Here is a 473,205-nt window from a genome sequence, read left to right as displayed (position 1 = left end):
TACTTAATCTGTTTCTCTTTTTATCTCCAAGAAGTACAAACAATGCAGCAAGCTATATTATAACTGTGCTGAAATATTAAATGCGTGCCTATGTTTTAAAGAGCTATATATTATGTCATAGTTATTAATCTGTATCTGACATTATATGTGTCAGGGTTCCGACGGCAACTCGAGAGCAGGCCAGGGATGCTTTGCGAGTTGACATTATGTTTTACTTGGCATATTCAACTTTGAGGAAGACATTAGAATGATTAATTATTCCATTCAGACTTTTTTTGCAGAATGAAGTTAGGAAATGAACTATGATAGATGTTAGATCTAAATGTTTAAAAAGTCTCTTTATACCCATTGGGTGGGTATTCCAAAGTGACATTCCTTTTTTCCTGAACATACTGCCTATATCTGAAACTGTGGTATTCATGTGCTTCGCAGTATGGAAGCAATTTAGAAGACTTTGTCTTCTTCTGTATGAACAGAAGGTTGCATAATCCATAAAATGCATAAACTGAAGCTTCTTCAGTTCTGCTTATTCTTTAAAGATGCATGGTTTGCACATGGTGTGGAGAACTGAAGATGCTTCTTAGATGAGAAGCAAAACATCTTCAAGTAAAAAAACAAAGTCCTTTTGAAAAAAAAAAAGCACTTTTGGGTCAGATTTAGTGTTCTGACAATATTTGACATGCATGTGAATTTAGCAACTTAATACCAGTATTTGCTGTTTAGTATTAAATGATATACAATTCATTTCTAATAGTAATTGGCAGTACGTTCTTCTCAAAGAAACAAAGAAGAGGAATTAAAATATTTAGTTAAAGTTTCCTCTTTTACAGTATATAATCTCCAGGACTTGGAGTTTTTTTCTATTTGATTTTATTTTTCCCTTAATTTAAGTATTACCTCTACTTGTGAACTTAATTATTTGTATGAGTGCATGATGAATTATTGATTTGATATTTTTATTTTTAAAAAGTTGGTTAAAAGCATGTTAAATTTTACATAAAATAATTTCCAAAAATTGAAGGAAGCTGTAGATATTAACAGCTTGAAGCTTACAAGATTTGTTTTTGTGTTTTCACATGTTGATTTCCACTTTTAGAGCTCCAATTATGAAATGTCCCATCAGATTTTTGTCATTTCTGGAACCATGGCATAAAAACGTGCTGGAGTTCTAAATTTATGTTTCAATTATTTAGTTGTTTTAAGTTTTATTTTTAATTGCTGTGTTTTATTGTACACTCTCCAGGGTCACATTTATAAGATGAGAAGCTATATAAATGTTATAAATAAATAATAAATAAAATTATTTTCTGTTTGGTTTTCTTCCACATTCTCTCCCCAATATTTTAATTGAAGCCCCATAAAACTTTCCCGTTGCTCACACCCTTTTCAGATTCGTCTTTGTAATTCCTTCTTCCTAGAAGACATTCTCTTCCCCTTCCTTCTTAAAAAATTTTTTCTCTCTTTGTCTCTCTCTCTCTCTTTTGGACCACAAATCAAATGTATGAATGATCTTGACTACAAGCGGAAGGTACCATTATATGTACTTACACCCAACAAACGGACTCAAGAATGAAAAGGGGAAACTTGCTCTGGGATCACAAATAAAGAAATTGCCAGAAAATGTCAAAACAGGAAAAACAACACATAAAAGTTATCAGGCTAGGTGGATGACTAATCTGGCCAAAAAAACAAGGCAGGGTCATTGGTCAGAATGACAGCATTTCGCCTGGGAAGTTACTACTTTTCCTTCTAATACTTAAGAAGGGTTTTTTTCAACAAGAGGAAAAGACAGCCTCACATGTGCTGTCTTACATGTTTACATGAGGTAAACCGCTCCAAACTCGATTGCAGAAAATATGACTTCAGTAACAGAGTGGTCAATGCAGGGGTGAAATGCTCCCGGTTCGGACCGGATCTCCCGATCCGGTAGCGATAGAGGCGGGTGATTCGGAGAACTGGTAGCAAAAATCCCTCCCCCCCCAATGCCCAGCTGCACAATCATCAGAGGCTTTTTTTTTTACTTTTAAAAGCATTTTTTCTACAACCTCTTCGGCGGAAAAAAATGCTTTTAAAGTTAAAAAAAAAGCCTCTGATGATTGCGCAGCTCAGCTGGGATTGTCCAAGGCTTTTAAAAGAAAAAAACCTTTTTTTCTTTTAAATGCCTCTGACGATCCCAGTTGAGTTGCCTGATCGGCAGAGGCATTTTTAAAAAGCCTCTGCCGATCAGGCAACTCAGCTGGGATCATCAGAGCCTTTTGAAAGCATTTTTTTACAACCTCTTTGCCGAAGAGGTTGTAGAAAAAATGGTTTTAAAAGTAAAAAAAAAAAAATTGGCCACGCCCACCCAGTCACATTACCCACCACCACCAAGCCACGCCCACAGAACTGGTAGTAACAAATTTTAGATTTCACCACTGGGTCAATGCCTGGAATGCACTACCTGACTCTGTAGTTTCTTCCCCAAACCCCCAAAACTTTAACTTTAAACTGTCTACTGTTGACCTCACCCCATTCCTAAGAAGTCTGTAAGAGGCGTGCATAAGTGCACCAGCGTGCCTACCGTCCCTGTCCTAATATTCCTTTTTACTTACTCTTTTCATGTATCCAAATTATGTTTGTACTCTTACCTGTTATCTTATATATGATTGACAAAATAAATAAATAAAATAAAATAAAATGTGCAACATTCTTCATAAACTGGATCCAATTTATGAAAGAAAAGGCCTGAAAATTAGAATGGGTATTGCTATACGCTGGCTTTTTCCACTCCAGGAAGAGAGAGAGTATTTTTTCTAACATTTTGCCTTTTAATCTAGCTTGGAATCCAATATGCCCAATATAGAGTTAGAAGCTATGATTTGAGCTGGAAGACCTAGGTTCAAGGCCTAGATCACAAAGTTTAATAGATGACCAAAGGCCAGTCGTGTTCTCCCAACTCAATCAAATGCCCAGAGTTGGGTGGAGGGAGAGAATAAATGAATGCAAATCCTCTTGTGAGACATCCTGAACACTCAGCTTTGGGACATACGAGACCAGATGGATTCAATTCAGTGCACTTACAGAAAGTGAGATCCTTGGTGCTCTCTGGACTTAGTGATTTTCTTACAGATGTTTCATTACTAAACTAAGTAACCTCAAGAAAAACACCAAGCTCAGAGAGCACCTCCACAATTCAATCCAGAGTTACGAATATTCTCTTCTATCAGTACTTTCAGGTGGCTTTGTCTTATTGCTTAAGCTCCAGATTTTGTACTACTTAGCAACCCTGTGGAATCTGATAGAATTTCTAAAGCAGCAAGGGAAAGGTGCTCTTCAGAACCAAAAAAAAAAAAAATCCCTCTAAAGATTTTTCTCATAGTTGATTTACACCTATTTTGATTTCATGGCCTTCCTTCCTTCCTTCCTTCCTTCCTTCCTTCCTTCCTTCCTTCCTTCCTTCCTTCCTTCCTTCCTTCCTTTCCTCCCTCCCTCCCTCTTTGGATCAGTATTTGGTGACGTGACCTTCCTTCCTTCCTTCCTTCCTTTCTTCCGTCCCTCCCTCCCTTCCTCCCTCCTTTCTTCTTTCCTTCATTGTTTCAATATCTCCTTCCAGATAATTCTGGGAAGCTTTACAAAATGAAAAAAAAAAAAGGAATAAGGAACTTTAACACCTGATGATGTCCATCTGTAGACAATTGAGGTGATTTGCTTAGAGGTATAGACTTCCTTTGATAGGTTTTCTTAGCACAACCATCTGGATTGAACAGTGAATGAAACATTTATGGCTCCAGGCTTCTCAGACAGTTCTTCAGGTTCCCATAAAAAGGCATGTGGTGATGACAAGGGATTCCCTTTTCAAACACAAAATCTGATACTCATGCCTTGGATTTGCTGCTGGAAGAAAAAATAGTTCAGCTTGGTTAAGATACACCAAGTGTCTGAGCAAACCTAAACCGTTTTACATTTTATTTTTCAATCTAGATACTTCCCTCTTCCCTTTAGCAATTGTAATATCAGTGGGCGTATATCAGTTTTCTACCTTTCATAGGACTCAAGAGGTAAATGTCCACTATGCTAAGAAAAATCTATTCAAATGTGAAACCTCGTGGTCTGATCCCAAGCCAGGTCTATGTGATTAATTTGCATCTTTCAATCTACTGTAAGCTCCACAAAATTTGGAAAAGAGAAATCTGGCCTTCCACTGAGAATACTTGCCAGTATGTTTATTTGTTAGGCTAACTTCAAGAGGTCCTTCACGCTCTCCCAACGAGGTTGTATTTTGCTAATCCCTTCTCTTTTTCAACATAAACATTCCATCAGAAACAGGGTAGAGGGAATTCTGTATTATGTCTATCACATGCCCGAAGGACACGCCTTCTTCCTGTGGAACGCAGGCTGCTCTTTCAGTCCCAGAGGTCGTCACTTGATATCAGAAATCATCAGCTTCTTTAATGAAAATGACACACTTACATCAGCAGGACCTCTTAAGCAGCCATGTAGTGATCAAAGAGAATAGCGGAACAGCATCTGTTAGGCCAAAGGAACTGCTTCACATCATTACGTGTGCCAAACTGTCAAAGCTGCCTGTGACCTATCACAGCTACTTGTAACAATCACCCTACTCAAGTTGCTGTCAAAACCAAAAAGAGGCTCTCAGGAACCGTCACACACATGTCGAATAGGGTTATGTAGAGAAGGACTACTTTGAACCGTTGTGTTATCTACAAGGATGTACCACAGAGGGGGAAAAAATACTTATGAAACTGAAAAGCAAAAAGGGGTTTCCCCCCCCCCTTTTTTTTTTTAATCTTTTGAATGGCAGTCTTTTCTTTTTCTTTGCGATTAAAAGTCGTGAGTACTCTATAGAGCATTGTCTTTGTCCCCTAGCTAAGCTACAGCATCTAAATATGGGGAAACAAAGAAATCATGTGCAAAGTAGAGCAACATTAGTGATTGTTATTGAGTGATTAGAATCGTCTTTTCTCTCTCACGCTCTTTCTTCTTTTTTTCATATTCCAAAGGGAAGCAGCTCAGGTATGACTAACGTGCTATCATAGAAATTTACTGACAAAGCTATTTTAGAAGCCGAAAATTTGCACACTCTGTGCAAACCACGCATCTTTAAAGAAGCAGCAAGAGAGAGTCAGGTATGAGTTACAGACATGGTTCTCTCATCAGAATAACATGGACAGAGATGTTACAGCTAACTCTGCGGTTATTGCTTCAGGTGCGGTACAGAAATTATGAGTAGCATCAATGGCCACCTTCTGCTAAACAGACAAAGTGTCTTACAAGCACACAACATAGGTTGAGCCAGTGGTGAAATCCAAATTTTTTTAGTACCGGTTCTGTGGGTGTGGCTTAGTGGGCGTGGTGTGGCTTCGTGGGCGTAGCTTGGTAGGCGTGGCAGGGGAAGGATACTGCAAAATCTCCATTCCCTCCCCACTCCAGGGGAAGGATACTGCAAAATCTCCATTTCCACCCCGCTCCAGGGGAAGGATACTGCAAAATCACCATTCCCTCACCATTCCTGGGGGAAGGATATTACAAAATCTCCATTCCCACCCCACTCTGGGGCCAGCCAGAGCTGGTATTTGCCAGTTCTCCAAATTGCGCTACTAGTTTTCCGCACTGCTCAAAATTTCCACTACTGGTTCTCCAAAACCTGTCAGTACCTGCTTTTCCTGGATTTCACCCCTGGGTTGAGCTTAACTGGGCAAATGCATAGACAACAATCAGCAGCCCAACAAACCTGCAGGTTTTCTTAAGGAAAGTAATCCAGCAGAGAAGATCCAAGACAGAAGTGTTGCCAGAGCCTAATTCCCTGCCAGGCTCCTGTTATTGTTGTTGTTGCATTCTAAGTTTAGTTCTAGCTTTTTACATTTTTATTTTATGAAAGTCATGTATGGTCTTAGTTCCTCCACACAAATCTGATTTAACTATATTTGTGCATGTCTTTTGCAAAAAAAAAAAAAAATCAGTTTCTTACCTTGCCAGGTCTATCAAAACTAGATGCTCTAGGTATGCCACTTAACACTATTTGAGCTATATGTCAAAAAAGCAATAGTGCTTTAATGATGTATAATAATATATCTTCAGGGCTATGGCATACTTATGAAGTATGAGTTTAATACATCCTAGGAATGCCATAGGTTTGACACCATATTACTCAAATACTTAGCAACACTTAGAAAGATCAGAATAAATTGTGGTGGGTCTTAGTTTTCTCAAAATGTTAGTGTGTCTTCTTTTAGTAGCTAACATTAAAATGGTCATTCAAGAAAATTATTTTTTAAAAAAGATTAGTACATCTTAGCAGGAACAAAGCTCTATAGAAAATCTAATTTACCAAGTGAATTAGAAAAGGCATCGCCACTTGTTTATATAATGTTCCAAAGACAATTTTTTTATATCAGATTCTATGCAATATTATGCATTCCACTGAATTTTGACAAATGGGATTTTTTTCCAAACTGAGCCTACTTTCACTACAATTTATAAACAGCCAATGAAAAAGCTCCATTGATAGCAATAGACTTTGTGTGACAAAACTGTACTCCCTATTTTTTTACCTCATATATTTTTCAAATATTGCATGCCAAAAATCTTTTAGCATGTATTGCAAAAATACTCCTATACTAATAATATGCTTATACTGATGTAATTTTATATATTTGATATTTTAAAGTCTCTTAAGAAAACACACATACACACCCACACACACAAAATAGAATCATTTTCCCAAATCCACAATACAATTGTTAGCATTGTCAAATAAACCAGCTTACTACGTGGCAATGCTGAGGACAAAAACTCCTGGATAATGTGGCAAAGATTAAAATAGATACTATTTTAGAATTACTTCAAGTGTTTAAACATTGCTATTCTATAGTGTGATAAGCATCTAATGTCCTACTCACTAATTATATCTTTATGTATTGCAATACATTTGAATTTACTTTTTCCCCCAAATATTAGATGGACCTTTGGAGAAAAATAGATTTTTAAAAAATTCAGACATAGTTCAGTAGTAGAGCTGTACCATGTGCCCATTCTGCAGATTAAGTAGGGTAGGGTACTTTATTGTTCCCAGATGCTTTGAACTCCAAGCATAGCCAAAAATATTATGTGAGCTCTTGGGGTCCAAAAACATCTGAAGGTTCTCACTCACTTATTTTTTTTAAATCAGACCATTACTCCAGCTGTCATTCTCACCAAAGCTGCTTTGCTGTTTCTTCAAATGCTTCAGATGCACAAACTGTTATATCAATGCAGGGGGGGGGGGATTATTACAATTATGTACCAATGGGTTGTTGCGGCCCGTCAGTGGCCTGTGCCTGATTCCGACAGTGAGGAGGCTGGTGTGGTGCTGCGCCAGCAGCCTGTGCAACTGGCACTCGAGTCGGACAATGAGGAAGCTGGAGAAGATGTGGTGCCAGAGGTGGGGATTCAGCCAGGGCCTTCAGAACATCCAGAAGCTTCCATAAGTGAAGAGGAAGAAGAGGAGGAGCCTCTTCTCGATGCACGGGAGCACAGAGCTGCCAAAAGGCAGAAGTGACTCCTCAGGAGGAGGTCTCCTCGAGAGTAAGGCTTGGGGCTAATTGGCCACACTATTTAAGGAAGGAGGCAATTTGCAGGAAACAACTTCGTTCACTCATGTTTCGCATCTTGATTTTAGTTCTCTGCAACTTGCTTCTGGGCTTTCTGCCAACCATAGTAAGATTACGATTGTTTATTCTTTGGATTCTTGTAGGCTGTTAAGAAAGTTAATTAACAGCCTTTGTTTGAAAAAGACTGATTTAATTTAGTAAACTAAGGTTTGTACAGACTTTGTGTGTGCTGGGTATCTTAGCTTGATAAAAAAAATGAATGTGTTGTGCAATCACTAATACGACGACTTCATTTTGCATTATTGGTAACTTGGTAGATCTGAGTCTGAATTAGGATCATGGACTTCATTATGTCAATCTACTACCTATGTGCAATGGATATAAGAAGACAGAGGCATTACGGGACCTATTCTAACTGTACCTTACTTGATTGGTGTGGTTGAGACCATACCTTGATGGTATTGGTTGCTTTTTATCTTATCTCCTATATTTTTTATTTGTTTATTTTTACCTTGCTTTCAATTTTGTTTTAGCCACCTAGAGTCACATGTTTGAGAGGGGTGACCATATAAATTGAAATAATAATTAATTGATAGCATTTAAAATATCAGTGATATAAATCCAGTCCAGCCTAGACCTATTCAGTCATTCCTACAGAGGTGAACAGTAAGACTCACCATCAGTGTGTAAATGGGAACAAGGCGAAAGTGAATTCTTTAAATAAACTCTTCAGCAATTTGTCTTGTTATTTAAATAAATTTGACAGTCTATGCAATCTAAGCTGCTCTGACTAAAATGCTTCCTTGCATTGTTTTCATTGGCAGACCAATCAACAGCCTGATGGATGAATACAGCAGTAGGAAGTTGGATGAAGTATTATATGCAAGTATATTTGGAGTATGGATATGCTTTTTATACTTGAAAAACATCTAAGAGGGGGAAAATGAAGAATTGCTGAAATGTAGAATGTTTAAAAATTAAGATAGTCTAACCAAGAACACAAATGTAAGGCTGGAAAAGAGATAACCAGATTATGTGAAAGGAAACTTTAAATAAATACAGTATGTTACATAATTAACTCAATAAACTAAATGCAATCCACCTCTCAGTCTCCTCTTTATAAGGATTATGCAGTTCTTCATTTAAAGTAAGAAAATCTAGAAATCTCTGTTTAAAAAACAACCCCAAAACAATATTTAATGTTATGCAGCAATACCAGATCAAGCTAGACTTGACATGAGATGTTTGGGAACTGAATTTCAACCTAAAAAACCCCAATGTGCCAGTTCTATGATCAATACTCCACTGTGGTGAGAAAGTCTCTTAATCCCATATCTACATTTTAGCCCCAGATTAACACCAGCTAATCTCTAAAATTGTTCTATGTTGCAGAAGAAAAGAGACTTAAAAGATTTAAAAGCTAAAGGGGTAGTAACATTAAAAGGTGGAAGAAAAACACAGGAATTTTTTTAGATAATTCTAATACATTCTCATAAATTGTGAATTATGCATTTGTTTATATATATTGGATCAGGATTTACATCTTCAAACTCTTCTTGAGAGCATAACCAAAGGGACTCTAATACTTTTACTATACATGATGTACATTGCTGCCCAACAACTCTTGCCCAAACTCATGCCCAGCCATTCAGGCTAGGGATAATAGGAGTTAATGTCCCGCAAAAGACTGGAGGGTTAATTCCAATTGAGTTTTCACCTGTAGTTTAACAATAGCCCTATACAGGAAACTTTATAAAGCAGGAGAGAAATCAGCCATGGCACCTTTTCCCATTCAATGCCTTCTTCTCCTTTCCCCCACCTTTCCCAACTACAAACATGAGCGGGAATCCAACCAACACAGGGGAAAGCCAATGAGATCAAGGAAAGAAGAGGTGCTCAGAGAAATCATTGCTCATGAATCATCTCTGACGTCAGCTCTAGAGCTTTATTGAATATTCAAATAGCTGCTAAGAAAGTTCTTAAGTCAGAGGCATTGCTTGAAGACAAATCCATTGTGAAAGACACAGTCATACCAGTCAAAGAGCAAACTGAAGCTGGATATCCTCTCCTGTGTTGTCCCATAATCTTTTCAACCAAGCTTTAGCTTAATTTGGGAATTGTGAAAGTTGCATCTAGAGGGCACCCAGTTTGGAAAAGGCTGCCATAATCACGCTGTAAGCCATATCTGTAAAGCTAAAGATACCTTATACATTGTGCTACAACGTCCTATCTGTCAATGACTACTTCAGCTTCAACCACAATAATACATGGCAAACAATAGATACAAACTCAAGGTAAACCGCTCCAAACTCGATTGCAGAAAATACAACTTCAGCAACAGAGTGGTCAACGCCTGGAATGCTCTACCCAACCCCGTTGTTACAGCCTTAAACCCTCATAGCTTCAAACCTCAAATTGTCTACGGTGGACCTCACCACATTGCTAAGAGGTCCGTAAAGGAGGTGTGCATAAGCGGACCATCGTGCCTACCGTCCATGTCCTACTGTCCACATTTACTTGTACTCATTCTTAGTTCATGTCCATGTTTATACTTATACCTGTTATCTAGTACATATTCGACAAATTAAATAAAAATAAATAAATAAAAATAAATTCAGGAGATGTTTCAAGGCTATTTCTCATCCCTCCTCCTCCTTCTCCTCCTCCTTCTTGCAAAACATAATCCAAGTTTGCAAACATAATTGGAGTTTCCCAGTGAAATTGTTTCCTTTTTGTCTGTTCTTAACCTTCCTTCCTGCTGGTGTTAGCATCCTCTGCTTGTTTGTGGGTTTTCAGCAACACACAGGTTTCAGCAAAGACATGCCTTCCGGATAGATGTTGGAAAGGGACATCACGCCAACATTGCTGTTATCAGTAAGTCAAAAGTTCCTACTATCTCCAGCTGTACTTGTTTGGCAACCCATTCAGGAAGTTGAGAGCTAGCATAACATACTGCTCACAAAGTCTAAGGACCAATCAAATACTTTGCTCTGTTTAAGAGTCTGAATCTTCTTGGCCGATTCCAATAACCTGGTTATTTTTCTTTCAAGACCTTCCCACTTTTAAAAATTATGGAGGACCCCAAAAGTGCTTTATCAATATTTATCATACTGAAAATTAAAATTGACCCATTTCCTGCCCCTATTGTTTCTCATGATCGCTTGATAGGATTTTAATATTGTATTATTTTTTTGACCCTTGACCTCAGCCTCCTAGGACCATACTTTAAGAAACACTGCTTTAGAACAGGGGTCTCCAACCTTGGCAACTTTAAGACTTGTGGACTTCAACCAACAAAGCTGGCTGAGGAATTCTGGGAGTTAAAGTCCACAAGTCTTAAAGTTGCCAAGGTTGGAGACCCTGCCTTTAGAAAATACTTTCTGTAACATTGTTTCTACTTGGAAACCACTCTTGCTGATAGAAAGAACTCTTGCTTTGGTATCTCTACCAAAATTAGTTGGAAATTATTCTTTTTTTTTTTTTCATTTTTCTCTATGCATGGTCTTGGTGTCTTTCATCAATTCTAGATGCTGATAATAACAACACGTAGTACATACATCCTTATCCAACAGTGATCAATCTATATGCCATACTATATGGCATATAGATTTTCATACTATGAAAATCTTAGCCCACAATACAGGTAGTCCTCATCTTACAACAAATGAGCCCAAAATTTCCATTGCTAAATGAGACCGCTGTTAAGTACGTTTTGCCCATTTTATGACCTTTTTTGCCATAGTTGTTAATTGAATCACTGCAGTTAAGTTAGTAACGTAGATAAGTGAATCTAGCTTCCCCATTGACTTTGTCTGTCAGAAGGTCACAAAAGGTGATCACATGACCCAGGGCATTGCAAACGTCATAAATATGACCTCGTTGCCAAGCGCCCGGATTTTGATCACATGACCAGGAGGATGCATTGTACCTCCAGTATAAAAGATAGCATCCAGCAATCTCAAAGATTTTCATTATACCCCGAATAGATTTTTCTGATGTTTTAAGTCAAAAGAAATTAATTTCATATTCTGTAAAGTAATCTTCTACAGGTTTACAGAAAAAAGAACACTGAAGTTCATTATTCCAGAATTCATGTAAATGTCTAATTCAGTTTCGTAAACTGTCTTCACTGTCTTATTGAGGCCTCAGAATGTTTGCTCCAAAGTCTTTAACAACTGTAGAATGTCTGAAACAGTGGTGGCAACAGAATGAAATGCACCCAAATCAACTATCAAAAACCCTATCTTTTAAAAGTTCTATAAAGATGTCTTTTAGGTAGTCTTCGACTTACAACAGTTCATTTAGTGACCATTCAAAGTTACAACGGCACTGAAAAAAGTGACTTATGACCGTTTTTCACACTTACGACCTTTGTAGCAGCCCCATGATCATGCAATCAAAATCCAGGTGCTTGGCAACTGGTTCATACTTATGATGCTTGCTGTGACTCAAGGTCACCTTCTACAACCTTTTTCACAGGCAAAATGAATGGGGAAGCCAGATTCACTTAACAACCGTGTTACTAACTTATCCACTGCAGTGATTCACTTAACAACAGTGGCAAGAGGTCGTAAAATGGAGCAAAACTCACTTAACAACTATTTTGCTTAACAACAGAAATTTTGGGCTCAATCGTGATTGTAAGTCAAGGACTACCTGTAATCACCTACATTATAATTAAATCTAAGGTACTAATAACCCAATTTTACCAAAGAAAACGACAGATTTTTCAGCTATTTTTAACATACTGTATAGCTCATACAATAAACGTTTCATGGGTAAAAGGGACTAAATTGTACAGCCCAACATTTTCCATATATATAAGTGCAGGTACTGAAACTAGAAACAGAACAAACAAGGAACCTCACCAATTAGGAAATTAATGCATCCATAAGCTTTGCAAAGTCCTTCCAGGGTGTTCATTGATTATGGGTGTTGTATAAATGTTAAATATTAAATAAATTTCATTAAAGATTATATTTCTTTCAATTTCAAGGAAATCAGCAGGAACCTAAAATAATAATAATTCAACTATCCAACAGAAGATAGTGACCATAACTGAACATCAGATAGACTGGAAACTGGAATTATTTTTACTGGGAATATAAGAAATTATAATAAAGAAATACAATATCTAATTCTACATATTATAACTGCAGCTAGGATAACCTATGCACAAAATTGGAAAAATAGTGTCATACCAAAAGATGAAGAGGTGATAAGGAAAATTTTGGACTGTGTGGAGATGGATAAATTGATGAAAGAAATAAAAGAAAAAGATGAAACGGAATACTACTTAATATGGAATAAATGGTATAAATGGTTGGAGGACAGGAATAATAAGTAAGAAAATATACAATAGAGATGATCTAGAAATTATTAGGAAGTATTAGGAAAATGGTATTAAATACACAATGTATGCAAAGTAATATATCGACATAATAGTAATGTATAAAGAAGTCAGGAGTAGTATAAATAATAGGTAAGAAATAAGGGAACCACAAATATAAATATGTAAATATGAAGGGTGGGAAATATAAATTGTGGATATACACCGATACGTAACTGTTGTAAAATGGAAACTTTTTTCCTTTTCCTTTTGTTCTTGTTTATATTTTTGTTTTTTAAAGAAAAAAAAGAATAAAAAATTACTTAAAAAAAGAAGAAGATAGTGACCAGAACAGTTTTTACTGAACAGCCTCCAAGATATGACATCCTAAGTTTGAAGATGTAAGTATCCATTTAGCCATTAGATTTCTTGTGTACTTTGAGGTACGGTAGTTGCTATTCCTTAGCTCACTGGGTGATTGTTCCGAATACAAAAAGAAGAAAGTCTCCTCATTGTTTAAGCTCCTAGAGGAAGGAGAAGGCATCATTTTAATGAAGAACAAATAAACATTATAAACAAAAATACCACTGGGGCAATCTGCTTTGGCGTGATGTCTTAGGGCAGCACTCTGAGGAAGATGCCTTTATAATATAGATGATTGGATAAAAGAATCTATTATCCAGTGGATGAAATCTCAATATCGAAGAATTTTATTTGATGAGAAACTATGTCAGTGTAATGGACTTTTTAAAGCAAGGCTCAAACATTTCAAAGTACTAGTGTTACTACTACTGCTACTATATCAGCTTTCCCAGAGAAGTCGGGTTCAAATAGCCACCAAAATTTATTGCAAATTTTGCAAAGCTTTTGACCTGTATCATCTTATTAAACTTTTATGAAAAATCAATGGAGTTCAATCACGTTATGGGCTGTTCCTCACACATGTGTCAGTGGTAAATGGAGAAGTCTATTTATCCCAAAGTCTGGGAGGGAGGAACATTTCAAATTATAAAGGGGCTGCCTGTGAGTATATATTTTGTTATTCTTATGAATTTAAATTTTTAGGGTAATCAAAAATAATAAACAGAAAAGGCTTGTGTAGAGAATAAACCATACGCTTAAAACAAATCATTCTTGTAACAATACAACCCCATTGGCTTTATTGCTAAATATGTGGGTATAGGACAGGATTTTAAAATTATTCACCTTGGATTATTTTCTAGCTATTTGAAATACTTACCAAATGCAAGAACTTTGTTGTAAACAGAAGTTTGTGAACGAGTAAGCATATTTCTTGTTCCCTTAGAAAACAAACTGGATATTGAACTAATGCACATTTAGAAAGCTCTCTACATATTGAACTATATAAATGCACAGCATTTCTCAAGATTTGACTCAAGTATTTTTAAAAAAAAAATTAAAAAATGCATTTGTATCAATCATGAGCCACTGAAAATGCAAAAAACATGAATTAATTTTATGGCCAAATTTAAAAAATAAAACCAGTTGAAAATATAACACGTAAGAATTTAAAGCATTACACTGTGCTGTATATTATCTTAACAGTATCAATGACTATATTTTTACCAACCCTTTAAAACCACTGGCCATAATGAATCAACAATAATTAATGATAGTGATAGATACCTTTAAAAGATCTCCAAGATTGGAATTGAAGCCAGTCTAAAAGTAAAAAATTAACACTATGACTATGATAGAAGCAGTGGTGAAATCCAATTTTTTTTACTACCAGTTCTGTGGGCGTGGCTTGGTGGGTGTGGCAGGGGAAAGATACTGCAAAATCTCCATTCCCACCCCACTCCAGGGGAAGGATACTGCAAAATCTCCGTTCCCACCCCACTCTGGGGCCAGCCAGAGGTGGTATTTGCTGGTCTCCAAACTACTCAAAATTTCCGCTACCGGTTTTCTGAACTGCTCAAAATTTCCGCTACTGGTTCTCCAGAACCTGTCAGAACCTGCTGGATTTCACCCCTGGATGGAAAACAGTAAGACGTTATGGAGAGGAAACTTGAGATAATACAAGGTTTATCTCTAGCCACATATAGGAACAACAGTGGGTTGCCGTAAGGGTTGCAGCTTAATCCTGCAAGAGGGATATTTGGTGGGATACCACTTGAGAAGTGTCAGACAGAGAATGGGCTCAGCTTTTATTACTTGGCAGTATTAATGTTTCTTGTTTCTCTAATCTAACCTGGTTCCAAACCACCAGCAGGAAAGGGAAAGGGAAATAAACAGGACGACTTTGTTTTTCTGGGCCACCAAATAAAATATATTCTTATCCCCACCCCATTTGTGACCAGAGATTCCCTTGTAAACAAATTGGCAGCACACCCCTTAATTTTCCTGACATTGTCCATCAGCTTTGCTCATTCAACGATAAAAATGGAAATGAGATTTTCCCGGCATCCTTTTCTGTTCTACCATTGATGAAAGAAGAAGGCTTTGAAACTCATAACAAATTGTTCGTCTGCCTGCCAAACTTGGTAGACGTGCTTGTTTTCATTCCAGCTGCTTTTAAAAAAGACCTTACATGTTTTTATTATAAAAGAAATATAAGCATTGTGACAAATGGCCAGAAGATCAAAGGGGTACTTGTGATCAGCACTAATTATTAAGAGAATATAGCCCAGCTTTCTCCAACTGGAATTCTCCAAACAAGTTACAGTACATATAATCATCCAGAATTCCCAGCCAACACATTGGTTGGCCATGCTGGCTGTGAATTTTGGACCTTGAACTCCCAGTATATTTGCAAGGCATTAGATGTAAAAAATCTAGTCTAGATTCAGACTTTAAAACAAATAACCTAAAAAGTTTTTTTCTGTAAAGCACACTGTTTTCAGGAAACAAATTTAAGAAGCTTCCTGGATGAGAAGTGAAACATCTTCAAGGAAAAAACAAAGACAGTTCAGATGCCTTTTGAAAAAGCACCTTTGGGACAATCATGACCTTGATGACTGAGAATCTCCATAGACAATCAATGAAGCCATTATTTCATTATTATTTTTTTACAAGCTGTCTAGAACATATCATATCCTTGCTAGTGTTAATGGGTTCAGTTAATCTGATTTATTGAAAGTAGCAGGAATTAAACATATGAATACTCAATAGAATATATAGCACAATGTGGCTGTATTCTGAACAGCCTTGAAAAGTTGAGTCCAGGAGCTGCCATCTTCATTTAGAACATAACACATCAGAGTTGGAAGGGACCTTGGAGATTTTCTACTCCAACTCCCTGCTCAAGCAGGAGACTCTATACCATTTCAGACAAATGGCTGCCCAATCTCTTCTTATAAGCCTCCAGTGATGGAGCACCCACAACTTTTGAAGGCAAGCTGTTCCACTGATTGATTATTCTCACTGTCAGGAAATTACTCCTTAGTTCTAGGTTGCTTCTCTCCTTTTTTTTTTTTTTTTTATTTAAATTTGATTTATATGCCGCCCTTCTCCGAGACTCAGGGCGGCTTACAATGCGTTAAGCAATAGCCTTCATCCTTTTGTATATTTATACAAAGTCAGCTTATTGCCCCCACAAACTGGGTCCTCATTTCACCTACCTTAGAAAGGATGGAAGGCTGAGTCAACCTTGAGCCTTGGAGAGATTCGAACCAGCAGAAATTTCAGGCAGCTGTGTTAATAACAGGGTGCATTAAACCACTGTACTATCAAGGCTCTTTTCCTTGATTAGTCTCCATCCATTGCTTCTTGTTCTTCCTTCTGGTGCTTTGGAAAACAAGTTGATCTACTCTTCTTTGTGGCAGCCCCTCAAATATTGGAACACTGCTATCACGTCACCCCAATCCTTCTTTTCATTAGACTAGATATATCCCATTCCTGTAACTGTTCTTCATGTTTTAGCCTCTAGCCCCTTAATCATTTTTGTTGCTCTTCTCTGCATTCTTTCCAGAGTCTCAACACCTTTTTTATATTGTGGTGACCAAAACTGGATGCAGGATTCCAAGTCTGGTCTTACCAAGGCGTTCACATGATCTTTATTATATCGCTCTGTTAATGCAGTTTAGGATTGCATGGGCTTTTTTGGCAGCTGCAGCCTTCTGCTGGGCTGGCTCATATGTCAGTGATTGTCTACTAGTACTCCAAGGTCCCACTTGCAGTTTGTTTGTTTGTTTGTTTGTTTATTTATTTATTTATTTATTTATTTATTTATTTATTTATTTAATGCAATTTATATGCTGCCCTATCTCCGAGGACTCAGGGCGGCTCACAACGGTAAAATGCATAGTTCCTTATTAAAACGATATAAAATTAAAATCCAATTTAAAACAGTTTAAAATTCATTTAAAAACCCCCATCAATCCATGCTACGGAACAACCAGGTCTTCACTCGTGGAGGAACGAGCGAAGGTCAGTTACTGCTATTGAGCCAAGTTTCACCTAATCTGTATTTGTACATTTGGGGTTTTTTGCCTAAGCATTTGTCAAAATGCTCCAAATATGACAACTGAAGAAGTCACTGTGTTAATTTCAAAATAGGTTGCAGAGATATGGAAATATAAATGATGACTCTGTCCAGGGCTGATTGGAGCTATGGTAGAAAAGAAATCAAATAATAACCTATATCATCCCCTGCCCCACTCCTTTCTGCCTGCCACTGGGGCACCCCCTCCTTTTGACCAAGAATGGTGTATGCTGACACAGGGTCTTGTTATTATGTTATCTTTCAATGCAGTGACATATTTTCTGGTGTTTCTAATTCTCATAGTAAATTTGTCATGATTTTTAATGCCAACGGTTACAATTTCTCCATTCTGCTTTATTGTGACTGCATTTCACTGACAAGGTTTGGAATCACCTGGAAACTTTTATTTAATTGAAGTAGAAGATTCTTTCAAACATGACATATGAATCTTTCAAACAGCTAAATATGAAATCTGGGGTCACAATTTATGAAGGAAGGAAGAGGTGTGTGGATTTTTTTCAATCTCTATGTGCCCACATTACCTTGCCCTTTTTATTACATAGTCTCTGGGCAGATACCAGGTGTCAATTATATTTGTGGAATACTGCTGTTCAACTAATAAAATCCTTCAAACTTTAATCTTCTCTTTTTATAAATCAAAATGCCATCTCAGAAAGATTTCAACCTTAATTGTAGCAGCCCAAGAAAAGTTATAGTTATATCTTAAAGAAATTAATCCCATATGTCTAGAATCATCTAATTTTCTTTTGGATTAATGAGAAGATGTATCATTACTTGATTTATTAATGAGAACACATCTTTAACCAGGGTAGATGAGAATTAAAGTTATACGGATTTTGTTGCTTAGTTTTTAGATTGTTTGGGAGCTGGAAAGTAAAAAAAAAACATTAAAATTAATCTTATTTTTTTCTATTTATGTAGTTCTCAAATTCTCAAAAGGAAACTTTCTTTGTATATTACCTTTTCCTGTAACTGACAAATGTGATTTAGAATACATGATGGTTTCCTATGTAAGAAAGACTCAACTATCCTTTTATAAGCAAATTTTTAATGCAAAATAAGCCATGATTGTACTAAAATGCATTCTATGTCTGAACAAGAAGATAGTTGACACATATTTTCAAAAGAATTGCTGTATTTTTCTTATAATGTAATTCTCGACTAAGGATCACAATTGAGCCCAAAATTTCTGTTGGTAAGTGAAACAGTCGTCAGGTGAGTTTTGCCCCATTATATGACCTGTCTTGACACTGTTGTTAAGTGAATCATTGCAGTGGTTAGGTTAGTTAACAGTTATTAAGTGAAATTGGCTTCCCCGTTGATATTGGTGGTCAGAAGATTGCAAAAAGTGATCAGATAACTCCGGACATTGCAGCCATCATAAATATGAGTCAGTTGCCAAACATCTGAATTTTGATCACATGACTTTGGGAATGCTACAAAAATCGTAAGCATGAAAAATGGTCATAAATACTTTTTTTCAGTGCCGTTGTGACTTCAAATAGTCACAAAATGAATTGTTGTAAGTCAAGGGTTACCTATACACACACACATACACACAGAGCAATGGTGAAATCCAGCCGGATCTATCCGGCTTGCACAAATCGGTAAGGCCGGCAGCTGGAAGCTCCACCCACCCGCTGGGACATCATTACATCCCACTTTTGACCCTCTGCACATGCGCAGAAGAGGCGTGCGTGCTTACATTTCCAAACTGGTAGCGAAGATAAGTACATTTCACCGCTGACACAGAATATATGAAGGAGACTTAAGCTCAAAGTTGCAGCTATGTTACATACTTTCAAAAGAATCTTTATGGTATTCCCTCTACCCCCAAATTAAAAGAGATGCTGAGATACTTGAGAAAGTACATTCTAGAACTGAGATATGCAACCTGATTTTCAGACAATGAGACACACTTCACATTTGAAGGATATGCCAGGAATTATGCTCCCAAAAATTGATTGGACCTGGACAAGAATTAAATTTCACTTTGTTTCAGTGAAATGGAATTAATATTAAATTTAATAAAATACACTTAATATTATTATTCCCTATATATTTAACTTTATTTTGTCATTTACAACTGTATATCAATAACAGTTTTTGGAATGATGCTATACACAACTGCTTGTGGTCCTCTGGCTTTAGGTTGTAGGGGCCTCTTACCAAGTCTCAGCTCTTGTTATGAGTAAATTAATGAGCTCTTTATAGAGTCCACATACCTTAATCAAGGAACTATTAAGGAGACAAAAAATCAAGCAGATACTCAATAGTCTAATAAAAAAAACCCCCACAGGGCAAGGTATTATATATAAACAGGAAGCAACCATCTTACTCAGACTGATGATGTTACTTAGTTGGGTAATGAAACATCTGCAAGCAAGCAACCAAACAGAGCACCAAGGATGCCACACTTCAACCCTGAGCTATTCTCTTCTAGAGTCCACATGGTTTGCCCCTATCATCATCTGAAGTAGGAATTTCTTTTATCACTTAACTGAAAACTTTGGTGTCAACATATAGGATGGGATATGCTAACTGGAGAATCCACCCAGTTCTAAACAAAGGTCATTAAAATAATCAGTGGATGTCAGCAAAACATAAGGTTAAAACAGTAAGGATTGCATAATCAGCCTTTCTAAGCATTCTGCCATTTATAAAGCTGTGAATATTCTTTATTTATATCCAAAGCTTCAAGTTGTACCTAATCTCTACTATCAGGAAGCATCACTGAGAAGTAATAAATTTCAAATAAAAATACTTTTTTCTGCCAATACAAGCAGTTGTCTTATCCTTTTGTAATGCAATATAGTATGAATTAATTCAATCATTAGCATGCGCTAAGTAAAACAGGATTCAGCAAACTTCCAGCAGCTTACTTGAGTGATAAGAAACCAAAGGGATCTCCTAAGGAATATGGAAAAACCTGCAGCTGAAGACAAGCAAGTCCGGATATGTAACTCAGCAGCAGCATAAACAGGAAGTAGAGCAGCTTGCATTTGGTTTGACAATTTGGCTCCAAGGACTCATTGAAAGACCCAAGCTTTGACCTCTGTCAGGCAAGAATATATGGAGGCTATGCCAGGGTCTGATAAGCTGTCATCTTGAAGATACAGGCCAAATAGAAAACACACCCTGGGAAGAAAAGTGGACAGCTCTATGCCCAGACAACCTGCTTTCCTCAGAAGAGCTCAGCTGATGAAGAAGAAACAAAGTCGCACCAAGACCATTCTGTTCACTTCGATTTGATCCTAATTGCAGCCTTTCCTATATCCCTATTCTGATTTTTTTTTAAAAAAAATTGTGTGTGAACTAAAACATATCCATGTCCTCTGGATTTCAAGCAAACTCAAATATTTCTGGAATTAAAGAATAGATTGTGTTTAATAAAAGAAAATTGACAGGTGGGTTTAAATAATGAACAGCTGCAACAGCAAATATAAAACCAAGCATCTAGCAAATATTAACCTTCCCCAAACTGGTCCTTTCATGTACTTCTGTGTACAATTTTCAGAAGATGTAACCAACTAACAATATTGGGTGAAAATTCTGAGAGAGATAAACCTGGAAGGCAACACAGATTATACAACCATTAATGACTCCTGGATATCAGACAGGGCTATTTTCCAGTTTTGTCTGGTATGAACCCAATCCTTCTGCCTTCAGATCATATATTCCACCACTTGAATTGCAGCCTTTTCCTCAGGGAAATCAATTAGATCAGTGTTTTTCAATCTTGGGAATTTTAAGTTATGTGGACTTCAATTCCCAGAATTCCCCAGCCAGCATAATTCTGGGAATTGAAGTCCATATATCTTAAAGTTGCTAAGGCTGAGATACACTGGTTTACATTACAGATAGGAATAGAAATCACAGATAATTATTCATATCAAACAAAGGTAGAAAAAGAACAACATCTGGCTATCTACATCTGAGAAGTCCCAAAAAGGATGAAACCAACTACACGGTACCTCCTAGTGGTCAATGTAACTGAAAATCCCACTTACTCACTCTCCTTTAATTAGGCTGCTGTATTTGGCTGTGTGTAGTATTTTATTTAAGCTTTTATCTTCATTCAGTTTTTATTTTTTTTATGATTGTAAGCTGCCCAGAGTTACCCTGAGGTAAAATGGGCAGCCAATAAATTAAATTAAATAAATAAACACAACACAACACAATACCACACAGGTATTTTTAAAGTGCATAAAACAGACACATTCCCTCTCCATTAAGAATGTAAATTATACAAAGCCCCATACAGGGGGCATTACATAATATAACATCTATATCTCTCTGGTCTAAGAGCTTAAGCAAAGGTGGGCTGCATACACCATTCTGAAAGAACTTCTATATAGCCCTTCCTGGGACTACAAGGAGCTGTGGGTGGCGCAGTGGATAGAATGCAGCATTGCAGACAAACTCCAGCATACAGCCTGGAATTCGATACTGATGGAGCTCAAGGTTGACTCAGCCTTCCATCCTTTTGAGGTTGGTAAAATGAGGACCCAGATTGTTGGGGGAAATATGCTGTCTCTGTAAACCACTTATAGAGTGCTGTCAAACACTATGAAGTGGTATATAAGTCTAATTGCTATGTCTAAAGAATCCCAGTAAAGATGAATCATCTTCTTGATAGTCAATGTAATGTATTTTCCACCATAGACTTTAAGTAACTGTCTTCAGTCCAATTCTCTAGCTCTCAAATCTAGCTTGAATAAGAATGTGAATTAAGACTGTGATGGTCTCAGTTTGACTTTATAGTTTCTGCTTGGGATACATTGGCTGACCTGGGAAAGTGAAATTCTAGAAAAAGCCTAGCCGCACAACACACTGCAGGAAACCTTCTGATCTTAACCTCTTGGTGGTTCCCCACAAAAGACAATAACACAACTCCTTGATGATCATTCACTCCAAACCCAGCTTTAAAATAATAATTTGGTGGGGGGGGGGGGGAAATGGGGAAGCACTAACAGGAATTTGAAACCATGCCCTTAAAATTAACACCTCATAATGTTCTTCAACATTAGCCTCTCAATTTCATTATTAGCATTGTTTTGATTTTTCCTCTTGTTTTATCCCAGTCTTTTTCATCCCTTGGCCTTATACATCAGCTAAGTAACCCTAGCTTATGCTTTACAAGGAGATTTCATGCAGGAGAAGGCTATCAATGACTATGTTATCGCCAATGAGACCTCTTAATAACAGTTGCTAGGAAGCTCAAGTGCTGATGTGTTCATCTATTCATATCCTGCTTGTAGACTTCCCACTGGCTACTATGGAAATACAATAGAATAGTTTTTTGGTCTGATTTAACCCATAATCCTTCTTCCCTTAAGATAAAACCATAAGATAAGTCTGTTCCATGTTGATGCTTGCAAGTTTGGAGAGAGATGAAATGGGAGACTCATTTACAAAAGGATCGATTCAGTGGAAATGGAAGAAAAAGCTCGCTGAGCATATTCAAAAGTAAGCCATTAGCATACAATGCCCCATTTCCTGCTGTTTTTAATGCGGCCGAGCACGTAGAGCTGAAGCATTTTCATGCCGCTATTTTAACACATAAGCAACAATAGTTTACAAAAGTGATCTGCAAGGAAAGGATGGGGCTGAGAGAGGTGACACAATATAAACTTTACCACATGAAATACTGGAAGTTGATGTAAACAGCTTTTAATAGAACTGAACATTTGTTCACTTTGTTTAGCCCATCTGGATGTTCCATTGTGCGCAGTCCAACACCGACTGCTGTGGGGTGGCGGTTGATGTAGGTTAAGTACAAGCAAACGCCACAACCCATTTCAAGGGCCCTGGGGAGAACTGTTTTGTGAAATACTCTGTCAGGCTGCTCCTGGGTCGCCTGCATCCTTAATGGGTTCCTGCCAAAATCCTACGGCTTTGTTATTATTTTGAATCAGAGGTGTTATTATTTTGAATCAAAGGCAAAGCACACAATAGCTTTTACTGTTTGTAAAGTTAGGCCAATGCTGCCAAAGTTATTTCAAGCAATTCTGAGACTATCAACTGATGGAAATGGTTTCCAGGAGGGCTCAACAGGTAAGGCAAGAGAGTTAGTTATTCCTTCTGAGAGACTTTGGTCTTTACAGCACAGGTAGGTTCAATTACTGTAATGAGAGAAGAGAGGGAAGAGACATGTTAGAATATGCAATCTAGTGTTGTGGCTCCGTTACCTGAGCCTGTGTCATCAGCAGGAGGGGACTCCGAGAGTGAAGGAGAGGAGTTGGCAAGGCCTCCCTCTCCAGGACCCTCCTCTCTGGCAATGCCTTCGGTGACGGCCAAAGGTCAAGAGATAGGCCCGGGGCCAAGCACGTTCATGCAGCCACAGGTGGACAGTAATGAGGGAGATGAGTCTTGACTGGATCCTCGGCAGCGTCGCAGAGATAACAGAAGAAGAGGCGTGCCAGAGATTAAGCTGAGTCACTGGACCACACCCCACAGGGTATAAAAGGGGGTGAGGTGGCCATTCAGACTCTGTGATGGACAAAACTAACTACTATCGAAGTAGTATCTTTGGAAACAACATTATCTGCCTTGGATTTAATTACGGACTGGACTTGACAATTGTTGAACTGTGTGTATTTTGTTTATGAGTAAAGTCTTGGCAAGACTGGGTTGCTGCCAAGCCTCTTATTGAAAGAATTTGGTTGTCTGCCAGTTTATTTAACCCCCGGCTGTCTGTTTGTGTGCGTGTGTGAGACGGGGACAGAACATCTAGTCCTTCCCAGATGTCTTGAGGCTACCAGTCACATGATTTCCAGCTGGATGGTTTTAGCAATACAGGTAGTCCTCGACGTATGACCACAATTGAGCCAAAAAAGTTTTATTGCTAAGCGAGATAGTTGTTAAGTGAATTTTGCCCCATTTTAGGACCTTTCTTGCCACAGCTGTTAGATGAATCACAGCAGTTGTTAAATGAATAACATGGTTGTTAAGTGAATCTGGCTTCCCCATTGCTTATCAGAAGGTCGCAAAAGGTGATCACATGACCCCGGGACACTACAACCATCATAAATATGAGTCAGTTGCCAAGTGTCTGAATGTGACTCTTGGGGATGCTGCATCAGTTCTAAGTCTGGGAAATGGTCACAAGTCACTTTTTTCAGTGCCGTTGTAACTTTAGACAGTCACTAAATGAACTATCTGTAAGTCAATGATAGTAAGTCAAGGACTATCTGCATTGGCTGGGAATTCAGGAATTCATAATCCCAAAACAGCTGAATGGGGCCAAGTTGGGGGAGGCTCTTCCAATTACGTAAAATAATAATTTGTACTTCATAACAATGGCCATGTATACTATACGGAGCACCGGGAATTAATTTATATGGAAGGAGCTACTTCAGTCTTTTTTAATCATCATTGTCTTTAATCAAATGAGGGAAATATAGCTTTGCACTATTTCTTCAAACGGTATATAGAAAGGTTCTTATGGGATCATCTGATAAACCTATGACAAGACACATTACAATGAAGTTTTTTTTTCTCTCAACAACTCTATGAGCTACTGTAGGCTGAAGCTTACCTATCACCACCAGTAACCATGGTGAAGAGAAGACAACCCTGTGGTTTCTTGGTCCAGGTTCAATATCATATTCGCATTAAAACAGATTAATAATACAGTGGTTGTTAGTCAAGAAAACAGTTATTTGAAGGGTGCTTAGCACAATCCATGTTATAGTCATTACCCTACCTTATATACACATTAATTCCCCCCCCCCTTTTTTGGGGGGGCTTAGTTTCTCAAAAAGGTTTGCTAAACTAGTATATTAGTTAAAACCCTAACAAGTGTATATTGTAAGAAAATGCATGCTGCTCTATGTAAAACTAAAGTATTTCACTGCAGTTGTGAAACTACAATAAATTATCTTGGCATTTTAACAAAACTCAAATACCATGGCTGATTCAATCACCTTTATTTATTTGTACTGACCATATAAAAAAGATATCTCCCACACTTCTCTTGGTTATTTTAAGGTGAAATTTCCAACATCAATTCTGAATGCTTCTATTAAGACAAATATACCACAGTGAAATTTCATGCTTCTTTGTTTCGTATCTGGACTGCTCATAGTGTAAATTAGGGCTTTGTTTAAAAAAGCAAACAATTACCAATTATCTATTGAAATCTTGTGCAGGATGAAGTAAAGACCATCAGAGAGGATTTTAGTTACTGCTGACTAAAACCTCACCAATCAAATTAATGAAACTTGAAGCTTTCCATTTATTTACAAGGCAGGTATTTTGTAAACAGATGTTTTAACTATTTCAATTACTCCATGGTTCAATGCAGTGTCTGAGATTCCACAGGCTCATTTACTTTCTCTTTTTATACTTTTTCTTCCATTTCATTTTGTGTGAATGCCAACACCTCTCTCTGCTTATCCTTTCATTACTAATGCCCTAATTCCAAATATTAGATTTTTAATGTCAAAAAGCCTTTTTTAAAAACAAGCATAAACACATGCCTGCTGAGAGTAATCCTTCACTGAATTTAGGAATAAAATCAGGCTGTGTGTTAAAAGAAAACAGCTACGGTGTCTTAATTATAAACAAAAAAATCAACCATCATAATTACAGATGATAAACTAAATAATAAGAATCAAACAGTCAGGAGGACCATTTTTTTTTTTTTTTGTGACACAAGTACCAAAACATACAATTAAGCAACCAGAGAAAAAAATTGGTAAGATACCTGTCAAAATATTTCTGCTGGCAAAAAAATTGTACTGTATTTTTTGCATAAATTAAAGTATTTGATTAATGGTTTTATCAAAGCTAAGTTTGTCTGTCCCCAATCTCTTCCCTTTCTAGCATGCTGTAATAGGTTCGTGCTTTAAAAATAAAAAGGGACCCATTTTGTCCTTTGAAACAAATTACTGTTATACAAGAGGAAGTGAATTTGGTGACACTGAATGTCTCCAGCAGCTGATAGATGTCAGGGCTGTAAAACTGAATGCCACCTACTTGTGGGGACTGGTGGGGGGCAGGGAGGGTTAAGGGAAGATGCTAATTCTGCTGATTAAGATATTGTTTTACCCCTCTTGTGCCCTATTCATTATGCAAGGCTGCAGAATATGAAGTGTGGTGTGTGTGATCCGGGCAATCTAATGATCTCCCACACCTGCTCATCTGGTACAATTTTAATTAACACTCCAAGGAGGTTTGTCAAGAGTAATCAAAAACATTGTCGCTTATAAAGCTGTGGCAAGAAATCAATAGTTTTCATCAGAAAAGGTAAGGTCTAGCATAACTGAACCATTTAATTGCTTCATTCCAATAAACAAAAAACCCAGCACATTTTAATGACTTGATTCGGGAGATCAATATCAAGCTGCATATTGCATTAAACAGCAACATGTGGTGGGATGTTCACCGTCATTTCCATTCAGAGGGCAGCATTCTTCTTTTTTATTTTCATCCCGAATGGCAATGGTTGCTGAGCCTATGCAGGGCTATGATTTATATCAAACGCCTGACCTCTAGGGCTGTAAGACTCCAACGGGTGACTAGTTCTCAATGGTAAGCTACTGGCACTTGACAAAGTGCCTGGAGCAGAATGAATTTACTTCTCTTTTCCTCAATCATCAACAGGCTCTGCCCTGACCCCCCCATCCTGACTTCTATAACAAGATCCCCTGTCTGGGGCTGAGAAATTTACTGCCCGTCTCCTTCTTATGGAGCTCAAGTGAGTACTTCTGTCACCTTCAGTGAACTGAGCCTGTAAAAGATTTAACTAAACACCAGTCGCACTTTAAAAACGAAATGAGTGCATCCCTCATATTACAAAGATAACCTCTGAGTACATCATTTCTCCAAAGGCACTTTGTAGCCATGAGTTGTTTTTAATATCAGATGTCAATTGGACACTATATGGGCATAAATAACCCAGGAGTAATTATTTACTATACCTTAATTGTTTAGCAGGAAATGGGGGCCGATTTAGAGTAAGTCAACTTGTAACAGACCGTGTATCGCTACATTAAAATGGTACAGGTGCTATACAGTAATTTTAAAAAACCTCAGTTAAGATCTCAATGCTAGGACAAGGGTAAGGTTTATTTAAAGTCTTTTATTCACAGAGACTCTGTAGCAGTTCTTACCGTTTTAACCTTCAGAATAGAAATTGAATGCTAAATGTTTTGCCATCATTCTTGAAAACGTGCATACAAGTTTAGCAAATTCAGAAATTCAGGACTTGTATCTTAAATAAATGGTAATTACATAACCAATGTAGAAACTTTTCTAATAAATAAGTCAGGCAACTGTTTAAATATACATAGAGTATATTCTGAACATAGAGTATACCAGAGGATGCTCAAATCTATGCCCAGAAAGAGAAAATACCTTTGATGAATTGCAAATTAACATATGCAATAACTCCTAAAACGGGTTACCTATCATTTCCTGCTACTTCAACAATTAGTAGAAAAAATTTAAAATAGATACATTCTCTCTCTCTCTCTCTCTCTCTCTCTCTGTGTGTGTGTGTGTGTGTGTGTGTGTGTGTGTGTGTGTGTGTGTGTGTGTGTGTGTGTGTGGTGAGAAAGAGAGAGAGATCTGACTTAGCAAAACATAATATGTGCTATTTAATCATTTTAACTGGACTGTTTAAAGTCATAAAAATTAAAATTTCACATCCCCCCACCCCTCATATCAACAATAAGACAATTAAATAAGTGACATTTGATGTTTTATTCCAGCCTCTCAGAAAAGCCTTACACCAAATTTTCACTCCCTCTTTAATTTTCAATTCTTCTGCCCTCACTGCTTCATAGCTCCTAGCTATTGGCTTTTACAATCTGTCCCTAGAGAGCTAGGAGTTATTACCCCTGTCGATGGAAGAGAAAGGGATGTTATTCCCTTGTCACCCTCTCCGGTTCCAGCAGATTCCTAGCTCTGATCTATAGCCTTCATTGGAGAAAAGCGTCTGACACGCTGTTAGTTCTCAGCCCTGTCAGATCCATCTACCTGTGCTGCTGGTATTACTTATTGAAGCTGGAATGACACTCGAGACTTCCTGCAGTCAAACCAAAGGATTTTCAGGCACAAAACCGCATACGGGGCGGCTGGTAGAATTTCACTCCTGCAACAAATCAGCCATGCAAACCATGTACATTATAGATAAACAAATCTCATTTTTTGGAAACTCCGTTTTGAACAGCTAGGAATCTATCTGAGAAGTTATTTTTAGAGTCATAAACATTCCCAGGTCCATAGTGTTTCTTCCCCCAGCTCAGGACAGTTCCCAAGAGTTTAAAGTTTTTTTAAAAAAAAAACTTACAGGTTTTTTTTTTCTTTTAAGAATACTCTGGATGTGATGAAATAAACATGAAGAATTTGAAGAATGGCAACATTTACCTATGAATATGGCAATCCCTATTGAATTTCATGAAGCCGAAGAGACAGAGGAAGATTCCCCAAGTTTTCAAACATATGCAGGTTATCCACATCAGCATAACAGTTTCAGACACTCACAAAATTCAAATGAAGAGCCTTGGTAGTACAGTGGTCTAAAGCACCCTGTTATTAACACAGCTGCCTGCAATTACTGCAGGTTCGAATCTTACCAGGCTCAAGGTTGACTCAGCCTTCCATCCTTTCTAAGGTAGGTTAAATGAGGACCCAGTTTGTGGGGGCAATAAGCTGACTTTGTATAAATATACAAAAGGATGAAGGCTATTGCTTAACGCATTGTAAGCCGCCCTGAGTCTCCGGAGAAGGGCGGCATATAAATCAAATTTTTTTTAAAAAAATGAGACAGTCGATATTCAAAAATAAAAGGAGGCACCAAATATGGACTCTGGCTGTAATTTTTTATAATACAAAGGTCTATAGATATTTCATGGAAATACAATTCACCAACCGCAGTGGGGCTTCCTTCTGAGCAACCGTGCATAGGGCTGAATTGATGTTTTATTTACCTGTTTATTCCTGTCTTAGTGTAGCTAATATTCAAAGTAATCTGAATGATATACAAGCAAATTAAAATTAAGGCATGAAACATAAAACGATGTAACAAAAACTAAAGACCACAAAGTGAAACACACTAACAACTCCTCAATAAACCAAATTGTCCAGAGACTTAAAATGTTTTTAGATTTAATTAACATTTTAGATTGTTAATTAATTCCTGACTATTTGCTTAATGCTACTAACCAAAACTCAGTTAGGAAACCTTTTGTGACACTTCTGGAGAATATAGAAAATACTTGCTCTTAGATAGGATCTCTTGGAAAGATATTTCACTACTAGGAGCAAATACCAGCAGGTTTTCCAATATTCTACTCTCTCACCTGGCAGAATAGTTCTCTTGGCTGAGTAGTCCTGTTACTCTTCATATTCCAAACTGCTCACTTCATTTTGCTTGTCAGGCATAGGGAGAGAGGGCAATTGGAAGTGTCAAAAGAAGCTTCTGTTCACATCAAGATATAGAGTGAGGCAAAGTACTTGGATAAGGCTCTGCAGTTCAATTCCAATTGTATCAATTCTACAGTTCAGGGATGCCAAATGCATTGCCTCCAATGCCTCATTGACAGGAAGAAAGGCCATCACCAGTGCTCCAAAAGCCTATTGTAGAGTTAGCAAGAAAAAAAAAGGATAATCAAACAAATTAGTGGATTAGAAAATCCATCTGTAAGTAAAGAGTGTAGCAGGATTGGGAAACCTGCTTTGGCTAGTGACACATTTAGGGTTTTGAGAGCCAGAAGCAGATGTGCTCACTGAGTAGTTTCCATAGGGGACTTCATTTTATAACAGAATACAATGAATAATCTAAACCAGGGGTGTTTAGGTCTGGCCCACAGGGCCACCCTGGAAACAGCAAAGGAACAGCCTGTCCTGATGCATCGGCCCAACCCAGGCCAACCAGGTGCTGATCTACAATCTGGTGACAGCTGGCAGCATGCTGTAGGAGGCCATGTCAGCCAAAAATGGAGCTCGTGCTGTAGGAAGCTATGGTAGCTGAAAACAGAACTTGTGCTGTAGGAAGCCATGGCAGCTGAAAATGGAGCTCGGGAGGGGCTCCCACACCCCTCCTGAACTCCGTTTTCACTGGCAGGGTGCTAGCAAAACAAGCTATTAGCAAAAGTGGCATTTGATCACAAGGCAAGGAGGCATTGAGAAATGTTTCCCCTTTTGCATTTGAGCATCCAAGAAGGGACAGGAAAGGAGAAAGGGAAAGAGGAAAGACAAAAAGAAGGGAAGATGGGAAGAGAGCAAGGAAGGAAAAAGAAGGAAAGAGGGGAAAGAAGAAGAAAGAAAGGAAAATGAAGAGGGAAGGAAAAAGTAGAAAAGAGAAAAAGGAAGGAAGGTGTCATGCCCCCGTCAGAGTCTATATCTGCGGTTGAAGATGAGCTGGAACAAGAACTGACAGCGAGTGAGAGACTTGGGAGCATGATGGCTGGGCTGGGCACTTGCCCTCCACTACCTAGGGCTCTGGACAACCTGCGCTGCCATCAGGGGTTCCTCTAGGTAGCCTGAGAGGGACGGCAAGGCTCCTCTGGAGGACAGGGGTTTGGCCCTCTCCCTGGTCTCGCCTTCCTCTGCCAGAGACAATGGATCCCTCCCAGCCCTGCTCAGCCCACCACAAGCACCCATGACACGAGTGACATCAAGCTGGCCATACCCATCCTGGCCACACTCACCCCGGCCACACGAGGTCAAACACAACTCTGATGTGGCCCTCAATGAAATTGAGTTTGACACCCCTGATCCAGGGGTGAAATGCTCCCGGTTCGGACCGGATCGCCTGATCCGGTAGCGATAGAGGCGGGTGGTTCGGAGAACTGGTAGCAAAAATCCCTGCTCCCCCACCCACCCAGCTGAGCCGCACAATCATCAGAGGCTTTTTTTTTTTACTTTTAAAAGCATTTTTTCTACAACCTCTTCGGCCAAAAAAATGCTTTTAAAAGTAAAAAAAAAAGCCTCTGATGATCGCGTGGCTCAGCTGGGATCCTCAAAGGCTTTTAAAAGAAAAAACCCCCTTTTTTCTTTTAAATGCCTCTGCCGATCCAAGCTGAGTTGCCTGATCGGCAGATACTTTTTTTCTTTTAAATGCCTCTGACGATCAGGCAACTCAGCTTGGATCATCAGAGGCATTTAAAAGAAAAAAAACCCTTTTTTTCTTTTAAATGCCTCTGACGATCCAAGCTGAGTTGCCTGATCATCAGAGGCATTTAAAAGAAAAAAAGTCTCTGCTGATCAGGCAACTCAGTTGGGATCGTCAGAGCCTTTTGAAAGCATTTTTTTACAACCTCTTCGCTGAAGAGGTTGTAGAAAAAATGGTTTTAAAAGTAAAAAAAAAAAAAAATTGGCCATGCCCACCCAGTCACATTACTCCCACCACAAAGCCATGCCCACAGAACCAGTAGTAACAAATTTTAGATTTCACCACTGCCCTGATCTAAACAATGTGAATTATAAGACCAGTCATATAATGATTATTTATCAAAGCTACACTTGGCCTTTTAACAGCTTGCTGGTGGTGGGTTCATCCAAACAATTATATTTATTTATTTATTTATCAATTATTTAGGGTTGTAGCTACATTTTGAATTATTGTCATCAATCATGGGATCAATGTTCGACAATCAAACCACCCAAATTTGGTGTTTTTAGATAAGTTTCCAGAAACTTCAAAAAGTAGAGTTGGGAATTGCAGAGGTCACCAACCCCTGGCACACAACTTACTATTGATTTCATAAATTGCTTCTTTTTCATTTTGGAATTTTATCTCTTATTTTTTATCAGTGTCTAATTATAAAGACCGGTTTACCAAGCAAATATTATTACTGTTATAATTCCTTTTGTTCTTATTTTCATACATATAGGATAATTTTAAAATGAAGAACAAATGTTATCATTTTTAGATGATTCCAGATCATTCCCAAGTCCAGATAGTGAGGGATGCTTATTCCTGTATTATGACACACTGTGGAGCTCAAAACGTAGTAGGAAGGACTAAGTGTGAAATGCACGTATTAAAGTTGTAGGAAGGACAATGTGGGAAGGGCATATATTAAAGTTGTAGGAAGGATAATGTGGAAAGAGCATATATTAAAGTTGTAAGAAGGACAATGTGAGAAGGGCATATTTTAAAAAGCAGTCTAACACAAAAGTCAAAACAGAAAATCTATTTCCAAATTAATCTACACTGACTAATTACAGCTAGCTGGAGTTCAGTTGCAGGAGATACCAACTATGTCTTGGCAACCCCCAGCAATAACCTACTAATCCCCAGTTGTGGACCGTTATGCCCAACCAAAGCAACGTTTCTACTTTAGTACAGTCCTGTTTCTAATGATCAGTAACTTATAGGCAATCCAGCACCTCTGATAGAAAGTTGACAAAGAGACAAAGTCAGATGCTGGAATTAGTTTGTTGTTTTTATGATTCCAGAAGGAATCAGGCTTTAAAAGTCAATACATATTATTAAAAATAAACAGCTTTCAGTAACAACAAAAAATCTATGTCTGGAAATGGTTTGCAGAAATAAAATATTTATTCCCTGGGGTAGTATTAAAAACTGTAATGATAAGTGGCAATTGTTCCTAAAGAGATAAATCATGAAATGCATCAGAAAAGAAATGCAGAGCAGACTTTATTATTGGGTAAGGAACTACAACAGCTTTCTCCCATCTGGCACCTGTTAGATGAGTTGAAAGTAAAGCTATCAGAATTCTTTATCTGATGGGCTTCCTGGCATTCCTGACATCACCGAAGGGTACCAGGTTAGTGAAAACTGGACTAGGCGATTATGCCTTCAACAGACATTTCCCCATTTTAATCACCTATAATGGATATGCCTTCAAGTTTTCTATAAAATAAATATCAGACAGTAACAGAAACAGATGCCAGAAACCGACTTTTTTTCACACCACGCCCCGTTTTTGCTCCCAGGAGGCTGCAGGAAGGTCTCCTAGGCCCAAAACAGAGCATGGTGTGCTGCGTGTCCTCCCCGCGGCCCATTTTTGCTCCCAAGGGGGTGCAGGAGGCCGGGTCCTGCCTGTCATACCTCCTGGCCATGCCGACCATGACCACGCCCACCCAGCTGATCATTAGGGCAGGGAACCTCTTGTTAAATTATTTGAATCCCACCACTGGCCTAAAACTTCACAAGCATTATGGAAATGCTATAGAAAGCATCAATCATGCATTACCTGTGATGAGCTGAGTTAGAGAGGAGCTATCTTATTTGGGTTATCTAGTTTTGGAAATCTAGTTATTGAACTTCGATATTGTTAAATTTTAAATGTCATATATCATATATTTTTAGACTGTTATTTCTGTAACTGTTTGTTTTATCTTTTTCTTTCTTTCTTTCTTTCTTTTTTTTTTTTTTTTTTTTTTTTGAAAAGGCCTTCGGGCTATTCAATAAAAGAACTAGAGCATTACCTGTGCAGCTAAGTCTGTCGAAGCCAAGCACCCATTCTCTCAGGAAGAGCTTTGGGAGTTATTTTGGTATAAAACTTGAGAGAACTTGGAAGTCAGTTTGGTGTAGATTTTTATGGAGTTGCAACTAGCTCCAAATTCCTTTGATTCATCCTATTTTTGTCAAAGTCATCCAAAGGAAACTCTCCCTTTCTTTGTCCCTGTACCAGAACTACCATATTTTGTCATATTGCCAGGCAGCAATGATCAAAATGGGAGGTTTAAGGAACACAGCTACAACTATTTGCAAGTACAAACATTTAGTACCTTCCACGTCATGAGCTTTTGATTTTCATACTTTATTTCAAGTCCTACTCCTTACTAATACTTCTGCATAAAAATTGGAGGTTGAGTGGAGTGTGAAGGGTGTTTGTCAGCCTTACTGTCAAGAAAGTCAAAGGGAGATATATAGAAGAAAGATTATCATGTTAGACATAGGAGAAGACAAATTAACTTATGAGAACTACGAAAGCAGAAAAATGAGTGAACCGTAAGAGTCTGGGTGGCTCTGGGAGATTGGTTATGGGTTAGGAAAGCTTTTTGCCTCTGGATCATTGGTTCTTAGCCATCCTAGTTTAACTATGAATGAACACTATTAGCATTTGATGGAGTCCAGATGCCCTCTAAAAAAAAAAGAATGGTGATTTCAATCCAGGTTACTGCAGAACTTTGTTAGAAGTAGAGTTCAGTTAATGCAAAATAATACACAGAATCAGCAAGACCACTTTTGATATTCCATTTTTTCTCTGCCACATGTGTTAATCATTTATTTATCATGGAGGTCCCTAATGCTTATGCGTGATTTCAATCTTTATTTTAATGTGTATGGTGAGGGGTAGAGATTATAGGGAGGCATTTGACCCTACAAAATCCTACTTAATACAAAAGTCACAATATATGCCTAAAGACCAAAACAGTCAAACTTCAATTATACTGTATATCTCTATCATCTCTACCTCTATATCATCTCTATCTCTATCTCTATCATCTCTCTCTCTAATATATCCATCCATCCATCCATCCATCAATCAATCCAGGGGTGAAGTACTCCCAATTCGGACCGGATCGCCCGATCCGGTAGTGTTGGCGGCGGGTGCTTTGGAGAACCAGTAGCAAAAATCCTGTGCGCGCCCCCCCCATGTCCAGCTGAGCCACGTGATCATCAGAGGGTGGTTTTTTTACTTTTAAAACCTTGGCTGAAGAGGTTGTAGAAAAAATGCTTTTAAAAGTAAAAAAAAAAAGTTGGCCACGCCCACCCAGTCACATTACCCCCACACACACCAAGCCACGCCCACAGAACCGGTAGTAACAAATTTTACATTTCACCACTGCATCCATCCATCTATCTATCTATCTATCCAGGGGTGAGCTTCAAAAATTTTAGCAAAGGGTTCTCTGCCTGGTTGCTGGGTGGGTGTGGCCATGGTGGGTGTGGCCTTGTCGACCTCCTGCACCACAGTGAGGGAGGTGTTTTTGTCCTCCCCAGGCTCTGGAGGTCCTCTGGTGGCCGGAAGTGGGCCCATTTCTGGCCTTCCCAAACTTCCGGTAGGCCTGTTTTTCACCCTCCCCGAGCCTCCATACATGCCCTGAACTTACCTGCATCCAAAACGGACCGCGTGGGGACTCCTGGGAGGGGCAGGGTGGTGTGAGTGGGGCCAGCCATGAGTGGTATTTGAGGGTTCTCTGAACTGCACAGAATCTTAACTAGAGGTTCTCCCTAACCCCTGCGAATCCCCAGCAGCCTACCCCTGTATCTATCGATCGATCTATCATCTCTTCAAGGAATTTCTTTGTTACTTATGCACATATACAACTAAATGCCTCTTTATATTTTCCAGTATTAAAACCATAAAGCTCTTTCTACAGAGACACCAAAACACCAACCCAACATCTAGTATCATTAATTAATATAAATAATGATTCTGGTGACTTATATTAATGGGCAGAAGGATTATCTCTTTTATTGACAACTGAAAGGAAGTCTGGGAAAATGAAGATTATGCATATGATTTCAATTTGACTCCTACTAAACACAAATAAACCAGCTCCTTGCCCGACCTATGGTCATTAGTCACCATCATTCCTATCTTCAAAAAGGGAGACCCCAGCCTAGTTGAAAATTACAGACCAATCTCTCTGTGTTGCGTCACCTGCAAAGTCATGGAATCAATTATAAACCAATCCATTACCTTCCACTTAGAGACAAACAAACTACTCTCTAACAAACAGTTTGGTTTCAGGAAAAATTTGTCCTGTAATCTGCAACTCCTACACTGCTTGACCAGGGTAAAGCAAAAGACACAATTTACATAGACTTTTGCAAAGCCTTCGAGTCAGTGGTACACAACAAACTACTGTTAAAACTAAGCTCTTACGGCATTTTTGGACCCCTGCACCAGTGGATAGCCGCATTTCTGTCAAACAGAAAACAAGTAGTCAAAATAGGGAGCGCCCTATCAAACTCTGCACCAGTTAACAGTGGTGTCCCCCAAGGCAGCATTTTAGGACCCATATTCTTTCTGCTTTATATAAATGACCTTTGTGATCATACTATAAGCAGCTGCATACTCTTTGCTGATGATGTAAAACTATTCAACACCACTGACAATACTGCTGCCCTACAAAGCGACCTTGAATATGTGTCTGAATGGTTGAACAATTGGTAACTCCAAATCTCAACCAACAAATGCTCTGTCTTACACATTGGCAACAAAAATCAGAACACCAAATACAAGCTGGGTGGATACGATCTCGTAGATGACCCTCATTCTGTCAAGGACCTAGGAGTACTCATTTAAAATGATCTAAGCCCCAGAGCTCACTGTAATAGCATTGCCAAAAAGGCATTAAGAGTTGTTAACCTAATTTTGCGAAGCTTCTTCTCCGGTAACATTGTACTACAAACTAGGGCATATAAAACCTTTGCCAGACCAATTCTCGAATACAGCTCATCTGCCTGGAATCCACACTATACAGTATATCTGACATTAACACAATTGAACGAATCTAGAGATATTTCATGAGAAGAGTACTCCACTCCTCTGCTCACAACAGAATCCCTTATGCCATCAGGCTTGAAATTTTGGGCTTGGACAACCTAGAATTATGCCACCTATGGTCTGACCTAAGTGTAGTACACAAAATTGTCTTTACAATGACCTACCTGTCAATGACTTGAGCTTCAATCTCAATAATACACGGGCAAACAATAGATACAAATTCAAGGTAAACTGCTCCAAACTCGATTGCAGAAAATACAACTTCAGCAACAGAATGGTCAACGCCTGGAATGCTCTACCTGACTCCGTTGTTACATTCTCAAACGCCCACAGCTACGACCTTAAACTGTCTACCGTGGACCTCACCCCGTTCCTAAGAGGTCAGTAAAGGGGCCGTGCATAAGCGCACCAGTGTGCCTACCGTCCCTGTCCTACTGTCCCCATTTACTCATACTCATTCCTTGTTCACGTCCATGTTTATACTTATATCTGTTATCTAGTACATGTTTGACAAATTAAATAAATATATAACATATAATATAAATCTATCATAATATCTGACAATGTCAGTGACAATGTGAATGGTGCCCTCATTTAAATATTATTTAAAGTATGCATTGTTAACCACCCAAAAGAATCACTTCATTAAATCTATCAATATAGTAATCTGCATGAAATATCAAGGGCAGTATGCGTGTTCCACTTACAAAGTAAAGACTCCCTTGAGTCAAAGTCAGTTCCTTGTGACTTTATAAGCTGCTCTGTGAATTCTTCCTGACAAGATGGAAATGGCTTGCTATTGTCTTCTTCTGGAAAAGATGTATGATTTGACTTCTCAGTACAGACACCACTTTCTGTCACCCAAATACTGATCCAAAGAGGGAGGGAGGGTTGCAAAAGACTATGAATGGCATTAATGGCTAGAAGGTATTTGTGAATTTTGAGGATATCTCAATTTATGCTTATATTCCCTCTCTAGAACAAAATAATGCCCACCTTACATATGGTTCCTGCAATAAAATTTAGTGAATTACGATTTTTCATATTACTATGTATTATGTACACTTTACATTTATAAAAATCAGACATGTATTACAGTTGCTATTACATTCCATTTAGCCTTAATAGATGTCATTCCACATCATCCTTCTGGTGTTTTTTTTACATATAGAAATGAACCTAATTCTGGATGAAACTCAATAATGTTTTATCCATAACAGTGGAATTATAGCACTTATGGGGATAATCTGGACTGGACTATCTCTTCCCCTAACATCTAGTCTGCAGAGATAAGATAAGATAAGATAAGATAAGATGGGATGGGATGGAATAGAGTAGGGTACGATAGAGTAGGGTAGGGTAGGGTAGGGTAGGGTAGGGTAGGGTAGGACAAGATAAGATAATCATTATTGTCAGGCCCAGGGTCCGCGGCTGATGTTATGTAATGCCAGGTCGGTGGTTAATAAGGCCCCCCTCATCTGTGATCTTATTTTGGAGGGGGGTGCAGACCTGGCAGGTATTACGGAGACCTGGTTGGGCCAAGAGGGGGAGTCCCCCTCGTTGAGATGTGCCCGCCAGGTTTCCATGCATTTCATCAGCCAAGCGCCCAGGGGAGGGGTGGGGGAGTGGCGGTGATCATTAGGGAGAGTCTTTGTCCGAGGGAGACCACTGTTCCTCAGATAGCCGGATGTGAGTCCCTTTGTGTGAAGTGGGGCCGTGAGGTGCAGATGGGTTTGCTGACTACATACCTGGCTCCCTGCCACGTGGCAGCGACCCTGCCCGAGCTACTCGACGTCATTGCCGGTGTGGCGGTCGATACCCCCAGACTTATTGTCATGGGGGATTTCAACCTCCCATCCACAGGTGAGGCGTCAGAGGTGGCTCGGGAGTTCATGGCTTCCATGACGGCCTTGGACCTGACCCAGTTAGTTCAAGGCCCCACTCACATAGGGGGACACACTCTGGACCTGATTTTTATCTCTGGTCAGTGGTTGAATGATCTTGGTAGCGGGGACCTAGATATTAAACCCTTGTCATGGACAGATCATTCACTCCTTCAACTAGACTTTCCTACCGCCTGCCCCCGCCACAGGGAGACAGAACCGACCAGATGGTTCCGTCCCAGGCGCCTGATGGATCCCGAAAGGTTCCTGACGGAGCTTGGGCCGTTTCCTGAGAATCTAACACACGACTCGACTGAAGAGCTGGTGGCCACCTGGGAGAGGGCAGCCGCTGGAGCTTTGGACTGCGTCGTGCCTTTGCGGCCTCTGACCCGATGCCGATCTCAATTAGCTCCTTGGTTCTCTGAGGAGCTGAGACAGATGAAGCATCGGAAAAGACACCTAGAGAGCATTTGGAGGACTAGTCAATCCGATTCCGACCGGACACAGGTGAGGTCTTATATCAAGACCTACCTAGTGGCGATAAAAGCGGCAAAATCTAACCATTTTTCTGCTCTTATCGCATCTGCAGAGAACCGCCCAGCCGCCCTGTTTAGGGTGACCCACTCCCTTCTTCAAGGGTGAGTGCGGGAAGATCCCTTGCAGGGTCGTGCTGAGGATTTTGTGCAATTCCTGAACGATAAAGTCGCTCGGATTCGGGATGGCTTGGACTCCGATTGGATGAGTCCACGGGAGGAGACCGGGGCAGGTCTTGAGAATGTTATCTGGGAGGAGTTTGATCCTGTGACTCCCGAGGATGCCGCCACGTGTTTATTGGACCCGTGTCCCTCCTGGTTGGTACTGGCCTCCCGGGAGGTTACACGAGGCTGGCTCCATGGGATTATAGGTGCTTCTCTGAGTGAGGGTGCCTTTCCTGCCGCCTTGAAAGAGGCGGTAGTGAGGCCCCTCCTCAAGAAGCCTTCCCTGGACCCGGCTGAATTAGCCAACTATCGTCCAGTCTCCAACCTTCATTTTGTGGCGAAGGTTGTTGAGAGCGTGGTGGCACGACAACTTCCCCGGCACCTGGATGAAGCTATCTATCTAGACCCATACCAGTCGGGCTTCAGGCAGGGGTACAGCACAGAAACGGCATTGGTCGCGTTGGTGGATGATCTCTGGAGGGCTCGGGACAGGGGTTGCTCCTCTGTCCTAGTCCTATTAGATCTCTCAGCGGCTTTTGATACCATCGACCATGGTATCATGCTGCAGCGGTTGAGGGGGTTAGGAATAGGGGGCACCATTTTGCGGTGGTTCTCCTCCTTCCTCTCCGACCGCTCGCAGTTCGTGTTGGCAGGGAGACAGAGGTCGACTTCGAGGCGTCTCGCATGGGGAGTGCCGCAAGGGTCAGTCCTCTCGCCCCTCCTGTTCAACATTTATGTGAAGCCTCTGGGTGAGATCATCCGTGGTTTTGGGGTGAAGTGCCATCTGTATGCTGATGATACTCAGCTGTACATCTCCACCCCAGACCACCCCAACGATGCCCTTGATGTGATGTCTCGCTGCCTGGAGGCCGTGCGGGTCTGGATGGGGAGGAACAGGTTCAGACTCAACCCCTCCAAGACCGAGTGGCTGTGGCTTCCGGCACCCCGATATAGTCAGCAGGTGCCATCGCTGACTATTGGGGGTGAATCTTTGCCCCCCACGGAGAGGGCTCGCAATCTGGGTGTCCTCCTGGATGCACGGCTGTCTTTAGAAGAGCATATGATGGCCGTGGCCAGGGGGGCCTTTTATCAGGTTCGCCTGATTCGCCAGTTGCGGCCCTTTCTGGATCGGGACGCCCTGCGCACGGTCACTCATGCCCTTGTTACTTCCCGGTTGGACTATTGTAATGCTCTCTACATGGGGCTCCCTTGAAGAGCACTCGGAGGCTCCAACTGGTCCAGAATGCGGCCGCGTGGGTGGTTATGGGCGCAACCCGTTGTGCCCATGTGACACCCCTCCTGCGCGAGCTGCACTGGCTTCCAGTGGTCTTCCAGGTGTGATTCAAGGTGTTGGTTACCACCTTTAAAGCGCTCCATGGCATAGGACCCGGGTACCTCCGAGACCGTCTTCTGCCACCAATAGCCTCCCACCGACCAGTTCGCTCCCACAGAGAGGGTCTCCTCAGGGTGCCATCGGCCAAGTTATGTCGGCTGGCGACACCCAGGGGGAGGGCCTTCTCTGTGGGAGCCCCAGCCCTGTGGAACGAACTGCCCCCGGAAATTCGTAAGATCTCCGACCTCCGGGTGTTTCGCTGCGCACTGAAGACCCTGTTGTTCCGCCAGGCCGGACTATCAACACAATAGTTTTAAATTGGGGTATTTAAATTTTTTAAATTTTAAATCTGAGCCAATTTATTTAATTATTTTAAATTTTATATTGTTGTTTTGTCTGTGTTTTTAAATAGGCTGTACACCACCCTGAGTCCTTCGGGAGAAGGGCGGTATAGAAATAAAATTATTATTATTATTATTATTATTATTATTATTATTATTATTATTATTATTATTATTATTATTATTTTACTTGTATACACAACGGCACACATTAAAATGAAATTCCAATGCCCCACTCTTGAAGGAAGGAACACCACCCACCAAACAATGTCACCATAGCAAGGATAACAATAGTAATATAATAACAGCAGCAGCACCAAAAATACCATTTTTACACAAAAATTACACTAGAGGAATGTGGTTCAAACTATGTAACTTCAACAACTTGCAATGTAAATTAGCCGAACGTGGAATCCATCGAGCAGTTTCTCTTTCCTTTCTTATATCTGGAAGATTGGTTCAAATAGAAAAAGAAGAGCTCTATGAAACTACTTGGAAAACCAAACTCAGCATCAGAACCTAACTAAGCAGGATGAATGACAGGCCTCATGTACCCAACCCACCTATTTAAACCCAATTATTATGATACATTGGTTGTTAAACACACTCCCTCCCTCTCTGTTTTTCTTTTTCCTCTCTCATTTCCCTCTTTTCCCTCTCTTTCTCTCCCTCCAGCTCTCTCTCATTTCTGTGTCCCTCTCCGTCTCTCTCCCTTCTCTCTCTTTGTTTCTCTCTTTTTCCTCTCTCATTCTCTCCCTCCATCATTTTCTCATTTCTCTCTCTCTTTCTCTCCCTTTCATTTCTGTTTTTCTCTTTTCCCTCTCCTTCTCATTCTCTCTCAACTGTAGGGTTCCATTGTAGATTTCTTTTCTTTTCACCATAATCAAACCGCCTGCAAACAGGAAAGAAAAATCCTCCTCCACAGAGTTCAGTTATTATTATCTGTAGAGTTCAGGGTTTCCCATAACAAAGGAAGATTACAAAGTTCCTCTTTACGCCAGATGGTGTCTCTCTGTAATCCACATTTTCCATTAGTCATGCAAGACTCCATTTTATTTATTGTTATATAACCGTCCCATCTATTTCTTCTTCTTTTAATTAAAAAAATATATCAAATCTTCTTTTTCCTTTTTAAAATCCAATTCAAATTTTTAAAATGTTTAGTCTTTTAACCATATCTCCAGATTAGTTCTCTTAGTTCTGTTCCAAAATTAATTGTTACTCGGGTCTTTGTCTCTTGAAAGTTGTAGTTTTAAAATTTTTTCCAAAGCCCCTTTGTTGCATAGCCGCTGTTTTAGGCTAGGGGTCTTCTAATTACTAATAATGTTCCAAACGTTGTTGCAAGCCTGGGCTGTTGTCACTCACCCAGCTTCAAAAAGCTCTGTCTTTCTCCGCTTTCCTCCAGCACTTTTCTTGCCCGGTTGTCCCAGCTTTGTGGCAGCCGCCATGGCTGCCGCCCCCTGCCGCCAACTCACAGAGGGTTCCCTCCGACCTCCGAGGAACTTGCCTGTTCCTCTCTGTCATCCGAGACGCCCCTCTTCTTCCCCCGTCCCTGCAAGATGGGTTCAGTCCAAAGACCCATCGGCGGTGGTTCGGCAGCCGGGGTTTTCGCGGGACTCATCAGAGCCCGCTATTTCCCCGACTGTCTCGCTACAACGTCAAACCGGAAGTCCATCCTTCTCCTTCTCTCTCTTTCTCTCCTACCCTCTTATTTGTTTCCCTCTCTTTTCCCTCTTTCTCTCCCTCCAATTCTCTCTCTCTCATTTGTTTCTCTCTTTTTCCTCTCTCTCATTCTCTCCCTCCATCATTTTCTCATTTCTCTCTCCTTCTCTTTTTCTCCCCTTTTCTCTCTTCTCTCTCTCTCTTTCCCTCCCTCTCTATTGTCCCCTCTCTTTCCCTCCTCTCTTTCTCTCTCTCTCTCCTGTGTGTGTGTGTGTGTGTGTGTTCCCTCTTGAATCATTTCCAAAAACAGGCGAGGGTTGGGGTTGTTTTTTTTTTGCTGATGTTCTTTCTTCTTCTTTGGGTGCTTTTTACCATATGATTTAAATCAAGAGTCATTTCAGGTTCCCAGATAAATGAAGCTCTTTCGTCTCCCTGCTGTGGTTCCCTGTCAGTTGGCTGTCCCACACCTTGCCCTCCCCTCCCAGTCATTCCTTGTGTGGCCTGAGAAGGTAAGGGCGACGGCGGGGATGGAGACTCGCTTCATATTACAGAGCAGGAGGGAAGCACCCTTGTACTTGCCTCTCATCTCACCGGCACTTCTTCCGGCGCTTCTTGGTGCTGTACACACCTCAGTCGCTCAGGGAGATGCACAACTTGATCTCCTCCCTGAGACACTGGCCCAGCCTGGCTGTGGCCAATGCTCCACGTCATAATGGGCTCCAGGAGGAGGAGGGGACGCCGTCTTCCCCATTGTGAAGCACACTAAATTTAAGTGTGCTGCGCAAGGTGCTTCAAGAGCAGCGAACAGGCCATGGAATCGGCGTCCCCGCAGCAAGTAGACGAAAGAGCCGCATGCGGCTCCAGAGCCGCAGGTTGCCGACCCCCGGTCTAGTTTAATGAAAAAAGGGACAGGGGTGACATGATAGCAGTGTTCCCACATCTAAGGAGTTGCCACAAAGAAGAGTGGGTCAAGCTATTCTCCAAAGCATCGAAAGGCAGGACAAGAAGCAATGGATGGAAGCTAGTCAAGGAAAGAAGCAACCTGGAACTAAGGAGATATTTCCTGACAGTTAGAACAATTAATCAGTGGAACAATTTGCCTCAAGAAGTTGTGAATGCTCCAACACTGGAAGTTTTAAAGAAGAGATTGGATCCTCATTTGTCTGAAATGGTATAGGGTTTCCTGCCCGAGCTGGAGGTTGGACTAGAAGACCTCCAAGGTCCCTTCCAACTCTGTTATTCTGTTCTGTTCTATTATTTGCATTTTATTTTCCTTATTATACATTTGCTTCTAGAAAGCTATTCTTCCCTAGGTAAAGTTTTATTTTTTCCTGAATTTGGAGAATTAATACAGTAAAAAAGATAATAGCATTTTAAAATAAAAGATAAAATAATGGTATAAAATGTCAGCTGTCTCCATTTTTTTCCTCAAATGAAAGTTTATCTCAATCCCAAAATACAGCTGAATAAAACAGCTTGTTTTAAAGTGGGCAAAACAGTGGAAAAATGTTTGCAGTTTGGCATACCCTCAGATTCCTTTGATCTTCGCGTAATCTTTGCCATTGACTAAATGGACTGATGCAAAAATCTCCTCCTTGACACTGATATTAAATTGCAGATTTCATGGCTAAAATTCCTGGCCTAATTTTGGAGAAATTTTCTTATTTACCATCCCATTTGCCTGTGTTCTAGAATTACGTTGTTGCACAGTATTAATGCCAATTTCATTGGATTTCATAAAGGAATTACTCTACTACCCTAAAATCCTGTACAGGATTCTAAATAAAAGCTATAAATACACTGTAACAGACCATTCAAGTGTATAAATCTGGATAAAATGGATAAAATCTGGATAAAATATAAATCTGGATAAAATTATGTACACTGAGAGCATATGCACCAAAGACAAATTCCTTGTGTGTCCAATCACACTTGGCCAATAAAGAATTCTATTCTATTCTATAAAACCACACAGCCACAAGAATTTTTTTGGACCAGATAGGGATTCTTATCCTAATATGCCTCACTTCATTTGATTTAATAGAGACAATTATTTGATCACTGCCTTGAAATTCTATGGAGATTCTCAGTCATCCAGGTCATGGTTGTCCCAAATGTGCTTTTTCAAAAGGCAGCTGGATTTTTTTGATCTTTCCTTGAAAATGCTTTGCTTCTCATCCAAAAAGCTTCTTTGGTTCTTTAGTTTCAGTTCAGAAAAACAAAGAAAGTCCAGTTGCCTTTTGAAAAAGCAGCTTTGGGACTGCCTTGAATTCCTTGAAAGAAGGATGAGATAACATTAAGGGGAGGGGGGATCCAGCTGTACTAGATGTGACATAAAGTTGTAAATACCTTTTCAAATATTTTGTGGGATATCATTATTTTAGATATTCTTGCACAGATGGAGACAATTGGGATATCTCAGTTTCTGATTCCTTCTGACAATACTGAGAATTCTTTTGCCTTTGCTTTTTAATGCAAAAGGCAGGATTCTTTTGCAATGGAATGATTCCATTTATCATGTAGACTTGGCCTAGAATTAAATAATAATAATATTTTGTTATAATTTATTTACCTGTTTAAAACTCTAGGTGACCAAAATTTAAAGACTTCCAAAGGATTAGGGTGCAATCCTGTAGGCACTTAGGTCCTACCGAACACAATACACTTTATCTCTACATTTGTATTGAATTCCCAGATTAGGGGTGGGAAAAAAACCCTAAACTTTAACATAATGCTACTACAGATAATAAATAGCAACGAACAAACATTGCCACACTCAACTATCTCTTGTATTTAAACTCTGGAGAGGCTTATCGTATTCTCTGTTTGTTACACTAAGATTCCAAACAGCCATGTGATTGCTGCAGTAAAACGAGATAATGAAAGTGAACTGTTTGCACTAAGTGTCTTATCTTAACGGCAAACAACAAATATACTCTTAAGAAGATGGATTTGGCACGAAGGTAGGAATCAACACAAATGAGCTCGCTGACTGGACTTTTGCATATCAAACAACTCTGTAATTATGAACATGGAATCATTTCAAAAGCATTTTAATTAATTTAATAATTAATAATTTTATTTCTATACCGCCCTTCTCCCGAAGGACTCAGGGCGGTGTACAGCCTGTTTAAAAACACAAACAAAACAACAATATAAAATTTAAAATAATTAAATAAAGTGGCTCAGATTTAAAACCCCAATAAATTTAAATATCCCAATTTAAAAACTATTGTGTTGCTAGTCCGGCCTGGCGGAATAATAGGGTCTTCAGTGCGCAGCGAAACGCCCGGAGGTCGGAGATCTTACGAATTTCCGGGGGCAGTTCGTTCCACAGGGCTGGGGCTCCCACAGAGAAGGCCCTCCCCCTGGGCGCCGCCAGTCGACATAACTTGGTTGACAGCACCCTGAGGAGACCCTCTCTGTGGGAACGGACTGGTCGGTGGGAGGCTATTGGTGGCAGAAGACGGTCTCGGAGGTACCCGGGTCCTATGCCATGGAGTGCTTTAAAGGTGGTAACTAACACCTTGAATCGCACCCGGAAGACCACTGGGAGCCAGTGCAGCTCGCGCAGGAGGGGTGTCACATGGGCACAACGAGTTGCGCCCATAACCACCTGCGCGGCCGCATTCTGGACCAGTTGGAGCCTCCGAGTGCTCTTCAAGGGGAGCCCCATGTAGAGAGCATTACAATAGTCCAACCGGGAAGTAACAAGGGCATGAGTGACCGTGCGTAGGGCGTCCCGATCCAGAAAGGGCTGCAACTGGTGAATCAGGCGAACCTGATAAAAGGCCCCCCTGGCCACGGCCGTCATATGCTCTTCTAAAGACAGCCGTGCATCCAGAAGGACACCCAGATTGCGAGCCCTCTCTGTGGGGGGCAGAGATTCACCCCCAATAGTTAGCGATGGCACCTGCTGACTATATCGGGGCGCCGGAAGCCACAGCCACTCGGTCTTGGAGGAGTTGAGTCTGAGCAAGTTCTTCCCCATCCAGACCCGCACGGCCTCCAGGCAGCGAGACATCACATCAAGGGCATCGTTGGGGTGGTCTGGGGTGGAGATGTACAGCTGAGTATCATCAGCGTACAGATGGCACTTCACCCCAAAACCACGGATGATCTCACCCAGCGGCTTCACATAAATATTGAACAGGAGGGGCGAGAGGACTGACCCTTGCGGCACCCCCCATGTGAGACACCTCGAGGTCGACCTCTGTCCCCCTGCCAACACAAACTGCGAGCGGTCGGAGAGGAAGGAGGAGAACCACCGCAAAACGGTGCCCCCCTATTCCTAACCCCCTCAACCGCTGCAGCATGATACCATGGTCGATGGTATCAAAAGCCGCTGAGAGATCTAATAGGACTAGGACAGAGGAGCAACCCCTGTCCCGAGCCCTCCAGAGATCATCCACCAACGTGACCAATGCCGTTTCTGTGCTGTACCCCCGCCTGAAGCCCGACTGGTACGGGTCTAGATAGATAGCTTCATCCAGGTGTCGGGAAAGTTGTCGTGCCACCACGCTCTCAACAACCTTCGCCACAAAAAATTTTTTGAAGATGGTTAAACATTTACCACTAAGAGGTTTCTCTGCTTATTTATTCCTTGTGGTTTAAAGCAGTGGTGGGTTGCTCCCAGTTCTGTCCGGTTCTTTAGAACCGGTAGTAAAAGCGGCAGGAGGCTCCGCCCACCCAGCTGGACATTATAATTGATGATCTGCGCATGCGCAGAAGCGCGCGCGCATGAGCAAAGCAAGCATACGTGCATGCTCCCGTTGCGAACCAGTAGTAAAGGTAGTTAGAACCCACCCCTGGTTTAAAGTATATAGGATGACTGTTGAATCATAATGATTTTGCCTTGTTCTAAGTTACATTATTTAAATAAAACTGATACGTTGATCTCTGGAGTTTTCTGATATATGACTTTCCAAAAAAGTAATGATGGGCAACTCCTTTTGTCACATCTGAGTTTTGAAGGCATCTGCATGGTTATTAGGACCATAATTGCACATGTGCCATAAGTGATAACACCTATTTTCAGGCAACTGTCTACAGGCACTCTGGAAATGTTCGTGAAGTATGAGTTGTGCTGCCATGCATGTGTTGGCCATCACTTATAATACATATTTTTAAAACTTAGAACAAAAGAGCATGATCAACACGATGACAATAAGAAACATGCTGTGAATGTTAAGGTTCACAGAGCAACAGAGTGGCCTGCAGGATCTAAATTATTTCTGCTTTTTCATTAGTATTGTTGTTTCTTTGTGAAATGATTAGGTATAGCTGACAAATTTGTTTCATTTTTTTTTTTTTATAATCAGATGAAAAGAATAAAATGACAATGTATGAAAAGGTGAAACTGCCAGCTTTACCTATGTATCAGAAAGCCACAGGCACTTCCAATTCTGGCTTTCAATATTGAAATTTAGGCATGGAAAGTTAGCCTAGCTAGAAGCTTATATGGCCACAAGAGAAAATAAAATTCAGATCTGTAAATGTGGAAATACTTTACATCACACAAGCTTGATGGCAGCAAAGGAGAGATTTCAGACAAATTTGCAAAGACAGAAGAATCTGCTGGTTGAAATGCTGATAATTCATCCATGAACTTCCACAGGTTTCAACCTGTGGAAAAGAAAACATGCTCACCATGAATGGTACCAGAGAGGGTAGCTGGTTAAAGGTGTGGAAAAATGAATGTAGCGTGAGAAATGTACAGGTTAGAGTGAGAGTGGGAATTGGGGTGAAGGCCAAAAATAAGAAGAGGCTAGAAGGACTTCATCTGGAGACTTACTGTTAGTGAAAAAGTTGCTGAGCTGCCTACAGTTTTGCCAGAGCCCTTTGTTGACCTAATGGAGATGCCAGGGTCACTGGAGCTGTTGGGGATGCTATTGGAGCCACATGAGAAGTTACCAACTTGTGTGTGATCAATAGCTGGAAGGAGTGGTATGAAGTTGCCTGTCTCAAGTGGCAATAAAGCAGCAGTAATGGTTGCAAATTGCTGTAGGGTGATGACAAGAGTGGAGGCTAAGCTTTTCCAGGAGAGGAGAGATCTACTGGTATGTGTTAACTAGTTTTGGTTAATAGGAGCACATTACACCAATGCTGTGCCTCTACATTATAACAATAGACCTTCAGTGCAATTTATAAGAACGACTCTGTTTCCCCCAAAATAAGACATCCCCCGATAATAAGCCCAATCGGGCTTTTGAGCGCATGGCAATAAGGCCAAGCGCTTATTTCAGGGGTCAGAAAAAATATAAGACAGGATCTTATTTGGGGGGAAACACGGTAGTACTAACCTCTACACATCCACATAACTTCCTTAGAATTGGCCTAGCCAATTAGATCTATCTTGGAGCAGCTGCTAAAGGCTCATTATTTTAGGGTGATGAGAGGATTGAGACTCCATGGTGCTGCTTTTCAGTGATGATATCGGACATTTGGAACAGCCTCCCAGTGGACATTCAGTTGGCTCCCATTTTGATTACCTCCCAGAAGCAGCTCAAAATGGAGTTATTCCAGCAGATACTTGGGCCTTGATGCTACCTTGTTTGGGTCATAATTTTGTTTATATAATTTGTATATTATGCTTAGTTAACTAGCAAGTGGATATTTTAACTGTACTTTTATTGTGCGCTTTATGTTTGTGAATTGACATCATATAAAGGTGATAAACAAATACCATTTTCCCCAAAATAAGACATCCCCCGATAATAAACCCAATTGGGCTTTTGAGCACATGGCAATAAGGCCAAGCGCTTATTTCAGGGTTCAAAAAATATAAGACAGGGTTTTATTTTTGGGAAAACATGGTAAGTGTAAGTGTATTTATTTAAGGAAGTAAAAATTGTGATGATGATGATGATGATGATGATGATGATGATGATGATGATGATGATGATGATGATGTTATCCATTCAGTCGAGTCCGACTCTTAGCAATTTTATGGGCCAGGTCTCTCCACATCTTCTGATCTTGCATTATTTCTTTGAGTTTTTCCATGCTCTGGCTGGTGGCCAGCCACCATGTTCTTTGATGGCCTGGTTTCCTTTTACACTAACATAATATCTTCCAAACATAATTTTCTGTTTCTCCAGTGAATTCCCCTGCATAACATAGCAAAAGTAAATGGGACACAGTTTCATGATTTTGCCTTCCAGTGACATGTCTGGAGTTATGCATTCCAATACAGGTAGTCTTCAACTTACAATCACAATTGGGCTCAAAATTATTGTTGCTAGGTGAGATGGTAGTAAAGGTAAATAGAACCCACCCCTGGAACAAGGATATGATTTAAAATAAAACTCTTCCTTAAGAAAAGTTAGCCTGGATTTTCTGAGCCCATCTTACATTCTCCACAGCTCCTTTGTTCCAGTAGCTACATTTTTTTTCCTTTAACGTTTTTTCATTAGATTAGATTTCAGGAACTGGATTGCTGTAATTCCAACAAAGTGAACCTAATGGACCATGCTCAGTCACCTGGAACCTTTTCTTCAGATTTGATGCCCCTTGGGAATCCTCTCTATGCCTTAAACCCAGCCTGTTTATCTGGTACCGTATGACAAGATCCAGAGGCCAGACTCCCAATTACAGTTCCTTGCTAACAAGGTGCAAAGTCCATTAAATTCTTGTAAAGGCAGCGGGCATGTTGCAAGACCTATGATTTTAGAAAGCGGAATGATGAACCAGGAAGCTTCTTGCTAAACTATAACTCCTGCAGAGACCTTTCATAAGCAGCCATGCCTCAGTCTTCCATTTTCACAAGAAAGATACTGGTGGGTAGGACCTCTTTTCCAAAAATGAGAGGCGAATTGGAACTCTTGACTGCTATGTTTGCTAATGATTATCCTCAGTGTTAGAGCGTTGCTTATATGTAGTATTCTTTAATGTCACTTTAGAAGCCCATTTAAAACTGACAAATTTGTGGTGCTGTTACTGTTGCGTTAACCTTTCTGAAACATGAACAAAAAAGGAAATTTAATAGACTTCTAATCTGATAATTGTAATATTTTTTTTAAAATTTCCAAACAGATTCAGGGAGTATATATTTTAAAACCGGTGATAAATCCATTCTAAAAAAAATTGATTCCCTTCCCGTTCTTCATTCCCATGGCTTCTTACTATACATAGTCTTCGACATATGACCACAATTAGGACCAAAATGTCCATTGTTAAGCAAGGCAGGCGCTAAGAGAGTTGCATCCAATTTTACAACCCTTTTTTTGCTACAGTTGTTAAGCATATCACACAGTTGTTAAGTGAATCATGAGGTGACTAAACAAATCCAACTTCTCCTATTGACTTTGCTTGTCGAAGACCCCTGGGAAAGTCACAAATGGGGATTATGTGATCAAGGATGATGCAGTCATCACAAAAACCTGCCAGTTGCGTAGCGCCCAAATTTTGATCACGAGATGCTGCGATAGTTGTAAATGTGAGGACCAGTCACTTTATTCAGTGCCATTGTAATTTTAAATGGTCAGTAAATGAATGGTTATTAGTCGGGGACTACCTGTAAGGAAACTAAAACTGCCACCAAGTAAAGGAAGATTTTAGACAAGATGTCACTTACCTCAGGACTAATCTGATGAGTTCCTTTTGTAAGTTTCAAAAAGCAGCAGATAGAAGCAGGCATAAATATTCATCTTTGGTCCTAAGGGGGAAGAACCACCTCTGCTACTAACATCTTCATTCCCCATAAACATCTCTAAATTCTGAAATGGCAGTCACTATGTTTGCATTTTTTTTTTCCAGAAGGGAATGCCATCACTCACAGGCAGGACTTGCTCTATCATGGTGATGGACATACATGTAATGGATTCATTAGGACTAATATATTGAAAGCAAACCGGACAGAAAGGACAATCTGCTATTCCATGGCCAAAACAAAATATGCTTAAGCATACATTGGCCTTTTCATTAATGACAAACGTGTTCAGCCTTCAGAGGTTCAGCTCTAGTCATAGCTGCCCTTTAATTCTACAGACTATTTTACATTTTTACCCTTGTACTTTACTACTGGCTTTTTTTTTTAATTCTTCTATTCTTCTTCGACTTCTATTCGTGGTGGTGCAGTGGTTAGAATGCAGTATTGCAGGCTAATTCTGCCGACTGCCAAGGGTTCAAATCTTACCAGGCTCAAGGTTGACTCAGCCTTTCATCCTTCTGAGGTCGGTAAAATGAGTACCCAGATTGTTGGGGGTAATATGCTAACTCTGTAAACTGCTTAGAGAGGGCTGTAAATCTCTGTGAAGCAGTATATAAGTCTAAATTCAATTGCTATTCTATTCACTTCAATTTGCTCACCTCATTTATTGACTGGCTATAGACTACTATGTTTTCTCATACTCAGAGGAGCCTTGGTGGTGCAGCAGACTAAAACTGCTGTTAACTGCTGCCAGCTGCCTGCAATTACTGCGAGTTCAATTCTCACCAGGCTCAAGGTTGACTCAGCCTTCCATCCTTTCGAGGTAGGTAAAATGAGGACCCGGTTTGTGGGGGCAATAAGCTGACTTTGTATAAAATAGAACACTGCTTAGGTGGGGCCAAAAAGCCCTACTAAGCAGGTATATACAAAAGTACGAAGGCTATTGCTTAATGCATTGTAAACCGCCCTGAGTCTCCAGAGAAGGGCGGCATATAAATCGAACTAATAAATAAATAAATAAATAAATAAATAAATAAATAAATAAATAAATAAATAAATAAATAAATAAATAATATTGAGAAATGCGAAAACAGGTAGTCCTCGACTTCCAACCACAATTGAGCATTGCTAAGTGAAATGGTTGATAATTGAGTTTTGTCCCTTTTTACGATCTTTCCAGCCACAGTTGTTAAGTGAATCACTGCAGTTGTTAAATTAGTAACACAGTTGTTAAGTGAATCTGGCTTCCCCATTCACTTTGTTTGTCAGAAGGTCGCAAAAGGTGATCACACAACCCTGGGACAATGCAACCATTGTCATAAGTATGAACCAACTGCCATGCATCTGAATTTTGAACATGTGACCATGGGGATGCTGCAATTACCGTAAGTATAAAAAATGGTCATAAGTCACTTTTTTCAGTGCCATTTTAACTTTGAATAGTCACTAAATGAACTATTTTAAGTCAAGGACTACTGGTATTTGCAATCCTAAAAGTGCATTCCTATGATTGGTGAAGCCAATATGGTCCCTCATGCTTATTCCTATGACATACAATTGTAGCCATGCAGATAGCGACTATATGTACAAAAGGTAAGCAGGAATGAGCAAACCAGACTTGATCCATCCCATTTAATATCCTGCTTTCAGGACCAGATTTCCAGCCTGGCAAATTTTCAGACTACTTTTTTTTTCTTACAAATCTATCTGGTGGGGAATTTTCTACATTTATCTAGAAAAATGTGCAAGGTACTTGTTGTTAATCGCGAAGTCATGTCCGACCCATCACGACCCCATGGACCTCCTCTACGCCAGGGGTGGACAACTGTGGCCCTTTTACAACCTGTGGACTTCAGCTTCCAGAATTCCTGAGCCAGCTTGGCTGTCTCAGGAATTCTGGGAGTTGAAGTCCACAGGTTGTAAAAGGGCCACAGTTGCCCACCCCTGCTCTATGCCCATGATGGCAAACCTATGGCATACGTGCCGGAAGTGGCACACAGAGCCATCTCTCCGGGCACATGAGCCATTGCCCATTGCTCTTCCGGGTTCCGGCGCACCGGCCAGCTGGTTTTCATGCGTGTGGGAGCACCGGAAACCAGAAGAGCCACCCAGTGCACATGCATGTGGAGGGAAGATGATCTTCCGGTTTTTGGCATGTGCATGCGTACCAGCCACCTGGTCTTCCATTTTCTGGCGCGCATGCACGTGCAAAGACCAGCTGGCTGGTGTGCATGCATGCACCGATCATCTTCCCCGCGCACGCATGTGCACCGGCCAGCTGGTCTTCGGGCGTGCACGCGTGCCAAAAACCAGTAGACCAGGTGGTCAGTGTGCATGCGCATGCCTGAAACCAGAAGAGCAGCTGCCTGGTGCACACATGTGCACCGGGCAACTGCTCTTCCCACTTCTGGCACGCACGCGTGCTCCTGTTTCAGCACTCGGTGTTAAAAAGGTTCGCCAACACTGCTCAAGGCCTTCCTGTCCTCTACCATCCCCTGGAGTCCATTTAATCTTACGCCGACTGCTTCAGTGACTCCATCCAGCCACCTCATTCTCTGTCGTCCCCTTCTTCTTTTGCCCTCAATCTTTCCCAGCATTAGGCTCTTCTCCAGTGAGTCCTTCCTTCTCATTAGGTGGCCAAAGTATTTGAGTGCAAGGCACTCAACCTTTAATTGTTGTTGTTATTGTTTTAAATAGAGGCTTCCTGGAATGGCAGATGTTACTAAACATTTTTTCAATAGAATAGAATAGAATAGAATAGAATAGAGTAGAGTAGAGTAGAGTAGAGTAGAGTAGAGTAGAGTAGAGTAGAGTAGAGTAGAGTAGAGTAGAGTAGAATTGAATTGAATTGAATTGAATTGTATTCTTTATTGACTAAGTGTGATTGGATATACAAGGAATTTTTCTCTGGTGCATAAGCTCACAGTGTACATATAAACAGCATGTAATAGATCATAGGTCATAATCATACGGTAGTTACAATCATAAGTTCATAAGTTACAAAAAACAAGAGGTGGGAACTCTTCTTATTTTGGTCCATTGCTGGACCAAAAGGACTGCACACGAAAAAAATCATTAAGAAAAAAATAATCAGATGGTTCCCCTTCTATAGACATTTTTTTGCTCACATTGGCATTATACTGTAAAAATAATTCCATAATACTGTATATGGAATGGTCCAAATTCATATCTGGGCACATTTGAGCTTTTTTCATAAATTACTGTATATATTTAGAATGTATTATAATATCATCACTGAAATATCTGAAAAACTTATTTAGGGACAGATCGTCATGAAGAAAAGCTATCCATGAGGTCATTAGGAATCAACATCAACTTGATGGCACATAACCAATTAATTAATCATAATATATTTCTTAAATTGAAATTGATTTTTTGCAGTATGCTAACATATCTTGGAGATTACTGTAGTTGAATCAATCTGATACTAAAGAAACAATATTCTCCCTCTTCCTCTTCCTCCTCCTCCTCTTCTTCTTCAGAAAAACTTTTGACTTTCCCCATTTCTCTAACAAGCCAGCACATCATACCATGCACTGACTATTTTTAACAAGTTCTGTTTGACAGGAACTAACTCAATCTTCCAAACTAACATAATCATTAATTCACAGGCCTTCCATTACTGTTTTCTCTTACTTTTAAGAAATGTAGCTGGAATTCTGGAAAAATATCTACTGCTGATAAGATATATGCCTTTATGTTATCACCTCTTGATAATGTTAAATGTATTTAAAAGAAGAGAAAGAAAACAGAGCTATAAAAGAATAATTTCCAGAGATGTTTTTTTAGAATTCCACGTGTAAATTAATTCTACTTGATGCCTCTACCATGTTGCCCTGCCGTTTAAGAAACCAGTATTCATCCATCCATCATGAGGTCTTTGTTCCCAGGTCATGTGAGGTTGAAGCTGGAAAGAAATCAAGCTTTTTAGGGAAAGTGAGGTAACAATACTAGTTTATACAATTTGATTTCATGTTCCTTTCTGTTTATTTTGTAAAATATACAGGAAACTTCATTCTTTCCTTTATTGGAGTATAGAAACCTGTTTTCATTTGCATATCATTACAGGTTGTCAAGGAAAGCAGAAATATTTGATAAATGTGCTTGTAATGCTTGGTCCCTATTATATATCTAGCAGCAGCCCCATAGCTACGACACAAAGGCCTTCCTTGATCATGGCCCAATTTGGGTGTTTGGCAAATGGCATATATTTATGATGGTTGCAGGGATCTCAGGAGTCACGTGATTGCCATTTGTGAGTTCCCAGGGGGCTTTCAACAAGCAAAGTCAATGGGAGAACCTTGATTTGCTTAATGACCACGATTGACTTAACAACTACAGTGTTTTGCTTAACAACCCATGGCAAAAAGTTTGTAAAATTGGCCATGACTCACTTAACAACCACCTTGCTTAAAAATGGAATTCTGGTCCCAATTGTGGTCGCAAATCAAGGATTATCTGTAATAGAATCTTACAAATCCAAATGTATCGACCTGCTGAAAAAGATTGGGTGGTCTTAGGGATTCTGTTGATTTTTTTTTTAACTCTGAGTCGTGATGGCAAGTCAAACTGGCTCAACTGAGCCTCTTGTGTATTTATTGCAAAAGCATCGGCATGCCTGTCCCTAATTCCAAAGAATATCTTTCATTATATCTTTCAGTGAATGAAGAAAATAGTGGTATTGTTATTACTTGTCTAATCGTCAGTTAACAAGAAAACGTTACTAACAATTGAAATTCACAAGCCACAATGTTATTGAGCCTTTGTGTTACGGCTGGCCACGGATGGATAGTTTGTTTTCCCCACAGCCTTCTTTAAAAGGCACAGCGGGCAAAGACAGTGGAGACAGTGCTGCCATCTCTTGGTCATTTGTGTTAAGAGGGCGACAGAGAAAGAGAGCTCCAAGTTACACTTCTTATTACTAGACTAGAGGAAGAATGTAAAATTAATTAACTAATCAAGTCAAACAAATCAGGCAATTTTCACAACAGAGGTTAAGAAGAGGCAACCTTGTTATGAGTGGTAAGATGAAGAGACTGCTCCCGCTGGATACTGTGAAACAGAGAGATACGTACTGGTAAAGGATATCTACTTAAAATGATTTTACATCTGACTAAAACAATAAGGAAGTATTCTTCCAATCAGATTAATTCAAAGATGCCTCTCCATTGTTTAATCTCATGTCACATGATTACAAAAGTCTAAAGTATGAGTATTATCTCCCCTGCAAATGATTAAATTAGAAACGGGTACCATAAGATATCTATGATCATTACTTTGAGAGATCTGAGATGTCGTTCATTCAAAGTGGTGCAATAATTGAACATGTTTGTTTGTTAAAAAGCATATTATAGCTTAGTTCTTCATGAAAATAAAACGGGACGGATTTGGGAAATGAAAATGAATCAATACTGTACATCACGCCAGTTGTGATTTTTTTTTAAAAAAAACTATCTATTGAGTTATTTTCAGGGTTGAACTATATTAGAAAGAACATGTCTTTTGTGTCAAGATGTATTCTTCCTTCTCAATTTCTCTTTAATTTTTTCCTACTGTATCTTAAACTATGTTCTGACAAACAAGCCAGGAGAGACCCCCCCCCAACCCCCCAACGTCTGGCACAATTTTGACTTTCTGAATCAAAATGGATATATGTTATAACAAATAAGTTAATTTAGGTCAAAAGAAGGATGGAGCAAATAGCACAATAGTGCTCATCATTATTGTCATCATCATCATCATCATCATCATCATCATCATCCATGAATGTGTCATCATCATACATCAACATGTAACAAATATGTAAGAATATTTCAATATTATATTATGTTATGTAACATTTTATTTTACAGCATCATTGCTTGTGGGTAAGCATTAGTTTGATCAGGAACTTTGTGAATGAAACATATCAAAGTGAGATATCTTTGTACTGCCCTCCTTGCCTGCCATCTACAATGAAAGCAGATGATAGCATAATTTGTTAAAGCAGCATAGATTATGAAGCAGTGTATTAATATTGAGGATTAAAGTGCTTCACCATTACATATATATTGTCTAATAAAGTAGATTAAATAACATCACTGAAGCTACCTTACCCGTGTTCATTCTTTTATTTCTCCTTCTATTTTAAAATTCCACTTTAGCAGAAGCAGAGTTTAATGTTCTGCAAGCAGCACATTATATTTGTGATGGATAGAATTGTTTTACAAAACATCTGTGAAATACACTGGGAGGAGCATCTATAATCTATCATCTATAATCACCTAAACCTTTAACGTAATGTATAGAGTAAACAAATAGCAACATACATGATGTAGAAATAAGGTAAGGAGCCATTCTTTTTACCAGAGGCTCTACCTATGCACCAGAACTAAAAATGTAAGATTTCTCACTGACCATATACATTTCACTTTCACTCAAAAAACAGGATACAACAGGGGCGAATGTTTTTCTCAGAGCCTACAGATGAAAAGTCCTACGGTCCTCCCTATTCCTCCTGATTGACACCACCCATTACTGCTTATTTATGCCCAGACATTTCAGGATAATTTTTCTTTCCAGCATAGCTGCCTGTTCCTAACTCAAAATGCTTGCATCAGGGTATCACAACATAAGTTTTTATTATTTATACTTGCATATTGTCCATAAGGAGTGGAATTTGCATTACAGTATATTATGCATTTTTGGTAAATCTCCCCTACGCTCCAGACAATTATGCTTCTTGGTTAGAAAGAACCTCATTGTTACTAATCCGTTTGGGGTAATTTAAACTTCTTTTTTTTTTTTTTTTTTGTAACATTGTAAGAAATCCATTTGGATTTGGCAGCATCAGCACTGAATAAATAAAATTCAGGAATTCTGGAAATGATACTCCAATACATCTCAATAATGCTAGAATCAGGGAGGCTGGTATAAATATTTCTTTTTATTCAAGGAAAACTGGTTTCGCAAATTTTAATTACGATAAATGACATCCAAATCCCATGGATGAAACAATTTTTTAAAAAGAGTCAATTTCGTTAATGTCCTTGATCTGACTGTTCAGATCAACCTGAGGAAATCCCTCAAGTGCTGTGGGGCAACAGCACTTAAAACATCATGCTTTCAGGCAAGCAGTGAGGATCTAAATAATGTTTATGTAAATACATGCATTTGCAAATGTTTCTAACACTGCAAATTCACTTGTTTCTCCCTAAGAACATAATCCAGTCAAGCCCTTTTATCTCATTGATTCAGATCTAAACTCTTTCTCAGAGTTAGCAGAAAATATGCCCCCCAAAAAAATATCTTCCTTGCTTGGAATACTTTACCTGTTCTGTGCAATTTAAAAATATGTAGCTTATTAGGAACTGATTTTTCAACATTCTCAATAAGATTATTATTATTATTATCACCATCATCATGGTACAAGCATTGGTATGAACGCCACACAATTTCATTCTCCCTGTGTATGGTCCCTTTGTGTTGTTTAATATAAAAGAAGATAGACCAGTATTTATATCCCTCACAATAAGAGAATGGATTGTGTTAAGGTTATACAGTCCATCTGTGATAAAGAAAGGAACCTTACAAAATGATAAATATTTTCATTAAAAAACTTTAAAACTAAAAGTTCAAAGATATGTTCGCTTCTCTTATATCTTGTCAAAACATGACTTAGGGCCCAAAACTAATCTACTTTCAATTTTATTCCATATTTCAGTGCTGTCATAGTACTCAGCAGAGAGTATTGGAATACGATCATTTTTTATTTTGTTGATGTTACCGACAGCTTTATTTCACAAAGCAATCTTATACTATGTCTACCAGTGGCAGGTCACAGAGGTCAAATAGTCTATCCTTACAGGTAGAGAGCTTATTAAATGGCACGTCTATTAAAGGCAATGGACAACATAAAGAAACATTCCAGGAAAATATTTTTAACATAGTTCAATGAAAATATGAGCAGAAGGAGTAGTAAATAATTTTAAATGATGCCTGCATAGAAGTCAGATCCCTGCATTTTTAGAAAAGAAAAAAAAATCTGGCTACAAATATTTGGAATTAAATGAATAATAATGACATGTTTGAAATCTTTCAGAAAAAAATCAGTGTAGCTGTCTGAAGCTGGTAATGGCTACAGTAACTCATACATTTTTTTATTTTTTTTTATTTTTTTGCACTTCTTTCAAGGTAAGCTAATACTTGATTGTTGAACACCATATTTCAGTATAAAAAACACCACAACCAAATTTGGTTCTAGGAGCCCTTTTATTGTCTTGTTCCAACTCTAATGGCTTCTAGTTCGTTTCCAATCATAGTTCAAAATGCTGGTTCTTCTTAACCATAACAAGGTTTGGGGATAGGACTGCTTGAAGGAATGCCTTCCATTATGCCTCCCCCCATTTTTTTCACAAGGAAATTAACTGGGTGGTAAAAGACAGACCCTTTTCTATTGCCAAGGTTGAGATACATTGCCTTAGAGAAATTCAGCAGGCTTTAAGGAAACACTAAGTGCTTTTTATTTTTCAAAGCTTTGACATTGGTATATTCTGCCCCTGGGTATTTTTCATTGCTTTGTTTCATTTAATTATTTTGTTTTATCTACTCTTTGCTTTAACAGGCACATTTTGTTTGATCGGTTAGAATGGTGATTCTAATAATGTTGGATTATTTCTGCTTTGCCATTCTCTTACACTTTAAAAATATTTTCATAATAAATAAGTTTTAACAATTCTATTGTAAACATATTACGTTTGATTTGAACAGCTGAATTGGTGCCAGTTTGCCAACAAAATAATAATTAAAAAAACAACAACACATCGCAAGGGTATTTATATAGCCATATAAAACCCTACATGCTATATATCTGGATACTTGACTGGTTAGCTTCTTCTTACATACAAGTCCGGTTATTTAGATCACGTGAGGATGCTTCTTTGATGGCGCTGCATTTTTTTCAAATTTTCTTACTAGAAACTGAAAATAATAATAGTTATAGTTAACCCCCAGAATGGTTACATCACTTCAAAATGGCTAGATTGGTATAGCCTGGGGGAAGAATGGAATAGACCATCTCTGCAATGCAATTTTTTGGTACAATTCAGTGGTGGGTTGCCCCCCGGTTCGCACCGGTTCTATAGAACCAGTAGTAAAACTGGCGGGAGGCTCCGCCCACCAACCCCGACGTCATCAAAATGCTTCTATGCATGCACAGAAGCTTCTGTGCTTGTGCAGAAGAGCGCATGCACGCGGCCCCGTTGTGAACTGGTAGTAAAGATAAGTAGAACCCACCCCTGGTACAATTCCATTCCTGTTCCGTTGCATCTTGAACCAAAAGGTATAAGATTTGCTGCCAGATGAAAGTTTATTTATTTGAATCTGTATCCATGTGTATCACTTGTAAGGCTTGTTCTTCAGATTTTAGGGTATTGTCATTCTTTATGGGGAGGTGAGGATTTTAAAACCAATCTATTTTGTGTCCCTGTTATGGAATTGAGCTCTAATGTAAAGTGGACAACAATTTCATAAATGCATCCTGTCCTGGATCCCAAATGTGCCCTTATGGTTAGCCATGCATTCTCTGCTACAGTAATTTCATAAAAATTGAAGATATTCTCAGATATGCTCGCTGCCCCCAATATATTTGGAGATCTGTGTTCAAGGATATAGCAACAATGTTCCAATGTGAGGTGTCTCTTGTGTCTCCCCTTATTCTCCCATCACTATATCCAAGAATTTTAGAATAATGTGCTCAAGAGATGAAGACAGTAATTCTTCATTAAGGCATAGACATTTCATGCTGACACCAGCAAAAATGCAACATTCCTTGCAAATAGCTGGTAAATTTCCAGGACTCAAACAACCTTATTTCAAAGCAGCTTTGCATTTATTTTCCACTTTAAAAATATCACTTTTAATATTATGTTCATAATGTTTTCATTGGCAAAATTCAGCCGGTTGCTTCCATTCTGCATTTTTCCATATCTGATCCAGAGAATGCGAAAAGGAAGTGAATGGTACTTCAATTGCACTGAAATGAATGGGCTTTAACTTTGCCCTATAGATACTGATTTCAATGAGACTAAGTGCAAGTCATTTATTATGAATCTCAGTAATTTTACAATGCTCCTAGCAAGCCATTCATTTGAATAAAGGATTTCTAGGTTGCATAAATAGCTGTAGGAAAGTCAAGTTTGTCCTTTGATTAACAGAGAAATTGAACTGAAAATATCTGACAGGGCAGTGGTGAAATCCAAATTTTTTTACTACCGGTTCTGTGGGAGTGGCTTGGTGGGCGTGGTGTGGCTTGGTGGGCGTGGCTTGGTGGGCATGGCAGGGGAAGGATACTGCAAAATCCCCATTCCCACCCTACTCCAGGGGAAGGATACTGCAAAATCCCCATTTCCTTCCCCCACTCCTAGGGGAAGGACATTGCAAAATCTCCATTCCCACCCCACTCTGGGGCCAGCCAGAGGTGGTATTTGCCGGTTCTCCGAACTACTCAAAATATCCGCTACCAGTTCTCCAGAACCTGTCAGAACCTACTGGATTTCACCCCTGTGACCGGGGAGTGGGACAACTTGCCACAGCACGGCACAGCCATGGCCAACTTGCTTCGGCAAACTCACCAAGGGACAACTGACTGTGGCCAACTCGCCAGGGGACAACTCACCATGGGACAATTTAACAATTCAATTCAATTATTTAAAATAATCTTAAAATTATTTCAATTTTTGTCATTCACATCTCATTTGTCCCTCCTTTTGCATCCTTTCTTTAATAAGTCTATTCAACGATTTCTTTGATATTAATGTAACTCTTGTCCCGTGGTGACTTGGCCCATGGCAAATTGGCCATGGCAAGCTGTCTTAGACCCTCAGGCAGGGAGTTGTCTGTGAAGCAACACTGAAAAGCTAATAAGAGCTTAAGAAATGGCCTGTTTCAGTCTCTATTAACTTCTCCAGTCCACTATTCTTAATACAGGCTAGAAGCAATTTTCCACATCTTCAGGCAGGACTTTTTCCAGTCCTACTGAAGATGCCAAGAAAGGAATTGCAGCCCTCTACATTCACTCTGTGTGTGTTCCCTCCCTCCCGGCTATTTTTAATTAGCTGCAATAAATATTTTTCATCTGTAACAGAGGTTTCTTGTTGTCGTTATTGCTGTTTCTGGCATTGTTCTCTGGGAATACATATTCAGTGTTCCATTATCGGATGTTTGTAAAAGCATTTCGAGAAGGCGGACTTAAGTGAGTCAGAGCTGGGAATTCATAGTTTTTCAAAGAGGAACTCATACTACATTATCTTGAGGCTTAACCCTTTCTTTTCAGTTTTCTGCCAGTTTTCTAACTGACCAAATGCCATAGGCTTCAACAGGATTGCCACAGTGGGAAGAGGCATTTAATGGTTACACTGTTCTTTGTTAACCAATCACCCAAACTGAAATCTCTCCAATGGTGGCTACCGACATCGTGCTCTATCTACTTCTTATCAGTGGATTCATCTGGTCAAATAATTAATGAAATACAGAAAACATAAAACATGAGTTGTTAAAGTTCACAATTACCTTCCTGTCGTGAGCTTCACTCTGGATGCACTGTCCTTGCTTTAACATGTGGTAAATCATCTACCTAAATGTATTTGCACCCAATCATTTTTTAAAGTCACAATCTTTGTAGTGTCAACTTATCAAGGGTCAAAGGGAAGAACAGGCAAGATTCCCAAATCAATCTGCTTGTAGAAACTGTCTCATTTCATTTCAAATTACCTGCTTGGGCTGAAGCAGCGGGCTATGGACAAACTGCCTTCCTCCATAAACCATGACAGCACAGGTCGAACTTATGTGATCATTCATAAGGGACAAGTCAAGCTGGAGCTGTCATTAACTACTTTTAAACTGCTGTGCAGGGTTAAGTGATCTTGCAAGGCAGCCCTAGATATAAATACTATTTGGACAGTTTAATGTCAAGAGACAACTCCTCTGGGATTAAAACTGTGTAACCCAATAGTGTAGTGCAGTTGTTGAAGGAAGGGTTAAGGTAGTTGGGGTGCTTTCTTGGAATTTCAACTCTGCATTAATTTGAACTGTGTTCTGATGGCAAAGGTAGCACATTATAAACCCTAATCCTCTTGCCAGCTTGGTGCTTTTGAACCACTTTTCTTGTTTAGAAGGAAACATCTTCAGGCCTAGTTAACTTTAAATGGGAGAAATTAAACATAGTTATGTGCTGATTTGACCACAAAGACATCCAGAGGGTTGTGTTAACAGGCTGTCCTCCAGTCTGTGAGTTGGTAGAAATCAGTGGTGGGTTCCTCCTGGTTCGGTCCGGTTCGGCAGAGCCAGTAGCGGTGACGATATGACGTCACCGAACCAGTTCTCCCCCCCCCGCCCTCCCATCCCCCCACCCCCCCCACATTATTCTTACCTTTTATTTCGTCCCATCCCCAATCTATTGCTGCCTCCTGAGTCCCAGCTGATGACTAGAGGGAAAAAACTGTTTAAACTCTTGCCGCGGGGCTTCAAAGGGCCGTCCTACAGCTGATCAGTGTTAAAAGCAAACAAATGAGTTGGGTCGTAAATGCGAGGACTGGTCATAAGTGCGAGGACCTTCCAGAAATGACTCTGACCAGCTAGCCACGCCCACCTAGTCACATGACCTCCAAGCCACACCCACAAAATAAGCCACGCCCACAGAACCAGTAGTAAAAAAAATTAGAACCCACCCCGGTAGAAATGTATGCCAGCATAAACTACACTGCATAAACTAAATTACGCTAGAAAAGGCATGGTTCTGTTTTTACTATTTTAATGAAGGACAAGTTAAGGAAAGCAACAAGAGGATAACCACGGTTGCATTTTCTCTTTCACCAAATATCAACTGCCAGTGAGAGAGAAAAAAAAAACCACCAATCACTCTCCTAAACATAGGTGAGGTGAGGGGGAGCTAGTGTAAAATGTTGGTTAATCCACCCGACAAATTGTTTCACAAATGGAATGTAGTCACCAATGTAGTCACCAGTCAGACTATTTCAATCTACATATCCTGGGTGCTAAACCTGTGTCCAAAAACAGCCTGGCTGACAGGTCATAGGTGCAGAGAAGCAGTAGGAAATAAAGCGGGGAGAAAATAATCCATAACAAGCAAACTCTGTCCTTGACAACGGCTACAAAAGTAGTGCTGGCAGCAAGTGATCATGGTTAACCTGTAAGAAGACCATGAAATAGGTAAAATGGCTACAAAACAGCAAAAAGTATGATCGCGTAAAGTTCCCAGTCAACAGAAGCTGCAGTAAACCTCTAATTAATTTATTGATAGAATGAACAAGATATAACTGGCACAATCTAACATTCTTTTCAGGTTTAAGTCAGCTTTATGTACATCACAAGACTTTTTAATACAAATATAGCATTATTTCAGAAGTGCGCCAAAGAAGCCAGTGGTATTATGGAACATTCCATGTGCTGGCTCCACTGCTAGTATCATGCCGGGTTGCTAGTCACAGCAGTAGGCTAGTTATCATGTCTCAGCTTTTCTCTCAAACAGCTTGCAAAATTTCAGAATAATTAATAATCAGCTTTCATGACCCGGTGCAAGCTGGTTCCACCACACACCATTTAAGAAGCCCATCTTGGAAAGCACAAGTCACACTTTAGATGGACATATGCTTGTGAAGAAGGCACAGAAGAGGCTGTACTTCCTGAGAATGCTCAGGAAGATAAATCTATCTCAGCATCTACTTCTGTCCTACTATCGCAGCACCATTGAGAGTGTCCTGACATACAGCATTCTTGCATGGTATGGGAGCAGCTCTGTAGCGGACAAAAAAGCTCTGCAGAGAATCATTAAAACTGCCCAGAATATCATCGGACTCCAGCTACCAGCCCTGGATGACATCTTCGAATTTCGCTGTTTGAGAAAGTTGCATAACATTCTCAAAGACTCTTCCCATCCTGCTTATAATCTTTTTGGACTGTTGCCTTCTGGCAGAAGATACAGAACAATTAAAACTCAGACCACACATTTTCTGAATAGTTTTTTATCCCAGAGCTATAATTGCACTCAACAATGAACTAAAGGGCCACCATCAGTGAGCTGTTGGACAGTATTACTTGGTCTGTTGTGTGGATGTTTGGGTGGTTTAGGGGTGGATAATTGTGGTGGGTGGGGGGGTGTTTGGGGATTGTTATGTGTGTTGGACCTGGTCTTTGGGTGTTAAGTGAATTTCGTTGTATGTGTATATACTGTGTATACATGTACAATGACAATAAAGTTATTTATTTATTTATTTATTTATATGCTGTAGAAACCAGGTTTTTAGTTTCTCCCAGCCCAAACCAAAATGTCTGTAGATGCAGTGCCCAGCAACCAGAAGGGAAAAAGTAGTTCCACTGAAGCTTAAACTGGCTCAAAGCCACTGGGTGTACTGATATGCACATCATTAACAAATTATTTCAGAACATTTCCACAGCAAGAAATTGTTTCAGGCAGGGGTGGGTTTCACTTACCTTTGCTACCGGTTCACTCGCTTTGCTTGCGTGCGCCCTTCTGCGCATGCACAGATCGTATTTAGTGATGTCCAGACAGGTGGGCGGAGCCTCCCCCCACCACTGCTACCGGTTCACCTGAACCAGGGCGATCTGGTAGCAACCTACCACTGGTTTCAGGAGAAGAAGGGAAACACTACTTTAAAAGTGGAACAACTGAAGACAACTTTGACCTGTTTTAATTTTGGGGCTGGAGAGAAGACAAAGGTAATGTCATGAAGACATTGCAGAAAAAAACAGGGACAGAGACATATTTGCACCATGATTAGAGAAATGGAGGAATAGCTCTATAGAATCTTATTTGTACGTTTTGAATATTTGGCTTGAAACAATTTGGCAAGAGTACAAATGTCAATTTTACAATGTCAGGTTATAAAATATTAGGCAATGGAATGTCCCTGCAGCAGTTCTAAAATGTATTTGTAAAAATGTATTAGTGTCCCAATAGAAAATTATTCTCATGATGATATGCAGTAAAGTTATTTTTAAACATGCAATCAATGTTTAAAAATCCAACTCCAAAAATGTAAAGGAACAAAACGATCGCTTAAAACAGAGACTAAATTAAAACAGGCAGGCAGCACATACAGTACTAAAACATTTCAGTTTAAAACAACTTAGTACTGGAGAGCATAGCAGGAATATTATAGCAAGAATCTTAAAGCCTCTAATGGAGTTATAACTACAGTGTACTACTATTCACGTAGGAACAACATCAAGCAGTTCCTAATGTGAAAGTAAGTCTATAAAAGTCACTTTAAGAAGATTTCAGCATCTGATATTTTAAAAACAGATCCTATCCTTCAGACTGCAGTCAGGACACTAGGGAATTACTTCAAGAAATCATAACTCACAGAAATGTAATACATTAGGGACACTAAATAAAACCTCTCTTCCTGATATTCTAGCTTTCCAATCACCTGAGAGTTTATTGTAGTGATAATGGTTTTTCTTTTCTTTTCTTTTTCTTTTTCTTTTTTCTTTTTCCTTTTTAGTTGGGAACACCCAGCTGGGGTTTTCTAATCTGACACTATATGATTTTCTTACCTTCTGTTGCTGCTACCCACAAACCAGGCCACAGTGTTAGCCAGTTATACAGAAGAGAAATCTGTCTCTCTGCACAGACAATGAAATGCAACATGGATTATACCAGACATGTCCAACCCATGGCCCACAAACCACATGAAGCCTTGGCCAGCTAGTAATGCAGCCCCACAAGATTTATAAAAAAATAAAGTTTGTGATTCATATACATTAACTATATTGTGTATTTTATATGCGGCACGAAACAATTCTTCACTCTGTGCACCCAAGGCAAGTCTTGGATAATGGTATAATGGATCATATCATTCACATTCAACAGCAGTATTTTCAAATGTATGTACATAGACTGTAAATCAAAGCACACCACTTTTTCAGGGAGTTGATTATATGCTCAACTTTAGACATAAAGCAGAAATTCTATGCAGTATGTTTGCATATACATTCCCTATTAATCTAAGGCTCAAGAGGCTGCAGTAATATTTAAAAATCTAATTATGCATGCTAAAATACATTAAGTTAAACACAGTGCTTGATCTCAGTAGAATGTCCTTCTGAGATTTAATTTTCCCATTTTAAAAAATGTTCCCCTGACTTGTTTAAAAATCTATGTGTGCTGTAAAACTCTGTATCCCATAGTAATCTATGTAGCCTAGTAGTTAAAGAAAAAAATGTTTTGCACATAGAGAATTCTAAGCTCGATGCACATCTTCTCAAGCTACAACTGAAACATATGAACTCAGGAAATCTCGGTCTCATACGGTATTTGCAAAATTGCTGGCTGCTTACAATATTAGCTTGCTGGACCAATGGCCTCATTCAAAAATATCCAAATGGTACCCTTTTTATGTTCTAAATCTTGCCAAAATATACCTGCGACTGATATGGGCTATTTTGATTATTTATGAATTTAATTGTATAACTAGATATTATGGGCACATACATCTGATGTTTGCTCATTCTGGTGAGTAACTGAATCCAGAACACTGATCACCAGACCTGTGCCTAAATAACCATTTCTTTCCACATCTACCAAAAAAATTAAAAGCAAAGCCTATGGTCTTCTGTCTCTTATATTCCATCTATTTCCACCCATGTGACTGTGAATATTTGCATATTTTGTTATGCCAAAATCCCAGAGGTCACTTGCAGAGCTGTGGGGAGGGGCTGATATACCCAGCTGAGGTGCAGCCCCTCAAAAGCTTCCCACTCACCAAGACAAACTGTTATAACTTTCTAAGCCTTTGCAATTTGGAATACCTGTCCAAGGAAGCAAGTTATCAGGACAAAAGCAAAGGAGGTGGGGCAAGACGAGGCAAGGAAAACAGTCACTAACTGATGCCTATCATCTGATCCCTAACATAGATTGCCATTCGTGAAAGGCATTCCGTGCCTTGAAATAGTATTTCTCTCTGCAACGGAAAGAAACAGCGCTGATAGTAGTTACAAGTTGTAACTGCAACCCCACAGTGATCAGCAGAAGAGCAAGCCATCCCACTGTCAGGATTAGACCATCTCCTAGAAAGCCTTTCAATGTTATTGTACTCCTTGTTTTGTTGAACAACAGGGGGTTAGAATTAACAATTTATTGCCCTGGGGCTGAAAAGGATCTTTCTGTTCCCAGCCCTGCTCTCTATTTTGCAAAACATTGGTGGGCAGTAATACTTCTGAAGAAGCTCAGTTCTTCAGACACTTGCCATCTTAGATCATCCTAAAATGCAATGCCTAAGTTGACAAGAAGCATTGCATCTTATAACACTAACAGAGTTGGAAGGGACCTTGGAGATCATCCAGTCCAACCCCCTGCTCACACAGGAGACCTATACTAGGGATTCGAACCGCCGACCTGTCAACCTTTCTGATTGACAAACTCAGCGTCAAAAATAGTAAGTGGCTGCTAAAAAAAAAAAAGTACAGCTTCCATTGAGAATTTCTGCCATCAGCTATGGCTGTCAGTTACTCACCTCACCAGATCAACCTTGAATATATTCTTGGGATGGGTTGTGGTGCTATTGAATGGGACTCACTCCCATTCAAGAGTGCCATTGGTACCCACAGAGGAAAAGACCATTTTAATTGGTGAATGGTGTGGCAAAGGGCAGGCACAGACCTTCAATTCATAAAGAAGAGAACAGCAAAGGTCTGGTGAGACAGATGGCAGTTCAACAGGAGTCCAGAGTTTAGCAGCAGGAGGTTATCATCAATACAATGTCTCAAAGGTCTGATAACAATCACATCTCTCATCAGAAACTATTGCCACAAACTGACTATTGTGAGATCGAAGGCCATTATCGCCTCACTATTTGGGATTGCACACTGACGGGTTCTCTTTTGTGTGGTGAAAAAACCCAGCATCTTCTAGTGTCCATCACCTAGCATTGTGCTGGAATCCAATCTTCATCCTTGAAGAAACAGAGATAGTTATGTCGGAAGAAGCCTTATTAAGAGCCCAAAGTCCAATGTAGCACAGAAAGAATATCTGCTGGCTAATTCTTATAGTCATTAAACCAACCATCTTTCAGTGCAAGGGTGGCAAATTTGTGGCCCTCAGGCATCACACCATGTTCCAGCATAATCCAACATGGGCAAAGCCAATTTAAAAATCTCTGAAATATCCTCCCAAATAGACTAATATTCCTGGAGGGTGGTTAAAACTCTAATTTCAATCCAAGGTGAAAAAAAAAGTGGGGGGGGATTGAACATTACAGACATAACTTCAGGGACATCATAATACCCTAAGTTACATTTCTGCATGTCCTAGAGAGTAAATGTAGCTCTGAGGCTAAAATTTCCCCTATTACTGTCTTAGTAGGACAGTATAATGTGCAGCGTAAAGCTTCTTTCTATGTAACATTAGAAGGGAGTAAATGCATCTTTTGTGTGTGAAGAATTACAATGGCAGTTCAACTTAAATACATGATCAGAAGCTAAAGATAGTGATCTGACCAACACTGGGCAGGTGACATGGGCTATTAAGTATCTACTATGTGAATCATCTGCATTCATTCGGGAGCTGTAAAGTAATAGTAGTTTTCCAGTAATTGGAAAGAGAGATGCCATCAGTAACTTTTCATACCACAACATGTTTAAGAGTCCAAACATGCCAGTTTCGCATAGCAACTGCGTGAAATTAATGCCCTTGCTAATTAAGGATGAACAGATTAGCTCAGATCTGCATGGTATCAATAATTCATTCCCAAATGGAATACGGGGCAGCAAGTTGCCGTGATAAAGTACATCGAAGTTCCTGCTGCAGGGAAAGCAGAGAGACACAAAACTCCTGCATTATATTTCACTGAACCCATACTGCTTTGGTTTCAAACGCAGCTGTCATTGTTTTATATTCAAAGCTTGATGGATTGTCTCTCTGGAAAGAACATTTCAGCAAGGTATGGATTTGCACCGGCTATTTTGAGTGAACCTGCAGAAGTTGAAGTCGGATTCGGTACTAATAATAATCAGGTATGTGGCCTCCAAATGATGTCCACCGAGAATGACAGAGAAGTTGAAGACTTTTATTTGCATTCTTCTAACTATTTCGTGAGTCAATTTGCAAAGAGAAAAGAACACCTTAGAACACAGAGCTCTGAGAAGAAAATATGTAACCCTGTTTCAGATGAACAGATGGAAGCTGTTGTTTTATCATCAAGAGTACTTTGTGGTTGAAATTTTTGTTTCTTTTCATTGTGGATTACAAGTATCTAGCTGATTGAAGATGGCAAAAGATCATTACAACACATCATGAAAAAGTGTGGAAAAATAGCATTCTGATAAATAAATGCCTCTGGTTCCTATTATACTGATTTAATTATAAATATGGTGTTTACTATGACTAGATAAGAGCATTCCTGATTGCTTATTTGAACCCTATGACTATCATTAAGTGTTGTACCTTACGATTCTTGATGAACCTATCTTTTCTTTTTATGTACACTGAAAGCATATGCACCAAGACAAATTCCTTGTGTGTCCAATCACACTTGGTCAATAAAAAATTCTATTCTATTCTGTTCTGTTCTGTTCTGTTCTGTTCTGTTCAGTTCTGTGCATACAGAACAATTAAATATACCCACAGTGTGTATGTATATATAATTATTCATTGTTCAAATTCATAAACTGTCTATATGAATTTAAAAGCCAGAGGAATATAGGTAGTCCTCGACTTACAACAGTTTGTTTAGGGGAAGCCAGCTTCACTTAATAACCATGTTACTAACTTAACAACTGCAGTGATTCACTTAACAACTGAGGCAGGAAAGGTCAGAAAATGGGTCAAAACTCACTTTACAACTGTCTCACTTGGCAAAAGAAATCTTGGGCTCAATTGTGGTCGTAAGTTAAGGACTACCTGTACAAGATACAATATACTTAAGTCATAAGGGAAGAACCTGAAGAGTGTGATTTTCAGAAATACTCTTTCCCACTTCACCCCATTCATGGTCTCTTTCATACTACGATCATCAAATGAACTATTGCTAGACAAAGCTTTAGCTCTCTCTCAAATGAGTGCTGGATTCATGTTCGGAAATAACCCTACAGATTGCAAGCACAAAACACTTCTGCACCTGCAATCTTTCACTTGGGCAGTGTGAAAAATGGTTAAAGTCTCTGTTCCAACTATTTCCAACATTTTCCCAACCCTGCCTGCCTGCATGTCCCACTAGCGGGTGATGCTACCCTGTTTCCCCCAAAATAAGGTATCCCCTGATAATAAGCCCAATCAGGCTTTTGAGTGCATGGCAATAAGGCCAAGCACTTATTTCAGGATTAAAAAAAATATAAGACAGAGTCTTATTTTCGGGGGAAACACGGCAGTTGGGAATGGAGGCCAAGCAAGGGGGATCCACTACATTTTCCTTAACTTCTCCAGCATTAAGCAGAAAGGACAGCATTACTCAGTGGTCTTGTTCCTGCAGTAGCACAATTAATGCCACTGTCAACTCAAGGGCTGGAGGAAAGCCCTTGACCATGAGGGAGTCCCCAGAGAGAACAAAGTGCATTTTAGTGAGGTCTGTTTTTGTCCCCCATGTTACATTTCAGAAGCAGCATCAAAATCATCTCTGAAGAAAGTTTGCATTAATTTTGGTGGAGTTAACACTTCTCAGGTTAACATGTGTAAGGCTGCAGCTGGATTTTAATTTTACAATTCAGTTGCAATTCATAGCTCCAGCAAGGTATGCAATTTGCCTGAGGAGGAAATGCTTTGAAAGAGAGCTTAAGTTACAAAGCAACTAAGGAATAAGTAACAGACACAGCATTACATAAGATGCATTTTACATAGAGTGGATACTCAGAGCATGATAGGTAGGATTCAATGACAGAGAAACTAATGAGAATAGCTGGTCAGGATGGGTGGAAGTTCCTGAAGGAGATGTTAAAAGCACAATTCCAAATAATTCCAACAGGAGGGGGGAATAAAGAACACAAAACATTTAGTGAAGATCTTTTTTTAAAAAAAACCAAGGAGATGTACAGAAAATAGAAAGAAATCAGTCCTCAAGGAAAAACTACAGAAAGGGTAGCTGGTGTTTGGAAAACAAAAGCTCAAAATGAGCTGAGATGATTGAAGTCTGATAACAAATAACCACAAATTATTTAGATATGTTCAGTAACTGTAACAGAGTTGGAAGGGACCTTGGAGGTCATCCAGCCCAACCCCCTGCTCATGCAGGAGACCTGTACTAGGGATTTGAACTACCAACCTTTCTGATCGACAAGCTGTGTCTTAGCCACTGAGCCACCTAGTGCCACCTATGTTCAAAATAAAATGATATAACATTCAGATTAGAAAAAAGAAAATGCAATGCCACACAACTCCAATTTTGTTTCAGATTCTCGAACAAAACGGTTGTGCATTTTATCAGCAAATTGTATAGAGTAGATAGAATTGAAGTTTAAGCTTGTTAAAATGGTCACAGTGCCTTTTCCCCCTGAATGGATTTCCAGAACCAGATGAAATGCTTCCTCCAATAGGGAAGGAACCAGCTATTTGTCTGCCTGCACCATTACTTACTGTCTTTGAGACAACCTGAAGAATTGATGAATTGCCAGATGACTGAAAATGTTGTCCTTACTTCAAACATGGGAGGAAGGAAGATCCAACAAACTACAGATCAGCCTGACATCGATACCTGGAAAAATTCTAGCGCAAATTATAAAGAGATTAATTCAAAGATAAAGGGATAAAGAGATTAACTTCTTTAACAGCCTGTTGGAATACTGCAAACATAATTTGACTGTATCATTTGTTGAAAGGATTCTTGTATCTTTCCGATGACAAGCAGATGCCCAGCAGGTGAGGTTGTCTCCAACACGGCATCCTATTTGTCTTTGGGTGAATCAGAAATGACATAAAAGCAGTTAAAAACCTGAGACATTCCAGTGCATATATGGAAGCTTTGATTAATGTCTGCATCTCAAATTGCAATTAAAGCACAGGAGGAAGCTAGTTAACAAACACCTGATATTGTAAGCGAATATAACCTCAATGTTCTCTTCATGTTTGGGGGAAAAGGAACATTGGAATAATGAATACTTGCAATACAGACACACAGAGAGATTTAGTGAATGTCTCAGTCCTTCCATTGCTTCAAGTGTGTTGCAGCTTCTTCTGTATCCTTAACACCAGGCCATAGTGTAAAAATGCAGAGAAAGCTTCATTTTTTTTTTATATGTGACAGAAATTCATCAGAGGCCAGGCCACTGCTAGAATATGGTTATTTTTTTAAGCAAATAAAAGAACTAAATATCTTTCTTATCTAGACTATTCCAAAGTATTCACTATTAAATATCAACAACTTCTAGGGGCCACAGTAACTTAGCCATTTATGGTGTGTGGCTGTTTGAATATGCTCTACTTTTAGGAGACTGTTTATGACTAAACTGGTTCTCAAAGGGAAAAAAAACAACAACCCCAGAGTCTTAACTTTGGATCTAATGATTAGGTCAGTCCTCTGTGCCATTCTGCCTTTATGCTAGAATTCACTAAAGCAATCAGGAGATAAGAACAGAGACTGACTGAACTGATTAACTAGTCTGATAGCATAACAATGGCCTCACCTATAAAATATATTAAGTCAGAGGAAGAGAATAAGAAAAGAATCCTAACCAGAGACAATTGTACTAATTCATGCATAGTTCTCTCCAGGAATCCTGCATACATTCTCTATGTTTTATTAAGTCTTACAAATATCAACCCTGTTAATTTTTAGAACACACTAAACATTGCTGTCAGTGTGTAAATATGACAGATTTAAACAAACAACCTTGTGTAAAGCTATCCAAACAAAGCTAGAATTGTAAATGAGAACCAGTAAGCTAAAAAAAAAAATCTATTGCGATTTATTAATGGCATAGAGCAACAGAAAAATCTAAAACCAAAATAATCAGATAATATATTAGTGTGTCGTTATATTATTATGTTATAATTATTTGCTCTGGTTGTATTATTTCCCTGGATTTTTAACTATATGTTCGCAACCCGTGTCATAGTTACAAGTTGAGTAGCTTTATAAATCAACTAAATAAAATAAATAATGAAAACTTAATATGCTCAGATTTTCCATTTAACCTGAAAAGGAAGGCCTTTGCTGAATGATTTTTTTGCTGAAACTTTAGGATATGTCCACCCCAAATCCAAAAAGTTCCTAAACATAAAATAGCATTATAACAGTACTTCTGATATCTACCTACAAACAGCATCCTTCAGACTTCCCTATCAAGAAAAGAAAGAAATGTGAAATTAAAAATATTTTTCCAGACATAGTATTGTTAATCTAAGACACAGCACTGTTCTTAAACTATCTTTAATGACCTATTTTGTCCCACAGATATGGAGACTGAAGGGAAAACAATGCACTTTGTAGACTTTCTGTTCTCATATAGCAACATCTGAACAAAAGCAAAAGACTCTTCTTTAGCCGTGTTTCTCCCCCCCACCACCCCTGAATTTGAAAGTACACATAATCCTCCAGCAATGCAAATGATGCAACACCAGCGTGATGACCTAAAAGGCACTAGGCCGCATCTAGAGTCCTTTTGGGTTTTTTTATTTTTCCATTTCACTAATCTGTACGAATCTGGTCATTGCAAAATCATTGCAAAAGCCTGACTCATCAGAAATGCTGCCTACAGCCCATATCATTTAACTTTTCTGGGTGGAAGGGAGCAAACCTTTGTATTTCAGGACAACTCTTTGCTAAGGGCTTTCAGGCCTCCCAGCCTCAATCTCTAGAGGACAGCAACTGAACGTGGCGTTGAGCAACCCCAATGTTGTTTTTTCAAAGGGTTTACAGTCAGGGAGGTGGAATACATTTCTTTCCCTCACCAAGAATGAAGATCAGCTGCTCGGCAGGAAAAAGAAACAGCAGCTAACAGCAAGAAAAGGCTATCTCTGCTTGTTACTACCAAATGGCTTGAGCTGTTCCTCACAGAGGCCACTGGATTAACTCTCATGGGAAGAAGAGTGGCAGAAAATATAGACTCTGGAGATAGCTCTGAGCAGCCCATTTCCATCCAGGATTACAGAAACAATAAACCAAGAACTGGTGCTTTGTGTTTACTTTTTTTCTTTCCTTCATCCCTCTCCATCCTCTCTTCCTTTTACATTGTTTTCTAATGATATGAATTTGGGGGTGGGGGGGGGATCCTTAGTGCTCTCTGAGCTTGGTTGTATTCTTGAAGATGTTTCATTACCCAAACTAGGTAACATCATCAGTGCTATCGTTGTCCTGGCTGATAATGTTACCTAATTTGGGTAATGAAATGTCTGCAAGGAAACAACCAAATTCAGAACCAAGAACCCCTCATTTTAACACTGAGCTACAAATATTTACTTTTATTGATATAAACTTGGATCCGGAGCCATCACTTTTATTGTTTTGAAAGGTGGGTTTAGAAATTTTGAATGTAAGAGCATAACTGCTGTAAATCAATGAATAAATCACGTGAAGAGGAGAATAAACTAGAAAAAAAATATTATTTCACGCATATACACACACACACACCCCAAATAATTTTATCACGTTCGTCATTGATTCAGTATGGTCACTGGTTTACAAGGATTTTTACCTTGGAGATTGAATGGGATCTTAAGGTTGGACTGGGAATTTGAGACACATTAGAGAAATCTTAGGCATTTTTCCTTGGATACAGTATACAGGTAGTCCTCGATTTACAACAGTTCACTTAGTGACCATTCGAAGTTAGAATAGCACTGAAAAAGTGACTTATGACCATTTTTCACTCTTATGATCTTTTTAGCATCCCCATGATCATGTCATTTACATTTGGATGTTTGACAACTGGTTCATATTTATGACAATTGCAGTGTTCTGAGGTCATGTGATCCTTTTTTGCAATCTTCTGACAAGCAAAGTCAATGGGAAAGCCAGATTCACTTAACAACCATGTTACTAATTTAACAACTGCAGTGATTCACTTAATAAATGTGGCAAGAAAAGTTGTAAAATGGGGCAAAACTCAATTAACAAATTTCTCATTTATGTTTAGCAACATAAATTCTGGGCTTAATTGTGGTCATATGTCGAGGACTACTTGTATAACTGTTCTTTGAGATCTTTCTCTGATTACATTTTATTTCTAAAGCTCATGTTTTTGTTCTTTATTTTTATAACTATAGATACATAACGAAAGAGAATCATGCAATAAAAGCTGCCACCTATATATATAGAATACAGGTAATCCTCAATTTACAACTGTTCATTTAGTGACCGTTCAAAGTTACAACAGCACTGAAAAAAGTGACTTATGACCATTTTTCACACTTATGACCATTGTAGCATCTCCATGGCCATGTGATCAACATTCGGACACGTGGCACCTGACTCATATTTATGGCTATTGCAGGGTCCTAGGGTCATGTGATCACCTTTTGTGATCTTCTGACAAGTAAAGTCAATGGGGAAAGCCAGATTCACTTAACAACTGTGTTACTAACTTAATTGCAGTGATTCACTTAGTAACTGTGGCAAGAAAGGTCGTAAAATGGGGCAAAACTCATTTAAAAATTGTCTCACTTAGCAACAGAAATGTTGGGCTCAATTGTGGTCATAAGTTGAGGACTACCTATAAGGGATATGAAAGTTAGATTAGACATCTCTAGGAGCGAATAATACTTTGCGATGATTTCTCCTAAAACAAAAGTTACAAAACAGAAATCTTCAGTTTTTTTCAGCTCTACTAAAGTGCAACAAAACTATGTAATTTATTTTCCTAACTTGAAATACAATGATAAAATAAGCATTATTCTTTCCCAGACAAACATTTGACCAAAATGTTTCTACATCCACATTTTTGCTTTGTAATTTTGGAAGGAAATAAGGGATATTTTATAGTACTGTATATGTATTAGTTAACCAAAAGGAGTGGATTTACAACTTCCTTGAATAGTAAAACAATAATCTCACAGTTACAACCAATTTATACTTTAAAGTCATCTTCTGGTTTTGCAATTTAATTAAATTTTATGCGGGGGACTGTAACAGAAGACATGGTTTTGTATCCCTTTCTATATTTCTGAATACTTTGAAACTTTTGCATTTATCAGAGATAGGTGTCATGAAATGTTTTCCTGCTAAATGAGAAAAAAAGATTACACACTAGTAAATGGCACTAAAAATTTCCAAGTAAGACCTTTGCAGGGTTTTTTTTCCTTCTACCAGCTAAGGCAATCTTAGATATACATAGTTTCCCAGAGGACTATTCATGAGTTTTACCTTTTACAGGGTCAGTTTTCTTCTAAGATAAAATAAATATAGATTAGTGACTTTTCTGTAACTTTTATTCATGGATATACAGTACTTAAACAGAGGAGGAGGCAAATAGTTTAACACACAACACTAATATTTAAAACAGTGCTAGACTCAAGTCTTCCAAAGCAAACAGGACATGCTTTCGCACAACTACAAAACTTCAAACCTATCTCCTCTGCTAGAAGTAAATATCCTAAATTTTCACTTTCAACTCCAATAAATCAACAAAAGAAAAAGCCTCTTTTTCTTTAGGGTGCCTGGTGAATCCCAGATTATCTTACTTAATACACATCTACTAATTAATATCTATTAAGAAGGAGTTCTACATTTCTACCAGTCTTTTTTTTTATTGGATAGTCAGATTGCTTGACAACCATTTTAAGATTTTTTAAAACAGAGCAGAAATCTTTGGCAGTAGGGGCCTGTGTCATCGCTCATTTTTGTACAGTATCTATCTATTATAGGTAGGTGTAATAACTGAAAAGTAAAATTCAACTTCAAATAAGCAATTTTCTGAAAATTTGATACATGAGTAAGTTACCATATTCCATACCTTAGTATTTTTATATCCACAAGCAAGAAATTGTAAAGGCTCTTTCCCCTTTACCTCAAGAGGGAAGGAACATCTTATGCTGAACTCAACAATACAAAATGGTTATTCTTTTCTTGCCTTTTGTTTGTTTGTTTAATTTATATGCCACTCTCTCGCTGCCAAAAGCAATTCTAGTGGCTTACAATGTAATTAAAATAGAAATATAAAAACAATTATAAATATAAAAACTGTCGAATTGCAGAGGTTTAAATAGAAACCAAAAAGGCTTCAGCAGAGCAGAGTGGTGTCTTCTCTGTCACTGCGCCAGCCACCTCCAGCCTTCAGGGTCTCCATTGAATCATAGAAATTTTTGTCTGTTAAGTATTCTTTTTAAAATGCTTACATTCATTTTGTAAAGTCCTCACATTTACATATTTTATTTATATTTTGTCACTCTTTTTCTAGTTAAGTTAACCTATATTGCTAAAAAAAAAAAATGGGTCAAGGAAAGCTCAGTATTAGAACTCAATAGCAAATCTTCTCATACTCTAAAACAGCCACTTAAGCAAGAATGCGGAAATGATTTATTTGAAGCTAAATCCTTGCCTCAACTGTGTCAGGACTGCACAATCGTTCATTAAAACACAGTTATACTTTTGATTCAAAAGGGGAAAAAAATACAAATGAACAAATCCGTTGTATTTTTAAAGAAAGTTTACACTGAGGAAAGATGAATTTAAAATTAGGAAGGAAGAAACATCCAGAAACACCCTATTGAAGGTAATGCAGAGGTTGATTATCTTTCACAACAATCAACAGGCCACCAAATCTTTCTTCAGCACAAAATGTAGTCTAGTTAAAAATTATTATCAGTGGAACCCATTTTATTCAGTTTTACTGCCATTACTTGCAGGAGCCTGGTGGTTCAGTGGACTAAACTACTGTTAAAGTAGTATTTAGCTGCCAGTTGCCTGCAATTATTGCGAGTTCAATTCTCACCAGGCTCAAGGTTGACTCAGCCTTCCTTCCTTTCGAGGTAGGTAAAATGAGAACCCGGTTTGTGGGGGCAATAAGCTGACTTTGTATAAAATAGAACACCGCTTAGGGGGGGCCAAAAGCCCTACTAAGCAGATATATACAAAAGTATGAAGGCTTTTGCTTAAAAGCATTGTAAGCCACCCTGAGTCTCCAGAGAAGGGCGGCATATAAATCAAACTAATTATTATTATTATTATTATTATTATTATTATTATTATTATTATTATTTTACCCTTTCTTTTCTAAAGAAAAATACACTCCTATAAAAGTAAATTTAACCTTGGAAATAGCTCTTGCCTTCAAGAATCAAACTTGACAATCTTTTGAATATTTTGTTCTTTAACACCTTATTGAGTTTAGCATGTCCTGTTAAAAATTGATCTGAATAGGAGCACAGATGGAAATAAAACAGAAATATATTGTGCAGTACCCAAAGACTTCCCCTGGTCTCTGCAAAAGATAGATTTGAACTCATCCTCTCAGAAATTGATTGTAATGTCATAAAAATGATAGGTTCTAACCTTTCAGGGGATGAGGAACTGAGTTAAAATCCCCCTAGACTAATATCAAGTAGAATTTATATTAAAGTCAAAATTTTTAAGAACACTCCAATGAAGCATTTTTATACATACTATAGAAAGCAGGTAGGAAGAAAAAAATGACAAGAAGGAAAAACCCACCTTATCTCTTACTTAGAACTGCTATCTGAACCTCTTGGTAATTACTAGTTCAAATTATAACATATATTCAGTCTGTCTTCAATGTACTTTTCACCCTACTGAATATTTCTATTTAGTTTATACTCTTTAGAACAAATAAGAAACCATTTGCATCTTATTGGAGAAAATAATACCCAAGGGCATAATATGTACCCACAATTGAAATATTGTACAATCGTGTTTAATATGTTAATTTGGTAACATTGTATTTTATTTATTTATTTCTTCACATTTCTATCCTGCCTCAGCAGCATAGGTATATGCCTTGTAATGAAACCTGCTAACTGAAAGAAGTAGGATCTAATTATTGACAGGCTTTCTAATAGACCTACCAAAAAAGGTACAATGTCATTTATAACTACAGTAGTAGAATTAAGATCAGAAATTCATTTTTGGCACTTGCGTGCTGCTGCTGTTATGCTTGTCTATCACTGTAATAAAGATGGATTTGATCTGAAATTGCCACTGCCACTATTTCCCAGCACACATGCACATCCCATGAAAGTTTAAAGTGGTTTTCACTGTCGCCATCCTCATATCACCCAGCTGACCAGAGTGCAAAACACGGCACTCCATCAGTGTCTTAACCCAGTCTTCAATAAAATGACTGGTTTGTCACTTTTTATAAACCACAATGCTCTCACAATAAGGAAAATGTGACAAGACCTTTTGAGTCATTATAATTGGCTAAGCAATAGTAGTGGATTACTTACCGAGTACCAGGACAATGGAATGAAATGAGTTTCTATCAAAGGAAGTTTCATCTCAAAAAATAAACCAGCACCATAGGTCGGTTACTCAAAACAGATCATCTGGGTAGAAATGCAGGAATGCAACACTGATCCAAATTAACATTAAATCCTCATATGAAAGTGCCAACCAGCATATAGAATCTTTTTTTAAAAGTCTGGAGGAAAACAGGAAAGATAGCATGTAGGCATCTTCTACCTTCATTTTAGGCAGTTAGGTTCCAATAGTTGTGTTCAAGCTAGTGTCCTCCAGAAGTGCTGGTCCACAATTCCTATTATACCTAACCAGTCAAGGATTATAGGAATTGTAATCCAAAGATATACACATCAAGTTGGAAATGCCTACAATACCTAAATTTGCTCAGAGCTAATATAAAGTTTTACTGTAGGAGATGAGTCTTCCCACCCTGGCCAAAGATGATGCAAAATCAAAACGAACATAGGTCAGTCCAAGCATAGACTCATAATCTGCTTTCTCATGTAAATGGAAATGGGGGAGAGGGCTCAAAGTATTTCATTCTGTCCAAAATGAAAAATTTTCCCAATTCTTTTGAATATGCAGAGAATGAGCATGGTGAAAGCTTCCAGAAAATTCAGGTGCTTTTAAAAAAATAATGTTATTGATTTTTCTAAAGAATAGAAATAAAAACATATTGATTCTCCTAAAGACAGAAATAGAAAAGCAAAACTTGCACAATTGATTCAAAAATGTGAATTAAAGTGAATTTTTTTTAAAAAAATTTTTTAATTAAATGATTAAAAAGTAACAATTAACCCAGGTAGAAAAAAGAAATAGAATAAAATAAAAAATATAATACAATAATAAAATATATTTATTTTTCTACAAGAACCTTGTTTATGTCTTTAAACAAAACTAGATGCATCATGAACCATTTGATCATTATTCAGAGATATTTACTTACCTATTACTTGGACACTCCTGCATACTCTCCCCAACCTACATCATACTCCTGACCCACACAGATCTCTCACAAACCTCTATGCATTCTCCCCGACACTGCCTCTTGCACATCCCCATGTACCTTCACACCTTCCCTAAACTTCACACTCCCTCACATCCTTTCACACCCTAGCATCTGTACACAACTTCCCTGAACTACACATTGCCCTTTTGCACTGTCAAACACCCTCTTTGACTCATAGGGTGCCTATTGCACACGCTCACTCTAGCACATCCTCCTTGACCTATGCGATGCCTCTCAGGCATCTTCCCTAACTTATGTAGTATCTCCTCTGCACCTACATACAGAGCCTCACTCCCCGTCCCACCTGGCAGCAGTCATTTACCTGTCCACCAGCCTGGGACTTCCAATTTGCTGCCAACTTCCCCGTTGACCTTCATTCTGGAAAACTGACACGGAACACTGGAAATGACTGCATTTGACCATGGCAGTGCTGAATCAGCCAATGATTTTCCAAATCTCCTGGGAATAATGGCCCCCAGATTTTGGATGCATTCTGTAAGTTAATTACAGAAACTTGATTCAAAAATTATTGCTCTGTGATGCCCTATTTTGTACAATTGAAAGTTACAGACACAAGAGTTTTAATAGTATTTTAAATGAATTGCACTTAAATCAAAAGGAACCCTATTGTCCAATCTTTGTTTTCGTCTACATAGCCAATTCAAAGGCTGAAAATGGATGTTTCATTAAGCTCAACTTCAGAGTCCAATACACAATGAGAGGCATATAATCAACTTTTCTGCAAGAGGTTGTAATATATCCAAAGAGCACTTGCTTTCAGTTGCCTTGGAAGACCCATAAAATGGTTCATGAGCTCTGGTTTATGGCAAAACAAGATACTGGTCAGAATCATAGAACATGTTAAGTTAATAAACTAAAGCTATTTGCAGAACTGCAGAAGAATTTTTTAAAAAGGACATTTTTATTTTTCTCCCAAATTTCAACACGTCAATACAAGAACTTTCAAAAGAGAATTAAGTTTAATATTGTATGAGTCTGAGAAAATAGGTAAATTCTCAGTGTGTTGTCATTACTAAAAATGTGCAGTGGATTTTTCTTTTTTACTGCTCGATTAATTATCTATACTTAACAGGTAAAAATATGTTTTGTAAAAGTAGCATTTCTAAAGCCCAAGAAAACTTTGCCCAGCAAAACACACAGGCACTATGCTATTATCGCATGTGCATCTTAGAAGAACTATTTCCAATTATTTATTGTCCACTACATCTGACTGTATTTTATCAAAAGGAATATTTAAAAATGTGTAAATTACTATCTTAGTTCCCAGAGTTCCTTGAGGCCTTCATGCCTACCTCTCTATTGTCAGAGCTTTTGAGGATCACTACATAAACTAGCAGTTAGCAACATGGTACATATGGGCATCACAAATTATTTTATTATTATGACTGCTACTATCATCACCAGGGTATCAATAGTTTCTCAATAATCAGTTAGGTATTTGTCCTAAAGCAACTCAAGAAAAGATGGACATGTACAAGTAATCACCAGAAGTCAAATTCAACCTGGTGAGCGTCAACGTTTTCAGAGGTCCATGAGACACTTCCACATAGCAGCGTTATAAAGATCAGACTTTGATAGTGAATACCCACAATTCTCTTCTTTAAATAAAGCAGGACATTTCCCTCACACCTATCATCCCAATGATTGAAACCCTCCACTCTAATTTCTCCTTTAAATGAACTGATAATCCTAGAGGTTCACATACTTTTGCTACACACAAATATAGAATTTTGGATCATTTTCAATATCCTCAATAAACATATGAACAAGTATAATGCCTTTAATTTATTTAATTGGGGTTTTAATTATTTTACGACTGTGGAAAACAGGTGAACAAATCATATTTAGGTCATATTTATGCAAAAATGTTGAAAACCCAAAAGGGTTTATATTTAAGCAACACCATATGCTACCAAGATAGAACTTCAAGGAACAAAGCTAGAAAATGGGACTGAAAGAGCCTTGGCAGTACAGTGGTTTAATGCACCCTGTAATTAACACAGCTGCCTGAAATTTCTGCAGGTTCGAATCTTACCAGGCTCAAGGTTGACTCAGCCTTCCATCCTTTCTAAGGTAGGTTAAATGAGGACCCAGTTTGTGGGGGCAATAAGCTGACTTTGTATAAATATACAAAAGTATGAAGGCTATTGCTTAACACATTGTAAGCCGCCCTGAGTCTCCGGAGAAGGGCGGCATATAAATCAAATTAAAAAATAAAAAATAAAAAATAAAAAGGTAGAGATATCTTAAATTCCACGATCGGGTTCATATGCTTTTTTTTAACTATTTCTCTACTTATTATTGCAGTCTAAAATACCAGATCAGAATAACTAGAAACATGGAAGTAACAAAGATCTGCATTAAAAATATTGACCTCAAATATTATTGAAGAGATCTTCCCTGGGAAATATATTTCTTTCCCTTGTTTTCAACAGCCATATTTGGTCCAGGAGTCTAACAATAGATCTATTTTTATGTTGGTCCGAGAGTGTATTTTCCCTGCTGGTTATTTGGAAACTATAAAGAATTACACTTTTGTGTTTCAGTGCACTAACGTATGCTATAGTTACGTAATATAAAGTTATATAATACAAAAGGTGTTATCTCTTTTAAAAAAAATGTTTTAACCAACTATTGCAAGGATTATACAATAGCATAGTACATAGGAGCTACTATAACAAAAATATTTAAGTATCATGCAGTAACTCCACCCCTCAATACTTTTCTATTAATCTCCATCTCTGAAGCTATCCTTACCAAATTTTTGGAAAATAAAACTTGCTGACATTCATGACTAGTTCATTGAGCTCATTAGCAGAGTTGTGTCAGTTTTCAAAGCAGCACTTCATTTTGACAACAAAGGAAGTGCTCTTTGAGTGTCCCTAACTTGTGTTGGCCTGGTTCTAACTAGTGCAGCAGAGTTGCCACGGTGCTTCAGTTGCTGAATAGAAATGATTTTTATATATATTCATCACAGGAACAGATGCTAGCTACTGAAGCAATGCAATCAAATCAGATCAGATCAGCCTCAATGGAGAATAATATGCTTCAGAAGGCACCAGGTTGATTCAGCAAACTAAATTCTACCTAGGCTAGGTCTAGAGTTTAATCCGTTCATCTGGATATTAAAATAGCTCTTTTTTAAGAGCCAAAATCTTTCATCAATTTTCTGCTGGGTCTAGGAAATCAGGTGAAATTGAATTAGGGTTCTGGTTCTCTACTAAATATCTGATCATAATTAAACAATTAATGGTTAAAATAAACCTTGGTTTAACCTAACATGTAAAACCGTGCTTCCTTTCTATTTCAAGGAGTCCCATTACGGTTAATTACTCCCAAATATATAAAATGAGGCAATGCAATACTGTAATTTATCCAATTGACATCCAACTCTCCAACAGAATTCCAGGACTACTAAAATAAAACCAAATCACTGCTAACACTTCTCAGTATTCTAAATATGTCAAATTGTACTCTTTACTGTAAGTAATCTAATACTACTAATAGTTCATTCATTTGAAAAGCATCTCCAAAGAAATAAGCCCTAATCCATATAGAGTAAGATAAATAATTTAAAGCTCAAAATAACGAAAAACTGTGTTTTTATTGTTCACCTAAAGAAGTTTTACAATAAAAATACCTTTTAAAAGCAAGCAAGTTATTCTTCTTTTGTTCCAGCGTTTAGTTTCAAGCATTTTATGGAATTGTCTTGACAAAGCCAGAGGTGTAACTGGATAGATAATACAATGGCATCTTCTTTCCTTAGTTGTGTGAACAGCATTTTAATTGGTCACAGTCTAAAGCAAACAATCCCTATCCACACTATCCAGTACACACAATATAAAGAAAAATAACTGCACTGGAACAAAATACCCCAAAAGACAAAGAAAAACCCATAGCAGAACTACACAGTGGTTAAGATATATTCCATCCCTTGATGATAAATTGTGCTCTATAACTAGATGGCAGGGGAAATTAACAGCACTAATTTGAAGGACGGGAAATACATTATCAAATATATATATACTTAAATGAGATTTAATTAATTACGCATTAGTAATAAGGTGATGTCTCATTTGGTGAAGTGTTCAAGTTGATTTGGTAGGAAGGAAAAGAAAAAATGGGTATATTTTAGCATTCTGTAACAATTTAGGAATTTATAGTTTTTGTAATACATCTTCATAACTGAAGTGTTTTACACTTGCACAATGTTAATCACTTTATTATACATGAACACCTGAAACAGGCCAATTACACAATAAGACTGCAAACAACCACTGGTATTTTTCTGCCTTCTGAAAGCCCCTAAGGCAGAAGTATCACCAAAAGTACATTTTAAAAATCTGCAAAAACATCACCAAAATTACATTTAAAAACTAATTTTTTAAAAAAATCTGCAAAAAAAGTGGTTCTGGACAGTGCAACTGCTTTTTAGCAGTTTTAAAATAGCCACTAAGTTCTCTAGAAGGTTTTTGTGGCTTCACAGGCTTTAATCAAGATTCACATATCATAAATAATGTACCACAAAATATACATTAATTTGAGCAACAAATTCCTTAGGAAGATTCTGGCTACAAGAGACCACATTGGGTACCTGTCACATGGTTCATATGTTGAGGCCAATCTCTGAATCCAAGTAAAGTCTCATGACCCAAGCCTGCAAAGTCTTCTACACATCCTTAAAACCTACACTTAATCTGAACCCCACCCCAAAATTCAAGAGAGTTTGTGGATGCAAATCTCAATGCACACTGGGAGACTTCTCTATGTACAACTAATTGTTCTTTATTGTATCTTATATAGAAAACTTTATAGACTTCTAAAATAAAGGGGGGTATTCCATTGTTTAACTCCTGACGTCATGAGACATCTGAAAGTACATAATATTATGTAATCTTCTGGAATGTATATCTTCTAAAATTCCAGCTGTTAAGCTAAGGGACAAGAAAAAATATCACAATCTTGGCAAACAAACTTGGTATAGAAAACAGATGATTATAAAGACAGCTTAAGATGTTTTAAAAAATGAGCAAAGGGAAATAAAAGGTTGGAGGCCAATTGAACGGATTTTTTAAAATATATAATAAATAATGCATTCCAAAGTGTATATAAATTATTACTGTAATTTGAATTTGGGGCTACAATGACATGAAATTACTACTTCAAAAATCCTCTTGTAGATTATACCATTAATATCTCTTTATAGAATTATAATCTTCTAGGGACAGGGAGGAAGGAGAATGGACATTATTTTTCTTAAAGCTATCATTCCAGGAAACATACCAAGGATCTGAGAGTAGCTATCCTAAAAATATGGAATGGGCATTATCCTCTGGAAAAAGAAATAAAGTAGTATGTTAAAAACTATAAACAAGCTTTAGGCAGCTAAATTCTCAGAATTTTATATCACCCAGATACAAGACAGCAATTTGCAATGTCTTAGAACCCTTTGTTAAATGGCAGAATGGAGTTACCACATATTTGTAAATTCAAAACTCCAATACACCAACAGTGTACAGAATCTCCTTGCTTCATTACATTTTCCTGAGAGTAAAGCAATTAACATAATCTTAATCCTAAAATAAAAGTGATTTTTTTTTGTCTTGGTTTTTAATTTTTTTTTCTTTTTTGCAAGTTGCAATTTTTGGGCGATTCCCTGACAATCTAAGTTAAGTAAGTTTGATTGCTAAACACTGTCACATAAACACAAAAAATGCAAACTATAATGTCTATTGATCTGATTAAAAATCATAATACAAACCAATCTAAAATTATATTAACAAAACTAAATATGAAAAGTTGCATTGAAAGGGCGTGTTACATTATTTGTATTAGGATCATGTAGAAACATTCCAATGGCAGTGTTATCAAAATAAAACTAACACATTAAGACCACCCCCTAAGCCTAGTCATACTTGAAACTCTACCTATAACTTTGGCTAGTTGGGGTCTTTACTCTTGTACTACATGGCTCGCTAACATCAGACATTATATTTGAATACCCTGAGAAATCTGATACTGAAGTCCTTACTCTATGGTCCACTTCTCCATTAGAGTTAGCAATAAAAGTCATTGGCACCCTGCTGCCCGTCTTAAACTGAGAACCAAATGCTTGTGCAAAGGTCTCTATCTGATATGTTGCTCGATGTTCTAGGTCCTTCTGAGGATCTATCTGGTTAGCTAACTCCTGAGATGGAATGGGAAAGCTTGTTGAAGTTTCTAGGGTTTTTTGTTCCTTCTGGCTATTCAGTTTTTGAGGTGTAGAATGATAGCCTGATGAAGTGTCTATGTTTTTTTGAGAATCTATCAGGTCATCTAGTTCTTGTGAAGGAGTCAACTGTTGATGGGTTGCCTCCAAAGCAGACAAATAAAAACCCGGCTGAGATCCAAGCAACATCCCAAAAGGAGGCTTTGACAATGCAGATGGCAACACTGAGGTAACAGATTGGCTGAAACCACACTCAAGTGGGGACGTAGTGTACACTTGTTTGTCTGGAAACAAAGTATGGTTATGAAGGCTTGAAGATAAACTTACAAATTGGAAACTGGGACCAAAAGCAAAACCAGTGCTATTGGTTGTTCTTTCAAAAGCATGTTGGAGGTATTTTGAGTATTCTTGCAACATGCTTGCTTTGTCATTTGAAGCTGCCTGGGAGCTGGGACTCAGGTTCTCCTCTTGAACCATCTCTGTATGCTCCCCTGAAGCTTGCAAGTCCACACGCTGTTCAGTGATGCTGAAGGGGTCTTCTTTCTGGCCTTCTGATTTGTGAGAGTACTGATCTAGAAGACTTTGCAAGACTTCATCAGGAATGCCAGACTTATCATGACAAGATTTGATGTCAGCATTAAGAGACGCTGGGTCAATAAGAGATAATGGGGTCTCATTGTCCATAACACTTACCCCTGCAGACTGAATAACAGACGGTTGGGAGGCCATATGCCCAACATTTATTGAAAAGGCACTGTTACTGCTGGCGGTTTGCAAATATCTTCTTTTCTTTGAAAACTGCATGGCATCATCGTAATTGCTACTTATTTGACCTGATTTGCCACTTGCTGCTTGGAGAAGGCCAATAGCATCTACACTGGAATTTGCAACTAGGCCAAGAGAGCTACTTGGTTTTCCAGAAAATTGCTTCTGACCAAGGAGGTCTGGTAATGGTGACATAAAATTAAGAAAGCTCTTATCTGCACTTTTCCGGTTTCCTTTTTTAAAGATTAATTTTGGCACCTTTTTCTGTAGCTCTTCCAACCCAGTGCCAATCAAGCCGCCACTGGAAGACACTATTGGAATTTCTACTGCGTAATTCTGCAAGGACATATTAGACGCAATTTGAGATTCAGATATTTTATGACTAGTTTTATGTTCTTTGTTTTCAGTGGGTATACATTTTGCTTTGCTTTTTCTCTTTGATGAACCTGTATTTCCCTGAGACAACATAGACAAGTTGCCCATGCTATGATTTGATGGCCCAGGATCCATTCCAGCACCTGCTTTCCCTATGGCTTCTCCACATGTACGTCTGTGCTTCAAAAGTCTATCAGTTCTTGAAAAATACTGCTGACAGGTTTCACATTTGTATGGCTTTTCTCCGCTGTGCGTTCTCTTGTGCCTCTCCATGTGATACTTCTGGATGAACTTCATACTGCATTGGTCACATCCAAATGGCTTCTCCCTACTGTGGATTTTTTCGTGCCTTTGAAGCAAATACTTCTGAATGAAACCCATGTTGCACTGACTACACTGGAAAGGCCTCTCACCAGTATGGATAAGCACATGCCTGCGCAGATGATAGGAGCTCCTGAAGGCAGCATTACAGTGTTCACAGACATGAGGTTTCTGGCTAGGGGACAGCATGGCAGCCTCTCCATCTCCTGCCACAAGGGCCTTGGCTGAAGTGCTCGGCTTCTTCTTGGCTTTGTTTCCCTGAGATTCTGACTTTGGCCTCTTCACCTTCTTGGCCTGGGCATCCTGTTTATGCTCATCTGAGCCAGCAGCACTTACTTCACCACTGCTTCTGATGCCCAGTAGCAAATCTCCTCTATGGGGATGATGATGGAGGTGGTGAAAAAGACTGAGGTCCTGGATCACACTCTGGTTGGCCCCTTCCACTCCACCTCCTCCACCACCACCAAGAGTGGGATGTCTCTCCTCCCCAGCTATACCAAAGAGACCCCCATAATGGTGATGGTGGTGGTGGTGATGGTGCTGCTGCTGCTGCTGCTGCTGCTCTTCCTCTTGATCGCTGGGCTTCTCCTGTTTGATGTTCACCAAAGAATGGAAGAAACCCCACGAGCTCCTCTGGGACGAGGAGGAGGTGGCAGTGAGAGGAAACCCTCCTGTCGGCTCCTTCTTGAAAGTCATGCCCTGAGGGTGGGGAGGCGGCGGATGGGCAGGCGTCTCAGCGGCCGAGGAGGAAGATGAAGAGGACGATGAAGAAGAGGAGGAGGAGGCTGCTGTGGCGGTAGCCGAGGCAGAAGTCAACCCACAATGCTGCGGGGGCGCGGCCGGCCGAGTGAAACTGGTGACTGGCGGCAGGCGGTGATTGAACATGACCATGCTGGGGGGGAAGGTGGGCTCCATCGCCGTCCTCTTGGAAGAACCGCCGCCGCTCAGGAAGCCGCTGCCGAGTTTCATATTCCGCTCACGGGTAGGAAAGGGAGCCGCAAAGCCGGGGAAGAGAAACAGGAGGAGGCGCGGCCCGCAGGGGCTGTTTCTGCTGCCGGATCCCGAAGCTGCGCCGCTCGCTCGCTTTTGACTCACTCACCCGCCGGCTGGCCGGCCGGCCCGCTCTCTTTCCCGCTCCGTGCTTTTAACACTCGTTAGTTCGCCAGTCACGGCCGCCGATAGCCGGGCGCATCCTTCGTCGTCGCTCGGCCCCACCCGGCCCAACCTCGTCCCGCCGCCGCCTCCGCTGCTGCTTCCTCCTGACGGCCGCCGCCTCCAGTTAAAAATATCGCCACAATGGAATTAGCAGAGCCCCCTAGAAGGCCCGTACTGCACATGCGCCACGCGCGGCATGCTGGGAAGGATTGCCCAGTCAGGAGGGCACTAATGTTGGGGAGGCAGGAAAGCGCAGGCGCGGGTTGACCCCCTGCATCTCTCTTCCCCCCCCCACCTCTCGCGACCCCTCCCCTTGGTTCGCTTCCCTCGAGGGCATTACCTCACTGTCACCGCGACCGGGCCAGTCTCGGTCGTTGCCGGCAGGGCACTTGCTCCATAAAAGGGGCACCGGTGGCCGAGTTAAGGGTCACTTGGCCTCATGCGAATAAATGGGAGTTCTCTTTCTCTCTTTCTTGCCCTAGCGGGGTGTAAATGAACCTAGCTTCCCACGTATGCAGTTAACACGCGTGTCTGCATAGTTTCTGTGTATCTGGAGAGCGTGGGGGGGGGAGCAATCTTATCCGGCTCACAGTTGGCCCAGGCGTTACGAATTTTCTTTTTCGATTATGAATAACTGGGTACATGTTACTCGAGCGTGAATGCCCCTGAATGCAAACGGGCTTCCTCTCCACGAAAGCATGCGTGAAATGTGGGAGAAACGCTATCACTTGTATTTCCTGCAGCTAAATATTGAAGTTATTACATGAGCAATATTTTTTTTTTTTTTGCCAAAAGAAGGTTTAAACGCTGAAACGGCTATTACTGTATAGGTTCAAATTAGATAGGGGAAATAACTTCCTGACTAAAACCAATACTGTGCAACAGATCGCATTGACAATAGAAGTTCTGAAAATCCTTCCCTCGATAGCATTTTTCAGTGATTGATGAGGTATCCAATTCAAATGTCATGCATTCTGTAATTGTAGAATTAAATTTAAAGAATCTCTTAATTCCTGCCACATTTCCTGCCTCATGTTCCTTCCCTTGTTTACTAAAAGAGAGATAGAGATATGATATCTAACAATCAGTCCCATTCTAACTGCCCACAAATCATGCCTGAGAGGCAATTTTATATAGTAGGTCACATCCACTTTGAAACTGTAAAGTCTTTAGGGAAAAGTGCCAGGTGTAAAGAATACTAATAGAAAACACTTACCCTATATTCTGCATTTCTATCTGCTATGCAGTTTTAAAACAATGTTAGTCTAATCACTATCCTAGAAAAGGGGAGTCACCTTCAACAAAGCTTCAAGATACATTTCTTTGTTCTGTCAATTGCCTGAGAAAAGCTAAGAGGTGTGCAAACAATTGTAAGTTCCTTCATAAATTAAAAGACAACCTCTATAAAATTAAGTAAAGCAACATCAAAAAGATATACTTAGCATGAAACAAATTTGTAATGAAATATACCAAATCCCAATACAAGTGAGCAGAAACATGTTTCAACAGTTATTAAAAACAATGTTGGCGCAAGTGTAGATGGAGAAATGTGTAAAGAATAAAAAGCTCATCACACCACAAAATAACTGCTTTAAATATGTCCTAATACAAGTCAGTGTGGAAAGTAATACTTCTCATTACTATATTGATGTTCAATAGACTGACAACCTTTGCTGTTACTTATCCCATTCAATACACTCGTGCTCTAATTATTTGATCAGCTAAACATAGCTCACCTGTTTTTGTTTTTCCAACCTCAAATTTTATAAAGATAGTTATATATAGATCATATATAAAGATTATACATAAAAAAAGATGCAGAGCTGCAGTATATTTTATCTATATTGATTACATAGGGCCATCAAATCATTCCAAACTCTAATTTCTATTTTGTTCAGATAATATTCCAGTGTTCTATTTGGCATAGTAATGTACTCTACTATAAACATAGGGATAATATATGTACCCTCCAATATATTGCAGGCCCTTCCTTAAATTTTCAGTGATCCTCTCCTTATGTTGACTTAAAAGTGAAAGCAATGTTATGTACAATTAGTTAATAAGATGCAGTCTACAGGCAGCTTTCCATATTCCAACAACCAGTGCAATGGCACTTACATTAATCACATTATTTATACAGAGGAAATTTCCTCTGGCTTCTATCAATCTTATCAAAATCTGTTCCTGTAAAATTAATTGCTTTGAAAAACAAAACTATACAATATGAAATTATTCAATTAAATACATTTACAGGTAAATTCATGGGGAAAATGTGCTGTAAATTGTTTTCTCAGATAAATGAGGAAACCCAAATTCAGAATTATTGAGCAAATATAAGGTGAACCTCAAAATATTCTTCATTACAGCCAGCTAAATGAATTACTCTAATTAAATTCTCTGTGCATATTTGCTTGGGAATAAGTCCCACTAAACCAATTGGAATCTTATTTAAAAAAATGATTAAACTGAAAGTGACTTTTTTGCTCTCTCCCTCTTTCTTTTCCTCTTTTGGTTTTGCTATTAGACTAGTCCAAGCAGGTTATAATAAAATTAGAAATGATTTTCTCCAATAGTTTATAACATATGTTCATCCATCTATGTAAATCACGTCAGAATCTTTTAGGCACATCAAAGTAACTTCTGCAGCTGATTACCAAAGAAAGATGAAACATTTAACTATAGTATTTCTGCCTTATCTTCAAGCCAAGAGGTCAAATTATCTGGCACAAGATTGTCTGATATACTCACAAAAGAATGAGGTAGGTATGTACATACAGCCACCAAAATATATGTCTATCGTATGCAAAAGAAGGCAATCTAAAGTGTCAGTGATCCAATTGAATTTGCATCCTGTGTCCTGCTATCAAAGCTAGAGCATTTACACATACACATTCTGATCCAATTTGAGTCTTCATGACAATATTTGTGCTATCCCTCTTCATAAATAATGTGGGAAACTTCATCTACTAAATATAACCTGTATTCTAAGTTTGAGAAGTTTTAAGACGGCCAAATGTAGTAAAGTGTTAAAAAGACTGGGAATTCAAAAACTTAAAGCAGCAGTAAAATATTAGTCAATGTCTATGAGAAATGAGTCTGTCCCCTCATTCAGGGTGTATGTGTTTAATGGTAAGCTGGGATGCATATAAGCTAGTCCAAGCATGAAGGGCAGTAGGACACCCATATGGGAAGCCAAGTTTGTCCCTCAGTTATCAAGATAAGAAACCTGTCATTTCTCTCATTCACTCTGTCAGCCTTGAGATACTCTGAGCAGACTTACCTCTGTGTTGTACACCCCATATATCAGGAAGATGAAGAGACCCTGTAAAATAAAATGGAGGGAAAAAGCTGTTAACTCTAATCATTTCAGCAGTAGAAATACCTGAAATAAACTTTCCTGGGAACAGACAAAAGAAGACACACTTCATCAAGGTCAATTTATTTTTCTATTTTTCAACATTATAAAGTGTACCTTGAGCATTTATTTGATAACATGGGAGTGAATTGTGTACTGTAGTTGTGCTGTTGAATAATTTGACATAAAAGAGATCAAAGATCTAAAATATTCATTAGAGAAATGCATACAATATCTAATAATCATTAATGCATGCATCATAAAATGAGTACTACTTAATGATTAACAAAAAGCTTAACGACATATATATGTTATTAAATTATGCTTGAAAAACACTCAGTATTTACTACGGCCTAAAACATATTTCAATAGTTTTAGAACTAAAAATTGAGACTAAATTGGCTCATTTTTTACTTCAACAAATCTTACTCAGGTTTTAAAGTCTAATAGATTTGTAACCAAAGTGTCAGTCACAAAAAAAGATTACAATACAATATACTTTAATCAAGAGAACCTACTTTTTCAGACTAAAGAAACATATATTTACAAGTACAAAAGAGAACTAACTGAGTTGAATTTATCATGAATTTGTTTAAATATTTGCTGAAATTTCTGCACTTTCAAAATTAAGTCCTCAAACTATGCAAAACAATGCTAAATTCACCTCAATTTTAAGCAAAACGTAATATAAATAATGTACAGTAGTTTTATAGCAAGAATCACTTCTGATTTTTCCATACAATTGTCTGGAAAATATGTGAAAATTGACTTAATGTGATGGATTAAAGGCCTTATTGCAAATTGCATGACTATCTTCCATATTGTTGCTTTTTAAAATTATTTTCTGCAAATGTTCACAGATAAAGAAGGAATAGTTAGTAAAATGTATTCAAAAACCTGCATACAGTTTTATAGGTATGAAAATTACTTCAACATCAAGAAGCAGTATTCTGCAGGATTCTACAAAAGTGATCTGCTTCAAGTACTCTATAAGATAGGAATTTTTGTCTTGTAGGAATAATTCCAGTTGTTTGTGTGAGAAAAGCAGTGAATTCTGACAATTTCACAAAAGTAGATCAAGAAATGTCAATGAAGATTCTCAATCATCCAGGTCATGGTTATCCCAAAAGTGTTTTTTTCCAAAAGGCAACTGGACTTTCTTGTTCTTTTGTTTCTTTTTCTGTTTCTCATCCAAGAAGCGTCTTCAGTTCTGACTGGTAGGGAAATTCCCAACCAAGAATTTATGCTAGTTCAAGGACAGGTATGCTGGCTGTTATAAATGCCAGCCTAAATATGACAGAGGTTCCTTTATGTTTATAAATTATACCAAAAGATTATTTATACTTGATGCAGCTTTTCAGGATATTACAGACATTCACTTATAAAATCCATGTTAAAGAGGACATAGCCTGTGTCATTGATTCATCTCATATCTACTTTGGGGGAGACCTTGGTTGTACAAGGATTCAAATAAGGATGCTTCTAGAACTACAGATATGTCCACGACCATTCCTAAGGAAAGTAGAAGCCCTAATATTGAGCTCCAGCCCTTCCCAAGTAATTTAGTAACTATGTTATGATTTGGTATTTTGTTGTAATGTTTCTCAACCTCAGGAAAGTTTAAGATACTTGGACTTCAACTCCCAGAATTCCTCAGCTTGTATATTGGCTGAGGAATTTTGAGAATTGAAGTTCACACATCTTAAAGTTGCTGAGATTGAAAAACACTGTTTTTTTTTACATTTTGTAGTTGGGTATTTCAGGATCTGGTATATTAGAATGGTGATTAATGCATCCTCTCAATGTTTTCACATCAGTGCATGCTTTAGGTTCATCAGCATGATTTCCTAATTAGCTGGTATATGATATGAGCTAGGTTAAATTGCATTATGAATGACTTGAAACATCCAGAACTGTTAAAAGTAATTGATGATGTGATATAGTTTTAAATTACTATATTTCGAGAGTACTGTGTAGACTATAGCAGCTTCCCAATGTTTCTGATTCATGAACATTGCAGTTGAAACTCCGAGACAGAATCTTTAGTGTCAAATTTAGTGTACCTTGCAGTGATCTTAAATGGTTTCCATGTTTACAAACTAAAAAGAAAAATCAATATGTTACCCTACAGGTTTGAGCAATATAATACTGCCACTTCATCTCTGACAATTTGCAGTTGCTGTTCTTCTGTGGGTCTTAAGCAATATACCATGGATACTTTTGACAATGCCTTAAATTTGTTGTCAGTTAATACATTTTCTTATGCACTGAACAGAAGTGGATGATGCAAATATGGATGGGATGATGATGCAAATGTGAATAGGATGATGCAAATATGATCTGATAGATTGGTGAGAAAAGTTATTATTGTGTAAAAGAATGCTTCTCATCCAAGGAACGAGGCAGGGAGATAGAAAGAAGGCAAGGAAAGCTTTTCAAAGAGAGAATGTAGGCCCAAGACTGTTGATTAAACAGTGTGATCTCTGTTAACTATATAACAGAGGCTTTATTTCAAATATGTGCGTTCAGGATAAATGACCCCCATTTCTATAAGATCATTTTTGCATACACATTAAAAGAAAATGCACAATTAACCATAGTTGTGAATCTCTGTAGATACACATAGAAAAATAGATTTTTAAAAAAACAACAGCTGATATTTAGCCTGGTTGGCAACAACCAACTAATGGAGGATGTATCCTTTTCTTTTCACAGAGCCATTCCTACAGCTCAAAGTAAAAAGTAAAGATTGGGAAGAAGGTTGCCAAATTAGCACTGTGACTGGCACCACTAGCAGTAATAGAATACCTGAAAGTATTTTCATGCTGCAATCACTATCATAAAATCACACAATGAAGGACAAAAAAAAAGAAAGAACTATCATGGGAAAAAAGGTTTTAAAATAGAATAAGGACCAAAAATTTCACAAAGCTGATTGGTAGCCCATAATGTGCTCAATTAATGAGCTAGTGATTGCAGCATCAAATAACACAATACTTGGCCCAAAGCCAATTTAATATATAAATCCAGATCTTAGTGGGGTTTTAGAAATAATTAGCAATATAAGGGAATTAGCATATGACTGAGTTTGATACTTAAAACTACAAATACTGGACAAAAGTTATATAAATAGAAGCTTTCAAATTGTTATCAAATGCACTTCATCTTTTGCGCTGAATTTCAACATCAGACTATCCTAATAACCTCAATACTCCTAGATTACTTAATTCTTGTCTTAGTTTCCTCCCCACAATTTTATATATAAACACTTTTTTGCTGGATTTTCCCACACTAGAAAATAATTGGTTGATCCCTGCTTCAGTCAGGGCAGGGCTATGCTGTATATTCCCCACCATTTTTCAGAGAAATATGTTTATTGGTCAGATACCATTATGAACACTCATTGGTAGATCCCCGGAGAGGTGCCTCTATCTTTTGTGAACAATATATGTCATTGGTTATTTATCAGCCAATCGGCACCCTTAAGTTATTCTTCTCCCATCAATGAAGACAATACATTATGTTAGCCAGGAAGGACAGTAACCATGACAACATCTCTCTGTCCCAGTAAACCATTAATTTTATATGGAAGATCTGAATAATTCAAAGGATTGAAATGAGAAAAGACAAAATTTACTAAAATGCTTTGCTATAATCCTGTTTGAAGATAACTAAAAGAAAAGTAGAGCAAAGTTGCTTTCTCCCAGTGTATACAAGTGATGTGCCACAGACTCCTTTCAGATTCTAAAAATGAGCCTTGGAGAATGTACCAGGGACCACACAAGCAAGGGAAAAGTGGGACAAAATAGAAACAATAAGAGTTTTTTTTAAAAAAAAAACACTTTTCCTAAATCCTACCCACCTTAATTTTCTTCTACTGCCCTCTCTTCATCTAAGCCAATGTTAAAATCATTATTTTAATTTTGGCTGGATGGAGTTACTGAAGTAGTAGGCGTGAGTTTAAATGGATTCCAGAGGATGGTAGAGGACAGGAAGGCATGCAGGAACGTTGTCCATGGGGTTGCGATGAGTCGGACAGGACTTTGCAACTAACAACAACAAGAAGAAGAAAGACATGAGAGTGAAATGAAGAATAATCTGCAGGTTTTACCACAATAAAATAACATTGCTGTAATTCTTGCAATATCTGTTTCCTGATCAGATTTACCTTGAAGGGATAAATCCTTAAAGTTCTTTAGAAATATTTCCATCTAGAATAAATTTCAGTTTGTTAACCACATCAATGTACATCCATAGGATAGGAAAACAATCTGACAGCACCATTTTCTGAATCCTGCCTTCCAAATAGGCATTTAGATTTGATTGTTGACTGAAAATATCACTACATAAATTAGAAATTACGTGTCCATATTTTTAGTTTCAGTTCTCTCTTGTTAAAACTTTTAGTGTTAGTAACTTCACCTGTTCTTTAATCCATTTACAATATCCTTTGCATGTGTTACTCCTTTGGTGATTTGTGACCAGAGCTCTTTCCATTACACCAGAAGCTACTTTCGAAGAGTCCTATAACTTCTTTGAACAATGTTTTTGTGAACATAATAAAAATACTGGTCACTCTCAAGTAGCACTTCTAGGCATAAATTGAAGTTGCTCAAGAGAATGTCACATTTTATTCACTTCAAGGAAATCTTTGTGCACTTGCATTCACACAGATGATCGGTGAATTGAATTACTAATTCTAATTTTCTATGCATTTTGTTTTCAAAATAATTTCTCAAAAAAAGGAGTCATAGATAAGGTTTCTATAGAATCATATATACTCCCAAAATGTTAATTGTATGTATGCTTGGATGTAACAATATTTTAATTGTGTGATAGACCAATCAATTGAAAACGGGCCACATTAAACATAGTGAAGATTTTTAACAGTTGGCAGCCTTAATTTGAATGCTTACATTTTTCAAATACTAAAAATACTAAATACTAAAAATAAAACAGGAAGGAAATTACACAAAGTCACTCCTAGCAAATAAACAATCAAAATAAATGAATGAATAAGACTTTAACAAATGATTTAAAATTGACAATCTAATAAACCTGTTTTTTTAAAAGAAATAAATTCCTACACTGAAAGTTAACTTGCAGTTATATAACTGATAGCATGGAGAGTTAGACAAAGAAAGACAAGAGTTATATGAAGATACACAGCATTAATTATATTCATTTATTTCATGGCCTAATGTGAGGGCATGTTTTGTCTTAGCATTTATCAACTATAATTTTTTAAAACTCACTTCACAGATAAATTATTTGTCATATATGCAAATAATACAGTTGATATCGCAGGAAATCATATCAAGTATTATTCTTGATGAAGATACCTATATAAAATATTTTATCATTTTTGGACCAGACACCATGCTATATTCCTTCTTGGTTATGAATTAATGAAGACATGGATGCTACTTCAGTACAGGGATTCTTACATACAAGCTAAAGAAATATTTTCTTTAGAAATATTTTTAGAATATTTTTAGAAAAAGATATAGAAATATCTTTAGAAATAAAGAAATATTTTCTTTCTTAAATTTACATTTATGCTAGATCTGCCTAGAGTCTGTTAGGAGAACAATAGTAAGATGAACACCGTTATTTAAGTAAGTTTAATAAGTAACCCTGGTCCTCAGCTTTGCAGTCCAAAAGAGAAAATTTACAGAATTACAGGCCAATTTACATTCTGCTGCTCCTGAGTAAATATGCATCACTTCTAATAGTTTGCAAGCACTATTATTTAATATGCTGAATGGTGGCAGATCCCCATTCAATTCAGCCATTTTGATTTGATGAGTGGGTTACCTCTAAAGTAAAAATAAAATGAAAAGAATTTTAGAAAGGCTCCTCAGGGGCTGAATAATACTACCTCAGCAGTGTTTAGGCTTACAGTAGTAAATAAAATTTTAAAATTCTAGTTACATATCTGGCCTCCCCTCGCCTGGCCTTGCCTTGCTTTCTCTTCTCTTCCCTTTCCCCGTTTCCCTGGCTTTCCAAACTACTGTAGCTCCACATTTCCAGAATTAAGCTAGTAAGAAACTAAGAGCTTGATTAAAATAGGGGGAAACTAATGGATGGATAGATACAGCATGCCTCAGTATATGATTTAATGCAGCAGGGGGAAGTTTCAGCCTGTAGGACAGATGCAGCTTCTGAAGCAACCATCACCTTCCCAAACCGTGCCATTCTCCTACAGGACAAAGAAAGAAAAAAAATGAAATAATTGTCCTTTTTTCCCCCTTTGGCTTTCTTGAAGCAGAGGAAGAACTAATTCCGTATGGCATAGGGAGAATGAGCTGGTGGCAGAGAAATTCTGTCTTTCTTTATTAAAAAGCAATCACCCTGTTATTAACACAGCTGCCTGCAATTTACTGCTGGTTCGAATCTCTCCAAGGCTCAAGGTTGACTCAGCCTTCCATCCTTTCTAAGGTAGGTTAAATGAGGACCCAGTTTGTGGGGGCAATAAGCTGACTTTGTATAAATATACAAAAGTATGAAGGCTATTGCTGAATGCACTGTAAGCCGCCCTGAGTCTCCGGAGAAGGGCGGCATATAAATCAAATTAAAAAAAAAAAAAAAGCAGCAAGGAGAAGTCACTTAAAGTTTAAAGGCAGGAGGATTCCTATAGGACTGTGATGGCGAACCTATGGCACGGGTGCCACAGGTGGCACACAGGAGCCATATCGGTAGGCACGCAAGCGTTGCCCTATCTCAGTCCAGCACGCATGTGTGCACTGGCCAGCGGATTTTCAGGCTTTCTGGGCCCACTGGAAGTTGGGAAATGGGCTGTTTCTGGGCCTCTGGAGGGCCTCCGGGGGCTGGGGAAGGTTGTTTTTGCCCTCCCCAGACTCCTAGAAAGCCTCTGGAGCCTGGGGAGGGCAAAAAAATGGGCCTACCAGGCCTACAGGGCCATCACGTGACAAAAGTGGGGGGAGAGCAGGGGGTCACGAATGCATGCTTGGGGGGATGGGGCACATTGAATAATGGGTGTGGGCACACGCGCGTGCAATCCCCCCCATTCTCCCCGCTTTTGGCACGCGACGGCAAAAAGGTTAGCCATCACTGCTATAGGATATTAAATGCTAAGGCTTCAGGTCAGGAGATTTTTTATCACACAGCTCATCAGAAATTTGAAGGAGGCAATCTTGGCCATCTAGGTTGAGTTCCACATCTCATCTCACTATCAAATAGATAGTGGAACAGATGGGTAGAAGATTAGGATCTAAATTCTACTCGGCCCTAAAGGGCCAGCAGAATAATCATAGCCAAATTGAACTACGACTTCTAACCTATCAGAAATTGTGTAAATAAAGTGGAGGGAAGGAGGGGAAAATTCATTGTGTGCCCTCAGTTTCTTGGAGGAAGATTTGGATAGCAAGATATCGAGAGTATGTTGTGGTGCTGAGAATTTTTTTTATGCAATCAAATGCCCAACAATATGGTGGTTTTTTTGCTTTGTGTTAGTGATACTAGCTTTCATATTTATAACTAAGATTTCTAAAGCACATAGTCATAGTTAAAATTGCTTTACCTAAAGATATGATAGTACAATGCACAATGAAATACATTTTTGAGTTTTTGAAGGTTCTGTATAATCAGGATTATATGGTCAGCTAAGAGCAGGTGGTTTCATTTCTACAGGAGCTGCAAATACCATAGCATCTTATTTTCCTTTCAAGCTTCCTAGCTTTCACTTCCCCAGGTGACACATACTCACATACTCATAAAGTAGCTTGGCAGTCTCCATGTTATTGTGTGCTGACTGGCATTGCTAACATTTTATTTCTATGAAAAGTTCAACTGATCTTTCAAAATAAGACAAAATATTACAATAATTTTATTTCGTTTTAACTTTAAAAATATTCAAAAAGCATTTTCTGCTATCAAGAACTTTTTTCTTGCACACATTTTCAACATGCCATAGCCACGTGCAGTTATTTGAGCCAAATACATAGAGGTGCATGATCTTCCATTCACTGTCTTTATCACAGCAAATCCTGGACTAATTGAAAGTGCCATATATAATATCAAACAGCTCTTTGTCCTCAGAGCTTTCAAAAAACCTTTGCTATCATTTCACCTTTCAGTTTTCTGCTGCTTTGCAAAATACCTACTTTACAAATATAACCTCCCAAATTAAAAGTTACCAAGTAAGTAACACATATTATGCAAGTAATTTAAATGAATTGAATTCCTGGTAGCTGCAAACTCCTTTCACTTTTTTTTTAATGTATGTCAACATTACAGTCCAAGAAAATAATTCATATAAGTGGTTCAATTTAATTGCATTTACAAGCATGTTTAATATATTAATGTATCTTTATTTCCCACTCCATCTAATAACCTTAGAAGATGGATATTATTCAATGATACTGTCCCATCCTCAAAAAAAAATTTTTTTTTTTTAATTATCTGCTGATGGCCTTGCTGGCTGAGAATATTGGGTCTCTTAATCCCACCCCATCTGGCAACACCATGATGTGGAAGGTTGGGTTATATTAAAGCAATGATCACCAAGATTCAAGACCAAATTGTACCAATGCTCTGCATCGGCATTTTTGTTTTCTCTCAATGGTACTACTGTGGTAATAATTTTGGAAGGACAGCTTAAGCTAAGCACACAAGGTAAAAGAAAACCATCACTAATAATCAATATTACCAGTTCATATAAATCCTATCTTCAGAATACCGGGGGATGCCCAATGCAAAACACATTGCTGCTAAAATTCCAGGCAAAGGGAACCATCAACTAGTTTGGGATTAACATATTGATCATGAGGATAAACCTTATATGAATCGTAAGAGAAAAGAACCTTGTCAAGCTTTCTTAATATTTTTTTGAGATGCTTAGGATGCCAACCCTCAACATTGCAAATGGTGATTGCCAACATGTTTGGCGTGTTTGTACCACATACCATACTAATTGTATTCATAGAGTAAATGAACCAGGGTTTTCACTGGCCAGTGGATTAAGAAGAGCAACACTCAGTTAAATAACAATTTGATGGTTGACTCATTATGGGACTTGTTCTGTAAACACACTACACTGCATCTGATCCAGCATTGTAGGGTTGCACCAGAATTCTCCATGATTTGTTTATGATGTAGTGATGATTGACTCTGTCAGTTACTAATAAATGGTAAATAAAAAAGCAACCTGTGATATTAAAGTACTACATTAGCTAGATCATGATTAAATTACAGTAACATCATCAGCTATAAACCTTTATAGAATCTTCTCAACCGTGCAGTAATTCTCCTAACTATACGATTATGTAGAGCACAAATATTTCTTTGTAAGTGTGAAGCAATACATCAGAAGAGCATTTACTGCTGAAGCTAGATTGAGAGTAAATGCATCTTGGGTTGCTATGAATAAAAGCTCTAGCTTCTCATTACTTTATGACAAGACACAGAAATTCACTTTACTTTTCATTTAAGCTTTTCTGCTCCAGTTTATAGATGTATGCCTTCACGCTTTTATTCCCTTCTCGCTTCAGCCGTACGTAATAAATGATTATAAATTTTCACATTTGACCACCTCTCTGCTAGTCTCATGCTTAATGCACAAAGTTAGAAAGCTGCAGGTAAAAATTTCACAAACACTTTTATTTATGATGTTGTCCTTGGTAACGGAAATTTCAATGTACTGAAATGAAAAGTATGATTAAAAGGATACGACGACCTGACAAGGATAGTAGAGGGCAGCCTTCTATTTCCCACAGAAAATATATAATACTTTTTTGACATCAATTTCATAGAGAATAGACATAGGCTATTCATGAAAAAAAGAGACAAACATGTTTCTAACTTCAGCGCTCTTGTCCCTTAAATGAAACTTCTGCCAAAGCCAGTCGTGACTGAATTAATGAGCTTCTGATCTGGAAATTATTCAGTTGGAAACATAACTAATTTTCAATAAGTGTAAATGCCAAAACAATACAAGATAAATAGAGAAAAGCAGTAGTGGCCTTAAAACCAGCCTATTTAAAAAAATTTAAAAATTAAATATTGTATGTATCACTATTTGATTTTTATAGTTTATAAATAAATGCTTTTTTTATTTTTTAAAATTATCGTATACACACTTTTTAATATATTGTAATGTCAAAGCAGCTGATCCCCTAGTTTGCAACTGAGTTCAAACCAGTTCAATTTAATTATAACTCACATAACTAATTTAAATAATTGTACCTTTTACCTAAAGATTTTGTATTTAACTATTATTCCCTTTTCTTTCATCTTCAGGCACCTCTGTTTTCTGGCTTCAGTTCATCATTGGGACTTAAAAAATTCATCTCTGCCAAATATAACATTCTAATACTAAACTAATTTAAGAACAATAAAATCAACCTCCTTATAGTACCTTGCTGATGAATTAAATATGTATAGTATTTCCATCCAATACTCTTCCTGCCAGCATTCCAGTTATATTCCATTATGAGAATAATGATAGGCTAAATTTGCACATATCTTTAATCTATTGCTTGTGTCTATGTGTGCGCATCCGGAAGCATGTGTGAACACATGAGCCTATACATATAAATAAATAATGCATCGGTTTCTTCTTTATATTGTATTTTATACAGATGCAATACACTTATATAGCTCCTTAGTTTACATATAATACCACAAACAAATAACCAATGTTTTCCAAGGAATGTTAATTCTATTTTTTAACATATAATGGTATGAACCTAAAGATACTTATCGTTCTGTATGTGTGTCAATATGATGATTTTTATAATTTCTAATATGAGAGGGATGAAACCATACCTTTCCATTCCATCCATTTGTCTATAATCTATTTGTTCTGTTAAAGTCTCTGATTCTGATTAGCCTAAATAGTAGATTAATAATAATAAATTAAACTAGTTGACTAATAATAGTCTTAAAAAATCTGCAAAGTATTCTGAAAGAAGGCTAGGGGCCCAGAAAAGCTTGAAAAGAATGCAATATGAAGTAATTAAAGCCTGAAGAAAAGCTAAGCGATTTGGCAATACAGGCAGAAAAAAAATGGAGATGAAAGAAGGATGCTGAAATAAAGAAGGCTTTTAAAAGATTGTAATACGTACCTAAATGTCAGCAAGAACTGGATGGCAGAGGAGGCAGGAGTATTCAGAAGATGGGTAACATATGCCCCATGTACTAATAGAGTACTAATGGACTTGGTAGTAGAACATCCAGACCAGGGGTGGGTTCTACTTACCTTTACTAACAGTTTGCAACAGGGCCGCACGCGCGTGCTTGCTTTGCTCGCGCGCGCACTCTTCTGCACATGCGCAGAAATGTTCTGATGACGTTGGGGTCAGTGGGTGAGCTTCCTGCCAGTTTTACTACCGGTTCTATAGAACCGGTGTGAACTGGGGGCAACCCACCACTGATCCAGACTTTTATCAATATAGTTTGATAGGAGCCAACAGAAAAGAACAAGACATTGTTATGGTACAAAAATACCTTGATGTGTAAAGTTAAACAGTAGAAAAGATTACCCATGACTGAAACAAGTAGTATGTACTAACAAGGAGATGGAGGATATTTTTATGGAATTCCCTTTGGCTGCATCCTTTTTGCTCAGCATGTCTGATGCCCCTAAGGATACTTATCATTGTGTAGTTTATGAAACACCTTCTTACTAGCATTGCAGAAAATCAGTGGCAGTGCTTCCTAGCATTTCAAGAAACATATGCACAAATATTGCATTGCATATCCTAAAATAATTTTAACAATTATCCAAAGCTAAACACATTCCCAAATTCTTTCCTGAAGCAAAATGGTGGTCAGTATAGCATAATGAAAGCCACGCCTCTATTTTATTGTGTTGCATGCAACACAAGTTTTTTTTTTTAAGTGACTAGCTTTAATTATGCAGTTGTGGCTACCCTCTTAACTTTTTTAAAGATCCTCAGAAATGCCTAGGCAACATACCATCTGATGAATTCCTTCCTTTGTTAATGGGTTATCTGCTGATATTTACAGCAGTGCACCACACTAAGTCTCCTTCATTAAGGAAAATATGTGTGGTAGCTGGATACAACCATCTGCACTGTTCTGGAGCAAGTTAAAGGGGAAGTCCAACTTAGGTTTCCTAATAGACTTTACTGTGTTATAGAGTTCTAGCAGCCAATGACACATATGTGATCATTATTTCTGAATGCAGCTTTTCCCAGCCTGGTGCTTTCAAGATATACACAGCTTTCAGACTTTTTCAGTCTTTCTGTGCCATTGCATATCTCTGTCCTTTGCATTCTTCATGCTTACCTCATTTTCAAAATCTATGAATGTTTTAAATATGAAGAACCTTTGATAGATCTGGTTGCCTTTATTCATAAAATTAGTTGCACTCAATACAGTGGTGGGTTGCCCCCGGTTCAGACTGGTTCTGTAGAACCAGTAGTAAAACTGTTCAGGGGGCTCCGCTCACCAACCCCAACATCATCAGGAAGCTTCTGCGCATGCGCAGAAGCGCGTGTGCGAGCGAAGCGCTCATTTGCGGCCCCGTTGCGAACCGGCAGTAAAGTAAGTAGAACCCACCCCTGACTCAATAATATTGTTGCCCCTTATAATAAATTACTGAAGCCTTACCTAGAGAACATTCTATACCTAGCTTGTCCACATAGCCAGGTTGCTCATTGTACCTTTTGGCAGGAAGGATTATAAACACCTTTCTGCTTCAACTATGTTTCAGCACAATTTACCACACTATGAAGCGTATGCATTGGGGCTGTGCGGAAGTCTTCAAAAGAAGTGTTTTGCAATGCACAGGAGTGGAAACAAAGCACTTCACTTCCAATTGTTCAAGCAGGCATGCCTTTCTAAGATTCCCATGGCTTCTATGATTTATTTATTTATTTATTTATTTTGAATTTGTATACCGCCCTTCTCCCTGAGGACTCAGGGCGGTGAACAGCCAAGTAAAAACATCAAATACAAATATTAAAATACCATCTTGTCTCTACATACCAGTGGTGGGTTCCTCCTGGTTCGGCCCGGTTCTGCCAAACTGGTAGTGGTGACGATATGACATCACTGAACCAGTTCTACCCCCCGACCCCCGACCCCCTTCAACCCCCACCCACCCCCCGCGTTATTCTTACCTTTTATTTGGCCCCACCCCCAATCTATTGCTGTCTCCTGAGTCCAGCTGATGGCTAGAGGGAGTTAAAACTGTTTAAACTCTTGCCGCGGGGCTTCAAAGGGCCGCCCTACAGCTGATCAGTGTTAAAAGAAAACAAATGAGTAAACCAGTGCCTGCAAAAATAAATGGGTAGACCAGTGTCTGCAAAAATACATGAGTAGATCAGTGCCTGCAAAAATAAATGGGTAGACCAGGACGCTCCAAGAACAAATGGGTAGACCGGTACAGCTCTGCAAGCAGTTAAAAGCCTGGTAGACTAGTATCTCTTCTAAATCCTAAATAATTGTCACATGACCATCAAGCCACACCCACAAAATAAGCCATGCCCACAGAACCAGTAGTAAAAAAAATTAGAACCCACCCCTGCTACATACCTGTGCACTTCACTGGGAATCTTGATCATTCTTGCTACTTCACTTGGTGAAGTACCTCTTTCAAGGGCATTTAATGGTTTATAATAAATCACAGAATCACAGAGCTGAAAGGGATCTTGGAGATCTTCTAGTCCCAACACCCTGCCCAAGACAGAAGGGCTTTTACCATCCAGAACTAATGGTTGTCCAATCTTTTTTTAAAAAAAAAATTCTAGAGATGAAGCATCCACGATTCCAGGATTAATTCCACTGATTAATTATGGCAATAATTGATATTAGTCATAATTGATATATGTCAATTTTTAAGCAGTATTACTTGCTCAAGGCAATTTGCAATAAAAGTACTAAATGAAGTAATAACTTCACCAAGATTACCACCCCAATAACAAATAGTTGCTTTCTCCACAATCTGAAGTTTCTGAAATGTCTTGTCCATCCAAACTGGTTGATATTAGTGCTGAGCATAGAGGATGCTTCCATTTGAGAATGAAAGAGCTGTTGATCTGAAATCCTGTAAAATAATCTACTGCTGTTTAGTAAAGTATAATGAATAGGAATATTGTGCTGAATCTGTCTGTAGTTCTTATTACTTCGTTAAAAAATATTTCATGGATATCTGTATTAAATAATTGTGGCATGCAATTGTATTCCAGAGTCTTACAACCTTCACAAAGGGAAGCTGCAAATATTTTCTGACAGATTCCATTTGTCGGCTGGCAATTGCAAAACCTGGGAAACGTATTACGTCTCATGTCAGCCATAAAAATAACATCACAAATTACAATCCAAACAAAATTATGTAGCAATTATCATGCAGGGATCCATTTTAATCCATTTCAGATTTAATTTAGGATTTCTTTCTTTCTTTTTCTTTCTTTCTTTCTTTCTTTCTTTCTTTCTTTCTTTCTTTCTTTCTTTCTTTCTTTCTTTCTTTCTTTCTAAAATTGTGATATTAAAACAGCCAATTATAAGCTTCTGTAGTGCTTTCAATTGTTCCTTTTTAATAATTTTTATTATTAAATGAATATTGTAAATTGCTGGGCATTCTGTGTAGTGTCCCAATCCAAATGTGAATTCCTTTCTAAATAAATGTGATTTTTTGCAATATGATAATTGACAAGAAATTCTCTACAAGCGAATGTATGGGATCAATTATAGAAACACATCAAGCAAACAGGTTAAAAGTGCAAAGGCAGAGCTCATGCTCTCTTTTAACTTCCTAATGTCTCTGACCCCTTCTACAAAAGTACTTTAATCAAACACACACACACACACACACACACACACACACACACATGCATGCAGATATTATATTTTAGATTTACCATTCAGCCGTCTGTAAAAAATGTTTGCCTATCAATTATAGACATCAAGTTGATATGATCCAGGACCAAGGGGCATTTACGTTTGCAATTAAAGTCAGTAGAGTTGGGAAAACCCAGATAGAAAAAGAGGTTTCAACTCTCTTAAAGTAAGTTTATAAAGTTTGGAACAAGAAAATGTGAATATTAATTGAGACAATTGAATGTGAATATTAAGACAATTATTTCATTGAATTGGCCTTTTATTGGGGTTCTTTTGCTTCCATTTTTAAAGCCCTGTCACAATATATAGTTCACAACTATGACAAACAGCAAAATTGTTCCAATCATGCAATTGCCTTAAATACCTTTTCGGAGCAGATTTCATTTTGAGACCCTAATACACTATTGGAACAATAACCTGCAACTAGCTACCGATAACCAGTATGAGATATGGGTCAGTGCACATAAGTATCCAATTTGTAACCATAAAAGCAAGATAATGTATAGGATGCTAAACCACTGCTTTACATTTACTTCACCTTACAAAGAAATTGATGGCCTATGTTCATTCAAGTAAGATGAGAAAAGAGTGGCCATTTAGTAACTTGATGCTTAGTCTGGCAACAGGCAGTTTCCAAGCTCCCTTTAATGTAAATTCTTTTAAAACTGTGATTAAGCAACTACTGCACAAGAATCTCTGCAACTGGAATAAGAGAATTTATAAATGCATTAGAAATTTCTTCCTGATCTTTATTGGATCTCCCAGTGCAATCCAAGAGATGTAGTATACTTACATATAAGTCACTGTAGTGCTTTAGGATACTGTGTTGGGTATAACAGAGCCTCCTCTCTCCCTACAGAAAATTCAAGATAGGATGCTCCACAAATCTTGCAATTACTATCATAGAAATCTCTGCCTCATGTACAGTAATAGAAATCCTTATAAAGGGATGTGGGAATGATCTTGGCAGACAGGTGAAAAGACTGCAGACTGGACAACCATGACATAAATCAAAAAATCGTAGAGCTGGAAGGTCCCTTGGAGGTCTTTTAGTCTAACTTCCTGCCTAAGGCAGAAAGGTGTCAAAAGTGTCAAACTCACGGCCTGCAGACCGGGTGCATCATGCACTGGCCACGCCCCCACACCCAGTTTAGTGAAGTGGGAAAAAGTCACAATGCATGTATTGACAACGTGACACCGCGAATGTGACACCCCTGCCTTATACCATCCTGGATAAATGTTTATCCAATCTTTTCTTGAAAGCCTACAGTGATGGAGCAACCACAACTCTCCTCAAAGTATACTGAATTAGCTCTGTATGTGATAACCGCTGCCACGAAATTCTCAGTCAGAGGGCATGGGAAGCATTTCAGAAAGAGCCTTCCCTAGTTTCCTGGAGAGTAAAAGGAGAAGAGGGGATAAATTTTTTCAGGCTTGCAAAATCCTGTAATGTAACCTTACAATAAAAGACAGAGTTAGTGCTCATGGTTGTGAGGGTTGTGAGTATTAATAAATTTACAGGCATTTTTAAAATTCTGTTTTCACTTTGTCATTAGGGAGTACTGAGTGTAAATTAATGAGGAAAAAAATGAATTTCAACAACTGTAGAATCAAGCTGCAGGATAAGAAAATTGACAAAAGTGGGAATGAATACTTTCTGAATGCTTAGCGACAGAACCCCAGTTTTCATTGCCATCATAACTCAGGAACTACCTGTATTATATAAAATTATTAACTAGTTGGAGCCTAAAATTAGTTTTCCATTGGTGATAGTCTCCCAGGCTTCTATGCCACAACTTTTAAATGTTGTCATTTGACCATTTAAAAGAGAAGCACCTTCTCTGTAGTGACTCCTTTTCTCTAGGACTAACTCTCATTCCCCCTTCATGGATTACTGCCTTGTGGCAAAGGGGCTTGCGTAGTTCAATGAAGCTATGAGCTATGCCGTGCAGGGCCCCCCCAAGACGGACAGGTCATAGCAGAGAGCGCTGGCAAAACGTGATCCACTGGAGAAGGAAATGTCAACCCACTCCAGTATCTTTGCCATGAAAACCCCATGGACAGTACCAAAAAGAAAGAAGATATGATGCCAGAAGATGAGCCCCTCAGGTCGGAAGGACAGGAAGGCCTGGAGGAAGATTGTCCATGGGGTCACGATGGGTCGGACATGACTTCACAACTAATAACAACAACTCTCATTTGCCCCATTGTACACAAGGGAGGTTTAGGAATGTAGATCTTTTGTTTTTGTTCTATATTTTCTTTAGTTTTGCTGTTTCTAGCCCTTAACTTCCTTTAATATGTATTTTTTCCTGTCATTATTTTTATAATAAAGCACTCCAGGCTTCACCAAACTAGAAGGAATACATAAATCTTTTAATTAATGAATACATGGGCCGTTGATCAGATCTAGCATGACTCTTCTTATGTTTTGGTCCTCAAGAGATGTAGGAGGAACCTAGCTGGTGTATTTTTTAAGTCTTGAATGGGAGAGATCTCTTAGCCACATGGGATCACAAAAAACCAATGTTACGTTTATCTTTTTCTGAAGGAGTCTAAATCACTAAAATCAAAATTGAATAATGGCTTGTCAGAAGGTTGAAAATGATGATGTGAACTTGAGAAAATGAAGATGATCACAACTTGGATTAAATAACAATCAACTCCTTTTATTTTAGCCTAAACATTGCCAAGGTTGTATAAGTCAGCAGTAAAACTTCCATTTCATTAAGCGACCAAATGCATAAACATTTTAATGAACTGTTTTACATGGTTCATTGGAAAGCTCCCAGTCTTCTATGACATAAATCACTCAGTCCTCTCATACAATGCTTACATTTCAGTTTATAAAATGATAACTGACTAAAGATACAGGTTGAAGTTCCACAAATAATAATGTAAAGCAAGCATCTCAAAGAACTGAAACAAATGTGACCATTTAGATCTTAAGATTGATCTCCTAGCTCTTCTTGAGTTATCCTTGCTTCTTTGTACTATCTGACCTATGAAGCTGCTGGCCTCAAACAATTTCATTCAGAAAAAAGTGCCAGCAAGGACAATCTTCTAGCTTGACTTGCATTCCACTTTAACACTTTGTGTTATCACGGAGGGCTCTTCAGAATTATCACTTTACTCAAGTGCCCTCAAGGACATCCAATAGTGAATGACAACATAGTCCAAAGAGGAGTCTAACCATCCAACAGTTTTAGTACTCCTGGTAACCCTCTTTCCCAGCTGACTGTCTCTTTAAAGGACTGCATACTGAAACAATGCTCTAGTAGCACATGAAAGGTATAGAAAAGGTCAAGTGTCGACATAGGTTTGTCATTCCCATCGTTGTCAATGACACAAAGACTTAAGACAATATGTGACAGAATTATCATACCGTTCCTCATAGAAAGGACTGTCTCCCCAAACAGGTATTTATTTTATAATGACCTGAAGGCAGAAATGAATTTTTAAAATCAACATCAAGAAAAAACCCTTTAGAATAATTAAAGCATGTTAATGGGAAACATTTTGGCACATTCTCTTTAACCTTCCAAAGCTACATGAAAAGCTCTGAATACTTATTATCATCTTGGGTGTACATGTGTGTGCATTTCAATAAGCTAAAGTATTCATTTGAGTCATTAATATTTTAGTAGCGTTTTCTAGTTGCTCTAATGTCCAACCTCAGATTCCGTTCTGATTCCAAAATTAAAATGGCAAGTTTAGTATATATATTGAAGATTAACATTCATGCTAACAAATGTTGTACATGTATTGTAATATTCATGCTAGCACTCATGCTAACAAATGTTGTACAAATATATATAACTGTAAATACATATAATACATTTATATTTAACAACCATGCACATTTCTTAGGTCAACAGATTTGTAGTTAATAGAGGCTGAGTGACAAATGACTTCATGATCACCCATCCCTCTGACTGAGGATCTGACCTTTTATCCTGATGTGGCTTTTAAAAATTTATATTAACAATGAGTAAGTCTTGTGTTAACATAGGCTTAAAATGAAGACTACTTATATCTGAATCCACAAAACAATAATAGATAATATTTATTTTTTATAAGAAATCTATTTGGCTATTTAATTTTTTAAATAGCCAAATAGATTTTAATTTAATTTAATTTAATTTTTTAATTCAGAATGTTCATTTCTAAGATAGACCCAAGATTAAGTAGTACTAACAGTATTATAAAGTTGTTATATGGTGTTAACGTAAATTGAGTATTAAGATCATAATGGATGCTATTTATGATCCGCTAAATTTTGCTTCAATATCCCAAAATAAATTCCATGTCATTATCAGTCAATTAATATATATTCCCTTCCATTTTTTCATCCTGCCTCCCATTATTTCTATACACTACATGCATGCAATTCTGTAGGTCTGATTGTATAGCTAGACATAACTGAATACAGAAGAATATTGCACATAAAATTGCATAGTTAGACCATTCATAAAATCAGTATCAAAAGACAATATAAAATCTAGCTATACTGGCTATAACATGTACCAAATAGTGATGTAGATCATCCAATCTATCAGACTGAAGGTTACAAGAGCCAGAAAAATCACTTGAACTCTTAACCCATTCACCAGAGACCATAAAATCATCTCTGCTCTCAGCTAGAGGTTCTGCAGAATTCATGGCATATTTTGCTAAAGCCACACACTTCAAAAACTTAGCAGGTGGAGCCAGGGCAAAACCTTAATTTGATGTTCATTCACATTTCAAATGTTAATAAAAATTAATAAGGTCAACGTTCTTATATTCCATAAGGTATTTCAAAATTTTCTCCTTTTAACATAATTTGGTCATTTTCTGAGGTCCGAAGGGGCACATTAAGGACTTTTAAGAACCAGCGACAACCCTGGAGCTTTGAATAATAAACATCTCTTCTACAACAGGCAAGTTTAACCTGATAGCCTCAATCCAAATTTAATGGCAACCCTTTGGCTAATAAAAAGCCTTTTACAGGAGCTCAGGTCAGACTGATGGTCCAAAATAGTCTGTTACTTTTCCAACAGCCTGCTTAGGACAGAGACAAGAAGGTCAGAGGGTGATTAATTTAGTTCTGGCATCTCATCTTGTTTCGGTCTCATCCTCCACTGGCATATGATCCTCAACAAATTGCAAGAGTAACTCCATAATTTGATTTAATTCCACGTGTTGTGCCATTGTTACTACAGATGAAGAAAATGGAGAGTCAGCTGGTTTTAGCAAGAAGCTTGTGGAACTTAGATTATGTTCTAACTCCCTTGCATAACATCTAGAAGAAAAGAAGAGTATATTATTACTCTCTTCAGCTTGGGGTGCCATTTCTTGCCTCCAAAAGTCTAGACGACCATTAAATGACACCAGCAATGAGTTAGCATGTTCTATATTTTTGTTGCCTTCTAGTGGTTGCCCTGATTTTTGAAGGCCAGATATGATAGTCCTAGTGATCTATCTAGTAAACTTCGAATATTTAATTTTATGTATGAGGGATTGAATTGGGAAATTGTGGTTCCAATGGGGTCATCTTCTGTCTGTTCCCAGAAAGTATCTGCCCATTCACCAGACTGGATATAGGAGGCATGCTCCAGGCCAACCTTCCCTTAAATGATGCCCTCTAGTGAGACCTATAAAGCATGCCTTTTCTGTGGCAGTTCCTATCCTGTGGAACACCATTTCCCTGAAGATCTGGCAGGCCTCCTCTCTCTTAAGCTTCAAGAGAGAGATAGAAAGAGCTGGCTCTTCCCCCAAGGGATGGAATAGGAATTAAATGTTTTCCTTTGGTTGCTTTTCTTATCACAATCAATTAAGGAGGAAAAGATGGCAAAGCCACCCAATGGCTTCATATTAGAACAAGACAAAATAACTGATATGTTAGAATAATCCATCTTGAAGCCCTCTCTTTGCTTAGATGAAAAAAAAATGGGAAAACATCCAAATCCAGAGATTATGGTAGAAATTTCAAGGCTGCCAGTATTTTCATAGCTGCATTGGTGAGATATCTGTTTAGATATGCTGGAAGGAGAGCAGAAAGGGAGAGAAGTGGGGGGGAAACTCCCTCCCAAATTAAACAATTCAATATATTTAAAATAAGCATCAAAAGTGAGGTTGCTGCTATGCTAACATGCTGAGCTGAAAACAAGCCTTCAGGTTCACAGGCACTCCATTTTGTTTGTTTCATCTTAAGCAACCATGGAGGGGGGGGGAGAAGTCAGGAATACAGGTAGGCAGATAATTTAGATGTAAAAGGTAGTACTAAGTGGACTAGAGCAGCATGCAAACAGCAGGTGAGGCTTAAACAGCATTTTCATGCAAGCAAGAATTCTCTTGCTATTCCTAATGCAACTGCAGGGATGACAGAAGAGAACGGAAGAAAACAGTTTCTGCAAAAAGACACAGACAAAGAAGGCAACTTCCCTGAGGAGCTAACATGATAAGTAGCCACCTCAAGAAATGCTGTGATCAGTCAGAAAGCAGAAGAGTTATTAGCTTAGCCCTGAACCTCCTACTTAATGTGGGACCAGTGGTGATAGCTAACAGACCCTGGCTAAGGTGACAAGCTTTGGACCTGCTCAAGGAAATCCAATTGAAAAGCAGCCAAGAGGAACAACCAGTTAGAAACAGATGTTCCAGCCAGAAGGATGTGCACGCATTTAAACAAAACATGTGCTCTTAAAAAAAAAGATTCTAAACATAGGTTTTCATCTCTTCCTGTGGTCTTTTTATTATGAAATTCTGTTATCCTCTGACAGGAGAGTAAGGTGAGGAGAATAAGGAAGAAGCTTCCCTCTTATTTTGAACTATATCTTAAGCCACCTTGTTGCCTAAGTGACCATTTTTGCCAAACCAAGATTCTTGATTCTCCAAATACAATTATAGAATTCTGCACATAGCAAAGACACTGGCATATACTGTATGCACACACAAAACCCACATAGATTGTCTGTTTTATGAGGAAGAGAAATATTATTTTTCATTATGAGAAAATAAAAATTTCTAGATTCAGATTGTTGCAATATTTTCAGGATCAGACTCAATAAAGATAATAGGAGTTAGAGCTTTAAATATATTTCTTTTTAATTATGATAGGCATTCTATATTCACTGAATATTCAAGGTAGAAGCAACGAGAATGGTGAGGGTGGCTCCTTATATATACAAGGGGTGGAGCTAGGAATGGGAGTGGTAAGTTATGAATACATTAAAGTCCAAAGAATAAGTTAACCTCTGATGTTCCATATATACATTATTTACACATTGGAGAATAAGGCATTTACATCTGACAAATCCCCCTCTAAATGCCGGTTCGTTACACAACACCAATTACATTCTGATTCAGGACAATATAATACATATAATTTAGAAGTTAAATATTTGTGTTGTTTAGAAGGTAAGGGTTTTGTTAATATGTCAGCTAATTGTTCAGAAGTATCGCAATGTATTGCTTTAATGAATCCGTCTTGAGACAGTTGTCTCACATGCTTAAACTTTATATCAATATGCCTGGACCTTTGTCCAATTGCATCGGATCTGGATATTTCAATGGCCGCTTTATTGTCTTCATGCATAATAAATGGTAAGGTGGGTTTCTTCCAAACATCAGTGATCAGATCATTGAACCATACAAGGTTATTTGCAGCCTTGGACAAACAAACATATTCCGCTTCTGTAGTAGAAGTGGCTACTAGTTCTTGTTTACCAGTATACCAGTAAACTGGACAATCATTCAATAGAAAAACATAACCAGAAGTACTCTTTCTGCATGATGTATCACCAGCCCAATCTGCATCAGCATAACAAGTAATTTTTGGTTCTCTGTCATTATTGGGTTCCAACATTAAACAAAAATCTAATGTACCCTTCAGATATCTTAGAATTCTTTTGACAGCTTCCCAATGATACAAGGTTGGTTTACTAACATATCTTGACAATAGATTGAGAGGTAATGCAATATCTGGCCTAGTCCAATTAGATATATAAAGGAGTGAACCTATAACTGATCTGTAAAATGTGTTGTCTTTAAACTCAGGGGAAGATTCATCAGTGTTTCTAAGAAAATCAGTTTGCATAGGGGTGTCACAGGTTTTAGCATTATTTAAGTTACATTTGTTTAGGAGTTCGATGATTTTATCTTTCTGTGTAAGTTTGAATCCCCTTTTAGTTTTGTTAATTTGCACACCAAGGTATTTATTCACTTTACCCAGAGATTTCAGTGAGAAGTGTTCATTTAACTTATTTACAAAGATTTCCCTGCTCTCTTTATGCTTTCCAATGTATAAAATATCGTCCACGTAAATTAATACAAATTCAATATGATCATTACTCTTTTTTACAAAGAAACAGTTATCAGCAGTGGTGGCGTTGAAATCCATGGTCTTAAGTACTTTTACCAAGCAATCGTACCATCTTTTGCCGGATTGCTTTAATCCGTACAGACTCTTATTTAATAACCAAATTTCGTTCTTATTAGTGTATTGACTGTGTGGTGCTCTTACATATATTTCCTTATCTAATTTTGCATGTAAGTATGCGGTCTGTATGTCATATTGGAATACGTCCAGATTGAGTGCAGATGCTACTACAAGGGCTGTTTTGACACTCTCTGTTCTCACTGTGGGTGAATATGTATCAGTATAGTCTTCTGGATATTTTTGTGCATAGCCTTGTGCAACTAGTCTAGCCTTGTATAAGGTATTGCCTCCTTCTAAGTTCTTAATTTTATAAATCCACCTGGTACCTATAATTGTTTTATCCTTAGGTGCGATCGCAGGTGTGAATACATTTAATCCTTGTAAACTTTCCATCTCTTTTTCCATAGCTAGTTCCCATTTTTCTCTTTCTTCATGTGGAAGTTTCAATACTTCTTCATATGTATTAGGTGTTATTTGTTCTCCATTCATATGCATTATGTAATCTTTGTATTTATTTGGTATTTGGTTTCTATTGTTTCTAATAGTTCTTTCAGGCTTGCTATGGTTATCATGCAAATATCTAGCTTCCTTTTTTGTTAATGTGTCTGTCTTTATTTTATGCTGACTATTAGTCCAAGTTTTGGTTTTGTTCTTACTTTTGTTAATATTTTGATTTTCTGTTGTTCCTTCCTCGCAAGATATCGTATCTTTACATTTATTAGGAAATATTTCATTAAGGTGCAATTTTGACCAATTGGCCTGTTCATGGAACACAGCTGTTCTGGATACTATAAATTTGTTATTACTATCAATAAATCTGTACCCTTTGGTTCCAGTTTCGTATCCCATGAATCTTAATCTCCTGGATACGTTTTCTCCCTTTCTCCTCAATTGTTTAGGTATGTGTACGTCTGCAGTGACTCCAAATATGTGCATGTGTGATAATTTGGGTTTTCTATTGTACATCACCTCATATGGTGTCTTATTCACAATACTGGACCAGGTTCTATTTTGAGTGTAATTCGAATAATGTAATGCCTCTGACCAAAATTGTTTGCCTAAACCAGCATCCTCTAATGTGCACCTAATCATGGTTTGTAGTGTGGAATTTTTCCTCTCTGCAACTCCATTTTGAAATGCGGAAAAAGGATTGGACGTGAAATGTAACATTCCTCTATCCTTTAACCATTGGGAGAATTCTTTAGACATGAACTCACATCCCCTATCTGTCATAATTTGCTTTATTCTGATATTATGTTGTGTTTCTATACGTTTGTAGAATTCCTTAAATTTCTGAAATGTTTCATCCTTGTGATTTAATGTGTAAACAAAACCATATCGGCTGTAGTCATCCACTATTGTTAGGAAGTAACGTTTTCTATAGGTAATTGAGGGACTTAATGGACCAACTAAGTCCATATGTACCAAATCAAAAATATTGTTAGTTGATCTGTTAGATTTTTTTGGTCTGGGACTGGTTTTTAGTTTGGTGGACTTACATACTGAGCATTCCAAATAATTTTCACGATTTTTTATTTTGACACCTTCTGCGTGTTCAGTCATTTTTTGTACTACAGGAAAGCTTGCATGTCCTAACTTCCTGTGTAAGATGTGAGCACACTCATCATGAATTGGTTTACCTATTTTTGGTTTCTTTTCCTTGTATGTATTTTTGTGATCATGAGTTATTCTACACTCATCATTGTCACTGTTACTGACATTTTCATCATCTGCTTCAATACAATCTTCCATATTTGAATCAATGTTATGTAAACATCTTTCTTTAGTTATCAGATAGGGTAGACCTCCTTTTATCATTACAGTACCTACATTTGTTTTGTTCTTTTCTATAGTTGCTTTCCCCTTTGAGAAAACTATATTGATATCAGATTCTCTGCTTAATTTTATGGCACTTAGTATGTTGTGAGGTATTTCTGGGATTAATAATACCCCCTCTATTTTCCCTAGACCAGGCAAGGTCACATTTCCTTTGCCTAGTACTTGAACCTTTTCTTGATTAGCTACCTTTATCACAAACTTATCTTCTATAAATGAAGATAATATACTTTTGTTGTTGGTGGTGTGATTTGTTGCACCAGAATCAATAAGCCAATTGTTATTCTCATCCTGCTGTGTTCTGGTGCTGTCTTGTTTATTTAGCCCATTCAGTGACCCAGATTTCCTCTCTTTTGAATTTTCTCTACCCCCTCTACCTTCTTTGTAATTTGGTGGGCTTCTATATTTGTGTCTATCTGTGGAAGATTGTCTGTAATTATATTTGCTCCTATATTCTGGTCTATGTCTCTCTCTTGGGACTTTGGGGCAGTCTCTTCTACTATGTTCCCTGGATCCACAATTGTAGCATCTAAAGGCCTCATTATGTTTATCTTGAAAGACTACTTTCCTAAAAGGTTTGTGGTCTGTTTGGTTACTGGATCGATTTTTTCTTGAATTGTCTTCTGCTATCAATTTGTTAGATAGACTTTCTATGGATAAATATCCCAAATTAATGGTATCTAAGTGTGACATAAAGCTATCCCATGATGGATCAAGTGAATTGATAATAACACTTTTCATTGTTTGATCTGAAATCACTTCCCCCCTCAATTGTAGCTCAGCTCTTATTTTGTTTAGATTTATCAAATGCTCACTTATAGAAACCCCTGGTTTTACTCTAGAGGAAAAGAAATCCTTAGACATTCTTGTGGTTGTAGCTACGCTATCGCTGTGAAATAGATTAAACATGCATTGAATTATTTCTGATACAGTTAGGTTTGGTTTGATGCTATGATACATTGCAGGAGACACGCTAGATATTATTATGAAAAATGCTCTATGATGTAAACAATCTATTTTTAAAGTCCAAGGTCTTCTTGGAGGGCTAGTTATAAAGAATAGTAAATTTTCTTTCATGAAAATAACCTGAAGCTGTTGATACCACTCTTGTAAATTAATGCCATCAATTCTAAGTTTTGGGAAGTCACTGGGTAAGTTACCTACATTATTCTGTCCATTACTTACAACCTGGGGCAGTCCGTGATCTCTCAAGTGCAGGAAATTACAGAACGGCATTGGGATGCTTGCAATGAGTCTGCGCGGTTCTCTGGCCAGTTCAAGTCCTTCTGGGTCGTCTACGTAGTTTCGCACATGCGCGTTGCTCATTTCTTCTTTGGTGGCGTCGTGGAAGGTTCTCTCCCTTTCAGCTCTCTCGATCCGCTCCTCCTCAGATGAGTCGGTCTCTGGCTCGGTTTTTGGGGTTCTGGTGGTGGTGACGGTTCTTTTCTTCCTTTTGTGTGCGTTGGTATTCGATTTTGTCTGTGGTGTAGGGCGAAATCGGCATGGCTCTCTGGGCTCGGGCGTCGTCGCTTTCGAAGTCAGGATGGGAGCGTGCAGGTCTTGAGTCGCCGGTTTGATTTCTTGCTTCTTCGTAGATGTCTTGGTAATTTTCAGTCTTGGCCCAAAAGCAGCAAAAAGCGTTTTCATTGCTGATTTTACTTGAGATTTTGTTAAATCGTCTTCACTTTCTGATTTTGGATCATCTGAAGAGTTTGAGACTTCTTTCTCACTTTCTTCGTCTGATAGTGTTTTTCGCGCCAGAATTTTTGAACTGAGCGTTTTGATTGGCTCTGCTCCATTCTCTTTTGAAGTTCGTTGAAACCAAGATGGCTGCCATTCAAAATTTCGCGCGGGATCACATCTTTTCTTTTTAACAACTATTTTCTCAGTAGTCATCTCACTTACGATTTTTTGATCTTTGGGTTTTTCTTTAATGACGTTTTTCTCTCTCGCTGCTCCGCTGTTCTTCAGCATCTCCTGGAGGTCCGCGATGAGACTTTCATCATTCTTTTGGCTTTTTAGTATCTTTAATATCTCTGACCTGAGTTCGTTATTTTCTATTTCGATTTCTTTCTGGTCATTATTTTCACTCATTAGTTCTTCTTCTTCAGTGGTGTATTCTTCGGATTCTCTCGAAATCGCATTGGTGGATTCGTTGATCATCTCTTGATCAGTTTCTATTTCTTTGCTGTAGGCCCTGGTGTTGGGCCTATCTTTCTTGGACATTTTTAATTACTTATTGAGTCAATTAACCATCCTCTGCTACCAGCTTGTTGCAATATTTTCAGGATCAGACTCAATAAAGATAATAGGAGTTAGAGCTTTAAATATATTTCTTTTTAATTATGATAGGCATTCTATATTCACTGAATATTCAAGGTAGAAGCAACGAGAATGGTGAGGGTGGCTCCTTATATATACAAGGGGTGGAGCTAGGAATGGGAGTGGTAAGTTATGAATACATTAAAGTCCAAAGAATAAGTTAACCTCTGATGTTCCATATATACATTATTTACACATTGGAGAATAAGGCATTTACATCTGACACAGATTTTAACATGCCAGAAAATTATTATTTCATTTTTTTTTCTTACAGTGTGACAGCTGCTTTTGAATGTCAATGTATATGTCAATAGGGAGAAGGAAGGAAGGAAGGAAGGAAGGAAGGAAGGAAGGAAGGAAGGAAGGAAGGAAGGAAGGAAGGAAGGAAGGAAGGAAGTCAAAAGAAGGTAATTATATTCTAAAATTAATCACAAAAGGAAAAAAAATGAACACTGCTTTGATTAAGACCTTTGTATGTATTTCAATTGTATGTCATGTACTGGTACTGATTTGTTGCCTGTAACATATGTTGGACTGTAGTCCCATAATTATAATTAATCAAATTGAGAACTGCATATGCATACTAATAGGGATAGTGATCGTTGATAGTGTGCTATTCTTAGCACTGTACGTCAACTGATCCCATTTGAATAAATACTGAAAATTCGAAATAAACTGTAATTAGTTGTCCAGTAAGATACAGAGGAAATGAAATAAATTATTTCCCCATATTGGCCAGTATAAACAGAGGAAAGATTCAGTACCCCACCTGTAATACTACTTGGCTAAAATCAGACCATATACTAAAATCAGGATAGATTGGCACCAGGGTACTATATCAGACTTATCTTTATTACACATTATTATTACAGCAGGACATTTAGCTTCATCTCAGCAGTATGCCTAATAATTATTAATAGGACTACCCATATTGAGAGCCACTTTTGTTAAGGCACTTGGCTAGAAACCAATATGAAATATGTCCGAAAAAAGTTGGGTTTCTTTGATGAATAGCAGAGAGATGCTCTGTTTGTATGAAGCCTGAAGCACTTCTTTCTAATGATTTCTGAAGCCATAGAGAATGAGATTGCTGACATAGTTTTGGACTCAGGTTTTTTGGGAGAAAGATTGTGCAGTTGGAGGGATCCTATTTATATTTTATTAAGTAATGCTAAGCCATTTGGCATGGGACTATGATTCCTTTTCTGTTTGGTGGCAGGCAAAAGCTGATCCATCTCATTCTTCACCAAACTTTTAAAAAAGACCTTGGCTATGTACAGGTAGTCCTTAACTTATAACAGTTTGTTTAGTGACCACTCAAAGTTACAATGGCACTCAAAAAAAGTGACTTATGACCATTTTTTACACTTGTGGCCATTGCAACTTCCCCATGGTCATGTGATCAAAATTCAGATGCTTGGCAACTGACTCATATTTATGTTGGTCTCAGTATCCCGGGATCATGCGATCATCTTTTGTGACCTTCTAAGAAGCAAGTCAATGGGGAAACCAGATTCACTTAACAACCGTGTTACTAACTTAGCAGTTGCAGTGATTCACTTGACAGCTGGCAAGAAAAGTTGTAATATGAGGCAAAACTCACTTAACAAATGTCTCGCTTAGCAGCATAAATTTTTATGACCCCAATTGTGGTCATAAGTTGAGGACTACCTGTATAGGAACACTAAAAGAAAGTAGACAAACTGGATCTATATGGTAGTTATACTACGCTTTATATATTGGAAACATGTCTCCCTAAAAATCTTCTGGCATTCAAAATGTGTAATAGGGAGAGAATATGTACCAGCTTTACACAAAGTGCTTGTGGAGAAAAAACGGAGAAGGAATGCTGCTGTTTGCTCCTGTAGAATGACTCAATTCTCCTTTAATGTAGGGAGGTGAGATAAAATTAGAATGTTTTATCAAAAAATTTATTTGACAAATTTTAAATAACTGAAAGGAGCTAGATGTTTTAAAGGAGAGATGGTTATTTTCTTTAATACTGAAGGACTGTGTATGATTCTCCTATCTAATGTACATAATATATAGTATATTAGAGTATTTCATTCTGAAGGATTCAATCCATAAAGTTTGTGCCATATAGGGTGTAATATTGCAGGCCACAAAGCACCTGAAACCAATTGGTAGGTTATTTATCAACAGATCTCAAGTAACTAGCATGTGTTTGCCAAATTATTAAATCTAATGAAGTACTCACATTGTTTAGATATTTTTCCCACATATGTGTATAAAATATATACATGTAAATCTCTTGCAAGTGATTGGTGTGTATAAAGTACCTAGCTGATTGACACACGCTTTCATTTAATGAGGGTAATTACAAAGAACAACAATTCCAAACCACATCTGTTCAGTGTAACCGCCCTGCAGCACACATTGGGAGCGATCAAAAATGCCAGTTTTGCCAGAAATCATGCACAAGCCCACTTGCTAGACAAGAAACAGATTAATAAGCATCAACACTTTCCCATAAACACTTGTTGAAGAGCATAAAAGCTGCTTCATGCTGAAGGGAATTATTGGAAAAGTGAACACATTTGCTGGTTTGGAGCAGGGAAAGAGAGGCATGGGCAGGCAGGAATAACAGGAAAGACAAAAGTGGGTGAGAAATTGCGTTGATCCCCCTTTTTTTTTAGTAAGAGACCTAATATTGAAAAACCAAGATCTTTGTTTCACTGGGGGGAAAAGAATCCTTGACTTTCTCTGAGTTTATAAAGCTTTGAACTAAAATCTTCATTTAATTAAAGTGAATATAAACATAAGTTTGTTTATATGAAATATTTGTGGTTTGAAGATGGAATATACGTCAGAAAAAAGTTGAGAATAAGAAAACTCTATCTAATCTGACTACACGTTGCACAGAGTTTCGTAAATTTAAATTTCCCACCTATAATAAAGCAGCAGCTAAAGATTGAAAATGAGGGCTGGACAAAAAGTTTAGAGCTCAACAATTTCATTGCCAGCATTACCTCTTCTTAAAAAGGTACCTAGGCACACACAGAGTTGATTTTCTTATCTTATAAGAAAGTGACTCAGCCAAATTTGTAGTTTGTCTCCAAGGTGAAGGAGTGTGTATTTCATTTCCCACAAACAAGTTACAGAAACTTGAAAGCAGTTTGAAAGGAGTTTCATGGATGTTGTAGTATTAAAAACCTGCAAACTTAAAAGACAGTAATCAATGCATGCTTCCTTGAGCAAAATACATATATGGGATTTAATTCTGAGTAAACAAGTATACAATCGGGGTGCACATCTATGAAAAAATGAACTTATTCCTATCCAATTTCAATAACATACATGGGATGCATGAGATAATTCAAACAAACACACACAGTACAAACACTGAAATCAGAAATAATCTCCCCAGCTTTTGTAACCATGTGCAAAATGTAGGTGCTTTTATTCAAATGCTGCTTAACATTCTGGGTCATGTTTTTAATAGCAAAGGGGCATGGAATTATAGCCAGTCAGTCATATGATCTCAGACAAGGCATTAATGTAACATGACTTTGTTTGCTTTTATATGACAGAAGACATTACAAGACATGGCTGACACATGGTATTATGGTTGAATAAATAAATAGTTTGATTTTGAAATACAAAGGTTCTCAGATATGTTTTGTAAAGTAATGTTCTTTTTTTAAAGCTCAAGATTTATTTGCTTGTTTGATGCAGAAATAGTTTTCCATCAAATGTGTCTTACTCAGCTACAAATAACTAAAGTAAGGTTTGTCATATATAAGTGTTAACATACGCTATGGAAAAAGTAGCAAGCAATTCTACAAAAAAGGAGCAAAAGGCCCTAATGATAGAACAGGCAATAAGTTACTCAATTTCAATTTGGTTGCAGAAGAATCTAGTCATTTCATTGAAATCAAAACAGCCAAGACAAAATGTAGATTTGGAAATCATGTTTCATTGATTTTAGTGAGATAACCATGAGGTTGTACTTCGCTCTCCCAATGTATTCAGTGGAAATTCCAAGTGGCAAATTATGGGTAGATAAGGTCCTTAATTTTAAATATATTCAAAGGCTAGAATTTAAAGAACAAGTTCATTGCCATTTTTACTTACATGAAAAATGAACTGTTTCCCACCCACCTCCAGATAAACAATATGCTTTCTAAAAGCTCCATGCCCTTCATAAATAGTTTAGAGAAGAAGTAGTGTGTGAGAAACACAAATCTATTGATTCATTAGATTCCAAATATTTTTATTCTACCATTAAGTGGTGTGTATGTGTAAGGGATGCGGTGGCTCAGTGGCTAAGATGCTGAGCTTGTCGATCAAAAGGTCGGCAGTTCAGCGGTTCAAATCCCTAGTGCTGCATAATGGGGTGAGCTTCTGCCAACCTAGCAGTTCGAAAGCATATAAAAAATGCAAGTAGAAAAATAGGGACCACCTTTGGTGGGAAGATAACAGTGTTCCATGTGCCTTTGGCATTTAGTCATGCCGGTCACATGACCACGGAGTCGTCTTCAGACAGTGCTGGCTCTTCGGCTTTGAAACAGAGATGAGCACCGCCTTCTAGAGTCAGGAATAACTAGCACATATGTGAGAGGGGAACCTTTACCTTTACCTTATGTATGAGAAGGAGGGTATATGCAAGAAAGAGAGAGGGAGGGAGAGAGAATGTTGCTGTTCTCTCTGAAAATTCTTACTAAAAATGTTCACCTTGTCTGTCTATATAAAAATTGCCGTCCTCTTATACTTTTTTACATTTTTACAATTTATAATTAACTATCTCCTTAAACTCTCCTAATCCATCAGAAACTCAGAACTCATTGTCCCCTCTTATCTCCCAATACGTTTCTGTGAATATCCAAAACAGTATGTGGTATGGTAAAATGTTGCCAAGAAAATAACATGGACACATCCATGTAGGCATTCAAGAGTGGTTCAGTGGCATCTTCATCTTATTAATGAAGAAAAGACAGTGTTCTTGTATTCAATCAAAAATAGTAACATTTCTTTGGTTTCATCCTTAAAAAATCATTGGATCCCAATTCTCTTCTATATATTACAATAGTGTCACTCTTTACTTCAATTCCTATCATTTCTTTGATCATGTTCAAAGTGGGTGGGGAATTATTCTGAAAGAATCATAGAATCACACGGCTGGAAAGGACTTTGGAGGTCTTTTAATCCAACCCCCTGCCCTAGGCAGGAATCTTTATTCCACCCTAGACAAATGGTTGTCCAATCTTTTCTTGTAAACCACCAGTGATGGCACGCACACACACACAATTCCAGTCCTAGAAAAAATGCAGAGAAGAGCAACAAAGATAGTAAGGTTAAACCATATGATGAAGAGCTAAGGCAATTTGGTATATTTAGCTTAATGAAGAGAAGGCTTGGGGTGATATTATAGCCAACTTCTAATAATCAAAGAGCTGTCAAAGGGAAGAGGGGTCAATTTATTCTCCAAAGCCCCTGAAGGTAGGACAAGAAGCAAAGGGTGGAAATTAGTTGAAGAGAGATCTAACCTGGAACTAAGGAACTCACTCTCCTGACAGTCAGAACAGACTGATTCATACCCTATTCTGCTTTCAAAGAGCTTAGAGTGATCTGCATAAGTTTTCTAGCTAGTTCTCGTTGATGTAATTCTCACATGCTTCCAGTTCCAAATCAGTACTATCCATATGATGGTTGGGGATAACATAAAATGCATTCTAGGATCTCTGGACAGCAGATAGGAAAAGTTTTGAGACATAAACATTTAATACCTTTCTGCATTTTGAGTATGTAATTCCATTGCACTCATTCCAAGTATCAAAGGTTTTTATAACTGTTTGTTTATTCAATTTCTATAGCCACCTATCTCCGCCAAATGACTCTCAAATATTTAGCACATTAAGAGATGAGTATAGCATTCTCTGACAAAATGGTCCATTGACACCCATGGGACAATTCTCATGAACAAAATTAAATATCCATCTGAAACAAGTCCACCTGTTACCATAACCTCCCTTCATCTTCCAGGCAAAACTTGCATATGTGGAACAGCAAACACTGATTCAGTACTGTGGAACTTTCAAAATGTGTTTCAATGCGAGTAGTTTTATCTCAGACAAATCAATGAAACACACACATTCATATATTAAAAATTGCATTTTTTAATGAGAATTTTTTTTAAAAAAGAGCGCTGGCACTTGTTCCAAATTGCTATCTTTTACTAAACCACTTTTGATAAACAACAATCCTCAGGGCTCCCACACACCCTAGTCACCATTTCCACAAGGAGTCATTGCCGCAAGCAATATTCTTACCCATACCAAATATGTAAGCCTGAAGCAAATTTCCAAAGAAACAGCTGTTTCTGGGTACCTTGGCATCTGGTTAAATTATTTGCCAGAAAGAAAAAGGAGGTACTTTAAAGGCTTCCAGAGAGACGGATAGGGTTAGAAGAGTAAAGAGATGCAGCTGTGACAGCTGAAACCAGGATAAGTCCACACTGATCTTTTTCCCTGCTTATCACAACAACCATTAATCAATGGCAATCTCAATAGGCCCCCCAGATCTACCACACGCCACCTCTCAAAAACTGACTGCTCAGCCTTGTAATCCACTTGAAAAACTGTTCATCTGAGGAAATGACAGCAGAACTGTTGTTTCCTACTTATGGTCAAAATATTAATGCAATTCTTCGTTCTTGTCCCTTTTATTTTTTAAAAAAGGCATATTTACAAGCCTTTTAGCTTGTAGGTCTGTTTTGCACTCTCTCACCATTTCTTTCAAAAATGTCTCGTTTAATTTCCATATAAGGGGGGGAGGGGTAATGCTTGTCTGCCTCTGCTGTACGTGTTACTGCAGACTTTTCATTGTTGGCAGCCTAAATCCCATCTGTTTACTGTGACTAAATTACAAGCTAACCTTTACCCTAGCCAGAATGAAGCGAGTCATTAAAAATATATCCTAGGGGTATGTAAGGAAATTAATTAAGGCTCGGAGATCAAGCTATGAAAATAATATCACAAAAAAATACGTCAGCAATTATGCACCAAGAACTGTCAACTGAGAACACTTGAAGTTGAATAAAAGACCACAGGCAGGCAGTGATGGATTTTTTTCCCTCCAAATGTTGTACAGGATAGGTGCCAATTCATACATTCATTCCACTGTAATTTCCATTAGAAGGTCTTTCATGATGTCATGTTTTTAAAACTGCAAAACGTGTTTGAGTAGGGTTAATAGTGGGACAATAGAAATGTGTGCCTACCCCTGGGGAGAATGATATCTCTATTGTCTTTGTTGTTTAACAACACCAACTCCCATCAAATTCTTTCCTCTGCTATTTGGCTTCTTAGGGATTTTAGCACTATTCACAAAGAGTTGGACACAACTTAGTGGCTGACCCACAACAACAATAAAACTATGCAAAGCATCCAAGAGAGGCGCTTTACAATGTGTCTTGGCATTAAAGCAGCCATGTCCTTTGGAAGGTGCTTTGAATACTACTCACAGTTGTGTTTATATGTACATGGAGGGACAACCACTCATTTTGCAGAGCTCTATTTAGAGTTAAAGGCTGTGTTCCAGGCAGTAAACGGAAACCAAGGCCTTAACCACAACAATATTTCCTAGTTTTAGTAAGATTTTCTCAACCCTCCAACTCCTGCAAAACAGCATCACCATAAACGGCAAGTTTTACAGGATGCCAACAATCATGGCCTAATTTAACTGGGAGAAGCATGATGCCAACAGGCCTGCAACCGCATATTTTCTGGCTTCTTAATCTTTTATTTGGTTTGCCACATTCTTGACTGCAAAAACAGAATTTTAATATTTAATATGAATAGGGCACATTTGGCAAAAATGAAATGGAATTGAATAAACAAGCTTATCAGCATAAAATCTGTTACGCGACTCAGTTTAAAGATATTCAATATCTCAGTGTGCTCAACAAAGGCTTAATCTGTGCTTCTTAGTCAAAATTAGATATCTATGCCTGCATATCCCCATTTGCATTTAACCATTCCTCGACACCACCTTTTCCCCCTGTAATGTTTTCTTCACCTTTCCCCAGCCCTTGAGAGAGTGAGGCTTATGTCATCCTTAGCTGAACTGGGTTTAAAGTAATATTTTCTCCCTTATTCCAACAACCCACAACAGCAGCCTCAAGGTAGGTAAAACCTGTTACATTTCATCAGACCTAACTGGAGGCGAAGTTAAATGATCACTGGTGGGAGTGATCAGAGAGAGGCCTCACAGATAGTTTTCGACTTGTGACTGGTTGCTTAGCAACCGTTCAAAGTTACAATGGACCCTAAAAAAGGACTTACAATACAAATTCAAAGTTTCTGGGTCTGTCCTTCCCCCCCATAGTTATGTGGTCACATTTTGGTCATTCAGCAACTGGCCTCCTGTCATGTGACCATGTGTCGTGTCATGTGATCATGATTTACATTTTTTTTTTTTTTGGTCAGAGATCAATGTTTACTTCCAATTCCTGGCGAAAAGACAGCCCTTAGCGAATAATGGGTTTGCTTAACAACTGTGGCATTCACCTAACAATCACCAGAAAAAAAGGTCATAAAATTGAATGCAGAAAGAAAACTTTATGAAAACATAAAGCATGATTTGCTTTATGACCCTCACGACTTACGACCAAAATTGCAGGCTCAATTACTGTTGTAAATTGAAAACTATCTGTGTTGGCTCTTCGCCTCTAGTCTCTGTTTTCTGCTGCTATTCTGCTTTATTTTATTTATTTATTTTGGCTTGGCAAAATTTTTCAGAAGTGGTTTGCTGTTGCCTCCTTCCTAGGGCTGAAACAGAGTGACTGGCCAAGGTCATCCAGCTGGCTTCGTGCCTAAAGCAGGACCAGAACTCATGGTCTCCCAGTTTCTTGTCCAATGCTGTAAAAACACTGCACCAAACTGGCTCTCTGCTATATTCGGTTACCCACTCTCTAAAGAGATTGGACCTAGCAGCATGAAAAACATTAAGAAAAGACTTGGCACATAATGCTAATCTTAAAAGGCATAACAGTATAATAGTATAACTGTGAAATAGAATAACAGTACAAGAGCAGAAGGACATACTGTAATGACGTAACAGTCTATAAAAACTTAACAGTGAAACATCAGGGCCAGTTCACCCCTCTTTTGCTATCAAAGGAACTATGGGGAGGGGAGGAAATCAAATGGTAATGATGGAAAAAAAGAAAAACAAACAAAAAAAGTCCTAAATTAGAATATTCTTCCCAAAGTTATGTCTGGGAATTTTATGGGTTTTTTCTCACTGTATTGGTATAATGGGGTCTAGGAGGAAGAATTTGAGATGCTTGACACATCCTGTTCCTGCTGTGATTGGCAGATGCAAAGTAATCACATGTTGCAGGTAATCCTCGATATATAGCCGTTCATTTAGTGACCGTTCGAAGTTACAACGGCAGTGAAAACAGTGATTTATGACCAGTTTTCACAATTACTATCATTGCAGCATCCCAATAGTCACATGATCAAAATTCAGGAGCTTGGCAACTGGCATGTATTTATGATAGTTGCACTGCCCGGGGGTCATGGGATCACCATTTGTAACCTTCCCAGCTGGCTTCTGACAAGTAAAGCCAATGAGAGAAGCCAGATTCTCTTAATGACCGCAATAGTCACTTAACAACTGCAGTGATTCGTTTAACAGCTGTGGCAAAAAAAAAAGGTCGTAAAATGGGGACACTTAACAGCTGTTTAGCTTAGCAGTGGAAATTTTGAGCACATAGTGGTCATATGTGGTCATAGGTCGAGAACTACCTGTACTAGAATAGGACTGGGGAGACATAGTTTCAAGTCTACCTTCAGATATGAAAATTCCCTGAGTGACTTTGGAGCAAACATTACCTCTCAGCTTAGCATCTTCCATCTTCCTACCATGGAGTGGTAGGGAACAACTGGAATAGGGGGAGCTATAGTATGTGTGCCACTTTGAATTCTTAGAGGAAAACTGGAATATACATCTAACAAATATATCAGAAATAACATTTTGCATGGAAAAATAGAATATCTGCCAACTTCCAACTTGGAACATATTTTGACTTACTCAGAAATACACAAAAAACAATTGATCATTCCAAAATAAAAAGGGATAAATTATTCCACTCTCCTTGGCTGATTATGTCATCAATTTTGTCTTTCTGGTGGTTTCAGTTATTTTTGGTTTTGAGGATCATAATCTGTTTAATATCACTGGTACTTTAATGATGTTGACATAAAGATAAGAGCAACTGAAGTCAGTGAAGTTGAATAGAATAGAATAACAGAGTTGGAAGGGACTTTGGAGGTCTTCTAGTCCAACCCAGTGCTTAGGCAGGAAACCCTATACCATTTCAGACAAATGGTTATCCAATCTCTTTTTAAAAACTTCCAATGTTGCAGCATTTACAACTTCTGGAGGCAAGTTGTTCCACTGATTAATTGTTCTGTCAGGAAATTTCTCCTTAGTTCTAAGTTGCTTCTCTCCTTGATTAGTTTCCACCAGGGTGAAATGTTCCCGGTTCGGACCGGATCACCCGATCCAGTAGCGATGGAGGCGGGTGGTTCGGAGAAACCAGTAGGCCCCCCCCCATGCCCAGCTGAGCCGCACAATCATCAGAGGCTTTTTTAATTTTTAAAAGCATTTTTTCTATAACCTGTTCAGCTGAAAAAATGCTTTTAAAAGTAAAAAAAAAGCCTCTGATGCTTGCGCGGCTCAGCTGGGATCGTCAAAGGGATCGTCAGCTGATGATCCAAGCTGAGTTGCCTGATCAGCAGAGGCTTTTTTTCTTTTAAATGCCTCTGACGATCCAAGCTGAGTTGCCTGATCGGCAGAGGCTTTTTTTCTTTTAAAAGCCTCTGACGATCCAAATTGAGTTGCCTGATCGGAAGAGGTTTTTTTTCTTTTAAAAGCTTCTGACGATCCAAGCTGAGTTGCCTGATGGGCAGAGGTTTTTTTTCTTTTAAAAGCCTCTGATGATCCAAACTGAGTTGCCTAATTAGTAGAAGCTTTTTTTCTTTTAAATGCCTCTGACGATCCAAGCTGAGTTGCCAGATCGGCAGAGGCTTTTAAAAGAAAAAAAACCTCTGCCAATCAGGCAACTCAGCTGGGATTATCAGAGCCTTTTGAAAGCATTTTTTTACAATCTCTTCGCCGAAGAGGTTGTAGAAAAAATGTTTTTAAAAGGGGGGGAATTGGCCATGCCCACCCAGTCACATTACCCCCCCCCCACCAAGCCACACCCACAGAACCATTAGTAACAAATTTTAGATTTCACCACTGGTTTCCACCCATTGCTTCTTGTCCTATCCTCAGGTGCTTTGGAGAATAGCTTGACTCCCTCTTCTTTGTGGCAGCCCCTGAGATATTGGAACACTGCTGTTCCAAGGACACTGCTGTTCCAAGGACCCCTGGTCCTTCTTTTAATTAAATTAGACATACCCACTTCCAGTAACCATTCTTTATATGTTTTAGCCTCCAGTCCCCTAATCATCTTTGCTCTTCTCTGCACTCTTTCTAGAGTCTCAACATCTTTTTTATATCATAGCGACCAAAACTGGATGCAGTATTCCAAGTGTGGCCTTACCAAGGCATTATAAAGTGGTATTAACACTTCACGTGATCTTGATACTATCCTTCTGTTTATGCAGCCTAGAACTGTGTTGGCTTTTTTGGCAGCTGCATCACACTGCTGGCTCATATTTAAATGATTGTCCACTAGGACTCCAAGATCCCTCTCACGGTTACTACTGTTGAGCAAGATATCACATATACTATACCTGTGCATATTGTTTTTCTTGCCTAAACCTTACTTTTTTCACCATTGAATTTCATTTTGATAGATAGTAATGTCTCCAACTGGATATTTTGCTATTTCGGGAACCAGTGCTAATGATTCCATAATTATTCACCCCATTTAACAGCCAGTTCACTTTTTACAAAAAGGAGGCAGGTAGGATTTTCAGCAGGGTGAGTTCAGGAAAGCTAAGATGGTAGCCCCAACAGTGCAATCAAAGATTTGCCTGTTTTATATATATTGAGTGCACCAAGTGAAAACATCCATACACACTCCACCCAGCTGCCTAGTTTATAGAGAAACCCTGGTCTTTTGTAATATTATAAAAATATTTTCTCTTGAAACAATTTAAATGCAAACAGCACATAGAGGGTCAACTTATGATACAGGATTTAAAAGTAATTTCAATGTAATAAAGGTAGAGGATTGGGATTTACATCTGCTGAGTGAAAATAATTTCAGCTAAGAGCTTCTCTTAAATTTAGCACCAGCATCAATTGATTTTTAAAAAAATCTCTTAAGGAGTAGAAATTGAGCAAGTAAGCAGTTGCTGGGAAAATTTAAAGTTTTCAAATCCGTGCACCAGATCCCAAATTAGGGCCTAGTCCTGCTATTTTATTTCTGGAATACCCAACCTCAAATTTCAAGCGTAACAGATAACCCCAAAGCACTACAAAATCATCCAGAAATGCTAACTTTGAAAATATCATAAAGGTTTTAAACATACTGTATGGAAATAAATGAATTAATATTATTTAACTTCCCTGGCAGTCCTGCAACAACCTTATTGTTAATACTCTTAGCTATTACAAAGGAGAAGGAACCACTTCTTGGTATTTATTTGTTTGTTTATTTGCTACAGTGAGAAAAACCTGTTTTAAAAGCTGTGATTCCAATTTCAGTCATAAAACATATTCATGGAACCCATATCCACCTGCTTCCGTCCCTTTATTAACTCCTCCCATGTGGTCACAAAGGGGCGAAATGGCCACAGAAATGGAATAGTAGGACTTGCCTCAATCGCAGATGTTGGAAGTTATTTATGTTGGGTTAAGCAGTTCACAGAACAGAGTGGCAGTTTATTGACTGGAGAAAATTAGATTAGTGTCAAACAAACCTGATTTTAGGGGGCTAACTAACTCCCTCAGTGTTAATTGGCTGAATCAATTAGTTTTTTTAGTTCACCCAACACACTAACCCACCCTTCAATAGTTAATCATTCCATGTGAGCAGCCTGTATGCAGGATTAATAGGAATTAAACCTGTATTGGAAGTTAAACTGTAGCTTCCTTGGAACCTGAAGAATATAGATCTTCTATATTCTGGAAACAACATATATAATTCTGAGGTTGATATGAATAGAGATGAAATTCTATTGCAATTGCACTGACTAATTCTTTGCACTGACTCATTCACATAAGCCTGAATTCACAATAAGCCTTTAGAAAAATAGACATTCCATATAGTATACTATACTTACAACCAAATACTGCATGTTTACTTTTTTAAAAGCATCACAAGCTAAAAAATAAGCTAGTGAGCTCTCAAACCACATACAATGTTGTACATAATTAAGTATCTAACCTCAAAAATAATTTCAGACTAATTATCTAGTTGACTTCAGAGGATAATTAGAACTGCGGAAAAAACAATTACTACCAACCTGCCTTCCATTGAGGACCTGTATACTGCACGAGTCAAAAAGAGGGCTGTGAAAATATTTACAGACCCCTCGCATCCTGGACATAAACTGTTTCAACTCCTACCCTCAAAACGACGCTATAGAGCACTGCACACCAGAACAACTAGACGCAAGAACAGTTTTTTTCCCTAACGCCATCACTCTGCTAAAGAAATAATTCCCTCAACACTGTCAAACTAGTTACTAAGTCTGCATTATTATTAATCTTCTCATCGTTCCTATCACCCATCTCCTCCCACTTATGACTGTATTACTGTAACGTTGTTGCTGGTATCCTTAAGATTTATATTGACTGTTTCCTTATGACTATCATTAAGTGTGGTACCTTATGATTCTTCACGAATGTATCATTTCTTTTATGTACACAGAAACCAAGACAAATTCCTTGTGTGTCCAATCACACTTGGCCAATAAAGATTTCTATTCTATTCTATTCTATTCTATTCTATTCTATTCTATTCTATTCTATTCTATTCTATTCTATTCTATTCTATTCTATTCTATTTAATTCAGTCATCACTTCATGTTTTAGGTGGTAAGGAACATACAGGTTTGAAAAGCAAAATTATCTTTTCTCAAAAGGTACATTTGTCCAGTGTCAATTATAGATTATTACTCATTCCTCAGAATCATTTGAGTACTTTGTTAAGATAACAGGGCAAATTCATCCTGTTTTCAGAGCTTTGTAACATGCTTTATTAGGTAATTGATACACCAGGCTCATGCTTACACATCATCAACTCAGCTGACAGTCTGAGGAATGAAGAAAAGCTCTAACAACACTTTGTCATTGACAAGCAACATTTATATCGCTAACACTAAGCACTATATTCCATAAGTAAATAAGATGCAAGGAAACCCACGGAATCTAGTTAAACATTCAAAGAAGGTCAAATCATGAATTGGACAATCCACATTTAATATGAAAACTCAGTGGGGCAAAGGATACTTTTACTTTTCTCCAACAATTTAATGTATACAAGAATATTTATGCAAGGGTATGAATATGCAAGCCCAACTGAGTTCTCAGTCCATGAAACAGAATATAAGATTTCCACCTTACATATTAGACTTATAGGAGGCAACATGGTTATGATCCTACCATTAGTACAACTATGTGTATTTGTCCAAAACAGTGTCTCTCCCAAGTGCCCTTGCAAATGGAATGGGATTTTCTCCAAAAAAAAAAAAAATAGTTGAGGAACTTGTGGCCCTCAAGATATTGTTGAAATCCAGCTCTCCTTGGCATGGAACTTATTATTCAAAGAATAAAAATCAAACTTTTCCCTTAGGAGATGGTTCACCCTTCTAGAACATTTTAAGCTAGGAGCTGGATTGAAATAAAAACAACAACTATTCAATAAGATGGAGGAAACTGTAACGAAATGTGATGTTCTATTTGTAATCTTCATCATATTCATTCTCAAAGATAGCATCTTAGTAAAATGTATTCCCCACATGCTGTAATTTTAGCAGGCATATCATCCAAGAAGAAAAAAACTAGAATTTCCATTTGAATTAACATCCACCATTTGAATTCTCTCCACTTCATTTTTTTTAAATTGAATTTTACATCTGACCACTTCTCTCCAAGTCTTCCAAAAAGGATTTTATGCACACCACAAGCGAGTCAGTTCTCACCCTCTTCCCTACCGGAGTCCAAAAAACATAATCCAGTCAGGGTCCTATCCTCTGAGCTATTACAGAAGAACAAAAACCTCCTTGCCCCAATTGCCTAAAATAAAAATAAAATACATTTCCAATGCTCTCTAACCTTGTTTTCTGTATGTATTTATATCCATTTCTCTGATGGTTAGTCTTCCAGAAAGCTATGCAAGGGAAGCTATATTTTTTTTAAAAGGTAATGAAATAATTTAAATCCTCAAACATTTTTCCAGCCCCCTTTCTTGCATTCTAAATGCTCCCCTGATATAGGAAGGTGAAATGATAACATGTCAGCAAATGTGAAACCGGGCACTTTTCCAAAATAGCTGTGCCCATAGCTCTGTGCTGCTTTTTATAATTTGCACTGGGAAGGTAAGTTGTGAGAAAACATGCTGGAAGAGGAAAAGGAGGAAGGAGACAGTAATGAAAAGATGAATCATCAAGCAGTGAGGTAAAGGTTCCTATGAATGGGGAAAAGGAAAATAGCAGCCTTGCTGTGGATTCAAATAAAACAGAACAGAGTTGGAGTCCATTCCTCCAAACCAGTGGTGGGTTGCCCCCGGTTCGGGCCAGTTCACAAGAACCAGTAGTAAAACTGGCGGGAGGCTCCATCCACTGACCCAGACGTCATCATATGCGATCTGCGCATCTGCAGAAGAGCGCGTGCGGGCACGATGCGAACCGGTAGTAAAGGTACGTAAAACCCACCTCTGCTCGAAACTAATATTAAAGCCCAACATGGACTCCTCCACAGACAGAAGACAGCAATTCCAAGAATTTTTTTAACCAACTTTCTTTAGTTTTTCTTTACAATGAGATATTCAAATGATAAATGCACATTTGGTTATTAAAACTAAATTAATTTTTGCATTCAATATTAGCGCTACCTTAGACAACTCAGATGTTCCCTTTCTCCTTAATTTCATCTAAAAAATTCTGGGAATTTCAATACTCCCATCAGAAGGGCAAGACCTTAGGGAAATTAATGATTATGGGCTCTCATTTCAGACTTTCCAATGCTCAGCTGAATATAAGCTAACTTTTGTATCAATATAAAAGATACCATTTCTTTTACAATGACAGTTGTCAACCAAGATTTATCGCCCACTGACAAAATGATATGAGATCTTCAACTATTTTTGTACATCAAATTAATGTCCAGAAAAGCACTCAGTAGGACCTAAGTCAGTTTGCAGTTTGGAAAAGAAAATCAAAATATCTGTAAACATTTCTAGTATCCAAGTAATAAATGTGCAAATCCTTATTTTGGCTAGAGAGCAAATTGTCATCTCCAACCATGGTGCAGTGAAATTGACAAGCTAAACCTTGTGGAATTTTTAGCCACACATCACTCCTCATCAGAAGCTGTTTTCATGGGAAATGACCAAACATGATATTTCTTACACTGAAGAATTTTTACTTTGGCTTTCCTGATGTGGTTTCCATTTGTAACACTTCCTTTAGTTTTTCTTTACAATTAAATATTCAAATGATGTGCTGATAAATGCACATTTGGTTATTATTAAAACTGAAATGATTTTTGTATTTGAGACTGGTGCTACCTTAGATAACTCAACTATTTCCTTTCTCCTTAAACATTTGAAAACACAGTCAGTCATGTAATTATCAACAATTTGAGGATTTCAGTGTACTTGGTTAGGTAATAATGACAGATGAAATTGTTTTAATTAAAGAGATGAAATTATTGGTGGAAGTGTTCAATCTCTAAAAGAGTTGCCTGCTTGTTTTTGGGCCTGTGCTTTGTGTCATTTCAGTTCATCTTAATAAAAGTATAAAAGTACCATAGATATTGATAGAATAGAATAGAATAGAATAGAATAGAATAGAATAGAATAGAATAGAATAGAATAGAATAGAATAGAATAGAATAGAATTCTTTATTGGCCAAGTGTCTTTGGTGCATATGCTCTCAGTATACATAAAAAGACAAGATACACTTGTCAGGAATCACAAGGTACAACATCCAGTGACAGTCATATAGTACAATAAGCAATCGAATCATACTAGGAAATAATCAATATCAATCGCAAGGATACAAGCAACAAAGTTACAAAGTTATATGCCATCAAGTAATTTTTGGCTCCTAGTGGCTACATAGATTTCTACAGTAAATAATAAACAAATAAATAAAGTAGAATCCTAGCATATATTACAAAAATAGTGTGATACAGTAGCACATTGTCATGTAAATATTTATAAGACTGTATTCAATGTTTGTTAGGGAGGTAATAGCTTTTGATCCACTGGACCGTACATACTTCAGGTAAAAATGTACTGTTTAAAGTGCCCTTGTATAGTACAAGTTTTTATTCTACATAAATTGCAGGACCCTTCAGTGGGAACCATTTTATCTCTGAGTTACCTACTGACTATATTACAATATGAGAGAGAGAAAGAGATTGTACTTCCTGTACTCCAACCCCACATACATATTGAAAGTACATTTACCAGAATAAGTCATAGACTACAATGGGATCTCAATTCCATTAAGGAGATTAAATGGAGGATGGATCACACACATATTTTGCTTACAGATTTTCTAACATTTCTAATTTTGCTTTGTTTTGTTTTAAATTTAAGGAGTAGATTAATTGAAAAAGTCTGCTGAAGCCCTACAAAGTGACTGCCGGTCAAAATAAGCAATACTAAGTTATATGAACCAACAACTTGATCTGGCTGTTAAAAATATAGTCAGTATGCATACAGATATTACTAACAGAACAACAAAAATAGCTATTCTCTAACTATAGAATTTGTCAGGTTTTTACTTACTTTCTTATGGAATAGGTTAGGGTGTGGGTGTTTTAAAAATAGACTTTTTCAGTTTGGGAAAGAGGTGGAGGCAGGAAGAGGTGATTTTTCCAGAGCATTGCTTACTTTTAGAAGAGAAATCCTTAGCACGCCTTAAAAGAGCCGCATAAATTGTAGCAGTATATTATGAAATGCTTCCATCTAGTGGAATAAAAATTATCTGCATGGTACTGAAATAACACCGAAAATGTATTTTCAAAACTTTCCATTAAAATACCTCTGCATATTGGTTATATTGCACCTTTCTTTTGTTAATAATTTTGTCTCCTAATCAAGATGTACCCTGTTTTCCCAAAAATAAGAAAATCCCTTAAAATAAGCCCAACCAGGCTTTTGAGTGCATCCGCTAAAATAAACCTCCCCCCCCAAAATAAGCCCTCCCCGAAAATATTTAAACGCAGAGCTGGAAATCAGGTAAGACGGCAAGACGGCAAGAGGAGACCCATCTTGCTCCATGTGCCCCAAAATAATAAGATCTACCCGAAAATAAGGCCAAGCGCTTATTTCGGGATTCAAAAAAATATAAGACAGGGTCTTATTTTCGGGGAAACATGGTAGTATCTACTTCAATTTTGTTTTGCTCTAGCAGTTTTAACAGATAATGATTTCTAAGTGAACCATAAGAAAAAGAATCCAAAATCTACACTTAGCCAGTTAATTTTATCGGGGTAAACTAAAGATAAAGTAGTTAAAGAGAGCCAATTTGGCCTAGTGGTTAAGGCACCAGCTAAAAACCAGGAGACAGTGAGTTGTAGTCTTACCTTAGGCATGAAAGCCAGTTGGGTAACTTTATCTCAGTCACTCTATCTCAGCCCAACCCAACCCATCTCACAGAGTTGTTGTTGTGGGAAAAATAGAAGGAGGAAGGAATATTAGATATGTTTGCCACCTTGAGTTATTTATAAAAAATATGGTGGTATCTAAATTAATAAACCATTTTTAGAAATAAAGTACCAGGAAGGAAAGTTTGGATGGTAGAAGATGTTCAGCATATGCCAATATCACTTTTCATTGACATTGAAAATATATAAACTTATCCAGGATCAAACCAAAATTACCAAAGATTCTTACAAAGACTTTAGGGGAGGAAGGGAAGCAAAAAATTTCAGTCCCTCATTTTTGGAAGCATAAAAAATCCGTTGTTAAAATAAAAACAGTTTTATCTTTACCTCCAGAAAGTGGAAGATTTTTAAATGGTAAGCAAAGCTGGACTAATTTAAACATGTACTAATTTGTGAGACATAAAAATGAGAATAGAAGCCATGAAAGAGAGGCCAGTTTATAACCTGAGAGAAAAATCTTTATAAACTTTCTTGTGACCTAATAAAGACATCGCCTATGTATTGCTTTATACTGTAATCTATTAGGAAAATTAAACCTCTGATCTTACCATGTTTTTATATTTGCAGTGTCAGTCTCTAAATGATGGAAAGCAAAGATACATTCAGAATTAAGCAGATCATTTCACTATTGTCTGCAATATACTTTTGAATTGATGGTATTTTTATGCCAAATTAATCTAGCAATATATTTCATTTAATGTTTCAGCTCCATTGCTGTCTCCTAAAATAAAATTCCTTGATCTTTGATCTTGTTCAGTAGATTTCCTTTTTTAAAAAAACATGCAGAGAGTTTGAAGGCCTGCAGCTGAGCAGTTTTGTCAGCCACCGATGGACAAATTTGCTCTTGTTCCACATCACGTAATCATGCCTGACAGCTTAATTTATCACCAGATATTTAAAGTATCTAAGACATTTCCTCCATTAAGAGCTTCCGTTTATACTTTTTAAAATTGCAATATTTGTTGTCCATCATTGCTGGATTTAACTCCCTTTTTGGCTTCAGTAAAAGATACTGAGGTTATTGGGTGGAGCTATAAGCAATGCCATATAATTTTTGTTGAAGAAACATCATTCAAGTGCTTCTAGCTTAATTAGAAATACCAGTTTTTAAACTCTTAAAATGCACATTCTATGCTTGCCAAAAAGGAAATGGATTTTAGTTCAAAATGACTTGAAATAAAAGCAGATGAATGCTTTTTCTCCTTGAATGTTTAAGCATTAAAACAAATATATGACATCACTACCCTTGCATTTCTCAGTAATTTTTTCCAGGATTGAACTTTTGTGGCTGCAAACCTAATTTTTTAAGGAATACCAGCTGCACTTCAGTGTCCATGTACATGGCTCAGTGTGTGTGTGTGAGAGAGAGAGAGAGAAATATGACTAGCCACCCACTTTCAAGCTTGTAATATTATTATTATACCATAAAGGGCTAGCTTTCATAATTTTCTGTTATACTATTAAGAATCTGGCCTCTAAAAATTGGCTACTTTCTATAGGTAGTTCTCGACTTATGGCTATAATTGAACCCAAAATTTCTGTTAAGTGACCTTTGATCCCCATTTTACATACTTCCTTGCCACAGTTGTTAAGTGAAGCACTGCAGTTATTAAGTTAGCAACATGGTGTTAAATGAATCTGGCTTTCCCACTGACTTTGCATATCAGAAGGTCACAAAAGGTGATCACATGACCCCAGGATATGCAACCATCCTATATATGAAGCAGTTGCCGAACATCTGAATCTTGATCATGTGACCATGGGGATAATGCAAGTCGTTAAGTGGGAAAAACAGTCATAAGTCACTTTTTTCAGTGCTGTTGTAACTTCACGGTTACTAAACAAATGGTGGTCAGTCAAGGACTATCTGTATGTTCCTGTATAAAAGTGAATGTAAAAACAAGGGCTCTAGCTGAACCTGAACCAAATTGAAATGCAGAAGTTAACATACAGAATCCTAATCAGTGGTGGGATTCAGCCAGTTCGCACCACTTCGGGAGAACCAGTTGTTAACTTTCTGAGCAGTTTGGTGAACTGGTTGTTGGAAGAAATCATTAGGGCAGAGAACCAGTTGTTAAATTATTTGAATCCCACCACTGATCCTAATCTAATTGTCTTCCATTGTTATAAGTGCAAAGCCATCTCCTAGCCATTTAAAATAAGAAGGGGAAAGCAATAGTTTAATTAAGTGGATCAACAGTCAAATTCTTAATTTGAAGGGTCGAATTGAGCAACTCTCTTCTTATTTTACTTTAGAAACAAACAAGACATTACCTTACGACATCTGAAAAGGGGATAGTAGGCAGAAAAAGCTATTTCTGATGCTAATCTTGAGGCCAGATAGAAACCTCTTATATAATATTCAATTAGGTAAATGATGAACTGAGAAGGACTTTTCAATTAAAAATGTCTAGGCAGTTTAAAATACTATCTACTTGGCTGAAATCAGACAATTATATATCCAATATAAGTCAGGGACAAGCAGGAAGACTCACACAAGCCTCAAGCTAATTACTTTCTGCCTAAACTACAGGAATCTCTCCACACTGCTTGCCTTCCCTTGGGAACAGATAGATATGGTTCCATGAGTTAGGGTGGGGGTCAGTCCTGAATCTCTTGCAGCTATGCAACGATTCAAGGCTAATTCCCCATTTTGATTCAAGGCTAATTCCCCATTTAAGCTCTCCTCCCTTCCTCGATGAGCATTTCCCAACAATGCCAGCCTGTACCAGAGGTATCTCAAGATGCCATTGCTGGCTATTGGGGGTGAATCACTCGCCCCCACGGAGAGGGCTCGTAACTTGGGCGTCCTCCTGGATGCACGGCTGTCTTTAGAAGATCATTTGACGGCCGTGGCGAGGGGGGCTTTCTATCAGGTTCGCCTGATACGCCAGTTGCCCCCTTTCTAGATCGGGACTCCCTACGCACAGTCACTCAGGCACTCGTCACTTCCCACCTGGACTACTGCAACACTCTCTACATGGGGCTCCCCCTGGGGTGCACCCAGAGGCTCCAGCTGGTCCAGAACGCGGCCGCGCGGGGGATTATGGGGGCGACGAGGCGCTCCCATGTGACACCTCTCCTGCACGAGCTGCACTGGCTCCTGGTGGTCTTCCGGGTGCGCTTCAAGGTGTTGGTGACCACCTTTAAAGCGCTCCATGGCTTAGGGCCGGGGTACTTACGAGACCGCCTTCTGCCACCAATAGCCTCCCACCGGTCAGTACGCTCACACAGAGTGGGCCTCCTCAGGGTGCCGTCCGCCAGACAATGTCGGCTGGCGACCCCCAGGGGGAGAGCCTTCTCTGTGGTAGCGCCCACCCTCTGGAACAACCTCCCCCCAGAGTTACGTACAATAACAGACCTCCGGATTTTTCGTCGGGCCCTGAAAACCCATTTATTTCAACTAGCTGGGCTGGCTTGAGTCAAATTTTAAACTGATTTTAAATTGGAATTGTTTTAATTACGGCCAAAATATTTAATTATTTTAATCAGTTTTTAGATTTTGTATGTTTTGTATGTATGTCTTGTTTTTACTTTGGCTGTTCACCGCCCTGAGTCCTATATTGGAGAAGGGCGGTATAGAAATTTAAACAAACAAATAAATAAATAAATAAAGACATCCGTGGCACCATTTGTAATCTACAAATAAATTATATTTAAATAATATTTAAATCATAGACTGTTATTCAGCTAAAACCTTACACCTAGCTTTCCACAAAGAAAGTATACATATGGGAGGGTTCATTTTTTAAACAAAAATGTATTTCTATTTTTCAAAATACAAATTACATACAAAATTGATAAAACACCCAAAAATACAGTTAAACAAGGCCATATGTAAATTTGATTTAAAAATAGTAATAAAAGCCAAAGGAAAGAAAGTCAAAAGGCTTCATATATTAGACTGAACCAGTCACTGGTTTACTAATATCATACATAACAATATCATAAATATCACATTTTGCCACAGTAGTATTTACTACTTTAGTCTTTGATTAGTAGAAAATATCACTTTTTCATAACAGTTAAGTCGCACTTTATGGTATACTTCCATATACCACACAATTATATATGTGGTATATAACTCAACATCACATTAACATGTTTAACATTTAAAGATTTCCTTGATTAAAGATTAAAACACTATTCCAAAGATACCAGATGATCAGATGACCATGGTATATGGGCCTACACCTCTTACAAAGAAAATCTGATGTTCATCCTTTCAAATACATGTTTGAGGAATCACCTATGCTTAAAATACATTTTTAAATTATCAACATTATCCTCAATTAATTTTAACATTTTAAAGATATAAATCCATTGATAGGGCATAATTAGAGACCTCAGTTCTTTTCAGTTTATATTAAATTTTAAAATAATTATTTGGAACTATTTTTGTGGATCTGGTTAGTATCTTCCAAGCAGGGTATTCACAACGCATTATAGACAATTGTGATCAAATTTGATCAAATGTCTGCAAACAGAGCAATGCATCTGCAATTAAATAGATGTAGTTCTTTATTTTACCTCTGGGTGGCATTATTACTCTAAAAAGAAAGTTGAAGTGGAGCATTATACAAAGGTTTAGTATTTGATGGTATAAAAACATGACCTAATTCTTAAATGTGGGTTACTTTCTTTCTATAGCATTAAGAGTTCCAAAACAACTGAAACCGGAAAGAATATTTTAGCATTGCCTATAGAGGAATTTTAAACCAAAATGTTTTGAGTTACTAGCCATATAAAATGCACATAGCTATCTATATGGAATTAACGTTGACCCATTTAGAAGTGATGGAATCAAGATTAATCATGAGATAGACATTTCGATTAAACTAGCCCAAATTCATAACACAATAATGTTTTCATAGAACTAGTTTGGTATAGTAGTTAAGGCACCAACTCCAGTGATTCATTTAACAACTGTGGCAAGAAAGGTTGTTAAAAGTTTCTGTTGCGAAGAAAGACAGTTATTAAGTGAGTTTTACACTTAACAACTGTCTTGCTTCACAACAGAAATTTTGGTGTCAATTGTGATTGTATGTCGAGGACTACCAGTATAAATCCCATCCAGAAGCATAATACCAGTCTGCCTAATAATAAATATATGAACTGCTATTACAAAAATTACAGATAAAATCAATCCATACAAAGTAAAAATTCTAAAATATAAATGTACGAATAAAAACCAAGGCACATATTTCAATATAATACTTTAATATGACTTTTGCACAGCATTTTAAATATATATACGGATAGTTACATTAAAAAAACATTTTTATTCCTATAAATTCTGACTACATGCAAAATCTTTATAATTTAACTTTAATATTACAGGCATTTTACATACATACAGTATAAGTGCAAATGTTTGTGGAAAACATAGGTAGGACATGATTATGAATATGAATACATCAATCAAATCTGAATTTCTTTCCCCAGCATGAAAGCAAAAATGTTTACTTCTCTTTGTGTTGGGACAAGAATCTTTTAAGGTCTTCAGCTGATGGTGAACCTTTGATTCTTTAACAGAGCTATATTAAAACAGAACAGTTTTTGCTTTCAAACTATATGCACTACAAAAAAACAGCAGAGGGAAGGACTATTCAGAAACTATCTTCCTCCTTAAAAAAAAAATACTAGTCCCTGAGATGACAAAAAATGTGTGCAGAGGTGTTTAAATCACTATATTGTCACATCATATTTACCCCATGTATCACCTGGGACCCATATTGCTATGTATAAGCTTTCCAGCTTTCTTTTTAAAGCAATTTTCAATAAATCATTAAGGCAACCTTCAGTCTAGCTTTTTAATTAGTAATTATACATTACTGCTAAATGATAAAACTTATGTGCATTTTGCACTTGCTCACAAATCCATTTGCTGTATACTAGGCTCAATATGCAGTCAAGGAAAGACTTAACTGCAAAATAGACTGCATATTCCTCTTATTAATACCAAATGACACAACATTAATCTAAATAACAATGCCCTCGTTTTCCGGAGAAAGGGAAAAAGTTAGTCGCCTTGAATATAGTTGCCCTAGTTATAAGCAGTAAATAAAATAACTTTACCTCATTAAACATTCATAAATATAAGACCAGTGCAGAATGAAGTGATATGTCTTCTTTGATATGAGCTCGGAGGTTTAAAATAAACTTATTGTGTTCCTGCAGAATGAACTGAATTTTGAACAGTGAATTTTTCTATCTAAATTTCATCTGCAATGAAAACAAGACCAGGTTGTACATTTGTGGACCAAGAATTTTTTTCCATGGTGTTTTCCTCTATTTTCTCTCTTTAGTGAGAAAATTAAATCAAATCTACACAAAGCCATTGGTTCATACAATATTTTACATGCATTGTATGGAAACACACATGTATCTGATTTTCCACATCCCGGTAAAGCAATGGCAATATGAGCCAATTGTGAATTGAATTTCAGTTCTCCTGAGATATTCATTTGTGACACTATTATATCAAGATAGAGAACCTTTACAGTATATAAATATAGCTTTCTGAACGATCCCTAATCTAAAGCAATAATTTATTCACAATCGATTCATATTCAATCCCGAGGTAAGTGTGTGATTTATACCCAATGTAAAGTTTCCCTTAGGTTTTCAGGGATAGACGAAAGTTTATACTCCTTTTTTGGAACTGTTTTTCGCTTCTCAAAGTTTGTAGGTTCACCTCTTACAATTTGTTTTCCTTGAGATTTAGCATTCGGCATGCCACCATCCTGAAGGTGGAATGAATTCTGTTTCTCTTCAAGTTCAAAACTTATAATGAGTGACTGTGCTACAGAGTTCAACTCATCCTGGTTCACCACTGGTGGGATTTCTTGAAGAGGACAGTCTGTTGAACTAACAGGCAAAGTAGGTGATGGATAGAGAGCTGTAAAACTCCCAGTTAGGGTGCAGATCTTTTTAATAAGAAATCTGAATGGACTTTTGTTTCTATAGGCACCTGCAAGGGGGAAAAAAAGTAAATCAAATCTAAAACAATTGAAAATTAAGGAGTTCTGTCACTTATGTATTATTTGAAAAGAGACTAAAATAATTTATATTCTTCTGACTTATTTTATGGAAATGATGTACAAATGTACATAACTATTGAATTGACTATTTGTCAGGGCTGTAATTTGTTCCAATATTTGGAAATCTGTTTAAGGCTCCCTTAAACATCAACCATAAAGTTATTTTTTAAAAAAACACCTTCCAGTAAATAATAATATGTAGAAGCTGTTCAATAGGCATCTATTCACTTTTTAAGAAGGGCACCAGGTTTTTATGAAGCAGTTACATTTCTGGAATGAAAATCAATAGGAGCTGCTTGTGTATATATCAGCAAACAAACTCAAGAATAAAAGAGCAAATCAGCTAGAAATAGACTATAGTAACTGTGGAAATAGACTTGTTGCAAATTAAACTTAATGATTAATACATGTTGGTGGTCATAGAATTAGGAACAAGTTATAGCTATCCAAAATTATTTGATACATGAGATCCTGAAATGTGAAAACATACCTAATTTGGAAACATTGGTTGAAATAATATTATGAGACAACATTAAGGAAAAAAGATGAGGACACAATAGATTTGTGATGGCGAACTTATGGCACGCGTGCCACAGGTGGCATGCAGAGCCATATCTGTGGGCACGTGAGCATTGCCCTAGCTCAGCATGGGCCAGCTGATTTTCGGGCATTCTGGGCCCACCGGAAGTTGGGAAATGGGCCATTTCCGGCCTCCGGAGGACCTCTGGGGGTGGTGGGGAAGACCTCTGGAGCCTGGGGAAGAGGAAAAACGGGCCTTCCGGGCCACCATGCCATCGTGTGCCAAAAGCAAGGGGAGCACGGGGGGGTCGCATGTACATGCACGGGGGGGCAGGGCGCAGGGGGGGCATTGAGTTATGGGTGTGGGCATGCGCGTGCATGACCCCCCCCACGCTCCCCCTGCTTTTGGCACGCAACGGCAAAAAGGTTAGCCATCTCTGCAATAGATGGATAAAAATGCCAAATCCAATCTAAATATCTGGCTGACTATGCTACCGACTGTAGTGATTATAAACCCCAATTACCATCACAACAAAATAAAGAATCCCTGTATCAGTTCTTGCAACTTTGTGGCCATAATTTTCAAAATAGTTTTGCCACATAATAAAAGTAAATACCTTCTAATAAATGAATAATCATCTGGTGAACTTGATCTAAGCAATGTTGAAATTCCAAGAATTCAGTAGCTTTATCATGTGCCTTCTTTAATTCTTGGTCAACAGAGTCTTCTTCTGTTAATAGACTTACTACTTCATTCTGTCAGTATGAAGAAGATTAAAAAAACACTTTTGAAAAAAATAAGTTAGTATTTGAGAACTACCATATTTTTCAGAGTATAAGACGCTCCGGACTATAAGACGCACCTACCAAGATATACACTAGTGCATGGATATGGGAAATAATATGAAATTTTACCAGTTTGGAACTGTTTTAAGTTTTTTTCTTTGCACAGATTGGTATTGTAATCAGAATCAGTAAATTATTCAGCACGCAATCTGTTAGATGTAAAGCTTTTTTCCCCTCTCTTTATTTTCCTTCAGGTAACATTTTAATTAAGTTAGTGAAATGCTTTTTAAATTCCAGCTAATAGTTGATTCTAGACAGAAATTTTTCAACAAAAGGACACAAAGAAGAAAAAAAGACTCACAATAACTCTGCCTCTGCCTCCCAGCAATTTGCCTTGCAGCAAACAGCCTGCTTTAGTTTTGTTTTCAGCACAGCCTGATTAGCACAAGAAAAAAAAAATCTGCCTCCCAGCAATTTGCCTGCTTGCAGGAGGCCTGCACAGCAATAGGCAATGGCAATCCCTGCCGCCTGAAACAGCTGAGGGTCGGGAGGCCGACCCAACCGACAATCAACTGCTTGTTCTAATCAGGCTGTGCTGAGGTAAATTGCTGGGAAGCAGAGGTCAAAGGATGGGCGGGGCTACATTCGGTGTATAAGACGCACCCAAATTTTCACCCTCTTTGGGGGGCGGGGGGGGAATGCGTCTTATACTCCGAAAAATACGGTACTTTTTACTGAGCCAGTAAATATCAAGATAATAAAACTTATGTTGTCATTTGATTTATACTTAAAAAGTATAAAGCAGGGGTGTCAAACTGGCTGCCCACAGGGTGGATGCATCACACGCAAGCCACGCCCAGTCCAGCTCCACAAAGGGGGAAAAAACATTGTGATATGTCACCTGATGGCAACATGACGCAGCAAGTTTGATACCCATGGTATAAAGGGAAAAAAATGAATATATCATGATGTACGTGTCAATAATATTGTGAAAAATTATGTTCCAACTATAGTGGGAAGAAAATTTCATTTTAAATTGTGATGAAAAATGTAATACAGGTAGTCCTCAACTTACGACTGAGCCTAAAATTTTTGTTGCTAAATGAAACATTTGTTAAGTGAATTTTCCCTCATTTTACGACCTTTCTTGTCACAGTTGTTAAGTGGATCACTGCAGTTGTTAAGTAAGTAACATGGTTAAGTGAATACAGCTTCCCCATTGACTTTGCTTGTCATAAGATTGCAAAAGGTGATCACATGACCCTGGGACACTGCAACCATCATAAATATGAATCAGTTGCTAAAGGTCTGAATTTTGATCACATGACCATGAGGATGCTGCAAACATTGTAAATGTAAAAAATGGTCATAAGTCACATTTGTGAGTGCCATTGTTACTTTGAATGGTCACTAAATGAACAGTTGTAAGTCAAGGACCTGTAGAGTTTTTACTTACTTTTTTACACTGAGACATGATCTCTTCAAGGTGTTTAGCCAATTCAATTGCTTTGTACTTTATTTGATTCTGAACCTGAAAAGAAAATATTAAGGATTTGAGCAATTAAAGCAGCCCTTCTTTAATCTGTTTTCAGCTGCTTTAACACATGTCAGAGAAGTATTGGGCTTGTGCAAGGTTCAAGGCAGATCTTCCAAATAATTTTGCGTACAACCCAGCCCCAAGAATTGCAATCCTCCTAGAGCAGGGGTATCAAACTCGATTTCATTGAGGGCAACATCAGGGTTGTGTCTGACCTTGGGGTGGGTGGGGTGGGCATAGTCAAGGGGCATGGCCAGCTTGACATCACTCGTATCGAGATGCCTGTGGTGGCCCAAGCGCTCTACCAACAGAAACGGGCTTCCGAGCTCCATTTTCAGCTGCGATAGTCTCCTGCAACCATCTGCCAGCAAAAATGGAGCCAGCGGGGGAGGCACATGCGGCCCTCCTGAACTCCATTTTCGCTGGCAGAAGCACCATGGGCTGGTCCTTCGCTGTTTCCAGGGCAGCCCCGTGGGCCAGATGTAAGCACCCTGCAAGCCTGATCCAGCTCCTGGGCCTTGAGTTTGACACCCCTGACCTAGAGGAACTGCAAAAGGGGAGGGGGCAGGTTACAGAAGCAGATTTATACATAAATAAAATAAATCAATCTGCAACCCTTCGTTAGACAAGTCAATATATATAAACACTTCATAAGGGGAGGCTACATACACTAAAGATTGTGCACAGAAACGTCACTCACAAATATATTGAGTGGATGCAAAGAAACAAAACCATTTGCAGCTGCAATTCTACAGAGAAAAGGATCATACACAACTTAGTGCGTATGAATATAAATTCAGTAATTCATAAAAACACAAATTAATAGGATAGTGATTAAAATAGTTTCTCTGAAACCTAAATTTATCAATAACTACAACTAAGTACCATTTAAAATTTTGCTTCATGAATTTTTTTTTTTTAAATTAAGCATAATTTATATTATTTGTTCCACTAAGAGAATTAAGATTTACTTTTTGTCAGGTCTGTTTGAAACTGCTGAATGTTTTGAAGTTTCAGTAAAAAATATTTAACACCATATTATGTCTGAAGATTATTCTTTCAATATTTCTTGCCTTATAAAGTTGAGTTAAGAGCAGTGACTTTATTAATGGAAATAATAACATACAGTACCTTAAAGGTAATTTTCAAATCAAAATGCATATGATATTTCTTAAATTTCTTTAGGCTGGATCCTGATAACCCTTCCAAAGTGTTTTACTATTTGCAAAAGTAATTTTAGGGCATTTTCTGAGTAGTCTTTCTCATTGGCCAAAGTAGCTGCTACACTTTAGACCAAGTACAGCTTCTAAAGTGCAGCTTTTAAAGGCATCCCCATGAGAAGCATAGTGCAGGTATTAAAACTAAGCTGTTAAAGATGTGGATAATCCATATTGGTCTCCATTGATTGGGTCTTCAACAGATCAGACCAAATTGGCCTTCATTCCCAAAAATCTATTTACCTTGAAAAACAGCTTTCCTCTCCCATGTATAAATGGTTATACTGGTACATTTTCATATGGCATAACAGATGGCATAAGGCAAAAAAAAAAAAAAAAAATCCTATCAAGAATTACTTATGAAGGTACAGATATGTATATGAGAGCCGCCAATGTATTCTAGAAATTCTCAATAAAATTAAGGTGAAGCTTGTCAAAATATTATTAAATTCGTGAAGACTAAAAAAAAAATACTTCCAAGATGTTGAAAAAAAATATTTTTATTTCCACATCACCTCATTCTGTGGGTACCATTTTGAGAATTCCTTCTGCATTGTCCTGCATGTTTTTTGTATATAATCTAAAAGGTGTCTCAGTCCCAAGTCTATTCCATCACAAATATCTGGCATGAACTGTTTCTGACACAAACAGAAAGACAGAATAAAAATACAAAGTAAAAACTCAATTATAGTTTTCTAATAGTTATGAATGCTTACTGTGGTTAATAATTCAATGCTTATTTATAGAAACAACCCCATGGCTATTTAACAGAACCATCTTTTTAAAAAAATATTTATTACATTTCTATGCCACAATAAAAAAAGTAAGCAACATAGTCCAATATCATGAAACATACAGGGGAAAATAAAACATCTGAGGTAAATAAAAAGTGGTAATTAGGGAAAAAACCAAAACCAGCATCCTTTCTAAAACAATGAACAACGATCTAGCTGTATATAATATCCTGTTAAACCAAATAAACCTTTAAGAAAAGTTCTGTCTCAACCAGCTTCCGGAACACTATCAATATTGGGCAAATCAAGACAAAAAAAATTCCACCTTCTGGGTTCAATTCCCAGCCCCACCCCAGACTTAATAGAAATAAAGGACCTACAATAGTTTTCCTGAGATATGTGCATTTAGTAAGTCAATTCTGGCAGAAGATGGAAAGTCTGCAGCTATCTTGGCACCAAGTCACCATTCATTCATTTTTTTATAGGTAGTCCTCAACTTACGACTGTAAATGAGCCTGGAATTATGGTTGTAAGTTATACCAGTCATAAAGCGCAGTAGCTAGACTGCAGTATTGCAGGCAAATTCTGTCCACAACCTGAAGTTCGATCCTGATGGGGCTCAAGGTTGAATCATCCTCCCATCCTTCCAAGGTCGGTAAAATGAGGACCCAGATTGTTAGGGGCAAAATGCTGGCATAAACCACCCAGATAGTGCTAGGTGGATCACTATGTCCGATTTTACAAACTTATTTTTGTGTTCATTAAGCAAACCCGGCAGTTTCTTAACAAATCCATTTTTCGCAATGAGCAGTTTTTACTGGAAAACCAAAGTTGATCTCCAGCAAAAAAAAAATAATGTTGTAATCAATAGCCATTTGATTGTGGGAGGCTGCAAATGACCATAAATGCAGGCTAACTGCTGAGCGCCCAAAATGTGATGGGGGGAGGTGCATATCAGAATCCGGATCATAAGTAGCCCTGGGGAGGTCCGTTGCAACTTCAATGTTGCTAAGTGACTGATCGTAACTCAAAAACTACCTGTATACACATGCACACACATACATAGTGTACACATAAATACACACACCCTTACTTTACCTTTGCATTTCTTTCATCACCTCTGTTTCCATCTGTAAAACTTAGCTCTGAGCCCGTCACTGCTGCCAAATGTCCTATGTATTTAGCAAGATGTTTCAATATTTGCTTTATTTTCTTCTCTGCCTCTGCTACTACTGATGACAGGTCTGCACAGCCACCCTGGAAGATAAATTTATAGCATGAGGAAGTGTTTGCTGTTTGAATTTTCCTCATTCATTCCAATTCACATGGTTAAAATAGCATAGACTAAATTTAAACTGGTGATGTGTATATTTATTTATTTATTTATTAGTTCAATTTATATGCCGCCCTTCTCCGGAGACTCAGGGCGGCTTACAATGCATTAAGCAATAGCCTTCATACTTTTGTATATACCTGCTTAGTAGGGCTTTCGGCCGCGCCTAAGCGGTGTTCTTGTTTATACAAAGTCAGCTTATTGCCCCCACAATCCGGGTCCTCATTTTACCTACCTCGAAAGGATGGAAGGCTGAGTCAACCTTGAGCCTGGTGAGATTTGAACTTGCAGTAATTGCAGGCAGCTGGCAACTAAGTGCTACTTTAACAGCACTTAGTCCATTGTACCACAAGGTATAAATTGATTTAAACAGTACTTACTGTACTGATATTTATAAGGGCCACTTGCAAGATCCCTTACCTGAAAGAGCAATTGCAGATATCCTCCCAAATGTTTTACATCTTCCCTTAGTTCATCGAAAACTTTTACAAATTCATTGTTTTTTCGGAAATCCTTCAGCCACTGGTTAGTCAGAACAACTAATTGTTGGAAAGCAGATGTAATTGCTATGCTGCAGAACTGGGCAGCTTGATCAACAGTGAAAACTAAACACAGAGATAAAATCCTCAATTAGAATGCAAATTGAGAATTGGGAGAAACTTAATAGCTTGTTATGTTTCAATTAAACCAATCTGATTTGTATTTAATAAATAGAGCTTACAGTTTTCTGGATTTTCCTCAGCTTGTTCATAAACTTTTATCATAGCAGTGACTTGAGTATATATTGTAATCAAAGTTTTTAAAATAATTTGTGCCATGCTTTCTTCTTCGTGAACCTGTCCCAGCACATCCAAAGCTGAACTTAGCAGTTCCTTACAAATGCCTGGTACAAATGATTCATGAGGATCTGAGATCAGATTGGCCAATGTATCAGTTGCACCTAGGATAAAAGAAGACATGAGCATCATGATAACCAGTATGACTTTCCTTAATTTTAGTCAAGACTTCCCTCTGCAAAATAACTAATTGTTTTAAAAAATCACTTGAAAGAGGGAAAAATATATCAAAGAAAATGTAAAACTTTTATAAAACTTTAAGGACTTTTATAAAACTTCAAGGACTTTAATAGAAGGCCAATAAAATAAAAACAAATATTAAAGAGAACTTTTGAAGGGCAGAGCATTACAATATACATACCTGTTACACATGAATTGTGCAGTTTCACCTTTATCCCAGACAAACACCCAGAGATTCTCTTGCTTTTTCTCAAACTTCTACTTCTAAAATTGCACAAGAATCAAGTAAAAGAGATCATATTTAGTTTCAGTAACATTTCTAAGAATGCCAGTATTCTTTGCCAGTCTGCATTCCCAGAGTATCAGCTTCAGGCCAGTCTATTTTCATTCCCAAGGAGGATGGCTTTAGGTCTCATACAGAAGTAGTGTCTTTAAGGCATCCTTCCATGCTGGGAATAGGAAAATGGAATTCCTTTTAAACAAAAGCAGAAACAGAGAAGAGGACAAAGGAAAAAACTGGGAACTGAGGATGGAAGAGGGAGATTTACTGTCTTCCCAAAAACTCCTGGAATTTTTAGGAATCTAAAGAGAACTAAGTAACTAAGTCCAGGAAAACTGCATCTGAGGAACAGATCTTTAGGTGAGGTTATTTCCCAAGAAGTTGATTTAAATGCTTTTGTTCTGCGTTTATGGGTGCAATGTGCAGTCTGCTGTTTTAAATTCAATTTCTCTGTATGAGATTGGTTTTTGAATGGATTCCCAGCCTTTGTGTTCTTCAGGCTGGGTATTAACATTTTTTTAAAAAAGATTTTTTTTTCTGATCTATATTAATACATTTGAAACTTCCCTTACTTTTCTCTAGATTCTGGCAGAATATTCTACTGGAATAGATCCGCAACATCTGGCAAGGGAAGATATTCTTTGATGAATTTTAAGTCAAGCTTTTATAGTTCTCATAATCTGAAGAGATCCATGACTATTCTTAAAAGATGGACTGTCTGCATTTTTATATTTAAAGTTTAAAAATTGACTTTTTATTTTATTTATTTACAGAATAACATTTGATTTTGTTTACTGCCAATGAGATTTCCCTTCCAAGGGTTGAAACCTCTAGTCATCTGCTTCTACTTCTACTTATAACTTGGTTGGGAGGTAGCATCCTTGAAATTTCTTCCATTTTTAACATTTTGATATTCAATTGCCAGAAAGACAGCATTGTGTGTGTTTTCTCACCCACATTCTAATAATAAATAAAATAGGTAGTGGCAGCAGAAGTAATAAGCTGTTTCTCCAAGCTAAGGCTACAGTGTAAAGTCTCAAAAGGTTTCTGCGAATCTCCAGCCTTGCATTGTATGGGCTTATCCTTTCTATAATAACTAGAAACATCCTTTACCAAGTGTAATGATCAATGACTACAGAACCCCTTCAGGAACATCACAGGCTTCCTCATAAAAAAAATTAATCATCTCAACAACGTTTACATCTATTTCCTCTTACTTTGGGAAATGCAATTTTGTGATCTTGAGACATAATTTGACACTGTTCTAGTTACCTCCTTGTAGAATTGGAACGGCTGGATGCATTTGAAAAATCAGGTTCCCACTCATCAGTAGGATCATAAAAAATCTCATCAGTTCTCTCAGTACTGTTCATCTGGAAAATAAAGGATTTTTTTTTCCTCAAGGTCATTTTCAGAGTTTAAGACTAAAGGCAAATTCAACTTGTACTAGAATATGATCACATATTAAAATGCAGATAAACCTACTACTTTTAAAACTCATACTCAAAATTCATTACTCTTTCCACAAAGATTAAAACCCATGGAATAAGATACTTGAGAAAAGTCTCAAGTATCTCTAAATCTAGGGCTGCTGTATATACTGTATTTTTTGGAGTATAAAATGCAATTCCCCCCCCCCAAAAAAAAAGTGGGTGAAAATTTCGGTGCGTCTTATAGACCGAATACAGGCCTGTTTTTGGTTTCCCAAACCCTCCACATGTCGTGTTTTCGCCCTCCCCAGGCCCCAGAAGCACTCTGCAGTGCTCCGCACATCCCGTTTTTGTCAAAAATGACCTCGTTTTTGGGATCCTGAACCCTCCAGCTGCTGTGGCCTAGAGGTGGATCTCTTGCCTCACAATCAGGAGGTTGTGAGTTCAATCCTAGGTAGAGGCAGATGTAGGGTCTCCTGCTTGGGCAGGGGGTTGGACTAGATGACCTGCAAGGTCCCTTCCAACTCTGTTAATTTTTCTTTCTCTTTCTGTGCATTGCGTTTTTGCCCTTCCCGGCCCCCAGAAGCTCTCTACAGGCCAAAAACAGGCATGTTTTAAACACATCCGTTTTTGGCCTGCAGAGTGCTTCTGGGGGCCGGGGAGGGCAAAAACGCAACACACGGAAGCCAAAAACTATTTTTTTTTCTTGTTTTCCTCCTGTAAATCTAAGTGCGTCTTATAGTCCGAAAAATATGGGTATATCAGGAACCTTATAAGTGACTTATTTTTCAAAGTTATCATCTATTACTGAAAATAAGTACTTCAGTTAATGTATCTTGGTGCAAGCCCATACTGGCACTCATAAAATGTGCACTTTTCTCCCTTTAAATGAGTTTGATCAGAACTTCAGGTGATTTATAGGAATATAGACACATTTCTTTCTTTGAAACTTAATGAACCTTCTTGAAGTCAGTTGACCCAAACAAATCTAATAACTAGTAAAATTAAAAAGAAGAGAATTGTACACTGATATTATGAAAAGGCACGTGGGTATGTCTGATTTGTTTCTCCATAGAAAAATATAAGTTTCTGGATGAGATTCAAGTGCTTTTTTTTTCTTTGAAAAAGTAACAAAAAGTCATTCCCCAATCCCTCACTACTACTTCTATGTCACATATAAAATGTTTTAAAAGTCAACTGAACATCACTGCAGCCAATAGAATATCTATTTTATGCAGCAATATATTCATTTTAATAAACTTTCAGCATAAATGCAACATTTATAAAAAGGTTTTAAGTAGCTTATCACTGATCTATACTGGGGAATTCTCTGAAAAATGTCACTGCTGGAAAATATATAATTGTAATCTTTAAACAATTGTAATCCAAAACAAAATCCTTATGTAGGGTTTATAAAATGTTTAACCCAACCATTACCAAACAACAAAGGAGAAAAGTGTGTTGTTTCACATTATATTTCAGGATAGGAACTCTTTTATCATCAAATTAAAATTTTCTGTCTGGATTCCCAGGACATGAGTATCCATCACTCACTGAATCTTATTTTCTAAATTCTTTGTTCAGTGCTACTTGCTCTTCATCTTCCTAATCTTCCTTGCTCACTTCTATCATTGTCCAGTACCCTGCTTTCTTTCCTTCTTATGTTCTTTCTGAAATGCTGTTTCACCAAAGTAAATTTTTCTTTCCACACATTCCTAAACTACAGGTAATCCTTGTTTGGAGTTACAGCAGACTTTCCCAGAAATATTTACAACCTAGTTCTAAAGTTTTGATGGCTGCCCTCCCCCATGGGTCACATGCCTGTATTTGAGTTGCCTGGCGACCAGCCCACATTTAAGGACATTTACAATGTCACCTGTGGACACATGATTACATTTTACACTTTTGCCAAAAACTAAGAGTTTCCAGCAAAACCACCTGCCACAAAAAATGTTGTAAAATCAGGATGATTATATGACAAGGATGTCAAACTCACAGCGGCGTCACATGACATATTGGGACTTTTTCCCCCTTAACTAAACCATGTGTGGGCGTGGTCAGCACATGATGCATTCAGCCCATGGGCTGTCTTACGACTATTACAGTTATAAATCAAGGACTACTTGTACTTTCAGACTCATTTCAGAGATAACTAATGGCTATCTACGGTATATTAAAATATTTCTTCTGGGTGTCCAAGCAAGCTCTTATTTTTCTTCTACAGAGGCAAACAATGAGATGATACTCATATAGGCAGATTCTGAAAGTGCCTCAGCCTCTCCTTCATAAAAGCAATAGGAAGCATTTCAGGCTTTTGCTTAAACAAACCTCATAAGCGTCTTTCATTGCAGCCAATTTGTCTTCAAATTTCTCAAGGCTCCAGTATGTTGCAACACCCAGCCTGATGTTACGGACCTGCACTTGAAGGCCATTTTCTTGAGCCATTACATCATGTCTGATAAAAGAACATAACAAACTTATTCCCAGAAAATAAAGTGACAATCACCATCTGATATACCACCCCTTTTATAATTGACAGTTGGTGGGGGCGGGAGGGAATTGTATTTTATAGATTGAGAAGATAACAAATGATCTAGGTGCTTAATTTCAGAATGAAGCATTTTAAACACAGCCAAAGACTTTTTAGAGTCATTTTTAGAAACTATTTGGACTACAAATGCTACTCTGAAATATGGCTTTAATTTGATTGTTTAAAGGCAATCATCAGATTACAGTAATCAAAAAGGTATGCAAGGAACAACTGCCAATATTTTAGTCAAGAACATACCTACAAAAAACAGTGTGCTTGTCAAGTTTACTGCTGATTGTGTTGGCCTCTCTGAGCATCATAGACAGTTTCAAAGAATCCCAGTTTGGCTCTGCAAAATGTTTTTTGAAAAGGTTTAGCAACTCTGGAAATTAAAGCGGAAATTTCTTATTTATAAGAGTACTATTATATATGTATAATTTGTTAACTTTTTTAATTTTTTCCAGGTTTTATATCTCTCTGGATATAAATAAATGTAAAGATCCAGATATGTTTCTATATTTATAAGCACTCAATTTTCCTTCTATACACAGGGATAATTCTATCATTTCTTCTTTTAAATTTGTCCTGCTGTAGCACATACAATTTGGGCAGATTCTGGATATCACATTTACAATCACAACTGAGACCAGAATTTCACTAGTTAAGCAAAGCAGTTTTTAAGTGACATACAGACAATTTTGTAATTGCTGTGGATGTTAAACGAATCAGCGCCCATTAAGCAAATCAATTTCCCCCATTTTGTTTGTCAGAAACTAACTGGGAAGGTCGTGAATGGTGATCACGTAACCCTGGTTACTGCAACCATCATAAATACATGACAGTTGCCAAGCATCCAAATTTTGGTCATATGATTGTGTGGATGCTGCAACAGTTATAAGTGTGAGGACCGGTTATAAGTCACTTTTTCCAGTGGTGTTGTAACTTTGAATGTTCACTAAGCAAATGATTATAAGTCAAGGACTACTTGTAGTCTGAAGTCAGTGCACAGTTCCTAGATGTTGCAACAGAAAATTATATTCTGTCTTCCCCATTATAAACAGAAGAAGGGGTCCTTCCCAGAACTCTGCCAGAAAACAGTTTTGCTATTTATTTAAAATGCATTAATATTTATTTATGGGCAACTACCAGACAGGTAATTTTATAATATTATAGCCGTACCTTTATTCCTATTTCCCTGACTCTGCTGAAGAATTTCCACTTCTTGAGCAATTTTCTGCTTCTCAGCCTCCAGAGCTTCAAGAATCTTAACGTGACGAACTGTGTGATCTTCTAAAACCTAAAACAAAATCAGGATGGGAAGTTTTCTTGGTAAAAGCTTTCAAAACTGGAGAATGCAGTCTAACAAAGGGTCAGTTTTGCCTAGTCACTAAGACACCAGGCTAGAAAGCAATAGACCATGAGTTCAAATAATGCCTTACCCATTAAAACCAGCTGAGTAACCTTGGGCCAGTCACTCTCTCAGCTCACCTCACCTCACAGGAATGTTGTTGTGGGGAAAATAGGTGAAGGAAGGTATTTTGGATTTGTTTGCCACCTTGAGCTATTTGTAAAATAAATAAATAAAAGGATGGTGTGTACACCGGAGTGTCTGCAGGATATGATCAAAAAAGTCAAAATAGTGGATGAAGCCTCAATTGCACTGTCGTGGCTGCGATCTTGATTTTGACTATACTAACCCCCTGAAGACACAGGACCAGGTTATGCACAGGACTGCCTCTCGCTGAGGGTGTCTGCCTGTCCCAGTATAGGGTCGGTGAACTCAAGGCCTTTTCCCTAATATTGTTACACAATGAGACCTCGGAGGCACAACTTCTTCATGGCCACCTTGGCCCTTTGGAATAGCATCTCATCTGAGATTGATGGCACCTTATCCTTTAAGCCTTTCAGAAGGCTGTGCAGACTTGATTCTTCTTCAAAAGCATTGAAATAGGGTGGACTTAATTTAGCAATAAAGATGGTAGTAGAACCTTGATGGGAAGAGTATGGTTGTTGTTGTTTTTAATTATTGTGAGCTCCCTAGGAACAGCATATGAGATAGGCAGCCATACAAGTTGATACAAGTTGATACAAGCCATACAAGTTGAACCCTCAGAGATACGCACGATACCAGACCTCCGGACTTTTTGTCGGGCCCTGAAAACACATCTATTTCATCTGGCCGGGGTGGCTTGATCTCATCCTTTCGGTTTTAATTTGAAATTGGTTTTAACTGGGTTGTTTTAAATTGAGGGCCGAAATTATTTAATGTATTTTAAACTGTTTTTAAATTTTATAAGTTATGTTTTATCGTGGCTGTTCACCGCCCTGAGTCCTGTTGGAGAAGGGCGGTATAAAAATCAAATAAAATAAATAATTAAGTTATTCAGATAAACAAACAGATCTCTGGTGGTACACCATTTCAGATGTGAAGGCAAAAAGGTATTTCATAGAGGATAGTCATGCATGTGTACCACCTGTCTCCATCTCCGTACACCAAATCTGAATTTTCCTGGGATTGCACCACAGATGCTGAAGGAAATGAATAATAAGTTACTCTTTTATAAAAATATTAAATGTATTAAAAAGCTATGATGTTCTTACTGTTGGAAACTGACCACAAATTGTAATTAGTAGAGACAATGTGTTATGATTTGCCAAAAGCTCCCTTGGAGACAGGAACCTACGCCTTGGTCAAAACCATTATCAGTAAAAAGGAACATTCGCCCAAGGTGAAGTTAAAAGTAAACATGATAAGATAGTTGTTGTTAGACAGGAAATGTCAAAATGACCCTTTAAAGTATAAAACAACTTGAAGAATGACTTAGGAGAATAAAGGGGAGCTGGGAGGGCTTTTTAGGCGTGGTGTGCATTGTGTAGGAGTATAATTGTGTAGCTTGAAAACTGCTTTTTGCGCTCTTTGAACTCAATCCATTTGGGAAGGGTCTAAGAGGCCGCGCTTGCAACCGCTTTTTATTTATCTTCATTTTATCTCCAATAAACCTTTGATTTTGTGAACCAGACTTGTTTATGAATTGTGAGGATTAAAATATTTGGGTCTTATATCTCACAATGCTATGGGAACCAAATTATCCCTGGAAAAGACTCAGCTCTTTAAAGAATTGAGAAAAAGTGCTAGATACTCCGGTACACTCCCAAACATCACTTCCCTTCTGAATCCAAAGAGCTGTATAATTTTTATTCGTAGTTCCCAGTTTCCATCATTTCTCCCTGAAAAGAGGTTGGCAACCAGCAAGAAACTGAGGAATATCAGTGTTGATAAGCCCTTTAACCAGCTTCCCAAATTTCTAACACTAAAGAATTTTACTGCTTTTTAAAATTTATTATGGTTATTATTCCTATTCTAAACGTAAGTTCCATTGAAAGACAGATGTGAGTCTTTTAGTTGAGAAAGAAATAATTGTTCAATGGTTCCATCCTTGAATATCATTAAGGAGTGCCAGGAAATGTGCTTTCTATCATGGTGCCTACCCTCAGGAATGATATCTTCCCCCATTCATATTCCCCTGATCCTGCTGTCCTTTAAGGGAAACTTGAAGACATGGGTTTTTCCCAAGGTTTTCTTTTATTGTCTTGTATTATTGGATCTTGTTCTTTTTTAGATCACATTCATTTTATCAAATTGTCCCATCTCATTGGGGATTCTTTTATTGATGTTAAAGAGTTTTGAGTCAATTAGTTGGACAGCTTTATAAATATAACTAACAATTCATTAATTTTGATTCCTGCTAATAAGACTCTAAATATCTAACACTGCAGACGTATAGACTCAACTTAATGCAACTGGATAATACATTAGCGATGTTGTTAATTACTAACAGGATAGGTTTCATGGATTTCATGGAAGAGATCTACTCAAGGACATATGAGACTCACATGTTCTTGAAGATACTGGAGAGAAGTACTAACAAATGAAGTTAGTCCGTTTACCTCTCTGGCAGCCAATGTCTCTATTTCCCATCGCTTCTTGTTGAAGTTTACTTCTAGCTCAAGGCCTCGTTTTGCTTTCTCCAGTTCCTCAATTTTATTTGCAGCCATCTGATTGTTCATTTCCTGCAATTGTTTCCTATGGGATTCCTCTTCCTAAAAAATAAAGGAGACTGAATCATAGGCACCAACATAAAGATTTTATTTCATAAAAGCCACTGCCCAAAATGAACAATATTTTATCATTTTCCATATGTGTATGGAATGGACAAAAAGACTTCAAGCATACATATCTTCCCTCCTTTTTTCTATATCCCTTCCTTTATTACTGTGTAACAGTGCTATCATCATTAGCAAAGAAGTAAGGCCGAATATAAAGGTACAAATCCCTCTGAATTGTTATCACAGCAACAAAAAATCTCACTGCCCTATAGAAGCCATTGCATTTGGACACAGTGGAACAACAATTGAAGAAAAATGAGAAAATATGGGATGGAGAATTAGCACTTTACAGCTTTTATTATTTGGCTGTGGGAAAAGCTGTTATGAAGTTAAAGACGTTTGGGTGGAGACGGGTCTATATTAACATCAATGTAAACTTTTTAACTTCAGGGCTAAAATCCATCGGTGTTACAGATAACAATTGACAGGAAGTTTTGAACAAAGAAGAGGTTCCATCTCTCTCCTGAAAGTATCATGATTTATGACTTCATCCATTCAGAGCAGTGGGTGCAAGTGGTCCTCATTATCTACAGTGTTATTAGGTATGGGATAATGTATTCCCAGTCTGTAAATGCAAACCAGATTGTTTTATCTTCAGCAAAGGGTTTCAGTGATCTGCTGTTTCAAGCATGGGTTTTCTTTGAAGGAGAATTTGTGTTTCTTGTACATTTTGCACATTAGTAAAGTCCATCTCTTCACGGCCCTGTTGGGCTGGAAATAAGAAGATGCCCCTCTATAGCAGTGCCCCCCCAACCTTTTGGGCACCATGGACCAGTTCTGTGGACAGAGGTTTTTCCATGGACCAGAGGGGGCGTGGTTTCACATGCTGCCTGTATCCCGCAGATGGGGCTTTGCTTGTTTGCATGACCTGGTTTCTGGCATGCCGCAAGCCCACTGCTGGTCCAAGGACCGGGGATTGGGGACCCCTGCTCTATAGGATGAAAGATCAGACCCTGCAGAGATGAAAGACTGGCTAAATGAGAAATGAAATTGACTGCTAAACCTACATATCAACTGGATACAAAGCTTCAAGAAAGAGGCTGGGGGGGGGGGAATGTACTGCAGTTTGCTTGCAAACTCATCACCTAGTTCTATTACAGTTTCTATTTTTATTGTCTTACTTGTATGGCGAGTGTAGATTTGCGAATGCACACAAACATAAGCTTACTTGCATTTCAAAGTTTGTCACTTGTTATTGCATGTCAGATTAAGACACTGCTTTATAAAAGCATCAGTAATGACCTACCAGTCGTGCTTCTAATGATTTTATTTTGGTCTCATAATTTTGTTGCTGAGCACTAAGTTCTTCTTGAGCCATTTCTTTGGCAAGTTGGATCCCTTGCATCATTTCTTCCTTAGCTTTAAGACGTGCTTCTTCTATTTCTGATTCAAGCCTAGAAGTATTTTGAAATTAATGCTACAATTTATATCTAAGAAATACTACATACGAAAGAATAAAAATTTAACTAATACTAAATTAGTTCAGTTGGCAAATAATTAATGCAAAATTAAATTTCACTGCTGTTTGGAAAAAGACAACATACGTAACCCAAATGAAAAAACTAAATTACAGGTAGTCCCGGTTAACAACAGTAATAGTGATTGCTTGCTTGTATTAATCTTTTGTCCATTTCATCCACTCTTTTTTCCTCCTTTCCCAGGAACCTTTTACCATATGTGGTGGATCTGCCCGAAAGCTAGGGATTTTTGGCATCAGATAAAACAATGGCTGGAAGAGATGTTAAATCAAAAGATAGATCCAAAGCCAGAACTCTTTTTATTGGGTATCACAATAAAGGAACAATATATTTATTATTGCATATACTAGCGGCAGTGAGACTGGTCTTCACGCAAAATTGGAAAAGTAAAGAAACTCCCCCTGAAGAAGAGATAATAAATAAGATACTGACTTGCGCAGAAATGGACAGGCTGACTTTAGAACTCAAAGACAAGGGTGAAACGGAGTATCATGAAATCTGGAATAAAATGTATCAGTGGTTGGAGAGGAGGAGGAATGTTGGGATAAAAAAATATTGATTAGTCGAGAGTTAGAAAATTATTATATTAGTATTATGTGAAAGATAGGAATTGTATTGGTATAGAAAGTAGTTTTTCACAGCCGAAGAGATTTATGTGTCTGAATATTGATAGACTGTATAAATCTATATATATTGAATATGTATTTGTTGTAAGGTAAAATTTGATGGAAATGTTAGAACCAGAAAAGTTGCACTATGTCCAATATTTTTAATTGTATATTTAATAAAAAACTTTTTTTAAAAAAAAAGTAACATTAATTACAACCTCTATTGCTAAGTGAACAACATATGCAAGGGAAAATACAGGAACTATTTAAAGCATAACATCTGCTATTACTCACTGAGCTCGTTGAGCAGCCAGCAATTCATTTTTTGCAAATTCAAAGTCTTTTGGACCCTCCTCAGGAAATGAAGTCCCACAAGACAAACTTTTTATCTTCTGAACTTCAGCTGGATGATTAAATCGGAAATAATGATCACCACCAAGGATTATCCGATCACCCTAGGAAATCCAGATAGTATTGATAGTATTAAAATTCAGATGCTTGGCAATTGACCACAGTTTTGATGGTTGCAGTGTCCCAGGGTCATGTGATCATCTTTTGCGACCTTCTGACAAACAAAGTCAATGGGGAAGCCAGATTCACTTAACAGGCTTATTACTAACTTAACAACTGCAGTGATTCAAGAGAGGTCGTAAAATCAGGCAAAATTCACTTAACAACTGTCACTTAGCAATGGAAATTTTGGGATCAATTGTGGTATAATTCGAGGTCTACCTGTGTAGAGGGATAGTCTATTCTAAACAAGTATATGAACTTAAAACTCGAAAACCCACATGTAAATAAATAGATTTACAACTGTGTCTATCAACTTACATGATGTAGAAGTGTAGCTCCTGAAATGCATTCCCCATTAACATATGTCTTTGCTTCTCCAACAGAAAGAATACTCACAACTCCACCCTTATGTCTGATAATACTACAAATAAAAAAAAAAAAACCATATCAAGATGTAAATATTGATTGCATCTGAATAGCAATTCTTTTGAATTTGATCAAAATCAGTGGAACATACCAGTGATCATCAGCAATTAAGATGCCAGACAGCTGAATATCATGACATGAATTTGGCTTGCATTTCCCAACTGTAGTTTCTCCTTCCTTAATCATGTACAATAACATCTCAGACAATTGAGGATCTTCGTTAAGATTAACCAAATTAGGCAAACTGTTATCCACCTTGAATGTAATGCCGGCTTTCTAAAACGAAGAATTAAGAAAGTGAGCAATTCGTATTTGGGATTTGAAAATGGTATGTTAGTAAAAGTTGAGTTGTTATATTATTTGTAACTTTTAAAAACAAGGCTTGTCTTCTGCAATTTTCTACCTTCTAGACATATTGAAATTCTACTCCCACTTTAGTATAAATAATGGCTCAGAATTGTGTGAGACAAAGTAACTGGAGTCCACTTGTCCAGCAAAAGCTTCTATAGATAAATAAATTTAACCAGGATTATTAACAGCAACTAACTGTAACAAAGAATAGTACCTGTAATTCCCTTGTTTCCTCAAATTTCTTTTTTTCTACTTGTTCAAATTTTTCTTTCCAGGCCCTTAAACACAAAATAAAAATATCACCTGGTACTACTAACTAATAAATTTAAAACATAATACAAGTGCCATGGTAAGAAGTTAAACATGAACATGTAAATCCAACTGAACAGCCTTTGTGCCTATGTTCATTATGGAAATATAGCTTTAAAAAATGAAAGCAGCATAATCTCATGACAGAATTTTTTTCAACCATCCAGGAAAAATATAGGACTTTAAAATATAATCAGAAATCACAGTATATATTTTAAATTTAATTATAATGTGAAAAAAATTGAACTACAGTGTATATGCAACATTTTCACAGATTTATTATGCAATAGCCAACGAGCATAATGAGACAAACATTAAAATTTCCAAGTAGATCAAATAAAATTTGATTTTAATACCCATAGAGATAAATCTATCTATCTATCTATCTGTCTGTCTGTCTGTCTGTCTGTCTGTCTGTCTGTCTGTCTATCTATCTATGATATAAATATATTACAAATTGTTACTATAATAAAGTATAATGGTTAAGTTTTGTTAGTCATGGGCTGAAGCAAGATTAACTTGCTTCATAAATTAAATCATAAGTCTCTAAAATCCTATTCACTTGCATATCAAATTGCAATGAGCAGTCTGAATCAAATCTGATGTATTTAAATCGTTAAACTTCATATCTAGTATCTATCAATGTGTAAAGGTAAAGGTAAAGGTTCTCCTCGCACATATGTGCTAGTCGTTCCTGACTTTAGGGGGCGGTGCTCATCTCCATTTCAAAGCCAAAGAGCCAGCGCTGTCCAAAGATGTTTCCGTGGTCATGTGGCCGGCATGACTCAACGCCAAAGGCACACGGAATGCTGCTACCTTCCCACCAAAGGTGGTCCCTATTTTTCTACTTGCATTTTTTATGTGCTTTTGAACTGCTAGGTTGGCAGAAGCTGGGGCAAGTAACAGGAGCTCACCCCATTATGCGGCACTAGGGATTCGAACCACTGAACTGCTGACTTTTTGTTCGACAAGCTCAGTGTCTTAGCCACTGAGCCATTGCATCCCGTTGTGTACATACTTACTAATCTACATCACTACACACTACATCAATGTGTACATACCTACTAATATTTTTCATTAACATTTCTTTTATTGGGTCATATATATTGCAGTTTACAGTGGGAAAAACCGGGGAAGAAATCATTTTCTTTACAAACTTAAAATGTCAGTGATTCATTATTACAACCTTATAATTAATTATCCTGTAAGATCATTATTACCTTTGCATCTCAGCCATCTCCCACTCTTGATGGTGTAGCTTCATTCTTAAAGATGTAATTTCCTGCACGTAAAGTCTCTGCTTTTCAGGATCAACATTCTGAACATTCTTCTGAGCCAATTTCAGTTTCTCAATCTCAGCTTTCAATTCTATAGTCAACAAAAAGGCTCAGCAATTACTCAGAAGCCAATCCTCTGTTAGCAGTGTTTTGATGATCTTTCTCAGAAAGAGGTTAAAGTGTCATCTCATTAAAAAATAGTTGTGCCAGATAAAAGTAACAATTAGGCTGCATTCAAAAGAAGATCTGAAGATGCAGAAGGCATTTTATGTTCATGTAAGAATCATAATAAATTAATTATTCCCAACATACTACAATACAGGCAGTTCTCGAGTTACATTCATTTAGTGACCAATCGAAGTTACAACAGCACTGAAAAAAAGAGACTTACAACCATTTTTCACACTTATGGCATCCCCACAGTCACGTGATAAAATTCAAGTGCTTGGCATATTTATAGGTTCATATTTGTTTGCAGTAGTCCCAGGGTCATGTGATCAGCCTTTGTGACCTTCTGGCAAGCCAAGTCAATGGGGAAACTAGATTCACTTAACAACTGGGTTACTAATTCAACAACAGCAGTGATTCACTTAACTGTGGCAAGCAAAGTTGTAAAATGGAGCAAAACTCACTTAACAACTGTCTCACTTAGCAACAGAAATTTTGGGCTCAATTGTGGTTGTAATTCGAGGACTACTTGCACATTCACTGTGTCTCTATCCTGAAAGCATGACACCTACCAGCCTTCTTCAGATGCAGCATAAAGTGTTCGGACTTCACATTCCAGATATGAGACAATATATGAGGAACCTAAAATCCTCTGTTTCTATCTTGAACAATGTGCAGCCCAAAATTATGTTGAACTCAAACTGTGGTTAGTCTTAAGTGTGGTTTTCTAAAATAAATCCGTTAATTTAGTTTAGAATAGCCAGTGTAGGAGACTAGACAGTACAAGGGAGGTAAGGGTTTAGTCCAATTTGATCATTAATTGGGTGATTTTGGACCATCACGTTCTCTCAACCCAGTTTATTTAAAATGATTATTTTTATGGAGATAAAATAGAGGGAGGTCGGCGTGTATACCAATTTGAGCTGCACAAGGAAACCTAGGATATAAATGCAACACATTCAATCAAGCAAAACTGACATTTTAAGAAAATATAAAATTCAGATATTATTCAGATTAAGACTTTAAAACATAAAACTTGGTTGGGTTCTAAAGAGGAAACTATAATCTTAAATTTAGGAACTATCAATGCATTCAAGTAGTCTTGCCATCAAGCAAGACCTAGTTTGCAACTTCAGCGAGTTTTAACTTTTGTTCAACTAACTAGTTAATTAAGCTTTGGTTAATGAATCGGTGAAACCAATTTCAAATTGCTCCTGCAAAGTACACATTCTCTAGTAAATTCACATACATCTTGGCACAGGAAAAAAACCGAATGATTTAGACAATAAGCAGAATTATCATTCTTACCCTGAATTAATTTCATATTCATATCTTCATTCACTTTGGCAGTGTTGATTATGAAGCAAGCTTGCTTAGCATATCGAAGAGTACTAAGTGTTTCTTCTACATTGCTGGCAGCAGGGCTGATGGTGGCAATCATGGAAGTTTTTGAATTTCCACCTAGACTTTCCTTTAGCAGCCTTTGTTTGAAAGAGAATAAAGTCACAAATGTGTGTATTGTCTGCAGTTTTAAAGGGGGACAATAACAATAGTTAAAATCCAATCCAATTAAGGCAAAGCCAACAGATTTCTTCACTCATGGGATCAAATCTTTGCACCATTCCACCAATCAAATCAATATCATCTGCCTTTCTTTGATCTTCAAAGTTTGATCATTGGCTAGGATCAGGAGAACTGCAGAATCTTTCTCGGGCACCCTTTCCTCCACTTAAACTTCAAAAGGGACAGGTGTCCAGAAGCCTTTTTAACATTACAGATAGTCCTCGGCCTATGAACATAATACCTATTATGATAATATTTATTTATTTATTTATTTATTGGTTCGATTTATATGCCGCCCTTTTCCAGAGACTCAGGGCAGCTTACAATGCAATAGCCTTCATACTTTTGTATATACCTGCTTAGTAGGGCTTTCGCCCTCCCCCCCTTATCATGATAGTTGTAAAACAGGTCAACCACATGACCAAGGAGCCTCTAGCACTACTCGTTGAGTGAATGTGGCAGTTGTCAAGTGAACCAATGATTCACTGTGGAACATTTTTGCCATTAACTGGAAATAAATGGCCATAAATGCACCCAACATGCAATCACATGTGTGTAGGGAGGGCAGCTGTCAGAATTTCAGAACTGGGCCATAAGAACCCCCACAGAGGTCTGTCATAACTTCAAAGCACTAAGCAACTGATTGCAAGTTGAAGACTACCTCTATTTATTTCTCTGGTATATTTCTCCTTTTAGCACTGTAAGAACCAGTAAAGGAAAAGCAATGCAAATAGTTAGAGACGTTTCATTAGGTTTGTGATGCCATATTAGGATTACAAATAAATTGTAGATTTATTTGACAAACAGCATCACATGAGCTGATCAAAGTACACTCAACATATCACAGGCTTTCAATAATAGGATGGCTGGGACACTAGTTAAAAAGCAGTACCTAGTTTGGTTTTGAAGCTACTGAAGAAGCTATTGAAATGAGCTTCTGGTACTGAAGGACTTGAAGCATTGCCTTCCATCTACCAAATATTAAGGTATTATTCATTTTTATCCAGGTGTATACATAATCAATGCAGATTAAATAAAATACATATGAGATGCCAACTGTACTTTTATGTATTCCAATCCTTTCTGAAAAACTTAGAAAGTTATGTTAATATAGAAATCCTTATAAATATATATTAGCTTCAGTCTTTAACTGATCCATTTTATTTTTGAGTTTTAAGCTCATCTCAGATGTTAAATGAACGCTAGGTTCATTTAAGGTTGTACAATTTGCATAAGATATGAAAGCCTTTGAAACAACTTGTTGAAGCAAGATTTTTTTGTCTGATCTTATTCTCTCTTACAAGCATAGATTCATTGCCTCAGACTAAATCCTTAAATTGAGAAAAATTATTAAAATATTAAAAGGGACAATGAAATCCTACATGTGTTGTCTGACACGTAAGTCCCAAGTAAGTAAGAAAAGGATTATAACTTCAGGATAAGTAGTTAGGCATAAGATTGTTATTAAGCACCCAAACTCCACTCTTTTGACAAAATATAGGCCTCAAAATATGATGAGCTTGGTAGCATCATATTTTTTGCTTTCTGGAAAGATGAAAGAATTTAAATACACCATCAGAAAGATTGAAGAGCTATTTTGCTAAAATGAATAGAATGCAATCAGAGACTTAGAAAAGATATTCAGGTAGTCCTCGATTTACGACCACAATTGACCCCATAATTTCTGTTGCTAAGCGAGACACTTCTTAAGTGAATTTTGCCCCATTTTACAACCTTTCTTGTCACAATTGTTAACTGAATCTGGCTCCCCCATTGACTTTGTCAGAAGTTTGCAAAAAGTGAGTATGTGATCCTGCGACACCTCAACCGTCATAAAGATGAATCAGTTGCCAAACATCTACATTTTGATCATGTGACCATGGGGATGCTGCAACTGTCATAAGTGTGAAAAACGGTAATAATATAAACGGTCACTTTTTTCAGAAACTTCAAATGATCACTAAATGAACTGTTGTAAGTTAAGAACTACCCTGATTCCCCCTGATAATAAGCCCAATCGGGCTTTTGAGCACATGGCAATAAGACCAAGCGCTTATTTCAGGGTTCAAAAAAATATAAGACAGGGTCTTATTTTCGGGAAAACACGGTACCTGTAGTTCTAATATTTACTGTCATAACTGCCTATTCTTGTAATAACTGAGCAAAAAAGTTCAGGACAAATGCCAAACAAAAACCAAAATTTTTCTTACAGTTCTTAAAAATAGGTACGTACCATGTAAGAACAGAGTCACGGTATGGAACAAATAACTTCTTCCTGCTTTGATTTTGCTCAGATAGTGCAGAAATAACTTTCCCCAGAGTTAACAAAGATTTGTTTATGCTTGCTCCTTCCTGTATTGATTAAAAAGAAACATTTACATTTTTGATTTCCCATGGAAATAGATTTTCAGCACTGTAATACTATAGAACAGGAGTGTCAAACTTAAGGCCCACGAGTCGCATATGGCCTGAAGGTTGTTTAGATCTGACCTGCAGGACTGCCCTGGAAACAGCAAAGGACCACCCCAGGGTGCCTCTGCCAGTGAAAATGGAGCTCAAGAGGGTGGAGCGCTCCGTTTTCACTAGCAGAGGGCTGCAGGAGGCCATCGCAGCCGAAATGGAGCCCAGGAGGGCTGCTTACGAGCTGCCGGACATTGAGCTGGCCACTCCCACCCCAGCCACGCCATGCCCATGTCCCCCAAGGTCAAACACAACCCTGATGCAGCTCTCAATGAAATCAAGTTTGACATCCCTGCAATAGAACACCTTCTCCAGTCTGGTGCCCAGCAGCTTTGGTGGGACTAGAATACCCAGGATTCCCAATCAGCATTGCAAATGCCAGTTGGGAGCTTTACAAATTGCAACCCCATCACATGGCACTGAATACCATGGACAAATAGTTACGATATAATCAGTGTTGGGATTCAAATAATTTAACAACCGGTTCTCTGCCCTAATGACCGTCTGGGTGGGCGTAGCCATGGCGGGCGTGGACAGGGAGTGTGACAGGCAGCACTCAGCTTCCTGAACTCCCCCTGAGAGCAAAAATAGGTCCTGGGGGGAGCTGCCCCCCGTACCCCATTTTGGGCCTAGTAGGCCTCCCTGCATCCTCCTGGGTGCAAAAATGGGCAGCAGGTAGGCTGCACCGCACCACCCCACACCCCGTTTTGGGCCTAGTAGGCCTACCTGCACTTACTTGGGAGCCAAAACAGGGCACGTGGGGACTTCTGGAAGGGCCGGGGAGGGGCAGGGCCAGCCAGCAATTTAACAACTGGTTCGGCTGAAGTGGTGCAAGCCAGTTGAATCCCACCACTGGATATAATACAACTGTTTTCTACTTTCAATTTGCAACTGATACCCTCAAAAATCAAGGGCACTACATCTAGACACATTCAGACAAATCAAATCATATTCAGAGGGGAATATAAATACAATGATGTCAAGATACGTTGATGAGCTCTGGTGGCAGTGGTTAAATGCAGTATTGCAAGCAAACTCTGCCTACAGCCTGAAGTTCGATCCTGACCGGCTCAAGGTTGAATCAGCCTTCCGTCCATCTGAGGTTGGTAAAATGAGGACCCAGATTGTTGAGGAAATATGCTGACATTGTAAACTGCCCAGAGAGTGCTGTAAAGCACTATGCGGTGGTATATAAATCTAAGGTGTATATATCTAACATGGCTGATAGAGTAACAACAGATGTGGTCTTGCAGGAATTGGCTGATTTTCAATTGTTTTTTTTTCTTACACTAATATATGCAGGTAGTCCTCAATTTAGGACTATAATGGAGCCCACCCATTACCATCACAAGTTATGATGGTCATAAAGTGGGTCACCCATGTGACTGGGTAACATTTTCTGACCTTTTTTGTGGCAATTATTAAGCGAACATATTTTTTGTTATGAGCCAGATTTGATAAAAATCGGAAGTAAATGCTGTTTTTTTGCAAAAACATTGTAAAACATGGTTACGTGAGTTTGGGTGCTGCAAACGACCATGTGGGTAAGTTGCCAAGCACCCAAAATTCGGTCATGTGACCACATGGGGGCAGTTGTCAGAACTTCAGAATCTGGTCATAAGTACTCCTAGGGCAGGTGTCAGCAACCTGCGGCTCCGGAGCCGCATGCAGCTCTTTGGGCCCTCTGCTGTGGCTCCCTGTCAGGTGATCCCACCACTGGCTGGCCCCGCCCCTCGCCTTCCCCTCCCAGTCACTACTCGCCTGGCCTGAGAAGGTAAGGGCGACAGCGGGTGATGGAGAAATAGCCAGGGCAGAGACAAAGAGATACAGAGAGAAGGGGGGAGAGAGAGAGACATAGAGAGATACAGAGAAAGAGTGGGGAGGGAGAGAGAGAGAGAGATGTCAAAAGGGTTATGTTGTTCCCAGTGTTTTTTAATAACCAGTTCTCTGCCCTAATGACTGGCTGGGTAGGCGTGGCGGGGGGGGTGTCATGTGACTGGTGGAAGTGAGTGACGTTGAGTTGGCCACGCCCACCCAGGTTTGGTGGCTCCCGGTGTTTTGTTTTCTATGGGAAACGAGTCCAAATGGCTCTTTGAGTGTTTAAGGTTGCAGACTCCTGTCCTAGGGAGATCATTCATAACTTCAAATGTTCGCTGAGCAACCAGTCATATGTTGAAGACTACTTGTATATTGATGCTGATTAATAAATGTGTTTTGTTGTTAATAGACTTGGTATTCTTGGTTCATACTGCGAACATAGACAATTTGAGGAATTGATGCTATTGTTTTAGACTAACAATTTATTATTGACATTTATTTTGTTCATGTTACTGACTCATTTATAGCTAGACATAGATTGCTCCTTTTGGAACTGACTGACGGGTTCTAGTCAACTTTTATAGATGCATTTTAATTTTGACTCACTTTATTTATTGTTTTTTAAGAGATTTATAACTGCTCACAGATCACTCATGAACTTCTTGTACTGGTCTAAGATTGCAATAAACTGACTGATTTCTGCTTGTTTTATTCTTGTAAGTTGTATGGAGCTGTCAATAATTACTGTATGTCAGGGGTGTCAAACTCAAGGTCCGTGGGGCAGATCCAGCTTGCGGGGTGCTTAGATCTGGCCCGCAGGGTCACCCTGGAAATAGCGAGGGACCGGCCCATGGTGCCTCTGCCAGCAAAAATGGAGCTCAGGAGGGCCATGTGTTTTCTCTGGCAGAGGGTTGTAGGAGGCTGTTGCAGCCGGAAACAGAGCTCAGGAGCCCATTTATGCTGGCAGAACGCTCAGGCCACCACAGGCGCCCCCGATACAAGTGACGTCACACCCACCTTGGCCACACACACACACACACACCCAAAGATCAAACACAACCCTGATGGGGCCCTCAACAAAATCAAGTTTGACATCCCTGCTGTAGGTGATCAAAAACTCTTATAAATGATCATATTTGTTTTGCAATTAAATCCATTAACATTTAAAATCTGCGGCAGCATATCTGTTTGGTATGGAGAATGAGACAAACAAGGCAAGAACTTCCATTAGAAAACTGACTATGTATGCATCTTACCTTCAGTCTTTCTCCACTGGTTTGACCTGTAGAGCAGCGTTCACTCCCTGCTAAGTCTACTAGATTGACACGACTAATGATTCTATGTTCGTATTCTTTCTTTTCCACAATCTCTGCCTAAAACAAATAAATAAATCATTATGATTAAACACACTATAAATTTCCCATAGCAATTTACATATTTATAACAAATACAAAAGAAGGATCTCCTCCTTTGTACAGTGTGGCTCTCCAATTTAAAATTTTAATAGCAATAACACGCATAGTCAATAAATGCTGCCAGCAAATTAAAAATGAAAGTATAGAAAGAAAAATCTGCTGCTAAAATCAGAGATCGGTTTTGTTGGTAGATACCTACTAAATAGGAACGCTTACCAAGTCTGCTGTAGGTTAAAGAGGGCAACACTCAAGACAAATGAGGATTCTGAAAATTCAAGAGGAAGCAGTTTTCATTTTCTGCCATAATCCATCAAAAGGGCAAGCTTTCTTTGTAGCCAAAAGAATTTTGATCAGGAAAGGTTTGAGAGTCCTGCTCCTTAGAGAAGGGATATTTCATGCCCATTTTTGTCATCCCTCAAAATCATTTCCTGTCCATGACAATGATGGGGAGCGCTTTCACACAATTTATGACTAGTCGCTTAGTGACTGTTTGAAATTTTGGACAACCCTGTTAAAATAGGTACTTTTGATCAAGAATGAAGGACATCGAGAGGCAGGCAGACATAGGGAAAGCTCCGCTGTTTCTGGCTCCAGAAGCCATTAGATGTGTTGTTACTCCTGCCAGCTATCTTAGTCAGTTGAAGTCAGCAAAACACCAGAAAGCATTTGCACTCGCACGGTGCCATGCACTTCCATCGGCTGTCCTGTATGGCAAGTATAAAAGGATACCATTCACGGAAAGACTCTGTCCCTGCGGCTCAGGATAGGTGGAGACTGTGGGTCACATGATCCTTAGATGTTCCTTTTATACGGAGATTAGGAAAAAGCATATTCTGCCAATAACTGCTAGGTATCCTGGCTGTTCCGACACTACCTATCTTCAGTGGCTGCTTAAGGATGAACAGTCCATAACTACAGCGCAGGTGGCCAGATTCTGCACAGCAGCACTGAGGATTCATCGCAAACACGTGTCTTCTCCACCATAGCGATATTGTATAACAAAAATCCTTTGCACTGCTTAGTCATTTCCCTTTTAGCATTGAACCTACAATGGACCACACAGTTTAGGGATGGCAACTATCATATAGTGAGACCATGTATAATTGACAGACTGGATTTTATTATAGATTTTAGTTGTTATTTATTATTTTATACTAGAATTTGTAAGTGTATATACGCTGAGTTCTTTTATTTGTTCTCTGGTCTGGTCTCAGATTGTAACAATAAATTGTTGTTTGAAATTTTGGAGAACCCTGTTAAAACAGGTACTTTTGATCAAGATTCAAAGTTCCAATGGCTGCCCCCCCCCAGTCACATGATCACAATTTGGGCACTCAGCAACCAGCCTGCATATACAGCCATATGCAATGTCCCATAGTCATGTGATCATGATTTACAATGTTTTTTGCCAGAAACAACTGTTTCTGGCCAAAAAAATGCCCATTGCAGACAATGGATTTGCTTAACCACCATCTCATTTCTTAATAGTGTATTCATTTAGTGACTATGAAGATTCACTGGATGACCACTGCAAAAAAATGTCATCAAACAAGGTCAGTTATGTAATGACCCGCTTAACAAATGACATGACTTATATTCATAATTCCAGGCTCAATTGCGATTGTAAATTGAGAACTATCTGTATTCCTGGAGGGAATACAGAGTGGCAAAGCTTTTATTCATGGTTATAATTATGATTTGGGACCTCTTGGCTGCTCCCCTGCAAACAGTTCTGGTACTCAAGCAGATCCAGAGAAGTCCAAATAAAATTCTAACTTCATTAGGTTTCCCATGATTTATTTACTGCACCTGCCTACACACCTAGAAAATTCACTCTTTATATTAAGGAATCCATCTGAGTGAAGTATGATGTGGACAAGTAAGCAGGAAGGAGAGAAATTTGAAGGAACCAACCTACCATGAGTAAAAGTTGCTCCAGGTACCTTCAACCTCATCATTATTTCATGAAATGAGAGATGCTGAGGCCAGAAGATGCTGCTTTTTCATGAGAGAGGCTGTTAGCAATTAGAATGGCCCCTTGCTGATGGTCTTTGAACAACTTTTTAAAATGAAGGTTTTCCAGAGACCCTTGGGGGAGTTACAATAGTTATCTGTATTTGGATGCCTGCTATCATGACTTGTCACTGTCAGCCAGTTGTTCAGACTATACTTGGCATTTTTGTCTACCTATTGAATCCTTCCAAAAAACCTGGCATAGGCATCGGCAGATGTGGATGTTTGATGGGGTTACAGATATCATCAGAGGATGTAAGCAATTTGAAGTAAAACTACCTTTTGCAATTGACTGATGGTGAACTTGTCAATGCCGATGATATTCTGCTATCATTATTTTGATTATTATTGTGATGGTACTGGTTATTATTATTAGAGCAATAAAGTTTTACTACATTCTGAAAGGTTTTATTGCATTTTAGTTAGTTTCTTTGAATGCCCACAGTATTCTCAGGAATCTTCTCCAACACCAAAATAATCAGTATTTGTCACATCCTGCTTCTCTCAACTCCACTTCTGCCTCCCTAGAAGACCATACGGAACATCATGCCTTGCACTATTCTGATCTTTATAGTTACAGACATGTCATACTATCTATTTCAAGGCCTTCAAGGCTGTACCCCAAGTATTAGTCTGTAAGTATTTCATGACTGCTTGTTCCTTTACTGTTGATGATTGATCCCAAAAGGAAGAAGCTGTCCACTACTTTGATATCTCCGTTGTCAATTTTAAGGTTGGTTGTTATACCTGTCACTGATGTTCTTTATATTTAATTTTATTTATTTGCACTGTACTCCGTGACTTTTATTATTAGAGCTTGCAGATTCTTTGCATTTTCAGTTATAATACTATATCCATGTTAAAAAGCAAATCTCCTTCAGAAAAGGAAGTTAGTTCATTAACATTTTGAATGTTTGAAAAATCTTATGATAAAGCCACCACCAGCACATGTACACAACATATACACCACCTTTTAAGACAGTGCTCATAATACCTTGGTTTGTGTCATCACTAATGTGAAAACAGAGTGAGATCGAGAACTCTTGTCATTCATGCCAGTGGCAGCAGTAGCTCTATGCTTATTTCCTAGCTGGAGCCAATTCTGATGAAAAGAGAGGAGGTGCAAATGTTTTAAAAGCACTTTGTATCCCATTATTACTTCAAAATAAGCATGAGAACAGCTAATGTGAATAAAACAGATATAACATACATATAGAACTTAGCTATCATAGATTACTATCTTTTAATTTAATAACACATTCAAAATTTAAAAATATTCATTTGGAAAAACAGGTACCTAAATCATCTCTATCTGGCATAAATGCAATAGCATCTTGTTGGCCCCTTAGAGAAATAGGTGAAGCCTATCTCTCATTGCCTTTCCCACTTCAGTTGAGTTCTGCTGTCTTCCCAAGCCTTCAATTGGTCTACACATTAAAGTGAAGCTTTCCTCAATCTTCTATTACTCACTCTTCCCCAGGTCCAAATTTACATATCAGTAGTATAACAATAATAACAAATTACTAGATTCTTTTTGGTAAAGAATGGACGGTCTCATCTTGGAGGGTAAATAGGGAAGCAAATAGTTGCATTGATTTTTTTAAAAAGGCTTCCATATGCTATTTTATATATACAGGAGAAACAAGCAGAGTTGCTTGCCCAAATAGTTTTTGAACTGCAGCCCTAAAATTTGTATTTTATGTTTGTCATCTGTTATGTCTTCTTTAAAGAGAGTTTCCTCTTGAAATTATACGGTATGCAAATAAAAAACAGTCTTTCTCAAATTCTTGCTGAGTTTGTAAAGAAAATGAATTAAAAAATACTGATAATGCAAGGAACTTTCTGCTAAAATGCCAGTACTTATTATGAGTTCAAATATTTTAATACCACACAAAAGTCAGTATAATGTAACATACTCTCTCTCCGTTATTCTATAATCTTTTCTTTACTAGTTAATGGTTATATCTTCATACATTCTATTGAAAGATTCATAATTTATATTTAAGTAACAAAATTTTACCTGGATATCAGAGTAAGAACTAACAGCATTCCTAAAAAAAAAAGGGATAATTTTATCTAATCAGAAAAATGAATGTTGACACATATGAAGCAAACTGCTTAAATTATATTTCTTAGTTCTAATAGTATAATGTAGTATTAGTATACAGATATAGATACAGAACAATAAACACATTCTGGCATACTTGCTCATAGTTTACAGACACATTTATTTTTTACTTGCTAGTTGGACTACAAGAACCAATTAAATGGGATTACAAAATAAATATTTGCAATCTATCTTCTAAGTAGAACAACAAAGCAAAATGTTGGACTACACAAGAGTTTATAATTGACTAAGGAGGAGAATCCCCAATGGGTAGATTGAGGTCTGGAAAACTGATCAAGGGGACAAGTTAAGGAGAATCAAGATGGATGGCTGTTCTATTGGAAGTCTAAATAGTAGATATCAATTTGGAAACAGGACCCCAAAGGTCAGTGGGTAAAATAAAATGAAGTCTGGAGAACAGAAGGAAGTTAATGAGAGAGAGAATATCCACAGGAAATTTGATTAGTTGAGGACTGAATTTCATTATTTACAACAGCTAAGAAATAAGGGTAAACTTCTTGTTATATTTTGTATCATCAAATAAAACTGCAGTTCAGCACCCAGGCACTCACAGAAAAATTCAGAAAGTAAAATGTATGGGCTAATCCAAGAATATCTAAAGATACTTCTTCTTTGCACAATCAAGCTTCCTATCAATTCTAAGTCCCCTCCTTATAACTGTGCATATTCCCCAAACCAATTCAAGAGCAGATTTGGAGAAAACAGGAAGAAATAATTTCTCCTGGCAGATACCATTCTATCAGAGAAAAGGCATCATTGGATAATCCCTTACGCTGTCAGGTCTTCCACATATGGCCCAAAGACTGGATGTTCTCTTACACGAAGCTTTTAATTAAAAAAAAAATGCTGATTAGAAATGTGAATGTTTTAAAAGAATTAATTATTTTTAGTTATTTACCAAACAATTTTATGTGGCCACCCAATTCACATACAGGCAGAGTACAACATTAAGATCTCAGTAAAACACAATAAAAATGTGAAAATTCTCAAAAAAGTTGTTTCACTTTACATTTTATTTATAAACTACAAAAAATATTAATATACTTCACTGTAAGAATTGCATCAGGCAAAACAGCATGCAAATTAAGCTTTAAAAGTAACAGTTAAAACAGAATAATAGAACAAAATAACAGATAGAAAAATAAAATAACCCACGACTAATTACTTAAAATTAACATTTTAACTTACAGGTTGTTTCTTCTCTCCATTTTCAGCTCTGAAGATAAGCAAATCATGAATTTTTTCATTATAGACTTCAAAGTAGCTGATTTCAAGATGATAAGTAGTCTAATAGTAAGAAGAAAAGTTTGATTGCTGGTCAAGAACTTTGGGAAAATAAAGCTGGCTATATGATAGTGGAAGCTGCAAAAGTGTGATCCAAGGAATTTTTATGACTCAGAGAATCTCCACAGAGAGGATGAAACCAAACATTTGTGCCTTATTGCTCCATTGGAGGACAGAAGAGCTTACAGTTGCTTAAGACATCAATCTCACAGCCTAAAACCCTTTTCCAAAATAAGATGCTAATATCTTAATTAGGATGAATGGCTAAATGTATAAATGTAGACCCTAACAATTTCTAGGATAAACAATAATCAAGGATCATTATCTCAGAAGTTTCTTTCTACCCCAGTCAGTAATGGTTTAAAACAGGGATGTCAAACTCGATTTCATTGAGGCAGCATCAGGGTTGGGGAGCGGGTGGGTGGAGGGTGGATGTTTTCACTGGCAGCGGGCTGCAGGAGGCCCTCCCGAGCTCCATTTTCGCTGGCAGAGGCACCACAGGCCGGTCCTTCACTGTTTCCAGGGCAGCCCCACGGGCCAGATCTAAGCACCCCTTGGGCTGGATCTGGCCCACGGGCCTTGAGTTTGACACCCCTGGCTTACAATGATACAGTTGTAAGCATGTTTTGTTCACTTTTTACAAAAGACACATTCTTCTGTAATACTAGCCAAACTGTGAGGTTGGTGATCCAACTTTATAATGCTTGCGAAACTGTTTTAATATATGCGTCTTGGATGAAATAAAAGCGCAGTATGTAAAAACTTTCACCTGAAGGAATAGAATTGGTTTCTGATGCTATTTGACTACATACTAGTCGCATAAAAATGTGACTAATAAATAAATAAATAATACTTTTGATAACATGTATCAAGTCTACAAACTAAAAACTTAAAAATCCTAGCATGCATCTGAAGTTAAGTTTTACTTTTCATAAGAGACTTTAGATGGCATAAAGTTTACCCGCATCCCATTGTTCTTTATATGCACTTTTATAAATGTTAGCTTCTATCTACCTCAGCTAAGGAAGACTCATCACAGCTGAAGCACTATTATGAAGAAATTTTATTTTAATTGCATCTGAATTCCAGAAACTAATGATGAAATGCACACTTAATTATTACAGGCTAAAAAAAATATTTCAATTCCAAACTGATGAGGATGTAAGCATTGCAGTACCTGTTCTGTTTCTTTTTCTGCTATTTGATAGAAAAGATTTTGACAGAATCTCGGTATTATTCCTCGTTCATCATCATCAAAACCCATCATGCTGTAATGACAATTTAAATATATTTAATTCAGCAGACCACCTTTGAATTTCTTCAAATCATTCTCCATACAAAAGAGGTCAAGGCTTAAAAAAAAAACAACTTAAAGAAATCTGAATTGTTCTATAGAATCAGAAATACTGAAAAATCTTCTAGCATTAAAAAAAAATAAGTTTAATTCTCATTAAACTAATAAATGATCTCTCTCTCTCTCTCTTTCTGGTTAAACAAAGGTAGGAACTTCTTGCAGATTTTATCTTCAAATGATATAATAGTAAATATATCTGATAACATATATAATAAGGCAACGAAATTTTGCCTTCCTTCTTGGATACTCCAAAATTAGAGTATCCTGAAAACAAGCAAATGTGCTGCTAAGCTACTGCTGGCAAGATAGAAACAAAAGAGAATAGGTTTTTGTCCTTATATATTTATTTAGAAAAGGAGGTCCACCCAACTTCTCCGTACATCCAATGCCTCATTTCTACTTTAGCCAACATCAGACTGCCAATTATTGAAAAGTACCAACCTTAAAGGCTGGCTGTTCTCTCCTTCATAGTTTGGGAGGGGGGGGATCCTATGTTTTGGAGAATGATTTCAGAGGATGCTCAGCTCAGCTATGACTTTCTAACTACAGCTGGAAATTTAACATTCATTCTGAATCATATAGAAGAGCAGTTATTTATAGCTTCTAAACATGTGATTAAACTCCTACACACCCTTGGCACTTATTGTATTGCTTATTAATGCAATGAACTTGTATTAATACTCCTGTTAATAATACTTGTATGGCATTTTGAAAAGATCTCACATACCTTGTTACAACCATCTTTACAATATGCCTTTTAAGGAGAGCAAGATTACTACTTCTATATTGCTAACAGATGTCCAAGACAAAAAGTGGTTCAACAGTAAATTGAATCAAAATATGTTTTCTCCTTTTTGACTTAATGTGTTACATGAATTCAGCTAACTCTTATTTATCCAGCAAACCACACTTAAAAGAATCTAAGGCCTAGCACAATTTGTGCATCCAACCCAAAAGATGGTGGCCTGAGACCATTTAGTAGTACATTCGTAACGTTTTCAAGGAATTTCTGGTTAAACTCCTGCTTTAAAGTCTCTCTGCCGCCGTATTATTCTACCCCTAATTTACAACACTATGTGCATTTTTATCATATTCTCAGAAGGATTTGTGTGAAATTTTATCACTGGGTAGCTGCCTTCTATTTTAATTATATTCTAGAGAGGATTAAACATGTTAATAATCAGTTGTAGCAAAGAAACAACAAGAGACTCATGGCCCCTCAAAGACTAGCTGAGGTTCTATCTTAGTTTCATGGATTACATTGATTTCAACTGATGCAATCATATTTTAGTAAAAAATATTAGTTAAAGATCACTGTCAAAGGCAACATATATTGAATGCTGCTGATCCTCATCTGCCTTTCAAATTTTCCCTTCCAACTCAACTTACGTATAAGATTTTCCAGAACCAGTCTGCCCATATGCAAAAAGGCAAGCATTGTATCCTTCAAAGGCTGTTTCTAGCAGAGGCATTGCCAAAGATTGGTATATTTTTTCTTGGCTTGCATAGTTAAGGCTCTTATCAAAAGACCAGAATGAAAAGTCAAAGGCGAAACTGTATATTTGTTTTGTAGACGGATGATGAACAACAGTCTCTTGCCCTTCCATTGAAACCACTTGGACAGATTCTTCATTTCTGTCTCTAAATAAAAACACACAAAAAATGTAATTTGCAATGAGGTAAACACTCAACATATTAGATCTATAATAGTATGAAAACTAACAATTTATATTTATCTAGCTAATATTCTAGGAACTACAGTGTATAGGGGATCACATTTGGGATATGAGTTGTGAAAAGATAAAAACTATCATGATCAGGAATATCATTTTATAGTAGTTTTCACATTAGTATAATTTTTCTTTATGTGTTTTTCTTTATCTAAACCAGAATAACAGACTAATAAATTGTACTGATATCTTAAGATTTTACACCATCAGAACCTTATAATTCAGATATGAAATGGTCTTGGATGAAATTATTTCAGGACCATCATGATGTAGTACTTACACCTGGTACAGGTAGTCCTCGACTTGCAATTCATTTAGTGACCGTTCAACATTACAACGGCACTGAAAAAAGTGACTTATGACCATTTTTCACACTTACGACCATTGCAGCATCCTCATGGTCATGTGATCAAAATTCAGATGCTTGGCAACTGACTCATATTTACAATGGTTGCAGTATTCTACAACTCAATTGTGGTCGTAAGCCGAGGACTTTCTGTACTGGAAAGTTCCATGTTTTAATTCAGCTTCAGTCAATGAGGATCACTTGGTAACTTTGAGCAATCAGTCTCTGTCAGCTCATAGGGTTGTTGCAAGGAAATATAGGGAAAAACATAATGTACGTCACCTTGAGCTACTGAATGAAATGTGAAATATAATCTCACAAACAAGCAAATAAATAAAATAGAATCAAGATCAAATATATGCAATAAAACCAAAATAAATAGAACTTGATGCAATGCAACTATATGTCCACTACACAAAAGAATACATTTAAATATTGAGTGAAAGCATATTTAATATTTAGCATCATACAACAATATAAAATAAATGTGAATTCACTAGGACATTTCAGTAGGTTTAGTATTTATTTTGTTCAAAATAAACCTGCAGGGGAAGGCAAAGAAAGCATGGTTTTTCTGCTGCCAAATCTGCAGTGTATTATTCTGCTGGAACTGGACTTGAATCACTAGTTCTATATTGTTAGGGAAGGCACCTAAACTCCTGAGGTTCAAAATAATACCTACTAGAAATGGAGTTATGGTGCTGGTTGGTTTGGGACCAAATGTGTCTCCAACCTACCCAAAACTACGCAGACTTAAAAAAAGAAATATGGAAGCCATTATAAAGCATTGCAAAAAGCTGGAGATTAATTTTGCTAGTAGACTAAAACAATGTTTGTCAATCCCAAACACTTTAATTTATATAATTTCAGTTCCCAGAATTCTTTAGCCAACATGCTGGATGGGGAAATCTGAGAGTTGGAGTCCACAGACCTTAAAAAGTTGCTGAATTTGAGAAACCCTGGACTAGGGAAAGAGACAAGAAGAATAAAATTGGATAGCTCTTGTACATCACTTCAAGGGTGTCCATGATTATCATCATCTTGAAAGAAGATAATGCCTGGGTACAACTACAACGATCTGTGCAAAGACTTACCTGAAACTAAAGGGCCGTACTCTCACAGCCACAGTCACTTTACTATTTTCTATTTTCAAAGGATTGTCTTTAAAGGGCACGTTCTGCTTCATGCTGTCTTCTTTAACTGAAGCAGCTGGTTGAGCATATGTGGTATTTTCTTGGATCTTTCCCATTTTGCTTGGAGTGAATGCACCACAGCTTTCCTTTTGTGAGACTTGAAAGCAAGCCATCCTACTTTTTAAGGCAGAAGTGGCAGGAGTCTTGGCATACTGAACAGTCGATTTAAATACTTCTGCTGTATTTTTCCTTGGTGTCTTCTGCCTTTCCAAATATTCATTTTTAGTAACATTATTCTGCCGGTTTTCCATATCATTTGATTTACTGAACTTTCCAGATGTTTTTAATGCTGATATCTTACCATTAGGAGTAGTTGTGGTTAAGAGTAACAATCGAGAAATCTCATTTTGATTTTTAGAAGTAGCAGGCGTCCTGGGTTTTATGGGTGTGACATTCCCAGTAACATTACTATAATTTGTCTTCCCAGTAGCCTTAATAAGTAAAATATCACTGTTATTGCCTTTGGATGAAAATGGAGCATTATTACCTTTCAGTGGCAAGTATCCAGCATTTTCTGTTTTAGGTTCATAAATATTATTTGTCCTAGATTTCTCAGTTGATCTAGTTACAATTCGGGGCTGGAGGGTTAATCTTTCTTCCACTAGTGTACTATCACTGCCATGGATTTTATCTATATTGGATTCTCCTTTCCTCATTGCTCTTCCTCTTTGGAGGGTCATCTTGATTTCTGATGTATATGCAGGTAAAGCACTGGACAATTTGTTACAGGCAGAAACCACATAGGTTCTATTTATTTCTTTAGTCTTACTCAAAGGATGTAAAAGTGAACTGGTTCTCTCATATTCTAATACATGTGGTTTTAATTGTTGTCCAAATCCAGATGTTGAAGAGACATTTCCTGAGGGTTGTTTTTGTGAAGATCCATCAAGCTCACTAACGTGGCTTTTCTTAGGAATAGAAACAATAGACATTAAGACTAAATACTACTAACTCCAACTGTAGAACTGTAATTATCTCTATATAAGGTCTGCCTGAAAAAAAGAATTGGCATCTAATCTCACTTTCTTTATAATGTAAACAAAAGATGTCATGATGGCATCTGTAAAAAAAGAAAAAAACATTGTTATTTTCAGGTGAAAAAAAATCAAAAATAAAGTGTGAGGATTGTAGGTGGTAGCAATCAAATAACTAATAATTCTAGCTTATAAATACCTCTTAAATTTCAAATAAGACTGCACTGCTAGAAAGGGCTTATTACTGGTGGCATTTGTTTCTGACTAAATCATATTTATCATCTATTTTACAATATTTATAATCTTCCTTATTCCTAACATATTCAAATAGGGTACAACAAAGCTAAAGCAAAGAAAATTATAAAGCATATGCAATTAACATATTGCAATTTATGAGCATAACTGAACCCAGAATTTCTGTTACTAAGCAAAGCAGGTGTTAAGTGGTTAACTGAGTTACACTCAATTTTACAACTTTTTTTTTTTTGCTATGGTTGTTAATTGAATCATGTGGTCATTAAGCAATCCAACTTCCCACATTGACTTTGCTTGTTTGAAGATGGCTGGGACAGTTGCAAATGGTAATCACATGACCCCAGGACACCAGTTACCCAAGCACTCAAATTTTGATCACATGGCCATGGGGAAATTTCTATGGTTAAAAGTCACTTTTTTCATTATTGCTATAACTTCAATTACTAAATGAATGGCGGTATAAGTGAAGGACTACCTATAATATCTTTTTTCTCAAAAATCAAGGATAAAATTAAACTACTGTAAGCTAATGTCCAAATTCACAGTGGAATAAGATTTGGAACCCACTTACAAAATGTATCAAAGACAGGAATCTCTCTTCTTCCAGAGAAAGGATACTCCACAAAATGAGTGTTTCTACTGAAAAAGTATACAGCAGACTGAGATGTAAATGGGATATAAAAATCAAACTTTCAATCTGCTTTTCTTTAAAAATGAAGAAACGTGAAAATCATTTTTACCTCTTAAAACACAGTACTTCAGAATAGTGAATTCATTACAATATAGCAGCAAATGATACATTGATGGATTGCATGGAAAGGGGAGTTTCTGCAAATCAGGCTTATAAAACTACTGTACAATTATGAAAGTTGTACAAACCCCATCTTTTGATCTCAATCAATCTGTTATTGATATTGTTTTTGAAAAGGCCTGAATGCTTGATCCACGATCATAAAGTTGGTATCAAATTATAATTCCTTAAAATTCACTAAGAAAAAAAAAAACACCTGACAGAGTTTTCAAATTAAAGAAATCCTTCCTGAAGGGACTAAAAAAAATGTTTTTCAAACTTAGCAACTTTAAGATGGGTGAACTTCAATTCCCAGAATTCCCTAGCTAGCATGTGGACTGGGGAATTCTGGGAGTTGAAGTCCACACATCTTAGTTGCCAACTTTGAAAAACTCTGAACTGGAACAAGGATAGGCACTTCTGAATCTCCGGATGTTGTTAGCCTACAACTCCCACCATCTGTAGGGAGTACGGACGATGGCATTTGCACTAAAATTGCATTGAGATATTTGGGAACTCTCCAGTTCCTAAACCCGGCATTAGAAGAAACAATAACGGGGCTTCGTTTTCTCTTTAAAGTATTTCTCGCATGCCAAAAAAAAAAAAAAAAAGCGTGCTTCAAAACAGACCCAATTAAAGAAGCGGCGGGCTATAGAAATCTAGCAAGTCAATAAACAATCCCTCGAGTAAAGAAGGGGAAGGCACGTCCAGAAGTGATTTTTTTCGCGCGTTACTGCTTACCTGCCCTTCGACATTAAACCAACAGACTACCATTTCAGCTGCACCTCCGACTCTCTTTTTCGAATGCGCCGCGATGCTTGCTATTGGTGGAGAGGTTGCATGACATCACACGCGGCTCCGAAAGCGGAGAAGACCTGACGTAGTCAAAGAATCACTGCTCGGGCGCTATAGCGACACCTCTGGTTCTGAAGTGAACATTTCCCGTTGCTGACAACCGAGACTAAATGCTAAATGAGTCGAGTACCTGAGCCTGGTACTTGAATGCTTTTCTCTCTTCCCCATTTTAATGGGAAGATCCCTAAAGGGAGCCGGCTGAAAAATTACAGGAACTGCTTCAGGGTGGCTTTTCTATTCTTTTAACTTTCAACGGTAAAACTAAATAAAATTGCTGCTTGTGCCCGAAATCTCAGTAATAAAAATCACTCTTTTCTATGTACATAAGAGAAAGCTGCAACTGCGAAATGGACATCCCAAACTTTATTTCAGATGTTTGGAAATGTAGAAAACTAGCATATGGTCGAAGAGAAAAATATTAATTTCTTTAAATCTCCATATGAATAGGGGTGTGTGTGTGTACAGAATTAATAACAATAAATTATTTGATATCTTTAAGAGTCCCTTGGAAGATAACATAAAATGTATTATACCTTAAATTGGTATGTGTGTATGCGTTTAAATTTCATTTCCTGATATATTTGTTAAGTTATACAAGTTGATACCTAAGTCCAGCTATAATTGGCTTCAATTGGCCTTGTGATTGTATATCAGAGGCTAATAATTAGGTAACAGGATGGTGTCACCATTCAGGCACTCCTATCTAATGTCCAATTTTCAACAATTTTCAACTAACCCTTTCCATTCTTTTTTTCTAACATGATCTTTCTCTCCTCCAAACTTGCTTGAAAGACAGATGTCTATTCTACCTATGCAGATGATGCAACACTTTAAAGAATGCCAAACAGTCTTTAAAAAGCACTGATGGTCCTTGCATGGCGTTGCAAAGAAATGAGCTGTAACTCAGTTATTAGAAAATTAAAATTAAAAGCATTTTAAAATGTGTTGGTTCATAAAGAGAAAATAAGTATTGTATGTTAATATCTAGGACATTTATCCAATTAAGCACAATATTTGTTACGGTAATTGGAGGAAGTCTACTTGTCGTCGTCCTATATAAGCTCTCAGATGGCAGCTAGGTAGAATATGATCAGTATCTGCCAGGGAGCACTGCATTCATTCACATTGAGGGGAAGATACTCTGCCCCAGTTAAAGAGAGAGTCTTGGCAGATAAATTGTGAATCCAGCACTGGTTCTCCAGCACTGGCGGGTAGCATCAAAATCTGCTAATTTTTGGATAGGGTCAGTTATATTCTTTCTGGAGCCTGGAGGTTCACTAATCCAGTTTCCTTTCTGCCAGTTTCTGCAGTTATTGCACAACTGCTGTGCAGATATTGGAAGGGGGTGGGTTCCTGGATTTAAACCTCCCAATTGATAAGTATGGGATATCAGAATTCACCAGGTTTTAAAATGGAATTTGTAATTTAACATATAACTTATTGAATTTCTCATACCTTACAAAATTGACCATACATCTGCATATTATGTGTATCACACTATTATGTTCTTTCTATACAGCTTTACTGCTATCCATGTCTTTCATGCTAAATGCTAAACAAACAAACCAATAAATAAATATAAGAGCAGCCTTTCAAATCCCTAAGTGTCTCTAAAGCCATCTTTTAATTAGATGAAAGTAGAGCCTTGAGAGTGGCTAGCAAGAGTCAGTTATGGTCTAAATTAGCATATATTTTTTCAAATTTTTCAGTTTCCTTTTTTCACATTAAGACACTTAATTTTATAAAACTAGGACAATACAAATTTATTAAACAAAATCTAAATAAAGGGTTAGATCATGGTAGAATAAAAATATTAACTCTTTATTTGAATTTCATTAAAAAGTAAAGCAAAATAGAATGCCATTTTTCTTCTACAAATTAAAAAATGTGACAATTAAAAACTCATACAGCTTTATAACATGGGTTTTATAGACAGTTTGTTTGATGGTTGGTAGGTAGGTAGGTAGATATCACTTGAGAAGTCTATAACGCTTGAAAAGATGAAATGAAAGAGAAGAATAGAATTAGAAAGAATAGAATAGAATAGAATAGAATAGAATAGAATAGAATAGAATAGAATAGAATAGAATAGAATAGAATAGAATAGAATAGAATAGAATAGAATAGAATAGAATAGAATAGAATAGAACAGAATTCTTTCTTGGCCAAGTGTGATTGGACACACAAGGAATTTGTCTTTGGTGCATATGCTCTCAGTGTACATAAAAAGAAAAGATACATTCGTCAAGAATCATAAGGTACAATACTTAATGATAGTCATAGGGTACAAATAAGCAATTAAATGGATGAATAGCAACAAAATGGATTTAATTACAGCACCATTGGAAGACCTGAAGGACATGCTGGAAGTAGTCTATCTATGTGTTTGGTAAGAGTTGACACCAATTTGATTGCACAATTCAGTCAGTGTATCTCAAGTTCAAGATTTGTACTCCTTTTTTTCTTTTTAAAAGCACTCTACCTCCACTGTAATCATCAATATTCATTTTAAGCTGTTTTATACTGAGGTGAACTGTTGGGTCAGTCTCATCCAGCTTTCCCCAACTCAACTCTATGTCCTCCATAGGCCCATGCAAGTATATAATTATTTGTAATAAATAAACAATGTGCAGATGTAATCAAAAGAATTCCCAGCCAACATGAATACTGCCAAAAATCTGAGAAATTAACGTCCACCTATCTTGAAAATATCCAGACTGGGAAAGTCTGATCTAGCTCAACACTCATTATTGGCTAGATGTTGTCTTGCAAAGATTTGGTAAACTAGAAATCTGTTGCTGATATGCCTCCATTAACGATGCCTAAAATTGAAGCTCACACTACTTGTGTGTTAAATATGTATGCTGCTGCAGTTCTTCTGTACACTTGTATTACTGTTCAGTCAGGTAGCCAATAATCTTTGCATGTTTTAATGTCAAAACAAGAAACTCAATGGGTACAATTACTCATTCTAGAGATTTCTCATTACTAAATTGAATAGGTAACTAATCCAGACTCTAATGGGAGAAAAAGAATAGCTGGCTCAGAATCACGATCTTTCTGCCCCTTTTCAATTTCGGAGGCCCTTCCTGTCCAGGCAAGAAATCTGAAACATGTAAATTGAATTTATTTGCCCAATTAACTATCAGTCTGAACTGGGACTGGAAATAATTACTTGTAAGAAAAAAAGATTAATCTCCCCTGTACTATAATGGGCCTGCCCCTTAATCCTACCTAACAGATACAACTGAATAAATAATATCTTTCAGAAGTATTTGACCAGTTTCTTGTCTCAACATCTTTTGAATTTGAACTTAAATGTACATTTTAAATAAGTTTAACACTAGCAGAGCCTTTATTTTAATCCATACTTCAGTTACTCTCTATGCTTCCTACAGTTTTTTGCTTTTCCAAGCTCTAACTAGCCACTTCAAGAAATAAATTCAGAACTAATTGCTTATTTTGCACAAAGCATTTCAGTTCACCAGGCACATCTTAAATTAGATCATGACTGCTTAAATACCACCTTTACCCTCAGATTTGGCAGGATTATTTGCTAATAAATAAATGAATATATGGAATTCTGTAATATTTGGTAACGGTGAATGAGATTTCCTGATTCCGTTTCTCTACATATATTGCACTAAACCCAGCCATTGAAAATACATATGTATTTTGCCATTTAACCTGAGGTCTAAGCCCTTAATGAAATACTGTATAAAATGACCAAAGATAAATCATTATCTCCAGTTAACAAAATTAATCTCTTGCTAAAATAGCACTCTTGATACCTCATAAGTATGGAGATGTATAAACTGTCAGCTCTCACCAAAATTAAACATCGTTTTAAATGGAAAAAAAAATATCTTGCATAACTCTCTCATTTTGAATTAATGGGGCTACAAACTTATGTTTTTATTGAAGCACATCCATAGAAATGGATTAAAATTTTGTATATAAAACAAGTTAACATAAACAAATTATATTTTTAAATATAGCCTGTTACTTTTGAGACGTACTTTTATCATGTTTTCTAATAATGTCCATAAGATTATCCCCAGTTACAAGATTACTCTGATGATCTTTGCTCCTCAATTGTTCTTTCCGCTTTTGGTCATGTAAATATGGAGAATTTAATAACTGAGGTGGGAGAATGGTGCCAGTTGGTTTAACTCGCTTTACCACATCCCAGAAAAGTCTCTTGCTGTTATTATTAATAAATGTAATTGCAGTTCCATTGTGACCCAACCGACCTGCTCTTCCAACCTAAAAAAGGAAAAGCAAAGGTACTTAAAATCAACGATAAATGTTATAGGTAACTATACAGATAGACCTCGACTTGCAGCCACAATTCTAACCAAAATTTCCATTGTACGCCAGTGTGATCATAAAGCAAGTCATCACACAACTGGACCTGAATATTACAACTGTTTTTATCATAAAAGTTCAAGCAAATTACTTCACCGTTAACTAAATCATTCAGTTGTTAAATGAATCATTTGACTATTAATAAAACCTGGTTTCCTCAAATGACTTTACTTGTTGGGAGCTAAGTGAGGTTGCAAATCGCAATCACATGACAACACACTGCAACTGTCTTAAATATGTGCCAGTTCCCAAGCATCTGAATTGCAATCATGTGCACAGTGGTAACTTCAAAGGCAGATCGTAAGTCACTTTTCTGAAGCTGTTGTTACTTCAAACCATAATTAAACAAATGGCCATAAGTCAAGGACTCCCTGTACAATATATATATATATATAATTACGAATGATTAAATTGACTAACATTTCAGTCATGGACAAAGGGACAATACAATACAGTGCAATATTTATTTGGTTAATGACCAGCAAAATTTAAAAAACAAAAACAGTGTAACAAATAGATACAATAATACTAAGCAACTAACAAAATAAATCACGTTTTCATGTTTTATGATCACGTAAGCTACTTCAGGGGGTTTTTGCCAGAGTAATTGACACATCACAAAACAATGTTGCTCACTGTATTTTAATTAGCTTTAGTAAAGACATTGTTTAAATGAATGTACCCAAAAGTGCCTTTCAAAAATCAACTGGACTTTCTCAGGTTTTTTTCTTGAAAACATTCCACTTTTGCAAAATATTTTCAAGAAAAAGCTAAATCCAGTTGCCTTTTGAAAAGCACCTTTGGGACCCACTGACCTGGATGATTGAGAATCTCCATAGATATTGAAATGAATGTTGGTTCTCTTACCTGTTTCTTCAAAATGTGCTTGGAAAACTACAATTCATTGTTTATACCTATAGCATGATACAGAACATAGCTCTTTAGGCACTCTTTAAAATGTGTAATGTACTCAAGAGTGAACTTCTAATTTGAAAAGTCCTTCTTCCACGGTCCATTTTGTATCATCAAGCACTTTGTAGGACTTTTGAGCAATGAGGCTTGTTTTTTGTTGAAACATTCAATATTACACTATGCCTTTTAAATCAAAAAGTGTATTTACCTGGTGCACATATTCATCCATGCTAGATGGCATGTCAAAATTCACCACCAGCTTAATATTGACAAGGTCAAGTCCACGCCCAAGGACTCCGGTGCTTACTACAACTTCATATTTCCCTTGCAATAATCCCTAGCACAAGGAAAATATAATCATTATTTTCATCAATAGAAATATACCTTTCAAAATTAGAAAGGCAAAAAGTCTGAATACATTTCAAAGAAAACAAAAACAGTAGTTGAATATTAAGGAAAAAGAAGCGTCTATGTAATTTTATAAAGTTGAAAGTATTTTACCTGTGAGACATTTCCTGTGAACTTAAATTCCCAAACCTGATTCCATAGCTGCTTTAGCCAACATGATGAATCTTCAGATATATTTTGTGATATGAAAAATAACTTTCATCTAAAAGGAAACTCACTAAGGGGTCAATCTCAAACTCTCTACCTAATAGCTATGTGTACCGTGTATAGAGGAACAGTTCTCAAATATTTTGGTCTCAAGACTGAGAACCCCAAAGAGCTTTGGTTTATAAGGGTTGTAGCTACTGTATCGATATTTAACAGATTAACAGAGTTGGAAGGGACCTTATAGGTCATCTAGTCCAACCCCCCGCTCAAGCAGGAGACCCTACACCATTTCTGGCAGTCCAAACTTTTCTTGAAAGTCTCAAGTGATAAAGCTCCCACAACTTCCAAAGGCAAGCTGTTCCACTGGTTGATTGCTCTCACTGTCAGAAAGCTCCTCCTCATTTCTAGGTTGAATCTCTTCTTGGTCAGATTCCATCCATTATTCCTTGATTGGCATTCAGGTGCTTTGGAGGATTTACTATATTAGAAATTAAAACTGAGAAATTTTGAAATATTTTACTTTGCAGAACCCCAGAAGTCCTCAAACCACACTTTGGGAAACCCTGGTTTAGAGTTCTTTAACCATAGATTTAGCTAGTTTTAAGGTAGGCCCCAGATGTTTACAAACCTGTAAAATTGCAGTTCTTTCTGACTGTGATTTCTCAGCATGCATCGATGTTGTCTGTAAACCTGTGATTTTATGAACAGCATTACTCAGAAGATCAGCACCCAACTTACATTCCACAAATACCAGTACCGGAGGCTTAAAAAGTTTCTTATCCTAAAAAAGAGGAGGACAGGGAGACCACAGTGAGCATAGGGTAAAAAAAGATTAATTAATTTACCAAAAAACCAAAAAAAGATAAATGGAATAGCGTGAGATTTAGTGGTGGTAAGTAAAGCAAAGAAAGTATCCAACTATTTTCCAATATTACTAAGCCTGAAGTAATAATGCTTCAAATATTTTTCGAATAGTAAAAAGAATGCAAATATCAGTAATTATTTTCTATTACTATAGTTTTTTTAAAATGCTTTTAACACCATGAGGATTCCGACCAAATCAAAAGAGATGTTTAAATTCTCACCAGCCCAAAGGTGGTGTGTTTTAGTTTCTTATGAAGGAAACATGCCACAATACAAATTCTTTTAACACTCTTATGAAAACTATGTACAGTATAGCATAGCATGATTTCTATTCAAACGTAGCTAAAATGCCTTGGAGTATGGCCATAAATTCTTTGAATATTAGCTGTTACTTAATTTAAATAGCTTCCATCATCACAGGTTCACACACACCTACCGGGCCCCATCCCCAAATAACACACATATATACATATACATACATACATGCAGTAATATGCAAGTCTACATAACCAACAAGATTGCTACTATCAATATTTCAGCAGAGAAATTGCCCAAGAAGAATAGATTTATGGTTTTAATGGCTACATTTCCAGGAACAAAATTGATTACAGCAATGGTTCTAGCGCATTTCCCCCCCCAAATATTTATGGTTGATGAAAAGAAACAAAGATTTGTCTTTCCATGAGAGTACTAACATTTAATATTTCAAAAAGCTTTTTCTTTTTGGAAGGCTCTTCTATCCACAAAATAATCTGGCGAATATTGGAACACGGCAGATTCTTTTCTCCGACTGTAATTTTCACTGGATTCTGCAGAAGTCGGCTTGCCAGCTGTTCAATGCTTAAAGGCATTGTGGCTGACACCAAGAGGGTTTGATGATCATTGGGAATATTTTCCAAAATTTCTAACACCTGCTGCTGGAAGCCCATCTTTAACATGGTATCAACCTATTTTAAACAAAAAAAATGGATTAATGTTTTTTTTTGTTGTTGTTGTTGAAGATGAGTGAAAACATTATTTTACATTGATTAGCAACATCTGTCTGGGCTTTCAGATCAGCACTTCCCAAACTTAACTATTTCAGTATTGTGAGAAGTTCATCTCCCAGCAATAATCATGCTAGCTGATGGTTCTGAATGTCAATGCCCATAAAGAGAGAAAGTGCAGTCTTTTAGATAGCGGTTGTAGTGGAAAATACATATTACAGTAGTGCTTCTTTGAGTAACAAAGAACCTAGCTAGGAAGTACATATTCCCAGTATCTCGAATTATGTCTCTTTTCTGCCCACTGCTTCTGTCAACAATAATTATGTTGAACAGTCCAGCATGAAACTGGACTGAAATTTGATCTATTTCAATGCCCACCAAAGTAGGTGAAAGTAACCCTTTTATATACTCAGCTGTCTCTTTGCCAAGAAAATCTTCAGTTGTAATTTGTAACTGCTGGAACATTATCTTCAAAAGTTGACAGATGAAAAGGTCATGAGATACTACTGAATTACATGTCAAGCTAAATTAATCCAAACATGCTAAAAATCTAATCATGCATAAACTACAGTATTAAAACTGTAATATTTTGCCCACCGTGGTCTACAATGCATAGTTACCGTAAAGAAAAAGAGTCATTTAACTCCCCTCCTCAAAATAGAGGACTCATTACACTAGTGACTATCCACACATTTTTTGAAAAATAATACACACTTACCTCATCAACAACCGCAATTTTAATATTATGAAGTTGAATAGAGGATTGCTTTAGAATTTCTCGGAGCCTTCCAGGTGTTGCTATGATTACCTAAAATAAAGGCAGGAAATACAAATAATAGAAAATAAATTCATTGTTATTACAAATTCCAACAAACTTATTAAATCAAATATCAAAGGTGAAAAAAATGTTTAAATTTGAAAAACAGGATTTTTCACAGCACATGGAACATAAAATTACTTAGATTTGCTTGGAGATGGATATAGTGGTTCTGTGGAAGTAGTTGAGACATGGATCGAAGTGATTATCTGGGAAAAGTTTGATCCTATTACTGGAGAAAAAGGACAGATTCCTTGGACCTCTGTGTTTACCAGTATTTGAGATCCATGCCCTTCTTGGTTGGTATGTGGCTGTGTCCAAAAGTGAATACTTTTAAGAGAAAGAGTGATCCTGCCTGCATTTAAGGAAGTTGAAGAAACCATTTGGGAACCAAACTGTGATGGATAAGTTCTGGCCTGTCTTCATTTTCATTTTAAGGGATGGTTGTTAAGAAGGGTGTCATGCTGCAGTTAAAAGGGCCTAGCATTGATCACATTTGTTACTGATCTATGGTAAACTTAGGTGGAAATGGTACATCAATCCTGGTTCTCCTTAATCTCTCAGAAGCCTTCAATACTATTGATCAGCGTATCTTTATGAACAAACTCAGGGGGGTGGAAATGGAGAAGAGATCTAATCCAAGACTCTTGCTTTATGTGGTAGCTGGTGCAGAGTAGAAGTATTATGTGTGGACCTATCAATGCACATACAGAACTACCTATGCTGCTGCTTTCTGGACCAGCTGAAGCTTCTGAGTGAGCACTAAAGGCAGACCCATGTAGAACGCACACTGCAGTAATCCAATCACTTGATTAAAATGTGAGTAACTTTGAAGAAAACTTGCAGATCCAGGAATGGGTAAAATTAGTGTACAAGATGGTGCTGTGCTAGACTCTTCAAGCCACAGCTGTTACTTAACTCTTTGAGCAAGAACTGTGAGTCCTACAAGGAACTGCATTACTGTCAGCAACATTAGAGAGCAAATACCACAAAATTCTCTATGCTAAAAGGCTTTGTCTTTGTAAAGATGGAAGCAATGAATTATGGACCACCTCTTGCTTTACTGCAACTTTTATAGTATCACAAGACTGTATTTTGTTTTATGAAGTTTGGGTGTTTTACTCATAACGAAGTTTTAATTTGCTGAGTGAATGAATGAAGGAGAAGGGGGGGGAAAGTTAATTTTCTTTTTCCTTTATGGTCCAGCTTTGAAAATAATATCTGATATTCTGGAAATTGCCAGTAAAATAGAGACACCATTTCAATCAGGTTCTCTGACTGCATTAAATGCTCATTCAGACCTTAAGGATACAGCGTAACATGATTTACCTTAACATTTTGCTTCAGGCGATGAAGCTGGGGCGGTAAAGGCAATCCTCCAACCAGAAGAACAGTTCTCATATTTGGTAGACCAATCATGAGCTCTTTAGCTTGCTTCTCTATCTGTATAGCTAATTCTCTTGTCGGTGTCAGAATAAGAGCAGACAAAGTGTCAGCCTTAAAAAGGACAAAAAACAAATAATAGGTTACTGATTTTTTTTCTTTGATTAAAAATTTCAGAAAAATAAAATGTGAGGGGTTAATTTATAGCAAACCAACTCAACACCATCACTACATCCATAGTTAATCTAGTGATGTCAGTGGTTATACCATGTATATCATATTGGAGCGGTATACACCACTACACCAATATTCTGCCTTAAGTGCAGAAGTGAGAGCAAGTGGAAGGAAAGGAGTCATTTGAAGATGGGAAGGAAGATTTGCTTATGCTTTCATTATAATAATTATGCTTTTTTTTTAAATCCAGTCTTCAGATGTATTAACATTTAAATTGTCCAGGTATAAATTTCTTTCACAAAACATGTTCAGGTGAATATCACAAATATAATCATATATTTTAAGTGAGATGACAGAAAGACAAAACCTAATTTTTTTAAAAAAAATTATATGTAGTTTCTCTGGAAAACAACAAAGTTTGAGATCTTATGCAGAATTTCTCAAATGTTTTGGAATGCTCTGAACAATTCTTCTTAATAAACATGGATCCTCTCAATGAACAAAGGTTACCTCTTCTGAAGCTTTAATTATAACAGGAAGCAGGAAAGCTGCAGTTTTCCCTGAGCCGGTGTCAGCAGTTGCCACAATATCCCTGCCCTGTAACCCAACTGGAATCATCTGCATCTGGACAGGGGTTGGGACTTCATAGCCTGCTTTTTTTAAATTGCTGCTGAGAATTTCTGGGAAGCCACAATGTTCAAACTCAACAATGGGTCTTGCAACTCCTTGCCCTTCAACAGCTATGCCCAGCTGCTGTTTTAAACTTTCAATCTGTTCATCCTCAAGGCTTAACAGGAATTCGTTCTCTTCATACGCATAAGCAGCATCAGGGAAGGTGGGCTGAGAGATGGCTTGTTCACTCTTAGTAGGCTTTGAGCTTTCCTCCTCTCCTTTGAATTGTAGAAGGTGCTTGGCTTTACATTCCAAACTACATACATCTTCATCAGTCTTGTCACAGATGTACTCGCCATACCGACCACAGACCACGCATACAGGTTCCCCAGATTGTGGCCAGCGCTGAGTTTTACTGAAAGATTTTATGGGTTCTTCTGTATTACAAGAGTCCTCATTGTTTTCTGACTCTGATTCAGTAAGGGCCAGAGTTGAATCTAAAAATATCTGTGGCACACTGTGTCCTTCTATTGATTTCAGTGAATCAGTCTCAACATTTGCTGCATTTATGATGTCAGAACTAGAATCTCCAAGTTCTGTAGGCTTTTCAGATGCAGATTCATTTTGGGAAGATTTGGATTTTTTTGCGACACAACACTCCTCATCAACAGCATTCCTCTTGACTTTGAGAGATCTGGGAACAAACATTCTTCAACAACCTATCATGACAATATACAATCATTAGAACTGGCAATCTTCTGACACATTAACATTTCCATATGATTCAGCAAGGGAACAGGAAGCTCAAAGAATAGATTATTCTCCATTTGTACAGGAGCAAGTTTATTTGAATTGGAATCATATAAGCTGTGGTTAGAGTCTATTAATTTTATCATGTGGAAGAGTTATTTAAACCTGGAATTCATGGATCGTTTTACAGCATTTAAATAAGATAACTAAATAAGTTAGAAAAGTAGCATAGTAGTGAGTTAATCTTGCAAGTAAAACCCATTACCTTTTAAGACAGGGGTGTCAAACTGGTGACCTGCGGGCCGGATGCATCACGCACAGACCATGCCCACCCCAGCTCCATGAAGGCAAAAAACATCACAATGTCACATGATATCAACGCGACACAGTAAGTTTGACACCTGTTTTCTAAGAAATGGGTTTTTTTTTAATCAAATCCATCCATAAATATTTTTCTGATAATGGAAACAATGAGCATAGCTTTAGATTGATTTTCTCTTTTATTTATGGAGCTATGAAGGGCTGCAATGGCTCCAGTTTCAACAGGGAGAAATAAAATATCTGGGAATTTTGTTGGAACAGCTATTTAACTAGCAGAGACTGAGGTAATAGGAAAGAACATTGTGTCATTAAATACAAAGCATCCTCCATTGCTTTGTAGACAATGCTCATAGTTCAGTATTTGTTTAAAAGACTGAGGCAAACATTTATTTCTAAATTAATAATATAATCTCTGTCTCAGAATCTAAAATTAGCAAACTGTTTCTTAAAGCAACTCAGTACTGTACCAAATCAGTAATATATTGTTCTTCAAATACAAAGCACCCATTGCTTAGAAGCAATACAGTTATAACCCAAGGTCATTTTCATTGAAAATAAAATAATATTTTGTATCAATGGCAAGTAAAACTGAGGCCCCACTCATTTTCTTTTCCAGCTCCAAGCCTCACTATGGTATTTCCTCCATTCCCCGTATTACATGCATCAAAAAGTTATCCTGAATTATACATTATCTTAATGTCAGTTTATCCCCACTGAGCCTCTGAAATAGGATTTACAAGTTGAGTGACTAAATCAGCACATCCTCACGTTAACCCAAATGTTCTATTCTGCTTCACTGCCTGTTTCTTTCTATGAAATTAAAAAAAGAAAATCCCAAATGTTCACACAGGCTGACCTTTTCCAGCCTTTCTTTATTATGTGTCCTCTGGAACTGACACAGAATAAATGAACCATGATGTTTGTTAAAACTAGATGTTGCTAATCTCATGTTTTCAGATGGAGAGAAGAACGGTTGTCTGCACCTTTAACTTTCTCCTTTACTAATATTACTTGATAACAGTTGTTTTTAAACAGATTACGAGTAGCAGTTAATATCTCCCTTATAATTCCTATAAAGATGGTTCCATGAAAAATGAGGAAATAACTAGCATTAAAATCATAAAGGCTAAAACGACTTCTAAATAAGACCCACTACTTCATCAATTAATTAACTTTATCACAGTTATCATAAGACATGAATTTTGATTTACAGTATTTATAAAATAACACTGCTGAGGAAAAAGAAAAAAGGCTGTTTTCGTGCACCTTACACGTATACAATATATGCTGTTCTGAATTTAAAACAGGGTGGGCCTTAATTTTCATTCTTATTTTAATCCAATCTAAGGTCCATTTATCGGAGCCAGGTTCGTGGACCAAGAGGGTTTAAAACTAACTATAAAATGAAATTAAATGTGTTGAAAAGAAATGTCTTAAATTGAGACAGAGAGAGAGAGAGAGGGAGATTCTAAAAATAATAAAAATCAGCGGAACCATATTCTGTGCATCGCAGGTCAATGTATTAATCAAAAATGTAATGTGTAATTAGAGAGCCACACACAGATCGGGGTCAAAGCAACAAAAAACGGCAAAGTAGTCATGCCATAATAGCAATAGCATTTAGACTTAGCAATAGCATTTAGACTAGACACAAGAGCAGTTTTTTCCCGAACGCCATCACTCTGCTAAACAAATAATTCCCTCAACACTGTCAAACTATTCACTAAGGCTGCATTACTATTTACCTTCTCATCGTTCCTATCACCCATCTCCTCCCACTTATGACTGTACGACTGTAACCTTGTTGCTGGTATCCTTAAGATTTATATTGACTGTTTCCCTGTGACTATCATGAAGGTGTTGTACCTTATGATTCTTGACCGATGTATCTTTTCTTTTATGTACACCGAAAGCGTATGCACCAAGACAAATTCCTTGTGTGTCCAATAAAAAATTCTATTCTATTCTACTTATATACCGCTTCATAGTGCTTTGCAACACTCTAAGCGGTTTACAGAGACCCCCAACAATCTGGGTCCTCATTTTCGGAAGGATGGAAGGCTGAGTCAACCTTGAACTAGGCTAAGCAACTAGGCTAAGAGATTTAGTTTTAATTTTAAAATAACTCCCAATTTTAACAGATCAAAAAGCGCTGCCAACTTACTGCAAATCAGCCCATAGACCTGTCATCAATATATCTCAAGCGATTCTTCCACCGGATCCGATACTCTCTCTAGGGAAAATCTCCGCAGAGATACACAAAGCGACCCAAAAGGCTGAAGCGGCGGTCTAATGCAAAAGGCAGCATGCAAGCAAAGGGGATTTGGGGGGGGGGGGGAAGCATTTGCAACAGCAGCGACCGACGCACCTGGTTCCCCGTGGAAAGCGATTCAGGCTTCCTTAATCAACCTACCACAAAGTCCGTCCTCCAGAGTACAGGAGACGGAGATCGCTACGCTTCCTTGCAACACTTTAACTTGCCGCTCTAGCCGTCGACAACGGCGCCTCGGATTCTCCGAGGTAGGAAAAAAAGAGGCTGGTCTTTCGCGCCCTTCATTTCCGGTTCCTCTTGGAAACACGTGCTGCGTCTTGAGCAACCGCCGGGGCTTTGCAGACAACGTCTGCATAAAGATGCGAACGCGTCTTTTTAAGCAGGCAAGGTTTCCTTGGAAGCCCCCGGTGCAAACCAAAGGCGCGTTTTGTTCTTTGCAAAAGCCTGCTTGATTTCCTGCTTTTCCGAAGGGGCTGGTGCTGCATGAAATTGAAAGACCGCTGGAGGGCAGCAGAAGATCAAAGTTTACTATATGTTGCTGCTCCATCTAGTGGTCGTTTGAAAGTTTTGCAACCCAGGCATAATATTCCTAACAAAGCGGTTGTCGGCTCGGATCACCCCTTTCATGAGCGTTTCATTTTATTACTCATCGTTCCCCACCACAACGTGACATTTAGCTTTCTGTAGTCCCCTAGGGACGCTCAATGGCTCCTTTGTTCTCCCAAATAACAAATTAACAAGAGTTGGAAAGGACCTTTTCTAGTCCACGCCCCTGCACAAGGAGGAGACCCTCTTGTCACTGATGCACACAAACAGATTGATTCCCTAAGATAGATTTGAGCGTGCAGTTTAATTTGATCCCTGTATTCCATGTCACTCAACTGTTTATAGAGCCCTGCTTCTTTGATGGGGAAAACACAAGGAGCATCACTCACTAAATCAGGTAAAATGACAGAGATGTACATATGTGGAAGACAGAGACTTCAAACAGTGAGAGAAGAAAGTAACAAATTTTGAAGATTTTTTTCCCTATCCCAAACGCAAAAAAATGCAAAGTATATATTGCAATTGGTCTAAATGGGTCAGGCTGACTAATTTGGTTTTAAAATCGATTGGTCTTTCCAGTCAATGGGTTGGTTCAAAGCTGCGCCACTAAAATCAGTGAGATCTGTTAGATTCAGTCCTGTTGATTTCAAGGGGACAATCTATTTCAAAGTCTCTCCTAAACACAGTTAAGTCTGCCTCCAACCACTGACTTTAGAAAGCAAGAGGCCGACTATTAAGTTGCTCAACAGTGCTGAAGTACTTAGTTGAGCTTCTATAACAAGAGGCAAGCCACATCCAACGATCTATGGCTTCCGTGCAAAAAATGACAAGCAGGAAACTTTAGTGATTGGTTTGGTAGCTTCCTAGAGACATTTGTGTGGCCTGAGTGTAGGTCACAAAGGTGGAGGAGCAGGTGTCCTTTGATAGGAGGATAAGAGAGGCTGGCCATCTCCTTGGGCTTTATGACTTCATCCCTGCAGGCTAAAATGTCAGTTACTGTCAGTTACCAGTTATCAGAGTGAAGATACCTTCCTGGAGGTCAGCTGCTCTTCAGCGGGGCTCCTGGAAGCTTCCCTCCTTTTGTAGCCAACTCTCAGAGGGGTAAGTGAGGGTGAGTTTGAGTTAGGCTTAAAGAAGGGGTGAGGGTTAGGAGACAGGTGAGAGTAAGAGTGAAAGGGGGGAGAGACAGGCTAAGAGGGAGAGTGAGGGTGAGGGTCAGGATCAGGGAAAGGGGGACAGGAAGGATAATAGGTATGGGGAATGGGAGAAAGAAAAGGTAAAAAGGCAGGAGAGGAGCAGAGGAGGGGAAAAGGGAGATGGGGAAGGGGAGGGAACAAAAAGGTGGAGTAGGGTGGATAGGAGAGGGGAGGGGATAGAGGGAAGGAGATAAAGAAGGGAAAGGGGAGGGGGATGAAAAAGTGGAGTGGACCCAGTAGGAGAGGGGAGGGAAGGGGGGCAGGACAGGTAGAGAAGGAAGAGTAGTCATAAATAGGCAGGGTTTTTTTTTTAATGCCTTTATGACTTCATAAAGTCTATTAGGCTATCAGGCTATTATCAGAGGTAAAGGAGAGGGAGGGTTACAGGTGGGATGGGATGGGGAGGGGAGGGGAGAAAAAGGGGACAGGCAAGAGAAGGGAAGGGGGAGAGGGAAGAGGAAGGGGTGGGGGATGAAGAGGTAGTGTGATCAAGGAGAAGTAGCGAATGGGGGGAGGAGCCGGAGGAAAACAGGTAGGAACAAGGAGGGGGGAATTATACTGTGTTTAAGACTTCATCCATGCAGGTTATTATCAGAGGTAAGGGAGAGGTAGAGGAGTGGGTTAAGAGAGGAATAGGGATGAGAGGGGGAGAGGCAGGAAGGGCAGGGGATAGGAAGGAGGAAAGAGGGGGACAAAGAGGTACAGTGGGCCAGGGAGAAGATCGAGGGAAGGGAGGGGGAGAGGGGGAGTGGGATGGGACAGGGAGAAGGTTGGTAGACACAAATGGATGGGGGGGGGGATTTTAATGTTTTCATGACTTCATCCATGCAGGTTATCAGAGGGAAAGAAGAGGGAGGATGAGGGAAATGAGAGGGAGGGGGATAGGTAGGAGGAAAGGGAGGGGGACAAAGAGATGGAGTAGGACAAGGAGGAAATACATCTCTCCTGCAAATCTTGAGAGTTTTGCAAAACTTTTTAATAACTTGTTTTTTTTTTATTTATGCCACTTGGGATTCAGGATAAAATGGGAATCTGGACACCATAAAGGCCATTCAGTTTATTACTGCATAAGAATGAACTGTGGTCTATTGACTTCTATGTGTCCTATCTCAACATAGAAACTGTCTTACCTGTCTTGTTTTGCTGATCACATGTTCTAAGTGGTTGTTACTATATGTATGTTGTATTTTAGTAAGCCCTAATAAACCAGAACTTAGTTCTTGGCAATTGTTCGATTATGTAGTTTTCATGTAACATGCAGAATTGGTTTCCTATTGCCACTTTCTAGGATATTCCAAATTCCCAGGTTTGTCTGTAAGTCTGGGATTTCGTGATGGAAATTTTAATAACCAATACTAAGCAGATCTGATCGTGTTTGGCTACTTGTCAACTAGGTGCCGCCCCCCAACTCTAGACTAATATTCCCTACTTAAATTCTATTTTCAAATGAATAGGCAACCTATTTAGAGGGTGCTGTTTTTGATTGCCTAAATGGTAAAAAGGCTATGAAAGTAGAATTTATTCCTGCTACCCTATTTTTAGCAATTGTATCTCAGATCAATCTGTCCTGCTCTCAAGTTTCAGTGCTAAGAGCAGACACTTCCTAGATGTCTCTAAGCCTTTAAAAAACAATTGCAGAATCTCTGAGAATATACAGATTCCTCTTCATTTTTTGCACATTATAAATATATATGATGCCTACATTCAGGCATCCTGAAACTATATTGTTGGAGTGCCCCGTGTTTAAGTTCTGGGGTGACTGCCATGCCTTCCCCCAAAATTAAAAATTGGCAGGCATTTTTGGAACTTCCTTCTCATTCAGTCATTGAATGTCTCCCAGTCCTTTGTGTGCTGCAACCTTCATTCAAGAGCAGTCCAGATAAAGTTATACATACATGATTATTATTTTTCTGCCTATGAATTTTAATGTGTAATAATAATAGAGGGGAGGAACTATATAGAGTAGGATTCTTCAACTTAGAGCTGGTTTCTGTAGAAATCAAATGCTTAAATATAATTCTTGCTGGTATGGAAAGAAAGCTAGTTATCACCTTATGTGGTTCATGCATGTGGGGAAATAGGCTGGCTGTTGCCTAGGAAACCCACACTTCTTGTAATGAGTCAGTTAAAGGTGCTATTGCACTCTTTATATTTTTTTAACCATGTTTCTATCTTGGGTTGTTGAACAGCAGCAGCTCTAAACTGTACACCTTCCTCCATCCTCCAGTTTCTTATCTTTAAGAAGCATATGGTCCTAACTTAATATGAAGAATGCCAATAGGCAAAGTTTCCTATATACTAGAAAAGAACAATTAACACACTAACTATAGATATAGCAATATTCTAATTTTAAATACTTTGCATATGTTACACAGTGATGATTGCATGTTGTCACATTTAATGCTTAATGATATTCCCTTAGCTACAATTGTTAATTCAGTCTTCGGAGAATGTCTTTTTCAATGTTATGCCTTTAAATGAAATTACCTAGAATGTTGGAAGTTACATAGGCATTGCTTAGTCTATGATTAAGAGTATCCCTCAAAGTGAATAAATCAAAGTTGGTTGGATTCATATACAAAAATTGACTGGATTCATACGCCTACAGTGTATAATTTTTGCTATTCATTTAATATCTAGTGCAGGGATTGAATCTTTAAATCTATAGATCTATCTGTATGATATAATCTTAAATAGGTTTACTCAAACAATTTCCATTGACTTCAATGGGATTTACTGACTTCCATGTCAATTTACAGTTTTTTTTCCCTCACAATAACAGCCACTTGTCAATAAATACTGACTTCTTTCCTGAAGTCTAATCTTTTATCTAATATGCCTATCTAATTGTCAGAGATTACAATATCATTTCAATGTCAATTTGAATTATAAAAATCAAATGAATCTCAGAAGGTTTTTTTTTCTAGTTCTAGAATGTAGAAATTTGAGGAAATAGCAGGTGCTACTATGTATTTTCATCATGCCTTACTCTTTATGGGATAATGGAAATTCTTAAACAGCTGCAAGAGCCTCTTACCATTCTGATTAAAAAAAAATCTTTAAAGTTAATAACTTTAACCTGGCCTTGAACCTTGAACCTGGCTTTTTGAAGGTCCTACAGACTCTTTCCTTGTTTAATAAAATTTAAATTAAATTTATTTTAGTCACCAATGGTAGAGCAGGTATTACAACTCAATTTCACTTTCTATAACATTCACTTGAGCCTCATACAGCTTGAAAGTTCCTCCATTGATCTGCATCCTTCTTTAGCTGTAGTTTGAAACATGAGAACTGCATGAAGTGGATCAGTCAAGAACTTCCTTTCAGTTAACAAAATATTTATATAAAGGGTTCACATATAAGGAGCAAGGCTTGGCCTGTGACTCCAGTTCCTCCCCTGTTTTTCCAGCTAAGAAAAAATTAAAAGGATTAAAACACATTTTAATAGTGTCTTTTGATTAAGAATTCTTTTCTCTTAATCCTGAATGTAAATATATTCAATAGCATGCTCCAAACCCTGTTCTACTTTGTGCTAGATTGCAGCCCTGTTCAGTGCGCAGTATCCCTGATGTCCTTCCCTTCCCCTTTCCTTTCTAAGCTTTATTTCTTTTTCTCTCTTGCTAATGCTTAGGATTTGCCCAATTTGGGCAAATTGCAAATACCAATTTTACTTCCCAAAACTAGAATTGAAAATTTTATTTTTTTAAAAAAAAAGATATGTGGGTTGGGAGGTAAAATACCATATTTTCCGGCGTATAAGACGACTGGGCATATAAGACAACCCCCGACTTTTCCTGTTAAAATATAGGGTTTGGGCTATACTCGCCGTATAAGACTACCCCTCTTCCAACACACACCAAATAAAAATTAAAAAACATCAACTGGCTCACCCACAATGTAAAAGCAGCTGTGCTAGACCCAAAATGACCCCTGCAACAAGCAGGAACCTCACACAGCCACAAAAAGCCCAAAAAAACAACTTTCACACTTAACACACACAAAATTCCACATACAGCTTTGTGAGATTTTGTGTCTTTGTGTAGTTAGAGTGAAACACTACAGAAACACACTAAATCTCAGAAAGCTGCACAAATATTATTTTATTTTTATTTTTATTTTTATATGAAAGCTAAATTTAAAACTTCCTAAACTTTAAATGGCTAGGTCTAAAAAAGAACAACTAAAAAAAAACCCAATTAACTATTTTTTTTAAAGCTCCCAAAGGGGAAAAAACCTTACCCAATAGAACAGGGGTCTCCAACCTTGGCAACTTTAAGACTTGTAGACTTCAACTCCCAGAATTCCTCAGCCAGCTTTGTTTTGCTGGCTGAGGAATTCTGGGAGTTGGTCCACAACTCCCTGCCTGCTTGATTGCCTGCTTGATTGGAAACAAGATTTTCATGTGTTAAAAAGTTGTCTTATACACCGGAAAATACGGTAGAACTTTTGAAAATGATATTTAGCCCAGTTTAAACATTAGGATAAACATCACTAATTTTGAAAAAGGAAGCATACAGAGGTCAAGGACATAGAAACAATAGGAAAACTCACTCACTACATAATTAGAATTAGAATTCTTTATAGGCCAAGTGTGATTAGACACGCAAGGAATTTGTCTCCAGTGCATAAGCTCTCAGTGTATATACACCAACAGTGATAGATCATTATCAGAGTTACTGTAAAAATACACTCATCATAAAACATTAGATACAACACTTAGTGATAGTCATGGATGTTAAATAAGCAAACAACATAAATCATACTGGCCTGGCCGGCTGTGGCTGAGCCAGGAGCATGCGCACGCGCAGGGAGACCCTCCTCAAGCAAGCGCCGAAGCTCAGGAAAGGTGCGTGCAGGATGGGCAGCGGCTTGCTTAAGGAGAGTCTTCCCATGTGTGCACATGCTCCCGGCTCAGCCACAGCCGGGAGCATGCATTCTGAAGAGCTCCTGTGAGAAGCGGCACGGTGGGGTAACGAGACCCCTCCCGCTCAGCCAAACGCCGAGCTCTTGCCCAGGTACGGAGGTGGAGAAAGAAGAGACGGAATATCATCATGCCAATTCTCAATTGCTTGGGTTAACACATCATGATTAGCCATCAATCATGGCTAATCATGTGTTAATAAATCACATTGTGTTTATAAATCAAAATGAGTGCAGTCTACAATACCAAGCCACACTTAAACATGGTCTAATGTAATATTTGAATCAGTCATAACATTGTTTGGATTTGACTCAGCAGATTCTGTTAAGTTTATTAATGTTAGGCAACAAGTGTAGCTTAGAACAATGTATAAATTCTGTGAACAAGATACCTTAGTAGTCTGATTTAATAATATACAATACATTTATACAGAAAGCCTAGATATTTGCTTTATGAGGGAGATCAGACAAGTAAACCAAAGTTAAAAATGTTAATATGTCCTTTTATTTTAGGGTTATAGTAACAGAATCTTACATATCTGATACTCCCATACCTTATCCATTCTTTAGCCTAAAGAGAACAAAGGAAGGTAAAATATAAGATGTTTTCTGAAATTACATTTTTGATTTGAATTCAGATTCTCTTGCCTGACCATTGTCTTAAGTCTGCAGTTCTTTCTCCCATTGCTCAAGGTTATATTGACAGTCCATTATATTATAGCTGTCAGTCTTGGGCTTTAAAAAAAAATCCGGATAATCCCTAGTTGGCAGCAAAGAATTAAATCATTTTCTATTTCTCTTTCGTTCCATCTAGTGGTCATCAGGATTTTCAAACCCAGGACCGATAGCTGAAATATAGCCAGTCTACTGGGAATAGATAATAGAACTCAGGTCTCACATTTATAAAAACCTGTCAAACCAGTTAATTAAAAAATGGCTGGTGACAAATAGATAAATGTTTCTAAAATTCTTAATGTAAACAGCACCATGGAAAAAAAATTGGAAAGAAAAGTTAATATATTGTCAGAAGCAAATTCAATAAATGTGTGACTAATCAAATCATTACTGAATGTTGTTGCAGGAGGAATGTGTTTTTATTATAAAATCATATACAGTAAATTGCATTTGATATTTTTTTATATTTAAATATGTCAAGAACATTCCATAATGTGTGTGTTACAAATCGGAGATGCCAAAGATTTGTTGTTGAGAGAAAAAAAGGTAACAAAATTTATTAGAATGAGAGAGAGATAGAATGTTTACATTTTTCTAAAGCCCCAAATCCAAAGCTACCTAACAAAGAACTTAATCAGAAAAAGAAAACCCCACAATGGCTATGTATCTGATTGTGACAGAAAGTATCATATAAAAATTGTGTAAACATGCATTTAGTAATTCTAATGGTAAATTAATGGAGAAGGCAAATATAGAGTGAAAACTAGTACGATTATGGCTAATACATATTTTTAGGGAGAAAGACAATATTCAATAATACTATTTTAAGAAAACTATTCTTGTTTATTTAACAGTGAAACTAAGATGCAATGAATAATTTTGGGGGGGGAGGGGGGAAGTGACCTATCACTAAAAGAGAAAATGGGCTTCCTAGGAGATCTGACCCATTGGATCTGCACTGCTTATGATTTTTTTGCGCTGCTTATGATTTTTTTGCACAAGATGCAATTCAGGACCAGCACATGAGATGTTGCACGAGGCAAATAACAAACAACAAAATGCAACAGGTCACACTAAACATCCCTTTCTTCCCAGAACTCAGCTGGACTGCCAACTCAATCTTATTACATTGCTACCATCCTAAAGGAGTAAACTGCCAGGGATACAGCACTCTGTCCTCATTCTGTCCTCTAACATCATGCCATCACCCATTTCTCCATTTGAGTCCTGTTCTTTTCCCATTAAGTGAAAGGCAGCAGCAGTACTAGTACAACTGATATCCCTCAGCTTAATTTTCCTTCTCCATCCTGGCATTGTTTTCAAGGCGTTTGAGATGAGTTGAAAGGAATGAGGCGTAAACATGCTCATACTGAAGACATCTTAGCTTTAACTGTAGTAAGTCCCATTTAGTCATGAGCAAAAAGATAGAATCCTTGATGTGACCCAAACACCAACGGTGATGAAGTTGATACCTGGGACTCTGGTTGTATAATGGTATGTGGGGATGAGCTAGGGAAATGGGGAACAGCTATAGCCAGGGGAAGTCAGATAATAGGCAGCTTAGCCTGCAGAAGAAATGGGGTCATGACGAAGGATAATGATCAAAGGATAACATGGCCAAAGGCCTTTTCAGAATGACTGAATATGTCAATGAATTTGTCATCTCACATTCTGTAATGCTAGCCTTAACCCCTTCATCTTGATAAATTCATATATTGCTAGGCTGTTACACACACACACACACACACTCACACTGTTGACTCAGCCTTCCATCCTTCTGAGGTGGGTAAACCAGGGGTATCTAACCTTGGCAACTTTTAAGATTTGTGGACTTCAACTCCCAGAATTCCCCAACAAGCATGGTACACTCCTGTGCTAAAGTATAACATTGCTTCTTTGGCACAAAAGACTAACCATTCCACCCCAGTTTCAATAAACCAAAGAATCAATGCTTTATTGTAATGTATGGAGTCAATATCAGACATTTAACATGCCTATTTGAGATATATTTATTGAAGCAATTCCTGAGTGCCAAATTTTATTTACTATGTCTCATTATTAATTGTGTACCAAGCTGCAGCTGTCATGTCATCAGTGCACAACAGCGACTTCTGTTCCTCTGTATGATTTACATGGAGATAAATAGCCTAATATTCCATAATTCTTGTGGAAGTATTTCTATGAGAAATTGTTGTTCTGCTGTGATTAAAAGATACAGAAGACTGAATTCCCAGTGATGGAATTGAGACTGCTATTTACATATTTCAGCCTATTTTTTAAATATTCCTTTCCTTCAATAGCATATGTGAGGCTGGCTAGCCATTGTTATCTACTCCTTTTGTGCATTTTGTTCACTTGAAGCAAGGTATGTGTGGACTCTATGCAAAGAAAATAAAGCTGAAGTAGCATCTGCTTTAAAAGAAAGAAAAACTGATTTTACCTATTCAAAATTCTACCTGCACACATTTATCTTACTCTGAAGCAGAAAGAGATTTTATACGTTATTTCAAAATGTTATTTTAAAACATAACTTTCAAAAACTTGTTTTTCTTGGAGGATCACTCTTTATAATAGATAACAAATATACAGGTAGTCCTCAATTTATAACCAGTGGTGAAATTCAAATTTTTTTACTACCGGTTTTGTGGGCGTGGCTTGGTAGACGTGGTATGGCTTGGTGGACGTGGCTTGGTGGGCGTGGCAGGGGAAGGATACTGCAAAATCTCCATTCCCACCCCGCTCTGGGGCCAGCCAGAGGTGGTATTTGCCGGTTCTCCAAACTACTCAAAATTTCCACTACCGATTCTCCAGAACCTGTCAGAACCGGCTGGATTTCACCCCTGCTTATAACCATTCGTTTAGTGATTGTTCAAAATTACAACAGTACTGAAAAAAGTGACTTACGACTGGTCCTCTCACTTTTGACCATCACAGCATCCCCAAGGTCACATGATCAAAATTTGGGCAAGTGGCAGCCAGCATATATATGTATGACAGTTGCAATGTCCTGAGGCCATTTGTGACCTTCCCAGCCAACTTCTTACAAGCAAAGTCAATGGGGAAAGCTGGATTTCCTCAACAATTGTGTGATTCCCTTAACAACCGCAGAGATTCACTTAACAACCATGGCAACAAGGTCATAAAATCAGGTGCAACTCACTTAACAACGCCCTTGCTGAGCAATGGCAATTCTGGTCTGAATTATGGTTATAAGCAGTTAAAATAAAAACTAACCAAGCAAATAGCTGGTTTTCACTGACTGTTGGGAAGGTAACCAAGAAGGCACCAAAGCAACCTACTTGGGACAAGCTCTCCCTGGCTGGAGTAGTTGCTTATAAGAAGCCTGTTCTTATATCACAAACACACACCCCAACTGTTTTCAACACAGAGAGTAGTGCAGCCACAGATTTATGACATATTCTTAAGTGTATTTCATGTAGTTTCTGAGTCAGAGTCAGGAATCATCTTTTGCACCACATCCAATGTGATCAGCATCCCTGGAGGTTGTCATTCCAGTGACTCACTAATTGGCCCGTATGGCAAACTGGTTCTCATACTATGATGATTAATTCATCTCTGTTCAAGTTTGTTTCAGTCTTCAGCAACAGCAACTCTCAGGATTTGCTGCTGCTATTTGGGAGGCATAGAAAAGGATCCAGCTCACTGGATTCAATTATATCGGTTTTCTCCATGGCACACAAAGCATTTAACCTTGTAATATATTGAGAATAATTTTGTCCTCTGTCTGTACTTCATGCCCTTTTGAGACAGACAGACGGGGATGGGGAGGGGAGAAAGGGAGAGGGTGAGAGATACAGTAGATAGATAGATAGATAGATAGATAGATAGATAGATAGATAGATAGATAGATAGATAGATAGATAGATAGATGCCAAAAGGGCATGAAGTACAGACAGAGAACAAAATCATTCCTATATATATATATAAATAATTTGATTCTCAAACAAAGAGAGTGAAAGTCCAGTCGGTTTAAATTTATTGGCTGTCCTTGTATGACAAACATGCTTAAGAGTCAAGATGGCATGAACGCAGAACAAGATTTGCTGAAGGGAGCAATGCAGATATGCCTTAAGATTTTTTTTAATAGCACAAAATAGATCTCAGAAATGATTCATGTTATTATAAAAGTTTTAGACAAGATGTTATGAAGTATATATACATGGGATTGGGAAGATTGTAAATAGCTGTTTTCAAATAATACATAGCACTAGCACTAAGACTTATATACCACTTCACAGTGCTTTACAGCCTTCTCTCTAAGCGGTTTACAGAATCAGCATATTGCCCCCAACAATCTGGGTCCTCATTTTACCAACCTTGGAAGGATGCAAGGCTGAGTCAACCTTGAGCCAGCAAGACTCGAACTGCCGAGCATTATTATTATTATTATTATTATTATTATTATTATTATTATTATTAATTATATTTTGTTTAATTGAAGCAGTTGTCCGGACTAACATAACACACTGAAACATAAATTAATCTCAATAGGTTTGTACATCATGATAAGATAAAGCTTTATGAATGTATAAATTTCTTCAGTCACATCAACTTTAGTTGGCTAGTTTGTAGTGCATTGTGTCACAGTAAACACATTGAAAAATCCTAACAGGAAAGGCCATGATAGCAACAGGGGGAAAATACCTTCCACTAGGGTTCAGTTCTTGGTGATTACATTAATGCCAGTTTTTATGGCAACAATACAGAAGTAGTTGGCTATTGCTTCTTCTGATCACAAGTTTAGGCCTTATATGGAAAAAAAAATCAAGTTTATAAGTATGTGGGAGCTCTGTCTTGGGGACAGTCCATGTGAAAAGGAACTAAGAGTCCTGGTAATTTATCAGCTGAACATAAGCAAGCAGCATGATTCATTGTTAAAAAGGCAATACAATCTTGGTCTGCATTAATAGAATTCCTGCATCCAGTTCACAGGGAGTAAACCCTACCATCTTATTTTGCACTTGTTAAATTGCAGTTGGGAGTACTACCTCAAATCTAGGGCTCTGCACTTTAAAATAATCATGGAGAAGCTGGAGTGGCTTTATAAGAAAGCCATCAGAATATTAAGTCTGGAAACCAAGCTCAATGAGAAATGTTAGAGGAACTGGGTACATTTAACTTGCAAAAGGGAAGATGAGGGTTTACAAATATCTGTTCTATGTGGAAACCAAGGACTGGACAAGGATCAGAATTGAATTTAACACAAAGAAAATTCAAACATTATTTTTTATAATCAGTTTTTATCATTTATAAAAAAATTATAGAATTTATAATCAGTAAAAGCTGTTAACCAGTGTATAAGACTGCCTAGAGCAGTGGTTTCAAACTCGCAGCCCATGGGCCAATGCATCACGTGCTGGCCACGCCCACACCTGATTTAGCAAAAGGGGAAAAAGTCGAGATACATCATGTGATGATGCCATGACAACGCGAGTTTGACACTCCTGACCTAGAGCAATATTGGACTTCCCATTGCTGGAAGTTTTGAAACTGTGGCTGTATGGCCGTTAACTGTGTATGGATTATTGGACACCACCATTGCATAGGGACACGGATGCCTACGCTGCATAGGGACTTGGATGACTTTCAGTGACTTATAGGATCCCTTTTAACTCATACTTTGTGAGATGCTATGGTGATAAAGGGAACTCAACCATGGTGAAACTTCATCAGAGCTTCTTGGGCATTAATCTTTCCACAGCTTCATTTTCTGCATCTCCAGTTCCCAATACTACTTTTTTTTTAGTAATCTTAAGAATTCTTTCAGGCACAGCGTATGACTAAATTAAAAGAAACATTCCAATGTTCCTCAGGACATTATTTTCTCTTTTTTATGTAAGCCAATCTTTCAAGCCAATACTTCATCTTTAAAAGGTACAGACTCTTCTTCTTGTATTTCCACCATCATTAATATTCACCCAGTCTGCTATTGCTACCTTCTTGTCTTGCAGCTATATAGACTACATACATAAATAGATGAAGTGGCTGCAACGAAAATCATTGAGCAACCAAAAATGCTTGCAACAGGTAGTTTCTGGGAAGCCACAATTTTATTTAATTAATAATATTTAAATTATAACTCTGTTCTTTCAGCTGCATTTTATTGTTAGCCAATTGAGCAATATTTCTAATGGGGAGGTAGGCCATGAAACAAATGAATTTATTAATGCTGTCTTCTATGAAGCTGAAATGCTCAGAAGACAGACAAGTGCAGACAGGCTCAGAGACATGAGTAGCATTTAAATCCTTTTCATATCAGTGAAACAAAAATAGCTTTGTTTACAAATGTGTCCCACTGATATCAAGAAGCAATGTCCACCCAATGGCTATACAATTAATTTCCTCAACCTGTATCTCTCAGGTGGTCCTGGCAGCCAGGTTTCCTGGAAGATGTAATTAAAGTTCCCAAATGGCTCCCATATTTGGAAAAGTTGCTACTGAAATGCCAACTCAGGCAAGAAGGAATAACGATTAAGTAAAGTGACTTGTTAGTTTTGTAACAGGTTAAGATTAAAAAACAATAGCACTGATTGAACAAAAAAGCATACAATTGGGACTAGCTATCTGTTCACCCAATCTATTCACAAGGGCGATGAGTTGAGGGGATAAATTTAAAGGAAGTGTGCTATGTACTCTGTTTATAGATCCCAGAGGAAAGAAAGAATATAAATATAATAAGCAATGCCACCAAAAATGGTGACAAAGTGCACGCTTTCAATTCTTGCAGGCTTCTCCAGAGAAATGGATGATGATGTATCTTAGATGCAGTAACAGATAGAAAATTGTTATCTTGGTAATGCAAATTGAGACAACTTTTGAATGCTCCATTCTTAATTATCTTCCCTTCATTATTCTAAATACGGTATTAAAAACAGATTGTAAGGCAGTTAGTTGCCATCTCTGTCTCCTCTTTAGAGTCCTCTAGCCAAGCTCATTGACCTTGTCTGATATGCAAAGCCTGGTAGCCTGTAATTCTGTTTCATTTCTTCCTGCTTCCTTTCTTAGTTTGCCCACCAAACTAAGGTGTAGGCTTTTGGATAGGTCTTCCCTAAGAAATGCTAATCAAGTATTTATAAAGTAGGTAGTCCTTTTGTGAACAGGTTGCTAAGTAAAACCATGACTCTGCTTCAGTTTTCCTTTGCTTTACAGACCTGTAAAAGTCACATTTAGAGGACTGGCCACAAACATACTTTTTTATCACTGTTCTAACTGAAAACAAATGTTTCCAGGAAGCACCAAACAAATCACCACTCTTCTCCAGATCAGCAATATTAAGGTGCAAAAAAGAAATCTCATCAGTGTCCCACCCATAAGCTATCCCAGTTCCAGAAGCAATAACAGTATTGCTGAGAGCAATAACTCTCAGATTAGCAAAAAGGGAAATAATGTAATTGGTTACTGTTCCTTCATTCCTGTCTATATTTTTAGCTCACATTTGTTGAAAGTTTCTTTTTAAACAAAAATTGATTAATTGCTCTGCAGGAAAGGTTATCGGCACCAAAGACATATTTTCTCTTGCATTTAATGATGCAAGACTCTTGAAAATTAATGACGGGGGGAAATATGTTGGGATACCACAGGCAAGCATTTTCTTCAGCACTTCTAACCATGTTTGCACATTACCTGTTAACAGCTACAACAGAAAAGGGAGAGATTCCTTTTAAACAATGCCTACAGACAGGTATCAAGAAGCAGAAGGTGAAGGCAGGAGGTAGAGTGAAGCACAGGTTCCCAACAATGGGAAAATGAACTATCCAGACATTTGACAGAGCTGTGCACAGAACAAAACTAGCTTTGCTCTGAGTTCAATTAAACGTGCGTAGAACCAGATGGGGAAAAACTCTTCAATATTGATGGCTTTATAGAGACACGGGCTTGCTGTTGATAATGAACTGGTACACCCAGATGATGTAGAGGTACCCACAGTTCATGCCAAAAGCTGACTAGACATGTCAAGTTTCACCACCTTTCTATCTGAACTGAATGTGCATTGCAGAAAACTTACAATTCTCATGAATTTACATATTAGAGAAGACAACTAGTACAGGAGATATATGTGCCACTGCTGATCTTTTCCTTATTGATCTTCTTCTTGCCATCTTATCTAGGTTCACTTACTAAGATACATTCTATTCACTCTCAAATCACTTTATGAAAAAGTGAAGAGCTTTCAGCAATGGATGGCAGTGGAGAAGATTATTAGAAAGACACTGAGCCTTTGCCCATTTGCCTCCAAACATAACACCAACATTCTGACCTTGTTTTTCTCATTCTCTTCTATGACCAATTTGGTGTAGCAGTTAAGGCATCAGACTAGGTTTAGGATCTGGAGACCACAGGTCCTGATTCTATCTTAGATAGATAGATATAGAATTCTTTATTGGCCAAGTGTGATTGGACACACAAGGAATTTGTCTTGGTGCATATGCTCTCAGTGTACATAACAAGACAAGATGCGTTCGTCAAGAATCAAAAGGTACAACGCTTAACACTTAGGAATGAAGCAATCTGAGTGATTTTAGGCCAGTCTCTCTCTCTCTCTCTCAGCCCTAGGAAACAGGCAATGGCAAACCACCACCAGAAGCCAAAAACTGACACAAAGGCATGTATACACACACACACACATACACACACACACACACATCATCATCATCATCATCATGGATATTGCCTTCATTTTATCCCCAGTGAGACAGACGTAAATCATCCACAGCTGCACCAGTATTGAAGTAGCATTTTCCCTATTACAGATAGTCCTCAACTTAAGACTGGTCCATTTGATATTACAACAGACCCCCGCCCAAAAAGAATTTACAACCCAATTTTGAAATTCTGATGCCACACTACCTGCGGTCAGGTGACTGTATTTGGATGCTCAGCAACTGATCCATATTTACAGCCCTTTGCAACATCATGCAATCATTGGACTGCGTTTTGTAACAATTTTCCTGGAAACTGGCATTAACGTCTGGTTTCTAGTGAAAACGAGCCCAAGGTAAACAATGGGTTCGCTTACCAGCCGCAATGTTTACTTAATGACCACTACAAAAAAGGATCATAAAAACAGGTCTAGTTACGTGATGACCCACTTTACAATCATTACAACTTACAACTGTAATTGCCAGGTTCTATTACAGTCATAGGTTAAAGGCTACCTGTACCCCTACATTAACCAAAGACAGCCTCAAAATACATAATATTAGGCTTTGCCACCTTGGAGAACAGTCAAGAGACTGCAGTGATTGGAAACTGGCAATAGATACATGATGGGAACTGGCAAGTGAAGCAGCAAATGCTGACCGTATTTTCTGCTGACTCAAAGACCAGTGGGCAGCACTTCAAGCATAGGGCGCAGGTCTCCTCTACCAATCCTCCTCTCCAATGTGTAAACTTGTGAGAGTTGATTATATTTTGTGTGAAACGTTTCTTAAAGCGATAAAGCAAGGAATCCTCTTTATGTAACTTTTCCCCATCTTTGTCCATGTTTCCCTCCCTAGCCAGATTCAAGTTGCAAATTTTAGTAGAAAAATGAGAGACAGTCACTTCTTTATACAGTACATATTCGGAATGGCAACTTCTCCAACTTGTCCATTTTAAATAACTGGACTTTGTTACATACATGTAATACATACATACATGTAATACATACATGTAATCAGTACACTTCTCCAGAACATTAATCAATCAATCCATCTCCAGAATATAATGGATATAAAACAGAGCTGTGGTTCCCAACCTTTCTGGCTTGGCAGCCCAGCTGGGCGGGGGAGAGGAACTGGACCATGTGAGCAGAATACCAGCACACACACATATGCGCACGTCGCCCTAGTGCAAGTGGTGGGCCAGCACACATGCACACAGTGTGATTTGCATAAGCAGTGAGCCGACATGCATGTGTGAGATTGCCTGCTGGGTTGAGGTGCACACACTCTGACCAGCCACTCATGTGGCCCAATTCTGAATGGGCCACGGTCTGGTAGTGGGCTGTGGTCCATAGGTTGGGGATCCCTGAAATAGAGTACAATCATTGTTCTACCACCAGGCTAGAGGGTGTTGCTGCTTGGTAAAAAGACTGTGCCTCTCTCCAGATATTATAATTCATGATAAAAGGTGCCTGATAGTTTTCCAAATATTATTTTAAGTTTAAGAAAGATTCTCATTAGTTCATAGATTTAAAGGAGCCTACAACCATTATAGTGGTAGCCAGTTGTGTATGTCTCAAAAAATACTGGCATCCAATATATCTATCCTGTTTCCCCGAAAATAAGACCCAACCGGAAAATAAGTCCTAGCATGATTTTTCATGCTGTAATATAAGCCCTATCCCCAAAATAAGACTCAATTAAGGTTGGCAACCAGATGGATGCATTTAGTACCGTATTTCCCCAAAAATAAGATCTAACCAGAAAAGAAGTCCTAATGCATCTTTTGGAGCAAAAATTAATATAAGACCTGGTCTTATTTTCAGGGAAACATGGTAATAATGTACTACCACATATGCTTTAAGCACTATTTGCATAAAATAATTTCAATTTGCAGATTTTATGACAGCATACAGGGAAGAAAAGTAAGCATTCAGATCCCGAAATATTATTTTTACTTGCTGTATAATAAAATTTGACCCTGATTTTTATACCTTTAAACAATTTATAATTAGAAAGAAAAAGCCTGAGATGTCTTTAAAACTTGCTCCAAGTTATAACAATTTATACAGCTCTGACTGAAACTATAGTTCTCTATGACAACGAAAACATAAAATATAGACTGCAGAATTAAAAGCAGAAATGCTATTTGAACCTAATTCCAAGTTCAAGTTGAGCAAGTTTTTCAAGTGAAAATATAACATTTATATTTATACTAAATACAGGTTCGTAAGAATGTAAATGCCTTTTTGTTAGAACAGTCCCTTCTTTCCAACATAGTACAGTGAACTTCATAATGGCTCATCAAACTCACTTTACCTGCTTTTTGGGAAGAATCCTTAACAAATCAGCTGTACAATACAATTCTAAGTTCCTTTGATAATTGAAAAATAAATGTTTTATTGTGCTGTAAAATTTATTCTCAGGAAATCATGCACATAGGTTATAGCTTGTAGCCCAAATACATTCAGTTACTCCACATCAGTTTAAAATTGAGGTGGTTGACAGTGTCTCGGCTATACATATAAACCCCCAACTCCATGGTTTATTTCAATAAATGTTTATGAGAGTTAACCTTTTTGAATTTGATGCTCATTGATTCTACTTTTAATGCTACTGTCTTCATAATAGATTGATAAGGTTTCTTTGGCTTATAATTAATAAGCCAGTCAAGTGTGGTTTATTCATTAAACCATGATTTAACAAACAAAAGCTTAGCACAAGAGGTCAACTGTTCTTAAGAGCTTCAGGAAATCTCTCTGGATTTTGCACTCAAAAGATTTCTTTATGCAGTTAATCTAGCCCTGGAATGCCCTCCCTATTTGAGCAAGGCTCAGTTGTCCAGGCAGTCTAAAATGTCATGCTGGTTTGATCTGCTATTTTTATGCTCTTCATTTCGTTTGTGATTCCACTGTATAATTTTACAGTATTATTTATTTATTTATTTTTATTTATTTGATTTGATTTGATTTCTATACCGCCCTACTCCCGAAGGACTCAGGGCGGTGCACAGCCAAACAATAAAACACATACATACAAAATTTAAAAGTAGAATAAAATCAAGTTAAATAATTTTGGCTCCAACAAATTTAAAACCCCAAACTATTTAAAACCAATTTTAAAATTGAATATATAAAATGCTAAAAGATATTTAAAAATTAAAAATCTTTTATGAAAGAGGGAGAAAATTAGGCCAGGCCCGCCTGGTGAAATAATAAGGTCTTTAAAGCGCAGCGGAAGATGCACAGATCCGGGATCCTCCGTATCTCTGGGGGGAGCTCATTCCAGATAGTAGGTGCCCCCACAGACAAGGCTCTCCCCCTGGGGGCCGCCAGTCGGCATTGTTTGGCCGACGGCACCCGGAGGAGCCCCTCTCTATGGGAGCGTACCGGCCGGTGGGAGGCTATTGGTGGTAGTAGGCAGTCCCGCAAGTACCCACAAGGTCCTAAGCCATGGAGCGCTTTAAAGGTGGTAACCAAAACTTTGAAGCGCATCCGGAAGACCACCGGGAGCCGAGTGCAGCTCGCGCAGGAGAGGTGTTACATGGGAGCACCATGTCACTCCCATTACCACCCGCGCGGCCGCACTCTGCGCCAGTTGGAGCCTCCGGGTGCTCCTCAAGGGGAGCCCCATGTAGACAGTGTTGCAGTAGTCCAGGCGGGAGGTGACAAGGGCATGAGTGACCGTGCGTAACGAGTCCCGATCCAGAAAGGGACGCAACTGGCGAATCAGGCGAACCTGATGAAAAATCCTCCCGGTCACAGCCGTCAAGTGCTCTTCTAAAGACAGCTGTGAATCCAGGAGGACGCCCAAGTTGCGTGCCCTCTCCGTGGGGGCCAATGATTCGCCCCCAATAGTCAGTGATGGCACCCACTGACTATATCGGGATGTCGGAAACCACAGCCACTCGGTCTTGGATGGGTTGAGCCTGAGCCTATTCCTCCCCATCCAGATCCGCACGGCCTCCAGGAACCGGGACATCACTTCAAGGGCATCGTTGGGGTAGTCTGGGGTGGAGATGTACAGCTGGGTGTCGTCAGCGTACTGGTGGTACTTCACCCCAAAACCACGGATGATCTCGCCCAGCGGCTTCACATAAATGTTGAACAGGAGGGGCGAGACGACCAACCCTTGTGGCACCCCACATATGAGGGGCCTCGGGGTTGACCTCTGCCCCCCTGTCAACACAGACTGCGACCGGTCAGAGAGAAAGGAGGAGAACCACTGCAACACAGTGGCTTCCACCCCTAACTCTTCCAGCCAGTGCAGCATGATACCATGGTCGATGGTATCAAAAGCCGCTGAGAGATCTAACAGGGCCAGGACAGAGGAGCATCCCCTGTCCCGAGCCCTCCAGAGATCATCTACCAACGCGACCAATGCTGTTTCCATGCTGTACCTGGGCCTGAAGCCCGACTGGAACAGATCTAGATACGTCGTTTCATCCAGGTGCTGGGGGAGCTGTTGCGCGACCACACTCTCAACAACCTTCGCCACGAAGCGAAGGTTGGAGACCGGACGATAATTTACCAACATTGCCAGGTCCAGGGAAGGCTTCTTGAGGAGAGGCCTCACTACCACCTCTTTCAAGGCGGCGGGAAAGTCACCCTCACCCAGCGAAGCATTTATAATCCCCTGGAGCCAGCCTCGTGTCACTTCCCGGGAAGCCAGTACTAACCAGGAAGGACACGGGTCCAATAAACAAGTGGTCGCGTTCAGTCTACCCAGAATCCTGTCCACGTCCTCAGGGGTCACAGGATCAAACTCATCCCAGATAACATTCTCAAGACCTGCCCCTGTCTCTCCCCCTGAGACTACCCAGTCGGAGTCCAAATCTTCCCGAATCTGAGTGATTTTGTCATACAGATACTGAACAAAATCCTCGGCTCTACCCTCCAAGGGGTCCTCCCGCGCTTCCTGATGGAGCAGGGAGCGGGTCACCCTAAAGAGGGCAGCCAGGCGGTTATCTGATGATGCAATAAGAGCAGCAAAATAGCTACATTTCGCTGCTTTTATCGCCACTAGGTAATTCCTAATGTGGGATCTTACTAGTGTCCGGTCAGATTCAGAAAGACTGGCCCTCCATGTTTATGTTTATGTTTATGTTTATGTTTATGTCCATGTTTATGTTTATATTGAAACATACATGGATTATATTCCACCTGTATTATATACTCATGCCTCAAGATAGGGAAGGTTAAATTAATACTTTTTCAACTGCCTGGACAAGTCCTTCCAATTTTCTTGGCAACGATTTTCAGAAGCTGACACAGAGACAGAGGTGGTATTCAGCAGGTTCTGACCAGTTCTGGAGAACTGGAAGCAGAAATTTTGAGTAGTTCAGAGAACCGGTAAATAGATGGCCCTGCCCCCATCTATTCTCTGCCTCCCCGAGTCCCAGATGATCGGGAGGAAATTGGGATTTTGTAGTAACCTTCCCCTGGAGTGGGGAGGGAATGGAGATTTTACAGTATCCTTCCCCTGCCATGCCCACCAAGCCACACCCACCAAGCCATGCCACACCCACTAAGCCACGCCCATAGAACCGGTAGTAAAAAAATTTGAATCCCACCACTGCACAGAGAGTGACTGACTCAAGATCACCCAGCTGTCTTCACACCTAAGTCCGGATTAGAACTCAAGGTCTATCAGTTTCTAGCCTGGCGCCTTGAATCACTAGCAGCAAACCGGTTCTCTCTCATAAACAGATTCCTGAGAATTAAAAAAATATCTGAGGAAAAAAAGCATCAAAACATAGAACCAAAATCCCTTGTCAACTAAAAACCCACTTCATCACATGTACGATTTTCTGAGACTCAGAAGATGTCCATAACCATCTTAACCCTACATGAAATGGGGAAGGGAAAAAAAGCATCTTCCTAATACATTTAAATGAACCAAACCCCAGGACCGGTTAGTTAGGTGTTCCTTTCCAGGCCTCGGACATCGGTTCCAAGGCGTCCTCCTTTGCAAAAAAAAAAAAAAAGGGGGGGGTATTCCTTGTAAGCATCGCGGCCGAATTTGGTTCCCCGCCGAAGCCTCTGCTCCAGGCCTTCCAGCGCCCTCCTCCTTTTGCAATTGCGCTCTCCGGCGATCATCCCATTTATCCCGAGGGGTCCAGCCTCCCTTCTGCTCCGAGGATGCACCTCGGATGATGGGGAGCGCCCCAACCCGCATCAAGAACGGCAACTGTAAAGCCGGTCGGCCACGTGACCCACCCCGAGTCACGCCGGACGTCACGGAAAGACCGCTCCGCTTTTCTGTCCCTTCTGGTGCGCCCCCCTCTGTCTCTCCCTCCCTCCCCCAGCTCCGCCCAAGCCGAAGCCCGTTCACCATGAGGAAGGGGGCTGTGGCGAGGCAGCGGAGCGCGCATGCGTCTGCGTGCCCGGCTGCTTTTTTTTTCTTCTTCTTCCCTTCTCCTCCTCCTCCTCCTCCTCTTTTTTTTTTTTCCCCCTTCTTCCCCAGCCTAGTGCGGCTGTAGCACCGACAGCGGCAGAAACGGGAGGGGGGGAGGGAGAGCGAGCGCCGAAACGGCGGCAGGTTTTGGCAAGGCAGCCGCGTAAAAGGGCAGAGGGAGGGCAGGACGGGGCTCCTTTTGGAGCTGAGGCGCGGAAGGAAACGGAGAGGACCCGGGAGCGAAGGAAAAGAGCAACGCGCGCCACACCCAGCTCCGCCGCCTATCTTTCCTGCTGTGGCGCGCCAGGCTGGTTGGGCAGTCCCGCCGGGTCTGGAGAGCTGCTGGCCATCTCCCAGCCGCCGCCGCCGCCGCCTCCTGTTCCCCTTCCTCTTTCAGCTACTGCAGGAAAAGCCCCGCCGCCACCTCCCTCCCTCCCACTCGGACTCCTTTTCCCGCCCCCGCCGCCTTCGGTTGGAAGGGCAGAAAGAGGAGAGAGGGAATCTCTTTCGGCTCGCCGGAGAGGTGCTCCTTTTCAAGAGCGAGGACGGCGCAGGAAAGACGATCCGCCTGAGGAATCTTCCGAAGTTGCCCTTATTTTTTGCGTTATTTCGCGATTGGCGGTCGGGATCGATCGAGACAAAGCGCCCGAGGAGAAAGGAGGGAGGAAAAAAAAAAAAAGAGGGCACCCAAGCCCTTTCCACACATTCCTATGCAGCGGGGAAAGAGAGGCGGAGAGGGAGATCGCTGCCGGTGAAACGTCGCGCCCGCCTCGCTTCTTCTGCCGCAACAAAATCGAGGTCCAAACGTGATTCGGGGTTTTGACAGATGCCCGGTTTTTCCCAGCGCGGCCCCTTCCGGCAGTAGAATCATGTAGAAGATCCCTTGTAGGGGGAGGGAGGGGGAGGGAAGAGGTTCCGTGGGCCGGGGAGGGGGAGGGAGAGGGAAGAAAAAATGGGGGATGCTGCGGACGTCAAGGAGATGAAGAAGACGTTCATTGTCCCAGCCATCAAACCGTTTGATCACTACGATTTCGCCCGAGCAAAGATCGCCTGTAATCTAGCGTGGCTAGTGGCCAAAGCCTTTGGGACAGGTAGGTTGATGCTTCTTGTAGCGCCTCCTTTTCTGCCATTCTGGATTCTTGCTCTGTTTCTTTTATGGTCTAGGTGTGTAAATCACTCATCCGTTGAAGACAAGAATAATAATAACAACAAAAGGAATCAAGGAAAATAACTCAAAAGAGGCTATCGATATTATTATTGCACAATGTTCGATCATATGTTTGTGTCACTGCTACAATTGCGATTTGGGTTACAGTGAATGATGTGGATTGCCTCCCTGTGAATGATTTTTTAAAAATCAGCCCTCCCATCAGTTTGTGTGCAAAAGGTTACTTCCTTTCCGTTGACCTCCTCCTTAAATAGACCCTGTATTTTCCATTTAAATAGAGGGGGGTGGGGATAAACTGAAAACAGAAATGTTGAATTGTGTTCTTGACATCTGGGGGTTATGATTAGTCATTCAGATTAGGTGAAACACAGTTGTGTCCTTTCAAAACAATGCTCGGGGTTTTCTCCTTGTCTAATCCATTGGGAGAAGGTTGAAAGAAGTATGAAAAGGGGGAGCGTCTTTTGATTGCAAAGTAGGCTGTAGGGGGAAGAGTAGCCTTTTTCCCATCAAAGGCTTTCGGGGAATATTTATCCCCCAAAAAAGAAAAAGGAGGCGTCTCCCAAAGCATTACAAGGTGACCATCTGTCATTGTTCAGTCTCTCTCCTCTGTTTTGTTATTGTCTACTATAGAATAATGGAGAAAGAGTACCTTTCTACTTTCACCTCTTCAACTGTTGAATTTAATATAAAATGTAACAAGATAACAGTTGTGATTTGTTCCTGATAAAAGGTTAAAAGGTACCTCTCTTAGAATATGTATCCTGTGGGAAGTAGCTGTTACAAATTATCAAGTTAAGGTACAAGTGAGTAGCAAGATTTACATTCAACTGTCTGTCTGTTTGTGCAGGGTTTTTTATTATCTTTCAAGACTTTGTGTTTCCTCTTCTTTGAATGTTTGTGCCTAAAAATGCTGATGTACTGGAAATTTAGAACAATACCTAAATTTCAGAAATGGCATACTGTTATTATCTGCCACATACTATAGGATTTTACTTTGCAGGTACAATCTTGAAAAACATTTTAATTATGCATAGTGGTAATGTTGAAATAATTCTTGTCTGGTAAACAAGTGAAACCACATTCCTAAATTTCAGCTCCTAGTCACCAAAAGAGTTCAAGCATCAAGTACACAGAAATCAGGGGATGTGTATGAATGTGTGAACTGTAAGCTACAATTCTGTGTGTTGATTGTGTCCCATAGAGGCACTATGCCTCAGTGAAGTCAGTGAATAATTTCCAAGTAAATAGACACACATGACCAACTTGGAGAAATGTGTAATTTATTCTAAGATAAAGGGTTTAGTAAACATACAAGCAAGAGAGTTGACTGTTTTCTGTTTACAAACTACTCTATTGATCAAAATGCCACTATTCAGAATACTATTTTATAGACTGTCCATAGTTGTCCTGGTCTGCATTGATTTAATTAAGATTTCAAAGATAATTGAGGAAAGGATGACAAATAATGCAGTATGAAACACAGAAGCATATTATTTCTTTGCATGAAGCAAAATTTAGAAAATGATACCAGACACAGAAGACCATTATAACATCTCTCAAATCAGTTACTCTCCACACAGAGAGTCATAGGTCTTGTAAACATATGGGCTTACTATTCAGGAAAACAACAGACAATTTACCAAAATGTAAATGTGGCTTTTGTGTTATGTTTTCATAGTACTTCAATTGTTTCATTCTGGGGGAAAAAAACTTTTTGTTTTGTGACATTATTTACATCATACTTGAATTGGAACCAACATTGATCAAGAAATACTTGTTTTGATAGATCACTTTTTTTCCCTAGCCTATTGGTAGCTTTGAAATGTGCAAATATGCATTCAGAAAATGGTTGCTATGAGAGAACTGTACCATTCTTGTTGCTAAAATATCAATTGTCTCTTATCATACGGCACATTTGATGGAAGGCAAATCAAACAAGTTGCTGTCTGCTACCATTTCTAGGATGTTCCCTGCCATCTTCATTTTATTGCTATCTTTCCTGTAGCCATCTTCCATTAAGGGACTGGCTTGTGAACAGAGGTTTTATTGAACATGAAGGTAATGTTGGACACTAGTGCTTTGCAGTATATCAACTTCTTGTTGATTTTAATGAAATGTAAGAGACTACCTCCCACTATATCGCCCAAGTAACATCACCAATGAGGCTGACTTTCAATTTAGAGTAGGGCCTTCTTCATAGAAAGTTGAGGAACTTTCCTAGGGGAGGAAAAATAGCCCTAGTGATGTCTTGTTTTACTTGACAATTGGCAACATGTTTCTTCTCCTGGGCATTTACCACAATTGCTCTTGGATTGGATTCTTTGACTACTCTTTAAAATGAATCCTTGTTTTAGTTCTTCTCTAGTGGGTATAATTTTTTATTGTTTTATGGGGGTTTGTTTTACTTTTGATTCCTTTTATTAAATATAGCTTTTTAAATTTGTATTCTGCTCTGGGTTCTTTTATGGTGTCAGTGGTGGAGATGTTTGTTGTTATTGTTAAGAACTATGGTCATCAGGTTGTCCATCTTTTGCCTATTTTGATAATTGCCTCATCTGAAAATAACTACAGATCATGTTTTAGCCATTATTGTTGACAGTTTTTGGAATGGTGCATTGTGTAAATCTAGGTACTTCAGTTTGGAGTCATCGCTTTATGGCTTATTGTTGTTTGTGAGGCCACCATAATTGCTATTTAAAAAACCAGCCCATAGCAGCTCATTAGGATGTAGGAGTGAATCACCCTTCTAATTTTCGTAGAACAAAAAGCTCTTGGAGTTATGTTTGTGCATCTCTATGTCATTGCTCTGAGAATTATATTTCTTACAACACGGTTGTCAAACATAACATTCAGTGTGGTTCTTTGCCCTTTCACCTCTTTTGCTACCTTTAAAAAAGCAAAAGGACTGAGAATCTTAGGATCATACCAAACTATGGTTTCTTGAACTACGGTTTGTTATATAGGCCTTAATTAAGCAAATTTATACAAAGTACAGTGGTTGGATTCAGCCCAAAAAGCAGCCTAAGCACCTTGCGGCATAATGCAAGGCATAAATGAATCTCATCAGTGACAAATATTGAGCGGTCTCCAACCTATGTATGTAACCTATGAGATCAGTTTTGTGGAAGACAATTTTTCCATGGTTTGGGGGGTGGGGGTGGGAGGCGTGCATACTAGATCCCTTGCATGCACAGTTTAGAGTTGGGTTCACTGTGCAGCCCAGTTCCTAAAGTTCCTAAGAGGCCACTGGCTGATACTGGTCCATGGCCCAGGGATTGGGGATCCCTGTATTATTGCATTCAGGGTCATCAACATACGAAATCCAATGCCCTTTCAATTTAGGCAATCCTAAGCAGCTTTGCTTAGAAATTATTGTGTTTCTGAACACAGAATGGAACACTTATTTAGGTTAAAGAGCTGTACTGACCTTGTAAGATTTTCCTAATTCTTGTAAGAATCATCAACAGGAAATATTGCCTACTATTGGGCAATATGAAAATAGACTATACATACGTAGGTACATCCATTGTCTCTCCCCCTCCAGCAGTTGTTATCAAAACTGCTGTTTTCCTGTTACTGCTGGCAGCAAGGAGGCCAATTTGTTGCCTTCCAACTAAGTGTTATCAGTTGAATGATGGAGGAAACTGGATAAGCTCTTGGCCTTATGGAGGGTATCTTTGTGCAACATACTAACTCATTTAAACCGAACCATGGTTTATTAGTAAGCCATGCTTTTAGAACTGGTGGCAAGGAGGTGATTTATGCTGTCCATCTTCATAATTTATATAGTACTAAGCCAGGGCAGCGGTGGCTTGCTACCAGTTCACCCCAGTTTGAGTGAATTGGTAGCGGCGGCGGTGGGAGGCTCCGCCCAACCACCTGGATGCTTATGCGCATGCGCAGAAGCATTGCACGCGAGCAAGCGCGCATGAGCAAACCAGTAGCAAACTAAATTGAAACCTACTACTGAGCCAGGGGTGTCAAACTTGCGGCCCAAGGCCAGATGCATCATATGCTGGCCCCGCCCCTACCCAGTTTAGCGAAGGCGGGGAAAGTCCCAATACGTCATGCCGCCATGACAACAACGCAAGTTTGACACCCCTGTAGTAAGTAGTATTAGCAGCTTTTAAATGTCTCTCCAGGCCTTATTCTTGGAATCTTTACTGAAGTACAAATCATTGATTTGTACTGTTGGAAATGTTCATGCGTTAAGCGTATTCCTAATGTCTGGGTTAGGCCTTGTAAGATTCTGATGGGCTTCAGATAAATGTATTGAGTCTCTAGAGAAATGCTAAACAAACAACAAATAAACGTTTGGTCCTGGCCCTTACAGTGACTTCATTGTAACATTCCAAAAACCTACTGTCCCTTGGATGTGATGCCACAAAAACATTACCTCTGACAGTGTATTTTAAAGTATTTCATAGAGAGATAGAGATATGATTATCTATAATCACAGTAATGTTTATTGCAATCCTGAATTTAGATCAGTACTATCTTTGTAGGGCAGATATGGGATGGGCTTTGCATTATTATTTTGAAGTTTTATCTATGCTTATTCCATTATGTCAATAAGTGCCCTGAAGGCAAACAAAGATAATTATAAAATTAAAAACAAAGTATCCTTCAGTCTGTATTTCTGTATTTCATAAACTGCAAATAAGTTTAGGATAATTGGTGCTGTAATTACAACATAAGTTGACAATGTACTGTAGTAGGGTTCGTTTGATTTTAGTTTACGATAGTGAGTGAATTCGTCTTTTATGGTTTGAAAATTGTGTTTGATAGTTTAATACATATGGATCAAAATAATTGCGATTGAATCACCAAACCATAATTAACAAAATTAAAAGATAGCATGATTTGTATATTCAACCACTGAAATATAGATAGACATAGACATAATTTAATTAACTTTTGTTGTAAATTGCTTATTTTGGAAATGTCACCAAGAAACTTTCAGTAATCTTTTGAGTCCTATGCAGCAATCAATATGCATTGTTCAAATCAGTAGTGAAATCCAAATTTTTTTACTTCCAGTTCTGTGGATGTGGCTTGGTGGGCGTGGCTTGGTGGGCATGGCAGGGGAAGGATACTGCAAAATCTCCATTTCCACCCCACTCCAGGGGAAGGATATTGCAAAATCTCCATTCTGACCCCACTCTGGGACAGCCAGAGGTGGTATTTGCCAGTTCTCCAAACTACTCAAAATTTCCGCTACCGGTTCTCCAAACTACTCAAAATTTCTGCTACCAGTTCTCCAAAACCTGTCAGAACCTGCTGGATTTCATTCCTGGTTCAAATATAATCCAGCAGAGTGAATTGACTTAATGGCTCCATTTAGTTTGTTTTAGTAGAGCTTTATGATTTTGGAGTGTACATAGTGGAGTGACATTGTCATTTTTGAAAGGTAGGATTTAGATTCAAGCTGCATTGTTTCAAAAATGATGGGTCTAGAATATCTTCTGCCAAATAAATTTTCAGAAATTTGGCTCCAGGAATACAGTTTTGGCTAGGGACTTCAGACCGACTGGGAATTGCTTTGAATTTTGGTCAACTAGCTTGAGTTTTGGAGAGAAAAAAAATCTGCTATAGCATGTTAAACCATTACACCTAAAAAGTTAGGTGAGTGGCCTTATTTTATAGCATCCTAAAGCTATGTCATATAATCTTCCCTTATTGAATTTAATGGGACCCTCTTTCTGAATAGACACATATAAGATAGCATTTTAGCAGCCCAAAATTGTAGATCCTACTAACCAAATCTGGTTAAATTGACTAACCAAAGTCAATTTTCCTATTGACTTTGCTTGTCAGAAGGCAGCTGAGAAGGTTACAAAAGGTGATCACACAGCCCCAAGACAGTGCAGCTATTATAAATACATGCCAGTAGCCAAACACCAAATTTTGATCACATGACCATGGGAATGCTGCAATGGTCAGATGTGAAAACCAGTGATAAGTCAGTTTTTTCAGTGCCATTTTAACTTGGAATGTATACAGAGAGTGGGAGTCGGCATTGGGCCTGGCCAGATGTGAGGCATTGCAACATGATGCAAGACCAGTGGAGGAGCCCAGAAAAGCCAGCAACCCAAGAGATGCTGGTGTGAAGATAGTTCACTCCCCACGGTGCACCAAGGCTAGACATGTAAGCACCAAACAGAATGAACTAGCAATCTAGGCTGTCAGGACTGCACTGTGTGTCTAGCTTGTGTAGATTTCCCTGACATTTCCTGTCCTTACGCTAAATAAATAAAATAATTTGAATGGTCACTAAAAATATGGTTGTAAATCAAGGATTACCTGTGCTGTTTCAAAGTACCTGTTTTTGTTTTAAAGTGTAATTAGAAGCATAAGCATCATTTTAACCTACATAGCAATATCCATAACAACAAGCTGTAAGGTATCAGAGTGACATGTATATAATGAGATCATCATTCAGATGTGATTTACAATATGTCACAGAAGTGAGTACACTCCCTCACATTTTGTAAATATTTAAGTATATCTTTTCATGTGACAACACATGTCATGTACTCACTTTTGTTGCCAGCAGTTTAGACATTAATGGCTGTGTGTTGCGTTATTTTGAGGGGACAGCACATTTACACTGTTATACAAGCTGTATACTCACTACTTTACATTGTAGCCAAGTGTCATTTCTTCAGTGTTGTCACATGAAAAGATATACTTACATATTTACAAAATGTGAGGGGGTGTACTCACTTCTGTGATATACTATATGTCGCAATGTTTGTTACAAGTATGTACACTGAAGAATTTGCATGATGACATTGTTGTATACTTGCCATCCTTTGCTCCCTCATTGATGCCTGTGTGACTTGTGTGTGCCTGCATCTGCGTAAAGCAAATGCTAAATGAATTGCTAATATAAATACTTCAGCAACTCCATAAATAATAAATAGAAATTGTTTTCATTTGTCAGAGATTTCTCACTTTACAGCATGACCTGTTCAACCCATCCCACTGATAGGTTAATGCTTTCTACGAAGCATTAAATTTGAAATTAATTCTCATTGCACCTGAAATAACAAGGGGCTTCCTACTACAATAATTACTTATGTGTTAGCTTGAAATCTTGTAGCATGAAAGAACAAAGGATTTTGGACAGTGCTCTTGGAAAGAAGTCTAGGACCAAAAGTTAAATCTTAATAGAATGGTTCGTACTTTTTTCTAAGAACTCAGGACAACTACAAAGCTAGGTACTCAAATCCATGATGTGATTTGCTTGCTTTGACCAAACTTGCAGTTTGAATTGAGCTACTGTTGTTTGTAAATCATGTTTTAGAGCTCAGCTAGTTTGCGAACCTTGCCAGTTGTGGGTATATATACAATAAATATTTTATTAGGCTAGCTCTGGATTAAAGCAATGTGTGAATGTGACCATTATAAACATAAGGCAGCATTTCTTCTACAGACATGTCTTAATTGGTTGCATGTTGGCATGGCTTTTATATCAGACCGTAACCCTGAACTAGTTTCAGAGGATTTATTAAATGTATTGTCAAATCTGTTATGTGTTCTATGAAGGATCCATTTGTCACGAAGTCTTTTTACCTGGTTCACATATTTTACCGAGTCATTGTTTGCTTAACTGTAGAAATATAACAACTGAAGTCCATGCAGTGGACTTCAAAATTGCTTGTGTTGGCACGATAAGGCAAATCATATATTGTAAATCATATTGTGACTTAGAACAATTTTTCTCAACTTGATGCCTGTCAGAAAACCACCAACCAGATTAAGAGTACTCACATTACGGTATGCTATGACTACAACATAATCTATATTGGAACTACAACTCTCAAGAATTCTGTAGCATACCCAGTGGAGAAACACTCAAAGTTAGTGTTCTAACATATTGTGACAAACCATCAGGTTTGGAAAACTAATGTAGACCTCTGACAATATCAGGAATAAAAACTTCCATAAATTACAAGAGGTAAAAAAATTGAGTATTCCATGATTTGCAAGAGTATGAGAAGGAAGATTAAATTCATTCCCCTGTGCAGCATTTCTGAATTTTCTTTTCCCAGAAAAGATACTCCACAGAGGATGTCCCACTGTTAGGTCTAGTATGATTCCTAAAGGCTGCAAAAATTAATATGGCAGAGTAGTTTTAAGTGTCACTTATTAAGTTTTCCTTCTCCAAAGGAGTCATTCTGCTTGTCCCTTCAAATAACTTATTTAAAATCAGTTGCATAATAACATGAAAATACCTGAGTTGTCTAAAACTTTTCAGGTAATTGATTGGGCAAAGTTTAAAGACAAAGAATTGCTGCTTAAACTAAGGGAACCTTCTAGTGGCATTTTATTATGCAGGAATCTGTTGCTTTAAATAAATTTATTCATGTATATATTTATGTATAACAGCAGTCGGGAACGTGCCATCAGACCAGTCAATGTGGATAAAAATTAGAATGTTGGACAGACAGATTTAATTTGCACAATAAAGTAATTATTAGTTTATTGGCCTTTCTTTTCTTTTCTTTCTTTCTTTCTTTTTTTTTCTTTTCTTTCTTTCTTTCTTTTTTTTTTTTGCTAATATGATGAATAACCTTGCTCCATATGGCTTATTCAGTTAACTTTGGAACATTTAAAATCGTTCTTCGTAGTAACAAAAGGTATATAACAGTTTTCTTCCTGACTTCTTGAGATGCTTCTTTGCTCTGTTCTGGTTGCCTATCTAGATGAGGGTGGGGGTTGTTCTGAGATGAAGATATTCCTATGTCTATCTGTCCTTTCCATTTGAACAATCTTCCGCAATGGTTTTGTCCTTGACTAACTGCTTGAGGTCAGCAGTTTGCTGAATAAGGAGGAGTACATTGAATTTCAATCCAAGTGAGACACAGTTATTTCATAGCAGTTAGCTCTGCTCCTGAACAAGGAATCATAGGTGACTGTGGGGGAAGGGACAACAATTTATGACACTGCATCGTGATATCATAATTTGACTTGTGCGGTTGCATCAGGCATCATGTCATTGCACAATTGCAACAGTTGCATGATATACAGGTAGTCCTCGACTTAACAACAGTTCACTTAGTGACCGTTCAAAGTTACAAAGGCCCTGAAAAAAGGGAGTTATGACTGTTTTTCACATTTACGACCATTGCAACATCCCCGTGGTCATGTGATCAAAATTCACATGCTTGTCAACTGACTCATGTTTATGACGGTTGCAGTATCCCAGGGTCATGTGATCACCTTTTGCGACCTTCTGACAAGCAAAGTCAGTGAGGAAACCAGATTCACTTAACAACTCTGTTACTAATTTAAGAACTGCAGTGATCCACTTAACAAGTGTGGTAGGAAAAGTCGTAAAATGGGCCAAAATACACTTAACAAATGTCTCACTTAGCAATAGAAATTTTGGGCTCAATTGTGGTCATAAGTCAAGGATTACCTGTAATGGTGTGCATCTTTCTAACATTACTGGGACATATTACAGATGTTTGTGCAAAGTATAGAGATGAATAATTAATGTGCTCTTTTGACTACCCTGGATCTTAAAACTTCTCCAGAGTTTACTAGTGGAACCCATAATCTTTTTTTAAAAAAGTATTCAGAGAGTTACATTATATATAATCTGCTCCTCCATATAAAGTAGACTAAGTAGAGTGCAATCAAAAGACACATAAAGAAGCAATAATTAACTTTTAATTACTAGGCACCCAGAGCCAATGTTGTGTACTGAATAAGGTATTGCGCTGGCAATGGGAGAGGCAGTTTCTGTTCTCCTTCAGCTATAGAAGCTCACCAGGTGAAGTTAGGCCAATCATGTTTAGCCTAAATACCTGTCAGGATTATTGAAATGGAGAAGACTCAGGAGAAGGAAACATGTATGTCATCTCAAGTTCCAGAATGAAGAATGGCATGTAAATCTTATAAATAAAATAAAAAATATAGTGAAACAGGAGCATTTGATCTATTCTGGATGATCAAACTGATGCTCCAATTTCCTATGGAATTTCTATATTGGTCCAGTATAAAAGTATTTTAATATGATAAGGTTACTTGCCCTTGAAATAAGTTTGAATATTCGTATTTGGTTTCCATGTGGCAGCTGTATTCATTTTTTGAATTATCCATAGAAATATTTAGAATTTTTATAATACAGCAGACATACTAATTACTCATTTTATTTCTGGGTTGAATATGATATGTTTATATCCCAAGTATGATATATAGCTTGGATCTTAGGTGCTTAAGGGAAGACCTTGTTCCCTCCCTGCGTTACTAAATCACAAGATATAATATAGCAGCAGCATGTTATATTGCCAAATGCTACAAGTAAATCTTTTTGGGTGACTCTAAATAGGACTGAAAGTACAAAATGTGCTGAAAATTAATGGTACTTCGAATTTCACTTGTCTACTGAAAGTGTGTGTTATATTTGTTAGGTTTTTCCCTTCCATTTTTTTTTCAGGATCTCAAGGTAATATATGTAGTATTCCCTCCTCCATTTTTTGCCCCCACAACAAACATCCTATGAAGCACATAGGATTACATCAGGGATGGGGAAACAATGGCCCTTTTATGACTCGTGGACTTCAACTCCATAGCTCAGGAATTCTGAGAGTTGAAGTCCATAAGTCATAAAGGGGCCATCATTCCCCACCTCTGGATTACATAGTGAGTTTCTATTGCAGAGGTTGGACTTCAAACTAGATCTTCTAGGCCAGGGATGTCAAACTCGTGTCATCACAGCGTCATCACGTGATGTATCGTCACTTTTTCCCCCTTCGCTAAACCAGGCGTGGGCATGGCCAGCGCGTGACGCATCCAGCCTGCAGGCCGTGAGTTTGACAGCCCTGTCCTAGGCCCTAATTTGGACCTTAATCCAGTGTTTCTCAACCATGAAAACATTAAGATGTGCAGAATAAATTAAATAAATAAATAAATTAAAAACATATAAGGACATCTTAAATGAAGAAGGAAAACTAAAAACAAGAGAAGAATTGAGAATGCAAAATGTGGAAATAGAGTGGTGGTCATATTTGCAATTAAAATCCAGATATAAATCTGATATGGAAAAAACTGGAATTCAAATGGAACCAAATCAGTTGGATAAAATTTTATTAGGCCCCAATGAGAAATTAATAACCAAAATTTATAATTTTCTATTGGAATATAAACTAGCAGAGGAAGTAGTTAAAGAGAATATGATCACATGGGCGACGAATTTTGGGTATGCAATAGAATTAAATAAGTGGGAAAATTTGTGGAAAAATATTAATAAATTAACATTATCTGTACCATACAAAGAAAATGCTTATAAATTGTTCTATAGGTGGCATCTACCACCGGCGCGAATTTCTAAAATGTTTCCTGGCACATCTCCACTCTGTTGGAAATGTAAAGCGCATAAAGGGACATATTATCATATATGATGGTCATGTTCCAAAGCTAAAAAATTCTGGAACAATATAAAAATGCAACTAGAACAAATAATAACTCAAAAGGTGCCATTAAAGCCAGAAACTTATTTATTAGGAATACCTACAAGCAAATATGAAAAAGAAATAATATATTTAATAACACACATTTTGACTGCAGCAAGAATTATATACGCACAAAATTGGAAACAAGAAGAGGTCCCGACTCAAGAGAAATTAATATCCAAAATTATGGAATGCGCTGAGATGGATAAACTTACCAAGGAGATCCAAGGAAAAGAAGAATCTGAATATTATTTAGTCTGGCAAAAATGGTATAAATGGTTAGAGGGAAGTGAAAAAAGAAGAGAAGAAGAAAGAAAGAGAAATTGAATAAAAGAAAAGATATCAATAGAGTAAAATAAAGTTTTAAATCAAATGAAATTTAAGAAAGAGACACGAGATATCAATAAAATAATATCATTATATAAGGTGAGAGAAATATTGTATATTGAAGAATATAGGATATTGATATTGTAACAATTCAGATATTATAGGTAGATGTTATAAAGATGATGTTTGTTGTAAATTGTTTTACTTGCATTTATAAATGTATTATGTGGTTTCTTAAATTAATAAAAATTTAAAAAAAAAAAAAGATGTGCAGAATTCTAACTGCTGCCTGGGGAATTCTGGGATTTGAAATCCACAAATATTAAAGTTGCTAAGGTTGAAAAACACCGCCTTAACCATTAGAATAATACATTAGAACAAGTGTTGGATACCCTATAAATTTTAGATAGTGCTTCCTTATTTCTGTCTATCTTTATATTTGGATTCATCCTTATGTAGTAATTGTACATTGAAAAAATAGACTATCTTCTGTAGATTTCTCTAAATTATGTTTTTGAAATTTCCCACCAGTTCCCAGTTTTAAATTGCAGTGTGGTACATTGCTTTTAGAAATGGATGGATGGGGGTGATATAATTTGAATATAAATTGAGATGAAAGAGAAAAAAATCTCTTTCAATTAATTTTATTTGTCTCTGTGAGCAATTTAGTATGGCTGTTCAAAGAACTTTGTTTACTTTTGCACTTGGGAACATTTTGTACTATATAGAGCAGACGCATAAGGGAACTGTAGCAACCCAGCACTGTTGTTACAGGAAAGGAGCTCAACTGAAGATTACAAGGATGAGGCAGGAAGAGCCTGGAATTGTTCCATCACATCTGGAGAGGGAAAATGTAGAGCTCCACTCCTAAAAAAAAATAGCAAAGCTGCCCATCAGGGTATTATAGTAATTTTTGCAATGCAAACTTTGATTTTTCTTTATGCCAAAGCTTCTTTAGGATAGTAGGAGGTTTGGGCTGTCCACCTATAATCAAGACTTAGTCTTTCTGTGGTCAGTGTCTTCTGAAAATGGAACGCAAATCGCTTCCTGATGTTATCTTCTTATGTCTGGAATCAGCTGGGCTGATAATCATAACCAGCATTATATTTATGGTGAGTTAGATTGCCCAAACCGCTAGTTAAACTGCTTATCAACTTTATATTCTGACTTCAAAGCTCTCTGGAATAGAGGCGAAATCTCCACAGAGCATTCATTTACCAAATTTAGTATGGACTTCCTAGTGAACTGTGAACTTGAAGTGAGAGCTTGTTCATAAATCCCTTCATGCTGTAAAGAAACTTACTGTAAAAATGCCATTATAATACCATCTGCAGCAGAGGTGAAATCCAGCAGGTTCTGACAGGTTCTGGAGAACCAGTAGCAGAAATTTTGAGTAGTTCAGAGAACCGGCAAATACCACCTCTGGCTGGTCCCAGAGTGGGAATGGAGATTTTGCAATATCCTTCCCCCAGGAGTGGGGAGGGAATGAGGATTTTGCAGTATCCTTCCCCTGCCACTCCCACCAAGCCATGCCCTCAAAGCCACACCATGCACACCAAGCCAGGCCCACAGAACCGGTAGTAAAAAAAACTTGAATTTCACCACTGATCTGCAGGTCCTATTCTTATGAAAATGGAAATAAGAATGCCCAAGTATCCAATATTCAGAATGAATATGAATTAAAAATCCATATTTCAGTAAGCTGTTTGTAACATTATTTTACATACTGGATTGTTTCTTCCTTAATGCCAACTCATTAACCTAAAATCAATGGCAACTGTAGGGGCTTTTTTAAAAAAAAGTCAACATGGCAATTATGGTAGAATGATCAAAACCCTGCCTCTTTGTACATATATGCAATGTTGACAAATAGCACTGATGATGTTACCTAGTTGAGTAAGTGCTGCATAAAGTTTTCATGAAATTAAAAAAATGTTACTGATTTGTCGAGCCTGTTGTACTACCATAAACCATGATTTATTTATTACAATCATTTATATGCTATCTTCTCACTAAGCTTTAGGTAGCTTACAGTATGAATATCTCAAAAGCTTGGTCTTTATCAAAGCCACAGAAAAGGGGCTGATCCAGAAATAGTCCAAAATTTATGAACATGAATATTGACATTAGCTTAAATATAACATTTGAGCTCGAGTAATGTCTACTCGAGCTCAAATGTTATATTTAAGCTAAAGTCAATATTCATGTTCATAAATACAGTCCCAAGTATTCAAAAAGAATCAAACTTAAAACAGCAACAAAAATTAGGCCGCCCTTCAATTTTCATTCTATTTGGTTAAATAAAAAATAATTTTGTAATAATCTGTCCTCCTGTTTCACATTTAAGTTTTGTTTAGTATAAACCCATCTTGTTTACTTGTACTATTTATTGGACAGTAAATTTCTGAATGTCTTAATTTAGCTTTGATATCAATCCCACTAGGTAAACCAGATCATGAAATTGATCCACAGGTTCACACACCAAGTGATTGACTATATCAACACACACCAACTATAATATCAGAATCTTGCAAATCTGATTGTTCTGTACCTCCTTCGTTCTTATACTCCTGTGAATTGGAGAGGTTAATATGTCTGAACCGTTTCTAAACATTATCTGGAAGTTCTGGACTTTGAGCCACTTTTGCCTAGACAAGAAACCCTGGGTATCTCTAACATCATGTTCTTTATGTGTGATGAATGTATGCTTGAAATTCTCATAATTTTCTTCAAAATGTATACAGACTGTGTATATCATATTGTTTTCATATTTTTTATTGGAAAAAGTAATACTTGAAAGGAGGGGTTCCCAAACTTTCTCAGTTCTAATTTTTCCATGGTGCCTTTAGGTCAAAAGAAATACCAAACAGTTCCATTGATTAAATACTGTAGTAAGGTCAAAAATGTAAAGTATCGTGCAGTGCCCTTTGAGTTTGCAGTGGCACTCTAAAATGCCACAGTTCACAATTGGGGAACTATCACTTAATAGAGAATAACAAATGTATTCAAGAAAAACTAGTAAGCACACTGGAGGCGAGATTGGAATTAGTTACTGCTTATTTTATATTGAAGATAAACCAAGTGATTTGTGTTCTTTTCCCAAATTCATTTATATATGTGTCCTGCTTCAGGTTTCAATTACACATTCCACTGTTGCTATGGAGATTAGCAATTTACTGGAAGTTAGGAGATAACAGCAGTCAATGAATGTAAACCAAACAGTGTGCAGAAGAAAGCTTGCCTGGGTAGTTTCAATTTCAGTAGGAATGCACAGAAGAGAAGTCAAATCCAGTCAGAATATCAAATAGCCAAGTCAGATTTGTCAGCCAGCCCAATATGAGAGTTTCATGAGCAGGGTTCACAGGAATGACACGCCAAAGGAGGAAATCAGTTATTTCCAGGACAGGAACATGGGTCAGAGCTGCCTCTTAAATCATGCTGTAGCCAACTGTCTTTAATCAAGAGGGTTATTCCCTTGCTTGGCAAGGAGTCTCATAGAACATTTTTTTTCCTCTGCTCTTTTCTCTAGTTGCTGGATGTAGGGCTGGGAGGCCTAATGTCATCATCTTAATGCTGGTACATTTGATGAGTCTCAGATCTTTCTTGGTTTTGTGTCTCCTGAGGCTGACATTCCATAGGTTCTGCTGGAGAAGCTTCTTCAAAATCAGATTCAGAGACTGAGTCCAATGCCAAGAAAGTATGTTAGGCATTAATGAAGCAAAACCAAAAGACTTCAAAATTTGAGGAACAAATCATGCTAACTCACAACATCTTTACATTAAATCTATGGTAGTAAGCTATGGGGTAAAGAGAACATCATGTACATTCAGGCAAATGCACATCATTTGGCTTACTAGCATCATTGCATGTTTTTATAAGTGAGACAATACACATCCTTTCATGTGTGATTCAGTGCAAAGGTCACATCTTTGCCTTAAAGGGCTTATGCCTGTATTAATTGCAGTGTGTTTGTGTGTATTTTAAGTAGTTTAGTTTTAGGGAGGAGTAGTGTAGCTTTAGTTGTATGATTTTTTTGAAATTGTTAGCACTGTATTCCTTTTGCTTGTGGAAACACACTTTAAAGGACTTGGTTTTAAAAGTGGCATAGGTTTCTTTTTTAGTAAAAAATTATTACCTTTGGATGACCTGTGCTAGCTGCAACAAAAATTGATGCAAGTTATTTTTATATAGACATGCCAGAGGATAGAACATGTACATTCAGAGCTTACTGAGTTCCCTCAGCAAGGGTTACACTCATATCACATAATCCTCATCAGAATGAACATCTGGGACATTATGGGAACCATAATCATGGTGCTAAATGTCAAAATCTACTTCAACTAAATAATTTAGGGAAATTCTCCCCAAACATGTTCTAAGATTATTCTTATGCTACTTATAAGTTAAATATGGCGGTGGCTATATTTTTTTGGAAGGGAGGAATGAAGGGCAAACCCAAAAAGGGGCAAATTGAAAAGAGTTTCAGGACAAAAAAAAAATCATGTTTACATTTATAATTTTGCTTTACACACACACACACACAAACTTTATAAGATTGCATATTCTAATAAAATATCTAAAATAAAATACTGTAAGTTTATCAACACAATTCAATTTCCATATTTTTCACCTGAATATGAAAGATTGTGCATTCAGTGATATATTTGTGCAATAAAAGTTAAAATGACTTCGTCCTTCAAAGTGTTAGATTGGAGAAAGCAAGTATATTTGCAATTGTCATCTTCTTACTTGTTCCAAGTATTCATTAAAAAGAATCGTAAAACGCCTTTCACTAAAAATAATCTTTATTGATAATAACTGGCAGAGTCCAAGATTAAAGTTTGTTCTAGGGTATATATATATATATATATATATATAAAGATTCAGCTTCTAACAGTGGAAGAATTCGTTTTAACTCTGTCTAAAAGTTTCATAATATTCTACATGGTGGAACATTTTTTGTTAATACTGTTCTATCATGTTTTTGGTGTTTATATAAATCAATTATAAGTGATTTGAAAGATTTGTTATCAGATAATTTTTTTGCAACATTGTACAGCTTTTGGGTGAGAAAAGTGGTTTAATCATTTGGCCTGATATTTTTTTCAGTTATTGTAGCCAGTCAGAGGTATTTGAAAAGGCAGATAGTGCTGGCAGAGTTTAAAGAAGTCCTCCAACTTCAGTCTTCAAAGCATCTTCTTAAACCTATTAATTTATGTAGTAGTTCTGTCACGTATAGTTTGTGTTTCTTCATATTCCAGGCTGAAGAGTTGAATTGGCAAGTCATAAATTTAACAAGTAGGCCTTGTTTCCACAGCTGTCCTGTTCTTACTGAAGTAGTACACTGTTTCTATATTATATCACTTCTAACACAGACTCGTAGAATTCTCTTCCTCACAGAATAAACCAGCATGTTGGGGAACTTATTAATTTATGTGGCTTCTTTATTTATTTAATGGAGTGAGTTTCATATGAACTCCCCCCCCCAAGCTGTTATAACCTCCCAGGAGTTTATAAATTGAATTTAAAATAGATTTTTATTCAACACTTTTTAATTCTTGAAAGTAGAAAAGTTGCTCTAATAGTTGGATAGGGAAATGGTTGTATAGGGAGAGAGAGAGAGAAAGAGAAAGAATGTTTAAGAGATGTATATTTTGAAGCTATCTCCCCATCACTACCAATATATAATTTTATTAAAGATGTTTAAATTCTGGACAGAATTCAGTTGAAACCTCTGCTGGTTTCATATTTTGTATTTCTTATTCTTGCAAAACTTGTATTTATTCTATATATTTTATCAATTTCTGCCTCTGAATCCTCATTCCAATTTTTTTTTTTAATTGCTAAAACTGTAAATAACCTTCTGGAATTGCTCTAAATATCAAACAAAATTCCTTCTCTTTCAATTCCAATACAGCCAGATTCTCTTTTGAACTTTCTCTTACTTATGTCTTACTTTTGAGAATTTGTACGTTGTTATTAAATGGTTTTACATTTCCAGACACTTGGTTTACAGAGCTTTCTAACATTTTAACTTCTTTTTTAACTACTCTTTCATCTTTAAAGATCTTTCATTGATTCTTTAGCCAAAAGCTATGAATTTGGTATTGATAAGTATTGATAAGTGATTTAGTCAATTTAATATCAAATTATTTTACTAATTTACTACCCAGTTTTTAAAAATATGTTTAAAGTTTATGAATACAAATATAAAAAACTAATACAAACTAAGAGTACAAAAAGGCAAGAGAAAAAAAATAATAAAATAAAAAGATATATAAAAACACGACTTCCCCCTCCCTCCAGACAAGTACAGACAATTAATTATCACTTCTAATATTTCAATAAAAGAGCTCTTCTTCCTATATCTCATCTCTTTATCAATGAACATATTTTTTACATCCATTCCTGGTTAAGCTTTTTGTCAAATCCCTTTAAACCTTTTATTTCTCTTTGTAATCCATAAAGAATGTTAACCCAACAGGTGAAATGTTCTTGTCCTGTTGCTCAGAAAATCTCTGTTTAGCTGTAATATCGACTACATTGTGGATGTGAGCCTAGTTTAAATTCCTCACTCCCAGTCCCTTAATTCAGAAGCCAACCAAAAAATCTTAATTTCTGCTGTTTTTTCACAAGGAGCACCTATCTAGAGTACAAGTGGACGATCTCACAAACTCTCCTTTATCCCACTGGCCAAAATTCACCACCTGGCAGTCAGTTTTCTCTATAACACCATCCGCACTTGTTCAGAGATATCTTGGTTCATCATGAATCCTCTCCAGAAACTTTGAAGCTATCTTTTCCCATCATCATACAACCACCCAAATTACCAAATTATTACCTTCTAAGAAACAAGAGAAGTCTTGGCAAATTTTGCATATAATTTTAATGTTTTGCTTAGTGAAATTTAGACATTGATGCTGATATTACAGCAATTATTAAGTCATTTTGATGTATTATGGCTATTTAGAACAGATTATGTACTTGTTCTGAGAATTAGTCATTTTTAACTCAAGGCATGTGTGTTTTTTTCCAGAAAATATACCAGATGAGCTTCGAGAACCATTTTATACAGACCAGTATGACCAGGAACATATTAAGCCTCCTGTGGTTAACTTGCTGCTGTCTGCAGAACTTTACTGTCGTGCGGGAAGTCTCATCCTGAAGAGCGATGCTGCCAAGCCTCTCCTGGGTCATGATGCTGTTATCCAAGCTTTGGCACAAAAAGGCCTCTATGTTACGGACCAGGAGAAACTGGTAACAGAGAGAGACTTGCATAAGAAACCTATTCAGATGGTGAGTGTTGGCATTTCTGTGTTAGTTCTTGATTGTTCCTTGCAGTATTAGTACTCTTAGCAGCACTACAGTTTTTTCCCCCCCAGTTTCAATAAATTGACAAGTAAAATATCATAAACCGAAGCTACAAAATAGCTATAGAGTTGAAGAGATGAATTATATAGTTCTTTCCTATTGCCCCTAATAGCTTGAATCATTCCAGTTGAAAAATCTTGATAATTGAAAAAGATGGGTGTTTTGCATATTTATTTTAGATTTTTGTCTCGCTTATACATATTTGGATTCAAATTTAGTAAGAATAGTCAGTGCAATTACATCAGTGGGACTACTTAGGCATGATTGGATGACTTAAATGAATCTATTCTAAATCTGGATCCTATTTCCCATGATTTCCTGTTTTGATTAAAAAAGTGTAACTTATCTGTCCATATAGGTCTGTTCATTTATATTTTGATTAAAACATGTTGAAATGGCTTTGCATATTTTATTTAAATTTTGGGTTGGAAGCTGTTGATATCAAATAACTATTTTAAAGAGGTTATGAGCCGTGGTGGCACAGTGGTTAGAATGCAATATTGCAGGCTAATTCTGCCGACTGCCAGCAGTTTGATTCTGACCAGTTCAAGGTTGACTCAGCCTTCCCTCCTTCCGAAGTCGGTAAAATGAGGACCCAGATTGTTGGGGGCAATATGCTGACTCTGTAAACCACTTAGAGAGGGCTGTAAAGCACTATGAAGTGGAATATAAGTCTAAGTGCTACTGCTACTGCTATTCAGTTTGAATATTACAGTTGTAAGTAACTGAACTGCATGCAAATGTAGAAATACAAACATTGTGGAAATATTTCAGTGACTTTTTCTGATGCCATCACTCAGGTATTTGGCAAGTACTTGCCTTAAAATCAGCATCTCTTTAGCTGAATGAACAGTGTAGGATTAGAGTCAATATTATAGCAGATATTATATATAATATTAGATAATATTATAGTATTTTACTCTGCATCTTGGATGAAGGGGTAGCAGTATTAAGAAGTACTGATGTTTTTAAACTGATTATTATATAATTCAGTTGATATAATCTGGATTTTTAGTGACAGAAAGGATGAAAAGTTGGAGCTTTTAAAATCCAGAATTTAGTCCGAGAATGTTTGATATCTATGTTTAGTTTTTCTATCCAGTATGCGGTTGCAAAAAAAAAAAAAAAAAAGTTGGATAGAATTTGGTATATTCTCTGCTTCCATGGGATAACAACTGCCTCCAATTAGCTGGCACAGAAGACAACAAGGAAGCATTGCCAACATTCTTTGCAGTGCTCAACAATTCTGTGCCCAGCATAATTGTTTGGGAGAATAGCTGTTGAGAACAGTTCATTATGAGTAAGACTTTTTTGATGGTGTAGGGAAAGAGACACAGAGCATATCTTAGAATAATTAAACAACCCACCCCCAAAAAAGCTTGAGAATGTTTCCCTATTCAAAATAAATTAAAATTGGATAAATGAAAAACCTTTTACTAAGATCTTTGGTAGGAGTGCCTAAGCATAAACCGACACAAATACATCATGGGGTAAATGCATGCATCCATAAAATCCAGATAAAGCCACCTGCTCAGGTAATCTGCTTAAATGATAGATTAGAGACAAAAGCAATCCTATGAAATAAACCTTGGCCCATAAAGGATTGTTAATGACATCTAAAGCATAAGAAAACAGGCAAAAGGGCAAGAACATTTCGTTGTAAATTGTGGAATTGAGAGAAAAGTATCATAGGCTTTTTCTCTCTCTTTACCTTGCTATACTTTCCTCTTCTACAGCATTTTGATACATTTTGATCAAAGTATGAATGCCTTTGTATACATGAGCAAACACTAAATCAACAGGACAATGCAAACAAAGGAAATTATAGCAACAATGGCAGAAGGAACCTCCTTGATGAGCTTTGGTGATCAAGGGTTTTAACCATTATAAGGCTTTTTGTGTTAAAGCTATACAGGTAGTCCTCGACTTATAACAGTTCGTTTAATGACCATTCGACAATAGAACATTGCTGAGAAAAGTGACTTACGACCACTTTTTATGTATGACCATTGCTGCATCCCTATGGTAACCAAATCAAAATTCAGACGCTTGGCAACTGACTCATATTGCATTGTCCCTGGGTCATGTGATCACCTTCTACAACCTTCTGACAAGCGAAGTCAATAGGACAGCCAGATTCACTTAACAACTGAGTTACTAACTTAACAACTGCAGTGATTCACTTAACAACTGTGGCAAGAAATGGGGCAAAACTCACTTAACAAATGTCTCACTTAGCAACAGAAATGTTGGGCTCAATTGTGGTTGTAAGTTGAGGACTATCTGTATAGCATAAAATGTTACAAAATGTAACAGAAAAATACACAGATATAAAATACCACAATAAATAAATGGCTATCTTGTTATGTTTTTATGAATTGTTGAGAAATTTGGCTCTAGCTACTTAACGGAAACATTTTTCTCATCCAGTAAGTTTCATTTTTGCCAATTTAAAAGAGATCTCCAAGAGCAATCTATGGGCTCCCATTTCTTGTTGTCTTCCATAAACATAAACAGATATGAACTTAATTTTCTCTTCTGAACCAACGGTGCTTTTTCAAGAGGCAACTGGGCTTTCTTGTTTTTCTTTGAAGATGTTTCACTTTTCATCCAAGAGGCTTCTTCAGCTCTGACTGGATGGTGGGGAATGGAAGGATTTATATGACCAGCTGTCTGCAAGGAATATAAATCCTTCCATTCTCTACCATCTAGTCAGAGCTGAAGAAGCTTCTTGGATGAGAAACGAAATGTCCAAGGAAAAACAAGGTCCAGTTGCCTCTTGAAAAAGCACCTTTGGGACAACCATGACCTGGATGACTGAGAATCTCCATAGATGTTCTCTTGTGAAGTTGAATTTCAAGCAACTACTGGTTGAATTAGGTATACATATAACAATTTCATGTTAATCCTGTACATGATATTTTAATTGTAGTGGCATCTGTATTACGGTCACTGACTAGAGTGTATTTTCCTTCGCAACATTTTGATTGAATAAAGTAATATTTGGTCTATAGAAGAGTTAAACAATTTCTCTGGTCTCTTTCCCTGAAGATAAACTCAGAAATTTTCTTTAAATTAATATTGGGAGCAAGTGTAAGCATGCATACAGTATATTCCTCTGTTAGGAACTGTAGGATCACCCAGTTCCTGCCCTCCTTTAAACCAGTTTGTTCAACAGCTAGAGATTTATCCTGCTCTAGACAGTTAAGAAGCTTGTTAGGATAGAAAACATGCATATAATTTACTGAATATGGTCAAGAGTCTGCACAATAATTGGAAGAGTTTTGGAGAGTAGCCTCTGGCCTGTGAGTGTATCCATATGCACATATTCAAACATCTATTTAAGTGGTCCATATGAACACTTAGTGGGGGAAAAATCAATATGTAATGTATTTGTGTGCACGTATGTATTGAAAAATTTAAAAGCTTATTATCTTTCTTTTTTGGAGAGTGGATTATCTGAAGTTCAAAGTCAGTTTCCTTTGAGATAAATACAAGCAATTCATTTTGATGACGATTGGTGAATTTCTTTTCAAGACTGCTTGGATTTTAATCTTCCTTTATTCCCGCAGTGTGCTTGTCTTATGAATTGAGGTTAATACTTTGTTTCAAATAGTTCACATCTCTAAGGGCCAACTGATAAATAGAACAGAAACCCTTCCAGCTGCTGGAAGTACATTAGAACATGTTACATTTATTGTTGAAAATTGTTATATTCCTCCTCAGATGAGGAATGGAATAAGCAAAAAAAAAGTTGTAGGACTTCCGAAATAGGGAGCAAGTTTACAGTATTAAGAACCAGTCACTTACTGTAGCTTTTCCAAATCAGCTGCAATACTAATTTTCGGATTCCAGAGAAGTCTTTTTTATATTAAGTTGCTAACCTAATAAAGGGAAGTTTCAGCATGCCAAAGGAATAATACTGTCCTATTCTTGTGTGCTGTTCTTGAATTTTTGCCCAGTTACTCAGTTTTCCTTTTTGTCCAGCAGGCAGTCCTTAACTGGCCTGCCATAACCCTATATTCACTAGATGGGAATGTGAGGTCTAGATATCCCAAATCTATTTCAGTCCAGATAATCATCTTGGGCAAGGCCTGTATTATAATAAGGATTAAAGGAACTATACATTTTGACATGGCAAGTTTTTCACCTGTAAACTGTTAATGCATTTTTTTTAATGTAAGACTCCACTGAGACATCCTATCCCAGTTGACTATTCAAATCTGAGACAATTTCAGGGCTGTTGTTTATTTATTGATATTTCATAATATTCCACTTAAAATATAAATAAAACTAAGTATACGTTGCTTTTCTATTTCACCTAAACCTATTATGAAGAAAATATATGCCAGGGGTGTTAAACTCAAGACCCGTGAGCTGGATCTGGCCCGCAACGTGCTTAGATCTGGCCTGTGAGGCTGGTCTGGAAATAGCAAAGGACCAGCCCACGGTGCCTCTGCCAGCAAAAATGGAGCGCAGGCAAGGTACATGCGCCCCACACAACAGCTTTTGGCCTCTGGAGTGGCCCAGGAGGCCTTCCAGGCCCAAAATGGGGCCTCTGGAGTGGTCCAGGAGGACTTCCAGGCACAAAACGGCACCTCCGGAGTACTGCAGGAGGTCGTCCTTGACTCAGAAGGTTATAAAAGGGAGAAAAAGTAAAATATTTTACCTTTCAGACTTGCAGGATTCTGCTACTAGCGTATGTCAGTAATGTACAGTTCTAGTCTTCCTATGGAGTCAGTTTCTTGATCTGGTCTCTCATAAAGTGATCGAATAGATCAAGCAAGTATTAAAAAAACAAAATCACAGAAATGTACACTTCCCTATTTTTATAAGTTTATAAAACCATGTCTGGGGAGGTATGGTTCCATGTCACTCTCATCATGGCCACACCACCACAGCCACGCCCATCACCCACCCACCCCCAGCCGGCCCTCCAAAGTCAAACCCAATCTGATGCGGCCCTCAATGAAATTGAGTTTGACACCCCTGATATACACTCTGTCTTGTGGCTGCAGCTATTAAAATATCTTGGGGACAGAGAAATATTTCTAAAATATTTTAGGGACAGAGAAAATACCTTGTAATAAGAAAATATTTCAAAATTAACTTTAAAGGAAAGAAATATACTAGAAGGCTTTTCAAATGAATGTAACAAAAACAAGGAAGGGTAAATGTACAATGTTTTATCCTACAAATGCTATTACTTGGATATACAAATTTACAAAAACACCCAGTACTTTTAAAATTACTTTTTGAAAAGATGCTAATAGAATGAATAACCTATGGCACTCTATTAATAATATAAAATTAAGAAAAATAATATAATTTAAAATAAGATTTTAAATTCTAAATAGTAGGCCCCAATTGAAACATATGCACATTTCCCCAATCAAGGAATTCTAAGACATATGTGAAATCATGACTTGTTGTAATACATTTTTTATTTTAAAGTTCAATTTCTCCAAAACATCAGAGTAATGGCAGAAGCATGGCAGTATGTGATATAGTATATATGTACATTCACACTGTAATGAAGCAGATGTTGGTGATTTTTTTTTTCTTGATGAGAAAAAACAATTCTGTGGTTCACATTTCTGGAGATCTGCTCTTGTAATTAAAACGTTATGCTAGTTGTTCATTTGACAGGGTTGAAATGTTACTCTAATGAATTTGTGTTGAGGGGCGGAATAATAGTATAAATATTTTGAGTGCCTTATTTAAATGTCTGCTTGTGTGAGAGAGGAAGAGAAAAAGAACAGAGTGCTGAATGAACTGTTGGATACATACTGCATTGTGTTTGTATATATAGGTAGTTCTTGACCTATGACTGCTGATTTTAAAACAGTCCAGAATCATGATGGCCATGGAATTGGTCCATAAAGCACTTCCAGCCATGCTTGGCAATTTGCTAGCAACTGTTTGGCAACAATCAGTTGCCAAATGCCCTGCAATCATGCAGTCTCCATTTACTATCTTCTCTGTTGGCTTCCCAGAAAGTCAGTGGCGAAGCCGGTAAGAAAATCTGCAAGTTGTTGCTGCCTGCTGCAAAGCTGAGATTTCCTCCTGGCAGGCAATCCCTTGAGAGCTAAAGAGCTGCCTGCCAGGAAGAACTCTTAGTTCCACATGGAGTTGAGATTTCCCACTCCCCGTTGTGGCAGGCAGCTCTTTGAGGTTTCCTGCTTGATGGGAATTCTTGCTGAAGAAACAGAGTTCAGATCCTGAACATCTGAGCTCTATTCCTGCAGCCCTTCAGAGGAGTTCCCTTTTGCGAATAGAGGGAGTTGAACTCAAAAGGTAGCACTTCTGTTCTGTCCACTTAACAACCTGAGAAGATTACACAGTGATCCCAACTGGGAGTGCTGGCATTGCAATCATTGAGTGAAGTAGTCATGTGGGCATCTTCCTTAATAATCATTTCACTCAGTCCTGCCCCAGTTGTGGTCATCAATCAAAGACTAGAAAAGCAACAAAGATGATAAAGGGTCTGGAGGCTAAACTATATGATTGAACGGTTGAGGAAACTAGGTATGTCTAGCCCATAGGTGTCAAACTCGATCGCGTCATGTGACGTATCACTTTTTGCCTTTGTGGAGCCAGGGTGGGCATGGCCTGTGTGTGACACATCCAGCTCACGAGCCACTAGTTTGACAGGCCTGTCTAGCCTATTGAAAATAAGGATTAGAGGTGACTTGATATCTTCTAGTACTTGAGGGGCTGTCACAGAGATTGACTTATTCTTCAAAACACCCAAGGGCAGAACAAGAAGTAATGGGTGGAAGCTGGTTAAAAAGAGAATCAACCTAGAAGTAAGGATAAATTTTCTAACAGTGAGAACAATTAATCAGTGGTATAACTTGCCTACCAAAGTTCTGGATGCTTCATCATTGGAGGTTTTCAACAATAGACTAGACAACTGACTGGGATGGTGTAAGGCTCCTGTCTTGATTAGAGGATTGGACCAGAAGACCTCAGAGGTCCTTTTTAGTCCTCTGATTCCATATTCTATGTATAGCCTGAATGCTAAGTTAGTGTTAATTAATAAAGTCTTAAACTTATAATTGCAGTTATACACCTGTGTAGTGATATACCTATGTAGTGTTTAATGGTGGAACTCATAGGTTTCATCCTATGGCATGAAATTTATATTAATTCTGTGGAAGAAGTCCACTGAAAACTGTTCCTTGATTTCAGAACAACTGTGACTGGACTTTTAATCTTTTCAAAGGGTATTTTATAAATAGGAACCTAAATCAAGCAAGACCAAATGAACACAAGAAATAGACATTAATATTAATATGTAGGTAATGATAAATCCCTTGATCAAACAGATTACTTTCATATGGATCCTCATTTCATGTATTATATGCAATTGTACACGTGTAACTTCACTTTATCATTCCTTACCGATCAATTTTTAGGGAGAAGTAGTAAGAAACAAGCTTGAACTCTATATAAAAAGCTGTCTACTTTAGTTACTATTTTTTAATCCCTTCAATTGATGAATATAACCAAATATGTTGTCCTCAGTCATATAAACACTGTTGAAAACTTAAAATATTTCTAAATACCTAAATAACCAATAAGGCCATATTTATTGATTGTACTCTAATCATTGTAGCTGGCATTTAAAATATTGATTTTAAGTAAATTTAATGTTAAGCTTTGTCAGTGAAACTTGTCTTGTAGTCTCAGGTGGGGTTAGGGTTTATTTAATGAAATGCACTTAGAATTGCTTTGTCTGAAATCTGAAATCCTATGCCAGTTTTTACACCTCCTTCTCTCACTAAATTCAGTGGGAATTATTTCTAGTAGACAAACATAGCATTGTACTTTAAGGGAATGAATCGGGGAGTCCAAAATGTTTTAATATTTTGTCATTTGATGAATTGAACTAAAAAAAAAAATAAAGGTCATAAAATTATAGACTTTAAGATAAGAATTGGCCACAAATATTTTGATACAAGTAGTCCTCAACTTATGACTTTTGACATAAAAATTTCTGTTACTAAATGAGACAGTTGTTAAGTGAGTTTTGTTCCATTTTATGACCTTTCCAGCCACAGTTGTTAAGTGAATCTGGCTTTCCCATTAACTTTGCTTGTCAGAAGTTTTCAAAATATGATCACATGACCCTAGGACATCGCAACCATCATAAATATGAATCAGTTGCTAAGCATCTGAATTTTGATCACATGACCATGGGGATGCTGCAACGGTTGTGTGAAAAGCGGTCATAAGTCACTTTTTTTCAGTGCCATTGTAACTTTGAACAGTCACTAAAAGAACTGTTGTAAGTCAAGGACTACCTGTATTTACTATCTGCGGTCCGTAATAATTGTGAAGTGTTTTTGGTCCAAAAATAAGAGAAAGGGCTACACTAGTTAGGCTAGAAAAATCCAGATGACCCCTAGAATGCAGCTTTGTATTCAGATTTTTACAACCCAGATATAGTAGTCTTAATGACAAATGGTCATCAGAAAGCCCTAAGCTATTTATGGAGTTAAAGATTAAAGTCATTTTCTTAAATGGATTTAAGAATTAAGCTGGAAAGCAATTTAGATCTGGGTCATAAACTATAATTTTGCAGACATGACCTTTGCAATTACCCAAAAATCCAAAGACAGTGTAAGCTACAATCAGATAACTTTCTGGATACTTCAAATCCATATCTTTTAAATTATGGAGTGGAGGATGAACTTTTACACAATTTTTTGTCTGTATGCTTCTAGATCGGAATGCCATTGTAGATAATCTCATTTCAGATAAAAAGCACAAAACAATGGTGGCTTTTAAATAGTGACATTTTATTCTTATCCTTTCAGCAAAAAATCCACTCTCCTTTTAATAAAAGTGTCCCTTAATTATGTTAACTAAAGTTAGTATTAGTCATTGATTAAATTGTTCAGGAAATTTCATGCTGTAGCAAAAAATAAAGAATCACTATATTTTCCTCTGACATTACAAAAACCATGGATACTATGAGTAATGTTGTATTTAAACTGGCTTAGTTTCCATGGAGATAGCTTCCAAGGTGAAAGGAAGACCGTCACTTTTGAATAATTACCTCAGACATTCCTTTGGCATATGTTAGACATGGGCATCTAAGAGATGTTTCTTTTCCCCTAATCTTTTTGGGATTCTACAGATAGCAGTGAAGGATGCAAATGTTTCTGGTTTTGAATTGCAGAATAGAACGCATCCGTGGCAGCTATGCATAAAAACACATGAAGGGCATTTTCTGACTTGGATATGACTAATGTGGTATTGGACACTTGAGCATGCTAATTCCATATCTTTATCCATGTCATGCTGCAAATACCATTTTGATACACGCACATACACACAGAATGAGTAAGTGAAAAAAGAAAAGAGAGGAAAGAAATATTACAATAGAATTCAACTCAGTATCAATTTTGCACATTTTCAAAGAATGCCAGAAAAAAAAAACCCTTACTTTTATAGCAAATAGTGAGCAAACATTTGGATGACCATAAAAGAGTAAAGCTGTGTACTAACCTTAAGTTGTCTCTCATAATAACAAACCAGCATTCGCAATATAATTTCACTAGCCATGGCATCTCACAATATCTCACTATTGGTTTCTAGCAGTCTAATAGTAGAGCAGAAAAAGACTAACTAGATGCTGCTTTATTTTCCTTTTCTTTCTGGAGAAAAGAAAAATAGAAATTTCTAAATTTCATCTGATATTGCCATATCCCCAAATAGGATTTGTGGTGTATGAAAGCAGATTTCCACCACATGGAAACACTGGCATTAATTCATCCCTTGGTAACATTTTGATCTGAAGAGATGTTCATGGTAGAAATGTATGAGCAAATATTGGAATTTTAGCACAAGAATTAGAAGGGCAATAGAAGTAGTACCTTCTCATTTTTTTTTAAGTTGGAAAAAGGTTTGCCTTGTTTGGACATTGTTTTCAGAATGGCTTGTCTCCATTTTTTTTTTCATTTGATGCATTTGAGCAAGATTTAAGGCTGTTGTTACAAATGAAAGGAAATAGACAAATCACTTGGATCGCAGAGACTTCTGCTCTGTAAACTCAGTACTCCCGTAGAATGAGGAAGGTGGTTTTTACCAATATTTATTTATCTCTTCCCTCTTCAACCACTAGAATCTTCAGCATTATTCTAAAATACGAATGCTCTGTGCAAGGATTAACGGAGATGGTGATAGGAAAAATGAGTGCACTGACTTTCAGGTTTTTTTCTGTGTGTAATTCAGTATGCTGGTCATCATCTTGAAAGCCCGTCATGGCATTGGACCAGGTTAGTTGTGGACCCCCTTCTCCCTGAGAGTATCTGTCCATTCCGCCATATTGGATAGAATGGGTATGTTCCAAGGTCCTTCTCTGAAATACTGCCATCTAGTGGAGCATGGCAAACACTCTTTTTTCTGTGGCACACTCTGCCCTTTTGGAGCACTCTTCCCTGAGATCTAGCAAGCCCCACTTTCTCAGTTTTTGGGAAGTGCTGGAGTAGGATGTAGTTGGAACCTGAAGATGCTGTTGTTGGTTGAATAAAAAAAAGAAGAAGAAGAAGGGTTGTGGTGTCAGGTTTTTGTTTTCACTGTGTTTGGTTTTGCTGCTGGTATGAGCTACCATGTTTTCCCAAAAATAAGACAGGGTCTTTTTTTCTTTTGAATCCTGAAATAAGGGCTTGGCCTTATTATTGGGGGAGGGGGTCTTATTATTTTGGGGGTGCAGGAGGCTGCGAGAGTGGGACTGGATGTCCCGTCGCTGCCGTCGCCTCCTTTCCCTGTTCTTCACACCAGCTGACCGCCGCCGTCACTGCCTTGTGGAGCAGGACTCTGCAAGGCTTGTTGTGCTGTTGCACGCATGAACTGCAGCACCGCCATGAGCTTCATCATACCGGCACATCCTCTGTTTGCAGCTGCACCAATATGTCAAATCTCGTGGCAGTGCTGCCATTCGTGCATGCAATGGCACAAGCCTTGCAGAGTCCTGCTCCACGAGGTGGTGGCAGCAGTGCAATGAGTCTCACAAAGACTCATTTCTTGCAGGTGGGGCAGGGGAGAAGCGAGACACATGGAGCGAGACGTGGCTCTCCTTGCTATTTCTTCTCCCTACCCCTCGCCGGGCATGGCTGGGCTCCTGTCTCTTGCTTAGCCACCCACCCCCTTTAGGGATGTAATTTCGGGGTGGCAAGTGGAGCGGGGGAGAAGCAAGACGCGTGGAATGAGACATGGCTCTCCTTGCCGTCTCTTCTCTCCCCCTCACCAGGCCATGTCTTGCTCCATGCATCTTGCTCCTCCCCCGCCCCACCTGCCATCCCTCTCGATAAAAGAGACAGCAGGGAAAGGAAGCAGCCAGGCTGCTGTTGCCATTGGGGTGGGGTGGGCCAGGTTGGGCCATGAGACGCATGTCTTACCTTTCCAGCTTCGTCATGTTCCTCGCTATTGTGTCCAGGGAAACATGTTGTAAACGAAAACTTTTCACGAATTCGAGAAGTTTGATTGAACTGTCGAGAAGGTTTTTTTTACAACATGTTTCCCTGGACACAACAATGAGGAACGCGACAGAGCTGGAAAAGTAAGATGCGTGTCCTGCTTCTCTCCCACCCCACTTACCACCCCAAAATTGCATCCCTAAAGGGGGCAGGTGGCTAAGCAAGGGGTAGGAGTGGGGTGCGAGGCGCGTCACCGGCCTGCCGCTCTTTTTGCAGAGGCCTTCGGTGTTACTGGTAGGTACGGTAAGGGCATGTGGAGTGCATGGGCATGTTTCCCCCCTTTCCCCCCCTCTCGCCTCCTCACATCGTGTTGTTTGCATGGCAAGCAACCAGAGGAAATGGTGGGACCGGCTTCGCATGCGTGTAAATAGTTGGTGGGGGGCTTATTTTGGGAAGGGCGACTTATTTTATCGCATGTGCTGAAAAGCCCGGTTGGGCTTATTATCCGGAGAAGTCTTAGTTTCGGGGAAACACGGTACTGAGAGTTGGGTCATTTAAGATTAATATGTATCTTTCAGATAAATAATTCTAAGATTATAAAATGGATAACTGGATACATGAGGACTTAAGTTTTAAAATTTCTATTATATATTCAAGCATATGAGAGGGCTAAGTAATACAGTACCTTTGTTTCTGGAAGAAAACATCTGTACAACATTAAATCATGGGAAATTTTCAGAAGTTGCTTATTCTGTTACATTGTTTAATTCCCATTTGATTCAATATTTTGTAAAACTTATTTATTTTGTACTCCAGTTGTCTGATTCCTTTTGGAAATAAATACTTCTGGCTTCTTCTATGTTGGTATTCCATCTGCTAGTGAAAACATTATTATCTTTGCAGAGTGCTCATTTGGCTATGATTGACACCTTAATGATGGCATATACTGTAGAAATGATCAGTGTGGAAAAAGTTATTGCATGTGTACAGCAGTATTCTTCCTTCTTCCAAGCTACAGACCTACCCTATGACATAGAAGATGCTGTCATGTTCTGGATAAATAAGGTAAGCTTTTCATTTAACCATTACGGTGTTTTTAAAGGAAGGAAATAAATGATGCACTTACTTGACTGTTAATTTGACTCCTTTTTATCAGTCTCCTTTCAGTTTCTAACTGAACAAAAATAATGTCAACTAATTTTTGCCTCTAGCTCAGTTTGCCAGATTTCTAAATACTGTACTCTTGGACAGTAAGCTTTGATCATATTTCTTTGCAATGTTTGAATGCTAACCTATAGCTTTAAACCAAAATTCAAAGCTGTATAAAGGGGGAAAGAAAGAGCTTGCACAAATATTACTGCTCATTTTCCTGATTTTGAAAATTATTCATTTCAGTCATTGTGATACTAACAAAATAAAGTTGTTAATAATCTATTGGCTATATCCCCAAAATACTTAGCTAGGATTTGTGTAGCCCAATTTTGTAGTTCCTGAATTTTCCCCAGGAACAAATCATGACCATTATTTCTTAAAACAAGCCTTAATGTGATGCTATGGTTTGAACACAGAATTAACAGGTATGTATGGCAGTCATAATGCACAATTGTTCTCAAGCTGCTGAGGTATTGTGGCAACTCAATAATGGTACCAATAAAAGAGAACAACCAAGCTTAGAGAGCACCAAGGACCCCTTGATTCAATAAAGCTGTCACTGTTGGAAATGGGAAGGCACTGGTGATATCACCTAGCAATCTCATCCTGCAGCTCTGAATGGTGCTATGCCAGCTGTGCTAAATGATAAGGTAAAACCTAGTGTATTGTACAAATAAATGAAAACAGCCTACCTAGCCTGCTTTCATTCTCTTTTCCATCTATTGTCAACTTGTTAGCAGATCCTAAATAAATTCAACTGTTGTGCAGATTCTGGTTTTATTATAGTCAAATTGACACTTGCTAAAGTACGTTACTCATTTATTTCCTACCAAATCCTTAAGATGACATAAACAGCAAGTATGGAAATAAATTATTAAATAGGCATCTATTGATTTCATGAATCAGTGCGTTAGTAATCCAAGTTTCATACATGGGAAAACAGTGCATACATATTGCATGTTCTGCTATGGTGCAAAGACAATAATAAAAAGGCAACATCTTCAGCTTTGTGCCCCCCAGATGTGTTGGAGTTCATCTCCCTTAATAATACAGCTGATGGAAATGCCAGCTAAGAATGAAAGGAGTAGAAGTCTTAACAATGACCAGATAGGGAAAAGTCTGTCTTAGAGTGTCTATGCAATTTCAGTGTCACTTCTAAGTATTGCTAAGCTCAGGCACTTTAAAGCTTTAAAGATTAAATCCATTTGGCCTCTTAAAATTCATTTGTATACTGGAAAAAAACAAGAAAAGGAAGATTTGTATTGTAAACAATTTTTAAAGCCTTGGCTGCCCCGCACTGTTTCAAAATTGCCCATAGTAGAATAACTAGACTAAGTAGACTATTATTTATATCTCAGCAAGAAAGCAAAATTTATTTAAAGTCTAATTTTCTTTGCCCTTTTAGGCAAATGAACATTTAAAGGATATAATGGAACAGGAGCAAAAGCTGAAAGAGCAACATGGGGCAGAAACTCCAGGAGGTCAAAAGGTATGTGTGCAAAATGCACTAGTTAAGAAACATTCAGAATAATTGCAACTAATGAGGGATTTCTCTTTTTAAAATATGTTCTAAGAGGCCATTAGTCAGTTTGATGTAGTAGTTAAGGTGCTGATTTAGAAACCAGGAGACTATGAGTTCTAGTCCCATTTCTAGTCTAAAATTGCATTTTAGACATGAAAGCTGGCGAGGTGACCTTGGGGCCAGACATTCTGCCTCTCAGCCCAACCCATCTTAAAGAATTGTTGTTGTGGAGATAGTAGGAGAAAGGAGTAGTATGTATGTTTGTAGCCTTGAATTATTTAGATAATTAATAAAGGGAGGATAAAAAAATAAATAAATGAATAAAAAATTCATTCATCATTTAGATCAAAGGTGTCAAACTTGCGTCCTGTGGGCCAGATACGTCACACACTGGCCATGCCCATGCCCGGTTTAGCGAAGGGGAGGGAAAGTTGCGATACATCATGTGACGACGCCATGATGATGCGGGTTTGACACCCCTGATTTAGATTTTTCTTACAGTACCTTGTTTTAGAGGAAATTCAGAGACAATTTTTTGTTTTGGTGTATTAAACACTAAGAAATACAATATTAAATTGAATAATTTAAATCAATGTATTACAAGGTTTTATGCCTCTATCGCTGTGTACTTTTTCAGCCAAAACTGTTTCCTTGCCACTTGCACAAATGGAGCTGTGCACACACTCATCAGCCCACTGCACATGCTCGCCCACCACTTCAGTGGCCCAGTTCTGAACAGGCCACAACCGGGGGTTGGGGACCCCATGCATGCAGCATTATATAAAGTGAATTTAATTTTTAAAATCAAGTGCTTATAAATGAACACCTTAATAAGAGCAGAAATTTTTCTCCAAATGTATATTGTCATTTAAAGAAGGACTTACTACTCTCATCTGTGTGTTTTATTTTGAAAATTATATTCATGACTGAACAAAGGACTGACACTCTGCACATATGGGATGTCACTAAAATAACAATCAGTAGAATAAGCCAACCAAGACATACTATTATCAAGAAATAATATAAGAAACTGCAAGGGAGATAAGAGAAATTGTTGGCATTTATAAGGACCGTGGATAGTTCCACATTATGATCATACCTGAATGATCATGTCTTGTCTTGTTAAGCCATCACACACACACGTGTCTTTAACTGATCTGTGTAGCCTGTTTGATTTATCTGATCAGTGAAACTATTGTTATCAGATTTAGCTAGAATATTAAATTACAGTTCAAAATCCTAAAAATCCTAACTTATCCTATATCTAGTAGGCATGATTCCTGGTGAGATGAAATGAGAAGGTATTGTTAATCAGAAGCTTCATGGTTTAACTACAACTCATGTGAAGGGAAGGATTCATAAACTGACGGAAAGAAGATTAGTAATCTTCTGTTTATTAAAGTGAAATCAATTGTTTAAAATGTCAGTGTCTTTCCCACAATGACATTTTCAAATGTGAAATTTTTTGTTGATGTCCAGTAGTTGCTTAGCCTCATTCTCCCCCCTCCCCCACATTTCATTTCATTTTTCTTGGTGTTTGACTAAACAAGCTCTACTTCTTTTACTTCCTTCCTGCATGCTAAATTGAGCCATTCCTAGCTATGCAGCTGTCACAATTAGGTTCTGCATCAGTTTTGCTAAAGTGGTTGACATATCTCGATAATTGCCCTGTCACTTTTAATGACTTTGGTCTCCTGTTTTGGCCCTTTTCTGCCCCAACCCCCAGAGTTTGTTTTCATTATGAAGAATGGAACGAAATTATTTGCTTCATTGAAGACTATAATTAATGACTCACAAGCAGTCAGATTTAGGAACATTAATGAATTAAATTACTCCAGTTTATAGGTCCCTGCCCTCCTCCACTTCACTTCTCTACTGTTATGCTTAGAGGATCACACTCTAGATTTAATCACCACAAGAAATTGAGTTTTTCTGCCCGCCCTCCCCGTTCTTCAGTCTAAAAAGAACTGTAGAGCTGTTATTTCTGCAGCATTTTAAAGACAGATGTTTTACCAAAAATGCACATTAGTTTCAAGTAAGCATAACCTCTACATTGCCAATATTGGTGATTTTAATGAGATGTAGATACATGTTAAGTCTTAAAATTGGATGGATGGATGGATGGATGGATGGATGGACGGACGGAGAGACAGATAGATTTTATGGCCCATTTTTACAGTTCAGAATAATAATTGTATGGAGTTGCATCAGGGATTGGGAGCTTGTGAAGTGTTTTAATAGCATTTTATTCATTTTATTATTTATTTATTGGGCTCATATGGTGCCAAATCCATTTGGACTCATGGAAAATTATCCCCCCCTCAATTAAAACCATTAAAATGTTTGTGGTAAAACGTAACAGTTCAAACCAATAACATCTCATGGTAAACAATGTAAACACTAGTGAACACTAATAGATCCACAGCAAATGGTAAAATGGCAAAGCCTCCAGACTAGCCTCTAACATCATAAATTAAATTAATCATTGTTAAATAAAGAGAGACTCATAGTAGAACCGCAATCCCATAAGACATAGTCCACAGCTACAATTTGGCACCTAACACCAAACCACTTTCATGGTTTTAAAGATGTACTTTCATTGCTCATGGAAAAATGTAAAATAAAAAGTTTCCAAAGTTACAATTCCAACTTGGAAGCCCCAATGTAACTCATTTGAAGATTAAATTGTGTATTTGATTAGAATAATGGATTAAAAATTACTACTACTTTTTTGAGATAAAAGGTACTGTTTACGTGTATTTATCAATTTATTTTTTCTGCTGCTGTGTGCTGAACTGACAAATAGTAACTTACTGTTTTCACATGGGTACTTTTAACAATGCTATTTGTAATAAATGAATGTGTATTTCAAGACAATTAAGTATAATTAATTTTTCATGAATCTGAAAATGGCTTAAGGAAAATGTAATGGTGGAATTGCTAAATTACAGTCAACATGTTCATGTTCTTCTTTGCCTGTTGCTTTTTCCCTGCTGCTTACCTGGAAGTCTCCTTCCAAATGGTTTTGGAAACTGGTTCCTGTAAGTTTGTCATGTCGCTTTACTTTGATTCAGTAGTTTAATGTTGTATCAGTTGCTTTGCCAATGTCATGATAGTCCAATCATGCATTTCATTTCGGCCTCTTTTCTCCACTCAATGCCTTTTAAGTAAGTCACACACCCTGCTCCAAAGGAGACAGCAGCTATAATTTAAGATATTCTGGAATAGTGTTAGTTCCATCACCCATCTATCCTCATTATAGTTCAAGCTGAGAGAGAGAGGGAGGGAGGGAAGGAGGGAGAGAGGGGGGGGATATATGATTACAATTGCTCATTTATTATATTTACTTTAAACACATAATTAAGCACATTTTCTACAACAACAACTTTCACTTCCAAACAAACTTGACAGTAGATCTAAGCTCATTTTATTTCTTTAATTCTAACATTGTGGTTTATACTATCAATTTTGAAAATTCAGAAATCTACACATTTGACACATTTATTTTACTAGGGAGGGGAAATTTTTTGGAGGGAAGATAAATTGTTCTAACATGTCAGAAACATAAAAGTAGTTGTTATAAAAGATGAAATGCGGTGTTACTGTGGTATGTGTTTATTATGGGATACCCATATATACACTGAGACATATACAGAGAAGAATCCATAGTATATACATTACACATACATATGCATCTTGAGTGTTTTGGAAAAAAAATTGGAACACATAATATGAAACAAGTGGGAATGAAATATCTCTTTAAATGAGTTGTGTATTTTTGCAGAGTGGTGACAGGGTGACTCTGGTAGCCAGGAGTGTTGAAGGTGGACAGAGAGAAGCAATAGTATCTCCAAAACTTTATTTTCTGGAGAAGAGAGAAGGGAAGGAACCTAAGCTATGTGTAAGTACATAGCTAGTAGGAAGGAGAGGACCCTGCCCAGATAGAGCCACCTGCTCATAGCCAGGAAGTGATCCCAGAACCCAACTTGTCCCTGTGGCAGCTAATGCTAAAATTCCTGTGTTTGGCTGCTTTTATTACCATCAGTTTCATTATTTATAGGAAGGTCACACATGTTTGTTATTTCAGGCAATCATAGCATCACAAACTTTGAGAATCTCTGTAAAAGTGAATATCATTATGTCCGCAACAAATCCTTTCCTTAGAAAAAGAGGAGAAAGAGGGAATATTAAACATCATGTGTAATGCTCAATTATGAATATACAAGATGGATGGATCTCCGATGCTTATATGAATTATTTTTCCCCTTCTGTAATCTAAAATGTCTTAGGCATGTTTACTTTTCATTCATTACTTCTTACTCCAGTGTAAACAGAAGTAAACAAAAATGAAGTCTCTGAAGTAAAGAAAAACAAAGTTACAGGGTGATGGGCAGTTTAAAAAATAGAACTGACATCTTGGAAGAAGGAACATAGACTTCTGTAGGAGAATTTAAAAGCATAATATGAAAAGGCTCAGAGCTTGGTACTACAAGAAAAATAAACTTATATAAATTATATATTAAATGATAGTTAATTAACACTTAATGTGAAACAAAAACACAGCTGGTGGATTTGGGGCAATGTTTGATATGTTAACTTTCGGAATCCAAGGAGAGCTGGGATTCAAATTCAAATTTGCCCAAATGCATAAATTGTCATACTTCCAAAGAATAGTGGATAGTTGTCAAAAAACCAGACTCAACTGGGAATATATAACTAAGAGCTGAAAGCCAGGAAAACCCCTGGCTTACATTTCATAGTTATGACTCTTTCAAGTGCCTTAACAAATGCAGTTACTATTGTTTCAGAAAAGAAACAAATTCTGGCATGTTATGTTGAGAGTGACTGATTGACTGGTAGCCTAGTTAATACATAATGTTAAACCATAGGCAGTGACTTAGAAAACACAGTGTCTACATTCCCAGATGATGCTAAAACAAAACTAAATCACATTATGATTTAATGTACTGCGAAATGTAAATCCTATTTCTGAGGTTACCATAACTGTGGCTCCTTCATACCAACCAAATCTGTAAACTATTGCTTGGAACTAGTTTGTTTAGTTCAGATTGAAATTAAACAACTGCAAAATACATGAAAGGGAAACTAAAGCTACCCCATGCTTTTCAGCTCACTGGACAGAAAATACAAATATTGGAATATCATAAATTTAAGATATTTTCTTCCAAACTTCACAAACCAAAACTTTACCTTACCAAGGATTTCAATTTGTAATGGGGCCACTCAGGGCTAATCACTAATTCATCTTACTACAAATGACCTTAAAGCTGTTTGTGTTCTAAAATGATGTAGCTGAAGTTGAGTTCTCAGATAAGGAAATAGGATTCATGCATTAATACTCATCCATAATGTGCTTTGTTTATGGCTTTATTCAAAATATAAAGCAAGCACTGTGGTTTGTAATCCATGGTGTGTGAGCCCAATCGTAATCTGCCCCATTTTATATGCCATTGCTCATTTCTGTTGCTCTGATCTCTTAATTCCTTAAGTATGAATATTAATGGCCTAGAAAGATTGTGTGGGTGTTGGAGAAACTTGATTAAAGACTGCACGCCTCCGAATGGAACTGTTTAAATCTACATAAATTAAGAAAATGAGGTGTGGTTTGAAAAATTTGGATTTGTTTCTTTGTTTGTAGATATTTAGTTAAAGAGTTTCCGCCATATCACTCTTTGTACCAATTTTTCTGGATGGTTTTCTTGATAGGCTCGATACCGGAAGGAACAGACTCTGCTTAAGCAGCTGCCCTGTGTTCCCTTGGTGGAAAATCTGCTGAAAGATGGCAGAGATGGATGTGCTTTAGCTGCAATGATCCATTTTTACTGCCCAGAGATTGTTAGATTAGAGGGTAAGTCTGCTTGATTACAATAAGCCTGTTAATCAGGCATTAGACTAGCCTGATTATTATTTTAATAATATTTTAACTGAATCTTTACTTATTTTTCCAATTTGTTCATTGATTTTAAGCCAGAGTTCATTGGCCCAGGCATAACAGAATTATAGTTTAATGCAAACCAGAATATTTGTGCTATCCTTGTTTGGCTTTAGTACAGAAGTTCCCAGCTTTATGAACTCTGTGGTTTTATGAAATTGGGAATAGGTGTCCTCACCAAACCAGTGTGGTTCAACTGAAAGTTTAACTATTTATTTAAATAAAATACACATTTAACTATTTTTTTTGTGAGATTTTTATTTTGGCAACATATTTAATAAACTAACATTTGAAATTACCAGATATATTAAAAAATTGACTTTTATTTGAGTTTGTCAATAAATAATTGCTTAATAGAATGGCAACAAACTTTTCATGAGTCTCTGGCTTATAGCCCCCTGTCCCATTCCTTCGGCATGATTATTGCTGTTTTGAATTAATCCCAGCTTTACATTTTTCTTCAACTATGAAAGAAACAAATGAACTGCAAGCATGATTACTAAAGGTTTTTTTAAAAATAGACAATATTAATAGCAGCTTAAAATCTGTATGTAAAAAGAACTCTGGAAGTACAATTATAGAAATAAAGCTGATTGCCTTTCACTATCTCGTGGAGAAGATAAATGGGAAAAAGGCAAAAGGTTGCTTAGGAGTAAATAATTACTGCTAAGTGGGTTTTTGCTGGTCAAAAGTCAGCAATTTAACGAAATTAACATGTGAATGATTGCACAGCCCAAGTACACCACTCACTTTTCCTGCTTTCACAGAGACATGTAAACAAATCAAAAAGGTAACTGTCTAATAGGAGTCAAGGATTATGATTAACTATCCAGACAAATTGACTTCAAACCAGATTTTGCTATTAGTTTAGAATCCCTTTTTAGATGTACTCACTTAACCCTAATGGTTGGTCACACTATACAAAAGTATCCCTTTTCAGGTTTTAACTATTTATTTACTAAGAAGTGAAAGTGAATGGAAAACACATGGCGTTTTGGTATCTTGATTTGTGAAGTATGTTTTTAGTATTAGGTGCCATCATTCCAAAGTATTGGTATTTATTAATGTGTACTGAGTCAGTTTGGTATAGTTAAGGCACAGGCTATAAACTGGGAGACTTTGAGTTTTAATTCCATCTTAAGCACATATTTATTTATTTATTATTTATTTTGTCAGATTTATATGCCGCCCTTCTCCTGTAGGACTCGGGGTGGCTCACAACAATAGAAAAACCCGACAATAAGTAAAAATTAAATAGTATTAAAACCAAATTAAAAATTCCCCAAATATCCAAATTAAAATCCGCGACAGATCAGGGAAGTTGGTGGAAGAGCCATGTCTTTAGGTCAGCGCGGAAGGTGCGGAAGTCAGGGGTCATCCGGAGCTCGGTGGGCAACCCATTCCAGAGGGTCGGTGCGGCCACAGAGGACGCCCTCATCCTGGGGACCGCCAGCCGATTTATAATGCAGTATGTGCATTATAAATCTAAGTTTAGAAAAAATGGAGAAGATGTCTAGCTGAGGGGACCCGGAAGAGGGCAGCCCTATTTGAGCGCACTGGGTGGTGGGAGGCCAGTAGGAGGTGATCCTGCAATACCCAGCTCGGTGACCTTGAACCAGTCTCTTTCTCTCAACCCTAAGAAGAAGCAGGCAATGGCAAACCACTTTGAAAACTTTGTCAAGAAGTTTTAAAATTCTTGTCCAGGCAGTCACCAGGAGTCAAAAGCTGACTTGAAGGCAGCAAAAAACCCAAAAGTATGCCCTAATTCAACAAAATACAGGTCCATTGTTTTATTTTCTGTGTCTAGTAGTTTCATTGTTTACAAAATCACTAATTTTTTTTTTATTTGATTTATATGCCGCCCTTCTCCGGAGACTCAGGGCGGCTTACAATGCGTTAAGCAATAGCCTTCATTCTTTTGTATATTTTATACAAAGTCAGCTTATTGCCCCCACAAACTGGGTCCTCATTTCACCTACCTTAGAAAGGATGGAAGGCTGAGTCAACCTTGAGCCTTGGAGAGATTCGAACCAGCAGAAATTGCAGGCAGCTGTGTTAATAACAGGGTGCACTAAACCACTGTACTATCAAGGCTCTTTAAAGAAGGTTACCAAACTGTGAATTGGCACTGCTGTGAATAAAACCCTATATGAGGAGCCCTTGGTGCTCTCTGAGCTTGGTTGTTTTCTTGAAGATGTTTCATTACTCAAACTAGGTAACATCCTACATAGCATATTGGAAATGAATTATGGTTTTCAACTTGTTTCTGAATATTGGGTATTGTAGAGCCACTATCATTTTTCTCTCTCTCCATCATATATAGATATCTGTTTGAAGGAAACCATGTCGCTGGCTGACAGTTTGTACAATCTGCAATTGATCCAGGAATTTTGTCAGGAATACTTAAACCAATGTTGCCATTTTGCACTGGAAGATATGTTGTATGCTGCTTCTTCAGTAAAGGTAATACAAAACAAGATGGCTGTAGTAGTTGGTTTATTCTCTCCAAAGCTGTGTAAATACACTCAGGTCCTGCCACTGCTTTCCTTTGCTATTCCATAATTAAATCATATAACCTATATTTTAATTCATTTTCCAATAGTGATTTATTAATTGCATAAATTTTCACTCCTATACCAACTCTGCTTTCTCCTGCATTGAATCAATTATCTTTCAATATTTGTGAATATGGAATACGTTTTCTTAGTATTTTAACTGAAGCAAATTAATTTTGTTTATCAAAACTTCTGATTTGCTATCGTAATTTAAACATGTAATCTGGAATTATGCTAAGTCTTCAAAACTTTCAATTTGCCCAATTTCTTTTCAAAGGGGGAGGAGGAAAAATTACTCAGACCCCATGACTGGAACTACCAGGGCGGTCTATTTGCATCTAACCTCTTTTTCTAATATTTTTTCTTTTTTATGAATCCAAAAAAGGAGTTTTCTGTTTAATTGAAGGCAACACTATAATTGTATCAAGGTGACTGGAAATAACAAATACTTCTGGAATGGATTTGTCTATTTGCAGTCATGCATTGTAATAACCTTTAGATTTCCATTCCAAAAAGATGCTTAATCGCTTTAACTAAGGTTAAGTTAAGATTAAGTTAAATAAGATTAAATCTGATGTACCTTTCCTGGGAACTGTGTCTCAGTGAACTATTATACAGAGAGTTTGGGCTTATTTTCTGAATAAAGAAAATAATGTCTATCTGTTTAATCTGTGCTTGAAGGTGGAGTGTCTCTGGCATTTACTGTTGTATAAATTATTTTGTGAGGCTTTCAAATTAAAAAGTAAAGAGCTTTTCTGGCCTGGTTGAAATTTCACCACTGTTAATATTTCCTTAGGCTTGCACATTTAAACTAATGGGTGTTATCATATTAGCTTACCATAGTGAAGGTGTATGAGACATTTAAATTGCCAAATTAAAAATAAAGCAATATGCTCTGAAAAGTGCTTTAATTCAAGTGAAATGAGGCAAACATGTAAATAAAATATACAAATATAGCTAAATCCTAACTAATATATCTTGATAAATGAACTTGGTTTTCTCTAAATCTAATTAACGTTAGGATATAAATATGACTGAATCTTGCTTAATATAACCTGATAAATTTTGTCTTTCTGCTCTGATTCTGAATTATAAAATTGCATAGCCCTTTCGTTTAAGAGAAAACTCAATTGTAATGTCTTTCAACATTTTCAGAAACTTATTCCTCATATGTAAAATAAGCAGTAAACTAGTGTAGTCTAGTAGGTAAGGGACTGGCAAGGTTCAAGATGGAGATAGTCATGTTTACCTTCAGCCACAGAAACTTTCTGACTGACTAAACCAACCTCCCAAAGATTTATTTTTGTAGAGATGAAATACAGAAAAATCTTATCTGTAAATTGTCTTGAGCTTATAGAGAAAGAGCCAGGGTGACCAGATTTCCCTCCCAGAATTTTGAGAAAGAAACACTCAACTAGCATTGTGCCATGGAATCTTAGACTCCTGGCATCTCAGTTTAACTGATCCCAGGGAGATCACTTATTATAATATTCTAAAATAGCTATTTTGTAATAATTCTGGCTTGTTAGTGAAGGCCAGTAGAATGCCTAGCTAACTGAAAACCTTTTACTTTGGAATCACGGGTCGCTTATTTTAATGCTCAAAAGAAACTGAATTCAGTTGAATAGAATATGATATGCATGCATTTCAGTAGACATATAAGGTCATAACCTGCTTTTAAAATGTGAATAAACCTCCCTTGCATCCTGCTGCATCAGTACCTTTTTAAGCGCCTCTGCAGCTGCAATCTGCTGTAGCTATTCTCTGTTTGTTGTTTTAAATTGCTTTTCCAATGAAGACTGTGCTACTTGTTATATGATTTGGAACGTATCTGTGTGCGTCCTGCAGAGCACATGAGTGTCCTTTTGCAGTTTGATGTAGTGGATAATGTCTGTCCCAGGGGTGGGTTCTATTTACCTTTACTACCAGTTCGCAATGGGGCCGCGCACGCAGAAGCATTTTGATAACGTCGGTGGGTGGAGCCTCCCGCCGGTTTTACTACTGGTTCTCTAGAACCGGTGCAAACCGGGAGCAACCCACCACTGGTCTGCCCTTTGATATGAGTTATAATGTGCTCCTACGTGATTTTAGCTTTTTTCCTTATGGCAACGGAAAACCAATTGCTTATTTAAATATATCTTTGAACCCCTTGATACTGTACTATGGTCTTCAAGCAAGTGTGGGCAGAATAAACCATTAGTCTTTGTAATCAGTTTAGTGCAGAATCAAGGTTTAAAGATTAGAAAAAACAAGATTTTGAATACATGCTAGTAAAACCATCAAGCTGTTAACAATAAGACTCAGCAATAGCTTTATGGCTGTGAATCTTTTTCGAGATTTATAAAAGGTGGGGAGGACAAGAGGGTTAAAAGTGGTAACATAAACAGCTGATAAGGGGAGGAAAGCAGTGATGAAATCCAAGAATTCTCCCTACCGGTTTTGTGGGCGTGGCTTGGGGGTGTGCTTTGGGGTGGTGTAGCTTGATGGTCATGTGACCAGGTGGGCATGGCCAACTTGACATCATCCACATCACTCACTGTTAGAGCCAGGAGCTGCACATTCTGAAGCACCTTCTGCCCTTCTGAAGCCCCCAACGCTTTGTGTTTCCCTCCGCCATCTGGCTTGACTGCCCAAGCGAACCTTGGAGCCTTCTCTTGCCCTGCTCTCCATCCCAGAGGGCCACACACCCACTTCTGCCAATCCTCTGTACAAACTGCCCACCCCATTTCTGCAAAGGCAGAAGCCCCCCCCCCCCGCAGGGTAATCCAAAGAGGGGAGGGGGGTGCTGCAGAAAAGGACGCCTTCCATCCGGGCCTGCGTGCCTCCCGTGCCGGCTCTGAAGCAGTCCACTGGCTTCCCACCCACCCAGCCACCTACCTGCTCTCTTTGCAGATCGGCCAGGCCAACCGCCGGCATCACTCCAGGAACTCAGCCTGTGGAGTCCGGCATTCCGGGGGAAGGAGACTCAGTCACGGCGCTGTTCCTGCTGGTGAAGAAGTGGGGCAAGAGGCATGGAAGTTGTTGGTGGCCGGCTGGGTGGCAGAGGGTCAACCTGGCTGTGCCACTGTGGAGCCTGTGGTGCTTTCCCTTCGGCCTGGGCGGCAGCACTTACCCAGGCAAGCCACTGCAAGTAGCCCTTCATCTTGGCGAAGACCATGTTGCCGCACTTGTAGTCGCGCGGCCGGCCAGAGTGGAACATGGCGTGATACAGCCCCTGCCAAGGCTGCCCTGGCCAAGCAATCACCATGCCTCCCCAGCAACAGGCATGCGAGGGCCATCTCCGTGGGCTGCATTTGGAAGGCTGCGGTCAGAGAGTAGTCTGCTAGCTCCCTTCCCCACGGCCTGTGGCCCCGACATGCTTGCCTGCATTACCTGCGGCCTTCTGCTTGCCTGCCTTTGCAAGCTGGCCATGGGGACACCAGGAAGGCCATGTGGAAGACAGGGAAGCATGGCACGGCTGTGGGCCAAGCAGAGAGTGGGCGGGGCGGGGCAGGGCGAGCAAGCAGCAACTGGGGGACTGGTTCAGGGACGTGGCCAGCCAGCAGTCACTACCAGTCTGGAGACCCAGGCTAAATGTCCGCTACCGGTTCTCCTGAACTGGTCCGAACCAGTAGGATTTCACCCCTGGGGGAAACACCATAAAAGAGATGGTGTATTGGGTCTATCTGTTCTTTTATGTGCTTTGGGTGATTCCTTAGGGATAGGACTATCAGACTGCTACTAGCTGCAGATAAATTTAGAAAGCTCTATTAACTAATTGGCCATCTGAATTATTTAGTCCAAACCTGGTAGCCCTAATCAACAAGAAATTTGTAGTATGGAATGTTGTGGAAAAGCCTTGTTTCCTTGAATGAAACTAGATTTTTGCCATTTTTAGTGGGATTGATCAAAATATCAAGGTTATGAAAAAAGATTGAATTCCCACAGGGCAATTTTTTAAAAAAAAAATATCAAAAGTTTTGGAAAATAAATACAATCTTCAAGTATTTTTTGAATTAAGAATTGTTAGGCTACATTCTTTTAAAACTATGCTTTTCAATATAGTTTCATTTTTCTCACCATGTACATTTATATATCCGAACTAAATCTAGTGTGTCATATAATATAGATGGGTATGTGGGCATATGCATATTTGTTTGTTTGTTTGTTTTTTATATTTTTGTCATGTTTATATATGTATATTGGAGGTAGTGACCTATTAAGAGCTGTATGCAACAAAATTTCATTTTAATGTATGATGATTAGTGTACATTTAAAGTGATAATAAAGTTATTCTAGGTTCTATGTTATTGATAAATCAAACTAGACATTTATTAGGAACAGTTTGGGAAGCTTCCATATAAATAAATTTCAGTTTTTCTGCTTCATCATTTGAAAACTTCATTCCTTAATAGATCTATACATGGTATTTAATTAGACACAATAAAGCTTCCTAGTCTTTTTGGCTTTCTATTATATACTATAAAGTAGGTCATGCTCATTTATTGAAGGTTAATTACTTGCAAAGGGAGGAAGCAACTGATAATTTTCCAACCTCTTCTTTGTGACACATGCCCTGCATAATAACCTGAGTTCATCTATGCATCAGCTTTCTCTAAAATATTAATGTTGAAAGAACCCTATTTAAAATCCTCTCTACTAAAAAGCTAGTCAGCCAGAATTGTCAGTTCTAGTCATCACGCTTCACTCAACACTGAGACAAAACAGCCACACCTGTAGGCTTTTAAAAGATTACCATTTTTAAAAAATTAATGCTAAAGCTGCTTCCATGTTACACCTTGTGTCCGTGAACTACTATTTGCTTTCTTAAAGATAACAAATGATTGCAATGCCAAATTGGTTTTGTAGGAAAAGAGACCACACATGACATGGTATGCCTTCTCTTGAAAGGTATATCTCTCAAAGGATCACCATTCCCATGTTGTTGAGCTGTGAAAATGATGTCTCAAATGTATCTGCAACCAAAAAAAAGGATCTATAGGAAAGAAAATTCAGGTGTTCAGCTGCCCTTGTGATATTTTAGGGCAAACATAGAAAACCTCAGGCCCATAGTGTTGTCCCGTTAAAGCATCCACGTAGGTCATTTTTCCCTCTTGGAAATAAAAGAATAACCATGTGATGGAGAAAGGAGATTGGTTCTTCCATAACTAGATTGATCCTTGAAATGAAAATGACATGTATATGAAAGTTTGACATGCAAAAAGACATGTATGTGAAAGTATTTTTTTTAAGAAGGTTCGTGTTGTACATATGTTTGCCACAGTGCCTTATATATTAAGATGACATTCAAAGAAGCAGGACACAGCTTCACCTCAAAATGTTCTTCACCTGTGTCTTAAGCAGAATTCATCATTATCCAGAATAGTTTGGGTACCATTCTCCAAGTCTTCTGAATCACCAATCCAAAATGTTACCATCGTACCTGAAATAAATATCAGTCTATTGGGTTTTTTTTTTGTCTAGTTTTACTGACTGCAAGTAATATGTACTTAATATTTCCATCAAGATATCTGAATATTTCTGAAATAAATCAAAGCTCTGGTTAATTTTACAGGCAGCCCTTGACTTATGACTATTCATTTAGCAATTGTTCAAGGTTACAACAGTGGTGAAAAAAGTGACTGGTCCTCACCCTTATGATCATGACAGCATCCTTGCAGTCTTGTGATCATAATCTGGATGCTTGGCTACTGGTTCATGTTGACATCCTAGGGAATCTCATGATTGCCATTTACAGCCTTCCCAGCTGACTTGTGACAAGCCAAGTCACTAGAGGAAGTTGGATTCACTTAAGGACTGCAGCAAAAAAGTCATCAACTCGCATAATGCCACACTTAACTGCCATACTTCTTAAGAACAAATTTTCCAGTCCCAGTTATGGCTGTAAATCAAGGACTACCTGTATTTAGTATTTTCAGAAACGAGACAGAATCCTATAACACAGTTAAGTATAAAGCACAAAATAAAATATTTCCAACACCAGATAGTCTCCATGCAGTCATCTGTTTCCAGTAGTGCTATTGTGGTATAGTGTAAGGGGCTTGTTTTTCCACAGTACTCAATCTTTTTTTCTGAAATAAGAGAATTACATCAGTATCTCTCAGTATTGTCATGGAATAAAGGAATTGTTATTTTCTTCAGTGCCGGTGATGTCATTTTGAGTGAAGTAACAGACTTTCAAAAGTAATAGCAATAACAAAAGTTAGAACATATTTACAAAGGAAATCTAAAAGCTTGTTTAAAGAAATGCTAAATGGTTTTGAAATGTGATTAAAATATTAAGCCTAGACTATTTTTTAGCTATAAATAACTGGTCTTCTTAGTAAATAATATGGATAGGACTCCTACCCCCACCCTTACATCACAAGTTGCTTTTAAAATGAATGGTTTTCAATATGATATCGCTATAAACAAATTGGAGATTCTATTGGGTTTATGCAAGCATCTTGGGTGAGATTAAACAATAATTGGAGTCTTTGTCTATTATGTAAAACATGTTCAATATAATGCATTTTTAGCAAAGAAAAAAACTAATCCTTTTTTCCCCTTGAATGGTAAAATTTCATGATGTTTCCATTCACTTTCAATATTGTGCTGAATATAAAGGCAGTACATTTTTTCCTCTTCCAATGCTATTTGAAGGTTGATAACTATGGCAACTGGATGCTTGTTTTCAGCTAAGTTAGACACTCACTGCATGTGAATGATCATGTTGCTGCTTAGCCACTCTTTCCTCTTCGTTTCTCCCTTGATAAAAACTATTACTAAATTAGGAAATCCTTAATCATGATTTTCTTTTACTTGAATTGGAAATCATTATCAGTTTTGGAACATACTGGGCTCCTAAGCGTTAATTTGAAGTTGGCTTAAGATACCAGGAAGCTGGGGGCGGTGTTTCTCCCTAAATTGGATGAAATAGAAAACACTGACTGAGTTCACCATTACAGTAAACCATAATATGGTTTCTTTTCGACATTATGATGAATGAATGCACTCATTGCAGCTTGTCATTATGTGCAAACTAGGCCATTGTGGTTTCTCCAGCAAACCCATTACAACATTAAAGCATAACACTATATGAACATTGACAGTAGTAAATCTGAAACGCCTATGTAGTACTCTGTTAGGTGACAAAGATAAACACAAATAAATAAGTCTGCGCAAAGGCCTCATTTAGAATTTAGCTTATTAAGCCTTATAAAGAATTCTTAGAATTTACCTTATGAAGTCCTATATAGAATTATCAGAGCTAAGCCAATGATTTTTTTCAGTGCTGAACAGTATGTGTAATTATCAGGTTATTATCATAGGTGTCCTGAATATGTGTTAAGACATGCATGTATTCTCAAATTGCTGGGATATAGGCAAAAATATGTGGCTTGGAAGGTAATCTCATGATTAGAGAGCCTAGCCTGCATAGATAACCTTGAACATGATTGGATAAAACCTGGCTTTATTTGTGTTTATAACAGACTAACCAAAATATGCCAAAACATACCAGTATTGTCCATCCCTTTATGATGGAGTGCTGTATGTGACACAAATACAACCAGAGGTGGTATTCAGCAGGTTCTGACCAGTTCTGTAGAACCGGTAGGGGAAATTTTGAGTAGTTCGGAGAATCGGTAAATACCACCTCTGACTGGCCCCACCCCCATCTATTCTCTGCCTCCCGAGTCCCAGCTGATCGGGAAGAAATGGGGATTTTGCAGTAACCTTTCCCTGGAGTGGGAAGGGAATGGAGATTTTACAGTATCCTTACCCTGCCATGCCCACCAAGCCATGCCATGCCCACAGAACCAGTAGTAAAATAATTTGAATCCCACCACTGAGTACAACTATGATTGGTAATCTAGTCTATACCTTCTCTGAGTTACTACGAAGACATATATAACCAAAACTGCGATGCAAGGGTGAGGTGTGTGTGTGTGAATATCTATGAGGCCATCTGGTGACAACCATGAAATAAAATATGAAAGATTGCAGCTGGAAATGTAGGAGTAAAGTACAGTGAAATGATGAAAGACATGAAAGAAAATAGATACAGTGTGGGTCTGTGAAACTAGGAGAAAGGGGAAGATATCTGAATAAAAATGGTCTGATCTTGTTGAGTGGAGTTGTTGGATACTAGCATGGAAATGCAAATATAAAATTAGTTATGAATGGAAGAACTAAGTTATATGTCAGGCAGTAAGAACCAGGGTCATGTAGGTTGTTGATGATAGTTGTATGTTGCATTCCACTATCACAGATGACTTTTTCTATGTAGCAGTCCATAGAAAAAATATATAGTAAATATATATAAAAGATAACATGAACAGATAAGGAGAAATAGGATGAGAGTATGGAAGAAGTAATTGCATTATTAAACACCCAAGAATGAATGAGCATGGTGACTATTTGGTAAGCATCTGTTAAGAAAAAGATGTATTCGTTTCAACTTTATAGTTTACTACACAATGTATGAAATTAATATAAATCCTAATATATCATTATTTAATTTATATGATGAATGAGAAGTGTGCAAAGGTGATTTTATGTTTAGATAAAATGCAAAAGATTTATACATCTGAAGACAAATCAGACTATGTTTAATAAATGCTCCAAAGTGCCCTATTTCTCATCACATTACAGAATTCTTGCAGGCGAATTCCTGTAGTTTCCATTATTGCATCTAAATACTCTCATTTATTGTTAAGCTCTTTTTTCCTTTCCTTACACCCTGACCTGCATATTGATGAAAAGCAACAGGGTTGATATATGTGGTATAACCTATTATTTATGTCAGGAATGAATCTTAGGGAAACAGAAGGACAGAAAAGCAGTTAAAGAAATGAAGATAAATGTATATTGACTGTAGAAAAAGGAAGTACTAGTTCTGTGTGAAAAAGTATTCAAAAATAGATTCATCTCCAAATAGGATGTAGAGAATGTTAGGAAAGAACGAAGTGCTTGAGAAATATGGGAATTATACTAAGAAGAATGAAAAGACAGGTGGAATGAGACTGTGAAAAATGCATATAAGAGAATGATTATTGAAAAAATTAGGAAGATAGAAAGATATTGTATAAGGTATAGAGAGACAAGTAGTTTCGGAGAATATAGGAGAGCTCTTCAAGGAACTTCTGATAAAGTTAATGTAAAAAATAAGAGTGAGGTATTGTGAAAATGCTAAAAATTATAGGGTATCTATGTGTCCCTGGAAAAATGCTAAATAGGTGAGGCTTGCTTATCTAATGTCTGTGCAGTTTGTTTAATGTTTCCACGAAGGCTGCATCTGGCCATGCCTGACATTTGGAAGAAAAGTATTATGAGTGTAGATTGATTATAAAACTCAGTGACCAATATGAAAAAAGTGCATTGAAAATAAAGAATGACTTATTTTCAAAACAGGATAGGATAGGATAGGATAGGATAGGATAGGATAGGATAGGATAGGATAGGATAGGATAGGATAGGATAGGATGGGACAGAGTTAGAAGGGACCTTGAAGGTCTTCTAGTCCAACCCCCTGCTAAGGCAGGAAACCCTACACCATTTCAGACAACTGGTTATCTAACATCATCTTAAAAACTTCCAGTGTTGGAGCATTCACAACTTCTGGAGACAAGTTGTTTTACTGATTAGTTGTTCTGTCAGGAAATTTTTCCTTAGTTCTAAGTTGCTTCTCTCCTTGATTAGTTTCCATCCATTGCTCAGGTGCTTTGGAGAATAGCTTGACTCCCTCTTCTTTGTGGCAGTCCCTGAGATATTGGAACACTGCTATCATGTCTCCCCTAGTCCTTCTTTTCATTAAACTAGACATACCCAGTTCCTGCAACCATTCTTCATATGTTTTAGCCGCCAGTCCCCTAATCATCTTTGTTACTCTTCTCTGCACTCTTTCTAGTCTAAACATCTTTTTTAAAATATATGAAGGAAAAGTGAATGGGATCAAGCGAAAGGGGAAAGCCAAGAAAACTATAGTTTGAGTCAGTGAGATCTTCCTAAAGAAAGAGATTTTAAAAACTATGAAGCAGTACATAGTTATTATAAAGCAGGAATGGCTTGCAAGAACATAAAGCTATGGAAACGTTCAGTAAATAGATTCCATTTTTCTTCCTTATTTGTGACTTTAATTTTTTTAGTCTTACTATTTCATATTTCCTTTCTGTGTTTTGATTGACATTGTTTATCATGAAAGGGAATGGTAGGATAGGTGTTATGATTCAGTAATATGAATCTGTATGTGGGAATTTTTTATCCTGTGGTGATATGTGCAAACTCAGGAAAGTAAAACTAATTATTAAAAAAACATCATCATCATGTCTAGCACCTACAGCAAACATTAATCTAGTGTCATAAGTGGAAGGAGAGTTATCTCTAAAACTTTAGGGAAACTTAATTATAGTTTCATGTGGTTTGAAAAATATGAATATACAGAATATATAAACTGGGAAGTGATCTCTCCTCTTTCATTCTGATTTCTGGTAATTGTTCTTGAACAAAATTTGGTCTGGTTACTATCTCAGTACTGATACCACTAACTTTGTTAGCTTAATGTGGGCTAATGATTGATCTAGACAAGCTTACTCAAAAGGGTCTTCTAGGAAAGGACACTGACGTGTCCCAGCAACAGGACTTAATATGCAATAAAAGAATGAGGCAAATGTCCAGTTAAGAAGAATATGCAGATTCACAGGAACTTTGTGTGATAGTCCTTGGTCAATAATGGCAATTGGGCCTGGGATTTCTGTTGCTAAGTGTCACAATAATAAAAGTAAGATGTCACATGACTACGCTGCTTAGCAATGGCACTTCCGGTCGCAGTTAAGCAAATCTTGTGCTTTCATTAAGGATGACATCACACCATTTGCAACCTCTTGCTAGCTTCCCCATTGAGTTTGCTTGTAGGAAGCCCAGCAAATAAGGTTGCTAATCAACTCACCTGATCGTGGGATGCTATAATATCATAATTGCAAGATGTTCATGATCTTGTGATTGTAGGAATGCTGTGCCAGCCAGAATTTTAAGGACTGGTCATAAATACCATTTGTTCAGCAACATCATAATTTCAAATTGTTACTGTATGAGTGACTGTTAAGTGAGGATCACTTGTAGATGCATTTAATTCTTCAGTGGTGTTTTCTCAGTCCTCCTTCAGTTAGCTGCCTTCTAACTGATTTTCACTCTGCTTTTGCCTATGCAAAACAGCTCTGAATATTTTTGTTGGCACTTTCTTAGCATTGTATGCATAAGTAGGGAGAGAGAGAGAGAGAGAGAGAGGTTAGCTTAACCTGACAGATTCATGTGATACTTGCCAAGTGATGTTTTGCTCTACTTTTATCACTGCCTTGTGAGCATAAGAATATCCATTTATCTGGGTGATAAAAGTAATAATCAGAAGTTATTTTGCAGGGCTGCGTATGTTTCTGTTGCAATATTTTCAGGATCAGACTCAATAAGATCAACAAGAGTTAAAGACTTAACTATATATTCTTTTATTTACATTAGGCATTCTATATTCACTGAATATTCACAGATAGAAGCAAGGGAAATGGTGTAGGTAGCTCCTTATATATACAATGGGTGGAGCTATATGTGGGAGTGGTGAATTATGAATACATTAAGAAGTGAAGAATAAGTTAACCCCTGATACCCTGTCTGTACACTATTTACACATTGGAGAATAAGGCATTTACATCTGACAAATCCCCCTCTAAATGCCGATTCGTTATACAACACCAGTTACATTCAGATTCAGGACAATACAAAACATACAACTTAGAGGTTAAGTATTTATGCTGTTTAGAAGGTAAAGGCTTCGTTAATATATCAGCTAATTGTTCTGAAGTGTCGCAATGCACTGCTTTAATAAATCCATCCTGAGATAATTGTCTCACATGTTTAAATTTTATATCTATATGTCTGGACCTTTGTCCAATGGCATCAGATCTAGATATTTCAATGGCTGCTTTATTGTCTTCATGCATAACAAAAGGCAGAGCAGGTTTTTTCCAGACATCTGAAATTAAATCATTAAACCATACAAGATTATTTGCGGCCTTGGATAAACAAACATATTCCGCTTCTGTTGTTGAAGTAGCCACTAGTTCTTGTTTACCAGTGTACCAGTAAACTGGACAGTCATTTAAGAGAAATACATAACCAGATGTGCTTTTTCTGCATGAGGTGTCTCCAGCCCAATCTGCATCTGCATAACACGTAAGCTTTGGTTCTTTAATATCATTAGGTTCTAACATTAAACAAAAGTCTAGTGTACTTTTTAAATATCTTAAAATTCTTTTAACAACTTCCCAGTGGTACATTGTTGGTTTGCTGACATGCCTAGATAATAAATTGAGTGGTAAAGCGATGTCCGGTCTAGTCCAATTAGATATGTAAAGGAGTGAACCTATGATTGATCTATAGAATGTATTGTCCTTGAACTCGGGAGAAGATTCATCAGAATTCCTTAGAAAGTCAGTTTGCATAGGGGTATCACAAGGTTTGGCATTGTTTAAGTTGCATTTATTTAAAAGATCTATGATCTTATCTCTCTGGGTAAGTTTGAATCCCCTTTTTGTCTTATTAATTTGGACACCAAGGTATTTGTTTACCTTGCCTAAAGATTTCAATGAGAAATGTTCATTTAGTTTAGTTACAAAAGTTTCTCTTCTTTCTTTATGTTTTCCTATGTATAAAATGTCATCCACATAAATCAATACAAATTCAATGTAATCATCACCCCTCTTGACAAAGAAACAATTATCAGCAGTGGTAGCGTTGAAGTCCATGGTCTTAAGTACTTTTACTAAACAATCATACCACCGTTTACCAGATTGTTTTAGCCCGTATAAACTCTTGTTTAACAACCAAGTCTCATTTCTGTTTGTGTATGGACTATGAGGTGCTCTCACGTATATTTCTTTATCTAATTTTGCGTGTAGGTACGCAGTCTGTATGTCATATTGGAATACATCTAGATTGAGTGCTGAAGCTACCACTAGAGCTGTTTTGACACTCTCTGTTCTTACAGTGGGGGAATACGTGTCAGTATAGTCCTCTGGATATTTCTGTGCATAACCCTGTGCAACCAATCTAGCTTTGTATAGAGTATTTCCTCCCTCTAAATTCTTAATTTTATATATCCATCTGGTACCAATAATTGTCTTATCTTTAGGTGCAGATGCAGGTGTAAACACATTTAGTCCTTGTAAACTTTCCATCTCTTTCTTCATTGCTAATTCCCATTTTTCTTTTTCTTCGTGAGGAAGTTTTAACACTTCCTCGTATGTATTGGGTGTTGTTGGTTCACCATTCATGTGCATTACATAATCCTTGTATTTATTTGGCATTTGATTTCTGGTGTTTCTAATGATTTTCTCGGGTTTACTATCGTTATCATGCAAATATCTTGCTTCCTTTTTTGTTAGTGTGTCTGTCTTTATTTTGAGTTGGCTATTTGTCCAAGTTTTGTTTTTGTTTTTATATTTGTTGATATTTTGTTTTTCTATAGTCCCTTTCTCATGAGATTTTGTATCTTCATGTTTATTTGGGAATATCTCATTAAGATGTAATTTAGACCAGTTAGCTTGTTCATGGAACACAGCTGTTCTGGAGACTATAAATTTGTTGTTACTATCAATGAATCTGTATCCTTTAGTGCCAGTCTCATATCCCATAAATCTGAGTCTCCTAGACACATTTTCTCCCTTTCTTCTTAATTGTTTAGGTATGTGTACGTCTGCTGTGACTCCAAATATATGCATGTGTGCTAATTTTGGTTTTCTATTATACATCACTTCATATGGTGTCTTATTTATAATGCTGGACCATGTTCTATTTTGTGTGTAATTTGAATAATGTAAGGCTTCTGACCAGAATTGTTTGCTTAAGCCAGCATCTTCCAATGTGCATCTAATCATGGTTTGTAATGTGGAATTTTTTCTCTCTGCAATCCCGTTTTGGAACGGAGAAAATGGACTAGATGTGTAATGTAACATTCCTTTGTCTTTTAACCATTGTGAGAATTCTTTAGACATGAATTCGCATCCTCTGTCTGTCATAATTTGTTTTATTTTGATGTTGTGTTGTGTTTCTATGCGTTTGTAAAATTCTTTAAATTTTTGAAATGTTTCATCTTTGTGTTTTAATGTGTAAACAAATCCATAGCGGCTATAATCGTCCACTATTGTCAGGAAGTAACGTTTCCTATAAGTGATTGATGGGGTTAATGGACCAACTAAGTCCATGTGTACTAAATCAAAAATTTTGTTAGTTGATCTGGTAGATTTTTTTGGCCTGGGACTAGTTTTTAGTTTTGTAGATTTACATACTGAGCATTCCAGATAATTTTCACAATTTTTTATTTTAACACCTTCTGCGTGTTCAGTCATTTTTTGCACTACAGGAAAACTGGCATGTCCTAACTTCCTATGCAATATGTGAGCACACTCATCATGAATTGGTTTGCCTATCTTTGGCTTCTTATCGTTGTGTGCATCTGTGTGATCATGAGATATTTTACATTCATCATTGTCACTGTTGCTAACATTCTCATCATCTATTTCAATACAATCTTCCATATTTGAATCAATGTTATGTAACCATTTTTCTTTTGTTATTAGGTAAGGTAGTCCTCCTTTAGTCACCACAGTGCCTACATTTATTTTATTCTTTTCCAAAGTTGCCTTTCCTTTTGAAAAGACAATGTTAATGTCAGAATCTCTGCTTAGTTTTATGGCACTTAATATGTTATGAGGTATTTCAGGTATTAGTAATACCCCCTCTATTTTTCCTAAACCAGGCAAGGTTACATTTCCTCTACCTAATACTTGAACCTTTTCTTGGTTAGCTACCTTAATTACAAATTTATCTTCTGCAAATGAAGACAATATACTTTTGTTATTAGTGGTGTGATTAGTTGCTCCAGAATCAATAAGCCAATTATTGTTCTCACTTTGTTGTGTGTTAGTGTTGTCTTGTTTATTTAATCCATTCAGTGAACCAGACTTTCTATCCTTTGAATTGTCTCTGCCCCCTCTATTCTCTCTGTGATTTGGTGGGCTCCTATATCTATGCCTTTCTATGGAAGGCTGTCTATAATCGTATTTGTTTCTGTATTCTGATCTATATCTTTCTTTTAAGAATTTTGGGCAATCTCTTCTATTGTGTTCCCTGGATCCACAATTATGACATTTAAATGTTCCACTATATTTTTCTTGGAAAGCTACTTTCCTATATGGTTTATGTTCTGTGTGATTGTTAGAACGATTCCTTCTAGAATTATCTTCTGTTATCAATTTGTTAGATAGACTTTCTATGGATAAATACCCTAGATTGATTGTGTCTAAATGTGACATAAAATTGTCCCATGATGGATCAAGTGAGTTGATAATGACACTTTTCATTGTTTGGTCTGAAATCACCTCCCCCCTCAAATGCAGTTCAGCTCTTATTTTGTTCAAAGATATTAAATGTTCACTTATGGAAACCCCTGGTTTTATCCTAGATGAAAAGAAGTCTTTAGATATCCTTGTGGTGGTGGCTACACTGTCACTGTGAAACAAATTAAACATGCATTGAATAATTTCTGAAACAGTCAAATTTGGCTTAATGCTGTGATACATTGCAGGTGACACACTAGATATTATTAAGAAAAAAGCTCTATGGTGTAAACAATCTATTTTTAGTGTCCAAGGTCTTTTTGGGGGACTAGTGATAAAAAACAGTAAGTTTTCCTTCATAAAGACAACCTGGAGCTGTTGATACCATTCTTGTAAATTAATGCCATCAACCCTTAGTTTTGGGAAGTCACTGGGTAAATTTCCGACATTATTGGGTCCATTACTTACAACCTGAGGTAGTCCGTGGTCTCGTAAATGCAGAAAATTGCAAAACGGCGTGGGGATGCTCGCTACGAGTCTGCATGATCTTCTCTCCTGTTCATGTCTTCCCGGATCGTCAGCGTAGTTTCGCGCATGCGCGTTGCTCATTTCTTCTTCGGCGTCGTCGTGGAAGGTTCTCCTCATTGCGGCTTGCTCGCTCTGCTCTTCTTCAGATGAGTCGGTCTCTGGTTCGACTTTGGGGGTTCTGGCGACGGTGGCTGTTCTTCCTCTTCTATTGAGAGCGTTGGTGCTTGCTTCGGTCTGCGGCGTAGGGCGGTATCGGCAGGGCTCTCTGGGTTCCGGCGTCAGCGCTCTAGTAGTCAGGATGGGAGCGGGCAGGTCTTGAGGCATTGGCTTGCTCGTTCGCTTTTTTGGTGTCTTTTTAGTAATTTTCAGTTTTGGCCCAAATGCAGCAAAGAGCGTTTTCATCGCTGATTTTATTTGGTGTTTTGTTGGATCTTCCTCGCTTTCTGGTTCTGATTCTTCTGAGGTGTTTGAATCTTCCTTTTCGTTTTTGTTGTCTGATAATATTTTTCGCGCCAGAAATTTTGAATTGAGCTTGCTGATTGGTTCTGTTTCGTTCATCTTGGAGGCCGGTTGAAACCAAGATGGCCGCCATTCAAATTTTTGCGCGGGATCATCGTTTTTCTTCTTTGTAATGATTTTCTCCGCAGTCATATTACTCACTATTTTTGGATCTTTGGGTTTTTCATTGGTGATGTTTTTCTCTCTCGCTGCTCCGCTGTTCTTCAGCATATCTTGGAGGTTCGCGATGAGGCTTTCATCATTCTTCTGGCTTTTTAATAGTTTTAATATCTCTGACCTGAGTTCGTTATTTTCTATTTCGATTTCCTCCTGGTCATCAATTATTTCTTCGTCTTCAGTGGTGTATTCTTCGGATTCTCTCGAAATTGCATTGGTGGATTCGTTGATTATTTCTTGTTCCGTTTCCATTTCTTTGCTGTAGGCCCTGGTGTTGGGCCTATCTTTCTTAGACATTTTAAAGCTTTTTTATTGAGTCAATTAACCATCCTCTGCTACCAGTTTGTTGCAATATTTTCAGGATCAGACTCAATAAGATCAACAAGAGTTAAAGACTTAACTATATATTCTTTTATTTACATTAGGCATTCTATATTCACTGAATATTCACAGATAGAAGCAAGGGAAATGGTGTAGGTAGCTCCTTATATATACAATGGGTGGAGCTATATGTGGGAGTGGTGAATTATGAATACATTAAGAAGTGAAGAATAAGTTAACCCCTGATACCCTGTCTGTACACTATTTACACATTGGAGAATAAGGCATTTACATCTGACAGTTTCAAAAATGATTCAGAAGTGCTTTCAACTCAGCATGATCAGAACATCTATATGCTGCTTAGTAGAACAGCTGATCTTCTTTCAGGCTTTTCCAGAAACTCGATAAAATATACAGCTGTTTTAAGGAACTGAGTCATAATTTGATTCTTTTGCAGTTACCATTCTTTTTAGGCTCACCAGAAAGCCTGTAAAAAGTCAGGCTACTTTATTGAAAAGCAGAGGTGTGTTTGTAAAAGGTTTGAATTATTTCTTCCAAATGTATGTTGAGGATACACAGCCCTCTTGTAGTATGGCCACAACCTGAAATGTGGCTGTCATTCGAGGTTCAAAACAAGTGAGTAAATTGTATATAATGGCTTTCGAAATCTCTGCATTCCTGACACAGCAAAAGGGAATCAATTGATAGATAATTTAAATAGTGTGTTTTCAATGAAGGCAAACTTCCATAAATTCATGTGAACAGAAATGTAATTTTTTATGATTTTTTTTCCTTCAGCAATTTTTTTTCCCCCCGTGGAAAATCTGACCCTGGATTTCAGACTTTGCAACAAAACTGATCCCATCATTCTCTTTCGCTTACTGTTGTTGCTCTTTTGATTAAAACCGTTGCCCAGTCTAGAACTCTAGTATCAGGAAGAAATGCCTGGATAATTACAGATTAAGTTAAGGATTATGGGGATTTTGTATTAAATAGCTTCATCATTGCCAATGTGTGTAAATACTGACATTTCTTTTTGTTCGCTTCTTCTGTTCTGCTAATAGGTTTAACTGAAGGTTATACAACGTGCTGCACTTCAGATGCTTTGAACTTCAACTCTCATTAACTTCATCCAGTATGGGATTAAGGAAATCTTGTGTTGGCTGGAGAATTCTGGGAGTTGAAGTCCACACATCTGAAAGTTGTTGAGGCTGAGAAACAGTGCTCTAAAATAATCTGAATGGTAACAGATGGTTTATTTCTGATTTAAAGTTTGCCATTGTAGTTATCATGTCAAATGTGTAACACCTTTTACTCCACATCTCAATATAAATTTATAATAGTGGAGAACCTAGACTCCATGAATTATTTTCTTCAGAACTTACATATTAACACTAGTATCTTTTATTTACAGAGTAATTATTTAGTGTTCATGGCAGAGCTGTTCTGGTGGTTTGAAGTGGTGAAGCCATCATTTGTCCAGCCTCGAGTTGTAGGTCATCCTCAAGGTGATTATTATTATTATTATTTAGTTCCTGTGATCTTCTGTTCAGCATCTGTTGTTTAACATGGAACATACAGTATTTCTGAAGTGGTGAATTATAGAAGCCTACACTGTTCAAGGCATAGGAAAATAACTTATTGAAGTCCTGCTTTTATTTTATGACAAACAAGAGATTCTGTGGTAGATCATGTGTTCTTCAAGTAGAAGATTCTAGGTTGAATCCTGGCACCTCTCATTCCCTACCCACATTGTTGTTTTTTTAAGGGATCAGTAAGGCTTTATATGAATTGAAGCAGGAGTACTACCAAGGCAGACAGTAATAGATTATGTAGAACAATAATGTAACTTAGTAAAGAAAGCTTTGTGAGTGTATCTCATCCTGTCATCTCATCATGTCTTGGCTCATGCAACTTCAGTGCTTTAAGGGACAATGCTATCCCTTTGCATCCAGATCTCTGTACCGCCCTATGATTTATATTATGTCCTTTTGCTTACTAAAGTAGAACTTCAAGTAACAGCATTCAAATAACTCTTGTTATTTGAACAAGCATTTCTCCTGCTTGGTTTCAGGATTTGCTTGTTTGTGAACTACATTACTTCAGTTCACACAATTAAGCTGTCAATCCATGATGCAACAGGGAGTTGTATTTCCTCTCATTATAGAACCTAATCCCGATTTGTACTGAGAAGGAATACTTGGCACAACATCAACCAGGCAGCTTCCATGCCTAAGAGAATAGTACAACCTGAGTTTTCCCACTCATAACCCATCATCTTAACTACCTAAGACAAATTCCTTGTGTGTCCAATCACACTTGGCCAATAAAGAATTCTGTTCTATTCTATTCTATTCTATTCTATCCTATCCTATCCTATCCTATCCTATCCTATCCTATCCTATCCTATCCTATCCTATCCTATCCTATTCTATTCTATTCTATTCTATTCTATTCTATTCTATTCTATTCTATTCTATTCTATTCTAATTCTTTACCATACTAGTCCCCTTGGATAGCAATTAACTGCATGTCTGTTTGACTGACAGAAACATGGATGGAAAGAGTGGACCCTATTAGCAGATTTTCTATCAACTAGCTGATCATCCTTCATTGTCAGGAAAAAGTTTCAATATCCAAATGTAGGATAAGGTTAGGATGTACTTAACATTCTAGCAAGTTAACTTGTAATGTGGAGCAAATTTTGTAGGTCTATCCATTTCTGTACCTTAACGGTTTAATACAGAGCTCACAATTGAAAAAAGGTTGCTAATCTCACTTCAACATCAATATTTTCATGAGCTCCTAAATGTAATTGATAACAAAGTGAGATAGACAGCTAAATGAGATGAGGTCCCTAACAGGTACATGCTGGACCAATTGAAGTTTTGTCTATGTCTTCATTTCTACAACTTTAAATGTGTGAAATATTTATCTTCTGTGCAGCTGAACCTCCAAAGGAAGCATCTTCTGTTCCTCCTACAAATGCCAATCAAAGAAGTTACCCAGGTGTTTTTCATGATTCCGATCTGATAACCAGGTATCAATCTAGTTGAGCATGTCTCTCAATCTTTTTCTTCCCCTATTTTCCTTTTCCCTTTTCTCAATGAACTGTGCAAAGTATATGCTTTGTTCTTTGGAGTATCATAGAAAAGGCAATGAATCTTGCCATGCTCTCTCATTGATGTGGAGAAGGCCTTTGTATGTTAAAAAAAAAAAGTAAGGTGCCAGAACTAAAGATATGCAAAATTCTGTTGTCCTCCCCTCAACATATTAAGGAGATAACACATAAATGCATATGCCTTAGGATGTACGGTATATCAATCATTAAGATGCCAGAACAGAAGATGGCTATATCACCTAGGACAGGGGTCAGCAACCCGTGGCTCTGGAGCCGCATGTGACTCTTTCATCCCCTTGTTGCGGCTCCCTGTTGCTCAAAATATGCGTCGCCAACCGCCAATGTGCAATACCCGCCAGCACACTATTTACTGAGCTTTTTGACTTTGGGTAGGCCAGCCATGGATAAATCCAAGAAAAGAAAAGTTTCAGAAGAAAACAGAATGTTTAATTCAACTACATATGCTAGTTTTGTGGCTGCTCAGGAAATAGTCAGGCACAGGAAGGGTTTTGTGGCTCCTGGTTTTTTCTTTTCTTTGGGAAATGGGTCCAAATGGCTCTTTGAGTGTTTAAGGTTGCCGACCCCTGACCTAGGAGCTGACCTGCTGCTGTCTTGTAAATAATACTTTATTAAGCTTCTGAACAAAGCCCAAGGGTTTCCAAGGTTCACTTTCAAAAATAGTGATTTATTGACTTTCAGTGTCATTCCAATGCCTGCTTAGTTATTCTACAGAATTTATTCTAGCTGAAGTTGATAGTGTTCCTTCTAGAATACGAAAAGCTTATTAATATATCTGATGATCTTATTTTTTTATCATCAGTAGAAGTTAATTTCATATATTTTGGGGAACCAAACTGTTACAGTTGCAAGAAAAAGTATGTGAACCCCTTGGGATTACGTGGAGTTTTGCATGAATTGGTCATAAAATGTGCTCTGAACTTCATCTAAGTCACAACAATAGAAAAACACAGTCTGCTTAAAATAATACTACACAAACATTAGATGTTGCCATGGTTTAATTGAACATAACATGTAAACATTCACAGTGCAGGGAGGAAAAAGTATGTGAACCTTTGGACTTAATAACTGGTTGACCCTTCTTTGGCAGCAATAACCTCAACCAAACGTTTCCTGTAGTTGCAGATCAGACCTGCACAACTATCTGGAGTAATTTTGGACCACTCCTGTTCACAAAACTGTTTCAGTGTAGCAATATTCTTGGGATGTCTGGTGTGAATCGCTCTCTTAAGGTCATGCCACAGCATTTCAATCAGGTTGAGGTCAGGACTCTGACTGGGCCACTCCAGAAGGCGTATTTTGTGCTGTTGAAGCCATTTTTTTGTTGAATTACTTGTATGCTTTGGGTCATTGTCCTGTTGCATCACCCATCCTCTGTGGAGCTTCAGTTGGCGGACAGATGGTCGTACGTTTTCCTGCAAAATGTCTTGATAAACTCTGGAATTCATTTTCCCATCAATGACAACAATCCGTCCAGGCCCTGAGGCAGCAAAGCAGCCCCAAACCATGATGCTCCCTCCACCATGTTTTACAGTGGGGATGAAGTTTTGATGTTGGTGTGCTGTGCCTTTTTTTCTCCACACATAGTGTTGTGTGTTCTTCCCAAACAACTCAATTTTGGTTTCATCTGTCCACAGTATATTTTGCCAGTAGTGCTGTAGAACATCCAGGTGCTCTTTTGCAAACTTCAAACATGCTGCAATATTTTTTTTGGACAGCAATGGCTTCTTCCGTGGTGTCCTCCCATGTACTCCATTCTTGTTTAATGTTTTCCTTATTGTAGATGTGTCAACAAAAATGTTAGCATGTGCCAGAGATTTCTGTAGGTCTTTAGCTGACACTCTAGGATTCTTCTTTACCTCATGAAGTATTCTGCGCTGTGCTCCTGCAGTCATTTTTACAGGACGACCACGCCTAGGGAGAGTAGCAACAGTGCTAAACTTTCTCCATTTGTAGACAGTCTGTCTTACTGTGGACACATGAACATCAAGGCTTTTGGAGATACATTTGTAACCCTTTCCAGCTTCATGCAAGTCAATAATTCTTGATCTTCTGAGAGCTCTTTTCTGCGAGGCATGGTTCACATCAGACTGTGCTTCTTGACACCAGTAAACCCAAAACAGGTGTGTGTTTTTAAAGGGCAGGTCAGCTGTCAGCAACACATCCAATATCATCACACTGATTGGAGTCAAGGTTGGCTCACTCCTGGCTCCAATTAGTTCTTGGAGAAGTCATTAGGCTAGGGGCTCACATACTTTTTCCTTCCTGCACTGTGAATATTTACATGTTATGTTCAATTAAACCATGGCAACATCTAATGTTTGTGTAGTATTATTTTAAGCACACTGTGTTTTTCTATTGTTGTGACTTAGATGAAGTTCAGAGCACATTTTATGACCAACTCATGCAAAACTCCACATAATCCCAAGGGGTTCACATACTTTTTCTTGCAACTGTATCTGAGATGCAAAAGACAATCAGCCCTACCACGTATCATATTTAATAGTTTTTCATGTCTCACAAAATGTTAGTTGGGTTTATAAGAATCTGAAACTATATTTCTATCCATTCTATTTTATGATTTATCTAGGAAGCAAGGGGATATACTAATTAGAATTATTATCTTAAAACAAAGGAGCCTAAATTCAAGCCTCTACTTCATTTTATAGCTCACATGTAACATTAGGCCAATGACTGTCTCTAAGCCTTACAAAGCTTAAAAGTGAGGGATATCCTATAAATACTGCCTGTATTTATTAATTAAAATATTGTATATCAGAACCATTAATACATATAAAAGGCTTAAAATGCCATAATATTTGCAATGTAGATGGTATTTGAAGAGTATGTGCTATTGACAATAACAGCTTCCTTAGGTGTGATGGATCCTATATGATCAGAAAATGATCTGCACTGAATTAAACAAAATATGCATATAGATTAACATAATAATACTATATACTATCTCAGGGGGCAAAGATTGTATTAATTTGTTTTAATATGGAAAAATAATCCTCCTGATTTCTTATACATTAAGAAGGCCATTGGAGCATTGAAATGGATATTGTCCTTTTCTAGTTTTGAATAGGGTTTACCTAGCAGCTGGATAGTACTAATGATGTTGTTACTTGGTGTTTTAATTTTTGTGACTCATATGGAATGTATGTTTTCTAGAATTAGTTGCAATTGAAGCATTGTATAAGGAAGAATAATAAATAAATAAAACAATGCAAGATTGCTTCTTAACTGTGCTCAGGACTGGATGTTTTTCAAGTGACAGACAGAAGACAGACATCCAAACAGAAAACTAACATTTGGTGGGTTTTCTCATTTTTTCAGTGTGGGGACTTCAACTTTTATACCACCTCATCAGATTCCTCCTCCAAGGCACACGCAGCAACAGCCTTATTCATCAGTGCCAGGTACCAACATGTAACTGAATGACTGGATTTTAAGCTATTCATGTTCTGCTATTTCATCATCCATCCAAAGAGAATGTTTTTACAGGCTGCTTCTTAGAATCACAAGTAATCTTCATGAAGCGCTGCAACGCATGACTTAGAATTACAGGCAGTCCTTGACATACGACCACAAGTGAGCCCAAAATTTCTGTTGCTAAGTGAAACATTTAAGTGAATTTTGCCTCATTTTACGATCTTTCTTGCCACTGTTGTTAAGTGAATCACTGCAGCTGTTAGGTTAGTAACACGGTTGTTAAGTGAATCTGGCTTCCCCGTTGACTTTGTCAGAAGGCCGCAGAAAATGAACTCATCACCCCAGGACACTGCAACCTTCATAAATATGAACCAGTTGTCATTTTTGATCACGTGACCATGGGCAATGCTGCAATTGTCGTAAGTGTGAAAAACGGTCATAAGTCACTCTTTTCATTGCTGCTGTTAACTTTGAACAGTCACTAAATGAACTGTAGTAAGTCAAGGACTATCTGTCTTAAAATTCTTTTTATTTTTTATTTCTTTTCCTTAAAAAAAAAAAAAGTGTACAGATGACCTTCTCTCAACCACTCTCAGTTATCTGTGCCAAAGAAATGTTAGGTAACAGGCTTTAATTGGCCCAGTGTCATTCCAATAATTTTATGGCTAAAGTAGAATCTGCTTTTCCATTCCAAGTTTGATACCCAAGTTTGATACCCAGTATGCAATTCTAGGCCATTTCAATCATTATCAAAAATGACCACACTCCCAGCCCTACACATCTGTGGGTTTTTTATTAAGTTTTTTTTTTTTTTTTACAAACATATCAAATCAATGCGTGAACAGTATGGCACCTGAGTGTCATACATTCTAATACAAATAAAACTAGTAAAATTAATAATAGTTATTACATTCAGTCGACTTATACTGTATATTTCTAATAGTGATACACAATTATAGTAAATTGCAATCTGTCATTATTCAATTATTTCATGTTTTCTCTTACTTTACTTACTTTATTTTATTATATAAAAGTGTCTATATTAACATTCCCCCTTCTCTTATTTCTATCCCTTATTCTAACTTTTAGTCATGTCATCTTTTACTGAAAACCATTTTCTTTCTACCCTACCTAACTTCAAGTAGTGTCACCTATCTAAAAAAAAAAGAAAAGAAAAGAAAAAAGAAAAGAGAGAGGGAGAGAGAAAAGAAAAAGCAAATCAGAACAACAACAAAAAAGAGAAATCATCTGTTGTGGTCCGCCAGCAGCCTGCGGAGCTGGCAGCAGAGTTGGACAGTGAGGAGGCTGGGGAGGAACATGGGCCAGTCCTGAAGTCTGGGGAAGGCCCGAACGAGGGCTCTGTGTCAGAGACAGAGATGGGGCCAGGGCCATCTGGGAATTATGCATGGACTCTGGAACCTCCAGAGTCGGACAGCAGAGAGGCAGAGGAACAGGAGGAGCCTGTTCCTAGTGCGCGCATGCGCAGAGCTGCCAGAAGGCAAGAACAGTTAAAACAAAAGAGATGACTCGGGAGTAAGGCCTGGAGATGATTGGCCCCTCACATAAGGCTTAAAAGAGGAGCAAAGGCATGTGGGCTCTTTGCAGGAAAGCAACATTATTAGTTCTGTTCCCAGTTGGCATCTCTGTTTGATTCTGGACTCTGTGTGGCTTTGCCAAGTAGGTCTTTGGCAGCGTATCAAGGGAGATAAAGGTTGGCAATTATCCCGAAGGACTTCTCCCGAAAGACTTTTTGCAACTAATTGGGACTCGGCTGTAAATGAAAGTAATTCACAGCTGTTGCAATAAAAGAGATTTTTGGGACTACTCGTGTGTTTTAATGACTCAGTAAGCCTAGGTCACAACATCATCTATCCATTGTCTCTTGCCCGCTTCAATACTTTATTTGCTATGTTTTTTTTTAATTTGCCTCCCACCTTCCTATCTGGAATCTTTATCTCTATCTGTAACTGCTTCTTTTCTATTCTACACATCTGTGTTTAGAGTGCAGTCATCTAGTAGAGAATGTTTCTATGGATGATCACTCTTCATACAGTTGTAGATTCTGAAAAAAAGAGAGTCTGTAATCATATTACTACCCCCACCCTATTGGCCTTCCGGAAAGCGGTGAAGATCTGGCTTTTCCCGCAGGCCTGGGGCCGTTGATCTCGCTGTTCAATCTTGTGAGATCCGGCCATGGATGGTGTGCATGTGTTTTTAATGTTTTTAAAATGCTTTTATAATGTTTTTTTTTTAAAAAATTATGTTCATTGTTTGTATTATTTTTGTTGTAAGCCGCCCAGAGTCCCTTGGGAGTTGGGCGGCATAGAAATATGATTAATTAAAATTAAATTAAATTAAATATTCTTATATAGAAAAATAGCTCTTCAAGAGAAAGTTCCTTTCTGTGTATAGGGAATGATTTAACTATCCCAGCTTTTGATAACTGACATTTATTACCACCATAATAATGTAGGACAGCAGGAATAGGTTCCTCACAGTGGGAGTGATACTTTGTATATTTTGGGAATATAAAAACTTCTATAGAGCTATTCATTTTGTTGAAGGTATAACACTTTGCTTAAATTTTAAATTTAATTTATTTTATACATCTTTAAATTGGGAAGGAACACATAAATATAATTCATATTGAATATAGCAATAAATACATGCAGAATAGTTCTGATATGATTTAAGGTCACTGAGAATTAAATTTGATATAGTTACGATTTGATTATGTAAGTGGCACTAGAGGTAGTCCTCAACTTACAACCATTCATTTAGTGACCGTTCAAAGTTACAACAGCACTGAAAAAAGCGAATTATCACAGTTTTTCACACTTTATGACCATTGCAGCATCCCCAAGGTCACATGATCAAAATTTGAATGATTGGCAACTGGCTCATATTTATGATGGTTGAAGTGTTGGGGTCATGTGATCATCTTTTGTCATTGACAAGCAAAGTCAATGGGAAAGACAGATTCACTTAACGACTGTGTTACTAACTTAACAACTGCAGTGATTGACCTAATTGTGGCAAGAAAGGTCATAAAATGGGGCAAAACTCACTTAACAACTGTCTTGCTTAGCAGTGGAAATTTTGGGCTCAATTGTGGTCATAGATTGAGGATTATCTGTACAACCTACATGTTGAGGGGTTTTGCTCCAAAAGCATCTGGGCCAGGGGTGAAATCTACCTACCTTCCTTACCGGTTCAGAAGTGCGGGCGCCATGCGCACATCACATGCATGCGCAGACCTACTGCGCATGCGCAAAACACATTACTTCCTGGTTAAAACCAGGAAGTAATGTCACCCGGGCAGGTGGGTGGAGATTTGCTCCGCCATCTCTGCCGGATCGCCGAACCTATGGTCAAGATCGCTACTGGACTGGGCGATCCGGTCCGATCCAGGAGCATTTCACCCCTGATCTGGGCCCTTTTTTTGTTTTTTTACTTTTACCTTTAATTTCATTTATTAGTTCAGGTCTTGTATGACAGACAGACAGACAGATAGACAGACACTGTAGAAAGGACAATAGATAGATTTCTAAAAAATCATTGCAGGGATTTTTTTTTAAGGGCATAGGCAGACCTTGAAGCCTCTTAGTAGGGTAGAAAAGTGGTGGTTTATGAAAGCAGTGAAGGGAGGCTGGAGAAGAGGTGAATAGAAGAGGGGAAAGACAAGGTTGGGTAATCAAAGCAACTTTGCAGGTCTCATCAGATGTTTTGCCAAGCTACATGTATCACCCTTTCTTTGTTCCTGGCCTAGGACTGCAGCATTACAAATGCATATTTAATTTATGTAGCCTGCTTTATAAATCAGTGGCAAAAATTCATTCCAACTTCTGAAGCCAATTCAGTTGTTGTTTTCTGTTTATATTTTCTTTTTAAAACTTTCCAAACATTTATAAGGGCGGTATAGAAATAAAATTATTATTATTATTATTATTATTATTATTATTATTATTATTATTATTATTATTATTATTATTATTATATTGCATTCTGTATTGATTTTAAATAGGTGGTATTAAAAGATCAACATCTATGTCCTACATGGATGGATATGTAGGAACGTGGCCCAAAGAAAAAAGGTAAGATCTTTGCCTCTTGGAACTTAATTGCCTTATATAATGAATTAGGTTATTCTTTAATAATTTTCCGGGTGTCATCTCTAAAGTGTCATCCTTGCAGATAATTACTGCTTATCTTCTGTGACATTTAATAGCCATATCTTGAATAGAGGGTTAAGATTATAGCTTTTTGTATTAGTTTGAAGATAGTGTAAAGAGTATTATTCTTTAATTCCAACTTCTTGAAATATTTAAACTTCAATATTGATTGTTCTAAGACTTTCTTAATTTTAAAATCCCTTTTAGGTCTTCAGTCCATGGGGTTTCATTTGACATTTCTTTTGATAAAGAAGACAGCCTCCATATGACACCTCCAAACAGAGGAATCACGAGATCTATTAGTAATGAAGGCCTTGTACAGAATGCTAACCATATGCCCAGACACGTCAAAAGGAATATATCTTTCAAGCCTCTGAATGATGAAGAGGACAGTGAAGATTCTGAAATAGAAAAAGATGAAGAACTTTGCAGTGATCTAGATGCAGACAGCAATCAAAGAAATGCCAACCAGGTTAACACGTACACCCTACCAAATGGAGCATTGCAAAACAGGTTGGTTACTATTGATGAATTTGGCAATCAAATCGAGACACCCAGCATTGAACAGGCTTTGCAGATTATCCATGATAGTGAGAAATCTGCCAACATTACTCCACCAGCACAATTTACAAATGGGTTTTTCCTTCACAACAAAGAGATGAGCATCCTAAACTCAAACATAACCCCGAATCAAAGTAGCCCCGATATTATCGCAGATACGAAAGGTGCCCTCAGTCCTGTTACTGATAACACAGAAGTAGACACTGGAATACATGTCCCTTCAGACATTCCAGAGACTCTGGATGAAGATTCTACTTTAAGGGATTATACAGTCAGCCTGGATTCTGATCTGGAAGAATCATCTCGCTTTCTGCATGAATCTGACAGCAGAGGCATCAACCATAAGGAGCAACTGAGTCCTTGTCCAAGCTCAATAAGTACTAAATCTCAAGCTGGCAGTAGTCCATCTTCAAGTTCAGGAGTTAGAATGACCAGCTTTGCAGAGCAGAAATTTAAAAAGATGAATCATACCGACAGCAGAAGCAGCGGAAGCAGTTCTCAGAAAACTACCCCCGAAGGTTCTGAGATGAACATTCCACACATTGTTTCGTGGGCTCAAATCCCGGAGGAATCCCCTCTCCCTCAGGGAAGGGACACAACACAGTTGCTGGCTTCGGAAATGGTGCAACTGAAGATGAAACTGGAAGAGAAGAGGCGAGCGATTGAAGCCCAGAAGAAGAAGGTTGAGGCAGCGTTCACAAAGCAGAGACAAAAAATGGGAAGAACAGCATTCCTTAATGTTGTGAAAAAGAAAAGCGATGGGATTTCACCACTTCGGGAAGAAGCAGCTGGAGCAGAGGGTGAGAAAGTGTTCACTGACAACAATGAAGTGAAAGAAAAAGAAAACCAAAAGCCAGGTGAACAACTGAACAAGACTTCTGAGGTCCTGAAAGTAAGCACTGAAACTCCCTCAACGACATGGCTGAAGCCACCAAACACCCCAGCTGATGCTGAGAAGCAGTCTAATTTGGTAAGTCCTTCGGAAGAGAATTTAAATGAAGGGGACCTTTTAGAATATACAAAATCCATCGAGAAGCTCAACTCTTCTCTACATTTCCTGCAACAGGAAATGCAACGCTTGTCACTTCAGCAGGAGATGCTAATGCAGATGAGGGAACAGCAAGCTTGGGTTATTTCACCCCCTCAACCTTCTCCTCAAAAACAAATTCGGGAATTGAAGCCTTCAGCGAAGCTTAGTGGATCATCATCTCCCATTGTCCCATTTTCAGTAGAAACACCTCGATCTTCCCACCAATCCCCGCAATCTTCTTCTAGGAAGAATTCATCTCTCCCAGGTAAAATACAAAGGACTCCAAGGCCAAATGAACTGAAAATTACACCTTTGAATCGCACTTTGACTGCCCCGCGGTCTGTGGATAGCCTTCCACGGTTGAGAAGATTTTCTCCAAGCCAAATTCAGACTAGATCTTTTGTTTGTTTTGGGGATGATGGTGAACGGAAGCCAACTGAGGTAACTAAAGAGGCTGCTGACAAGGAAGAAGCAGGTGAAAAGGATGGCGAGAAGCAGGAAGAGAAAGTTGAGCAAAAATCAGAAGAACAGATCAGACCTCTGGAATCCATGGTATCTGAAGTATTGTCACAGCCTGTTACAGAAATTGTCTGCCTTACTCCAAACGAAGAGCCTTTGAATCCACCTGTGTTGCCCCCACCTGCATCTAAAACTGTTAGCCTCATAGAAGTTTCTCTGACAGATTTGAAGCCACCAGAGAAGTCAGAAGACTCAGTTGAAAAATCAGAGGGTGAGAGTGACAAAGAACAAGCAGAGGATGACCAGAAAGTATGCTGTGGATTCTTCTTCAAGGTAAGTGAGTGGATATATTACAATCTGTTTGGACAATTGAGTTGTAAAATACAGTGCATCAAATAATGATAATATGGGGAAAAAAATGAATATTTTTCACTTATTACAGGTAGTCCTCAACTTACAGCCACAACAAAGCCCCAAATATCTGTTGCTAAGCAAGACAATTGTTAAGTGAGTTGTGCCTCATTTTACGATCTTTTTGACACAGTTGTTAAGTGAATTCACTGAAGTTGTTAACTGAATCATGAGGTTGTTAAATGAATCTGGCTTCCCCCATTGACTTTGCTTGTCAGATGCCACCTGGAAAGGTTACAAATGATGTTCACATGATCCTGAGACAGTGTAAATATCATAAATACATGCCAGTTGCCAATTGATTGAATTTTGATCGTGTGACTATGAGGATGCTACAGCAGTCGTAAGTGTGAAAAACAGTCATAAGTCACTTCTTTCAGCGCCATTGTAACTTCAAACAGTTACTACACAAATAATTGTAAGTCGAGGACTACCTGTATTGCTTTTTATAGTAGTTTTTCAAAGCTCATATTACATTTAGGATGTTTGGGGAAAACAAGAATTTTAGAATAGATTAATTTTAAAATAACAGAGATTTTGTTTCTTTGATGGTTAGGTTTTCCAGCTGTGTTCAAACTAATACTGTCTCCTGATTCTGTGTGGAACTGTACTTAAGATCATGGGCACCTTTCCAGAGAATAACAAGTTTAAAGGGGCAAGAATTAAAAAAGCATTATGTTTGTTTAACGCACCTTATTTTGAACTTTTTGTGGGCAAAACAAGGTGGGAACAGGGTAGTTTTCATTTCAAATTTTCTAGCACAATTGGGGAAGTGGTATGGCAATTGTATGAGGTCAATATGTTGCCCTGTCAGGACCTTAAATGATAATTTCAAAATGTTATTTATTGTTACTAGGATGATCAAAAACCAGAAAATGACATGGCCGTGAAACGAGCAGCATTATTGGAGAAGCGATTGAGAAGAGAAAGAGAAACTTTACTTCGAAAGCAGCAATTGGAAGCAGAGATGGAGCATAAGAAAGAAGAAACAAAGTAAGATTAAATGCATACACGATAGTTCTGAAAAAAATATATTACTTTTTAAAGTTTGGTCTATTAAAATCACCACCTTTATTATTAGCCTCATTAATCAAGTAAAATTTCACATAATTTACTTACGAAGAAGTCAGTTTTTACAGACTTCTGTAAGACTCAATTTATTGTATATCAGGAATAGAAGAAAAAATACAGTGACTAAACATGAGTGATATAGTAATTAATATTAATATATTGTATATGTCTGATCAAGTACTTGTGATTAAATAAGGCTGGAATGTATCACCACGCCCTCAGCATGGTGACGGTTTTTAAATAATGGACAGGTTTAAAGATATCAGGCAAGTTTGATTTTTTTTTTTTTTTTGCCTCATCATCAGAGCACATTATACTCAAAGTTGCATATTCTATATTTCCTTTACTGTTTTTAAACAGGAGTAGAAATTTGGCAGCACTAGCCACATATGTCAGCAACCAGAGAACTTTGAATTTTTTAAATTGTAGTTATTGAACAAATTAGGATCTAAAGCAATCATTTTATTCTGGTTATTCTCACTAGGACTGTGCACGCTTAGAAAATTATTCAGAAGGGATTGGACCTTGAATTAATGTAATCGTAACATCTCTCTGCTGTTCATTAAATCAGGTCATTTTTTTCAAGTTTCCATGTTAAGATTTGCATTAACTTATTAAAGTTGATTCATTAGGCTTATATTGATTATGTGTCATTAAGTCCTTGACTGTTAATGACCACTCACTAACAGATAGATTTTCTCTATGATGATCTGCCCCTTTCAAGGTCTTTCTGATCCTCTAAGGGCGCATCTATCACTCTGTAATTGAGCCAATCCACCTAACTGCTGGTCGCTCTCTTCTCTTTTCTTCCTCCTATGGTGGCAATGGAACCATCTCTAGAAAAGTAGGCCTTCATATACTGTATGAAGCTATTTTGAGCCTGGTCATTTATGCCCCAAGTGGGAACTCTGGGTTGATTTGTTTCATGGTTCGTTGGTTTTTGGCTGCCGTGCTATTCTCAACATCAAAGTTCAAAAGCATCAGTACCTCTTCTTAATCTGCTTGATAGAAGCCTGAAAAAAAATACAGTGATTTTACTGTAAAGAACATCTTCTGGGTCATTTTCAAACTTCTTCTTCTTGTTGTTGTTCAGTCACTAAGTCATGATTGACTCTTTGTGACCCCATGGACCATAGCATAACAGGGTTCCCTATCCTCCATTGTCTCCTGGTGTTTGCCCAAATTTATTTTCATTGCATTGATGACATTATCTAACCATCTCATCCTCTGCTGTCCCCTTCTCCTTTTGCCTTTAATCTTGTGCATAGCTTAATTCCATATTAATAACAGTTTTAAAAAATCAAAGATTCCACATTCAGATGTTCTGGGGAGCTATTCATGTTTAAAAATCAAAAATAGATTATTTCAGTGTCAAGGACACTCTCTCAAAACGAAGGATGAAAGCTCAAAAATTGTGCACATCAAAAGAAGCCATGGCTTCTTTATTTCTAACCTTGATCCATGCATTTATTTTCAAATTCTTCACAAGAAACATATTCATTTATCATTATTTCTATGTATATTTAGCCAATTTATTTTATAAACGTTCCTTTTTCTTTAAAAACCCATAATACTTTCTATTTCAGTTTACCAATTAATTCCCTCACTTTTCTCAAGCTGAAATCTGCTTAATGTATTAGGGAAATTTCATCAACATAATGAATTTAAGATGTACTGCTCTTCAGTTCCCATAATCTCCAGTCAACATAGTTGGCTAGAATGCAACAAATTTGAGATGGCTGCCCCACACCATTTTCTGTTCTTCTGCATGCCAACTTTTAGGAAGTTTTTTTTTATCCAGTATCTGTCTGATTGCAAAGTAATCATATGCTTCCACATGGAAAATTCAGTATTCCAAAATGTATTTTATACCCAATTAAAAAAATACAATATTTCAAATAACTCATTTCTCTTTAACAGAACTCTTATGCAAAACAAATAATATGATTCTCATAGGTCAGTGATGGCTAACCTTTTTGGACCGAGTGCCCAAAGTATGCGTGCATGCACCCAAACCCCCAAAATGCAATGCGCGCACAACCTCAAGCATGCACCCCCACCCCCGCTCTTGAGCACGCGGCCCCCCGCATGCGCCCCCTGCATGTGCCCTTCTCCTGTGCATGCGTGGCAGAGACTTGAAGACCAGCTGGCCGGTGGGAGGCCTATGTGCATGTGGAGCGAAGCTGGGGCGACGGCTCACATGCCCACAGAGAGGGCACTGCGTGCTACCTCCGGCATGCGTTCCATAGATTCGCCATCATGGTCATAGGTATTCACTGATTGATATCACAATGCATAATTTGTAAAAATTGGCTCTTAAGGGACTGTCTGAATCTATAGACAGTACTACTACAGCTATTGTTCCTGTAACCTTTAAGTTGATTAAATGATGCATCATAATGCAACACTTTTTGAGCCAAGATACTTCAAATGGGCTAATTTACAGAATGCGTCTAAAATCTGAAGCCCATGACTCTGAATGTATCCCAACTTTTCCAGTGAAGGCAGAACATTAGAAGTTCTGTCACTGTTTTTTTTAAAAGTTTTTTATTAAATAAACATTAAAAACATTGGACACAGTGTGACCATCCTGGTTTTGCCATTTCCATACATATTTTTTACATAACCTTTAAGACCTTTCTGTTTCACCAAGCCGGGCTAGCATAAATTTCTTCTAATTGTTCTAAATTTTTATGCTGAAGATTCTTAACTGATGAGCCAAATTGGTTTAATTATTTTAAATTGCTTTATTTCACATTTTATATGTATGTTATTTTGACTGTTCACTGCCCTGAGTCCTTCGGGAGAAGGGCGGTATAAAAATTAAATAAATAAATAAATAAATAAATAAATAAATAAATAAATAAATAAATACAATTCCTACTTATCATACATTGCTACTTTGATATTATAAACATATCCCTTGTCCTCATTTGTATATTTGTCTAAATATTGTCCAATTTCAGTTCTACAAACCCTAAATCTTTTCTGTTCCGACTCCTTTTCCTCCTTTCCAACCATCGATACAGTTTATTCCAGTTTTCACAGTATTCTGTCTCGCCTTTATTTTTGAGTTCTAGTGTCAGCCTGCCCATTTCTGCACAGACCAAGATTTTCTTTATTATTTCTTCTTCTGGGGGGATTTCTTCATTTTTCCAGTATTGCGCATAAACCAATTTTGCTGCTGTTATGACATGCACCATTAAGTATATCAATCCTTTGCTATATTTCTCTTTTATAATTCCTAGTAGGAATAGTTCTGGTTTCAAATCTATGTTTTGGTCTAGCATCTCTTCCGACCATGTCTTTATCTGACGTCAAAATTTCCTGGCTTTTGTACATAACCACCACATGTGATAAAAAGATCATAGTGCTAAGTTATATTTCCAACACTGCAGTGATAGATTCCTGTTCAGTTTTGCTAACCTTGTAGGCGGAAGGTGCCACCTATAGGGAAGTTCTGTCACTGTTGAAGGCATTGAGGAATCTGGTAAGGAAAATATGTCTTGGGAGGAGATCTCAATAGGTCATGAGTTGTCTAGTATGTATTTAAATGCAATGCTGCTGGGCCAGTGTATGAGTGTGAATGTTCACACAGACCTTAAATTAAGCACATAATATAAGCTAAATTTATACCAGCACTTGAAAATTAAATGTGGCCTGGTATTTTATGCATCATTTGTGATCATCAGCAGTGTTCTTATGAAATAGGATTTAATAACCATGATATTGAAATTTCAAGGAGGAAGTCTGAGGAAGAACGTCAGAAGAAGGAAGATGAAAGAGCACGACGAGATTATATTAAACAGGAATATATGAGGCGAAAGCAACTGAAACTAATGGAAGACATGGACATTGTCTTAAAACATCGGCCTCATTTTTCCAAACAAAAGAAGGCACGTCCAAAATCCATTCATAGGGATCACATTGAGTCACCTAAAACGCCAATCAAAGGTCCTCCAGGTAATAATTTCATCCAGAAGAAGACATACTGTATTTGTGCCCCTAGCACTAAGCAAGAGCAAGAGCAAGAGCACTTTGACTCATATACTGTTTCACAGTGTTTTTACAGCCCTCTCTAAGCGGTTTACAGAGTCAGCATATTGCCCCCAACAATCTGGGTCCTCATTTTACCTACCTCAGAAGAATGGAAGGCTGAGTCCACTTTGACCCTGGTGAGATTCAAACTGCCAAATTGCAGGCAGCCAGCAGGCAGCAGAACTAGCCTGCAATACTGCATTCTAACCACTGTGCCACCACGGCTCTTTCCCTTGGGTTAAAGGATATAATTTTCTAGGATCTATTACTCCAGGAAATATAAACCCTCTTAAACCTGTTCTACTTTTTTCTTTCTTTCGTAAACCCGTTCTACTTTTTTCTTTTATGTGTTCACTTATTTGTTGATGAAAATGATCCAATGTTATTTATTTGTGAGTGATAAAAGTATGCAAACCTTTGCTTTCAGTAACCCCATCCCCAAGCAACAATTCATTAAAGCCAAAAAAATCTCTTTTGGTTTCATCCATGCAAAGAACATTATTCAATAAATAGCCTTCTGGCTTTTTCTTGTGGTCTTTCGTGAATGGTAGATAGGCAACAATTTTCTCTTTGGAGAGTAGTGGCTTTCTCCTACAAGCCTGCCACACACGCCATTGTTCTTCAGTGTTCTCCTGATGGCGGCAGAGAAAGTAATAATTATGTAATTATTAAATACCAAGACAGCTTCCCTTATGGATAGTTTGCAGGATATATCTTGATTACAGGTAGTCCTTGAATTACAAATGTAATGGAGCCTGCCCATTCCATTCGTAACCCGGGGATTCGTGGGAGTGAATCTCGTAGCTTGAACGGGATCACTCCTTCCTTTTGCCCACATATTCACTAATTGAATGCAAGGCTCATTAAGTGCACAGGAGGTATTTCAGGGTGGAGAAGGCCAGGGGGTGGTCTAGTGATGGAAGAGGCCGCCTGCCTAAAATCACTGAAATACCTCATGCTCCCCACAATTGCTTTCCCCACCCAACCGGCCATGCCAGGTCACTTACCATATGAAGATCTAGCAAGCAGCCTTCGCTCCAGCCTCTCAGCCTCATGCGCCCCTCTGCAGCTCCGTTTAGGCCTTCAGAGGTCTCGTCTGGCATGTTACAGGCTGAAATGGAGCTTCTGAGGGATCTGCCCCTCAGAAGCTCCATTTCTGCCTACAAGGGCTGGGCAAGGCCTCTGGAGGCCCCAAGGGAGCATTGGAGGGGTGGAACTGCCCCTCGGAAGTTCCATTTTGGCCGGCAATGTTCAGAACGAATGTTGCAGAGCCTCTGCAGTTGTTCATAAGGGCGAACAACTGCCATGGTGCTGCAAGATTCGTAGTTTTGGGACTTGTTCGTAAACACAAGGGGTCGCTTATCGCATAACTTCAAACGCTTGTAACCCGGGGATTACCTGTATTTTAAACTCCCTTGTTTTTATACAAGTTTATAACCCACTGTGTCAATGTTTTTTATTTCTTTTTCTCAGTATCGAGCCTTTCTCTTGCATCATTAAACACAGCAGACAATGAGAGTATGCAATCAGGCAAGAGGACACCAAGGTAAAATTTCAATTTACAATTCTGTTTCTTATAGAAATAATCTTAAAAGCCTAGCACAATGCTATTCATAGTATATAATCAAGAAATCAGTGACTCTGGTTCTACTGGTACAAATAATGGATCTGTTCCTATGATCACATTGCTTCACAGTGGCACCATGTAGAGGGAAGAGGGAATGGCCTTGAGAAACAGAAGGAAGAGCTACTAGCAAGGCAACAGCCAGATAAAAGGGGCCTGAGTCCAGGACAGAAATGTAACCTGAGTAAATGTTTCAGAAAAGACCCTCCCTGTTCTCACAAAGATAAGGGGAGGGAATGGGAAAGCTCATTCAGGCAGTCAAGTTCTTGTTACTAATATTGCACTGGTTCGGCTCCCCCCCCCCCCAAAGTGGAATGTATAATGCTGCTGATGCGTGAGCTGCATTGGTTACCAGTTTGCTTCTGGGTCCAATTCAAGATGTTGGTTATTACTTTTAAAGCTCTATACAACATGGTCCAGGGTATCTGAGGACCCATCTCACCCCATTGGTACTAATCAGTAGAAGAGGTCAGCTGCCAGTAGAAGTCTTGAATATGGACCCTGTTTGCTAAGGAATTCCGGCAGGCAGGTTCAAGGAGAAGAGCCTTTTCTGCTATATAAGAGATATCTCTCAAATTTATATATTTATTTACATGATAGCAGTATTCCAATATTGAAGGGGCTACCACAAAGAAAAGGGGGTCAACCTATTTTCTAAAGCACCAGAATGCAGGACAAGAAGCAATGGATAGAAACTAATCAAGGAGGAACCAAACTAGAACTAAGGAGAAATTTCCTGACAGTTAGAACAATCAGTGGAACAACTTGCCTCCAGAAGTTGTAGGTGCTCCAACACTGGAAGTTTTTAAGAGGAGATTGGAGTACCATTTGTCTGAAATGGTATAGGCCCGTGATGGCGAACCTATGGCACACGGAGCCATATCTGTGGGCACATGAGTGTTGCCCTAGCTCAGCTCCAGCGCACATGCATGCGCCAGCCAGCTGACTTTCAAGCCTTCCGGGCCCACCGGAAGTCAGGAAACAAGCTGTTTCCGGCCTCCAGAGGGCCTCTGGGGAGATGGGGAAGATCTGTTTTTCACTTTCCCCGGGCTCCAGAGGCTTTCTAGGAGCCTGGGGAGGGCGAAAAACGGCGTACCGGGCCCACTGTGCCATCGCATGCCAAAAGTGGGGGGAGCACAGGGGGTCACGTACGAATGTGCAGGGGAGCGAGGCACATTGAATTATGGGTGTGGGCATGTGCGTGTACGACCCCTCGCCCACCATACTCCCCCCGCTTTTGGCACATAATGGCAAAAAGGTTACCCATCACTGGAATAGGTCTTCCTGCCTGAGCAGGGGGTTGGACTGGAAGGTCTCCAAGGTCCCTTCCAACTCTGCTATTCTGTTATTTTGTCATAATTACCTTTAGCAATTTCCACATATGTTTTTGGCTTTAGTATTAAAAATCAAACATTATTTTAAGCACAATACGTTTTCTGTTTATGGTCTTACTTTAGATCTGAGTCCGTGGAAGGTTTCTTATCTCCAAGTTGTTGTGGTAGTCGTAATGGGGAAAAAGACTGGGAAAATGCATCAACTACTTCTTCAGTAGCTTCTGCTACAGAATACACAGGTTGGTGTTACAACTGTAGTGTGAAGGAAAATCCTTGGAAAACCAAATTATCCCAAGGAGAAAATGTTGAATTAATCCATTTCATCAGATGAGCACATATTTGGTTTTCAACCGTGAAGAATGGTAATCCCCCCCCCACTTCATCTTCACCAATTTTCCACTTAACTGCAAATTGTGCTAGACATATTGCAATATGGCTAGCGATTACTTCCATTGGAATCATATTTCTCCACTTTTATCCAGGAATCATACATTTTTATGGATGATACAGGTAAGAAAATCATAATCCTTAATCCACATGTGAGTCCCACCAGCCCCCCCACCCTTTCTTCTTTTTTTTACAATTTTCAGAGGCCCCAGATCATACCACTCATTTTGGTGGTATGATGGCTTTCATCAGTGCCTGGAGTTTTGAATGTACTAAAAACCCTGTTTCTTGCTTTACTGTTAGTTTGTTAACTATCTTGGATGCTCTATGTATTTATTTTGGGGGTGTTTTTATTGTTTTTAGTTGTCTTAACTCTTTTATAGTTTTAGAATTGTAAGCCGCCCAGAGTCATTTGGCTAAAATAGGTGACTATGGAATTTGAATGAATGATCATGGTATTTAAGGCTTGTTTTTCTAAATCATATTGATCTTTTTTGATGTCTTCTTCCTCTCTCTCCTTTTTTAAAAAATTAGGACCAAAGCTCTACAAAGAACCCAGTGCAAAATCCAACAAGCATATCATCCAAAATGCACTTGCCCATTGTTGTCTGGCTGGAAAAGTAAATGAAGGACAGAAAAATAAAATACTAGAGGTAAGACTAATCTACAAAGAAATAAAAGGAGAAAAGTTCAAATCTAAAGCTGGGACTGTAATATGTGGCATTAGAGGAGTAACTAGACAATTCAAGCTATTATTTCAAGCATATTTAATAGATAGGCTGCCATAAGAAAAATAATGGTCTTAATATTTTTAAATATCCTATTTTCCTCAGAACAACAATCCTGTGAGGTGGGCTGATAGAGAGTGACTACCCCTTAATCACCTAGATATGAAATACTAATGGTGTTATCTAATTAAACCCTTTAATAGAGTACTGTTTTTACATGTTTATTCACACAAGCATGTCTATTGCTTGTTTACTTTATAAATGATGGCAAACATTCACAACTTAACACATTAGTTCATTCTATCAATTATTACAAGTAATTTAAGAGACCCCAAACTATTTGTTGTTAGCTCTTTTGTGCATCTGATATCTCAAACCTCATTTAATAACAGTGACTGTTTTAATTCACATCTTGAACCTGTAATCCTTTTCTAAAGTTCAGGAAAAATCCCTTGTACTTAAAAGCATTCGAGTGCATTTTTATCTTTGCCACAGTAAGAACTTTCTTTTCTCATTTATTCCCTAAAGGAAATGGAGAAATCAAATGCCAACAACTTCCTTATCCTCTTCCGGGACTCCGGCTGCCAGTTCCGATCTTTATATACATACTGCCCCGAAACTGAAGAGATCAATAAACTGACTGGGATAGGCCCCAGATTAATCACTAAGAGAATGATCGAGGGGCTGTTTAAGTATAACTCTGACAGGAAGCAGTTCAGCCACATACCTGCGAAAACACTCTCCGCAAGTGTTGATGCAATTACTATTCATAGCCATTTATGGCAGAGTAAGAGACCAGTAACTCCCAAAAAGCTCTCATCTTCAAAGACATAGCTACCTGTGGGAAGTTATTTTTTGCTTTAGGCAATTGGGGCAAACTTGCACTTCATATTTGCTGTCTATTACTAAATAGACTCCGATTTGGTAACAAGGCTTCTTTGAAGAACAAGCTCTGTTGTCGTTGCCAACTGGAATGTAAACACAGTGTTGAAGTCTTGCAGAAAACTGACACTTGGGTGTTGTGCATCATGAACAATGGATTCACACCTGGGGATTTTAGTTGTTTACTCATCATATGTGGTGTTTCTTTCCTCAGTTCTGCAGCTCTCTGAATGTTTGCACACTTATGAGACTGAAGTTTTAAAAGTTTTACATTTACTGCCTTATACTGTTAATGCTTGTTTTGGGATTTGCTTCTGTTCTTTATAACTTTACTGGACTATTGTGTCTTACATGTCACACCATTATTATTATTATGGTTGGTCACACCATCAGCCAGATGTTTAGACTGGATTTGGCATTTTTATCCACCTATCAAGTCCTTCCCAAGGACCTGGGAATAGGCAGATGTTATTATTATTATTTTATTAATAACCTGCAAATAACAAAGGGTACAAGCCTGATTCACAATAAAATTAAGCTTAGCAAAACTTTTTAACTCTATTTATTTTATTTTTTTTGAAGCACATCTTGTAAGACATATGCAGGATTGTTGCTAGCATGTCTTAAACTCTAATAGGGAAATGTGGTGTCTATTAATGTTGTGAAGACATCCTTATACTTAACAATCCATCATGGCACTGATCCAGGGTAGCATGAAATGAAAACGTATGCACTGGTAGACTTTTTTTCCATTCTTATTTTCTTCTAAACAGGCCTCCATTCTTCAGTTCTGCCCAAGCTTCTGCTTAAATTACATCCTGTAATTTTGCACAGATTCTCCCAGCTATAAGGAAACAAACTCCACATAAATAAAACAATACTAATTGTATACAAGCCAACATAGATACGTAAATTGGATCCATAAGTCGGGAACTATTGCTGACATTTAAAATCCAGTATTAAATGTGTTAAAATAATACATTTCATTTTTTGGAGGAAGTAGAAAGAAAAAGGTGTATCTGGTTTATGATCAAGATGTTGCCCATTATATGGACCAAAGTTAAATTTCTTCCCACAATATATAGTTGATTTTATTTGAGTAATTTACTGCATTGGTTAGATTTATGACAACCTAAATCTAACTGAAAAGAACTAGGGCAACCTACAATGTAATATAAATATATCACTAGAACATCTTTTCAGTATTTATGAAGGGCTGTGTTGCATCTGATTACTTTAGAAAAGTAATTCCTGTTTGGAACTTTGATTAACTGACAGGTGGCAACATTTGAACTTGAAATCTACCCTTATTTTTCCTATTGCTTTTTTCACATTCAAACACCAGACAATTTAGTTGTGGGGTGGGAGGGGAGCTAAGTGGAACCACATTCTCAGGAAAAGACTTGAATTACTGCTCTGGTTCTGTTTCAGTATTGTAAAAAGTGTTGAAACTTAGACAGTATTGAACTATCTGTCTTATGCTTGAATTTTATAATATGTCCTGCAAAGGAAAATGTAAACGTTCTGTATACTTCTCCCATTGAAAAGCTTGATTCAGACTAGTATTTCACTACAGTTTGCTTCTGTTCTTTGTATAGATGATGTACAGGAATGAAAAATCCTAAATTTAGAGAACACTTTTTTTAAATTATTAAACAGCACTAAGCATCAATGTTTCTGGGCTGTGTATCGAATTTTTTCAAAGATGCAGCCAATATTTTACTGTAATTTATGTTATATTTGTGTATATTTGTTAAAACTATAAAAAATGAAATATATTTGTGGTTAGTTGATTCCTGCTGCTTGCATGTGAGGATAGGGATATCTAACTCATCTTTTATCCAAATGTAAACATATTGTATATATATATAGAGAGAAAGAAAGTACACACAAACACACATATATATGTATGTATAAAATAGGATATTGTTCTATGCATTCTACCCTCTATGCTTATCCTCCAACTAATGGCAGAGGGAAATTTTATTGCGAACTCAAATAAATCTACACCTAATTTAAAGATAGTTCAAGTATATCTATGGTTAGGAGAGAGAAGTTTGGACATAATTGACGTTGGTGAAAGAAGAAATTGTGTGTAAGAGCTTTGAAACTAAAGTATTCTTGCTAAAAAAAAGAAACATTCTTTAAAAATATACACTACACTGAATCTTGCACACCTAGCTAAACAGGATGATTTTTAAAATGTAGCAGCAGAGGATGTTATTTTAAATTATTGAATGTATTATGAATTTTGCCTACATTTCAGAAGAACATTCTGTGCAATGTCTAAAAGTAGAATCTGAATATTACAAATAAAAGTCAAGACCCCTGGTATTAAAATTTTACTATACAATAGGAAAGTAATGACAGGGTTGAGGCTGCTGTTTTTTTAATTTTTAAGGTTGGAAATTTTCTACTAACCATTTCTCTTAATTTGATATCCTGTTCGGGAAAAGAAAAGTTTTTGTGAAGAAGCCCCGTGTTTTACCAGTGATAATACACGTGTGCTGGTTCTTTATAAGAAAGGTATTGCTTTTATTGTTTATATGACAGAATTTGCCAAACATCCTAATTTGTGGGTCAGGTATTTAAAGTCTGACAGTCATGATGGCTACTGAAATTATATGGGGTAGGGGAAATGACTGTTGGTGTATGTTTTTAATTCTTTGGCTGTTTAAAGCCAATTTCTGCTTATTTATAATTTAATGGGCACCGTCCGTTGAGAACTGTACAGTGATTGTATGCTTCCTTGTCCACTTTTTGGAGCATTGCTATTCTATTCTCTTTTTCAAATGCTGTGCTGTAAAATACTGTCGTATAGCTGCTTACTTAGTACAATGTAGTTCTTCTCTTCCATCTAAATAAAAAGCATGGCACCAAAATCCTGATAGAGATGTTATTTTTTATATACAATTTCAATTTAGATTACATAGCTCTATAAGATATTATACCACTAGTTAGTTAATGCTTTTTTTGTCCTCCTCTATGGGGTTATGCAATATCCCTCAAAGAGATAAGATTTTACAACAGAATTATCAACTACTTTAACTCAGGGGTGTCAACCTAGTGCCCTGTGGGCTGAATGCATCATACACAGACCAAGCCCACCCCAGTTCCGCAACTGAGAAAAATGTCATGAAACATCACATGACGGCAACATGATGCGGCAAGTTTGACACCCGTGCTTTAACTCAAATACAGCAAAACCTCTATCTAATGGCCATCTGGGGAAAGAGTGTCCATTAAACCCAAATGTCAGTTAAATCCAAAAGATATCTTTGCCCGTGTATAAAAAGTCTGTCATTTTCCTAATGTGTAAAAACTGCAACAGGCCACTTGGTTTTTTTCAAGCTTGGGGAATTTGCACTGTAGCAGCCATCTTGCTATAATCCTCCTGGAACAACATTGTCTTGTACCTACCTGCAGCAACAGTCCCAATCCACTACAAGCCTAAGAACTGTAGAAAACACAAACTGCCCCTTTACTTCTTCACAGACTCCTCAAACTGTTCACCATGACTGTTGCTAGTGTCAGATCATACCATATCCCATTTCCCTCTCAAAAGGCTAATTGTAGCAACTGGACCAAAGTTTATTAAACTGAGACATTTCGTTACTCATCCAAGTAATATGTGCAGTCAAATGAAAATTTTTTGGATAGGCATAGAGCCAGAGAGCTGTTGGAATGAACTAACTCTTGCAGGGGATTCTCCCCAAAATGAAATGCAAGATGTAAATGTAGACTCAATCATCCAGACCAAAAGCATATTAAAAAGTAATTCATGGCAATTTCCCTCAGTACCTTCCCAGCAATCTTCTCAGTGCTACCACCAGTCTTCCCATCAGCCAACCCACCCACCCTAACCTCTCCAGCAACTTCCCAGAAACATAAAACCTTATTTTATGGAAAAATAAGGGTAGATTTCAAGTTATTTCGAAGAATGTCCACACTCAAATTTTGTCTGTTGCATCCCAAGACTGTCAAAGTTTTACTGTCAATCCATGAATGTATTTGCTTTTCAAGATCTATCTAGATCATTTTTTCCCCGTTTGGCAACATTAAGGTATGTAAACTTCAACTCCCAGAATTCCCCTGCCAGCATCTGTCCATATCCACACTTCATAAAGTTGCCAAGTTTGAAAAACATTGAACTAGAGTCATGTTGTGGTTGTGGTTGTGGTCATGTTGTGGTTATAACTATACCATGTCAGTATTTCTGACTAATGTAAAATATTTATAAATGGGGCTCAATTATGTCTATGTCTATTACAGGTAGACCTGTAAGACTACTTACAGGTAGTCTTCAACTTACAATCATTTGTTTAATGACCGTTTTATACAGGCACTAAAAAAAGTGACTTATGACCTTTTTTTACACTTACAATCATTGCCACATCCTCATGGTCACATTATCAAAATTCAGACATTTGGCAGTTGGCATGTACTTATGACAGTTACAGTGTCCTGTACAGTTACAGTGGTGGGTTTCAAAAATTTTTGCTACCAGTTCGGTGGGCATGGCTAGGTGGGGGCATGTGACTGAGTGGGCATGGCTAACTTGACATCACTCACGCCCATGCCCACTCAATCACATGACCCCCCCCACCTAGCCATGCCCACAGGAAAAGGTAGGAAAATTTTTGGAATTTCCACCTATCTACTCCCACCTTCCCTTCGCCAGTCGCCCCCGTTTCCCCTCTTTTAGCAGCCCCAGTCCTAGTCTCACTTCCTCCCCCACCACCGCCTCTTTGTTTGGGCTGCTTACCTTCCGCAGTGGCTGGTCCAGAGTCCGGAAGGCAAGCTGACTGGAGTTTTCGGTGGCCCCCAGCCAGCCGCCATTGCTGGAAAGTGGCTGGCAAAGAGGCCTCCGAAAAGTACCGGAGGTCATGGAAAAAGCTGCTGCCGTCGCTGCCATGTTCTTTGTGCATGCATATCCCATTGGACTTGCAAGGCATTGGGATGCACGTGCGCGAAGAACATGGCAGCGATGAACATGGCAGGCAGGCTCAGTGAGTGGCAACTGGGGGACCAGTTCAGGGGTGTGGCCAGCTGGCCATCGCTACCGATTTGGTGACCTTGGCCAAATTTCCACCAACTGTTTGCATGAACCGGTGCGAACAGGCTGAATACCACCTCTGGTCCCCGGGTCAGGTGATCACTGTTTGCAACCTTCTGACAAAGAAAGTCAATAGGGAAACCAGATCCACTTAACCATGTTACTGACTTAACAACTGCAGTGATTCACTAAATAACCGTGACAAGAAAGGTCGTAAAGTGGGGGAAAACTCACTTAACAAATGTCTTGCTTAGCAATAGAAATTTTTGGCTCAATTGTCATAAATCAAGCACTAATTTTTATATAAATATTTTATATAAATATTTGCTGCGTATTCATAGTCTCTGTATTATCTCAATCAGTGGCTGAGTAACTCTTTGACTCAGAATCAATTTTTCCACATAAACAGCATATGAGAACTTTGTGTTGGGAGAGAAATACGTCTTCCCAACAAGGCATTCTAGTTTCTTCAGAAGAATGACAGCTTCCTCCAGGCCTGCTTCTCAAGTACTCTCCATGTCGTCTCTTGTAGCACTTTGAAAAGTAACTGAATACTTTGGTTAGAAGTAGAAATATGAAGTGTTAAACCTTTTCAGTGTTGCCATACCTCGTGAAATATATTAATTGCATTCCTGAGATTTTAGTACTACTAATTTACCATGATTGAATGATTAAAAATGATTAATATCATTTTTATATTGGCAGTACTTTAACAAACTTAGTATTTAGCATTGCATCACTTGTCTTACCACATCAGCAAATTTACTAAGGTAACAAGACCTGGCAAGATCCTCTGACTATAAACATGTTTATGAAAGTAACCAAACGTGCATTATGATTTCTTTGAATTGCTATTCTTTTTTTTTAGCATACTTTAAAACTCATTGTACAAGAATTTGGGTAAGAAAATCCAAAAGTCTTGTGTAGATGTTACTCACATATTTCCAGATGTTGTTTACTATAATTCCCATCATCCTCAGTTTGGAATGTAGGAAACTATTAAAAATACCCCAAGGGCAATAATATGACACTGACATTTTTTCTATGTATGGTCCTCTTAAAAAAACAGACTTCCTTCACTATGACAGCTCCCAACCACACCTGAGATTGACTAAGATATGTCTTCATAAACTGTTCCCCAACTCCCAGGCAAGGAATGCTTTGATATACTATAATAAAAGAGGCTAAAAATTCTCTCAGGTATAAATATGTTCTTAGAGCCCATCCCTGATTTAAAAACCTGATATGAGGTTTCTGTATCTCAGATTTTAGTTCCCAGAAGATGAGAAGAAATGCTTTTTATTTTTTATCTTTTATCAATGAGAAAAATGGCTAATAATATAAAGTTAGTTGAAATCAGTGTATTAATTATTAAATATGGATAATGTATGTTTGTCAGGCACAAAAAAACAGGTCCAATTAAACTGATTTATTGCTAAACAGCCTTGTTAATTGAGATCAGGAATCTTCTCAATTAACGGTTAGCATCTACTTGGAGCTAAATAAGGGTCAATGGAATTCAAGGAGAGTTAGACTGTTTGTGGAGATGTAGGGATTCCAGGCTGATCCCTCTTTTAACTCTGCCCCCTGATTCTGCCACTTCTCCTATATCATATAGACATTTTAAAAATTGATAAATACATCTCTTGAACCTACTCTTTAACATCAAGAGTATAAATTTATTTCCCTCTTTATGAAAATGTTTGAGACCTAGACTCAAAGAAATCCAGAATTCTTCATAAAATGCCAGATTCCATATTTTGAAAATAATAAAGCTTTTCTGTGCACACATCCCTACTACTGATAGATCTATAAAATAGATTATGCCCCAACCTTGAAAAATAAATTAAAAATATTTCTACTTTATTTTTGTGACACTTGATCTAAGACATTTATGAAGCTATCTCACTATCATGATTATTGATAAATATATTTCTTTCTCCTGGTCTCCTCCAAGAAAGGGAAGCCTGGTCAATATCCAGAATTTTGAGGTCAAGCGATGGCTACCATCTTCTTCAAGACAGGTGGCATCACCCTTTTATTCATAGATACATTTACCATAGTCCAAACCCATATCCTAGTCACATGACTGGAGACTCTCTTCAATAAGGAAGGGAAGGATGAACCATCTAAAATAATTAAAACAAAAAACAAAAACAATCCAGACTACAGATGGAAAGCTGGTGAGATACAGATCCTTGTCTGCATCCTCAGAATTCACAGTTTAAGCTGCTGTTTTGGATGGCATTTTGCCATCCAAAATAATTTTAATTATTTTTAACTGATGTTTGTCTTTGTGTTTTTAATAGGCTGTACACCACCCTGAGTCCTTCGGGAGAAGGGTGGTATAGAAATAAAATTATTTATTTATTTATTTATTATTTATTTAAGTGCCATAAAAATGAAGAAGTGTTGACATTCTGGTGCTCTGATTACCATTTATACCTGAACACTTACCAGTACTTATCTTCTCTCTGATTCATTCTTTGTCTTACACCAACAGTGCTCTAGATATCTCCTGATTCACTTCACCTCCTAGAGCTCTTAAGTAAACCAAGGAGTATCTCTCAATTGCTAAACCAGTAGAGGCCATTTAGGTGAAATCCCATCAAGGGCCACTCTCACCTCTTTATTTCTACAGGTGACTAAACATTCAGCAGAATTGCTCATCATAACCCTCACTGCACTCTGGAAACAAAGTAATTCTATTACACTGGTACATCTATCCTCCCTATGAACTCCATCTCACAAAGTATTCCAACCACAATAAGAGACAGGTAATAATTCCCTCCATTCTCAAATAATATTGCACCAGTGCTAAGATAAAAACCAGGTATCAGGCCTCCAATATGATTCAGGCTATGGATGTGTCAGCCCTTTGAGTTAGTCCAGATCAGGAAACCAAATTTTGAGTACTAGTACTACTTTTATTATAAAGTTACAGCAACAGAATCCTGTAACTCTGAATGAACTTCTCCACTCCTCACCTTTTGGTTCTAGAGAATTAGGAAAGGTCGATTCTGAGATGTTTTCTCAAATTATATTCTTGCTTTGGACTCAGATTTCATTTATAAGACCTTTGTCTAGTCCGCAACTGCTCCTTCTATTCTTCAAGGTTATTCTTATAGCTCATTACAGGATGAGACCAGACCAGCATGAACTCATGGGTTGCCTCTGATCCTTCTTCATAGTGAAAATGTTAAAATATCACAGTTCCATAGCCTAGAGAATTCTACTGCTGATCCATTCATGAAGTCAAGCAGCCCATACAGAGGTGCCACTGGGAAGTATATTAGCAATCCCAACTTGCCCTAAAGCCTAACTTCTCAACCAATAAATCCAAATATCTGCAGAGCAGTGATTCTACATTGCTACTAAATCAATCTCCATTCTTTGCTTCAATTCCCCTATTATATACTCAGATCTCCAACCTCCAGAATATATCCGGGGTTCTCATCTTTCATCCATTCTATTATCCCTTCTTATTTGTATTCAATTTAGCCATCTCTGTTGCACTCAGTCAACTTCCTGCCAACCATAGCCCTACTGATTGGCTGCCTTCGGGAAGATCACTCTTCCCTTTCATGACATTCCCACCCCCCCGAAATCTAAACTTCTCTTCATCAGAATTCCTTCTTATATTCCATCTCACTCCAAACCTAAACAGAAATTTTAACTCTTCACTTTTGCTTTTCTCCTTCTCATGTCAATTTCCTCACCAACAGGTACAGGCATCCGTCAATGTCTTTCCACAAAATCCTGTTTGTTTCTAAAACTACAATTAGGTTATATCATTGGGCAACTGCTGACAATACAATGGTGGCCAATTTAGTGAATATACTTTGCCATGGCAGCTGCAGGCTCAGGTAGACAAATCACCTCTCTCTAGGAGCCCAGTCCTACTCCTGTCTGTGATCCTCTGCCATTTTGTCTATCTGACAAAAGAGTGAGGGTTCATCTGCCATAGCATAACCTAGCCCGGAACAACAAAACCCAAACTGGTTCTTTTAAAAGACATTTGTTAATTTATTATTTATAAATAATTTATTATTTATTTATTATTGCGATTTATATGCTGCCTTTCTCCCGAGGGACTCAAGGCGGCTTACAAAATGACAATTTCCAATACAAATCACAATAAGATAAAAATTAAAATCAACTCCCCAATTAAAACAGTTTAAAATTATAGCAGTGTACACCCAACGGATCAGTTGAGTTGACGGAAGAGCCACGTCTTCAGCTCGCGATGGAAGGAAAGGAGGTCCGGGGCGTCCTGAGCTCAGTGGGCAATCCATTCCAGAGATAAATGAAGTAAATGTTGGATCATTGCAATATATTTAAAGAAATTAGTTTCATTAATAATGGAACTGTCTATTATAAAATTATAAGAATAGTTTTACATGGTCTTGTTTAAGGCAAACCAGATTTCTTCAGCAGGTGAAAATGTGAGAAAAGATTAGGTACTGGAAATAAGAAGCTTCCAGATGGCAATTTCATGTACGGGCAATAAGCCAATATCTTTCATAGCAAAAACAGAATAGAATAGAACAGAACAGAATAACAAGAGTTGGAAGAGACCTTATAGATAATCTAGTCCAACCACCTGCTCAAGCAGGGGACTCTATATCATTTCTGACAGATGGCTGTCCAGCCTCTTCTTGAAAGCTTCCAATGATGAAACACCCACAACCTCTGAAGGCAAGCTATTCCATTGGTTGATTGTTCTCACAATCAGAAAATTTCTCTTTTCTTATTTATTTTAGGCTGAATCTCTCCTCAATCAGTTTCCATCCATTATTTCTTGTCTGGCCTTCAGGTGCTTTGAAAAATGGGTTGACCCCCTCCTCTCTGTGACAGTCCCTCAAATATTGGAACACTGCTATCATGTCACCCTGGCCCATCTCTTCATTAGACTAGCAATGCCCAGTTCCTGCAACCGTTCTTCATATGTTTTAGCCTCCAGTCCCTTAATCATCTTGGTTTCTCTTCTCTGCACTCTTTCTAGAGTTTTTTTTTTATAGTGTGGTGACCAAAACTGGAGGCAGTATTCTAGGTGTGATCTTACTAAGGCTTTATAGAGTGGTAATAGTACCTCATGTGATCGTGATTGAATCCCTCTGTTAATGCAATTTAGGAGTGCATTGGCTTTTTTGGCTGCTGCCCAAAAAATATATATGGAAAATACTATTTTGATTATAGCTTGTGATGCAGGGCCCTGGTTATTAAAGTATTAAATGTCTGACTATGGCCAATTAAAAGTTATTTTAAAAATCCAAGAAGTCAGCACTGCTAGAGACAAACTGAATGGTAAAATGGGATGTCTCTCAGATTAAATTTTATTTTGTATAAATTTGTGGGTGATAGAATAGTTCTTTCATGGCCCACTTATTCATACTGTATATTTAAGTTGATTCACATATATTTCTAGAATTCCCTTTGTGTTTTATCAAAATTTTAGGACATATTCACACACTTTTCTGATGTATGACAGCAGAGATAAGTCTGCTCCCATGAACATAAGAAGAAGAAGCCTCTCTAAATAATTCTCAATTATATTTACATCCCATTCTTTCAAAGAGTCTAACCCAGAATAGTGTAGAGATTTTCCTGAATTTAATTACAGTACATATTTGATGTGGATTAAACTGAGGCAGTTAACTGGGACAAATCTTCTGCATTTATAAATCTACTACACATACAGACACATGTGCTACTGTATCATAAATTACAATATACTGGTAGTCAATCCTTGTATAGCAACTGCCTAGTTTAGCTTCTATTTGCAGTTATGATGATGAATAAGTAACTTTCCAACCAATCCTCATATTTATGACATTTGCAGAGCTATAAATTAAAGAAAAGCTGAAGATCATAAGCATAGTTATGGTTTAATTTAGTGACCACATAACTTAATGACCAAATTGCCATTCCAAATTGTGGTCACTAAACAAAGATTACTGTGGATGTGATTTAAGAAGAGTTTTGTCTTCTAGCATGACACAATTATATGACAATTATGTGATCCATGTCTAAGTGTAGTAAGGATGCTTATGAAATTTTTGAACATACAGTTCATTTGAGAAAGTATCAATGTGGGGTCATATGAAAAAGAAATAAGATACTTAATTATTCACATAATGACAGCAGCACAAATAGTTTTCGTCCAAAACTGGAAAAACAATGACATACCATCAGAAGACAAGATGATTAGAAAAATTATGGAGTGTGTGGAAATGGATAAGCTCACAAAGGAGATACAAGAAAAAGATGAAACAGAATACTACTTAGTCTGGGAGAAATGGTATAAATGGTTGGAGGAGAAAGGGGGGAAAAAAGAGGGGGACAAAAGAAAACTAAACAATGGTTAAATTAGGTGGAGAAATAAGGAAACAAATGGGAAGATATAAATTGTGGAAAGGAAACTAGTTACCTGTTTATGTTAAATGTAAATAAAATATGTAGATTAAGAGAATATATATATGATATACTAGAAATATATGTATAAAAATAGATTAAGATAAGAAAAAGAGAAAATGTATAAATATAGATTACTGATGCGAAGATGTTGAAAAGAAGATGTAAATATCTGTTTTTGTTTGTTTGTTTTTTAAAAAACTTTAATAAAAATTATTTTTTTAAAAAAGAGAAAGTATCAAGGTGGTTAATAGTGGTTATCAATGTGTGTGTGCATGTGCGCACATGGTTTAAATTTATGGGATGTCTTTTCAATTATAATTTTTCAATACTGCAAAAGTATACCAAACAAAAAGAGTTAGAAAGTAAGAAAAAGACCAAGGGAAGGGGAATGAAAAGAAAGAAAACAGTTATGCTTTCTGCCCTTCCTAAATTTATGGGAAAATGTTGAGATTCAGTGATATAATGCCAGTTCTCAAGAAAGTTTAACTAATTCAGCCACAAAAAAAAAACACAACTCAACCCAATTTCTTTACAAGAAAAAATTGTGTTATAGAGCAGAAGGAAAGTGTGCATACTAAACATTCAACTAATTTACAGGTTCTAAAATTAATTGCTTGTGCCATTTTCTTAAAAATAAATACTCTCAGCTGTTTTTCCTGTACTACCATGGAGGATACCTTTGGGACTGACATACTTCAATTACCAGTATGACTGCGCATAGTTTAAAAGCAGATCTTGAAACACACCCACAGAATTACTAGTTGTCACAATTATGGAGGCACGTTCATATTTATCTATTTGACATTCTCAGGAATAAATCAGTTGATGAAGACAACCCTGCATTTTAACATTAAAAGCACGCCACATTCATACTATCTGTAATCATCTGCCTATATTTTTCAGTCTTCAGCATTTGACTTGCTGAAAGACACAATCGATAATGCTTCTGTTATCTCATAAAAGGTAACGGTAAAGGTTCCCCTTGCTCATATGTTCTAGTCGTTCCCGACTCTAGGGGGTGGTGCTCATCTCCATTTCAAAGCTGAAGAACCACAGCTGTCTGAAGACGTCTCTGTGGTCATGTGGCTGGCATGACTAAACGCCAGAGGTGCACGGAACGCTGTTACCTTTCCACCAAAGGTGGTCCCTATTTTTCTACTTGCATTTTTTACGTGCTTTCGAACTGCTAGGTTGGCAGAAGCTAGGACAAGTAATGGGAGCTCACCCCGTTATGCAACACTAGGGATTCAAATCACTGAATTGCTGACCTTTTGATCGACAAGCTCAGCATCTTAGCCACTGAGCCACTGTATCCCTCCTTATCTCATATATCTATACAATTTGTGGAATACAGTACCCCAAAAAAATTTAGAAATTTAAAAGTTTTAAATTTAAAAACTTTAGAAAATATTAAAAACTCCGGTTTAAAAAAGAAAGTATAAAAAAGGCATCTTAATTACAGCTATCCTTTTTTAAAAAATATTTTCAGCATTAATTTAAATCAGTTTGATACACACACACACAAAATAAACCCTAGACCTGAGTGTGTGGTGAATAGGAATTTCCAGAAGAATCCTTGAGTTTTTTCACAAGCCATATGTATTTAACAGTAGCTTACAACACACTCATAGATAGGAGAGGGAATGGAAAGATCATACCCAGGATGAGGAAATACCTTATATGAAGTAAAGAGAACCCAAATACCAACCCCTTAGATAGGAACAAAACATTGATCTGTAAGAAGCTTATTCACTACAATAAACTGCTAAGGAATCACTAACTGCAACTTTATTTCATTTGACCAACCTGTTTCCACAAAATATCCTATCCTCATATTTTTAATCAGAAACAAAAAGCTGTCAGAAACTCAAAATACCTCAGATTTACAGGTAAAGGAATAGTACTTTAGAGAGGAAAACATAGCAGTTCTACTGTCTGTGAGATAATGTATACATCTACCCTCAATAATTTTATGCCAGGTTTACCTTTAAAGGATATAATACATACAGTATGTCTGTTTATTACAATCTCTAAAAGATGCTCAGATTTTAAGGCTTGTAGCAGATCAGCTATTTTGTGACTTTAATATGTCCTGCAAATTATCTGGGTGTAGAGGAACTAATTAGCTGTCAGTTTTCTGTATCTTTCTTATATATGATTTTGCTAGTCGTACATGCATAAAAGAATTAGCAGATCTACAAATGTTTAGTAAAATATATCAAACGATGGAAAATTCCAAAATGCCCTGGTAGGAATTGAACACATCTAGCGGGCATAGCATGGAAGGCTACCTTACCTTTCAAAGAATAGGAAACACAGTTAAATGAATGCAACATCTTAGAAAAGGACACTCTTGGATGGAACAGGATAGCTTAAAGTGAAATTGCAATGGATTTGGGGGGTTGGGGTTTTTTTTTTTTTTTTTTGCAAGTTCCAAATTTCCATGTAGTTCACATGAAAATTGGTCCCTTTCTTTTGAGGCCAAATGCATAATTTTACACAACTAAGAAAAATTTCAGGTATGGATTCTAAAAAAGGCAATAACCCCACCCCCCAAAAAAATCCCACCTCCAAACAAATGCAAGTAATATCCACACCCCTTCACACCCTCATTTTTAGAATCTTCTCTTTCCCAAACCACAGATAAACACAGATAAGGCTGGGAAGAAAAAGCTGTAATCCAGCCAGAATATTATGGATGAGGTGTGGGTTTGGTAATGTTAATAAGTGGCAATGGATGGGGCTGTGTTTTGTACATCTCTGCAGCTTTTCCTTTTAAACTGTTTTGAACCTTTAATAGAGTTTATATAATTACAGATGTACGGCCCTTGTTTTACAAAAAAAGCTAACTTCAGATGGAAATTTTAATAAAGAAGGAGTTGTGTGGGAAGCAACAATAGGTGTGTCACCCCTGTTGCCTACTTTTCCAGTTTCCCGACCAAGCCTGTTTGCTTCCCACTAACAAAGTTTGCAAAATTGAGTTTGCTTTGCTACCCTAAACTTAGGATGCGAAAGGATCAAAAGAAAAAGAAAAAAAACCTTCTTTTACCAGCCATATCAACTATCCTCTACGTCTGCGCAGTGGTTCTGCATCCTTTAACCAGACAATAAGAAGGAAGGGAGAGGTATCAGAAAGCAAAACCTCTTTAAAAGCGGCGCCGCAGCTCGTAAATGAGATTTGTTTGACACACAACCCTACTTTTTTTTTTTTTTTAACCCTCCCTCCTCCGTGGCAGGAGAAGAGCTCTTTTACGCACGGCGGTTAGATTGCCTAGGTTTCACTCTGGAGGGACACCATCCATTTCGTTTTTAATTCACGGGTATTTCTTCCATTGTATCACGAGGACCCAGATGGTTGGGGGGTAATAATAGGCTGCTTCTGTAAACTGCTCAGAGAAGGCTGTAATAAAGCACTGTGAAGCGGTATATAAGGGCTATTGCCATTCGCGCAACCTTCCCCCCGCGGTCCTTTGGAGAATGGCTAAGAAATACCCTAAATAAACCAGTATCCCTGCGGTGGGAAGCCTTCCCAAGCGGCACGTTCCAGGCGGCCAGACCTCGTCCGCACTTTTCTGGGGGGAAGGAAGGGGCCGAAAACAGAATCCGTGGCGAGGAATAAAGGCAAAGGGAATCAAACGAAGGGGAGCTGCTCTTTTATTGGACCGTTCCCATGAAGCCGTGTCCTGCCTGCCTCCCAACCCAATCCCTGCCGCCGCCGCCGCCGCCGCCCCGTCCACTGTTCTGCCTAGACTTGGGCTCCGGTCCAGCCACCACCAACGCCTGGGAAACGCCGCTCCTCGGAGCGCCTCTATGCAGCCACCGCCCGCCATCGCCGCCCCTTTCGTCGCTTTCCCATTCAGGCGGCTGCGCTGTCACCCCGCCCAAGCCTCGCCGCCGGGCTCCGCGGAGCCGCTTTTCCCGGGCAGCGATTGGCGAAGACGCTTGACAACCACACAGCCGGCCCGCCGCCTCTCGGGTCTTTAGGAAGCGAGCAAAGCAACAACCCGCCGGCACGGGCCCGCGTTTTGTGGGCGCCGGTGGCCGCAAGCCTCGGACGGGCTCTTCTTCCTCCTCCTCCTCCTCCTCTCCCACACCCCTGGGAAGCTCCTGCCGCCATTTTGTGCGTTTCCCTCCCTCACCCCGATTTTTTTCCTCAGAGTCGGCGGCTCGGGAAAGGCCCGCCCTGTAGGTGAGTCCTTCGTTTGTGGTGTGAGGCGATTCCCGGGAACCGGCGGGTCAATTGCTGGCCGCCGAGGCAGGGCTTTCGCTGAAGTGGCGACGCTGAAGAAGCGGTTTGGGAAAGCCGTGCAGGAGGAGTTCGGGGGATGCAGAAGGCCCGAGGGAGGCCTCGGAGCATCAGGCGTCGGGGCTGGTGGGAGACCTTGAGGGGAGTGGGTAGGAGTGAGGGAAGAAGGGACTGGCGCCGGTGGAGGAAGCGACGCGGCGGGGAGGAGAAAGACAGCCTCGGTGGGGCTGCGTGGATGCTGAACGGGGCGGAAGGACGAGGCTCTTTAACTCTCTCTCGCCTCCCGCCAGTTGACCTTGCCTGCCTTCTCGCGTCGTCCCCTGCCGTCCTGCCTTCCAGGTCAGAAGGGGGTGTGTTTGTGTGTGTCTGTGTTGCCGTTGCTGCCCAACTTGTGACCGACGTTGGTTGCGCATCTGAGACCTTAGTTCTTCTCCTCTCACCTTGTGCGCCTCTTTACATTCTTTTGTTATTGCAGCATCCACACAGGAGCCAAAAAACCTCCCTGGGTTTTAACAGCATCTGCTGCTGTTTGGCTCTTCTTCCCTACGGTTAGGTTACTACTTCGGTGATGATCTTACAGGCTGGATAGGAAGGTGTTTTTTTCCCTTTTTTCTAAGCAGAAACGCTGAATATAAATAGGGTATATAAGGTTCAATGATTTAAATCTAGGTTTGCCTTGTCACTGAAAGGTGCAATGTTTTCCCCTCTGCTTGTTCTCAGGTTTTCAATCTTGATTTTTTTTTTTCTAAGAAAGCAATCTATGCTGCTATTGTCGACTTTGTTTCTTGTGAGTATTAAGAATTATGTGCCTGCAGTTTTATAGCAAAGATTGGCACCGTGTCAAATCAGGGCAATTGTTCTAATCTATAGCATTGTAGCAGGAGTTCAAGATCACTTAAGAGATTCACATACTTTCAACAATCCTTTGTCTGCATGACAGAGCTGCAGTAAAAAAAAAAAATAGAGACCTATTAATGAGAATGCACACATGCTGAATTCCGGTATGCTTATTGGCATATTTGTATACAAATAAAAATCAGCATTATGGTTATACAAAAGTTTTGAACTCGACAGCCTATGAACAGATAGATGGAAATGTTGTAGTGGTTATGATAACTTATGATCGATTAAATGGAATTCCTTGTTCTTTGTTCATTCAAACTGATTGGAAATCTTAAGGATGCTATGAATATAAAATTGTGCCACAACCCTTATGGAATATAATGTGCCACTGGTATATTTGAATTATAGAGAACTAAATGCTAGTGGTTATCCATATGAGTCTGTTTACTTTGGCACTACAGTATATACACACACACACACACACACAAAATACATATAAACAAAAGATGATGTGCTTGTAATTTATTTTTCCTCTTCTTCTGTATCTACTAATTGTTGCAGATAAATAATATATCACCTTATACTGGTTCCTGTCCTGTCCATCTGTTGTACTTTAAATATTCAGGAGCCTCCAACCCTTTTGGGTCCATGGCTTCAGAATGCAATTGCAGAAATCAGACATTCACAAAACTGCTATCATAGTAGACACGCCCAATCATGAAACACTTCAGTCACAAAAAAAACTACTGCTTTATCTTGTTTGAGATTACTTCCAGCAGTCTCAGTCACCCCCACTCCAGCACATACAGTAAAGATACATCCATGCCACTTCGTTGCTACTTATATTTTTATATTCTTTCAGGAGCATCTTTCCCAAACATATACTATAATACATAGCTTTTACTTCTCCCATGCCCCCTACAATCTAAATCACTCTTGGTCTCCATGTTTCTTCATCCTCTTGTCATGTGCCCCTACTCCTATGCCTTCCTTATCCTAACTCAACCTCCTTGTTTCCTTTCACACTCTGTTGGATTTTGCTGAGCATGGCCCTTTACTCCATGTTTCATTATTATCCTATTATGCTTAATAATTGCTTGTTCCACTAAATTGCTTGCAGCTTAGTGCCAGTTTGGCCACTTCTGTTCCTAAGCCACCTATGAAGTTGTTTCATCTTATCTATCATTTCTTTCCCTTCTGCAATACAGAAGTAGTTCACAATAAAGCACTGGTCTTAAAGTTTCTCTCTTTAAAAATTCCCAAGGTTGTCTCTGGGACCAGGTGAAGTAGGGGAGTGGACAGATGGAACAGCAGTCCATCCCTACTGTTGAGCAGGCACTGCAGAACCAAACTACTGGGGTGATTCTTTAAAAGACCACTGAATGCATATGAAAATACTCTCCATTGTGTAAATATTGCAGTGTCCAATCTGTAGAGGTGCAAATTTATTGTAAGACTAAAGAGCAGCTTGTTGGAGGAAAGCAGTAAAGTATATATTTTTTTCAATCATCACTCTGTAGGAAAAGGTCTTTTTCCTGGGAGGACTGGCACCAGAAGATCCTCCCCTTCCCCTGCCATCTACAGTTTAGCAAAAGAAATGGGAGAGGTACATGTTTTGCACAGTGAAAAAGTATGACTTTCTCACTGCCAAAGGCAAATTGTTGAAAAAATTAAGCGCCCAGAGAACAGAGAGGAGTGTGTACCTGCAGATAGCTGATAAGATCAGAGTAGGCTCATGCCCCTAACTATGCCTCTTTATGATATGTCATTTATAGATTATAGCGCAACCCCATTTGAAAATTGAAGCAAAAAGAATGAGTTCAGGCTGATTGCTGGGTGGATCAATGGTGAGTTAAATATGGTTCCTGAGGCATTTCCAGTTTGTGATTAGCAGGACATGTGCAGGAGTGTGCAAAAGCAAAACATTACTTTATTTCGTGGAGGAAAATATAGATGTTTCCCATGCCCGGTGCTGGTAAAGGAATTGGAACAAATTCCAGTTCTAAGTAATAACTTATATGCTTCCTTTCTTTCATTATTCTTTCTGTTCCAACAGAATGATGGAAAGAAATGATATGAAAAGATAAGGCCTGTTTGTCTCAGAATGATAACTCTGAAAACTAAACAGAATTGGACCACATTTGGTATTTGGGAAGAAGCTAAAGAAAATGTGTTGAATCTTGCTTTTTCTATAGAATAGGTTGTTGCTCTAAATTCAAAATATTACATGTATTGCTATTGTTGCCCTTATCTTTGTTTTGTTTTAAATACCAACAGTTACATTCCAAAACCGAATTTCTTTTTCTTTATCAGTAGCATTTTTGTCCTGCTCTTTAGTTAAAAAAAAAAAGACTCTGAGTGTTTCTTTTAAAATCAGAGGTACATTAGGACAACATTATAAAAGACAGAAGGCAAAAGAGATGAATACACAAACAAAAGGATTGGAGAGGAAAGGGGAAACATATCATTTTAACACTTTGACAAGCAATAAAGCTGAAAAAACCAACATTATTTGTTCAAGGATTTACATCGAGACTGAATAAAAGATTATCTACAAAGCTGAAAAAGATTGTAGAAGTTAATACTTGATCATAGATTGACTGCAAGGTCCTAGCAATTGAAGTATTACTGTCTGTACCATTAGTAAGATTTCATTCCTCTGTTTAGTTAGATGCTAGGATCTTTCAAGAGAGAAAGCAGAAATGATAACTAAATCTATTCGTGTCTGCCTTCTTTGAACTATTGGGTTATGTAGCGTCAACTGTGGAGCTCCATTGGCCATGGATACCAGCTGTCACACATTAATAAGGCAAACTAAACTGAAAATGAATTTAGATTCTGGTTCTTCAGTGCCCCTATTGATATCAGCCCCACTACCAAGACCAGACCTTGAAATCAACTCCACAGAATGTCTAAAACTATTTTTATTGAGATTGAATAGATAGACTCTTTCAAGTCTGTCTACCTGAGTCACTTCTGAATGTTATCTGGATACTGTGGATTTAAAACTGTTTTAGCCTTGTTGCCTTGGCAACATAATCTGTATATCTCCATCAGGGTCATCTTCTTTACCCTCTAGTCTACAGCTGCTAACAGTTTTTTTCAGTATATATTGTCCAATACTTTCTGTACAAATATTTTTTAAATTAATGGAGCAATCTCCAGATTCTTTAGAAGCCACTTGGAAGGAAGGAGGAATATTATAAATAATTGGGTGCATCAGTTTTGTGGTGTTCTTATTATGGTGCATTTAACAGGATTTATTTAAATGAAGCAAGGATGCAAAGTAATCATATCATTTGTTGTTGGTGGTTTGTTCTCCAAGCTTGCTGTTTTGTTCCGAATGTTTTGTCACCAGGCTAGGTGACATCCTGAGCGGGACTTTTTTCAATTCTTCACCGCTTTTATTGATCTCTGTCATGTGGGTCATATGACCGGCTGATCAGACCATGTCACCTGTCATACAACCAGCTGGAAATTGTGTGTGAAGATCATCCAGTGAAGATGTGGTTGGTGCCATCGGTTGATCGCTCGATTTATACGGCTCCTTATGAGTTTGTAGGTTGACTCCAAGTCGACATGTTTGTTGATAGATCCATTGGTTGAATACCAGGCTTCAATGAATTCATCAAATTCAGAAGCTAAACAGCAAGCTCAGAGAAAAAACTACCACCAACATCTACCACCCAAGCTACAAATATTTTCTATCATTTTTAAATCATAGCATTTTTTCTCTTCATTTCTACATAAGTGTTCTGTATGACTTTGAAAGCATATTTGTGTTTCCATGGTATCTATGGTGTTGGACAGCTGATCTGTGATTTATTTCTGACTCAACTGTAGTATATGTGAAACAACTACAAATTGATACTTTGGGATTTTGTGGCTCCTTTTTCACATTAGAAGGAAAACTTGCCTCCGCCTTCCTTCAGGTTTCTAAGCTTCAGTTCCTGTAAGTGCAATGATAATCTGAGGACTTTATAGCTCCTCCTCTGTAGTCCAGACAAAAGTGTTGAAGTAAAGATGAGTAGGGTTGTTATCTATTTTCTCTTCTGAAGCTGTTACAAAGTGCCAGGCTTTTTTCCCCTTCCTTTTTGTTCTTTGGATTGAGGATGAAGGAGTTTTATTGTGGCACAACCTGCCTAACTAGGGTGGTGGTGGTGGGGAGTAACAATTTATTCCTTGTTCTCAACTGTTCACTTTAGCAGAAATGAATATAGTCATAATTTGTCAGATAGAGGGTTTGTGGAATAAAAACAGTGGCAGTGCGAAAGTTTCTATAACCTTTCTTGAGTAATCCAAACACCTGAAAAGTTTATTTTGGAATGGGGGTAACTGTATTTGTATACTTTTTCCATATTGTCCTGTTCCATATGCCTAAATTGTTAAAAAGATCAACCCTAATATTGCCTTATATTAGGGATACCATAGTGAAGAACAAAGATTTTATTTATAAGGAATGCAACAGTTTTATACATCCCTGTTAGTTCAACTAGTATGGGAGGCATACTTAAGATTGTGTAGAACTTTTCTTCTTGGTCCAGCTAGTTGAGTACTACCAGTTAGTAGGACAGCAAAAAATACAAAGAACTATTTTCCTTTAGCAATTTATAACTATTTCTACAGTGTCTTCAATATATCCGTCTTCCTTTGGTAATTTTATTAAGGTGCATATGAACTAAACTAAAATATTTCTATTTCCCTTTAATTTCAATTAAAGATCTAAGTATATGCACAAATTCTGATACTTTCTATAAACTGAGCAGATGGAATCTTCCTATAATTGCGGGATATAATTAAAAAATGAAGACAATAGCATTCTTTAAGGAGGGCACATTAAAGTTTATTATATATTGAGTACGAAATATATGTGATCTGTGTCCAAATTTACATTTTATGCACATCAAATTTAGAAGCTACTAATCTATTAAGTGATCCATGCCAGGAAGCTGTTTCAAAGATTTAGATCAAGTCATAATATTTAGATGGCTCTTTATTCTTATTTAATCCTGATTATATAACAAGAGTAAAAGACAAATATTGGCTCAGTTATGTTTATATGTCTATTTAATCAACCTAGCAATAGAGTTCTCTAGCAGATAACTATTAAAAATAGATGAAAAAGCACAGATAGCAATAAAATAAGCAGCAGAAGAAAAAGGACTATTAAAAAAAAGTCACAGTCCGAAATAGTGTTAAGTACTTGAATAGAAACTTCCTGCTTCCATAGTAAACATTTAATTACCGGTATGTAAATATTTAATTATTCCATCAAAATATGAACTCTGACATTAGTAATTAAGTTTAAGTAAACATAACAGTTAAAACACTTTAACATCTGCTATTAATTCTAAAAGAATCATGTTGAAGGTACACTAAGGGGCCTATCTAAATAAATTAAAATCCATTATTAATTACATGGTATAGGTGCATAAGTACAGAATGTGTGTTGAAAGTTTTGTGTAAGGAATACCTGTGTTTCTTCAAAGTGTAAACGGGAGCAATTACCTGTCAGAAGAGATACCATGATCATTAAATTGCCAGATAGTTACAGGTTACCAAGGAATAAGATGTTATTTTGTTGTATTAATGATATTCTGCAAATATTTTTTGTTGTTTGGGAAATATTGTTATAGTAGTTTTATAACATTTGAGTTTGCTAGCTTTTAAATATTTGTGGGAAGGAATATTGTCATGTAATCTCCATAGTACTAGCTACCTTTGTCAGGTAATTGTTGTGACTCATACAAGTTTTGTCATTGTGACTATAATTTTTGCAGCTTAAATTCTAATCCTCAATTGTGTAAAATTCTTTAATCTCTATTCTGTAGCAGTGAATTATTAAATTGAGCAAAAAGGTGAAACTTGTTTCTAATAGAAACCAGTCTTCCATAGCTCCTAACCTTACGGATATTCTGAATTTTACCACATACCTAATATAGCCTAATAATAGGGAAAATGTAAAATGTACTTCATGTCTGTGGCTGAAACCCACTGCCAAATGAAATGAATTTACTGACTTGTGAAATAGTGGCAGTTACACATTTTATATGAAGACTACTTTAACTAGTTGTCAGTGAATTGATTAAAATTAGACTAGTCCATGACAAGACATAGTTCCTTCATCTTTAATGACAATTGTTTTATAGATGAGGTAATTCAAATTGTCATGTTTCTATTCCACTTAAGAAAGGTATAAATATCTTTTTTTTTTCTTTTTTGTATCTTTTGGCACTACTGCTAAAGTTGTTATTAAGTGTAACCACGGTATAGGTTATTCCCTGTGTATTTTGCTGCTTTCTGCCCAAAAGCATGTACGCATATTTAATAAAATAAGGTGTGTTAATTGCATTTCTTCACCTTAACATTCAGCTAATTGTTCATATTTCACATCTGTAATATTTTCATTTTAAGAACTCCTTGAATATTTAAATATGTCAGATTTGCATACAATTATTATTCAGCTACCAAAAAAACAGATTAAATTTAGGATCCATCAATGCTCATGGGTAAAAGGATGTAGTAGGATGAAGAGATAGAAGAAATCTAAGAAGCTCTATTTAAAGATCTCTTAGTTTTGAGTAGTAAAGGTCTGCCAGTTTATTCCTCTGAGATTCCCATTCTAGACAGGAATATTTCCAGTGATCACATTGTTGGAAGAAAAATCCGGTCAGTTCCAAGCCAGGAGAGAGACACTGGGAAAAAAATGGAGGCAACTGCAGGAAAGGAAGTCTCTGTTTATTTGGTAACCAGAAACTAGTGACAGCAGCATGTTTCTGGGCGGCTGACAAAATGGGGTTGAAAGTAGGTGGGTTTGTATACAGTCTTTGGGGTTTTGTGATTGAGCTGCCTGTTCCTGTGTAAGAATGTGTCCTTTAATATTTTAATGGCTGTTGCCAGATTCCTATGGGGTCATGTAGGGGTCATAGCTGGCTCTACAGACAAAAATGGAAATGTATCCTAGGGGTTTGTTTGAGCTAATCTTTTCAGCTTTGGCTTGTCTAATTATGTTGCTTATTTGGAGTCTCTTTGCTTAGGAATAGATTGGGCCAGTCTTTTTGAATGGATACAAAATCTCCATTCCTCTTCAAGTTTCTGCTTGTGGCTGTTTTCTGCCTTCGTTAAGATTTTTCTCCTCTTCTCCTTTAGGGGAAATATTCTATCCTGCCTCTTTTTAATATTAAGAATAAATAATATTTTAATCTGGGCAGGAGTGGCCTTCCTACAACATAAATGTACAACATAAATGTCCCGATTGCTAAATGAGAACTGAAAAAAATACAAGCAGCTATTTTCAACTGAGGAAAATATCTTATTTGTTCAGAGACTGTGTTTTGTCATGCACAATGATATATACTCAATTTTCTTTAAGTAACTAAGCTAGCTGCCATTTCCTTTTCCTTTTGCCAGCAAGAGTATAAAACAAATTGATAAGTATGAACATTTCAAATTATTATAATCTTTTATGCCTTAAAATATGAATGCAAATCAAAATGGGATCCTGGAAAAAATGCAGGTGTTTTAAGAAAGCCAATTAAAACATTTTTTCAACAGTGTTGAAATATCACTTTTGCAGTTTTTCAGAAAAAAACATCATCTTAATTTTATTTTATTTATCAGCAAAAAAGATGTATGAACTTTCATTTCTAAAATATATTAATTGAATTGCAGATTTTAGTTAAGGCTTTCCATAGTTGGCATTGTTTAAAACATTTCCTGTTTCTCCAGTGTTTAAAAACAGCATTTTTATTAACAATTTTGTATTTTTTTTCCTAGCCCTAAGCAGTTAATCAGTTAAGGATCATAGAGTTGGGAATGGTCCCTGGGGATTGCAAGGGCAAATACTATTGGACCTGCTTCTGTTAATAATTCATATTCCTTTCAAGGATATTCCATTCATCTCTTTGATCTAGTCAATTTATTTCATCCAGTATCTTCCTCTTATTCCAGTTACTTGCCAACCATGGCTATTTCTTCTACTTCATCCCCCACTGATATCATATGCCTAAAGTCTGATCTATGGATATTATTTTGAATAATATATACTGACTAACTCTTTGAGTTTGCAATGAAATATAAATGAGGAGAAAATGTTGAATCGCATTAAATAAGTGACATTTTTCTTCAAATTGAAAAGACAGATTTAATAGAACAAATGTAGTACAAAGTATTCATTTGTAATAAATGTGTCTTCTTCTGTCATGTTGATAGTTATACAGTCATGGCCGTAATTTTTTTTTAATTTTTTTATTTTTTTTATTTGATTTATATGCCGCCCTTCTCCGGAGACTCAGGGCGGCTTACAATGTGCTCAGCAATAGCCTTCATACTTTTGTATATTTATACAAAGTCAGCTTATTGCCCCCACAAACTGGGTCCTCATTTTACCTACCTTAGAAAGGATGGAAGGCTGAGTCAACCTTGAGCCTTGGCGAGATTCGAACCTGCAATAATTGCAGGCAGCTGGTCTTAATAACCAGCTTAATAACAGGGTGCCTTAAACCACTGTACTACCAAGGCTCTGTAAATGTTGGCACCCCTGAAATTTTTCCAGAAAATGAAGTATTTCTCACAGAAAAGTATTGCAGTAGCACATGTTTTGCTATACACATGTTTATTCCCTTTGTGTGTATTGGAACAAAACCAAAAAAGGGAGGACAAAAAGCAAATTGGACATAATGTCACACAAAACTCCAAAAATGGGCTGGACAAAATTATTGGCACCCTTTACTTAATATTTGGTTGCACACCCTTTGGAAAAAATAACTGAAATCAGTCACTTCCTATAACCATCAATAAGCTGCTTACACCTCTCACCCGGAATTTTGGACCACTCTTCCTTTGCAAACTGCTCTAGGTCTCTCTTATTGGAAGAGCGCCTTTTCCCAACAGCAATTTTAAGATCTCTCCACAGATGTTCAATGGGATTGAGATCTGGACTCATTGGTGGCCACTTCAGAACTCTCCAGCGCTTTGTTGCCATCCATTTCTGGGTGCTTTTTGACGTATGTTTAGGGTCATTGTCCTGCTGGAAGACCCAGATTTCCAACGCAAACCCAGATTTCTGACACTGGGCTCTACAGTGCGATCCAAAATCCATTGGTAATCCCCAGATTTCATGATGCCTTGTACACATTCAAGGCACCCAGTGCCAGAGGCAGCAAAACAACCCCAAAACATCATTGAACCTCCACCATATTTCACTGTAGGTACTGTGTTCTTTTCTTTGTAGGCCTCATTCCGTTTTCGGTAAACAGTAGAATGATGTGCTTTACCAAAAAGCTCTATCTTGGTCTCATCTGTCCACAAGACGTTTTCGTACAAGGATTTTGGCTTACTCAAGTACATGTTGGCAAACTGTAGTCTTGCTTTTTTATGTCTCTGTGTCAGCAGTGGGGTCCTCCTGCGTCTCCTGCCATAGCTTTTCATTTCATTTAAATGTCGACGGATAGTTCACGCTAACACTGATGCTCCCTGAGGCCTGTAGGACAGCTTGAATTGCTTTGGAACTTATTTGGGGCTGTATATCCACCATCCGGACTATCCTGCGTTGACACCTTTCATCAATTTTTCTCTTCCGTCCACGCCCAGGGAGATTAGCTACAGCGCCATGGGTTGCAAACTTCTTGATAATGTTGCGCATGTGGACAAAGGCAAATCTAGATCTCTGGAGATGGACTTCTAACCTTGAGATTGTTGATATTTTTCCACAATTTTGGTTCTCAAGTCCTCAGACAGTTCTCTTCTCCTCTTTCTGTTGTCCATGCTTAGTGTGGCACGCACAGACACACAATGCAAAGACTAAGTGAACTTCTCTCCTTTTTTTCTGCTTTCAGGTGTGATTTTTATATTGCCCACACCTGTTACTTGCCCCAGGTGAGTTTAAAGGAGCATCACATGCTTGGAATAATCTTATTTATCCACAATTTTGAAAGGGTGCCAATAATTTTGTCCAGCCCATTTTTGGAGTTTTGTGTGACATTATGTCCAATTTGCTTTTTGTCTTCCCTTTTTTGGTTTTGTTCCAATACACACAAAGGGAATAAACATGTGTATAGCAAAACATGTGTTACTGCAATACTTTTCTGTGAGAAATACTACATTTTCTGGAAAAATTTCAGGGGTGCCAACATTTACGGCCATGACTGTATATACTTAAGAATTGTATGTGTATGTGTATTAAAATCTGTATATATATAGCTATAATATCAGGTAGAATTTCTGTTTTATTAATGTGTAGATATTCTGTAGACTGTTAAAAAGTGTTTAATCTTGTTTGTGCTTCTGAATCCTTGTAAATTAAAACATAGCTTAGTATGTTAGCATTGCTCTTGGCAAAGATAACAAATGTGAATACCTGTATAAATGATATGAATGTATTGAATGGCAGCAATTTTAATTTAAGTTTTTTCTGCTTGTTTAAATAAAAGGTAATGCCAGATGGAATTTTCTTAGGTTGGATCTGGTTTGATATGTATTTTTCTTTGCTTTTCAGCCTACACAATGACAGCTGAAGAGACAGTGAACATAAAAGAAGCTGAAATAGTCAAACTAATACTGGATTTCTTGAATTCAAGAAAGCTTCATATCAGTATGTTGGCTCTAGAGAAAGAAAGTGGTGTAATTAATGGACTATTCTCAGATGATATGCTTTTCTTAAGGTATAAATTATTACCACATTATTAAATATGCGGCAAAATAAAGTGAATCATTTTTTAATTAAGATGCTTTAATCCCTGTCAGACCAAGGGCATTTCCACATGATCCTGTTTCTACCCTCCTGTGTCTTTAAACTATTTTGTACAATCCTCTTCACAGCTGCGGAAACAAATACAGAGAACTGGCAAGGAACACTGGCTTTTGTCGGTGTTATTCACTGAGCTGGTCAATAGGAGAGGGCAAAAAAAGTCATTTAGTCCATTGCCCCAAATTATTGCTGTTTTTAAGAATAAAAATTGTCTCACTTTCTGCAAAAAAGAATGAAAGTAATTTTACCTTCCATTTTCAGTATGCATTATATATATTACATTATATGTTTGTGAAAATAATAAAAGCGGGATATAAATGAATGAATAAATAAAAAAATATATGTTTGGTTGCTATAAATCTTTCTGGATTAAAAATCCAATGGAGAACTATAGGGTTCTCCATGATATCATATAACCTATTTTGCAATCAGTCATTATCTCAAATCTTTTAATTATAATTGTAAGTACCTCCGATGGCTGAAGTAAGCAATGGAAGTTGGTATGTGTCAAATAATGCTAACAGGTTGACATCCTTCAGTGGGCCTGCTTCAGGTGCCTTTTGGAATTGAGCGGATGCGAAATATTTCACATTCAACATAAAAGGGAATAAAAGACCTTGCTACAAGTCCCCATCCACAAGACCAAATTCTTTTCAGAGTTACATTATGGGCTACAGTGCAAAGAGGTTACAAGATCTACAAGCAGTTAAAATAACATAATTCAAATTTGGTTTGAAACAATCTTTAATAAGATATAATTAGATTAAATTTTCATTATCTTGTACTAATTATATATAATATGTTACAAGAGGGGAGATTTAATTGTCTAAAAATAGCAAAAATATTTAAAGTAATTTTCTTGCCTGCCACCAGTACTTTATAGCATTATAAAATGCAGATTTGTTGCATCCTTAGTTATTTTTGGACATCTCTTTCTTTTAGGTTTGAAAAAAAAAGGCTAATTTTAATTTATATATATCATATATATATATATATATATATATATATATATATATATATATATATATATATATATATATATATATATATATATATATATATATATATATATATATATATATATATATATATATATATATATATATATAGACAGTGATATGAACTGGTGAGAAATGAAAATTCCACACACAGTTTAATCTTTTCAACTATTTTAGCTGTTGCAATTCTTATCTCTTGGACTGTGCCATCCATTTGCCAAGAATTTATATTGTAATTACATATAAAAGGATGTTTATATCCCCCTTTTTGCGCAGTTTATGTCCAACATAAAAATATATTTTAGTGAGCTATGTATTTGTTATCCTACAGAATTGAAAAAAGTTTAAAATTTCCAAAATGTATTAGTATTTACATTGATACTGAAGTATTTTAGACAAATTTGTTAAATATTGAAAGAACAAAAATTTACCATATGTTCTTGGATCAGTCTGTAGAGCCTCAAAGATTACCTGCTAAAATGAGCGTATAGTTTTATTAACTGTTTCCAGAGTATTGCATCCTGAAAGCTGACTGTTATATTGCAGGAATGATTTGTTTGTTCCTTAAGTCTTAGTTCATTTTCCCCCCTTTTTTAAAAAGACAGTTGATTCTTGATGGCCAGTGGGATGAGGTTCTTCAGTTCATCCAGCCTCTAGAGTGCATGGATAAATTTGACAAGAAAAGGTAATCAGTTTTTAATGTTTGTAATACTAGTAACTATAGATTATACTGAGAAATAAAAAACACTTAGAAAAACAGAAAGGCTAACTATACTGATGCCAAGAAGATTGCATGAATATAATCACCAAGAATTTTCCTTATCATTACAAAATACCATAACTGCAAGCCTGTTCATATGATTAATGCTAGAATATCACAAATACAGGGATATTTAACTAATCCTGGCAAATTTTGCTGGTTCAGGTCGAATTGAAAAAATGGCCTGTAAACTGTTTCAAAATATGAACACTTATTTCTGAGATTAGCTTTTTTTTTTTAGACAAACAATTATTTTTAGTGCTATATATCTAATTGCCTGGGATCATAAGACCATCTGCTGGCAAGTATTGATAGGTTTCTTTTTTTTTTTCTAAAAAACTCTCCATTGTGCATAACGAAATTTGGAACTGCTGTACAAAAGAAAAAAAATAAAGGAAATAGGTACAAGAATGCCCATACAAATAGGTTTATTTTATTTTGAGATCCACTTGCACTCACAGAGTTCATACTTCTTAAAAATTAATTGTAGAACTTATTCAATGTATTCAGATGTAGTATATTTTTCTTTGACTGCTTATCAGTTGAACTAATAACAGTTAACCTTTCTTTATGTAAATAGAAACAAAATAACAGTTAAGTAACTTGTCATTGCTGTAATCAGAAAATTGTAAGGCAACAACCATTCAATTGTTTTTCAAAATTTCAATCTAAATGCTTTTTATATTAAAATTCATAGAAATTTCTGTAACTGTTCCTACTTAATTTGCATTTCTATTTTTTTCTTACAGATTTCGTTACATCATATTGAAGCAGAAATTTTTAGAAGCCTTATGTGTAAATAATGCAATGTCTGCAGAGGATGAGCCTCATCACGTAAGCTCTGAGACTTATACATAACATCCTCATAGTAGAACATAAAAATCATTAATACTTCCTGATTTTTAGTAGTAGCAAATTCAGTCTTACCTTACCTTATAATGACATCTATTGTTAAGCAAAAACTAAGTTCCACTTAATACAATGATCCTCAAACACAATTTTATCACAAGGATTGAATGTTGTCATGTTAAGCAAGCTATCATGCTGAATTCCTTCAAGTTGGACTAAAGAAAACCTTGCTGATAGTAATATCTTCTTTAAGACTCTTATTTAAACATCTCTTGGTAGCCTTGGTAGTACAGTGGTCTAAGGCACCCTGTTATTAAGCTGGTTATTAAGACCAGATGCCTGCAATTACTGCAGGTTCGAATCTCGCCAAGGCTCAAGGTTGACTCAGCCTTCCATCCTTTCTAAGGTAGGTAAATTGAGGACCCAGTTATGGGGGCAATAAGCTGACTTTGTATAAATATAGAAAAGAATGAAGGCTATTGCTTAGCGCATTGTAAGCCGCCCTGAGTCTCCGGAGAAGGGCGGCATATAAATCAAATTTAAAAAAAAAAATCTCCATGTACTGAAATAAGACAGGCAGTGATTTATAATAGGTCCTTTTCATCATGAGACTCTTACTCTGAAATCTTCTCCCCAGAGAAGCTTAAGTGACATGAAATTTGATGTCTTTTTTTCCATAGTTAAATTCCTTTATTTGCCTGAGTTTTTTGAGGTATGATTTTAATATCATACAGAAGATTGGAAATGTTTCCATTTCTTATTTACCAGTGAGTTTAGTCATTATTCCTTAAATGAAGAATTCCTTATTCCTGACAAGGCAAAGTATTATTATTATTATTATTATTATTATTATTATTATTATTATTATTATTATTAATCACACAGTCTGAATTCAGATTGGATTTGGCTTTTTTGCCCATCTATTGAGTCCTTTCCAAGGACATGAGATAGGCAGATATGGATGTTTGATGGTGTTAGAGGTATCACAGGATGTAAGCTATTCCAATTTTGTTTGTTTATCATATGGCGATGTTACATTAGCCAGGAGACTACATATAACTGCAGAGTTGTTGTTTGGCTGCCTTAAGACTATCATTTGGTTCATCCTTAAGCACTATCCATGGTGCACCACAGGGGGCAAGCCAGCTTCACACCAGGCTATTCCAAGTAAAGCTGCCTTTTGCAATTGACAGATTGTGACTGATGGTGTTCAAGTGGTGCTTTGGTTGTTTTGGAATTGCACCCAAGCTGTCCATTACTATTGATACTTGGTTTATTGTTATTAATTGGATTTCTGGACAACCATCTATGAGACATGCGGACTGACTGAAAAAAGTAATGCTCTTTTGCATTAAAAAGTAGTCTAGTTTTAACACCAGACATATAAAATATGTGTATAAGAAGTTGCTTTAAATGTGGTCTAAAAATGTATATGAGAAAGAAATACCACTAGATTTCCTAGGAAAATAATATGCACTATATTGTATTGGTGTGATCAATAAATAACTTTAGCAGAGAAAATGAATTGCAGCTATGTTGTGCAAAGTGACCTTTTTTCCTTAAATAAACAAAAATGTTTTCCCCCCGCAGTTGGAATTTACAATGCAGGAAGCTGTGCAGTGCCTACATGCTCTAGAAGAATATTGTCCTTGTAAAGAAGATTATAGCAAACTGTGTTTACTACTCACATTGCCTCGTCTGACTAACCATGCAGAATTCAAGGACTGGAATCCCAGCACTGCACGAGTTCACTGTTTTGAAGAGGCTTGTATCATGGTGGCAGAGTTTATTCCTGCTGATAGAAAACTAAGTGAGGCTGGATTTAAAGCAAGCAATAATCGCTTATTTCAGCTTCTGATGAAGGGGCTGTTATATGAATGTTGTGTTGAGTTCTGTCAGAGTAAAGCAACAGGAGAGGAAATTACAGAGAGTGAAGTGTTACTCGGAATTGACCTTCTATGCGGGAATGGATGTGATGATTTGGACCTTAGTTTGCTATCGTGGCTTCAGAATTTGCCCTCTACTGTTTTCTCTTGTGCTTTTGAACAAAAAATGCTTAACATTCATGTTGACAAACTTTTAAAACCTACAAAAGCTGCCTACGCTGATCTTTTGACACCCCTCATCAGCAAACTTTCTCCTTATCCGTCTTCACCCATGAGGCGACCTCAATCTGCTGATGCTTACATGACCCGTTCCTTAAATCCTGCATTGGATGGACTCTCCTGTGGGTTAACAGGTCATGAGAAACGTATCACAGATCTTGGGACAAAAACATCTCCCATGTCTCACTCCTTTGCTAACTTCCATTATCCAGGAGTACAGAACCTTACTCGTAGTTTAATGTTGGAAACTACCGATTGCCATAGCATTTGTGAAGAATCACCTGAACGGTAAGTGATCCTCAACTTTAGATATTTATGCAAAGAAACTTGAAGTTGAAGTTGTTTTTCAGTATAATATAAATATTAAAATTTCTTTTTCCCTACAAGATTGTATAAATGTTTAATAACTGTAATAGGAGACAGTGCCTAGTGATCAGTAATTTAGTGATTAAATAATTGTTTAATTATTAAGCATTATCAATGCACAGGAAGGTTTGCAGTTTAACAAAGAAAGCCATTCCGTATATCCAAGCAAAAAACTCTATACAATTTTATAATCAAGGAAGAACAGAGGTGAAAGTCACTGAAAGAATATGGTAGGGGATAGGAATCAAAACAATTTAAAGTCTGGAGAAAATGTGTTCAGTATATCTTTCAATAGTGTATAGAAACAATAACAACAACATGCATAAAATGTAGTATCCCAACCATGTGCATTTTAACAAGAATAGATAATTAACCATTGTCAGACCATAATGCTTTAATAACAATGTATAAAAACATATGTATGCAGGCTGAATTTTCTTTACAGCTAAGTTGAGAAAGTACCAGTAATAGCATTAAGCTGGGAGTTTGCTATGCTAAGTTGTTTGATTTTTGGACTTCAAACTAATCTTTCTCACCTGTTTTCCATCCTTCTGCTACAGAGGTTAATCTAAACGGTGATAAACTATTTCTCTCATACTAGGATTAAACGAGATATCCCCTGTCCTCTGTTTAGTAACATGCTGAAAGTGTAGTTGATAAACCTAGATACTTTTCCATCCAGACCCATCCTTTCACCTGGCAATCTGTCACTTCTAGTTCTTTCCCTAGTGGATATCAGTTAAGAGCATTCAAGTGGTGTATTCCTGGTACAGCAAGAGATTTTTTTTGGAAGGTTTACATTTCAGGCTTTGGATGTGGTTTCGTGTGTAGAGGGCACGCCTTCCCAGGGTCTTCACTTTTGCTCTCTTGTCTAGAGGGTTTGGGATACCTGTAAGGAGAATCTGACGATGAGATACTAGTATTATGTACTACCACTAGCAACTTGTTGGTTTGGAGCTAGAAGATCTGGTGTATGCCAGCATGAGGTCAAAACTGGGATCATTCATGATCTTTGCTTGCTTTGAGACGAAGTCTACGAATAATACACTGGTTTAGTTCTTCTTGGGTAAACTACCACCATCTATATAGGAATCCTCCTGTGCAAAACAAGAAACCTCTTTAGTCTCAGTTTAAAATAGTATGGAAAATCTGATGATTGCACCTTGCCAGTGCACTATATTTGAGACTAGGCCTCAGTGCTAAGTGTAATACACTGTACTAATATATAGTGTTAATAACATTAAATTAAAAAGTTATAACATAAAATAATAGCATTACTGTCTTCCTTCTCCGCTATGGCTATGTCTTACGTTCCCCCTCAGTAATAATTCTCAGTTAAAAAACTTCTCAACCAGACTTTAACTTGTTTTCTGGACATACCTCCTGGCCAGGCATTCCATACTTTTTACCTTGTGTTGCCTCTGTGCTCTGGTGCTGAAAATCATCCGTGGCAAAATCCAGAGAAGGATTTTGAATCCCTAAGTGGAGAGACATTCGTATATGGCCTGTACCTGGCCTCCCAGGGCCTCCCCCATGGACCTGAGGCACCTTACCACTGCTCATTTGGCGGGGAAGCTTTTGGGATTTTAGGGGCCACCTGATCCATCAATCTTTGAAGTGGTAAAAAATTATACTGTTAGGAAATTTGTTTTCCTCCCCTCAGTTGTTACTTACTGGAAGAAAATATCAAACAAGCATTCCCCTAATATCAGGAAACTAGGATTACTAAATAAGATAGATAAGTCTTAGAGACTTGGACTATATAAATTGTGACAAATAGGTACACCAAGAGGGTTAGCCATCCATCAAAGCTTGTTCAAACTTTGCAGAGGGTTTATAAATACGTAATAGCTATCAGGAGGTGTTGTGGGGTTGCCAGGTGAAGCAAAAGGGAGCAGACCCACTGCACAGTGCAGCCGTTTGGTCACATTATTGGTTAGCCTTCTTTCAGAACAGCACTAACTCTGTGCTCAAAAGTAGTTTGACTGACATTAGGCAGATGTATTGTGATTGGTGGTGCTGGGCAATAGAAGTCGCCTTCCTCCCACTTCACCTTTTCAGTGCTTATCACCTGTTAGGGGATAGATCCCAATTTCAAAGGATCTCTGAATCCTCTGCCAGGTCTCTGAACTGAGGAAAGGCCAGTTTGAAGGATATGGAGCTTCTTGTCCAGACTAGATCAGGGGGCTGCCCATAACACTAACATTTACCAATAGAAATTGGACCAATTCTGTCTCATAGAAGTCACCAGACCATATCACTGAATGAAGTGTGAATGAGTATGTTCTTCGCAAAAAAAAAAAAATGGTTTTAAAAGCTGAGGAGGATATAACTTGTCCAAGTATAGGTTGGGGAACTGGGGAAAGTGTTTTTATGAGAACCTGGCAGAATATAACAATTGCCAAAACATGTTTGTCCTGCAATTAACTAAAATGAGAAAAAGTTCAGAGTCATGGGAAACACAAGAGTATAGAAACAGTGAAGAAGAAAGAAAAGAATATGTTTTTAAAAGAGATAATTTTGCAGTAAACGCATGAAAATACTGAAGTATGTTGTAAATATCGGTGGGGTTCGGGTCTGTTTGGGCGAACCAGTTGTTAAATTGCTGGCTGGCCCCGCCCCTTCCAGGAGTCCCCACGTGCCCCGTTTTGGCTCCCAGGTAAGTGCAGGGAGGCCTACTGGGCCCAAAACGGGGCATGGGGGGGGCACAGCCCATTTTTGCTCCCAGGAGACTGCAGGGAGACTTACTAGGCCCAAAACGGGCTGGGGTGTGTGGCGCCCCCCCCACCCACCCCCGCAGCCCATTTTTGTTCCCAGGAGGCTGCAGGGAGGCCTACTAGGTCCAAAATGGGGTGTGGGAGTGCAGCACAGGCCCCCCATGGCCTCTTTTTGCTCCCAGGAGGCTGCAGGGAGGCCTACTAGGCTGAAAACGGGGCACGGGATGCAGCACAGCCACCTGCCACCCATTTTTGCTCCCAGGGAGGTGCAGGAGGCCAAGTGCTGCCTGTCACACTCCCTGGCCACGCCCATCATGGCCACACCTACCCAGACGGTCATTAGGGCAGAGAACCGGTTGTTAAATTATTTGAATCCCACCACTGGTTGTAATCCTGTATGTAGTTTATGGCAGATCAGTGACTGGTAACTCTACAAATACAAAGATAATTTACTGTTAAGAAGCTAATTTTAAAGCTCTGCTGCCCAGCTATCAATATCACATTGAAAGTAGGATTTCCTGGCCTGTAAAATCTGCCAGTTGGCAATTGAAGTAGGAAATTGAATCACCGTGGCATGTGTCCTATTACATAGAAATGTTAATATGTACAGAAGAAAATTCACAAATAGTAGCTAACCTGAGTACAAATTTAAAATGTTTCTTTCTTTGCCCTTGGTGTGGTACAATGTTTTTTATACATAAGCCCTAGTTAAGGTCCCGCCTACTCCAAGGTGCACGGGGTGGGATGTGACACACGAGTAAAAATTAAGCTAGGGTGGGGATGGGGGTGATGGTGCTGCCCTACTACTTACCTTTGGACAGTTGCAGCCAGGCCTCGCACACCCCAACACCTGCCTTGTCTTGCTGGCCCACGTCTTCTGTGACTGCTTGCCCCTGCATGCACACATTGCCCCCGGCCTCCATTTCGCTGTCAGAGGCTGTCGGTGCCACCACCACAAAGTGAGTCAGTGGAAGACATCCCCTGAAAATAAGACCTGGTGCCTTTTTTGGTGGCCAAAAAAAATGTAAGACCAGGTCTTATTTTCAGGGAAATACAGTACCTACTGAGGGACTTAAATTGTAGTGATATAAGGAAAGCTGATCTGGAAGAAGTATTCAAACTATTCTAGTTGGAGCTATACTTCGTCTTGAAAGAGGAAATGTATACTGAGCAATGCTCCTAGAAAAGATCTTGCTTGCTACTGGTATGGATGGGTAGGGTTTACATGCAGAAATGCTCTTAATTTGATATGGCTGTTAGACTAAATGTAATCTTTTTTGAAGAAATCTAATCTTGCCACAGATACAGGTAGTTCTCAATTTACAATCACAATTGAGCCCAAAATTTCTGTTGCTAAGTGAGACAGTTGTTAAATGAGTCTTGCCCCATATTACAACCTTTCTTGCCACAGTTGGAAAGTGAATTATTGCAGTTGTTCAGTTTGTATTACGATTAAATGAATCTGGCTTCCCCCATTCACTTTGCTAGTCAATAGATTGCAAAAGGTGATCAGATGAACCTGCAACTGTCATAAATATAAATCAATTGCCAAATATCTGAATTTTGATCACATGATCTTGGGGATTCTGTAATAGTTGTAAGTGTGAAAAACGGTCATAAGTCACTTTCTTCAGTGCCATTGTAACTGTGAATGGTCACTAAATGAACTGTTGTAAGTCGAGGACTACCTGTATCTTGTTTGCTTCAGTAGTGGAATATTGCAAGAGAGTCATATCAGATGCAGATGGAAAAATGAAAATGATTTTCTCTGAAAATGATCTTTCTGGTATTATCTAGAAGGCTTGTTTCTCAAGGTTTCTGATTTTTTTCTTAGTATGCCATTTTAAAATATTATTATAATGTACTTAGTGGGTTTTGTAACATGCAGAGATATAAATGCCTTTAAAAACAAAATGTGTACGTATATCTACTTAAATAGGGCAAAGCAAACAATGCTTTGTGTTAATCCAAGGTGTCAGTCCAGCTGACTGCTTGAAGCATGATGTTTTTTTGAAGGTGCAGTCTCTTCAAGGCTCTCACCACTCTGAACATTTAACAACAACTTATTGAAAAAAGCCTGTAGTTTAGGTACTTTAGAATAGCAGTCACTATATAATAGGAAATTATTAAAAGATAATCACAGAATAAAGCTTCTAATATTTCTATATGTTAAATTATTATGGGCAGTTCTCTGCCACAAGCCACAAGTGAGCTCTCTGCTATTTTCTAGAGAAGAAAACCTTCTAATGGTTGTCCTGAGAGATAATGCTACCCAGTTCCAACCTCATATTTTACATACACATACTTTACATAATTTGCACACACTGTAGTGTAAAACTTTGAGTCATTTTAATTGTGTTTCTTCACCACCTATCATGAGATCAGCACAATACATGTGTGGAGGTAAAAGTCTGGAAATAGACTAGACTAGACTAGACTAGACTAGACTAGACTAGACTAGACTAGACTAGACTAGACTAGACTAGACTAGACTAGACTAGACTAGACTAGACTAGACTAGACTAGACTAGACTAGACTAGTTTAGTTTAGTTTAGTTTATTGGACACACAAGGAATTTGTCTTTGGTGCAGCTATATTAACCATTTTCTACATGAAGTTTAGACATTAGGGTTTGGGGTTTTGGCATATAGTCAATCTATTTATCCCAATATTTGAGCTATATTTTAGAGAACAATAATACTAAAAAAATAAGGACATGTTTCTGGTCTCTGTATTCATAAAAGATGTGAAACTCCTGTGGATTCCCATAATTCATCTGGCAATGAGACGGCACACCAGAATTCATTCCCAGAAAAAGAGCCAGCAAATGGAACACAGAATCAAGGACCAACCAAGCAAGAAAAAAATGAGGTATTTTTTTTAAACTTTCCAATAAAGGACTTCTGAATATTTTGGTCTATGCCAGGAGTGTCGAACTGGATTTCTTCAAGGGCCAGATCAGCATTGTAGTTCTCCTCTGTGGGCCGGCCACGGGGAGAGACAGGATGGATGCACCCCGTTTTCAGCCTGGATGGCCTCCTGCAGCACCCTGCCAGCCAATTAAATGCATTTATTTATACATAGACTCAATCTTATTCACAATTGAAATTTTGCCTATAATGCCGTTTATTAAATAGGACTACAGGACATTTAGAGGGGAAAATATGTCATCCAAAAAACTGTTTGTTTTCTAAAACAGTCAAAAGCTATGACTAAGAAGATTTTCTCACTTTTTGGTGTTGGAGTCCCCAGTATTTCTCCTTCCTTCAAGGTCATTCAAGGTGCACCTCACCTTTGTTCCTTATTTTCTACAATCCCATTTTAAAATGTTTGGGATGCTCTTCTGCCCTTAGAATCACATGACTCTACCAAGCATAGAAGTCTGCAATAGAGATTTCTTTTTTTAAAAATCCTGACTGTATCAAATCCCCCAAATAAAAAAGTATTTAGCCTAGTCTTTATTGAAATAGAAACAAGGTCTTTTCTATAGAAATTTGAATTGTGTACCTTTATGTGAGCTGAGATTAGTTCAGCATTTGTCGCAGATGATAACATGAGGATAACATGAATGTAACCAATTAGATAGATGCCCTCTCCTTTTTTTTTGAGAGCCAAACTGTGAAGGATAAAGAACACAAAATATAGAATCCAAAATTGCTTCAGCAAGATTTTAACTTTACAAGTTTATGCTAAACATTTTCCCCTCACTTTGTGCAGAGCAGTTATATGGTGGAATTATTTGGTGATATAGGAAAAATGGTTTCTCCCACTTTTAAATCTATTTTTTAGCCAAAACCCCAGCTGAATAGCAGTAGCCTTATGCCTAAGGACAGGAGAATGGTGTTTAGGGCAGTATTATACATAGGTGACTCCTTTTGTCTAATAGGGCATGCATGGCACAGTTTATGCTATAGCTTGCCTAATTTTGAGAAAAGAAAGCATCTGTGAACCTAGCAGTGGGGAGGAACTTGTCCAATGGGAATATATAATAGAGTAGTTACCTACCTTCCTTTCTCTGCTTATGAGGTGATGGTAACTTTCCAGGTAAGACAGGCAGGTAGCTAGCATGAATCAGGGATCATGTCTAAAGATGTTTTGATTATCAAGAGGCTTTGCTAAATCTCTCTCTGAATGTTATTATTTGTTTACTTTTGGAAGCATGTGGAAGCGAACAATATTTTTTTCAGTTGTTTAGGATGAGAGATTCTGTTTTCAGTTTTTCCTATTTGGCTTCCTTCCTGACATTTCTGCAAATACTTTGAAATGGGAATAAGTAACTTGGTTCCCCTGCAATCAGTGGATATTGTGGAGGGATATTTAGTGGCTACTAAATCACAGCCTTTGCATTTCAAGATGTCCAGCAATTTTCTCTCCAGCAATTTTTTTTAAGACTAATTATACAAACTGAATTTACTGACTTTTAAGTATTCGTACAGTATGACTATCTAAGTTGGGTTGATTTTACTTTGTGCATGTCTGGTTGTGATTTTGATTAAATCTAATCTGTTTGAATAAATTTAATCTGTTTTATTTACTTAACTAAAAGTTAATTGTTTTGTTTTTCATAACTATGGGGTATATGTAGCTGCAATGAGAATAAGGCCAGAATGAAATAATTCAAGAGTTATGGCAAATAACTAATAAGAATATGATTTAATTTTATTTAATCTGTTTTAGCTTCGAGATTCAACAGAGCAGTTTCAAGAATATTACAGACAGCGGTTACGATATCAACAACACTTAGAGCAAAAGGAACAACAACGGCAATTGTATCAACAAATGTTATTAGAAGGAGGAGTTAATCAGGAAGATGGTTCAGATGCACAACAGAATCTTACAGAACAGTTTCTTAATAGGTTGGCTTTAATGACTTTCTACTTCTGGGTTGCCAAATAAAATGTTAGCAAAAATGTTGACAATTCATTAAATAGTGATAGTTGCAAAAGAAAAAAAACACATTTTAAGCTAATTTTAATTTTCCTTCTGACTGGATTACTTCTTGCAGTTTATGAGTAAATAATATTTTTTTATATGTCCTACAGGTCTATCCAAAAGTTGGGTGAATTAAACATGGGCATGGATAATCTGGGAAATGATGTGCAGACACTAAACCAGCATTGCAATGGGACCAAGGGAAATGTATCCATTCCTCCAGATTCTAGTCAGACAATAGCTGGTGATAATACAAACATTAACACAAGTACACCTCAAAAATTTGGCTCCAGTAATCAGATACCATCTCTTGAAGAATCACCTGTCCATGGAAATCAGATGTAAGTAGACAAATATTTTTGTCACTATCAATAGCAATAGCACTTAGACTTACATACCGCTTCACAGTGCTTTACAGTCCTCTCTAAGCGGTTTACAGAGTTAGCATATTGCCCCCAACAATCTGGGTCCTCATTTTACTGACCCTGGAAGGATGGAAGGCTGAGTCAACCTTGAGCTTGGTGAGATTCAAACTGCTAAATTGCAGGCAGCCAGCAGGCAGCAGAAGTAGCCTGTAATACTGCATTCTAACCACTGTGCCACCCCAGCTCTGTGCTTTGGGAGGGGAGTGCCTTGGTCAGTTTCTGATTCCTGGGGGCTGCATAGTCAACTCCCTATAGGTTTCTTGGCAAGATTTTAGAAGTGGTTTGCCATTGCCTCCTTTCTAGGGCTGAGAGAGGGGAGAGGGTCCCCTTTCAAAGAACCCATTTAATATGTGGAGATTTAGTCTAAAGGCTGTTTGAGCCAGGCTGAAATCTGAAAAGTGTGTTTGTTTGTTTATTTATTTGAATAATATTGTCTTCAAGGTTGGGAGAGAGGCATTTGGGTTTTGAGTAGACAATATCTTCATTAAGGCCCAATCTATATTGAGGTTCCCTCCCAAGACTATATGAATCCCAGTGGTGAAATTCAGCCGACTCTATCCGGATCGCATGATCTGGTAGCGCTAGCTGCGGGAGGCTCCACCCACCCATCCGGATGTCGTCATGTCCCGTTTTTTACCCTCTGCGCATGCGCAGAAGGCTCTTGTGCATGCATGGAGGAGGTGCGCATGCTCACATTTGCGAACCAGTAGCGAAGGTAAGTGAGTACCACCCCTGATGAATCCATGTGGATTCATCAAAATTAGATTAGTGGCATATGTTTCCAGTTCGGTCCACAAGGATCTGATGTGGGATTTCTGTTTTCATTAGGGACATAAAAGTTTTTATTATCAACAGACTCCAAAGACACAAAAATCCCAATTCCAATTTAAGTATAATTCTAGCTAAATAGCAAAATACTTCAAATTCCTGAAGACTATCAAGCTATTCCTGCACACTTTTAGAATTATTGATTGCAAAATTTGCATTATTTTCACTTCAGGGAGAAAGCCCTGTTAGATCTAAAAAGAATTTGAGTTTACTGCTGAAAAATCATATATGAAATTTTAAAACAAAAGTGCAAAAAAGAACGGAGGACAGCAGCAAGAAGGCAAAGGAAGTTAGAACAAAAAAAGGGACTTCAATAGATGATTTTATTGAAAGTGGTCTGCAATAATTGGGTGTAATAATGAAAGTTAAGTTAAAAAATGCATGTTATGCAAATATTTCAATAAATCTTATATCAGTCTTCTAGTGTTCTGAGCCTCTTTCCTTTCAATTATATCAGAATGGATCATGTTTCTGGTCTCTAAATTTTAAAAAGATAAAAATATATTTATCTCATTATGTTGGATTTAATTTTGTGCATTTAAAACAGTGTGCCAGACCATGCTGCCATTCAGGGACAACATGAAGATTCTTCAGGGAGTGTAAGAAAACCAAGAAGTGATGAGGTAGGATTTCACTGTGATTTATATAGCAAGACTCAGCTCTTTTAGATCTATTCTCACATGCAACTATTTAGATTATATTTTGAAATCTGCTATTGTCTTGGCATTTATGAAAATATTTAAACATTGTTTGTTTAATGATTTATTGATTAATTGTGCCATTGAATCACTGTTGATTGTTAGCAACCATATAGACATACCTTTTCCAAGATGATCTGTTCTGATCCTGACTCTTCAGCTCCCACATTGGTGTACTCAAGGTTACTATAATTGAATGCACCTTGTAGCTGATTGTCTTCTTTTTTTTCCATGTTTCCTAGCATTATGGACTTCTCAAGAGAGATGGGTTTTTGTATAAAATATGTCCAAAATAAGTAATTTGAGTCTAGCCATTTGTGCCTCTCATTTAGTTCCATAATCCATTCATTTATTTTTGTGGGATATCCACAGTATTCTTAACAGTCTTCTCTATTACCAACAAAAGATAGAAGTATTCTATCTTGTTTTTTCAAAAGCCAACTTTTGCTTTTACAGAATGTCAGAATGTCATCTTTGCCTGCATGATTCTGATCTTTGTAGGTATAGACTTGTCACAGCATCTGAAAATACTTTTTAAGCAGTTTATTGCTACCCCTCCACACCAGGTGATAGTCTGTGACATATTTCTTGGTTTTACTGTTGGTGATTGATTCTAAAAGGCAGGACTATACTATTTCAGTGTGCTCATCATTAGCTCTAATGCTGGTTACTGTAGCTGTTGTCATTAACTTGATCTTTATTTACTTAATTTTATTTAGTTTAATATTTAATTGTAGTCCTGTTTACTTCCATTTAGCTTCTAGATCATTTGCATTTTCAGCTATCAAAATAATGTCATCAGTATAGCATAGAATATTGATGTTTCTTTGTCCAGTGTTAAACCATGCTCTCGTTTTCCTAATGCAACCTCGCTCAGCATGTATTCAATGTATAGGTTTAAAAAATAAAGACAGACTTTACAGCTTGCCTTGTTTCTTTACCAACAGGGAGCCAGTCTTTTACAATGTTCCAGCTAGATTATGCCTTCCTATCCTGTACATAGATTTCTCATTAAGACAATAAGGATTCGTATTTTCCTAAGGACATTTTACAGCTTGACATGGTTGACCTGTTATATTAAAGGATTGTCTGGGAAATCTAATTGATATTATTTGATCATTGATTGGATTGTGCCCAACTATTGTCCTTGCTATATCCTTTCTAATTACTGTATGTAAACAAAAATGCTCCTTCTTTGTTTTTCATGTCCTAAGTAGTAAACGATAAGAGCTTTGGACTGAAAGTGTCAAATTCCAATCCATTTCAATTAGCTGAATTAGCTGATTGAAGCTAATTAGCTGAGATATCAATGTGTTATTTGATTTACTTAATTGTTTATTGTGTTGAGCTTTTCCACTCCATTCTTCCTGAGTTCAACTATGCTTTTGTAGCTTCAGATTTTTTTCCCCCTTGATGGCAACTTCAGCAGCTCAACATCCAGAAGGATTTAACCTAGTTGTATTATAAATACCATTAATATGCCAAAAGATCCTTAGCTCTTCCTCAGTAACATGTTGAGCACCATCCAAGATAAGGGGGCATGATCCAACACTCTACTATAAATCACTTTATCTGGTCCAATCATGTGGTTTTAGCTGAACAGCTGGGATTATCTTTGTACTTTGGGTGATCCTACTTGGAATATACAGTTTTGACATATATTGCCAGTGTGCTTCATTTTTCACTCCAAGAAACACCTCAATCATGCTGAAAGAGCATAGCAGGATGCAGTCTGAAATGTGCTAGTTAATATTCTGTTATTTATTGTTATAATAGGATGACATCTAGTGACAGTTGTAAATATCAGAAAAAAATGGGCTCAAGTTTCTAGTATTATCTGATCAGATCATAAATTTATATAATCATAAACACTGATGGAATAGACATCTATGCTTTGTAGAATTCTACATCTGGTGTATTACACCAGATTGTGCAAAAAATAGCAAGATTATAGTGCAAGATTATAACATTATACAACATGTTTGATATGTTATACAATATATGACATTATATTATTTGTATAAAAATTTGGAGCTTCAAATTATTAGCTGAATCATATGATGCATGTTTTGATAAAGGTATCATTAAAAGATAAATCTATTTAACATGGAACTTTAAATCAGTTACCATCATTCCGAATATTACAATCCAGTTAAGATATCTCTATGCTTGCAGCTAAACCATTTTTTTTTACTGCTAATGGGTGGATATAAAATGTTTCACTGCTAATGTATTACTTTATTATTGATTGCTAAAATGAATAGTTCATGTTCCAAAAATGGCTGAAAATTCAATGACCAGGTTAGATCATTTTTTTTCATATTTTATGGCTATATTGCAAAGCTCCATCATTTTGAAATGTGATTTATAATAGAATGAAACTAATTCTAAAAGCTGAGTTTGTTTTCTAATCTTCTATTTTGATTAAACATTACAGCTATCTTTGCATATGATAGCTGCTGCAAAGGTACTTTATAGTTCTTATTACAAAATATGTATATTTTTATTAGAAAGTATATACTTTTCCTTCTGCAAAAGAATTAGTAATCATATGGAGTATTGATGTCCAAAATAACTTCATATTTGAAAATATATATATATTTAAATAAATATATAAATAAAAAACCATTTAATTTAATTTGGAAGTGATTTTTAGATTTTAATTCTATGTATTAGTTTGTTCCACATCTAAAATTTAGATTTCTCTGAACATAAATTTAATTATAATAAAGTTTAATCTAAACAGAGATATTTAATTTTGAAATGACCTGTTAAATAACAATGAGCCTTTCCTTTTTCAAACAGAAATTACTAGAAATTACTTTTTTAGTTTCATGATTTAATATACAGTGTTAATTATTGCTACTAATATTTACATACTAACTGGATTTTCACAGTGACCTACTTTTTTAAATGATACAAGATACTCAGTTATATAAAACTAATGAAATATTAAAAAATCTTATCTAGTCTCATTTAATTCTGTGTTGTTATACATTTCCTGTTTATTCATCTTGTGTTTTATTTATATTTCTCATTTGCCTTTTTTGCTTTTTCAAAAGTGTTTAATAAAAATATGATTTTAAAAACATTAATTTTTATACTTGCTTCCTAATAAAAATAAATTTCATATTTATATTACTGTTTTTATTCAGCAGGATGACAAATCAAAGAAACAGTTCATTTGTATCAATACTCTAGAAGATACACAAGCTGTCAGAGCTGTGGCTTTTCATCCAAGTGGCACTCTGTATGCTGTTGGCTCTAATTCCAAAACTCTGAGAGTCTGTGGCTATCCAGAGCTCCCAGATTCAAGGTACAAATAATATATTGGATTTTTCTCATCATTTGCCATGCAATATTTGCATCCATGTTTGCTCTGCTTTTTTGTTGCTCTTTTCTCACCATTTATTTTTAGCTTACTGATATAAAAATACCACTAGAATATTATCTGAAGTATTTTATGTATATAGGTCTACTTAGATTTATTTTTCACGCTCAAGAAAACATCATTGGGTTCAATTTTTCCTTTCAATAGCAATCGGAAATTCCATTAAGCAAAGAATTGGTACAGTTTTGCCTATTTTTTATTGGGGGATTTTTATTAATGCATTGACTAAACCAGTGATTCTCAATCTGTGGTCCACAAACCCCTGGGGGAGGCATTTATGTCACCACTGGAGGGCCGTGAAGGCTTGAAGAAATGTTATGATTCAAATCTTGAGTTAAGTCTTGGGGGTCCGTGGCCATGAAAGACATTTAAAGGGGGTTTGTGATAAAGAAAAAGTTAAAAACCACTGGACTAGAAGATATAGAGTACAATATACAATGCATTTTAGTCATTTTTAAGGTAGGTGATTGTAGGTCGTGGACATTTTATTTTTGTGCCCTTGAGTCATTTAAGAGAAAGTGATTGACTTGGCTTTGTGCCTAAAATGGAACTAAAACTCACCAGTTTTTAGCCTGCTGCCTTATCTACTCCACCAAACTGGCTTTCTAGATGACTTTAGTACCAATTCATAATTTCTTAAGGTTGTTGTTGATGCTAGATGAAGCAGACTAAAAGCAGGTCTTTTTTCTGGTATATCTTTCTCTGGGAGATTAGCTCAACACACACACACACACACACACACACACACACACACACACACATATATACACACACAAACTTTCAGTAAAATTCCTAATTGGATAAATATCTTTAGTATCCAGTAATAAATAATGAAAACCATCAATTCATACTTTATTTTAATAATATGATATAAATGACTTTTTAACATAATAGCCTAAATAACAATCCTGTGAGGTGAACCTTTATGAAGGTTGCAGCATCCTATGATCACATGATCATCATTTGTAGCCTTTATAACTTTATAGCTTCCAATAAAATCAATGGGGAAGCCAGCAGAAAGTTGGAGGATGCAATAACATGATATTTCACTTAATGACCTGCAATGATTCACTTAACAATTTCAGTGGAACCAATGTTGTAAGTCATTGCAGTCACATGACCTTTCACTTTATAATAGTGTTGCATAGTGAGAGAGCTGTCGGTCCCAATTGTAGTCGGAAAATGAGGACTACCTATAGGTTCTTTCCTCTAATTTTGATACCAACAATTAAATTATCATGCACAAATGACCAATAGCAGGCCTTATATTGGTGACCTTAATGAACAAGTAGTTCCATTAAAGTCATTGTGACTACTGAAAATGCATTTGGAATCATGATTCATTTCTCATTTGTACCTTTCTATAAAGTAAGAAATTTAGAAAGTAAGAAAGATAATTTTTAATTGGTTCAATGATTCCATCATTCTCACTGAGTTTCTTCAATCTCCATTGTCTTGTGTGGCTGCCAAGCATGGCAAAGGGACCCAATATTGACTGTGCCTTAGATAACATGACTTGCTGCTTCTTCAATTAGTTGTCAGTTTGCTGTATAAAATATTGCCCCAGTGTGTGTTTTTGTGTGACCCATCACAAGCCCGCTTTCACCATGTGAAACTGAAAAAGTCATAAGTGTATTAACTCAAATAGGATATCTTGTGAAGTGTGTTCCTAGTCTCTTTGTAACTATTTGCTTATATGTTGTTTAGCTCCTCCACTGCTGTTCCTCAAAAACTCGTATTTGACTTAGGCAGATCTGCGCTCTCTTCTTCTGTAAAGATGACAACAAAGTAACTAGTATATTTATTTACCTACACTTTGGAATCTTTAGTTCATTGGTGGGGGTGGTGGGTTCTTTTGGCTTTTTCATTATGTGCTTTCCCACATCTAAATATACTGCTGCTCTATATATTTGGGCTGTTTTTTCTCCACGTTTTATAACTTAATACACCACTACACTTTTCAGCTTCTGTATCATGGTTCTTTTTTTTTTAAATGCTACTTTAAAACTGTCTTGATTATATTAGCTCTCTGTTGCCATATTAGCATCCTCTTTTATTTGCTCAGTATACAGCCGAGTAGTAACATTACATCATTACTTTTATATACATTGTTTACATATATACATTTTACAGCTACCTGTAAATGATTGTCAAATGTCTCTTTCCTTGGGACTGTATTGGTTATGGTTATGCTTGTATAAAAAAAGAAAATAATGCTAGGCATTATTACACTTTCATTAGCATTACAGTTATGAGCCATTGTGTCTGCATATGGCTAAATTGGTTTTCTTATACATTAATTTGTTTTGGCATATAATACTTTGCCTTCACTGTCTCAAATATATTAGAAGTGGTTTAAGAAAATAAATGTTAATCTTTCTTTCCACTTTAACTGTATAGACTGCAAAAAAAATTTTTGATAGTCCAGTTGTATAAATTAATCTTTGCTCCTATAACATTAAGAAGTGGATCTGTTCTGTTGCATACTGTATATTCTAACTATAAATAAGTAAATAAATTTGTTGTTTTGTTCTCTGAATATAATGGTGATAAATGATGCTGTTCAAGGAAAGGGCAGTTATGGAAAAGTTCTTTCATAAAATTGAACTTGTGCATTCAAAAAAATCCCAGAAACAGCTTCACAAAGGAGTGTTAATATGGATTGGATTGGATTGGATTGGATTGGATTGGATTGGATTGGATTGGATTGGATTGGATTGGATTCACTAGCTAGGTAGTGGATTTTATTTGAAGAGTGGAATCATTTCATTCCTAATTCAGCAAGTTGTTGTCTCAATGGAACAAAATGTAGAGCAGAGAGTAAATCTCTTTTTATTGATTGAACTGCATATGAGTTGTAATAGATCAGCAAGTACTACGACACTATATTGATTTACATTAGCAACACAGATTTACTCTATAAATCCTACTATTCTGCTTAGATGCAGAAAATTTTGGATTCCTGGAAGTGGATGTTATATGTGAAAAGACATATATAACATTGGTTCCTGAACATTGGATTTGGGAGATCAAAAAATTCCTGCCCTGCATTAGCCCAGTGTTCCAAGATTTGGGTTCCATAGAACTTTTGGGGAAAAAACATCCTCTTATTTTTTTAAAAAATCTGTAAATTGCAACAGGATATGCAATTGATTCAGTCATGTTTTTATAGGAGAATGATATAGTAGGTGTATATATTTTGCTGGAATGCAGAACAAGCTAGGAATATACAAATTATTTCAAGGTTTACTCTAACGTGGTCCTAATGTAGATATATTGATGTGAAAATAAGGGTAATAAACTGGAAATGCTTTAGTTTAAAAGCCAGCCTAGGTAAGATGTGAAAGTTAAACAGTTTTGAAGCATAGCTAATAAATCCCAAATTGGAAAAAGACAAAGATCAATAATTTCTTGCCAAGATTCCCCATATCCTCTTTTTATTTTGATGCAAATATATGAATAGCCTTTTACTTGGAATTAATAAAAATTTCAGCGAATGAGTTTAGATTGGAGAAAAGACAGGCACCAACAACATGCTGTAATTTGGAATTACATCAGGGAAGCAATGAAATACCCATTTTACATATTGCTTCCCCAATCATTTTATCAGTGCCTCCTTTCCATTTATTGTAGATCTATAAGACACACAAAGACTGATGGATCTTGTAGCATAAAATACAATTTTACCACAGTATAAAACTTTTTTAAAAAATACATTTAGTTAAGTTTAAAATGAAGATAATTTATAAACAGCTAAATTAGATTGCAGTCCTTTATATTCATCACTGATCTTTTTGAGATTTATTTCTGAATGGATATGTAAATAACTGTATATTGTTGATTTAGATTATAGAATGTGAGAAAGAAATTGCAAATCAAACACTTCTAATTCCAATATATTCTTTCATGACATACCAAAAATATAGATATTAATGATGGTGCTTTGTTTGCTTTCTTTTTTCTTTTTCTTTTTAAAAACAGACAGTTGACACATACATTTAATAAATTATTACTATTATTATTTAGAGGTGCTCACAGTAGTCAGATCAATGTTTAAATATATAGCTGTTTTCATATTCACTGAAAATTAACTATTTTCAACTCAACCTTTATGATCAGATACATTTCTGCTATTTATTTTTGTTTTATATTTAAGAATTTTTTTGTGTGTGTGTTGTATTTCCTTAAATGTATTTTAACCATTTAAAATTGTTTTGGTGAAAATAATTACTCTTTTCCGATATTCTTATTAAGTCAGAAACTATTGTAGTTGGCTTTATTTGTTCACACATATGTGTTTATGCACATAAAGACACAGTGAAGAATGTAATAATCTTATAATGTTTATAATATTTTTTAGTGATAATAGCACTCCTAAACAACCCGTCGTTCGTTTCAAACGAAACAAACATCACAAGGGATCGATCTATTGTGTAGCATGGAGCCCCTGTGGACAGTTGCTGGCTACTGGTTCCAATGACAAATATGTTAAAGTGCTGCCTTTCAATGCAGATACGTGTAATGCCACTGGTAAGTGCAAGCAGTTATAAACTTTAATAAATCTGAACACTGGTGATAGAAGAAAAACAAAATAGTTCTTGCGAATAACATAGTTGAATAAAAACTAGCTATTCTTTTCAATCTGAAACATTTTCAGAAGGAGTCATTGATAAATCCTAATTCTGAATAGCATCTTTCTGTCTGAATTTCTCCTTTCCTAAATTAGAACAGAATCAATTTCTCTCTGTCTCTATTCCAGGGGTGAAATGCTCCCGGTTCGGATCGGATCGCTGGATCCAGTAGCGATGGAGGCGGGTGGTTCAGAGAACCAGTAGCAAAAATCTCTGTGCCCCCCCCCCTCCATGCCCAGCTGAGCCGCGCGATCATCAGAGTCTGGTTTTTTTACTTTTAAAAGCATTTTTTCTACAACCTCTTCGGCCGAAAAAATGCTTTTAAAAGTAAAAAAAAAAAGCCTCTGATGATCACGCGGCTCAGCTGGGATCGTCAGAGGCTTTTAAAAGCATTTTTTCTACAACCTCTTCAGCCGAAGAGGTTATAGGAAAAAAAAATGCCTTTAAAAGCCTCTGGCGATCCCAGCTGAGTTGCCTGATCGTCAGAGGCTTCTAAAAACATTTTTTTCTGCAACCTCTTAAGGTTGTAGAAAAAATGCTTTTAAAAGTTAAAAAAAAAAAAAGTTGGCCACGCCCACCCAGTCACATTACCACCACCATCACCAAGCCACGCTCACAGAACCGGTAGTAACAAATTTTAGATTTCACCCCTGCTCTATTCCCTACCACATACACATTATATACAAATTTTATTTATTTGTTTGTTTGTTTGTTTATTTCTCGCACTTTTATGCCACCCAACTCCCAAGGGACTCTGGATTACAAATGTTGATGAATGGCAAAAATGATGAATTACTGTATTATAGATGACCTGAAATATCTTTAGGTTTTTGTGTACAAAAATGTTTAAATCAGGTTTTGTCTGTATTCACGCAATAATGACTCTGCCCCAAACAATGGATAGTACTCATTACTTTTTCCTCAAAACTGAGTATTCATTGTTAGATGACACTCCTTTTCTTTCAATTAGTGCAGGATAGAAAAAGTAAAATGCAGCAATTATCCTGACAGAATAAGATATTTTCAGTTATTCATTATTAATCATGGCAGTTTATAGGTGTTTACTGAAATTATTATTAGATAATAATTCTTGCATATGAATGCCTTTTAGGGCCATTTGCCATTTATTAACTTCTTTAATGGATTAATGGGGACACAGCTTCCTCCATTAATCCACTAAACTGAAGTTTACTATAATTTAGTTTTTACATGGCAGCCTTAAGATATTGACAGACTCTGTTGCTATTTTCTGCAATTGGACTCTCTTAAAAAAAAATATAATTGGAGTTTAGTAAATTCCATTTTAATTACCTAGAATTTCTCTGTGTAAATTTTGCTCCAGCACAACATGAAGCCCACTGTTGGGAAAGAAACAAATTTCTCTTACTAATTAAATATTTATACAGATTCCTGCTATGTTGCCAGGTAAGCCTGATAGTCCTTTTCAAAACCACAGCCTTCCCTGGCTGAAGTTTGCTAAAACACAGTAACTATATATTTTGAAGAATTTTAGTAGGTCTATTTGTTTCTCAGCTTTTCAAAACCAAGCTTTTGCTTATTTTTACATTGTGTCATAAAATTCTTTAAATGGTTAGTAAACCTATTCTGTACTAAAAATGTATTTGCTTATATATTTCCTGTTTTAATGCTTTTAGGGCCAGACCTGGAATTTAGCATGCATGATGGAACTATTAGAGATCTAGCTTTTATGGAAGGTCCTGAAAGTGGTGGTGCCATTTTAATAAGTGCTGGAGCTGGTGACTGTAATATTTATACCACAGATTGCCAGCGAGGGCAAGGTCTCCATGCTTTGAGTGGCCATACTGGTATGTTAACAGCTCATCAGAATCATTAGCTTTACAGTCTTGCTTTATGAAAAGTTTAATAAAGTTTAAAATGCATACTGTACATTAAAAACATAAAAAACTACAAGTGTCTCCTATAGTATCCCTTGTTGTGGCTTAAAAGTAACTATTTCTTAATTAAACTGCTTAGAGAGGGCTGTAAAGCACTATGAAGTGGTATATAAGTCTAAGTGCTATTGCTATAGGTGTTAATAGTTTTTTAAAAACTGCAGTGAATACAAATTAATATTTCTTATATGCAGGTCACATTTTAGCACTTTATACATGGAGTGGATGGATGATAGCATCTGGATCCCAAGACAAGACTGTGAGATTCTGGGATCTCAGAGTACCAAGTTGTGTTCGAGTTGTTGGAACAACATTTCACGGAACTGGTATGCTTACTGATATTGACCTAAAACACTTATTGGTGGTAGCTGTTCAAAATATTTATTGTGCAGAAGATGGAGATTATCATGGTAAAAGAATAGCTTCTTCATAAATTTGAGTAAATACTGGGAATCTTTAGACATCTAACACTATTATTAGAGGGACATTTCAAATAATTATACGGAATGTTTATTTTATAAATTGTATATTTAATGGTCAGTATTCCAGTCTCATATTATATGAAAGACCTTTTTTTAAACTTGTAAAATAACTTGTTTAAAATTTTTACTGATACATGCTTTTATTGACAAGCATGTTTAGCATTCTCAAATCAGTCAAATGTTCCAGGTTTTTTCAAACTTGCAAAGACAGAATCAGATCTTACATTATTGTACAGTTGATCCTATGTTAACACCAATATAATTGTTAAATGCATCTGACATTGTTTTGACGAGTCTTAGAAAATCTACATTAGAATCTTGATTTGAAACCAGATGTAGAGTACATAATGGGTCCTTTTCTTTCAGGCAGTGCTGTTGCATCTGTAGCAGTAGATCCTAGTGGTCGCCTTCTAGCTACTGGACAGGAAGATTCCAGCTGTATGCTTTATGATATTCGTGGTGGGCGGATGGTTCAAAGTTATCATCCTCATTCCAGTGATGTCCGTTCTGTTCGCTTCTCCCCTGGGGCTCATTACCTTCTCACAGGATCATATGACATGAAAATAAAAGTCACAGACCTGCAAGGTAATTTCACTTCTGAATGATTTCTAAATAGCACAAATGTTCCCCATCTCTATCTTTAGGTCAACTTCATAAATTTTATTAGATTTTTTTATCCCACCTTTAGTATTTTTTATAAATAATTCAAGGCAACAAATATGCCTAATACTCCTTTAACTTCCTATTTTCCACTCAGCAATCCTGGTGGTTTGGCTGAGAAACAGTAAATGGTCCAGAATCACCCAGAAAGCTTTCATACCTAAGGCGGGATTAGTATCAAGTCTCTTGGTTTCTCACCAGCACCTTAATCATTGTACCAAATATTTATCTAACTGATCCTTATATAAAATATGTGCCATTATGGAAAACTATATCTGTCTCCTTTAATTTCTGGAATTCAATAGTAGAATTGCTAGTGATTTCTGAAAAGGTTTGGTTCTAGCTCATTGATTTTAGCATAAACTCCTTTAAGTAGGTTGTGGGTTTATGTAGGATTAAGTAGTTTGTAGGTGCACACCACATGGAGACTTTCTGTAACAATTAAAATTTTATTTGCATTTTCTCTTTTGTTCAGTACCATGCAGCGTAAAAATTTTTTTATTTTTAAAACATTGTTAAACATTATACAAATTATTGAATTATCCATATACTATGCAATTTTAAATGCAATTTAATTGCAATCCATTATATTTTTATGATTTGATGGTAACTTCTGAGATTGAAAAAAAACCCATTAAAAATATATGTGTAGATAGTATAAAGATAAAGGTTCCCCTTGCACATATGTTCTAGTCGTTCCCGATTCTAGGGGGCGGTGCTCATCTGTTTCAAAGCCGAAGAGTCAGCACTGTCCGAAGACGTTTCCGTGGTCATGTGGCCGGCATGACTAAACACCAAAGGCTCATGAACACTGTTACCTTCCCACCAAAGATGGTCCCCCTTTTTCTACTTGCATTTTTACATGCTTTCAAACTGCTAGGTTGGCAGATGCTGGGACAAGTAACGGGAGCTCACCCCGTTACAGGGCACTAGGGATTCAAACCACTGAACTGCCGACCTTTCGATCGACAAGCTCAGGGTCTTAGCCACTGAGCCACTGCATCCTCTTAGATAGTATAGTTTATTACTTATTTTTGAAGAGCTAGATATAGAATTATCTGTTCTGTAATAGATGAAATGAGGGAGTGGAAAGCATAATCCATCTGATCTGTTTCAGAGTACAGCTTTAATGATCTTGAACTAAACAGTATTAACGAAGTTTATGTGAAAAGCAGGAGTGAAATGCTTCCGGTTCGGACCGGATCACCTGCTCCGTTAGTGATGGAGGTGGGTGGTTTGGAGAACCGGTAGCAAAAATCCCTGCCCCCACCCCCCCATTGCCCAGCTAAGCCGTGCAATCATCAGAGGCTTTTTTTTTAATTTTTAAAAGCATTTTTTCTACAACCTCTTTGGTCGAAAAAATGCTTTTAAAAGTAAAAAAAGGCCTCTGATGATCACGCGACTCAGCTGGGATCATCAGAAGCTTTTAAAAGCATTTTTTCTACAACCTCTTCAGCTGAAGAGAAAAAATGGTTTTAAAAGTTAAAAAAAAAAGTTGGCCATGCCCAATCAGTCATATTACCACCCCCACGCCCACCAAGCCACGCCCACAGAACCAGTAGTAACAAATTTTACATTTCACCACTGGTGCAAAGATAAATGGCGGTGATATGCACACATCCTATAAGCAATATTTATTCTAATTATTTTTCATAGGTGACCTTACTAAGCAGCTACCAACTATGGTAGTAGGGGAACATAAAGACAAAGTGATTCAGTGCAGATGGCACACACAGGATCTTTCCTTCTTATCATCATCTGCTGACAGAACTGTCAAACTCTGGAGTTATAACGTATGAATAAAGCACAGATCCACAAGACAACTGGAGTGTCTATAAAAAAAGCAGCATTTGAGCAAGAGGATGCATCCCACAGAAATTTGGTTGTTACGAGATGTTGGTGTGTTGGTGTGGATTATTATTTTTCAGTGCTTTCCATGTGATCTCATGCTGCTACAACCTACTGTAGTCTTGTTGCTGAGGTTTGTTACAAGAGCTCTTGCAAAGTCAATGTGCACTCCAAAAGTTAATTTTATTTATGTGTTTACACTTTGTGTTATTTGCATTCCCTGGTCTTTGTCTCAGTGACAATATTTTTTTAAAATTCAGTTTGAATTAGAGTTCAAGGAAATTCACATGCAATATCATAGCATCCACACAAATAAGTCTTGTTATGCCATGCTGTACAACATTGTTTACATCTATCTTAATTAATGGTCCAAAACCTTACCCATCGAAGTTTCATTTAATACATTTAATTATGAACTCTAAAGATGGTTAAAGATGAGCTGACTCTTGATCATAGTAACTATCTAGAGATTGAGATATATGATTCTCAGTTTGAGATGTTAGATTATGTTCAAAATTCAAGCTTTTGGTAGAAAAAACATTGGTGTGAAGAGACATTAGCGTTACTGAATGCGAATGCAACAAAATACCTCTGTGTAATGTAGGAAAGCAAGCACACTATTAGGTGTGGTTGGTACATGATATCAGTGGCTATAATTCTTCCTACAGAGGCACGTATGTGGAAGTATTGTGTATGCAGTTAGGAATTTTTCTGAAGTTGCTATAATTACTAATTGCATTGTTGAAAAGAAAATTAATATATTAAATTGCCCATTCCTCAGCATTGCAAAACAGTATAGTAAAATGTTTCAAAATATCCTCTGGTTACACACAGTTTTCTCCTGTGTATATATAGAATACCATACAAATTTTAAAGGCAATAGCATGGCTTGAAATGCTATGTCTGCATGATAATCTAAATTATTTCCCAGTTCAGAAGTTTATTTGGAACTTTTAATTTCTTGCACTGACTATATAATATAGTTGCAATTTTATTTCTATAGAGTATTATGTTCATGTATTGTTTTATATTTTCATATTGTACATTTATATTGCTTTTAAATTAAATTCTTAAATATTTGAATTATTTATTTGAAGTAAAATTTAAGGCTTGGTTCTAATATATGCTGTGCACTGTAGCAAGATCTTTTGAACTGTCATTAAAAAAAAGTTGAGGTTACTATAGAAGTGTATATGTACTTAATTCAATAAAGAAAGTGAAGCTACATGTTTTTTCTTGCTTCATATGGAAACAACCACCATGTACTTGCATATAGGAAGGTATATGAATAAGACGACAATCACATTTTTACCAAAATAACCTGAGAAATGCATTACCCACAGATAGGGTGACCCACATTTTTCATGCTATTTTGAATAAAAATTCAAAGACTGCTTATGCTTGGATGGGCTTATCTGTGCATATTTATTGGAAATATCTCTACTTTTGAAAACTTTATCATATATACTTACAGATAAGCCCATCCCCAAAAAGCCAAACTTAACTTTTAAGGTGCATTTTGGCACCTAAAATTCTTGGCTTATCCTTGAGTATATATGGAAACCAAAATAGCAGAATAAAGCTTTACAATAATAGCAGCAATGTAAAATTCATCTGAATAATAAAGATGGTTATTATGTATTCATTTAAAAGCCCTCTGAATTTCTTAACACCTATGTAAAAAGCCAGATTAATATAGTGATTAAGTCACCAGGCTTGAAACCAGGAGATCGTGAGTTCTAGTCCTGCCTTAGGCACAAAGCCAATTGAGGGATCTTGGCCCTTCACTCTCTCATCACCCTAGCAAGCAGGCAATGGCAAACCACTTCTAAAAATCCTGCCAAGAAAAATGCACAGACTTGTCCAGGCAGTTGCCTAGGCCAACTCTAATTCAAAAGCACAAACAAACAAACAAATTGAAAAAAATAGCAAGGGAAGGAATCTTGCATCATCCTGTGGACTAATATTCCATAAGGCTAGGAGAAAAACAGAAAAGGTTGTCTTTTGTTCAGGGATATTTATTCAAGAATCTGCTTTTTTATAGCTGATCAGCAGTTTTATAGTTGATCCTGATCCCCACAATGCATGGCCAACCAATGAAATGCTTCCAAACAGATACTCTCCTCTGACTATTTAAGATCAGCTTTGCACCTCCATTCAGCTTCCCTACTCATGGGTATATTTTCAGACTTTTTCTTTCATGTAGCCGAAAAGTGCCCTCATATCTGATACATATTTATGATTAACTGAGTGAAAATAAGAGTTACTGTAGATCTCACAATATTACATTTTATGCAGTCTTAATTGGACTTTATCCCTAAAGTAGATAAATTCTCTAGCCTCCTTGTCAAAATTTATTATGAGTAATGAAAAAGCTACATTTATATTTTGCCCGATAACAAAGGGATTTTTGGAATTCTACAAGAAACAAATATCACACAAATTTGGATACCAAACGCAAAATATATCTGTAATCCTAACTTTTAAAAAACTGATTTTTGCAGCTAATTGTATCAAAATGCTTGGTGAATAGAAAAGACCTTATCTGCTACCAAAATGTCCAGGAAACCCCCCACATGAAATTCCAAGGAAGATGTGATTTACTCCTCATGTCTTATCAAAAGACTTTATTTTGATAGTTGTATACCTAACGAACTCAATTCACTTTAAGCAGATCCTTTAAAATAGTCCCTAATTCCAGGTAGACGTGGTATATACAGCATAGGAGAGAATCTTTTTAACAAGTTTGGTCTCAAAATGATTTCAGCAATAAAAGTTAAGGAGACTGTAGAATGCACTGTAATCCTAAAAACCTCTTAAATTAAGAGACCTGTTCTCGTGGCAAAATCATTGAACTGTAAAAAAAAAAAAAAAAAAGGATGGGTCCATTTTCCTTCCCCTAATATTTAGCTTTACCCAGACCCATCTTCCTAGTATCAGCGAGGTCGCAAAGCAGCCCGCCTGTGATGTCGACAGCAGTTCCTCTCTATCTCGTTCAGTCACAACTTGGGACCCAGAGCAGAAACATCCAGATAACCCCGAAGCTTTGCTCAGCAACCCTCTTATCTCAGCAACCGGACATATTATATTTCCCGAAATGCAACGCTGGGCGTTCACATCATCAGCGTCTGCATTTCAGGCGACAAAGCGCGAGTGGCGACGACGCTCCCAGCTCCGGCGGGCAGAAGCGTTTTGGGTAAACGGGCGGAGAGAAACAGTGGCGGGAGGAAGGCGGCGAGGGAGCTGGGCGGGCTGAGGCCACGGTCGGAAGGTGTGTGTGTGTGGGGGTGTGTGTGTGTGCAGACGAGGGATAAGCGGGGCCTTCTGCGCTCGCGGGGGACGACTCCCCGTCGAGTGCGGTTGCCGCACCCCACCTGCTTCTCCTCTTGCGGGTGCGCGCGCGTCTCTGTGCCCGCGCGCATTCTTTTTGAAGGAAAACATGTCCCGCTGGGAATTGTCAGCACGTTTTCCCGCCCAGTCAAAGGGCTTCAGCTTTTAAAATGAGCCTGCCGGTGTAGGGTGCGGCAGATTTTTCGGGAATCCGTATGATTTTTGTGTGGGGAAACTGACGGCGGATTTCCATTATCTGCAGCCAGGCGTCATGCATGCAATTCCTGCGGTTGCTGCGGCCTTCCCCTATAATTTCCTTTCCCAGGGCGGTTTTACCCTCTTCATATCTATGGCTTCAGGTCATCATAATAAAGAAAAGGACTAACAGTACATTTATTTGACACATATTAAAGAGTACAAGTAATCCTCGATTTACAACTTGTCGTTTAGGGACCCTTCAAAGTTACAATGGCACTGAAAAAAGTGACTTTCCACCGTTTTTCACACTTAGGACCGTTGCAGCCTCCTCCTGGTAATTGCGATCAAAATTTGGTCGCTTGGTAACTGACTCATATTTATGACGGTTGCAGTGTCCTGGGGTCATGTGATCACTTTTTGCGACCTTCCAAGCAAAGTCAATGAGGAAGCCAGATTCACTTAACAACCGTGTTACTTACTTAAAAACTGTACTGATTCTCTCAACTCTGGCAGGAACGGTCGTAAAATGGGGCAAAAATGCACTTAAACATTTCGCTTAGGAACAAAAATGTTTTGCTTAATTGTAGTGGTAAATTGAGGATTACCTGTATGTATCACTTATTGACTCCAGCAATTGAAAAGGATACGAAGGGGCATTGTTTGATTTGTACTCAAGTCTCCTGAATGGTCTGTAAATATGTTCATCTATTCGTTGAGTGGGTGTGTATTCTACCTTGCATTTGGTAGCTCAAGGTAGGGCAGGGAGCACTCCTTTCTCCTGTATCCCGCAACAACAACTTTGTGAGTAGGTGTGGCTCAGAGAGAGTGACTGGGAAAGTCACCCAGGGACATTCCACAACTGGCTGTTGAAACTGGCTGTTTTATACAGATAGTCCTCATTTATCATCTGTCTCGTTTAGCAACCATTCAAATTACAACAGTGATGAAAAAGAAACTTTACAAACCTTCACAGGTCTGTAAAGCGAAGGAAGGCTTAAATAAAATCGTAAGGACAGTCGTTGTTTCATTTAGTAAGTGTATGCACGTGGGATTGCATTACTACTTTTTAAAAATTATTATCATTTATGAAACTATGCTGCCCATCTCGTGGAGATGACTCTTCATTACTAATTTTCTCTCTCCCTATCCATCCCAACTTGAGGCTCTTCAAAGGGGAATAGAACTTCTATTATTTAATTTATTATTAAATTAAATTAAATCTATTATTTAATTTATTATTATCCCACTGTTATTTTTATAAATAAGGCGATGAAGGTATCTAATATTCCTCTCTCCTCCTATTGTCCTTTAAAGATCTGGAAATCCAATAAGAGTGGGCTATTCCTCCCAAAAATGTTTATTTGAGCAAATTCCCCCTTTTAAAGCAACAAAATATTTATATCAAATAACCATTCTCCTATTGTCCCCACAATAAAAGCACTGTGAGGTGAGATAAGCTAACAGGGTGACTGGCCCAAGGTCACTCAGCTGGCTTTCATTGCTAAAGCGGGACTTGAACTCACTGTTTGCCAGTTTCTAGCCTGGTGCCTATGACATCCTGTGAATAAGGGCAGGATTTGCTGGGGATGATGAGAAATATACTGTACTCAAAGCTATCTAGACGGTAGCAAATTGGGGAAAACTTTAATAAGTTTTCTAATGTATTCCATTTGGAATATTAATTTACAATTTTGTTTTGTAATTTTAGGATACCTGCTACACAGAACTGAACAATTTATCCATAGCATTTATCCATATATTGGTTTCTTCTTCTTTATATTATATGGGGTGCAGTGATCATATATTACAAAAGAAAGTCCTTTATTTCAGAAAACTACCTTAGATTTATTTTATTTAATTATTTGTTTTCTTGGTTTTGCTCTTGAATTTTCCTTTATAGAGCAGAGTTATAAACATGAACAATAATTCTTTATCCTTGTAAACCTCTTTCAGATTTTCCCGTTTTTCAAGTTTCTATAGTCACTGTATGCATAGGTAACAATTTTATTATTTTATAGTCTTGGCTCAAATAGGGTTTTTAATAATTTTTTGGAAGTGATACGATTTTATCTTTTTTAAAACTTCTACTGAATAGCCAGGCTCATCTATACAACTTAACAAAGAAGAAAAGACGTCAGTGTTATCATTATTTCATCACAGAGAAAAAATTTAAGAGTTGGAACTTCAGTTCTAAAGTCCCTACAATGTCTATTTGTAAGATTAATTACAGATAGCAGGCAGTGAAACAATAAGCACAAAACTTACTCTTGCAAATGTATCCGGTCTAGCAGACTGTAATTATTCTACTGATAGAAAGTATTATTTATTACGGGAGAGTGGGAGGAAGGAACAAACTTTTTTCTGCTCTTTTTCTTTTCATTTTTGTGATTGACTTGTTTTTCCCTATGCACAATTGAAACAATGTATTCTACATGAAGCTCTTCAAGTGAATTCTGAATACTAAATCATAGTGAAAATGAAAGCTGTTTAATCATTTCTCTTTCAATAGAGAAATCAAATATGGGGTTGTGTGATGTTCACTGATATTTATTCAACAGCATTGTGGAAATGAGTAGGGGTGGATTCTTCTCTGTTCAGCCTCCCATATTTGCCAAAAGGACGAAACCAAGATTGTTTATGTAAATAAGTACACAAATAATATTCCTCTTTTGAGCAGAGCTTGGGTCATGCATTGCTGGGAAATAGCTTGTTGTAGCCAGACAATTCAACAACTTGGAAAATATTGAGCACTAGATGGTTAAGTTTGCCCTGAAACTCCTGCATTTTGCTAAAATCATCCAATGTGCTCCCTGACAGAGGATGCTACTTTATTTGCTCCTGTATCCAGTCCTGCTGATAGGAAGGAGTGAAGCTCAGAATGATGATTGGATTGATCCAACAGACATGTTGAATTATGATGCAGCATCAGGAACAATGCGAAAGCCTGACGAGGTAAGTGTAGAGATATTGGAGTCGCTTTGGATAGTAACACTATTGTAATAAATAAATATTCTTTCTTTATGATGCAAATTCAAGATCATCACTTTAGGGTTAAGGTTAGGAGCTGTTTACCTTATCTTAACTTAGATATCAGAAATGCCTCCTTTTTTGGAGGCACAAAGTCATTAAATTTAAGAACATTGAGTTGAGCCTTAAAGCTTTGAAAACAGTTTTAAGAATCCTAAGGATCCACAAAAGAGAGGGTTTGAAGAAACTAGAATTTATTTTATTTTTATTTTATTTTACTTCAGATTTATATCCCGCCCTTCTCCCTAGGGACTCAGGGCGGTGTACAGCCAAGTAAAAACACATAAATACATAATACATAGATTAAGAACAGATTAAAAGGAAATATCTCAATTTGGCCCACAATTTAAAAAGACAAATGAATTTAAAATCATTTAAAATCATTTAAAAGGATTTGTTAGGCCAGCCCGGCTTGTTGAAAAAGGAAAGTTTTAAGGGAACGGCAGAAGGCACGAAGGTCTTGGATTCTCCTTATCTCTGGGGGCAATTGATTCCAGAGGGTGGGAGCCCCCACAGAGAAGGCCCTCCCCCTGGGGGTCACCAGCCTGCATTGCTTGGCTGATGGCACCCCGAGGAGGCCCTCTCTGTGGGAGCGCACGGGTCGATGGGAGGTCGTCAGTGGCAGAAGGCAGTCTCGAAGATAACTAGGTCCTATGCCATGGAGCGCTTTAAAGGTGGTAACCAACACCTTGAAGCGCACCCGGAAGACCACTGAGAGCCAGTGCAGCTCGCGCAGGAGCGGTGTTATGTTATTGAATTGATATTCAGGCCTTCCATTTCTGTTTTTTTTAAAATTAACTCCCAATACCATAAATCATGTGTACATTAATGTGCTCACTCAGAAATCTATGTGGACAGAAACACTTTTGTATGTATTATTCTGAGCAGCCTTTCTGCATTTTAATCACTCCCCATTCAAACGTGTACAGTTTTCACTGCTATCAGGAGAAAAAACATTTCAAAGCTCCTGACTATGAAGAATTTTTTGATGAACATCAGTGAACTGTGGACAATAGTCACCATAATCAGAGAGGAGAGACCTCAATAGGATCATAATTGATATTGTTGACCAATTTGCTGTTCAACTGAAACTAGTATGTAGTTTTGTTGATCTCTACCTTGGATATATATCTAACTGTATATTTTTTGTAGAAATAAGCAGAATGAAGCAGCTTCACTGTTTAATATTAACAAATGATTAAAATTGCAGCATGTGAATCAGGATAATTTTGAAAATAATAGATTACCATCAACAAAAGTGGCTGAAGAAAATCTAATGGAAATTTCCAGGTGCCAAACAAAACTAGATTCTGTAACTCATAAGGTTAGTTTACATGCATGCCAGTTGACTATGTATATTTTTAATAAAATATTGCTTACTTGTTACTTGAATAAATTCTGACCTTGTTAAAATACCATTTTTATATTTGTAGATAATATTCCATATTTTTTAAAATAATTGCTGTTAATGGTCATGGATATTTTCAGCTAGACACCTACAGCTGAAATTTTTCAGCATACATTTTGTTAGACATTTCAGAGTAACACAACAAAGAAAAAGAACGAAGAAAAGGGATGAAAAAAAATACAAATGAATAAACAAGATATTTACAAATATCAAAGTTATAATTTTACAGCATATCATTATTTAATTGTGAATAACTAAAGCTTAAAAATTGCTATTAAGTCTAAAGAAGCATAAATATCAATAACTGTGGTCAGCAAAATATAAACCACAGAATTATAAATGAAAATAAATCCTATCTATTCATATCTTTTTTACTAGCCATATTAATTTATTTGTTTTGTTTTCCTTGTTTATTTTATTGTTCTAGTATTTTATTTTCACTTTGTTTAAACTTCCTTTTTATTTCTTTGGGTTTTTTTTTATAGTTGTGAGCTGTCTAGAGTAGCCCCATGGAGAGAGAGGTGGCAAATTATTTTATTATTATTATTATTATTATTATTATTATTATTATTATTATTATTATTATTATTATTTATTATTATTATTATAATATCTGGAGGTTTTCTAGACTAGACAACAATTTGACCAGGATGCACAATTTGAGCAGGGGATTTGACTAGATGACCTTATAGGTCCCTTCCAGCCTTGTGATTCTATTTTCTATATTACTAAAAATCTGCTCTAATTTTGAAATCCTATAAAATTGAAATATAGATTATTTGCATAATGAAACCCAAATTTTGGATGTGATACAAATCCGTGTATTAAATTGTAATCTAGAAATGGTTTTCAATTAGAATAAATTCCGTGTTAATTTACTTTTAAAATATGAAATTAGTCTGATCTTAAAGCATACTCCCATAACTTGGTTAGTTGTTTTTCCATAGACAGGATCAAACATCCTTTCTAAGGAAAAGCATATACTATCCTTGCAGCAATTCCCACATATACAGCTAATTCAGTACACTTTGAACAAATGTATGTTTTATATGATTATACTATATGATTTAGTAAAATATAATCAAAATATCTCAGGTTGAAATTTCAATTTTAAAATTTGTTTCATTCTGGTTTGAATATTTTCCAAAGCTTTTGAGTTTACAGTATTACTACCAGATGCTAAAGATTGATCAGATCTGCTTGTTATATTTCCATCAATTTATACCAGAGATAACTCTGGAGGACTTTATTTTTTTCAGCTTGATGAATATGAAAAAAAATATAAAGTAAAATTACATGAAAGCAACAGCATTCATGTTTTTAGAAGATACTTGAACAAGATTTTAAATGAAGTTGGAAGACTTGGACTAGTGAGTACCTAAGAATCAGTTAAGAATTTTGAGCACTTTTATTGATATGTGTGTTCTCTCGTTGCTAAAGTACATGAGTTTGAGTAACTTAACTGCCCACCTTAAAAAAAACTGGTCTATCTAACAAATGGCATATATCAGTTAAGAAGCAAGCTACAAAGGTAGAGGGCAGTTGTTTGAGGCCTTAGTTTGCTTGATTTACATGTGTAACAATTTGAGATAGAATTTGAGAAAGTCTTGGACTTGAGTCCTTCTTAACTATGTATGAAAATCAGCATGATCAAGTACTTAGGGTGATGCTGATGCCATTAAGTGGATGCAGAAAACCTTCTTGGGTGATGGACACTTTTGGACTCCTCTGATCACATTATGAGTAAACTCGCAAACAAGTATTTGCCAAGCAAAGGTACAAATATTTACAGGTTGATGCTGCAGTGGGCTTAGTGAGTCATGAAAATACTTAAAGGTGAACTCAAGTTTGCAACTTCACTGAAGAAAATTATCTGAGTGGCTGAGCTGAACTTACTCCCGATGTTTATTATCTGAGTTGCCCACAATGCCTGGGTGAGGCCCAAAAGGAAATGTAAATGATTCTGAGGCTGGCACTTACTTTGGTTGACTTTATGGTACAGTAGTTTTTAATTTAATATTTTGCTTTAACAATGCAGTAATACTAAGTTTTACATGCTTTCAGGGCACATTTGGCTGGTGCCTGCTACAACATCCAAACTATACTGTGATTGGGGATAGTAATGTAACATCTTTAACATTCAGTGTATTTTGTAGCCAAACACACATTTTCTTTAATCCTCATTCTGGAGAGTAGTTTTTGATGACTATGCTTGATCCTTTGAAAGGCCACCCAGTCAGGATTTAGCTTATGACTGACCAGCTGTGATTGTTTTGCATGTATTTATTTTGCAAAAGAGTTTTGGCTGCTTTGATTATTTTGTGTGTGTTTTATTTTAGCCCAATGATAATACCAGGGAAGTGCATTATGATGCTGAGATCATTCTCACCAGACAATCAGTTAATGAAATTAACAAGTTCCTTAAGGAAGAAGACTGGAAATCTGCATCTCTAGATGAAGCTGTTAATAGTATCCTGATTAATTGTAGACCTCATGATTATGAAGCATGGAAATGGAAATTTGAAGACACATTTGGGGTTGATCCATATAATGTCTTCATGGTAAGGGAAGCTTTCTGAAATACAATGTCTTATGAATGGTAAATATAGCATGAGTAACAAAATGGTTACTTTTTACCCCTAATGCTAAATTCGTTTTAATGATAGTGTGGTGGCTCATGTAGTTAGGACCCTGAGCTGATGTTTGATTTGCTGCCGCAGGATGGGGTGAGCTCCCATCACTCACTCCAGCTCCTGCTGACCCAGCAGTTCAGAAGTGGCAAATGCAAGTAGATAGATGGGTAACATTTTGGTGAGTAATTTAACAGGGACATGAAAGGAGCACTCAAGTAGGTATCCCCTGGGCAATGGCGATGTCATCCTTTCAACCCGGAATCTTTTTAGTGCTCCCGATATGACTGTAGTAGTAGTTTTAATGATGAACAAGCTACAAGGGAAATGCACATCATACTAAACAGAAATCAACAAACTACACACCAATAATATGAGAACAACTTAATTTTATGTGATTTTTCTCAATAGTGATGAAGCACCTCAATTTTTTGATTTATTTGTTCAAAAATGAGCAAAAAAGGAAGAACAATATGAGCTAGATAATTTTCTCATCATAAATAGTTTCCCGCTGGGAGTTCAGGAGAATTCGTGATTGCACTGTCTACTTGAGAATGCAAAAACAAAGTGAGATGAAGCATCTCCCAGTTCACAATGCATTATCACAAGTTACAAAAGATGATAATAAATCATACTTATTTAAATTCAGTTTATTCAGCATATTTTTAATCACAAGATAGAAATGTGTCTGTTGAAATTAATAAATTCTGACCAACTGCATTCCTGTATTCATTCTTATTTTTCCAAAAGGTTCTTTTGTGTTTAGCAAGCATCTTAGTCATTATTGCAACAGAATTATGGACGCATGTTAGTTGGTTGACTCAGATGAAGCGTCTTATGATCATCAGTTTTCTCATCAGTTTTGGATGGAACTGGATGTACCTCTATAAGGTAAACAATTTTATAGAATTTATAGAGCCACAGTGGTTAGAATGCAGTACTGCAGCCTACTTCTGCTGCCTGCCTGCTGCCTGCAATTTGGCAGTTGGAATCTCACCAGGCTCAAGGTTGACTCAGCCTTCTATCCTCCTGAGGTCGGTAAAATGAGGACCCAACTAGTTGGGGGCAATATGCTGACTCTATAAACCACTTAGAGAGGGCTGTAAAGCCCTGTGAGGCAGTATATAAGTCTAAGTGCTATTGCTATCTCTCTCTCCCTCCCTCCCCCTCCCTCTCTCCCTCCCTCAAAAAAAAAAAAACCTTGCACATTATGGTACCCACTGTTTAATTGCATATTGTCCAGCTTGACTGAAACATTTAATGAACTTTTTAAAATATAAATGTTAATGCATATTAATGAAAAAAGATTAAAAGAGTATACTTGCAACTTACATTTATTTTTTAACAAAGTCACAGTATAGTTATTCAGAATTTTTTGTTTATTATTTTGTGTTTTGTATGATTCCTAACAATGAACTTTTTTGTCATATAATGAAGGAAGTTGTAGAAAGATTGTTACCTAGACCATCCCTTACTTATTTTTACATGATGTTATCATAGTGTTTTTTATTCTTTTCTAATGGATTATAACCTGTCACGAGATTTCTTAAATAACTCTCATAAATATGTAAGATAAATAAATCAAAAGGTTGGGCATGGGGAGGAATCCATATTCAAAATGTATCTGTTGTCCAATGTATTCTGCTGTAGTTCTTCCAAATGAATGTCTTCTTTGAGTTTTTCTTAAACAAGACCTTCCTTCTTTTCCATTTTGCACACAAGGCTAGAGGTTTATATGATTAGCATATAAAATTCCTATCCTTGCATTAACTGAATTTTGGCTCGCTTTAAATACGATCTGATATCAAATTATAATTCTCACTAAATCAAAAAATCACAGTGTTTGAACTCACATTAATCGCAACCTACTTGTATTCTGAATGATATGTGTGTTTCAAACTGAGGTACTTGTTTTGCCACACACAGTTGGGTTTTTTATTCAATAGGCAGTGACAGGCAAGGCTGCTTCAAGATTTGACTGAACTGTGCTTGCTTGTTATAATAAGAATTTAGATGTGTTTAGATACCATGAAGCATATCTTCCTAACTGCAAAATGGTAACTAAAGGCATGATAATTTTCCCTTTTTTTAAGTAAACTGAAGAGGCCACTTCAAATCCCAATAGATTATGAAGCTGCTTTGTTTCAATAAAATTTAAATGCTTATGGCATTGACAGCATTGTAATTCCCCAATGTGTTTTTTTTAGAAATGGGTTTTGTTAATAAATGCTTTAATAAAAAGCTGCTGTTCCAAAATACATTAGTTTAGCAGCACAGATACGATAATTTTGCTCTGCAAAGTAAGTTCACCAGGCAACATTTGCCCAGTCGCTATCAACCCAACCAATCTCATAGGTTCTGGTTTGAGAATTGGAGGATTATCTACTCCACCCTGAATTTCTGAAAGAAAGACATGGGATATAAACCTAATCAAAAAATAAATGAAATAAGCTACCGGGCCTGATAGCTCAGTAGACTAAAAGCGTTGTGATTAACACCAGCTGTATGCAATTAAAGTAAGATTGAATCTCGCCAGGCTCAAGGTTGACTCAGCCTTCCATCCTTTCTAAGGTAGGTAAATTGAGGACCCAGTTTGTGGGGGCAATAAGCTGACTTTGTATAAATATAGAAAAGTATGAAGGCTATTGCTTAACGCATTGTAAGCCGCCCTGAGTCTCCGGAGAAGGGTGGCATATAAATCAAATTAAAAAAAAAATACTTAGTAACTAGTAACCTAGCAAAATGGGATACTGATGTTGAGCCCATCTAAGGACATCCACTGTGATGGTGGGTTGAGCATCTCATCTGCTGCTGCCATGAATAGTTTTTGCTGATGGGGGAAAGGATACAGAATTTATAAAATAGAATTTTCTTTAACAATTTTTTTCTTACGCTTCATCATGTTATTTTCACACCAATTAGTCTTAAAAGGTTAGCGGCTTTTGGGTCCTCCTTCTTTATTCCTTGTATATGCCATTTCTGAAGAGAGCTATTTTCCTCCTAGGAGACAGTGAGCAAAGACCTAGTTTGCATGGTCTTGTTGGTAGGTGGAAAAGAACAGACCTACCATTCCAACATTCGCTCCAAGCATTGCAGAGGACTAAGGACTACAACTTCCATGTTCTCTTATTAGTCTCAACAGTAATGAATCTACATTGGATTTTCCTTTTAAAGCACATTTTAAATGAAAGACTAAAAAAAAAAAAATAGATTCAGTGATTTTATTCAAGAATTGTTGAATCCTTTAGGATTTTTTTTAATAGATGGCCTTCGCTCAGCACCAGTCAGAAGTGGCCAAAATGGGAAATGTTGATACAGTCTGTGTGGAAAAGATGAGATGGACAGACAGCTTTTGGGGTAAGTAGCTTGTAAGTAGCTGTTCTGCCATTACAACCTTTTCGTGCCCAACTTTTTTTTTTTTTTTTTGAAAATACACACATTTTTATCACTCTGCTGCTTTTTCTTTCACAGAATTTCAAAGCAAGTATATGAGAAGAAAAAATCTGAACAGTAATGCCACAAATAAAAAATAAGACAACAAAATGAACAAAAAGCCGTAGTTGAAAGAATCACCAATTTTAAAAAAGTGATTTTTTTAAAAAAACAAGTTTTATTGGTTTTTTCTCCTCTCCCACATTCATCCACATCTTTTTTTTTTTGAACAGAGTGTTGGCCGTTTCTTATCTTATACAATTAATCAAATTCAAATACATTTTACTCAATTACAATTCTTGCCAAAATCGTCTTCCCCCCTTTTCTTTTCTTTTTTTTTTAACATATCTCAATATTTCTATATTTGCATACATAAACACCATCTTCATTTGTCCCTAAATTCTAACTTTACTGTTTATTCATATTTATTCCCTTTTATTCTTAAACAATTCATTCTTTATCTTAATATATTTATATTTGTTTGTTTGGTGTTGCCTTTCTTCCACTTATCTTTTTTATTGTACAGCAATCTTTCTCCTCAAACCTACCCTCTCCCTCTTCCCTATCCCTTCCTACTTTCTTTCCCCATCCTCTTCTTCTCTTCTCTACTTCCCCTTCCCTTCTCCTTTTCCTCCTCTCTTCCCCCGTCTTACCTTCTCTCCTACTCTAATTTCCCTTCCCTTCCTTCCTCCCTACTCTTCCATCCCCCTCTCTCTTTCTTCCTCCCTTCCACCTCTCTTCTCCTCCTTCATCTCTCTGTATTGCTGTATTCATTTTCAATTTAATATTTTCCATTGTGGCGTCCAGGCAGCCCCGATCCCTTGTCCTTTTAATTATTAACAGTATATTTCATCTTGTTCCCTTTTTTTCTTCAAATCTTTACTCAAACAATCTTCTAATCCTTTGTCTTTTTTACTTTTACCAATGTATTTTTTCTGCTTTACTTCTTGTAAGTATAACATTTAAATCATTGTTATCATTTCAATTTCATTCAGTTTTACATTCAATTTCAATTAGTAAATATATTTCTCAAAATATCTCAACAATATATTTCCACTTATTCAGATATATATTTATAAAGCACATCTTAATCATTTCTCATTTTACCCAATCCAATTAGTTCTTAAAATATTCCTAATTTGCCTTCTTATATATCTTCTCAGATATATAGTTTGAAATATTTATTATTAAAACCTATCATTCTATAGACCTCCAATATTTATTTTATTAGATTTATTATTTATTTTATTAGATTTCTATACCGCCCTTCTCCCGAAGGACTCAGGGCGGTGAACAGCCAAAAGATAAAACACAAAAATACAAAATTTAAAATAGATTAAAACAGATTAAACAATTTGGCTAAATTTTAAAAATATCCCATAATTAAACAAATTAAAATTAGTGTTTAAAATTTGAATTTAAAAATTTTAAAAGGGAGAAGATTTAGGCCAGGCCAGCTTGATGAAATAAAAATGTTTTAAGCGCGCAGCGGAAGGTGCGCAGATCCGGGATCCTCCGTATCTCCGGGGGGAGCTCGTTCCAGATCGTAGGTGCCCCCACAGAGAAGGCTCTCCCCCTAGGGGCCGCCAGTCAACATTGTTTGGCCGACAGCACCCGGAGGAGCCCCTCTCTATGGGAGCGTACTGGCCGGTGGGAGGCTATTGGTGGTAGCAGGCGGTCCTGTAGATAACCAGGTCCTAAGCCATGGAGCGCTTTAAAGGTGGTAACCAGAACCTTGAAGTGCACTCGGAAGACCACCGGGAGCCAGTGCAGCTCGCGCAGGAGAGGTGTTACATGGGAGCTCCACGTTGCTCCCATAACCACCCGCGCGGCCGCACTCTGCGCCAGTTGGAGCCTCCGAGTGCACCTCAAGGGGAGCCCCATGTAGAGAGCGTTACAATAGTCCAGACGAGAGGTGACGAGGGCATGAGTGACCGTGTGTAGGGAGTCCCGATCTAGAAAGGGACGCAACTGGCGGATCAGGCGAACCTGATGAAAAAAACTATACTGAAAGAGTAATCCTTCGTGGTACTTAATATTATTAAGCATATGACATTTATTGCAGTTTCTCCAGTTTTCAGTAGAGCATATTTAAAATTTAGAATATAGAGTATAAGTCTTATTCCCTTTATTTCATACAGCTCTATACTCCCCTTATTTTAAAATCACTTAATTGATATCACTTTTTTATCTTTTTTTCTGACATTAAACTCATCTATTAAATTTTACAGTTCTGAATATATTTTCATTTCTTTCTGTCTTTCTCTTTTTCTGCCCTATATTTCCCATTGTTTCTGCTTTTCCTTTCCTTTTTCGTATCTTTTCATTGTTAATCCCAATGTACTTATTTTGTGTTTTAAAATCATGAAATATTTGCCCTTTATTTCCCATTGTTTTCCATCCCTTTTCCCTCTTTTTTATATTTCCACTGTAAATCCCAGTGTAATTATTTATATTTTTAATATTTTTTCTTCACCACCACCCTCTTTTTCTTCTTTTCCTTTTCTTTTTCCTTCTTCTTCCTTTCTTTTGTGTTTTAGAATTCTGCACTCTCCTGTTCTGCCCTATATTTCCCATTGTTTCTCCTTTCTCTTTCTTTTTTTGTGTCTTGTTAATCCCAGTATACTTATTTTGTATTTTAAAATCATAAAATCTTTTATTTTGTCCTTTATTTCCTGTTATTTTCCATCTCTTTTCCCTCTTTCTTATATTTCCACTGTAAATCCCAGTGTAATCATTTAAATTTTTTATATTTTTCCTATTCTACCCTCTTTTCCTTCTTTGTTTCTTTTCTTTTTGTCCATACTTAATATTACAATTATTTAATTTTCCATAGTCAATCTCTTTGTCTTTGTCTTCTTTGTTATCATCTCTTTTTTATTTCTCATTAGTCATTTTCTTTTCATCTTCAGTGCATTCTAGCTCAGTCTTTACATCCTCGAATTTCGATTTTCCATGCAAATTAATAATCATTTCCTTTATTTCCAAACACATCGTCTTTATCAGTTCGTTAAGTTCCTGTTCCATTTTATTCTTTTCGAGTTGATATTATTCCAGTTTTAAGTCGCATTAAGGTCCTTCTTTTTTAATCATCAAAGTCTATCCTCTTATAGGCAAAACATATCATCCTTAGTTCTTCCCAGTTATAGTTTTAAAAGTTCAAGGTTTTATTTATTTTTTCCTCGCTTCTTCAAAAGTTTTCTCAAAACAGACAATTCCATGTCATGCTCTTCTTTCTCCTACCGATGTCTCTCTATAATCCACCGTTCCACTCAGCTAATTAACAAATCGCCATTTTACTTGTAATCCACATCCATTTTTACCGAGTCAAAAAAAAAGAAAAAGCCAGTTTTTCAATTCTTCTTTCACGTTTATATACAACCAATCAGTTTGTAATCCAATCCAAATTAAAAGTTCCAAATTTACATTTCCATTTATCAATCACTTTTAATTCTTTAGTCGAGTTCTTCTATGGCGTGCTTGTCATTCCCACTTTCTCCATCCGCCATCTCCCCTGTCGCTATTTAGCCACTATTTCCACGCCTGGGTAATTTTAGTAGTTTAAAATATTTAGAATTTTCTTTTTATTGTCTATGGGTTGGCCAATCATCCGAAGACCTCCCAGTGTCAGTTCGCCAAGCTCGTCGGAGCCCGGCATTTTCCCAGCCAGTCATGCTGCACCACTTCCGGATTCCCAATTTTAAAAAAGTGATTTGAAAGGAAAGCCTTGAATGCTGAAATGTCTAATAGCTTTGGGGTGAGGGGAGAATAGTTTCGGGCAGATAATCTTCCAAGATACTTTTCAACACCTTGATAGAAAATTTAGGTAATTGGTTGTACAGATTTGAAACGAATTTATAGACTTTTAAGCAAGTCTGAATAATACTTGGATTTCTTCAAACCCTGAAGCCTTTTATTTCGAGTTATGCCTCAGTTGCCAGAGGATTTAATAGGGTGCCTCTTCTATTAGCTTGAGTACTGTCAGCCCTGCAAGGTAGTACAGATAAGAAGCACAAAATATGAGTTTATGGGGGAGGTATTGGCTCTGGGAGTTGAAGTCCATCCATCTTAAAATTGCCAGGATTGAGAAACAGTGTTTAGTATTAGTAAAGTAATTATAAATGTAATTTTATTTTAAAGAAGTGAATTTCTACTTATCATGAAAATATAGTTTTAATTTTGATTTGACTGAATGATTTGTTGCCTTTTGACCACAGAGTATCTTAGAACTTCATTTACATTCCAAGATGATCCTTGCCAAAAGTACTATGAAACCCTCCTGGTAAATCCGATTTTGTTTGTTCCTCCAACAAAGGTATTTTTTTATTTAGTTCTAGATGTTTTCCTTTTGTTCTGTAGTGAAGCTGTCAAAGCATTCCAAAGTTGTTATTGTCTCTTGTTTTAGGCCCTGGCTGTTACATTTACCAATTTTATAACAGAACCACTGAAGCACGTTGGACAAGGAATTGGTGAATTTATTAGAGCTCTCATGAAAGAAATTCCAATACTTCTACAGATTCCAGTGCTGATCATAATGGCAGGAGCAACTTTGGTAAGTATTTGTTTGAAGGGGATTCATCTGGAATTTTGGACTGATGTCCCACAATACAAGCTATAAGCTCCCAGACACCACTCAAGTTGGTTTGAATGCTAGAAAAAAAACATCTTATTAGCAAGATCAGTTCAGTAGTGGAACTAATTACTAAATTGTATTTAGTCCCCTTTGTTTGACATGTTTGGTTTCCAGGCCCATTCCAAATCTATGATCAGCATGTCTCTTGTGTGTATGACCTACAATGGCCCCAATGAATTCAGTAAGAGGAAAATAGATGTACTTTACACTGCAATTGGATACCTGACGTTGTTAAACACCGCCCCCCCCAACTGCTTTTGGTGAATTTCTCATAGTGCCATTTGCTACTCAAGAGGTTGGAGGGATAAATCATGTACAAAGGGCAGTTTGAAAGCCATTGTTTTTTGAAGACAATCTAAAATCACGTTCTAGGTAAATTATCCTGAACTGGTGCCTGGTGGCTCAGGTAGACATTGGGTTGGAATTTAGCAAGTCTTTGTTTAAGACCCAAGTGCTGCTGCATGGCAGAGCGAGCTCCTATCATTTGCTCCAGCTGCTTGATGGGGACATGAACCCCAAGGGCTGTCCCCTAGATGATGGTGATGTTACTGGCTAAACCTTTCAACCTTGAAACGCTTTAAATGATGCCTCCATCTTGATTAGGATGGGATCTTGGACCAAAAACTGATGTATCAATTAAAATTAATGCAGTGTACCATGATAAAAATGATTTGGTTGTTGAATCTACAGAGATTGCTCTAATATTGGTTTACAGTTCATAATCTAAAAGGTTCAGATAAATATAAAAAAGATTAAGAACTCTTAATCTTTTAAGATTAAGATTTTAGATTAAGAGATCCAAGATGGCGCCGCCGAAGGCTGCCTCAGTGAAATGCTCTCTAATGGTTTCTTTATTTTTCATTATTCTCTGCGACTCACTATGGATTTCTTACTCATGAGACCATCTGCTAAAAATTAAGTAACGTTTCTTTAAGAAGCAGCTTTCTGTGATCTCACACCCCCCCTGTCTTTACAAACGCGGAGGAGATTCTAACACAGGAAGAAGCAATTTCCCCGGAGCCATGGATTACCAAAAAAACCAAACTGAAGAAGCGAAGAAAGAGAGGTAAAAGGGCGGGGATTTTAAACAGATTAAGGAATAGGAGAAATAAAACTCCTCTGCCTTCAATTTTCCTAACCAACGTACGTTCATTTGCTAATAAAATTGATGAAATACTCCTTTTAAACACATACAATTACTTTTACAATTCAGCAGCCCTATGCTTCTCTGAAACCTAGTTAAATGAATCAATTGAAGATAGCCTGCATATCCCAGGGTTTCAGATTCAACGATCAGACAGAATTGCAGAAACATCTGGTAAAAAGAAGGGATATATGCTTATATATCAACCACAGCTGGTCTCAGGATATAACTATAATATATAAGTTCTGTGATAAAACCTAGAGACATTAATTATCAACTGCAAACCATACTATTCGCCTTGTGAATTTTACTCATTTCTTCTAATTGCTGTTTATGTCCCACAACAAGCCTGTGTAAACAAGGCATTACGAACTCTAGCTGACCAAATTATGGAGGCTGAAGCCAAATACCCTGATTCACTGGCCATTATTTTGGAAGATCTAAACAAGGCAAACTTAAGGAAAGAGCTACCAAAATACTTTCAGCATGTCAATTGTCTCACTAGAGGCAAGAATACTTTAGATCGTTGCTACACAACACTAAAAGATGCTTATTGATCCTTACCACGAGCAGCTGTGGGACACTCTGATCATTGCATGATTCACCTTGTACCTGCTTACCGGCAAAGACTTAAAACCACCAAAACACCAACAATTAAATCAGTGAAGATCTGGACGGAGGAGGCAAAGTTAAAGCTACAGGCCTGCCTTGACTGCACTGATTGGAATGTTTTTGAAAGTACCTCTGCAGACTTAGATGAACTCACAGAGACTGTAACATCATATATCAGCTTCTGTGAAGACCTATGTGTACCCACCAGGAACTTGTGAATATACAGTAACAACAAACCTTGGTTCACAGCTAAACTTAAGCCGCTACATCATTCCAAAGAGGAAGCCTACAGAAAAGGTGATAAAATGCTGTACAATCAGGCCAGAAATGTATTAACAAGGGAGATCAGAGCAGCAAAAAGAAGCTACTCTGAAAAGCTAAGGAATCAGTTCTCAACAAATGAAGTAGCAAACATGTGAAAAACTCTTAAAAATATCACCGGCTATGGCAAACCTTCCCAGGCTGAAGGAAATCAGTAACTGGCAGATGACCTGAACGTGTTTTACTGCAGGTTTGAAAGAAAACTACAGCCACCTATCTCCACAAACCCCGTCTTAGACACACCAACAACAGCCAAGCCTCCTACAACTGACCCCATCCCATTGGGTTCACAACCCCTAGTGATAACAGAAAAGGAAGTGCAAGACCTATTTCACAGACAAAAGCCAGTAAAAGCTCCAGGCCCAGACAAGATAACTCCTTCTTGCTTAAAAGTCTGTGCTGACCAATTGGCCCCCATCTTCATCCATATCTTGAATAAATCACTAGAGATGTGCTATGTTCCTCCTTGCTTCAAACACTCTACTATCATCCCAGTGCCGAAGAAGCCCACCATCAAGGAACTGAACAACTACAGACCAGTTGCTCTAAAATCTGTAGTCATGAAAACCTTTGAAAGGCTAGTGCTGTCCCACTTGAAAACCATCACGGATCCGCTGTTAGACCCCTTGCAATTTGCATACTGAGCAAATAGATCGATAGATGATGCTGTTAATATGGCTCTGCACTATATCCTACAACATCTTGAATCTCCAAAGACCTTTGCAAGGGTCCTCTTTGTAGACTTTACTTCAGCATTCAATACCATAATTCCAGACACACTTCTAACTAAGCTAAACCAGCTACAGGTACCTGAACACACTTGCAAGTGGATCATAAGCTTTCTAACAAACAGGAAGCAGCAGGTGAAGCTAAGCAGAATCGCATCAGATACCTGTACAATTAGCACAGGGGCCCCCCAAGGTTGTGTGCTCTCCCCACTTCTCTCTGTATACCAGTGACTGCATCTCTAATGATCCATCTGTTAAACTACTGAAGTTCGCAGATGACACAACAGTGATCGGTCTCATTCGAGACAATGATGAATCCACATACAGATGGGAGGTTGAACAACTAGCCTTGTGGTGTGACTGGAACAATCTGGAACTGAACACACTCAAAACCGTAGAAATGGTGGTAGACTTTAGGAGAAACCCTTCCATACTTCCACCTCTCACAATATTAGACAACACAATATCAACAGTAGAGACCTTCAAATTTCTAGGTTCTACCATATCGCAAGATCTAAAATGGACAGCTAACATCAAAAACATCATCAAAAAAGCACAACAAAGAATGTTCTTTCTGCGCCAACTCAGAAAGCTCAAACTGCCCAAGGAGCTGCTGATACAGTTCTACAGAGGAATTATTGAGTCTGTCATCTGCACCTCTATAACTGTCTGGTTTGGCTCTGCAACACAACAAGACAGACACAGACTTCAACGGATAATTAGAACTGCAGAAAAAACAATTACTACCAACCAACCTGCCTTTCATTAAGGACCTGTATACTGCATGAGTCAAAAAGACAGCTGTGAAAATATTTACAGACCCCTCACATCCTGGACATAAACTGTTTCAATTCCTACCCTCAAAACGACACGATAGAGCACTGCACACTAGTACAACTAGACACAAGAACAGTTTTTTCCTGAATGCCATTACTCTGCTAAACAAATAATTCCCTCAACAGTCAAACTATTTACTAAGTCTGCACTGCTATTAATCTTCTCATCGTTCCCACCACCCATCTCCTTCCACTTAAGATTGTATGACTGTAATTTTCTTGCTTGTATCCTTACGATTTATATTGATATTGTTTCCTGATTGCTTATTTGTGCCCTATGACTATCATTAAGTGTTGTACCTTATGATTCTTTTATGTACACCGAGAGCATATGCACCAACATAAATTCCTTGTGTGTCCAATCACACTTGACCAATAAAAAATTCTATTCTATTCTATTAAGAAAGAAATGCCATTTAAATACTCTGGGTAGTATAGCTTGGAAGCAAATATTTGAGAAAATAATATTTAATAAGAAATGTTAAAATATATAGCGTCCCTGTTTGGGTACATGTGGATCACATCCAACAGAGCCTTTCTGTCAGCAGAAATTTGGTTGCTGGATCAAATTCCCCTTGTTCTGCACTTTCAGTTCATCTCACCAATTTCGCTGAAATTTATCCAATTTCTCTGGAGGGTCCTCCAAAAAGACTTTGGTGGCATAGCTGGGGGAGGGTCCTGTAATAGAAAAGACAGGAAAGTCACCTCAGGATAGGTAGAAATCATTGCACCTAACAATGTAAAGAGTTTAATAAACGTTAAGATTGGAATTGCAACGTTTCATTTGGGAGCTTACGCAATTCTTTTCTAGATTTTCTGCTACGGGGCAGGAAGATCTGTCACTGCTCTAAGAAGTTTACCATACCAGGAAAGGCCACAGCCTCCTGCTCTTCCTCCAAGGGATGGAAATCAATCACCACCAATGCTTCAGCCAAAGCAGAGTGGGGCAGATGGCAAGGCAGGCTACTTGACTGGAAACACAGAGTCCATCCCAGGAGGTCCTTATGACAGAGGAGATGCATCAAGAAGAGACATGCAAACCAAATCCGACTGTGACCGTAAACACAACATAGAGGTTGTGCAAGCTGGTAGTACACTGGATGTACCAGCAGAAGAACATTCCAAGTTGGCAACCAAGGTAATCAGAAGGATGTTGGTTTTAATTCTAATTAAATTGGGTGTGTTTGTGCATTATATTTATCCACTAGCCCAGGGGTCCCCAACCTCCTTGCCACGGCCTACTAACGGGCCATGGCCTATTCATAACTGGGCTGCATGAGCAGCAGGCTGGTGAACATGCACATGCGCATGCAGCTCAACTTGCTTAGGTTGAACTGTATGCAAACCAATATGCCACTCACACAGCCCAGTTTCCCTCTCCCCCACAGCCAGGCCACGGGGCCACTCACTGATAGTAGAATCTCTTACAGAATGAATTGAATCCTAAAGAAGAGAAGCAGGCTAATGATGTAATGGAGAAAACCAACACAGATTCAGACCTGGATAAAACAAACATTGTTGAACCTAGCCAAGTACCAAAGCATCCAGAAAGTAATGGAAATGAAACAAAACATAGCAGCAGTGAAGACGGGATTGTGAAACAAAATGTTCCGGAAGCCCCAGAATTTCAAGGGAAAGAGAAATGTGGATTGGAAGAATCCAGAGAGAGGATTATAGAAACCTTGAACCCATCTGTAAGTTTAAAATGGATTCACCCTTGTGTATCTTAAAGCCAATTTGGCCTCCCATAACAAAGAAATGGTAATGAGTAAATGTAGAATTGTTCCTGTGTGCCTAGAGTCTATTCCTACAGGGATAGGAAGACATGCATGGAAAGGCCAATAATTTTCATTTTTTTTAGAGTAAGAGGAATAGTTAGATTGTAAATTGTATAAATCTTTCATGAGAGAAAACAGTGAATACTTCTTTCCCCAATTTATATAGCTGTTCTTCAGATGTCTTTAATGATTCACTAGGAAAAGAAACAAATGGATCTGTTGACAAGTGCCATTTTTTTTAAAAAAAAATATATGTGCGTTGTAGTAGTTTACTCATAAAGAAAAAATAAATTCAATTTATTAATTAACTAGTCTAGGTAGAAATGCCATAGCAGTATTTTAACAATACTTCATGGACTGATTTCAGGCTCCAGTTGTGGAAGCAGGTGGTGCAATTCATTAAATAATAAATAACCATTCTCAGCTTCACTGCTTGATAACGAGAGTGGGGCTTTTTTCCAGTTTATACACTTTGGTGAGGTTTCTACTCCAGATAGTTAGGAAATACTTTAACAGGTGGGAAAGTGTTATTGGGGATTTGGGGGAGGGGGTGAAGGCAAATTGCCAGAAATTCGTTTTCTCCCCCTTTCAGCCACTGTCATCTTCCCCACTGTAGTGCAGTCTTACATGATTTAAGTATTTGCTTTGAAAAGGCAGTAGTGTTTTTGGTGCTCTCTGCACTTGGTTGTTACCAAACTAGGTATCATCAGTGCACAGATATTACCCCGTTTCTCCCAAAATAAGACATTCCCTGATAATAAGCCCAATCGGGCTTTTGAGCGCAAGATAATAAGGCCAAGCACTTATTTCAGGGTACAAAAAAATATAAGACAGGGTCTTATTTTCGGGAAAACACGGTGCCTAGTTTGGTAGTGAAACATCTGCAAGAAAACAACCAAGCTCAGTGAGGACCAAGGACAATTCAACCCTGAGCTACAAATATTCTCTTCTGCCAGTGCAGCACTTTTCTGGCAATAGCAATTGTTATGAAATTTATGGAAGTTACAGACAAGATGCTTTTTCATACGGTATGATGAAGCATGTGGGGAAGATTTCCAGGGCTTAAGGTGTTATTTGTTAATATACAATGACTTTCTGAATTTCTAGAAGAGTAGTTGGTAACTTAAAAAGTTGGGCAGTTACTTAGCCCTTCAGTGAGACTCACTTCTAACTAACGCTCCATAAAAATTTAGAGACTGACATTTTTAAATTGACATTTTTTTTAAAAAAAAAATGTTGCGTAACACCCAACTGTATCTAACAAGGACTTCACATGTTTGGAGTATTTAACTATCTGTGTCATGTTTTTCTGGTTCAGTTTCCACTCCATTGCTTTCCCACTGGGAGGAAAAATAACTTCTCTACAAAGGACTTAAAAAATACATCTTAAGCAGGAAAGAGAAATCGTTGAAGGAGAAAGATCAGATTAGTATCTTACTAGCCCTGTTCTGTAATAAAAGATTTAAAAATAGAGGATGAAACAAACTTCAAAATTTTAGTATACTTTTCCTCTCCTTTGGACTGTTGAGGGCAACAAATTCATATTGTGGATTAATGAATGTTTGACTCCCCAATGCAACAGAGGTTGTGGCTTGTAAAGATATTTGGCAGAAGGCTTTTAAATAATTGAAATCTTCTCCTTACAGGAACAGTATCAGAGGAACTCTGCTTCCTGACAGACCTCTACCAGATAGAAGCCATTTTTAAAAAAAAAAATATTTTTAATCAAAAAGAATTCATCATTCTGAAATGAGAAAATTATTCACTTTGTAACCCCAGGATTAATCAGGATGCTTTTCTTCTGACAGCTCCAAGGCATTTTGAAAGGATCTTATAGAATTATGTATTAAATGTATAAAACGTGCAAGAATCTTGTACATACGGCTTGACAGTGCAATAAAAGATTTACTATATATGGAACTTTAGTGTAATTCATACTGTGTTCATAAATAGGAACATTTCAATAGTTCATTTTAGTTACAATCCAAGAGCAATCGTAAAAATGAAATTGGACCATAAATTAGCTTAATCACTTAAGTTAGGCTTTGAGAAATAGTTGGGACTTACTATTAATAATTTCAGATTAATATTAAAAGAATCAAAAAATGTATGTGTTCTTGTGAATGTCCTAGTCCGTAGAATACAATTTAATGAATACAAATACTCGAAATATGGAGTACAACATGGTGTTCTACAGTAATGAAGACCACAGGTTAGAAATACTAAGAGGTAAGGAGCACTTGGAGGCTCTAAATGAAGGGCTCAGTAAGACTTTCAGGGAAGTGCAAAACAGCCAATAGCCACATAGATGAAAGAACTGATGAGTAGCCCTCTCCAGATAAGAGCCTCGGTGGTGCAGTGGCTAGAGTGCAGTACTGCAGGCTACTTCTACTGATTGCCGGCTGCCTGCAATTTGGCAGTTCAAATTCCACCAGGCTCAAGGTTGACTCAGCCTTCCATCCTTCTGAGGTGGGTAAAATGAGGACCCAGATTATTGGGGGTAATATGCAGACTCTGTAAACCACTTAGAGCTGTAAAGCACTGTAAAGCGGTATATAAGTCGAAGTGCTGTTGCTATAGAGAACAAGAAATTGCCCACATTTGCTCCACAGAGCCACTCCTCATGAGGTGAATGCAGGACACCACTTTTTTTTTTTGCAGGTTTCGACTCCAGAAGACAAAAGGATCATTCAACAAAGGGATTGGTCATCCTTGCAACTGCACTGGACCCTTTTAAAGGATAGTAAATTCACATGCCTCACTTCGTAAACCCTGAGAAATTACCTATTACCCATTTTAAAGTGGTAGGTAACGACAGCCAAGATTATAGGAAGCTTCCCATTATTCAGGATACTGCTTATAAGCACTATGTGCTTAGAGCTCAAAGCATTGTTAGAAGACCCCACACCCACTTTACGGTCTGTTTTTGTTGCTCCCCTCTGGGAGGAGGTTTCAAAGTATTTCTAGCAGGACTACCAAATTCTGTAATAGCTTTATTCCCTATGCCAGATAAACTTGCAAGATTTGTTTTTCTCGCCATGTACATGTATATATCGAACTAGACTGTTTTTGTGTCATATGTGGGTATATGCATAATTTTGTATTTATTTTGTCATATTTATGTAGTGTATATTGGAGGTGGTGACCTTTTGAGAGCTGTATGCAGCGAAATTTCATTTTAATGTATGCCAATTAGTATACATTCAAAGTGACAAAGTTATTCTAAGTCTTCTAGAGATCTTAAATGACAAGTTTGAAAAGTTATTGGGCGAGTTCATTTTCAAATCCAAACAAAAGAAAAATTATAAGCTTAAACTATTTGAAATAAACAGCAAAAAAGTTAAGTAAGATTTTAATCTAAGAAAGTTGTCCCAAAGGTGCTTTTTTTTTTTCTTTTCCAAAAAGGGAACTGGACTTTCTTGGTTTTTTCTTTGAAAATGTTTTGCTTCTCATACAAGTAGCTGCTTCGGTTTTCACTGACTCAAGGGGAAGCTGATGAGAAGCGTAACATTTTCAAAGAAAAAAATCAAGGAAGTTCAGTTACCTTACAACCATTTAATGACCTGGATGATTTGAGAATATCAATACATATCGAAGAAAATTATAAACCATTTAAGAAGCCAGATAAATCTGAACTTTAAGATTTTGGAATTAATTATTTAAAAATAAGCAGTTTCTTATGGGAAACAAACTTATTCTGGCAATCCTGGCTTTGTAAGTCATAACAAAGATTTTTCAATTATGTTTTTTGAAACTGGATACTAGAAAGAACTAAAGTTTCCAAGAAGGGGAAAAATCCCAAGCCTGTTTTTGATGTCAATTAATACTGTGTCTTACAAAATGATGCAAAAGTTATTCAGAAACATTAAAGATTTTTGAAGAATGGAGTCAGAAATTAGTAAATACAATAGCAACCCTGTCAGTAATGACATCTGCTTCTATGGATACACTATGTCCAAAGATGTTAATGAAAGAACAGTTATGGAACAAATTTTATCTGATAAAAGTATAAAATGTAGAGCTACAAATGACAGGCGAAAAGAATGTTTTGGAAAAGGATGTTTTACTGGATATACAAAAGAAACTGGATGAAATTTAAAAATTAAAAAGAAAATACAAACAAATTGAGACAATGACCTGGAAAATGTTTATCGGCTCTACAAAAGAGAGTTATTAAAGCCTTGAATAAAACTGCAGTGGGATAAGAATTGAAATCAACTACTACAATACAGGTAGTGCTCAACCAACAACTGTAATAGAGCCTGCCCATTACAGTTGAAAGTCATGGCAACCATTAAGTAAAAACATCCACATGGTTGTCTCACTTACAAATCCCCATACCTGCTCTTCCCAACATGGCTGTTAAATGACCATGTTAAATGGCACACAGGTTTCTCAGGGTCCAGGAGAGAACCTGGGAAGCCTAGCACAGGCCCCGCCCCAGGCGCCCTAAGACGACCTCTGCTCCAAGGCACCCCATGCTCTGCTTCATGCCCCTTGGGGTCGAGGTCTTGGGCCTGTCCCCCCACCCAATTGGGTCACACTTCTCCCCACCCACCTCCATTCAATCACTCATAAACTTTTATGGGATAAGTAAGCTGGGGCGCTGCAGCATCTCTACAGTCAATCATAAGGTCAACAATCACAGGGACACTGTATAGGTCATGCCTTCAGAACCTGGGCACAAATAGCTTTTGGGGAGAGTCCACTTTTAACTTCAAAAGGTCATTAAATAACCAATTATAAATTGAGGATTACCTATATGTGATTGAATTAAGGACTATTAGAAATAAACAAATATATAGTTTACTCGTTTGATCAAGTTTAAAATGAGATTTTAAAGTTCTGGCAACACTTTATGGTGTTTGCTGACACCAGGATTGAAAAGTTAAAGTTTTATGGATTTGCTTTGAATAAGGGATGAAATTATGGGATGAAGAGATACCTGTAACCTTACAGAGGGTAAAAAGTTATTAAATTTGCTTATACTTGTTCTCTCACTTCTAGAAGTCACTTTATATTTTTTTCTTTTCTTCCCCTTTCTTTTCAAGTTTAGTTTATGTAAATTTTTCTTACTGTAATCAAAATTCTTAATTTTTTTTAAAAAGCTCAATGAGAGGTGATGATGAAGCCTCTGGGTGCTTTGTTCATGGCCTAAACTAAATTGGCTTCTTTTCCTTGCATTGGCTTAATACTGTTTTATAGATAAAAAGATAAAAAACACAACAGTATTAAAAAATTGTTTTTTAAAAAAACCACCATAATACTGTTCATTTTAAAACCTTCTGTAATATGTAAAAGTTAGAAAACATTGAATTTATTTCTACAGTTTACATATTTTAGCAGAAAAAGTTGTCCTAAATTTGTGACAAAAGTACCTTAAACAGATTCCATTAATAAAGGAAAACAGTACATAAAGAGAAATTAACAGAAAAGCACAGAGTATGGAAATAAAACACTATACAGCTGACTTTAGAACCAGTATTCAATATCTGATTTTAAGCAGTGGTAGTAATGACTGTACCGTATTCTATGTACATATACTGAATATTTTCAATATATATATATTTCCCCTGAAGGCATTATATGTAAACTATCTGCTGCTGCTTTACATAATCATCCCTTATTCTTTCACATGAGCTTAGGTCCATTAGGTAGAACTTGGCCTCTTCAAATTAGATGGTGGAAAGACTCTCTGTTCATCCATTCTTTTCCCCTGCGATCTTAAAATAAGGCTGAAGAAATCTTCATCAGGAACAGTTGGCCCTTTTGGAATGTTTGGTGGTGGTTCACATCTCTGGTCATCTAATCGAGAGCCCTAAAAAAAGACCATATTAAAACCACTATTTTATTTTACAGTTTCAGTTAGTCTATTTTTCCATGGGAACCCTACTGGTATCTATTTCAAACCTGATGTCTTCCAATCATCCTGAACAGTTATTCCAACAGACTAGATGATTTTTATTTTAAATTTTAATATTCACTTGATGAACAAACAATTACATGTAGAAGAAAATCCAGAAGTCCATATAGGAAAGCGAAGAGGCTGGCATTGAAATGCTGCCTACCGGTCCTTACATACACCAAGTCACCTGCCCGCAAAGGGATCAAACCCTTCAACCTTAAGTTTCATAGCTGGATAGTAACTTATGATCAAAAGACTGCAGTCCTACACACTTACTGGGAAGATGGTCCACCAACTCAACAGTACCTGTTTTTAAATCTGAATAGGATGCTCCAAGATACATTAATATACAGAACTCCCCAAAGCACTGCAGGTAATAAATTTCCTGCCAGACTGAGCATCCTGGAAAACAAATGGAGTGGTACTTGCTGCTTGAGGGGAGTGAAGCTACAACTGAAATAGTATCCAAGTAAGTTTTACTGGTAACTAAAAAATAAATCTAACGTTACTGGGTTGAATGGTAATCTGTTAAACTTTGGAATATGAATTATCCTCTATACCAATATCAAGTGCTCTTAAGTGCCTCTCCTTTATCCGTGTAAAATACATTATAGAAAAGATGAAAGTATCAAAGGCTGAGGAAACCCTAAATACTAGAGAAATATACTTCTGAAAACAAGACTTTTGAAAGTTTTATGTTAAAACTACATAAATCTTTGCAAGTCACTGAGCACACAAGTGGGGATTTTGCATGCATCCATAGTGAGCACTTCAATTTTAAACTCATTTGTGTGCAGAAAGATAAGTCTGTTTCCTCTTGATAAATTTAGGTTTTTGTGCTAATGAGAGAAAAGAACAGGATTCCACATGCAGATAACAAAATACACTATAATGACTATACTCAATCTGTCAAACACTGAGCTATGTTTAATTTAGATTTAAAATTCACCTTTAAAAAACACTACAAAAACTTCATGATTTTGAAGAATTGCTTTGGACATTGCATGGCACATATATATATAACTTATTAAAGCAGCTTGACTTTTTTCAGGTTTCTATATTGCTTACTATGGTATGAATGAACAAAATTTTACCATTATTGTTTTTGCTCAAATAGCTCCCCCCCCCCTCAAATTGGATATATATATATACTTTCTATGCAGAAATAGTTTTAAATTTTACAATAGAAACTCAAGTTCATAGTTCACTATGATGCACATTCATTTCGCTGCATTAAGTTTATGGTTGCGCGATGCTTTAAGGACAAGTGCATCAAAATGTGCAGCTCTTAGCAGCAATTCATTACAATCATGCAACTGTTTTAATAAGTCAGAACAAGGCTGCGCTCGTACATCTAATGCATTTCTTCAACAGCACAGTCCTGTTACCCTTAACATGGTTATTCAAACTTCCTATTGTAAACCTGTTGGCATATTACCACTTAACACTTAAATGCTTAACAGAAGGGTAATAGCTACCTAAAGTATCTCAGCAATTGTTTAACGCTTCAAAAGAGGCACAGATTTTTGACTTGCTTATTAATACATTATGAAGTAGGAATATTATTTAGACCCCCATTACAATTTAAGATAACATCTAGGCTAAGAAGTTGGTTTTAATAAAATGAGGAATTGAAAAATTCAATCTACTCTTCTATTTTTGATCCCCTGCCAAACAGTTGAATTTAACATTATCAGATAAAATTGCTTAATTAGCATTAAAAAGATTTTAAATAAAATTATCATATCTTTTTTAAATACTTCCATATTTATTGAATGATTCAACTGACAAAAAATACCACGAGGAGACTCTATGAAACAACTACTTTCTTTAGAATGTCTTTTTAAGACTACATGCCACACAGAATATCCAATCAACCAAAAACTCACCTGGCATTTGATTAATATATCAAAGAAGTCATCATCTGGTTCGCTGTTCTTGCTGGCCATCAGGTGACTAAGGACTGACTGACTATTATGCTGATTAAGACGAAGACCAGGTAAATTGCTGGCACTGGCTCGCTGATCATCTAAACGTCTACTCTGAGAACTAGCAAGCATATCTAAAAATTCATCTGTATGTGGAGAGAGCATTGAAGCAGAAAAGGCTGCAAAAAAAAATTACAAAAAACATTTGTAGAAGCAGTAAGAGGTGCAACAATATACTAGTTAAAGTGATATCTAATTTCATTTAAAGATGTGGCAATGTTGTATAGGCTTTATAATTAATTACATTTTTGCATAATTCTGGATGGTGTGGCAGAAGCCGTCACTGTCAGTCTGTTCCTGTCCTGGAAACAATATCTCTGATCATCCATTCGGTTGCTCTGAAATCGGCTCAACAAGTCAAAAAATCCTTCATCTCCAGGAACTTCTAAGCTGCTTTTCTTAAAAATAAAAAAGTGCAAAAGTAAATACAAATAATACCAGCCATTTATGAAACAGTAAGAGAATTTTAATTCAAACTACGTAATTCAGATTAAGTATTATTATGGGAAAGAAGTGAAAAGGTCCAGTGAAGAAACACTAAAAATATTGGGGCTATGAAGTAAGTTTGATATAATGCTATCTCAACATAAAAGAGCATTTCAACTTAGTATCTCACTTGTAGATACAACTTTATCATCAAATATTCAATTCACACGTACCAACAAAACTCATCCATTTTCCCTTCATTTCTAAATGTTTATTCATACATAAGTATTATTATTAATTGATTTATATGCCACCCTTCTCCGGAGACTCAGGATGGCTCACAATGCGTTGAGCAATAGCCTTCATACTTTTGTATATTTTATACAAAGTCAGCTTATTGCCCCCACAAACTGGATCCTCATTTAACCTACCTTAGAAAGGATGGAAGGCTGAGTCAACCTTGAGGCTGGTGAGATTCGAATTTACAGTAATTGCAGACAGTTGGTGTTAATCACAATGCTTTCAGTCTGCAGAGCCATCAGGCCCCTGAACTTGTAGTCTTACAATTAGTCTGAGGTAATCTAAACATTAATTATATGCTCTGAATCAGTTACAATAGGAATGGCATGTAAGGCTAGTAAATAAATAAGTATACATGAGAGTTTTCATTTTAAAACATTAGGCAAAGCAATAAAAAAACTCATATTTCAAAAAATGTTTTCACAGTAAAGTATATATTTTATACTATATATAAAGTATATTTATAAATATAAAGTATATATTTTACATTACATAGAAAATAAAATACTGAAGTTTTAATATGTTTATTTCTCCACAAATACCTTCTGTGAATTTAGTCGATGGTCAATAGAGTTACTAGTATCCTGAAGAACTTTAGAAGAAGTAATATTTTTGTATTTTTTCCCTTTCAATCGATTTACAAAGTGCAGTTTTGCTGAAGGCTTGGGAACCAATGGTTTCTGTTTAGCTAGAATTTCACTGTTCCAATCCTGAACCTAGGAAACAGGTAACAGTGTATACTTAAACATTTTCCAGAAAACAGTTTTTCACTATATGAAATGCAAGTTAATTTAATTTTTCCACCCAAACATGGCTAATTTATTCATGTTTACAAAACTAGTGCTTTAACCAACAATGTAAGTCAAATTTGACCATAATTGCAGAAAAAAAATCCTTATTAGCAAATTCTATATTTCCAAGGTGCTAATGCTTGGGGTCACATCAATGTACAGATTGTACACAGATACAATGGCCTTGTTCGCCTCAATTCTTTATATAGTTAATGTAATCCTTAAAATATTTTGCCTGTGAAATTTGGAAAGCTAAAGGTTTTTTGCAGGTCTCCCCTTCTTGCTCTTTCAACATGCCTTTGGAATCTGAACAGTAGAATTCAGAGAGGGAGGGAGGGTATGAAAATGTCAAGGATTGGGTCAGGGATGACGCCTCGACCTCTTTAACCTCTTCCCACAAATGCTATGAACAAATGCTACTAAGGGCCCAGTGCATTTGTCAAATGACAAAAGATCTGAAAACCCAGCCAGCTCTCCCTCCCAAACTGAAAATGAAAGAAAAGAGAAACTACTTTTGGATAAGCTTGGAGGAAAAAAAAAAAGAGAGAGAAAGAGCGAGCAATCTAGGGGTTGCAGGGAGAAGAAAAGGGGGGGGGAGTCCATTAAAAGGTCAACTCTAGATAAGAGTACCTAATTTTCTGTTTTCATGTATTTGACTGGTAGCTTATTGCTGTAATTTAAATGAATATGTAAGAAATATGCCTTTGTTATAGGAAGGAACTACTGGTTAGACACTGTCCAGGTTAGTTGACAAGATTTTTGCACCATTTAATAAATAAAATCCGTAAGGGATAATGCTCTTATGGTAGAAAATTTGTATACTTTCTTTCATACCTATATTATTACAAAATCAATGCATTCTTATCTGGACCCAATATTATGAAATATTTTTTTACAAAGCCACTTCCACTTAAAAGACACTAACCTTCTCAGGTGTTAGTTTCATAAGTTCCAATTTTTCCATACTATGGCGACGTCCTAACCTCTGTTTAGTGCCTAGAATTACAAAAATTTAAGTAATGGGTTACTTTGAAGAAATACACAAGGAACAACTTAATGCAGGGGTGTCAAACTCAAGGGCTGGGGGCCAAATCCAGACTGCGGGGTGCTTAGATCTGGCTCACGGGACTGCCCTGGAAACAGCTAGGATCAGCCTGCAGTGCCTCTGCCAGTGAAAACGGAGCTCGGGAGGGCTGCATGCGTTTCTCCCGAGCTCCGTTTTCGTTGGTAGAGGGTTGCAGGAGGCCATCGCAGCCAAAAACAGCTCAAGAGCCCGTTTTTGCTGGCATAGCGCTCGGGCTACCACAGGCGCCTACGACACGAGTGACTTTGAGCTGGCCACACCCATCCCAGCCTCCCATGGTCAAACACAACCCTAATGCGGCCCTCAATGAAATCGAGTTTGACACCCCTGACTTAATGGATTTCTTAATTTCTAATATTTACTGAAGATGATCACCCCACTGAAACTAATAACAGCAAATCTTCTAAATTTGACTGTAAAAGCACTGATCATCATGCTGACGTAACTATTGAGGTAAATTTTTAATTTTTCTTTACAATGTTAAAAAAGGCATTTAAAATGTTTTAATGGAGGCAAAGGAAACCATTTAAAAGCCCAAATGCTGAAAGAGATGACTCCCTGTCCACTTAACCTGAAGAGGTAATCTAAACATTAATTATATGCTCTGAATCAATTACAATAGGAATGGCATGTAAGGCTAGTAAATAAATAAGTATACATGAGAGTTTTCATTTTAAAACATTAGGCAAAGCAATAAAAAAACTCATATTTCTAAAAATGTTTTCACAGTAAAGTATATATTTTATACTATATATAAAGTATATTTAGTGTCTCACTCCAGGCATATAATCTTCAACAACTGCTAAAGTAGGGAAGGGGTCATTTATTCTACCTCCAACATTTTGTCTTTTGTATTTTTTTTGCCACAAAGTTCAGTAGCTGCAAGCTGTCTTTAAAATAATATATAAATTGTCTTGTATACTTTTTGGTGTTCCTTATCAAATCTTAAAATCCAACCTAGGACACATCTACAAATCATTTCCTTAGCACTGATAATGGCCCGTATTTATTGTTGAACAATATAGCTCTTATAATATTTCATTTTTCAATCTTTTTTTAAGAAATTTGTACAAGGAGATTTATGAGGCTATAGTCTCACACTAGTTTCATTAGCTACAAAGATTAAAAATCTTTGGACAAATATATTTAAATTATAAATTATAAATTTATTTAATTTAATTTATAAATTATAAATTAAAAAAGGACAGAAACTATATACAACATTTCTATGGTGGAAACTTCTGTACTAGTAATATTGACTTTCCTCCAGATCTATGGTAAGTATTACAGGATCAATGCATTATTTTATCTTCTTTACATTTAGCAGAAACATCCAGCAGAATTCACATCTAGTATTGCCTTTTAACTTCAGAAACGGTACTTGACTTTTATCAAGATTCTGGAACACTTTCTCAAAAGAAAGGGAAGTTCTTACTATGCATTGCTTCCCTCTATGTCACCATCAAGATATTCCATCCATTACTATTTCTACTAATAGACGTATCTGACAAAATTTGTATAAATTTGGCAATTACTTTAAGAATACCCTTTAGAAGACACAATATAGTTTATTCAAAATATTATTTTGACTATACCTAATTCCTAATATGTATCTTTAAAACCATTTGTATGAATCATTTCTACATTATTACTTGAGAATAAAGTGACTTGTAGAAATAGACAAATTATGTTTTTGTTATTAGAAAACAAATCAAAAAGAGAGTAGCCATTCTAGAGAAAGTAACTTGTGTGGAGATAAACCAAGGGACAGGAACAAAGGATTTATACTCACTCTCTCTTTATACCATCATTACTTATAACTCTACAAAATGTTATAAAAACTCTAAAATCATATACAATAAAAATAGAGTGATGAAAAGCAAGGAATTACATATAAATTATGTTCACATGGAATTATAAACCAGGATTTGGAAACTCATGACTTATTGTTAATTAGCAATACACTCATATAGCAACCTAGTCATTTTCAACAGATTCTGGTTAGCATCCTCAATAGGTGATTTCTTTAGCACTGATAATGGCAGTAGAGAACATACATTCTTCCATAGGTAATAGAAAACTTTACTGGTTTCTCAAAGGGATGAAGGAACCACCATACAATTTTAGGAACACAGAAAAAGTATGAAAGAAGAGCAGGTCATAAATAAGAAAAATTGCCATGAATCTGTTTCCTAAGTGCCTGGCAGCACTTACGTGTATCTACTGTAAAATTTTCACTGAGCCTAAAAAGTTTATTCCTGTTGAGAGATAAGTGTATTTCTGTAATGCAGGCACTTGCAAAATAGGACTATTAAGGCCAAATGTCTGTGGGAAGATAAGATGTTCCAATGAATAATACAGAAGAGTTTTGAGGGATTGCTGAGATAAGTCAAAGATAAGAAAAAAAATTGAGAAAAAAAGATTAAATAATAAAGCAAAATGACAATTAGCTCAAGAATAAAATGTGCTAAAAATGGGGGAGTTAAAAAGACAATGAACACAATGGCACAGCTAATATGATATGCACAGGAAGCAAGATTCTCAATAAACTTTAAAAACTCTACAACAGGGTTGTCAAACTCAAGGCCTGGGGGCCAGATCCAGCCCTTGGGGGGCTTAGATCTGGCCGCGAGGCTGCCCTGGAAACAGCAAAGGACCAGCCCGCGGTGCCTCTGCCAGCAAAACAGAGCATGGGAGAGCTGCAGGCGGCCCTCCCAAGCTCTGTTTTCGCTGGCAGAGGATTGCAAGATGCTGCCGCAGCCAAAAACAGAGCTCACGAGGCTGCGGGTGGCCCCCCCCGAGCTGTGTTTTCAGTGGCAGAGGGTTGCAGGAAGCTGTCATAGCCGTAAACGGAGCTCGGGAGCCCATTTTCACTGACAGAGCGCTTGGGCCACCACAGGTGCCCCCAACACGAGTGTCATTGATCAGGCCCATCCTGGCCACACCCACCCTGGACCCCCCAAGGTCAAACACAACCCTGATGCAGCCCTCAATGTAATCGAGTTTGACACCCCTGCTCTACAATGTTTTGAATGTAGTTCTTTGCAGGTGCGTTTCACATTTTGGTAATCATACAGAAAATAATAAAGAACTGAAGGTTAATAAAGAAGAATACTAAAATTTATTGGGCATATTTACCATTCAAGTTATAATCTGGAATCTGATTTTCAGTCATCATTGAGTTGTTTGTGCTGAAACTAAGACCAAGTACCATTTGAAGATCTGAGAGATTAAGTTTAGCTGTTAATTCTCCAGTCTTATCTCCAACCTGCAATCAAAGATATTACATGTTTTATGTAAATGATTTTATTTATTTAAAATATGTGAATCACACTTATCATTCTGAAACAATCTTAGAATGGCTAACAAAATATAAAACCAAAACAATCCCTGCCCTCAAGCTTTCAGTCTGTTTTTCCTTAATTTTATTCAGTCTATTTATTCCAATTACATACAGTACATACACTGTTTTATTTGAAAAATGCACACAACCAAGAATTAAGAATATGTGCACATACCTCTCTTGAAATATCTAAGTGCTTTTCTGCATAATGCATAGCTTGATCATGGTTCCCCAAAGCTGTGCATGCATTCCCTAAACTCCAGCATGCTCTTCCTTCACCAATTCTGGAACACAGTTCAATAATATATATATCAAATACTCTATTTAAAAATAAAAGAGAGCTTTTAAATACATGTAAATATATAAATGATTTTAAATAGATATGTACAGTTGAAGACCTTAATCATAGTCTCCAAACTCATTCTAAGAATTTATTGTTGGATTTAATCTTTAACAGGAGAAAAACAAATATATGTAAGGTACATTAATTTTAATTTATCATATTAACTATACTTTACTCTAATTACATTTATCAAAATCAGATTGATTTGTTTTGCCTGTCTCAATGTAAAGTCTTAAAATGTCTTTTAAAATTATAGCAATATTTGAATTAACAAATTGCTGGGCAACTACAAAGCTTAAGATATAAAAAGCACACTAAGAACAGAATACATATTAATTAATTATTGGAATATTTTAAAAATTAAACATCACATTACTTACTATCTTCCCTAGTTCAAAAATGCTTCATTTTCTGTTGAAAAAAGCTTTCCAAAAAAGTTTATAATGGAGAAATTTTAAAAGATCTGACAGATCACTTCCATATTAGTGCCAAAAAAGTTGCGCAGTTGAGCTCATATAAGAATAATCCTTGATTCCACTTGGTACCCAAATGCCAATAGAAAACCTCAAATCTTTGATTTGTGCTCCAAAAAACTAACATAGGAGCAAACTCCTCCAATAACAGACAGAATATCTTTATTATTGCAATTAATACTACAATCCTCTATTAAAACATTTAGCATGGAGACTCTGTTTATACAAATAAAGCAATATTTCTAGAGAGAACAAAAACTGTATTACTATATAGCAATTAATTTAAAACTCTTACCTGTCGTTTAGTTCTTCAGCAATTGCTAAGTGTTTCAGATGATAATCTATGGCCTTCTCATAATCCTGAAGTAAGGTATAGGTATTTCCAAGGCTGTAACACGCCTGTGCTTCCACAGCCCTATCTTTAAGCTGCCTTGCAAGCTGTAATGTTTTCCTAAATGACAAACAGATACAATGTTTACTTATACGATTCAAATCACCATAGTCAATGTTTCAGAATACAGTAATGTACAGTAATGAGATTTACTAGATCAATTATAAAATTCAATGCAATATATACCACTACTCTTTAAATAAACTGGAAAAATATTTTAAAAATTAAACAAATTATCCTTTTCTAATTGGTATATATTATGGCATACATTAATACTGAAAATGTTTTGCTGTCATTTACCTATTTGTCAACCAATTAATGTGATAAATAATAATCAGTGGAATATGTGGAAGTGACAGTAATCAGCATGTCAGGAAAGCTAGACAATCATTATGGGCATTTATAATATTTCTTTTTGCTATTATTCAATTTTCTCAATTATCCAGTATGCATCAGCAATAATCTCTTTTTTTTTGTTTTTTTTAAAGCCAGCTTGAACAACCAGTATTTCCCTTTCCAAGAAGTCTCTATCTGCACTGAATGATCCCAAGCAAGATACTTAATGTGCTATAATTCCTAGCCTTATAAATTAAATCAAGTTACATTGCTAAGGAATATAAATGAAATACCACACAGAGTAATCAGATGCAAATAAAAAATAATGGTACTTTTGCAGAATTACCAGGGAGAAAATTTTGCAGATATCTACCACCTAAAGTTCTCAGAGTGTTTATATAACCAGATGAGGGTTTTTTTGTTTTGTTTTGTTTTGTTTCCAATCAGCTAAAGCAGCTCTGTTTCAAATGCCATTAGCACTGAAAAACAAATTTAAACATCATGTCTTAATCTCTGGGATAGGATTTACGTCGTATTTTATTTTCAATAAAAGCTATATTCTGTTTTATGTATAGAATAGCAGTGGTGTTTAGTGCCATTTTGTACATGCTTTTGTAGGAGTGAGCCTTATTGCATTCAGTGAATCAATTTAGGCCTAACTGTGGCAATTCTTTCTGTCTCTGGGAAGAAACTCAGATAAGATGGTTCAAGTATACTGCATGTTCATAGCTCAAATACAGGAAAAGCCTAACTATTCAAATAGATATTCTATCAGCTTTAGTATTTTATATTTATAACATATTTTATAGAATTATGACTGGATAAAGTTGCATTTATTTTCTTACATATCAAATTTAAGCAATAATGTTTTATGAAAATAAAATGATGAAAACAAATGTAGCCAAGAACAGTTAAAGACAACAAATAAGTATTATTTTGAAATAGCTAATGCTAATAAAATTATACATATTTCAGAATGAAAACTTAAAAGATCTGATTTTAAGACTTCAGTAAATCAGAGTAAATGTATTAATAAAATAATATAAAACAATACTCAAACTAACTTATAATATTCAGCAGCAGTTTCAAATTCTCCCAGGAAAATATAGGCATTTCCAAGATTACTGTAGGCTCTTCTTTCTGCAGCTCTATCACCAAATTCTTTTGCAATCAAAAGGCGCTGGAAAAGAATTAGCCTGTTAATTATTGTAACAATGCTCAATGTTATTGCCAGAATAAATCACGAAAGGAATACTAAGATTCACTCTTTTTCCCTTTCTAAAACATATTTTTACAGGGAATCCTCGAATTACTACTATAAAGGATTCTGCCCATCACGGTTGTAAGTCGTGACTGTTGTAAATTAAGGTTAGGCATGTGACTGACCTGATTTTAGGACCTTTTTTCACAGCAGTTGTTAAGCAACACTGCACTTCTTAAGCAAACCAGTTGTTTGCCATGGGTTTTTTGCAAAAAAAAAAAAAAAAAAACGGAAGTAAATGCTGGTTTTCAGCAAAAGCATCATAAAATGCAGTCATGCGACACTGCAAACAGATGTAAATGAGTGCTGGTTGCCAAGTGCCAAAAATTCAGTCATGTGACTGCAAGGGGAGGGGACAACCACTGGAACTTCAATTCAATTCCTAAGTAGCTTCCCAGTAGGTCTATCGCAACTTCAAACAATCACTAAGCAATTAGTTGTAAGTCAAGAATTACTATATACAGAAAATAATTTTAAAGTCCTCTGTCTCCAAAAGCAGGCTGGAAGGCAACAACGTTCCATGTTTCATTGTACACTCTGTGATGCAACATGATGTCATGCTGGCCATATGACCGTGGAAACATCTCCAGGCAATGATGGCTCTTTGGCTTAAGAAATTGAGATGAGCACCACCCCTAAAGTCGGTCATGACTAGTGAGGTAAAACCCGCGGGAACACCTTTACCTGTCTTCAACAGTTCATAGTAGTATCTGTTTTTCAGCCCAATAATGCACTTTAAAATATCACATGCATAATAAATCTATATCAGATAATCTCCTGATTACTATTTAAAAAGAGTACATTTTAGCTTTCTTTTATAAATATTATAGATATTTCCTTGAATATCCATCTTTCTATATATATTTCATATGAGAAACCAAGGAAACAATAGTATATGCTTCACTAGCTTTATCCGAATGCAGTAAATGTACTTTTTAAACAAATAATATAAACTACAACGAACCAGAACACACCAACATGCACTCTCTTATACCTGTTCATGGGCAGTAACAGCACTTCGGAAGTTGCCCAGAAGATAATGTGTATTTCCCAAGTTTCCATAGGCACGTCCTTGGGCAGCTCTATCCCCCAATTCTGTTACAATTGTCAAGTTTTCCCTATTTAATATTCAAAGTTTTAAAAAACAAATTAATAGGTTTATAATGGAAGAAATGTACAAGTAACATTATGAAAAATAATTTTTGCTAATTCAAAAGAAAACATTTTATGAAGATTGATTTAATGTTCATTATATATTACTATTTGCCATCCTCTTAAGATGATGTCCTTAAATCACCTGTGATTATAAATTATAGTAACAATATTGATGGCTGCTGTCCAATAGTTCTTACTTTTCCTTCTTAGACATTCATCTTATTTAAGTCACTACTACAGAAAAAATAGAATTGAAATTTTAAATTATACTTAGTTGTATCTAAATTTTATCTCTTCCAATTTTTATGCATTAACATCATAAAAGTGGCTTTAAAAGAATTAAAATAACACATTTTAATGTATTATAAAAAGGATGATTAAAAACTGTATCCACTTTGAAACATTAATCCATTACTAAAGCTTTTCTTACTGATAATAATCTGCAGCTTTCCTCAAGGCAGTTTTAACATCATCTGGAAATTCCCCTGGATCATGGGTACCTGCACAGGCAACACTTTTACCTTTGGAGTGATACACGTTTCCAAGATTATACAAAGCTCTTGCTTCTCCCACCTATAAATACAAATAAAATATTTTCTTAAAGGTTCTTATGCTGTATAGCCATGATGGCGAACCTATGGCACACGTGCCGGAAGTGGCATGCAGAGCCATCTCTCTGGACATGTGAGCCATCGTCCGTTGCTCTTCCGGGTTTCGGCGCACCAGCGTGGGACCAGCGGAAACTTGAAGAGCAACCGCCTAGTGCACATGTGCACGCCGGGCGGCTGCTCTTCCGGTTTCCAGCACACACACACACGCACTCCCATTTCAGAACTCGGTGCCGAAAAGGTTCACCAACACTGCTATATAGCTACTCACTTAATTGAACAGAAAAAACTCTTATTTCCTGTTGTAAGAAATCAAGTGGTCAGGTAATCATCACCTTTTGCGATCTTCTGACAAACTAAGTTAATGGGGAAGTCAGATTCACTTAACAATCACGTTATTAACAACCCCTATGATTCTTTAACAGCTATGGCAAGAAAAGTCATAAAATGGGGCAAAAGTCACTTAATAACACTCTTTCTCAGAAAGGAAATTTTGGGTTCAATTGGGGTTTTAAGTCAAGGGCTTATATTTTTACTATTATATACTATCCCCACACTATCCTCTGTTCACATCTTACATATTTATGAGTTTTGTATTATGTCAAAGAACAATATTTTCTCCAAAGCCTGTTCATTTTCCAAAAGATACTTCTTGATCTCCACAATACTACTGCAGGAAGAAAGATAGCAAGAATATCTTCTGATTTATTTTTTTAGTTTGGGTCAGCGAGACAAGATCTAAAGATACCATCACAACCAAATAATAAGCTTGAAGAACTTTATCAAAACAGTATTATTCTATTGCTGATATCAGGTTCATCCTAAATTTGTAACAGTATTCAAAGAATACACAGTGTTTTTTCTTCCAATATTGATTGTAGTGATTTTTCTTACCTTATCACCTAGATCTCTCGAAATATCAAGGTGCCTCTGACAGCAAACAATTGCTTCTTCAAAATTCCCAAGAACCTTTAAGGTATTTCCCAAGTTGCCACTAGCTTTAGCTTCTCCTAGTTGATCCCCAATTGTTCTGAAAATTGAACATTTAGTCAGTCCTCCTGCTTTTCTGTTAAAAGTCAGCTCAATCTTGAGCAGCAGAAACATTTTTATTAAACTTGGCAACAAGTTTAATAAAGTGGCAGCAACTATACACTTATACTTAAACATTTTTACCCCCAGTCTTAATTATCCTAACTCAGTATAATCATTATTTATTTTTTCTAGTTCATTTTTTCTCAGACACAGATCTTCAAATCTACCAGTATTCCCAGCTAATGTATAATCATTAGAAAAGATAAAAAGGGTAAAACAACACCTTGTGATCCATATTGAGAAAAGAATATATTCCATATACACATGAGTGTAAATGAATGGACATATTTTATATGTTTGGCTAAACTGTACTTCACACTTATAAGCATAACATTATACCGTGGATATACTATGTTCCAGATAAAAATATCTGGAATTTATTTTAGAAGTCAGAGGATCAGATACCCAATTATATAGTGTAAAATATATTTTAAAAGTAATGTAATGTTATTCTGAGGGTTTAATTCCTGTATGTCATTTCTTGTGAATATAATATGCCTAAGATAAATTACACATGATTGTCCTGAAGTATAAAACTTTCCTATCTATTATTCTGAGTGGTTCACTTCATGACTAAGATAATCTGCCCTATCCAACAGCTAAGTCTTATAAGATGGAGCAATTTTGAGCAATATTTAATTGAACAAATTTTTAATCATTATCACAAAAAGTGATAATTTCTAGATAAAGTATAACTTTATAGCGGTTGGAAAAAATATGAGGCTATTATTATGGGAAGAAGGAACAATGAGTGTTAAGGTTGGCTTGGAGAAGAAGTTACATAGTCCTAAAATGGAAGGATGTGTAAGAAAGAAATTCAAAATACTGTAACCCCACCTTGACTAGGCTTAGTGTAAGACAGGAAAAGGCTTTCAAGAGTTTGTCATTCCACTTTACTACAATAAAGAGTATTACTGATATCCATGCTGTGATTGTTTCTTGAACTCGCCCATCTTGAAGGGCTGACATAAAGGTACCAAAATCTGCATTTACCTTGCAAGAGTTAAATCATGATGATGATATTCCAAAGCTTTTGAGTATTCATGCAAGTAGAAATAGGCATTGCCCAACTGGCTATAAATAGCACTGAGTGTTTTTAAGTCTTCTGTTCCAACCTGAACTGCAGCTTCAAAGAAAGATACCCCAGCTTGACAATCCCCTGCTTTACATAAACGTTCCCCTTCCAAGGCAAGCTCCAGGCATGATGCTTCCATTCTATAAATATGAAACGTAACAAAATTTGTGTTTTAAAATAATGATTATTTCCTCTAGTAGTCATTGAAGCAAAATAGAAACATATTAATTTATTTCAAATACTTATTGAATTCCAAGTACTTACTGAAGCATTCATTTTTGCATCACAAGTTTAAAATATATTCTTATTAGTCCCAGTTAGAAAAGGAGGAAGGCCATTGGGTATTGGCAGTAGGTAGTAACTAATGAGAGGGTAAGTGTGCTGGTGGAATACTGTATGTAGTATTGAGTTATCAACAGCAACACAGGTAGTCCTCAAGTAATGACCACTTTTTCAGCAACCATTCCAAGTTAATGACAGTGCTGAATGAGTGATATTTATGACTAGTCCTTGAAATTCTATGCCTCACGGTTACATGATCATGATTTTTTTCATTCCCAGGAGCTTCTACAAGCAGGAAATTTTCCCAGACATGGATCTTCAAATCTACCAGAATGGTAGGGAAGCTGGCAGGAAATTGCTCTCTCTCCTGCTTTTTTGCCCATCCACACTCCATAGCATCTATCCACTGCAGCCCACCTTCCCATGGCACCCACCCATTCTTCGGAGTACCTTCTAGAAGTGGCCCTTTGCACACCCACTGGCATGGCACTCCTGCCTCTTCCCATTTATCAATCTTTGCAGTCCTGGGACTACAATAACAACCAGGACTGCTGGGATTGCTGTCACTCATTAATTATAGTAGTCACATGATCTCACAGTTTATGACCGCATTGCTAAGCAACGCAAATTTCAATCTCAATGGCCATTGTAACCAAGAACTACCTGTAATAATGGCATTTAAGGGGCTTTCTTGGTTCTTATTTTCCTGGTCTCCATTCTCCTCTTTGCCTGGCTTGAAATGCTATATAGGATTATAAGCAAATTTGAGCAGAATTAAAAATCTGGAATGGTAGTACTTAAGCAACTTTTGGAGATAGACTGCACCATGCACAGGATCCAGCCATTAAAGCTTCTCTTCAACCATTTTTCTACTTGTAATAATAAAAATGCCAGCATCTGGCTTACTGTGCAATCAACCATATCTTTTTTTTAAAAAAAAGAACACTGAGAAATTATCACATAGTATGATGCAACATGTAATTATCCTGCGCATATTCTGAATAAGATAATCATCGCTCCCTATTTTCCTAATGCCCTATGAACTTTTATAAAAATAATCTTTCATATCAACTATTTAATGTGCAAACAAATACCATAACTATATTAATGTTTTTCAATCTTAAACTGCCTTTTATTTTTTTAACCACCATGAAACATATCAAATAGTGTATGAAGCTACTATTTCTACTTTAGTATAATACAAAGAATTTGTTGAATTAAAGATGACATAAATGTACATATAAAATTAGCACAATCATTTAAAGGAAAAGCTACATTTTGGAAAAGCTATAAGGAAGTCATACATATCTGAGAAATTAGGGCATATATAATATACATATAACTATGTTTCAAATGCTCACTTGTAGAAAGAAAATCATTCTGAATAGAAGGTCTACTTCCTCAGTATTTTGATAAGTTTTTGATAAAATCACAATTAGAGATCACATATAAAATGAAATTACTGAAGGAATACTATACCTCTTAGCTTTCGACATTCTGCAGCCTAAGCACATCGATATGACAGACATTCTTAGCTTGTGCAGGAAAAGTAAAATTTATATTTTGCCCCTGAAGTGTCCCAGTTTGCCTACCTATAACATACCTATAGCATTTCTCAGAAACAGCCAACAGGTATTTTCTTCTATTTTATTAAAATGATATAACAAAATTGACTATAGCACTGTTATAATTGCAATAACAAAAGATTTAATCCTCTAGTAGGGTAATGTTAACTAATCCTCTCCTCTCCAGAGAGGTTCTCTCCGGGCACCTTATGCTAAATGTCACATCCAATTAAAATTAAATATATTCCACTCCATACCTAAAAGGTACAATCCTATTAATGAAACAATAAATTGTGTAATCCCCTCATACCACTAATTCATTTTTGGCTTGCAAGTATGTATATATGTAGTGTGTTTATATGTTGTATATGTTTATACAAATATAAATACACACACACACAAATGCTTTTAATACAGTGTAATACAGTAATGCTGTGTAATACAGTAGCAAAGAAGGAAATTGTAATTTTCACTGTATTAATTTCCAAATCACTTAGTTCTTAGTTCCTAATTTTAAGGAGGACTCAGGCAAAGTGCAACAAGTTTGAAACAGAAAATGAAAACTTTTCCAAGCCTGGAAACTAAGAAATAACTTTTTAAAGTTTTGTCTTGAGGGAGCGGGGGCGGGGGGGGAGCAGGTGCAGTACCTTAAAAAATATCACATAGAAGGTCAATCTGTCTCCTATTACTTCAGATTTTAGGACAAGGAATAACACATTTAAGCTAAAGAAAAACAGAATTCTTTGAATGTTAGGGCAGAAATCCTACCATTATAACAATTTGAGCCAATTTTCATTCTTTGCTGAGTGTATGTATGTAGGTTTGGATAAACATTTGTAATCCATATATTAATTGGAATTACTGCACAAAACAAAAATTTGGACTTTTATCTAAATGGTTCCCTCTAGCCTTATGTACCTATGAAAACAGCTTCCTACTCTGTCTTTTCCATGAACAATTATTATATAACCAAGTACTCAATAAATAATACAATTTAGGTAATGTAGGATAAAGCTCTGCAGTACTGTGGGTTTGAAGATACAAATATAGTACAGGACTGCATTTCTTTAAAACATTGTTTTTTCCTGGGACTGCATAGCTGCCTTATACAACTATCATCCTTCAAAAATGTTTTTAGTAGAGCTATCAAAGTGTTCAGTCTTTGAATTTATTTAAAGCTGAAGCCCTGTACAGACAGGTGTATATGGTACTTTAAAAACCTTTCTCCATTTGTTTGTATAAACCAAGACAAGCAACAATTTATCACACTGCAGCCTTGTTTTGGATTCTAAAAATTTTGATATTATGGATGCAGTGTAAATATTTGCACCAGACTTTTGCTTAAGATGCTTGGTTTTGCATCTAAACAATCAACCCATTTTGCTCATATCATTTCCTGTATTTATGTTCAGACGTCATTCAACAATTTATCCTTTTTAAAAAAATACTCCCAATATTTTAATTCTTTTCAAGCTTTAGTCCATTTTATTTGGAAATACTGTAATTTCTATTACTTTAGAATACAAAAAGTGTCATTCAATAATCATTTAAACCAAGCAAGCTACTATAATTCAATAATCATTTAAACATAGTTTTGAGAAACAAAACCAAACAAATTGTTACCAAGCCAGTGGCTCTTTATTATAGTATTCCTCTCAGATTGCTATCTTTGCTCTGTTTAAAAAAGTCTTTTACATTCTTTGGCATTGCTATGGAAGAGCCAGCTGGATCTCCTTAAATATAAACTGTACTTTCCTTCAATTGTGTGGCTCCATGACAGCCCAGGAGAACATGCAGCTTCTTTAAGGATACTCTCGCCAGCAAGGAATGCATTACTATGCCTGATACAAACCATATTTTTGGTTCTGGATAAAAACACTACACATATTTTTAAGCACAAACACTGTTGTTTTAGAACATAATAAACATAATAAAAACATACAGAAACAAAGGACATATAAATAATAAAACAGATGATTCATGTAGTGACTAAAGGCATAAAAGGTGAAAATTCCAGTGTTTTTGAACTGAACTAATATTAGCTTCAGCCCAGAAAATATGGGAGTAGAGGCTGCAGCAAATAAATCAAATCCATATGTGTAAACTCACTATTGCAGATTTATCTTAGTAACTTTGGCAAGTCTATAGGTTTTTTTTAGATAAATAAGGTCCATATGATAATAGTGTTACAAATGCAAGATTCATTTTATCCTAGATGAACAAACAGGGATGGGCAATGAAAACAGACTACCTTTCACATTAAATTACTCTTAAAACAATGTACCAAGTACATCTGTTAAACACCATTCCTCACATATGTAGTTCTATAGCTTGGCTCAGCACAGATAAAAATAAGGAAGCTTCAAGCAAAATTTGAAACATTAAAGAAAAAAGAGTATTGTTAAGAGCTTACAAGCATCTGGAAAAGGTTAATCATGGATGAACTCTAATTTTGCAATTAAAATGCATATAATGGGATAACTAATCATACATATACTGAGCAACTGAAGTATTGTGAATAATTAAAGTAAGCATTCAGGTGCAAGCCTTAAGTTAATTTTTCAATGTATTAAAAATTAGTATATATGCCTACCTGTAACGAACATGAAACGAATTATCTTCACACATGCTTAACAAAACATCTTCTTCCATCAATTCACATTCTGAATGAATTTATTATCAACTAGGCAGCATGTAGGAAAATCACCACGGAATGAAAAAATATTCTCATAACAATGTCCCAATACGTTATCAAGGCTTGGAGTTAATAAAATTCAATTTTTTGTTGCAGTATTCTTCCTTGATTAGAAAAGGAGATTCTTATCAGATATCACTTATACATTCAGAAGTCGTATTACAATCTGTGTCTGTCGCTCAGTTGTATTTCTGCAGAGAATAGAAAATGCTGTTTCCAATTTCATTTGAATAGTGAGTGTCAAATTAATTTTTTAAAAATAAGATGGCAATGCTTAGTGAAGATACAACAAATGAAATTCTTGTATAAACAAAGCTTACAAAGCAAACCTTTCTCTCACACATAAGCAAATTTATTACATACATGCTGAACACTAATTTATGGATTAGTTATAAAGTAATAATTTAAAGAGATTGGTTATAGAACTATGGTCTCTTTTGTTCTAGGAAAACTTAAAAACTTTATTTGGAAAAATTGTAGCGAAACTGTTTTTTTTTTAAATTTTACCTATTTAGTTTTAAATTTTATCCTAATAAACAGCTGCAAGGAAACTACAGTAGTAGAAAAATATCAGAATGAGGACTCAGTATCATACTCTTTCACGTATTTCCACTAGAATTGTACACAAAGTGGAAAATACACTGTTTCAACCCAGAAACAAATACTGTGATTTCTGGAAATTCCACTGAACTTCGGCAAAAACAAAACCTGGAAAGGTTTTGTTTTTCTATCTTTTGGCCAAAACAAAACCTACAGAGATCTTGGGTATGATTTCACTGATCAAGATTAGTACAAATGAAACTGTCATCTGCCATTGCCTTTTCCAAAGGGTCTGTTCATTTGTTACTCAGTAGAAAAAGAAGTTCCCAGTAGAATATTTCTTTCTAGCCAGCCTGCCCATGAATTTTCCTTCCTTCCCTCCCTCCCTCCCCCTCAGCTGGTACAGATGTCCAAATAGTGAAAGAAGGGAGGGGTACAGGCTCTGAGGTCTACGCAGGACACAGCAGCTCTCCAATATCCCAATAATACAAGAAGCTACACTACTTCTGTTATGATTACTGGAAACATACTCCAAACAGTATCCATTGGTTCTTTACCAGTTCTGTTTGGAAGTACTGTATTTTTTGCACTGTAAGACGTACCGGACCCTAAGACACACATTAGTTTTAGAGGGGGAAAACAAGAAAAAAAATCTGCTTCTGCCTCCCAGCATCCATCCAGTATTCAGCTGGCTAGCATCTTTGCAGCAAACAGCCCGGTCAGCTTCAGCATGTTATCGCAGCCCCAGCACATGGCTCGTCAGGGCTCTGCTCCGCTGCGCCCACCATCGGTCAACTGAGCTGAGCTGCCGCCACTGCCAGGTAACACTGGAGCCTTTGCTGCCGAGCAGCTGATTGGCGGTTGGATCAGCCTCCCGGAATAGCACTGATCAAGTTGTTCTAGGCAGTGTGGATTGCCGCCACAAATTGCTGCCGCCTACAACAGCTGCTCAGCGGTATTCTGGGAGGCCGATCCAGCCGCTGCTCAGCTGCTCAGCAGCGAAGGCTCCAGCATTCCCTGGAGGCAGCAAACAGCAGTGACAGGCAGCGGAGGTGCCAAATGCCGCCACCATCCCAACCCCCTCCCCAGTATTCACTCTATAAGATACATAGACATTTCCCCCCACTTTTTTTGGGGGGGGGGAGAAAAATTGTGTTTTATAGTGTGAAAAATACGGTATGTTTTCATCCATCTCTGGACTATATAAAAAAACAACTGTGTTTTTATTCTATATCCAAAACAAACAGGAATCTTTTGGTTCAGGCATAAACCACAAGAAAGCACCAGTTCTTTACAGAATAGTCTATGCAAATATTTCATTGAAAAAAATGAAATATTGGCAATATGACTAATAAACACTACTCCTTCCTCAACTGAAATTCCATCCAAACTATCCTGAATACGAAACCCTCAAACTATTATTAATCATGCTACTGTCTAAACCAGAACATATTTAGTATCTACACTGAACAAAGTTAAAGAGAGTAAAACACAGTACCGGTATCATTAGCAGACTTATAACACCTCAGAACAGTATCTATATTTTTTATCAAGTCCCAAATTTTCAGTTCCCAGATTCTAATCAGAAGGCATAGCCATATACAGAGAGACAATAGCTCACACTGTATATCATGACATCATCATGCAAATCATGAGTTATGCATTTGTATCAGACATCATCATGTGAAAACAGATTAGGTAAGGATATTGTTGTGGTACCATGATTTTGACATCACTGTGATAGACACAGATGTCTATGCCAGAAGAGTATCATAGCTAGTAGTATGAAAATTACTGATTACAGGTTGTCCTCGATTTACAACCATTCATTTAGTGACCATTCAAAGTTACAAAGGCATTGAAAAAAGTAACTTATGACTGTTTTTCATACTTACAACCACTGCAGCATCCTCATGGTCACATGATCAAACTTCAGATGCTTGGCACCTGGTTCATAATTATAATGGTTTCAGAGTCCTGGGGTCATTTTGTGACCTTCTGACAAAGTCAATAGGGGAGCCACATTCACTTAACAACCATGTTACTAATTTAACAACTGCAGTGGCAAGAAAGGTTGTAAAAATGGGCAAAACCACTTAATAACTGTTCACTTATCAACAGAAATTTTGGGCTCAGCTGTGGTTGTAAATCGAGGACTACTAGTGGTCCAGGGAACTAGAAACATCAACTCCTACCCAGCATATTATTTAAACTGTGCATTCTTCAAAAATGATTCAGAAGTCAAGCCTGAGAAAAATGCAGACCACACACAACTGCATTCCATGAATTTCATTAATGTAGCATTAAGTATTCACTTAAAACTCATTAACAACTTTTAGTATCCCTTTGAAGGATTGCAAGACCAATAGGTACAAGACAATTCACATGAGAGAAACTGTCAAATAAGCAAAGCACAATTGAGAATCAATCAAAACATGCTATACATGTGAAACACAAATGCAATTTTGCTGATTTTAATTATACCTTTATCAAATTTATCCATTTCCTATGTATCCCCTGCCACATAGGAAGAGGAAGAGGAAGAGGAAAGAGCTGCAACAGGACTGTCCACTGGGGGAACCTGCAATAATTGGGCAAACCTAGGTGCTACAGAATAATACTTTTTATCTGTCCCATGTGCAGAAGATAGGGTTGCAGGACTTGACCATTGCTTTTTGACCACATCTATGAACAGTTGTGGGGTTGGAATAAAACACTGTTCAGGAGGAGGCTCAGAAAAAAGACTCTGTGGTTGTCCCTGTTGAGCTTCCTGAGATTCTTTGAGGTAATCATCCTCTTTTATTGCAGCAGTTATTCGTGCCTTATGCAATAAGGACTTGAATCTATTTGGGGGAAATAAACCTGTAAAGGCAGGTGTGTCTGGAATCACCCCTTCATCATCTGATAAGTCAGAATGACGTTCTTTGTCAAAGGCAAAGGCCTCATTTGCTCTGGAAGCTTCAGGAGAATGTGAACCAGTTAGGCTAGCTGAAGGAGAGCCTCTGATTTGAACGGAACATTCTGAAATTATTGAGCCAGAATGACCACCCTGGAAAGCAGCAGCCATGCAAGAGGCAATAACCTAATTAATAAGGATTTATAATCCTTCTGGTAAATTTTTAAATGGGTCCTCTGGAGGTCTTTCTGGTAAGGGAGATTCCCTTGCAGAGGCTGTTGTTGTAAAAATCCTACCAGATTCAGGAGTTGTAGGAGTAACCAATTGACATGCAAAAGGATTTTGAATTGTGCCTTGTTCTTCATGAAGAAGTCCTCCCTCCCCTTCTGATGACCAAGCCACATGGAGGAGTAAATGGTGGCGGCTATGTCGGAGAAGACTGATGTCAGCCAGCACACACGTAAACAGGATGTACTCTGCTCAAGAAGTGACTGTCCAGGTAACACCTAGAATCAGTCACTATCTAGCGCCCACAGCCATGATTCAAGGAACCGATGGCTGATAATTGCTACGTGGAGAGTGCAATGAGTGACCTTGCAACTCTCCACCAGAAGAAACTCTGTTGGTGGTATAAGAGGATTGAGGCTAAAATTGTCTTCCAAACCTCTCCTCTGAACTTGTTGGTGGCAAAGCGGCAAAAATTGCTTTAAAAACTGCCGCAGCGCTTCAAAGGGCCATCCTACAGCTGATCGTCAGTATTTGCGATGCTGAAGGCAGCTGCGGCCGAAAAGAGCGATCCTGGAGCTGCTGCCACGTTTCGCTGTTTAAATATTGGTGGTACAGCGTTTGGAGGCCCTGCGCCTTCGTTGGTGGTATAGGGCTTCAAAGAGCTTCACCATAAGGAAAAGAACCATCGCGTGAAGGGAGCCTCCAAAATGGCAGCCGCCAGGAGCGAAGAAGGTGCCTGGTAGACCAGGCCGCTCCAAAGAGACTGGGTAGACTGGTAGGCTCCAATAGTTAAATAGCCTGGTAGACCGGTACCCTTGGAAAAATAAAATTAAAAAAATAAAAATAAAAGGTCAAAAAACTTACAGTTAACAAAGGAATCGAACAGGGCTGAGAGCCAGATCTGCAAGAGATGTTTCTCTCAGACCAACTGAGTTGAAACTGGGCCTGAAAGGGAGGAGCAAGGGGCGTGGTCAAAAAACTATGACTCCGCCAAAAGCAGATCTGACTGAAGCAACCCATGTCTGGATGATGCCACAGCCATCACTGGAAAATAGAAAAAACATACTTTGAGGATTTATGGTTTTGATTATTGGACAAGGTAGATTATAGAAAGAAGAAACTTATGTTGTCATAAAGTTCAGAGGTAAATTTGTAGCTGTACTTATAACTGTTGTAAGGAAAGTTGGAAGCTACAGGTAGTCTTTGACTTACAACAATTGAGACTGAAATCTTCAGTCATTGAGCAAAGCAGTTAGGCAAGACACCATGTGACTACTTGGTTCAACAATCATAATCCCTGTACTCCAGGGTTAAAAACCTGCCTCCTGGACATACTGACTCCTATGGGGGGTGGGGGCTAAATCTCTCCAGAAGGCAACCCTTTCATTGTTAAAAAGGCTGGCTGGAAATGTCTATCCTGAAATCCAAGCAGGATTTTAGCACAGTGTGTTTGCAGCATGGGGCATTTGCAGCCAGCCCCAAGGAGATAAGACAACTTCCTCGTTTCCTGAGGTGACAGCAAAAAGACCCCACACTGCATCCATCCCAAAATCCAAGCACATTGCAAATGCACCATGCTGCAAACACGCCAAAATTCTGCTTGGACTTTTCCAGCCAGCCCCCAGAAATCTGGGAGAGTCCTCTTGGCAGTGCTAGCAACCTTTTCTGCCAGCTTCCCTATTGACTTTGCAAATGGCAATCACATGATCGCAGAGTGGTGGCAACTAGGTGTAAGTGGGAACAGGTTACCAAGCCCCCAGGTCATAATCAATGTAATCATGTAGGTGCTACAACCACCATAACTTCAAGAGAGTTCGTTTAAGCTCCTTTGTTCAGTGTCATAATTTCTGAAGCTGAATGAATGGTTTTAAGCAAGGACTATCTGTACTTTTGTATTTTTTTAATTCATTTTTTGCACTGTCAGCTTTCTGTTTAATTTTTTACTTAGTTTATATTAGTTTGTATTCATGTTTTTTTTTAATAAAAAAAATACATTAAAAAATTACAAAGTAGTCCAGGGCTTTAAGCAAGCTTCACTAGGTTTAGTTATAACTTCTGAATAGCAAATTCATAATAGAAAATCAGACCTATGTATCATCTGCTGCATTAGTGTTTTCATCTGCTGGCCAAAATGTACTACAAATCGCTAACGTTTAAGCAAGTCCTGAAAATACGGCTTTGGCACAACTCCACCTACACCAACAACTTAACAATGAAAGAAGAATCTAATGCTACACAAGTTTACAATCAAAAAAATAAGAACTGTACAGTAAGAGAAGGCCATTAAGCAATTATTAAGTAAAAACTTCTACTGGATCCTAAAAACATCCTGTCATAACATCCATCCAAGCCAGGACATCCAAATTTTTAAAATACTGATGAGGGGGGCCGCCAACTTTCAGAAGACAACACAACTATAAATCGTTTCCAGAGCAAAGAAAATCAGTCGGTGCCAGCATTAATGGGAGAGGATTCTCGGGTGATTTTCACCGAAAACCTACCAGGCACGTAGCCTTCGTTTTGTCTCTCCATTTTGGCACACATTTTTTTTTTCTTACGGAGATAATACCTATGTCCCTAAATAAGGGTAAACCGTATTCCCCCCGCCCCCGAAGAGCATCTGACTAATCAAAATGCAGCCCATTCCTAACAAAACTCACACGAATCCCTGCCTGCCCCCTCCTCCTCCCGGTATGGTTTTCTTTCAAAATGGCTCCCCTTTTAACTGTGCGGACTCCCAAAAACGGGCAGCCCTCCTCCTCCTCCTCCTCCATCCCACTACCTTCAGGGAGCGGCTTCTGCCTTTCCCCTCATTTTTTCCCCCCTCCACGCACACAAACAGGCCGCTGGCACACTCCCCATTTATACCAAGCTCAGCGGTGCCCACGAAGGGGATTCCTTTTCGCTCACATTCATTTCAAGCTGCCTCGGACAGCAAGCAGGCGGCTCTCCCTTCGGTCTCCTGAGCTCACAACACAGGCGTCGCGAAAATACCCCCCGAGAGCCAGAAAGGGAGGGGCTCCCCACTTTTGCTTTTCACCTGCCCAGTCAAGGGCGCTCCCCCTCCGCCTCCTTGCGTGACGAGGAGGAGGAGGAGGGGGGGGAAGGAAAAACGGCCATCCGCGCTCTCGCGCCGCACAGCGCACGCGCCTCGCAGCCATGCCCTTTTCTCTTGTTTTTAAGGCGCCGTCTTGTCTTTTAATCCGGCTCTTGTTCCGCCCGCCACGCTCCCCTCGGCATCTTTTGCATTGGCCAATCAGAAGAAGGAGGGTGAAGTTGATGAGCTCTGTCCTCTCCTCCCTTTTCCTACGGTTAGATTTATATTCCAAGGGGAGGGGTAGAGAGATTTAAAGCGACAGCTTCCCTCGCATCGGTTTTGGGCGATGGGAAAGGTCCGCAGCAAAGGAAAGGATGGTTACTTATGTGTATTGACAGGATCATGCAATATAGAATAGATCGCCCTTTTGTCACTTTTTTTTTTTAACCATTCATGTGAGCGCTCGGTGGCTCCTGCACAGGGAGAGTAGAGTACAGATAGACCTCGAGTTAACAACAGTTCATTTAGTGACCGTTCAAAGTTACAACGGCATTGAAAAAAAAGTAAGTTATGACCGTTTTTCACACAACCATTGCAGCACCTCTGTGGTCATATAATCATAATTCAGAGGCTGGCAACTGACTTACATTTATGATGGTTACAAAATGTTCCATGGTCATTTGATCACTTTTTGCAAATGTCTGACAAGCAAAGTCAATGGGGAAGCCAGATTCACTTAACTAACCTAACAACTGAAGTGATTCATTTAACAACTGTGGCAAAAAAGGTCATAAAGTGGGGGAAGACTCACTTAACAATTGTCTCAGCAACAGAAATTTTGGGCTCTTTTTGTCGTAAGTCAAGAACTACCTGTATATGAAGAAGTCGTTCTGGATCGTGACAATGAAGCTGTTGACAACGTATGAAAAATAATCATGCATTTCCTCCATTTCTGAACTAGTTCAAAAGATGAATATACTTGCAAATGAAGGCACATATGCTTGCTTCCATTCTTTGGGACATGTTTTCAATCACCTATATGAGTTGAGAAATATGTATCCCTCAAACTTATTATAAACTAGCTTTAGGTTTCAACTGATCGTTACATGGGGTTTTTCTATGCATGCATATTTTTGTTTTATCTTTTATGATTATTTCATTATTTATATATCTTTTGGAATTTTTGGTCTGTTGTCCCCACCCAAAGGTATAAAATGGGGCAGTTAATAATTGTGTTAAATATATACAGTACAATACACCTATCAAATCCTTTTTGAGGATTCCTTCTAGAAAGCAGATAACTGCTTTTCAAGAATTGTATTATAGTCATGCCTTTCCTTGTTCATTCACTAGATACATATCCTGCCTTTTCTTGGAACCCCAGGTGATATGCATAGTATTGTCCAATTTCTTTCCTCTCAACAGTAACCCTGTGAGGTAGTTTCACACAATATTGTGTTTGCATAACAATATTGTGTTTGCATTGATCCACCAAACCACTTGCATTTTGGCCTAGTACTGAGTAACATGGATTCAGTGGGTTGGGTTAATTTTTAAGTACCGGGATGAGCTCTGCAAGCCTAGAAGTAATTCTTAAGAATGGGTTCATTGAAGCTGAGCATGTATTTGGACTTTGGCTCTTTTTTCTTTTAAATTACAGAAGGAGCGTTAATGAAATTGGTATGGCAAGAAAAAGGGTGGGGCAATAAAATAATCATAGTTACTCACCAAGAGTTCTTGGCACTATTTCAAAATAAATGTATTCACCCAGGAACAGGTGGGGCGGAAAATCATCTTTAATACTTGCTTGACAGCCAGAGCATGTTCATCCAAAAAACTTGCTGTAGTAGTGCAACTTATCTGTGGCATGAGTATGGTTAATGTAAGAGAACCATATTATTAAATGCTTAACAGGCCATACATTCTAGACAATTTGTTATCCCCTTTAACCATGCAATATATTCTTTTCCTATGATACAAGTATCAGAGATTCATAATTCTTTCTTACAATGAGTATTGTATGCAATTTCTGCATTCATTCAGAAAATTAGCTGTATAGCTAAAATAAGTTACTAGATACCTTTTTAAGTATTTCACTGGGAATTTAATGTTTCTGAAATTTGCTTTTTATCAGTTTACCTGTGACGCCTAATAAACAAATCCTGATTCAGCATGTTTGAACACTCCCTATATTTCAGATAGGGATAGATAAAATTTTCTGGTCTTGCCAAGTCGGTATATTTTTGCCCAACTGTATACGGTATACATACAAATAGATTTCAATATGAGGGCTTCTTAGAGTGCACAGCCATCAGTGTCTCACTTTGTATATGAGCTTTGTATCTCAAATATTAATAATGAAATGAATTGAAAGGAATTTCAAGTTTTTCAAATGTAGCTGACAGAAAAGCAACTTCATTTGCTCTTTAATAAGAAAAAACGTAACTGTTTAAAATGCAGCTTTTAATTCCTAAAACATTCCTTCAGATGAAAAGGGCTACCCTATTTATATGCTGGTGATAGAAAAATTGTGCCTATCATGGGGTATGCATTGGATAGTGGCAAATGTAATCAGCATATTTTTTTCTGCTAAACATTCAAAGGGAGAAAATGTATACCCAGGTGCAAGGCATCTTTTTTACTTCAGTCTTCTTTATATGAGACTTTCCTATTGTACCTTGTCAAATAACAGTGTATGCGCAAGGCTTATTTCATACTGTATGGTACAGCAAAACTGCTCTATAACAGCTGAACATATGAGATTGCTACTTTCTTCTTTGGGAGAAAATTATACTGTACATGGTGTTAGATATACCACCAAAAAAACTGCCAAAAAGTGCTCTCTGTGTCTTACAGTTATATCTTTGGGAATTAGATTACTAAAAAGTATTGTATCGATAGCATCATCAGCATCAATACTCACCAATGTTTATTATGTAAGATTTTTTTTTAACCAGTTTACGTTCCGTCTTTCTGTTGGCTTGCATATTCATAGTTGGTGTTTGTTTTGGGAAAGCCTCTCTGAAGAGGCCATTTCTGAAGCTCATGAATTTGCTGTGCTTTTGGTTCAATGCAGTAATAAGGTTCTTTTGTTGAGGCCTCACAGTTTTTAACGCTAGTTGCAATTATGAGCTAATTTTGCAGAAGAGCAAAAAACTAGTAATAAATACAGGAAGAGATTTTATACCTATGCCTAAAATCAGAAAGAACCTGGTAACACCTCTTTAGAATAGCACATTTTAGTGTAAGTTTTTTGTCAGCTGCAGTTCATTACATCAGATGCATGAAGTGTCTTGACTGAGGTAATATTATTAAATACATTGGGAATGAAGTAGAGGGAAGGGAGGGAAGACAGGGTACTTATGCAGAAGAAAGTTTTATGGAAGACAGATTATAGTGGGAACAGGTGTACTACTTCTTTGTCCATTCTCAGATTACGTGTTCTAGCATATCTCTGTTGGTAATAAGTGCTTCTTACTGTGCAAACCATTGTTTTATGAGAAAATTATATTTCACTAAAACAGGCAGTAAAATAATTAAGAAAACTTATATTTTAAAAGAATTTTCAAATTCTGGCAGGAATGCTTAGTGATGTCATCCCTTTACAACTGTTACATTTACATTCCTAGAAATTACCTATCTAGAGATAATTCATGAAGGCTTTATGGTGCAGAGGTCTGCTCATGATCTTAGGAAGCAGTCCCAGATGGTGTCTGGAGTAGTACTAAATAATTAATTTTCACAAATAAATTATTTAAAGTCCTTACAGTGCAGATAGACATGTTTATGAGAGCCTCAAATGTTAATGTTTCACTTCTAAAAACATCATAATCAGTCCCACTGAAAATAAACATTAGTTGATAAATAGATTAAGCTGAATTTGATTTCAGGCTTTCAAAATTCTTGATTTATTCTTGATTCCCTTTACGCTATCACTGAATAATGGCAGGATCAAAGAAGCAAGTAACAAAGTGAATGGTTGCATTATTAAAGATACTGTACTTCTCCAGGTCAGCTGTGTTCAGTATAGAGTTACAACTGACGAAATAAAATACACCTACTAAAGAGGAGCCTTATATTTTGGTTACAACTAAACTAGATTACAGAAACCTGTGTAAGGATTTTTATTTTGCTTGCAATAACTATCCTTGTTTCCTGAAAATTAAACAAATATTTTCCTATAGTATGTAAGTATAAAGGTTCATTATTGATTTACCATTATGTGATATATACAGTGTGTATAATTTCTATTTTTTATTATCTAATGAAATTTCTTATTTTCTGTATATATTGAAGATATTAGCACAATGCACGTATGAGTACAGAGTGACTTTTATTTGGAGAATATGTGTATTGAAAGAAAGATTAAAGTGTCTTAAAAAAAGCATGCAGATGTTAATGTTAAGCTTGTTTGCACTTTATAACTATGACCTAGATTCAAATTAAAATTTATCATCCTGGTGTGTTTCAAAATTGGCACATTAATGAGTTGATTTATATAGAAAGTAGGAATGTTGGAGGAAATTTTATATAAAATAACTATTTTGTATGTATCTAATTTTTAATCACACTTAAAGGCGTAATTCAGTTGACATGGATGATATAATTGTTCTGATGTGCATAATTCTCAATAGATAATATGAATCTTCCAATAGAACTTTGATCATCTAGTTAAACTGTGTAAAGAATTATAAGTATATATCTTTCAACCCAAACTAGATCCTTGGGTTATCACATAGACATTTTTGGAACAAATGCAAATATCAAATGATGAGTCTATAAAAGTTTTACAGAAAGGAAATGGAAGATTTACAATATTTAATTGTCATCTTATTCATAATTCAGATTATTAAATTTGTTTTCTCAAATCTTACAGAGCTTGAAATCATGCAGAATATGATCAAAATATAAGTAATTTCAATATAACAACATTCAGTATATGAAAAGTAAGTGAATAGTATATTATTTGATATGCTTTACTCTGAAGACAATACTGATAATGAGCAAGAAGATTTGCCTTATGATGGAGATCTACAACATAGAGATCAATGTAGTTGTGATTCACAGAATTTGGAAGAATTTATTTCTTTAGAACATGTCTCCCCAACTGTTTCCACATTGACATCTTCTATCAGCAGTCTGTCAAAAGAAAATTCAGACTGCAAAAAGCAATTGTCTCAAAGGAAAGTAAATACAGTGCTATTGACCAAAAAAAATGACATAGAATTTACCATGACAACAGGAAAGGAAATACAAGTTGGCGGTTTTACCAGTTCAGGAAGAAATGAAGAGTTTTCCAACTCAAAAATGTCAGATGTCCTTTTACGTCATTTTCCAACAGAAGACTTAACATACCAATTAATTGATTCTGAGACTATCCCAGAGATATCATTTACTGACAGTTTTGATGAAACAGTGCTAATAAAAAATAAGAGTTCAGAAAATACAGGGATATTTTCCCCAGAAGAAGAAATAAAATATAGTGAAAGGAAAGTAAGTTGTAACTCAATTGTCAAAAATTGGGATTTGACTCAAGATAAGCTATCTTTAACAGATGAGGGTACTCTTGTTTGTAACAGCAAATACTGCAACATGGATGACTCACAATTTCTAATTCAGAAGGAACCTGGCAGACTTAATGAAGACTTAAATTATACTTCTACCCACAAAGAGTATCAAAATCAGCAATATTTTCTGGATAACACTGAAAATTTTCATAGTCCCCAATGCAATGAACACCAGGTTTATTATAGACTTGGCAATTCCTCTGAGATTTCTCCAAAAGTCAAAGAATTAAAAAGAAATAATGAAAGCTTTGTATTTAAAAGAACTAAATCTTCCACAGATTTGCTTGGTAAAGATGTTCTAGAAGCAATTACATTTTTGGAATCTGATACAAACAGAAATCAAGATGACCAAAATGGAACTTTTGAACTTGATCAACAGCTAGAGGTAGATTAAAAGTGATTTGTCTGCATATAAACTAAGTTTGCTTCTATATGGATAAATTCAATCACTGATTTTTGAGTTAGATCTCCAAATCAATGCTGAAAATCTACTTTAAACATTTAATTTAAATTAAATGCCAGGGGGATTCTTCTGGATTCTTGTTTGGGGGGGGGTTTGCAATCCTAAACCACTTTCATAGTCTTATTAATAGAATGTTTCTTAATAAATATACATACATTTATATTGCAATAAATGCAGTGTAACATACATGTGCTGAAAAATATTTAAATGAACTGAAATTCAATGGAACTTTAACAAATAAAAATTACACATTAAGACTAGTTTCTGATTTTTTGCCAATTCTCCCTCCCTCCTTTATTTTTTTTAGTAGAGTCCATTGCTATCCTGGAATCAGCCTTGGAAATCACTGGTTACTGTGGAAATAATTTTAATTGTTCTTTATCATAGTAACGTGAATTATATTTATTTATGATAACAATTCCTACTTTCAAAATCATGAATTCATTATCTCCAGTATAAATCTCTAGCAATATTACAGTAGTAGCTAATTTATGACAACATACTGCCTCAGGACTCTCCTTGCATGTGGCATTTTCTTCAAATTAGTCTGCTAGCTTTTCAGCCATATTACATATTAGAAAGGACTCGTTTTCCAGTCTTCTTTCTAATCCTATGTTTGTAATATACTTTCCCATTACATCATTTCATTTTCATATTTTCTAGACTCTGATATATTTTTTTAGCTTTTAATGTATGCTGCCTTGAATCTGTCCAGTTTGATGGCCATATGGGTTTAATAAATAATAAATAAAGCTACAGTAGTTGATATGTTGTTCTCCTGTCTAATGGCATATGTTTTACTTTGATTTTTTTCTGAAACTAATTCTTTTTTTTTCCTTCACAGTTCTTGCAGTACTTATTAGCAGCTTACTGAATATAGAAGTTAGAATGCTTTTGAGTATCCTATGACATAGATGAGCAAATCTGCACCTATGGATGCTCAAGTGTCCACCAGTCCCCAAAATGATAGCTGCAACCAATCAAAATTAAACTACTTTTTAATTCTACACTTCTTCAAATGTATGGAATCTTTAGGCATTAGTTTGCAAAATCCCATGAGATCTAAGAGTAATATTGCTAAACCCTCATAAGATTTAAGGAGATTTGGAGACCCGAAATGGTGCTGACTCCTGTCTTACGTTATTGTAACAATGCAACTAATGTTATGCTGAAAATATTAACCACATTCAAAAAAAATTTACTGCACCTTTTCAAACTACAGGTGCTGACAAGACAAGCTGAGGTTCAAAATCATATTGATCAACTAAGATTTGGTTCTAAGGTAAATCTCTCAGAATAAGAAATCAATTTCATTATTGAGGATGACGTCTTAATAAAAAATAATGTATTTTCTTTTTCCCAAGCCCTATCAAACTGTATGATAGGGTACATATTTCACCAAACTTAAATTCTATTATTGCAGGGTACAATGGGCATTTAAAATTAAACAGAATACAAAAATATTAAAATCTTGTTCAGAAAGAATGTTTTTGCCTGGCAATGAAAATAAATTGACATAGATGAAAGTATGTTTTCCTAGGGAGTGTTTTCCATAAATAAGGCACCTCAGTTGAAGAAACCTTTGTGTATTTTATAACCTTACACTTTTGGAAGAGGGCTTCTGAAGGTGAGTAAAGAGTCCACACCGTGTACTTAAGGAAAGAGAAATTCCTTGAAATATTCATGGGCCATGTTGTGAGAACCTCGCTATCACTATCGCAAATCTCAGTCCCCATTGCCAAATTATCTTTTGTGAAGCAACTCCGCACTTCTTGATTTCTGTAACTAGGATTGCTGCAGTTTGTGATTAATATATTTATAAATTTCATTTTTCAAAAGTTGGGCAGGAAAAATAAAAACCAATTAGCTGTTATCCTCCATTTTCTTTCTGTTTTATTACAACACTGGTGTCTTAAATAATGCCTTAATTTGTTCCCAACCGTCCACTTTACCTTATTCCCTTAATTCCTCTCCTCCCTCCAATTCTGAAAATCACCCCAATTTTTTCTCCTGTTTCAAATAAAAACATGTTTGTTTGTTTGTTTGCTTTACTCTTTGCTATTCAACAGCTTTCAGTCTCAAAATTTAATTTTCTCTTTCAAAGCATCCCATGATCAAAATTATTCATTGAGAAATCAGGAATAATAGAATTAATTCCCTAATGTATTTTCTGACTTATTTTATATTGATTTAGAAATATTTTATCTATGTGTTTGCCTTGTTTTTTTAGGACATTGCAGGTTCTGTTAAAGTATGCATGTAATTTTTAGAGTTGACAAAGTAGTAATGTTTAGAAGCTTTTAACATGATAACATTATTTTATCTTCTGATTTAGTATCTGGCTACAAGTTATGTTTTCTATGTGCTTACTCTGTAAGCCACACAGAAGATTTTACTGCAGGATGTATATATATAAATATTTAGAGTAATGAAAATATGAAAATGTTTAGAAATTATTTTTTTAATTACAAAATTATTGTTTGAGGCTGCTAAAAGTATGGGATAACAGAGGCAAGTGAATGAATTCTATTGTTAATGCTGATTTTGCACTTTTAATTGAATGTGTATATTTTCACAGATACCTCCTTGTTCAAATTCACATATAGCAGAATTTAGTATTGAAGCACAAAGTACTGGAATAGCTTCCAAAATGTCTGCCTTTTCTCCTGCAACCATTCCTATAGAGCACATGTTTGATTTTTCCCAGGCCCCTCATCCAGGTACTTTAAATAGGCTTTACAAAAAAGCAGGTTGTTGTCTTGAGAAAATTTTCCAAGTTTTTATTTAATCTTTTTTAAATTTTGTTTGGTAGAATCACCATCTAAAAATATAACTTCTTCATTACCGTTAGTTGATGCAGTAAGACAACCATCTGTGAACACTCCTCTTCTGCAAAATATAACAGATGACACGGAACAGATATTAAAGAAACAAACTGAAGAGCTGAAAGTAAATGTAATGCCACATGTTAATTTTTAAATGTTTGGAACTTGACCTATTTTATTAACATCCCATCTGCAAGTTCAAATGCAATGTATTTTTTTTCCTTTTTTAAAGGTTGAAATATTTTCTGAATGTATTAAACAGAATGTATTTTCAGTACAAGAACACCTTCAGGTAAATTCAACTTTATATATACTTTTAAAAGACAGGAGCTCCATTGGAAGATTATCCAGTTCCATGATGTAGATCTGTAGATCATCATGATGTAGATCATGATGTAGAAGAGGGGGTCAATCTATTCTCCAAAGCACCTGAAAGCAGTACAAGAAGCAATGGATGGAAATTAATCAAGGAGAGAACCAACCTAGAACTAAGGAGAAATTTCCTGACAATTATAACGATCAGTGGAAAGACTTGCCTCCAGAAGTTGTGCGTGCTCCAACACTGGAGATTTTTAAGAAGCAATTGGACAAACATTTGTCTGAAATGGTACTATAGGGTTTCCTGCTTGAGCAGGGTGTTATGTTAGTCTAGAAGACCTTCAAGGTGCCTTTCAACTCTTATCTATTTTTAATAAGAACTCAGTTTAATTTATTAAGCAACCTTAGGCTGAAAGGAAAGTTACATGGTAGAGACCCATCATTCACACACCCATTGATTTATTATATGCCTTGACCTACAGCATTTCCTCCTTACTTAAACTAGTGTGTTTTGAATTGTTTTTCTCATTGAAACAAACAAGGGAAATTTTACAATTCATACTGTGACTTTATCAGACAAATAAGGAAGCTCTAAATTCAAATTTTCTCTTTACACACCATTTTAGCTGTTATGGGAACTTGGTTTTCTAAGTTAGGAAAAAGTTTATCAATATAGCAGTCCCTGAAATTATTCACATAACACCACAACAATTTCATTCCATTTCAGTCTTCTTATATCAGCCTTTGGCAGAGTTAGAATTGCTGTGGCAGCCTGGATCCAGTCTTTTGTCTATATAAGCAATACTGTGTGATTTTTATCATTTCAGAATACTATAATATGTAAAGCTAATTAATTGCATACATTTTGAGATGTAAATGGGTGGACGCAACTATGACTTAAATATCCTGTGTTGGAAGTTAATAAAATAATTTAGTGTGGACTCAGTATAGTTTTGTATGACAGAATGGAAACCACTAGTATAGAGTCCCTAATCCTGTGGTACTGTACTACTATGACCACTTCTAGAGAGCAAACAGATCTATGAAGATCTGTGTGATGCTTCCTCTTCTTGTGTTAAATTGAATTCAGAAGCCTACATGTGCATGGACGCCTCCCGCATGAAAAGGGCATGTAGAATTCTGCATAATATACAATTTAGATATTTTAACCAGTGCTTATTTTCATAGAAGAGGTACTTAAGAACTGAAGAAGCAAAATTATAACAGCACTCAAGGAATGAGTTTGATGAGTCATGTTTAGCAACATTTAAAGCTGGAGATCAGTTTAGAAAGTTTAATGTCATCCAGATTCAGTAATTCTATTTATATTGTTTCTTCCAAAATTATTGCTATTATATATCTGAGGAGAAATTGACATTTCAATTTCTATTAATGGAATAGATTACATGAATAGATTCATAGTAAAATTAATATGGAATTAAATGATTTTATTATTTTTGAATGAAGTTTTTGCAACTTTTAAAAGAACAACTGGAGCAACTGGAACATAATTATGTAGCTACCAAGGAAAAGCATTATGCTTTGCAACTTCAGAACCATAACCATTCATCAAGAACTATTGGAAAATTTGATCCTAACAGGTCCAGTATTAATGTTTTGAAATAACATAGCTATTAATTTTTTTTACTGTACTACTTCGTTAATATTGCAATCCGATCCTCTGTACCTAGAAATAAAACCTATTAATGCTTGATTTCAGTTAAAAATACATATTTTTCCAAATCCAGTATTTACTGTCATAATTTTTTTGTTGGGTAAATATTTAATACTTTATAATTATAAAGTGATAATTTATTGCTATTAAAAGATGTAGGCAACATAGAAAAATATAGCTGGAAGTTCAAAAGTATGCAATTACTATTTCATAGTATAGGGCCCATTTTTCTTCCTTGTTCTCTATAGAACTGTCTATCAATTTTCTCCTCCAAAACTAAACTCTTTTTTTTTTTTATTTGATTTATATGCCGCCCTTCTCCGGAGACTCAGGGCGGCTTACAATGCGTTAAGCAATAGCCTTCATACTTTTGTATATTTATACAGTCAGCTTATTGCCCCCACAAACTGGCTCCTCATTTTACCTACCTTAGAAAGGATGGAAGGCTGAGTCAACCTTGAGCCTGGGGAGATTCGAACTTACAGTAATTGCAGATACTGGTGTTAATCACAATGCTATCAGTCTGCTGAGCCACCAGGCCCTTTTCTTGCTAATCTAATTAGTATTTTCATTACTGCAGACATTTTGTATTTTACCATTCAACTTCACTGTTTTCAGTAAATATTAAACATTATCTCTCATAAATGTAGTATTTCAATTTCCAATTTCTCATTTATTTTTCTATTGTTTCATATCTTACATCTGATAACATCTGATAATGAAAGAACAGAGCAAAATTAATGTTATATATAGTTTTGAGTGGGTTTTTTCTTTTTTTGTATTTAGAAAAGTAGAAGGGGAAATATTTAAACTTGGGATGTTCCTTGAAGATATCAAAGAGAAAATTGAGAAGACGTTTGCTTCATATTCCTCAACATATATAACATCACCGTCACTCAGATCCCACCCATCTCCTATTTGTTCAAGCTGTTCTGCGGTAATCCATTATCCCATATTTTGTAAGTCTTAAAGACTGATTAGTGAAGAAAGAAAACAATGTAGTCTTCAATCCAAAGGAATTTAAAAAATAATTTTCTGACATTTAGTAGACACTGACTCTTATAAGGGTTTTGTTTTTGTTAATTTCATCAAGAAAATTATTTTCAAAATTACAGCTGTTTCTTCAACAAAAATATTTTCTCAATTATCCAGGTTTTATGGCAAGCCAGGTTATATACCTATAATCTTAATCAGCATTCTGTAAGCAAAGAGAGAGCACTTTCAGTACATTTATTTTTGCATGTTTTAAGTATTGTGCTTCCTATATTTCTCTTATGCTTCTTTTAGAGTCCTTTGATTACAAGTACCAATGAATCTCCAAAAAGAAATGTTGCCGAACTAAATATTTCCCAAAATGAGAACTACTGGAAGAATAAAAATCATCCTATAGAAGGAACTCTACAAAAGGCATATAAAAAATCTATACAAGGTGACAGCAACCATCCATTCCAGCAAATGTAAGGTTGAACTTTTACGATAATCACTGAAGTTGATTAAATTTAGTAAAGATGTCCCTCTGGCTTAGTTGAGATAATATTCCAAGTAAAGTGTAATAGGCTATTGATTACTCTCTAAAGATAAATTGAAAAGAAGACTGTTATGTTATGTTTTGAAGAATAAACACTAATAATGGCTTACCAATTGAGGTATCTCAAACACAAACTGAAATTTAGACTTGCATAAAAGAATGGAATGCATTAAAACTTAAATTATATACTACCGTAGTTAGGATTCAAAATGTTTTTTTATGTCTGACCCGGTATAAATTAAGAATGTTTTTTTTTCCTTTAAACACCAATGGACATGACATCAGTTTGAGGAAATTTAACTATTTTCCAAGGTGGTTTGCTTGTATCAGCTTTTTTGGGACTCATACGATTTGTTATACTGATTTTTTTTTCTAAATGCCTGTTACATAAATTAAGTGATTGCTGATGAAGATTTTAATCTCTTTTTTAAAGAATATGATTAAAGGTTTGTTATAAAATGACATCCACTGCAGCTTCCTTTAAATCTGTTATCTAAGATTGGGACAAGTATAATAATACTCTTCAAAGTTGAAGAAACTTGCTATGAGGGTTGAAATTAAACACCATTCTTCATAGAAAAAAGTACATTAAGGAAGAAATTTTTAAAGATTTGTATTTTGCTTTTTCCATAGTCATCTGGAAATGCAGAAAAAAAATATCCATTTAAGAACAATGTCATCTGTGGACAAAACAAGACAACAAAAAAATAAGCATATTCTTGTAAGTCAAGTTCATATTTAATCGCTTAATGATTCAATAAATTAGTTTAATTATGTAATAAGGTACATTGCTATAAATTAAATGAATGTGCTAAGTTGTCTGTCATTCTTATTGTTTCATTTATTAACCACTCTATATTTTATTTTATTTTTATATGTAAGATTGAAGAATTTGACCAATACCACAGATCCCATAAAACAAAACAGAATTACAACAATGAACAAGAAAATACACATAGGTAACTTCCCAAAATATATTAAATTTACTGTTTTTTCCTTTCTCATATTCTTTCATTTTTAGGCATTTTTCTCTTGAACTAAAACCAAATATTGTCCAATATGACAATTTCACTAAATAAAGTTCAGAGATTTTTATAAATAGAATTATATCCACTGGTGGTAAATGCATTTATTCATGTGTTGCTCCTAATTGGCCAAGTATCAGAATATCAATCCAATTAATCTGATACAACATAATGCTAATCTTCTTTTCATTTCCATCAGGAATTTAAATGATCTTCAAAAAAGATCTTCAGCTCTAGCAAATTTAATCAGCAAAGAATCTAATGAGGTTGATTTCACTTTACTGAATGAACAAGGTAGAACAAGATAAAAACAAACATTTGTGTTTTAATAAGTAATTAAATCATTCAAATAAGAAGCATCCACTGATCAGTTTTTAACTTGTAATATTTTCCATAGGAAGGTCAGCTTCAGATAACGTTGAGAAAGTGAGACATTCTATCGATAAGTCTAAAATTATTATACATCCTACATTGAAAATGCAGTTATCAAGAAATAAAATATGTTCCTGTTATTCTAATAGGTTAGTATGTATATACATAAAATGAATCAAATCAGCACCCTTATCAATATAAAATGCAAAAAAACCAAGGTAGTTTACCTTATAGATTTACATTGCAAGCCTACATATTTACTTAGAAATGAGGTCAACTGAATCATATATATACTCCCCGATAAGTGATTATTAGATTTCAAGAAAAACTTTTCTAGGAAGAAGATAATTAAGATTAGCAAAATTTATTTCTGTATTTCTGTAAGCTTGCATGGGATTGCATCATTACCTGCATGTTTGCTGTTCAATTTCAGTGCTATATTTCCTTTTTAATCTAGAAATAAAACAGAATACAGAAAAGCAACTAGAGGACATTCTGATTGTGAAAGATTTCCGATCTTCTTTGAAGGAAAACCAGTGGATTTAGATGTAACAGGTATATAAGGTATCATTTATTTAAATTCAGTTAAAGTAAGATTGAAGTTTCTTTAGCCTCTCAAAAAGTTGCTCTCCATCAGAAGAAGAAAGGGTTGGGATTCTCAGATGGCCTTGAATCTAGTGTATATTAAAGAAACCTTGTGGTAATTTCTTCAATCTTCAGGTTGGAACAATTTCTTATATCAGAACTGGCACTGCATTTAGGAAATTGTGATAGTCACTTCTCTCTTATAAAAACACCAAGCATTTAGGACAGAGTAAAGTAATCCTCCATGTCCCTTGATTTATCCACAATCTCTTAATGAATTAGGCTCTCCTTCTACAGACATATAATATAAAACATGTCACTTAAGATATTGAAATTGAAATTGAAATTAAATCATGGAAATAATTCATTGGGTCAGCTTGTTCTTAGTGACAAATTTAATTCTACATAAAAAAAAAACTTTTCCTTCTGTAGCCTTTCAATAAATGCACTAAAAAAATGGGTCTGAAGACAGCTGTTTAGGAAGCCAAATAATGACTTCTTGTCCTGAGTTTGTAAGGTGACAAATCTGAAGTTCCAAAAGGCAACTTTTATCACATCCCCTTCATTATTCCAAACTACCTTTTAATATTCTTTTCTTTTAACGAAAGGCATTTACATTGGTCAATCTAGCCATCCTACCTTTGAATCTGATAGGTCAGCTCAATAATATTTCTTACATTATCTACAGTAGATTGCCTCTGCAAATGCTTGTAGGCAGCTGCATTCCTGTTGAACCTGTTGCTATATCATGAATAATGCTCTATATTACCATACCCACAACTTCCTAGGTGTATGACTTGCACCAAGTTCAATATTGTTATTTCTTATTAAATAATATTTCACAGAAAACATTAAATAATATTCACAGAAATATTTACAGAAATTGCTTTGGTGCATTTGCAATAAAAAAACAGTGAGCTTAAACTTGCCAGCTTGAAACAGCTGACAGCCATTTAGGCTATTAAAATTATAGTTTTCTAAAGTGAGTTATTGATTTGTTTATCATATTTAACTAATTGGATCTATACATGTGCCTATTCATATCAACATTTTAAAAATAAGCCTATTTGGTTTGTACACATTGCTTAAAAATTGTTTTATGACTTCAAACAAACAAACGAACAAACAGAAAGACACTATAGAATGCTAATTAAAATAATAAAGCAGATAGAAGATGAAGTGATATCTTTTAGCTAGGGAAAGGCCTAAATTAGTCAGTTCAGTTCATGCATCAACTGGAGGTCATGGCAACCAATTTTTTCCATATTATTAATTAATATATTATGGTTAATATTGGGGCTCTTTCAATGACTGCCATCAATCATAAATTATAAAAACGATACAATAATGAAATATATTATACATACTCATATTTAAGGTTGATACATTTATAGTGTGTAACATGACTGTATAACTTTTGTGGGCTAGGTAATGAAATAGAAGACATTTCATCCTGTGACCTACAAGGAAGTTCATCTAGTAAAGTTGACCTGAAACATCAACTTAAACATCATGGATCATGGATCCATCATGGACATAAAGAACTAAATAAAGGTAAAATACCTAGCATGTCTTTATCCAGGAAAAAGAAGTATACACAAATGTTACAAATCCAATATAATAAAGCAACCTAAAATCTAAGCATAAAATAGAATTGAGAGGCTTATAAATGTATCTCCCCAGGTATACATACACAAACATACATACCAGTGGTGGGATTCAAGTAATTTAACAACCGGTTCTCTGCTCTATTGATTTCTTCCAACAACCAGTTTGCCAAACTGCTCAGAAAGTTAACAACCGGTTCTCCCGAAGTGGTGCGAACTGGCTGAATCCCACCACTGATACACATCCATGCATTTATTTACACTCATACAATATTTTATTTCACACTTAATAGTTTACATCTTAGAATTCCAAAATTAGAATACCATTGTAGAAAATAAAATGTCTACCTTTGTAGATGATTTACATGTTTGTTATTGAAGAAACAGGGAGGCCTTCTAATTCAATCCAATCAGAATAGATCTGGAAGGGACCTTGGAAGTCCTCTAGTCCAATCCCATGCTCAAGCAGGAGACCTTTTACCATTTCAGATAGGTGGCTGTCCAGTTGTTTCTTAAAAACCTCCAGTGATGAAGCCTCTACAACTTCTGAAGGCATGACCAGATACGAGAGGATGTGCTAATTCATAAGCTTTTAGGAACTCAGTAGTGAATTTAGGATCATGTACTTGGGTCAAAACTGACACGTTCATTATGGACAAACCAGTTACAATTATGTACTACCTGGAGCTTCTGAATCATTTTGCAATGGCAATCCCATTCTTAACATATTATGGCTTTGAAGGATTCTAGATTCAAAGGATGATTTGGAGAGATGCTGTCAGAAATTCCTTAAATGAGCTTTTTTTCTGAATTTAGATGCAAACCTAGAAAAAAAGGTCCATTGTATTTAATGTCAAATAATGTAATATATATGGCTGCAAGGGTCCCAGAACAACTTTTCCCCTTCAAACTTCAATCGCTGCGGTCTTGCAATGTATTATGTAATTCAATTTAGCAGTTATATTAGCTATCTATAACTAAACTATACCTAAAAAGTTAACAATGAACCACAAAGCTGGTGAAAAATTCTGGGTTTAGGATTATGGTAAATTGCCTATTCTGGGTGAGACTGACCTCCCCGTGATGAAGCAGACTCAGATGATTGCTTTGCTTTTACAGAACAAATCTGTAGAAATAGAGTTTGCAGCAAGATAGCATCAAAAAAAAAAAAATCTCATTATACAAATACATTTCAGTTTATACCAGTAGTCCTCAATTTACGACCATAATGGAGCCTTCCCATTACGGACGTAAGTCGTGATATTTACAAAGTGGGTTATCATGTGAGTGATCTATTATCTTTTCTGATATGGTCATTAAGTGAATGACTGTGGTCATTAAGTGAATCTGCAGTCCTTAAGCGAACCTATTGTTCGTTGTGGGTCATTTTTGCAGAAAATCATACACTCCAGTTTTCAGCAAAACATTAAAAAATCGCGGTCACTTGAATCCAGGATGCTATAAACCGCTGTAAATGCGGTCACATGACAGAGGGGAACTGTCCATCAGAGCTACAGAACTAGGTTGTAAGTACCTTTTGGGAGTCCGTTGTAATTTCAAACAGTTGCTAAACGATCAGTCATAAGTCAAGGTCTCCATTTGTTGCAACATATTTTGTTTTGCTGTAGAAAGTTTGATGACAGTAAAGCAGAATTTGGCTCATAGTGTGTAATATAGGCCTCCTTAGTGACACACCTTAATCTTTTTATAGCCTTTATAAGTTGCTATCTCCTAGCAAAATTATTGTATTACTATCTTCCGAGCCTTCTTTTCTAATATTTAAAAGGCAGCATTATAATAATTCAAAACATTTTGATATTTAGGGCAGGAACTGCCGATATGTTTATTTAATGACATATTGATTTATAATTATTTTCAGGTTCATTGCGAAAGAATAGCCTTGCCCATCAAAGGATTTGTAAAGAACAGAGAGAAGATTTTATAGACAAATACTGTGACAGGTAAGGTCTGTTACAGTTTGAACCAATCAATAGCCAATCGTGCAAACTTGTACTTCGGTGAAACATTAATTATGCAGATATATTTAAGTTAAAAGGGAAAAATTGTCATTGTTGGATGTCTTTTCTATTGTGCTTAAATGCTTGAAAACAGCCTGACAAATAGTGCATAATTAACATCTTGATTTAAATTGTTGGATTGCCAGGTTTTTACATTTTGCATATTAAACATGGAATGTACTATATGAACATTTTTTATTTTCTTGTGCTCTGTCTTTTTAGACAGAATCTATATATTCCCCAAACCCACTATTCAAAGATGCATGATACCGTTATCCTTTCACCACAGTACCTCTCTGGTAGTAATATTAATGGAAGGAAGTCAGTCAGTAATAGGAGAAAAAGGCAAAGTAAAGACATAAATAGCACGGTAAGACAAGATCATTATTTACAAAAGCAATATTGTTTAGTAGTTGGTGGAAAGTTTGAGAAATTTGTATTTCAGATGTTTTAAGAATTTTGAGTTGTCAAGCTCTCAGTCCTGTTGTTTAGGCAATAGGTCCCAGGAAGTATGTCTGTTAAAATGAATCCCTGCTTAGATTTGATTGGCCCTGACCTTGCCTTTAAAATCCTGTAAAATTAAAATCCTGTTTTCTTCCTTAAGGCACTGGATATGGAAGCAGTATGATCTATTGGATAAGTCCCCCCTCCTCCCAGCACTTTATGTGTTTGTATGTGCCTGCTTTGTTTTTGTTTGTTTTTTTATGTTTTGGTCTATTAAGTGATTTTTGTTGACTTTTTATTATTTATTGGTGAAGTATTCTGCCCTATGTTGTATGCTGACTAGGGGGACTATAAATACCAATCAATGAAATGACTAGTTAAAAATAGATTGTTTAAACTAGTTAACAAAATGTATTTGATGATTATGAAATTTTGTCTTTAACAGATATTAAACTGCACTTTGGATAATGCTATACAGATGGCAAACAATTTGAAGACAACAACAGAGCATATGATGCAAGCTGTCTCAGAAGATTTAGCCAAGGTCAAAATTCAGACATTATCCAATGGCACAGCTCATCAGTACTGACAGTGTATTTTGAAGACTAATAAATTATATCTAGAATAGAGGTATTCCATCCAAAATTAAAATAGACTACTGGAAAAAGAAACTTCTCATGTTGGTTTTGATGTAGCTAAATTCTGTGTCCAAATAAATCTAATTATTTTCACGGACCATTTTAGATACCACATAGTATCTTACTCTGTTTCAGATCACAAAATGTTTTAGTTCCCTTAAAAAGTTAATGGTTCTTTATAATAAAATATTATGCTAACAAGTGATATGTTAGCTACATTCATAAATGGAGATAGTCAATACTGGTACTCATATTTGCCTCTTAAATGCACTTGCCATGTTTCAGAATCTTACTCATTCACATTAGCACCATCCCACTAACTTCCTGTGCAAGCCAGGAAGGACAGGGATCCAAACAAGTAGCAGTGAGCAGCCAAGACAGCATTCTATTATTAAATAATAAACCATATTGGCATCAAATATTCTGGTAACAAATTAGGAACTGTATTTCCCAAATGTATGTGCTAGTGAAGGATAGCATCATTTAAATAAGCAATCATGTTTTTTTTATTCTAATCCAGTTTGTACCATTATGAACATCTTTAAGCTGCCAATTACCCCTGTATGGCATAACTCTTCACCTTCTGCTTCTCCTGCTCCAATCAATACTGAATGTTGTTTGAAAGACTCCAGTGAGGCAATGTTCCAAGGAAAGAAGAGGGGAGGAAAATACAGACCAATTGGTCTGTACTGCAGTCTTTAAAGATTCTCTAGAAATACAAGACAACACATTCTCCAATGTTCTTTAATTATGGTAAAGTGTTTATTACATACCTGAATTTTATCCAAATACCATAAAAGATCCATGCAATCCCAGATGCCTATATTTTATAATTTATATCAAATGTCTCAGAAAAGAAGTTAACTTTTCTAAGTTTACTGCAAACTGTTTTCAGTGAAATTGAAGTTGCATAGAATTTTGTAGTTCTACATCTGTTAATTGTGAAATTGTGTTACACATTTACCGGTATATTTTAAATTTCTTCCATAGTTTAATTTAATAACATTTTGTAACCATATATTTAGAAACAGACATGTTTCCATGATAGAAAGTGTACACATTATTATTGAAATTATTAGCATATGTACAAACATGTTTTCCAAGTCTTAATGTAATATATTGTAGTGATGAACCTTCTCTACAGTGAACATTTCACAACAAAAGGCCATTTACTGTATAACGCAAACACAATATAAAACACAAGCTGTTGCATGCACTTCATTTTTACCATCTTCCCATTCCCCACCACAATGAAAAGCAGCAATCTCAAATTATAAAAAACAATTCTAAATAACACTTATTTGTAAAATATATACACAGATTACAGCCCAGTTCAAACTGAGTGCTCTTAAATACCCACTGATTTCAAAAAGAAGTTGCAAGAATGTTAAATGGTTTTCTTCCAGTGAAACCAGGGGACCTTAAAATGCTTATGCCCATCTAGATTACATCCATAATATCTATAGCATGATTTTTTTATCTGTTAAGTTAAGCAGAAGTGAATGTTTCACTATGATTTCTACTCATCCTTCAAATACACATTATCCTTTGGTTTTGTCACAGTAAGTGCTTTTACGTCATCCAGAAGTCTTTTAGGTGTCACAGTGTGAGTGGATCCTGGTTAAAAAAAAAAACATTCATGAACATTAATTTACCACATTCATCACTGATAGCAGACTAGATTAGGATTTTTCTAATGTGCAGGAGAAAAACAAATGAAGAACTTGATACAGTTCCATTGAAGAGTAAGGACAAAGCAATTGCAGGGGCATTCATAGCAATTTTTTAAATAGATGTTTATAGTGTGCCTTTATTATACTTATAAGTATATGCTTATAATTCAAGGCAACAAATTTACCTAATACTACTACTACTATTTTCTCCACAACAACCCTGTGAGGTAGGTTGAACTGAAAGAGAGTGATTGGCCCGTCACTGAACAGCTTTCATGCCAAACGCGGGACTAGAACTCAAGAGTCTCCTGGATGATTTCTAAAGTAATGAGTCCAAGTTTATCGAGCAACATTCAGAAATTTGCACCCATGACAATTCATCATTTTCCCACTCGAACCAAGGTTCCAGGGACTTTTCTTTTAGCTAATGTTCTGCAGCCTGAAAAAAGTTTGAAAATCCTCAATCAAGACAGTGGTCTAAATATAGAGCTGAAACATATGTAGTCCAGATCAGGAATGCAGAAATAAGGCAAACATTCGTAACCACAGCAGTTAAATGTGAACAGGAAAAGTAAGGACTTAGATGTTCAGAAAAACTGGCAGACTGCTTAGACATGCAATTGGCTTCTGTGCACCATTGCTCCTAAATTCCAGCATGGTATATCTGATTTTCCTAGTTTATTTCTTTCCCCGTTTCCTTTAAGAGGCTTCTACCATTGGTGGGGCAGTGGTTAGAATGCAGTATTGCAGGCTAACTCCTGACCGATTCATGATTGACTCAGCCTTCCATCCTTCCAAGGTCGGTTAAATGAGGACCCAGATTGTTGGGGGCAAATGGTTACTCTGTAAACCGCTTAGAGAGGGATGTAAAGCATTATGGAGCAGTATGTAAGTATAAATGCTAATGCTATTTTTAAATTGCAATAAAAAACCTGGCAGGTAGAACAGCACAAAGACCATACAAAAGAGAAGGGGAGAGAGAAAAAGAAAGGCAAGATAAACCAGCCTTGTCTTACCCCTTTAGACCAGGGGTCCCCAACCCCAGGTCTGTGGACCGGCACCGGTCCGCAGCATGCCAGAAACCGGTCTGTGCAAACAAGCAAAGCCCCATCCGTGGGATGCAGGCAGAACATGAAACCACTCTCCCTCCGGTCTGTGGAAAAACCTCTCTCCACGGAACCGGTCCCTGGTGCCCAAAAGGTTCGGGACCACTGCTTTAGACCTTTCTAGAATTTACCTTAGCAGAAAAATGGGAAGATTGTAAAGTAAAGAAATAAAAAGAGTATGGTCACAAATCATAAGAGTTAATTTTATGTTTTTTTGTGGCAGCTGTTAAGCAGATGCAGCAATCATGTGCGAATGCCGTGATTATTAAGCAAACGCAGTGGTCCTAAGTACAAACTCATTGTTCGTTATGGGCACTGTTTTGCCGAAAACCCAAAATGCTGGTTTGGGGCAAACCATTGCAAAACAGAGTCATGTGACTATGGAATGCTGCAAGCAACCCTAAATGTGGCTGTGTGCTAAGTGCCACAGGAAGTGGAGCCAGGGGATCTTGGGAGTGGCAAAGGCCTTGGGGGCACCAGGGCAAGAGGACCTGTGCCTGTGCTAGGCCTCCAATGCCTTGCCCACCTACCCAGGATTCACCCTGCACTCTGCTTAATGATCCACACGTTCATTTAACATTTCAATAGGGAGAGCAGGGATGGGGTGATCATTAAGTGAGATGTTTCACCTAATGACTGCCATGTCATGTGACCATAATAGGCAGGCTCCATTATGATCATATCCCACGAATTATCTGTATTCAAAAGATAGGCAGAATGGCTTTCCCTATGATATTTGGTGTTATTTCATTTTCATTGTTTCTGTCTTTTGTTCTTTGAAAGTTTCCCCCTCTTTTTTATATATTAAAGCAATAAAACTATTCTTAAAAGAAGGCTTACCAATAATAACTTCACAAGACTTGTATGCCTGAGAAACTTCATAAGCACAACGTGTCTCTGAATATGTAATGCCTCCAATGACAAACACAATCAACTTTGCACCACCCTTACGTTCATCCAAGTAACTAGTTTTGGGCTTATGACGAGCACTGTAAAGGGAAATACACAGAACTGGTCAAACTAATTATCAGGAAAAAAGGAGCAATTGTGCCAAGTACATTTAAATTCCTAACCTCACTGCTCCTGAACCATTCCAGGGTGCCGGGCACTGGGAACAATAAGGCCACTCTTTTGAATCTAATTTATTTTCTATAGCATCCTACAAAACAAAGAAATATGACCCTGTTATACAATTCACACACTACCTGTAACCAGCAACCAGACTTAAAGCTTGTATACAATAGGAAAAAATTCTTAGATTAATGGGTAATACATTAACAAAAGATTGGAACAGAAGTTGGCATTTATGAATCACTTCTCAATGAAAAGACATTTCATAGTTACCAATAATTTATGTTAAACATTCCAAATATTTATCACTTCATATCTCCAAATACTTATCACTTCATGTTCTTATTCCAAGACAAAGCATCTTTTCATATAATTAAATAATTTTCTACTTCTACACTGATATTAGGAGGAAGACAGAGCTTTTAGATATGTAGTCAATTTAAGGAATTAAAAATGCTGTATATTTTCAGCAATATTTATTAGTGTTCAGTGTGTGCGTGTGTGTTTGCACGTGTATAACTTTCTATTAAATCTTTGAAGAAAAGCACTTCTTTTTCAGTATTTTAAATATTTAAATATATTCTGGGACTTTTAAACTATTTGGCTTCTTGAAAGTACTTTCTGCATGTTACTCAAATGCTAAGAACTGCAAAAAAAAAAAAAAGTGTGTGTGTGTATGAATGTCCAAATATACAATTAGTTAAGTTTTGTTAAAGAGTAATGGACATTTGTAGTCTTTCATATTCTGCAGAATAACATTTTTCTGTAACCCAAGGATTCAGCATGCCTAAAAGTGAGGAATTTTCCATTAAATACACACACACACACACACACACACACACACACACACACACACTCACATACTCTCTTTAAAATTTCTGCTTAAGCATTCTTCACGAAAAAGTTACCTCCATGATATCTTTAACAATGGGTGTCCATCTAGAAAGCTGAAATGTTCCTTCTGAAGAGCGATTCCTTCTTGATGATCTTCGTTGCGTTGCAGACTAAAAAGTCAAATGTTTTTATTATCTAAGAAATCAGATATTCAAACAAAAATCCACAATAGGTACTCCTCCTAAATTGCAATTTAGCTAATTGTTTGCTTTGTTCTTCATAAATCTAAATTATCTACCATAGCCTGAGATTCCACTAAACATTTCTCTTTTAATGTTCCATTCCATTCCAAAAGAAAATATTTACATTCCAGCTTCAGAGTTCAAAAGTTTGTGCACAATGTAGTAATATGAGACAGGTATAGTTGTAGGTTCAGCTTTCCTATCAACTATGAATACATTGGTTGCCCTCAGATAAGCATTACATCTGAGGTTTATCTCCATAGCCATTTTAACTTGAGATAATTATGCAAACTTTTTATTAGGTTATTGAGACCATCTTTATAAAACTTTTTGGAATGCTTTCTTATATTATAAATTCAGTATGATCAACAGATTTTTATGCTATTAATCTACATTCTGGGGGAAAAATACCTCATTGTATTTCAAGCTTTCACTGTCATTAATTTTCATAAATTGTTCTAGTTATAATGACTGCTGACAGAGGAATTTGGAAAATTAAGTGAGAAGAGAAAAAATTGCAAGGATGAGAAACTGAAACTAGTGTACTATATGAGAACTTTGAAAATAAGTAAAGTAAGAGAGTTTTCAGGAAAAAAACAGTTGTATTCCTTACTGTAGTGAGGACAGGCACACCAAGGTACTTCCAATTATTTATCATGTTGCTGTCATTTTCTATCTGTACATTTTGGATCAACTTGTCCAAATTTTCTTGGGTAGTTCCTTTTCGATAAATATGACATTTTGAATTAGAAATCAACAATTGTGTAGAATAAATTGCAAGTTGCGTTAAGCCATCAGTGAAAACTTTATATGCCATAGGAACTTATACCATGCTGAATGTTTCCCTCATGCCAGTGTTTATTACCTTTTCCTAGTTATACTACTCACAACATAATAATTTTGATTTTAATGATTTTAACAGAGGATCATTTACCGTATTTTTCAGACTATAAGATGCTTCGGACTATAAGACGCACCTAGCTTTTGGGAAGGAAAACAAGAAAAAAAAAATCTGCCTCTGCCTCCCAGCAATTTACCTCCTTGCAACGAACAGCAAACAGCCTGGTCAGCTTCAGCAAGCCTGATTTAGCACAAGCAGCTGATTGGCAATTGGATCTGCCTCCTGGAATATCGCTGTTCCAGGCTGCAGCCATCGCCACCGCCCATCGCCGCTGCCACCTGTGGCTGCCTCTGCGCATGCCATTTTTGGCCTGTTCCAGGCGGTGGGGATAGGCGGCGATGGCAGCGATCCCCGCAGCATGAAATAGCTGATAGGCGGTATTCCAGGAGGCAGATCCAACCGCCAATCAGCTGCTTGTGCTATATTAGGCTATGCTGAAGTTGATGAGGCTGTTTGCTGGGAGGCAAATTGCTGGGAGACAGAGGCTGGCGGGTGGGGGCTGGCGGGTGAGTAGGGCTTCGGCAACATTCACTGTATAAGACGCACAGACATTTCCACCCACTTTCTTTGGGGGGTGGAGTGTGTCTTATACACCGAAAAATACAGTAAATAGCATTTCTCATAATTTCTCTTCACCCTCCCTGAGCACCTTTTGCAGTTGTGATTTGGAACATTTTGGACTAGGAAATGGTAGCCTAATGAGGAAGGGAAGATTTGCACCCAAAATGGTGCTGAAGTCTTTTTTTTAGATAAGCTCAATGAATCTTATAGAATTGCTTTCTGGAGAAAAACAGGATGGGAAACTTATTTTCCTGTGTATTATTTTATTTCAGAGAATAGTGCAATTTCATGCTTTCCTGGCAATCTCACCAAATTAAATAGTGTATATTGCCAAATCAATTTCTGTTAAGACTGCAATTAAATCAAATTATCCTAGGATTCAAAAAATGATGTGACCTGCAGAAGCACTGTCTAGCACAGCCATGTTTTTATTTTTATGCATTCAGAAACATTTTCTCCCGGTAACCCAGTTCTGCAACAAGCAATGTTCAATTAGCAATTATCTTAAGAGGTCCTGACACTAGAAAATAGTAACCATAGCTTTCAGAGGGTTTATATGATAAATGTAATGCTTCACCACATCTATATTTTTATTATATATTTTCAATATCAAATTATAAACTGAAGTGGTTCTGAACCATATATGAAGCAAACCTTACCATTTGTGCTGAAGATATAGAGAAGAATAGCTCTTATTTTATCGTAGCTATCATGGCTTTTATTAAGCAGTACTGGAAGGAGAACCCGCATTGAGTCTTTTACTTTCTGTCCCTCAACATCTGTTCCAAGAGCCAAATCCTAAATTATAAACAAGAAAATACAGCAATAATTTTAGCATAATCTTCAGTGTAATATTACAATGGTTTTTAAGCCTTCATTTCAGTTACAGAATTTTGAGGAGTTTCTTGTCACATTTGAACTTTTGGTGAAAGTCCTATTTCACACATATAACTATTACTGGATTATTTTGCTAAAATAGATTCCAAAAATTCTGAAAATATCAGAAGCAAATAGAACAGAGTTGCATTGAAACAAGTTTTAGTCAATCTTGAAGTACATTATAAGAAATGAATTCACCTTATCTATTTTATAAATAAATCAAACCATTATATTGCTTGTTCTCTTCCTACCCTTAATTAAAAACTAACAATGGGACGCTATGGCAATTTCATTTCCAAAAGTTTAGGATCTGATACAATTAAGGCCCTTCCAATTATCCATGAGCTAAAAAGACTGCAGCAACATTTTTGTCCTAGAAAAAAGTGCACTGCTCAAGTCATGTCAACATTCACGTATGTTAAGTGCTACTTCATCTTAAGGTAAACCATGAAGCAAAGTTGAGGGCTGAATCTAGACCCCAAACCATTCAGAAGTATCTGAGCCCCATCTCCAACATTATTCAATTCTCCAGGCATGATGGAACAATCTTCTCATGTTTTGCTAGACAAAACAGAAAACCAGCACTTCCTATTGTACTTCATCCTATGTAGACTGCCTTAAAAAAGTAGGGATCCCCTTTATAATATTATCAGTTTAGTGGTATCTCTCTGTGAGGTAGATGGGCAGTTTTAAAATTAGATAGATTCATAGTGTCAGGACTGCCATCCTGCTACACCAGCCATACTTCACCAGATGCCAGTCTGCCATAGATTATGGGGGGGAGGAGCTGTGGGGAGGAAGAGGGTGGAGACTGGGACAAGGGAAATTGAAATTACTCTTGGTGCCTTCCCATGGGAAGTGTTCTAAGGTCATGGATTGGAATGCAACATCAACTAGCCCAACAAGCTAAGGACTGTTACCAAAACAATTTGTTTGAATGTAATTGGACAATTTGAGAAAACCATGGGGAAGGTAGGAAGAAGGAAAAAGTTAAATGGAGCTTTGAGGCATGAAACTTCATATCTGACTTTGCTACTGTGTAACCACATGGCTTTAATAAAGTATACTTTGGTTAATAATGGATCCAAATCTTTCTTTTTTAACTGACCAAGTCGAGACAGCTGATGGATGGATGGATGGATGGATGGATGGATGGATGGATAAAAAAATTAATTTAGGCTAGGATTTGTCTACTCTAAAAAACCCTGGACATTTGAATGCTTTCACATACCTGTTCCACTTTGCACAGCTTTTCTATATTACTCTTAAATTTATTCATGCAATCTTCAGCTATGTTAAGGTGCACAACTTGCTGCAAAACAGAAAGGGGAAAAGCTTTTTTTCCCTGAAATTATGCTAAATTATGTTTACAATTCAAGAATCACAATACAAACACTTGTATTTCCTAAAACCGATATGATAGTATTTGGATTTAAGTAAAAAGCAATCACATTATTCTAGGCAGAAACTGTTGTAAGTATAATGAACAAGACTTACACTATAGTCAAGCCTTTTTTTATTTCTGAGACTATAGTTGTAATAGTCAGGAAGAAAATAAAGTCTACTGAACCTAGAAGGATGTATCTCTAGTGAACACATGCTTAGGATTATCATGACATAATGTAAATTATTGATTTTTTAAAATGAAATTTAGAATATTGTTAATAGAAATTCATGAAGATTAATATAAACAACTGCAGAAAATTAGAAAGGTCTGTGTCACAAAATTTTAAGCATTAAATCCATGAAACTCAACAGTTCTACAATCCTTTGAGGTTTGCAGAGGCATTTAAATGACTAAAATCAAGACTAAATGAACTGTGATCTGCTCCAACAATAACCATGTAAATATACAAAATCTTTTTAATTTAAATATAAAATTACCTAAAAATCATGGTTTTGATACATAATGGATGGTGTACTAATGCAGATACATCTATAGCCATGCTTTTATCTCAGCATAATTTGGGCAGTTTTAGACGATTATCAGGATTTAAAAAGAAAGAAGTCAAAATTTCCAATATGGTATGAATTATTGAAGTTCAATCATTCAGCTGTTAACTATATAGATCTTATAAGTTAAAACTGTTGGCCAGTTCTGAAAATTGGTTTTCATCTTCTCCGCCTACTAACAAGAAAATTTCATCACTTTTACAAAATAGTCATATTAAATATGACAATTAGTTTTGATGCATAAAAAACTTTGATAGCTGCCAGTTTTGTTACTACAAATTTGGTATTTATGTATGGAGTGTGCTCTAGTTAACAAAAAACACTGGAAAACCTTACAGTGAATAAGGGATATATTCAAACCTGGTCATTGTTAATATAGCTAACAAGATTTTTATAATAAATTACTTTCATATAAATATAATTCTGGATAGAAATACTGAATATAGATATTTATAATATTTTGTATTTTTTTCTCTCAGAAGAATGGATACTTTCAAGTTTCAGTCTCTTCATTCACTTCCTCCTCCCGAGATTTTCTTTTTTTTTTCATTGCTGATTTATTTTCTTTTTAATTACATGTTTAAAAACAGTGTTTTCTTCCAGTTTGTCATATAATTTTCTGTTTACCTTAGTAATCTGCTTGCGGAAGTAGGGCATCTTTTTCATAAGTTGGGCCAGATTATTTAATGATATCTGGGAAAAAAGCATTTGTAAAGTCAAGTCAAATATTTAATATTTAACATTTCTTTTTGTCCTCTTTATTTTTTCATCCAAAGACCAGGAAATAACATTACCACAGAGTACAAGAAAATTAGTAAGGTTACTGTCTTGTAGATAAAGTAAAAAAATTGTTGGTAAATATTTTATGGACTTTAAGTCTACCAAGGATTTTAATCATTTGTCAAAATAGTTAAGTATTAAGGGCATTTTATACATAATTACCAAAGCAATTTTAAGTGAGGACTACAGAGAATTTCAATATAAAGAAAGGAACAAGACAAGGATGTCCGCTATCGCCTTTACTATTTATATTGACTTTGGAAGTCTTGAACAGGAATACTAGACAAGATCCAGAAATTAAAGGAATGGAGATAAGAGAGGAAAGATATAACTTACAAGCATTTGCAGACGATTTGGTATTTATTGTAGAAGAACCATTGGAGACAATTCCTAAACTATTTAAAAAGATAGAGGAGTTTGGAGAGGTAGCATGATTGAAAATAAAGAGATAAACATAAAAAAATCTTACTTTGCCTTCTGTTGCTTTCCTTTTTGAAGAAACTTCTTTCATAAGTTTTGGTATTTCTCTGAAAGTTTAAAAGAAATCATATTAAATTAAATATACATAGATCAGTTGTCTAAAGTGTTATTTGCTTAATGAAAAGCATTGTTTTAGATTAGCTTTTCTTGACCTTTTTATCCAGGAGAAACTTCTGAATAATTTTCAAATCTCAGGGAACTCTGGAAGCTTGAGATGTGGCATTTAAAAGATTCCCACTAGATCAGAAAATGTTTATTTTATTTTTTTTGTGAGCACTGGTTTAGAATTTTTTTTTTCAATCACGATCTTTCATATAACCTGTAGTGCTTTCCAATGGAATTCTAGAATTCAGAACCCCAGCTGAAAAAAATCTGTTTCAGACAATATACATTTATGTATGTAAACAGGTTGGTGAGAAAAATATTTTTTAGTTCGATCAAAATAACAAAATGAGGAAGACAGGTTATTTCACCATCAAATAACTTTGTGAGGTGCTTATATTTTAATATATATACAGAACACTGTGGGTTCCCAACTCCTGGTAAAAAGTGCATGTGCATGCACACAATTAAGGTTTATGTAACTGTTATTCTATAACTGTGCTTAAAATGTTTTTAACAAAGTGACACTTACTCCAACACATCTGCAATATGTCTGTGCCTGATTTTTACCCAAAGATCATCATCTTCCTCTAGAATGGCTTCCCTTTCTTTCCCACTTGCACCTTCGGTCTTATACCTATGTTTAAAAAGCAGTTTATTAATTTTAATTTATGAAGTTAAACATACAAAATATTTTTAGCACAGATATTTCGTAATTATGGAAAAGCAGTATTGCAAAGCTCTTATTTTGAATACATATCAAGAATCTGATGAAAAAACAAGTTGCACTTTTCATGAAGTGCTGCAGTTTTAAGCCTTGCCTAAGTCCCTAAGTAAATGTCGAGGTAATATCCCATATGGAAAGTTTATGCTGAAAGTATAATTATATTAAGTTGCAACAACACATATAAAACAGCGTGAACTGAAATGCAACACAGATTCCCTAAACCCAATTATAAATTTATTTAGAGTGCCTAGCTTCTCCTTTAGTACAGTGAATTTGACACTACTCAGTTCTTTAATATCCTGTTGTGCACAGAATATTCTATTTTACATAAATAAATAATCCAAATATTAATTTCACATGCAATCACAGCAGACTCTGATAGAGTAACTATTTAATTCACATATATCTATAACTAACATGCTTAGCATTACATTTCCAGCTATTAAGCAGATTATTAAAGACTGAAGGAATACTACAGAGCATACTAAAGTTATGCCACGAAACACTTTATATGCATAGAAACTCACAGAAACTAATTCAACCAGAAAGCAGTAGAAATACAAGAGGGGAAAATGGAAAGTTAGTTTTAACAAAAGTTATCTCATGGCTATAATACTAAATAAAGTACTGACTACTCTTGAAGCATTTCCTCTAGTTGAATGCTATAGTTGCTCACTAATTGCTTTATCGCTATAGTTGCTCACTAATCACTTGTTTATAGTTGATATTCAGATATTAGGGCTGGACAAATTCAAGGTAATTTCTTATGAATGCACAGGATTGTTCAGCCAAATTATTTAATTCGTTTTAGTTTATTTTAAATTTTGTATCTATATGTTTTATTCTATGGCTGTTCACCACCCTGAGTCCTTCGGGAGTAGGGCGGAATACAAATTCAATAAAATAAAAATAAATAAATAAAATAAATAAATTGTGTAGTTCTTCTTTTCCCTGAGACGTGTAGTTTCTTCTAAACAGTGATGGGCTCCAAATTTTTTAACAACTGGTTCTCTGCCCTAGTGACTGGCTGGGTGGGCATGGCTGGATGGGCTCATATGACTGAGTGGGCATGGCCAACTCTACATCACTTGTGTGGGTGGTAGCTGTATGGGACAGGCAGGGTTGGGAGAGAACCCAGGGGTCTCCGGTGGGATAGGAGGAAAGATCTAACCTGTTTGTGTGTCTGTGTGCGTGCAGGTGTGTGTGTGAGAGAGATAGAGATTGAGTCAAGCTAGACTGGGAAAGCTGGCTGTGAGAGGAAAAGAAGCTGGGTAAGCTGGACCCAGATGCTTCCCGGGTCCCCTTGTCCCAGAAGCAGCAACCTCACACTCTTCCCCTCTCTGCTAGCCCCCTTCTTCGCACAGGATCGCCCAGCAGGAGAGACGGAGAAGGGGGCAGCAGCGGCTGCTAGCATTGAGGGGTGAGTGGCACACAGAAATGGGAGCGCACAGAAACGCTGCCCCCTTCTCCCTCTCCGTTGCTGGGCGATCCTGTGCAAAGAAGGGGGCTAGCAGAAGAGTGTGAGGTTGCTGCTTCTAGAATGAGGGGATCTGGGATACGTCTGCGTCCGGTTCACCTGGCTTCTCTTCCTCTCGCAGCCAGCTTTTTTGGACCATTTTCAGGCCATTTTCAGGTCCGATTTTGGCTTGAAAACGGCCTGAAAAACGACCTGTATTTTGGGCATTTTTAAGGCTGTTTTCAGGCCATTTTTCGGACAGATTTCAGGCCTTTTTTCAGGCCGGTTTTGGCTGGAAAAGCGGCCTGAAAATGGCCCAAAACCGACCTGTATTTGGGTGTTTTTTGGGGCATTTTCCGGCCTGAAAATTTGGCTGAACTGCACAGAATTGGAACAACCGGTTTGGGACAACCGGTCTGAACCGGCAGCAGTCCACCTCTGCTTCTAAAGCTACTCCTGGCTGCCCCTGCACACGGATGCATGTATTGTCACTTCACCAGTCAGCGGAAAGAACCCAGATCAAATAATCAATAGCTATGCAAATCTTGGAGAAAGACATTGCTGTTTTACTAATTTAGAAAGAGGTGGTTCATAGTCACTCCCCTGTGTCTCTAAGATTCCTTTGGAAACATTTACGTAAGCCATACTCTTATGCCATACTCTCACACAATTTACTCTTGAATTTCTGCAGTGAGATCTGAGGCCTGTTTAGGTATCATTTTAAAAACATATTTAAATGAATTTAAGCTGCTTTTAGGAACAAAAATGCTATCATGTTTGGCTGTTCCAGAAAATAAATTCAAATACATGTGGAAATTCTCAAGAAATCAAGTCTTTGCATTCTAGTAGTTTACAGAGAGACTGAATTAGTACTGCAATTGCATAATGGCTTGTTGATCATTAATTTAAATTATGCAACAGAGGAAAATCTCTCACCAAAGGTATTGCTTCTATTAAAGGTGCCCTCTAGAACAATGTTCCATGATCTGTTGTCCTCTAAATATATTGGAATAAATTTCTTTGAACTCTAAGCAAATCATGTTTGGCTATTCTGAGAAATAAATTCAAATACATATGGAAGTTCTCAAGAAATAGATAATCCAAGTTAGTTCAAAACACAAAGCATGGTATTTCATAAAACATACAAATGTTCAGTTTTTCAGTTGTCTGTTGTAAATAATGTCATTTTGGCAGTGAAATCAGCAGACAGTATTCCCAAGAAATACTTTATAGGCTATTTTTTGCCTAAAATGAAAATATGCACAAAGTACATAGAGCAACATATGTTGCTGGGATGCAATAGACATTAAGACACTGAAATGTTATAGCCTAATCATATGCTATATACAACTTTACTCAGAAATAAATCCCGCCATGCTTTCTAAATAGTAATCACTAGCAGCTACTTTTAACGATTATAGGCTAAATCATTCTTTTCAATAAATCAATGGATGATAATATGGTGGTGAGAGAAAGTCAACCCTTTACAAGTATCTATAATTAGATTATAATCTAATGGTAATACTGTGACCTACAATGTGATCTGAGTTTTGTTTAATTTCAGTAGATAATGAGATCCTGCTTAAACAAACAAACAACACAAAATAGTGTACTTTATTGGACATATTAAGACATATTAACTGTATTTGTTAAAAATCTGTGAAAGTTTGTAGAAATTTGTAGAAAGAAATACCTCCTGCACCTGATCAATCCCACACATTGACTTGGAAGCAGCTTAGCATACTCCTACAGAACTGCTGCAACTCATTTATATTTGGGAGTTGTCTGGCATGAACTATATGCTTTAGATCATGCTACAACATTTCAACAGAGTTAAGACCAGAACTCTGATTTAGCCATTCCAAAGGAAAAACAAAACTTCCTGTGCTTTAGCCATTTTTCCAGTTTGATCATCACACATTGTCACACGATACACCTTCATTTAAATTTCTGCTTCTGGATGGATAACCTAACATTGCTCTGTAGCGTTTGCTGGTATGATACAGAATGCACTGTATTCTCAACGATTAGGAGCCATCTAGATTCTAAGCCTGCAAAACAACCTCAAATCATGATATTCCCATTACCATGCTTCATATTTGTAGTGAAGTTATTTTGTTAGAATACAATGCCTTGTGGTTTTTCCCCCCAAACATAACATTCACTTTAAAAACCAAAATTCCACTTTGCCTCATATGCCCATAAAATATAGCCCGCTGGATCATCTGCATGTTTTTTGGCAAACTTGGATGGGATAACAATGGACTTCTACAGAACAATGTTTTTCCTCTTTGGTATCTTTCCTGGCATACTGCTCTTGTTTTAGTGTTTTCCATGTGACTCAAACTACCTTAGTTAGATGCTCAGATTGTGGCAGATTGTGCTAAAGGGTTCATACAACATTCTTTCACCATGTTGGAAGAGAATTTTCTGTTGCCTCCAGTGCAGAACCTACCATAGGTTTGCAACTCTTTAAAATTGCTAACTTTCCATGGGACTGGGGATTTTGTAATCTTAAGTAGCATGCCAGGATCTCCCCAGCCCCACTTTGTGAAAGAAAAAAAGTCAGATTGCACCATAAAGCATTTTACTGCTTGGGATATTATTCAGACAATAAAGGATTCTCAGGAAATAACTGAATGAAAAACTGCTGGTGACCTTCTCCCGCTGCACCATAGAGAATATTTTACTGCACCTGTGTATGGTTTGCCAATTGCACAGTGGCAGATAGGACAGGGCTACAGAGGGTTAACATCATTGCCCAGAGGATCATTGGTTGCCCTCTCCCCTCCTTGGAAGAGCTTTATAGCTCCCACTGCCTTAAGAAAGTTCAAAACATTCTTAAAGATCCATCTCATCCTGGGCATCCTTTTTTTTTTTAACTATTACCATCTGGCAGACGGTACAGGATACAGGACAATAAAAACAAAGACAAATAATTTGAAAAACAGCTTCTATCCCAGAGCAGTAACTATATTGAATTCTACTGTATAGTGCAATATTAATGCAGTATCAGGGGTTTTCAATTCAATTGTATAGAATGTGAAGGATGTGTATTTTTGTTTTATTTTTACAGTTTTCTTATGTATGATGTACACTGAAGATGGCATTTAATTTTATTGTACAATGTGCAATGACAATAAAGTAAACTATTGAACTATTGATAGACAAAGAGAGTCTGAATATAAAATTGTATATTTACTTATGCATCTTTAAGATATTGCAGTTTGAAACTACAAATCTGTGGTTAGCATATAAAAATCAAAATAGTTATACTTGCTTATATGTATCATTTTCAATTGGTAGCAGATCATAAGCCATTGCCTGAAAAGTGAGCTCATGAAGCACAGTAGAGACAGAGTCAAAGCCACGATCAATTATTAACAGCTGGGAATTAGTTTTGCCCTAAAACAAAGAACAAAGAAACTCTGACATACCTTTTGGGCAATACAGAAAAAAGAAGAACAGAAAGCTGATTAAAATTTAATGTACAATTTTCTCTAAAACTGTTAAGCCTCTTTCCTACATAGCTGTCCCAAGCAAAGAGAAAGCTGAGTCTAGAAATGAAAGCAATAGAAACTAATATTAAGAAGCATCAGACAGCAAAACCAAAATGTTCCTTTACCACCCATAACACGTTAATGAAAATAATGTTCAGAGAGAATAGGATTTGACAGAAAGAATGGTGCTATCCCCAAGTAAGTTTTTTATTGAAACTGCAATTATATGCAGAAGTTACGTGATCTTAACAGTGCAATTATGTTTTTTCCTGCTGATTGTTTTTCCTTTCTTTCTTTCTTTTTTTTTTTTTTGCAGCTTCTTAACCAGAAGTAAATTTCACATTCCACTGATAGAAGAGCAAAAACTTCTAAGAGTATATTTCAAAACCATTTAATAAAAACTGCTGCAATAATAGCACTTTTCTTGCCCAGCTATACCTCCGTTAAGATTGAGAGAAAGAAGCTATTTATTATCGTTTGAGAGAAAACTGAGCTTTCCCCTTACCTTTACTTGACCTCGCTCATCAATTTTATAATAGTTTTCAAGCTTTTTTTCGACTAGCTGAGCAAGCTTGCTGGCATTATCCAAAGGTTTACTGAAAAGACAAAAAATGCAAGTATTTCTCTTTAACATTATTAGGTGATTAATGGATCTTTAAAAGAGCATTCACTTAGTAGTCAGAATAATTTGTCCTGCAGAAATTCAAAAAACTACATATTTATGCACTGGAGATTGCTTTAAACCAATGTGTACCAGATTAGTCCTGTAATCTTATTTAAATTTAAATTTTAAATTAGGAAATGTGTAGCACTTTATTTGAAAGGTAACAGTTGGGGAAATCTACAGTGCATATAGGTAACCCTTGAGTTATGAACACAATTGAGCCTGGAATTACCATCGTAAATCATTGTGGTGAGGCACCTGACTGGCTGCCTTGTTCAATAACTGCAAACCAGGCATGCCTAATTGTGATTTGCAAGCTATCTCCTGGGTTGGAAAAGTGGAAAAAGTCCCAAGTAAGGAGCACTTCCCCCCATCTCTGCTGGCCACTCTATATAGTAGCACAAGTGGCAGCAATTCCAACTGCCACGATTGCTCAGCTGACCTTCACTGCCTTGAGCTCTTCTCCAAGCCGGCTTTCCTTTCCCTCTGCAAGAAGGTTTACTTACTTTCTCCTAAGAGGCATCCCATTTTATCTGTAAGCCCTCACAATGTGCAGAAGAAATGGGGCACATGCAATATGGGGAATGAGACTTTTAAAGCAACCCCAAAACAAGGCTCCTGTTCAGTGGTGGGTTTCAATTTTTTTTACTACCGGTTCTGTGGGCGTGGCTTGGTGGGCATGGCTTGGTGGGCGTGGCAGGGGAAGGATACTATAAAATCTCCATTCCCACCCCATACCAGGGGAAGGATACTGTGAAATCTCCATTCACTCTCCAATCCAGGGGAAGGTTACTGCAAAATCCCCATTTCTTCCCGATCAGCTGGGACTTAGAGGTCAGAATTTTTACTACTGGTTCTCTGAACTACTCAAACTTTCCGCTACCGGTTCTCCAGAACTGGTCAGAACCTGCTGAAACCCACCTCTGCTCCTGTTGTTCTCCAAGCCACCCATCCCATTTTTGCAAGAACTGGGGAAAACCAGAAGGTTTCTTGCAGAAGAAAGGGATGCCTACTTGCAAAAAGTAAGAAAAGCCTGGTTGCAAAGGGAAAAGGAAGCCCACTTGCAGACGGAAAGGAACTCCCACTTACGGAGAGAAAGGGCCACCAGCTTGGAGAATGGATTGAGGCAGTGAAAGTCAGCTGGGCAGCAGGGACAAATGCTGCTACTGCTGAGTGCTACTGTGCAGGGTGGCCTAGATGGGACAGAATAAGCATGCAGGAGTTGCAACGCCCCTGCAGTCATAAGGATAGGTACACTGCTAAGTGCCTGAATTTTTATCACGAGGTGCTGCAGTGGCTGTAACTTCAGGCTAGGGTCATAAGTCCCTTTGTTCATTCATAACTTTGAATAGTTGCTGAACAAATGTCACAAGTTGAGAACTATCAGTAAATGTCAACTGCTCTGCTAATTAACTGTAGCTATTTGCTGTTAATCAGATCAGTTGAAAGGATGGAATTAGGCACAGAAGCACTATTCATCAGCCACTTGACTAGGATGACACATTTTTCTAAACAAAACCTCACAACTTGGAAAACAAAAATGTTAGGAAGTGATAAAATGCCACCAGAAACCTATGAATCTGAATTAACAATTTCACCCAATATTTTGCTTTTGGTACAAACTAGCCCCAACTAGTCCTGAATTTCCTGACAGTCAAAAAAAAAAGCTTTTAACTTACATCATAACTTGACCATAAAACTCACTCTCCTGCACATTCAGTGGATTTTGATAGCAGTGGTATAGAAGTTTAACAAATGCATAAACAAATTTAAGATTCCTTTTCACATTCCAGAATAATATACTTAACTTCCAGATTGCTTAGGCATGGAATTCCATTTCTATTAAGCTAACATAACTCTCAATAAACCTGCAATGGTATAAAAACAGTGTTTCCAGACTTACTTTTTATATCTGACCCCTGGATTTTCTTCTAGAGTAGCACATAAGGTAACAATTTGCTCAGCAATTTGCTCCATTATATTATCATTTGTTTTCTCTATGTTGGGACTATAACAGCGGTAGAAGGCATTTGGGACATCAAGAGTAAATACCTAAATCAAGAAACAGTTTTGTTACAGTCTGTTAGGTCTATACAGTGTCAAAAATATCAGAGAAATACCTGTCAAAAATACAGGAGAATTATAGGTCAAATGTATAGGAGAAATATAGGTCAAAAGTACAAGAGAAAGGTAAATTAATGTAATCTCTATTATGGATGTTTTTAAAGAAAAGTCTAAGTGCCTGATAAATGGTCCCAAGCAAAGGACTCACAATATCAAAATATGCATCTTACGTTCTGCTAATATACTGATATGAATACCTGAGGAGAAAAGCCAGGTCTTATGGAAGGTCAATAGGATCGGGATCATATAGATTTCATGGAGAAAGGCACTGTGACAAAGGAAGCACATTTCTTGGATCCAGAGCACAGCTATTTTTTAGATCTGGCATGAGAGGCTAAGACCACTGGAGACAGACAAGTAACCTAGCCCCATGCTGTGCAGGACTTTAAGGGTGATAACTGGCACTTTGAATTGAATTGAGAAGCATACTGGCAGCCATCACTTCAGCAGTGAGATCACATGGGTGAGCCTTGATGCACATGAGACTGTATGCACTCCTGCATTTTGAATAGGTGGAGCTTCTGAATACCTTTCAAGGGCAGCCCTGTGTAGAGTGCACTACAGTAATGCAATTAGGAAGTTACTAAAGCATGAATGAACATGAGCTGAGCCTTCTCATTCAAGAATGAGTGCAACTGATATAAAAGGTGGATTTGTGCCAGGACTCTCCCAGCCATGTTTGCCATCTGCTTCTAAAACAGGAGCTACGGTATGAGTCCAAGATGCCCTCCTTTAGCAGTTTCAAAGTCCACAACAGCTGAATCTTCTTAAGGTTGAATCATAGTTTGTTCTTCCCAATCCAGACCCTCAGTGCCTCTAGGCATTCAAATAAGGCATTCTGGTTGATATATTACAGTTGGGTCATTATATTCAAACATCTTTGGTACAACTGAGATTCTTAAAAAGATTCTTCAGTTATCATCAGCATTGCTTTACACTTAACTGTATTTTATCTGATTCATAATTACAATATTGGTAAATGATGCAATAATTTTACTCTAGGGATAATCATAGGCCAAATATTTTCAGAATATATACTATTTTCACTAATGCATTACTCCTCACTGTCAAGAGATTTGTGTTTAGTAACTGAAACATATACTAAAATCAGGATCTAAAATTCCATTCACAGGGAAATATCTCACAAGTTAATTGTAGGTCAATCACTCCCTTGTTACTCAAAAATTGTTGTGAGAACAAAATAGGTGGCAACTATAGTAACATAATACTCTGAGTTCCTTGCAATATGTATAGACAAATATTAAATTTAAAGAATACATATGCCAAATAAGAACCACTCTTGAAGTTCTAGTTTAAAAAAACATAGACATAAAAACTCTGTTAGGTTTTCTGGTAAACAAAATGCATGTTAAAGCCGCAATATAATACAGCTGACCTTGAAAATAAGCCCAGTGAAATAACTGCTTCTACCACTATGTAAATACATTAACCAATCCCTAATTATCCATTGTTTTTCAGCTAATGAAAAATTTGGAGAGGGCCAGTGAAGAGAGATGTTGTCTATACAATGCTTCCTTCCTGTTCTAAAAGGAACATAAGGAAACCATTTATTATATTTAGAAATATAATTAATTTTGTATCATACTAAAAATGTGTTTTTATGAAAAAAAATAGATCTACAGATGTGATTTGAGTAACTTCATATATTTTTCATAATTTTACATTATTTTGTAGTCTTGCAAAAATATACACTCTCACTTCAAAGCAATTAATTTAGTTATATTTAATGTTTTGTAATGGATGATATAACATTTAAAAATAAAATAAAGAATTTGAGTATTAACTTTACCTGAGATTCATTAGGGATGAAGTTAATATTAATTTCTTTGCATCTTCTGATAGCTTTTGAACAAGATGACTTCATTTTATTGAAAAGTTTGTCATCACAAACTAAAATGGGAAATATATATATATATATGTCATGTTTTCAGTTTTTGTGCAACAAGTAAAATGCCTCACCCTATCAGTTAAAAATACTGAAATATCTCTTGCAAATATCTTGCATTTTTCCATAGCTCCTTTGAGTTTATGCAAAATATTCCATACATAGTTGCAAACTACAGATAGTTCTTGACTTACAAAAAATTGCTTAATGAGTGAAGTTATGATGGACTCGAAAAAAGTTATTTACCATCCATCACTGAAGATACGACTACCATACCACCACTGAAAATACGTGTCTGCATTTTGGGTACTTGGCAACCAGCATTGACCAGTCACAATGTACTGTGGTCACATTATCATGTTTTATGACATTCTTTGCCATTTTCTTGCAAAAACTATCTTTCAATAACCTGGATTTTGATTTATGACACATCAATTGCTTAATGACTATGGTAATAGGTTTAACAGTTGTCTTAAAAATAGTTGTAAAATCAAGTCCAGTCACATAGTGTCTCGACTTATGACTGTAATGACTACAAAATTCCAGGTTCTATTGTGGTCCTAAGTGAAGGACTACCTATAGTTTAAATACAAAAACAGGCCAAATTGCAGACTAAATTATTTAATAAATTATTTTCATACTGGAATATTATGGTTTGTCAGACCTAAACATATCCTAATCATAGCAGAATGTAGCCAATACTGTTTTTTCATTAGAGAATTCCATCAAAATAGCTAACCAAGCCAGCAGATATGTGCAGGAAATGAAAGTAAATTCTTCCGCATACAACTGTTGTTCCAAGCTAAAGTGCAAACCCTTACAACTCATGCTAGTAGCGTTTACATTTCCCAAACAAAATAATTTCTTCAGTGTCACATGAAGCTCCAATAATCTAGTACCACCTTGACAGCCTACAAATAATTAAATACTCATTACCCAATTTTAACAGTAAATTAAAATGCCGTTGTCTCATCTACACCAACAGCTATAATTGAAGATCAGTTATTTTCTCAATCTTTAAATACTTACAATCAGTGAAGTAGACATAGGCTGCTTTGTACTTGCTAGATGATTTACTTGCAAAGTCATTTATAAGTCCATCTACAGACTGAATCATGAAAAAAAAATTTTTGTTTGCTTCTTAGAACAAATTTGTAAAAACATTTAATAAATTATATACTTCTAACCTAATTTTTCTACTAGTTAGTTAGCTAGTTGAAAAACTTAAAATAAGTCTGATATGAATACTCAGGTTATTATTCCTTATGCAAGGAGTTTCAAGGTCAGGATGAAGATGGGGGGAAAAAGGAGCACAAAAATTCTGGCAGACAAATAAGCTCATCTGTAAACGTATTATTCATTTATATAGTTTATTTGTATGGGAAAACCAGCATACATTTAATGTTTTGCAATGGATGATATAACATTTAAATGGAAAACCAGCGAACTTAAAAGGGGGAAAGACAATACATTTACAATTAGCAATTGTAAATTGCTTGTACAATTTACTTGTACAAACAAGCAGTGATAACATTGTAGCTTAAAATCTTGTTAATACAACTCAATGTAAATTAACCATTGGACTAAATTTGGATACTGTTAATAACACTATTAAAAATGGAGAAAAGAATGCTTCTAGAACTTTCCTCTAGTACATGCCATACAATGAGAAAGAAGTATGTAAACTGCATCCTGCCCACCTAATAGTTTGAAAGCATACAAATACAAGTAGATAAACAGTATTAGTTCAGTGAGAAGGTTAACAGCGTTCAGTGCGCCCAGCCTATAGTCATGCTGGCCACATGACAAAGCTGACTCCCTCGGCTAAGAAACATAGATGAGCATCACCCTCTAGAGCAGGAGTGTCAAACTTGCAGCCTGTGACCCTGATATGACATGCACTGGCTACGCCCAATCCTGTTTTAGCAAAGGGGGAAAAACTCACAATACATCATGTGACAACACGAATGTGACATCCCTGACCTAGAGTCACAACAAATGGACAGGGCCTCTATCTTTAGCTTTAAACTGAATTTACAACTGTTTGAAGCATTCTACAGTTATGTGACCGCAATTCACATTGGTTTTTGCCAGAAACTGGTGTTTACTTCTAGCTTCCAGCAAAAAATGCCCACTGCAGAAAATGGGTTCCCTTAAACAACCATGGTGTTTGCTTAACTACCATGATGGTTTATTTACCTTTGGAAAAAAAAAGTCATAAAATCAAGTTGGTCACATGATGATTTAACAACCAGCATGATTTACAACCATAATTCCTGGATTAATTACTTTTGTAAATTGAAGACTATACTATGTATCGAATTATGTTTTAACATTGGCGAGGGATGAAATCATTGATCCTCCATGTTACTGAACTATCACCCGGGGGTTTCAATTAGCAGAGACAATGATGAGAGTTGTTGGAAGGCATAGCTGAAAAGCATTTTGAGGGGCAATTAAATCTAGCATTATGTGTAGGATTTAGCATGGGATTGAAATCAGACATCTTTCACAAATAGAACATCAACAGATATTTTAAAAATAACCCTAAATTCTATCAGTCCTCTCCTTAATTGCAGGTCCTCTGCGTTATTCTATGTAATCAGCACATGATGGGAATTAGAAAACTGTATACCTGCTGCAAGGTTAGAGATATAGGGTCTATGACTCTATAGCAAATAAATAAATAATGTATGTAGTGGATGCAAAAAGAAATATCATCCTATAATAATCTATGTTTACCAACCACTGAATCTAAACATATTGTCAAGAAAGGACTAGCCTTGAATAGACCTTAAACTGGAATTTAAGCCATCAGTCAGCAACTACATAAATATGTAACCAGGGGTGAAATGCTCCTGGTTTGGACCGGATCACCCGATCCAGTAGCAATGGTGGCGGGTGGTTCAGAGAACCAGTAGCAAAAATCTCCCCCCCCCATGCTCAGCTGAGCAGCGCGATCATCAGAGGCTTTTTTTTTTTTTTACTTTTAAAAGCATTTTTTTCTACAACCTCTTTGGCCGAAGAAGTTGTAGAAAAAAATGCTTTTAAAAGAATAAAAAGCCTCTGATGATCAGGCAACTCAGCTGGGATCGTCAGAGCCTTTTAAAACCATTTTTTTTACAACTTCTTCAGCCGAAGAGGTTGTAGAAAAAATGCTTTTAAAAGGTAAAAAAAAGCCTCTGACAATCACAGCTGAGCAGCGTGATCATCAGAGGCTTTTTTAAAAAAAGCAATGCTTTTAAAAGTAAAAAAAAAGATTGCGTGCCACAGCTGATCACCCCCCCTTGCGCGCTGTTCTACTTACCGCATGCCTCTTTTTGGCATGCACTGCGCGCGCACACCTTGCATTTGGTGCATGGTGCGCACTGTGCAGCTAGCAAACCAATTGTAAACCGGTTCAGATTTCACCACTGTATGTAACCATAATGTAATGCCATGATCCCTACATAAAGTAAGGAGAAACAGACTTATATGGCAAAGCACTAGTAACATTAGGCATGCTTTTTTAAACTTGTCCATCCAATCTAGACATCCTCCAGTTACTGCTGAGAATTCCCCTCCATAGGAAGTATATGTGATTTTAGTCAAGTGATAAATCTTGGAAATGGCTACCATGCTCTGTGATATGCTTTGACCACCTCTCTCCTTGCATTACAAAAAAATTCAATTAGTTGCCCACAAATTTCTTGCGTGTGTTTTTTTTTTCTGGCTTGCCTTAAAATAGTATAAAAAAAGAACCCTGAAGAATTATTCTTCTGGAAACTAACCTTTGTTGTAGGTGTAATAAGATAAATGGCTTTCAGGTGAGGGACTGGCTCACGGTTTTTGTAAACATTCTCCACAGCTGTAAAATAAGATATTAATTATAAGAGTTACCCTAAGTACATTTGCATGCTAAATTTAAAATACTAACATATGTAATAGACTAATATACAAGATGAACTAAGGTACAAGTTGATAGATTTTTTTAAAAATTGAGAATTGGAACTGGATGCTCTATCCAGATTGGTGAAACCACTCTAGAGGAAGAAAAAATCACTAGATAGTTCATGTGACTCCAGATAGTAACTCCTGGTGAATAGACTGCAGGGACTGTTATTTTGCAGCTGGTTTAGTGGCCAGCTGAGTGGCTGGGAGGATTCCATCAATCCTATACTGTAATGCACCCTTTGAAGGACATAAAGCTCAACTCAGCTTTATTTTTTGCTTCACTTTTGGATTTTTTTTTTATTGTACTGAAAAGATTAAGGCATTTCAAATTGGCAAGGTTTCACTATGCTCATCAGGTGAGTTGTCTTCTGAAAGAAATATGGTTTCAATATGATTTTAAAAGCTCTAGCTTTTTTTGATTACCAGCAAGGAAATTTAGAATATGGACTTTGAAAAGTTAACAACAAATTAACGGTCCATATGGATTTTGAATCATATTTTGAATTTATTAGAAGAATCATTCATGTGGGAAAGGGAGATGATTTGCGGTTTTTTAAAGAAAAAACATGATAATGGAAAACCTTGAAAGTTTGATACGAGAGATATACAGTAATAAATTTGTATTGTTTACAAAGAAATTTAAAAATGGAAAAAAATTCCTAATAGGTGTTTTTGAATACTGGTCTGCAAAATTACTTGATATGATAGACAGCACATGTACCAATGAAATTACAGAAAAACAAGCTATAACAGTTAATTTTGAAATTAATTTGAAAGTGGACTTAAACCAATGAAAAGGATATGGAGAAATATGTACCGAGTACTGAAACAAAACTAACAAATCTTACTCCCTTAAGGGAACTGTACAACTAATAAATTAGAAAAACGATTTGGACAGCTTTTTCTTACTGTATCTACAAAAGAGTACAGTTAAGATCTTGAAAAATTTTACGAGAAGAGACAAAAAAAGTGGAAAAACAAGCTTTACTTATTGCACAAACGAAGAAGCCTATTAAAATTTTCAAAGATTTTTAGTTTTAAAAAAGATGAACAAAAAACAAATTCTGAGATTCTTATTGAAGGGGTTAAAAATTAAGATTCTTAAAAATTCAGGGAAGGAATAAAAGGTTGGCTTATTCAATGAAAGTTAAAATATCGAATTAGCTATATCTGATTTCTCTTACTAGATTTTTGCTGATAAAGAAGAAATGACAAGATTTTTGGACTTTTGTTGTTAAGAGATGAGTTATGTGATGAAAAGAGTTTATGTTGTATTTAAAGCTATTAACATTGTTTTACTTGTTGGTATAAAGGGGGGCATTTTTTTCCTTTTTCCTTTCTTTTTGCTCTTTTTTCTTTTTTTAATATTTGTTTCCTCTCTTTTGTATTTTTATTAGCTTTTATTCTTTCTATTTGTAATTCTTAATATAATTATTTAAAACAAATCAATACAGTTTTTACTTTGCAAATGTATTAACTGGCAAAAACTATGCCAAGATGATTAATTCTGTTTAGCAGATACTTACCAGTTATCCCTTCCGCAAGTAGGTCTGTCATTTTACCACATGATGACAGCAGCTTAGTAGTAAAGTCATCTAGAAGAATTATCTTCATAAATAAAAGTAAAAATCAAATCAGTAGTTGACAACTAGATACTAGATTACGTTTTGGTAATATACTGTCAGTCCTTTGAGGTTGAGTGGACTTGAACAACAAAGTCATGAATATTAAAAATACTTTTTATTACAAGATTACAATGCCAGAATGCCAAATCAATTATCTGACCCTTGCCTTGGCTATGGCTCTTTCTCATATTCCTCAAGGATATTATCACTGCTCATTATATCTCCTATCAATATTAGAATGAGCTTGCACTGAAGTCAGTTTCAAGTACTAAATCTTTCACTCATGTACCACATGCAGACACAAAATGTACACACCAAGCTTTTAATTCCCCAAGTGTATATAATACAAGTACATAATCTACAGTGTTTAAACAATTACTTGATATGGTAGCAAGATGAGCAACATATAAATTTAATTATGCTAGCTGGATTCATACATTATGCTAAACCATAATATGGATTTAATGCATAGTACAATCCAGACAACAATACTTTATTCAACAAATCATGGATAAATCTTTGCTTTAGCATAATGTGCTACCAATGTGTATGCAACAGCAGGATTCCATTAAAGAAACACTATAAAAATATAACTGCATGTCTCATAAGAGCAAGTTAATGACTATATTTGCTTCAGAGATCCACCAATTCAGATTCTATTACTAAGAAAAAGTAGATTCAAATACAATTGAATCATATGGGTCTCCCAACTGTAATTTCACAACTGTGGCATTGTGTCAGAATACTCAGTCCCGTGCCAATTCAATTCATTTTTATGTTGGACAATAATAAAACAGATTTTAGATGCTTGGATCCATGCATGTGTAAGATTAGGTCGTGTATCAAAAATCCTGGTCCAAAATTTTTAAAATAAAAGCAAATGCCATGATTGGGTCCAGAAACAAATCTATTATTACCATGGAAGGAATAAAATTAAATCTGTATATTCCATGTAGTGAACAAAAATAAAAAACCTGGGTTGACTGAATTTGGCTTACCATGCTATCCAGCTATTTGTTTAAGTAAAAACCAGCTGTTGTTTCAAAATAGTATACATCTTAAAGCTATACTTCATTTGTTTGGTTAAAATGTTCTAATTTACAAAATAAATACACTGAGTGTTTGCCATACAATAAATTGAATTATGTTGTATTTGTTTGGCATTAGTATCTGTAACTACAACACTTTGTTTACTCGTGTAAAAGAATTGACCCTCTTCCAAATTAAGCATCTGGACTTCTCTTCAGATATCTATGTAGATATCTCACTGCAATAATTCAACAGCTGCCCCAAATCTAGGTATATTGTATTTGAATAATCTATTCACATTTAATTTTGCCTTCAATTACAGATAGCCTTCCATTTACAACCACAATTGGGCTCAGAATCTTGGTCTTTGAGCAAAACTGGGAGAACAATTCTAAGAATGATGGCACTTGCTAGTATTTTCACGAGATCTGAGGTCAATTCCTCTAGCAAGGAAGGAAGGCTATTAATGCTGGCCTTCATTAGTGTTTTCCTCTTCAGAGGGGAAGAGAAAAAGTAAACAAATGCCAGCATGCTACCGAAGGCCAACATTTTAAAAGGCTCAGAACCTTGGCCTTCCCTAGGATTCAGTGTTTTCACCAGTTCTGAGGTCTGTTCTTTCAGCACACAGGAAGATTTCACCTCACTGCAAGAGGAAGGGAGTGGAAATCCCTCAGCGCACTGGGAGGAATGGCTCTCAGATCCAATGTCACTCTGCCCGTAACTTTCTCTACCCGTTTTCCAATTGACTTTCTGGGGACGCCAGCCAAGAATATTGCAAATAGTAATTACATAATCACAGGCATTCAATACCTGGTTGTAAAAGCAAACAGGTTGCCACACGCCCCAAATGTGATTGGGGGGTGGGGGTGGGGGGCTGGCATGATATCTTATGACAGGTGGAAGTGCTTTACGGGCTGAAAAGCACCTTTTCCGAAGCTGTTGTGACTAGGGTTATTAAATGACTGGTTGTAAGTCAAAGATTACCTGTACAGAGAAACATTAGATAAGTACTTGATACAAATATCTAGTCTTTTGATTCCAAAATGCAGATTTCTGTGACTAACTACAGACAGTTCTCACTTAACAATGGTAATGGGGACTGGCAATTCTGTCATTAAGGTACAGTTGTAAAGTGTGACTTCATGTGACTATAACAACTTATGATGGTAGTTGCATCAGTCCCAATTGCCATTGTTAGGTAAATCCTGTGCAGTCACAGTGTCCCCCAGTCATATGGTTGCAATTTGTAACTTTCTGCTGGCTTCCCTATTGACTTTGTCAGAAAACAGCAGTAAAAGTCACAAATAATAATCACATGATGCAGGGACATTATGATGGCCGTAAGTATAAGGACCTGTCATAAGTTGTTATAATTCAGCACCGCTGTAACTTTGATTGCTGTTAAACAAGTGATTCTTCAATAAGAACTACCTATAATACCAACCAGTTGATTTGTTTATTATAGCATTTATAGGGACACACACTGCAAACCAAGTGACTTTGGGCAGTGTATAAACAAGATGAGGAAAGCATATTCAATCAATACATATTTTATTAAAATGGCAATCAAAAATGAAATCTTCCTCAACTGGAATTCAATTCATCCTGATCTCAAGAGACAGGTCTTAACTACCTCCTTAAAGCCCTGTAGGGTTAAGACCAGTTGTATATTGGGATAAATACTATTCTGTCAGGAATAATTTCCAATTTTTCCTTATACACTAGGATACAGAACAGCACAGCTTCAGCCCCAACTATGCACTATTCAAGGCCTTTTCTGTTGACTGATCAATCTTCTTCAGCTCCTGTTGTGAATTGGAACAGATGAAATCACTGCTTCTCCTTTTTGGAACCTGAGATACCGACAGAATAAGAAGATGACTGTCCTTTAAGCACCCTGACATGGCACAAGATACTGGATGGTATTTTCACAGGACTACCAGATAACTCCTGATCCCATCACACCAAGGTGCAACAATTCTCGACTGACAACACAAGTGAAGGAACATAGTTCTACCAGGACAGTCCATCTACCCTGCCAATCAGGTTTCACAGGAACAAATTACGTCCATGCTGCTATGAAGGAGAGTGTCTTCTCTGATGTCACTCTAACAGATGTATCTCCAAACAGCTGAATGGCAGCCCCTGCCAGAAGCTATTCTACAATTTCAACTGTAGCATTATTCTACCATTACAGCCAACCTCAGTGTTGCTATTCCCACTACTGCTCCCTACAGCTCCAGACCCAAGTCCAACAGGAGTTCCAGCAAGCTATCCCAAGCAGAGTAATTCCTATAGACCTTGATGGAGATGCCATAATAAGTGGTCAATAATGCAGATGATTAGCGGTTATAATCATAGGACTTCCTCCAAAGAACTATGGACCCACTATATTCCTACAAAAACTTCCAATTATCACTAACATTTTCCATTGTACATTCGAGTTGTACCTTGAATAAATGATTTTTAAAATATACTATATAAGTCATAGATAAACCAGTTCAATAATTTTTCTTACCTTCCATTCTTCTTCTTTTCTACAGTCATCAAACACTGATGCTTTTAGTTCTAAAAGAAAAAAAATATTATTATGGTTAAAATGGAATAATAGAGAAGAAAGATTTAAACTAGAAATGAACTACATTAAAAATAATAGTGCATGCAATGTCAAATGTAACATTAAAGAATTAAGCTAGTCAGCATTACAAAGTGTACAGTAGTACAAAGTACTGAAAAAACAATAATTTGTAATATGTTGGCACCTTATCCTATTAATCTAATTAAATCTGACTTATTTTAACATACAGTAGATACAATAGGAAAGCATGGCTTTCACATCTTCTGCACATCTTATTTCTGTTTTCCAATTCCAGATTTGCAGGGCAAGCACAAAGAACTTTAGGTCAACACTAGAAGAATAAAAAAATCACTGTGTTTGCATGAACTACCAGTTTTGAATTTGGATAATGAACCTATATAAAAAGCTCTGTAACTTGAGGTCTACTGTACTAAGTGAATCTGAAACAGTCCCTATCTTGAATTACAAAGAACTAAACTTAATTTACAAAGTAGTATACTCATCCACTGACCTTTACTGCTATAGTATGTCATGCAAATGAAGTCACTGTATTCAAAACAAAAATAGGTATATTTCCTGCAGATTCATTTATATAATTACTACTTAGTCTGTCTTTATCTTTTTTCACTAAGAAAACAAAGCAATGGTATAATTCTATCAAGCCAGTTATATTTCCCTGAATGACAGGAAAATCCTAAAATCATTTAGTTGGTCTCATAAAATTGACCTTTACACGGTCTTATAAATACAAAAATCATGGAATATATAAAATGAAAATAAACGTATCCATTTATAAATAGGATAAACACCTGTCTTTAAAATCATGAATATATGCACTATATGCCAAGCATCCTTAAATTCAACAGAGTAATATTAAAAAATATGCCTAAACAAACTTAGATGTTTGACAACTCATAGCTTATTACATTAGATCACAAATATGCTTTGTGCAACAACGTATCAAAGAATCAGTTCCTTGGTTTTTAATATTATTTTCAGGATGCTTGCATCCAGAATGTAGGTTATGATCACTGGAAAACAACAACCAAGTACCAAACATACCAGCATATGCTTTTATCAGCCAGATGGGTTTGGTTCATTTCCCATTTTTACATACTATGTGATATTTATGTATTTAAATGCATCATATGGGAACTGTAATTATCATAAAGTATTTTTTATTCTATACTAGGTTATTTTTTAAACTGGGATTTTGCAAGAATTTGAATGGGTTCCATGAAACTAAGGGGAAACAAACGTTTTACTCTGTTGCAGTTTTTTTCCCCTCTAGCTTTCCTTAGTCACTAAGGGAAAAGGTGATGAGGCTTCTCAGCTGACACTCAGCACACACACCCTTGATAAGGGGTTCCAAAGATATTTGTAACAGGTTCTCTGATGTAAAAAAGGCTTGAAAACCCATGCTCTAGTTCAGTGATGGCAAACCTTTTAGGCACAGAGTGCCCAAACCGGAAGGAGTGCATGCGCCGAAGCACCGGAAACCCAATGACCAGCTGGCCGACGTGCATGTGCACCTTGGAAACTCGACTACCAGCTGGCTGAGCTGGGGTGATAGTGCGCGTGCCCACAGAGAGGGCTCTGCGTGCCACCTCTGATACGCGTGCCATAGGTTCACCATCACGGCTCTAGTTTATATGATTCTGTATCCTTAATCTTTATACAAAATCATAATTATTCTTCATAAAGATATTTTCTTTCAAACTTTCCAGAGGTAATGCATTTTGGCTTTACTGTCAGTGAAATTAAATGAATTTATAGCAGGCACTGTTTCTCCTGGCAATGGTTATTTTTCTAAATGTACTATTTTTCTAAATGTACTATAAAGTTGCAACCATTTATATTTCACTTTACAATTTATCATAAGAGGAAAAATGTTATTAGCCTTTATCCTCAAAACATTTGGGTTCATATATTGGAACAATGCAGAACAGAAAAGGAGCAAGCATGAGTGAACAAATTGAATGGTCTGAGAGGAAGCAATACTTCTTAGTCCATCCCCTTAAGGATTTTTTCAAGTTCATTTCTGAAGGTAAGCATGTGCCTGTTTCCTACTGAGTTAAATAGGGCTGGAAATGCCTGTAATTAACAATTCTTACTTCAAAATTTTTCAGAGTAAAAAGGTACATCCAAAAGAAGGTATTGCAATTTTTAATTAAAATCTATGTTGAAGCTCCTCCAAACTTGTGATTAACTTGTGATTAACAGGTAAAGAATTTCTTCCAGGCTAAACTAGCAAAAGGCCAAGATTTTTTTAAGGAATCTACATCAAATTAATGTATAAATACTAGGAAAGGAGCAATTCTTTTAAATAATATATGTTGAGATATCTTAATATCTTTGCTATTATGGCACTCATTTAATAAACCACAATTAAATTAAGGTAAGCACGTTAAGTGAACATGGCTGATAAGTCACTATTTTTTTTCCAAAAAAGGAAACATTAAATCATACCAGAAGTAAAAGCAATAAGATCAGAAAACACAATGTCACAACCATGCTGATCTGTGTGCAACATGTTTTCATTACTTTTCCTCAAAACAGAATACTATGTACAAATACTATGTACAAATACCACAAATGCATTCCACAGGGCACAATCAGATAAAGGATCCTTTTATCTAACAATCCTTCAGGTACGACCCCTATCTTTAGTTTCAAAAGAGATGACCAAATCGGAAGCATATATATAGCACAATCTTGTATGTAGAGCTTTGAAAATAAATCTAAATAAATAAAATCTGAACTTTAAATCGACTATCAGACTTCACCCATTCAGTTATGCATACAATTCAATGGCTTCCTCCATTCCAGGATAAGAATTGTCAGTTGCAAATAAAAATATGGATGATGTATTTCCACATAAGCCTGAACCTTGATCAACCATAATATATTTCCACGGAATAATGCAACTATTTTTAATAATGTGGTTTTAAAAAAACTAAAGGTCCCACAGAATGTTTATTAAAATTAATTTATGCTCCCTGCCTTCAAGGAGCTCAGGATGCAGTAGGTGGATTGATGACATTTTTATCTAGCGCAATCATAGAAGATAAACTAGGTCAATTTTCAACCACATTGTACAGTTCAGAGTTGGGAAGCAAACTGAAATCAGATCTCAACACGCTATGAGGTGATTGCTTTCAGGTGATGGTAGTATTTTCATTTATTAATCTCTTCTGCTTCCCTAAAAGCCACATGCAGTGAAATTAAATTCTAAAATGCCAGCTCTAAAATAGCACCATCAATTTCTATCTTGAACTCTTCTCTTTTCCACCCTAAGGCACCCATCTGATTATCATTTTCTCTACCACTGCAGTAGCAACCTGCCCAGAGCTGGATAATACATACTGCATTATGCTCCCTCCATCCCTACCAAGGATCTGAATGAATTTAGAAGACCCTGGGCTTTTTTCATATATATATATATATATATACACACACACATATATATATATATACATATATATACATATACACACACACACACATATATATACATATACACACATATACATACATACATGCACACATACACATATATATATATTTATACACACACACATATACACATACATATTCTCCTATTCACATTCTTCCTGGTCCCTCAGAGGGGCATATTGGAATGCATCTTCTCTTGCATTTTAGCTTGCATTTTAAAAGGTCGTCCAGTTATTAAGAAATAATATACTGAGTTCAGTTGTGGAAATGGCTTTGACTGACATATATATATATATATATAGAGAGAGAGAGAGAGAGAGAGATAGGTAGGTAGGTAGGTAGGTAGGTAGGTAGGTAGGTAGGTAGGTAGGTAAGTAGGTATGGATGAAGAATGTATGTATGTATGTATGGTATATATGTACGTGTACACACACACACACACACACACACACATATATATATCAGTCAAAGCCATTTCCACAGCTGAACTCAGTATATTATTTCTTAGTAATTGGACCACCTTTTAAAATCCAAGCTTAAAAATGCAAGAGAAGATGCATCCCAGTATACCCCTCTGAGGGACCAGGAAAAATGCGAATAGGAGTGGCCGTGCGAGGAAAGTGTGGGAAACGGACTTTTAAAAGACGGCGACGTGCTTACAGATCTAGCAGGTGAAGCGCTTCCCGAGGCGAAAAAAAAATAAAATAAAGCCGCGGAATAGCTTCGCCTTAACCCTCGAGATGCAGCCGCATTCGAGGACTCCAGTCCAGACCGCGGGGCCGCGACCCCAAACGAAGGCGTTAACCCCATCCCAGCCGCCACCACCGCCACCCTCTAACTTGTCGCCTCGCGAAGACCGATTCCGCATCTGCACGTTTCCCGGTCTCCGCGCCCTCGGCGACCGTGCCAGGTAGAGGACGCCCGCCTAAGGCCGTCGGGCAAAGCCGCCTCCGCAGGCTTTGCTAAGAGCGGAAGGCAAGAAGGAGACTCGCTCTGCTGCTGGGGAAGGGAAGTCAGAAAGAGCGGGCTTCGACACTCACTCTGCCACACCAAGCTCTTCAGCCCCCGGTCCCCGCTCGCTGCCGCTGCTGGCGCCATCTTGCCTCTGCGCTTCCCAGGGCTGTGACGGAAAAAAAAAAAGAGAGAGAAAAAATTCCGCACTCCCGGACAAGGGGGCCATTCAAGCCCCGGCGCGCAAGCCCCGCCCCTCGGTTCAGCCAGCCCCGCCTCCGGCCTTGCAGATTTGCGGCCGCCTTTCCTGCCGAATTTACTGGTGACGTAGGTGCCGCAAGAAGAAGCAGGAATCCCCCGCCCAAGCCCTGGGGATTCAGATGGGCGGAAGCCGGCAGCTTGAGCGGGTGGTGGTTTTGCTCGCTGGTCTGTCTCTGTGCCCATAGGAAATTTTGGCTAATCGGTCTATAACCATATGAAATGTCGACTAAACCTGAGCCATGGTTTGCCGAATAAACCCTGGTGATCTGGCTGGCCACAATATGCTCAACCGTGAACCGCCCGCAACGTTTGGGTTCTCACAATCCACGGAACCCTTCACAGAATCCAGCCGCACCTTAGCTAAACGTGATGTGCGAATCCAGTATAATTGAAGGGATTTTTTTTTTTTTTTACTCCATCTCAGGATTCTTCTTTTGCTTCTTAAGGTTCTGCCTTGCTAACTTTGCAATTAAATGGCTACAAATTCTGCAAGGTGTGACCTTTATGGCTCATTCTGTGCAGATGGACGTGTTCGGATGGCGATTTTACATTCAGAGCTATTGATATCTAAATGTGAAGACTGGTGATTCACAGTCACATTTTGATTCTAAAAATATCAGATTTATGGTGGTGTGGTGGTGTCATCCTAGAGAATGAAATATTTTGGGGAATATTAAAAGAGGCAGAATATTATATTTCCCCAAACGAGAAATGGAGAAACATGTTCTTAAAGGCAGAAAGCAGCTCCAGTCTTCCTGTCTTAGGAAAACAGCCTCAAGCAGAAGAGACTGGTTTTTTGGAATGGATATTTTGTATCCATTCAGAAAGACTGGGCCATTCTATTCAAAATTAAACACCTTCAGCCACAACCTCTCACAGAAGGCTGGAGCTGATGAGATCTTAAAAAGTAGAAAA

The 473,205-nt window shown here is 37.2% G+C and overlaps 9 protein-coding genes across 44 annotated transcripts; 4 read left to right on the top strand and 5 right to left on the bottom strand.

Moving 5' to 3' along the window:
• Positions 1-85,385: 85,385 nt before the first annotated feature.
• On the bottom strand, positions 85,386-91,862 carry ZNF281 (zinc finger protein 281). Its single transcript, XM_034437437.2, has one exon. It carries the CDS (start codon positions 90,436-90,438, stop codon positions 87,724-87,726), a length of 2,715 nt encoding a protein of 904 aa, XP_034293328.1. The 5' UTR covers positions 90,439-91,862; the 3' UTR covers positions 85,386-87,723.
• A 1,975-nt stretch (positions 91,863-93,837) lies between these two features.
• On the bottom strand, positions 93,838-188,109 carry KIF14 (kinesin family member 14). 6 transcript variants are annotated; one of them, XM_087890035.1, is made up of 30 exons: positions 188,001-188,109; positions 185,142-186,300; positions 183,361-183,612; positions 181,795-181,885; positions 180,522-180,620; positions 180,106-180,158; positions 179,226-179,256; positions 178,200-178,307; positions 175,034-175,150; positions 171,733-171,851; positions 169,245-169,417; positions 167,712-167,859; positions 166,397-166,460; positions 165,923-166,107; positions 165,724-165,826; positions 165,187-165,347; positions 164,053-164,200; positions 162,588-162,740; positions 159,819-159,936; positions 158,898-159,021; positions 158,438-158,564; positions 155,952-156,052; positions 154,581-154,663; positions 154,105-154,323; positions 153,804-153,988; positions 153,149-153,307; positions 151,832-151,954; positions 150,019-150,093; positions 148,394-148,532; positions 145,418-147,187 (listed from the first exon to the last, which is right to left on the bottom strand). In XM_087890035.1, the coding sequence occupies exons 2-30, from the start codon at positions 186,170-186,172 to the stop codon at positions 146,811-146,813; spliced, it is 4,866 nt and encodes a 1,621-aa protein (XP_087746161.1). In that variant the 5' UTR covers positions 186,173-186,300; positions 188,001-188,109; the 3' UTR covers positions 145,418-146,810. The 6 variants fall into 6 exon arrangements, with proteins under 6 accessions (XP_087746164.1, XP_087746161.1, XP_087746162.1 ...); XM_087890036.1 differs by having other exon boundaries at positions 151,832-151,948; XM_034437431.2 differs by having other exon boundaries at positions 158,898-158,988.
• Positions 188,110-189,914: 1,805 nt separating this feature from the next.
• DDX59 (DEAD-box helicase 59) lies at positions 189,915-224,912 on the bottom strand. 6 transcript variants are annotated; one of them, XM_034437429.3, is made up of 8 exons: positions 224,793-224,912; positions 198,684-199,504; positions 197,946-198,113; positions 196,518-196,607; positions 195,509-195,760; positions 194,578-194,730; positions 193,603-193,731; positions 189,915-192,380 (listed from the first exon to the last, which is right to left on the bottom strand). In XM_034437429.3, exons 2-8 carry the CDS (start codon positions 199,491-199,493, stop codon positions 192,117-192,119), a joined length of 1,866 nt encoding a protein of 621 aa, XP_034293320.2. In that variant the 5' UTR covers positions 199,494-199,504; positions 224,793-224,912; the 3' UTR covers positions 189,915-192,116. The 6 variants fall into 6 exon arrangements, with proteins under 6 accessions (XP_034293320.2, XP_087746160.1, XP_034293315.2 ...); XM_087890034.1 differs by lacking the exon at positions 224,793-224,912 and adding an exon at positions 223,701-223,810; XM_034437424.3 differs by lacking the exon at positions 224,793-224,912 and adding an exon at positions 203,703-204,150.
• CAMSAP2 (calmodulin regulated spectrin associated protein family member 2) lies at positions 203,637-310,511 on the top strand. Of its 4 annotated transcripts, none has more exons than XM_034437423.3 (18): positions 203,638-203,775; positions 244,521-244,780; positions 257,188-257,349; positions 258,842-258,925; positions 261,967-261,999; positions 264,686-264,827; positions 267,235-267,374; positions 285,773-285,866; positions 287,305-287,398; positions 290,837-290,919; positions 294,957-295,026; positions 295,312-297,487; positions 298,422-298,558; positions 302,379-302,599; positions 304,148-304,220; positions 305,756-305,871; positions 306,554-306,672; positions 307,276-310,511. In XM_034437423.3, exons 2-18 carry the CDS (start codon positions 244,778-244,780, stop codon positions 307,579-307,581), a joined length of 4,053 nt encoding a protein of 1,350 aa, XP_034293314.1. In that variant the 5' UTR covers positions 203,638-203,775; positions 244,521-244,777; the 3' UTR covers positions 307,582-310,511. The 4 variants fall into 4 exon arrangements, with proteins under 4 accessions (XP_087746159.1, XP_034293314.1, XP_034293313.1 ...); XM_034437421.3 differs by lacking the exon at positions 203,638-203,775 and adding an exon at positions 225,437-225,615; XM_087890033.1 differs by lacking the exon at positions 261,967-261,999 and having other exon boundaries at positions 203,637-203,775.
• Positions 310,512-322,366: 11,855 nt separating this feature from the next.
• On the top strand, positions 322,367-363,767 carry WDR47 (WD repeat domain 47). Of its 8 annotated transcripts, XM_060690072.2 has the most exons (17): positions 323,047-323,291; positions 334,028-334,067; positions 334,687-334,852; positions 336,538-336,621; positions 337,446-337,530; positions 339,136-339,938; positions 345,479-345,605; positions 347,412-347,590; positions 347,777-348,007; positions 349,467-349,542; positions 352,773-352,933; positions 354,716-354,796; positions 357,369-357,538; positions 359,295-359,465; positions 359,747-359,878; positions 360,401-360,619; positions 362,351-363,767. In XM_060690072.2, exons 3-17 carry the CDS (start codon positions 334,695-334,697, stop codon positions 362,491-362,493), a joined length of 2,820 nt encoding a protein of 939 aa, XP_060546055.1. In that variant the 5' UTR covers positions 323,047-323,291; positions 334,028-334,067; positions 334,687-334,694; the 3' UTR covers positions 362,494-363,767. The 8 variants fall into 8 exon arrangements, with proteins under 8 accessions (XP_034293309.1, XP_034293306.1, XP_087746157.1 ...); XM_034437418.3 differs by lacking the exon at positions 334,028-334,067 and having other exon boundaries at positions 322,367-323,291; positions 352,776-352,933; XM_034437415.3 differs by lacking the exon at positions 334,028-334,067 and having other exon boundaries at positions 322,367-323,291.
• Positions 363,768-365,486: 1,719 nt separating this feature from the next.
• Positions 365,487-403,257, top strand: CLCC1 (chloride channel CLIC like 1). Of its 10 annotated transcripts, none has more exons than XM_034437407.3 (13): positions 365,487-365,738; positions 368,888-369,022; positions 370,308-370,421; positions 371,765-371,875; positions 372,845-373,066; positions 373,886-374,026; positions 376,399-376,492; positions 380,785-380,882; positions 380,973-381,119; positions 385,653-385,979; positions 386,272-386,535; positions 389,281-389,362; positions 402,152-403,257. In XM_034437407.3, exons 1-13 carry the CDS (start codon positions 365,640-365,642, stop codon positions 402,205-402,207), a joined length of 1,890 nt encoding a protein of 629 aa, XP_034293298.2. In that variant the 5' UTR covers positions 365,487-365,639; the 3' UTR covers positions 402,208-403,257. The 10 variants fall into 10 exon arrangements, with proteins under 10 accessions (XP_034293298.2, XP_087746148.1, XP_034293303.2 ...); XM_087890022.1 differs by lacking the exon at positions 402,152-403,257 and adding an exon at positions 392,851-392,885; XM_034437409.3 differs by having other exon boundaries at positions 365,649-365,813.
• On the bottom strand, positions 390,666-418,442 carry GPSM2 (G protein signaling modulator 2). Of its 4 annotated transcripts, none has more exons than XM_034437406.3 (16): positions 418,265-418,442; positions 411,631-411,923; positions 408,136-408,214; positions 407,109-407,330; positions 405,918-406,053; positions 404,846-404,988; positions 404,255-404,378; positions 403,064-403,179; positions 401,568-401,723; positions 400,632-400,740; positions 400,252-400,381; positions 396,955-397,025; positions 395,781-395,954; positions 394,757-394,910; positions 394,414-394,631; positions 390,666-392,437 (listed from the first exon to the last, which is right to left on the bottom strand). In XM_034437406.3, the coding sequence occupies exons 4-16, from the start codon at positions 407,327-407,329 to the stop codon at positions 392,270-392,272; spliced, it is 1,920 nt and encodes a 639-aa protein (XP_034293297.2). In that variant the 5' UTR covers position 407,330; positions 408,136-408,214; positions 411,631-411,923; positions 418,265-418,442; the 3' UTR covers positions 390,666-392,269. The 4 variants fall into 4 exon arrangements, with proteins under 4 accessions (XP_034293297.2, XP_087746143.1, XP_034293296.2 ...); XM_087890017.1 differs by having other exon boundaries at positions 418,307-418,442; XM_034437405.3 differs by lacking the exon at positions 408,136-408,214.
• Positions 418,443-422,450: 4,008 nt separating this feature from the next.
• Positions 422,451-441,892, top strand: AKNAD1 (AKNA domain containing 1). Of its 4 annotated transcripts, XM_087890021.1 has the most exons (18): positions 422,451-422,620; positions 423,310-424,385; positions 425,686-425,745; positions 427,042-427,183; positions 427,276-427,418; positions 427,521-427,580; positions 429,074-429,207; positions 430,068-430,218; positions 430,569-430,738; positions 431,443-431,530; positions 431,692-431,768; positions 432,034-432,128; positions 432,232-432,355; positions 432,664-432,761; positions 434,220-434,345; positions 436,278-436,359; positions 436,639-436,786; positions 437,306-437,531. In XM_087890021.1, exons 2-18 carry the CDS (start codon positions 423,405-423,407, stop codon positions 437,447-437,449), a joined length of 2,823 nt encoding a protein of 940 aa, XP_087746147.1. In that variant the 5' UTR covers positions 422,451-422,620; positions 423,310-423,404; the 3' UTR covers positions 437,450-437,531. The 4 variants fall into 4 exon arrangements, with proteins under 4 accessions (XP_087746147.1, XP_087746145.1, XP_087746146.1 ...); XM_087890019.1 differs by lacking the exons at positions 422,451-422,620; positions 423,310-424,385 and adding an exon at positions 438,019-441,892 and having other exon boundaries at positions 424,766-425,745; positions 427,315-427,418; positions 437,306-437,490; XM_087890020.1 differs by lacking the exons at positions 422,451-422,620; positions 423,310-424,385 and adding an exon at positions 438,019-438,102 and having other exon boundaries at positions 424,766-425,745; positions 427,315-427,418; positions 437,306-437,404.
• STXBP3 (syntaxin binding protein 3) lies at positions 438,242-472,191 on the bottom strand. The gene is made up of 19 exons (XM_034437414.3): positions 472,119-472,191; positions 467,563-467,612; positions 463,917-463,998; positions 462,228-462,304; positions 459,487-459,565; positions 458,362-458,462; positions 456,331-456,479; positions 454,269-454,359; positions 453,544-453,668; positions 448,613-448,717; positions 447,968-448,025; positions 447,346-447,411; positions 445,997-446,077; positions 444,546-444,684; positions 443,038-443,144; positions 442,257-442,352; positions 441,351-441,436; positions 441,118-441,266; positions 438,242-439,115 (listed from the first exon to the last, which is right to left on the bottom strand). Exons 1-19 carry the CDS (start codon positions 472,174-472,176, stop codon positions 439,018-439,020), a joined length of 1,797 nt encoding a protein of 598 aa, XP_034293305.2. The 5' UTR covers positions 472,177-472,191; the 3' UTR covers positions 438,242-439,017.
• Between the last annotated feature and the right edge of the window lie 1,014 nt (positions 472,192-473,205).

Source organism: Pantherophis guttatus, chromosome 3, assembly GCF_059756535.1.
Source record: "Pantherophis guttatus breed Tessera chromosome 3, ASM5975653v1, whole genome shotgun sequence".
NCBI lineage: Eukaryota > Metazoa > Chordata > Lepidosauria > Squamata > Colubridae > Pantherophis > Pantherophis guttatus.
This window is presented reverse-complemented; position numbering and strand designations above follow the sequence as displayed.

Bases quoted from the DNA above. Each gene is read 5' to 3' on its own strand.
- STXBP3 (XM_034437414.3), bottom strand. From the start codon at position 472,176: ATGGCGCCAGCAGCGGCAGCGAGCGGGGACCGGGGGCTGAAGAGCTTG. The intron at 456,480-458,361 runs GTAAAGTTAATA...TTCTTGATTTAG, and splicing joins TCATCCCTAATGAATCTCAG to GTATTTACTCTTGATGTCCC. The intron at 454,360-456,330 runs GTAAGTCTGGAA...TTGTCTTTTCAG, and splicing joins CCAGGGGTCAGATATAAAAA to TAAACCTTTGGATAATGCCA.
- AKNAD1 (XM_087890021.1), top strand. From the start codon at position 423,405: ATGCTTTACTCTGAAGACAATACTGATAATGAGCAAGAAGATTTGCCT. The intron at 427,184-427,275 runs GTACTTTAAATA...TTTGTTTGGTAG, and splicing joins TTCCCAGGCCCCTCATCCAG to AATCACCATCTAAAAATATA. The intron at 436,360-436,638 runs GTAAGGTCTGTT...CTGTCTTTTTAG, and splicing joins ATAGACAAATACTGTGACAG to ACAGAATCTATATATTCCCC.
- GPSM2 (XM_034437405.3), bottom strand. From the start codon at position 411,689: ATGGAAGAAGATGTTTTGTTAAGCATGTGTGAAGATAATTCGTTTCAT. The intron at 407,331-411,630 runs GTAGGCATATAT...TCATATTTATAG, and splicing joins TCGTTTCATGTTCGTTACAG to AATGGAAGCATCATGCCTGG. The intron at 404,379-404,845 runs GTAAGAAAAGCT...AATATTAAATAG, and splicing joins AAAGCTGCAGATTATTATCA to GGAAAACTTGACAATTGTAA.
- KIF14 (XM_087890035.1), bottom strand. From the start codon at position 186,172: ATGTCTATTGTTTCTATTCCTAAGAAAAGCCACGTTAGTGAGCTTGAT. The intron at 166,461-167,711 runs GTAATAATGATC...TTTGTGTTTAAG, and splicing joins GAGATGGCTGAGATGCAAAG to GGCCTGGAAAGAAAAATTTG. The intron at 159,022-159,818 runs GTACGGCTATAA...TTTAATTTCCAG, and splicing joins TCAGGGAAATAGGAATAAAG to AGTTGCTAAACCTTTTCAAA.
- ZNF281 (XM_034437437.2), bottom strand. From the start codon at position 90,438: ATGAAACTCGGCAGCGGCTTCCTGAGCGGCGGCGGTTCTTCCAAGAGG.
- DDX59 (XM_034437429.3), bottom strand. From the start codon at position 199,493: ATGTTTGTTCCCAGATCTCTCAAAGTCAAGAGGAATGCTGTTGATGAG. The intron at 198,114-198,683 runs GTAACCTTTGTT...GTCCTTTTTAAG, and splicing joins TAATTAAAGCTTCAGAAGAG to GCTGACACTTTGTCTGCTCT. The intron at 193,732-194,577 runs GTTTGTAAACAT...TCCTTGTGCTAG, and splicing joins AAAGAACTGCAATTTTACAG to GGATTATTGCAAGGGAAATA.
- CAMSAP2 (XM_034437421.3), top strand. From the start codon at position 225,477: ATGGGGGATGCTGCGGACGTCAAGGAGATGAAGAAGACGTTCATTGTC. The intron at 244,781-257,187 runs GTGAGTGTTGGC...TTATCTTTGCAG, and splicing joins ATAAGAAACCTATTCAGATG to AGTGCTCATTTGGCTATGAT. The intron at 295,027-295,311 runs GTAAGATCTTTG...AATCCCTTTTAG, and splicing joins ACGTGGCCCAAAGAAAAAAG to GTCTTCAGTCCATGGGGTTT.
- CLCC1 (XM_034437407.3), top strand. From the start codon at position 365,640: ATGCAACGCTGGGCGTTCACATCATCAGCGTCTGCATTTCAGGCGACA. The intron at 369,023-370,307 runs GTAAGTGTAGAG...TTAAAATTGCAG, and splicing joins CAATGCGAAAGCCTGACGAG to CATGTGAATCAGGATAATTT. The intron at 376,493-380,784 runs GTAAGTAGCTTG...TTTTGACCACAG, and splicing joins ATGGACAGACAGCTTTTGGG to AGTATCTTAGAACTTCATTT.
- WDR47 (XM_034437415.3), top strand. From the start codon at position 334,695: ATGACAGCTGAAGAGACAGTGAACATAAAAGAAGCTGAAATAGTCAAA. The intron at 339,939-345,478 runs GTAAGTGATCCT...TATTCATAAAAG, and splicing joins TGTGAAGAATCACCTGAACG to ATGTGAAACTCCTGTGGATT. The intron at 359,466-359,746 runs GTATGTTAACAG...TCTTATATGCAG, and splicing joins TGCTTTGAGTGGCCATACTG to GTCACATTTTAGCACTTTAT.